We start from the raw sequence: 429,517 nt of genomic DNA on the forward strand, positions 1-429,517 counted from the left end.
CACCCAGCGGTGTGTGCCCTTACACCACTGCCAGTAAAAATTCAGATGAAACTCAAGTGCATTCCCTCTCCAGCCAGATGGGCACTCCATTCTGGTGGGATGCTCTGAAGTGTCTACAATGCACAGGAGAGGTCAGTGGACAGGAAGGGAGAACGCCACAAAATGTTCCAGTTTTGTGGTAGTACTGCAAGAGTTACATTATTAATGCTCCTGCCTGATAGACATCCTATGTTTAGCTGATCTGCCTTTCATCCAGGCTTTTACAACATGTGATGACATTGCTAAAACAGACTAAGAAAGAATCAGCAGCTTGCCATGCAAACATGTTAGTAAATCATTTTAGAGTTGAAAGAAGCTTTTACATTAATGAAATGGCTTTGTATTACAAATCTAATCTGGATAACCTGCTTAATCCCTTGTCATCTTAATTCATTAATTTATATTAGGAATTGTCAAAGGTCTGGTACACTTGCCTGAAATGTTTAGTTCCTTTCTAAGTGTATCAAAATCATACATCTGAACTTTGTCAGAAATGAAAATACAGTGTAAAATATCTCTTAAAAATATTTGATGTATTTTCCTATTGAAAATCATTGTAAATATTAAATATACCATGTTAGTCTACAATTTAGTTAGAGTGATTTATATTACTTGGCAATTCACGTGTAGATTTTTTTCAAAGGGAATTTGGAAACATACGTAATCCTCACAACTCATGAATGTTATTTAAGTCTCATAAGGTTCTTAAAAGGCAGTTTAGAATGCTTTTCTTTTTCAGTATCTCAAGCAAATCTGAAAATCAGCATAAGACATACAATAAGGCCCACTATCTACAGCCTGCAATGTCTACAGCTCCAAAATCTCCCAGTCATTCCAGTTGTGTACCTCTAGTACAGTAATAGCTGACTTACAACCTTTTTTGCTATTCCAGAATTGAGAATGCAGCTGTAAGAGTCAAGCTACCTTCAACTACAGCCATGGTGAATTCAAAACCATCTATAGTTAATTTTTCTTCCCAATGAAGAGGTTTTCGATGAAAAGGTTTTCAAAGGAACAATATTGATCCCCTCAATTGCTCAAAAAAAAAGTACTTTGGCATACTCAAAAATACCTTCCTTTATTTTGAAAGTCTATCATTCTAAGGTTATACTATTTCATTGTGTTTTCTATAGTTTTTTTGCTGTAAGGCAATGTTGTCATGCACCACTAAGGCTATCACAGTTTGCAAATGCAATTTTTTTTTTTTTTAATTCTTGCTACACTGCCAATACAGATAATACTTCAATAGTTTTCTCAGCCAGCAACAACAGAGAGCTGGCTCATTCGAACTATCTTTGAATTGTATCCAATTTGGCTGCAAGGCTGGATTTTTCATAGCATAACACAGGGCAGATAAAGACCAGTTTTTGCATGGAGTTCTATTTTCTTCCAGTTCTATCTTGCATCTGTACATCAACATATCATTTGGATTACTACTAAATGCATGACATACCAGTTGCACCTTCATACTTTCTGGGATCCTGCTGTATTTTCAGGTGTAAACTACTTAATGTTATACTGCTGGCAATGACATCCACAAGGTTTATCTGTCACAGTTTGGGCTAGGTTGGCCAATGACAGGACAACAGATGCTCTCCCCCACCTCTCACTCCAAGGAAAGGAAGAACAGAGATAAAAAGATTTATGAGTTTAGAAAAATAACTAAACTACTTCAATGAAATATTAATAATAAGATAAAAAGGAAATAACGAAATAGATACAATATATAAAAACATATATAAAACTGTATCAAGGTCCCAGGGAGATGTCACTGGCAGGCACTGAGAAAGCTCCAGACTGGACTCAGTAACAAGTGGCAACTGGATTCTGGATCTCAGGATCTTGATTCAGGAACTCACAGATCAGGATCAAAAGTAGACAAACTGACAGGGTCCGCCTTAGACATCGTCCATTGAAAAACAGCACCATTGAAGAAGAGCTCAATCCTCTCATCCCTCAGCTTTTATACGGAGCATGGCAGATGGCATGGAACACCCTATTGGTCAGTTTGGGTCACCTGACCTGTCCCCTCCTCCCCACAGGGCAAACACCCAACTCAGCTGGCCCTGGGGCCACAGACATAAGTGAGAGCAAGAGCCTCTCTCACTGAAGCGAAAATTGGCTCTGCTACATCACAAACCAGGACACTTGGCAATGAGAAGTCTGCAGTAACCAGCCTATTTATACAGTATAAGACCTCATAAAGACTACTTTTAGAGTGTAAGGCCCAAGAATAGCCAACAGACTGCAGTGACACAGAGCAGAAATGTAAGAGCTAATGCAGCACAGAACAAAATGAATGGAAATGCTTAGACTGGACACCCTCTGACAGCAATAGTCCAAGGGAATTTGATTCCTCCTTGTCAAGCAGAGTTGCTACCCAATTTCTCATCTGGGCAAACACGGGGAGCAGCTCCAATACGATACCACAATATTTTTCAATCCTCCTTTTATCATTTCTAATGGCAAATGCCAGCAGCGTATAAACGCTTGCTATATCACACTTCCTTCTATCTGAAGATGGAAAGAGTATATCAAAGCTGGAGGTGAGGGTGGTTGCTGTGTTTTCTTTATAACAGCAGTCAATAAATTGCCAAAATTACCAACACACAACTCCCAAGAGTTATTTGCAAATATTATACTTTGTCACATGTGTTTATACAATCCCTTTGTGGCTCCAGGTCAAATAACCAATGAAAGGCAAGTTAGATACTTTGCTGATTATCAGCTTGCATAACCTCTTTGATTCATTTTCAAGCAGATGAAGATCTGGCCCACAAACTTCACAGTGCTTTTGAGAAGAGCCAGACTGAACTGCAAGTTTTCCTGATAGTGCCACTGTTTTACCATTCTTTAGTTGCCCAAATGCCCTTTCTGTACTCATTTCCTTCCTCAGATACAAGAAAGTTATTATCCCTATATCAAAACCAAGGCAGTAGTGCTTGACAAAGTCCAGGTGTAATCTTCGCATCAATTAGCAAGTTTTACAGTCCATGTTTTGTGCAATGTATTTGATTTACCAGTTATAAATTCTTTATTCCATGAATGGCAAAACCAAAGCAATTGCTCTGCCACATGATTTATTTTATTTCATTTTTTATCTGCTCTGCAGAATCTCAAACTTCCCCGGTACTCCCCATGTTCCTGTGCTTCATCCTGACTTTTCTTCAGAATTACTGAGTCATATTCACAGCGAATGCACACTGGGCAGCCAAATGAATTCCAGACATACAGACTCACTCTCCCTGCCTATGGCTCTCCTGGGTTTTCCAAAAGGTCCTTCTCAGCTGGAGATACAGAGGCAGCTTTGCCTGTTGACTTGCTGTCCTGTTTATTATCCTTGTTTGGGCACATGCAAAAATACCAAGAAGACAAAACATTTTGTCTTGGGTTTGAAACAGTTCTGGAAAAAGGCCTGTCACACCTAAATCTACAATGTTGTCATCTCATAGTCTCTTATGATTCTAACCAGATATGGTTAGAATCTCTTATGACCTAACCGGATATTATTATTGACCAGATGTCAATTCTGCATGTCTTCTCAGGGCAAGAAAACTGAATTTGAGCAAGAGGTAGGTATCAATTTCCCACTTCTCAAACTGGGCTGGCAGATTTATCCACAAAAATAACCCTCCACTCCTTTGGGATCAGGAAATAGGTACAGCTCTAAGAAATCATCAAGAGAAGTTGGAGCAAGTTGAAGGAAATGTTTCCATGAAATTAAATGGTACTTTGGTATTCAGTTTTACCTCCTCTACTGGGATTTGTGACCAGCTAAAAAAAATCATCTGGCAACAATCTCTTTCAGTCCATTTACATGTTATTTTAACATCACCTCAAGCTTCCTTCACAATCATAAAATATTTTGCATATCGTTTTCCCACTGTAGCAGGAGACACAACTTTGCAAATTGGTACAACATATGAAATTTGAACTGTAGGGAATAAGTAGCTCATGATTCTAAATGTTATGAATCTAATTGAACTTTCTAGGAGGCAGATTATTCCACTTTTCAAAATTGGTTTCCCAAGACACTTTTGGTCTAAAAATATTCCAGATATTATACTCACTTTGGTTGTCAGACTTTTAAATTCATCATTTAGTTTCACAGCATAATGGGTACAACCTCTTCCACTTCAATAAGCTGTCTTCCACGTACTTTTGATACATTCTCTTGAAGTTAATGAGTGAACTTCCTGCACCTTGCTACTCTTGGGGATGATAGGAAGACCAGTTGCCAGCTCTCACTCTCTTTCACTCTCTCCAGTTTCTTTTTACATGACAAAGTAGCCTGCAAAATTCACTACTAGCAGTCACGGAGGAGACCTGTCTTTTCTTTCGGTGAGGTAAGATCTATTAATGCATTTCAGAATGGATAAACTCATATTCATGGAGTCAAAGATTCCATACACCAAATAATACCCTATAGTATTATTAGGTAGAGCAAGACAGATTTTTTTTGAACCACAGAGATTTCACTAAATGTGTACCTTTCACCAAATCCACCACAATTTTAACTTTCTCAGATCCAAGATGAAATTTCTAGCCAAAACAGACACAGTCATGACACCAGCATAACTAAAAGCTCAAGTAAGGATGTAAGTCTGATACAGGGGAGATGAAGGTTTTAGCTTTATTTATGTGACATTAATCAGAGGGATTGTGGCAAAATCACCTCTCATCCCACCCCCCAAGTCTGTTCAGTAACTACACTGTTATTCTGGGATTTGTCTCTCATGTTACAGACATAGCCGAAATATGAAAAAACCCAAACCAACGTATGCTGTCCACTTTACATTGTGATGACAACTTTAAGTTCCTATGACAAAAGCAAATATCTTTAGAATGGTGAGTGACTTATAATACCCTCTTATTCTCTGCATAGATAACGAGATTTCCTTTTGTATGAAAGAAGAGGCACAAGAACTGATATAACCAGTTCAACCTGGTATTTGAAAAACATCCCTAATGCTATGAAGAATAGCACTCAGTCCCTTAGCAAACAGACATATGCTATGGAAGGTAGTGACATTTAAGGAAAGGGGAATTATTTTTTTTAAACATAATTTATATTTCTGTACCTTAGCAGTAAAAATGTCAAAGTTTTACAGACTGAAAAAAGTCAAATACTGTAAGGCATGTACAAGATCCTTTCTGGAGAAGAAGGAGGTTGCTTAGAGAATACTTGCAACTTCTGAAGAGTTTCTGCTCTACGTAAGAATGCCAAGGGAATTTATCGATGATATTGTAATGATACTGATGTTAAGGGACATTTTTTAATACCTCGGTGTCTGGAGTCCCTGATCCAGGAATGAAAAAAACAACTTTCTGGGACAGGCTTTAATACCTCCAGTGAGACCTCAGAACCCTCAGTATCTCCCAAGGAAAGTTCATGGTCATGCAGAACCAGGCATTAAGCACACTGAGGTATCAAAACAGAATTGCAGTGTTGATCACTGATTACTTTATCTTCCTCATTCCATGCTTTATCCCCAGACTACTTTCGCCTCTACTTTCTTCCTCCTCTCCTTCCTCCACTACTTCATCCTATAAAGAAAGACTGGAACTCTGACAGACACAATTGCGGTCCTGAATTTCTCTTGATGAAGGCTGTGATGCATGCAGCTCCACAGAATCAGCTATTAGTAAGTGCCTCTAAAAAACTGCCTTCTGCCATTGTCACCCTGTCTTCCAGGACCTGCATTAGCACACTCAGCTCAGGTGGCAGTTCCTCCTCCACCCCACGCAGGCAATCCCTGCTGGACCAGAGCAGCTGTCACTCTGCCACCCTAGAACCGTTTGACTTTAGCTTGGCAGCAGACTTCATCTCTTAGAACATCATCCCTGCTCAGCAGTTGACGCAACCGTTCCATGTTCTTTCTAAGTCCCACCGGCTCATGAAGAGCAGTCTGAAACTCAACTAAGGCAACAGCCAGGAGAGAAAAAATCAAATCACAGATGAAGTATTGTTCCATTATCCATATATTTCAATAGGAAATATCTTATTTTTTTTCTTCTATTTTTAGTATCACTGTGTCAGGTAACAGCTCTTCTCAAAAATAAACTGATTAGGTTTAGCAAATTTTAAGAGAAACATGCATGAGAACAATTTTTATCTCCAAACCTCTAATATACTAACACCAATCTGGCACTAAAATATTTTAATATAAATTCCAGCTATCAGTTATGTAATGTAATACAGATGCTGTAAAGCAGATGTGTGTAAAATAATCACTTAATTACAAAGCTGTAGCTCTAGCAGTATTTTGCTACACTATACAATGTATAGTGTAGCAATTTACACAGCATGTAGATGAGAAAAGCAACTCATTATATAGATTACTTATTTTGTGCTGCCTTCCTTTGCAGCAAACCATGCTGTCTTCTTATTCAAGTAGCATGGCACTAATTCAAAATGCAAGACACTTGCCTTTCCCACAGTACAAAGTGGGCTGTTTAAATCTTACAAGGTTTTTGCCTTCCTTTTCTCCTGCCACCCTCCAGCCTCCACACATAAGCATATAACATAGTTTAGATGATTTTTTTTCAAGTAGCCTTCTCATTTCTTTTTTTTGTGAGAGCGGATTTATGAAGGGACTAAGATCTGCCACACAGCAGAAGCAAAACTAACATGCTACTTGTGCACACGCTTTACCAGCATCACCTCCGGGAGATTTCCTGCTTCTAAGCTATTGTGCAAACAGCCTTTGTTTCATAGCAGTAGAAATCTCCTTTGTCAACACCAGCATTTTTGTTTGAATTTATTACAGATCCTGACAATAATAATCATGTTTCCCTTCTTTAAAGATACCTCCCTATTATTTAACTTTTTTCATTGACTCTCACTTCACCAAGGGGATTACAACATTTCCCTTTCCTTAGGTGGGAAAGCTGAGGCACAATGGCATTATCACAGTCACCCATCAGTCCGGGTGCAAACAGAACCCCTGTTTTCTTAATAGTGGTCTTGTGCTCCAGCAAGCGACCACACTGTATCGAGTTTAGCTCCCTCAGTACAAACAGCATCTTCTAAACAGCAGTCATCATTAGACACTGCTAATTTGTCCTGTCAAGAATTGTCAGTAATTGATCACACCTCCTCTCCTTATTATACACATCTAACAGTAACTTACTCTGCAAAAATTCCTTCTCATGACACAGCGCAGTGGAAAGCAGAGTAAGGGAATGAGAAAAACGCCTCTATGCCGGAGCCTTTGACCACAATAAGTAAGTCTCCCTGCCTCATTGGTGTTTACCCTTTCAAATGCCGGACTATTTCCTCTGGGAATGAATGCTAACAGGCCATGGCCAATACCTACTTATAGTTTTTCCTTCATTTTCCAATATATACCATAAAACCAGTGGTCCTCTTTACCACTCATGGTGTAATTTTCTTTCCTTCCATTTGCTGTTTTGTAACTTCAGCCTACTGTAAATCACATTAAAAAGGACTTGGTTTCTAATAGTTTTTTTATTGACTAATATATTTTATTTGGCACCTCTTACCTTGGTGGAGATTTCTTCTTCCAGTAATTTACTGTATGTGACATAGTCCTCTGAGCCTTAGTCAAGAGGAACAAACACAGTTAAACAGTAGATTTACTCAACACTCTTTGGGTTTGGGGTTAAAATACAGAATGTGTTACTGTTATGAAAATCTATCAGTGTCCTCTGTTTTGCAAAGAGAGGACTTGGCAGTGTGCTTACTTGCCACGGAAGCAGCCGACATGATGTACTGTCTTACACAAGTCAGGCGTGCTGTGCTCATTTACCTCTTTAAAATATGAAAAAACTCTTATGTAATATAGAAGTGTTTAGTGAGACTTAATGAGCTGCTAGTTTGTTTATTACAGAGATTTCTAAGAACCAAATGGCATAATATTGCTTTATATATGAAAAATGATTAAAATATCTCATGAAGTTATCAATTTGTAAGTAAAAAGGATTCCAGCTATGAAACCACATTTGCTATTACACTCTGGAGTAATGTTATAATGCTTGTATTTTATAAGAATACTTCTTTAATGTTAGTACAATGTTTCTCTATCACCACAGTTTACCAGTAATAAGGATTTAAGCACTCCAGGCCCCTATGAGATTTGGTTAGTTTTCACTTGTTCTGTCTGTTAAGCAGCAAGCACTTGCTTACTATGTGAGTCAAGGGAAGTGTCGGCTGTGTTAACATCTTTGCTTTTTTGAGTGCCGGTGCCTTTTGTATGTTAGCCTATGATGAGTATGTGCAAGACAGATGTGTCGAAACAGTCCCCCTCCCCCAGATACATGAAGACAGATTTTAGGAAACTATTCCAGTAAGCTCTGAAACATCTAAAGATGTCCAAATTGCCCCATAAATAGCCGGTTCTTGGTGCTGTGAAGGGAGGGTTCTGAGAAGAACGAAGAAAATACCACAAACAAAGCAAAAAAGTCAACCAATAAAGGAAAGCCTGTGACTAGAGCAGAGGAAAGTTTCCTAACTTTGTGGCTGGCTGCTATACCCTATTATACATCTCAATACACTATGAGCAGTGTAAATGGCAGCCTGCCCATATGGCACATGGATCAGCAGGTGGCACACATACAGCTGGACATATCTGGCAGGCAACATGTTCGAGTTTGTCCTTGCCAGCTAACCAGATTTTTGGAGCCAATCTCAGAGTTATTTCACAAAGTGAAAGGATCACTAACCTCCCTTCTCTCTCTTTGCCTTCTTCATCTTAATACTTCACCATGGGAGTGTGGCATGGTGGGAAATACATCCTTTACAGCCATCACAGCTGGCAAGGAGCCTTGGGGTCCTAGGAAAGGCAGGATAAGTCACTAAGCAGTTACCCAAACTGTACAATAAGGACAGAACAGTTGATGAACACCGCTTCATTTTCTGCAGCTTTTTAAAGGTCACATGCCATACATTATGGAAATATGGTGGTAAAAAAATCAGAAATGCTCTGACACTCCTTTGACCTGCAACCCATAATGGACAGCAAGCCTTTAGCACAGAAAAATATGCCATATTGGGAACAGCGTAGTCAAATAAGCGATGTGATCCAGAAGTCATGCTATACCTAGAAGTACTGACATCGTGTCTTGTTCCTGAGGAAAAAGAAAAGTGCCACTGTAGCCTGAGTTGGTTTCTAAACACATTTAGTTCCACCACCCAAAAGGTCGGGTCCTTCATCTTAGCTCATATCAATTTAGAATTGCTCTAAAAGAAACCAGGTCAAAATCACTGCAATTTCAGGGGTTAGACAGAACCTAATAATTTCATCTCCTCTCTTTCAAAGCATGAGCACAAATAGTACTGAAGCATGCAAAGTTGCAGGGGGCAGTCAGCAAATGTCTACCTAGAGGGGAGGGGGGAAGACTAAAACAACGAATCCATTTTGAGATCATCTCTGTTAACACTTTTAATTTTAAAAAAAAATTTCCCTAATAGGACAAGTAGACAAAAGTTGATGACCTCCTGAGTAAATGAATTCCATAAATTCCATCAAGTCAATGAATACATGCTTCTTTATGCTTGTTATACATGAACAGCTTTTAATAACAACAATGCATTCTATTACAAGAGAAGCAAACTTATAAAAAGGGTATAAGAAAATTTTATTTCAGATTAACTCCTCCACCATGTAAAGAATATTTCATGTGTCGTCTTTGAATTTTTCCTTAAGTCTGTCTCTATATCTCTCTGTCACAAATCAGGTGTCAAAGAACAGCATTAATTTTCTTCATGATCAGTGAGAACTACATACATTTGAAGTAAAGGAAAAAAGTTATGAACTTACAAGTATATGTATACATATGTATATACGTAAAGAGAATCTCCCTAAGAAGTCACTGTCAATGTAGACAACATACAACATGAAACCATTGCCTTGGCTTAAGAAATGCAATTTCCATGTCCAAATCCCAAATCCTGATCTGGGGCTTGATTTTCAAAACCAGCAGCTGACTCTTGTATTCTATATTTTGCAAATATTGGTGAAGTATAGAGATTTCATAATTATATCACAACCAACCTTTTTTTTTTTAATTGAAGCTCAATTACCTTCACAAACCATTGGAAAACATAATTATTGCAGTCTCTAACTCCTGCTTTGAACCAGTAAACACTCTTGAAAAGAAAAATCAAGAGTTTTCTGACAGTGCTCACAGTTCAGGCACTCTTTATTGTTGTGACACTTTAAAAATGACAGCCACCATCTACAAAAGGTGTAGGAACTTTCCTGAAATTCCATAGAAAACTTCCTTTCCCTTATTCTGCTCCAGATGACAGTGCCATACTTTTCCATCTCCAAGAGGCAACTGTTTAAAATCAAATAAATTACTAGCATTCTTCATGACTTTGAATTGTGTAGGTTTCACTGGCACATTGACTGATGGACAATAACAAGTTGCTTAGCAAGCAGAATAAGTACTGCAACAAAACACTTTTATGCAGGAGAAATTAATGCCAATATTTATATTTTGGTATTTCATTGGCAGGAAAAACCTCACTCCATGGCTTAGCAAAGCTTGTAAGTTTAGGGTAGTAATGAACAGAGTTTGGAAACATAGAGGATTACTTCAGATGTTTCTATGAAGCTACGTAACTAGCTGAACTTCTGAATCTATAAAATCAGATCAGACGTCTTATGAGACACATTATTATGAATACAGTGGAAATGGGAAACTTTGTATCTAAGATAAAAATACTGCCTCTGAGCAGCCTCTCCAGCTTACTCTGAGATTTTTATTAGTTGTCCTGATCATGATCTCTGAAGTCAAGAATGGCAAGTAGAAATAAAGAGAGAAAAACGAGCTCACCAAAAAAGAGACTTTTACTACATCCATGCAGGAATGTTATTAAAGTGAAAGAAACCTGAGGGAACAAGAGCTTTGAGCTATGATATTCTTTTCTGTATAGCTGATGAAAAGAGACTATGAAAGGTCAAACAATTCTAATTCTCCTCCCTGAAGTTAGTCATTCTTCCTGTTGTCAATGTTACTCTGTAGTCTACTTAGCAAAGGCAAGATTGCATCAGTTCGTGGCTATAGCAAGCAAGAAGGAATTAAAAGGAGGTATGGATGTATTTGTGCATTTCCAGTTACATTTTCCATTTCCCTGAAATGCTGACAGTCTGAAAGCCAAACCTCATGCCCAGGTCAGACTTCTCTTGACAAAATGCTATGGAAATTCCGAATGTGGGAAGGAGTTCAGTTTCATGGTTTCTACATCCAAAACTTCACTAGGGAGTGGGCGACTGCTTGAGCTAGTCATTCCTTTTGCAAAACCACTACATACCGTGTTACCCCCGGTGGCATCCCTCCCTTCCTTTGTGCCTACCCTCTCATACTTCATACAACACTCAAGAACATTTAGAAAAAGGTACAGGGCAGATGACTAGGAAATAAAGTGTGGAATCCCCACTCAGTGAGAATCCATGGGGAGTTATCACCTTCACTTCCCCCACAGCATCAATCCCACATATATAGGAATGAATAGGCCTTTTAGGTGTAATTTCTCGGATTTTGTGATGACCTAAACCAGCTAGGTACAAAGGGTTAAAAATAAATATTTAGGTAGGGAAGGGAGAAATGTATTTTAATATTTTTAATGAGCAGTATGTCTCCTGAAGATAAAATTGGTTTCAGAGCTTAACATTTCAATGTCACGGGCATGCTGCTGAATTTCCTTTTTATGGAACATGAAATTGCGGCTAGGCAGCTGGAGAAGAAAACACAATCTTGCTTCCTTTCCATATTCATGATAATATTTGTCATAATAATTTAGTTTTGTTTCAGTAACAGGAATGTTGGTGTTTTTCCATTTCCCCAATGCATTTCCATTTTCACACTTCCACATCTAACATCAAATATATTGAAAATGGTGCCAAAATATTCAACAACATTGAAAGAGCAGAGGAGAAATCAAGTTATAGTCACAGATTTCATTTCACTCCTTTTTCTAAATTAATCATTATTTCATTTTCTAATTCTTATCTGGAGACCTAGCAATATACTCAATGAACTTCCACTCTGAAATATGAAAATCTGACAAGCTGAACTTGAAAATTTGGTTTAGCAAATAGACAATCTTGAAAATGAAACTGTGATTACTACAAGCAGCAATCATAGCCACAATAACAAAAAAAAGAAAAACAATTAGACTTTGTCACATGATCCTACCATTAAAAAGTCTCCAGAGTGAAAGATTTAACAAATAATTTCAGGTCACCTTGACATTGAAAACACAGAGAGATTGTAACCCAGGGTTACTGACTCCAGGTAGAGGTGTGACAAAACCACACTTATAATCATGTTTAGGTGTGGGTTTTTTTCCCTTTCCTGCTCCAAAACTCACATTATCTCTGCTGCTATACAGGAAAGACCATAGTGACACTTACTGGTGCAGCAAGGAGACTGAAACAAAATGCAAAAGGAAGCAGAGCCAACTGCAGTTGTTTTCCTTATTCATGTCTTCCCTTGGGGATAAATGCTCCGAGGATTCTGTTTTCTACTTGGCAGATCAAGAGATGTACAATGTGTAGAGGTAATTATTCTTCTCCTGATCTACCAGTGTAAGCATTGAAATAGCAACCTTGGCTACCGCAGGAGCAGTGTGCCATTTCACTAAACTTAGTTGAGTCAATCTTCTCTTTTTTACCCCTTTTTTGAAGATATGTGAAGAAGAAAATAATCCAAGATATACTCTCTCCCTTTGCCCTCCACTTCTCTTACCTGTCTCTTTAAATGCTGCTGTACTCCTTAAATACTCCAGAGCTGTACTAACCTCTCCTTTCAGTGAAAAAGGATTGGAAGTTTCACTTGCCCTGTGGCTGGCATGTATGAGGTGCCTCAGTACTGCTCATGGCTCTGCCCAGCTTTCAGAAGAGCCATACATTGCACTGATTCTGCAAGAAGAGCCAGAACCTCAGGATATGCTTCCAGACACGGGAGCTTGAGTAAATGCCTTATACTCTTTGTCTCACCATGTTCTCCACTGCAAAGAACATTGGGAGACATAGATCTGATTTTATTTGAGGGAGGAAGTAAGTGGTTATACAACCATATTAAAAGTCTGCAGTGGCTGGAGATACTACAGGGGGTTAAAACCCCTTACAACCTCTTGCCTCCAATCCACATCTAAAATAGGAGTTACCATGAAACACCTGTTAAAGGGAAGTTGTAGTGAATGCTCACTTAGCTGAGAAGAGTTATGGGACCCTCAGGTCTCTGATTTGATACTTGGAAAACTAAAGGTGATATCTCTTATAGGCTGTAACAGCAGCAGCAACAACCACAAAAGTCCCCCAAATGAACAGCAAAGGAATATTTTTGCCATTTGTTGATTATGATGACAGACATTTCTTCTTCATGGGCAATTGTATGTCCTAGATGATTATTTAATTCAATCTTTGTCCTGATTTAGGCAACATGGTTGTTTTTACCTGAGGCTAAATTCATTGTTACAGTAGAGGCACCCGGAATCACGTGACCTACCAAGTTGTTAATATTTAGGTCTAAAAGGCTAAAAAAGGGGGAGCAGGTACAGAAAGTACTTGGTAGGCAAGCTTGAACGTACGCCTTGCTCCCATCATAAAACAACACAAGAGAAAATTCCAGGTTTAGTCCTCAGTTGCTCAACATCTTTCAAAGCAGAAAGGCTTTTACTTTCCTTTCCACATATTTTCTTATGACTTTTCCATATTTTTTGCCTGTTCTAAGGAGCTAGGAGTACCATTTCCAACCATATGGTGTTTCACAGGTGACAGTGAGGGGACATAAAGGGCTGCACCTCCTCCTCTACAATGCATTTCAGCAATATCTATAGCATGTTATGCGATTCAACTAAATGAGCTTTTCTGTTTGCTCCTTGCCCTTTTCTGTTATTCCTCTCCTGTTTTCCACAAATCACATCTTCTTCTCAGTGTCTCCATTTGATTGTTTACCTTGTCCATTTAGACTGAAAGTATCTCAAACCAGGAGCTTTCTCTTAGACATACTAAGTTATGTACAATAGTATTTGGGAATTCTGGGAAAGATTTTATAGAGGTATTTCAAACCCTCAGCTCCTGCTAGTTGTAGAGTAAGCTCCACCTACGTGTCTTTACAACTCAGTAAGCCAAGTTGTGTGTATAACTTGTTTTGTTTTGTTTTGTTTTATTTCCATGCCTAAACAGACACACTGCAAAAATTCATCATCCTCTCCATTAAAAAATGTCCTGTTAAGGCATTAACCAGTTTTAAAATATTCATATGAATCTGGAAAAAGTAGAAAAAAGTTGTTTAAAAATATGGGGATATATAAATCTTATTTGTACCAAAACTTTTGAAATGAAAAGTATTTGACTTGATGAATCTTTTAGCTGAGGCAATTTGACAAACTCAGCATGAATTCATAAATTGTGTCAGTCAATTGTAATGTGAATTTATACTGAAAAATTTATGTCCTGAGATTATCGACCAATTCTAGCTGTAACACTAGTATTATGGATCAATCCTAGTTTTTGAATGGGTAACCAGCTAACATTTTGGTCTTTAATCACTCGGTGCATACCTTAGCACAAACAACTCCTATGTACTGAACACAGGGTACAACAATCTCTCTGGTAACTTTGCTTTGTCTTTCTACAGCTAACCCACTGTTCAATACCCATCCCTGGAGTAATTAAGAATCTGCTGCTCATCCATATGAGCTCATCCCTCTCCTTTTAAGCTTCTATGTACGTTAAATAAGGTCCTTTTGGAGAAAGGACGTATAGTTTCTTTGGCAGCAAAATATGCAGTTTTGAAGCTTATTGAAGTCAGCATGTGTATGACAAAGAATAGCAAAATCCAGTCACTGTTGAGTGATTTGCACTGATCAAGAAGGCTGTCAGGTATGATCTCTCTGCCAGCCCTATGGTCATTCAACTCAGAGTTCCAAAGGAGTCTAGTATGCTAAACAACTTTCAGCTAAAACAAATGCAAGAATGGAATGGACCTGGGCCATTGCAGCTGCAGCACAAATGTTCCCAAACAAAGCCAGGAGCCCTTGTCATGAGCTGTGTTCCCATTCGTACCAGTAAAAGTTTTTAAAGTACAACAAGATTCCATATTAACAGATTAGACACTGCAAACAAATTAGTAACTTGGTAGTAGGCTACAATTAGAAGTGTTGAAAAAAAATGCCTAGGGGTATTCTTTCAAAGATATTCTGAGGAAAAAAAGTTCAATGCCTAAATCTTCTATCGATGAACTAGAAAAAGAAAAGATAGTTATAGGGGATTACAAGGGTCAAAAATATTTCATCTGGGAAAACTCGTATTTGCCTAAGAGTAGGAGCAAGTGTTAGTCCTAAAGTCGTCTGCAAGAGAAACATAGAATTGGAGAGTTAAATAGCAGCATGCAATGAGAGAGTGAGACAAAAGGATACTTCATGAAAAAAACAGGCTGCAGATATTGTCATTTTTCTTCTGGGAAAAGCATAAAAAAGAAAGCCTGAGCTTCTTCAGGGTTTTTAGCAGGTACTTCAGAAATGCAACTGAAGTCCCAATAGAATTTCTCAAGTTGCTGTCAATTTATTCAGAAGAAGAAGAAATATGACTTAGCAAAAGTCATCAGCATAACAACCTTCCATTTAACCAGTCCAATGTTTTGATCTCATTACTTTGGACAAAATCCTAAGGAGAAACACCATTTTATGTGGTTCAGGATAGCTGATCTTGACTATTTTTTAAACAATCAAGCCTGGTTAGATACAAGGGGATGATTGTGCAAAGTCTTAATGCACAGGTGCCCTTGCATGCAGCACTTGAGCCAGACAACCACATACTGGAAATTATTGCTCCCATAAGTCTCAAGCGTCAGTCATGTGCTAGACCCTGCATGTCCATTTAACCCATGCATTTCCCAGGAAACTGATAAAAATATAATGACAACACCAGCAATGTTAGTGTTTTGATGCTTAGTTGAACAGGTCTAGTATCCGGAACATAACACTGACATTTAGAAAGTCGGGTCTAGCCACGTCTTTCCCAGCTTTTATGTGCATACTTTTATTCAGTGAGGGCTAAAACCTTTTGGAGTAACTTGCTGATTGTGGATGACCCAGTTTCAGAAAGCTTAATTTGAAATACACTGGGGCCATTTGAAAAAGTTGTCAAGTATTCACAGCATGTGAAGGCAGCAGACCTTTTTCTTTCCATATAGGACATACAGGATATAGGGAATCTCTTTCCCTGTAAGTCTATAATTATGTCTGTATTTCCATCCATGATCCCACCAGAAATAGTGAAGGCCAATGCCTTAGGATGGATGTAGTCTGTAGTACTACCCACTGGTAGAACTTTGAAATATAGACTTTTAGGAAAACCAGAAAATGGATCTTTCCTTGCAAAATACTTATGAGAAAGATAAACACTGGTCTTGGGATTACATGTTAGGGCATTACGAACAAATTATGTTCTCCATATAATAACATTGAAGTTGCAGAGAGCAGGAATAGAGGAGAATTTGATGTTGAGAGTTTAATTTGCTCGAGGTCACATTGCAATTCTGTGTCAGCCCTCAGATTATAAGCCAGGAGCTATTAAATTCTCTCTCTTGTTCTCAGGCTCCTAGACTAGGGAATAAGGCTCCCTGAAGGGAGGAATATTAAAAAAAAAAAGAAAAAAAAAAAGGAAGACTTATTCACTCAGTGCAGGCTCTAGAGTAAGACCTTGACACATGTATCACCAATGCTTCTCTATCCCTCATGTATCCTCCTTGACCTCCTCTGACTGACAGAAGTACTGACAACTTCTCAAGAGCCATCTGATCAAAACTGAGGATTATAGCTTCTTGGGGTTGGCAGAAGGGGAATTAATTGTGGCTCTACAGCCCTAGATGTGAGAAATAACTTCATCCCCTGCACCTAAGACATTCTAGTGAGCTCTCCGTTAGCAGCTGGTGTTAGATACACTGACAGCTTGACAAAGGCAATAGCCAAAAAAAGGGTTCTTCTTTCCAGTCATTAGATGAAATGTAGAATATAGGCCACCAAATCATAACAGGCTCCAACCTCCCACATAACAGCAATGGGAGGTGGAAGGCTGTTACGCATTTCAGTCTAGTCCTTTATTATTATATTTAGCTGTCAACACTTCAGAGCAAATACTTCTAAGATTTTCCCCAGCCTTTGACTGCATCATGATTTGCTATTATAATGCTCCCCTTCATGAAAAGAACATGCTAGCATACGATTTCCTCCCTCGTTTTCAAAAAGATTTCCATGAATTCCATGGACAACAGGGAAGAACTCAATGCCACCTAGCACCCTCAGGATAAGCACTCACACTGCCTTCTCTGTGCCTTCCCACTACCTCTAGAGCTCATATAAAACATACTAATTTTAATACACTTCCCAAGCACTGGGGGTTCCAAGGAACTATCTTTGAGCCAGATCCTTTGCAATGAGATGAACACCTCAAATGCAGACCAAGGGAAGGAAGTAAAATCCCATCTGAAGTTATCTTTCTCCATACAGCCCAGTAGCACCGAGTACCATAAATAAAACAATGACTATTACAGGGAATAGCACCGGGGTGCTATTATATAAAACCTTCCAAAACTAAAGACAGATGTTACACCAGATCCTCTGCTACTGAAATAAACAGAACCATACCCACCAATACCAGTATTCAGTGATGCCTGTAGTTTGCCTATTTTCAAACCACAGGTTTGGATCCGTCCTGTTGTAAATGAGTTGAGCAATTTCATATCAGCAGAGTTTGGCTGGCTACTGGAAACCAGACTAGATGGACTCACAATTTGTTTGGTATGTTAATGCTCAGGGTCCTACACAGTTTTTCCCTTCAAATGGGATTTCTCAGAAATGAGTAGGCTCAAGTGTATTCATTAAATAAGACAATGAAGAAGTTAATATTATTATTAGCTTTTAACCATGCAAACACAGTCCAAATAAAGCTGGGATTTACAATAGTATGATCACATTGACTCTCACCTGGTCATTTATTCTGCCATAAAAAGGCAATAAAAAACACTGACTGTGCTTGGAGTATGTCTACCTTGCTAATTAAAAGTTGGCCTCAGTTCTTTGGATTTTTCTTTTTTTCTGGCAAATAAGGAACAGCTGATCAACAAATGTACTGTTCTTTTTACAGCAGAAATTAATTTTTTTCCACACTGTAACAATTGAAAACACTCAAAATCTTTCAAAATAGAATTTCTTTGGAATCGAGCCACAAAAGATAAAATTAAGTTGTCACTGAAAATTAATTAATATGAAGCAGCAATTGGTAGGAGGAATAAATACTTTTTAGATCTAAAAATACCAGTGCAATAGCATACTGAAAGGCTATTTTTAGTCTAATTTTAACAAGCATCTCTTGCTATGTTTAATAATAGCAAATTCGATTTCCGGGGCAAGATATTGAGAAAAATTGTTTACAGCATGCACTTCCAGATCTGAAAAACTTACCTTAACAGATTTTTAAATTGTTATTAAGCTTTTGCTGGCTTTTTAAAGAAATGGATTTAAAGTATTTTTCCATTATATCTGTTCATCATTTGTTATAGCAAGTGGGGTATCTATGTAATCAAAAATCATTACAGCATAGGCAATTTCAATGTCTCAGTCTCCATGAAAGCCAATTTTCTTGAATGTAAGTGTGAAACAAGAAAACACAATTATTTTGTTTTTCTCATGTAAGGGAAAAAATGCATTTTGAAATTAATTCAGAGTTCAAATAAAAATCTTTCATATGTCTTTTGTAACAAATAGCTCTTAATGACCAAGTAGATGGCAAGAATTAAATTTTCTGAGCTTCTTTTAAAAATCTATATCCAATTCTTAAAAATCTATATCCAACTCTAAATACATTAGACCACTAGAGCTCTGTCCTGCCTTAACCAGAAAGAGGAAAAAGCCTCATCAGCTAAACTATAAGAGCTTTTAACTTTCTCTCTTTGGGAATTAGATTAAGCTGGATATAGTTTCAAGGTTCTTAATATATGCCTTTGCAGTAGCTAATAAAAAAAACTGTACACAGTGAAATTCACCCTGTGCAAGGACTATGTATTTACGTCTAACAATAACTTTCAAAATGGAGTGAAAAAATGTCTCTATGCATCTATATAGACACACATGAATTATTCTACCTGTATCCCAAGCTGACAGTACAGAAATTAGGCAAGGCATGTCACTCCAGTGTGACTTGAGAGACTAAACCCAAGCCCTCCTCAGTTAGATACAAACCCCTGTGTTGGTTACACTACTGGCAGGCCTTTGGAGGGGAATTATGGACAGGAGGAGGCACACACTACCCTTTTACTACACAAAAACCAGTGTCTCATGGCTTCTTCACTTCTTCAGCAAGGCTGAAGAGATGAGAAGAAGCCATGACTTTGCCTACAGAAACACAAAACCAAGAAAAGGGATAATTCAGGGGAGAAAGGTACAGCTAATAGTGTCAGCTGTGGAGGTTGTACACCGGGTGAATTACCATTCTGCCTAAGCCCATACACCCTGCCTGCTCATCAGCCAGGAACGGAACTGCACAAATGTCATTCTACAGCTTCCAGGACAGAGCTGACACTCCTATCTGCACCTCTTGAGCATCAAAGAGGTGATTTTGTTATCATAATCTCATCTGAATTCACTTGGAAGATGTCACATACTATTCAGGGAAGTGCTGAATTCTGTTGCTCCCAGAAAGAGTGCTTTTTAAAAAAGGCTTCATGCAATCTAAATATATGACTGCTTAAGTGTGTGTCCAAGAATTAGAACATAAATGTCAGTAGTTACAAACACTTATTCAAATAAAACATCCTTATTTACTTACTACAGACCAATAAGCAGAAGTGGACACATGAGTTAATTGAATAACTTTCTGGAAAGAATTTTTTTACCTACTCAACTAAATAGTGTTTATGAATGACTAAAATTACCCCTTAACTTGAAGGACACATGTCAGAAAATTCATTAGTATTCAAAAAGATACATGTATGCTGGAAGCATTATTTTCTAAGAAATTTTGAGCGTATTAGGCATCTTAGGAAAAAAAAAATACATAAATGTTCTGTGAAGGACTGTGAAATACTAGGGAAGAACATATTGAATACAGATATTGCTGAAGACCAGTAGGAGTTACGGGATATGGCCCCCAAAATACTTGTGCTAAGTTATTTAACAAGCCTAAACACGTGTTAAGTCTGGGATTTTCCTAAGAAGCCTGTTTTCCCAAGAAGAATATTTATATTAGTGATCCACTTTAGTGAAGTAATAAGTGTATGCAATCATAAGATGCCCAGCATGCCTTCTAAAAACTTAAATCAAACCTTACAGCTGTCCACTAACAAGGAAACATGAAATATTCTGGCATTTTTACTGATGGGAAAACTATGGCACAGAGAAGTGAAATGAGCTAAATTTCATATGATACACAAGAAATTCCCTCTGGTCAAAGAACTTCTTCCATAGTTTGCTGTACAGCATCTTCTACTCCAGTAAAAACTTAAATAGAAATGATGATGCTAGAGAAAAGGGGAAATTCTTCTATGATTCAAACGTTTTTATTTTTTTTATAATAGACGTGTAATGGAGAAGAAATGTGAGCAGACAATAAGAAAATGAAGAGAAAGTCCGATATAATCTAACCTTTCCACCTTTCAGACACCACAAAAAAACATTAGCTTTCAGTTGACTACTTCCCATTTCCTCTGCTAATGCTGGGCAGTGATCTTGGGTTTCAAAATCAGACATCTTCAAAAAATATGGTTTCACTTAGGACTGTAAAAGCTTCCTGTGACTCATTCCAACCACAAACTAAAAATATTTTTAATGTCTTGAGCTAGCCATTCACAGATTGGGACATTTTAAATCATTAGTTATTTTAAAAATATTGGTATTTGTTAAGGTTGCCTGAATGTTTGGTTCATTTTCAGAAATTCACAAACACAGTTGAGGCAAGGACCAAATTCTACCCTTGGATCCCTTGACCTCAAAAGGAGGATGCAGCAGTGGGGTAGTAACCACATGTGAACCTAAGATGAGCTTTAGCTTTCTGGGCTGATAGAGAAAATAGAGTTTTTCACCTACAGATGACAAACCAGCTTTTCTTTTATTATTTTTTGAGAATAATACTGCATGCTGAATTCTCCTTGTCCTCTACTCTGTTTTGATGGTAGAACTTCACTGAAGTCAGGGGAGCCACTCTTTTTATAATGCTACTGCATGCTTAGAATCAGTGTCTGAATACTGCCTCTAAATTAGAACATTATTTGGAAAAATAAATAAGAACAGCAAACTTAGGGTGAGATGTCACCATTCCTACTTGCCAGCTCTCTCCTCAGCCAGCTGCATAACTGCCTGTGGCCAATTAGCCTCTCTGAAGGAACCGATAACCCTTCTGCTCTTGAAAGGAACACAACAGCCCTGGCATTGTTTTGTCACTTACATATAAAAATAGACACAGCATGCTTACCCCCACCCATTTCCATTTTGATACTTTATCATGATCCCATTAACACCATCCCCTTTTCAATCCTTGATTAACTAAAATCCATGCCTCTTCCGTTTGTATGATCTTTAGCCTCATATCTTCTCATACTGTCCCAAAAAATTAGTTATGAGTTGCTCTCATGCTAGGGTTTTTACTTTCCTTTCCACATCTAGTGCTCATGGAAATTGTATTAGTTGCACTCATAATTTTGGAATTGATTTTTCCATTCTTTTGAAGTCACATACGGTGAATTAACAAATCATTTTCCAAAGATTCTTACAAGAGAAGTCTCAGGTGACTAGAAAGAAGGAGGACTTACTAATTAATAGTCCACCATATCCTAATTCAACAGCAGGTACTGCAGTCGTGTCTATTTGTGGAGTAACATGCAATATTAAAACAAGTAGAGGCCAAAGCAAGCATTTAGCACCACAGCACTGTGATTTGCGTAAGGAAAGGGCTTTTTCAAAATAAGGATATTAACAAAATTTTTTACACTCAGAAGAAAACCCTTGCCTTACAAAGGATTAGCTGGGGACTGTTTATATAGAGACACTGGAGAAAAACTACTCTTCAATGCAGGAACCCAGCCTCGTCCAATTTTGCAGGCAATCAAGGTAATACTGTATGGTATGCATGTGGTGAGCAAATCCCTATCCTGAGTAAGGATGAAACGCCACATACTAGAGCTAGTAAGGCACAACTATTAATTCAGCCCTCTCCTGGCTAAGAAATGAGGTGCAGTCCAGTCCTAATTACTGTATGCCTAATATTCATAGCAATTTATTAGAGACTTTGGATATTATATGCATTCTTGCCACAATTTCTATCATATCACTATGCAACTGATTCCTTGAATAATGTGTTATTCCTTCTCTGCCTTTGCCTGCTTGGTTAAAATTTCTGTTTTTTCTAAAGAAAAGAGAAGGAAAAAAAACAAAAAAGAACTTTGGGCACAAATTCCTGAGCAGTCAATCACTATTGCCACAAGTTCTGAAACTGAGGGTTTCAAAGACAATTATCAGAAGATAGACAAACTGAATTAAATAGCATAATATTTGCAATATGTAGTTAAACACCATTTAAATCCGATTGACATCTTATGAATTCTGGATATTTTTTGTTGCTCTATTTTGATAATGCTCCCATGAAAAATTATTTTCTTCTCAGCTCTCACCTTCATATTTCACAGCCAGTGGTTGAACTGGTCAATGGTTTTTGGATTTGCAGGCAAATCCAGCTTTTACTTTTGTGGCTGTGGACATCTTCTGAGAAAGAATTCACTGACTATGTGTAAGAGGGCAAGTTTGTAAAAACCCGAATAGAGCAGAACTGGATGAAGAAAGAGACCGAGATCCATTGATTGCGAGATTCCTGCTAACCAGTTAAATTCCTGCACAGTCCTACAGGACTGCTTCATTCAGCAGGATAAAACCTACACAGAAGGGCTCTCTGCAGTCTCTCCCCCACTACTACATCTGCAAACTGCAACACCAGTGTGAAAACAGGGTCATTTCTGAACTGACTTTTAGCTCCAGCAGTGTGAAGCTGTTACATGGGAATAAGTTCTGTGTCCTTTCTGCTGGAGATGCAGCGCCTTCTTGGAGAAGGGATCTTTGTAAAAGATGGGAAGATACAGAGGGGAAATTGTATACTTAATAAAAGTTTTGGATGTGTCACTTTTGCTTACCAAAGAAAATTGCACAGAAAAAACCTGGCTGCTTAATGGATTGTTCAAATGCTCATTAGCATCAAGCAGATTTATTTGAACAGATAATTATCCCCATATTGTGCTTTCATCACTGGAATTGTTTATGTTAAACTGTCAAGCAGCCGTTTTCAAATTTTATTCCTCAATGTGTTGAAGTTCCTTTTATGGTTAGAAAAACAAAAAAGGATTTAATTTTTCCCCCTCAGCTTCATTTTAACCCTATTTAAAGTCTTTCATGAGACTTTTCAGTTTACAGGAACATTGAGTCATTTTCATTTCAGATGTTATGAAGAACTGAATATACAGGTCCTCCCATGAGAAACACAGTGCTATTCAAGTTTCTCTGTTCTGCTTTAATTCATTCAGTACATTAGCTGGAAGGCACATGTATGTGCGAACACTAGAGAAGGTGCATCTTACAAGTAGCAACTTTTCTACTTTCAGAAGCTGATTTTGAAGCCGATTTTGAAGCCGATTTTGAAGCCCAACAAATCAGTCTATTTGCAGTTACAAGTGATTAGAGCCCTATGTAAGATAGATAGGAAATTGCTTTGCCTAATCAAAACAAACCAACCCATGCCTTTAGGCTACTCTTAACGCAGTTATCTGTTGCTAAAGAAAGCAGTTTGACAATATTCATGTCCGTTTAATTTTCTCTGTCTGTCAGTCACCTTTATATTCTACATACTGCTCATCCACAGTAAAAGTCAATTTTGCTAGCCAGTATAAATATGCATTTTCTCCAATGGCAAATGACTGAATGATTACAATGTTCAACATTTGACATCTAACTACAGAAGTTCTTAAAAAATTGAATAACTTGTTTCTTTTTTAATTGCATTCCTACCCCTTTACCTCCCACGGCAAACAATAAAAATCCTTTAAGGGCGTCTCCCAGGAAGATTTGCAAGTATTCCTATAGAGAACCACTACAAAACAAACAAAAAAAAAACCAAACAAAACCACAAACCCTTTTATTATTGCCTTGCTAGGCAAATAATGCTAAATAATGCCAAAATTTCCTAATTTGCCACTTCTCTAACTTCAGCTATGTGCGCTCCTATAGAATTTGTTAACATGGAGAACAATGGCATAAAACCGCTATTATGCATTTTCCAGTATAATTCTTCAGTCTTGGGTTTTAACTCCTCCAGTTTTGGACACTTGTCCTGGTGAATCTTAGCATCCATGTAGGTGTCCAGCATCCAGGCTTTTACATCTACTCTGTTGCTTGTTGTGAAAAAAGCCACCTTACCTTAACGATAAAGGCTTTTTATTTTAGAGCAGAAATCAAATCCCCTTGAGGAAATACACAAAGCTATACTAGTATTTTGTAAAGGAGCATGCGGAGATTGATATTTTATCATTTTGTATCCTGAGCAAGAAATCTTTACAGCTCTAAGAGATGACAGTGGCTGCTGGCCCTGGTACAATTAGTATTGGCACTAGCCATCAGATGGGGACATAGCCACACACAAAGGCTGGCCTGTTGCATGGGGATGTAACTCCAGCTCTGCTCAAAGGTCAATCACAGGAAGTTGCTATCCTAAAGGGAAATAAATCAGGTGGTTTAACTCTATAGAGGAGAGTAACTTGCTTTATTAAGTGTTGTTTTTGAAACTGCACAGGCAATACTTGAAAAATGAAGTGAGGATGCTGACTGTGTTTTGCATTATAATTCAATTTAGCAATACCACACACACACACAAAGCTTTATTGCTAATGGATGCACCAAGCAGACCTGACTGCTCTACATCAACAACAAAACAAAGAACTACACATCAACAGTAGGCTATCATTAGCAGTAATGTTATTCCAAAGCGTGGCATATCTGTCAGGCAAATGTAACTGCATCTGACATCTACCATAGTTCTATTTGCCTGGCTGAGATGATACGTTTCAAATTGAGGAACATCTGTTTTGGGCATGTGATGAATCATCTTCAACTATATTTCCTATTTCCTGCCATCCTGTGAGATCAGAGAGTGGAAAGAAGTTACATAACACTGTGATTGTGTTGTTTTTCAGTACTTCTGAAATTTTAGATTTTTCCCAACCTATTGCTCATTTCATGGTTTAAAAAAAAAAGTTCACAGAGAGAAGATATTTCTATTGCCAGAAGAGGAAGAAGCTGAAATAAAAACATATGCTATAGAGAGCCTTCCTTTCCCATTGGTAAGTCGTCAGCTGAAATGGCTCACCTATCAGAGGATAACAGTTCTAGGGAGGTACACTGTGGTACTTTCGCCAGTGTCCTCTTCAGCTGATAAGTCATCTCTGTGAATGTTCTAGAGTTGTAGCTGGTTGCAGGGATGTGAGAGTGAGCAAGAAACACGGCAAAGTATGATTTTAACTGATCCACCAAAAACTGGAAGAATCAACACCATGTCACAAGCAGAAGAAAATACTGTGAGAACTTTAGGGGAGTTTGGCAATCAAAAATAAGACCCTCTGAAATGTAAATTTTCACACATCAAAAGAGGGATGAATATTCAGGCAATGGGACCTTACAGCATATCAGCACAGCACATGTAGAAATTTTACATAGTGCTAGTGTGCACGTCTTCTGCATTTAAAATGAAAATTGAGAGCTGTTGAGATGAGCAAGTCTGTTTTAAATGTGCTGTATGGTGAGTAGTAATATGAACACCTTCATGCATGAGAAAGCACAATTTGCCAGTGCTCTGAAGAGGATCACTATGTACTTATCTTGTACACTTGCTGATATAAAAATATTTATTTCTCAGTGGATAGTATTTACTGTATCCCAGTGATTTGCAGTGTGGCAGAAGCACCAGGTCTTATCTGCAGTCACAAGTTGCTCAAATGCTTTGCATGTTGACTTTAAAATGATGGTTTATAGAATGTCTTCACAGTCCTAAAACAATAAAATCATTTAGGCTACTTGCTCAACTAGTAGAAGGCAACCCGTTTTGCAGCTTTGGGAATTCACTTTGATTTCTGGGCATATTACATTATCCTGAATCATACCAGGTGGTATATTTCTGGCTAAGCAGAAAGGTCTCTTTCACTAAGCTTCAGACCCAAACACGGATCTCAGCTTCCCTTAAATTCATTGGAAGTCAGGAATTTCATGTCAGCTCCTAGGCCATTGCTCCAGTTAAGAAGTGTTGTCACTGATTAGTACAAAGCAGACTACGGCTGGTAATATATTCAGCTTCCAAAAATGAACGCATGACAGCTGACCATAAGCATTTCTCCAAAAGCAAACTGCCCTATCAGCAGGTCATCAAAAGTGGCAAGACCATTTACAATAGCACCATCTGGTGTCTCTCAGCGATTTTATAGTTATGGTAAGTGTAGCAGATTAAAGAAGTTAGCACACAGAAATTACCACAGTATGAAACAGTTATGTCCCGTCATTTCTGCTACTTTGTCCCAACTCGTCACAATGAACAAACGATGCCATTTGCTTCTTTCCCTGTGATCTCACAGTTGTCCACATCTGATGAATTTAGGGTTTGCTTTGTTTGCAAAAGGAGGGTGATTTATATCTTTTTGCCTGAATTCAAACTTGAGCTGCATGAGAAAAATCAGGAAACTGTCTGTGCAAACCAGTCTTAATATGTTAAGCAGGTTTTTGATCAGCCTATACCAGGTACAGCTGGAAAAGTTGTCTGTCACCCATTCTCCTGCTTGGCTCTTTCCCAGAGGTACACCTGCAGTCTTTGCACTCTCAGAATATAAAGAAGTGTTTTCCTCAAAGGGTGCACATGTGAAATGCAGCAGATCTTAGTGAACTGGACATTAGACAATGCTAAGGAAATAATTTGTCAGTTCCCAGGTAGACCAATGACCTTGGAAAAGTGAGTTCAGTACTTTATTCATCTCTACTTGCTACAAAATTCTGCTTTATTGAGTGTGTGTAGTATCCCATCTAATGGGGACCAGCCTTTATAAATATGGACAACAACTTTACTTCTTTCTAAATGAGTGTCTCCTGTGACTGAACTCTTAGGGAATGTTATTCCTGAAATTAATCTTGAATGCTCTAATTAGAATGGTAGCAGTTACAGAATTCTCTAATGGCTACTTTGAAGAAACAATTACTATTTTTATTGTATTATTTACAGTTGACAAAAGATTATTAAACAAGTTATTATTCAGTCACTGACTTACTCAGCCTATAGCTTGTACATGTAGTGATGAAGGCTAACACATCAGCATTTAAAAGTGTTGTAATACAGTGGCCAACTTTTTAATACTTTTTGGACAATACAATATTGGAATAGATTGAGGGGTTTTTAGTAAATCAATGGTAATTCCACTATAATTAGGTCTTCCCAAAATTTTGTAAGGTATGATTAGAATACAGAATTGTAAACCTTTTATTTCATTTTATCTCAGAAATTAGCATAGAAAGTCACAATCTAAGACAATGGGCATTATTTCCCAGAGCAAAGAACTGAGTTAATCCAATTTGTGTCTCTTTATAACTGTACTTGTCAGTCAACAAGAAATGTGACTTTAGGATAAGCAATGTCAATTCTATGCCAAAGTCTGAAAAAAAATCAGAAGGAAAAGTTAAATCCTGGCTTCCCAGACAGAAGATATTTCAATGCTCAGGAATATGGGAAGGAACAAATGGAACTGTGGAAGGAAAGGTGGCAGAAACAAACATTTAAAAAATTGCTCTAGCAAGCAAGGGGGTAAGACTGCAAAGAGTGCATAGCTTCTCTTTCTATAAAGAGTAAGTTACATGGAAATGATACTCCTCTGGAGGAATATATATTTTGATCTCACTTGATAAACAACAAATTTACTTGATAAATTTAAACATTGAGGACAAGAGATTCTTGTACACAGTTTTCTCACAGTTTGCTGTACTGTGTTCTGATGGTCACCCTGTCACAAGTCACTCAGTAGGTCTCTTATGTTTGCCTAAGACTATATTGCGTTTTTTTTTTGCAGCAACCAGTGATAGATTCATACCTTAATTACACATCAGTCAGTCAGAAAGCTCAGATGGTTTCTTGTCCCACTGAAAGCAGTGTTATTTGGGCTAGAATAAGTTTTCTTTCTACAACCTTTGGGTTGTACGTACTTGTAAAATATTTTGGCAAGAAAGGCATTACAGGAATGTAAGGATATTATCATAAGACTATCTACAACCAGTTTGCTTAATTCTTCTCTCTAGGGATTGCCATTTGAATAAGTGAGTAGTCATTGACATTTTGAATTAGTTTTGTGTATTATAACTTCACTGGATAGTTCATTTTCCTCTGCTATGGATAACACAAAGATACTTTCTAAAAAGATGGTACACAAAGTTTTCTAATCAGATTCTTATCCCCTGGTGAGTCTGCAGACCATTTTCTAATAGAATTGAGGCATGGGCTGTGGAGCTAAAATAGAATAGGCTATTAAAAATATTATCTCTATGGAAGCTTAGAATAACAATACTAAAAACATTCCATGATGGATAAGAACCCACTTGGAAAAAAGATGCATTAAGTCAGAGTCGCTGCCACTCATGAGAAGCTTCCAGTGTGAGACAGTGATCTATAGAAGGAAGGTCTTGTATCCAGGAAAACAGATGCTTCTATAATGCTATAATTCGGAAGATTCAACTACAACTCAAAAAAATCATGTAATAATGACTAAATCACTGATGTTTGTTTTATCTGATCTCAGATTGGCTGTATAATTATAGTAGTAATACTTGGGATTCTCTAAATAGGTTACTTATATGCAAAACCTAAAAGCATACAAGCAACAGCATAACAAATCTAAAAAGTAGTTTTCTGCATTTTGAAGTCCTTCAACACTCATGTATTTCACTTGAGCCATGTGCTGTGTTGGCAAGTCTCCATCCAAGCGCTAGTTTGTATCAACAGACTGTACTGGATTCTCAAAAAGAGAACATGGAGACAGCAGCTGTATATTTCGTCTGTCATTGTCATGGCATTATTGCATCTCAGCACCATAAGATTGTAATTTAGTATGCACGGCTGTCAGTGCTAAACTGGAAAGAACTTTATTGATCCCCTGTAAGGTATGTTGGTAGCACAAAGTGAGGAATTTTTACCACACAGAGATCTTCAAAGCACCACAGTTCTTCCCTGTAGTCTGATAAAATAAACAATTCTCTAGAGAGATTTCTTTCTTTTCAAATAACACTATTTTCCTCTTTCTAGTTGAAGGTATTTGTGAAATTAAATTAACAATGTTTTGCTGAAATGTCCCATTGAATACCCACATCCTTGCTATGTTCACTGATCCTTCCATGGTCATCATCTAGCATTTGGGGAGAAGCTCACAATAATATTTTATCTTCACCTATGTCTTAGTTACTTTAAAAGATGTGGTGAATGTGAGAAAAATCCTAATGAAAAATGTTCAGCATCTTGAACAAATTAAGTGTGTGTGCCTAACAATACATACCTGTACATCAATGTTGGGCTATCACCAGCCCTTACTATAGAACTTTCTCCTTCATAGAAGATCTGCTTAGAAATTCACAGCACATTTTTGTCCATTACTATTTGAAGGCCTTATGGTTATTGAATGTTGTCCCTTCTGAAGGTTATGTCCTTACAGCCATGTCAGGCCCAGGGTAGTTACTTTCCTAAACAGGAATTTGGCATTATGCCCTTTTGTAGCCGGGTAACAGTTCCTGGGTAACCATCACGATTATTTCAATATGGGGGTTAGTTACTGAAGGAGTTTTGCTAGAGAGGCTAATTAGAAAGATCCAAACCACACTTATTTAACAGCAAAATATAGTTTGTTCACTAACTCAAAGAAACAAAGATTGCAGGCCCAGGTGTTAATGCAAAAAAATAATTGTTTTCTTTTATATGCTTGTTCCCAGTCCAAACTTCTACACTCTATAATTTACATAAATCCAGATTAGTCTCTGTCTCAGGGGGAACAGCCTACATTGCTTGCAGCACGTTCTTCCCGTCTGTGAGTCTTCCCAGCCTGTCAGCTCTGTAATTGACACATTCTGGGAAACCTCTCTTGGCTCACCCAAAGCTCCCTCCCTTTTCTAGTTCTTTGAGGTTTTAGGCTTCTTTGATCCCCCACTTAGCCTTGGGAAGAGTACCCATTCTAGCCTGGATGGAGCCAGCTCATTAGCTTTTCTCCAAGTGATGACCCCACCATTATTATCTTAAATACTTTGAAGCCATGTATCTGAAGCTATTCTTATCTGTGTCATTGTTTTACATTTCCTCTTTGGTCTTTTAACAACCCCTTTATAGTCTGCTTTGATTTAACTCTCTCCATGCGGGCAGGAAGCAATATTGAATTGAATAGGGAAACATATATAACAGGAATGAACCAGCTTAAGACATAAAATGTATTCCTGATGAGAAAAACATATTTTCTTTTTTCCCAACAGCTGTTTCATCTTCCCTCTGAAATGATGAAATCAGATAGGTAAGTGTGAGTACTTACTAGGTCTGAGATTAGACAGATGCATGCATATGAGCTAGAAGACCAGAGTAAGACCCTTTTGTTTTCTTTTCTCTGCATACATATATGTATGGTCAAATTCTGTGGTCCCTCTTAAAACATTGCAAGATTCTCATAAAACCATAATCATATATAAATCATCAATTACTAAATTTCTGCAAAAATTACTGCAAAAATCCCAAAATTTCTCTTAAATCAGGATCAGGAACTCTAGTGAGTCCTTTCCTTGGACTTCCAGTTGTGAAGAGTGTATGCAGTCCTTTCTCAGGTAACTGTCTCATACTGAAAAACCCAAGCAGGTCAGCAAAACAGCCACAGGAAACACCTGACCCAGAAAGAACAAGGATAATACCTGAGTTTTAAAAGATCTGAGCATCACCTGCCTTCCCTCTACTCCACTTAAAATCAAATACAAACCTCACAGCAAGTCCATGGAAGAAAATTTAAGACAATATTAAGGTATTCTGAAAACACAATCCAAAATCTCTAAGCAACTACAGTAATTTGCAATGTTATCTTTAGGTGTGAAGAAGACATCAGTATATCTGTAACAAGATCTGGTATTTTGTCACTGTTGTTGTTCTAGATAATTTAATTACAGGAAACGTGTTATTTTCACAGATTCAGTCTAATTAAAACTAAATGTGAGCCAGATGGTTTGTAAACATTTTGAAAGTGTAGGTTATTGACTTAAAAAAATGCAGAAGTCATGGGTAGGCAGTGCTCCACATCTAATGAATTTGAGACAGGATACTGTGCAAGTTTTGTAATGAGGTGTTCTTTGTGGCAGAAGTTTCAATGAACAATGCCTTATGATGAAGACTAATTTAGAGAACTGGCAGTGCAGTTTATATATTAGGCTCCAAAATGTGACAAGTTTGTGTTGGGTACAGTGCTTTATCAACAAATCATTCAAGAAAAAGTAGCATGTAGAAAGCTCATAGAAGAGACAGAAAAGATATTTCACTGATATCTATTAAGACAAGAAAGCTGAAGTGCAATAAAATAGGTAGGTATGTAAAACAGGCACTGACAATAATATTCTTTCTGGACAACGATCTTGGGCAAAATATTTCAACTATCAGAATGACACTTAGCTTTGTTTGCAATCAATTTGTATGCAAAACCTCCAGAGAAACTTTCCTATGTTCGTTTTTAATATCGTATATCAACGTTGCTGTTAGAATGTATATTAATGAACTTAAAGGTGAGGAACGGAGAGAAGCAATTGAGAGGAGGTGAAGGAAAAAGGCTCTAAACCAAGCATTCCTAAGCAAACCACTGGGGCTTATGACACTGTAGCAGAACTTGCTCTGAAGTCTAACTTGGTACATTGCTGAGGCTGTTTCATTTTTTTGGACTTATTGAGGAAAAATTCCTGGAGTTAACAAGAATTTAGGGATTCTAACTGGATTCAATTATTTATTTCTCCCTGTCTTTTTCATTGAGGAACAGCAGTGGAGAAGCTATTTCAGCAGCTCAGACTAACACAGGAAAGCAATGAAATGTCTGCAGAACCTAGATCAATGCACTATACTAAATTTCAACAAAGTAATTATGAACATAGATTGCTGACTGAAAATATTTTTTTTTCCTTGCATGGTTTAGTCCTGTTAGTAAAATGAAGACTTTGATTTTTAAATGGTCACAATGGCTTTACCTCTACTTTGGAATAGCAGCCTGGACTGTGCAAACATCCCAGCAACATCCCAACTCCATGGTATTATGAGACCATGGCAAAATCTACCTGTAGCTCTTAGTTTTCAGAAAGGATACTTGAGCATATGGGCCAGAAATGAGCCATGGGGTCCTTCAGTAGATCTCCTTATTTGGGGAGTTCAACATCTGGTGCTGTGGAGCTTCTTGCAGAGGACACCTAACCCACAGTCCAGAAAAGAACTAATGACCACTGATGACAAGCCCCAAAATGGAAGAACCAGAACTGTTGAGTGTAGCCACAAATTTCATAGGCATGCTTGATATCTTGGTATTGTAGCCTAAGATCTAAAAATGGGAAAAAATTTGTTATTTTCACCCTGGAAAAGATAAAGACAGACCATGTAAAACCAGAAAGGGAACAGAGGTTTAGCTAGAACTATAAAAATTGCAATTGCAAAATAAAATCCTGAGTACCATAACCAAAAAAGCCACAACCTGTAAAAGGCAACCCTAACATAAGACCAGAAAACAGAAATACTTCAGTGTCTTTAACTAATATATATACTGATTAGATCTCACAAGAAAATCTGAAAATTGGCAATGAGTAGAGATCCCTAAATACCTTTTTCATGTATATGTTATTGTTTGAGTAATGACATTAGTCTCAATGCAGGAGAGATTTAGCCCTTTTGTATTTTGCCCCACACCTCAAGTAAATCTCATCTGTGGGAGAATGAATGATTGACTCTCTGTGCATATTTGCACTCATAAAAGACAAGTGATTTCTTAGCCAAGAGAATGAATACAGAAAGACATAATGACAAAAGAAAAATGGAGAAATTAAAATTTGTATTTAAACCTGTATAGATAGATATTCCCCACTGTATTATGCATTGAGCTGTATGTGAAATACCTACAGGATTATTGTTCCAAAGGTGAAGCAGGATCCAGTGTACATGACAATAATTATAGAAGCATTTGTATTAAGTTGGAAGTAAACATTTTTTAAAAATATATGAATAGCATCAAAACAACTTTAAAAATGTTCTTATAAGAAGTGTTTTTAAAAAGTTTCCTATGTTAGTATGTCAGCAGGCATCAGCTTCAAAGGAGTCAGCAATTAACTTCTAAAACTTCTGCCTTAGTGTCTTTTCCTAAAGTTGTCTAAACATAGATAGGATTTGTGTGCTGTTTACTTGGCAGTAAAAATTCAAGTCAGCCAAAGACCTGTTGTGGCCTCCTGGTTCTCACTTTTCCTGTTTCTTATTCTAGTGATTAGTGCAGCAGCAAAAACCCTGATTAGCTATTGCTTGTTTTGATGGAGCCGATATACTGCTGTTACGCAGTAGTCAAAAGGTATATGTAACAGAATGGAATACCTCTGTCAGCACTGGACAGAACCTTGACTCTTCTACTTTCACCAGCCAAAGTGTTCTGTTTCCACCTCATAGTTTTAGCTACAGACATCTATGGGTTCGTTCCTGCAGAAAAATAAACAGATGGAATTACATCACTGCTTCTGAAAGGGATTTCCCATCTAGAAAATTAGATAGCAATTTTCAGTAATCTTCGTAATGCATTTTGGGGTCATGTGCATTGATGCAGGAATATGCATAAAGCATAAACGTTTTCTTTATTAGAATCAAATATTAAACATTATTTCACTTTAAATCAAGGTAATTTTGCCAGTACTTTCAACAAATTCAGGATCAGTCCCCTTTCTGGAAAATTTTATATATCCTTTTATGCCTCTGCTGTTTTGCACATTGTGGCCCAATGACTTTTTATGATTGCCACTGTGGAAAATAAATTATTCACTAATTATTATATGGGTAGGTGTGACTATGTTGCACCATAATGTTAAAACATTACATGAAGTGTGGAACATAGCATGAATTGATTAAACATGCTCCTTTTTTGATGAATGTGTCCTTCCCTGTATATCAGGCTTGGACAGAGGGCTGAGTGAATCGCAAATTACTGTCATCATCATGGTGGCTAGTGAAGAAGAAAATGGCTTTCTGATTTCACTAATTTACTTTCCGCTCTGTCCCCAAATGACAGTTTTAGTTTATCACACAATCTTAGTTCTGACATGTTTTCTTCCCTCTATGGATTAAACATGTTAGTTATGCGACAACTGTTTGAAATTTCTGCAGTGGTTGAGTTCAAGATTCAAGATACTCTCTGGGCCTCAGTAAAGAAGGCAGAATATCGACTTCCTACAGGGAATAACTCCAGCAGAACGTCTCTCTTACAGAGATAGCTTCAGAAAAAAGTAATGTATTTTACTAAGAAAAGGGAAATCACCAGGATTTTAACCAGAGAACTACCTCAATTGTATAGAACACTCTTAATTCATCCTAGGCCTCATGCCTCTCGAAAAGAAGATAACTACTTGGCAAGCTTCTTTCTTCCCCCAAATAGCTTTTTAGTCTCGCTGGTGTTCCCCCTACACCTAACGGACATCTCTTCTCAGCGGGGTTTCCATCTAATGTAAGACTGTATCAGAAACCCATGAGGGATTAGCAAATCCCAGGGCCAAACTTTAATATCTAGATAAAATGTCTCAACTCACTGATTTCACTAGGCCCTAAATAACATTTGCTGTATTCTCCCCCTGTTTTGGGGCAAGTGGGAATTTTGTTTACAGGACTAATTTCCATTTCCAGGTCATATCTACAGATAACTTCACATTAATCATATGTAAATACATTCCTGGGTCCAGTCAGCTGACACAAACCAACATTTTTTCACAGATTTCCATGATCCATTACTAGAAAGGAAGAGGGCTAGAATAGCTTATATGTGACATTCAGTTATTTGACTTGATACACTGTAAGAATATACCTAACTATTGTCATGGTGGTAGTTCTATAAGGCCCTACAAAAAAGAAAATAGAACACAAGCCATACAACCATTTCTAAAGTGCAAACATTTAAAGTGTAGCTTCTGTTTAGTTTGTAGTGTTTTCACACCTCCTTGATTCAGTTACCGTTCTCCCATATTTAATTAGCTCCCTCCAACTGGATATCATATCATGTCATACTTAATGCATGATCTGTATCAGATGTCAGCTCTAGCTTCAGTAAATATACATTTGTTTTATTTATGGAAATACTGTTGCAGAAATAGAAGAATGTAGAGTCCCTAGGAAACATGCTTTTTCATAACAGAGAATAGAGTTTTAAACATCAAGACATAAATAGAGTATCTAAACTCCTAGTTTTAAATGACTAAAGGGCTTCAGTGAAATGCCTGTGGGACTGAAGTAATATTTGCAACTTACTTAAAACTATCTTCTCCAATGTTTTCTCCAATGTGTTAATGGCTCAGGCAATTTAATTTACATACAAAAGTACAAAGTGGAAAGCAGTTTCCTTTGAACACCTGTAATACTTTTTCTGGGTATATTAGGGTCTATTGCAAGTGCTTCAAATGAAGATATATGAGAAACATACTAGTAAGAGTTCATTAAATTCTTTTACTAAATCCCAAACAATCATATTTAACTTGAAGGTTTTAATGTTCAAAGAGATCCTACTTTCATCTTCTAAGTCTCTAAAGAAGGCTGTGGGAGAAAAGGCTCAAGTAATGTACCTTTCCCTTTTTTTAACTTGAAGGGTAGTAAAAATCCTTCAAGACAGAGTTTCTTTCTTCTACAGAAAGAATATGCATATTTTATCACATTTGCTTCTTAAACCCTTTCACACCTACCAGGAGAAATCCGTACTCCATCAACATGTAGTCTAACTGAAAAATACTCACTATATCTAACTAATTTCCATAACAGAGAAACAAAGAAAATAAATACTGCTTTGGGAACTGTTGATGTCCAAGCATTTCACATTTAGAATTGTATTTCCATTGTTCTGCACATGAACTCATTTTGCAGAAGACACAGCTACTTACATCCATCACCTATGTAGGAAATTTGTTGACTCTTTTACAGGAGGAAAGAAACAGATTTTTTGAGAGACTACTTGATGTACCTCACAGGCTGCTATGCATCAGTGGACAACACTGATTGGCAAGACAATGCAACAGAAGTGATACTGATCACTTCTGATAACTGAATTCTGATCTAAGGATGAATAATTTTAGGCTGAGAATTTCAGCACTACATGAGGTACACCTATTGTTATTGAATTAATAAGAGCAGGAAGTCTCATGGTCCTGAGCAGATCTGGGTATCTCGGAGTTCTTACCCAGAGGATGTAAATAAAATAGCCATGTCATGAATATTTTCTTTTACTCTTTACAGTTGCTATCACAGGATTTTTTATATCTTGCTTATGATAAAACTCAGTCCCCATAGTCTCACTGAGATCACTGCATTATGCCTATAACAGTAGTACAAGATGATGCTGTTGGATTTCACTGAGAGTCACCGCTAACTGAGAGACAGGCGAACATCTTGAAAATGGCTTATTCACCTCTTCATCAGCCTTGTTTTATTAGAATGACATTAAGTCACAGTACATAAAAAACCCTCAACACTCAGTGATTCTCTAGAGAGTATCGCTAGTAGTTGCACCATTGCCGTGACACCTTACATACCATTAGTTTAAAAAGTATTAATAGAAAAAAATGTAGGAACAGAGTGTGAGTTTTTCAACTTGACCTGTTGTTTATCTTTCTATTAAGAGAAATTTTGAAACAATATGAGACCATACTTCTTATGTGAACTTTTACTATATTATTATATGCAAGTAGAATACTCAAGAGAAACTAATTGAGAAAAGCTTTAAAACTCATACCTTCATACCTGAAGATTTTAGGAGCTGGCCCTAGAAAATGGTATTGGTCTATTAATAAATATCAAGGACATTTTTTCACAGCTCTGTTAAATGCTAAATGCTCCCATCAGCTGAAAGTGTATTATTTTGCAGTCAGAAGGGTGTTAACCTTTTAGTTGTATGGGAACAATAATAAATCCATCCTGTTCTAACATGGTTTATCAGGTAATGATGATACTTTAATAAATAACAATGAGCTCTTTATTCAACAGTACATAAAACATAACTAGAATTTTGTTTAATGACTCATAACAGTAATTTTTTATTTTGCTGCTTTTTTTTTTAATTCCCTGACCTATTGTCCCTTGTATCCATAAGATACTTAGATGTAATCCTTAAAAAGTGAGATTTATCATCGTGTCTTTGAAGTAAAAGGATCACAAGCCTCTTTCCTGATGGCTAAGATATATTTTTCAAGCCAGTGCACAATTTTTAAGTGTTTCTTTTCTTGTTCACACAGCACCAATGTCCTTACACTCTGCACATAATAATTTACCAGCGCTCACCATCTGTGGACAGCTGTAGGTGAGGATCAGAAGGCAAAGGAGATCTTTAAGCTTGTACTTTCAGTGATTTGCCTGAGCTGTTGGCTTGTGAGCTCTCAGTGTGCTATGAACTAAATAACACTGTGCTCAGAATAACCGATGACAGTGATATCATCTCAGACATTATTAATGTCTCTGGCAATTACTGACTTTCTTTAAAAGGAATTTCTGTATTACAAAATTAGATGTCTTTTCTAGAGTGACAAGAAGCTTCAGGTAATACCAATACTGCCTATTTGCATAGCATTTCTTAGCACAAAACCACTTGTAGAAAGGCTTCCAGAGATAACGCAAAGATAATAGAGAGGTCAACAACATTTTCTGGCTATGTGTAATTACCTGGGAGTATCGGTTTTCCGGGAAACTGATCCAAGGTCCATGTAGTACAATGAAAGAAAATTTTTTTTTGACTGTGATGTACTTTGGGCAAATACTGCTGACCTATAAAGACTGTCCGCATCAGAAAAATCACATTTAGGAACTGACAATAAAGGTACCAGGCTTAAAAAGCAAGAACTGTAGGAAAAGTGTATTTGCTTGTTTCTTCTGGACAAGATCCTTACGATTGTAGAAGAATTGAAAAGTTGATAAAAGCACAGAGGGATACTTCTGTCCAAAATGCTGCTATACCAATATGAAGTGGACAACTGAACCCACCAGCTTCCCATACAGTTCTTTCTGTGTATTTCTTCTCTACCAACTAATGACAACTTTAGCTTTTGAAAAATGGGAAGGGATGGTCATACTGTTTTTACCAGTTCCACTTTCTCTGGAGATGAGGAAAGGAATCCAATCTGAGCCTACTGCTGCTCTTGCTAGTGGAAGATACAAGGAAGAAAATTAGTAAAATGGGCATCTACATTGATGTTTTGGAAATCACTGTTCTTATGTTATCTGATTGCTGAATTCTTCTGGACTCTCTGCAGCTGTAGTTCTGTATAAAAGCAGCTAAGCTGCAGTGTTATGAGTAGAGGTTTAACAAATAATAGCCTAGAATCTATTTATTTCCATCTGCAAATTTATACATCTTGCTATAAATTTGCATAATGAAAGTATATTAGAATCCAGATGCACATCAACTTAGATATGCATTCACTCTATTGAAGGGATGGATTTTGATGCCTCAGATACAGACCTGACCTACTGTTTTTGAAAGTCAATGAAAAGTTTCCCATCCATTAAGTGAACTCTATCCCCACCTTTTAGGATTTTCCAGTCCTTATCAAGCAAAATTCCACAATTCATTATTTGAAAACCTTTTTCTTCAGCAACCACTACTTTTCTAAAAGGTCTAAGCCAACAATCTGTTATCCACTAGTGAAGAGCACAGGATACAAGGAGCCATTTCCAGTCCAAAACTAGTAAATAATCATAATCTCACATTCCCCAAGAACAACACTACATATTTTCAGACCTCCATTCATCTTAGCTCCAAGGAGGCAAGCCAGGGTTTTGCCTGCATCCTTGCACTTAGAAACAGGATCAGGTTTCTCACCAGTTTTATCTGACACACTATGTGATCTTGTAGGAGGTACCTTACTTCCCCGCTTCTCTTCTACTTTTTACATTTTTTTAATTAGGCTGTAAACGGAACTTGACAACTGACAGCTAAAGTGAGACCTCAGTCTTGATCAGGACCATTAAACATAGTGCAAGAAAATAAGAGATGTTAGTAAAATTTAATAACTTTTCTACCATACCTGTTCACACATACCTAACCTATCAGTAATCTCATTTTCCTACATCCCAAACCAGCATCTTTAAGAGTGGAAATGTATCAGTACAAAGATTTAAAATAATTTGTTAATGCAACAACGAAAGCTTCATTTTTACTTTTTCCTGTAGCAGCAGAATATCAGCACCAGTATTTTCAGATTGTTTGACATACTCTGTGTGCAGGAGCTCATTGGATACAATGTATTTGTTCTTGTTGACTTTTAGTTATAGTTTTTTTCTTAATCCACATTTACAAACTTTATCAGGATGCAAGATCATGTTAGTATCTACTAATGCAATATGGAAGTTTTCTGTGTTTCTTTAATACAAATTCATAGAGATGACAGTATGATGACACTAAAGGCATTAGAGCTAAGCCTGTGAATGCAATTACATGCAGTGAATCAGACAGCACGGTGCTGAGTGCATCAAAATAATGCATCAGTTAGGAGATAAACTGCAAACTTAGATGCTAGCACAAACAAGAAATCTGCAATGTGGTAGCTACCTATAGCTGGGAAGGAAGATCTGGAAAATAAATCCTAAAGAAAAATTTCTTGTTGTGCAACAACAAACAAAGGAAATTGCAAGGAAGAAAAAAATAAAATCACAGATTAATAATGCTCATTCATTGAGAAGCAACTGGCTGTCAGAACTCCACACACTACTTTGAACTACACACACTTCACTTGCATGTACCAAGGGTTAACTGGGACGGTATGCGGTCATTTCCCAGGTGTTCACGTTAAAAATACACCCAGAACCTTTAAAGTCCAGATAAGAGTAAGTCTAAACTGTTACCCTGGGTAGGCAGGACAAGCATTAACTCTTTTCATCTAAATCCTTTTCCCACATCTCCTCTTTCCTTTTCCTTCTCCATAAAAAAAAAGGTACACAACAGCCACAAATTAATTATCTTGGCCAAATCTTGAAGAAGTATAAGCTATGTCTGCATTAGACACTCATTTCTGCTTGTGGGTGATGGTCTGAACAGGGACTCCACTAGCCTGGAGTACACTCTTGTACTCCAGGTTATGGTTCAGACATCTGGCACATCTACTTAGGACTCCCTTCTGCCCTTTTTTCTTTTACCTTCTAATTTGCTAAACCCACAGTCTTTTACCCCAGAGATTACACTGAGGGCTTACATGACCACAACAGCTCTGTGTGGCTACACAAAAATGGTACTTGAATATAATTTGCTTGTAGCATGAGGATCATAGCATGGAAATTTTGGGAACCAGTGTTCCAAAACAACTCCTGAAACCTCAGATTTGCACCATTTTAGTTCCTTTGCATTTTTCCAGTTAATATATGAAAGTGTATGTGTAACTTCCCTGGTAGTCATAAGCTTTGTAAATTTTCAGTCTTAGGACACAAGTCAGAAGTTGTTTCAGATACAATATTTGATAAATTAGTTCACATATTTGCACAGCTTTTTATAAAAATATTTTGCTAGCTGTTCCAGCCCACTTTTGATTTGTCACTGTGTTACTCCAAGAATCCTATCCTTTTTGTATCTTTTTAGATGGTGGGGTAAGATGGAATAATACCACTATTCTGATTTTGTAAGACACTGTATATTCTGCATGGGTGTAAAAAATTACATGAATTATTAGAGAAGCCATTCCTCATCTGAATCCCCTCAGCAAGAAAATATTATTTTTTAAACTGAGTAATGAATTTTAATATAATAAAACTGCATTTGCTCATCATTTTACTAATGGCTGGTGTTTCCAACACGACAGAAAACAACTGCATATGGACAAATACAAGCAAGCCTCCAGTTGCTTAAAACGACTATCTCAGCATCAGAAAATGAATGGAGCTTTATAAAATAACATTCTTTATCTGCAGCTATACTACAGGGCCCTCTGCCGTGCAATTCATGGTAATAATGGAATAAATATATCAGGTCAGTAAAATTATCCTCCCATTAGTTCTAGTGGTGTAAGCTGCACAATTGACATGTTAGGTTTTCACTATTGTTTAAAAGCCTTTTTAGGAGCAAGTGGCAAGTGGGCATTATTTACCACTCACTCTGGGTTCCTAACAAGGTCAGACAGATCGCCTAACCTTGTCAGGTGGCAAAGCCATCTGGCTCGATCTTGGTCTGATCTGATTTCTGTTTCATAAACTAAACTCCATAGTCCCTTGAAAGAGAGACAATAGTCTTTTCAATGGCCTGAGCCCTTTCACCCTTTGTTTCTCTGTTTAAATAATATATGTCTCTTTGGTCTTTTGGCAAGAATGCTTGACCTTGTAAATGTGCCCATTCACAGTGCTCTGTAGCGCTGGAATGTGCTTTCATAATACTCGAAAGCTTCTTTATATTATCTAAGGCAAATGTTTGTTTATGAAAGTTGAAGTAAAACATTCACATGATCAAAAGAGAAATGAACAGGCACCTGGAATGCACAGTAAAAAGATCCCTCCTAAGAGGAAACTTCTCTCATTTCAGCTACTGTTCTGAATCCAATTAGGATAGATGAAAACATTTCTCTCACTTAACTCTGAAATTAGAAAAAGAATAGGAACTATGAAAAAAAATGACAATATCCTAACAATTTGCTCTCTCTCTCTGTATTTGTGAACTGCTGATACGCTGCTGTTAACGGTTATATTAGTCCATTATAACAGTTGCAGAAAGGACTCTTTTGACGTTTCCTTTTGCCCTGGGGTACAGTTCTACAGTACCGCTGAGGCAGCTTAACAACTTGCTCTACCTGAAAGGGACAGACCTGTTTCTTCTTCCCTTCTCTGCTTCTGCCTTCTCATCTGCTTGCTAACAGCTGTGTCTTCCTTGCACTGGCTATGGTGCTTTATTTGAATCTTCACTAAACTGATTTAATTTGTCAGCCAAGCAGAAAAGTATTTGCATTCTCTTTATCAACTTTTTTTTTTTCCTGCTCATGTGAGCGAATCATTTTAGTGGGGGGCCATTGAACACCAACCTGAGTGGAAGGGAACCAGGAGGGACATGCAGTGAGGAGGTAAAGAAAAGCAGCGAAGCTGGTACAGCAATAAGGTGGGAAACAAAGCCTTGGGGCAGACTTGCTGTTCTGCAAGATGTGAGGAGAGAAGACAGTGACTGCTGCAGCTGCAAGGAAAAGCCAACCCTTCTGCCTTCTTTCCTGGGACTAGTGCCCACCACTCACCCAGCCTGAGCTTTCCTCCTGCTGTAGCAACAGCTATATGTCATAACCAAAGCAGGTGGCCGGGCTGGGGTCTTTTGCTGCACCTCCAGCAACCAGCAATCTGTTGCTAAAGGCAGTTGTCTGCTTTGCCTTTGTGGCTCTAGGCAGTTGCTCTGCTCAGAGCCAGCCATGCTGAGCAGCTTCAGCGTGTGTCAGAATCTCACAGAGGAAAGGCTTAGTACTGTACACATTAGAAACCTCTAATGCAGATAAACTAAAGACATGCTTTGGCTGAGCATCCTTTGCCTTAGATAATACAGTAATTCTATAAGTCTGAAATTCAGGAGATTGTCATAATCTTCCTGCTATGAAGGAACACCAGTTGCTGCAGACTTGGTTAGCCTCCCCTTTATTCATACAGCTTGTATACAGCTGAGAAACTTGCTCCCTACAGATACCTTACCACCTACTACAATGTCCAGTGTAAACCTATGTTTTTTCTTTTCCACTTTAAAATATTGCTCTGTCTGATCACTGAATCAATGCACCAAAATTCTTCCTCTCTCTTTATACTCCTCCACCCTTTTTTTCCACAGTTAGAGCCAATTAAAGTCTGACCTAGAAGAAAGTACTTAGCTACCATTGAGTCTGAATAGCTTCTCACTTTGAATTGCCATTAAGGTTCTTAATAAGGCACTGTAGGTAATATTAAATTCAGTCAGAATGTCTTAAAAGGTATAGGTACTTTTCACTATCAGAAATTAAACCAAATAAAATTTACTTTCTCTCATATACCTATTTTATGGGATTGGTGTTATTTATATTAAGCAGCTATCTAAATGCTCAGACTACATACTTATAGCTTAAGCAGTAGATTTTTTTTCTCTTCTGTTAATATCAAATACATTCAATTTATTCACTGACATACAGTTCTGATATTCCTAGCACTTCAGATTCAATCTGCTTTAAATAAAACTCTTACTTCATAACATGACTCAATTGTGGTCTTGTAACAACGCATGTGCAGAATTTCGAAATGACTCTCTCTAGTGTTGACAATTGCTAAGGCTGAGAAATGAAACTGGAAGAAGATTAAAGGTAATCATGCTCTCTTCCCACTGTTTCTTTATCCGAAATTTTTAACTAGCCCTAACCGCTAGAGTACCTGCAAGCTTCACAACAGAATCTCTGCAGTATCTGATAGGATAAGGAAAAGCTATTACTTCCTATAATGTAAAGAACTGTTTCACAGAGAAACTAAAGTCCGGGTTCTTTTAATTTGGTACCCAAATGGAACTGAGATGCTGAAATATTTTTTGAAGCTTTCCTTTTTATCAAACTTTTCAAATTAACAGAATTTGGGCAGCTAAGAATGGTGGACAAAGAAATAAACCAACAAAATCAACGTCTGGTTTGATTTGCTCATCGAAGCAGCAAGCATAGGAAATTCAGCAGAACATGATTTTTAAATCATTGTCACCAATCGGAAGGAAAGAACACTGTAACCTTTTGTGAATTAAATGACAAATGTCTGCTAACTGATATTCTAGAAGACAGTGAACACTTCAGACCTGCTACTGTCCTTGTAAGTCAGGAGGCAGACTTTATAGATGTTTTGGAGAACAAGTTTGAGACTGCTACCTTCTAAGGAGAAAGAAAGAGGCATTAAAAATTTCTACTGTTTGTTCTGCTAAGCAAAAACATCCCACAGAACAGAGAGAGCAAAGTCCTGCACAAAAGATATGGGCACATTATTTGTATACAGGTTACTATTGTGCAGCTGATTTTACCTCCTCTCGATGAAAGTTACTGTGTTTTGGAAAAATCAGAACACTGATTGTGGATTTTGAAAGTACAACAAATTCCTTCTTAGCAGACAATTACAGAGAAGTCCAGCTCCTACCCTGCTGATTGCAAGCTTTTGTGTCCAAGACTTATCAAATACAGTTTTGTACTCCACCAAGGACAAACATGGTACATCAACCTGTAGATGCTAATGCAATATAATGATTTAATAATAAAAGACTACTAGAACAATATATAATAATATATAATACATATTATTATAGATACTATAAAAGAGATAATAAAAATAAAAATAAACATAAAATAAACTTTTAATAATAAAAATGTTTCTATTGTATTGACAATAAAATTAAAGTATTCTACTCTTCCATCATATGTAGTTTTAAATGAAGCCTCATAATAAAATTAGGAAAGAACAGCAAAAGCTCTTGCACGTTCAATGCTCTTAGAAGCAGCTGCAGCAAGGGATTCAGATTAATGCAGTTGACTACTGATTCAATTAAGTGTTAGATTTACAAATTAAATTAGCTGTTAAAAGCCAGGAAATTATCTTTTTTTTGGTTATTTTTAATGAAAGATTTTTTCAGTTATTATGAACGTAGGAAGTCCTTGACAAAGAAGTTCTTCTGATATACTGTCTTGTGTCTGCTTCAAAGTAAGACATGAGGAATAGTTGTATATTGTTACAAGATCATTTCCAAAAAAATTGAGTTTCTTAATTTATTTGGTTAAAAGGTGGCTAATATTCTGATGAATAAGGGCTTATAAAATTTCTGAAAACCCTACTGTTATAATTTCAGATGCTTTCAATATAAATCTCCTCTATGTTTTTAATACTGCTAATCTATTTCCCTAATGGTGTCCGTGGTAAGGAGTTCTGCAGGCATTGCCCCTATTCATAAGGGCAATTTTAAAATTGCTGTCCTGCAATTGTATTGAATATCTCTTTGGCCTTGCATTAATTAAAAAATTAATGATATTCTTGATTTACCTTTACATTATTGTTCATTATTTATACCATTTAATCATCTCTACTGCAAACCATAATTTAACTGTTAACTGTTCTTAACCCCGTAGCTACTTCTGTTGGCAATGTAGGCAAAATGTAAGGTTGTCTCATTGAGCAGTTTTAATTTAGGTTAATATACGTTGTTTGAACGCAGTTATGGAAATTTGGACAATTCCTACTTTGTGAACTGGGGGGCAGGAGGGGAGGGAGAACAATACTACTATATTATATATCAATATGTCAGCCTTAAGTCTAGATTTTGAGCAGACTGTAAAATCAAGGAAGCTTAAAAAGCTCATCCATGAATCTTTATAAAGCTGCCTTTTTGGTTAGCAGAAAAATATTACTTCATGTACAATCTATTTCTGGTATTAAATGTGTGAGCCATAGTTCAATTGAAAGCCAGTTCTCAGCCTAAAATGCCGAATTTCCATCTTGGTGCTGCAGAAAGAAGTCCTGCTGTTCTGAGAGTGTGATTTATCTTTGACACTCAAGGGTTAAACAAGTATGTCTGCTTTGCACATTTGCCTTTTGAACTATCAGTTAGAAGTCTTTAATTTGCTGAATGGCTACAGCCTATAACATCAAAGATTAGCCATAGAGCTAGAAGTTCAATCTATTTCTCTTTGGGCATCTTTAAGTTTCTTTTCTACTAACTCCTGTTGGCAAAGTTCAAAAAAGCAGAGCACCTTGATCTGCTCAATCTAAATAAAACACATCACTTCAGGAAATTGAGCTGCTTTTCATAACCACAAAGTCTGATGTATCTGCTACTAAGGAGGGAAGTGCAGACAGACTTACACACTCCCTCGTTGATCTCAGGGGATGTTATGAAGTGTACGTCCTAACTCTGTGGATGTTAGAGGCTGCCGAACTGTGGTCTTCAGACCACAAATATTTAATGAGAACATAATAAATAGCCTGTGGCTCATCTGTAGAGTCATATTGCCTTTTGCTTTTAATTAAAAGTCTCATTACAGTGACAGTGATGGGAGTTTCCGCAAGAAACGTTCAGGGCTGATTGTACTCCATTGATCCAACAACCTGCTTCTCTAAAGCTTCTTGGGTTAAGTTTTTCCCTCACTTTAACCTCCTACCCTCAATGCCAGTGATTTCTATGGGATTGGTGACACTTGCTAATCAAAATACAACCAGGTTTCTTTTGTTTCTGCCCTGGTGTTCATGTAAATGAGTTTGGATACATATTTACTGAGAGCTCAGCATGGACAGTTATCTTTCTTTTCTTTTTCTTCTTCTTCCCATTAAAATAACTTGGTGATTTTCAGGTTCACATAAATAATGTGACAGAGTCATAGAGCAGTTTAGACTGAAAGATACCTGTGGAGGCCATCTAATACAAGCCCCTGAGACATGAGAGTCATATCTGAGGTGATTTCAGTGTTTCTGCAGAGAGCTGGAATGCCCTGGTAGAACTTTGTAGCCTGTTTCATGCCTACTAATTAATTAATGTATAATGAAAAGGCTGAAGAGTGAACACCGTACAGTGAAGTGAATTTTGAAAGTTTTTAATTTTCTGGAGACAGTCGTAAGTTATAGATTAGTTCTACAAATATTTCATTTTATGATTGATTTAGGCACTGTATTTTATGATGAGGAAGTTCTTGAAATTAAATATGCAAATCAAAATATAGAAGAAAGTCTGTGGGATCTTTGAAAGTGCCAAGAGGCTGCAACAGTCTCTGCAGCATGTGCATAAGTTCCCCAAAATCTGTTTAGATGGCTATCTTATCCATTAGTTGCCTAAATTATTTTTTTAATACTTCTCGATCTCTGGCTTGTTTTGTTTGTTTGTTTGGCTTTTTTTAATCTGTCTTAACACAGGCAAGAGTCAGCATTCTTCTTATTAAAAAGACATCTGTATCTAAAATACCATTACAAATCTATTTGTTGTCAGTTTCCTTCCTTTGACTGGGAAAAAACCCAGGCAGAAGTAACATCTAAAAGTTCCTACTCCTCACTAGATTATTATTAATTTTTAACCAGAGTATTTAATTGCATCTTCACCAATTTACATCAGTTATTGGACACAGTAATCAAACAGCTCCTAAAGCAATTTGAAGTATTATACTCCTGTAAGACTGTATTTGTTTTGCAATGTTTTCTTTATAAATAATACACATTAGGCTAGAACATTATCCTCATTAGCCTAGGGGACTGTTGAAAAGCAGTAGTTATATGAAAGATTGAATTTCAGCATTTCAGGTCTTATTATGCTAGGTAATTAAATGAGAACCTCTGCTAATTGTACTGCATCAAAGACTGACAATGGCTAGGAAGAAACGGCATGTTCCATTCATTAAGCAAGGATAATATGCCTGTTATGAGCAAATAATCCATCATGATCAGAGAATGATCGGAATATTGTTTATCCGTATGCCACATTAGTGAGGCTTGGCGCTTTCATACCGCTCTTGAGCCCCAGGAGCACGGGGAAAACCCGCACCTCCCGCTGCCGCGGCTGGCAGCCCGGGCGGCGGCACGAGGGGGCACTGCGCGCACTGCAAACGCCACCGCTCCCCCGGCACCGCCAGCGCCGCACGGGAAACCGCCCGCCGCTCCACCGCCCAACGCGCGGCGGAGACCCACCTACCAGAGATTTCTCTCGGCTCCTGGCCTGACGTTGTCACCTCGGTTAGGCTGACAGAGAATGCGGTGTTAATACGAGCACTCACATGCACGGTCACAACAGATCTGATACGTTGAATTCAACTTTAGAGTCGAATAATTGTTACCACGTGTTTAAAGTAACGGTTGAACTCAAGCTAAATGTCAAGGGGTTCGACTGGATTAGCCATTTATCCTGGGCACAGCACTTTGAAGTAGCTATCCCTTTTCAGAATGCAACCTGCAACAGATGTGTCTTGAGTATTTCAAAGCCTTGACTTCAAGCAAATCAAAATATGAAGTAGTAAATTGACAAATGCCTTTGAAATGTATTGTATCTGACAGAATTTTTGTTTCTTAAGTTAGTAAGTACATATTAAGACAACTAATTCGCATTGCAGAAAACATACCAGAGTGATTCATGGTATAGATATTTAAAGGTTATCAAGATATCTTGATTTCTTTTACTTTATCTATACAAACATAAGAGAAGGAGTAAGAGGGAACAGAAACACTTGTGGATGGATTGTTCCAAAGGCTAGTCATATATTTAAATGCTACAATATATACACATGAAAAGAGCTATATAAGACATAGGCATTATTAGTTTATAGGCTGTTATTGCAATAGAATCTAGAGATCATAATTAGTCCATCATGGTCCTTCCCAAGAGTATGTAGTCTCAGGTTATAATACTTATATAAAACAAAGAAACAAAGAGAAGACACACTACAGATGAAAAAAAAATACTGCCAGGGATTTCAGTAAGTGTTTGCTGTATGAAAACAAATACTTAGTCTTGGCTCTGTTCAAATTCTGCTCTCATTTGCTTTCCACAAATGATGAACTTGTATTTGCATTTTATGTCTCTGGAAGCTAATAGTACCCAGTGTTACTGGTAATTTGAATATTTACTACAAGTATGGACATCTTGAAAACCTGACCATTGTAATATAGTTATCACAGTTTTGGAATTAAAAAAAATAGGGAACATGACATCCTTGTTTATGTATAAAGACACTGGTATTTGGACTTAGAATAGATACCACATTTGTGGACGCTCAAAAACGCAGATGGGTTCAAACACAAGTGGAGAAATTCAGGGGAGAGAAATCCATCAAAGACAAAGACGGAATTGTTGGCTCAGGAATTCTCTGAGCTTCAAATCTTCAGAGCCTGGGAAAGGACTATCACTGCACACTTACCCTCTTGTGCTCTTCCCAAGGCATCTGGTTTTGGCCACTGTCAGAAACAAGTTAGGTCAACCTTTGGTCTGGCTCAGTACAGCTAGTATTATTATAGAGATTCTTAGCACATTGAGGAAAAAAGATCAGATTCTTCAAAAATTTCAGTTACTGAAAATATTTGAAAAACTTTTGCATGCACTTGCATGCACATAGAGTAATTTTTTTATGTAAGTGCAGAAAATTAAATTTGCATCTAGCTAATGGCATGACTTTTCTAAAGATGATGTATCAGGTGACGCCTTTGCAACCAGAAATTAAAATGTTGAAAAGATTCATAGATCCCTATATGTTTTTTACCAAATACCCCGTTTTAAATGATATGCCCTTTACCTTGTAGTTACTTTTCTGGACCTGTTTCCATGAAGCTTCTCATTGATAAATTTGGCAAAGGGGTGAGTCAGAGGAAAAGACGCTTCCCTTATTTTACTTATCTGTGAATAAAGGCAGACAATAAATACCAAAAACCATGTTAGCCACATGGTATTTTGTTTCCATTGTCACCAAAATTTACCTCATTTTGGTAGCAGTGTTGAATGGTAGGACAGAATGACACATATTTAATCCTTTTGGTATCAGTGATTTAAATATCTACTGTTTTTTTATATACTCAGTTGGATTTTGAGGAGTGGTCTTCTGGTCAAAAAACCCCATATCTTAAGAACTAAAACTGAAGGGTACATACCCATGGCACTCCAAATTTTTATCCATGCAACAGATACATATTGTGTTCATTGCTTACAGTCATGAGTATAACAACTAGGAAAGATCCCAGTGACTAGGTGAGCTGGTTCCTTTTGCAAATAATGGTATCTTGTTATCCTAAGTCCTTGTGAAAAACATTTGTCAGCCAAAAAGATGACAATGCCAGGCACTATGGTAGAAAAATACATTTCAGATGTACTGAATATAAACCCACGCCATGCTGTCTGCATGCAGCACAAATGAATAACTGTAAGAGATACAAGTTATATCTCTATTTCAAGGATAAATGCTGACACTGAAGTATAATAAAATCATTTTAAATGGCAATACTCCTAACTGCTAAACAAAGCATAGAAGTCAAAAGAGAGATGATAATGCACCCAGGTACGAGGATGGGATAAAACTGAATGCTGAACATTTTTTCACTCTATTCCTTTATGTGACTTCAGATCTCTGGCAGAATTTGGGGTGCACCACTCTCCCTTTCTTTCCATTGGAATTTTCTTTACATGGGACAATAGAGAATGCAATTTTGGTATGGACGCTTGCAGTGAACTGGCCACAATCACATTTCAAGGATTTAAAATTCTGTATTTAAAGAAAACAAGCTAAGAAAAGTATAATTCTGAATAATTACACATAAGTGAGCAGAGAAGCATACATTAAATTAGGAAGTTATTTATTTACCCAATCCTATTAATTTTAAGGAATAGTAGAATATATATGTAGCTTTTTTCCTGTATGTGTCTATGCACTTGATGAAACTATTTGGTGTCATTATCCCATCATACATATGAGGACATTGAGGGATAGAGTAGATGACTTGTTTAAGGTCACCCTGAAAGACAGAGTCATTTGTATGATATAGTACCAAGGATAACAATACATGGCAAACTAAACCAGAGAACAAGTTAAATGGGCCTTCGAGTAGCAGACATAGGCAGTGCTAAATGACCACATCCAAAACCACTCACATGTATCAAGGACAATCTATGTTTCTGGCTGAATTACAGAGTAGTGGTCAAAGGCTAGTTTTCATTACAGAACTGTTAAAATCAAGATTACAGGCTGCAACGTCTATTATACTCACTTATGTCATGAGTGCTAAACTGATGACAACATCGCAATCCCAACATCTGCTTTCTAAAGTTCTCTCAGATTATTGTTTCTGACAGACTTTTGCATCGACAAAACACAAATTGTACAAAACACCTCAATGCCTGCGTGCAGGTTGGAGAGTTCTGCTATCAGTTGCTATCTGCACATGGCAATACAGGCTTTGATTTGATGGATTTTTTTTTTCTGCTTTCAATTTTTAGCATTGGGTCAGTGAATTGGCATGTGACTTCAACATTGTGGTTGGCAAAATATAAAGAGGGCATTGTAAGAAACCTCAATGCAGGTTGCGTTTTCAGCCTAACGTACAGTGTATTATGACTTCTGAAAATTTTAGGCTGACTGATCCTAAGAAGTCAGCTTTGTCCCACTGTCACTCTACTTGTTTCTGAGCATGTTCCTTATTTCCATACACTTACTGCAGGGAGTATGCTACATGTAAGACTGAAAATTTCAGTTTTTCCTATTATAAGTCACAAAAGCCCATAATTAAACTCCTGAGATTCCTTCAGAGAAACAAAGTTGTATAACTACATTAAAAGTATCTGTTGCTGAAATATTTACTACAAATAGAAAACAAAAGAATGTGACAAAATCTATGCAAAATTAAGTTACATGCTATTCCAAATGAAGTTCATATTATTCATTACCTATATTCAAGACAAATACCTTGACACATCACTACTAGGATGTGCTGAAGTCTAGGGCTAAGGTAGTGGTAAAAAATCACTGGAAACAAAAATACCTAGCCAATTCTCCTTACTCACTTGAGTAACCCTGACGAGGTAAGACCTGGACTCAGGGATGAAATTTCCATAAACTTTAGTGAGAACAGTAGGATTCTTAGGACAAAATTCATGTCCATTCATGTTATACACTTTCTACAAACTAACCTTAACTTCAACTGGATAATCTGAGGAGTCGCAAAATAATCAACATGAATAAAATGTCAGAATCTAACTTTAAACATACAAACCCACTCCGGAGCAATAAACCATTGCAAAAATCCAAACAGATTCAGGATTTCATGTAATTTAACATATACAGAATGCCTTTGCTGACGTGTTCACAGACAGAATTTAGACTGTATCAAAGGTAGGTAATGACATTTTCTGTATTTTTTTAATGTCGATGTTACGGTTTCCTTTTTCAGGACTCCATATATACTCTCCCTTGCCTTCAAACACACCCCTTCTCTGTTGTTCTGCTTAGTGTTAATTGTGCTGTTGTTATAAATTGCTCACAGCAACCCATATTTTCATTATAAATGCATCAAGAAATAAATTAAGCCAGGTTCTTTGAATTTGAGTGGGATTTGCGTATTTAACTCCTTTGGTTTCCTTTGAAAGTCTCTGCCAATGGGTTCTATGTGCAACTTCCACAACTTTTTTCAGGGCATCTTATGCAAATAACATACACATTCCAGTTTGGATTTGATAAATAGGACATATCCTACTTAGTATTTCCAAATAATCTCATGCCCCATCTAATTTACATCATATTGAAATTTTCTTCACAATTCAAAGAAGACAAGTGTTAGTTTATGAATGATGGTAGGGTTGGGTTTTGGTCCCTCAGTAAAAGTTGCCTTGGAGAGAAATATCATTTGTCTTCACTGTATCTGCTTTCTCTTATAAATCAGATGAATTGTATACACACATTATCTACAAATTCAAGTGCAGGACGTAAATGTTTGTTAGCTGCTGTGTTTTACTGTTGACTGCTGGATTCCTATATTTAAACCCATCTAACAAGTATTTGTAGTGTCTAGCAGAATTTACAATCAAGCAGAAGAGACTAAGGCTGTTACGCGTTTTTGAATGAGTTTTTCACTGAGAAATGCTTCTTTACATTCTTGAGGAGAAAAAATTATGTTAAAATTGCATCCATATGATATCCTCTTTCTGCTTTTTCCACATTTGAATTAGCTGCTACTGACAATAAAATCATGTAAACCATGACAGTACAAAGCATACTCCCAAGAAAGTTCTCTGCAGTTCCTCATCAGACATCTCTATGTTAAGGTAGTCTTTCTTGACTTCGCTTATCAAACTGGGAATTTTGTCTTGCATGAACATTAGGCTTTTTAGAATCAGACAAAATATATTTTACTCATTTTATTTAGGGTAATATCTAATGATAAACTTTGACACCCATTACAGTAACTGACCACAGATGGAGAGAACCTCACTGATTCTGGTTGATTAGCCAGCCATTGAGGACTGGCTGTGAGGCATTTGCCTGAAAGATCAGAGCCTAATTTCCCAGGATAAAAGCAGTAGGTTGTAAAAAAAATTTACCATTTTAAGGCATTATTTTGTCATGGGGGAAAGGTTTTTTCCTTGCTTAGGTGATTTCTGCAGTCAATGCTTCTTATGCTAGAATACCTCAAATACTCAATGCTTCTTACTAAATTGTACTTTACTTGCTGTGTGCTACAGCTGTAACAAAGATTATTAAAAGTACGTTTACTGTTGGGCTGCAAATATTTACATTTTTTGGCACAAGAAAGAGGAAGATATGCTAGCCGAAATTATCCAGGATACCCAAGTGAAAGCATCAAATTAAAGGAATAAGAATAAAAACATGGCCTATGAATTATGTTTGGAAGATGGAACTGAAGAAGTGTGCAGAAGGAAAAGAAAAAACAAGAGGATGAGGAGGCAATAACAGGGCTGGAGCTGGGCGAGATCCAGGTGGGTCAAGCCGCTCTCTTTGTTTTAGGGCTTGCCGTGGGCTTCCCCCTCTTTGGAGGGAAGCAAACGTGCGTGATAAAGACTCCTGTTTTGGTAAGGCTCTTTTCCTTTGATTTTCTGTTTTTAATATGTGTCGCTTTACAGCAGGACTTTAGAAAGCAGGGGTCCAGCAGTAGGGCGGTGAGGTCGGTGATGGTCCCTCATGTCGGATGGGGATTTCTCCAGTCCCCGGGCCCAGCCGCGCCCGAGGTCCCTTGGCTCCCGTGTCCCCCTCCTCACCTCCACCCGCGGCCCCCAACCTGGCCACCTCGCACCCCCGTCTCCTGCTATGGCAGCTGGGCAAAACCCCTTTCTCCCTTCGCAGCCCTCTCACCTCGTCCGCCTCCTCCCGCGGGCCGGGGGGGGTCAGCACCAGGGGGACCGACACCGGGTCCGGCCCGCCCCTTCCCTGCCGGGTGCTGGGCAGCCCTCCCCTCAGCCGCCGCCCGGGGGTCTCCTTCCCCTCAGCGCCTCCCGCCCCGCGCTGAAGGCGGCCGTAGGTAGGGCTCCCCCCCCTCCCCCGCCGCGAGCGCCAACGGCCGCCGGCTCGAGCCCAACGGTCCCCCCCCCCCTCCCTCCTCCTCTGAGGGAAAAGTGTGTCTGCGCGCGGCTGCCGGCGGCCCCGCGATAAAGGCAGGGGGAGCCGGGCCGGCCGGAGCCGCAGCGGAGGGCGCTGGGGTTTAGCGGGGGAGAGAGCCAGCCAGACAGCGGCCGGGGGGGGACGACCCAGCCCCGCCGGCTCCCCCCTGCGCCCCGGCTGCGGGATCTTCCCCGCCCTTTGCTCGCCCGCTTGAAAAGTTTTGCCCGGGGAGCGCGGCGGGGCCGGGGCGCCCCGTCAGCCTCAGCCCGCCATGGGCGCTGCCCGCCGGCGCTGAGGGGAAGGAGCGGAGCCGGCGATGGGCGGCAGCCCGCCGCAGGGCTGAGCGGCGCCCCGGAGCGAGGTGTGCCGGCCAGGCTCGGCGATGGCGCGCCCGCAGCGGGCGGCGGGCGGGGAGAGCTAGCGGCCTCGGCGGAGCTCCCCCCTCCCGGAGCCGCGCCCGGGACGTGTCCCTGTCTTCTCGGCATGGCGGGGGCTGCTCGGGGCGGCGGGCCCCGCAGCCCGGCTGTCAGCCTGCTTCTTGGAGCCCTGCTCTGCGGAGGTAAGCGGGGAGGCACTTGTCGGCGGGCGCTGGCGGGGCTGCGGGGGGAGCCGGCGGGTGCTCTCTCCTGGAGGCACCAGTTGATCGCCTGCGGACTGCGCCGGGCTGGTTCGCGGCGACTCGAACTCCTTCCGAAGCAAGTGTCTTGTTTTCCACCGTAGCGGCGTGCGGGCTAAATTACTCCTTCCTCCTTCTTTTCCCACATGCCTCTTTTTTTCCTTTAAATCCTGCTTCCGTCTCTCTGTGCTGTGTTAAAAATTTCGCTTTCCACTTCCCCCCGCCCCACCTTTTTTTTCCCCCCTCTCTTGTTTATTTGAACGGTAGGAAAGCTTGTATCTGACTAAAATGAGAAAGTTTCCTTTCTGCCTCAACGACGATGGTATTTACAAGTGTATCTTAATTATTGCGTTGTGTTAAAGGGATCTTCTCTGTGGGAGAGGGTGTCCCAGTCCCAGCTTGGAACGGAGTATAGGGAGTGATGAAAGCTGTTAAGAGGCACCAGGGAGGGCAATGACAGTGTTTAGGAATAGCGTCCTTTTAATTATATTGGAGTTGTGCAGTGGTAGCTCTAGAGACTGGATAGAAGCCCTGTTACCTGGACTGGACAAGATGTTATCTTGATTAAAGGGATAGCTGAGGAACAGGTTTGTCTTAGCATAGAGGTCATCTGAATGATCTGCTGTTTTTTCTCATCGCTGAACTTCTGTGATCAGAGTCTCCTTGACAAACGCAAATCTCTAAAGTGATTCAGGAATGCAGATTGTGCATGATACAAACAGGGATTGCTGTGCAGAGTAGTAGGTGACTGCCATGTCTCAACACTTCTTGTTTTCTTGCTCAGACCATGATAGTTGTGGATATTTTCTAAAAACATATCCTTCTCCCTGTTTTGGGGGGAGTGGAGGGGACAGGACACGGATGGATGGAAACTTGTTAAGCTCTCCGCGATTCATGCTGTTGCCATCACTAGGAATAAAAAAAATATTTTTGCCTTTTGTCCTGTTGATATTAGTGGTGCTGTTTGACATAAGAAGATTACTAATAAAAGACTCTTCACTGTTTAGTTTGGTCCAGTCCTGCCAACCTCTCTCCAAGGGTAGTTGATTGCAGAGGCAGCCGTGAGATATAAAGAAGTATCTCAAGACTGAAGCAAAGGGGGAATCAGTAGCAATTTATAAAGGGACTCTTCCCACCCTGCGGGAAAAGCTTCCCTGGTAGGGAAAACAAAGTACCTGGCGGAAAACTGCCTGGCCTCTTAATGCTGGTCATTTTAATATAGTACATTAAAATTAATGGACATCCCAGTGACTCAACATGCTCTGAAAGTGCTGATGTGAAGAATCTGAAATACGGGCTTCTGTTTTGATTGCTGCAGCCTGGAGGTGAGAATTGTATTAGCCTCGTGCTCACCTTCAGAGACTGCATGAGATTAAGACTTGTAAAGAGGGTCTGGCATTTTTCTGGGGCAGTGTGTCTCTTCTGCCATGCAGCTTTGACAGTCACAAATGCATCTTCTCCAATAAGCATTTGCATTAGACTTAATACGTTGAGTTAGGCACCAATATATGGGCATTTTCTATCTGAAAATATTTATAAGAGAAATAAGTAGGTTCTGCTGCTTAAGGGTAGGAGAAAGTGCTACAGTGAGAGGTTATAAACAACCCAACCTCATTAAGCCGTTTCTCTCTACTGGAACCTGGGTCAGCGTTGACTCAGCCATGCTGTAAAAAAAGTCGGTAGTGGTGCTACAGCTAGCCACTGCTCGCAGCAGCTGCTGGGGGTTTCTGTGCTGTGCTCTTCCAGAAAAAAAAAAAAGAGAGAATATTACTTTCCTTCAGGGAAGAAAATCAGAGCTTCTGAGCAGGGAATTTGCCTCTCAGCATTGCTGGGCACAGTATGATTTACAAAAGAGCCAGTTAATTAAACTTATTAAATAAGGTGTTTGTATGGTTTCCTTGTGAGGCCTTAACAAGCATTTCATTTGCGCTCCCCTTGTGTATTTGCACTCTTTTTGTTGGCGTGTTAGGATAGTGATTGTTCTTGAGAGCTAAAGTCCAACTAAATGAAAGTCACTTTATAGCTCGCAAGCGAAAACGTTTGTAAATGTGCTGAGAAACTTACTATTATAGACAAGTTGTCATTTGCTATTTAAAGAGCTATATTTACTTCTCCGAACTCATTAGCATCTCCTATCAGGCCTGAATTTCTAAGAAATTCTCCTGAAATCTTGCCTTAGGCATCAGTGTGCCATTATGCTGTGGTTATTATCTGGCCATAATGTTAATTCATTCAAACTCAAGAAAGAAGCTTGGCATTTAATTTGAGCCATGCCTCTAGTCAGACCAGGATGTATAAAAAGTCAGTGTGTAAAAGTGTTCTTGCATTTAGGTACAAGCACATGTTTTACACTCCTCCTAGGGAACCGGCATCCAATAAATGGTATGTATGTGTGTGAAATGATATTTACATAAGTAAATCCCAAGTGTATATATATTCCTTTCAGGAAATGACCTCTTTTCAGCAAAGTGCTAATGCATGTGCTTAAGCCTCTTGATAGCCAATAGGAGGTATTCATGAGCTTGAAGTAAGATTATATTTTTTTAAATTGTTTTCTTGAATCGGAGCATAAATGCAGATACAAGTGTACAGATTTACTTTATAATGCATAGATTAATACTCAATTTCATATTAGCTGTGAACAAGAATTATAGAAACTGGAAATTTAGAATGTAGTAAGTCCTAAGACAGAGTTTAAGGATGCACAGCTAGAGGATTGATTCAGTTGCACAAGAAGTACATGTGTGCAAGAAAGTATTGAACATGAGCAGATGTTAAAGGTGCATGGAGTTACCAGAATTTTAGGTACTTAAGTAGTGTTTGAACACAGATGCAAACACAGTTATGCATGCATAGGTTGGTATAGCACCTGCTTTGGTTCTGCTCTTCTTTATACCACAGTAATGCAATATGTCCTTGTTTTTGTTACATTGATGTGCACACTGATTGAGGTTTTTCATTTTGAATATTGTTTCATTCTGACTTTAAATTGTTCAAGCAGTGAGGGGTTGTTTTATATCTTATTTTGAAAATTCAGTAGCATGGCATACCCTAGTGTTACGGAAAACTTCCTAAATTTTCTTTTTCTTAATTTCATCATGTTGGTGCTAGCTAAGAGCACAGCAGGGACTTGCATTATGTTAAGTTATAACTGCATGCAGTTTTGTAAGTGGCTAATCTCTCTATTGGATATAACACTTTCAAAATTGAGATAATGCTCTTAACGTTCTAATTTACTTTGTTTTCATATTCAGTAGTGGATCTTAAAGTTTATTAGACACTGTACTTACCTAGTAAAATACTCTTGAATTGGGGAACTAAGTATTTGTACAAAATGAAGTAATAAATAGCACACCATTATGTTTTCTTAAATGGCTAAATATTAGTAAGTATTGACAAACTGTTAATTGAGATGAAATGATGGGGATTTTATTGAGAATTGGGATTTAGTTCTGTGTTTTTCTTTTTAAACTCCACTGAGAAAGCAGTAGTTCAGCACCACCGGAAAGGCAGCTTGTAAGGAATAGCTAGAAAGTCCCTATGAATAATGGCAAATTTGCTAGAAGTGTTGGTATACAAACTTTCCTGGGTAAAGTTTTCAAGGTAGTGCCCCTTTGCAGTAAATCTGTCTGAGCTGTTGTTTGTAATTGTGGTTAGGGTCATGCCTACTTAAGTCACTTAGTCAAGAGACAAATAAGTAAATGAAAGTTTGAAATCTTCAGAATATGATCATGACATTGAAGAGGTGTCAGAGACTTGTGCTGAATCCCAATTTTCTTCAAGGCTTTGGTAGACCTTTGATTTAGTCATATGCTGCAAGTTTGTGCTGCCACACTGAGACTTTGGCAGTAGGTCACATCTGGCAGGCTCCACTAGATGTGCCCTAGCTATTCTGAGAGAGACAAAAAGCATATTATGATAAAAGATGTGCAAGTAAAATGGCAACAAGCTGAAAGAACTTAAGTGTGTAAAGACAGTAATTGAAAATCATCTAATATGGATGTTAAAAAAGCTAAACTGAGGATGTAAGAGAAAGAAAACATATTGTGGGTGACTTAAAATAATACTTGTCCATCAGTTCGAAGGAGACATTTACTGTATACTAGGTAGATTTGATACTGAAGAGGAAAATGTATTTAGTTAGGAAAAAGTTTAGTTAGGAAAGCTGTGTAGCAGGAATCAGTCCTTGTCTCTACTGTCAGGAATACCACTGGCCTGCTGTTTTCGTCAGTCGGCCAGCTTAACACGAGCCAGCAGTGTGCCCAGGTGGCCAAGAGGGCCAACAGCATTCTGGCTTGTATCAGGAATAGTGTAGCCAGCAGGAGCAGGGAAGTGATCGTGCCTCTGTACTCGGCATTGGTGAGGCCTTACCTCGAGTACTGTGTTCAGTTCTGGGCCCCTCTGTACAAGAGGGACATTGAAGTGCTGGAGCGTGTCCAGAGGAGAGCTACCAGGCTGGTGAGGGGTCTGGAGAGCAGGTCATATGAGGAGAGGCTGAGGGAGCTGGGCACGTTTAGCTTGGAGAAGAGGAGGCTGAGGGGAGACCTCATTGCCCTCTACAACTACCTGAAAGGAGGGTGTAGAGAGGTGGGTGTTGGCCTCTTCTCCCAAGTGAATAATGACAGGACCAGAGGAAATGGTCTGAAATTGCGGCAGGGGAGGTTTAGATTAGATATTAGGAGGAATTACTTTACTGAAAGAGTGGTCAGGCACTGGAACAGCCTGCCCAGGGAGGTGGTTGAGTCACCATCCCTAGAGGTATTTAAGAAACGTCTAGATGTGGCGCTTCAGGGCATGCTCTAGTGGCAGAGATCGTAGGTTGTTTGGTTGGACTCGATGATCTTAAAGGTCCTTTCCAACCATGAAGATTCTGTGATTTCCTTCTTTCTCTCCCTCTCTCATCCACTGTGATTGTCATTTCATTGGTGAAAGACATGATCCTGGTTTGGCCCCTTTGTCCAGTGGGACCTTTTTATTTACTTTATATCTAAATGCCACAGTGATACAAATACAGGTAATATTTTGTGATGCTATAATGTGTTAATGTAAGGTGTTTGGCTGAAATTTGAGTACTGTGTCCTTCATAGTGATAAGCAGTAACTTTCTGGCCAGAAAACTTGCTTTTGTCTAGTTCAAACTCTTGTCCTGACTTGCTCTTACAGGCCTGAGTCCTTTATATTTTGTTCAGTCTTCCTTACAGACTCAGTACCCTGGCAAAACAGTTTCACAGTGTTCAGCTCTTCAAGCAGTTGTACTGTTTTGTGTTCTGTGGACTGGCTCAGGCTCTAGTGACAGATGTGACCCCTTTGAAACAGGGACGGACAAATGGTGCATTGAAAGTTCATAGCTTCTGCAGTCTCCTCACTTAGAGGTATCTGGTAAAAGCCTGCGGATGCATCTAGCTTTGGAAATAATTTCAGTCCAGTAGTGCCTGTGTCTGTTTTAGTTAGCAAATGGAAATAGTCTCTCTCTTTATCTATTTGTTCACGTTTTTTTGGGTCAATACACAGCCTCAGGTCACCATTTTTCTTTTCAACTGTATCTAGTGAAATGACCCAGTGAGTCTACTCTTCTATTTTCTTTGCTATTCTAAAGCATATTAATCTGTTGAGCTTGAATTCCATAAACAAAGTGTCATCCCCATCACTAAAATTACAGGCATCTTTGCAGCGCTGGTCAATTAGGTGAACTTTTCTTTAGGGAAGTACATCTTGACTAAGTGGTTCTTTGCCACTACGCTTAAGAAATGTGCTAATGTCTTACTATTGCATCACTGACATCTTGGGTCAGTAACTTTGTGCTTGGAGACAAGCTTTTCTGGCACTTCTTTTGCTTGAATAACACAGATCACACTAATCATAGTTCTACTGTCATTATCAAAAGTGTTCTCTTACAACTCTGCATTTCTAACAGCTTGACAGATGTAAACAGCCAGACAAGTCTCCTTAAGTGGCCACTTCTTTTATTATATACTGCAGTAAAAATTTAATCTGGTTTTGACATCTGCTAGTGCTTTAAGTGTCATGTGTAAGGTCAAACACCTTTTTGTTAACTCTTTCTTCTCCTATAATATTTACTGTTTTCTTCTACATTTGTTATGAAGTTTCTATAATCTTTTAGAAGGATGGTGTGAAATTTTTAATATTTTTATCATAAATACATTAATGTCTGTTGCTACCAGACTTTATGCGTTTGGTGCTTTTAGCTGTATGTTCCTCTTTAAGATCATGAAGCACAAATCTGCTGCATGGGGAGACTGTAAGTGAATTTCCCTTTTCAATATGATGAAGCAAACACTAAGCCCCAAAACAATGGTTAGGAATTTGACATTATATGAAAACTTTGCAGTTAAGTAAAAATGTAAAGGATGGGAAGCTTGTTCAATTATGAAAAAAGACTTTGAAAAACAGTTTATGCATTTGGATTGGAAAAAAAGACTTAATGGTCTCCTGAGCACATCTAAAAGTCAGTTTCTGTGCGTGTGAAGAGGAAAAAAAAAAAAGGTAAGCTGATATCCCATGATACTGCTGAGGGGGTTGGTCCACTAAATTCTGCTCGTCAACTGCAACAGCAATCACAGAATACAGATGTTGAAATATATCCACCAATGCATCTAATACTGTGTTACTTATGTAATTGTTGTATTTTTTTGCTTGATAAAATTTTTCAACTGAGTAATTCTTCAATTGAAAATATTTTTGAAATGGATATAATTTACAAAACAACTTTTAAAATTGTGCTTGCATCTAAAATAATTAATATTTTTTGTAAAGCTAGCTATTTAATGTAAAACTATCACTTTGACTTCTAGTAAATGTATTCAGATACAAACTGATAATAGGATAGTACTCTATAGAGCATATCACTAGTATTTTTCTATAATACTGTTTTGATGTTACAAAAAAGAACGAGCTCTTTGTAACGGCTATAAAAGATTTGTCATTGCAAATGACTTTTGAAAAGCATTTTAACTTTACGTAACAACTTTTTTTTTTTCTTCTGATTGAGAATGAAAGTAAACTTCAAAATGTTAGTTTCTGTCCTTGTGAAATTCCATTTTCCAACCAGTCGTATTGCCTGAGGGTGCAGTTCTTTACCAGCTTGAGCCAACGTAAATTGATGCTGCCAGGTTTCTGCCCTCTCCCAAACTGAGCAGTCCTCTTTTTGTGCCAACTCTGGCATGCCTCTAATTCCTCTGTAAGCTGCTTCACTGCTTCAGGGAGATAAAGCACATAAAATACCTTTTTTTTTTTTTTTTTTTTTTAATGAAGGGTAAGTTCGTATCACCTTAGGATCAATTTACTGCTTGCATAAGCAAAAAAAGAGGATGGGCCCAGTGGGGGAGGGGCAGTGTAAAGGAGTAGGGTACTGCAGCCTAGCACTTGCAGGGGTATGGCTTTAATTTGTTCATGGGATACTATAGTAAAAAAAGAGATTGCTATGGGAGTTGCTTACAGTATATATCCAATGCAGGATATTAAACACTGAGAGGTTAGAGAACATGAGAGGCACTTGGTAAATGACACAGCTTTGATTTCTGTATTGGGTGTTTTTTCTCATTTTGCTGATTCTGTATCATTTTGAGCAAATAGAAGTGAGGCTTAATGTATCACCATTGCCTCACGCAGGTAGAATGACCCTTTTGATGCTTAACTTAAAACTATTTTTCTGAACTCAAACCAAAGCAAATACACACCATCATTACCCCCCAACAAAAGAAAAAGCCCAAATCCCCAACTTTTCTTGCACAGGACTGGTAGCACTGCTTCTTATTAGAATTGCCATTAAAAGAGTTTGGGTTTAGTTTCTTATAAATTCCCCAACCATTAACTGTTTCAGCTAAAATACTCCATGCCAAGCATCTGCCTCAGATTGAATACATTTTTTTTTTCTTTTCCAAAACTTCAGCCAAGAGTTCAGTGGTTTACAAGAACAGAGGTAGTGGGGGGGGAAACTGGATTTTCCTTAGTTTAAAAATAGTTGCTGACCGCTTCTTTGAGAAGAACTGATACCCCGATGAAACTTGCCAGGAGGAGACTTGTGAGATTGCTGAGAAAACAATCCAGGGTTGATTTGATGGGATGTCAAGCTAGCAACATTTGAAAGAATGAATTTGCTTATGACAAGGAAAGACTTGATGTGTCCTTACAGCTGAATTCTATGAAAATTGCTATGCACTGGGCATATGCCATATCAGGGTGAGCTCTACTTTCCTTGCAATTACAGATCTTCACTGTGGAAGCCTGACCTGGATAAAGCATAAGAACTGTGGGTAGGGACAGTGGCCATGCTTGTGCTCTCTGTGCTCCATCCCCTTCCCTAGCTGCAGGGGAGACTTCTAGAAAAGGAAACCGCTTATTGGAATAAAGAAAGGAAAAAGCTGGAGCTTAAAAGGTGGGGAGTGAAATGGGCAAAAGCAATATAGTGCAGGAAAGTGTGCTCTGAACATTGGCAAGGACAAGAATCAGTTTGGGGACAGGTGGGAGGGAGAATCAGGCTTTCTGGATAAGGGGGAAGAGTGACTATAGAAGGTGGTGTGGAGGAAAAAGTGTGGATGAGGGTTTGCAGAAAGATGAAAACCTTGGGAGAGAAACACTGAGGAAAGGTCAAGGTTGTGTAAGGGAATGTCACATGAAGCTGGGGCTAGAACTGTAATGACAAAATGAGGAGAAATATATTGGGGAGCTTATAGGGATTTTGGCCATGTGTTGATGGAAAGCAGGATTCAGGCTTGAGCAAAATGGGTATAGAAGTACATAGCTGCTAGAGTATGGGTTTTGAAAAATTAATTAAATTAATGATTAATTAATGATTTTAATTCTTGTTTTCTGCAGCTGAATTACTCTGTCAGTCATTGTACAATGCCATTAGACTTGTGTTGAGCCAGTGAAACCTAACTGAGCAGTGGCCTGTATTTACTGGGCTGTTATAGCCTGTTTGTTACACTCGCCTCCAGCGTTTGCTTGGTTGGTTGTGTCTATGTGCTGGTGGAGAAAGTAATTACACCTTATGATTGTTATTCTTTTAAACATGATTCATTTTTGCATGACTCGATGTGGTGTTTTTTTCTTTTTAATTTCATATCTCTGTAGAAAGAGCCAGAATATGTGTTTCTGTTCTGTAGAATCAAATGACCTATCACTCTGGTGGCATGAAATAGAGAGTAGCAAATACAATAAGTAACTACTGTGGAGAAGGTAATATACTATTGACTTCTCAGTACCTGTTGATTTTCGCTGGTCCGAACATCAGGGAAGAGGGAGATTGAATTTGGCTGCCCCTTAGTGAGAGTGGATACCTGCTTGTGAATAGCATTAGCCTGAAAACTCATGAGGGTTTCAGTTTTGCAACAGTTTCATGTAGAACCTGTAGAAGAACAATTTGTATTATGCTTTGTCATACTTCCTAGTAACTTTAGGTTCTCATTCCTCACTCTTCCGGATTTTTAATGATGAGTTTAATTTAGGATTTCTTATCTGCTTTGCTATTCTGGTAGGTAGTCTGAAACTTGATGATGTGTTTCACAGTTCCAGGTGTGCTGTATTGAACTGTTTAGATGGAAAAAGATGCTTCTCTGTGTGTGTGCCTGTAATTTGGGATTTGGACTTGAGTCATACAGAGTATGGGTTGCACAACTCGAAAAGGCTTCGTGTTTTCTGGACACAGCATCTGTGCTATAGAATGCTTGTTCAGTGTATTTCTATATGACACACTTTGTCACTAATAGCCAAAGGGAGCTGCACGTAGCTAACGTAAGCGTAAAGTCTGTGCCTCTTGGAAAAGCTGGTGTGACATTACGTGAGTTTGTGAGTATTCTTGAATGGGTCTCTTGTGTCTCTCTTGTTAAGTCTTTATTATGTATTTTCAAATCTTAGTCTCTTAAATGACAAAACTTACTATTAAAAAATAATTGTGTTTTATTTGGCAGAGTGACTAATCGTTATATTTTTCTATCTTTTATAGGTGTTCAAAAAGACAGTCTTTTATGAGAGATGCTATTGAGCTCATACTGTTTTAAATGCCTTTGTGCTTGTTGTTTGTAATCATCCCATTGACAATTTCAGAAGGTAATCTATTAAAGAATTTGGAAATAGAGAACTCTCTCCCCATATATTTGTTTAGCATGCCCTCTTGTCATTCCATCTCAGTGAGAAAAGAGATTTTTTTTTTTTTTTTTTAATTGGAAGAGCAAGAAATTTTAAGTACGGTTCCCTCTCTTCTTTAGTTCTCTCTCCAGCTGTATGTGCCAATGTGAATGCTTAGGTAACCTCTCAGATTTAATATGTTCATCTGTAAAATGGGAATGATTATAGTAACTCGTTACCTTTTTGTTATCATAATGTGGTTAGAAAAAATATTATCTTCTTTGGGGTAAAATTACAAGTTCTTTTTACAATAATATCTGTAACTGATTAGACAATAATGTGAATTATTACTGTTTCATTTTTACCCAGGGAGAAAGCCACTCTGATACAAGATTAGTATTGTATGATGGTACTCAGCAATTCACTGGAGGTGCACATTAGTCATATTTTCATATTGATTCCATAAGCTAATGTGTTGTGCTTCAGAATGTCAGCAAACTACAAGGAGTTTTTCCAATTGTGTGCGATATAATGGAATTAGTATATTCTCTTTTTTCCTTTAGAGTGTCACAAGCAGTCTGGAGATGAAAGGATGCTGACTGGTCTTGAAAGACAAATGCTGGTCTGGAAACACCTATAGTGCAATGCCCATCTGGAAGGTCTTTCTTTATTAATTTATACAATATTCAAAGAACCATAGATTCATGGTGTTGCCTTGGCTATTTCACGGATTAAAGTTCGATATCACTATATTTCAGGCTCAAAGCTTCACAAGTCCTCAAAGCTTCAGGCTCCCATTGAACTTTAGTCTTGGTTCTGAAAATTCATTTAGAATTAAATTAGCTGTAGTGATGAAACTGTGGCACTTTAAATAGGAATCATCAGACGACATTTAAACATGATCGTGTAGTGCAGTAATGTCAGAACTGATTTGAGGTAAAAATCATGCCTTTAGGCAATATTGTTCAGGAAAGTCACAAAATGCAAATAGTTTATTTGAAGAGTACTTATATTATTTGGTTTTGGTTTTTTGGGGAGAGGAAAAGGATCCACTTTTGTCAGTAGCACAGATGCGTAGAGTTGGAGTTGAATCTAGAGTTCTGAGAGCCTATAAAATTTTGGATCCTGACCTAGACCCTGAATTGGATCTCTCAACTTCATATATTAATCAAACCAACGGTTTGATTCAATCCAATCCAAGTCCAAACCCACTTAAACTTTAGAAATGTTCTGGCCTTTGTTTGTACTTTGTGGCTCTTGCACGTACTCTCTTCACTTCTTATTTAATAAGAGTATACCAAATTGAAGCCTTGGGTCACCAGTGCTTACTAGTTTCTCATCACTTTTTGTAGTTAATTGTTTTATGACTATGGACTTTTCTGAAATTGCAGTTTAGATTTCAGTGTTAGAACCTGTACACAAACAACTGCCAAGACACTGGCATAAGCTGTTAGCTGATCAAGTTCTGCTCTTCTGTAATGAAGCAAATTCTGCTCTGTGGGCACTCTGTCATGCCCTACATATTGCAGGTGAAATCCTGGTACTACTTGTTTCAGTAGGAGTCCTGGCATTCATCAAGATTTCAACCCACATATATATTGCGCGCGCTCCCTCTCTCTCTCTATATATATCTCTAACAATTCATGGTTGCTTGGTAAAATGTCTTCAGTTGACCTCATTTTACCATGCGATTTCTCTTCCTATGAAGAGAACCAGACTTGACGAAGAGGACATTCACAGGCAAAATAGTTTTGCACGAATTCTTCTTTTACAGCATTTACATATTCCTTTGCTGGAAGAGGGGAGCTAGTTCAGTATGCCATATATAATTTGGAGCTGCTAGACCCTGTCAGAGTTGAAGTGTTTTTGGAAATCTCTCTCTTTTTTTCTGCTAATTAGTCTATGTTTATAAGTGATAGGTGCAGCTCAAATACTTATATTTCAACATCCTTCATGGGAGGATACTTAAAATGATTCATCAGAGTCCATTTGTTCAAATAATTTTAAGTACATTTAATCCAGATTATTTGTCTGTTACAAGTAGAGGCATTTTAAATATATTTATCCTTGGTTACTGATTCCTGTGGGGGTGAAAACTAACACAATAATATGTAACCAGAATTTTCAGTTATTCTACCCTGCGTCTTGCTGTAGCCCTGCACAGAGTTTCTGGAGGCAGAGAGAGAAGCTTAGATGTTTTGGTCAAAGTTCTGTCAGCACAGCAGTTGTTCATTTCATCTATGGCTTTATTGAATAATAGCTTGTGTGGTGCTTTCTGCCCTCATGTAATGGTAAGTACTCATGAATGTTAGTATTCTTTCCATCTGGTATAGCTGAGCGATATGAAAGGAGGGTAGGTGGAAAGAAAGGACAATACTTTCATTAGTAGACTACAGAGTTCAGATATTTTAATTCTCACTGGTGGTTGGGGCTTAAAACTCACTAGATTTTGGAGTGTCAGTATTATTGCTCCAGTTATTGTTACTGGTGATCTAGTTAATGGTCTTTGGTGCTCCACAGGGTGATTCATCTAACCAAATGTAGATGTCTGCTTTGGAGTAAGATGATTCGTTTCAGCTGAAAGTGTTGTCTGTATCTTTGACCATGGTGGGGACAACAACTTATCTATAAATAGATATTGATATTATAGCAGTGTAAGTATAGGTGAAATTAATTCAACCCATATAGACTTTTTTTTGAAAAAGTACATAGGTCTATATCTTCTGGTAAGTGGTCAGCACTCTTTGGAAATCCATCCCCATTTGCAAAGATTTAAACTCTAACTTAAGTATATGAGTTAAGATCCCAAATTACTCTATGTTCCTGTGATCACAGAAGAGTAAGAAATGCATCCACAGGGTGGTTCAGATTGATGTGATGTTTTGACTCCAAAAGGGCCTTTATTCTTCCATCACCAAAGTCTTAGACAAGTGAAGTCCAGGTTTAGGTGCCTCAGTTATGCAGGATGAATCTGGACTATGTGACTGAAGTTGCACACACACAACAGAAAATCCCCCAAACTTGAAAAATAATGAAACACCAGTTAGTTAGTATTTCTGTCCATTAAATGTTAAAGGACATATCTGGAAAGCTCCCCTTTCTGTGCTATCTTTTGGGGGTTTGGTTATCCAAAGCTGTTACTCTATGTCATCCAGCCTTCTACCCTCTTAGAAAGTGAGTTGTGGGTTGCCAGCCTATGATTTTGTTAATTTCTGATCATCTTTGAAGAAATATACTTGGGTTTACATTGAAATTTAAATTCTATACTAACATAGCACAAAAGTAAATAGGACTCTACATAAGTACAGGGTGAATATGACCCCCTCCATACCTTGTAATTTTGAATTTGTCTCACCAGAGTTCAGACTTTAGCTCCTCTTAACTGAAAATGAAATCAAACAGTGTGAGCTCTTGGGAAACTGTTTTGAAGAAACAGAAAATCCAAACCACATGGTATACTCACAATGTGAAGACTTAGTGAAGAAATCTTTCTTCATTGGAAAAATGAACTCTAGTGGGTTTAGTAAGCAACATTTCAAAGCAGTTTGAGATGAAAGGTCTGTGGTCTAATTCATTGCATATGTGATATTTCCTCCTGGATCAATGTTACGCAGTAAAGTTGGGTTAGCTTTTTTTTGTTTGAATTGATAGTGTAAAAAATGAGTTTAACCACAGTTTTCTGTCTAAAAAGTGGCAGATATCTGTATAGCAGAAAATCACATCTAGATTAACTGTTAAACATTTTTCACTATATACTTTTCACCCTTCTAAAATGTGACTTTCTCAAGCTGTAACAGTTTTAGCTGAAGTTTTCCATGCTGCATATTTTCTGACTGATTTGGGAAAGTTTCTGTGAAGTGGTTCAGTTGTTTCAGAGAACAAAGCCAGCTAGAAATCCTGAGTTCTAGCCAGCTAGAATCATTTCCATGAGCAGCCGTAGCTGGGTTAAATCCTGTGATTTTCACTGTTAGAGGCAAAGATAGATGGTGTTTTTCTTAATCTCTCTTTTTGAAGTGATGATGATATATGAATGCTAGCATTCATTTTTACTAAGTAAGATTCATGATGGCAGATAACTCCTGCAAACATGTTCCTGCATTAAAAAGGGCACATAAAAAAGGGGATAAAAATATTTTTGAAGCTGTATAGCGTTTGGTCTAATTCCATGAAAAATCTATTCAAAGTTGCCAGACTTCTAAGTCTGAAAATTGGGTTTAGTCTATTCTTAATGCAGAATTGAGAGGGTGGCAGCAGCATTATTCTGAAAAACTTGTCTTATTGGAGCACACTGCATCTCAGATGCCAGAGCTGCATACGGATTTTCTTGGGTATGTTCCTCTTTAACTGTCATAAGCCATCATGGGCCCAGTTTCCAGGGCAAAGCGGCAGAGTCACAGAGGCTCTTGCATGCTCTCAGAATGCCTCCTTCCTCTGTTCTGGACGCAGGAGGAAGCAATCTCGGGGCATGACAAGGGTTAAGGAACAGGTGGTTATCTACGGGACTGCTGTCTCATTTTGTACACAGGATGGATAGCTTCCTGGGAAAACATCCCAGTTTTTGTACTGAAGGAGGTTATTGTCTGTGGACTTCAGCTTCATTTGTTACAGAAGCTGGAAGGTGTGTAGATGTAACAGGCTTAGTGTGGGTTTAACTTCTGAATGTATACAGAGAGGAGCTTTGGCATTTTTGAGTACAAACAGCCTCTGTGACTGTCACTGTTTTTCATACTCAGTGTTGGTGGCAGCATCCTAGAACATATTTTTAATAACCCTTCAAAGACTACAAGAATCGTCCTCATCAGGCAAATGCAAACTACTGAAGGAAGTTAGGCAGGGGATATCTGGTTCTAAGCATCTTATGTTACCTCTGAAACTTCCCTTGGCATTCAGGACTCCATTTTTTGAATCCCTCCTTTATCTTTTCTTGCTATAGCCAGACGCGCTGGATAAGTTTTCAGGTTAACTTGTATCTCATGGAAGGAGCAAAGATTGTAGAAAGATAAAAAGGAGTTTAGTAGCACTCCGGGGAATTATCTTCCATTCTTGTTCCTGTCAGAGTTAGCGCTATGCTTGGGAAAAAAAGGCATTTTTGTTATGCTTTCTTGTTTTTTTTTTATAGCTGTCCCTAATGTAAGCAAGAGATTTGCTCAGAACTTAATAGTAAGTTCTTCACAAAATCAGGCCACAGGTTTTCTAAATTGGGCATCTGTATTAGCAGATGCTTCTGAGAGCGTAGTTACTAATTTTGCTGTGCTGCAGTTCACTCTTTTAAAATTATAGAAAATTCTGTTCCCGGGAAGTGTTGTGTAAGTAAATGTATTAATATTTCTGAAATGACCTGTATAGTACCATGATAAGCTGCATAAAAAGCTTATCAGAATTTTAATAATTCAGTGCAACACTTAAATACCGTGTCTTGAATGAACACATAGGGTTATACACAATGATAAGAAAATGGTGAGCAGCTGTCCATTCTGTCAGCCTTAGGCAGAAGTTCTCTGGAAGAAATAATACATCATTAAAGGCTGTATCTTAATGCATATGTATGTGGGGATGAATTAAGTTTAAGTCTGTATTTCCTTATTACTTTTTTTAGTGCTTTCCTTGGCAAACTTAACATTCTTTTTTTGTGAAGGAACCTTCTGGCTCATTGTAGGCTATTGCTGCTGCTTTTAATATCCTTTGAGATTGATTCATGAAGTGCCAACATCTTGAGCTGTGGAAAAAGAGTAAGAATCCTAAAGACCCTGGATACATGCGAATAGATTTGAACTCAGACTCTTTCTGTGCCGCTTTGATCTGAAAGAGACATCTTGTGACTCAAAGAACCTTTACTGTTAATTAAGACCATTAATTCAATCAGTTCCATTTTGATTAAAAACTGATAGCATTAGCAAAGTGTATAGAGACAGCATCTGGACCAGGTTTATTGGAATGATATTTTAGGAAGAGGTTTCTCAGGTAACTTTTGAACATGTCTGTATATGATAACTACTTAAATTAAAAATTCTTCATGGGAAGATGAATTCAAGAACACTTTTATATTTGTGACATTCAAGTCATTAATGTAGGATAGGTAAATGTGTGTTTCCATTTCACTAGCTGACAGTTCATCACAGCAGAATGAAGTTGTGAGGAAACAAAAGAAAATGGAAGTGGAGACTTCAGTGGAAGGATGTTAGAATACCTGGCCCCTCTGTAGGGGATGCTGGTGGATCCACAATGCAACCATCTTGGAACGGTGCATGTTTTGAAAACTTACCAACTACAGAGGTCATAGGAATAACCACCTGTGACTTTTTGGCTTCTTTTCATTAGGTCTTTGAACAGAGTGTAGGGAAAAAAAGAAAACCAAAGTGATGTTTCCCTATAAACTAGTCAAGTGGCCACATTTATGACTTGTTCTATGTGCTTTGAGTTGTTTCAGAAGTATCTCTGATTTAGGAACACTTTTATAAGATGGCTCTTTGTAGCTTTCAGGTGAGCTATAGCAGCAGAAATTGTACACACATAACATAAAATTTTGTCTCTTACCTGTGTAACTTTACTGACCTGCAAGAAAAAGGATAATAGCTTCTCATGGGTGTAGCCTGAGAAGCTAGGGTTGACTGGAATTGAACCCTGTGGCAACATGGATGTCAAAGCTGCAGCTCAAGGCTTGATCTTGGTATTGGACTTGCAGCTAATACAGTGCAGCAGCTGGGACTTAACTAACTTTAAGTTCAATTAATACTGCTGTTCTCTAATAATTCTTGGTTATCTTTGAGTAGGTCAATTAGTGGATTCTTTGCAACTGATTGCAGTTACTGATTGTGGTATGCTATTTAGGAGCTATCTTATTTTAGAGGAAGACAACAAAGTTTGATGCCTAAAAGACAACATTGGATAGTGATTGAGGCTATCTGAGATCTGACCCCTGACTTTCTGTGAGCATGCTTGATTATAGGAGGTGCTGAAGGAGAATCTAAGTTAAATGAGCAGGTTTAATGGAATTAATCTGTGCGTGCGTTTATCATTTCCCACTTTATTGCATTCAGTTGTGTCGCACTGCATGCAGAAGAAATATCTTTCCCCCCCCACCAGATTTCAAATGCTGTAGAATCCCCTAAAAGTTCTTTGTAGCTGTGGGGGAATGAGGATTCAACACACTGCAGAAAAGGCTGAGCATGTTCAAGGTAAAGAATGGTACTGACTTTTGTGATTGGTAAGAATACCGCAAGAACTTCTCACAGTTTTTAATCATCTGCTGCATTTTTTTTTAGGTCTGCATGTAAACTTTTTTCTAGGCTCCTACAAAGAAACTAGTCAGACATCCATTAAGATCTTTGTAAATATTCCTACTAATTAAGCTATTAAGAGTGCAGTAGGGATATTTACAGATTTTTTGAGTGTAGTGGTTAATGTTTTGAGAATGGCTTTTTCTGTTGCATGAAGAAGTTCCTTGTAGTCAGCTTACAAAATAAGACTTTGTTCGTTGCATGTCAAAGTGGCAATTTCCTTCAGCAGGTAGCAGAAATAGGGTAATAATACACTCCATTAATTACTCCAGGTTTTTTTTCCAAAAGAGGAAAATATTAAGTGTTTAGAGAAAGAAAAACAGAAGTGTCTCTTTTTTTTTTTTTAAAGACTTGCAGAAGTCTAGTCAATGGCTACAGAGTTCCTGGATACTTCCTAGAGTGCCTGTCAGTGTCTTACATGATTATATTTTCATCTGTTTGTTTGCACATCACCAGCAAACTACAGTGCCTGTAGAAATCAGGCTTTTATCCTCATACCCTTCTTGTGCAAGGACCTACTTGAAAGTAAAAGAAGTATTTTATAGGCTCTCTTGTTTTTGCTGCGTGAACATAGACCAGTTATTTGTAGTTCTGATGGCTTGTTTCAGGAATCTGTTTTAGTTTTCTCGGGAAACATATCTTATTCTCTCACACTTTTTCCCCTTAAATGTCATCTATTAAAAAAAATAATCTAAGGAAATGGTAGTGTTCAAATAATTGTAATTGAGAACAGAAATCTTCAATTTAAACAGCACAGCAGTGCAGTTTGTGTTTCAGAAGCACAAGCTTTCCTTTAATAAGCAGAAGTGACCTGAATGGTTTCTCATAAGTTTAGTGGTGTGATAGCACAGAGATTGGATGCAGGATGGTATAAAACCCAGACTGAAATCCAGAATTTTAATGCAGACAGTGAACCCAGAAGCTCTGCTTCATTCAAGTCTGGAAGATGATCTGCAAAGCACATGGGACTCTGCTGTGTGCACAGAACAGCTCAGTATATCACCAAAACAACATCAGGCAGCTTAATTTGCTGCTATTCCTATTCAGACAGGCTGGCCACATCCAGGTTATAAGTAGGTACATCTGCAGATGTGCTGTGCTTCTTACCCATCCCTAGAACTGTTCTCAAGAGCTGCGTAGATGCAGCCAGTGAGCTCTCTGTTAAGTATGAAGGTCAATTCCACCAGTTCCATGCTATGGGCACCAGGTGCAGATTTGGGTTCTGGCCAGATTGTCCTTGACAGGACAAAGTTTATTTGCTCTTGTTTTATACTTTGCTTGTTTTTTAAATGTGGCCATTATGTTGGCCAAGTTCCCATAGTAAATTATTTTTATGTACCTAATTCATTCTGAATGAAACAGACCAATCCATTAAGGACTCTGCACTAAAACTGTAGCTCATTATGTGTTCTTGTGGTGTATGACATCAGTAGAATGCCACAAGTTAATTACATTCTTAATTACAGCTTTGTATTGAATTAGGGACCTATTATACATAGAATAATTGAAAACCTGCTGAGATCACGTCTGGTAACATCTAATTGTATCCCATGTTTTTTTTTTTTCCCTAAACTTTAAATAAAAACTGGTATTTCATTTAGCATGGTTTTAATTAATTGACATGAGAAACGTAATTAGAGCTGAGGCAACAGACCAACTGTCTTAAAACAATCACTCAGAAATTAATCACATTTTGGGGAGCAATTAACAGTTTCCAGAGCAGGGGCTATTCTGACGCATTTCTGTTTTTAAAAAAAAAAAACAAAACAAAAACAACAAAACAAAACCCACAAAAAACCTTGAGCAGGTACCATTGAAGAAAGAGCTTGCTGCTCTTAGAAGAGAAGAAAGATTTGAATGTTTGGAGACATTCAGCGTGCGCTTTCAACCTAAGGAAACTTGATATCCTTGCAGCTTCAGGCATCAGAAACCTAAGAATAGCACAGGAAGAGAACTAAGATCTAATGATTTTCCCAAGTATTGAGAAGGACAGGGCATTAGCTGTATTGTACCAGAAGCAGAAGAGGCTACTGGTGGCCTGAAGGGCTGAGAAGTTCTTTCCCAGCTTTTCTTGACTCCAGTGGAATTACCTGCTACCTACCAAGAGCAGAAGAGTTTCACCTCAGCATCAGTGAGAGCAAGTTGGATCACTTGAATGTTCTGCCCTTGGTTTCCAAGTCCCACCTGCCTGTATGGATGTGGCAGAATTTTTTTTTGGAAGCTGTTTTGCTGTCCACCATGCAAAGAGCATTATTGCAGGTAACAGGAGAAATTTTTTATTTGCTCTTTTCTTTCTTTCGTGAACGTTAGCCCACTCTTGCCCTTAACATCAAGACTGGGTAGTTTGCTAAATTAGGCAGGACCTAATAGTGAGAACGGTGATCAGTTAATGCACCCTGGCACATGGGGCATCTTTTCTGCTTTTGTTTGACAAAAATCTTGTCTGTGATCTTAGACAGAGCTCACTGGATTTTAAAGAAGTTATCTGAGAAGAACATGCTACTGAACAGTATTTTCAGTGACAGAATTTCTGAGGTTGACATCGAATCAGAAGGTTTGGGTCTGTCTCTCTCTTTCACTTTCCTTTTTGTAAAAGTCTTGAAAGTTGTTTGGATTTGTGTGTTGGTTTGGGTTGGTTTTTTTTAATGGAAATGATTATTATCTTTTTCTATTGGTATTTTTCCATAGAGACAAAGCCTTTCATTTAAATCAACCTGCAACAAAGCTTTAATTCCAGGGTGAAGAATAATGTCCATTTGCTATTTGCAGGATTTATTTGTTTCAGGACATACAGTTGTTATATTTCCTGTGTATAACCTGAGTTAGAGGATCTGATGTTTTTCTGCTTGATATCTATAAAATTAATGTGCGGGTAGTTAGACCTGCCTATGTGTAGATATGCATATGCTTTGTTTATAAATGGAGAGCATATGCAAGGATAAAACTGCTGTGTGAGAGCAGGTTTAAGAGATCTCACTGTGATTGGACACAAGCAGAAAAACACTGGGTACACCAACTGAAAACTGGCTGGCAGCCATAGCACATAGAATGGAGGGAATGTTTGTCTAAAAGACTAGATTGTGTCAGGCATGACTAAGCAGGAATTTTAGCTAAAATGCGTTAGCAAATTGAATGCTTAGAGGAAAATGAGAACGTTCATGGTCTTATCTTTGTTCACTTGAGACTGGATTTGATTTTTAATATAAAAGTCAATGGAGGGGGCAAAGGAAGTTCTGCAGTGTTTCCTGCTTTTTAGGAATGCTGATGTAAGTGACTGCTGAATATTTTGCTATGGCTCTGTTTACATTCCTTCAGGAATATGCATGCCTTTTAATAGCCTTGTAGCTTATGGAGCGTTAGGCTGTCAGTCAGGTAGTAAAATACTTTAATTACCCCCATGCACTAGACAAGCCCAGTGAGAGAAAGAGTGGGACTGGATAAAAGGAGAACTCTTCAAGCTTACTTTCTGACCGTTAAAAGAATGATAAACCGTAAGTCCTGGCTGTTGTTATCCTTCTTTTCTCCATGAATAGCATTCCTGATGGAAAGAGGTGCTGCTCTTTTTTTATGAATGTTTACGGGTATGGGAAAGGCCACTGCAAAGTGATAGCTTCATGGAACAAGTTATCCAGCAGGTCAGATAGTGTAGAGCTGAGAGTGGTTTCCTCCCTTTAGTCTAGGACCATTATGTGTTTATGACAGGTTAAGATAGTATTTTTCTTAACCTCTTTTCCTCCCTTCAAGCTCTTTCCATTTCTTCAGAAGTGTGTGATATTTTTTTAACTTTTTTTTTATCTTGACATCAAAAATACTTTCTCCCAGGTAGAGGTCCTTAGCAGTTAAATTGTGCTCGTGGTGAATAAATCACAACCCCTGTTGCTATAAAGTTTCTGAAAAGCTGTCCCTCAATTAATAAACAGGTAGGAAACTTTGCTGAAATACATGACCCTGCCTGCTCAATCTTTTATTCACTTTTTCTTTTATGAACTGCAATGTTCTTTGTTCATTACTTTTCTCATATTATCCTTATTGGATACATATGCAAATTGATGAACAAATCGCCATGTTCATGTTTCTGTCATCTAGCTAGGCTTAGCATGTAAAACACTCTGCTCTGGCAAGGTTCTGGGAACTTCTGGAATGTGGAAAACAGGGATTCTGGAGGCTCACAAACTAGTTAAACAGTAATTCTACCACTTCATTTCCCACATTCCTGGGAATATAGGGAAAAGAGGGTTTAACATTGAAGCAGATATGCTGTGATTAAGTTTAAAAAAAGAAAAAAAAAAAAAAAGCTACTGGAGCTAGAAACCATTACTTTCTAGTGCAGTCAGCCCAGCCTAGATGAGCTGGGATAGAGCCGAACGTGTTTCTGTGCTAGGAACAGCATTGGAGTAGTGTTGCAGGGAGTCAGTTGATATGAAGCAATGTTAGAAACAAAGCCTACATGTGGGACTTGCATTTCCAGAAAATGCTCATATTGTTTTCTGAAGTCAGGAAATACATGTTTTGTTCATAACCAACATCTCTATGATGTATTACAGACGCAGAAAATTTATCATTGAGATTTAATTTACATCCAGGATGCTTGCACAGAATTGATGTTGTGATAAGCTTTTGGGGACAAAAAAAGGGGAACAATAGCCTCAATTGGTAAATTTAGTAAACTTAATTTATCTTGACATATGATTTCTAGAGGATTCCTGTCTCCTGAAGGCTGTAGGGGTGGACACACGGAATGAACTGACAGTAATGGGCAACAATCTTTCTTCTCATCTCCCTCCAGTTTTGCTTAAGCCTTCCATTTTTCAGTGATAATACCAAATGAAGTACAAGTTTGGACAGCAGCCAGGTGTCAGCACATGGCAGAAGGTTTTAATTCTGCTTTTAGAAACTAGCTAAGTGGTGTGCTAATATAAGCTAATATAAGCACAACCTCCCTTCTCAGTTGGACAGCTTGAGTGAACATGATCATGACATTGCCATGTTGTAGCATTTTGTGTTAGAGCTTGTTAAAGCTCTAATTATTACAGCTGTCTCTGTAACATGCTGTCTCAGTATTATAACATCTATTTGATTATATGCAATGACAGAGCAACTAGGTAGCATTAATTCCCTGTGAAGCTTTTTGTCTCTTGATTATGGATGTTTTTTTCCCCGTTGTGTTCATACTCTGACACTACTGAGGATTCATAACTGCTCTTGTCCCTTTCCATCCCACCTCCCAATTTCAACATTGAAAGCTGTGTTTCTGAGTAGTCATCAGGTTATGTATTTAGCTGCCTCATTTGAGATTCTGTAACTTCTTCAGATTGTTTTAGCCACAGAGCGTGATGTAGCTTGTGTGCAAGACAAGCTGATTACGGTGTAGTATATGCATTCTGATGATCAATGAAGACATCTGGTTTCAGTGAAGAAATTCAAACCAGAATGCCTCTGAATGCACAAATGGACTGAAATTAGTGTTTTTAACATTAACTGCAGTAGTGCTTCTTAGCCTTCTTTCTCATTCTTTACAGATTTTAATCCCTTCCACTCTCCAACAAATCTGTGCCTGAATTTATGTGTAATCCTCTAGTATAGGGGAAAGGCTGCATTGTTTTATGGCTTCTAAATTATATTTTTTTAGATGTGGGATTACTGTAAGTTGTTTTAGAGAGATCAGTAAAAAGAAGGCGATCTTTCCCTTTTTGAGACTGCCTCTGTTAGGGAACTTGGTGATTTCTCCACTATGAAATGTCGATTACAGATGAGCTAGTCATTTGACACATTTTTGGCATTGAGAAGTCTTAGAACCTGAGTCTGGATTTGCAGAGGATAGTGCAGTTTTGAATGGATCAAAAAACTGGATTTCAGAAGTCTGACTATTAGAGTGCTGGATGGGTGCGTATAAAAACAGGCGGTGCTTCTCACTGAGTTGATATAATACAGGACAAAGCTGTGACAGTACAGTCCGAAGTGGTCTCGATGAGTCCTTTGCCAGGCTGCTGTTTGCCAGCTGAATTTAGTACACTCGTTCCCCTAGTTAAGGAATAGATTTTCCTCAGATCCTCTTTTATTTGTCAGTTTCCTCTCCAGCTTTTTTTTTTTTTTCTGTGGAAGATGAAATCTATCACAGGGGCTTAGATTTATTAACTGCTGCCTGAGTCGCTTTGCGTGACGTCGGGGCAGGACAGGAACTGTTTGTATCCATAGAACTAGTTTAACAGAAATGCTTTGGATAATTCCATAGATTTTTAAGATGTTGGGTTGGCTTAAATGATTAGTGTGAAAGCTTCAGAGAAAACTAAATACTTAAAGCTCTCTTCTGCACTTACTTGTACCCATGCATATCTCTGGATTTTTCACATTTGAATGAAAGTAATGCTGCATCTTTCTTTCCCTCCCTCTTTCTCCCCTATTCAGATTTCACAGAGTTGGTGTTCTTTCTTCCAGCAGTTGGTGAGCATCTAGGGAATACTGGAGATGGGATAAGGCAGTATGCTTGGGGGATGAGTGGATCCAAGTGGTGTACAGCACATCAGTCCCTCTTCATTGCCAGTGTTCTTATGGATATCCTTGAAGTAACAGATCCCTTCATCTCCAGCAGCTCAGAATTGGAGCTTTACTGCTCCACTCCATCTGGCTAACCCCCTTTATATCCCTGTTTGAGCTGCTGTTTAAAACTCCTTTTTTTTTTTTTTTTTTTTATTTAATGTGTGTACCTGCAGTAATGGTGGTAACCTCATAGGCTGAGAGCACTTTGTCGTGGGCAGTCATCCTTCCTGTAGCTGAGCATGGGATAGGTTTGCATGGGGCAAGGAGGTGAAGACCAGAGAAACAAACAGGGGAGTCTCATCCATGCTGCTGAGATATCTGCCACCAGCTGAAAGTCAAAATCTACATGATGATTAAATTAATTTGGTAGCTGCTTACAGAAACTTATGTATATGTGAGTAGCTTTTTTGCTTGCATGTGACATATAGTAACAGTTGTGTGGGGAATGGAAATTTTATCTTCATGTCTACCTACCGCTGATTCTCAAATCAGGCTTCTGCTCAGTTGTGCTCAAGTACTTGATCATATGCCGGTTCCTTTTAATTCTCTACTAAGTGCATGGCCTATGGGACAAACTGAGAAGAGGGTTGGTGTGTTGTTTGTAAGGCCTCTGAAGATATAGCATTGATACTTACTGGCAATCACTTCCATTGGATGAGGCTAGTTTGCAATTCCAGTGTACCTGGTGTGTCACAGTTCATGGTAAAAGTGTTTCAGCACTGTGCTTCAAAAATGACTGCTGAATGCTGTTCTTAGCATGATCCTATTTGCCATCTGTGGCAGTGGTGTAACTAGGAACTATTCAGTCACAGTGAGAAGCTCACTCAGCCTGGGATTTACTTTTTACAGTCCTGGATGTAATGCATTTATTAGTGAAGTCTGAATTCAGTGTGGGAAGGACTGACTTGGTCTACTCTCTACTCCTTTCCCTTGGAGTACTTCCTTAGTGAGTGCTTTTCACAGTTACGTGTGTAGCAAAGCTGCAGGTTTCATCTATGCTAAGTGGATTCTGGTTATTCCCCTGACCTTCAACTCCTCTTTCAGAAGTTTATGCATCAAGGAATGTGCTTTGCAGTTCTAAGGAAAGCCTATACTTCTTGGTTTTCAATACCTGTATGAAGGTATTAAAGTATCTAGGCAGCTTGCCAGCATGACTGGACTGGATAACACTGTTATCCCCCCAGACAAGGTATCAGTCATTCTCACAGAACACTGTTTAATTGATTAACAGGTGTATTTTTCTTATTGATTCATCCATATGGTGACTCAGGAGGTTGGGTGAATTGCTTCAGGCCAATTGCATTAGTAGTAGCCAAACAGCCCAGCTATTTGCCGTTTGCTGCTCAACCAGCCCTTCCTGACAGGTGTTTTCATACCATGCAAGCCAGGGCTTTGTGTCCTGTGATCTAGAGAGAGGCTGAGTGTCCTCTCACCAAATTGCCAAGTACAGAAAGCCCTTAAAAGAGCACTTTGGGAATTGTTTCAAAGGGCTCTCTGTTGGTTGCACTCAGTAGTTAGTGTAGAAATGCTTTAATTGAGAATCAACTGCTCAGCGACATTCAGCTGTGGAACTGATGTATGGTGTGATATGGCCAGATACATGATACAGGATCTTGTCTGGGATGATTCTCTCAAATGTCACTTGCAAGAAAATTGATCTAATAACAGTAGTTCTGAGACAGGATATAAGCTGAGTGTCTAGTTTGCAATGTGTTTCGTTATGACCTCTGTCCAGTCACAGCAAGCAAACAAGGGCACTAGTGTGCGGTGGATAAAGGAGTATGTTGATTGTTGAAGATGTGGAGGGAGTTCTACCTTTGAAAAGCCTAGAGGACTTCTTTATACTAGCTCTGAAGGGCACAGCGTTTGCTGTGATGATTCACTGCTTCTGCCAATTTGTAGTTGAAAGGTGGGCTCTCCATTCAAACGGACTGATGGTTCTGAAGAAAGCAAATTTGTTTTTTTTTTTTTCTAAATCCTTTTTTCTTAAGAGCACTGCATTTCTTCCGACTGTGCAGAAAGTGAACCTGATTGCTTTCAGTACTTCCTTTGTGGAATTCATTTATGTTCCCTCACATTAACTGAGGAAGTGACTGACTTTTTCATTATGCTTTTGTTAGTATGGGTTGACATATAAGGTCCCTCTTGATCTTTTTTGAAACGGAATCACGTTATTCAGGAGAAGGAGGGAAGAGGGAAAACTTTTCCTTCCCCCTGCCAGAGTTAACATTTGTTTTTTATCGTTCTTGTGCAATTAAATATTTGCTACTGCTTAATAAAATCACTTGGAATGTATCACCAAGTTGGCAAATGGTAGAGCTTGCGATGCTGATAATGAGTCTGTGGAGCTTTGGAGCTGATACTGAAATGTAGTGAGCTTTGAGGCAGGGGGAGGGTCTGCCCTCAGGAATCCTGGATCCAGAGAGGGTCAGAATGGCACTTGGGCCTGTGGGTGAGAGGCTGGATCCAGGTGAGGCTCTGGAGTAAGATTTATAATAATCTGGCTCTTCCCCACTTAGTACTTGAAAATAAAGTAAAACCTAAACTGAAAATTGACTGAGCATGCTTTCTTTAAGTGTTGCATTGGAGTGGGTAAATTTGCTATAGAAGTTGTCATTCTCTTCCTTTCGTAAGAGGTTGAGGCTTCATTTTCTTTTGCTATAATCAAGATACATTATGTTAGAGAAACCAGTACATTAATTTAGCTGTTTACTTCGGCGTTTTTAATGCTAAAAATACATACTCAAACTGTGTTCTTGACTCTTCTCTTTACTCCTTCTCTTTCTGCAAAAAATTCTTTCTGTGTTTGTATTCAAAATATGTATATGTGTAAATATACATGTAAATATATTTTTGTGAACTGCTTGTATGTCTGACTTAGATTTGGCATGTACAAGTTTGTATGTTGAAAGGTGGAAGGGATGTTACTTCAGGTTTGTTTGCTTAATGATGCACTGGTTTATAACCAGTAGGATGAGGAGTCAGAAGGTTGCTTTTGAACTCGGTGACAGATTGCCAGGGGAACGAGGGCTATAAAGCCATTCATTTGGCTGTCCTCTGGGGAGAGTCAGCCATCCGTCCAGCTGAGTCAGCTATAGCAATAAGGCAGGGGAAACCTTCCAGCTAGCCAGCCATTTAGAAAATATGCTAGCTGCTTCTGGGGATTAATTTAGTTAATCAGATTAGTTTAGCAAGTGTCAAGAAGAGAACTGACCAAGTGGCTGCTGGATAAAGTAGCCCATGTAAAAGAGAAACAATCAGCGGCAACAAGTATAATAACTAGTATTTTTCATTAATGTGTCATTTCAAATTATAAACTTTGTTCCATAAGCGTATTTCTTTATTCCAGTGCGGTTATACCTTCATGTTATTACCTGTATGTGGATCAGTTTGGAGGGTTAAGACATATATTGGCTTTGAGTCCGCTTCTTCCCAGCTCCTCCCATATTGCTTCCTTTCATATTCTTTTCTATACTGTACCCTCATCAATTACCCCCTTCTTACCTCTTTAGAGGCTCATGAGCTTGAAGAAAACTCCTGATACTTTCACATGGAAATCATGGAAACACCTGTGTTTGTATCCCTTATGACTTTTTTATCCTGCTTTTGTCAGTGAGGACTCAGTGAGGCCAGCTCACGTTACAGTTAATGGAGAGCAGGAGGTGGGTGAGAATTTGCAAGCGAAGGAGGGTGTCAACTCAGATATGGGCTTATGGGCTCACTGGAAACTGAATTGCAAACACTGGGTTCCTAGTGGAATCAAAAACATGATGTATTTCTTTTCAGAAGGGAATGGAGAACAAAAGGTGTAAACTATGAGACATGGCCTCATTTATCTGTATCTTCTGTAAAACCTTGTGTATAATTAAAATGCCACAGAAGTTTAGCTGGAGGAAAAAATATGATAACTCTGTTAATACTGAAGGAGCCCTTTGACTTATACCAATTGAGAATCTGATGTTACGTAAAAGACTGTTAGTAAGGAAGATGCTTAAAATCTTGGTATTTTCATGCATTTTTTAAGAGGAAGAAGCCTTTTTTTTCATTGCTGGTATTTAAGTATTGTAATCAGCTATAAATAGTGGTTAAGAAAATGGAGACATTCATACAGTTTTCCGCTCTTGGTGACCTGAACGTATTTTCAGTAAAAACTCTTTAAATGCATCCTAACTTGCTAAATGAAATTGCTATGCAGTATAGTGAAGAAAACGGCATATTTTCTGTGAGAGTTTTTCAGTAGAAATTAATATAGAATACTGTACTCATTAGAAGTATTTTGAAAGTGTTTTATTAATAGTAAGGAATTACTCCCTCCGTCCCCAAGATCTTTGGGTTGCTTTACTTTCAAATATTTACTTATTTTGTGACATCTGCATTACTTTCATTCTTTAGGACATTAATTGCATGAGCTCACACATTTTCTGTTTTGAGAAATTAGCCATTAAATAGCAATGACTTAAAATCTTCTTTGATTGATTACATGTAACTGTCTGAATTCTAATAGTAATTCAATGTAACAGTCATTGCTTATGAGGTGCAAAGTAATTTATCCTGCTAATAAAATATCATTGTACATTTGTTAAGAGAAAATATTAAATTCATTCTTGTTACTGTGTATTTTTATATCTTTATTCTGTTCAAATTTCTGCTGTAATATAAAAAATATTCAATCACATCTTTTCATGAAGATGACTTTGAAATCCTTTGCAGTGGAAAAAAATAAAGACAAAGAACTGCCGAACAGAAGTTGTATTCTGTGAATGTAAATAGGTTCTGCACCATAATTAGTGATTTTCTAGGGCTGGACTGGAGGCCCTGTATTTTCATGGGAAAATCCGTTTGATGTGTACCATCCCTAATTTCTGCAGTACTGAATAACCAGGCTCTAATTCTGTTGTAATGAACCATGTGTTAATGCTACAGCCTTCTGTCCAGCCAGAAGCCAAAACACCATGTCTGACTTTGTAATGAATCTTGCAGTCATCTTGTTGACTCCATGGGTAGGCTTTTGTTCCAAATCTGTCCTCAAATATTGCTAGTTTTCATTGAAACGTACAGTGCATCCTACATTTGTGCCTGGGTTTACTTAATTTGCTAACTTTCCTGGAAAGTGTGAATACTTCATACCCTTTAGGGAATTTTTTTTGTTTGTTTCCTTGTTAGTTTTGGAACAGTGGAATTTAAAACAGTGGAACTGACTACAGCTGTTTATTTTATACAGTTTAGGTTTGTTTTTTTTTTAAACTGAGTCACACACAGAGCTAGCACAGAAGTGATGATTTGCTGTGTATCTCTAGGTGGAAAGGTTTATTCTTGCAGCCACCAGTTCCTTGGTAGGTCATCTGATAATGAACAGGGGAACACTTGTTCCCGTGTTTTGATTAGTAACTTTTGCATGTTTGTTTCATCAAATTGGTTGATTTTCTACTACCAAGTTGGTTGACTTTTTTGTTTTTATTTTAGCTTTAGTTTAAAACTTGCAAACAGAACACAGAGTTTTGCATGGGTACAGTTAGACCCAGGAAGATACTGGCTGAGTTCAGAGACTCTTTGGTACTGAGAATGACTTATTCAAGCCCTAATTGGATGCACGGAGCCTAAATAAATGGAATCCCTCCACCCCTGTGTGAAAAGCACACGTGAGAAAATTCTGTTGTGCTTATATGCTGCAATGAGTCCTGCAGTGGCCAGAGCAACATTCTTCAAGCACATTGCTTCAATTAGCAGGTTGGTCAGTATACTGTATTTTGATGGAGAGGTGACTATGTTGTAGTCCCACTGAGATGACCATCCATGTGGCTGGGAGAGACCTTGCATGTGCCTATGTCCAAAGCTTTGGGAATGTTCTTTATAGGTTACAAACTGATGCAAAGATTGTTATCAGTTGTGTGGAAGCATTATTAGTGACTCCCACAGGATCTAGATAAAGAATACGTGAGTGTAAACTAATGTCCATTCCAAATATTGGTCTATGAGGTAGGTTTCTTCAACTTTTATTGATTTTTTTTCAGGCATGTGTATAGCACCATTGCTATACATATAGAGAGTCTAACCCAATTCAAGTGAGCACTTGTATTCTTTGTCTGCACAGCTTCTCCCCATTAGCATAGTTGTTACTCCTGAGAGTATGTGTTCATTCATTGCATCTCAGTGTGGCAGTCAAAGAATTAATTACTCTGAGAAGGGACAGGCCTCTTCTAAAGAGTTTCACAACTTCAGCTTTTAATGGATCTCTCTCCCCTGCTGAGGCTGCACCACAGCTTGTCAAAGCATTCGCGGCGGCTCCACGGGTCAGTGGTTCCCAATGGAGAGACAGTGTTAGAGGAGCCGTGACACCGGTTCCTAAGGCTGATTTACTTGGAGTTGGGGGGGAGTGAGAGGACAGGGAGAAGGGAAATTGTAAGCCCTTGAGTCATTGTTCACAGGAAACAGATTTTGAAATTCTCATTTAAAAAAAAAAAATAGTAGTACTTTAAGCACATGTTGCTTGCATGCTCAAGCACTAACCTCACTGGTTGCTTCCGAAACTGATTGCCTAAATGGCCTGCCTGCAACACCGCTGGATGTTTGTTTCATTATCTAATGTCACTTATTGATTTTCATTAAAAACATGTCAGCATTGATTTCTCTAAAGCACCCTCGGAAATGCATTCTGACCCTTTTTTATGTTGAATCCACTGCAGAGTTTCCCACTGAATCAGTCTAAAGCAGGATTATTTCCTGACTAAGAAATGTTGATTAAATATTTTGATGTATGAGTGGCTAAGACTGCTTTAAGAACAAAGCATGCCCACGGGGAAATGAACTGAGACAAGGGAAAAGCTGAAAGGGAGGATGCTATAAAACAGGCACTTTGTCCATTCATGCATTGTTATTTAAAGTTAGTGATGTAAATCAGCTGAGGATCTGGACCTGTGTATTGGCATCAGTTCACACACCAGATTGTATTGACATGATGTTGATATAAGAAAGCAAATGTTGTTTTTAAACATAGTTAAATCTGAGTACAGACAAATATTGTTTCTTCTCTTACCCCATTACAATGAATTTTCAGGGAGCCTGGCATATTTGTTCCTTAAGTTTTAAAATACTGACAATCGCAGAACTTAAATTGATCGGCTGTTTTTGTCACATGCCTGTGTTATTTCCTGCTTTCCTCCTGTGGCTTATTATGCTTATTTTTCATATATGAAAAGTCAGTTATTAGACTTGTATGGTGATGTGCAGTGACATGTGAATGATGTTCTGTGGACCGTTAGAGTAACTGTAGACTAACAGCTGCCTGTGATTGCAGCACATTGAGCTTGTTGCTCCAAGACTTGTGCTAATATTCCTGCATTAGTTAACACCGGACTTCACAGAATTGTCACACAGCTAAGTTCAGCGACTGGAAAGTTCTGGTACTGGCAAACTGGCTATGGAATTTGAAGCTGTGGCCTGGTTTGGGTAGCAGTGGGCCATGGAAATCCAAATTCATGACTGAAAACAGGAAAAGGCTTTTAAAGCCAACTTTGTGTGTGTATCTTTCTAAAGATGGACAAGCTGGTTTCTCTATAGTTTTGAATTGCCCCCGATCTGCACTTTGAGTAAATTATCTCTTACTTGGTTTTCCTCTAGATTCCTGTATTTTGTGGCAGAAAATGTGGTTGTAGATTTCTGTACAGTGGGTTCTAGTCTCTGAGGAAATAACACACTGCATTCATTAGGTAATTATTAGCCTTGTTTGCCTGGCTTGGGTCCCAAGATTTATGAAGAGAAATTTAGCATCCAGTTTGTTGTGGGAACAAATGAATTTGGGGTCTGTATCTACTATGGCATCTCTTACATTTTGCCCTGCAAATGATTCGTGTGAGAATGTGCTACTTGTGTTCAAGTAACATGGCTAAACCTGGTAGGGTAGAGTGCAGTATGTTCCCAGCTGATGGAAACAACTCTTGTGTTGCTGCGATATGACCCTGGCTTCTGCTTATTCAGCAAAGTGCTTCAAGTTAAGTCTGATAAGCTTGTGGGAAGAAAAACTATCTTCGATAGAAAGGAATATTCAGAAACTCAGTATGGATGAGCAACTCGGTGCATGGAAGTCTACAACTCCATGAGATTTTTGCCGTGTCCTAATATTCCTTCTTTTTAGGAAGAGTGTGTGTGAGAAAAGTACAATTACAGCCTCTTGATGGAGGGTATTTGTGTGCTTTTTAAAAAGTAATGCTGACCAGGTGTCATCTTGCATTACAAAGCTGTAGAGCATAAAGCTCATGACTCTCCTTCTGGGGCTGAACATGACAGGCAGTTGTACCATCGTGTCTGTTGCAGGAGTTCTTCACCTTTGATCACAGATACATATACCCCAAGGGGAAAAGCTTTGAGTGCCTCTCCATGTGCACCTCGGTGGATGGCTCTAAAAGCTCTCTGCACTGAGATCCCATGTGCCTCATCTTTTTTCCCTGTTCTGTGTACTGTAATTTTTTTTTCCTCCCATTGCCTCCTCTTTCCTCAGTGCGTGTTTTTAAGCTGTCTGCTGCATTCATTATGTTCATTGTACTCTTACTGCTATTAATGCTTACTGTTGTGCAGCACAGTAGATTTTTAGGATAGACATCCTTTCAAATACTTGCTGGATTCCCCAAGGATTTGAGAAAGCATCTGTTTAAGTGGGACCAGCTGATACATACAGCGCTGCTCAAATCCCACTTACATCCTCCACCTCTGGCAGGTATGTAGGTCTCTAAAGCCAGCTAGACTGCTGCAGCTCCCTTGCATAATATAATAGCTAGCTGCTTCAACAGGACCAACTTCTTGCCTCTTGATGGTACAGCCTTCATGTAAACTTAGCTATTGTTACAGAAAGCTGGGATAGAGGAACAGATGAGTGGTCCGTCAAATACGGTGTCCGAGCTCTGGAGGTGGCCTTTTTCAAATGTCTCAGAGGAATGCAAAAGAAGCCCCCTAACGTGCCTAGCCAATTGTGCAACTCTATACGATCCGGCTGGAGGGAGGGGACTGGATTTCTTCCTGACCCCCACCTGTCAGTCAGCTTAGCCCTAAAGGATAAGCTGATCTTTTGAAGTCAAGGCTTAAAATTGTTGAGACTGGAGGGCATTTCTAATAGGTTACTGGGTTAGCAAGGAAAAGCAATGGTACTGTGTATGCTATCAGCTTTGCTTTGATCAGATAATGTAGTGTTGTGCACGCACACACACACGAATTTAATAGCTACCACTTAATGCTTACCTACACCGTCCATCTTACTAAATCAGAACCGGAGGGTGTCTGCGATAACAGTCCTCCCCTTGAGCAGACAGATCTGAGAGCTTTTTCTGGAGGTGGTGGCTAATGAAACGGTTCTCTTTACTGATAAAACAATGAAGGAGCAATGCATGAACTCTGACTTCCCTATAAGTGTAAGCGTGTGTCTGTGTGTGTAAAATGCTGTGAGGCTGCCCAGATTTGAAGATTTTGATGCTATTGAAATACAAGTAATAAAAGCAGAAACTGGCACAAACCGACCCAGAGCAATGCACTGAAAATACAGCTTCTGAAAGGGGAACACCTTCTTCTTCACCCCTCAAAGAACCACACCATAAATTTTCTCCCTCTTTTGGTTTTAGTGCTGTTGTAAAAAGCCTGGGCCTGCTTTAAAAACCTGAAACTTTCTCTTACAATGGCCAGGGCTGAGCTTTGAGACATTGCCACAACTTATTGTCTGTGGAAGAACCCTTGCTGGGAAGGCCATGATTTATATCAGCCTGCCTGTCATAGGGTGAAAGGAATGCCCGGTTTTTCATTTTGATCAAATGTTAGGTTTGAAAACCACCCACTGTTGTAAACTCAGTTGGAGTGGAGAGATGAGATGGAGCACATTGCATGCTTTGTTGCTGAGATAGTGTTTTAAGGCTGTCTGAATCTGTTTCCCATTGCTGAGTGCAGGGAGAAAAGATGGGGATTTAAAAAAAGGGAAAACTAAAATGAGTTGGTTTTTTTTTTTTTCTTCTTACTTTTAATGAAATAGAAAATGGGATAAGGGCAGTTCAAGAATATGTACTCTCTTCAGTAAAGACACTAGAGAAGGCAAAAACTTTAGTGTAATTCATTTGGAGCCTAACTAGATGAACCTGTAGAGAAGAAGATAGGGGTGGAATTTTCCAAGGGGACTAGCAGAGATAATCACCTGGTGCCTACTGAAAGCTGATGGACCTGCCCTTATGCCTAAAACTGAGGGGGGGTGACAACAAAACAATTTTGTTCTGTAATTGGATTTATTTTCTTTCATCAGATTTGTTCAGTTCCCCCATCCTCTCATTTTTTTGTCTTTTGTTTAGCAGCTTTCCACGGACTTTCCTTTCTGAAAGGATGGATGCTGACACAGTTCTAGAACCACAATATTCTTTCTATTTAAAATGCACAATAGTTTCTGTGGCTTTTTTGTCTTGACTGTTGGCAATGGCATATAAGGCTTTCCCTGGTTTCAAGTTTCATCACAAATTTCCAACTTGGACTACCCTTAAGGTATAAAGTCATCTGATCTAAGTTTGTGGCTTTGAATTTAAATGGCACTCAATTACTGATCTTTCTTAAGTTAGTTCTCATTTTGGCTAAGTTTCATGATGTTTCAACATTTTTTACCTCATTAGTACTGCTTGTGTTTTCTTTGTCCTAAAATCAGTAATTAAAAATTAGGATCTGAGATTCTAATTACAGTCCATCCTAAGATTATATTAAACAAGAACTATAATAAGTGCCTATGGACTCATGTGTTAAGAACATGTGTAAGAAATTATGTGCTGTTGAGCCTGTCTGTAGACTCATGATCGCGATCTTCAGATAATGTATGATGCCAGTGAGCAATTTTTATGAGTAAGGCTTCACTACTATGAGTAAGAAGAGCTTTTTATCTTACCTACCTCTGCTGGCATTACACTTGTAAATGTAAAATTAGAAGATGTAGATAATTTCCCTGCTGTGCCACCACAAGCTGTGTAACCTTGGGCAAATCATGTCTCTGTTCACCTAATACAAGAAGGGATAATATAGTCTCATAGGGCTGCTTTGAAACTAAGCACGTTCAAGATTAAAATATTATGGTGACAGTGGCGAAAAAATATCCAGTGTACTTTAACCAGTATATTTGATCAGTCCTTCAGGTCACAGCAGATTTAAAGGCCATCTGTGGTATGACTCCATTGACTTATATAAACCAGGATCAAACGTGATTCATGTGTTTGTGTGGTCTGACCCCTTTGAATTCTCTGGTCAAGTTATGTTAGGAAGGGAGAGAAGCACAGAGGTTCGCTATGATTTTTATGTGTCTGTCTTTAAATAAAACAAAACCCTGTCAACAGCTGACCAGAAGACTTTTCTTTTGCAGTTTTTCATCACACTTTCCGGGACATGAGTAGCCAGCTGAAATATGCCTTTCAAATTACAATATACAACACCTATGAATATTTTTAAGGCACTTAATATGGATGTTCTAAAGTGAATGACTCTTCCCCACACCCCTGACCCCCCACCCTCACCCCGTGAAATAATATACTCTTAATGACAGAGCTGCTGAACTAGAACTCTAGGTGTTATTTTATTAATACATTTTAAACCCCTTGGTTTTCCATCTTTTTCTCTATAGATTATACCTTTATTGTTTTTGTATTTCCAGGCATAAGGCGGGAGTTTTAAAACCCTTGGTTTTCCATCTTTTTCTCTATAGATTATACCTTTATTGTCTTTATATTTCCAGGCATAAGGCGGGAGTTTTCCTGTGGCCATGTAATTCTGTTCCCAGCTGGAAATGACCAAAAGGACTGAATGATTACAGTACCTAACAGTGCTCTGTAAAGGTGGTTTGCAAATGTATAAAGAAATTCAAGGTCTCTTTCACCAGGGCATCAAAGGCTGAGTTCTTGAACATCATGCTACTACTAATTCCCCCTTGGAATGTGTTAGCTGCAGCCATTATTGTTAGAAATGGCAAACATCAGGTAGCGTTGCACTGTGGAGCTGGAAAAGACTTTCAGACTTCTCTTAGCTGCTTTCATTCTTGAAATTACATCCTGTATTTTTCCTCATAAGGTTCAGGTCTGGTTTTCTTGCTTTTTGGTATTAACTTTTTTTTGTTCTGTTTAACATATAACTTACTAGTGGGCAGAGTACTAAATACCAGTGTTTCGAGGTGGGGGCGTTGAGTGTTTTTGTCAGAGATATGCTTTTAGGATAACGTTTAGTTCTTCTCTCTTATTTCCATGGTGTACTTGTACCTCTGGTATCAAAGCAGGGTTGAGTTCTGACAAATATGCACATTATCTATCTGAAACTGTACAGCAGATAAGGATTTTTGAGTTTGATTTTTATACCTTCTGAATTTTAGCAGCCATTCAGAAAACACTACAAGGCTTCTGTCAGTGAGAACTCTTTTGCTAGTAAGAGCAAAGGCCTTGCAAGTATGAGCTGAGGTGCATTTCTGAGTAGGAATGCTGTTAGAACTGTCTCCCTGGCTTCTGTAACAGAAGTTTGCAGAGTGCATCTTGGTATTTACCATCAGTAAGATCCTTCTTATTTGATAAAAGGAGGTTATAAAGTGAAAAATACAGTGTAAGTTCATTTACAGTAATCCTTATTAAGTAAAATGAATTGGAAACTTTGCATTTCTGCATTTTATTATGTCTTCATATTTAACTGCCGCATTACTATCACTTAGGTCAATCATGTTCATGTATAATCTCATTTGTGTCATTTGTGGGCTTTCTGAAAGAGATGTGAAACTACATTCACAGCAAAAACTGAAAAAAGGAAAAAAACAACTTTGAATTTATTTGATAAGTTTGTAATAAATATTCTAAGACTGGATTATTGCTTACTATTAATATATTCTTTGATATTAGGTTAAAAGGTTAATGATAACTATGGCAGGATAAGTGGGTACTTATGAGTTGTAGAAAAGAAAGAACATCTGAATTTATTACTGTTAGCCAGTGTAAATTAGGGAATCTTTTGAACCAGTCCAGTTGGGCCGTGGAAGTTTGGTGACCTCAGTATTTCATAGAAGTGCTTATGCCCCAGTCCTGTGATGGAAAGAGATCTGAAGATAGCTGGAGGGGTCAGCTCTGATCTCTCTTGTGAGACTGGAATTTGTTCGAGAGTTATTACCTATGATGTTCTCTCCCACACCTAAGTTTCATTGCATTTGTTGCATACATTTTACAGAGCAAAAAAGGAGTGCTGATGAAAGCTGTCTTAAAAATGCAGACTCTGGAGACATTAGGGGAAAGAGGGCGAATTCTTTTTAATCCCCGTTTGTACAAATAATTCACAGATTAAGAATTTCAGACCAGAAAGAGGGGCTTGAAGTCTGAAATGCGTGGCCCCCATGCAGGATTCATACAGAGCAGCTGAACAAAATGCTTCATTTCAAAAAGTAACTGCATGGCTTCCTTCTCTGTTCTCAGGGAGATGACGAAGAAGAAAAAAGACGACAACTTTGCAGCTGATTAATCACTGGGAAACAGTAATCACTAGTGGTGTGTTTTGGATCATTATTCAAGGACTTTCAGACAGAAATAAACCGGAGAACTACAACAGTAGCTTTCTCTAATTATTTTTCTGTGCTGAGCCCTACTTCATGTATTGAGCAAGCCATTTCTCTTCTTCCAATTTATAGTCAATGATCTCTGGGGCACAGATTCAAAACATCCTGCGGAGTTTATTCTAGAAGCTGACTTGATGAGAGCATACTTACGTCTTTAAAAGAGGCTATTTATTATGGAATTAATTCAGACTCTAAAATCATAGCTAAGGTTTTATAGCATACTTAAATATATATATCTGCTTGAAAAATATTTTGAGATAGGTCTTTACCATGTGTAAATTGGCACAGCCTCTCCAGAGCTGAAAGAAACTGAGCTGATTTACACCCGCTGAAGTTCGGACCCCTTTGATTTTTCTTTTCTTTTCCATGTGTATAATGCACTGAAAAAGAAGACAACCCTCTTTAATCTGTGGAGAATTTAGACACTAATCAAGCACTAAAGAGGCACCATGCCGAGGCTGAGAGCTAAAATCCTAAGGATGAAATCAAGTAATTGCTTTATCTCTTTCTTTTCAGACATCTAGAGAGATGCTTAAAGGCAAAACTAAAAGTAAATGAATGAATCGAGCCAAGTGGATTTAGCTGTGGGTGGATGTATTAAAACTTCCACTGAAAGTAGCAGCAAATAGGTGACATTCAATACCGCTTACAAAGCACACACCAGGCAGCACCAGTGGGGTTCTCTGTGGCTTGGTACATACTGTAAGCACTCAAATCGAGGGAAAATGTGCTTAATTTAGAAAAAAAAAAAAAGTCTGCATGTTTTTTTTTTTTTGTTAAAAGTAGTTCATAATGAAGAAACTATCATAAATATTAAGTTTGTTAGCAGTAATCTATCTTGATGTCTATAATCTCTCTGAAATTCCTATATTTGTGTGATTTTAGTGATTTAGTGATTTTTCTTATGGATATAATCTGTGAGAGACTCATTCTCAGAAAGGAGCAAAAAAGAAAGAGTTGGGCACTTTTTAAAACGCGTCTGTATAACAACCTGACCATTCTACAGTTACATTCTGTTGCAGCTGGTTCTTCATACTTTGCTACTGATTGGGATATGGCTGTTGGTTCTGGAGGGATTTTTTTTTTTTCCTTGTCTTTTTCTTATGTAGATGGTTTTATGCTTCTCATCTAGATTAGGAACAAAAATTGCGAATTTTCTACCAGACTTGAGTAACCAACCTGTTTCCAAGAAAAAAGTTTCAGGCTTGGATTTTAGGTCTGGGCAAAGAATTTACAGTCTTCTTGAACTTACTTTGCCTAAACTGGAAAATAGATAGTGATATGGTAAATCAAGTAAGGTTAGAAATAGAAAGGTTAAAAAAAAAATAATCCTGTCTGTACTTTAGATTCCCTATTTATCGTGAGGAGGCTCCTTGCATGTTGGTTACTTGTTCAGTGTGTGGACAAATCATTGACATCAACTTCCAACTGCAAAATAGGGAGTTTACACCACAGACTGAATTTTGCTTAAACCCCAGAGGCTAGATATTCAAAACAGCTTAGCCCTCAAGTAAACATGGAAAGAAATGACCAAATTTCTAGAGCCCTGGAGGTTGAGTTTCTGAATTACTGCCTCTGGGTGCTGGCTGCTACTAGACTCCAAGTGTAGTAATGCAAGTTAATGCCTGCATGATTGCATCCTAGATGTGTTGTAACTTTAATTTTGATCCCTGAGAAGGCCAATTAGCTCATACAGACCTAATGACAGCTCATCTGCACTTTAATTAGCCAGGGATGCTATCATATTTAGTGCAGGAGCCATACTAAAATGCCACTCACATTTCACTTTAAGTGTTCTGTGTCAAAGACACCATCACCCAGGAATGAACTGCTGCTATTAAATTTCATATACAATCATTTGAAATAAAGAGTTGTCACAGAAGTAGACTTAAGCAGCATTTTAATGTAGTATCAAAGGCACTGTTGCACAGTGGACAGAATTACAAAACTCCCCTCCAGACTGACATAGAAGGTCATCGGATCTTGGTCATGCTCACCTGAGTGGCCAGGTATTACTTTTCAATGATTTATCTCTTCCTTCTGGAAGTTAGAGAGATGTCATTTGTGAGATCATAAGGCAGCCACGCCTTTCACAGCATCTGCCGTGGAACCGCGCAAAGTAAGTGTATCAGTTCAGGCTGGTTGTGTGAGCTATTTCTGTTATTGAGTTGATTCTCAACCATAAAGAAATGTGGCAGCAGCACAGTAATAAATTCAAAACAATGAATGTCATGGCCACGCTGAAAGAATATTTACACTTTCTTTCCATACCCGCTTTTTAAATTGTATGACTTAAGGGCACCATTATGTTGTATACTTCTCTGACTTGCCTAGGAGATTTGGGTGCTATAAACACTCACTAACTGATTTTAGTACTGAAACTGCATTCAGCTTTTCCCCTTACATACCTGTCTTTCTACTGCAACCTTCCCTGTTCAGTGATCGGCAGTTCCAGCGGCCAGCCAGATCATGGAGAGTCTCTGCAGATGCTGCTTCTCATCTTAGAAGTGAGGACTAGAGAGCTTTAAGTAATGGTGAGACCCTCAAGTTGCTCTGTGAGGAAATCTAATGATATCTGTCATGGCAGAGAAGTGGCCAGAATACAATGACTGGAAGCAGTAGTCGTTGTATATCAGATGCTCTCGTCCCTTAATCATCTTAGTGACCCTTTGCTGGGGATGCTTGTTGCAGCGTGTCTATCTCTGTCTTCTACTGGAGAACACAGAACTGGGCACAGTAGTTCAGGTGTGGTCTCACCTCTTTCAACCTGCTGGCAACACTTTAGTGAGATCGAGCAGAAAAATCACTTTGACCCTCAGGTTGGACAGGGCTCTGAGAAACCTTGTCTTGTGAAGATGTCCCTGCTCATTGCAGGGAGGTTGAACTAGGTGACCTTTAAAGGTCTCTTCCAACCCAAACTATTCTATGCTTCTATGCCCTGACCCTTATTCCTAAAGCTGTGTATTCATGCTTGATGTGTTCCAGGCCTCCATTAGCAGCGGGTGCTTGTGTGAAAGAGCAGAACAGGGTAATTGTCTGAAAGCCAAAGAGGAATCAGCAATTTTTCTACAGCATCCCTTGCAAGCAGCAAATTTCCCTGGATGGCAGATCAGGTTGGCAAATGGAGGCCTCTCTCCCCCCAGCAGATGGTCTCCTACTACACCAGGTGCTCCTGTGTGGTTTGGGCATAGGCAGCTCTGATGCTTTGCTGGACAGGCTTCCCAGCCCCTCTTCTGCTGCCAGGGCACTGAACCTATTTTGTAGTTGCAGATTGGCAGGTGAAGAGAGACCTTCCTCCTGGTGCCAGAGGTCTCAAGCTCCGAGCCTTCACCATCCTGGAAGTCTCCATTTCCCAACCTGATAAGCCCCACCTGCTTCTCCTTCAGTACATTTCTTTCCTTCATTGTAGCAGCATCAGCAGAAATTGAAAGTTGTGGCCCTTGTATAAATGAGATACATAACTGTACCTCCTAAAAGACATCACCTTGCTAGAAGTATAGATGAGAAGTAAATCAGGCTTATTGTTCAGCAGCTGTGTTGGTTAAATACATAGGGAATCATGGTAGCTTGGGATTCCTGTTTGGGTGAATTGACTCAGTCACAGAATGAAAAATGCAAATTGTCTATTTGAGGAATTTGCAGTTCACTCACAGTTTTAACACATGTGAATCATGTAATCGGGGAAATGAAATAATAGTTTGGCCTGTGCCTACTCAATGTAGTATGAATTACAAACATTCACAGTTCATGCCTACTGTAATAATTATTCTCTGCAGGAATATATAAATACTTTCTAATAGTTAATAAATAATCAGTTCTTTGGGAATATAATAGTAATTCTCAACAAAATGAGTGCATACTCTTAAAATATTCAGTCACTTTTAGAATTACTAAACAGACTTCTCTAATTCTTCCAGTTCAGTATAAATAGTTCTTTTTGACAATGAGTTTGATGCTTGGAGCAAGCTAATGAAATCTAAGAGGAGCTGGCAACGCCATCTAGAGTTGAGGCTGCCTGGTATTTCTTATTATTGGGCCTTTTTCCTGTTGACTATGAATACATCGTAATTGGAACTGGAATTTTCTGTACCAGTTGTGTCTGTGGCTGAATTTTACGTTTTGAAAATTGAACACTATTCAGTTTGAGGAAGAAATTAGAGGAAACTGGTTAGTCTGATAACCTTTTCTTAATATCTTTTCATTGAGACTCTTCAAAGCCTTTGTGCTCTGAAGAGAAAGGACTTTAAAAGTGGTGGGAAGGTTTATTTTCATGCTATTTTATCCAATGAACGTGGGTACTGTGAGTTGCTGGGTAGTCATATAATCTAGAATTACATAGGGATATTAAGATTACATGTAGATCAAACTCTTGCACTTCCTAACTTATCAATCTTGTGACTTCTTCCTTATTATTTTGGCATAGTTTTTTGTATGTAGTTTTGAATATGTATTCAGTATTATGTTCTATAGCATGTGTGCAACCATATCAAAAGCTGTAATTTCATTTTTATGTGGATAGTACCTGTCTTATTATGTTTATTCCGGTGTTATGAGGTTCTCAGGAGATTCTGGTATTTTCTTTTGGTTTTCTAGAGCCGATCTAGAGGTTCCTAAACTACGCTAGGAATTATTTTATTTAAATAAAAAGAAAAAAGGCAAAAACCCATTGTGAATACTCTGAATGTAAATACATTGTTGTTGGTTTGGCTCTTAGAAATCTGTAGAGAGACTAGTTTTTCTATTTCAATCTGGTGTAATACAAATAACCAAAAATAAGCAGTAAAATGAATGATGTGCTGTGTTCTTTTCCTTCTAATAATTATATCATCCTTGAGTTCAAAGGTATTTCTTTCTGCTCTTAGGATGTTCTTTTCTCCAGATCTCCTGAGCATGTCATACTGAAGCAAGAGGCCATTGTGTTTTCTGGGATCACTTAAAAATTTCAAGGCAATAAATAAATAAACCATTAATGATGCAAGGAAACTATCAGCACAAGCACTAAGGCAGTCTGCACCTCCTGCTGCACTTCAGAGACTTTGGTTCATTTCCAATAACACTGAAGTCTTAACCACTGCAATTACCACTGAACCTTCAGATTCCTAGCAACTAGCAAATGAACAGAGAAAGCAGTTATCTGGGTAACCAGGGAATTTAACACCAGAACAGCCTTCTGTTTTACTGGCGCATTAATGTGCAGTGATTACATACCCAGAAGACAAAATTTAAGTAAATTTCTGGTGGGGGCAAGAAATAGAGCAGTAATAATCTCAGATGTCTTTAAAGGAAGAAATGGGGAAGTTCTGTAAATAATTGGGATAGGATTTATATTTTAAATCTGGTTGTTAACTTCCCTGTGGTTTAGGACTATCTAGATGTTCCCCTGTGATACATGTAAAATAGGTAAAATTCTTTTGATGTGAATATAATTGTCTTTCCCATAACAGGAAAAACTGCTCAAAACAGTGTTTTTCTTCCTGCTGTCTCAAGTCCTGTGCAGTGCAATGTCTGTGTCAGTCCTTCCACCCTGTGCATCTGATAGATATATTATTTTTTTTTTTTTCTTTTTTGGGCCTTGTTGCTGCCATGAGTTGGGCATATTTTCATCTGTTCTCAGTTTCACCATCTGTAAAACTATGGAAAGGTTATTGACTTCCACTGGGAAGGGAAGTGATGCTGAAGCATAACAGGTGTCTGCAGCAGGTCTGTGTTTCTTAAGTGTAGCTGATGCATCTAATAGTAAAATGTGAATAACTGGAATTTCAACAGTGTGATTAACAGTACTTGTGAATAAATAAAGGACGTGTCTGTTTCAGAGTTCTTCCTATTTGTGGAGATGCAGACATACCAATACATTTATTCCAACAGTGGCTGCACGTAGAGCTTGGACAGTTGATGTAAATAATGAAAAGCCCACAAAAAAGAAAACTCAGTATTATCTTATTGTTTCAGAATGGATCTGTATTTTTGTCGTGTGTATTAAAGCTGGAATTGATTCTGGAAAGCAGTTCACATTGCTACTCTCTCCATCTAGCATAAGTTTTAACGTGTTGGAGTAATATATATGATTTTTAACTTTGGCAGTCTAGCAGTTAAATTTTCAATAACTTTTTAGTATATAGTGGCAAGGTTCTATGATTGTTTACATTTCAGATGCCTAAGTAAGGAAATACTTAACTCATGTTTCTCAGAACTTCTTTGGCAGACGTACCGTAACAGAAATAAATAAATGTCATCCATTAGAAGAGTGTCTTATCCAGCCTCGCAGGCACACTGGAAAAGGAGACATGCTGCAAGTTCATTCTCTGCTCATGGGGCAGGCTTTAATTTTTCCTGAAGCAATTGTCTTTTTGCTTGCTTTTTCCTTTGCTATTGAGTGTCCCATCTGGTAAGGTTTGACACACCTAGTATCCCTCTCATATCTGTAGTTACGCAAACCTAGACAGATCTAAACCTACCATGGAAAGATGCTGGGTTAATCATGATTTTGATCAACTGTTTTGCTTTGCTCCCCCAAGTGTTTCGGGATGCTTTCATAGTAGATGCAAGGGAATTGTGGGAGATGGGAAAAAGGATTTGTACGTAAAATGTGGGATTTGAGGGGGTTTAGAAAGAAAGATTAACTGGGTGAAATGTTTAGATCTGGTGATTTCCTGCTGAGAATGCATTTTTTCAATTGGGATGGCTGTTCTGAAGGACTGAAAAAGTAGTAGTGGGGTGTGTGTGTCTGGTCTCTTTCCTGCAGCGTGCTGAAAGCATGAATGGAGCTATGGCTAGGATGGGTATTGTCTCATGTTAGCAGGAAATTTATTTGTGGCTTGTCAATCATGGTAAGAGTTTCATCCTGCTTTGTATGAAGAATAAGATCCTTACTGCAAGTAGTTACTACTTAAGTGAGATTGAAAACAATCGGTATCTAGTATCCTAGCGAATAATCTAGAGACGTAGGAATGAAATCCAGGTGGGCCAATTTACAGTTTGCTCTGACCATTAGACTATGCTTATCTTTAAAGACTTGTTTCAATCAGCAGCATTTCTAATGAGAACAGCAGAAGTCTTAAAAAGCCAAGGAAACATTTATCTTCTTTATTACCTGAGGTTTTTTTGTTGTGAGGTTTGTTATGGTTCAGTAGAAACTCTTTGAGTTGGTGATAGTGTTGAGGCTGGAAGGAAATGAATGGAAAATGTAGAGCAGAGGGAGATTTAATGGGACAAAGTTGTTCATGCTGTAATTTGCCAGTTCCAGGAATTAAGTATGTCCAAGAAGTTCCCTACTTTACTATATCATGAAATGGATTCCCGCCAACATATACTACTAATATTCCATCAAGGAGGCTTGCTTATGCTGTTGTATTAGTAGCTGTAAAATTGCTATCAGAAAGCCATTTATTTACATTAATAGTGCTGCTAATATTTCACGAATCTGTTGCGGTTATGGCTTGTTGCTGTTTAAGGAGATATGGTAATTCAACTATATAAACTTGAAGGAAAATTGGGAGAGTTGTTTTTCTTAAGGGGAAGCTAAAACTTTCTGATCTTAAGAAATATTCCTAGCCTACACCAGATTCAGATACTGGTTTATGTGATAGCTAAGAGCTGGTCCTGTAACTGCAGCCAAAAAATATTCAGTAGGTTTATTCTTGTCATTCCAAGCACATACATTATCTGATACAGCATTTGCAGGAACCAGGTTTCCTTCTGTGCTCTGGATGGATGGAATGATGAAGGGAGACGTGTCATCTATGCTGTGCATGGTTGAGGTTGGTAGAAATTTTCAGAAAGTGTAGCTCCAGTTTTTCTGTAAGTATTGGAAGTTTGCAGGTAGCTCTGACAACTGCCATTAAACTTTTAGAAATCAGTAGCGTACTTAACTAGTCAATATGGACTTACTGAATAAGATTCATGCATTTTAGACTTACATATAAGTTATTCCTTAGATTTCCACCCACTAAAAAGAATATGATATGTGAAATAAATGGATTAATGTTTATTTTCTGTTTAGGTTGCTTTCTTGAACGTGTTAGCAGTAGTCATCTTATATTCTAGTTAATGGAGATCAGATACTAAATGACTGTTGCAGTGTTTTTTCTGTGACCAAGCCATACCCTCTCTGCCAGGGGCTTGACCAGGTAGGGAGAAGGGTGTTGGTTACTGTAGGATTACCCTGCACTAACAGTCATTGCACAGCTGTGCTTTGCAGTACCTTACACTGCAGAAATCCCTTGATGGCAGTTTGGAACAGTGATGGGAGAAGGGTTAACTCTTATACCAGTACTTGCTCTCAGATAATTGATGAAAGATGTGTCTGATTTAGAGGTATGGAGGTGGACCAACTCATTTAGTCATGTGGCCTGCTGGAGAGGCAACCTTGGGGTTGCAGGCAAGTTGCTGATTGAGTTACTCAAAGGGCTTCTCTGCTGGCTGATAGCCAGGGCAGGACAGATTCTTGGCTTCAAAACCAGCTGTCTGTTTGCCATTTCAGTGTCAGAACTGAGTGTGCAATGGGAAGGTCTAAGATAGACCGAGGAGATAACGGTAACAGGACAGCCATGAGTCAGCACTTCATTTGCCGTATTTGGCTTTGCTGTTAGGGCAGATAGGTAGTTTTAATAATATTTGGTAGCTTATTCAGCAAAAAGCAGTGTCTATAGCTTTTAGACCTGAAGACACCATATACACTAATGAAAAGTAGCATCAATGCCTCTAAAACCTTTAAATGTAAGATAAGACTGGTGTGGAGTTTTAAAATGCTGAGCAGTAAACATTTTGCTTAAGTTTGCTCTACTTAAAATTGAATCTCAGCAGATTTACATGCAAATTCCATCAAGTACCAATTTTTGTTCAGCCGTTGCTATTCGGATTGTTTCATTAATTTGAAAGCATTTAGGAAAGAAAAAGAGCCAGTGTTTTTCTAATTGGGTTACCTGAAATAAAATTGCAAAATCCATATGTAGGCACCAGACTGTGATTTGTTTCTTAATGGGGCTAATTTTGCTGAGACTTGAGCGATCTTACCATCTCTGAAATCAGTTGCCTGTGCAGGTATTTAAGACAAAGTGAAGAGGCTGGTCCCTTTCTTAGGTGTGGGTGCCCACCATGGGGGCACGAGTTGCATTTGCATAGTGGTCTTGGGGAAACTGTTTAAAATGCTGCTGGAATCCAGTTTATTTTTTGTAAGAAGAATGTGTAGCTTTATATATCAGAAAAGTTTTTCATTTATCTTGCATAAATTTTCACAGGTCAGTCCCAAGTAGCAAGAAAGTCAGAAGGAAAGTCCCAAGTAGCAAGAAAGTTCATTGACTTAACTGGATTAGTATCATACTCTTACTCATAATAGGAGTCAGACTTTCTTTACCTACTATAAAACATTATTGAGAATAAAATTTCTCAACTCTTTGTAATGAGGCTGGTAGCAAATGCCTAACAAATTTTAGTGTCTCCTCTTCTACCTCCTGTATTAATGTTGACATCTCTTATCATGTGGAACAATATGAATGAATTAAAGCTTTATGAAAATATGTTTGAATATACATTTTATCTTTGCTTGAGTTGACCATAATGCATTGATGCACCTTAATATCTTTTGGTTTTATAATTTTAATGATGTCACTTTCCATTACATGACCACCCTTTCAAAGGTCCCAAACCATTTTTTTGAGCACTAGGTAAGGCCCTGGGCATTTCTTTCTGCGGAAGAACTCTTGCTTGGGGCCTCTATCTACCTAGAAATGAGCAGCCTAAGGTAATTCAGCAGCTCTGGGAGAACTGTAGATATGGTGTCTCTATTGTGGGATTACCCTAAAATTACTGTGGATATCAAAACTTTTATCGGAATTCAGAGTTTAGCATCTTAGTGTAATTACAGTGAAGTTGTATGGTTTATTCTTGAGCAGTTGATCTGAAGCATTCTGTATTTCTGATCAACCATTGCTTCCACAGAATCGCTTAGTTTTTGACCGCTGCAGGTTTCTGGGCTATCTACTTTTGGAAAAGATGGTGCATTTTAAGTAGTTAAAATCCATTTCTAGCTCTTTTACGTTTGAAAGAATATTTTCTATTAGTTCTTCTCTAGTTACCAGCATGAAAACTTTCTGAGGAACAGAGCTGACAAAAACCTCTTGGAACAGCAGGTCATTTGGCAGCTACTAAGTCCATTGTGCCTACTGCCGTGCTATGGGAGGCTGAAGCAGCAAGGCAAGAACCTGTGTGGAATATATTTACTCTTTACCTGTTCTGCTGTGGGTTAAATGAGAACAGATTTTTGGCTCTGGGCATCTGTGCATAAATTCAGTCTGAATAGGAGGCAAGTTATGAAATGAGCTCTGAAAAAATAATATTAACTAACTAATTTTGAAAAAGTAATATAAATTGCTACCTTTTGAGCAGCCAAACAAAATTAGAGGCTTGTGTAGGCCCTTAGATTTTGCCAGATTTTATATTGATTCATTGTAAGGCTGGTTTTCTTGAAACTTTGTTTCAAAACAGGTGTCAGCTCTATGCATTAAGAGGCTATATACCTTAAGCTAACATGACTACAGGTACAGAAAGCTGTGCAACAGCATTAGTTTAATCCACACTATTAATACTTTCCCCCCTCCCTCTTCTGAGCTGAGGAGACTTTTCAGACCTTTCTTGCTCCCTGATTGTGTCTCCATTTACATTTTCTGATGTGGGCACTGATTGTGCTCTGGTGTCTGTGCTCAGATGATATGGAAACAGTTATCGGGTTGATGCAACTTTCAGTTACTGCCTGGCTGGACCAGATTTGAACCGGGCGGCTAGAGGAGAGAGATTCTTTTTTGTTTTGCCAAATCTTGTGAGGATAATTATGACTGGTAGGGAGAGGGAACAAGAGAACAAAAGTAAAGAATACTAATTGTGTAAGGAGGGGAAAAAAAAAAAAAAGTGTGACAACTTACAACAAAGAGTAGAATGTCATTAAGAATAGTGCTTACTGCGCAAGAGAATCATCTTCCATGCTTGATGAGAGACAACTCATCATGAGAGACTCCCTATAATACTTTCCCAAAGAGTGGTGTGTACATTGCTAGTGGTTTGCAGGCCACTTCAAAGTGAAACTCTGAACCTAGGTCTGTGAATGCATGCAAGCGTGTAGGTCTAAAATATACACCATTCTTTTTTGAAAGTAGCTGCAAAGAGTTCCCACAGTTCTCTTTACTGAAGGGGGGAGTCCATGCAGAGAAACTGATTTCAAGAAGCCCAGCATTCTTTGCTGTAGAGTCTGTGTGACGTTAGACCAAGTTAGTTATTCTGTCTGCATAATGATTCCTTTTCTGAAATAAGGAGAATAGCACATCTCTGCCTCACACAAACTCTTCGTGATAAGAGCTGTAAGATACTGTGGCAGAGGGAAGGGATGCCTGATTATTGCAGACACCCATGGACTACCATAGTATTTCATGGTGTTTATCCCAAGCCAGGACTAAGGTATGCAGGCAGAGAACATGCGAGCAAATCTGCAGAGTGCCTCCGCTATGGCTGGTTCTAATTAGTCATTTTTATGAGCTCCAGAATCAGACAAAAATGAGGAGCCCTCCCCTTGTGTAGTTTCCTGTTTGCTGGGTGCATGTAAAAGAGATCTGGCCCTGATGTATGTTAATAATGAGCTGATAATGTAAGCCAGCTGAGAGATGTGGAGTTAGTCTGGTATGCTGCCAAGTGGGAGGTGAAAGTTCAGGAACTGACTCATGTTGCCAAGACCTGGTCCTGTGGAGAAGGTCTGCCCATTAATAGATTGAGTTTCTCATTAGGGCTACACAGCATATGCTTACAGCTTTTGGGTTTCAAGCTGAAACCCAATACCAGTAAAAGCCCGCTGAACAGAGCAGCAGATTTACTGGTAAATAAAGGATTAAAGGAACACTTGGCAGGGTTGTTGGACTGGAAACCTGACTGGCCTTTGAAGATTTCTCCATGTTGTAGGTCCTCCTTTTAAATTTATACCAAGAAGAGACTTGTTCTGCTTTTTATTGTGCAGCCCACAGGGCAGGCATTTGACATAGTCTTCTCTGTATACGTCAACGGTATAGGATGCTTATATCTGTCTTTTAATTCAAATGCATGGTGTTGCCTCTAAAGTAAAACATAACAAATAAGTTGTTAGCTCAGAGGAGCCTGGTGTAAACAGGCTTCCCTCCTACCCCCTACCCCACTTGCGAGCCTTGTCTTTCTGTAAGGAATGTATCATGCATTAGTTTTCATAGTGAGCAGCTTGGTATTTACAGCATCTCTAAAACCACTCTTGTTTTCTTTCTCTTTTTGAATGAGGATCTCCAGCAAACTAGCGCAACTCCCTGCTTGGGTTACAGCATGTGACACTCATTACAGCTGTCCATGAATGGAGCTCATACGTGGCTAAACAGCTTTAGCAAACTGAAATGTGGATGAGTTTAAATATACTTATAAAAGAAAAAATAAAATATATATAGCAGTCCAAAAGCCTCACAGCTGACAAGAGTGTTAATATAGTACTCTGGGACTTCAGAGTGGCATTGGCTTTATACTTGTTTATTGAAAGCAAAAATGATTCCCATTAAAATTTTGGTTCTTGAATTTGCATGACATAGTGGCTCTCTTACCATTCTGCTTTAGCTGGCTAGCTTTACCTGGGGAAACATGGAGTCAAAAGGAATTGCAGGATAGGCATTGTAAACTGGTCAGTATGGTAATAGTTTCCTTTTTCTTTTAATTAATCTGAGTCTATTCTTTTGTTAACTAACGAAGGAGACAAAACTGCAAATGTGGAGGCAGCAGTGAATTTTGTCTAACCCCTCTTCCAAAAGAAGGGTTTCCTTTGTTCCTTCGTGCCCAGAAGCCACAGGCATCTTTAATCATTGCTGAAATCCTATTGTCTTGATCCAATAGCCATGCTAGACTACAGTCTTTTTTGATGTAAGATATCTGGCTTCAGTAAAGTTACAGCAGGGAGAAGGTATCTGGCTTTTTCCTTGCTCAGACGTGCTCTGACCAGTCAGTGTGAGAGTTAGTTCAAGAATTGGATTTACGGTTTATCATATCATAAAGAAATTAACTGTATTTATGTGTGTGCAGAAATAATGTATTGCATGTGTGCTTGCACGAGTACATATTTCATTATGATGATACATACTATTGTTGTTACATAAGAACTGTATTATTTCTTCTATGTAAGTAAGAACTAGCAAAAGAATTTTTCTAACTCCAAAGGAGCCTATATCAGATACTATAGGCCAAGCTGTGGTAGTGGAGTTCACTAGGAACTTGAATTTACAGTCAGTGATGAAATTCCTACAGCAGAGAGGCTTTTCTGAGAAACACTGCCTGGGAATGAGCAGTTGGGGTCCAATATAGATCAATATGAGAAAATACATGTGGGTACGCAGGAGCATGCAACAGGCTTGTTTCTGTGTTACTGTAGGAGTGCAACAGGCCTCCCTCCCGTGCATTAGCATGGAGAGTCATGGCTGCTGACAGTGGGGACAACCATGTGTGGTGGCTCAGGGCCACTGTAGGGCACAGTGAAAGCTGTGCTCAAAGCCAGGGTCTGACAGCCTCTTGGACTTTTAGTATGCCTTAGTCTTGCAGCATCTCGCTGACAACAGAGCCCTGAATGCTTCTGATTAAATCAGTAGGTTTTATTTAGCTGTAACCCTATCCTCTGCTGCTGGTCGCTTTGTCACCAGAGCTGATGTGGTTGCCTACTGCAAAGTCAACAGTGTGTTAGTGGGGCCAATGCTGCCAGTAGTGAGTAGACAGCATTCATTGTATTGAGACATCTTTAGCCAGGCACATCAGCTTCTCTGTTCCTTAGAGGAGCATAAATCCTGAGATCTTATGTAAAGATATTCAGCAAGCACTCATTAATTTCCCTTAGGAGCCAGGCTGAATGAAGATGATTTTCAAAGAAAGGGAAAAATTAATTTTATCTTTAAGGACTGCACCTGTTGGAAAAAAAATGTAGGAGGCACTCTGTGGTTTTAGCTGTTTGAATTAGGGATCTGTGGCAGGGACATGGGGGAGGAAGAAGGTTTGGAAGTTATATTAGGAAAGGACAAAAATAGTACTTGCAGAAGGCAAGGCTCTGTTTCATTGATTTGCAGGGACGTCTCGCTGATTCTTGAGCAACAGCACTTTAGGAGCATGACACATTCAACCTCTTAGAAAGATGGTGCAAGTCATTTGCTCTGTGCAGTTTTGTGGCACTCAGCATAACAAACTTGCATCCCTCATTGCCATTTGTCTTTGCCAATGACTTTAAGGACACTTGAGATGCAACAGTGAGGTGGGATTCTTAAAGAATCTGTATTCTACCAGCCCCAGAAATTACAGATTTGCTTTATGATGCCTTCAGAGATGTGCAGGCCAACTTTGCCTCATTCCATAATGCACTCCATCGTTCCTTCTTGAAGACTCACCAGACTGCTCTGCTTTGTACACTGGATCGAGGTTCTTGTAAGGTATCTTCATCTTAAGCATGCCTTGTTTTTTGGATTCTGAATTTATTCCTTTGGTCCAAACTTTGTCTTGGAAAGAAGAATTTGCTCTCATTGGCTTCTGCATCCTAGTTCCAAAACTGGAATTGCCAGATGTGTCTTCTCCCAGACACTTTCCTCAGGTATGGCACAGATGCTGTGTTTTGGTTTGATCCTTTCTATGCAGATTATAGCAAGACAATTAGAGCAAATAAAAGAGACTTTAGAGAGGGATTTCTAAATCATCCTCTACCTTGAATAGTAAAACCAGAATTAAACACACGTGTACATAATTATTCTTCTCCATTTCCTCACTGTGATTTAGCATTCTGTCAGGTCTGCTTGTGTCCCTCTGGAGGATTCCTTCTTCTGGATCTCATTCTTTCTCTTGTAGTTTTGACTTTCCCATACCCAGTGCTAACACCACAACCACTGTAGTGCTTTGTTCTTCATGTCATTTCTTCACCCGCTCACTTCTCTGTTGCAGGTAAACTGGAGAGAAGAGATTACAGAATGGCCGAAGTTCAGTTGATGCCGGGACTGGGGTTTAAGGACCTTCTTCCCTCCCGCTCCTGTCCCTCAGTACCAGTAGTGACCAAACAGGCCACCCAGTGGCTGCTGCGGAGAGCTGGGATGCTGTCGCAAAGCTTCTGAGTCAGGACAGGTTACTGGAGAGAAATTCGGGGTTTGGGGAGTGGCTGCTCACCCCAGTATCCACTGGCCTTTGCTCTGTTAGCAGCAGCAGCTAAGGTCGCCTTTTAAGAGATCGCCTTAAAAGCAGCCCTTAGAGGTGCTATGACCACAATAACACCAGTGCTCTAACCATCTCTTTTAATTAATCCCTGGGAAAGAAGGTGTTTAACCAGATAGATTTCCGCTTGGTTTCTGTCCTGCTGCTGTTCTGGTATGATGAGTTGCTTTTTGCTCTGTGACAAAGAATTACTTGGAGGTTAAAGGTGATGCTAAGTTCATTTCGCGAACAGGCAAAGCTGTACCCCACACCCTCAGCATCATTTCTCAATTAATCTGCTCATAAATCCTCATTGCATTTCTGAAATGGAGATGCTTAGCAGGGTTGTAGCCAGGATATTGGAATATTCTGGCATGTTTTAAGTCACAGCATGCATGCATGCAAGTATTTAATACATGCGAGTATTAAAAATGTGCATGCATTACATCTGTTACTGTTCCAAATTCTTCCATGGAGGAGGAGGAAAGAGTGAAGAAGTATAAGTGTCTGTCTTCACTCTTAAATTAAATTTTCATATAAATAATAACCTCTTTTCAGGAAGCAATTAGAAAAAAAATCTTTGGGGCTTGGACATCGCTAGTGTGGCGCATAGTAATTTTTCTGACTTCTATGGAACTGTATTGTTGGTTTTTTTTTTTTATTTTTACCAATGGTGACACTTTTCTAAGGGTGAAATTCTGCAATTTAAGTCAATACTTCCATGGTCTTTTTCTCCACAAATTAGATATTTTTACACCAAATTTGCATAGATTCCTGGAGACGCCCAGTAGCAGAGATTGAGGCACTTAGTTACCATTTGGAAAAACTGACAGACTAGAGGCTAATCTTGGAAGCATTTGCTACCTTGTCTTGCCAAGTTTCATACATTAATGCTAAGATTCTTAATCCTATTACCTTCTTAGACTGTCTTGCTTTGATGCTTTCACCTGATGCACGTGCAGTGTAATGCCACCGTCTCCTGCTTTGCGTTGGATGCAGCTAGTTGGATTTATCTGTCATCTGCTGTGTTCTATCTCCCCAGAATGCAAACCAGCACAACTGCCCTGTGGTGTGGCACTGCCTTAGGCAGTCGTCAAAATCTTTTCTGTGTGATTCTGTGTGTGGATCTTGAATGTTGAAAGGTATATTGAGAGGTCTGCTACCAAGCTCAAGCTTTGCAGATTTGGACCTAAATTAAGGCAAACAAAACAAGGAATTGTACGAGTACTGGGTGGGACGATGGAAATAGTTTTTGCTAATAACATTTTTCTTCTTCTGAAAAGTAAAACTCCCTCAAGACCCTGAGATAGGAAGCTGAAGTTTTATTGAAGGCAGTTGTTTAAAACTACCTCTAATCCAAGTCAAATATGCCTTCAGACAGTTATCAGTGTTCTTGTGTAAATGTTCTCATTATGATGACAGGTCTAAGGAGAGTGCTACTGAAGAAAGGAAACTGCTCTCCGGGAGGGGGTTTGCTATGTCGACAGTATCTAAGGGTTGCTGATGCATAGTCTGTTGGAGCACGCAAAACTCTCAGCCGTGTAAGCAAAATCCCAGAGAATCCGTGTGGCAGTTGATATGTTATTGGGCCTCAGATTGACTTTTAAACATAGGGCGTTTGCGTTGAGGAGTAGGCAATAGAGCTAAAAACTTATTTCAGCATTTCCAGTGGCATGGGGCTTCATGGTGTGTTTTAAATACATGATCTTGAAAACAATTGTTTCTCAGATGTGATGCTCAAATCTGCAACTCTTTTCACAGGTCAGGAATTCCTGTTGCTGCAAAGTGTTCCCCTTGGCTTGCATGGGATTATTGGCCAGAGCAATTTTAAATTGGCCAACCTCTAAAAAAAGCATGCCACTTCTGACGTGTTTGTTATCAGTCTGTGTGTAAAGGAGGTGTGGACGTGGAAGGATTGGATTTGTGGATAACAACATCAAATGACTCTAAAGATGTCTGACTTCTGAGCTTAGCTTTGATAGAAACTCCTGGAAAACTCAATTTAGTTACACTGCCTCAGTTCTCTATCTAGATGGTGGGTAAAATTCTTCCATCTGTTGTGTATTTAACTGCTGAGGTGGGATGGTAGGTCTGGAAGGGGTTTATTTCATGGCAGAGTCCAGGACCATGAGAATACAGGCCCTGAAATGTGAGATGCCAGTTACGAACATGTCAAGATGTATGCTAAAAGTACACCTTTAACCCTAGGGAAAGCCTGGTTCAGATTTGATGGTAAGGAATCCTATTTTCAGTTTCAGCCTTCAAATTGTTTGCTGCCAGGTTATACCTAGCTTTTTGAGTAATATCCCTTATACCTGTGTAATGCAGAGCACAATGGACACCGAATGTCAGTGTGGGCCTTTTGGCACTAACGTAATACAAAGTCCTGTTGTTTATGTCACTGGCTGGCGTTATTTTTAATTAGCCTCTCAAAATATACCTATTTACAAGAGAAATTATTCTTCCTTTTTCTTACTGAGTGGTAAGGGGAAAAGCATTGTAATTTATTTATTGAATCTGCTATGTCTTCTTTCTGCACCTGTGTAGCTGAAGGCTCCATCCTGCATGGATCTGAGCACTGCTCATACTGAGATTTGTACACTCAGTTCTTGTTGATTTTTGTGGCAGCGGAGAGTGCTGAGCAAATTGCACCATTTAGGCTCTAGGACCCTAATCCCTTTTTAAACAAGGAGCTTGTGTAAAGCAATTTAATGTCTAAACAGAGGAGTGAGTGCCTATCAGCATCTAACGAAGACTTAAACAGCAGAGGAAAGCACAGTGCTATTAAAAACTAGAGAAAGAGACACAGGACAAAGAATTGATACATTGCCAAGGCCAGAACTATTTGTTTCCTGTTTGTAATTTCCATTTCACATGTTCCCATATTTATGACACTTCAGTGATCAAAAAAAGAAAAGAATAATCGAACTGTGATGTTCATGTAACTGATAATTGTGACGTTCTGGCCAAGGCTTATAATTTTATGGGGGTTTTTGTGAGCCTTCTTGTAGGGCTAAATTTGAGACATCCTCTGTCTTTCCCATAATTGTACTTCCATGAAAATTAGAGCTCTTCAGCAGAGTGTCTTCAATGGGAGATAAACAGTCCAGATCTGTGAAAAGTTACTGGTTAAGTTAGAAAATACTGACCATATTGTTTGCTTATTCCCAGCTTTGTGACTTCCACTGGGTTATTTTTGACTACTTTAAAGAAAAATAATAATAATTAAAAAAGATAGTGTTTTACCTAGTCTTTTTGTCTGATGAACTCAATGTGTTTTTTAATCACAAGTCTATCAGACTTTAGTGATAGCTTCTCTCATTTTATCACTGGAAAAACTGGGTTGCAGGGGCTTCCTATGGCTACCATATGTTTTCAGTGGAGCTGGGAATGAACCTCTGGTGCCCTAAATCTTTATCCTCTTCTCTACAGCTATTGGACAAAATCAGCTTAAGTGTTATTTGCTTTGGACTTTTAGTGCTGACACAATGAGTGAATGCAGAATCCGTGGAGTTTACCACAATGAGACAAACAGTGTTGGAACGAAAGGCCATCATGTGACATTTTACCTGCTGTATGTTGCTCCCAGGACGCTGACATTTGCAGCTTCTGGCAAGGGGAAGAAAGTCTGAGTACTTGAATGGTGTCTATATAGAAGTTTTCCAAACCTTATCTCTTAACAAAAGCTTTCATTAGTGGAAATTCAAGTTCCAGATATTTACCTTTGATTCTAAACAGTAAACTAGCTTAAATATGTCAGATGGCCTCAGCAGTACAGAGAATCAGTAATGTCAGCTCTGGGAATGGGAGTGATTTCTGAAACCTTCACTGACCTTTGCATATACACTGTTGTTCTACAGACTTCTAAGGTCATCAGCCAGTCTGAGAAAACAGTTTATAGATTTCAGTCCTGAATGTCAGTCTTTGACTAACACGTCTCAGTAACATGAACTGAGGGTGATAGAGAAGATAGGTTTGCAATGAAAGGATATTTTAGAACTTCTGCAGTCAAAGGGTGAGATATATAGAACTACGACCGTCAAAAATTGGAGCTTGTAGTCTGTCACTTAAAGATTGGAAATATGTTTCTAATGTGCAGTTTTCTGAAGGTTTTCCTTGTGTTTCCAAATTAGACTTTAAAGATTCTTCTTTCTGTTTGTGAAAAGGCTATACATCACAAAACAGCTATTTGTCATTTATACACACATGCCTGTTGTGTCAGTAATCTTAAGGAAAATGGAACAATCTGACAGATGTTGGATAATGCTTTATAATGCAGAGGTCTAATCCGTGTTTCTAATAGATAAATACAAGGAGTTTTACATGTAGTTAATGACACTACTCTAGATGGTCTGTGTATCTTTCCAAACATTCAAATCGTCAGTTTAAGTCTAGGTAAGTTCTTGGCCTCTGTGCCTTCCTCCCTGGCAATGAGCTCTGTCATCCAATCATACACTCTATGAAACTTTATTTTTTTTTTTTAATCCACTTTGAATTCCTATCATTTAGTTTCAGTGACTGTTCCTTTTGTTTCTGTATTTTAAAGAAGTGCAGAAATTCCTGGTGTAACTTTGTTCATTCATTGTTTTAGGTACTTTTGTAATTTCCTTACAGTCCTGAAATGCCTATGTTCTGCCTCTGCTGGAGAAGAACAGGGGAAGTGTTCACTTCTGTATTAAATCCACAAATAACGGATATACTCTCAGTATGTGAGAGAAGCCTATTTAACAGAATATTATTGCAGTTTTTCATTACCAATGTACTGAATGAAGTAAGTTAACCTGTCCCACGGAAATAAAATAGGGAATTTGTTCAAAATAATGGATTATAGTGTCTCCTGACAGTCTTTATGCGGATGTGGTTTAATTGAACTCTGTTCTTTTGTAAATAAGGTTCCATCTACATCTGGGCTTAAAATGTCTGGTTGATTGCCAAGGGTGTGTACCCCCATATATGTGAATAGGAATATGCCATTCCAGGGCAATCGCTAAAACACTGCAGTTATAAACTTACCCTTTGACTTCAAGTCTCAGTTTAATGAAACCTGGATTCTAAAAAGAACTGAGAAAATAATTTTGTTAGCAATTGTTTATTTGACAAAATTATCCTCATTGTGAGAATATTTGAGAATAGGCTGCAGTTTCCCCCAGGCTTTTGCTGTATGGGTTTCTTTGACATATTAGTTTCCACAGTTCATTTTTTAACTTCACAAATTGGTCTCAAGCATTCACCGTAAGCATTTGACACTTGACATTGCCTATGTGTAATTAGTTAGAGTCTCTCTGTTCTCTCACTAGATGAGAAAGCATATCTGATGGGCAAGCATAAGAAATAGAAAACGTGGCTTCTGCAATTACCCTGTCATGTAGGTTTTCCAATTGATTTTTTTTTTTTTGAATGGTCGTAGAACTATAGATTTTAAGCCAGAAAGCAGTATGAGGCTCCAGTTATCCCTGTAGTTAAAAAGTAACTTGTGCTGAGAAAAAAGTACCTTTCAGAAAGGAATCTAGTTTTGATGTGGAGACACAGACAAGCCATTGCTCCCTTCTGTAGTTTGTTGCAATGGTTAATCAGCCTCGCAGTTAAAAATATGTTCCATATTCTGAATTTGGGCTTGTTTGGCTTTAAGTTCCACACAGCCTTTCTAATGGCAAAATTCCTTTTTCTAGATGTTAAGAAAAGGGAACTTGGAGGGAACGAGAGTACAGCTAAGGTTGTTTTGAAGTCTTAAATGAATATCCTGACACTTCTTGCAGTATTTGCTGAGCTCTAGTTCTAAGCAAAATACTTGCTACAAAGATTTTATACACTTTGAAGTCACTAAATGTGGTGTCAATATAGAAAATTAAGGGAAAATGAACCAGAAAACATAACTGTTGACATTTTGTGGTGAAGGAAACATCTGTGCTGATTTGAACGCATCTTTTCTACTTTTATTCTTTCTCTACTCTGTATATTTCCTGAGCTGGAATATGTGATTTGCTGTGAAAGGGCAGGACAGGTTTGTGGTTGAAGGTGGAGTCACAGAAGAGAATTCAAGGGTGGGGACTTTTGCAAGAGGATGGTTTGTATAATGCACTTGTAGTACAGGTAGCCTCTCTGCATGTATGCATGCATGGGAATAGGAGTCTATGTAAAGAGGAGGGATAATATTTACAGGATTTGCAGAATTTTAGGTGGTGGTGGTGCTGTAAATTAATATTAGCTTTTTTCCTTAGAACTCAGAGGGTAGTGATTAGGGGCACAGAGTCTAGTTGGAGACCAGTGACGAGTGGTGTTCCCCAGGGGTCAGTACTGGGTCCAGTCCTGTTCAATATATTCATCAATGACCTGGATGAGGGGATAGAGTGCACTCTCAGCAAGTTTGCTGATGATACAAAGCTGGGTGGGGTGGCTGACACACCGGAAGGCTGTGCCACCATACAGAGAGACCTGGACAGGTTGGAGATCTGGGCAGAGAGAAACCTTATGAAGTTCAACAAGGGCAAGTGTAGGGTGCTGCACCTGGGGAGGAATAACCCCATGCACCAGGACAGGTTGGGGGCTGACCTGCTGGAGAGCAGCTTGGTGGAAAGAGTCCTGGGATTCCTGGTGGACAACAGGATGACCATGAGCCAGCAATGTGCCCTCGTAGCCAAAAAGGTCAATGGCATCCTGGGGTGCATCAAGAAGAGTGTGGCCAGCAGGTCAAGGGAGGTCATCCTCCCCCTCTACTCTGCCTTGGTGAGGCCGCACCTGGAGTACTGTGTCTAGTTCTGGGCTCCCCAGTTGAAGAAGGACAGGGAACTGCTGGAGACAGTGCAGCAGAGAGCTACCAAGATGATGAAGGGACTGGAACACCTCTCTTATGAAGAAAGGCTGAGGGATTTGGGTCTCTTCAGTCTAGAAAAAAGATGGCTGAGGGGGGACCTTATCAACACTTATAAATACTTAAAGCGCGGGTGTCAGGAGGATGGGACCAGGCTCTTTTCAGTGGTGCCTGGTGACAGGACAAGAGGTAATGGGCACAAAATTGAGCACAAACTTGAGCACAGGGAGTTTCGCCTAAACGTGAGGAGGAACTTCTTTACCCTGAGGGTGGCAGAGCACTGGAACAGGCTGCCCAGAGAGGTGGTGGAGTCCCCGTCTCTGGAGACATTCAAAACCCACCTGGATGCGTTCCTGTGCAACCTGCTCTGGGTGACCCTGCTCTGGCAGGGGGGTTGGACTAGATGATCTCCAGAGGTCCCCTCCAACCCTGTGATTCTATGAACTCTAGTGGCATGGAATTTGGGCCAAAAAGAATCAACATGGTACAGCATTCAATTATAGTTTAGGAATGGAGGATTAAGGCGATGGGTAAAGCTGGTATAAAAATGAAGGAGAAGATCCTGCATTACAGGATTCTTGGTGAAAGCTTCAGCTGTACTAATGTGCTAGGGTAATAGGAGAAGACAGAGGGATAGAAATTTGTCTACCACTTTTCATATTGTTTGCTTCCTGGAAGAAATAATCATAAATGTGCCTTTGTGAGGGCCATACAAGGTGCAGAGAAAGCTTCTCACATGACTCCTTTGCATAGGCAGATGTCTTCTGCTTCTTGCTGGCTTTCTCTGGCTTAGAGCCTTCTGGCTGAGGGGACAGGCAGATGGTTTCCTTGAAGGCTCAGTGGCTCATCAAACATCAGTCAGTGAAGATACATGGCCATTGGCCAGTGATCTCCCACCCACAATCTAAGTCCTTAATTCCCAGTCCAAAAGAAAGTTGTTTCAAACCAACCTCATAAAAGAATGGCTTAAAAATATTAAGCTTTTATGACTGTTCCAATGAATGCAGCACCCAGAGCTCCAGCTCCATATGAAATCCCCCCCAAAGAAAATTCCTCTTACACTGGAATCCAAGAAATAATAATACAGATCAGAATTCACCGTTTCATATCCAGCCCCAAAAATGAACTTGCTAGGTTATAGGAATTTGAGCCGGACTGTCACACTGGAGCCGGTGATGTGCTTAACAGATGCCTGTTTGGGTTCAGATGAAGTGCTGCAGAAGCATATGATGCCAGAAGAAGGATTAAAAAGTCACCAGGCTGTTACAAAGGAGGAGTGATTACTTGTAAGCCTTAACTTTTGTTCTTGGCTAATGCTAGCTTTGTTTGATGATTCTTAATCTTTTCCATGCTGGACTTCATCTCTGGACACGTTGTAACTCTTGTTTGATAATGTAGAAGGGTGAAGCACTTGCTGCCTACTTGTAAATCAGGCCTGTTGTAATCAGAGTTAGTCTTCAGTGCCGAAACAGTGTTTCTGCATTTTCTTTCTCACCCTTGCCCATATTCTTGCTTTCCATTTCAGCCTGTAAAAGCCTTTGTGAAATGGGAGTTTCACTTAATTTGAACCCAGTTGGAAGGTCAAGAAGCAGCTTGCTTTAAGGATCAAGACTCTTAGATGAAGCATCCAGGACAGGGTTTTCTCAATATATTTACACCCTTTAGCTAAACTGTTTGAGGAGGTTTCTCTTCCATGATCTGAGTAAGTTATATTTGTATAAATGCGCTTATAGCACTCTTGTCACAGTGACCCAGTTCCATTTTACCGGTACAGTTATGCCCACATAAGCAGCTGAACTACCAGTAAAATATCGCTCCCACAACTGATACTGTCATAGGGATAAAACGCTTAAATTTATACCTTGCTTTAATATGCACCTCTGGAAACGTGTTTCAGTGATTGAGCAGAAGAAAGTTTGAAATGGAGGAAACCATTCCAGAGCACCTGAAAGCACTGATAGGCACAGCTTCTTCTTCTTTTTTTTTTTTTTTTTCCTAACAGGCAGTCTGTTTTTCAGGTAGACAATGTAATCTTATGACTAATGATTATTTAAAATAATAACTTGTGATATGAAACTCAGGAAAATCTTGGCTTCTTGTTTAAATAGATTCTCTGATAAACTAAAGAGCTTTATAGCTGAGCTGATCAAGCTCAGAACATACAAAAATGTTCTCTGGAAACATTCGTAATTATTTATACCACGACATGAAGGTTATCGGGTAGAGATGAAGAGTATAGATCAAATCCCTTAAATGATGGTCTGTAGTTGCTGATGCACGTGGTTGGGATTCTAAAAAAAAAGGGACAATTTTAACTACCACTTTTATCAGTAAAAGGCTTAAAGTGCTTAAATAAATAGTCTAAAGTACAACCATCACTATAGAAATATAGCACTCCATTATGTATGGTACGAAAGTGGGTGGAAATCTTTAGACTACAATAAAAAAAGCAAACCTTTTTCTTCTTTTTGCTGTCAGTCTGACCACATAGGTTTTGCTGTTTGTCTTCAGCTTATTAAAGACAAAGTCGCATGGCCATTTTTCTTAATATTGGGCCAGGTCCTACATAACCTCATCCACGTGATTGATCCGGGATAAATGGAGTGCCTGCAAAAATGAGACCACTGTCTGTCTGAGGATAACGTGCTACAACAAAGGTCCTGGGAATTGCGGAAAAACAGCTGTTAAGTTTTAAGCATAGATCCTGGTCAACAGCCCGCTGACGTCAGAGGACTTCACTTGTCTCTGCAGCCTGATGAATTTATTTTTGGTTTTTGCAGATCTAGCGAAGCCAAAGGTATTCCCTCAGTAGCAATAGTGCCAAATCTAGAGTATCTCCAATCCTGGAAACACTTCAGCAAAATGGACCTGTGTGCTTAAGTCAATTAATGCGTACATTCAAGGAAGTGCTTATGTACTTACTTTAGTTAGAGCTTGCAGCCCTCTAATATTACAAGGCTCTTGGCCTGAGACAAAAGGTTGCCTAACAAAAAAATTCTAGTGATTTGTTTAGTCAAATTCAATAGCAAAACTGACCACTAAGAAGCTGACTTCTTGTGTAGCAAACCAGATGTTTTTAAAAGAACGGTGATATCTGACATGTAAATGTTGCAAAGGGTTGCGGGAAGCTGACCAAATCTCAGCAGGCTCATCCAGGGCAGGTGAAGGGATTTAGAGAGGAAAGGGAGACCAGACCGCTACTGCTTCAGTAAACCAAGTTCCTGTTCTGCTCCTGGGCCAGCAGAAATATGTAGGCTTTGCCATTTTCTTGAAAGGTCTGTGGTCCAAAGTGGATCTTCTTTGCATTCCTTATTTCAGTGTTATGGAGATTCAGGATGTAACCCAAACAGACTAATATTTCGATTCAGCTAAGGGGAAATCAATCAGCTCAGGAGGTGGCATTTGTCGATTCCTTTCTAGCAGAATTAAAATGTATGCCAGGTATTGGAGACTTAGAGGATTGTACCTGTGTGCTAAACTGATGTTATATTTTAAATGTGAATCTACTTGACAGAAAGGGTGTTGTGCTGGTAATTGACTATGTGCTGGTGTTTTCATTGACAGGCCTCTTACCTTTTTCTCTTTCTCTTTTTGCCTTCTAATTTTTTTTATTTTCATTTTTGTCCAGTCATGGCAGTTTGCTCATTTGCGGGAACTAATTCTACCATCCAGTGGTGGTGCATGAATTAAACATGAGTGAACACATCTTGACTCCTTATTTCAAATTTATGGCTGCTATCCTTTGAGAGCTCTGATACCCCCCTCCTCCATGTTTGTTTCTTTCCTTTTTTCTTAATTGCCTAACACCTGCCTTCTGAAGCTATTCGCTTTCCCAGCCCCGAGTGGTGCCAGTGCACTATGTGCACACTCAACAGGATTGTAGTGAAGTTGATTCTCGGCAGTAATCATTTGGCGTAATGACAGATATTGATTATTTATTACTTGAAAACATTTAATTAAATTTGACTGCATAATTAACATGCTAGCAGCCAGCCATGCTAGAAGAACAGTGAGTCTATTATTTGCAAAAATCCTCAAGCTGCAGAGCTTTGTGAGAAAGCTGATAAAAGAGTCTGTCTCTGTAGGGGTTTTTAGAGACATTTAGGCGTTCCTGAGTTTCACATGAATCTGTGCATTATGCATTGCCCTTACGGTCGCCTTTCTTCTTTAAAGAGCTGAACTTACACAGAACCTTAAATCCTGATTCTGGTGGGATTCCCCAAGGACAGTGGAACTGACATATGTCTGAGGGCAAGGTCTCTTTTTAAATACTAAAGACAGTCTAGCACTAGATACATTGTCATTCACTTACGTTCTGTACAGGCTGAGAGAGCTGGGGTTGTTCAGCCTGGAGAAGAGAAGGCTCCGGGGAGACCTTATAGCGGCCTTCCAGTACCTGAAGGGGACCTACAAGAAAGCTGGGGAGGGGCTGTTTGCAAGGGCATGTAGCGATAGGACGAAGGGCGATGGCTTTCAACTAGAGCAGGGCAGGTTTAGATTAGACATTAGGATGAAGCTCTTTACAATGAGGGTGGTGAGACACTGGCCCAGGTTGCCCAGAGAGGTGGTGGAGGCCCCATCCCTGGAGACATTCAAGGCTAGGCTTGATGAGGCTCTCAGCAACCTGATCTAGTTAAAGATGTCCCTGCTCGCTGCAGGGGCGTTGGACTAGATGGCCTTTAAAGGTCCCTTCCAACCCAACACATTCTATGATTCTATAGCTAATCTCTTCAGTGTGGTTTAGGAAGACGGGTTGTGAGTGGCATTATGTAATCTACATGTATTTTAATTGACCTCTATTATTATCTACCCTAATTAGACAATCATTTTTGTCTTTCAAGAATATATGTTGTTAATCTTTATAATAGGAAAACAATCTTTAGGTCAAAAGGAACCTGATATTCAGCTGAAACTTAAAATTTGCCATTATGTATGTTCTCTCTGTGTGCATCTTATATATTAGCACTTGTCGAAACATTTCTAGCCTGTGATGTGCATCTGTCTTTCAATAACTTGGAAAGCTTAGGTACTGTTGATAATAAATTACAGAGGTGTAGACCATAGTGCTAGAAATAGTAATACAAGAGCAAGGTTTTTTGATGGAGGAAGGGAGTGAAATGGGGTGTGTGTGTGTCAGTTCTTAGAAAAGCAATTTCTGTCTTTGGCTGTAGAACAGAAACTATCTTTGATCTCCTGGCCAGTGTTCCTGCAGGGGCAGTGATTAGCAGCCCTTTGGGGGCTGTGGTTCAGTGGACCGTACCAATGTACTGAATACCTTATGCATGTTGTAACCGAAAAGAAAGATTGGAAAGAGAGGAGAGAAATTTCTAAGTGGGTGGAAAGTTTAGAAGGGGGGTAGTATGACCAGGAGAAGAGTGGGGAAAGTGAGCACATATGTGGTTTAAAAGACACTTTTTTTTTTTTTTTTTTTTTTTTTTTGCTTTTGGAAGGCTTTGACTTTGATTTGTGAAATTTTTGAAGTTTTGTTAGGGAGGTGAGACATTGCTTAGGAGTGACAAGTAACCTATTTATTTCTTATCCAGGTGATAGTCAAAGTATTCACTGACTGCTGTATGTTTGCTGTGCATTAGCAAAGCGCTGCTGCAGTTCAGTTGAGCCATGTGAAATGGCTATTGGGGCAAGTCTGTGAACCTTCCTGTTCCCTGCGGGAGTATGAACAATTAATTGTGCTGCATACACCCCTTTGTACATCACCTGTGTATGTATGCGTGCATGTGTGACAAAATGTTTATCATAGATAAATGCAAGGTGGCACTAAAGCCTGCATTTTCTTTTCTTTTGTGAAGATAATGCAAAAAAAAAGAATTAGCTACATCTAAACATGTAGCTACACTGTAAATATATTTTGCATGAAATAATGCTTGTCCCTAATTTAACAGGCAGCTCCACTGAAGTTGTGGTGAATGTCCCTTTGAATCCATATGCAGAATTGATCTAACTCGCATCACCTTTTCTTTTATTAGTGACAGAGTGTCGAGGGGTCTTGGACAATAATCAGAGATTTTCTTCATTACCAACGTACCTACCTGTGAGCTATCGGATCTTCAGTGCTGAGACATCTTTCTTTCTCAAAGAAGCCAACCAGGACTTCATGAGAAATTCCAGTTTGCAGTCCAGGGTGGAGTCGTTCTTCCCATATAAAGCCAAGAGACCACCAATATTAAATGCCAGCTATGGACCTTTTTCTGTGGAGCAAGTTGTGCCCCAGGACCTAATGTTAACTTCCAGCTTTTTTGGATCTGCCAACAAGTTTGCTTATAACTGGAAACTTAAGGCCTACATAATGAGTGACAAAATCTACCTGAGCAAGCCCAAAGTCCAGGTCCTGTTCTACATCGTGGGCAGGGACTGGGATGACTACAGCACCACAGAACGGCTGCCCTGCCTGCGGGTGTTTGCCTTCCGAGAGACGCGGGAAGTCAGAGGCAGCTGCAGGCTGAAAGGGGATTTGGGGTTGTGTGTGGCAGAGCTGGAGCTCCTGCCAAGCTGGTTTAACCCCCCCACGGTTGTCACGGGCCGTAAGAAGCCACCAGATCAGTTTGAAGGGAGCCCTGTAGAGCTTTACTATACTATCCAACCAGGAGACGAGAAGGGAGAGTGTACCGCTGAGGATATAAGGAAAGGAAATGCTATCCGGCCAGGAAAAGATGGCATGGATGAAACCATGTCCCACTTACAGAGGATCGGATCTGTCAGCCTCTATCGAGGCCAGGAGACTTCTCAGCTAACAGAGCTACGGCTGGATAGTAATGTTGTTGTCTGGTTGCCCTCAAAGCCTGTCAAACAAGGAGAGGTTGTGAATGTTTATGTGACAATTGCCAACAATTCTACGGTGGATCAGTTCATACTCAGGTACAGTAGGCTGGTTTTGCATATTTCTAATGTGGTAGCACACAAAGATTTTGGGGATATGGGATGAATCTCAACTAGCTTGAAGTTAATCCGCGCTGAAGGTTGCTCCTAGTCACTGAAATGCATTCCTTTCTTCTGTGAAGAGGATTGGAAGCCTCTCACTAGGAGGCTTTTAACATGTGTGCTATGCCATTTATCATATGCCCACATTATGCAACAGTGGACAAAATACGACAATGCACTGCTTTAGTGGGGCCATTTCTGTGCAATGACAGACAGTAAGACACCAGAAAAGTTCTGTGTTTTACAGGGCTTTTAAAATCAGTTTTTTATTGCACATGCATGGAGTTTAAACATAGTGAAACTTCAATTACCTACTTTTCTTTAAGTGCTCTGGCAGTGCTTTGGCTCTCCCACACAGAGTGGTTTTGTTATGAGAGCTCTTTAGGGAGGGGTTTAACTATCTGCTTGTAGTTAAGTAGCTCTGGTCTTTGCCAACACATATACCCTTTAAAATAAGGCCTAATGTGTTTGATATTGCTGTTGATTGTAAGGGACTATCAGAAGTGAGTGCCATTATTTTGGACAGGAGTGGTGAATACAGGACCTGGGAAGACAAGAACTGCCTTACTGGGTCAGATCACTTTCCTTTTATTTTCTTCTTTAGTGGTTTCCCTAATGATCAGATGAAAATCCTTTGAGGGTGACAAAGACTGGGAAACTTGTTAATCACCGAAATATTTGATGTACATTTTTTTTTTTTATGGTTACCAGGCTTTAAATTCAAGGGAAATTTCCACGGTGATAAGCAACAATTGCTCTTTAAAGCCTCAGGGAATCAGAGTTTCCCAAAAGATTCTGCACATGAAAGTATTTATTTCTAAGGCTTATATGAATTAGATTAATACATAGTTGACAAGTACCGAGCAGAATAGCCTTTAGAACAGGAAGTGTCGCTTGGCAGATAAAAGGCTTTTATTTTAAAAAAGGGGGATTTTAGTCGTCCCAGAATCGTTCTGATGTTTGCAGCTTTGGTTAAGTTGGCGAGATAATCTCCCAGACACCTGTTTACTGAGTGAAACCTCCGTTTATAGAAGTCTTTTCTGACAATGTTGCTTATCTCTTATTGAAAATCCTTTTTCGCAAAATAGTAGAAACAGAATACTTTTCACATAATGAGCGTAGCTGTGGTGAAAGAAGAAATCTAAAGGCAATGATCTGGGTGTTTCTGGGCGGGTGGGAGAGGGGATCACCCTTTGAAGGTCTGTTTTGCAGCCTATTCTCCTGAAAAGTTAATTGAAGATAAACAAGCTTGTTGAAATCTGATGATGTATTACTTTGCTCAGAAATTAATCTGACTGCCTAGGCAAGGATATCATTTGCATGCTGAGAGGTGCAATAGATAGAAATGGTAATGTGGGATGTCAGTGGTTGCCTGTGTGACTTGCGGTTATGGACAAAATGGATTGGCTTTGGTTTTGAGAACAGGTGACTGATTTATTTGAAGTGAATAGTTTGACATTCATTGGTATGTTGGTTGCTCTGTGTTCTGAAACACCTTTTTGATGAAAAGAGGATTTGCATTTTTGCTTAAAGTTACTTTGCACCAGATACAAGAACACAAGAGGGTGAAGAAACCAAGAATTAAAAGTGGCTTTTGCCTCCTTGTGGTCACTTGTCTTGAGATGTATGTAGTGTAGGGCTGACTTATGTTCTAAAAATCAGCACTGTTCAGTGTGCTTCCTCCTCTCCACCATCAAAGGCAAGAAAAGCAATGGGAGATACTCCAAAGCAGTCTCAGTTTTGAACAGTCTCTTGTATCTACCAACAGTGGTGATCTGTGCAGTTAAGGCATCAGATGGAAGCCTTGCTTTATAGGAGGGTCATTCCATGTAAAATAAAAGAAAATTGTTTTAACTGTTTTCCTGACACTGCAATAGGAAGGGACAGCTGACACCCACTGGTGAAAGTTGTGTGGGACCATCACCTGAGGCATGAACTGTGTGGCCTGTTCTGTTGACCTCGAAGGCTTCTTTTATGGTTTTAGTGGTGGAGTATTGGTGAAAGGCTGGCAAAGCCAAATTAAGCTTCCTGGTTCTGTGGTAGAAATCTGTTTTCTTCGGTGAAACTTCCTAGGTGTGAGAGAGTATGGAATTTGACCCAGGATTCTATGAAGTGCTTGTCTCTTACAGGAAAAAAAGACGAATGCAGCAGCCAGGGAGTAGCCAGTGCATATGCTGGGTCGCCTGGGGGCTGCTTTAACCTACTCTGTGGCCATTTGCCTGGCTAGATAGAGGGCTGTACACTCTCATACTCATGGGTTCCTGGCAGAGCAATCCCTACATCCTATGACATGCATTCACATTTAATCATCCTAAAGAAAAACACACCACGCATTATCCTCAGGCATAGTGGGTTTGTTTATTTTCTGCTTCTTGTATATTATTCATTGAGGTATTGCAACACCCAGTGCTGAAGCAAACAGCATGTGATCATTGCTTTAGGGAGGGAAAATAATAGCTACAAATTTCCTCTGGCAAAAGGAAAGTAGACTGGTCTAAATGACCTCATATCCACAAATCATTACAATTGAAACTGTGTTCTTAAATTGTGTCTTAATTCAGAATCCTATTACTGTATCTATAAATTTATCAGCCCAAGAACACCAGTAAAGTCAAAGAGAATGACTAATATGACAGGGAGTGAAGCAAATTATGCATGGTAGTACATTAATGCAGTAGGAGCACTGTCTGAATAAACACAGATCATCTTCTCTTGCATCTAGGCAGCACAGGGCTATTGTGAAAGTGTTTCTAACAATAGTGATAGGTTATAGGATACAGCTTCTGTTCACAGGCCGGTTCCTGTCCTGCTGTGTCACCTCTGGTAAGTCTTTACAGGCATTTTCTATAAGCAATGTAGAAAAAGCAAACAGTTGGTCAGCATCACTCTCAGGAGTGAGAAGCCTGTTTCAGTCCTGTTCCTAAAAGACTTTGACTTCCTCTGATGGAAGGGGTTTCAGGTTTGCCATATATTATAGAAGTAATATGAACGGGAAAATCTTGATAAAAGAGCTTAAGAAATAGAGAGGGGGAAGAAAATATTGCACTGCATTTCTACCATTGGGAAGGATTTCTGGTCCCTCAAAAGAGAGATGAATTGCACTTACGGTTGATGGCTCAGTAAGGAAAATCAGTTACCTCTAGCAGTTGGGTAAACTATGAACAGAAGAAAAGTAGCGTCAGTATAGGACAGAAAAGCAAAAAAAAAAAGAGCAATATTTAAATAGATCTTTTAAGTCTCCTGTGCACTTTCCAGAGCTATTATAAATTAACACCACTGGCTTCAGCAGAGCTACCATGATTGATTGTTGCTTCACCAATTGCTGTGTACACAAACTTTTCTAATCTGAGTCATCATTTTGGGTATATTGTCTGTAAGGATTGGAAAGCAAAATTCTTAGGGGAAGACCCTCTTCTTGAATGCTTTTATGAACTGCTCTCACACCCAGCAGGCTACAGATAAGGGGAAAAATCATAACCGTTCTTGTGAGGTTAACTTTCAGAAAATAATACGTAGCTGCATGTGTATGCTGAGATATTTGAAGGTAAGCAGGAAACTTGGCATTTGATTTCTATCTGTAGTTCTGGGCAGTTGGTGAGCTGAATGCATTAGGCAACTTTGAAGAGGTTGGCCTGTGTGCATTGCTGTGTTTGTTCTGTAGCTCTAAATGCTTTTCCAGCTACTACACCATTAAAGGATCCTTCATCTGTTTTTCATGGCGTGACATGCCACACTTGATCTGGCAGAGCACTGTACAGCACAGGGCCAAAGCAAAAGGTGTGGGAGTGCTAAATCTTTTGTGTTACTCTGATGGGCAGCAGCTAATCTCTAACTCACTCTAGAAGGTGCTGAACCACCAGATAACCCGATTTACAGGAGGTATTGAGCAGGATAAGTAAAGAGAAAGGGGATGAAGTTGTTATCTGTCCTGATTAGTTAAAAGAGGTGAAAAACAGTGGTAATTTTTTTTCCCCCTCAGGCTTCTTATTACAGATTTTGCAGTGCAGTTCATTGCACCTGAAGGGGTGTAGGTTGTAAACAGTGTTACTGAATTACCTTTGTCCAGCAAACAAATCAACCCAGGACAATGGATAATTAGTAGTGATAATAAATCTACAGATTGGAAGAAGGATAAAGGATAAAGGCAGTGAGGAAAGCTATTAAACCCATCAGCTGAGGCAGCTTTATATGTCAGTTCCTAATGAGCATTGACAGCAGCGCTGTGTTAGGTAGTGCTGGGAACAGCTGAAAACCTAGAGGAAGATGCACATAGAGAGCAGTGCTACAGAATAGCCATAGCTAGAAAAAGTAGTTGTGGCCATAACATTGGTGTAACTGCTTGCATGTAAATCTCAGTATTTCAAAGACTAGATTGGATCAGTTCTGGGCTCCCTGGTTCAAGAAGGACAGGGAACTGCTGGAGACAGTGCAGCAGAGAGCTACCAAGATGATGAAGGGACTGGAACACCTCTCTTATGAAGAAAGGCTGAGGGATTTGGGTCTCTTCAGTCTAGAAAAAAGATGGCTGAGGGGGGATCTTATCAACACTTACAAATACTTAAAGCGCGGGTGTCAGGAGGATGGGGCCAGGCTCTTTTCAGTGGTGCCTGGTGACAGGACAAGAGGTAATGGGCACAAACTTGAGCACAGGGAGTTTCGCCTAAACGTGAGGAGGAACTTCTTTACCCTGAGGGTGGCAGAGCACTGGAACAGGCTGCCCAGAGAGGTGGTGGAGTCCCTGTCTCTGGAGACATTCAAAACCCACCTGGATGCGTTCCTGTGCAACCTGCTCTGGGTGACCCTGCTCTGGCAGGAGGTTGGATTAGATGATCTCCAGAGGTCCCTTCCAACCCTATGGTTCTATGATTCTATGATCTGCTCATAAATAGCCATTTTGGAGGAACTGGTCACGGAATAGGGGGATCTCCAGCATGAAGTGTACCTGTTTTGCATAGAAGACCTCTTTGAGCCTCGGTGGGGAGTAACTGCTCAGAGGAGCTGTCTGTGCTTGGCACTGCCCTCAGCTGTTCTACCTGCTGTATTTCAAAGAAACAAAAGTAATAACGCTTTCAAGCAATTACTGTTTAATTTTAGATACTGATGTTTTAATCTTATGTCATGATGAAATAACCTTTTGTGCCCTGAAATTTGTGCCCTGAAAATGCCCTGTGCCTAACTGTTGGTTTATCATTTTTTAACGCTGCAGTGTGGCAGCATCACTGCAAATGCAAGTGACATTGTAATGAGTAACCGAAGCTGAAGTTAACCAGAATATATGAGACCAAAACCAGAGCTGAGTTGACTCTGTTTTGTGTTAACCCATCATTTGGGATGTATTATCCCAAATACCTATTTTCCACAGTAAATGGAAGGCTGATTTCCAACTGTGAAATGAAGAATGTGGGGTTTTTTTATACTGCTTCGTATTTTAAAACTAATGCAGCTCAGAGTGAAATGAAGAGAGACAAAATGATTTGGGGGGATGCTCTTCTAGGCATGCATGTGTGTCTCCAGATGTGAATCGCAACAAAACATTTTTCATTTCCTACGCAGCTTTGCATTACTTAAATATTTAAAAGTCATTTCACTGCATAAAAGCATTTCAGTCAACATCTGAAGGGAGAGGAGTTTGAAGCCCTCAGACTTGCTTTTGCTGTCTCATTATTTCATGTTCTGTTTTCAATTGAAAAGAAGGTCTTGTCTTCAAAAATTTAGACCCACAGTTTTACCTATTGCATGAATGTAAAAAAATAACACAGATATAGTCTCTGAAAGCTAGATTTCTTTTATAGTGCCTTAAACCTTCTCTTCAGCACATTCATCTTGTATTCTGAGGCACAGATAAAACTTGAAGTGGCTGATTCTTACACTGTATAAAGAAAAGTCTGTATCTGGGGCACTCTGGGTAGCAAACTGCTGTTTGTTCTCACCTGAGATACGATTTCTTCATTCATGTTTCCATGTTGAATAAACAAGATGCAAACTTGCTCACTAAGATATTTCAGAGTATTCTGTTCACGTTTTTCTTTGTATCTCTTTTTCAGTAAAGTCAATTATTAAGTTAAGAATGGAAAATAAAAGCAATTTGCTTGCTTATGAATGAGGCTTCAGAGAAACTGGAGAAACTCTTCCCCAGGCTTCCAGCCCATCAAAGGGGGTTCCCAGTGATGTTATGGTATTGGTAGGACCTGTAAAGTCAGTCGCCAGGCCAGAGGTGGTTTGCAGAAGTGTTCAGAAGTGTGAATTATGGCTTGAAGGGGTTTCATTGATGAAGCATTTATGTATTTCATTGTCTAGTGTTTAGCCTTGTGAAACTTCTTATTGATTTGTTTTGTTTTGTTTTTCCTTCTATAGAATGATTAGTAACAATTCAGCTACGAATCTACAGTGGAGCATGTTAACAAAAGAAAGGTAGCAGTCTAGTCCTTATTGTGCACTAATTAGGAAGTCAAGAGACCTGGATTCTTTTGCTACTTCTGTTCAGGACTTACTGTCTTACTTTAGATATCTCATTTTATCCCTGCTTACATCTTCGCCTCCTCACATTGCTTTTTTGTACTAGACACAATTCAGGGAAGAGACTGGGCCAAGCTGTGTGTGCATCATTCAGTATAGTGAGCCTCTGAGCCCCATAGGACATCTGTGTATCACATAGTACAAGTGACCATAAATCATACAAAAGTTGTTACACTGTGGGGATTATGGTTTTGCAAGTAACGAAGTGTAATAGCACCTTGCAAGTGCTTTGTTAAGATTTCTCCAAAGTAAATTCATGGTTAAAAATTCATAGCAATCGTGTGCTATCTTTTTTATTTTCTGCTTCAGTAAGCAACGAGGACATAGTCTGTTGAAGTACTCCTAATTGTCATAGTCTAGAGAATATGACAGACTAACAGTAAAAAGGTAAATATTTCCCAATATAACTGTAAAAAGCATTTGTGACATAAATAATACGTATTCAAAGAAAAGAATGTGTTAATGCTATTTTGAGAGAATGGTATACATTCTGCTTAGTTTAATTTCATTAGCCCTTAGCAGGCACTTTTCCTGTCCGTCAGTGTCATAGCAGATGCAGCTGGTCCTCCAAATGACTCGTTCTCTAAAAATGCTAAACTGAGGAGGATGTCCTTTAAACAGAGATTGAGAAAAGGTGCCTCTCACCAGAAGTGAAGAGCTCACTTGAGTCTGTGGTAGCAGTGAGTCAGGTTTGGTAAAATTTAAAAAAGAACTGATTATTAACTTGAAATTGAAACTACCTAGGCAAGAGAAAACAGGCACCCTTCACTGACCCTCTTTAAAAGCCTCTTAAAAAAATGTGGTGCTTGAGAAACCTTCTGAACAACCCTATTGATGTCTCCAATGCAATGTACTCCTTAGCAATGAGAATAAACTACGGATTTGTTGTTAGAAGGCTGAGTCTGTGTGTCTTGCTTTGGAATTCATTTGCTGATTGACCATGGCTGAGCCTCTGGAGCACAGCTTTGCAAGCAGTGAACTAGGAAGAGCCCTCAGACCCCGACTCGTTCGGAGCTGAGCAGTGAAGTTCAATGGTGCTGAAGTCCATGGAGTGCTCAGCGCTAAGAATAAGAAGTTATAGCCTTCCTTTTGAAAATGTTATCCTTAACACCCTGATCAGCTGCCTGTAAAGTGGAATTCCAATGATGCAGAAGTCTTACAAAAATTAACTAGGTTGATGGGGTAATACTTGTAGGAATGTTCTGTGTATCGGGAAAGGAGGCATTTCCAAAGTGCATGTTCAATTGAAGTCTATGGGCTCTTTGAGCCAAATCCAGGGCTATGTCTGTGTGATTGTCAGCATTCCTGGATAAATGACAGGAAACACCTACATTTTTCTAGGTGCAGACTAAGACACAAAATCCAATCATCTGAGTGTAGACAAACCTGAACTATATATGTAGTTTATATAATAACATTATATAACTCAACTATAAAACAAATTTGGACTTTGTGCTTCAGGCTTGTATGTTTGAAAACTTTTCCCTAGTACGTTGATTGGAAAACTGGAAGGAATTGATAGGGGCCATTGTAGGGGGAGACAATAAATGGAAGAGAACAAAATTACTGTATCAGCAGTCAGCCAGAGCATTGCTAGCTATGGATGCTGCTTCAAGTGCTGGAGCTGCAGGTTTTGGTTAACTTTTGGCAAATGTACGTGCATATCTGAGTTTCAGAAACTTTATATTGAGGTATCTTGTTAAAATCCCCTCTTGTAAGTAGTTTCCCTTCCCATCCCGTTTAGTTTGGGCGAACTAGTGAAGTAATTCCTGGCTGCTTTTCCAAATATGCTGCAGCACGTGTTGCTAAATGCTCACTGGTGCCTCTGGCTCCTTCCCTTCAGTTTTGAGCCGCCGCTCTGGGGTGGAGTGTGTCTCCTGCTCCCTTCTGCTCTGCCAGACCTTTCCAAAAGTCTGTGCATGTGCAAGGCTACTTAAAGATGAGATAAGGCACCTCTACTTAATTTCTGTTTAGACTATTAGCCACTTGTGTGACTCAGGTTACAACAGTTAATTAAATACTTGGTTACTTGCCTAATTAGAAACAATGGTGGCTCGTTAAAAGATCATACCATATAAACCCCAGTCCTCCCAAACCATCAGTAGGGAGGGAAATTTCATACTACTGGGAGTGGATTTTAGTTGAACCAAGATAATGTTTTCTGGCTGTCTGAAACAAGGCTGTGGTCTTGATGCATTAGGGAATCTCCTGGGAACCCTCAGTGTGATTATCTGACAAGCTGTTGGGTTCTCTAAGCAAGAAAGTGTGTGAGCCTGTAGGTCTGAATGGAAACAAGTATCCTTGAGAAAAATTGTATGACGAGGCTTTAAAACCTAGTGCATCTGTTAAAGCTGTGAAAGCAGTAGTGACTTGCCGGAATGATACTGGGAAGGGATGTCAGCAAGTCATAGCTCAGGGTTTACAGGGGGGAGGACTTGGGATGGGGTGGAAGTATGGGGAGTAATCCAAGAGTAGGTACCTGGCCCAGTAGAACTGTAAAATCTGATTATTTTATATATATTGTTTTATTGGTGCTTGTGGGGCTCATTATTTAAGACAGAAACTGTCAGATTGATTGAAGTTTCTGCTGTGGCAGACTATTGCTCCTCACTCGTGACAGCACATACACAAAGAATTTAAATTGTTTGTATGTTCTTATGGCACTTTGCAGTTAAAACTTCCACAGGAGGCGTGGGCATGGTGGGAAGTGCTGCTCTGTGCTTAAGAGTTAATTTCTACAGAATGCTGAGCTTTCCCATAGGGTATAGAGTGTTTGACTCCAATTTTTGTCACTGTTTCCTTTGGGACCCCATTGGGGTGCTCCGTACTTCCTTGAAATCCCACCCTGCCCTGTATGTGCTGCCTCTTCAGAGAGGTGTGTGCTGTTGTGTGTGCTGTTCTCTTGAAAAGAAAATTGCATTTCTATAGACTTTCAGTGCACAGAAGAGCTGATTAATTCATAGTTTAGATGAGACTGGGTTAAAAAGAAATTCAGCATCTTTTTTTGTTTGTTTGTCTGGTTCCTGGTGTGTTACAAAATGTCTCTATTAGCAAAGCTGCCAGGGGGTTAATTTGCACTAACAGTCTAATCATCTCCAACAACATCGTTTTAGGTTTTCATAATGCTGCTTAGATCAGCAAGATTAGAGAAAAGATGACTTGAGAAATAGGGCATATCTTAGGAAAAAAGAAAAATGGGGGGGAAGCATTTCAGACATAGCCCTCTGCATTATCAGCTGTCCAGGCTGCTTAAAAAGATTTGCTTTTTCTTACAAGCTCTGTCTCTAAGATGTAAGCCTTGATTTCCAAAGTGCTGTGAGACTGAGCTCTTTGTATAAAAGAGACGGGCTCATTAAAGGGAATATGTGGTACTTGCACACCAAAGTCTAGAGCTCGATTCCTCAGCCTCCCTGATTAGTCGTTAAACAGAACACACAAATAGTTGTGGATCATGAATCACAACTTGGTTTCACAGATAAAAGAGTTCCTAACATACTAGACCATAAAGTCACACTTAGTCTTTTATTTGCCCCATGAGTGCTGGGGAAGGCAGCTCAGCCCTACAGGTGATTATTAAGGCATAAATGTTGCCGTGGACCAGCCTAAGGGGGTTCCTCGTTTGACGTATTGGGCATTCGTGGATCCTGTTTTGAGGAAACTAAATTTTGTTATGGATTACATGGCTGCTTACTCAGGACTCTGAGCTTTGCTATAGCTTTTAAAAATTAGGTGCTGTGATGCTAATTGCTGGAGTTACTGAGTCACTTGTCAGTCTCAGCAGGTTGTAGAAATACCACCAGTAGCAAGAAAAATATTTTTCTGCTTGAGGTTATGTCTAGCTTAGAAAAAGCCCTGATTGCATAGAGAGTTCTCCCTATGGAAAGGAAACACCAACCCAAGTAGGAGCCTGTCACTTAGGAACGTACCCAAATTTAGTCCTGTCGAAAGTAATGAGAATATTCACAGGCTTCAGGCTGCTTTTTACCCCTCTGGATTCGAGACATTTGTGAGAGGCTGTGGTAGCATCAGCTTCTGCTTTTCTCTTCCATAGCAGCCTGATTACAGTTTTCCAGTAGAAGGGAATGACCAAACCTTTTTGGTTTTTTGTATGCATGTAGTTGCTGTTGGTTGTATGATGATGGTGGTGGACAATGTACACTTACATGTATTGTAATACTCTTTTCTGAGACAGCAGATGATAAAAGGATGATAAAGTTTTAATTTGTTTGTCTACTCAGTACACTGTGCAGAGGAGAGAGGTGGTCTGAAGAGAGAGGCTGAGGGTAAATACAAGAGCAGAGAGCAGGCGGTGTTCCACCAGTCAGCTGTAGTGTCAGGAGGGTCGCGCAACCTTGCAGGTAACATCACAGCAGCATTCAAGTCAGTGACTTGGATCCTTGACACTGGACTTTGGTTTACTGGTGGGTACTGTTATGATGGTGATGACGTGTGAAAGTGATGATTCCAGGCCTAACGAGCTCAACTTTGCAACAGAGACTCTGAAGGGAAGTAACAACAACCTTGTGGCTTAGGTCCATTAGGGTCTAAGCTAGGTGACACTGAGCTTCAAAGGAATTCCCCAGCAACTTCCGTGGTGAAGTGTTAGTATCTTAAATCAAGCTGTTCAAAGCCCTAGAAAGGATATTGCAAGTAGCAGTCTAGCTTGGACAGAAATGTGTGAAGATGATGTGTAATCTCCATTTTCTAAGACTCCAGGGTACTGTGTAAGAATTTTTTGCTTATCTGTCTAAGAAAATTGTAATTAACACTGGGCAGAAATATTGACATAGTTGAGTGAAGATTTTATCGGCTGGCTCTAGACAGTGACAGCTGGTTAATTTTAATATTTTCTGAAAGATCTTTAAAGAAATCCTGAATTGTTGTTCAGAAATTAATATGCTTCGTATCTCCTCATGTTACTAAAGTATGGCTGTGCTGTCATCTGTAGTTTGCATTCTTTAATTTTCATAGCATCTCAGGTGATGGGTGCTTTGTCCATTGCTATGGTAACAACTCTTTATTTCTTACTCAAAGCAAACATTGACATAAAATCCACTGTAATGTGTTCTTTCTATTCACCATGTGCCCCTAATGGATGCCATAGCTGTGCAAATATGTCGTGATCGTAGTGGATAGAGAGCAATAAACTTGAAAGCCTAGTGCCCAGGTATATAACTGGTTTCGCCTTTCAACACACATATAATTTTATGTCAGCTACTTCAACTCTGTTTTTACTCCTACCCATGTTTAATTAGATTTCAAATATGTCAGGGTGGAAATAGTCCCTGACTATGTGTTGGTGAGTGCTTAAGGGAAATGGGATGTAATAGCAGATAAGGCACGCTAACTTTGTTTTTTGCTCTTAAACAGCTCCATTTTGAAGTCGAATTGATCTCATGAACTTTTGGCAATTGTTCAAAATCCCTCCTATCCTTTTTTCTGAACGCTGATGATGGGAGTAGCAGTTCTTTTCCTGTGATAGTACTTTTATTTTGTTGCTGTAAAAAAACCACAAATGTCTCATGAAAAGCCGTATGAAACTCTGGTAGCCCCAGTCCCCTCTATGAGGCTCTGTTACACAGTTACCTTCAGGCCACTGTTTTTTGTTTTTTTTTTTCTTTTTCTTCTCAAAACCTGTGTGGAACGGTGCAAATGCAGAATGAAGTGTTACCGTTCCTTCTCTGCGGAAACGGAGGTGATTTCCTTCGAGCCCTGACGCCTGGCAGCCCCTGTGCCACCCCCATGGGGGAGAGCTCTTGCGTCGACTCTTGTTGGAAAATTTTTTTCTGCAAGTGTTTTCTAGGGTTTGCCCTGCTCCCTATCATAATTATCTGATAAATGTAGCAATTATCTTTTTGATTTAGAGTAATAAATAAATCTAATTTTTATCTATAAGAAGGGGCTTACACGTTCTGTATTATATTATATATGCTTTTAGAGTGATTCAGATGGAACCTCATTAAACATCTTTACAGCCCTTTTAGGTTCATCTCTATTAACTATTATAGGCATTTCCCACAAGGGAATGGCTGTACCACCTTGCACTAAAATCAAGCACAATTTAATCTGATAGACCATTCTGTTGGGAACGATGACACTAAAAATGCTGTGCATGGATCGAAGTGTTTGCAGGATTGAAGCTCTAAGCCCCACTTCTGCAAAAAGACTATTCATGCATTTGCTGTATGTGCTGTGCCCGGAGTTAAACATGTGCAGTAACTTTTAAAATTGAGATCATGCTTTATGAAATGCTTTTTAATCCTGCAGATGGGAATGTGCTATGTACTGCAATGAATATTGTTGAAAGGGGTCTAATTGCTTACCCATTTGATATGAATCAGATGATACTTTCCTATTTCTGCAGAATTATTCTAAAGTAAAGGAATCATATAGTTAGCTAGGCTTTAAGTATTACTGATTATTCTGGTTTGGTGATAGTGCTCCTTTCTTCCATGTTAGTAAAGCTCATACCAGAAGGTGTCATTTTGGGGGTGCCTTGCCCAATGTTGTACACGAGGCTTATTAGGTAAGAGGCCTCAATAGAAAGAGCCACAACAACTCTCTTGTTCTCATAGTGCTAAATGAGTGAGTCATGGCTAGATCTCGGCTGGATGTAAGAGCGATTCCTGGGAATGGGAAATGGTCAAGAACTTCTTGTTCTAGGAAGCTCTGATTGTTCAGAAAGGCAATGATTGTCCTGTTGTGTTGCATAATTATATCCGCCTCCACATATCCCACTGCCGCTCATTTGTATTATGTCTTTTTATTTAAGTCCTAGCTATTCAAGGAGGAAATTTAACAGATTCATGGCAAGCACAAGTGCACATCCGTGCGCCCGTCTCTGCTCAAAAGATGTCTCAATGGATAAGGAATGTTACTTTGATAATTGTTTAGATGGTGCTGAAGGGGCCCCCTGCCCCAGTTGCACTGGCTGTATGATTTGCCTTTTTGTCAAACACTTGATTGATTCAGAGTCAGAAACATGAAAGAGGATGGGAAAAAATGCAAGAGGATTGTAGTAATTGAGTCTTTACAAACATAAGAAAATGAATCAGTCATATTAAAAATCACAGTTGCCATTCTGAAATGTATATGTACTCAAGCGTTTGTTCAATGGATAACCATTTTTATCTTTTATTTCTCTCTTCTGTAAATATAAAAAGGAAAGAAAAATAAGAAACACAAATTGAGTTTAACTGAGTCTGAGCATATTCTTACAATCTGGAAAAAAAAAATAAGGCAAACTATTCTTTGTGCCATTTTAGAGCTTCATCGTTCAGAGCAGAAAAGAGCCTTGTGTTGGAATTAATTCCAGGTAGGTATTTTGGAGAAAACTGAAATCTGGATTCATTTTGGTATGGAATTCTTAAATCTGGTGACTTATGCCTCTTACATCTTTCTAGTACATTACTTAAAGCTTAAAACACCCTTAGAGAAGCATTTCTTGTAACATTACAAATGAGTGTTCCTGACTTGGTAGGTAAAGCTGACTGTCATTAATAGTCAGACTTGGTTTTTTCTAAACATCTTGATTGTCACCTGTGATTAAAAGTGAATCTGTAATGTTTGAGTCCAGAAATCCTTATATCATCAAGGCAGATTAATGTGGATAGTTGTAACAATTTTGGGGCAGGTTCTGTGAGCACAGATTGCTCATCTGAGTAAAGAGTCTTGCCTAATCATACTTATCAGACAGGAGGGAATTTTGGAGTGCTGTGTCTTCAGGCTGTTTTCAAATGCTCTAGAAAGAGGAGATGCAGGTGCCCATATCATATAGGGTAGAGGTGCCCAGCTCAAGTGAGTGGATGGGTGATTAAAAATTTGGTCTGAATCGACCTCCAGGTACATCTCTTTATCACCATGAAACTTCCTGTTCTTGGTCTGGGGTTTCCACATTATTCTTTCCACTACAATATCCTTCATTTCCTCCTTATCACAGTCAATCCATATTACTCCATTAATTACCGATTGAGCAAGAGACCGCTCATCCTCTTCCTCCGTTGAGTCTGTGTGTGTATGTGTGCTGAAGGCTGTCTCTGCTCTGCTACCCAAAGAGCGTGCGCCGCTGCCTTCTGCAAACGGCTTCGCTGGCTGCCTGTTGTGCGTGCTCGAGAGAGACTTATCACAAGTCCCTGAATAACATTTGCTGGGACCCCTGCCCTGCTGTGAAATATATTTAGAACAGATTTTCTTATAGGCACACATGATGTCATTGCAACGTGTATCTGTCAGATGTGGATGTGTGGAACAGAGACAGGGAAAGAGCAGCTGTAAAATGCATGCTTTTTTCTGCACTCTGGAGACATAGGATGATGCTTTCCAGCTTTTCCCAAGTTGAACCTTAATTCTTGTGTTTAAATTTTAGTACGCTTCTTGTGCAGATCCTGATGGGATCATTTAAATTAAGCTTTATATTCTGATATGAGTAAATTTATGTAAGTGAATAGTGTTGTGCTAGAACTTTAGATTTTTATTGCATGAACACCCAGCTGCTTGGCTGTCTTTCTTTTTCTTTCCCTTTAAGCAACCTATTCAGTTTTTTCTGCTTTATCTGCACCTTTCACTCCTTACATTCTCACTGGGGAGAGAAATATGGAGATTGGAGCTGTAATTTCTGTTGTCTGATTAAACACAATGTGAGACTTGCATTTGATGTGATACCACCTGGGCTGTGTTATACAGGAGTAATAATATCTTTCCAGCGTGTGATGAGAGGGGACAGAATGTTATCATGGTTCCAGTGTTTGTATATTAGATTTCCATGTTGTCAGGCTTGAAAATCACAATGGTGAGAATGACTCTGACTTCTCTAAAATAATAGTCTTCTAGACAAGTTGTCTCTTATTCTTTATTGTAATGAAGTGAATATGTTACGTGTTTATTACATAAAAATATATAAAAGCATACTCCCTTGGTGCAAGTGGTAGTAAGTGGGTAAAGCAGTATGTCATGGAGTAAGATGCCATCCCCAGAGCAGTCAGGTGAGACTGCTGTCTTCCGTCACTCCATTGATTCTTACATGTCTCACGTCCATCAGCATACTGGGACTGTAACACTGAACCCACTCCTTCTGAGAGGGGCTGTGACTCTTCCATGCAAGTATACAAAGACTTAAGAGAGAAAAAAGTGTGCTAGGCATAATTTTTCTCTCTCCTATTGTTGCACGAGCTTTAGTTGCAAATCCGGTCCTTGACCTACCTAAATTACAAGGACTGGTTGAGGCCACCACAGACAGCTGCTAGATTGCCTCTGAGAAAGCCCAATTTATAAGCCTCCCCCTCTGCACTGGGGAGAGGAGCTGGAGGTCAGCAGGCAGCACCTTTCAGACCACTCTGCAGCACTGCCAGAGGCAATGTGCCTGTTTTAGCCAAAGGGTCTCCAGAAGCTGCTGCTTTGGGTCATCTCTGCCACCACTGGCACCATGAGCAGCAGCTGTGAACCAGCAGCTCCTCAGCCTTTGCACTTCTGTGATGTAAATATATGACACGTTACTGTTGCCAGTGGACTTTGGATCAGTTGGTAACTCCTGCCCAGCGTTATTATTTCTGCATACTAAGAGGTCGCTTTTGGTGTCAGGGGAATGTATTTCCCTTTCAGCACAGTCACAGCAAAGTTTTGTTTGTACCTTTAAGCGCATGCTTTAGCATACAAAATCCAGTGCATCCTTTTGTAGAGCCAAGTGGACTGTTGTTTTCTTGTTTGATTTGGCTCTTCTTGCTTAATCTGGACCTGTGCCAAAAACATGAATATTCATGACACTGTTAAACAAGATTTTTATTGAAAACAAAAAATGGATCTGAAGTCTTTCATTTGTCATTCTGAACTCAGCTAGTGAAAGCCCTGTGAGCAGGCACATCTATCAGTGAGGTTTTCTGGTTTTGTTTGCATATTGAATGAAAATTCATTAAAGCCAAAGAGTATATGACTGGTGAGTAAGCTTATGTTAAGATATTTCTCTATACAATATGAATATAACATATATATGAAGTATATACACTATATTGTACTATTTTATATATTCATTATAGCTTAAGTATAAAATACTTAAACTAACGTTGAGCCTCAAGTAAGAATGTACAAGCAGAGGACAGATCTAGCAGAGTTAACAAAAGCTGCTGTTCACTTTTTCCAGGGCCAGTGTTCATATTTGATATCTCCTCTCTGCCGGGCATCTTGGCTGTCCTGCCTGCAGAGGGTATCGTCATTCCCAAGGAACGCTCTCGTGATTGCAGTGTAGATAGATGGGAAGGCAAGTGTTCAGCTAGCCAGTCTGCATCTTGATGGTACCAGGAGTTTCTCCTGCTCTGAGTGACCCTACTAGGGTCAGGAGAGACGGTAGGGAAGAGGGCTAGTCGTAGGTGCTTCCTTGGCTGTGGTCTTCTGGATACTGCTTAGGTATTCAGCAGTCACAGAGCTGACTGCCGAGTCCCTCTGCAGTGGCTGAATGAGGAAGAAATTTATTTCTTCTCTGTGTCTGTATATATATATGGATAGAAGAGGGGAAAGTGAGAAGAAACTAGAAGAGCCGTGTAAGTGCAAGGTAGACTTCTCTTGCAGCCTCTGGCCAGTAGAAGAAATGAAATAAGCTCAGCTTTTAGATGACACATGTAACTCATTTTAGCTATCCATGCTCATTTATTTCGCAAGGTGAATTTCTCCTGAGAGCTATCCCTTACACCCTACAAAGCAGACTAACCTAGTATCTTTTCCTTCCACGTACATTATCTAGAACAATGTCAGGAGATAAATGTTTGGGGATGTGCTTGTAGAGTGTCAGGTGTGATGGGACTTAGGTCCTGACTGGGAACTTTTATGCCCTGTTACAACTTTTTTTATTAATGCAAACAATCCTTCGTTTTTGTTAATAGATTTGTAATTCACAATATTCTGGTTCCTCTCATCAGCGTATGTTTTCTTCTGGACTTTGAAATGCCTGTTATAACAAGGGCTTTCATCCAGAACTATTTTTCACAAGATCTATATGTTCACTTTAGAAACCATAAAATTGCCAGCTGTGAGCTTTCCACCTTGACAAAACTCTAAACAGATAAAGTGTTGGAGATGGAGAAAAATAGTGCTTTTCATTAAATGTAATCATCTTTGTTCTTTGTAAAAATCACTTTCACTCCATGCTCTGTCTTAGTCCTGTTGCAACCAGTGATAAATTCTTACTATATAGGTATTAGCACGAAGTATTTCAGGCTAATAGCTTCCTCCATTTCTGACCCAAGATTTTTTTGCTTCTCGGGATACTACTGTAACATTCAGCTACTGATGCGTGTAAATGCTATATAAAGGTTACAGTTAATGGCACAGATCTCAATTGATCCAAAATCTGGTCTGGTGACAATTGAAATCTGTGCCAAAGCCTCCATTGACACCACCAGGTCAACAATTGAGTACTCATGCTAAGGACTCGTAGCCTGTAACACCACACTCCAGCTCCTGATTATCACAGTTTCCTCTTTCAGCAATTAGACATGCTTTTACAAACAGATAATTAAACCAAGCCATGTCCAGAAAGAGAAGTAACTTCTGAAGTGTCAGACTCCCTATGGAGGAGGGCTAATGAGGGCAGAAGTACAAAGAGTGAGGCTGGGCAGAAGCAAGAGAGATCTGATATAGAAGCTGGGGAAAGCACCACTAACTTTTTCATTAATTGTACGTTGGTGGAGGTCTGTAAATATATTAGTAGAAAGTACATGGAATAAGCAATTACAGTTCTGGAGTACTTTGGAGTGAGCCTTTATCTCCCTGTGGTGGGTGGGCCTCATAGCGAAGTCTAAACTAGCTGTTGCTCACAAGCAAAGGCTTAAAGTCCTTTCACTTGTAATTTCCTAATTCTGGATTCAGAGGTCTGGTGTTCAGTCCTGCTGGATGCTTCAGTACGGTGCCTTGGCAACCTGTTGCCTGATGTGTTAATTTGGGTGGGATTTGATTTCTAAAATAAGAATAATATTGTTAACAACCCAGAAGTTTTGTGTAAGCTACAGTGAGACAAGATTATTATTTTTTTTTCAGATATCTCAAAAAATTCTCATCCTAGCTAAAGGAGGAGGGCTAGAGCTAATTCCACACAAAGAGCTTGGGAACAAGAGGGGAAAAAAATGCATCAATGAGTGTGCAAGAAGGGAGAAAAGTGCAAAGAATCATAGATAATTCAGACGTGAATCCTGTTTCCCTCTATACTGAGTTATATGTCACTAAGATTTTTATTTTTTTCCCCAGTTGCTATGATGGCAGTATAATAGCTGAAGTTTGCATGCGGAACTATAGAAGGGGCTTGGGGCATCCTGCCTGGAGAAGTTCTGTGCAAGGAGTGGAGATGACTTTTGAGCACTGGCTTCAGAAACTAGGGAGGCCCTCATGGTAGAATTGTGGAAAAGTATTGCTATAACAACAAAGTACTTGCTCTTAAAGGGGGAAAAGTATGTAGCACCATCAAAGAAGGACAAGGATTCAAAGGGAAACATATGTTTAAAACACACGGGTCAAGTTTATTTGAAAGGAAAATTTGTTTGCTTTTGATTCTTTATAACTTTTCCCATGGAGACCAGCAAATACAGCGGCCACATTTTTGGCAAAGGGGATCTTATCCTAAACCTGAAACACTTAAATACACATACTTACCTAAATATGGTCTCTATTAGTTTCAGCCGTGTGACTTCTAACTCGTGCCTTTAGTAGTTAATTTTTTTATTTTCTCCTGTTGGCTGTATTTTAAGCTTCAGATGGGATTACTAATTTAAAAAATGTTGTTATTGCTTTTTTAGAAAGAGAAAGGAGGACAGGGTGATTAAAAATATTTTTTTTTCAGTGGTTATGCTACATGTGCAAAGGTCTGTAGGAGTAGGGCATTGGTGATAGGCTGTACTGTAAAAACTTTCGAGAGGGTACAGTGGACCTGAAACCACCTGAGGCTTGTAGTTATTGAAAGTCATTGTTAAAACTGGTTGACTATTACAGAAAACATTTGGGTAGCAGTAAGTCAGGAATCCTCTCTGGCTGTGATTTCTGGGGAAAAAAAAAAAAACCAAAACATTAGCAAAGTTGAAATTTGAAGGTCAGGCAGGATGAAGTCAAATTAGGCTCTATTCACTGAACCGTTCTGGTTCCAGTGCCTTCCCTGGGCTGGAATAAAGCTCTTTCTTTTCTTTTCCCCAACCCCCCCCCCTCCCCCCGCCAGGAAAAAATAACCAAACAAAACCCTGATGCTGAACACCCACCACTCTCTTTGATTCATTTCACTTTGTTTATTTTTAAATAAGCATACGACACGCTCCTCTATCACACGGGCAAAGAGCTCTGTGGTGAGCTTCACCACCTTCAGAATGAGGGAGTCAGGATCAATAAAAGAATGCCTGAGAGCTGGCCAGGCTTATATTCCGCTCTTCCTAAGCGTATGATAGTTGCAAATGCAAACAATCCACTGAGACCTAATCAAGCTAAGTGCATTTAAAACACCGATTGTGACTGTCATCAAGGGATTACGGTCAACACAATTGATACAAACCTCTCAAAGCCTTGGTGCAAAAAGATGTCCAAGCTCATAGCTGGAATAATAGCCTCTAGCCTCCAGTAGAATGATTTCCGTCTCCTGGTCTGTATTTTTCCCCTCTGTGCAGATGCTCTTCTTTCCTTTGTATGTATGTTGCAATACTTTTAATGGCTGAAACAAGAGACAGTAGTGACAAACACAGGGAGAATCGCCAAGGTTGTATTGGCATTGTTTCCTTTCTCTCTCTGACCCAAAAAAAAAGGGAAGCAGAGAAAGAGCAGAAGCTTTGGCTGTTTGCCAGTTTGCTTAGTGATTTGCAGGTAGCAGACAGATCTGCCTGTGAAGATGGATGGTTGCAAGCACTTATTAGTATGTAGTGCCAGTGACAGATCTCAAGACAGCCGTCTGTCTTGCGAGAACATTGGTTACCCACCTTTGGTAATGAAGTGACTGGATCTTGCTGTTCTGACTTTTGACAGTGCCTTGTTGTAAGGGGATATTAAATGACTCCTAATCAAGTTAAACAAGGGTGGGACCCTTGCTGCATTGTGTGTCCTAAAATCTAATTTTGTCTTTGTTATTTTTACAGGACTATATCCACAATTTGGGGTGACTGATAAGGGAGTAAATGTGCACAGATTGTGTTTAACACACATTGAAATCAAAATCCCTGCCACTGCTGGTCTGCTTTACCCAGAAGGAAGCATATCTGTTCTTTAAATATTTCCCTCACAGCTGGTGCTAAACTGGAGCTGAAAGATTCAGTAGTCTGCCATGGAGGCAATGTTTGTGTGCACATCTCATGTCAAATAGAGTTTCATCTTCTGTATTGAACTTTGTGAGTGCTGGACTTTGTTTTTACAGATCTTGAAGTCTCCTGAGCTCTCAGAGTCCAAAATGGCACACCTATTAGCTGTATTTGAGATTTTTATTACCATGAGTGAAGGAAATCAATTCTCGTCCTAAGAGTGACTTCACTTTTAGGGTTCTTTAGAGCTGAGTTTCATCTTCATTCGCTTTAGTTCAGATACATACATCTTGATGTCATAACAATCATAACAATTTCATTTTGTCAGGAGTCAGTATTTGTTTTGAGCCTTTCAGCTAAAGGCAGATTTAAGAAAATTCATTCCTGCTAACATAAAGATATGAGGAGATTCTGAGTTACCTCTAGGATCAATAATAAAGAGGATGAAGTATTGTAGTGAGCCTTTTCTAGTGAGACTCCTCTCCAGACATACCTAGATTTTGCTTAGGAAATATGATTTCCATAATAATTTAAAATCTGTCAGACTCCTTTCTCAGTCTTGTTCTGACTACGCTACACAGTAAACCTGAAGGATGGTCTTTTTTTCAAGAACGGCCCAGGATAAAAATAGTATCTTTCTCACAGAAATGGGTGAAAGAGTTTTCACAGACCCTGCCAACAGTGTTCCTGGCTCAGAGCATTTCTATTTATCCTTCTTTTCTAAAAGCACTGAATTCACTTTCAAGTTTGAAAGCATAAAAAAAATCATTGGAGATCCAAATTTGATGGTGCACTTGAAAGATCCAGTAGGCATTCCAGCTACATTTCGTATTTGAGTTGTTCTGAATATTAAGCACCAAGATGCCAAATTATTAGATCCTGGCAGGGTTCCCATTTGCCTAGCAAAGCAATCCTATTATAATTAATGTGGCAAGGCTTCTCTATGTAGGAAAATATTTATGGGATTTGCAGAGACCACAAAATGAACCGTAATAAAAGAATTCTGCCAAGTTTGGCTATGCAAATTAGGGACATATGGTTGGTGTGGCTGATGCCGGCAGAATCCTTTGAAGCTTCATTTATATGTCATCTTAGTGCCATCCGTCACATTTCCACATAGTGGCAGGAGTTGTCAGCAGAAGCTGTTGCTGCACCTTAAGATAAACTTGATGTGTATTCTGTGTTCAGGTGAAAGACTGTAGCTTAAAGCAAACAAATCAGAGTAGAAAGAAATAATGACATTGAGCTTTGTTAGTATCTCTCTCTGTCTTGTCTATATATAAGCTATATAAGCACTTAACGCAAATAGTTCTGAATTTCTGACTAGACTAACTTCTTTTGGAAGTTTTGAGGCCAAAATGATTTCTAAATCTGCTTTAAATGTGGAATAATCCCAGTAAAATCACTGTGAAAGGGAACAAAATTTGGCCTAGTGTGTCCAGATTAATTAAGTCATACTGGAAAGGCAATGAAAACTTTAATTTTTGTGTTGATTACTTTGATGTTTTACTTCATAAAATCTGTCTTTAGGAGAAATAGTGCTGTAGATTATTTCAATTTTCTTTTTTTTAGCATGCAGAATAGCTAGTGAAAAGCTAGGTTAAAGGCTGCCCAAAATTATAGATGCTCATAATTGTTTATTTAAAAAACAGTATTTACTTCACTGGAAAGAGATTGGCATTTGGGAATCTGAAATGATGAGAGATGTAAACAGTAACATCTTTCATTGTCAGAGGAGCTTTACTACAGCAGCATGTTCAATCAGGTTCCTTCTCATTAAGTGGTGTCACTTAATTACAGCTCCAGGTGAAACAAAATGATTTGCAATAACCATGTCAATTTAATTAGCATGATACAAATACAAGCCTCCTTTTTTTGCTCTTTGCATAATGCATGGACACGACCTCTTTAAATGTATTTACTTTTATTGACATTTTAATTGGCTGCCCACGCACAGTTTCTCTATGCAATGATTTCATAGTAATGAAAGACAAATGATTATGCAGCTCAGACAAGGAACCACATAAAATTACATTGCTGGCCCCTTCCTACTTCTCTTCCTAAGGGGTAAAAGCATCCTTAAAAATCTGTAGTTCAAATAGCAGAATAAGAGAGAAGGGCATGTAGTACTACCCTACACTTAGGCTTATATATTTTAACATGACTTAGTAGGAAAGGTACAGGGTCAGAGGTAGCGAGGCCCCTGACAGAACTTCCTGATCACTGATGTGGGAGAAATTGCGAAGTAGAGATACCGCTGCTCTCAGAGTATAGTTTAGGCACGCTTATTTCTTCTTCAAAATCAGACATGCTTAAAGGTAATCTACCATTGTGGCATCTCTTCCCTCACCTCTAACTTTTTCCCATGTTGCAGTTTGTAGGTACTTCTGCAAAGTCTTTGAAGTATAGGGTCAAGAATGATTACACCTCTTAAATTTATTCCCCTGTGCCATATTGAATAGACAAACTTGCAAAATTAAGGACGTCTAAAATGTAATTTTCCATTACTTAAACTTTTTTTCCTGTTCTTACCATTGGACAGTGCAAGTCAGTTCCATTTTTCATTCTCTGGGGAAGAGTTGCTCGACTCTACCACTGTATGAGGAAACACTATGCTCCCCCTTCCAACACCAGTTTTAATAAAAACATGATGAAAATGCATCTATTCCCCAAGAAGCTGAATACAATATCAAAAAAATCAAATGCAGGTTCTTTTCATTAATTATCTTTGGATCAGTTTTTGAGAAGGTTATCTTTTTGAGATGCCTGAAGAAAAGTTATGAGATCCAACACAAAATGAGTGTCCTTCTCTTCTTACAACTGGATCTTTCTAGATTCTTAATACCTTTTAAAGTCTGGGTAGGTTTTGCTGTGATTTTGGAAGCCTTTCTTTTTATGGCCAATGTGTGACACTCTTAACAAAAAGAGCTGTACATCATACCCCTTTATAGTTTCTCAGATTAGGTATCCCAGGTGCATAGTCGCTAGATAACTCGTCTTTTCTTAAATTATTGCCAAGTCTATCTTGCAAAATTGTTACTCAAATATGTGAGCTCAGTGCTGAAACCTGCTTCTATGTCTTTACTAGGATGATGATGATAGATGAAAAAGTAAGTCAAGACGGTCTTTTTCTCACTCATTGCAAAAATTACTTTCCTTCTGTGAGCAATAGAATTTTGTACCGTGCCCCAAATGGTTGGTGTTGCTCCCCGGGATAGAACTATTTTTCACATTGCTCAGTGAGAAGTCATTTGAAAAGCACTCATTTTTCCTTCAGGTAGGAAAAAGCTCTGAAATGCTGATGCAAAAACCAACAATACAGAAGCAGGTAGAAATTCACAGAAAAAATGACAGATGCGTACGAGACCAACCTGCACGCTACCACCAGTTCTTCTAATTATAGGCCAGCAAGAGAAAATTTTGAGCTGAATTTTGCCAACATTCACCCTATAACAGTCAGTCTATAATTAGTCATGTCATCAAAATATAAACCAAAAGAATTCAATTGTGAAAGCAGTAACCCTGTCTGCATGGGGCGTAAACACTAAGAACAAAGCGATGTTGCCTTTCAGAAGGACTGAGCAGGATCATGTGTTACTTTGGAGTCCAGTATGAAAGCTGTATCTATGTACAGTTTCTGTATTTTCTGTACATTTCTGCAATTTCTGTACATAATAGAAAACTAAAATAAAAACTTCAGTTTATGACAACATAGTGCCAACTGAAGTGTTTGGCCTGTGAATCTGATCTTTTCAGGTTGGAATAATCTTTGCTGGAAATTTATATGTCTAAGGACTAGTTTTGTTTCATAGGACACAGGTAAGATGAAAATTTGATTAGTTCATATACCATCAACATAAAAGATATGAAGTATGAATATTCTATTAACAGCTTTGAACTGAACAACCAACCATATCTGCTAGATTGTGAGCAATGTATTTCACAATCACAGAAAAAAAACTCTGTTTGTAGCAAAGGGTGATGCATAATGCCAGATCCAAGTATTTATCATTTTGCAATACCATTCCTAGGACAGTTCATGGTCTACCACAGAAGCATAAAATGGAGGCTTGCATTGTAAATGAGAACAGAAAATTTAGGAAAAAAAAAAAAGTCTGATCTCTCTCCACCTTATGATTCTCATGAATATCATGAGATATGGTTGGTCCATTTGAATAGATAAATGAGGGCTCTACCGTATATGATGGAAGTACAGAGTGCATCAGGAGAGGGGGCTTCTTCCTCTTAAGTATTTAAAAATGTCCAATTCTCATGATAGAGGCTGATTTTTTTAGGTGAGATGCAATCTAAAGCCTCACTAGCTTTGGTCACTTAAAAACTCGTTCTTGCTCCTTTTCAGATGTAGTGTCTTAATGTCTTATTGTCTTTGATCCCTCAGATCTTTTATCTTCTCAAAATCCTTTCTGTAGCTGCAATTCTATAAACAGGTCTGCTCTTGCCTCTAATACTATTTCTATGAAATGCTATATAGCTCCCTCTTTCCAATAATGGAAGAAACTTCATTGTAGTGGTGTTTATAGTTTAGGATTATTAGGAGCTGAGTTTGGCTGAAATTCTTGGCAAAATGATGTGTTCAGTGAAGAGTACAACTTTGAGGCAGCCAAAGAAATTAATATGTCAGATTTTAATTTAAGAAAGAGCTGAACAACCTGAAAATGTAACAGAGCCTTTCAGTTTATGAAAAATAAAAAAAAAATCACTTCATATAATAACATTTTTTTTTCCTGCCTTCTGGTAAGCAACCCAAAACTATTCTATGTTGACAATAATAATTTTACCTTTGTTAGAGGTTTAGTCTGCCCAGCAAACTCCAAATCAATTACTCATTAAGTTCTATTTCTGAGCTTTTACTTTTTAATACCCTTTGAAAATGCAGTGCGTTCTTTCTGCGATTTAAAGTATCCTACTGGGGCAACTGCTGTCCCAGCAGTCGTATTCCTGCTGCTCCCAGACCAGGAGAGTCGTGTGCACTGAGTTTGTTTCCAAATCACTTCCTGGTGCCACAAAACAGCAAGTTTCCAAGCGTGGTGGAAACCAACCGTCCTTGAATAAGGAAGACAAGGTTACCAACATCTTGAAGAGAGTCAACAAAGTCTGCTCCATTTCTTGTTTATCATGGAACTAGGCTGAAGTGTGAGTGGCACCTTTCCAGGGAAGATGTGCAAATATAATTTGGGCCAGAAGTGACTGGCTATGCTAGGTTCTCATCAATTGCGTCTGCAAACGGCTACTCAATTTCTTTATCATTATTGAGCATACATTTTTTATTTTCCCATACTTTCACTTACAAATCCCAATAACTTTTAAGAATTATTTTCATGTAATTGTCCATTTTAAATATTGATGGAGTTGCAAAGTAAGCAGTTACTAGATTTTTACCTGCCTAATTTTGTTAACTGATACTTGTATGCAGCCGCAGCTGGTTAAATGGAGAATTACCCATTTACACTGGCACAGAGAGTTTACCTATATCTGAACAGGAGTGTCTGGTCTGAAAAACAAGCCTCAGCACTGGGGATTGTGTGTCTTGTATTTGATGATACGCATGTATGAGATAGGTTTCAACTTTTTCTCTAATTGCCAATCTTCAGAACCTTCTTTAGCCCTCTAGAAAGCAACATGTAGGCTAAATAATGGCATAGGAAAGCTTCTTTTAAAGATGAGTGATTTCTGCATTTATTTTTGTTATGTTTTTGGCAGCGTCTGTTTCAGGGTGGCTTAACCCAGCACCATGTTTAATACACAGACTGTCAAATGCTCTGTGTTATGCACGATGGTTTAGTAATGTGCAATAGAAATCAAGCTGAACACAAAAGAAGTCTGTTTCATTTAGGTTCCCCAACAAAATTTGAAAATGTTTCTTTGGAGAAAAAGATTCAGCCTTCTCTTGCACTTCCTTTTATACTTGTTTGCAAAAAAGAGAATATTGTGTATGCAATGGATGCGCTGCAGTGCAGTGTTTCTCTTCCTTTTAAAAGAAGTGCTTGTGTAAATTTTGGTGGGGTGCGTAAACGATTGTAGATTATTCTTACCCCCATATCTCTTTGTGGGCGTAGCCATGACATAGTCCTTCGCTGGCTTTTTTCACCTTGCTCTTTGCACGCTTTGCTCAGTGGGGGACTAGCTATATCTGCACTATTCCTTCCTCCTGTGTCCTCTGGTAATCAGAATGCCTGGTGGCACTGTGGGCTCGAAGTTGCTTTTAGGTTCATTTCCATTTCAGACCTTGGCATTCAGTTCTAGGCCTTTCCAAAAGTAATATGATTTATTGCAGACTATGCTATTACATTATTTGAGTGATGGAGCTAGGGATAAAAGAAAGGTAGAGAAATACAGTTAGTTTAACTTTCCATTCTGGAGTTGACAAGCAGGGTTTTCTCCTGAGGTGGCCATTACCTTTCAGTGTTGTCACGTCTGAACTTGTGTGCCAGACGCACTTGAGTTCTGTGATGTTGAATGATTTTCAGAGGTAGTAAGGTATATTAAAAATACATAGGTGCCTTCACACACATTTTTCTTAAGTGATATTAAGTGAAATCTAAAGTAGTATTTTGATTCTGTCTCAGTCATTAGGGTTTTCTACAGGGGTGCTCACCGAAGTAGAGCAAATTCTGACACCCCAAGAGGAGAAATTACAACATAGTCTCTTTATGATGGTCACATATCCTTTTTTTATTATTTTGATTACCTGAGTAACGGCCTGTGGAGTGCTCGTAGGTGATAGTTTGTATGAGTTGAGGAAGAGTAGTAAATCTTTGATAGGCTCTTCTTTTGTCAAGAACTCTTGTTTAGACTGCAGGGGAGTAATTCAAATGGTCAGGTTTCCTTGGTTTAAGTGGGATTTGAAGTATTACTTACTGTTTATGGGGTCAGTACCATTCTCAGGACAGAGAAAAGTCGTGCATGGCGCTGGGTCAGTGTCACAGTAAGCAGAAGTGTTTCTATTTCATGGTCTTACAACCTAACCACTGTGCAGCCAGGTCAAAATTACATTCTACAGCATCCAGCTGCTGAAGGACAGATTCTGCTTTCTTTGTGTGTGCTGTGATATTACAAACTTCAAAGAGCTTTGGGTAAGGCTTTTGTAAAAGGGACATACTAGCAATGACCACATATAAGTATAGCAGGTTCTGGATTAAATTAGGAGATTGGTCTGAATAGTAAGGTGATAACTGGAGTCCGGTGTTTACTGAAGCTCCAGATTTTAAACCAGATTTTCATACAGCTCTTTAAAAAAACCCGTTAGGGCCAAATTTCAAAGTCCACAGCAAGGCTGGGAGAGACAGAGAAAGTGAGAGAGCTGGAAAGAAAATCGAGGTGGAAAAAACCAGCATCTCAGTGCTGGATGGAGATAGAGATATGGAGAGCAGTGTCTTCTTTCATCACAGATGTGCATGTTTTGATAGAGAAATAAATAGCATTTCTTTTGAAATTTCCTCCTTTGATTTCAAAGTTCTTTGCAATCAAGTGGGTTTATATCATCAGCAGCATTTTGGAGAAGGATGAAGAAGAGAGGTTAAGAGGCCTTGTCCAATGTCACATGAGAAGTTGGTATCATATCCAGGAATAGCTTCCTATTCCACTGCACCATGCTGTGACACAATGCTGCTATATAGAGAGGAGCTTACTGTGCATCTGGGATACATTATGCAGCTGCAGAGAGCATTCAGCGTTTGAGATTGTAACAGCACAGATAAGCTAAACATAGAAGAGATGGAAAAAGTCAAGTGATAAACCTGCATCTTTGTAACCTCTCCCAACAAAACAGCAAATCAAAATTTGTGTGCTAGGTGGTGGCACAAAATCTCCTAAAATCTGGAGTCAGGCAAGAACAAAAAGAAGCAGCATTAAGTAGAAACCTCAGTAGATGCAATGTGTATATTCTGGTTGAAACATTCTCTTTCTAGCAAGACAAAGAATCCCTAAAATTAATGACTACTAACTCATTATGATGAGGCAGGGTATAGAAATACTCTGAGACATTGACCCAAAACCTTCTGCAGGCGTTAGATACTAAGATGTTCAACAGACAAATGCATAAACTAATCAATAAAATCTTGCTTCCAGCAAAGCCAGCGGCCTTTACATCCAGTGGCAAATTGCAGTCACATGGACATGATTTGCTCTGCTGCTGTTGGGGACTGATGAACTCACTATGTCCAAAAAGTAGAGTATTGAGTATTAGAAATTAGCAAGGCTGCTGTTCTTGAGGACCAGACATTGCAGAATTCGTGGTGTGCGTGTTGCCTAATGTATTGTGGTTGTATTGAGAGAATATTTTTAGATTCCTCTTTATCTTCCCGATGAGTGGTTATTTCCTTTAATTAAAAATTAAATAAACCATCTCTGTTAGATCCACTCAACTTAACCAAACTCTTCTTATAGTTTTCTGACTTTTTTCCTCCAAAATTAGTCTCTTTCTAAAGGCCTTTGGTGGGCAGTGAAGTAGGGTGACAGCTCTAGAATTCCTCAAAGCTGGTGATTTTTCTCCATTAAACAGAAACATTTGGAAGTCTAAACCCTTTTACTTTCCCCTATGCAATCACACACTTTTAATTAAATGGAAGATGTAGTTATTGAAGGCATTAACACCTGCTTTTGTAACACGTAAGTGTACAAAATACAACCTATCATGAAATAAACTGCTTTTGTGTATGAATCATGTTAAAGATGGCACCATGCAATTAGTCTGTAAGAGAACTGTCTTGATCCTTACGTATGAAAGAAATCTAAATGCTGTTACTTCAGCACCCTTATCTTGCACATACTGATGTAAAATGTCTTCAAAACTTCCCTTTGAGTTTTCAGGCCAATGCCTTTTTATTTATATATTTCTTTCACATGGATTTTCTTCTTTTGGAAGGCAGGGCAAGTTTCTGTTGTTTGGTGTAGTGGCCGTGCTTGAGCCAGTAATACCATCCCTTAATCACATTACCAGACTGGCACAAATGAGAAAGAAAAACAAAATGCAAGCTTTTGGACGAGAGTCATGAGATGAAGATAAAGCACTTCCTGGCTCCCTAATGGCTTTATTTCTTTTCAAGGGAAAAAAAATATGCTTTTATCAGCTTTGAAGGTCAGGTAGTAAAATACAGAGGTTAAGCAGTTTTACTTTAATTTTGGATCCAGTATAAGAAATTCCCGCTCACAGGCTGGATAGAGCAGTGTAAGCAGTCAGTTCTGCCTGTTTATGGATCTCAGCACTGGAGCACAAGTCAGCAGGTCAACTCATGTGGATGGCTTGGACCAGTAAGGAGTTTCTGCTGTTCTGTCTCCTTTGATGGTGCTGTTACCTGGCTGTGTGTGCAGACACGGGGAAAAAAAAGCTGTGGGTTTTTTTTTCCCCTCCCAATTACCTTATACTACTTTATTATCTTTTTTTGGTGTGATTGATTTTTTTCTGGTCTGTCTCAAATAAGCTCCCCCCTTCTTTTTTGTAATTAAATATCTGTAGTCCTAGTTGAGCTTCATCAGGGTAAGTTTTCCATCATTTCTTCATCTGTCTGTTATCTCAACTCTTCTCAGCTGCTACATCTGCTTTTAAAGTCAGAAGTTCAGGCCAAATTCCAGAATCACTCATAAACAAACAACCTGGTAATGCAGCAGGTTTCTTGCTTTCCACGTTGGATTTCTGGACACTTAAAAATGATCAAAAGCTACAAACAGATGTAGTTAGATTAAACCAGCAAAATTTGACCTGCAGTTCCTTAGCACTGCAGTTGCTTCTGTTGGGAAATATACAGCACTGGTGGCGGTTGCAGCTCTGTGCCCTGTGGAGGATGTCCAGTCCCTCCGTCCTCCCTTCCCTCGGCTGGGCTTGGAGATGGGCTGAGGCAGTCGCCTGGTACCTGCCTGAAACTTGGGAGTTTATTTTCCTGTCTTGCTACTGAATTCTGTGTTACAATGAACAACTCCCTTGAGTCCCTTTATTCTTTGTGGGTTTGTCTGTTAACGTTGACACTACTAAACTATTTAATGAGACTGCTGTGGGACTGAATCTATTGATGATTGTGGCGATAAGAGCCATATAAAGTCAGTGTTATGGTCAATGTGTTGTTACTACTTTGAAATTAGGCCGAGGATTAGAGAATGCAGTTGTTCTTCCTGGATTTGACACTGGCATGAACTCAACTTTCTTAAATTCATATTGGCTTTCCTGCTAAGTCTTATGCTCTGACACACTGGGCGTTCTATTTGCTAAACCCTTTTCTGCTGAGCTGTCTCTTTGTTCCTCAACGTTTAAACGTATAGAGCAAAATCCGAGGCTTGTAATGAAACCTTACAGTAAGGGAGCAGTGTATTTTAGAAGGGATTCTTCTGCTCCTTTTTAAAGCAGCCTGTGATTTCCAACAAGCTTTGCAAACATTTGCAGGCTGGCATTCTAGCAGACCAGTGTTGTAATAGGTGGCTTATCTTGCTCTGGGAATGACCCGCAGGTTCCTTTGATTATCTTCCCATTTTTTGTGGGTGTCTGAGCGTTGACTTGTGGCTCTGTCTGGGAGGTTCAAGACTGTATCATATGTTTAACCAGCCTATGTTCAGTCAAACAGTTCTTGCTCTTTTGCTGCAGGGAAGATTCCAGCCATTTTATGCCTGACATGTATCAATGCTTATGGACCAGTATAAAAAGAAAAGGCCGGGGGGGAGGGGAAGAGCATTAAGAAGCAGAGTTGAACAGAGGACCGTTGAGAGTAAACCAATCATGTAACCTATCCTATTTCGATAAATTTTGAAAATTCTGCTTATTGCAGCTGAGCATAAGCATATCAGTTTATTTGTTAGTAGAGAATTATCCTGATTTTATACAATAAAGAGTCTGTCGTAGTTCTGGTGTGCCAGGGAGTAGTGAAATTGCTGTGATCTGTAAGAGTGGTAGGATTTGAGAGCCGGCTGTGCTAGGTTATAAGGAAGAGCAGAACTGAAGTCAGTCAGGGCCACAGCACTGAAAGAGTGTTGATTACAGGACACCTGGAGCAGCACTGAAACTGTATTTTGTCCTTGGAGACCTAGTACTTCAAACAGCCGTAACAGCGTACACTTAAAGTAGGGCTAAATAGTGTTAGAAGCGCTCCTTTGGCTCGTGTTGCATGTTTTGGTTTTCCAATAAGATTATTCGGACTCCTCTTAGAAGATCATTAGCAAACGGCTATCAGTTCCTTAATGCCTTTCATTACGTGAAAAATATTCATAGAAATATCATACCTTGGTAGAGCCTTAGGGGTGGGGTGCCAGACAGTCTTGGCACGCTGAAAGACAGGCTCTGTCCTGAAGAACTTGCTGTAATTTATACCCCATCCTGACATTACAGAATGATGTATAGACAGATTTGGGGGCGAGAAGTGTAAGAAGTTCAGAAACCTAAATATTTCTGACAATAAAGGCAGGGGTGTTCCTGCATTTCAGTAGGGTCATTGAAAGTTTCCCCTTTTGTCCTGCTTCATCTTTGTTTTGGTCTGTGCTTTGTAGAGAAAATCTTTAGGTAGAAGCAGAATAGATTTTATTTTTTTCTGAAATTCCATAAATTTCTGTATCAGCCTCTAATCTTTCCCCTGAGCTAATTCTGTATTAATGAGGTTAACTGAAAGTGCAGTTGTGCAAATTCAGATTGTCTGCGGTGTTCCCCAAGGACTCTTTTAAAGCTGGGTTTGAATCTCTCTGGCTATCCTAAAGCAAACACTTTAAAAGAAAACCATATTCTAACAACTCTGTTGGTTTCCCTTCTTTGCTTCCAGCGTTCAGCTACTCATAACAGAGCAGTGGAGGAAAGGAAGAGGCAGCCTTTAGTAATTGAACAGGAGAATATATAGATTACGTAAGGAAAATGCAGGAGCATTTGAATCTCATTAAGGCTCTGTGGTTCAGAATCTTTGGGTTTTCTCAGTAGGAGGAAACCTTTGCAATTCTGTAGACATTTGAAACAGCAATTTCTCCTACCATGCCAGGATGTAGTATTTCAGTTCTGCAGTTGTTCTACTTGCCTTCGTCTGATTTCCATTCAGAACATGTTACATTAATGCCTACTTCAGGCATTTTGGAACAAAGTCCCAGAGCCCCAAAATCATGAAATCAGCTTGAGGATAACTTTTTTAACAATGTGTATTTGAATTTGGGTTTGTCTTTGGAACATACCGATTTTACATGCTCAAGCACTCTCTCCCCAACTACGAGGTTTAGAAATGTATTCTTCCTTTAATTATTAAAGGACATTACCTTGAGAATTCTGACACTCTGAGGATATGATGCGTACCAGCTAATAGCTCAGTTTAAATTCCTTCATTGCTAACCCTAATCTTAAAAAATAAATTAAAAAAAAGCACAAAGATCTGTTTCTGTTATTAGAGACCAAACTCTCTTCAGAGAGGTATGTTACTATTTAGTCAGTGGAATGCAGAATGACTGACAGAATATTTTTTAAGGACTTACTTTAAGGGCTTTGTACAGGCTTTCAAGGAAAAAGCTCTAGCCATGATTTATTTTGAAGATGCTCTTTAAAGACATAGAAAACCAACACCCCACATCTACAGATGTGTAGCCATTTCTGTTTATGCCTGCCTCAGAGAATGTCAGAGTACAACAAGCCCACCACTATTAGATGTTTTCTGATTTCATCCATGTCTTGTTAAGGCACTGAACCCTCAGCGAGGGAAGAAAGGCTCAGTATAAAATCTGCACAGATTTCTTACTGTTCTGCAAGGTGAGCTGCTAGCAATAGGAGTCTGCACTAGGTCTATTGATTGTACTATAATACCACGTTGATACAAAATGTGAAAGAAGAATCCCAAACTGCTGAATTTCTCTTCTCTCAGATGTATCCAGAGGATCAGGTGCCTTGAAAAACACCTCTGTTGCTTCAAAGGCTACTGCAATCGACTGGATGGCCATTGATTGCAGCAAGTTTTCACTAATGCTTTTGCATCTGGGCAAGGGGGATGTGAAATGTACGGTGACTGGGAAAGTGGCTTTTTATATTGACTTGGGTAACTTCAAATAGGTACAAAGCACTACTTCTGTAGTGCAAGATCATGTTTGGGGATTTTATTTTTCAGTATCAGAATGATATAGCAGTAAGGTGGGGGGGAAATCCCCCTCCCGCTGCCTTCTCATTTTGAATTTCAGACACTTTCCCCCACTTTTATAGTGGCAGTATATCATATTTACAACATCTAGCATTTCAAGGTTAGATGGCAAGTGTTGAGTCAAGAAAAAATTGCCTTCCCAGGGATACTGAAATATTTCAGTTCATGTTTGGAAGACAGCGTTGATATGCTACTGGTTGATTTCATTTCAGAAATGGACAACACAATGATTCATCTAGACAGAGTCAAAAAGCTGATCTCAACCTTAGTGCTCACTTTTCAAACATAGTCTATGATCGGATGTCTTGCACAGGCGAGGCATTTATTTATATACAGTGCTGCTTCTAGAGTTTTTTCAAGTTTTTCAAACCAGTATGCCACTGTATTTCAGGTGCATGTGAGCAGGCTAAGAGACCTTGTCAGGATTTCCCGTATACAGCGCCAAGTTTTTCTGATTCAGCTACATTGCTGTGTCTTCATACTTACTGTAGGGATTAAAGCACAAGACCGAAGAGACAAGGAAAGGAAGTATGGGTATTGCTGGAGAGAACTGAAAATCAGTTTTCTGTGCTGGTAGCCCCTGAGAGGAGAGCATGACACCCATGGGCTTGTGTGGCCTGGGGAAGAAGGAAGATTGAAAAGGGGCCCAGAGAAGTTGTAGAACTTCTGTCCTTGGAGAATTTCAAAACCCAACAGCCCTGAGCACCCTGATCTGAGTTCAGTGTTGACCCTGCTTTGAGGAGGAGACGGGACTAGATGTCTCCCAAGGTCATTTGTCCTGTATTGTTCTGTGATGCTATGGAAAGAATACTAATGAGAAAGGAGATCTGGGGACAGTTGAAGGGGAATGTGAGTAGAGAGGTACAAAATCAATAAGAGAGCATAAAGCTAACTATAATAAAATATGGATCACTTAAGTACTATCCTAATGCATCATCTTTTCTTTCGCCAATTAGTATATAAAGTAGATCAGCAAGTTAAGTCAGACCAGGAATTACCAGCAACTTTTGCAAATAATTCTGACCCTTTCTTGCTTTTCGGCTGTGATGCAATGGCTGTTGGCTACCACATTTCCATCATTCTTTTTTTTAAATCTCTATTACTTCTTGTCAATAGAATTTTAAGGTACCTATAAAGATTTAATGATCTCAGTGTCTTTTCTCTGGCTTTTTGTGTTTCTAATTTTAAGTAGTTCAGTCTAAAACCTGACATTTCTAGCACATAAAAGCACCACTTCGCAGCAGAAAAATGACAGGCTTTTGTCTCCCTGGAAAGCCCTTTAGGATATTGGTCCTTAGCTATCCAGGACTTAATCTGTCACAGGAATTCTGGTTCCCAGTATACTGGTAAGAGCAGGCCAGTACATCTGGGCTTGCATCCCTTGTGAAGATGTCACTGCATAGCCATGACCACATCAGTAGCTTGTGCACATGGAGAGACAAAGGCTCCCTCCGTTTCCCTGGTGGATCTGCACCTCCATAACTGTTTTATTCATAGTGCCTACTCCCAAAGCTGGCACCAGTGCCTACACGTAACACCCCCTATGCATCATTCTTGGTCCTTGCTCACTAGGCAGCAAACGATGCTGTTGGAGGCTCACCAAAGTATGCGCACACCTTGACACCTAATTTGCAGCACACTGGCCATTTTACAGAGAGCAACTCTCTTGCTTCCCCATCATTTGTGGCTTGGCCGAGGAGTATGATTGTAGCTTCTGCTACTCTTCGTGGCCTGAGCTCGATTTACGCGGTTATAATTCACAGGTTTGGCCTGAGCTCAATTTACATGGTTATAATTCACAGGTTTGCTCCATTTCTTTGAGTCATTGATGGCAAGGTTTGGTGATTATAACTAACTTTTTGACTTTAACATTTTCTAGCAGTAATTCCAGAAAATTCAAAGGAGGCATAAACAAGTAAGCGTGACAACTATATTATTGCAAATAAACATGCTGTAAAAGATCCATTGTATGTTTTATGCTTACAGTATTGATGTTCCTTCCCAGTGAGGGATATTTTACCCCACAACATTTACTATTTCTTTTTGAAGGTAAGTAGTTGTTGTGCTGGTTTCTGCGCATATTTATACATTCACATATTGAAGAAGGACATTTATCAGATAGAGGCATAAACACCTGGCCTGATTCTGTTATGATTAAAATAAAAATGAGGCTAAATGATGCATTGTTAATAACAGAAAAATTCTGAAGTAATTGAATAGACTAAGAAAGTATTCAGAGGGAAATTAATACTTTCAAGGGAAAAATAATATCTTAAATTTAAATCTCCTGAAGCTAGGAATTATTTTAATATATAACCTATAAAATAGACTCGTAAAAGTATTTTTCAGGTAATAATACAGTTTCCAAGAATATAGTAGAACTCAGAACAGGCTGTACTCTGCAAGCAATGATAATTTTCAAATTTTTGTTAGGCAACATTATAGTGACTTTTGATTTAAAATTAAATTATTCTTTTAAGCCTTAGCAGGGCACCTGTATGTTATTCAAAAGTTATGTTCATGCCTGTTCTACTTAGAGGGTAGACCAATGCATAAAAATGTTAAACAATGTGGTAGCAGGGTGAGTAAATAGCAGAGAAAGGACTAGACCACATCGTTCATAGTCCCCTGCTCCAGCTATCAAATGTAGTTCCCTGACCTGTGTGATCAAAGATGAGCGTTCCTGAACTATAAACGTGCCAAGCAGTGCTTGGACCACTATGGATGTCGTACCTTTCTTGCATAAAGCTCTGAAAATGTCATAGATCGAGACAATAGATATCTTCTTGCACCCAGACAAAGAAAGCTGTCAGTCTAGAACTTGAAAACTTTTTTTTTAGTGTTTAACTGTTGAATTTTTAAAGGGCTTGAATGGATTTTTCCATTTAAAAATGCTTTGTGCAAAAATAAATATATCTTATTAGCAAGAATGATTTCTCTTTAAATTTACATTAAGAGGTCAGCAATCAACACAGTCATCAGTATCCTGTTTTCCTGCAAATCTGTGCTGAGTAGTGCTTTAAATTATCCCATCTTAAAAATGGTGTACCTCTTTTATCAGTTGAAAAACCTTTACAAGCCTCATAAGAGTCCTTGAAGCAGTTACCTTTGAACAATTACACCGGATTGTTATAAATTTTCCATATTGTTTTTATTGCCTCTCTGAAGTGATCTGGGATTTTATATCACTACTTTTTCATAGGGTCTGGTTCTCCTGACAGATGCTTGCTTACATCTCCCAGGAACTCTAATGAGAGGCAGGCGTGTGTCTGGTTTGGAGACTAGACCTCCTTATGCTCATATTGCATTTATTCTTTTTTCTTCTCAAATGTTCCGTGAAGTTAAAGAGGAGAACTAAGACGGCCTCGTTCCATTCCTAGCTGTCCCTTTCCTTCACTCCTCCTTTTTTGATGTGTCATCTTCAGTGAATTGCAAATTAGTGAGATCAGTTTGTACTTATACTTCAGCTCCTAAGAGAGTATTTCCTAACACTACAAATTTGAAATAACGACAATAAACTGACACTGCAGTTAAGGGGTTAGATATACAATTCATCTCTACTAGTCAGGAGCAAAAGGCTTCTGTTTTTACAGGTTTACGTATACCTACTACTTCCTTTGCTATTCTGCTCCCACCCAAGCACGAAGCAGCCCTCTAGGAAATTTAATTGTATGAATGGTAAGAGGTGGCTCCCAATAGCTTGTCATGTACCTTAGATAAACGGTTATTCTATGCGCAGATTTTACATCGTGCGTACACAACAACAGACGTGTCTGTACCAGACTTAAGTCAGGATGTACTTGCACAGGTAATTTGTGTATGTGTGGTAAATCAGGGCATTCTGGACTTTTTGATGTTGGCAGGTAAAGACATAGGAAATAGGGGTTCAGTTTGCATTTCTCCTGCAGACTTGAGCAAGTTAGACAAAGCACTTGATCTCTCTGGGCACGGTGCAGCACTCGTGTCTTCTGGATTAGTCACCTTGACAAGCAGGTAGAAATTTCTCCCCCTACCAGTTTGTCTAGTGTTTTGATTGTGACTAACGCCTCCAGGCATATAATGCTACAGAACAAAAAACCTACCTATGAGAGCTGGAAAAGATGCTGTGATGGAGCTGCTACATAGTAAAAGTCCAGCAGTTGTGCAGGCAGCCTGTGGTAGAGCTCCATCTGAAATGCAGGTCTCATGAGACCTGGTTCTGTGGTTTAGCCCTGCCTTTGTCTCTCTTCTGAGCACTTCTGATATTACAGTAGTTGCAAGAAATCTAATTAGCTAATGCTTGTACACAGTGTTCAGATCCGTGGATAAAAGTTGACCTACATGCATACATAAAATGCCAACAAGTATAGTTTGTAAACTTTGATGTAGCAGGGTATCTGAGATTAACATGGTTTGTGATGATGGGGTGACTTCCAGTTTTCATTTTTATGTGTTTGCTTATTAAAAGGAGTAAATAGCTGCTAATTAACGTGGGCTGTTCATTTTTCTCTCTTAAATACCTTTGTTTATGTGATCTGGGTTGCTGAGGCTGTCAAGAACTGCTTCTAAGTTAGATCTATTTAAAGGATAGTATGTAGTAAGCTATTCAAGACTGGCTTTGAGACCAACTCAAAACGAGCAAGCTAGAAAATCCCGTATAATAATGAAATGGTAGGACAAATTCATTACTTAGGTTTCACTTCTGTGCATCGGAGTTCAAATCCTGTCTCAGCACAAAAGCAAACAACGTTTTGCTGCTCAGCATTGGGGAGGTCATGCGTTCTCTGTGGTTGGAACTGTCTGCTCAACAGCCCTGTTGAGAAGCTTGTATGCTTGGCTGTAATGCTCGCTCCTATTAATGCAAAAATTCATTAAGAAACTAGATGGAAAATGCAAAGCTTCTGTGTAACTTAAATCCGCTAATCCTATTTTGAAGACTCAAGTGGTGAGTAGGCTTCAGGCTGGTGGTGTGTAAGGGAGTGGATTTCACTCTAGGTGAGTTAAAGGCTCATCAGAAACAAGCCAGGCTTATTCTAGAGCAATTCTGTACCATTCATTAAGTTTATCCCATCCTGAAATGGGGAGGGGAAATGACTGCACAATTTGTAAAGCTTTTCTGGAAATGCCACATCGTCCACCTGCGTTCATAAAATATTTGATGTTCACAAGCTAAAAAAATTTGATCTCCATCTTATAAAAGTTGCTGTGGGTATTGTGAAGGACTGACAACTTCATAAATGCGATAACACAGAGAATAAGAGAGAAAATTACCATGTCAGTATCAGTTATAACCAAAAAAAATCAGTAAATATTCTGGACTGATAGAAATATCAGAAAGCTCTGCATTCACTATTTGTTTGTGTCTGGGATTGCACAGTTGGTTTGGGAAATGCCTCTGACCTGGAATCCTTTATCTGTTTACATGGCTGTGGAGTATGAGGAAGGAAAGCTTTATCAATAGTATCTCACGCAGGCATTTTGTAGCTGGAGTCGTCTTGCTTTAACTCTATCATTTATTTGCTCTTTGGCCTTTGCTTGGAGAGTCCAATAACCAGGAGATATTTCCTGCTGTAAGCGGACAGGCTTCCAACTCAAATATACAAACCAGTCACTTGATAACTAGATTTGATGGTGTACAAGACAGCATGGGAAAGGAAATCAGGTGTTAATGTGTTCTGTTCCCTTTTTTCCATTTAGTCAGTGTGTGACCTTGGGTAAGTCATTCAGCCTTTTTGAGCTGCCTGCCCTCTACAAAACAGTGCTACCATGGCTTGGATCATAAACAAAAATGCTTTTCCTGCTTGCGAGTGCTACATCTTTTGATAATCATCTATAAATAATATTAATATGGACCGTATCTGAATTAGAACCTTAGCAATGAAAAGTCAGCATCAGCATGAAGCTTCGCCTGTACTCCATTCCCTCTCCTTTTTATTTATATGTATTGGATTTATCAAGCACCTTCAGGTAGGACAGAAGTGCTGAAATGCACAAATGCCTCTTAACGTACCATCCAGTTCTTTGCTCGCATTGCTGCTTCCTGCTGAATAGAAAAAATGAGGTGTCTATGGATATTTTACACATGCTATATGCTCTTGATTGTTCCGTGTTCAATGCTATTTATACATTCACAAAGCATTTTATGAGAATATGTCAATCTTATGCCAGGGTAATGGACATTCCATTACTTTATCTCTGCAGACATTGTTGAAAACATGAAGTGTAAAATCAGATTCATTACCTAAATTCTCGGAAGGGAACAGGACATTAATTGCCACTTGGCTTGTTACATTTTGTTGTTCAATGTCTCCTCCATGTAATTACTTATATTTCTGCTTCAGATTCAGAACTGCACATGTCCTTTCACATAGTGATGTGTACCTGTGGAATCTGAAGTTTATGCAAAACATTTTTTGCTGCCAAAACATTTACAGAAAAGAATTTTTTTTTATACTTTGCAATTCACAAGACATATTTCCTGATGCTAACTATTCTACATAAGGTGACACATACGCATACGGTATAAACACAAGCTCCTGATGCTTAGTAGTATATGGGAATCATCTAATAGGTTCCATGCTAGATATTTCCTGAGGAATCTGATGCTAACAGTGAAAAAAAGGAGGGGAAAAAAAAAATCACTGTTCTATATTTTATTAGAACAAGGAGTTTTGAAATCTTTTGGAGGGAAACCTCCATCCCAGCTTTTTTGCTCATTAGTTGATGGAGTTGGTCTGTTACAGGTGCCTCAGCGCAGACAAGTATTCTTTCTCAGTGGTAGGTAATGCGTGGACTTCACTGGTGCTAGATGGGATTTTCTTAACTAGCGTAAATATGACAGTATAGTATATCTGGTATTTCTTCATGAAACCTTTCTTTTTTTTTCCTGGGGGCTGAACAGTTCCAAACCCCTGTCTTTCCTTGGAGTGGACAATTTTTGCCACTCTAGCCCTTGCTGTCTCTGCTGACTACACTTTTATGCAGGCTTTCAGACCTTGAAAACTAAACTCTTGTATCAACACAACACTGTACCTAGGAGTAACACCCTGTCCTGAGCGGTAGGGCAAATCTGCACAGATATGCCGCAATTTTTACATTGCTCAGACACTGCTGTGGCCCATGGTACCATTTCTTTGAGTCATGTTGTGGCATAGCTGTGTGCCCAGAGCGGCTGGCACAGCTTGGTTCTGAATTAAGAACACACCATGAGAGATGTGGCTCTGTTCAACACGTGAAAGATGCTCTGGGCTTCTTCCCTTGGTTGCTAGTCGGCTTATGCTTCCTACCCCATCTTCTTAAACCAAACCATGAACTATTAACTCATTGGCTTGGAAGAAATATCTCTACTTAAGTTTGTTTCATGTGATAACTGATTCCCAGTGAAGATTGAAGCTGGAAAGTTAGCCATTTGATTTCTTCTCAATTTTGGGGGGGAAAAATAATAAAAAGGCAGTATCTGTAGGGCCTGTGGATCACTGTGTGCAACTGAAGAGCTAAAATAAGAGACGTGATGCAGTTCTAAGCGGTTTGATGTTTTATCAGACTGTTTGTTGCAAAACATTCCCCTTCTATAGCATTTCAGAGACTCCCAGTTCTCTCCCTGCCTAGGTTTCGGTCAGCCACTCTGTAAGTGTGAAACAAGAAACCAGAAAGGACTTTCCTCTGGAGCTGTTGGCACTGTGAGTTTGGAATCAAAATAGACTCAATGAAAGTTAAACTGTTGGCTTGGGCATTTCTTACCCAGGCAGACCTATTGCACCGCCGTTTTCAAGAGGAAAAGCCATCTTGAATGACATGACCTTCTCACTGGAACAAATGTTTTCCAGGTTGTTTGGTCTTAGGCCTAGCTAGATACAGGGATGAGAATGGAAGAACATAAATTTTTACTGAGCATAAGACAACCATGTTGCTTGTCTGGGACTTGCATCAGAGATGCTCAAAAGTAAAGGTAATCTCAGTGCCTGAGGGTCTTCTGTAGTCCTTGTACTTAAAATGCTTATCATTCCTCTGCCCTAAAGCTCCTTACTGATACTGACTGAGAGACTGCAACACAGCTCTGAGGTCACGTAGTGAAACTCTACCTAGAGGAATGTGGGGAAATTAAGGCAGAGAACTGCCTAAAGCAGAAGAGATACTGAGAGCTCTGTATCTCGGAATCTTAGAGCGGAGGTTCAAAGGCCTAAGATGTACTAGTGGGAAGCTTTAAATTGAGACAGGCTCTCCAAGATGTGTGTGTCTAGATTGGGTTCCACTTGTCTGTCTGTGCAGTGGTAACAGCCAAAGAACCAGTCTGACACCCCTCACAGTTATTGAATGCACCTGGAAACAGGCTCAGGTGAATTTGTAGAATTGTAAGTTTACACCCACCATGCTTTTTAACATCAGTATTGCTAACTTTGAAATTCCTTAGGAAATTGTGAATCTCAGTGATTATTTTTGTAGGAGCATCCCCTGCTGCAGTTGTGACATGGCAGGAGAATTGCAACTTTCCATTATAAAATGAGGTTTCGAGCCCTTACGTTTACAGAGGAAACTCAGAGAAATTTCCCCAAGAATTTGAAATGAAAGGACAGACTCAGAAGTGAAGAACATGGAAGGAAATAAAAAAATCCTCCACATCTCATGAGTCTGGGGATCCCAGATCATTGTGTTTTGAACAGTTGAGATTAGCAATATTATAAAAAATGTCTCTGGTTTTTGGGTGCCTCTATTTTAGGCCACCCCCTGTGAAACACTTTACAGTAACATGTGCACTCATGCCATGATTTCAGTTTTATTAGGAAAACAGCAATACCAGGAGAAAATCTCTTGCCCAAGGCATATTCCATATGTTACTTCTCAGTGCTTTATTTTTCAGGCCTGCAAGAGACAAACACACTTATTCCATTAATAAAGCCTGTGACTTAAAGTACGGTTCTACCCTGGAAAAAATAGAAATGTGAGGTTCTAAGTTCATTTTCCATCAATAGCTTCTACATTAAATTTGTTCAGATTATAAATGAAAAGGTGATGTTATTTTTCAGACTGTGTGCCCGTAGGCCTCAGCCTTGTCTGTGAAAGCAGCCTTTTCATTCTCATATGGAAATCATAATAAAGAAAGCACAGATCAGCTTACATGCTTCATTCTGCCTCTGCAAGGTGACTTCATATTTTTGGGAGGTTCACATTATTTACTGCTGCTACGAAGCCTCATTTAACACGTAGATAGAGGGCAAATCCTAATAATTAAAATATACTATGGATATTCAACTAAAGGAATTAAAATACTATTTTCCTGCTTTTCTTCCCTCATTCAACTCCATTTGTAAAAAATTTAATACGAATGTATAAATACAACAATTTTGTTCTTTTAAACCTTTCTCCCATCCAGTAATGACTTTGTAACCCCCCTAGTTCTCAACTCTCTGTCTTATCACTAAAAATTAAAATCTCCCTACTACCATTCACATAATGGATTTATTGCCTTTGTGAACCTCGCACTACCCTTGGTATTACTGCAGCTCAGCTCCCAGTCCTGGTTGTTACCAGAAGCTTTAGACAAATGGCATTAGCCAGTAGAGGACCCGGCATGCACTGGGGAAGATCCGTTCATCCTGGGGCCTTAAGCTTTGTGAACAGCAGAGGTATAAATAAAAAATAAAAAAAAAAATAGGTCATTAGTCTTCCAAATGCCACCCTTGCATTGGGAAACTCCAACCAGAAGGGCTGCACAAAAAGGCAAAAATATGCATCTATTTTCAAGAAATTTCAAAGTACCAAGGAGTTTTCAGGGGTCAGTGTGGAAGGTCATCGTTCGGGGCAGGGGGGGAAGAAGGAGTAGAAGCAGGTGGTAGGGGTGGTGTTTGTTTTGTGAATGACTTGCAGCAAAATCATTTTTAAAATCACCAATATAATAGGATTAGGAGGGCAAAGGTTCTTAAAAATTAGTAAAATTGGATTGAGAGAGCAGGTTGGTAGTGAAAGACTAAATTAGATGACAACTAAAAGCATACTTTAGTAGCTGTATTTCAGCTGGCTGGTGAAGCAGCCAATCCTGCAGTCCACCCCTGTGTCTCTGCTACATCTACTTGGTGTTGGGGAAGGTGTCCTAAATTTACATACCTAGCGTTAATTTTGAGAGGTTTTTTCGGATACTTTCCACTGCTACTTTTCAGTAACAGTAATTAAACATTTGAAATAGTCTGTCTCATCTTCTTTTGCTACTTTTTCTATGCTGAAAGGATGGCCTTGAAATATCATAAAAAGGGGGAAAACAGCCTACCAGCATATGACATAAAATGAAGTCACAAGTGATCTTGTGGACCGGCATACTACTGTCGATACTTCAGTATTACAACGTAGCACTATTGGTTTATTGCAAGGCTGGCACACTTTCTGCATATTAACTGCATGGCAGCTTTGCTCCATATGATGCAACTGTACTGTTAATATTTATTCAGCCTAGTGGTTCTTCGTGCTGAAAATTAGCACCCCCTTTCCCTGCCAATGACAGAAACAAGGGGTCTATGGGATTGTGATAAATTTTCACCTCCATATGCACATAGGTAATGCCTGGACCTTGAGTAGTTTGATCCAAACAAAATCAGGGCTCTTCCAGCAATTTATGGTGTGAATTTTTCCCTTCTGTGTCCCTTTAACAAACTCTTCTGGGGTATAAGCTCTAATAATACATTAGTACAACGGCATAGCAGGGCTTCTAGCTTTTCTCTTGAGGCTGCTATTTCTGCTAATAATAATGATATCCAATCTCCAGTCTTGTTTGGGTTGCCTCACCACCTCTGTGTTTGCTTGAAGTATGCTCACACTGACGTGGTGGCATTTATATTAAACTCAGCATTGTGAGCATTAAAGCAGAGGATGGAGTAGGTGCGTATGAGCTAGCTTTGGCATAGAAGTATTATAATTGCATTTACGTGATGTTTTCTGACATAGTAGATGTTGCTGAGAGCTAATAAGCATCCCCAGTTGCAAGTTCACAGGGACACATGGAGTAGAGCAGGGCAGGAGAAGATCTAGTGATAGATGGAGAGAAGGTACTGTAATTGCCTGATCTGGTTATCACCCACAGCAAGGTAGAATCAGAGCTGGCCCTGAATTATGTCTGTATGAAACTTATGTCACTGAGAGAAGACTTAGTACCTGATGACCAGTCTTGTCCCCTTTAAAGTCAGTAACATGAGCTGTGTCAGGCCTAAAGGACAGGAGATCGAGAACATCGATGTCTTGCTTGACTGAAATATGTGTCGAATTTTGTAGAAAGGTCTCTGAGAGTTAGTAATTTGTCTCTCCCCTGGGATATTCCAAGTGTGAAAGTGTCTGCTGCTCACAAAAAAAATAAATGTATAATTGCATGACTGGCTGATGAAATCAAAGTGAAATTGCTGGCAGCCTTCTTCCTGCCCTCCCTGTGTTTTTCTAGCATTAACATTCTAGCTTTGTCACCTCTGATCAGGGGAAGATAAATCCTTCCTTTTGTAAGGAGCAGAAACACTTTCCCTCAGTACATAGAATAATGGCCTCTTCTGTATATTATTCATATTCCTCTCTTTGTACTTGTCATTTCTTGATATCCTTGGTTGTTGTATACCCCATACCTCTTAGTGGTTTTATCTAAGGCCTTTCAAATAAGGAAGTGGATGGCTTAGGAGACAGGTAGAGGTTTGCTAAGTCATTAAATAGACTGGCATATGTGATGTGCAAGCCCAGTAATACCACCCTCCGCAGCTGCTGAGCAACATCATCAGCTTTCTGGTAGATAGGGGCCAGTGCTAAAACATCCCTCACAATGACAGCCTGGTTGTTACTACAAGAAGAGGAGGCCTGTAGACCAAGTTTTTCTCACCAATTTCTAGTACTCTGCAGAACAGCATAAAAATGGAGTGGAGGATCACTGCAAGCCCACGCTGCTTTTCTTTGGGTTTTGGCCCAAAAAAAGAATGTGCAGCAGCTTTGCTAGTCCTGAGCATCTGAAAATGATGAATCAGGTGCCCCCAAATTAGAAGGGAGAAGCGGAAGGATGTATAACAATATATATATTAGTGCTCTTTTTGTTTAGCAACTGCTGTTTGAACCATTATAAAGTAGTCATGACATTTCCAACCTTATCTCCGCAGCGCAAGACTCTTGTCTCTAGAGATGGCTTTAACTATAAACAGAAATTGCATGGGAGGCTGGAGAACTTAAGAGGGCACGATCGAGGTTCTGTGGTCTCATAGCAGGGATGCTCTGGGTGTGTGTTCACCTATCCATGCGTGGGCTTGTTTACCCAACGTTTCATTTTGAATGTTATTAGTCTGATACAGCTAGTGTTGAGAGTAGCTGCTTCAGCATTTTCAGAAAGCAAATCCTTTGTTGCTGCTGAAGCCTGTGCAACCCTAAATCAGGTGCTTGTGTTCTGCCCTGTCATATGCTATTTAGGTCTAGTGCTTTTCTGCTGCATCAAGCTGAAACAAAATGATTTTCATCCCTGCAGTTAGTAGCTGGCTGCAGTTGGATGAATTGAAATGACTTTTGGGGAGAGTCATCGAGAGGAAAAAAAAGACTCCCCAGGAGATGATAAAGGGAATGTGATTTATGCTGATTTGTAATCCTCACAAGGAGAAGGAATAAACACAATGAGAGTTACAAATGTATTGATCTGTTTTATCTTGTGGGTATTTTTTCTTTTTTTAAGTATATCCTGACCTTAATATCTGCATCCCGGAACAAGCTGTTGCCCCTGGCTTTCACTGACAGCTGGTTTTCTTTTGATACATCACAGAATCTTCCTGCTGATTCCTGCAGTATGTCAAAGGAGCTCAGCAGTTTGTTGACCTCTCAAGACGTCACTCTGTTCATTATGGCTTCAAGAGTCCACAGTTGTCCTTGAGTGCAGGCTCAGGGTCCTTAAAAGGTGAAATGGCTGATGGTAGCCCAAGGGAACAGTTGCCCTTGGGCATGTCCAACAATCGTTGTTGAGATAATGTTGGTGACCTAAATGGGCCTGGCAAATTGAAGGTGTAAAACCTGGTCCTGTAACTGTAGAGCAATGAAGAGAAGGCTTGTGGTTTCCAATGCCCAGACATCTGCTCACTCACTCCGAAGGCAACCCCATCTCCATGCAAAAACTTTTCAGCCTTTTGAAAAGGGCAAACAGCGCCTTGTTTAAAAAAGTGTCAAGTCGTGCTTTTATTTGATTGCGATTCTTGTTCCCTTTCTTTCTTGCTGGTGAGTTTCTATAGGAAAAGCCCTTCCTTTGATAGTCTGTAATTAGTATTAAATATGGCTTTGACAGTCCTCTGTGGGCGGAGAAGGCAGAGTTGGTTGAGATGCTCTGCAGTGGTAGTTGCTGTTACAATTAGATACTTGAGCCTGGAGTAACACAAACCAAACATAGAAAAGGGAAAGCAACTTCCAAGTGAACTGCTGCCTGTGCTCTTGCACCTAATCCTTTGGTCTAACAGTCCTACAGCTGGACAGGCTTGTTTCTCCTAGAGTTGATATTTATTCCTGGTTTTCTGTAACAGGAATTGGACACCACTTACCTAATGCGGAAAGACTTTAAGGGGCTCCCTTTGTTGGAATACATTAGTCAAGGCTATTTAGATCCAGCCAAGACAATTCAGCTTTCTGACAGTGTATCCCAAAGCCAGAAACAGGGTGTCCGGAAGAGGAGCAGGTAACTGATTAGGAGGGACAGCAGGCGTAATCATGAAGTGGAGACGTAGTTTCTCCACTAAGAAATTGCGTAGGAGTTCAGAGAATTTTTTCATTTAACTTAGCAAATGCTTTTGGACAGGAAAACTTCCCAAAGAGCACCCCTCATTGTCTGTGTTTTTATCATCTGGCAGCCTCAGTGAATTGGCCGTGAGTCCATGCTTATTGAAAACAACTGTATAATTTTTTTTTTGGCATTACGTTTTTTTGGAGAACAAAATAAAATAAAATAAATGCCTTTGCACTGTGATGTGACACAACTGCAAACCAAGGTCAGACAAATAAGAAGCTGAAGATCTAGGGCTAGATTCAGGGTGCCCTTTCAATGCAGCTAAAGGATAGCAGGAATGGATGGGTTGGAATTTGAACTGTAACTCAGTGGTGACTTGGCTGGTTTAGTTGAATTTCTAGATGAAAGAGGAAGGTGAAAATAAATGTGAGAGAAGTGAAAAAGGAGTGTTACAAGAGAAGATGCAGAAGTATACAAAGCCAAGAGAATGCGAATGTGGGGGAACAGACATGGAAAAGACGAAGTGGAGAGGAACAAGAAAACTTTGTGTATGAAATCCTCTGTGTGTGTGTCTGTGGACAAGTGTATACATGCACATATAAGGTAAAACCCACCAGGTTTTGAAGTATTTCTTAATGATAAGAAAAGTATGTCTGTCTATCAGTCACCTCTGGAAAAAAGAGAAATATTGGTTTAAATTACAAAAGAAGCTGCAGGATGATGAAAGTAGCTTTCTACATTACTTGAACTCCCTGAGCCACATCGCATCCGTAATTTATTAGTGTTGCTTCCTGTCTCCTGAGCCACGAGCTCCATGACATGCCCTGCCTGCTGACAGTGCCCACTGGCTCTGACGGGCCAGGCAATGACCCCACGGAAACCCGTGTCTGCTTTATGCATCTGATCCAAGGCCCTTAAGGTCAGCAGGAGTATTTTTGCTGACTTAACTGCAGTCTCAGGGGCTTCAGATCTGTACCTAAATAGAAAAACTACCAGCAACTGCCTCAGGGCACAGGGATTTGTGCTATTGCTAGGTAAACTTAAAGCATGAAAGAACCCAATTTGGAGGCTGTAGTACAGATCACTTCCAGCATTTACTAGATTAAGACTCAATTCAAACATAAAAGCTAGCGGTTCTATCGGCTGTATCCCCTTAGACCATCTTTGTGTATGAAAGTCGCATTCTTGCATGCAGATTACAACACAAGGTGTGCTTGTTCTGAAACAAAATCCGGAGTAGCAGCATTGTCAATGTGCCTTACAGTGACTGTACACAAGTGTGAGGATTATGATGAGCAAAGCAAGAACCGTTACCAAATATTGGAGTCATGGTACAAGGGATGTAAAGGAAACGTGTTGCCATAATTCTTGTTTTATTCTACAGTTATCTATCTTAGCAGTCTTTCTGCTTTGTTCATTGCAGTTTTGGCACTCATCTGTGCCAAAAATTTGCCCCTGGTTGGTGCTGCTCAGTACTTCAAAGAGCGAGGGAGAGGAGGCAGGACTATAAATGGATGAAGCACGTGTTGTTGTAGCACCCGCAGAGTCAGCAAACTCCCTGCTGTCTGGAGGGGCTTCTCTCCAGGGCAATGGTAAAATGCTCCATCCTTGAGTCAACTGAAGTTAGACTAACTGGAGTACAAAAGAGAGTGCTGCATCTTGGGGATGAACCACCTGATAATCATTTTGTTCTTTCATCGCTTGTACAAATACCTAGTATACTGCGTAACATTTGAAACAATTATTTGTCTGAGTGGTTCCTCTCTTTCTTGATGTTTTAAAGACACCTGCCCCTTCTTCTTTCTAGCAGTTGATCTCAGCAATATTATATTTCTCTAAGGCAAAAGGAAACACAACCCTCATAGCTGCATGGCTGATGGCAAAATTGTATTCATAACAGCTGCTGAAGGGGGAGTGGGGATGGGATTAAAGCCACAAAGGGACTGCATGGGAAGATTACTTCAGAAAGTCACTTGGGGTCTAAGTAATAATCCTAATAACGACTGCAAACAGTAAGTATTTTCCTCAGCACTGCTACTGCTCTGCCAGCTGGGGGAACGTCACAAACATGCAGCTTAGAGATTATTTTTTTTGTAATAATAGAAACTGCATGTAGTAAGGAATATAACCTCAAAGCGTTTACTTATCTAAAAGAGTCTCTGATCCTAAAAAAATAGATCTGTGGAGATGATGGTCTTGTATTTAGGTTGTGCAGCTGAATCTGCACGCTGGATCCACCCTGGTAGGATTTTGTTTACTCATCGCCCATCTCTGTCTCTCTCTTCTGCCTCTCTCTGCAAGCGTGTCTTGGTGTGAGACAGATGGTTATTCCAACTCGCTTGTCAACAGACAGCAGAGCAGACAGCACAGTGGCCAACGTTTCCTCCTGTAAGGAATTTATAAATGAGTGTTCACTCAGATACTGATCCCATAGCAAAGACTTTTCAGGGACTTCACCTAGATGTGATTATGCATCAGCTTTTTTGAATTCCTTGCAGTGTCCATGAGATGGATCTTTGACTTGTACCTGTTGGTTCTTTTGAGTTTCACATTGTAAAAGAACCTTTCTACTTCTTCACTCTTTAAGGAAATGAAAAGTCACAAGAAAATCGCAAACTCAGACTGCCCCCTAATCAGTTAAGGCATCTAAAATGCTTGGTGTGAGGAGCACTACAGTTTTAAAGCAGTGCTGCAAACACCTCTCAGGCACTCCAAGACTTTGGTCTTCTCAGTAAGGGTGTCCCTTGCATTTCTTGCAAACCCAGATTTTTTGCCGATTCCATGCGTAACAGGTAAAGGGCAATGGAAAGGGGGTTGAAAAAAGCAGTCTTTTCCCTTGTGTTTTTGTGCTCCCAAATTACATGTTCCTGTCTGCTGATTAGTATATATATTGTAACTCTGAGGAGAAGGAGGTCTTTCTGCAGCACACCTGGACAGTGCTTATCACAAGGGGATCTCCATCCTTCCTAGTGGGAATGGATTTTTGTATTTCGGGATGCCAACCTCAAGTGTTACAAAAACATTACGGATTACAAACAACAAATATGGGGTTCTTGTTATTGAAAACACTTATTCCTCTGCTTTTAGTTTTCCCTCTTCCTCATTTCTTAATAGCTGTGAGGATTCCTTCCCAATGACTTTGGGAGCTGAGGCTGGGAATTGGTAACAAGTGCTTTCTCCAAATAAATTCTTGACTATGGATTGGGGAGTTAAGAGAAAGAAGGTATATGCTGAACTGGACTTCTTTGGTGCATGAGTTTGCTTTCTTCTACCTTGGACCGTCTTGTCTCTTATCTTATTACTGCTGTGATAATTTGAGCACGTTAACAATGGGTTTGCCACCTAAGTGGCCCCATGAATGTAATTAGCCAAGGCAGAGGGCAAGTAGAGTTTCTGGTAGCCACTGCAAGAGCTCCCTTATGTTTTGAGCTCCTGTGAGCCTACTTCAGGTTTAAATAGTCAACCCGACCAGTGGATTTGTGAACCCCTCAGTAATATCTGGGCTGAAATGTAATTGTGTCTCTGAAAGCAGGATGAGCTGGAGTTAAATGCAGTAGCAGCTCCATGACAGCTTCTGTGAACATCAGGAGTTTACAGTGTTTATCTTTGCTGGAGGCAGAATGTTAGCAGATTGTAAATTCAGATTGGGTTTCCTCTTAGCTTGGAAGACAAATCCAGATTCTCTATGTTGTGTAGTTCCCTCCTGCTTTTATTTGTTGTTTTTTTTTTCCCTCCTGCCTTTCCCGTAATCCCTTAACTAGTGCTATTAACATTCAGTGCTGGAGAAAGCAGTTTTGCCATGAGATATATTAGGAGGTTCACAGAATGGTAGGGGTTGGAAGGGACCTCTGGAGATCATCTAGTCCAACCCCCTGCCAGACCAGGTTTGCCTAGAGCAGGTTGCACAGGAGCAGGTTAAATGACTGTCTTTGTGCCTTAAGTCATAGTATCCAAGCTTCACAGGAAACATCTCTCTTTCCTTTTCTTTTAAAATAAATAATGGAATACCTGACACCACAAGAAGACTGGTAATGCTAACAAAGCGTTAACCACAGAAATTGGCCCAAGCCAAAGAACTCTGTCAGTGGAACATCCCAAAGCACATTGGATTTCTTTTTTGGAAAAAAAAAAAAATAAAAATCCAGCTGTCAGCATCCACCTCGTGCCTTGCAGCTGAGCTCTTCAAAGCTTCCTAAGGGATATGAAGCACCTATTCCCAGTGAAATAAAAGACAGCTGATTTTCTGAGGGTCTCGGGGAGTTTCAGTTATGTAAGAAACACTACAAAAGAACTGCCCCTGAGCAATTTTGAATCGCAGGATTCCTCACTGGCAATGGAAGGAATTCACATAATTTGGATGGACAGTGAAGTCACGCAGTTTGGGGGAAGCCGTATTTAGTCCGATCCAGCTAGCAGAGGAGCTTTCAGGAATACTGAAATCTGCCTCAGCTGCTTGTAGAATTACACCTATGTTCAAGAAGCTTAAGCATTCTGGTTTGGAGATTCGTTAGGATTTGATTACTGCATTTTCAAAGTAAAATATTTCAGTCTTTTTTGTTTTGACATGGCATTTGTTTTTGAGGTTTTTTCAAATAGACCAACATTCTAAGAAATGGAAGGAAAAGGAGGAGGAGTGAAGAGCAAAGACTAAATACCTAGAGATCAGCTGTTTTTACATTTTAAAGGGTGTTTACTCTTTTTTACAAAAGCTGTTTCCTGAAGGCCTTTTCTGGATACTCCATGAGCAAGAAAATGCCTGAAGGAGAAAGGATGCTCTGAGGAGAATGATCTTTGCTTTTACTGATGATTAACCGATGTTGTAAATCTAGAAATCAAAGAAAACAAAATTCTTGCATGGATGACCCTTTGAACTAGCCTTCTTAATGGGAACCAAATCTGAAATACTACTATCGGCAGTAATTTATTACCTAATAAATTTATTACCTAAATTCAGCAGTTGAGTTGAGGCTTTCTTTTGCTGCTTACCTGTGTATGTGGCTTATAAATGAAAACCTGTATAGCAAAGAGGTGGCCACGTGAAGCAGGGGTGGAAATCTCCTTGCTAGGGTAGGAGGGAGGCAAACAGGGCTCCTGTGGCTCGTGCGGAGTCATGATGGAAGCCTGGAGCTGATACCTGATCCCCCATATTCCCAAAGCAGAGCCGTAGCCGCTTAATCACGGTTACTCTGTTCGTGTATTTTGCAAATTAAAGGGGCATATTTGAAAAGTCGACACAACAGGTCATATTCTTCTGTTCTGCTTTGGCTTCTCAACTAAGGCCAGCAACGAGGCTTTTGGTGAATATTGGTTTGCCAGGCAGATGTCTGTCCTGTTCATTCAGAGCTCCAGTGAGATCTAGTAACTCATTTCACATAGAAAGATGAAAGGAGAAGGATTTACTTAATAAAACAAATCTTGCTTAATTGCTGTGGTTAGTCTCCTGCCTGAGTTTTATGGGTTCCTGCAGCTGGCTTTAATCTCCTGATTTACTCTGGGAACAAAGAAGGAAAGGAGTGAACTTAAATCATGGCAGGAAGAAGTTGAAATTTTTTTGGCAGAACTCAGGAAGGTTAGAGACTTACTGTAAAGTGCAGCCCGGAAACAGGCCACCAGGAGAGGCTCCCTGGGTTTCAGGAGATACAGTAAAATAACTTCTTACAATGTGACCTTTACAGTCAGTAATGTCAAGGGCCTCTACTAGTCCGGGTAACTAAGGGAGGATAAGCAAAGAGTGGCAAAAAACATTGAGGCTCCAGAGAAGACTGACCAAAAGGGGTCAGTATTTGTTAAGTTGAAACACCAACTTGACAAATATAAACAGATGAGGAATTACACGTGGAATAAACAGATGAGGAATTACACGTGGAAACGCAGGGGATTTAGCACCAGCATGGTGAGGTACGGCATGCCCACGCTCAGCTTGTGTGACCCAGGGACTACCTTACAGATGAGCCAGTCCCCCCGGTTAGACTGAACCTGCATCTGTCTCTAATATTTATGTTTCAAATACTTCCTAAAGAAAAGTCTTCCGGCACAGCAGCTTGGACAACAGATGTGAGCTGAAGAGACTGTCTGTACAAAGCAATGGTCACTGATCTAAAACCAGACTGCGCTCAGATCAAAGTACAGCATGCTGAGAATAGCGTGGCATTTATGAAGAGCACAGAAGATGCAGAACTAAGTATAACCCTCTGAAAACAAACAGTCTAACAGGAACCAGAAGGTTTAGTGTCTGGAAAACTATTCCAGATATTATGAAGCTCACTGATGGGAGGAATTTAGTATTGATTTAGCTTTTTACTCTTTAGTGCAGCCTTGTCTAGCCAAGCCGCTGTGTAAGGTTCCTGTTGGAGGGCAGTCTGACAATAGCGCAACCCCCAGGTGAGGGTGGGATGCTGCTGGAGGTATTGCCCTGGCCCCCTCTCCGCTCCTCACTTCATGCTTCTGCACTTCCCTGGGACGTGGCTGCGTATCTGATCTCCCAGTGAGCCACCCAGGAAGCTAAATCATCCACTGATTAATGCGACCAACTTAGTTTGCCAGTGAGTCAGCCGGGTGTTAGTGCCAGCCTAAAGGGTTAGGGACCTGTACGGCCAGGGGCTCCTAATCAGCTTCCTGTGCTTTCCTCAACCCATAGCTTCAGACTCTTCCCTTTGCTGGTAGATTACTTATCTGTATCACAGCACACCCAGGCAATACAGCCCCGCTTGGATCTGTGCTTTGAGGATGACTTTCTCTGGAACAAGAGAGGTGATGCTCTCTAGGATTAGCATACATCAGCAAAACCGTACAGCATGTGAAGAACTGTGTGGAGTACTCAGCCATCTCTATAGCACTGCTGCAGGTGGCAGAACCCTTCCATGGCCATAGCAGTTATGCAAGATTAAAATTTAAATTTAAATAGGAAACTATAACTTGAGCTCCTGAAATCATAAGTCACATCTTCAGCTCTGGCTATTGCTGATTCAATTGCTTTTCAGTTACTCTCTCTATCAGCTGTGTGGTGTTACGTCTAAATACTGCTGAGATTTCTTGTAATTTGAAGACAGTGAAATGGAACAGCTAGATTTTCATCTCTAGTTCATCAGAATGTATTAATTAGAAGCATCATTTCTAAGTTTGACATGTTAGGAAGATAAGGTGCTAAATGGAAATCTTTGTATACAACTAAAAGCTTCAATTTGGAAATAAAATATTTGCTTGGAAATTGCACATTTACATAAATGCATTTGCTATGAAATTGTGTAAGTAAATATTTTTACTTGATCTTGACAAAATTAAGTAATGATTTCTAGGTAAGCTGCTGGAGACTTTTCCTGTAATGTCTTTGAGATGCTGCTTGTTTTGCGTGCCAGCAAAATGTTTTAGTTCTCCATTTGAGAGATTTAAAGAGAGACAGTTATTTTGAGACAAAGCTGAGGCAGAGATTTCCTGTGCTATGAATTAATAACCTTAGAAGTTCAAGCAAGAAAGTCTTTCACTGTTCTGGCTACCATGTGTTCATAAAGCTTCAAACCCCTGTTCAGATGGAGTCCTCTATCCAGTGGGATTGAAGCTGACCTCTGGTATTCTGCACCCTCCTTAGTGATGGTCTTTCTTTCGTCTTTTGTCAAAAGATCAAAAACTGTGCTTATCTTTCAGCACATGGACAATCAAACTCAAATAAATGAGCTGTTGCCCATAGGTTTCGTGCATATGTAGGTGGGTCGCTTTGCAGGGTCTGTGTTTAGATGCAGGAAAAGGAAAAGGGTGATTTTTGTTACTGGACAGCAGACCTGGGGCCTTGGTTTGGTCACTGCTGCCGTGGACAGCATGTAGCCAAAGGGACTGAGGGAGTTCAGTGACACCCACAGAAAATACAATACTTGTCTAGAATAATGTTGGAGAGGAAGATTTTAACTCCGCTTTGGGTGGAAGTCCAAGCTGACAAGTTATGGCTGGTGGATACTTGCAGGTTGGAGAGCTGTGCGGAAAAGCCTCTGTGTGAGGACATTCACTGCTACCCGTGAATAAGCAGACATGGCAAAGGGGAGAATTTTCCAGTTGGAGTTGGGAACCTCACACTAAGGAAACCTGGAGTATTTCAGCTGTTTGTCATCTCTGTCTATTCTCATCGTACCTGCCTCCCTTAAGTAAACGTGGTAAATGTATATATACTGCATAGATTAGGTGAGTAAATACAGGAGACTGTCAAGCAATTTGTCCTCCAGATCCTCGGTCTCAGGGTTTATTGAGGTAGTATAACTTACAAATTTTTATGTACAAAGTTGGCACTATTGATTTAAAAAATTAATATTTAATCACAAGCATACAGCAAGGTCAACGAATCTTTGGTAAGCAATTAAATAGACTTTTCCTTGCTAGCACTTAAAAACTAAGTAAATAAAAATTTAAGTGAAAACATTTGTAGCATATGCATACAGACTGCATTTAAAAATGCATGGGGCTCGCTACTGTCTGACTTAATTCTGATTCATCCATTGACCTTGTTATATAAAACTCAGTGCCCTTTCTAGAGGGAGAGTTGCAAATTGTGCTTCTGCATATTTATTTAGGAAGTTCAATCTTCTGGGTGTTCATACCCTAATTCCAGTGCTGAGTGCAATCACAACATTGATTTTTCTCACTAAACATAACCTACTTTACCCTGGGATGGAATATTTTTTTTTTTAATGGGCTTTATATAATGGCATATGTGAAAACCACTCAACTTAATGCCCCATACTGTAGTTAATTAACAAAATGGCATTGTAGCCGTGGTCTTTCATCCTCTGGCAGTGTATTTTACCACTAACCCTGGCCATACAAAATGTCCGTCCTAATTAACAGGAGCCCAGGTATTGACTATGTCAAGCTACATGGGGGAAAGAGCAATTTGCAGCTGCTGACAAAGTTGTAATTCTGTTGAAAATACAAACATGAGGAACCTCATTTTGACTGACGTTATGCCATTTCAGGGCCCATCTCAGGGAACCGCTGGACAAAGTATCTAAATGATCAGTTTTTACTTCTCTCTAGTTGCTAAATAACAGCATCCTAAAATACATCCAAAGATCTCCTAAAATACATACTACCAAAACCATACTGATGGATTTATACAGATTTCAAGATTGGTGGTAGTGTTTTCTTATTAATGAAATGTTTATTTATTGTTCATTTATTTGAATTGTAATATGCTGGAAAACTTAATGGGACTTAGAGTTTTAATGAACCTTCAGTAATGCATTTGATTCTCCTTTTACTTTTTCTTGTTTTCATTTCTGAGTAATTCTGAGTAATTCAACCGAAGATGCATCAGGTTTGTGCTAGTTTTACTGGAGCAAGACAGAAATCTGTGAAGCTCCATGGTGTTTCCTGTTACAAATGAGAGAATTAAGCACTTACGCTTTTATACTGAAAGAAGAAATGTTTTCTTTTTCAGTGCCTTAAATTAATTGTATTTTTATCTCACTGCTGAAAAACTGCAACAAGACAAGTACTCTCAATCATTCATGACTACATTTTTAAAGCTTTTTAGTCTCTAAAGATGCAAAAAGATGACTTTTTCCAAGAAACTTAGATGCTGAGTCCTCATAAATGTCGAGAAGATATCGACATCTTGTTAGATGCTGATTTCTGCTCAATAACTAATATTTTGTGTAGCATAAGTATTTTAGAAAAGTACGATTTTTCACCATGCTTTAGCCTCCGTGCTGTGGTGAAGGCAGGTCCTGCCGAGTAGAGGCCATGATGAATGTGCTCTGGTGGTGTGAAGTTAAGCAGCCCTTTGCCTTCTCCATCCCGTGCTGAGGTCAAGCTACTCACAGAGCCACGTGCTTCTAGCTGGCATCCTGCTCCCCACATACTCATCCTCTTGCGTGAGGCTGGTGGAAGGTTCTCTCTCAGTGTCTTTTGAAGAGAAAGTCTGTATAAGGATCTCTATTTCTCATTCCTGATGCTTTGTAATAGAACTGAAGATCAGCAGTTAAATGTTCTGAGCCCAAATAGCATCTTTACTGGGAGTTCTTTATACAAATGCTCTTTAATTAAGCAAATATTCTTTAATTAACCTTTCATACAGTTATTGCTGTTGTTACTAGCATCACTAGGTAAATACAGTTAACTTTTCCACAGGATGTAACAACTAATAGTGGCGGAAACTTGCATCCTGCAAGAACATCTCTGAGTTACAAAGTCTTGTCTTAACCAACAGCTGTATTCTCTCCAGGCTGGAGATTTCAAACAGAAATTTCCTTGGGAATCTGTCACAAAGAGAGAATTGTCAGACAGAAGAGCAACAACCTGTCGACTGATATCTGGAAGAATATAATATAGAATAAAAATGGGTTCTTTAAAAATCTCCACTGAAGTCTTCCTCTGTGCAATGGTGAAGCACAAGTTTGTCTTGCTACGGATGAGCAGAACCTTTCTCAGTCTTCTGTGTTGGGACAAATTTCTCTTTGGGAGGAATCATTGCCAGAATAGAGAAAAGAACCTTGAGTGTAGTTCTTCCAACAGGTTCAGTCTTAATCATAACTCCAGCCTGCTGGCGGCAGACAGATAAAGGCACACAGTTAGCTGGTTCTGTCCAAAAAAAGCGATATGTTGCCTTTAGATCTGCATTCATGATACCGCTTTCTTATTTGCTGATAGGTTAGAAACATATCTAATACTTAGCTTAAAACAGATATAAAGAGATTTCCATGCCTGAGCTACATTTGTAGGATCACAATCCTGAATGACTCTCTTGTAAACGTTTTACGCTTGCTGTTTCCAACAGGGCAAAGGTGAAGAAAGGTGTGAACATTCTCAGTGCAAAGACAAGTGACCCCCGGCAGTGGGATGTGAAACAAGAAGTGGGGAATGGTGGAAAGCATTCGACCACAACAGTTATTTGTCAGAGGATAGCACCAAGTTCGAGGAACAGGTATGAAACCTCATATTCTCGGCACATTAAACTCATTTATATCCATGATACCACTCATTGGTTGAAAGACTTAGGGCTCATATTACCACTACTCATAGCTATTAAACCTGTAGCCTGGAAATCTGGAGACACTTATGTTAACTATGGTACCATCTGCTGATCTATAACAGGGCATCTCAGTTTCCAGGTAATAAAATTCATCGGTTTAAATTAAAAAATGACCAGAATAGGCCGATCCTGGGGGGGGGGTGGGAGCGTCGTTTTGGCATGAATATGAATATCCTTAATTTTAAAGGTTTTTACTGAACATAATTTTTGGCTTGATAGTTTTGACCTTGTTTCTCTGAACATATCGCAGCCTGTGCGCTTGGTTCATCAAGCAAGCAACGAATTCTTCCATGGTGAACCGCTGTAACTTTCAAGCATTGTTACAGGATAATTCAAACCTTCCAGTATTTAGTGTCTTGTATGTGATACAGAAGAATCGCCTTTTGCAAACAGTTACTTCTTCCAGAACCGGAGGCTCCTGTGCTAAGCCATACCCTGGTAAATGTCAGAGGCAGAGCAGTGCACCCCTGGGAGCACTGGTATGAACTGGCCTGCCAGTGCCAGCTTTCCTGGTTAATATGTTTTTACTGACACTTGGTCTAGTTCTTCCACAGACATAAAAGCAGTGCTTTTTCAGTAAGTATGATTGTCTTCTGTAACACATAGTAAAGTCGTATATTGCTGCTTTCAGTGGAAATTATTTTGCTCTTGCTGGGTATCATCTTAATGAATTTTCAGAGCACTGCTGTACATTAGTCCACGCAGAGCATTTTCATTGCACAGAGCCGAGCGATGCTTCCCTCGCTCTGTGCTTATTATTAGCCTCAAACCTGGGCTCATTGAAGAGTATCATAAAATCTTTGGTGGATGCTGGGTTGGTTATTGCTTTCCCACGCGCTTGGTTTGTACTATCTTCAGGCATAGAAAACCGAGCAGATTTTAACATTTGTATTCTGTGCCCAGTCAGAGTGCCTGGGAAATATTAGACTGCTGCAAAAGTGCAGAAATTTCTCTTGTCATGAGCGGCTCACTGTTTCAATGTATTTACACTTGATATCATTGCAGTTAGTGAGATTTTCAGTGGAGAGTTTGGGGGAAGGTGGGGTGGTAAGGGGAAAGGAAAAACACATCAATTGAGCCTGCCAGAAGTAAAAACCAAAACAATTTGAAAGGGAGAACATGCTTTAGAACAGCGTGAACTCTGTATTTGCAACTGTGGAACTATAACAGTCAGGTTATCAAACCCCAAATTAAATCTTCTCAATCCAATTTGCATAAAGTCTAATTAACCCATAAAAATATTTTTAGCACTAATTATGCAAATTAAAGTCAATGTTTTAATTAATCCTTTTTCATTTGTGTGTGTAAATAGTCACTGTCTTCTGAAAGCATGACGAGCCTAGGTTGGAATGAAATGTTTGTGTGCAAGGAGGAGCTGGATAGAGAAACATGGGCATGTGTGTACTCAAGATCCCAGGGGGAAAGCGTACCATGTAGTGGGCATTACACTTCCTGAGTTTCTAAGTGTCACTTGGAGCCCTCTGCGCAAAGCACAAATATTCTATTAAGCTAATTTAATTTGGTTGAGAACTGCAAGTCCCTAATGGGATCTTACTGTGCTGCCACCAGCTTTTTCAGGCTAGTTTAGCTGCACAGTTCATTTGGGTGATGTGCAGTTGTGTGACAAGGTCAGTGTAGATGTGAGGTACTGTTCTGGAGTTACAGCATCAACACAAGCTAATCTTCTCTTGCAGCAAACTCAGCCAACTCATAAATTTGTTGGTAAATTTAAGCAGAGAGGTGTTTTCCGCTGTCTTTGCAAAAGAGCTTCTGAAAAGCAAGTAAATGGAAGTTTGTAGTTCTTGAATGCTTTATGAACATTCACGCTACTTGTCAAGAAGGTGATAGTATGTTATTTTTCTTTACATGGCCAGCTATTTCTAGTACAGCTCAGAAAATCAGCTAGCAGGCAAGGAGAATGAAGGGTCTTCTACGGTTGTGCCTTATTCCTCTGTTGCAACCAAGAGCAGCAATTTGGCTCTCCCCTTGTATTGTCACATGTCCCCAGCTGGTTGTGAAGTAGGTCAGAATATTACTTAAATCCATAATAGAAGGAGTGCTGCCTTCTACAAACTGTTTTGTGGTAGCCAGATAAAACTGCATCCAGGATTCATTCTAGTCATAATGGGGAGAGTGATGTCTTGAGTTGTTTAGCACATGAACAGGAAATTCTGGCCATTCTCTATCTGCTCCCTGACGCACCATGGAGAGCCATTGCACTCTCTCCCCTTCATGTCCCTGGAAACAAATGCCCATACTCAATAAGACTACTCATTTTTGTTGCCATGTTGCTTCTCTTTTCTTGCATATTTCTGCTATCATTAGTGTATGGATATAATTACATTGTAAGCACTTCAAAACAAGCAGTTTATATCTGAATACAACGCTGCTTAGCAGCTAATATACCTTTGACATATATAAATAATAAAAAACAAACAGCATATTGTAAATATATCACATCAATAACCGTTTACCATTACATTTTAAGAATTTAAGTGGGTCACGCTTTTTTACTTTTTTGAGTAGTATTTGTTCTCTTTCAATTTATGCTGCTAAAGCCAAGAGCCATAGCTTCTTAACTTAGATTTATTCAGAAAGGCTTTACCACTATAGCAAGTAACTGAAAACAGCTTGAAATCAGCAATGTTTGTGTGCCTCATAATGCAATTTGTGCTGAGATTCACGAAGCTATTGATGAGGATAACAACAGTGTTGATTAGTGAAAACAAGTGTTAGACGACTGCTTGGTCACTGTTTTTCCCTTGTTGTTTCTCGTTTCTGAAGGAAAGCTGGTAGGTTTGAAATGTGTCCTCAGGGTAGATGAGGAGATATTTTTGGTTACTATTATAACCATTTCCATATCTTAGTATTGCCTCTGTTTGGTGCCAGCCTAAGGCTTGTGTGGTTGATCTGCGATATACCACATCTACCCTGAGAACAGCTTCAGTGGAAGGCTCGTATTCACTGTGTAGCTTATTCTGGATTGCCGTCACAGGGTATAAGAGCAGTTCCAAGACAGAACAAGGGTTATTTTTACCCTAAGTAAGTTTCGTCTTTTTAATTTATTTTTTTTTTTTTTTATAATAGCCTACCTCCACCAGCTGGTATGCTGTCAGTTGTGGGGATGAGAAAGAGGGATTAAGGGTAGAAGCAAGGAGAATTAGGGGAATTTCTTAAGACGGTTTCTCTGCCAAAGCCAGAGCATCCTATATCTACGGTGTCAAGAACTAAGAAGCAGCGACTGGGGCTAATCCAGACCTGACTCCTCTTGCTCCATCTAACCGGGAAGTGGGCTGGAACGAGCTGCTTTCAGTCTGTTCTTGGGCTGATGTTTCTGCCTGTGGAGGTTGTACTTTGTTTATGGAGGAATGGAGTCACCCAGTGCTTTCGATTTCTGTCAACCGGGTAGAGAAACTGAGTGTGGGAGAACAGAGAGACATTTAGAAAAACTGACATAATGGAAAACTGCTGTGATGTAGCACTTTATCCTCTTGGCCTTGAACCTTTTGAGAGGCCCGTGGGCTTAAAGCTCTCCAGCCATCTGTCTGATAAAGAGGCAGACTCGGGAAGAGTGCTTCCAGATGTTACGTTTATGTTTCAGACTGTGTCACAACCACTCATTCCCCCCGCCACACGCGCATACATTTTTTTTAGTTGTTTGTGGGTTTTTTTAACACTGTCTGGGTATCATTGCATTCACAGGGAGACAGCTAATGATGTTACCAGGTTGTGTTTCATATCATCGGGGCATGGAGGAAAGCAACAAAGCCGTTGCAATTCTGCGCAGGTCCCTCCTCTGTCTGGCAGCACCATATGCTGCCAAGGGATGTCAGCGAAGTGAATTCTCTTGTGATTGAAAAATAAAAGTAAAGTGTATATGTACAACATGCCTCAAACTTGAAAAACTGTAAGACATTTGGTGTGTGTGTGTCTGGCTATACTTGAAGACAGTCAGTCTGTGCTCAATATATGGACGCAGAGAAGAGCATTCACACATTACGAGCAGGGTGTTATTAGCTTTTTTAGAATCTGGGTCATCTTCCCCTGGCAGTTTTGGGTCAGAGTGGTTTGCAGAGCTCAGCAGAGCGTCAGTGGTGCCTGCTGACCTCAAAACGTCACAGCCTGAGCAGAGGACTCTGGTTTTCACAAGGACTCAGAGATTTGATGCTCATGGGTCAGGATTTTTTCATTACAGCTGTTTATCCTTCTGACTGATAATTGAGGCAGGATCAGAGCTGAGATGCCACATGCCACTGCTGTACTAGTAGATGCTTGGGAAGTTGAATACGTCTTCAGGAGGTCACATCTCTGTCTGCAGAAACTGATTTGTACAAACTGTAGAGGTACTTTGGGAGGAAGACATCAGCAGTGGATTTCTATTGCCATTGGGCCCCAAAAGAGACGCAATTTCCATTGATTTATGAGAAAGTCACGTACGAACAAGCATTATGGCCTCCTGAGTATTTTGTTTTAAGCAACATGCATATTTTGGTGCAAATTAGATGCAGTCTTTTAGGCTGCTGGCAAATTACCAGTGTAACCCTCAGAGCTTCCAAGGCAAGTCATTCCTGTGATGTGCATCTGTCTGCCTAAAATACACATGGGACTGTGTGCATGTAGCTGTCAATAACAGTGTCAAGAATAATACAGCTAAGCCTTTACCTACTGCTTTAAATATCCCTTCCCTCCACCCTTTCTCATCTGATTTCCCAAATAATTTATCTCTGCCTGCTGTCTTTGCATTTTAAGATTTCTCTTTATGTTAGGGTGCCTGCTTCAGGTCAAATTAGGGCACAGATGTCTCCAGTGTACGGTTTAGGTGCCAAAGATACACTGGACATCTGCACATATGGTGGAGGATCAGCCAGCTGTGCCTTGTAACAATATCTTTTCTAGGGCACAGAAGACTGGGGTTAGAAGGTTGCTTCCCAAAGGAGCCTTTCATATGGCTCCTCTTTTGCTGCTTCAGATGTCAGGAGTGTTTATCAAAGCCCTGAGCTGGGGAGGGAGGAAGGATGAGGAATGTCTTTCGTGTCTCTTTCAAGAGTAGGCTGCCTGCAGGAGGGAGGCGGACGCTCCGTTGGTTCGCTCTCTCTGTCTGCTGCAGTGTCTAAGCAAGTGTCTGCACAAACTGTCTTGAGAGGGCATATTTGTTTCTTATACCTCACTGTCTTACTGGGGACTTGTGGGAGCAAGGCAACTTGTTGAACCTGATGAATCCTGAGTGGTTTCGACTTAATGGGAAGCCCTCACTTACATTAAGGAAAAGTGAATTCCATGGGAGTCCTCATGGATAAGGACTCTCACTGAGCCTGAAGGACCCTTTCTTTTCAATACTTTCGGTAATGCAAGTTCAGAAGGGTGGAATTTGAGATAACTGTAGCGATTGTCATGGCAACAACATACGTCTGTCCAGTTTTCATCTAGCACCTACCACTACGAGGCCCTGATTCATAACTAGAGCATTGGCCCCCCCATAGTCCAAGTAAATAACCACACTATTAGCACTCAATTGTTTCAATCGAAATTTGTGTTTAGCTTGGCATCAGCATAAATACCTGCTTTCTAACAGATAAAGGCTGAGTCAGAAAACCAGCAGGGTCTGCATAAGTATCGTGGGAGATACTAAGTGGAAAGTATTTTCTTTCTTATCAGGTATGTCAGAATGTTCTCTCTTCTGTTTGAAATTCAAAGCAAGATATTATAATCTAAGATGAAGTTTTTGAAAGCCTGTTGTTAGGCATTATTGAAATTAGTTTTCATGTTGGATTTCAACAGGATCAGTGTTAGACTCAGTCCTGACCATTCAAAAAATACATTATTCTTTATAGATAACATAGTATTAGCCAAGGAGTAAGGCATTCTGATGAGTTTTCTCTCCAAGAAATGAAATTAATTAATAGAGATGAGATAACAAAATGCATGAAATGAGATCTATCCATGATCTCTACAGAAGTTCCAGCCCGGTTCCAATAAATTATTTTTTTTTATTTTATAAGTCTGCTTTGGAGTTCCTGGGTCTGTTGGAAAGCAGAAGGGCTGAAGCACCAAGAGAAAGGTCATTCTTCACATATTTCTTGCCAAATGAAAGCATCAAATCTGTTTGCTCAGCAAATCTGTGTAGTTTGGAAAAGCTTTTTACATGCTTATCAAAACGGAATGCTGGAGGCTTAGCCAACGCATGCAATAACCCAGCCTTGCTGAGAAAGCTGTCTTTCTTGCTGTCAGTGCCTTCCCTGCTTTCCAAACAGGTTGGATATATTGCTTTAGTTCATTATTATGTAAATAGAGCAGAGGCCCACACATATTAAATTGAATAGGATGTGCAATCATGGAATAATGGGACAACAGCTTTATATCCATTCCAAGTGGATAGACGGGTTCAATAATAGCTGTAATTCCTGATGTCCAGGGTGAGATTATTTTGTGGTACCTGACAAAGTGGTCATTTCTCAGACAGTGACTAGAAAACATACAGTCTGCTTTTCAGCCTTTGACTTCCATCTGAGCACGTGTTTTGCAGAGCTGCCAGAATATGCAGTAGGAAGGGCTGGCTGTCCCACTTGCGTCTTCTGCAGAAAGCTGCTGTGTTCTTGCCTCTTGCACACAGCAATCCCTACTGCTTTCTATTTTAATAAGCTGTAATTCATAGCTGGGTTATCTGTGAAAATCTCCTGATGCAGCACATTTGTGGACTGATAATTCTGTTAATTTTTTCTCTTTGCGCCTTAAATCATGAGTTCTAATTTGGGGTGAGGTCAGCTCTTATTTATCTGTGACAGTTGGCATGGATCGGGCGTTTTAGCTGCTATTGTAACGCAGCCTTCCTTGTGATTTGGAGGCAGCGGAAGATAAGAGACAAAAGATGCAGAATTGGGGGGGAGGAATTTGTGCATGTGTATTTTTTCTCACACTGTCTTTGAAGCAGAAACATCTGCTGAAAGCCATAAACAGCTGAGTTCAGCAATACCACATCATGCTGCCAAGCAACTCTGCTTTCCTCTGTAACTTTCACAGCAGAGGAAATAAATCAGTCAGGCAATAAAGAATGAAGAAAATTTAGGAAAAAGTGCCAAAAGCCAAACCTTTCTAGAAAAAAGTGAATAAGATCTTTGTTAGTATTCGGCATAGCAAATTGAAATATGTTTTACACACGTAAGCTCTCTATACCATTGCTGCTTGAGGAATTTTGTAATAACAAAACTCCTCTGAACTCGAGATGCGTACAACTGGTCAGGAGAGACCTCTGGAAAATAGGCTACAATCTCATAAAACAGAATTAGATAATTTTAAGCATTTTTCCTGTCTCATGCCTTTGTCAGATGAGTAGCAGCTAACCAACTGACAGTGGTAAAGGATCACCGTTTATCTGAGACCTTTACATTTCCTTAGGCACAAGGCTTTACTTTTCCTTAGGCTCCACAATATATTAGACAGGAGAACTGTTTGTTTCTGCACTGGCTTACTGAGATTTACTTCTACACTCACAAGTTACTTCAGTTTAATGACTTACTGCCTATTTCAAGTAAAGATTAAAATGGCTGTTTCTTTCTTTTGTTATATACTAATGGTGACTGCTCTGTGAGGCAGGTGGAAAATTATTATGTAGATGCTAAGTCTTTGTTATAAGTCTTACAAGTTAGGCAAGGTTGGTAAGAAAACCAGCAGATCATGGTCACTGCTGGCTCAGAGGATTTTACCGCATGTGTTGGTGCTGTGGCTCCTGCTCCCCACGCGTAGCAGAGCTCTTGCTCCAGTCACCATTCCTGGCTGTCGCTTTGGTTCAGGTTGTTAAGTTCTATTCCCAGTTGACCTGTGTATGTAATTAAGTAGGTGCTGTTACTTGTACACCTGCAGTGATGGATGATTAAACATGACTCCGACTGCCTTCTTCATTCAGAGACCACATCATCTGGCTTTTGTTGTTCTACCTCACCCCCTGCCTAAGTAATGGAAAGACGGACCTAAGACATTTTTTGCAGACTGAATTTTTTTTCTCTCTTTAAAATGTATTTCATTAGCCTCTGCCATTGCATCCATCACGTATTCTCCAGTTGGAGATAGTGGTAATGAAAAAATAATTTTATAAGCACATTAAAATTATCACTTAAAATAACTGGTATGATTCATACAGGGTTTATAGAGGAAGTTGAGTCTTCATAAACAGTTGGCAGACCTAACTGTTGTCTCATTGGCACCACTTTCACATTGGTTTAGCTCTGCTGAGTTGAATGAAATTAATCTACTGATTCTCACTTTTGTAATTTAAACCCAGATCAAGCTTTACATGATCCTAAGATGTTTGTTTAAACTCATTTGTGGTATCCAGTTCTGTGATTACCAATATATTGGTTTGGATGCCAAACCAGCATGAGGTCCTGGACTCCAACAATTTGAAGACCTGATCTGAGCGGTGGTGTTAGTGCATCCCTCCAGGTGCGTTTGCTTCTTTCAGACACTCACATCTTAGGCTAGAAAACCGTACTCCTCTTCAGTTATCTTCTTAGAAAAATGTTTGCTATAGCTGGGCTGCTCTTCCTGCAACTCTCTGGTATCTTTTTCAATATTTCCATGTGCTTTTGTTTGTCTCTATCCATCTGCTGTCTCTCTTCTTCTGCCATACTGGTAGGCTTGCTGAAGCAGGCGGCGTGTTCATTATTTGTACATATTATGACAAACATGCAGCAGGGTCCTAGCCTATCGCAAGGCTTCCACTCTTAATCCTAAATGGTCACCTCCTTTGTCTGGTTAATTCTGTGTCTCTCCTTGAAAACAGTTGAATGGATCCATTTCCCGGTGTAAAGCATGTTTGAAACTTTTGCAGTCTGATAAGGGAATAATAATAATTTGTTGCATAGATGCTAATGGGTCACGTTAGGAGTACTTCCGACTGAATGAAGTAGCATCATTATTGTTCTGCAAACGTTTACAGCGTATGAGTGTGTTAGCAGACACAACACTTCATGTAATTCAAGCCGGGCATAACACAACTCAGCAAAACCAAGGACTTCTCACATTCTGTTATGATGGATTCCATTCAATTCACCCTGCGTGTTTTACATAGTAGATAGAGACAATATCTGCATTTACAAGCTTAGAAATGAATAATCTTTGCTTGTTATAGACAAAACAACTCACGTAGTCTGAAAAACTAGCTTGCATCAAAGATCATTGCAGTTCTCCACACATAACTGACTTACAGAAGAAAGAGTAGTTACTCTGTTGGCTTCTGTAAGTCGTCATTTGCAATCATAATTTATCTACAATTCAGGCTGCAGGGAGACCTCTGGTATTTCACATTCTGGGAATGATGGAAGGCGTTGTTTTTCTTCACTATCACTTCATGGTGAATATCAGCAAATACTGACATTTTAAAAGGCAACCTTTTTTTTTTTTTTTATCTGTGCAGCCCCAGTCCCTGAAGTGTAAATCAGTGTAGAATTTGTCTTGCTGTGTCAAGTGCTTGTACGAATCAGCTGGTTAGAGTTGGTTTTTGTTACATGAATTGGAGGGTTGGAGGGGACATAGAAGTGTTTGAAGGATATTTCCTGGCAATTGAACAAGGTGGAGGTGGGCTGCTCTTTGGAAATGTAGTAGATGTCTGTGAGTTCTCAAAAAAAAATTGCTTATGATCCATCAAATTCTGGCTAAATAAGATCCCTGGGTTCTGTTTTTTTTCAGTAGACGATACTGGATGATTAAGATCTGTAAGCGTAGTCTTTTGTAACACTTTCAAAATTAAGAATGAAAAATGAAATGAGAGTCACAGTGTTATACAAAAGTTGCCAATGGTTTTTTTGAATGCAATTTTCCTTAAGCAGGGAAATTCGGTACTTTTCCCTGGAAAAATCTGTGATGAGTTTGGGGTCGAAATGAGGAGTGTCAACTGGCGTAAATCAGTGTAGATCTGCTGAAACAAAGTATACCAGTTTGTCCCACTGTCATTCACAAAGAACTCATACAAGTTGCCCATTATTACTTTCTCAACATGCTAGTAACTCACAGGCAAGCAAGTTTATTAAAGAAAATGGAGATGCTTGTAGGGGGCTTTTTTGGATAGATCAATACCAAATTCTTGATTACTTGCTAGGAATTTCAGTTCCAGTTAAATTTCCAGGGAAGAAACCTTAGCTTTGTAGAAGCAAATGACAAAATTTCCTTTACAGTCTGAATTTCACCTCAAGCTTAGACTAAATTTTTACTATTCTCTCCTTCCTTCATTCTGACATACGGCTCAGAAAACTAGATAATCTCTTTCCTGTTCAAGGCTGCAAACAGCAGTTTACACGCTCCCATTCCATATGTATACCTGCATACATGATGGTAATTATCACAAAAGGAGTTTTAAGTAGCACCCCATTGATTTTTGGTTTCCGTGCTGCAAATTAATGGACTGAGCGTGCACTCTTCGTAATCACACTAGTAGAAATTCAATAATGACTCTGCCAGAGTACTTGAGTGACCTCAGCCACTGAATTCATTCCGATTTCGACTATTTTTAATGAGACTGGCATGTTTAGCAATGCCATTGGATGGCTTGAAAGCAAGGTGCCCTATCAACCAAAGCGTTACTGATAGACCAACTAACAAGAATTTCAATGTTTATATCTGTTCTCTTACCCAAAATCGTTTAGAGCCTCGGTGTGGCAATGTTCATTGGAAGGTACTAAGCAAAAGAAATTTCTGATTAATATGATCTGCATGAAATATTCCATTATAACTGTTAGATTTCAACCAAATCAGAGCTCATCAAGTAGCACTGACAATCCCCAAAGGAATATAATCTCTCTGGTTAGCTTAGCAATTGTTCAGCTAGTTTCAGAGGTTTTAATTGTATGTAATTATCATTTCTTATGGCTTTTTTGTCATGTCTGAAAAAGTGTAATAGAATTATGAGGCTCTCCACTTGGAGATGCTATTCGTCAATTTTTATCTTGAGAAAAGTTTAGAAATTTAATGAGACTGACTGGAAAGGAGTATTTAAAGACAGATCTTGTTCATTGCTGTGTATCTGTTTGGCTATCTGTACTTGCGTAGTTCCACAGTTTGGTTGTACCTGCTGTGATTTCCTCACGAGGAGCTAGTAAACTCCTGTGCATTACAGATGAACACTATTTAAACACATAGTAAATACAAGCCGTTCCCAACAGTACTCTTACTTAGAAAAGTTAACCTAGAAATGTCATGGTAAGCATAGGGAACTTGATCACTAAGAACTGGCTAGAAACTCAGCTTCTGCTAGCATTAGTCCCAGAACCATCCGAGAAGGGGATTGTTGCCATGTTCTGTTAATCAAAGCTGGATGAATTATTTTGACAGGCAGCCTCTCCTGCTCTTTTCAGTATTCCTGGGGCTGCTAGAATTACTGAGGTGAGATGAAACACGTAGTCATCAGACATCATATAATTGCCACATCCTTCAGTGATGCACATCAGTAGAGATTTGTTGTGGTTCACTGTGGATCACATATAAATTCACTGTGTGGGTTTATTAAAAAAAAAATCTCAGAAGATACCCAGAGTCACAGAACAGACTTCCATTAGAGTAGAACCCAGGGCATTTGAGGGCAGTGGTTTTCACAGAGCCTGCTGACCATGTTGTGCATAAGTAGACTCTGACTTTATAAATGTTTGAAAAGTGTGAACACTTCACCATTATCCGCTCCCTGAGGAATACTGATTTCACTGGCTTTGCTTTGAGTGCTACACCTCAACAACCAATTTTATAAAGATGTGTTTTCTTTTTTTGAGAACCTTTACCACTTCATCATATTCTGTTTTTACCCTCCTTACTAACTAAAGGTTTGGCATGAAATTTGTTGTTGATTTATGGTATAATGATGACATCTACTGCAGGATAGGCTTTACGTCTTCCAGTCTGGATTTGGGCCTTAGTGTCTCCTTGTATCCTGTTGAATGCCCTGACAGAGATTTCTCTAGTCTGTTTTATAGGACTGGTTGGCTTTCTGTGTAATACCCAGCCATTGGGGAGACTTGCATTAACTGTTGAGTTTTTCCACAGTATTAATCAAGTCTTAGTTGGGAATTACAGATCCTGGAAGGGGGAAGAGTTAGTGGAGGTCTCCCCTCATGTGGATAGTATAGCAGCATGCCTTTCACATTAGGAGCTTTAAGATTTGTCTGTGTGAATGTTATTTTTTTTTTTATTTGTATTTGCAAGGCTTATAGTGTCAGATTGTCGTCATGCCAGTGATCTATTTGTTCCTTTGCCAAGTTCTCAAGTCATTTCCTAGGTTGCTAGAAAGGATATTCCTCTTTTTTACAGTTCTGCAAATTTAGCTGTGGATTGAAGAAAAATCAGGCTTCCGATTCTACCCTCAGTGTGCACCAAGCAGGCACTGGCAGCAGCTCCCATGGGCAGATCATTGGCCAGCTGTGGGAGTCCAGTGTTTCATTCCTTTCTTCTTGAGATATCTGAACCCACATGGTCCTCCTTCTAAGAAAGCACATACAGCTCTTGCCAGGGTCTCATGAGCAGGATGAGATAACTGGCTGGAGCACGTTATGGGCTCCTGCTGGCCTGTGGCCTGGCTCAGTCCCCATAAAACTTGGAACACAGAGGAAGGAGAGATTTGCACTTGGGTCACACACTGACTCAAGTGGAGCAAGGATGCAGCACAGACATGCACAAACACATGAGCAAGGGTGCTTCCAGGCCCTGCAGTTTGGCCATGACCCACACATTGGATGGAGAGGTGCGTTAACTACCTAAGTGCAGTAAATCGTTTGTGTTCATTAATGTCTATCATATTTTCTGTGGTTCCAGTTTTGAGTTCCCCGTGTACCTTGAAGAGAGAAGACTTAGTTTCAGTGACACTCTCTCCAGGTAAAAACCCTCATCTATTTGGAGTAAACAGTTGACCGAAGTATTTTTCAGGCTCTATTATAGCTGTCCCTGCATTCTGTAAAATTATTCACATATATACAAGCATGAGTTCATTTTGCCAGGAAGCAAGACCATTAATCCTGCTACTTTGAAGCCTTGTCTTTCTGGACTGTGATGGGTGACTTAACTGTTTAGATTAGTTAGGCTCTTCGGGACTTCATCCCTTTGTAATGTTAATGACTGCTGAGTAGGTCAGCCCTGCAAGAGAAATTTTTCTTATGAATATTTTTTCTTTTTAATCCTATATTTTTAATATATTTTCTAATAATTCCCTATTTTTATATTTAAATTTTTGTATTTCTTATTTTATTATGTATTTAATTTTTTTTCTTATAATAAATCCTCTCGTAGGGGGATTTGGTTTTTAAAGAGTTAATTGCTGCATGCTATTTTACTCATGAGCCAATTGAATCAGATAATTTGCTGTTTCCTGAATAATGTCAAAGAGTGTACGGAAAGATCTTTTGTTCCAATGAAGATGTTAAAGAGGGTTTGAAGATCACCTTCTATGCAAATTCTTTACAGGAAAGTTTTACAGTATGTACCCCACAAGATTTAGAAATGCTGCTATTTAACTTCTATACATATAATTAGTCAGTAATTGTTGAGATCTAATCCTCTCTTTAGCGTGTTATTAGAACTATTCCAGGTATCCCTGAAGACGGTTTCAGGCAAGTGTGTAAACCCTTTAGTTTTATAGTTGCTGCCATTTGTTCAACTTAAGCAGGGAAAGAGATGGGATTTTCCTAGGCACTGAAGTGCTGAGGTTCTTGCCCCTAAAGTTCAAGAGCTATCAGCTACTGATAGTCACCAGCTTGTTTCTTTAGGACCTCAGCCTGATCTGTGCTTCATTAGGGGACATCTGCCCCTTCCCAACAACATAGATGCCTCATTTCACATGTACAAAGCAGAACTGTGGTCCTTGTACACACCTTTTTGTTTCCACATTTTTGGTGGGTAAGTGCCATCTGTTTCCTTATCGGAGACTAACAGCCAAAATTCTCATGTGTGGAAACACCTACATGAGAGAGGATGAGCATGAGTGATTGTGAGGGATCAAGGACAAGGAACAGAAAGCTCTGAAACACTCATTGTGGAGCTCATGAGAAACTTTCTTGCCATCTGCCCACGTTACTCACTTCTCACTGTACAAATCATGCACTAAATACTAAAACCTCAGAGCTCAGGTCTTCATATCCCAAGGCCTTTCTACAGGTCAGAGCCTAAGATGCTCTACGGATTAGCACTGAACTGTGCACTAAGTCACCAGACCCTGTGTACCTCATTTCAGCAGTGAGGATTTGAAGAAAAAAAAAAGAATCAGAGGGGCTAATTAGCTGGGTGGTCAGCGAGTGGTCAGGCTTGGCAGGACTGAAGGGAGGAGAAGGACTCTCTGACTGCGAGCAGGATAGAAGCAGAGGTGCTTGTCCAGACCAAATCTCTCCTGAGCCTTTAAAAGTTTGCTGTCTCGAATTAAAATCAAGTGTAGATTATGCGAGCGTTTCGACTTCTGCCTTCCATGTCTCTCTATTACTCTTTCTCAAATCTTAATGCTGCTGACTCCAATAGCCAAAACGTCTCAATTGCTGTCACACTCTGAGTAGCTTAATGACAATAATCCTCTGTAGGGAAAAAGATAGTTTAAGTGAATGGAATTGGTTATTAGATGCAGGAAGAATATGCCAAAAGTCATTCTCTCTTTGCTAACTAGATATAATTTAAATTTTAAAAGAAGGTATTGAAATTACTGCTCTTGGAAGCGAATCCAAAACTATAGTGGTTGCTCTTTTTTTAAAGGGAAGTCACATTTCTCCTTGGGGCTGATACCATAAGGTCCTTTGTTTGTACTGAAAACAGCATAGTGCTAATTAAAGAACAGAGATCTGAGTTGTTAGAGAGATATACATACTTTAAAGGTATAACTTTGTAGTTTCCTATGTACCGTCTATGGTGTTGGCTTCCTTCTCTGCATTCCTCCCCACTAGGCTGTGGGAACAGACTCAGAGAGTTTCCATATTGCCATCAGTCAGTGACAATATTTTGACATTCGTACAAGGAAATGTATATATCCAAACTTAAATCTGTTTCCGTTGAAAATTAAATAAACTGTGATGATACCTGAAAACTTAGGTTTTCAAGTCTGGAACTTTCTGGCTTTTCCAGAGTTTCCTAGAAGTATGTAAAGTTAACCTTCAAGGCTTTGTAGGACTGGTGTCCCTCTAGTCTCTTCTGTAAATCAGTTTCCACATTCATCTGTCTTTTTACTCTGTCTTAGACTTACCGGTGTGGGTAGAAATCACTTCCCTAACTTCTCCCTCTTCTAACATATGTACTGGAGATAATGGCCATTATTCCTCTGCTTGATATTCCAGGTTCAAAATACCAAATGCACTCAACTCTGTCCACCCTCTAGTTTCAGTCAATTCCTGGGGAGGACATTGATTTGATCAATTACCCATTTGCAGCAGAAATGTACTGGAAGTTGCTCGGGTGACCTCTAGATCATCTAATGGCTGATGGGAACTCTCCATCACAAGCAGAGCATTGGCCTGTGCCAGTCTTAGGGTCCATAGTGTCTGAAAGGAGAAACAATTATTATCCTGTATCCATAACATTTACTTTAATGCACTTTCTCTTAGGTGCATCCAAACATTTCTTAATTGTTAATTCTTAATAATTCTTAATCCAAACTCTTCTGTCTGAGTCATGGTATCTGCCACTGTGTAATGATGACCAGAAGGCTGTCCGTGCTCTGGGAGAGTTATGTTATAGAAGAGCTGGGTCATATGTCACAGGGGATCCAGACAGAGCCTCAACAGTGCCCATGTATTAATGACCCATTGTCATTAAGACCATCCAGGCTTGTCTAACGCAGCCCTCCTTTATTCAGATTAAATTTCTACTAAACATGGGCTAAGCCCCCAGAGCCAAGAACTTTGCTCTTACGTGGGGTGGTTGCAGTCTCTGCACTTTATCACTAAAACTATGGCAAGCAAGGGAAAGCCATGCTGCTAATTCTAAGTATGTACATTCTCTAGCTCTCTCTCCCTCACCAAGCCTTAAGCCTGTTGCCTAAAAATGCTCTTTACGGGAAAAAATCTGTAGTGTTGCAGAGCTGGCTGGTTTGCTGGTCACCTGCCTGTAAGGACTGCATTACTCAAGTATTCACTTGTCCTTGGAACATGAAAAGGCAGACAAGTCGAGCCTGGGGTATTACTTGGTACAAAGCAAACATTTAAAAAGCACAAAGTTTCAGGTCCTTATTGGTAATGGAAAGTACTATTTTCAAAAGTGCCATTTGACATTTAGAAGATTAACTGGTATTGACTTCCTGTGTGAGCTGGGCTCCTGAGATCTGAGTCACTTTTGGAAACCTGAGTTGGCCATCTGTTTCACTAGGCTTTGCAGTGCCAAGTGAAGCAATGCATAAATACTTTGATGACTATAGTTTGTAGTACCTAAATTTAAAAAAGGAGTTATTTCAACAGTCTGACACCTATTGGAATTTTCAGAAGCTCTGGGGCCTCGAATTCCCACTGCCTGGGAGAAAGCAGATGTGTTTGAAAGCAACTGGAATTTGAAAGGAACTTGTGCTTTTGAAAACCCCAGAGCTGCCCCATCACTTTTGAAAGTGGAACTAAGGTACTTCCAAAAATTTCACTTGCCATCCCAACCAGACGTCTGATAACAGAAGCTGAAAACAAAGAATATTTCTTAAAATGGGGTAGAAAAATGAAATGTAAAAAGGTAGCAAATATAATAGGAACCTCCTATTGCAAATTGGTCTATAGATTCTGAGAATGTGCATGGAGGACACAGTTGAGACTGAAAACGTGGGCATTTGGGGCACTGGGGAAGCTGTTTCTGTTATCGGTTCAAACCGAACATGGGCAGGAAAGGCAAATATGGCTAAAGTCCAGCACAGAGAGAGTGTGCCAGCTTTTGAGCAGTGCTGTGGCATGGGAGGGGATAGCAAGAGTGATTTGGGAAGAACTTGGCATTAAGAAAAGAGCTCTATGTTGAGCTTGGCAACAGAGAAGACAGAAGACTTGAGGCTGAGGAGTAGAGGACATAAAAGAATAGGTGGTTTAGAAGTCTGGCTTAGGACAAGTGGTAGTGACATCCATGAGAGGCATGAGAGTCGGGGAGCTATGTGGGTCAAAGCAGGGGAAGTGCAAAGAAATAACTGTGCCATTCCAATGGAGAAACTAAGAAAGGACATGCAGGGACCTACTCCAGAGCTGCCCCGCGGAGCCGCAGGGGGAAGCAGGGCTGTGCTGAACACGCTCCGGCAGCAGTGGATGGTCCCTCTGCTGACTGCCCGCAGTGCCCTGGCTGGTGTCCACACCGTCTGAGGCAGGAGGGGGAACAGCAAGCAGGGAGGCAGCTGAAAATAGGAATGTTAATGTGAAATCGATAGTCATGTTTGTTCTTGTTCCTTTCTGGTCTAAGCAGGTGATAGTCTTCATTCCCATCTTTCATTCTCTGCTATGTGACTTAGCAAATAAACTCTTCCTCAATAAGCTCCATAGATGTTCATAGAAACTTTTTATTGCACCTCCTTTGTTTCAGCTGGAGTTCAACAGTTCCTCACTGCCACACTGTGAAACTGGGCCAAATAAACAGCAGAGTAGTCCATCCGTCACTGCCTTAATTTTGTGCCTTGAAGGAACTGTCTAGTCTAGGAAAAGAGCACACAATGCAGTTTGAACGGCCATCTCCAGGCATTTAACATCAGGGGAGGCTCATAGTGAGAGCTCTCGGTGCCCTGGCCCATCTTCCTAATGTTTCAGTACCCAGTTTTATTTGGGACGGTCTCCATAACTTTTCAGGATTATGTCACCTTCCTTCCTTTTCGATTTGACAGCAAATTTGATGCTGCTGAAAAGTGGCTGTTTTGAGAGCTTTGGAGACTGTAGAGAGTTTGTTGATCAAAGACATAAGGAACAGCAGCAACTTCTTACCGGTTGTCCCCTGTGATATTCCTTGACCAGAAGGACAATAAAATCTGGAAGTCCATATAATTTTTAGCGCTACATTATTTTTTTTCGTGCTTGTAATGCTTGATGGAAGCAGATTTATTTTGGTGCCATTGCATTTTTTATGACAAAAATTCAGTTGGCAAATTGCAACCAGTGCTTTCTCTTGCTCCTGGATCAAGACGACATGGATACAAATTGCCAGGGTTTTTTACAGCAACGTGCCGGTGGCAGCCAGGCAGAATGGCAGTCTGAGGCTGCCTCTGGTTCATTTTACTGCATACAGATTGTAGCAGTTTTTCCTGTTAAAGTTTCCCACACCAGTCAGCTTGACCATATACAAAGTCTTCGATGATTGAGGTATGATTGAGAGAGAGCGTAAAATCCATATGGATATGACTGTGGATAGAAATCTTTTTGTAGGAAGGTGTGAGGGCTTTATTGGGAGTATCGCCATTTCTTTCTCAAGAAATATTTCCCACTTTCAGAATTTGAAGCCTTTTAAGATACTAGTTTTTGTTTAAAGGTGGTACTGTGTAGGGCTTTTTTAATCCATTATAATTAATTGTATATTGATTGTTGTTAAAGAATTTAGAACAATGGGAAATGTTCAAATTTATTTCTGCAGTTGGATCAGGAGTGTATAAAAGCCTTTGTTTTGTGATTTCTTAGGTTTAACGTGAATTAAGCATTTATCACACTTCAGATGGGTAATATGGGACTGGACTGGTTAACATGATAGTAGATGCAAATAATTTTTAAAAGATTTGATTCCCACTATATAACCGCCCTGATTTCCTTTGTAACAATGTCAGAGTACTCAAAGCCTCACGCACATAGTAGGCAGAGCTCTGATGCACTTATTGTTAGTGTCCCAGTTTCTCCCATGAACTCCTGTATGACCTTGGGCAAGTCGCTTCATTTATGTGTTCCCCAGCTTGCATATCATAAAATAGGCTAATAGTACTGTACTCCCAAGAGCTGTGTATGAAAATTCTGTCCTAAAGCAGTAAGAGAACGGTATTGCTATTGTTGTTGGTATTATGTGTCTATTTAAGCAACATGTTCTTACGGTCCTATGCATCCTGCGAGTAGACCCACTGAAGGCAGCAGGACTGTTTGTACATTGAAAGTGGTTTGCTGGACAATGGCCAGAAAATAGGGACAAACCTATAACCAGTAGATATCCCCCAAGGCATTTAGCAGCAGGAATTATGGTTCAGAACCGTGTTAGGAGGGTAGATAGATATATAAATAATTTTCATCAGGATTTAAAGTCATTCAGGAGGCATAGTCTACTTTGCATGTAAACAAAATGTAGGTCTTGAGGGAGTCTGTGTTGCAGCTAAATCTGCTCATTTATAAATCCTCTTTTGGGGCTTTATATTTTGTAATCATTGTGATTTAAATTCAGCTACAGTCCACAGGATTTGCACATTTTACCACCATTAGGGAAGTCAAAAGGAGCTGTGCATCCCACTCACTGTAGCTGCCCATCAGTAATTAACTCCTTCCCATCTCCTAAATCCAGAGTCAGCCACAGCAACAGCAGTTGAGACAGCCTTTGAGAGCGTGCAGCCTGGGAACATGCATATGAAGGACAATTAATTCAGCCGTTTTGCATTTGTCTTCTTACTTCTGTCTTCCTCTCTTCCCTGAGATACTAAGCTGCTGACTGTTGTTGCTGGGTGAGCAACCACTCCTGCAATTGTTAGAAGATTGGCCCGTCCCCTGCTGACTTCTGTGCCAGGGGATCAGGTTGCCACGTTCCATGAACCCTTTGGTTTCCTTCTGATGTTTATTTGGCATGCTTGCCATCGTGCACGTTGCCTAGTGTTAACCAACTGCAGGTTTTCTCCCAGGAAACAACTTCTTAGACCAAATTCATCACTGAAACAAATTGATACTGGGAGATGCATCCCCAGATGATAAAGCTTTCCACCAGAAAAATATTCCATTCTGCTGTTATCCCTTTTTGTAGTTCCTTCAAGTGTTTTCATTTTATGTTGAGAAAGTTGTGATTGTTTTGTAGTAAACAACTTTCCAGGAATGACAAATGTTGCTTTGCCCATTGAAAAGAGGAGACAGATGTTCCATAGAGTAGGAGAGAGAGGAAAAACCCAGGCTTTCACCAATCAGACACATTTTACTTTTTTTCCTGTAGTTAAAAGTGTAGAATTGAAACCTACAGGAGAGGGAGTGTTGAACATTACTGCACCTCAATCATCCCTGCTAAGTATTATGATTGCGAGAAAGGGATCCTTAACATCCCTGTTACACGTGGAGCATTTTATTAACTCAGAGAGGCACTTGGGCTTGGCTTTTTTTTTACCTGCAGGAAATAGTAAAATTTGACAGGTAGTTTTGTAAATGAAGACAGTAAACAGCTGTTGAAGATGATAATGTCTGAGTGGTTTTGTTGTTTCTATGAAAACTTAGTTACACTCATTTGAGATTAATTTTTTCATTGTCTGCTGTTAAATGAGAATTGCTTACAAGGCTGCTTCAAATGGAACCTTGATTGCTTTCCATCTACTGCCAAAACCATAAAACACCAAAAAAAATCAAACGCATAAAAACATTTATGAGCAGTGATACAATAAATTCGTGCTATAGTGCATTTTAATTTGATAAATTAAAGTTTTGCTATGCAGCAGTTTGTGTTCATGTGTGAGAGAGGCATATACATTAGCCATTTAAATTCAATACTGTGTTAAACAGCAGTCAGAGCAATTTTGGCAGCTATTGGGAGCTTTTGATGTGGTATTATGAAATTCCCCAAAAGTCTGAGATGCAGTGTGGGAGAAATGAAATCAAATGTACTTACGGAAAAGGAAGGGCAAGGATAGTCTTGCAGCAAAGCCACCAAACAGTGATTTAGAAGATAGAGCTTCAGTTCACACATCGCCCACAGATTTCCTGAGTTACCTTTCCAAGTGCTCCTCAGGGGTGTGGAAGGAAGGGGGAGCCCTTGCGGTCCAGGCATTCAAAGGGCGACTAGGTCCAGTTTCTAACTGCTGCAGATATTTGATGTGATCTGGAACAAGTCACTCTGTTTTCTCTGGGCCTCATTTTTCTATTTATAAATGGCACTAATAAACATCCTCTCACTCTTTTTCTGGTTTGTTTTGTCTGTGTGGGCCACAGGGTCTCCTGGTATGTGAAACCATCTCCTACTACGTAATATACCACTTAGCGCGATGGTGTGCCAGCATTCGGTGAAATACTGTAAAAAGAAAGGAAGCAGAATAGTTGCAAAGAGTCTAAGCCATAATTCAGTCCCACTTTGAAGTGTGTTAGAGGCATTTAAAGCTTCTGCTGACTCTCTGCATATGGATGATTTCACCCAAGATGGATATTTCTTTGAGTCTGAGAAAGTGGTGAGAATCTATTGTTTGTGAGTTCACAGAATGATCAGTCAGGTGTGAATGAAGGTCATTTGTTTTGTTTGTTAGATCATACACTTAATAACACTTGAGTCCTGTTATGACCTTTTACAGAATTTTGTTTTGGCACAAATGTCAGGAAATGCAGCCGGGAATTAAAATATTGATAAATATATTGCCAGGATTTAAATTGTAACTTAGCTTGCTGAAGAACAGATATTTAGGCAGCCTTAATCATTTTTGAAACATTTCTCATCACCCAGTCCTTCACATAAATACTTCTGAAAATGTTTCTAAACATTCATTTTCCCTTTGTAAGGCTTCACAGCATGAAAAGCATTGTTCAGGAAGGGAAATCACTGACTCTTTAAAAAATTGATATTTCAAAGTTCAGTGCAGAGTCATTTTTTATAGCTTCTTCATCCAAAAAGAGTTCAATTTGGATGTGCCAATATGTTTTTAAGGAGCTCCTGTTTTTCTTCTGTTGAGCCAGTTCTCTTGACAGGCTTAATAGAAGGACAGGCAAGACAAATGGCTGGTGTGAGATCATACAGTTAGTCCATGACCCCAGAAAGGGCTTTGACACAGACTCTTAACACTAGACCACGTGCTACTTCTGTAAGCCAACAGCATACAGCTAACGGAGCCGCCTGCCGCTTCACCCAGGGCCAGTTACCACAGCTTTGATGTAGGGAGAGAGAAAGGGGCAGCAAGTGAGCAAGGAGAATGTATCTGTGAATAGAAGACGATCTGAATCCCCTTTGGCAACGTTCCCCTGCGTGGAAAGGGACCGGGTTGTGTGGTTAATATCATGGGAGGCTGACGGTACATCTTGGCTAGCTAAGGATAACGTCAGTCTGATGTGTAGTTTGAGAACTGAGAACGGGGAAGGGAAGCAGGTGTAATTTAAGCTTGACAAATTCAGCCTGTCCAACATGTTTTCTTCGTGTCTATTACTTCCCACAATGGAAGTACACACACACATACATACAGTGTTTCATTCACAAATTCAATGTTCTCAGTTCTTTGGCTTGTCACAGATGTTTTTGTGCTTGCCAGTAAATTACATCAATAATTCCAGAAGCCTTTTTTTTATCTGCTGGCATAGTGGAAGTGTACAATAACTTAATACAGCCAGCTAAGATATTCTCTGGTTTTTCTCTTCCCTTTCTCTCTCCGTTTCACCAAGACATTTTCATTCTCTGAACTAGATCATCAGCAAGAGGAATTGAATAAAAATCCCGTGATGTCAGGAAATAATGTCAATTTACATTATGTGACATCTACTGAGGATGAAGAGACAATCTCCAATAGCCTAGAGCACCTCTTACTTCCCACTATTGTCTTAGACACAATTTTGTCTTTGTATTTGAATAGTTGGAGTTCAGTATTCCTGTAAATCCCTTTTTCTGTAATCAAAACGCTCCATCTGCTTTGGGAAACCCTTTAAATTAGTCATAAAGGCCAAGTCTCTTTATAGAAAGAACTGGGTAGCACAGACATCCTATCTGCAAAAATAAAAGCTAACTTCATAGTGAAATGTAATTCTTGGAAGAGTTGGCAGTGCTGCTGAAAATTATTAAGAAAATATTTGTCCATTAAAAAAGTCTTTTAGATTGAATGTCATGTAGATATGAGCGTGTTTAGAATGTATAACAGACTCTGAAAACCATCCCATCCAGAATACATTAAACTCTTTCTTTCTGATACAAAATGTATATTCTGCAGTCAGTAACAGTAGGATGTTTGCAGCCATTTATAAGCCATATTTGACAGTTCTGTATGTGCCATGTTGGCTTAGCACTGCTCCCACACCAGAGCAGCGGAGTTGAACACCCCTGGAAATTCAGCTGTTAATGTCAGATTGCTCTACAGAGATTTTATCTCTGCATTAGCCAGAATTTAAAATCACTGAAAGTGAAAGTTCTTGCTCAGGGATTTAAGCATGAATTCCATTGAACCAACAACACCTGCATTTCTGTTGTGATATTCGAGAGACTGTATCGATAAGGGTCTATCAGGTAACCTGAATGATTCAGGTCACTTCAGCTACAACTATTTTCTTGTTTTGTGACCAAAAAAATTTGGGCATGAACTTGTTTACTTTCCATGGCCAAACATGGACACTCACAACCCAAAGAATGGGTTACTGCTTGTTGTCCAGTTCTCTGCAGCCTGATGCTGAATACTCTGCCAAGTGATGCTAAAGCACAGGTCATGTCCCAGGTGGAGGTAACAAGAAAGGGGCAGAACAGAGGAGAATCAGACTGTCACCCCAATTCATTGAATTAGGGCAAGGAAAGGGATGGCAAAAGGAAAACCCATCTCACACACAGTGGAGCCGGGCCATCTCTGTGAGCAGAGCATTACAGTTGGTGGAATATTCAATAGCAGCCTATATGCAGCTCTCTGCTGGTGGAAAAGGTCATCTCTTGGTTTGCCTTGGGCATCAGAAAATACTTTGAAATTGCCCTGGCTTCTCTAAGCTGACAGTGCTGCTGGAGAGGGCGCCTGAGGGTACAAGAGAGGTGACAATGGAACAGTGGCCCCAATCCCATCAAAATCAAAAGCAGAACGACGATTGACTTGAGTGAAAGTAAGGTCAGGACCAAAGTGTCGCATGCAACATATTTCAGTGTTGTCATCATACTGATTTTTCAGACACAGGAGAATGGTTAGCAGTATTCACTGTACAGCTTCAAGAGCTTTGAGAGATGTTGACACAAATTTTAATAGATGGATCATTTCCTGCACACTATGGTTTCTGTATTTAAAGAAAAAGTGCCACATGCTGAGGGGAATAATAATGTGTCCATGATTCACTCCTTTTATAATCTTGTTCTGAAGGGGATGCATCTGACAGATTGCCACCCCAGGAAAATCAAACTAGATTAAGGATCCGTAGCTGGGAAGAGGCTGGAAGGGGCAAACTCCTTTATATTTGTGCTGTTAATTTCCAGGACCACCCGGTCTAGTTGGCTGTCATCTTTCCCCCTTTTAACCTTTTTTTCATATTGCTCCTGCAAGCCCGCTTTATCAAATAAGAATTCACGACAGCGTTCTTGGATTTTCTCTGCATACAGTTTATGTGCATTTTCCCATTGCAGTTCAGATGAGAGTATAGCACAGCTTGGGCTGACAGACGTCTAATGGTTGTCTTTAAGAATTGTCACTTATCTGACATTCACACACCTGTGGATTCTGTTTTGTTGCTATTCTCATACAGGAGCAATTAACAGGTATAAGAGGATTTCTTAACATACCGACAAAGGTATAAATTATCCCAGTTGAACAGCGTGGCAAGATGAACTGCTGGGACTCAGCTGAGCTGTGGCACTTTGGCAATCCACAGTACCGTGGCCGTTCGCGCTCCTCAGGACAGGTCCTCTGACTTGGGGTTAAAGGAGGGGTTTGTTAATGACATCTGTCATTTTTAAAGTCTCTGCTGGCATCAAGCTTTTGCTTTCTGCAAAAGTAGTTGAGGCAGTATTAGAGGGTGGCAGATTGGGCCAAGAGATGGCTGATGGACAAATTGATAGGATTTGAGATCCAGAGATTTAGTAGAAAGATTATTAGCAACTACTGATCCAGATCAGATCTTGCTTATAAAATGAAGGAAACCATGTACGAAACTCACACCGTTTCAGAGCGTCTATAGTGTAAAGTACAGAGTGGGATGCGGACAGTTCTTTGAAAATAAACTTCACCCTTAGAAACTGGCAAAGAAGCTGAGCACGTGGCACTCACCCCTGCAAATCTCATCAAGCTTCATCACCTCCTGCAAGTACCTTCATGGAGAAGAGGGCTGTAAATCTGATAAGGTACGCTTTTGTGAGTATTTCCCTGTAGGATTGCATTTCTACTCTTTTCTTGCTCCATTTTTACTTAGAGAGAAGATAACTCTTAATTTTCGTTTTGAAATTAAACTAATTGGACTTACTTATCTACTGGTTAGATTGAAGCAGCAGAAGGAAGCCTATCTGTGACTGGGGAGTGAGGCAGCAGACATTCTCCTTGTCTGCAGTCTGACTCTCGGAGTTCAGCTCTGGTACGTGGATTTGTGTAGGACGAATTCACACAGTGGTGAATTTCACCCCACGTGACTGCAAAGCATTAATTTCCACTACTTCTTCCCATGCATCCCAAATAGCTATTTCAGATCTGCGCTGCCATCAGCCTGCTGATGACAGATTATGAGTTCATAAGACATAGTGTTGTCACAGGTACATTGTGTTAAACTTGTGTGTTCCGTGTGAACATGGTTACTCCTGCTTCTTTGTGCTCTTTCTTATCTCACCAAGCGTTGCACCGCTGATTCGCAGGCATACACTGTGTGTGCAGATGAGCTTTTGCTATTGGCTTTGCATTTCTCCAGAGCCTTGGAAAACTGGACTTTTTCATCAGTCTAATTCCACCTGTCTGATCAAGCAAAGTGTTGAAAGTCAGCAAAGAGCAGGAGCGGAGACTAATGTTGTTGAAGATTTCAATAACAAAGGGAAGGCTTGTTCTTTAGAATCTTTTTTCCTTTTTTTTTGATGATGTCCCCTAAATGTCATTTGTTATAACTATTTGTAGAAACCCATTTTGATTCACCTAGTGCAGAAAGGCATAGAAAGAAGGGTATAAAAAGTCAGTAATGGTTGCATGGAAAAAAATCACAGTAGATTTTTAAATCTTTGCTTTGGGCTGAGAGACAAATGCGTAACTATATGGTGCGTAGAGAGATTCTGTGCTAGACTCTTGTTTATTACTTTCCACAGTAAAAAAGTCACTGTTGTTTAGAGAGTATTTTGATATCTTGCAGCCTATGGTTCCCGCTAGCACTCCTACGCTCTTCCTGGGGGTCAAGTTAAGATGAAATTTTTTTCCTAGCAATGGAAAGTCACCTCTATAAAGCATGACATCTCTCAAAAGCCTCATCAAAATCCATTGTGTTTTCTTGCTTTGAGTCAGGGCCTGATTTAGCAACCTTGAAACTGAGATTTCCTAGCAAATTAGACATAGCTATTTTCTAATTGAGGTGCCGTAGGGAAAAACCAGATTTGGACAGAACCAGAGATGTCAGAACCATCCCTTCAAAGTTGCTCTTGGAGTTTATCTGTAAGTATTTTGTCAGTTGAGTAGGCACTTGCTTTTCTCACAGGCCATTTAACATTAGGATCGTGTCTCCTTCATTTGTCTTCTTGAAATATTGAGGACACGTTGCTCTTCATGTGCCTGACAGTCAGACAGGAACGTCTGCACTCTGCCTGAAAACTGATGTCCGCTATCAGCTCTTAGAAGAAACATTTTAGCTGCAAATACAAACATTCAGTTGTCGTCCAATGAAATCTTTGAAAAGTAGCTGGCATCTCCTGGAAACTTTTGCTTAAAGATAGTTTTTCTACTATAGCAAATATCTTCTGTATTTTCCTGCTTTTTCATTCTATTAAGCAGAAGTGTCAGATATGACTGCCAAGAAGGAAAGATCCAGGACTTCTTTTCTCCATGCAAACACGCCAAGTCAAGACCTGAAGACTCCATCCTGCTGGTGACAATGTCTTCATTAGTAATACAGAATGGCTTTATTTTATTTTTTTTTTAACTCCACCCTGACACTGAACTGCTTTTGCCTCACAACTTAATATTTTGCTCCAAACCAAAGTAGTTTTTATTGTGAAAATTACAACTTGCTTGAGGAAAGCAGAACATTAAAAAAAGACAACTTTTTGGATAGAAACTCTGATGATTGCAATTGTAAGACAACATTATAATGTAGCAATGGGGGAGAAGTCAATGATTAATACATATGGTCCCCTCAGTACAGTAGACATAGGAAGAAAGAAACATATAAATATCCAGAAGTGAAAGGGTGAACTTGCTAGGGAGATGCTGAATTATGCAGAAATCCAAACATAGATAGTTGGTGTAATTTCGAATCTGTCAGCCTTGACAGTATCCTTTTAAAGGACTCCTTAAAAATGTTAATTGCACATCATAGGCACTTCAGCAATGACATTTCTGCCATTGAATGTCATGGGGACATTTTTCCTTTTATTATCCTTGAACAGGAGAAGTGAACTACGGGAGTTAGGCACCAAATAATTGTATCATGAAGTGTAATGGATCTACCTCCAATATTTATGTTGGTTCCGCTTTTAATAAGCTTCTTTTTAAATTTACAGTGAGTGAGAGCTGTGGATGGTATTAAGAAGGCAGCGTTGTTAAGTTTTGCTTTATGAACCGTAAAACAAAGGTTTGTCCATCAGACATCCAGAGCTACAGGTGCTGAAAGCCCTGGGGTCCATGATTTTTGTAAATTTGAGTAAGAGCTGGTTTATAGTTTCAGGCTGAAGAAGTTGGTCACGTATTTGTCTAATTTCCCCAGGATATTCACTAGCATCAGCTCTCCCCATCAGACGTTTTTGTTTTAAACATGGAGAAAGAAAGGGAAGGGAAAAAGAAGGGGAAAACAGACAGGGAAGAAGGAGGGAAAGTGAAATAAAACATCCTGGCAAACACTGCTGGCATTTTAGGATTTTCCACTGTGACTCAAAACGGAGATTCTTCATCTAAGACGGCTCCTGCAGCTTCCTCTCCCTCTTTACCCCTTCAGGGGAAAGAAAAAGATATAAAGAGTGAGCTAAAACTTCCTTTTTTATTGCCATCTAGCCTATATTGCCTCTACCTTACTTGAGGAAACTTCCCTCTTCTTTATAATGGGGAGTTTGGTTGTTACTCAGTGCCAGATGCGCTGCGTTACCATTTTCCCCATCTCATAGAATCATAGAATCATAGAATTGTTGAGGTTGGAAGGGACCTTTAAGATCATCGAGTCCAACCATTAACCTACCCTGACAAGAGCCACTTCTAAACCATGTCCCTAAGTGCCCCATCTACCCTTTTTTTAAACACCTCCAGGGATGGTGAATTCACCACCTCCCTGGGCAGCCTATTCCAATGTTTAATAACCCTTTCAGTGAAAAAATGTTTCCTAATATCTAATCTAAACCTCCCCTGACGTAACTTGAACCTGTTTCCCCTCGTCCTATCACTTGTCACCAGGGAGAAGAGGTCAGCCCCCATCTCTCTACAACCTCCTTTCAGGTAGTTGTAGAGGGTGATAAAGTCTCCCCTCAGCCTCCCCTTCTCCAGGCTAAACAAACCCCAGCTCCCTCAGTCGTTCTTCATAAGGTTTGTCCTCCAGACCCCTCACCAGCTTTGTAGCCCTTCTCTGGACACACTCCAACACCTCAATGTCCCTCTTGTAGTGAGGGGCCCAAAACTGAACGCAGTACTCGAGGTGGGGCCTCACCAGTGCCGAGTACAGGGGGATGATCACTTCCCTAGTCCGGCTCACCACACTATTCCTGATACAGCCTAGGATGCTGTTGGCCTTCTTGGCCATCTGGGCACACTGCTGGCTCATAATCAGCCGGCTATCAACCAACACTCCCAAGTCCTTTTCTGTCGGGCTGCTTTCGAGCCACTCTGCCCCAATCCTGTAGCGCTGCATGGGGTTGTTGTGACCCAAGTGCAGGACCCGGCACTTGGCCTTGTTGAACCTCATACCATTGGTCTCAGCCCATCGGTCCAGCCTGTCCAGATCCCTCTGCAGAGCCAACCTACCCTCAAGCAGATCAACACACCCGCTCAGCTTAGCGTCATCTGCGAATTTACTGAGGGTGCATTCGATCCCTTCATCCAGATCATTGATAAAGATATTAAAGAGAACCGGCCCCAGCACCGAGCCCTGGGGGACACCACTTGTGACTGGACACCAACTGGATTTAACTCCATTTACCACCACTCTCTGGGCACGGCCATCCAGCCAGTTTTTTACCCAGCGAAGAGTACACCTGTCCAGGCCATGAGCAGCCAGTTTCTCCAGGAGAATGCTGTGGGAAACGGTGTCAAAAGCTTTGCAAAAATCCAAGTAGATAACATCCGCAGCTTTTCCCTCATCCACTAAGTGGGTCACCTTATCATAGAAGGATATTAGGTTTGATAGGCATGACCTGCCCTTCACAAACCCATGCTGACTGGGCCTGATCACCCTGTTCTCCTGCATGTGCCGTGTAATGGCACTGAGGAGGATCTGTTCCATGACCTTCCCAGGCACCGAGGTCAGACTGACTGGCCTGTAGTTCCCCAGATCCTCCTTCAAGCCCTTCTTGTGGATGGGTGTCACATTTGCTAACCTCCAGTCAGCTGGGACCTCCCCGGTTGTCCAGGACTGCTCATAAACGATACCAAGTGGCCTGGCGAGCACCTCCGCCAGCTCTTTCAATACCCTTGGGTGGATCCCATCCGGCCCCATAGATTTGTGCACCTCCAGGTGCTGAAGCAGGTCCCTCACCGTTTCCCTTTGGATTACGGGGGCTTCATTCTGCTCCCCATCCCTGTCTTCTAGTTCAGGGGTCTGGGTGCTCAGGGAACAACTGGTCCTACTGCTGAAGACTGAGGCAAAGACTTCATTAAGTACCTCAGCCTTTTCCTCATCCTTGGTCACTATGTTGCCGGCCCTATCTACTAGAGGACAGAGATAATCCTTAGTCCTCTTCTTATTGCTAATATATTTATAGAAACTTTTTTTGTTGTCCTTGACAACAGAAGCCAGGTTTAGCTCTAGCTGGGCTTTGGCCATCTCGGCGGAGTTCTCGGTGGAGAACTCCATCTCGGTGGAGTTCTTTGGTTAATGTCAGCGTGCACCTTATCCTACACTTTTCTGATGTTGGGTTGGGTTTTTTTCCTTTCATATCTTTTGAGGACAGATTTGGTGAACTGCTTGCAAAATGTATGTTGAGGGGTACTAAATGTGTGTTCTTTCTGGGTATCTAAACTTTTGTTTTTTTAATGTTCACCACTTAAAGGCCAACCTGACGATGCCGAAATAGTGAATTGAGGGATGGAAGGCGTAAGTGAGCAACATTTACAAAACTCCCCCCATGCTCTTGTCCTTCACACTTCTCCATGCACGGCCTTGGTTTTACAGTGCTTGTCATAGTTTAATACTATAAACTCTCAATGCACAGCAGCAAAGCTATGCCGAGAGACGGCAAAGTGTTCCTTTGCAGGTTTGACCTTGCAAGATCATACTGTGCATAGTTGCAGTTTACAGAGATTGGGAAAGAACAAAATAGTATTACTCAGCATTGTGATGATAACTTCTGGACGTATGTATTTAGAGTGGACCAGTCTTTACAATTATCCAGGACAGTGTCCTAAAGTGTAAGTATACCTGCAGATATCCAGTAGATCTGAATCAGACCACTGTACCTGACTGCTGTCCTGTCAACTTTCCCCTATGTCATTCCCATTTCCATGGAGTTTCAGCTGAGCTCAATATTTATCCTACTGTTACTGCTCAGACTATCTTTTCCCAATACTAGTTTGGGGTTTTGCTTTACCCTAATTGTATTTTACTTTAGCATAGTGAATACCATGTGAGCAGCATACAACATTAAAGAGAATTTGCAAGAAAAGAGTAGGATTAAAAGAGTATATAATATATTCTACAAATACTAATAAGGGGAGACATGACCTGAGACTGCAGAAAAGGAATATATTCCTGCTGCAGACTGCTCCTTAGTGAAGCTTGCAAAAATATATTGACTTTCTAGAAATAAAACTACTTCTCCACCTTCCCCAGGCTGATATTCTCTAGCTCTAGAGTGTACACAGTATTATTCAATTCCCTGCAGCCTCTGGGCCGAGGGACTCCACACAAACTGAGTTTGCTCTGTGCTGAAATTGCAGCTGTTGAGCTTATTTCTCAAAGGATGCAGCTCATTTCAAGATCCTTTACTCTCTCTTCAGGCAGCTTCACAGACACCTAGAAAAGCTCTTGAGCTACATTGGAGGTCTCTTCAGATAGCTGCCACCAACCAGCTGTTGATCATTGCTTCTGATCTGAAAAATCCCTTTACTTTCTTTGTGCGCTCGAACTTGAGAGGCTGCAATTGCACCCAAATGGAATGTAGGGGAGAGCATGGGGCTGTCACCCACAAGCTTGACTTTTCATTGCCCCATGAACTTTGTTCATGGACAGCAAGTTTGAAAAACTACTTTAGATCACCTTTGGGTTATTTCCTTCATTGTTTCACCATAATATTCAACACTTGATTATATGGGTTCTTTCCTTTACTATGCCATTAAATGTGTGCTTTCTTTACATCCATTGCCTCTATGAAATGCAGATATTTTATCAATTTTACATGCCTGGTGAATGGTTAGCTTTCTAGGTGTTTTTCCAGTAGGTAAGTGCAGCTACCCTGTTGAAAAGGAATGGGGATCTTTATGCGCAGATGTTTTTGGAATTTCAAGCCTAGCCCAAAAGCAGATAAGCTAGCAGAGCAGTAAAAAAATCCCACAGTAAAAACTATAGGAACTGGAATCGTAAGACACCTGACTTGTAAATTAGATGTGCATATCACACATCTGATTTACATATGCAGTTACGTATAAATGTGATTTGTCTTGCCACCTGATTCATAATGCAGTTTCATCTTCAGTTTGTTTCAAAACAGGTGCAAATGCCTGATACACTTACATCTGCGTGAGCAATACCTGGAGGCATGTTATGCATAGCAATGAGCAGTCAGGCTGCATCCCTTTCTTTGATCACTGTGTCATTTGAGACCACAAGTGTCTGGTACAGTCCAGTATCAGTAACCTGTTATTAAAGAACTCAACTGCTCGTGTCAACAGCAGCTGACACATCTTCACTGGAAGGGGCAGCCTCTTTGGGGCTACTCCAGTAACCAGGCCCTTCTACATCTCTGTGCCATTTTGATCGTATTTTCAAAATCTCATTGCTAATTGTGGGTACCTTGATTTTTTTATATCCCCCCCCCCCCCCCCCCCCCAGAGAATACTAGTTTGGCACCTGGGAGTGCACGGTCATAAAATTGGTGACCTGTCTCTTGAGTCATGCTTCATTGTAGTTCCTGCAAGTAGGGCTTGGTATGAATGGCAGCCACAAATGCGGACTGAAAGAGGAGGCTGAGTCCAACTCATAAGTGGATTTAGAAAATTGAATACCTTGTTCTGTATCAATTCCAGGGGTATCTTTGCTTATAAATGGAATAAAACACACATGCAAGGTATTTGTAATCAGAAAATCAATTATATAGGCTGCTTTTTCAAAGGGGTTCTCCTGACTCTGAATATGTTTCACTGGCTACTCCCAAACTACTGAAGAAAACAATTAAAAGTGAATGATAAAACATGTTTTTGTGTATTTGATCTCATCTTGCTGCTTTTAGCAGGCTGAAAGAGCCATATAATCTAATGCTGATGATCGGAATGATTCTGACTTCCTTTCTCCTTTTGAAAACACTGGTCTTGGAGTGAATCTCTCTGAAAATCTTTGCTCACGGTCTCTTTTCCAGTCATGTCTCTCGGAAGATTTTTAGTGCTTACATATTTGCTGTCTCCAAAAGAGGAAAATACTGCTTACTTACAGTGATTCTGGAGAGATTCCAGTGCTGAATGAATTCTCAGTAGAAAATGTCCTTCTCAGAGGCAGGAAGAGATGATGAATCACTGTGAAAGCTTATTTCTTGACCAATCTGCCTATGTATTTTGGTATCTGAAATTACAATGAAGACATTAGCAGACTAATATCTTGCGCAAACTGAATGGAAAATGTAGTGAAGGTGGGAGATGATGATAGCTCAGTACTGGGATCTGCACGTAGTCTTTATACGATGGCACCAGTCTGAGACAGAGGGTCACACACCTGCTTCCTTTGGGAAGAGGGAAAAATCAATCTCATCTACCTTGTGCCTGGATGTGATGTAGCATCAGAGAAGACTAATGAGCCTGCTATCTTGACTGCAGCATTTATGGGTGATTAGTGACTCTAAAAAAATGCTCTGCATAGAAGGAAGAAATTGGTGAGTTATTGAGATCCCCAGTCAGGTCTCCCTCCTTTAGGGACTGTCTCGTTCAGCTTTCTGCCTGTCCAAGAGAGGAGCATTTCTGTTTTTCTATACTCTAATTAGCAGCATAACTTTTGCTGTTTGTTCTAGGATGGCAGTTAACATCACTGAGATTAGCATCTGTGGGCAAGGCTTGTACAGAGAGGTCAGATAGACACCACATACTGTTAATTTTTTTCTGAGACTACAAGAAAAAGTTATTATTCACCTTGTTCAGCTGGCAAATAAAGGCACAGGAGGATCACACCCCAGGCTCATCCTACCTCATGCCACCCACACGGTGCGTATTTTGTCAGCTAAGAATTCCCCTTGCAAGTGGAGCCTCTCAGCATAATGCAGCAGTTGAACCAGGAGTGGTTTTCTGACTCTTTCCCACATGGCACGTTGTTGAACCCAGCTGAGAGGTACTGTACAAGGTACTGTACTCAGGTGCCTAAAGTAGCAGACAGACACCAGAGGTTTTTTAAAGCTCCATGATGCCTAATTCCTATTGATTTTATTTTAGCTGTAAGGATCTGTATCTTCATGTCTTGCCTGAGGTCATTAAAGGATGCTGTGGAAGAGCTGGGAAGTGAAATGAGATTTTCTGTCTCAGTCCAATACCTTAATCAAAAAGCTATGTTTTATATCACAGTTTATGACAAGAAAGCTAAGAAACCTTATTAACTAATCTAACTCTCATCTGGACTGTGTGAAGAAATCAAGTATAGTATGATATCATCCCTTTGAAGATATACATGTATATTATGTTATGTTGCTCGAGAGTTTTCTAAGTTATACCCTGGATATTTTCCTTTGAAGACCTTCATAATACTTTTAATGTGGTAGTTTTCCATGAAATTATGCCCTCCCTATCTGTTAATTGCCAAAATAGATCATCCTTTGCTTTCTCTTCTGTTGGTTTTATGGTTTAAAGATGAAAGCTAGGTTAGCATTGCAAAATAAGAAATTTAAACTGCATTTTGTCTCCAGTAGTTGGCATTCTTCTTTAATTACCACATCTTTTCCACAGTTTTTCAAAGGGATTACCTTTGTAACAGCTCTTATTAAGGACCTGCTGAAAGAAACCTATATTAAGCATTTGTACTGCATTTGATCAAGTCTTTCAGAAGGCAGATGGGTGGCTCAAGGTCCCAGTGGTGGATATTACAACATTTAGCTCATTGGCGTCTGATTCAAAGCAACCCGGATTGCTAATGACCCGCCCTTTGTTAGCATTGAGTGCTGACTATGTAAGCAAATTGATGTGTAAAGAACTGCCCACATAATTTAATCATCTTTAAAGTCATCATGAGTCGCATTTCCAGATCAGGTTCTGATCTCTGTGTTTTGCTAATTTTTTTATAAATTGCTGTGATTCATCCTGATCCTGGGGTGTGTCCATTGAAGATGGCCCAGTTATCAAATGTGGTTAGGAGAAGGTGTAGGAGGAGCAAGAAATTGAAAATAGCAGGAATAGAGGAACTATGTCCTGTACCCCGTTATTGTCTTTTCTAAAATGGGAAGAGGCACTGCTGTATACATCTAAGTGGGCTGAAGTACAGATTGTTCTGAGGTCCAGTTTGACCACTGGCGTTTGATGAGAGTTTGTCTCTGTACATGGTAGTAACACACCTCAATACATTAATTTTAGTGAAGAGTAAGATGTACAGTGTAACTGAGGGAGAATGGGGTTTGTACTCTTTTTGATTTTTTATGTCATTTAGTAAGTGCTGATCTTGCATTAAGATGTCACTGTCAAACTAGATAGCATTAAAGAGAGGGAGTTGCTAAATTTTCAGCAGGTCGAAGTATACTTGGATCCCTAGGCACTTTCAGTACAAATCTGTTGGAATAAAAGATGACTAAAAAATGTTTTTAATCTAGGCTTTTTACAATTTCTCTTTTGAGAGCCACTGTAATAAATCGAAATTATTGATTTAGCCCATAGCAGTCCTAAGATTCACTCATTTAAGAGTCTAAACTGCTCTATTACTCAGTGCAATAACCCAACACTTTGAAATCTCTCATCAGAGACTCCTGGTCCGCACATGTAGACAGGCATTCAACAAAGATTTCTGTTTGTTTATGGATCTTAACAGCAGCTGAGATCTCTGCACTGCTTTTCTTAGTAATTATCTGCCAGCCTTCTCCCACTGCACCCTGTGAAAGGCTTTGCAGCACTGGGCCTGCGATTCACTGTGTCTGGGCTCAGCTGAGCCCTGGCCACGCGTGGCCAGTACAAGCCATTTCAGCATTGACAGATTTAACATCATTCCACCTCTTACTAGACCTCTGCAGCGAAACAGCATCTATTTTGCATTCTAGCATCTGTGGTATTACCCACAGTATGAGTCTATCCATGGGCTTATGTGTGGGTTGTGTATACATGATCCCATGTCTTAAATCCCCTATGTTGAAAAGGGGGTTAAGTACAGCTTTTGATACAGCCAGTCCTGGGTATCCATATAAGAAAAATCTCCTTCCAAGGGTAAATGTTTCTCAGGGCACTGAAGGTTTGAATGATCAATAAGTAGATGCAAAGGTATGCTTAATATTGTACTCAAAAATATTCAAAAATCAAAAATCCTGGTTAAATTAACACAAGCTGATATCAAAAATGTGTTTTCCGTCCATATAGTTAGCAAGAGTGGGTGAGTTCCATGGCAGTGTCTCCCTATGTCACTTCTGGTTTGCCTTTTATGCATTTTTTATTATCTTTCCATTAACAGAATATTTCCGTTCCACCCTCTTTTTCTAAAACTGCTCCTCAGAACATTCACACAGCTCTGCAGCACAGTTCCTCCTCATTCTCCTGGGGTATTAATTTACTGCTGGCCTATGCCAGTAGTAAATTACTAACCCCATCACTAACTTGCTGGCTCAGCTGCTGTAACCAATAAGTAGCACCTAATCATTGCCCATCTGCTCCAGCAAAGGAGTGGCTACGGGTTCAGTGCTCCTCGCTTATGCCTGTGCGCTCAGACCCAGACCCGGAGTGGCTGTTTAGCAGATCAAAGGGAGTTCTTACTCCCTTGTGCAGGCGCGTGGCCCAATCTAGCCCTGAATGATTAGCATATTTATAAATTAAAATAAATCCAAGGAGTGAACTGGCCCAGGGGAACTCTCAATCCCGTCAAATTAGACTCATATATCCACCCCAGAGCAATTCCTTAGAAGCCCTGCCTTCATGAAGCTTCATTTGTAATCACTACGTGCTGTGTACTTCAGAAAAGTTTTATAATTACTTGCTGTTCCGGCTGCTGAGCAGTTCTAAATGTTAGATATTAAGGAATTGCTGTTTCAGTCAGTGAACAAGCTCTGAACATTAAATGTGCTTCATGAGAAGTTTTTTTCTCAGCCATTACACGTCTCTGAAGGCATATTTTTTTTTTCAAGTGGATGCTTTCCCAGCTGTTGATCATCTCTCTGTTTCTTCTGTATGAAGAGAGAAGGAGGATTCTGATGATAGTGTGACATTGTATAAAGGCGTTATTGCTGTGGAAGGAGATAGGTGCATTACTCACAAATGCAGGCGTTGAAATAATTATGCAGGTCATCCTGAAAATGTGCCAGTAAAACCTTTATCTTACATCATGCATGTTTTGGGACATTTTTGTATCACATATTTTACAGAAGAAATATTTTAGCAATGCTTTACAGAATTCTGTGAAGGACTTTTTGTACCAGTTTTTGTATCTCTCCACCACTACAGCTTAATACCCTGGAAAGAAGCAGCCTGTTCTTGTCATAGGTCAAGAAGATACTTGGCTTAAATAGCTCAATGAGTGGTACCAAGCGCTTGGTGAGAACTGGAAATCCAAATTAAGCAGGTGGTTTTGAGGCAGTGTTGTAAAAGGTGATAGCAGTGATTTTTTTCACAGAATAGCTCACCAATTATCAAAAATATGCCTCATGCGCAGAATAATGTTGAAATTTAAGATGCGTACACTGGAGACGATTTAAGACTAGAATCAAGTGCCATGGTTCCCATTTCCATCAGTACCAGAATGATGGGCCAGTGGTTAACAAGAGATTTGGAAAAAACACAGATCGGTTCCTTACCCTGTCCCAGTCTCCCATATGACCTTGTGCGTGTGTCAGACAGCCTGTCCTTCAGTCCTCATGAGCAAAGTTGAGATACTGTCTACAGTGGAATGGAGAAGAGATTTAGGAGTGTATGACCCTCGAGCCCCACTGCAACAGACGGCGTATAAGTCTTGTTTTAGTCCTACAAGATCACACGGTGACAGATGTAACAGTGGTGGAAAAGTGATTCTGATGATTCTACATTTGGGAGGAAGTCAGTCAGTTTATGTCAGACTTGTTTGTGGTAGAGTTCAGTGCTGCTCAGAGATACAGGCTGTGGTTTGTGGCTCCAGTGTAGATAATATTGCTGAGAATGCGACCGAGGCAATAGCAGTCAAGTGCGGCTTACATTACAGTTGTGCAGTTTGCCATGTAGTTCCCCAGATGTGTATGTGTGTGCATAAGAGATGAAAAAATGTTGACATTTGCTTTGGTTGCGATAATCAAAGTCATTGAGCATCATGGACTTAAAATATAAAATCCAAAAGATGTACTAGAGTCCTCTACGTATTATTAGGTTGGAATGAAAGAAGAATCCCTTCATGTGAAAACTAAAGGATATATATATAGATGTATGAAATACAGGAATACTGAGACAGTAACTTAAAATAACTATGTCTACACTGAGAGCTGACTAGTCCTTGCCTGCAACAGGATCCCAGGAGAACTTCCCAAATGCTTCTGCATGTGTGCATGCTAACGGTAGCCAGCCTGAACTAAGGTTCATGCTGCAGGTGATCTCAGGAATCTTGTAGAAAAGTTGTAGTGACCTCACACTGCCCTTTTTCAATCACAGGCCATTGTTACAAGGGTGTGTGGATACCTAGATAAGGCCAGCTGCAGCAGGCTGTGGTCTGTCCATGCTGCAGTTAAGTGTGCCGTGAAATGCTACCTAGAAACAGCATGCCCAGAGATTTTGTTCTGGGTATTTCCCCTGGGTAGCTCAAAGCCAGGCTCGAGCGTGCGCTGCAGGTAGACAGTATGGGCAGCTCCTGAGCAGAACACCAGGCAACTCTTAGAAATGGTCTGAAGGACCAGGGAAAATCCAGTGTTGTGAATCAAAGTGTGGTGAGCCTTAAGGAAGTGATCAGCCCTCACCTAAGTCCGTGCATCAGGAATCAGTGGGCTGGCTGGGAATGAGCTCTTTCCCACCTACAGCTTCCCACCTAGAGCTCTCTGATCCTACCAGCACAGTTGTGGGGCTTTTGTTGTAAAGCTACACATTTCACATCTGCTCAGAGGCTATTTAGAGAAGTGTAGGCTTCTTGATCAGGAAAACTTTCCTGACATATATTATCTCTTGGAACAGCTCTGGTGTGTGCAAAAATTTATTCTCTATTTAGCGTAAGTGAAAGCACTGAGATAGTCAATCACGTGTAAAAACTTTTTCTCTGTCAGTTACTAAGCATCAGATCTAGAAATGGTGAAAATAATGGCATTTCAGGTGTCATTAATCTAAGGCATAATGGTGCCTTTAACAGCTAAATGAACGCCGTAGCTCAGGTGATTCAGGTATCTTTGCATATAATCATGCTTTCAGATAAATTACAAAGTTCAATCCAGTATGTATTCATTTTGAGATCTCCCAGAAGTGTGTAAACTACAGTTATCGCAGTTGCCTTGTATTTACCAGCTGTAAGATTTATTTAGCAGGAACTCTTCAAATGGGAATAGGCTGGACTTGAGTTATGAATTGCGAAACCCATCCATCTATCGCATTACTACCCAAAATCACTCTTTAAATGCATAGAGGTTGCATACCACTTTTGCAGAAGTGTTACAATGTCTCTACTTTGACACAGCAAGAAAACAGCAAGGAAATAAATTTAAAGTATTAGGCAGCATTAAGACTTTTCAGAGTAAGCCATCCAAATGAAAACCCATAATCAAAATAATAATTATCAGGGGAACGCATTTGCTTTCAAAGTAATCATGCAAAGTAAAGCACAGAATATGTCTTAAGTAGTAAAAAATGGTGATTTCTGTTCAGAGGTAAAAAGAAAGTCTAGCACTTGAGAATGTAAGTGCTTTGTACATGATCGCTTCTTGATGGATTTTCGCAGAAATGGGCCTTCGTGTATTGTACATAAAAAAAGAGGAAAAATTGAAGCTGTTATGTGATGAATGCTTCCAAAGGTGTGATGAAACTGGAATTGGGTTACTGAAGCTAGGAAGATGCCTGTCTTTCTCTTCACTTTAAAATTATTACAGCGTGGGGTTAGGTTGAAGTAATATTCTGTGAAATAGTAAGATTTTCTACACTGTGGAAAGACATTTGGAAAGTTCCAGAAAAGTTAACGTATAATTTCTAATGCAAACAATTTGTACTTTTTTTAAAAAACATTAAACTAGCAGATCATCTGGCAAATTCCTTTCATATATTCTTTTTATTTCTGATGTAGTTAAAGAAATTTAATGCGAGGGAAAGAATTTCAGCATGTCTTTTCATATTTGTTATTCAAATTAACTTATGCCTCCTGACTTTGTAGTATATTTTACCTGACATAGCTTTGTTCTTTTGATTTGGTCTCGGCTTGCCTGCGTTTTTAATTTACAGAGCGTACCTCTAAGTTTAAACTAATCTTGTCATTTTGCCGTTTAATCATGTTAATTTTTTTAATGGCTTACATGCAGCATACGTGAACTCCAGTTACACTGAGTTTCATTTCTAAGGCTTTATGTGATTTTGATGGTGGACGTATTCAATGAATCTTGTTTTTTCTTTTTGGCTACGCTAATTCTGGGCTCTTCGGTCTTCATGAGCTGCACTGGACTTAACTTTAGTTGATCGGGGTCAAATCCATCTTGCAGTAGGGTTGAATCATACTTACAAAATCATAAAAAAAAATGTAATGGAATAAGTATATTTTGGATTTTATCTCTCCGCATAGTGTTCATGGTAAGAGCAGCTGACATTTTGAATAATTCCCGTTTGTACGCTCTGAAAAAGTTGTGGATTGAAAAAAGCCTTGTGTTATATCTGCATATAAATAGCTGCATTTTCCAGTGACTAATATGATTCACTTCATTTGCCTTCTACAGCAAAAGTAATAGTTCTTCCCTTTCCCTGTTTTCCTCTTTTCAGAAGTAACAGTTTATTCAATGAGGTCGTGCAGATGAACTTTGAAATAGCCAGTTTCAGCAGCCTTTCTGGAACGCAGCCCATCACCTGGCAGGTGGAATACCCTCGGAAGGGGACAACAGACATAACCTTGTCTGAAATCTTCATCTGCCAGAAGGATCTTGTTGGAATTGTTCCATTGGCGATGGTAAGAAACTGCTTCAGCATATTTCTCCATCTGATCTGTATGCGGTCTGAGAAAACCTATACCAGGCCTCAGATAGACTTGCAAAGGAGTGCTCTCCGTCCTGGCTCCCCATTTTATAGCTGTACAGGGCTACTTGCTAAAATCTTGCCCTCATTTAATGGTCTGTACACATCACACAGTTTCAGTTCTTATAAAGTTAACACAGAGGAAAAAGATGCTGCCACTTTGAAAATCTCTCTCAGACTTTAAATTATGAATTTCTGTCATGCATGGTTCCCTCCAGGCTACCAGCTGGTAACACAAAGCCAAGCAGATTTACCTTCCCATTTCTAATTGCCATTACATGGCCTTAACTTGCAAGCTGTAGAGCAACTTTAGAGGGCCTTGAGCACCTTCTGCTAAAGCCGAAGTAGCTTGGTCCTCACTAGACTGAGACTGATACTAATTTCACTGGCTGTTTCTCTAATAGTGTAAGAACCTGTGGTTTCAAGGAAGAAACGGAAAATAACAATAGTCTCAATGATAGATTTAAGAAAAATGAAGTATAGACTTCCGTGTAGAAAAACGCCTTGGGTTAAAATGTACTTGCTCTGTTCAGTGTCATAGCACCAGTTTTGGGCTACCCAGCTCCCTGTGAAATCACACCCATTGCCTGTCTCACAAATGTGATTTGTGGAAGCAGTGTCTCCTTCCCTTCCTCTGTCCCAGTGAAGGTATAATTACTTCTGCAAAGCAAGGCTGGGACAGTGGGAGCACTGAGACTTAGCAGTTAGGGCCCCCTCCTGCAAGTGAACAACCTAGGATTAAATTCCTGCTGAAGTCAAGCGAACAAGAAATTTCACTGAAGTCTCCAACATCTCAGCTGCACTGTTTTTAGGTAGGCATTTTATTTTCTGTGGGATTTAGGTACACGCTGAGAACTTTTCCTATGCTCACAGGTGAGGTAGGCACTGAGCCTTTATTTTGGAAGTGCTGCTGAACCTCAAGAAAGAGAAAAGCACAAAGCTGCCAGCTACATAAGAAAGGACCAAGTGGCAATTAATAGAGGAACTGCACGTGCTACCATTAATCAATGTTAGAGCTCAGGATTTGGAAAAAGAGTTAGACATATCCATCCCACTTGTGAATTTTGCCTCTCCTGTGCAGAATCTTGGTGTTGAAATTCCAGCAGTCATTTCTTTGAACAGTATTCTGTGGTTTGCAGCAGATAATTAGATGAGTATTATTTCCTGGAAGTCCTAGTCTTCAATATATTCTTCCCCTTTGAAGAGTAAAACTGCTGCTCATATCAAATGAGGTCATGCCCAGCAATTTCCTGATCCAAAGTCTGTTAAGTCAGCAGAAAGTGCGTGCTACATTCCAGATCTGAGGGGGAAATAATTGTCCTCATTACCTGTGGAGTTGAACACGGAATAGATATTTGAGCATCTGTCTTCTAAAGACTTGGAAATGTGCGTAAGGAAGGCTTTTGTGGTCAAATTTTATTTTGAGATAGATGCCTTCCAGTACCAAATGACAGACAACTGTCTACTGGCAGACTTAACATCTTCTTGTTCATTTCTTGAAAGAATTCATCAGCTGCTTCTCTATATTCCATATCTGAGGGAATCAAGATTTTTTTTTTAATATCTCATATCAGGGTCTGATGCCTTTGCATTTGCATAGACAGTTCAAGATTTACTTGCAGACTTGTGTCTATTCTAGATCAAAATTCATTGACCTACAAGGGTTCCTTTAAGAACCAGAGGTCTAAATGAATGCATTTAGTTTTGCATAAATCATATAAGGTAAGATCTTTTATTCCCAACAGGTGTACCATTACGCACTCTGGGTTGTGCAAAGGGTTCAAACAATGAAATCGTTAAACCTTTCTCTTTGCAAAGCTTTCTTGTGTTTGTTTATCTCATTTCTGTACCTTGTGATAACACTTGGCTGGAGCCAAAATATACTGTGTTAACAGAATCCAGTTGGAGGGGATACCAATGCGAAATTGGCTTTACTAGCAGGATATTAGTAGATAAAGGGAATTTTCAGAGTTTTCTGTTAGCTGACACTGCATATCCAGCCAGGGTGCTTTCTTCATTTAGGCATTAATCTCTAGCTGAGCTAATTACCTGGCAGGTCTCCTGTTCAGAAACAAGAGTCACACTGAAAAGAGAGAGGGTGATACTCTATCTGCTGAGAAGTCGGAGCATGCTCTTTATCTCAACTACACACTGTAAAGCAACAGCGCGTTGCTGCACACAGAAATTGGATCTCAATGTTTATCAGCAAGTACGTTTCATAATCCTCTGGAGGGTAAAGTTGATTTTGCTGATTTAAGCATGGAGTGTTCCTACAGCAAAACTGCTAACATCAAAAGTAAAATCTGTCACTACGAATTTCTAAAGGTGGCCAAAAAAAGGGAAAGAAGGAGCTGCCAAAAGATACTGTACTGGATTAGGACGTAGGATCTGATCGAGTGTCTGCCATTGGTCTGATGGGCATGCTAGTCAGTCCTTCGAAGATGGATTCAGCAAACTTTTGCTGGTTTAACATAAAGGTTGTCTCTGACTCACAGAGTAAAGCATGTCTCATGTGAGCCATTCCAAACTTACGAAGCGAGAAAGATCATGTATCTTTTATTGCCCTATGCCTGATTATGTTACAAAAAAGTAGTACGATGAAAAACAAGTGGGGCTTCAAAAGGTTAGTGCAATTGTGTTGCTGCAGTATTTGGGAATGATAGAGATTAAAGGATTGACATTGTCAGTAAGAACTGAACCTGGAATTTTAAAAGAGCTTTATAGGACTTGGGTCAGTGGAGCAAGTGGTAGGATACAGTTGCTGAAAAACCAATGGAAATTCATCATACAGTCAAAAGAGAGGGATTTAGTACGATCCATATTCTGTGTGCCTAACTACGGGGCTAAATAGTGTTAAGTAAGAAACAAGTAAGAAACACCACCACCACAGTGGTGCTGCTACGGTGAACACTACACTGAAAGAAAAGGAGCAAGAGATATCAAAACTACTGGGCTAAAAATCAGCTAAAAGTAGTAACTTTTTCCCAGAAAAAAATGAAATGGAAATTTGAGATAAGTATGTTTTTTTCCTGAGATCAGAAGTTAATCAATCTGAGTAATTTTGGAGGACATTTCACTCTTCAAGGTATTTAGAGAAAAAAATGAGACAGAAAATTTAGGAAAATGTATTTCTAACTGGTTCTGTTGCTTTCAGGAAATATATCCCACTGTCTGCTGACAGGAAAAATCTACCCCAAAGATTTAATCTTCCAGCAGAGAAAATCTACTGTCTATGTTGTGCCCTAATCTAGCATTTCTGATTTCGTGTTACTTTTTGCAGGATCAATTAGAAAAATGCTTTCATAGAAGCTTAATTAATTATCTGCTAAACTGCTTTTGAAAACGTCCTCAATTAATCACAAGTAACCTCAGAACTTTCCAATTAAGGTGTACGAGGTTGCTTAACTTACTTCCCACATTGTCCTCAAATTTCTATCCTGTCATGTGCAAATGCAGCCAACTATATTGCTTTTACCACTTGACTAGATTAAAAAACAAAACCAAAATGGTTCACATTTGTAGGACGCACACACACACACACACACACACACAAATCCTACTGAAGAAGTCCGTATGTTTGTGTTCAACACGGGACCATGTTTTAGGAAATTTAGCAAGATTTCTTTTCATGCTTTAAATGGATAATACGTATTTTTAATACCATTAAATTTTGCTTTGGCCTAAATCAAGGTAGAAGACCTGCGTAAGGCACATCGGTGTTAAAGGAGGAGGACTCCTTCCTGGGAGGTGGATTGGCAAATCAATGGTTTAACATTTATGCAAGACCATCTGGGTCTCTGGGTACAAAACTGAAGTAGTAGTCCTTCAATAGCAGGATAAACTCTCGCTGAACTAGTTCATCTCTAACTGTGACTTGCATGAAAGCCAGATATTTAAAGTGCTGAAGTGTAAACGCAATGTCAGGAGTCTAATCTGAGGGTGCAAGTCAGAATTTACTCTAAAAAGACATTTGTCACCATGGGAAGCCATGTAACTTGCTCATCCGTGCATATTTCCTCTTTAAAATAACACTAATACAAAGTTTTCAGTGGGTCTTTCAGGCTTAATTCATCAGGCTCTATAATCCATTGGTAACTGCTTGCACGCAAATCAAAGCTGGAACGGCTCTCGGGCATTTCTTAAAAGTTGCTGGTGTTTCACAGCTCACGTGCTCAGAAGTTCGTCTTTTCTCCCCAGCTCTATCAGTGGGTCTAATAAAAGATATAGGCTGTCTCTACACGTCCTGCCTCTCTACTGATGTTGTTTCATTAGGAAGTGCTTGTTTTGCGTGTGCCTTTCTTTACATTCAGAACTCGATGTATTGACAGTTCTGCTGCAGAAGTAAGTGAACGGACATCTAAGATGCAGAGCTGTGACTCAGCCAAAAACACTTTTTGACATTTTTATGGTTATGCTTGTTAACTTGCTTTCCATTAAAACACAGATGATGGAAAATTTAGCTCCCAAAGCAATGTTTGTTTTATGTACACATTTATGTATGCCATTCCCTAAGGTAAAGATTTTTTAAGCTATTTCATTGTAATGACGTCCCTGTAATACCATTTTAAAATATGTACCTAAATAAATGGAGTTTTCATCGCTGCACAGTCTGTGCCTTCACACCATAAAGCTCTATCTGTTTCAAGGTCACAGAAGTGCAGAATTCTCACTCCTCTTAATCTTTCAGTCTTGAATGAAGCGGGGGGCACCAGGCACTGAGGAGCTTTCCAGAGGATAAAATCTGAGGCTACATAAACACATCCATTTCCTGATTTGCTTATCACAAACAAAGGAACAGATAATCTACGTATCAAACTTTTCAGGTGACAGGTATTGTCTCAGATAATTTAATTATGAATCACATCAGGTAAACAGTGTGACTTGAAGGAAATTTATTTGACATAAAACTGTCCTGTTACTATTAGTAATACTAACTGGGACAACCTAAATCAACTGTGAAGCCCTAAATAATACCATGAAGTCAAGAGTTGTTAGAGTTCAATTACAAGACTGAGTGCTCTGCGTGAAAGACCAGAGTTACAATCTTCTGATCTTAAGGGAGAAGCAGTAACCGAGATCACTTATATACCTACAATTACCATCGTGGCAGGTTACAATTGTCTAAACAAGGATAGCATTCCTTCCTTTAGATTTATGGTGGATATAATTTCACTAAAGTTTATGTCATTGCTCTATATTTGTACCAGATGAACTCAGGAGCCCACATACCTACTTATAAATTGGCCGTGTCACATAGTGCGTAGAGCTGTGACTAGCAATGCATATCGATTAATCTTATCTGTTAAGAACTGGCTTTTTTGTTGTCTGCCCATCAGGAAACAAAAGCAGAAAGAGGATGAACTGTTGTTCATTGATCTTAAATTGGTCAGAAGATGCAGACAACATAAAGAATTCAAAATGGCTCAACTTAACAGTGCCTTTTTAAGTCCAAGTCATCATTTCTACAAGCCCTGCACTTTTGCCTCTAGCTTCTGTTTTCCTTTTCTTTCCTGCAATCACGTTCAGTCCTACCTTTTGCAGGAAATGAGAATGGATCAATAAGGCTATCTCAGCTGGCTGGAATTAATTTTTCCATTGGGCCGAGGTGTATGTCATTTTCTATGCAGCACAACAGTATGTATAATTTCCTCTTCCAGCATCCCTTATATCTGACAGTGCTATTGAATGGATTACTTTGAGATTTTTAAAATGCTGAAGAGAGAGGGGGTCAGCTAGCTTCCAGATTTCTCAAGTGTTCTGTAGAAGATGTCTGCCATATAGAGAACTTTTGGGTTTCTTTGCTAATTTTCCTGCCTGTATGAGAGAGATGTCAATATGAAGTTTAATATGTATGCTTCTCAGCCTTGACAAAAAACCGCAGAACAACGAGAATGTGCAGTGAGACAGCCAGCGACTCAATTATTGGATGCTCGGTGTTGTGGTAATACCTAAATGCTCCCCTGGAAGAGGAGTGTCTCACAGCACTAAATGCTGCACAGAATTCTCAGTCCACAAGCCAAGCTGGTGAAAGTCAAGGTGTTGTTCAAGGTTGGATGAAACTGAGCTCCCTGAATGGGAAAGGAGGGACAGCATAGCTGACACCGGGATGTAGGATCACACTTTTGTTCTAACATTGTGGGCACAGGGATTCGAGATCCTCCAGACAGTCCATGCTTGATGCCGATCATCTGTGCATGTTAGAAGTGTACTATCACGGGCTCTTTCTTCTGACAGCGTGGCACAGTGCCGGGCTGCATGGCGATACCCTGGTGCTTCTGCACTGATTCTCAGCGTTGCAAGTTAGCCTGAGTCATGTCCACATTCTGCTGCAGATAATTTTGTTACTGGTTCATGGTGCTGCGTTGTGTAACATGTGAAGTCTGGAGATTCTTTTGTTCTTGTGATTTATTGGGCAGGATTTGGGGACTGCTTTAAGTATTGGTTCAGGTTTGTGATACTGCTCCATCAGAAGAAGACATCTTAAATAGGAGTTTATATTTGAAATGACAGCTGATTAAAATTCTGATTGTTTAACATAACCACAAAGGCAATTTCACAGCTGCCACACACATGTAAGCAGAGACCATGCAGACCCATAATAATGAGCCAGCAGCGAGGGAGCTCTGGGCCCAGATGATAAGTGCTTTAGAAGGACATTCCAGGGCTGTGTGTTTTGATGCTGTAGCTACCAAGGTCTGTATGCACCCTGTGCCCTCCCCTGCTCCTTCACTGCCAGATCAGATGGAGGATGGCAGAGAAGCGCTTTTCAGCAAGAGCAGGAGACCAATTTCAGAGGCTGATATTCTGCAAAAGTTTGCAGCTGAAACAGAACTGGAATTTAAAGGCAGAGAAGTTACTAATTTGTAAGACTGTAGTGTGCGTTAAGCAATTCAGACTTTGACCAGGGTTCACCCATGGACAGCAATGGGAGGCAAATGCTATGCCTGATTCTGCTTTGCAATTCTGCTGCAAGGGATTTGAAAGAAATGGATGGGGAGATGGAAGAACATTGCATGAGCTTGTTCATGAGGTGCTGGCAATTGAACTCAGCAGTCTCAATTGCTAGATTATGCCCTCTCCTGTGGAAGTTCATATACTAGTTCATATAAAGGAGTGCTCTCTCATTAGCTTTAGCTATCAGTTGTCCTGACTTAACTGATAAATACAAGTCCAGCCACTGCCCAAACTTATTCCAGACAACAAACATTTGTGGTTTACCCTAGAGAGTAAACGATCTCCACCTTCTCATGCTGTCACTTAAAAAAGGTGCCAGGCTGAACCGTGACTGCCAGAGAGACCAGGTATGATTCAAACACAGCAATTGCTCAGCCAGCTTGAGCATTAAGTGGGATAGCTGTGACCTATACCAAAAAATAGGAACAATTTCTCTTAATTGGCAAGTTCTAATGATGATTTTGATCTGTAAAAAGAGCTTTAATATTTCTGGGGAATACCTCATTCTTCACAATCAGGTGAAATACTCACCTAGCAGAATTATGAATTGTTTAGGCTGGAATCTAATGAGGTCCTGAGGTGCTCCAGCTTGGACAGTGAGACAATCTAGACAACAAGGAGATGCTTTACTATAATGTAAGATAATGAGTGAGCATGGAGAAAAAATATCACCAGGACTTTTATAAGCCGTAGTGTTATAATGAGCTATCCCAAGTATTGAAAAACCCAGCAACTTTTCACCTGCGATCTGCTGTTAGATGAATGTTTGCCTTACCCTGCTTTCAGTTTACACTTCATTATCCAGCCAGACTCTCCTCACTGAGGATGTTTGTCATGGAATTCATTAAGAACTGTACTTCAAACTCAGTAGTTCTGCTTGAGGGAGATAAAATACTAAAAGCTAGGACAGGGAGAAAGACTAGCGCCACGCTTCTGGCTCTGGCTCTGTGCCTGGGCAACAGCTGCTGCAAAGGCATGGGGAGCAGCGGCGGCGATGGCATTTGATCTATTCGTAATCCCACCGTCAACAGGGTACCAAGACAGCACCAAAGCTGGGGCTACTAACAAAATCTGCTTTGCTAAGCTAGAGGGGCTGTATGCAGAGGTCTTCCTGCAAGGCCTGAGCTCTCCAGATAGATGCACATGTGCTAAATGAATCAACAGGGCCAAACTTCTGCACTGTGGCAGTGGCCCCATTGCTGTGGTGTGGTAAACTGCGGGGCCTGGCACTGTAAATCCACATGGACGCCGAACATATCCACAGTGGTTTTCCCCTCAGAAACAAATCTTGCCTAATATTTAAAGCACCAGCACCATAGCATGAGCGTCAGCAAGGCAGCACACTGGTGAGAGAGGGAATTTCAGCAAGCAAATGGAAACAAAAGTAACGCTGACATTAATTTTAATCAGGTCCTAGCCATCTGATTTGTCCTCTGTACTTTTTTTCTCTAGCAAAGCTGATTGTCTTTCTGCAAGATTTGTTACCTCACAGAACAATAATATAGGCTGTAATGATGTAATTTATTGCTGCAATTTGCTTTTGGAAATCCTCTATTAGTGAAAAATAGCAACAGTGCAGTTTCATTAATTACAGTAGTTGAATATTGAATGCTGACTGTCACTATCAGGATTAGTGACTCTGTTGTACTCTGCTCTCCAAGGCCCTATAGGACCAGAGCTCTGCGTGTTCTGGAGGTTGTGAAATGAGTATTTTGATTAAACTAAATAAGTGTAAAAAATATAATTCAAGTTCACTGGGGAGTTTGGGAAAATGATAGAGGGAAATATTAGCCTGTAAATTCAGTATTGAAAAGCACACCAGTGTGTTACTGCACCACATAATGTGCTTGTGTGTGGTATGGTTCTGCAGCAGAGCCCATTTATCTGTACCTTCTGCCCCCAAACGACCTCTGACAGTTCAAACCTTCAGTTTCATTATTGAGTGTTATTCTCAATATGCCATTCCAGGGAGAACTACTTTATCTCTTTTTTTCCTTAATGTGGAAATTTTTTACCTTGGCATAACACTTTTATTTCCATTTGCATAAACCAGATTTTACCAGGATGTAGCTGGGGAAAGAGCATGTGGGCAAAATCACCTTGTGTGATTTAAAGGTGAATTCCCTTCCTTTTGTGTTCTGAAACAGTGCACAAAGGAGTGAAATCCAAAAGGCTCGCTATAACCTCTTTGTGATCTTGAGTTCTTGTTTTGGAGAGCTAACAGAAGGTAGAAGGCCTCCTGCTGCATATATTATGTCAGCAGCAGAAACCAAAGCGATCAGCCTAAGACCTGGATGTACTTTGGAATCATTCTGTATAGGCTACTACGTGCCTGTGCACCAATACCAAGAAGTTTTTATATGGCTTGAAGCTTCTCTTGAGCCAGCAGAGAAGACTATGTTTTAAATTCTGGATCTGGGACAAAACGTCAATTGCAAGCATTGAAAAGCAGTGACTAACAGTGGGGCTGCCAGCTGGCACGAGGTGTCCTGCGGCATATGTTTTAAGAATGCCTGGAAGCTTCAGGAGTGAGCTTGGGGTGGTAATAAATAAGTCATTCAAGACCCAGTGATTCCTCCTCACTGCTCTTACCTCATTCAAATTAGGGACTACTCATTAAGCACTGGGAGACTCTGATATGCAAAAATAGGGATTGTCTGATGGACCGGGAGCCGCATGTCTGGAGTTAGTTTCTGCCTCTTTTGGATCTTTGGCAGCATTCTGGTCCACAGCACTTTGCGCATCTTTAAAATGGACACAGTGGTTAATATTTCCTCTGTTACAATGTAAGTGTCTGGCTTACAGGATCGTTCTATACTGCTGATTCTTTATAAAGGAAAATTCCCTGCTCAAACATCGAGGCCAGGCTCCCCTACTCAGTACTGGCAATGTTGGTCTAGTCCTGAAGAGTAAAAATATAAGCGAAGCGAGGTTTGTGGCTAGAGGTGATGTCTTTTAGTAGGCCATCCAACAGAGTTAGAAAAATCAGCCGAGCTTTCAAGCATGCAAATCTTTTTTTAAAGCCTCTTTCAGTGTTGTAAGTTGCTGTGAGATGCTCAGATAAAGATAATGGTCACCGCGGTTGCTCCAGGTTATGCTAACAAATAAAGTACTGCTTTAAACAAATGGATTTGATCCCTTTGTCCTTCATATCAGTGACTTATACAATGATCATAGTGACCTATTTCAAGGGTGCTCCTCTAGCCATGAGCCTCTAGCCAGCATGATCTTGAAAAGCAACCCCTGAAGGTAAAACGTGTTTTTGCTTGAGTAAGGAGGAAATAATTGCATCTGTGATTATACATTCTTTGTATATTTACTTTGCCTCCTTCTACATGTATGCTGGGTTTAGTTCCTATATATTATAAGGCCCACTAGTCTACTAGACGTATATCTATCTGATCAATAATTTAATTTTCCTGTGTCACTCTCTCATCTTTTTAACTGTAGTAAGTTTCTGATGTCTGTACAATATCTGCTCTCATTAATGCAATAATCTTGTTCCTGCCCTCTGTGTGCTTTGCTTACATGGACCTGCTATGAAGTCAGTGAAATCAATAAACTATTTGAAAAGAAAAAATAATCTAGGGGCAAGGATAGGAAATAATAATGACTATTTTCTGCATTTTTATTACTACTTTTTCATAGCAGTTTCATAAGAACCTCTATTGTGTCTTCCTTACAGATTTTGCTTATCGAAAATTAAAACTGTACAGCCAAAATAAGAAAAAAAGCAAGTGGAAATGTTCTCTTGCTGATTTCAAAATAGACTGAATTAAATTGAAATAATTTAGCAGAAGCTGCCTGCTTCACTTCCACTGTGGTTTAAGTAGAGTTCTGACATCCACAAACTTGAGCCAAGTGCTCCTGCGCACTCCACAGACAAAAATCGAGGACCTTAAGGAACTTGTAGAAGATGAACGCTGCCTGTTAGAAGGAGAAAGTTAACTCATTAATAATGCATGACATATTAATCTACACAAATAAAACAAGTTCACAACCCTCCACAGCGGCCATAAAAATCATCCATGTATCATGCAGTACCTCAGTTACTTAAAACAAGAAATTGTCCTTGGGACTTAATCCTTGAAGTCCATAAAGCATTTAAAATTCCTTCACCCTACCTGTCGCCCCACACTGTGATGAGTACTCTGCCCTTCCCTTGAAACAATTGGGCTAAATAAGATTTTATCTCAATTTTCCAAACTGTACCATTTATTCATCGTCAGTGTGGCTTGTATGACTATATAAAACTTGGTTCATATTCAGTAGAATCTGGGGGGTCCACTTGACATTCCAGGAGTGGGTTATAGTAGGCACCGTATTTTCATTGACTATAAAAGAGTTTTTACTTCCACTGTAAACAAATGGAGTAAGGACAGTAGCCCCTCTGTAAATGGGGAGCTGAAGCACAAAGACAGATTGGAAACTTAACTTGCACAGGTTAATTCAAAGAGAAGAAAGAAGGAGGTCATCCAGGTGCCTACACATAGGTGTGTAATACGATTAAAGATGCCTTAGAGTCTGAGCCATCCATCCAGGACTAGCAGGTATGACACAGGACCTACAGGAGACCTGTGCCCTTATGGAAGAGCATCTGGAGGCTGGGCATGATACCTAAGAGCGTGTAACTGTCACTCAGTTCTTAGGCGCTTCAGTCTTTTCCCAGAGCTGCAGATTGTGAATTGGATCTGTTGTGAAGCATGTCCACAAAAATGCCATCTTTTTTTTGTCTGTAACTGTGTGGATATCAAGAGTGTGTAGTTTAATTTCTCAAACTGTACTTCCTTGACAGCTTTTCCTGCTACTGCTGAACAATGCAGCACTACAAACCAAAGAAAATAAAAAGTGTACATAAGTATTTGTAAACATCAGGCCCTCACTGTACGGCTTATTTAAGCTTTTCTTGACTCCCATCATTCAGAAACCGCATTGAGATTTCCATCATTGCTGCCCAGCATGACTTTGGGTTACTGTTGTACTCCATATCTCTACAGGCTCCACCCATGTCAGTGATGATGCTGGTTTCATATCAACTACAGTGAACATCTGCAACATGCTAAGGGATAAACTCGCAACAACAGAAATATCACTGCGATCCAGATCATCACTAACTGGTGGAAAAACCCTTATATCTGTCATGTCTTATTAGCATAACAGCCAATTAAATCAATCAGGTTTTTTATGAGGAGTAGGACCCCAGTCCTTTAGGTGGAAGTCAGAAGAGATTTACAGAAGTGCTTGGGTCTGACTCGAGGAAAGCACATTAGGAGGACTCTTTAGGATTTACTCCATAATGCTAGATAGAATGGACCTCGCCTTTACTGAAGCCACTGGCAAAATCACTCTTGATTTCAGTTGGGTCAGGTTTTAAAAAATTATGTTTGCAAAATATTTACGGTAAGAAATATCTGGGATAGAAATATGTTTATATATAAAATGAGAAGTACTGCCTCTATCTGCCGATAATCAAGTATGTGGCTTCTATTAACACGGAATGCCTCATAATCATGTTTCCATTATAGTTGTATATGTATTTGTGTGCATATAGATTACTCACATATATACGTGTACTGTGTAATTGCGTGTGCATCCATGCATGTGTCCTAATAAGCTTGTATATTTTCAATCTCCAACTGTCTATTGATTACAGCTATTACAGCAATATTATTGTAGATATATAGCCAACTATATAACAGGGCCGCAGGTTTAATTGAAATGAACATGGGAAGAATTTCAAATTGCTAATGAAAATTGCCTCTTTACTGCCAGCTATATTCCCACGGTTGTCACAGACTGGCGACATCATCAGAGCTGTGCTGGTTCTGCTTAACGGTGGAGCAAACCCAATTTAACTGGGGGTCCGTTTCCAAATAACTTCCTCAGACTCGTGAAAAAGGAAAGTAAATGACTGACAGATCTTGAGCCCAGAAAATACCCTTAAAATGACAAATTTCACATATTAGTCTTTTTGTAACAAAAGAGAACTGTAAGCCATGAAATTATTTCAGCAAGAAGATATTGTATAGCTCCATCCATGGCTGCTTAAGCATCCATGAACTATTCCATTATAAGATCACCAGGTGGCTATTGCCTTTCTCTCCCATTCAGGCTTTACCAATATTCCCACTCCCATCTGTGATAAACTTAATAGGACCATTCAGCAATGCAGAAAACATGAGAGGTGTTCATCATAGCTCAAGGCTTCCTCAGACGATTATTCCTTAGATGTTTGAGTAAATGAAAAGCTATTTTTGTGATTAGAAAGGATAGAATGTGTTGCAGTTTCTGAGGCCGTTTTATTGGCATAGCTTTTGGAATCTGTAACAAATATTTATCCTTTCCTGGGAATGTTGTAAGGAGCTACAGTCACTGAACTAATGCTCTTAATGTGTTTCTCTCAACTCTTATTTTCCAAGCACGTGGCCACTTTTCTAAGAGTGCTTGTTAGATAAAAAATTGTATGTGTAAATACTTATTATAGATGTTGTCATATGCCTAATATAGATGAAATATGTATAATTTATGCACTGCATAAATGTATAACAACATAAGGTTTCAACAGAACTTAGGACAGTTTATTGCTTTTATTCATCAGGCGTAAGTGTATTCTTAAGTGTATTCATAAGTATCCGGATGTATACTTATATTCATAAATAGCAATGCTCTGAAACAACAGCAGTGAAGGTTCTCAAGTATGTCGGTCTCCGAATAAGGGCTTTTAACCTGTCACTTCACAGCTTTTCATCTGTTTGTATTTTCTATGCTCAAAATAACCAATGATGATGCTGGAGTTGGAATATTTCAGCTAATCACTCACATTTCAACCCATAACTACACCTTTTTCTCTCCAGATAATGTGTTTGCTGTGTAAGTGCTTTCATTTCTAAGTCAATTTAGCAAAATACTGAAAGTAGGGGATGAAATTTCACGAGGAGGAGCAGGTAGTTTCCTGTGTTGCACATACGTATCTTTTAAAAAATCAGTTTTTTTGTTTCACTTACGCCTAAGTATAGAGAAATAAAATGTGGACTTCTGCTTCCTGTCTTTTCCAGTCACCTTTACGTCCTATTCTGTATTTCAAGTGGGCATAGAAAGATGAAATGTGGGCTTCTGCTTCCCATCTCCTGCAGTTGTCCTTAAAACTTATTTTACATTTTAAGTGGTTCCAGAATCCTTTCCTTTGAAGTCATTTTCAGTTACAGACTCTTCCTCCGCGCAGCAGGAAATGCCATCTTTCTTTGAAAATGCATATTGGCCACTGGATCCTGACATATCTGTTCTAGTCAACAGGAAATAGAGACAGCTTTAGCATAACACTTGGTTTTTTACTGAGCTGCACCTAATTGAATTTAGTGTTGCAGCTCCTACAAAATAGAGAGGCGTCCAGCCAGAGGCTCGGTCGCTGTTTGGTGCACATTGATTATGATAGACACTTAAAAAAGACAAACCATGCACATTTACAGCTTTTAAGATGGCAAAGAAAGACACAATCAAGCATGAAAATGTTTGGTTGATTTTATTTCGTGTCCTTATTAATTTGCGTTTTCCATCACTTAGGGGGCTAGATTATCTAATGAGATCATCTTGTCCAAGTAATTTAGGGTGGCAGGGAAGCTTTGAAGTTATTTCTTGAGGACTTGATTCATTAAAAAAAAGTGTTGAATGCAAGTGTAATCCATTGTCATGCGTGAGCTAGGCATGTTACTCTCTGCCTGATTCAAGCAGTGTAAGAGTTCTTGTGACTGTTCTCGCTGGTCTGCAGTCTTGGGGGAATCTGTCTGACTTCTCTTCGCTTGCAGAAGGTTTGCTGGTTGTGGATGCTGGTGGTAATGCCTCTCCAGCATATTTGGTAATTCGTTTGGTCCCTCACAATTTAGGTATCCGGATCTTCTAAGCTCCTCCAAAGGTGCAGTTTCTCCAAGGAGTCAGTAATCATTGCTTTAACTGCATCTGTGCTCTCTGAGGGAAGAGGACCAGACCTTACTCCTTCTACCTTGCTTTACGTTAGGTAAAGACAAGCTTTAAGATAGCACAAAACAAGGGGTTTATATATAAAAAAATTAAAAGAGCCATAAAGGCTCAAATCAAAACCCATTTAGCCGAAGTGGTATTTGAGGGTCCATACTTTATAAATAAAGGTAACTTGATTTTTTGGTTTTGTTTTGTTATAACACTGGGGCTGTATGTTCCCCCAAATATTACTGGAAGATAAAATGGAAAGAAAAGTAGAACACTTCAATATTTTGGGGGTATTTTATTCAGCAAGAAAACCAAAACCAAACTGTGTCAGGTGGTGTGGGAATGATTTTTCTCATTCCTAGATCTGTTCAGAAAACACCAAGAATCAGTTATTCACCAAGATGTGCTGAGAATCATTTGATCTGGCTGCTCTTTTTTCCTCCTCGGTGTAGAAGCAGTCTCTTATTATAGTCACTGCTCAGCATATTGACATCCAGCTATCATGTGGAGTCAGAATGGGGTTACTTCTATACAAATAATGAGTACAAGTAGCACTGATATTCAGGCAGTGGAACTTTACTGGTAGAAATATTAATGGGAGTGCTTAGATTCTCATTACACAAGGGAGAGGAAATAAGATTTCTTGGTTAGTCTCAGTGCCTGTGGCAAACTATTACAGCTCCAAAATCAAGTTTTGAGTTGGCATTGTGAACTGCACATGATAAACTTAGTATAACAAATAGAATACAATAAATATTTACTTCTGCAACAAATTTTGTTAAAAGAAATCTGAATTTGATTCTCGGTTGTTCACAAGTGGAAGAAGTGACAGGACCTTCACAGGCATTATACCTTTCTGGAACTACTGGCTAATAAGGTTTCTTCATTCGACCTAATTTCACACACATTGGAAATGAAGAGACAGATCCTGGGTATCCGTCTTTAACAGATCACAGGAAGCTACCTTGTCAGCTATTATCAGGGCTGTTTCCATAAGCTCTGAAGAAAGGGCATTCACTAGCCTGCAGCTTGAGGCAAAATGTTTCTCACTGTCCTTTTTGGCGGGTTCATCCTTATTATAAAACAGGCAGTGTCTATTGCATGCTTTTCTGCTAGCCAGAATACTGTTTACAGACTTTGCACATGGGAACATTTTACGCTGGTAAGATTTTACTTTTTTACTCAAAATTACAAGCAATAAGAAGTGAGATCCTGTTGTTATAATAATCTGGGTAGCATCAGACCTCTGTACCTAATGAAAGTCAGTGTGGCCTTTGTGCTGATACACAGGGCTGAGTAATGGCTTTATAACATTTTTCCATCATTTTACATCACTAACTGTAAACAGAACAAAGCAATTAAAGGCCCGGTTAATTTTGTTCAGGTGCTCCAGTCTCTTCTTACTTTTTAAAAAGAGATGCTCACTTGTGAGTGATGATAGATTTACATTTAGCAATACAGCCTGCATCTGCTAAATCAACGTAATCATTGGCTGTGTTCCCTTTTGCACGTCTGAATGCTAACAGGGTAGATTCACTGCAAAGAAAGTGTGGATTAGTCATCCCAGAATCGAAAGATATTTTTCTGCATCCCTATCTCTTAATATATTCTACATTCCCCTTTTCTGTCTGCAGAGCATAATTTATCAGGACTCAAAAATTCCACTAGCAGACTATTTGAAAACTGTACAAGCAGGGAAGAAAATGGAACGGTCTGTTGCTACTGTAGGGGGCCACTAATTAAGATTTATCTCAATATGGAGACTATAAACAGAGACAAGATCATTGATTAAAAAGGCATTGCATTTGCAGAACGCTGAGTTACCATTTTGAAAAGACACTCAGATCTTTGTCATAAATTACATGGTTCACAAAAACTACAGGGAAGATTGTGCTGGGCCTGAGACTTTCCCATCCCAGCTGAGCGCCATTTGCTTTATCTCCTTCTGGCCCCAGGAATCTGCCAGTGTTTTCCTTGCAGTGGTCCAGCCCCAGGAGAAATGGGTGAGGGACCCCAGCCTAGCCTGTGCACTGGTGGCCTTTACCTCTGTACTGATGACAGTCGAAGCCACTCTTCTGGGAGGTGAGAAATATGAATCCCTTCCTTATGTCCCTGTTTCTACATTTCCTCCATTTGCCTTCTTTAAGACCCCTGGACACCCACAGACATCGTGTTGATCTAGCTCTTCAAACAAATGTTGTGCATGCTAGGGACAGAACAATGCCAGCGTCCACTTTGGGTCTTTCCATGGGTGACGTTTTATCTATGTTTGACTTCTGCAATATTTGTTCTTCAGGGCAGGTATTGTCCTTAATTTTTGTGCTATGTACATTGTTGGCCATTTAACAAAGATTTTATAAAGAGAAGATATCTTACAGTGTTGTCGTGTGTCAAAAAGAATTAGCATCCAAAAGAAACTTTGAGATCCTTCGTTCTGTGGACTGGAGAATTGGCAACTTTTATTGAATAAGTCTGTTTCTTGTGTAAATTTTGAATGGCCTAATTTTTTACCACTTTCAATTTGTTCATTAGTTTACGTTTTCTTTGGCACTATGGACCTTAGAGTCATGGAGTAACCATCCATCTGGATCCATGTTTGAATACTGAAGGATGCTATTAAGTGAGCAGGTTGCACTCCTTTGGGTTTACTGCTTTAACGGCATTACCCTGTTTCTTTTGCAGTGTGATATTATTCATGAAGTAGAAGTCCTCATTTTGTAAACTGATTGAATGAAGCAGAGCAGGATCGACATGTGATGGGCCAATAGGATTGGAATCAAGTGAAAGAAAAGAGCAAACCAAAATCCAACCAACAAAATTTGCCCTTCCCAACTGCCCGCCATGCACTGAATTTGCGTCAGGGAGGTCCTCAATCATGATGCAAACTCTTTGGCCTGTATAAAGACTCCTGTTCTTCTCAAGTGCATGCTAAGAATTTAGAAACAGGACATAAGCTTCTTTCCCTTCTTGTTTATACTGTCTGTGAATGTGGAGTGTCAGAGAATCCAGTTGGCAGAAAGCACAATGTGTAATTTACTTTTAATCGTGGGATTATGTAGATAAAGTCTGCTGCTTAACAATGTTATTTTGTTAATCAGTTGTAATCTTAGTAGTATTAATAACTCAAATCTACAACTGTCGTGTTATCAGCCTCACAGATCAGCGTAACAATTGTCTGCAGTGCAGTGCAGCTCTGTGCATCACTCGAACTAGCATGCCCTGGAAACTCATGATGCATCACTTGGTGCTCATCAGTAGACTATTTATGGTGTTTGCAACTGGTGTACGTGAAGTTTACTTTGTATCTCCCGTATCTCCCGTATCTCCATCTTCTTCTCTTGTAAATGTGTTGCCAAGGTGTCACCGTTCATCAGGGGTGATGGGTTGAAAATAGTTGGAAGCACAGCACAGCTCCTGGAGCTCTCCTGCCTAGGCATTGTCTCCACCAATTCAAGTGCTGTCAGCAGCATGCAGGGGCTTGCTGCTTCTGTCCTTTTTCTGTAAGGCAAATACTGTTTTGATTTTAAGGTAGACAGTACTCAACTGCCTCATTTCCACAAACTTCTTCAATACATTTTTCTTATAAATTAAAACATAACAGGCTTTTCTGTGTCACTCCTTCAGGTCTACAGCACGGGTTTCTTACACATGAGGTGGTGTGTTTGGGTGAGGGAGAAATCTTAATGCTAAGTTATGATTAACATCATTCTATGAGATTCCACTTACAGAATTTTCAGCCTGTAAGTAGGACCATTCTCATGACCTCAGGCTCCCATGGATTTCTCTTGATAACACCATCTAATCGGATTTAGGGTTTAATTAAACAGCTGTCACTTTGCTTCCTCATTCTGCCGCAATTTAATGTTGAATTAGTTCCTAAATTAGTCATGACTCAATGCTTGCCTTCTTACAGTTGAGAGGTTGGATGAACATAAGGTTTGCTCTTCAGCTAAATTCAAGCAACTAAGACTCATATTCTGTATTCTTGCTCTTTGCACAGAGCTCCCACTGACATCAGTGGAAGTTCCCTGACTGAAACAGGGATGGAATAAAATGTGAGATTCCTGCAGTCAAGCATAGCGTTACCTAACGTCAGATGACCAAATGTGAGCACACGCTTCTTCTCAGCTCTGGCTGGAATACATTAGCTTTATGGGTGTTATTTTCCCTTTCTAAAACTGTATCGATTTTTCTGAATAACAGTTCTGCTTGGGTTTCTGTGAAGTAGCACAATGAGTGCAGCTGTGGAAGAAAATGTTTAGACCAACCTACTGCTTGTGGACTTTATCCAAATTAACCCTGATGTGACCAAGACCAGAATATGAACCAAAGCTTATGGTACTCTGAGTCATAACATTGGCTCCAAGCAGGAAAGCTGGGAGACTTCCTGTAGAGTGGTGATACTTGCATCAAATTCTATATAGTGGTCTCACTGAGCTGAGGTCTCAGTGCAATATAATGTAGTGTCTCACTCCCCGTGTGACTCCAGTCTCACCATTTTTCTTTGAAATGCCAATTAATTCTTTCCCTGATCTACTCAAATGTAGCATCAAGATTTGTAACTGTGGTAACTTGGTACAGGCACACGCAGAGGAGTTCCAAACCACTAGGCTGATAAAACTCACCAGTTCTAGCTTGTGGGCTTCTTGATTAAATCTCTTTTTTATTCCCAAATCAAGAATGCAAGGAAATGAATGGGAGTACCTCTTTGTCCTAATTAGTTGCACTTGAGTCACAACTTACCAAGTGCTTAACTATAAAGAGGTGGGAAAGCTACCCAGCTCTCTTACTTTCTTTGTTTTTCTGAGGAAGGTGGATGAACAGTAGAAGTTGCTCATGCTATGAAGTTTTCATACTACACTTGCTGCATTCGTATGCCAGCAGAGAAGCTTATGTTTATCTGTAGTAGGTATCAGGTTGTAGCTTCAAGGCTCCATTTCTGAAGTCACTGAAGCATGCTCAAGGTTTGTGTAGAGGAGGTATAATTCTGTGTCTTTGTTGCAGAGTCGGATGGTTCATAGAATCATAGAATCGTTATGGTTGGAAGAGACCTTTAATGTCATCAAGTCCAACTGCTAACCCAGCACTGCCAAGTTACTACTAAACCTTTTCCCTAAGCACTACATCTACTCATCTTTTAAATACCTCCAGGGATGGTGACTCCACTGCTTCCCTGGGCAGCCTGTTCCGATGCTTGACAAACCTTTCAGTGAAGAAATTTTTCCTAATCTCCAATCTGAACCTCCCCTGGCACAACTTGAGGCCATTTCCTCTTGTCCTATCACTTGTTACTTGGGTGAAGAGACCAACTCCCCCTCACTACACCCTCCTTTCAGGTAGTTGTAGAGAGCACTAAGGTCTCCCCTCAGCCTCCAGTCGCTCCTCATAAGACTTGTGCAGGTCCTTTGCAAAAAGTTGGATTTTCGAGCAAGCAAGCGTAGTGCTGGTTTGACCTAGATTAGTACAGAAGATATTGTTTGGGCTGGAAAAGAGCAGAGGTTTTGTTAGTGGGTAATGAAAATGCTGCGTTGAGTAAAGGCGTTTACTCTGTTCTGCTTATGAGAGCTAGCTTGAAGTTAAAACTTATCAATATATTTTTAAAGTAATTTCTTTTGCACACAATTCAATGGTTTGCTTTTGAATATCTCCTTTGATTAGAGCCTTATGTCTAACCACTAGAGTCTTCCTCTAACCATTAGAAGAGCAAAAAAAAAGTTCTTAATGCTACTGTTTGTTAATTAAATATATTTAAATAGTAATGATTTCCTTCATAAGCTGAATTCATTGAAGGGATGCCCTGGTAACAGGAAAGAACCATCCTAATTGGGAATTTGTAAGTAGTTCTTATACAAGAAAACCAGCTCTTTCTCTGCAATGTCAGAGTCAGATGTTGGGATTCAGTCATTGCGCTGCAAAGACAGTTTGAGGCTTCCAAAGACATTCAAATCTCAAATCTCCCTTCATTGTCAATGAGAATTACGTGTGTAGCTCTCTGTTTTGACTTTGGAAATGACAACCCTTGCTTTTTTAGAGTTTGCAATACACTTACAGAAACTTCCTTCCAATGTGGATGTTGATGCTTACTTATAACTCTTCCTGCTTTTTCAATTTACTTTATACTACTTTCCCCATTTTTTAATTTGTTGGGAACAAGTCCAAACATTGCTATGCGATGCTTTCAGTCTTTTGCCACACAAAATAAATTTGATTTTAAAACTTTAGTTGCTGCCTGCACAGAAAGTAGATTAGTTCTTTGGGGGGATTTTAAAAATTAAAGAATGTGGAAATGGCCAAGATATTGTGATTTTGAAAAGCACCTACATTTTAAGTGAGTTCTTAGTCTCTCTGAAGGTTTCTTAGTAATCTTGTTTGTATACTCCCAAATTAGCTTGCAAAGACAATAGTATATTATGTTTAAGAATAAAACATAAAAATCATCACCTATACCAGCTATTGTATTTCCTATTCTGATGTGAGAACAATTGTTTTCTTAATGTTGCTTGACATAATCTTAAAGATTCAACTACCATTTCTGCTTATCAGTGGATAATCAAGGGTTTAGAGGAGGTGGCAGAATGCAAGGGAAACAGGTTTGGGTGCCGAATCGGAGCCCCCTTGTCTGTGGTGCGTGTTCAGAGTGCTCACTATGGCAGGACAGACAGACAGACAGAGTTCTGTATAAGCTCCTTTTATTTTTATGAGTTTCAGTTCGGCTTTTGAGAAGTCTTGGACCATGGATCCTTTCATACATTATGTAGAATTTTCTGCCTAACAGCTTGTGTTTGGGTGCAGACAATGGGTCAATTCTCTGTTACATTAAGGCCTGTGGCTTTATTGCAGCAATATAAAGGAAACACAGAGGAGGCAAGAAGTTGTGCCATAAGGCTATTCCATATATAAGGATACAGGACACACATTTTTCTATTTTAGTTCTAAACAAAAAGACAATAAAATTAAGACTTGGTTCTTTGGTCTTTTTTTTTTTTTTAATATCACAGTTGAATAGCAAAGGGCACTTACAAACAGGCTAAGGGAAGTGGCAGATTTTAAAATTGCTTTTAACATAGTGTGTAATATATTACTGGCTTATACTTCAGTATTTCTTAATCTGTGTAATACTGATGAGTTATAACTGCTTTCAGTGGAGATGGAACGACGAAGGTTTCCATCTCTGCTCAGAACTACAGCTAGGTAGCTACCGGTTGCTTCCCAATGCTAAGGATCTCTAATGATTGTAATGGTACGAGATATGAAGCCCTTAGATAATATCTACAATATGTTTCATAGAATCATAGAATCATAGAATCACTGAGGTTGGAAGGGACCTTTAAGATCATCGAGTCCAACCATTAACCTACCCTGAGAAAACCCACTTCTAAACCATGTCCCTAAGTACCACATCTACCCTTTTTTTAAACACCTCCAGGGATGGTGAATCCACCACCTCCCTGGGCAGCCTATTCCAATGTTTAATAACCCTTTCAGTGAAAAAATGTTTCCTAATATCCAATCTAAACCTCCCCTGACATAACTTGAACCTGTTTCCCCTCGTCCTATCACTTGTCACCAGGGAGAAGAGGTCAGCCCCCATCTCTCTACAGCCTCCTTTCAGGTAGTTATAGAGGGTGATAAGGTCTCCCCTCAGCCTCCTCTTCTCCAAGCTAAACAACCCCAGCTCCCTCAGTCGTTCCTCAAGTCGTTTCCATCTCCTTTGTACACATCATGAATTTGAAATTCCTGAAGTTCATATTGGACTACAGAGAAGGGATGTAAAATCTCAGTAGCCCTTTATCGTGACCAATGATGCCTTTTACAATTTTGGGGGCAGGTGCATCTCTGAAGTAATTCATCAAAATAAATTCATTCAGATGCACGCTACTTCCTTTAATGAAACCATTAGCAAAGGGCAGGAGATTGTGGTTTCTAATTGCTGGTAATGAGCCAGTAGGCAAATTTTCTGTCTTCTCTCCAGAAAGGCCTTGGGAAATTTCAAAAGGTTTTTTAACCTTTGTAATAATGGCCTTATATCAAGGCCACGTAGAATTCAGATACACCAGTAATGACCTACTGGAAAGAGAGAAACAGAAGTGACAGATTATTACTTAACAATTGGTACATCGGTTCTGCTCTGTATAGTGCAGAAAGCAGGAATATCAGTCACATTCTCCTGTCAGGCTTTTCCATTTTAAAAGTATAGATAATTTTCTTTTGTCCGGTGACGAAGGATCGTATTATTTGGGATGGGTGAAGTAGAATAGGGTTATTTGAAGTACAAGATATATAGGTTATTGTGTTATCACTCAATTTTGAAAAAATGGAGACTACTAAAATACAGGATTGGAGGGAACCACAAGAGGTCATCTGCTCCCTTTCCTCTTCTCCCTGACTCAAAGAACCTCTGTTATTTCTGAACGATGTATAACCTGTTCTTCAAAGGTCTTTTAGGCTAGACTGTGCATTTGCTTCTGCCCCAGACAATCTGCCCCTATTCCATCAATTCTCTATCATTATTTTAATAATAAAGATTGCCTTAATGTCAAACAAACCGTCCTTGTTGCAGTTTAAGCCCACTATCTCTGGCTCTGTCCATGAACATGGGAAATAGTTTATTCTTCCTCATGTTTGAAAGACTTTTATGTATACGGAGACAGTAATCATCTGTACCCATAAGCTTTTCTAGGCTAACCAAACCAAATCCCAATTCTTTCGTTCCTCATGGATCTTATTTTCTAGTGTTTGATTTATTCTCCTTGTTCTTTTTATTTCTTTTCACTTGAGGAAGTTTTTCTTGGCAGTATAGTTCTCAAAATCAGACATAGTCCTTTAGCTGAGGCCTTGCAAGGGCTGAGTAGGAATACCTCACACCTTACAGGTGATACTCCTCTTTATACAATTTACTGTGCGAGGGTTTGTAGGTTGGTTTGTTTTTGTTTTTTAACCACAGCCGCATGCATTGCTGATTTATGTTCAGTTTGTGATCTACTGTAGTCCCCAAATGCTTTCCTGAGAGCAGCTTTTCCTGTTGAATCTTTCCTGTATTTATAGGATTAGTTGTTCCTACAGAAAAGTAGCAACTGTCCTTTAAGTTTATTGCATCCCATTTTTTTAAACCCTATATCCAATACTGGATTTTAATCCTGTCCCCTAGTGTTCTGGTGGTGCTGTGGTGTAAGCTTAGAGCTTATCAGCAGCTGTGGCTGGTGGTGCAGCAAACACGATTTAGCAGGATGCTGCTGGCAGTCTCACCATCGCCCAGGGTGATGCCAGAGCAGACCAAGCAGCTGGTCTTTTCCTGGTCTTTTCCGGGGGAATCAGGAGCACAGGATCTCCACGCGGGTCATAGTGCCTGGTGGTCGTGTCTGCTGGGCTTCCCACTTATCTTCTCTCCTATTTGTCTTAATATTTGACTTCATGTTGAGGCCTCTGATTACTCAACGCTGCAGACATGAGCGAAGCTGAGCTGGAGAAACTTCTAGTGCCTCCCAGGCAGTTTGTTGCAAGTTTAACCCCGGTGATGAATTTACTCTGCTGCTTATGGCACGGAAGTTTCACCTCGTTGCATGATCAGGTCTCTATGTTCTTGGCAGTGGTGCAGGGCTTGTTTCTTTAATTATTCTGCATATATATGGTTTTCTGATTTGTCTTGAACTTCATAAGTTACCATTAAATCCAAATATGGGTAAATCCCCAAGCCACAGAGTATGTTTTATATCTGAAACTCATTGCTCTTTATGGGATTTCTTTTCCTCTGAACCTGTCCCTTTAAATTAGATTTCTCTATCAGTAATACGTATCAGTTGCTAAGGAAAAACTGGATCCGAGTAGAATCATTTCAAAGCAGAGCTGAGATAGCCTGAAAAGATGTCCTGTCATTTCCACAAACTATTTTGCTGCTCCTTTGCCCTGGAGTCCTTAGTTCACAGTGTTTAACACTCAGAGTCACGAAAAATAAGGCTTTAAGGGATTGAGGCAAAAGATTAATTTCAAAGGACATACAGCACTTGCAGTAGCCAAATACCGAGCAGAAAATATGTTGAACCTGCTTTTTGGTGAACCTGTGTGGGTTATTTCATGCTTGTTGCTTTGGCAGTCTGCAGACAGAGGAATAGTTGGGTTTGTCATGGAGTTTTTTTCACGAATGTTGAGATCTGCTCCTTTGCATCTGTTTCCGGACTTATCAAAATGCCAGTACATGGAAATAAATACTTTTGGAACAAAATATTCAAGTTTGGATGACAGAAGTTAAGTTCCAAAAGCCACGCATCTTAATACAGAGCTCAAAAATGCCAAGTACCCAGGAGAATTTGTATGGGGGACAGCTGGGGGTCGTCTCTGCCTTTGAGAGGCAGGAGTTCCTGAGAATGGCCTTAGACTTTCCAATAATGTTATTTATAAATCTGGCACTGATTTACTGTGTTTGGGTAGCTTTGTTTTCATATATGCCACAGGAATTATTTAGGGTTCTTACTTTTCTAGAACAGTCAAAATTCCTTTTTTTAACAGTTTTTTTTTAAGTTTGATGAGAGCGCTCTCTTATGAGAGCTGTAGGAGAACCTGAGAAATAACAACTTGCAAGATGAAAAGAAAATCTGACCTAGATTTCAAACTCACTCAACTTGAATTGAAAACAGTAACGACAGTATCAGTGCCTCATTTTGCTGCCGTTGACATCCGTGGCTTCAGTCCTCATGACTTTGGCCATGAGGATTTTGCTGAATATTTTATTCACTTTATAGAACTGGAAGTTGAAAAGTTGGAGAAAATTTTGAAGTTATTCCTGCATGGGAATCTTGGGAATACAGTGATGCTGAAACAGTTCAGCAGTTAGAAGAGTTCGCTTAGTCGATAGTGTCTTGAAAGGCTTTTATATGCCACGACCCAAGTTCAAACTTCAAATTTCCCTGTTATTTTCCTTGCAGTTAATAGCATCACTAACTCCTTCTGGATTCCTTACATTGCTTCATTGGCCTTATCAAAGGAAATTAAATAATCTTGAAACAGTTCCAGATACAAAGTTCACAGAGAGGCCCCGTCTTTGCAATGGGCTGAGACTCAAAGAACAGTATTTTTACTTTCAAGGCTCTTGTATCCTGTCCCAAACATTGCCCATCAGATCCAGTTTAGTAAAAACTCATGTTTTGGAAAGTAAATATTGGGGAAAGACCCACATACTTAAAAAGTAGAAGCTACCTGTGATGTGTGCCTGCCTGGACGGAATTTAGCTGCAGTTGTGTTGCTCGTGATTTAACAGTGTACAGTACAACTGACTGTGTTTTTAGCAGCCAAAATATAATTGGGGTTTTACTATGTTTTGCCAAGTTGCACCTGTTTGAAGATGAGATGAGATCATTAGCCACTAATGCATCTGTCGTGTGTATAGGTCCAGTTGAGAGCTGATGCTTGCCTTTTGGAAATCCCTTTAGCTGTGTCTGAACAATACTGTGCTTTGTTTTGTGTACAGGACATGGAAATTCTGAACACCGCAATTCTCACGGGAAAAACAGTGGCAGTGCCCATCAAAGTGGTCTCCATTGAGGAGAACAGTGCTGTGACAGACATCTCTGAATCAGTGGAGTGCAAATCCTCTGATGAAGACGTCATTAAAGTAAGTTTATGCTCATGTATTGGCTTCTGAAATTTCATGTCTTTTTATACAGAAAAGGATAATAGCCTGGGAACAACCACTAAATCTACTCCTGCAAATTAATTGTACTACTGTTTGAAAAGCATAAGGAAGGGGGTGTTTAAGAAAAGAGAGAGTTAGGTGCAACAGTAGAGCCACCACACTGAGTTTCAGTAGAATTTCAGTGTTTAATTTTTATTTGTGTCTTAATTTTAAAATGTCGTCGTAACGTCCCCTGAAATCCTCTGTGCACAGAGTTCATTTGCTACAAAAACCAGCTCTGCTGTTAGTGCTGCCTCTCCAGATGTTTCTTATCACCTTTCCAGCTGTGATTATCAGCTCACAGCTGCATCAGTGGGATGGATTGGATGAGCGTTCCCCAGCAACTGCAAAGCAAAGTCATCCTGGTCGACTTCACATTCTGCTGAGAGCTGTTTTGAATTAACAACTTGATGTTGCACAGAAGAGGCTAGAAAGCATTCACATAACCGCTCCCTCGGTTTAGCACCAGCAGCTTAATGTCGCAGAGTAACAAACACCAGTGGGGTAGTATTGTCTTGAGGCAGCACAGCTATTTCTGCTGTGAACACGCAGTCAAAGCCCTGAAGGCAGCTCACAGCTGTGCGGAGTCAGTACAAAGACAGTGCTCTCCATGAATCCCATTGCAGTTTCCAGGCAGGACGTTCATGGTGCATGGTCTTTGAGCAGGGGTGTTTTTACCCTTGCTCCGTAAGCTCTTTTGAACAGGTATTTTATTATATTTTGTGATTTTTACAGCATATAACATAGTGGGCTTTGTGATGATACTCTTTAGGTGTCTCTAATATGCTATCAGCTCTCTTGGACGTATAGTATACAAACAGTAATGCCGCAGTGTTATGTATTCCAGTCAGTTCAGTTTGTAGGTCCATGGAAGGCAATAAAACTCCTGTGAACTTGCAGGATCCAACAGTTTGCTGCACTATTGTAAAATTTATGTAAAAGCATTTATTACACCAGTAAGCAAGTAGGTGGGAAAAAACAGTCATACTTTGAACTAATGAAGCCATTATAGAAGACTTTTACAGAAAGCTTTCTGCTTTCAGTGGATCCTTCAGGGCCAAACAAATCTCTCCAGCTTGCTGGAGCCTGAAGTGCTCCCATATATCAGATGCTTTACAGAGTTTTTAATCTCAAGGAATTCCTGTTAACATTTTTCCTAAGGTAGCCACCCAACTACAAATCAAAGTAAAAGCTGGAATTTAGTTTAGGGATCATCCTCATTGTAACGTTTTTGGAAACCACAGTCCTGAATAAGAAGAAATACAAGATAGCATTCGCAAATTAAAAAAATAAATTCAGAAAAGGATTACTCTGGTCATCCAGATTAGCCATCTTGCTTAAACATCTTACAAAATTTCATCAAATAATTCCCACCCCATGCAGATTTCTTCTTGCCAACGGTGAAAACGACCAGTGTTAGTTCTTTGATTCAGAGGAAGACTCAGGTCAGGGAAAAATATATATATATATGATGGGGATTTGTTATACATCACCAGATGAGACATAGAAAGTAGCAGCACAATGATTTCCCAAGTAAAAAACCCTCTGAAAAAATGACTTCTGTTTTTTATAGATTTGGAGCATATTGATCAAGGAGAAATGAAATTCCCAAATCTTACCAAAAAAAGAGTGTTCTTGCTGTAATTGCGGTACAGGCTGGACTATTGCAGTTCTCCAACAATTCTTGGAGCACTATGTCTGTTGATTAGCACTTGGGACCCTGCTGTGCACTTCTCTTATTTCCTACAGAAATAATTTATCTCCACGAAAAGGGTTTCTTAAAATGGAGGCCGTTTGCACTATTGGTACATTTTTACGTGGCTTCAAGAAGCCTCTGTGTCTAGCCACTCTGAAGTTGAAGTGAAACAAATAACTGGAGGCTACACACAGTGTTTATTGGAATCGACTAGAGAAATTTTTCAGGTGTAATTTCTTTCTCTTCAGAAGTGTTGTGAAATTGCTCAGATGAATAGAGAAACTATCTTCTGTGTATTTAGAAATATATGCAGAATCTCCAGAGGAATGCATCTGTGACATGAGTGCGAACTGCTGTAAAACATACAGCGAGTTAAAAAATAGAGTTCAATGAAATGCTTCGAACAAAAAGGTTTTACCATCTCATCATAAAGGAGAAAGGGCTTTTTTGAACCTAGAATGTTCCAGTTTCCAGGAAGTTTCTTTCGATGGGGAAATGAAGTTTGGGGTTCAAGTCAAATTGACCTGTTCATGTTGGTTCTGTCTGATTTTAAAAAAGCACTCAGAAAGCTTCAAATGGAGCACAAAGGCCTTTCATCCTGAATTCATTTTGAAACTCCCCATCAAGTTTTTGTGTTAAATTCGTTGGGTAGATCATCTTCCTCTGTAAAATACTGTTTTAGAGACCTTGTTGTGAGTAACCTTTCTGTTAGGTAATAGTTTCCCCAATGATAAGCATGGTCTCGAGGCAGCTCAGTACAGTTTGTGTCCTGTCTTAATCTGCTGACCACTACTCCATTTACTTTTTTTATTGTCTCATAGTTTCAACTCTTTGCTTCCAAATTTACAGTTGATTTCATGAACTTTAAAAGTCTTTGAATGCTCTAGACCTTCACACAGTGGTCCAGCCTTTTAAAAATGGACACAAAATTTATTATGGCACTAAAAGTCAAGCAACAGCCAAATTTTACTTTGCTAAGCTGGAATTTACCAATAGGATCCATATATCTGGATCCATTAATAGTAAATGCAGTTGCATGCGTAGGCTCCTTTTCATCTCCTGGGAATTCAAGTGAAACGTGGCTGCTTTTGCTGGTGCTTCTGTGTGGTTTGCGCAAGAGCAAACACTGCTCCAGGTTCCCCACTCACCTGGCTCCTAGAACAGATGCAGTTTCATGCTGTGAAGAAGAGCAGAGTTTCTGGAGACTGGCAATATCTCGTGACATTTCCAGACTGAAAACTCTTAGTAACGCTGAAGAACTTAAGGATGTTTTTTCCATTAAAATAACCTGAGTTCAAAAATTTTCAGTGCTACGTGTATTTCAGAAGCTACTGTAAGCATTTCGGGTTTGTATTTCATTATTCTTGGACTAGCTCTTATCCCATTGCTACATGAGGGGATGCTGTATACATGGCGTTATATTCTTATTGTATTGCTGTTATTTATAATTGGTAAATTAAAAGCTGGATACTAGTCTCAGTGTATTAGCCTTGAGCCATACTCTGAAGAACTTATTTACTGGATTCTTTTAATTTTTAAATGGCATTATTAGCTTTGAGATATACTCAGATCAAAACATGGATTGAGATAATATTAGTGCACACGTGCAGCTGCTGTGGTTGTCGCTGGAAACAGAAACACGGGTCTTGCCTTTAAGATGTCCCTCAGTAGTTGTTAATGAACAGTGGGCTCTTGGCTTCACTGGGGCTGATGAGTAGAGGATGACATTAACCACAGGTAAAGGCCACTGCAGGAATGTTAGGAATTTCTGTTGGGAGCTAAAATCCGGGACAGAGTGTCACAGCTGTCCCTCTCTTATCACAGTAACTTGAAACAAAATCCCAGATCAAAGCAGTACTGAACTGTTAGGGGCTGAAAATCTGGCTAGGGGATTTTGTGGTTGAACTCTAGCTTAATAGCAAGAAAAGACTGGAACTACTGCTGGTATCAACACTTTCAAAGCAATAGTGATGGGACTTATGGAGACCTGTCAAGGTTACAGATCTTGTTTAAAGGCCCAATCCAGTAATCATTTACACACATGAGTAACTTTACTGCGAATACTGCTGACATCAGGGAACATATTCCTATGAAATAATCATTTAGGATTCATAAATGTTTCGGAGATTTTGCCATTTGTGGTAGAAACAGTTTATGAAATTAAATTAATTCTTCCTAAATAGACACAAACTCACATCGAAATGTCTGCTGGCCATTCATGAATCTGTTCAGACTAAAGGCCAGTCTGGATTCTGTGTAACACATGATGCAGGGACGTCTCAGCTTGCCAATAAGGAGGCTGACAGATGGACATATTCATAAGAGATAAATAAATAGTTGTGTACTAATTGTAGTAATTTATTTTTAAAATTGTGTATCTGGAACCATATCGCAATACCCTGTTTACTAAGGAGAAGTCATCAGCACTTCATTATTTAGATGATACTTTGCTATTTTCTTAAATACCCAGTCTTACACAGATAGATAGCTATGCTGCAGCCTCTTCAGCTGTTTATTTAACTACAAAGAGTGTCACTGCTCTTCCTTGCTTTTCAGTATTTGCAAAACTTGAAATCTGTTCTAAAACTAGATACAGAAGCGCTGTTTTCACTTTGATAGGCAGAGGAACCACTAGTTAGCAGCATCCATAGGTGTTTTTATTAAAGGTTGAGTTATACATTTTTCTGACGGTAGGTTGAATGGGTTGAATGCAGTTCCAAGCTGAGTGGCTGAGATACAAGCAGCTATTAAAGAATCGACCTCTTAAGCCTCAATCCTGCGTCATTAAAGAGCTGCACTCATTAAAGCCATCAGCAAAGCTCACCCTGAAATTCTGATGATAAGGGGACAGTGCCTCAGGCTCCTTAATGTTTCATCGTAGTACCACGGCTATTCCAGAAAAAAAAAAAAGTCTTAACACAAATAAGATCTATGGCTGCCCTTTCATTGTATTGTTTAGGCACCAAATAGAAGGATACCTACTCTGACTCGAATCAGTGGCTATATACTGGGGCAACATGCTCACTTGCTCTCTGAGTAGAGGGGGTGGATGCCAGGCTTTGTAATGCAAAAGCAGGCTTCTGCCACTGAGGGAAGTCATCCCGCCCTTTATTTGTATTAGCCCTACCTGGAGAAGTGTGGTTATCCACGGGTAAGTAAGGCTGATGTTCTGTTAGTGAGAGAGCTGATGGACTGAGGGGGATAACGTCCTGCCGTGACACCAGCTCCTGCTACCTGCTCTACTTACTGTAAGGGCTCCGCTGGTCCCTGCATCCCCTTGAACTTTTCAGACATATAACCAAGAGAGAGCAAAACAGGGAATGGTGAGATAGGGACAGGTGATGACAGAAACATTGGTGGGATGGAAGGGTGCGAAGCGTTACATTAAAGAAAGTGCTAGTGCCAAAATACATTGGTCTGCCAAAAACCTGCATAAAGATGGAAGGGAATCAGGGCGTGACTGTCCTTACCTGGTGCACTGCAGTGTTAAAGGATATGGAAATGCTTGGGATTGTTGAGGAGAAGCCTAAATATCTGGTGTGTTGCTCTCCACAGGGCTAATACAAGATCTGGTCCTTTTCCTATTGAAACTAAAGTGTTACACTATGAGCATTACAGAACTGATCTCATAGAGAATTAGTGCTTCTCATCCTAAACATTGCTTGGCAATAATTGTACTTGGTTCAGTGAAACATTCTAACAGATACTGACAAAATATAAAAATGAGGAATCTCATAAGTATCTGTCAGAGGAAAGCTGTCTTCTCAAAACAAAGCTTCTCGTGGCATCTAAGGTTTCTTCCCTGTGCTTTCTTACCAGCAGCGTCTGGAGGCAGATAATGATGTGGTGGGTTGTGATGAAGTGTGATGCAGATGGTAATTTCAAGGGGAAACACAGTTTCAGAAGATTTCGTCCCATTAGAAACCCTGGCATGTCATGGGCACGTTTGTGCACATTGTCCCTCATACCATTCAACCTCTGCTGCATACAGCAGGGTAAGCATCCAAACTTGCATTGCATTTCTGCACCTCAGCATACACATATATTCTTCGTGTGGGGCTTTATTGCAAAGCCTTCAAGACTCAGAGGATTTAGGGCCTTACATTATGTTTTTAGTGCAGGTTATAGGTTATATGAGAAAAAGCTTCTTTAGGGTGAGGGTGACAGAGCACTGGAACAGGCTGCCCAGGGAGGCTGTGGAGTCCCCTTCTCTGGAGACTTTCAAGACCCACCTGGATGCAGTCCTGAGGGATGTGCTCTGGGCAATCCTGCTTTAAGCAGGGGAGTTGGACTAGATGATCTCTAGAGGTCCCTTCCAACTCTGAAAATTCCATGATTCCGTGAAAATAAAAACAAGGGGCTGACTAGAAAGAACTGGTTGTTCCTACCAGCTATTTTGATCGAGGAAGAATACTAACTTCCAATAAAAAGCTCCTACAGTGAATAAAATGCAATTGATTTATCGCTCATTTTTTTACTTAGGTCAAATAAAACTGTATTTGGAGTTTGTTAGCTCAGTGCACCTGTTGTAGAGTTTAGCATGCTGAATAACGAGCAGGTAGGTAAACTTCTGGTTAAAACAGGTCTCATTCCTAACTCCACCCTGTAAAACAAAGGGAGAAATGAAAAGTCGCACTAGATGGGGTTTCCAGGAGACCAGTGTGGTCTGTATTCTCTGCAATATTCTGTGCAGTCACTTTAATGTAATGCTCTCTTCTGTGGTTTTATGGCAGCCCTGCAAGAGTCAGTGAAAGCGTGGACGGGTCAATCTAAACAACAGCAGCTACTGTCCTCCTCCGCTGTAATATGCAGGGCAGCTACTCATGGAGGGTTCATGCCTCTTTCAGATACTTCAGCCCACACAGTCAAATTTTTGCAGTACTCTCATTTTAAAAAATAAAGTAAAGTAGTTGTATAACTTTCTGGAAGGAGAAAAGTTGGACTACTCCTTCTAAGGTGCCTGTGTGTTCATTCTCATCCAGGTCTTTCCTTGGTTAGCTCCAGAGTCTGGAACTGAAAACTCAGTCCGTGTGACACCGCGCTGAGAGCCAACACAGCTGTGCTGCTTCTGGGTCCAGTGCTAAGGTCTTTGCAAGGTGGCTGTAGGGACACACCAGCAGGCTCAGAACGAGCATGGGATCTCTGTCACATCCACTGCGCGGTGCAGATACCCCCAAGGTCCACCACAAATGGCCTTCCTGAAGTTTATGCTGGGTAGCTGATGAACTGCAAATGCAGTTCCTACTGCCCACACCCTAACAGAGCCTTGGAAGCCCTCAAAAGCAGAAGCCGTATCTCGTCGTGAGTCCAAACCCAGCAGCCTGTTCCTCTGATGGCTCCTCTTTCCTCTTCTGATACTATGTGTTCCTGCGATTTGTGTCAAACTGAAAAGCTTTAAAAACAGGAAAGAAAGTCACAGCATGGATATTCCATTGTTTTGCTTTTCTGAAGCTCTGTGACTTTGTAGGCTTTTCTTCTGGTAAATCTGTTATGTTATATTCTGAACAGAATTGCAAATAGAAAGTCCACCTCCTTGCCCTCCTCTATACTTTTCATAGTCCTATGATTTACTGGGATCAATATACATCAGTAGAGTGGAGAAACTTCAGAGGAGTTTTAGAAAAATGAAGCTTTACCACACACTTCTGTCAGGTGCAAATACAGGATATAGGCCAGAATACATGGAGCTTTCACAGAAGATGCTGTATCATTAACATATTCCACTGCTCCCCAAGCAGTCAGCCTCTGTGGAAATTGAAACTCAAAATTGACATGGTCTGAGATACTTAAATTCAGCAATAAAAGTTGTAAATACCTTGCCATCACATAACATGCAAAAATTTCACGGTCAGCTAAAGAATCTTTTAAACCATGTCCTTGCAGACTGCTTCCCGTCATCTCCTGCCTTCACCCAGCTCACTGCCTGCCTTAGTGATGTCAGGGTGGAGAACCTGTACATCCCAAATGAAAAGTCAAAGTGGAATGGCAATAACAGTGCCTCAAGTTCCACAGAAAGTGCTTCAAAATGAACTTCAAAGCTGCAAGATCAAGACCAGGAAAGTAAATGGAAGAAATAACATTAGTCTTGTGACAGCTATAGATATGATGGGGAGATAAGCAGCTTTCTCCAGACCTTTCTGAGTAAGACAGAAAACGGTTTGCTTCTCCTTTTCTTTTCTGCCAATAGCTGTAATTTACACATTGTGAATTTGTGTATTGTAGATACATATTAAGTTAGAAAATGACAAGCACTGTGATGTTCTCAAATGTGCAACTACTGTCCACAGTGTGTAGATGGAATTAAAAGTCGTGCATTCACCCTGTGATCCTGCTTTGCCATGCACGATATTTGGGGCTGTGCTGCATATATAGTCTGGCATATCCCTAGTGAGTAGGAGCCAAACTCTTTGTTTGGCCCCATTTTCAGAAATTACTTGACTCGAGAGTGCACAAAACAAGACAGATTTTGTTTTATGTGATAATGCTAGCTGCAGAGAGCTCCTGTGGCTCAGCGCAGCCACAGTTCAGCTTCAAAAGCCGGTCATTTGGGAGCAAATATATGCCCTCCAGTCTCAGCTGGCATTTTGTGCCCCTTTTACTCTCTCAGTTCTGTCGTAGTGAATGATATTCAGTTAGTTAAATGTATTGCTTCTGCTCTGCAAAGCTGCCAGCAAAATCTTTGTAATGAGATTAGATAATGTACAGCCTTTTTCCTAAGAAATGCTCTGTAGCTTTGGGGGTTTTCTACTTAGTTTTGCTAATCTGGCTGCTGATAGTGAACATGCAGACCCTTCTCAGCAAGAGAGTCCAAATTGCTTCTAAACTGTGGCCCTGATTTTACAGAGTTCTCCTCTTCGTTGATGCTCTGGGCTCAATCCCCGTGTTATTAGTGCAGGTTGCTGGGAACTTTGCCTGAGGACTGATCACAGGGATTGAAACCGCATTTGGAATGTGGCAGCTGTTTACAAGCGCAAAGCAACACCAACGCACAAGCCCTGTTATCCATCAAAAACTGCAGTTAGTTCTAAGAGAGGCAGAATGAGGCTTAAATCAGTTATTAGAGTGTAATACCTGCCCTGCTCCCTCGTCACTGTTTCCAGACTGGGAGTAATTATTCCTCAACTATTTCAAGAAACGAATTCATTCTTTTTCTTTTGGTGGGTTGTAGGTAAAAACAACTGTCAGCGTTATTCTTGCATGTAATGTGAAAAATCCAGCCTTTCATTTATTAAGATGACAGTCTTACCAGTGTTAAGTCTGCATTACTGTATTTACCTTTATGCTCGCCCTGTGGGGGGAGCTTTTGGCTTCGCTTTCCCAGTCACTGAGCACAGCCCCGGCTGTAGTCAGTGGGAACAAGGGGTGGCTCTGGCGAGTCAAGTCACACTAGCAATTAGCAACTCCTGTAATGGATGCTTCCATTTTAAAGGCTGTTCTAACGGTGTCACAAAGCTGTAACTATCATTCCAGAGATCATGAAGAGCTCAAGTCTGAAGCTTTAACTCTTATCAGACTTAAAACAGTTTAATGTGAAAAAATGAATAGTATGGGCCTTGAGACAGCTTCCATTTTCCAGTAGTAGGTTATTGATTATTCAGGATTATGTAGCCAGGCATTGAAATCCTTCTTATAAAGCAGTTACCATCACCTAATGTTCATGTAGCATAGGATTTCCTTTATATATAAAAGCATAGTGTTTAATTGGAATCAAGGCTAGAGAGCTATGTAGAGTTTCTCGCAAAACCTCTAGAATTTAATAGAGGGTAATTCGCTTTCTACAGAGGATGTTGCTAAAAAAATCTTAGAAGAAATTCTATAGCAAGGACCTGAATATTACAAAATTCTAAGATTGTCCAAAAAGCTTGTAGAACTATGATCACTGTCTAATATTTTCTATATGATAGTATGTAAGTGTCAGTATATTCAATGGATAAGTCATTCTGGTGCTCTGTATTCCTTAATGGAATGAATGACTTTGTTCACAAAGCTTAACCTGCATGAGCTTCAATTCCCTTCTGATATGTGAGAAGGATGATGCTGAGCTGAAATACTAGGAGCGTCATATATTTGAAAAGTGCTGAGCATCACTATTCTTTACTAATTATCCTGTAAATTTTTTCACTGAAATTGAGATTCCTTTCACAGAGACTGGAAAAATCTTTTTACTCATACAAGTGCTTTCATAAGTATTTAAACATTTCTGTAACCTTTGAATATTTTAGCAACATTTGCATTAGTATAACAGAAATAGGTAAATGAGTTTACACACCAAAATACAAAATCGTGAACCTGATGAATACAAGCAGGACATCAACCGCTATCATATCTCCTCATTTCTGTTCAGTCTTAAAGTTCTGAGACTTTTTAAACCTCAGGCTGTTTAATTAGGGGCAAACCACACAGAATTCTACCTAGAGAATGGACTCATGCCTTACAAATTTGCAGTGTTCATAAACTTGACAGGATTGCCATATTAAAAGCTTCTCTTTTTGTCCTTCAGAACTGTCCTTCAGAGACCTGTTGGTATGGGCTGATGTCTCCAGACGTCAAAAACCACCAGGCGAATAAGCAAGCTTAGACTAGACTCACAGAGTCAGTACCACTTACTTATTTTTAGCTCTTATAGTTGTTGTTCCACTTCTGTGTACAACAGATATGAAACAGAAAAGACAATTTTTTGAGTTCACCATCTTTTGAAGGACAGTCTTAGCTTATATTTGACATGAAATTTGTCTTTTGTAAACTATCTGCCTCTGCCAGTAATTAAATGAAGATTTTGCAGGAATCTGTGGCTGAATTTGACCCAGCACAACAGGGATATTTTTACAGAAGTGTCAACAGCCCCTTTATGGCTGCAGAGTCCAAGGCAGTACGTTGTCACGTCCTTCATGGTGACTTCAAGCAGCTCATGCTCCCTTCTTGCAGTTCTGCAATACAGAGGTCATGGTGGGATCAAGACCTTAATTCGAAAGGAGTAACTAAAGGAAGACGCAGAGGATTTGCATTTGACTGGTAACGGTACTAGGAATCTCCTTAATATTCACTGCAGCTACTCTGTTCATTACCAGGTGGAAAGGTACGTTCACTCCCCAGATTGCAAAGTCACATAGCGCCATAGGTAGTGATTCAGGTGTGACTCTCTCTTGATTTCCAGGCAGTAGTTTTCTCTGTCAGCTCAATAAAATGTGATTTGTTGCAGAGAGAATCTATCCAAGTCATTTGGAAAGGCAGTGGCCTTTGTTAGAAAGGGGCACAAAAATATAATACCAGAAAAAAAGAAAGACAAAGAAGAAATGTCATGGGAATAGTGCTTAGCCCTGCCTTTTGCTGTCTAGCTTCTTTATTTTAATCTGGAGATAGAAGTTAGAAAAATAGAAAAAAAAGGGGGGAAGTAGCTGAATGCAGCTTAATAATGAAAGAAACTGCTGAAGTAGCATCAGAAAGCTCTTTAAAATGCAAAACTTCTTGCTGATCTGCCACACAGAATGGGAAAAAAACACTCACTTAAAGGTGGTGGCTAAGCATGCTTTCCCTTCATCCTCTCTCCCTTCTGATTCCAAAGATAAAAAGCACTTTTAGGGGCAAAATGCTTTCATAGTAAAAACATAAATACTACAGGAGATGAGAGACAGAGGGCTGCTCACAGAGTCTCCAGCCTCTATTAGAAACTTCTTTAGACTCCTGTGGGCAGGACTCCCCATGAGAGCCGGTCATTGTACTGTTCAGTGACCTTCCAGAAGCATTGCAAACCCTGGAGTGAAACAGAGAGATACTTTCATCTATCAAAAATGCTTAAATAAATATACTCTTTTAATTAAAAAGAATTTGAGTTCTAATATGATCCAGTTTAATTTATTACTCTCTTTAATCTCCCTTCCATCCTTCCTCTGGGATTCCATGCAAGTGTTCTAGGTTGTCTCTACCAGTCTTGTGTTTCCATCTCTCTTAACCCCATATGTGAAAAGATCAAAACAGTTTTACCAAGTCTACTTTGAATAACTCCAAAACCAAGTTGACTGTGATGTTCTTTCCATCTGAGTTAATCTGAGCTAAGGCGGCCTGTTGTTGCACCTTTTTGTGAGAGGTTCTGCTTAGCAAATCAGACCTTACACATGGCTTGCTGATGTTGTAAACTGTAGCAGAATCAGTACATCTGGATTTGTTCTGAGGCTGAGAAATCCTTTTTACTTATTTTTTCAAGGGACACCGTGTGAGGCAAGGGCAAGGGAAGCAAACCCACGTGCTCTCATTCTGCTTAGCCCAGTGTAGCTAAGCTTAGCTGAGATGAGTTGCTTACAGAAGCTGTAGACTATGGAATAGCTTCAATTGCATCTTTCTTGAGAAGGAGTATCCTTAATCCTGTACTTATGGAGAGCACACACACATTGTGAATTAGACATAGAGACACTGTTCCCTTCTCCCTTTCATTCCCTGTATAGCACTAGTTGGGAAGTGTGTCACCTTTGTTTGTCAAAAGCAATCGATGTTGCTTCAAGAATGGATACCTGAAAGCACAGTAGTTAAAATGCATACAGTAATACAGTCCGATACAAGCTTTGCTCCTCCTGTTCTCTCTGTGTGCTACCTCTTCATCAGAAATACAGGAGCAGAAGAAAGAGCATGTGTAAGGACATTAGCAATGCTTGTACTTTGTGAAAAGAGTAATGTTTTTCTCAATGCAGCTCATAAAGATCGGCCACTATTGCTGATGCATGTCCAGTAATAAATATTATCCTGTAGCAATTTTAAGGGCTGCGTGGTAGCTACAGCAGCCGCCTCCTTAGGATGCTGTATATATTTATTTAGCCATTTGTTTGTCGCATACCCATGAAGGCATATAGCAGCTTTACAAATACAGATGGAGATTGGATCTCAGCCCAGAACCATTTAGGAATTGCAGTTTTGCTACTATTGTTATTGTGTTTTTTCCCTGACAGTCGCATTTGTTCTGTTACTGACAACATTGGGCTTTAAATAATATTAAACCATACATCTAGACCAGACCTGGTCAGTCTAAAGCTGAGTATGTTATCAGAAATCTTTTATGAGCATGTGCATGTGGTTTACTCTGTGCATAAACAAGCAACTTGTACAACTAACTCAGAAAGTTAATTCATTTGTCTTTGGGATCAACTCCATAGAAATTAATAGGATGGAACCAGGTTCAGGATAGCAATGGCTGCTGCTCCAAGCAGAATTAAATTAGATCTTATTGACAAGCCTCCCAAAAGCTTATTCTTGAAGGAATATGGGGCTAAAGAATGGAGAGCCATATCTGAAGCTGCTTTGTCAAATGTTCCAGACATAAGGTCTTCTCCCCCAGGCACACTCACTGCTTCCCGTTTGGCTCCAGAAGTTGGTCTGCGCTCCAGGTGCAGGGCAGGTCTCTGACCAAGGCTCCCTGGGCTGGGTTCTTTACACCAGTGGGGGAAAATGGACAGAAGGAGTTGAATTGACTTTTGTGGGATTAGAGAAGGACAGAAATAAGAGTCCGCATAATTTCTGTACGGAAACTTCCTTGTACCCTGAACTTCATGTTGTGCCATAGGTAACATTCATATGTGGTATATTGTTTAGATGTGAATTCCTCTTAACTTCAGCCATCTAAGAATTAGGTATCTGGTCTAAGATACTTCGCAGGGTCTCCATCTCTGGTGGAGAGACATGGGCAGCTGCAGGGAGAGGGTTAATAATGCTGCCAGACATTGAGAGAGGAGAGTCACCCACTGGCCATTCCTGTTTCCATGCAGCTGAGACAGCAGCGAGACAACAGGCTTGCATTAGACATCAGCAGCTCAAACACGGGAGCTGAATGCCTCCAGTATGTCCTAGCAGCTGTGTACTGCTCCAGGCAGAAATGCCTCTGTGGTCGGGAAGTCAAGGCTGTAACTCCTGACATGGAGCCCTTGCTCACCTGTGCAGTTGGAGTTGTTTTCATGAGAAACATTTGCATGAAGCTTCCTCTCCCAGGGGTGAAACTGATGCCATGGCACCGCAGAAAGCAAGAGCAGCCCATCTAGGAAAGAGTTCTGAATCACTGCATGGTATTATCTATTATATTATGCACCTCTGCTGCATAGTACTTTTAGATGAGATCAAATAGTCATTCTGAAACAGCCTAGTATGAACTAAACCCCTTTCTGTATTGCCATTCAATTTAATACATGTAAAAATAGGGCATGCCGTTCGTAGTGATAAAATGAAGAAATTTATGCCACCTTCAGACTTTTAAACCTGTCTTAGATGGTCTGAGAGAGAAGTCCGAACAGACAGATGGTAGGACAAGAGGAAATGGGTTCAAGTTATGTCAGGGGAGGTTTAGATTGGATATTAGGAAACATTTTTTCACTGAAAGGGTTATTAAACATTGGAATAGGCTGCCCAGGGAGGTGGTGGATTCACCATTCCTGGAGGTGTTTAAAAAAAGGGTAGATGGGGCACTTAGGGACATGGTTTAGAAGTGGCTTTTGTCAGGGTAGGTTAAAGGTTGGACTCGATGATCTTAAAGGTCCCTTCCAACCTCAGTGATTCTATGATTCTATGGGTCAGGTTCTGTAGTATGTAGTACTGATTTCAGTCAACAGACCCCAGTTACAGCAAAACCTTCTTAGGGAATGAGTTATAGCAATGATTGTATTATGTTCTCTGAAGTTTCCTTTTGCAATCTCACCATCAAATATTTTACCAGAATGTGAGCAGTACCTAAACCTGACAGAGGATACAAATGGGATGTGTATGTCAAACTGGGAACAGTTTAGCTCCCGTATCTGTGGTCACAGAGGACACCCATGTGTTTGATTAGACTGGGGACAGAAGCATTTCCAGATTATAATCTCCATTTGAATAAAATGGTATTGGGAATGGGAGTGGGGATAAAAGGGAGCAGATGGTAATGTAAATATATGTTCAGGTGGGGAGACACATTGCCACCACTAACAATACTCATTATGGGTGATGAAATAGAATTCTGACGGGATGGGAGCAAGAGCAGGAGTTGAAGAGATTTGCTGGGTTTACTGTTAATTTCTGCAGACATGCCAGCTCATTTAGTAATGTAACAGCTCCCATTGCTAACCACTTAATGTATGATTAATGTGCCTCAGGATTTCCCTAGACATTTATGACACCTTTAGGAATAGATATGACAATGACTTTATCACATGGAGTCACTTCATACTATCTGCATCCCTCTTAATGATTTATATATTCAGGAGTGATTTTATCACTAGTACTCAGTAACGTAATAAATGAGAAAACTCAATGGTCTGTAAATTACAACATTGATTAAAGAAGTGATTACTGATATAACTCTTACATGACTATGATAATACTTGCTTATATTTCAGGACAGCATTTACATGTTAATGATAAATCCACTGCAGTGTTTAGAAATACTTTACAGCTTTAATCTAAATGTAAACATTTATAAACAGATAATGTTTATTGTAGAGGAAATGAGTAGAGTTCTGCTACTCTTCAGTGGATGCAATCCACTCCAGAGCCAGCTTTGTCTTGAAGACTGAAAGCAGCGTCACCCCCAATGAATGTGCTCATTAAGGTAGAGCTTTGATTTGCTGCTTGCCTCTATTGAGACCTGTTTTGGTTTGTTGGGTTCCTCTTGACCAAGCTGTGAAGAGCCTTGCTCATTATGTATTCCACAGCACTGTGATCGCCTAGTGGCTCACTGCATAGCGAACCAAAAATCACCCACCAGCTTCATAAATAGTATCCAGCCTTTAGGCATCTCCACATAATTTTGCCTCCTGAGCCAGTGGAGGATTTTTGTGTTCAGCTGCTCCCATTGTAAAAGGCCATCATTAACATCCATAAAGAAAAGGGAGCCTTTTTTGTTTGTTTTTGGTTTTGAGATGCCAGGGCTACTCTTTGAGCTCGTTTTGTTGCAGTGATTACCTTTTTTTCTTTCCCCCTCTCTTCTTCCCCCTTAGGTTTCTGACAGATGTGACTATGTTTTTGTCAATGGCAAAGAAATGAAAGGCAAGGTGAACGCGCTCGTGAACTTCACCTATCAGTATCTGAGTGCGCCTCTGCAAATCACAGTCTGGGTTCCACGCCTGCCTCTTCAGATCGACATTTCGGACACAGAACTGAGCCAAATCAAAGGCTGGCGAGTCCCTGTTGTTTCCAACAAAAGGTGGGCTTGAGTTGCTAAATTTCTTGGGTGTTTTTGTAAAACGGATGGAGTTGATTTTAACTCTCAGCAAGAACAGCTGCAGACCTGCACCCAAAAGGCACCATTTTTCCCTGAGGAACAGCAGTACTGGAATCCCCAGCTTTGCACCAGATATCTGCAGATATAATAAAGCTTTTAAAATTTGTGGGAGTTTTGCTTCTGTGCGTGTGTCTGTCCTGTGCAACAGATAATACTGTGGTGCTCTAGTAAGGACCACTTACAGTGTTGCTGTTGTTCAGACATACCAGCTTAGGTGAAAAAGTGGTATTGGCCTTCGTCATGCTGGGTAGCCATGCATCAGCAATGGTCCAACAAAACAGAAGGGAGGGCTGCTGTGTAAGGGGGTACTCTCCATTAGCACTCTAAAGTTAATTTTCACTAATGGTCTTGAAAACATTTCTTTATGCTTCCTTTTCTTATGAAAAAAGACCAACCAGAGACAGTGACGATGAGGATGAAGATGAGCGCAAAGGAAGAGGATGCACTCTGCAGTACCAGCATGCCATGGTGCGAGTCCTCACTCAATTTGTAGCTGAGGATTCTAGCCCTTGGGGTCAGCTGAGCTACCTACTGGGCTCAGATTGGCAGTTTGACATTACAGACCTGGTGATGGATTTTATGAAACTGGAGGATCCTCACATTGCCAAGCTGCAGGAAGGCAGGATTTTGATCGGACGGGAAGTAGGAATGACAACGATGCAGGTACTGTGCTCTAGACTGCCACATTCTGCCATTCCCGTAGAGAACTTATGTGGGGGCATAAAGGCAATACAGTGTTCTGCTGTCTTGAAACAGGATTATTTCCCATTACATTCCTGTGACCTTCTGGAGTGTCACACACAGCATTAATGCAACAACATTGATCCAAGCCAGAGGTGGTCCAAGGCATGCAGCATGGCCAGGAGCTGGAAGCCATAGAGCCTTCAGAGATGTTTAGGAGAGACAGCACTTCCAGGCTCAGTGAGAAGTCAGAGCTCTTGGCCCATGTGTGTGCAGGCTACCACCAGTCAGCTGATGGGCACCGTTTTGAATTTTTGAGACAGAGATCTTTAGATTGTGTCAAGTTTCTTTTGACTTATTTAAACATTAATTCATGAAAAAAAAATACCACCTGGTTAATAACCCTGAAAAGCACAAGCAGCCAACACCATATCCCAGTTCTGCCCCAGCTGAATCCTTACTAAGCCAATGCACAAAGAGTGGATATAGCTGAACTAGGCTGTAGATATGAGATGGGGAAGGTGGAGAAGACAGTATGTGCATGAACTAGCTATCCTTAGTTCCCTAAAGATAGTAGTATGGCCCTTAGTTTTATTAAAGGGAGGAATATCCTACTACCTTGATGTTCCATCAGAAACAGAAAAGATACAGAAATGAGAATTTCTAAGCAAAGAAGTGAAGGACAAATCCTAGATGTTGCTAACCTCCCTTTGAAATGGTTGGGAAGTAAATCTGATGAGGTCATCTACAGTGGGACACAGAATAACAGGGAAGAACACGACTGAGATAGTACAGCTCTCTGTATTGGATGCGATGTTCTCAGCCGTAACCTCTCTACTGACTGTTTTTCTGACCCAGCTAATGAAATCAGACTGCCTTTTCAGTGTGCTCTGCCATTTCATTTCTATGCATAAAGCTTTGGAGACAAGAAGGGATGATGACCTTAAGAAAGGTTATTTTAATTGATCAGCCTTTTCCTAAGTTGATTCTTTTGTGTTTCTCCAAAGGTTTTGTCTCCTCTGTCTGACTCCATCCTGGCAGAGAAGACAGTGACTGTGCTAGATGACAAAGTGACCATAACAGACCTTGGAGTCCAGCTGGTGGCTGGGCTTTCACTCTTTCTTCAGCCAAGTGCAGCAAGTAGTCGGGCTATTGTGGCTACAGCTGTTGCCCAAGAGCTGCTTCATACTCCTAAGCAGGTAGTGTACCCTCCGTATTTACTGTTGTTGCCTTTTGGGATGGGGCAGGGATTATGGATGTGAAATATGGATGAGAATTCATAACAAGTTTAGAAGTTAGACTTTAAAGTATAGGGGTAGTACATGTCCATGTCAGTCGCTTTCCTCTAGAGATACTCTGGAACTGCCTTTTCATTTCTTCCTTTCAAATATGGACTTAATCCACAGTAGAAATTCTGACTACACTGAAGTTTATATTATGTAAATTTTTAATACCCTTTCTTTAAATGATGCAACATCTGTTATTTTCGCAACACAGGCAGTCTTTGGACAGTGATCCTTGTTTGCTGTATGAGCATGCCCTTGTTTTCCGTGCCAGAGAGCACTGAGCTCTGTGTGTCACAACAATTTAGTATTTTGAAGAGCTATAAAATAGAGGCAGAAGATAGCCAAATACATTTCTTTTCCCTCCTGGAGTCACGGCAGACTGCCAGGCTCCTCTCTCCTTTTATTTTCTAGATGGATTTTGGGGGGTTAGTCATTCAGTTCGTTAAGGTATCGCTGCGCTGATCCTACTTAATTTAAGTCAGCAAATTTCCCTCTCTGTAAAGGGAGGCTTTCAAGCAGCATGTTTCAGGTCACAACCCACGTGAAAAAGAAGATTGGAGAGTACCACCACATCGACGCAAACAGTTGCTCTGGAACAGATTAAAAACAAGGGTCAGTAGCAGTGGAACAAGTTGTGTGTTCATTGCTCTTTCAGTCAGTTGATTTGAAGAGCAGGACTGGGGACCATGCAATTACCTTTGTCCACAACTACTCCTCTCGTAGAAACTGTATTTCATCTCACATAGATAGGGAGAGATCTCAAGTCAAGTTTTACGGCCCATTTTCATGATTATTGCTACCTAATTTTCTGGAACATAAAAATAATTTAGATTGTTTTATAACTTAGTGACAGGAAAATGTCCAAACTAGAAGGACACGCTGCCCATCTGTTCCATTTACTGCATCCTGTAAACATAAGAATCTTATGTAATTAACCCATTTATACCCTTCTCCGGGGCTTAGAAATCATGTCTGACATATTGTCTTCAGACAAAGGCTGTAAAAGCAAAAGCTAAAGCATGCCTAACCCAATTCTGTTATGTAGGACAGAGCATCACTTGTCCTGCAGCATCATTGGAAGAATCATGGCTTTGATTGCAGATAAAAGAGCTTGTGAATCTGGAAAGGTTGCACAGATATATTGTCAACTTCTCAGATTTACAGATGGTCTTTCCTGAGTATGCAGATACTGATCAGCATCAGGTTATGGTGTATTATGACGGGGCATTTCAGGAGTGCACAACATGCCATCTCCTATTGTATTACGGCGTGGCAAGGTGATATGATGTGTCATTATATATCATTACAACTGGCAAGTTCTGAAATAATACAAAAGAGTAAAAATGTGTAAACGTGGTTTGTGTTGAAATTATTTTTCTCAGCACCTGTGTTATGGAATGATTTTAGTGAAATATTTTGTTGAAGCTGATGGCCTTTAGTGAGACAATTTCCATTTCCTCGGAGTGGCACATTTCTGATACAGAAGTGACTGGGCATGTCAGGCTCTCATTCTGGGCAGTGCCTTCTGCTTCTGGTGCTGCTGGGCGGTGTGGGATGCTGCTGTCCCTCCTGTCCTCCTCCTGGGCCTACAGATAGCACTACTGCATCATGCTCACTGAAGGGACTGACTGTTAAAACAGGAGGCAGGAGAAAAATCAAGCACCTTTTCTGAGTAAAAGCAGTTCAAAATCTGTTGTTTCTTCTCCAGGCTCCATCTGGAAAAAAAAACGGACTTAGACTTCATTAGAAGGCAGTGGAAAATCCTCCCTATAACAGGATCTGGAACGGCCCGGGAAATCTGGTTGCTTAGTAGCAATCCCAAATTAGTCAGTTTTTCCCACTCTTTTTTATGCACAATGTCTTCTGTCCCAGTTTCCTGCAAGCATAAGCAGCATGTTCTTGTGGAATCCCACTTCAGTCTCTGCCTCTCCTCTCAGCTCCTCCTGTCGGGAGCCTGCCCACCCCCATTGCCTCTCCTCGTCTTCCCACCACCTCCTCCTCACCAGAGGAAGAGCAATGTCCTGCCTGCATCCCAGCTGGAGGCTTTGCTGGGAGCATCACGCCTCACTGTGGGGAATTTGTGAGGGTCAGTTCCTGCTCGAGCACTGTGAGCGTTTGCAGGCCTCAGCCTGAGCCTGAGTGCCATCCCTAGTTACGGGGGCACTTTGGCAGTGCCTTCATCCCAGGGGGCCGAGCTAATTCCTCATCCCCTGCAATTCATGTCCTACTTTACTGTAAGGCACTCATTTGTTCTCAGGCCTAAATCCTACTCAGCCTGTAGACAGGGCTTGCCCAAGGAAGGGCTGTTGAAAAGAGACCAGAGGGACTTGGCATTTGCATCACCAAAAAAATAAGACAGGAATAGATTTCACACTAGACAATACATTGAAGGAAATATTCTTAGCATAGGAGTGGCCTATAGAGGAGTCACATCCATCTTTTCCTTTCATTTGCAGTCTGAAGGGAAGATATAACATTTAAGACACTTGCCCTTAGAAGAATTAACGCAAATGAAGGAATGCTTGTGGCTAAATTTTGCAAGAAGCGACTCATGATTTGGAGTAATATCAGCTGAGATCCTTACTGAGCTCGGATTTCAGAAGAGAAGTGCTGAATATTTTCTGAAAATCAAGCCCTTTTGAAAGGAGGATTTTTTTCAAGGGGGCAGCCCAGAACTAAGCATATACTTGAATGTTGCAAGGACTTCATTATTTAAGTGTGTCTTTTCCTCTCAAACAAGTTTATAAAAAGGCCCAAATAACTCATGCAAACTTTACTGATGCAATTGAAAAACAATATAACAGTCAAAATAGCTGAAGGTTTTATTTTTCTCAGGAGTGATTGTGTATGTCTCGGCATTGTTATATGGGAAAACCAGTCAATGTGTTCTTAGTCAAATGTTTTCCTTGGCTCCACATTAGCACCTTCCATAGCCAAGCTTCAGCATAGATTAGCAAATGTCCTTGGGTAATTGGTACCCTGGCAGGCACGGTATTGTCCCTAGCAGATTAAGCAGTACATCTGTATAGTGCAATGGAAGGCATAAAGCATTATACAGATTGTGCCATTACAGATCTTTCGCTATCATAGGAATGAATCCAGTATTTTTGTTGTGACTGTCTTTCAGTGAATATAATTACTAGATTAGTTCCTTGATTATAATGACCATACCATGTCTGCATAAGTAGCACAAAGCAGCCAAAACACCAAGTCCTGAAAAGTTGGCAGTTTCTCCAATACTTAGCAGTCTAAAGAGGATAAGCTAAATTGTTCTATCTTGGATACCTTAAGTTAGATATCTTTGTCTGTATTTGGGCAACTAAATACCTGAGGTGACCTTGAGGGATGCTAAGCCCATACTCCCTCTTTTTTTAAATCAACGGGGCGCTCATTGGCACTGAAAAGTGGATCAATTATTTAGATGCCTAAAAATACATGCATGTTGACCAACTTTTAAATGTCAAAGTTGAAATATCTTCCGAAAATCTGGAAACTGTAGCTGTGAGCAGTCTATTTTTAGTGTCCATCTGCTCAGGTAGGAAACCTATTCCATTTGGCTTGCTGTTGGTTGCTAAAATCAACACTGCCGTCTTAAAGGCTTCTCCAAAATGTAAATAAAAGAAAACCTACAGTGGTTAAGTGTTTTCTGATCTGAGTGAGCTTCAAGGACTCATAAATTTCAGATGGCTCTGCAGGGAAACTCACAGTCACATCCTAGCTTTTTCATCACTGTAGGGTATTGCACATGGTGTAATGAACTGAAGTGGGAGAGTGGATAGAATAAAAGAAAGAAAAATAGAAAGCCTTTAATAAATAGCTGTGTATATTAATATATCTCTCAGTGCTACTGGAAAACCGCAGACATTTTCTTAGGGAAAAAAGAGCAATGTTAATGCATTCTAAAGGCCAAGTTCGTCTCTTTCACATGTGTAGCTCCTGTTGACATCAGTGACAAGACCCAACCCTGTGAGGTCATCTGTAACCTCAGGGAGTGTCCTCCGAGATGTCAGCTCTCACTCTGAGAGGAGGTGAGGGTGCTCAGCACCACCTCAATCAGGGTGACAAGCCAGAATTGCTTGCAGGTCCCTGCCTTTTGGATTGACACAATACTGTCCTGTTTTAACATGTCCTTCATGCAGACTACTTCTGGGAGTTCACTGACATCTCACGGTTAAGTAACAGATACTAGGAGTATTTTTATGGAGTGGATTCATTACCCCATTCTGGCAGTATAAATTACATTTAAGTTGTATTTATATCTTCTTTAAACTGACAGAGCAATGTAATGGCTCACAAGTATGACAAAGGAATTAAGCAGCATGGGAAAAGGGAGAAAGGATGTATTGTTAGATAAGAATCTGAACTCTTCCCTTGCAAATACAAGCAAATTCCCACTGGAAAGGAATGTCACATTAGCAGATTGGACAAAAAGGAGAGAAAGAAATACATGGTAGGGGAATGCATGGTTTGAATTAAGATCTGAGTCTTGGCTGCCTTTCATTTCCACATCATAGCGATCAAGCCCAATTTTTGCTACACAAGCCTCAAGCTTAAAAATAAATGCACATGTAATACTTTGATATTTCATGTGGTAAAATTGCTAGGGAAACCTATTTCAGCATTCAAGTCCCCAGACAGGACAATCAGAGCTGGTCTAATAGAAGCTGCTGAGAACAGTATTCCCTCACCTTTATTTGAGGGAGGGATGCATTTGTTTGCTGCAGAGCCATCCACCTATCTGTTTCTTTCCTTTGGTGTCCTGCCTCACCTCAGTACTATTGCAGCCGACCCCAGCAATTGAAGGCTTATTAACAAATACTTTTATTTGTGCTTTAGTGAATGAAGACCGTTAAAAGGGCTCTTTATTCTAAGCATGGAATAAAATCAAATATACCGATCAGTCCTCACATCTGTGTTCATAAGCAGTGCAATTCTCTAAAATCGAACCAGTCCTCCCCACTTTACTCCCTTATTTTTTGCTTGACAAATACAAGGTAGAGTGTCCTGGTACCAAGCTGACCCCAGCTTTTTTGAGGAGGTATTGAAGGACACTTTGTAATCACTGACTGTGATGCTACAGACGGGATCAGTGGAACATCCTAACACAAGCAGACTTTCAAATGCTGTATGATGCTTCAGAGGGCAAAATAATCATCACTGTGGCTCCCAGATTTTCACAGGCAGCTCGTGTGAGTCCCAGCACAATGGGACTCATTAGATCTCTGTACGATGAGCTTTCTACTGAGCCTCCAAACCAGTTCTGCTTCCTGCATTCAGGTTGCCTTTTGGAGTGTCAGCCTCCTTGTTTTATCTAGGTGGAACAGACATAGCCAGCAAACAATAGTGTTTGTGGTGACTCATACGGCAGGGTTTGAAGTATTCCAGGTCAGGCAATACAGAGCTCCGTGGGGACTGTTGGTCTCCATTAGTGCCATGTTACTTCTGTACCCTGGTGATTTCCCCTTTTACCCACGTAAGCATAACAAATGTCTAACAAGGGAGATAAAACTTCTAACAAAAAGCAAAATGCAGGTTTATCCAAGAAGATTTATCAAGTGGCATCTTTGGACTGATAAGCAGCAATGTAATTCAAGGCCAGAAAAGGTGGTGGGACTGCAGCAGATCAAGAAGAACTGGCCAACTTGCTGGTCTGGTGTGTAAGTTACACGAACAGCAAAAGCACAAGGGAAAATGTAGACAAAATGTGCCTTGATAAATTTTTTTATGTGCTTAAGGAAACCATGATATTTGATAATCAACAGTGGTTATGGGAAGCAGCTTCTTCATCCCCTCCGGACTGAATTTTGCTGTCATTAACATGATCTAATGTACATTATCTGACTGACTTCACATCATCATAGTCACCGTATCAATCATCCTGTTCTCTAAGAGACGCTGACACAAATGTGTAGTTGTGGTTCATTTGTTCTGAGAGTGCAACTGACTACGTGTGTGTGTGTGTGTGCGCACATATGTGAAAGAGAGAGAAAAAGTGGAGGCAAGAAAGACTGGAGAGCCAGATAATCCCTCAAACTATTTGTTTATGCTTGATAATTAATGAACATGAGCATTTATCACCTCAGTGTTGAGGGCATCAGACAAGGGGCAGCAACTTTGCAGGTAAGAAGGCTCTAATCCATCTTCATCTGCTGATAGTAATTGGAGGACCTTGTCAGAGATTCAGAGGGGATTTATTGATGCGGTGCATAGGATTTGCAGAAACAGCTCTTTGAAGGACATGGTATTAAATCATTTCTTTTTTCATTCTTTTTTTTCTTTTTAGCTTTTCAGAATTTATAATCATTTGGGAAATTCACTTCCTTCCCCTGCCTTCAGCAGTGAATGAGAGGAGATGATCTCTTGCCAAATAGAATATTTGGGCTGATGCAGTATACTTTGGCAGGATTTGAGATTCTGTCCCGCTTTGTCTCATTTGTTTTCTTTCCGTTTTAATTAATACTGTCTGTAGTATAAGCATGACAATGTCGTGTTGTGAAAAATTAATTCTCGGAAATAAACAACGTCAATGCAGGTTGAAAATAATGGCTAAGCTATTGCACACCTCTCTTATCTATAGTAAATCACGCGTGTGCCTGCAAATTTCAGCTGACTGCCATTTCGTTTTTCTCTATCATCTCTGCTTCATAAAACCAGGAATGCAGAATAGTGGATAAATAGTGTGAAGAATAAAAGTTGGTTTGAAGTTGCTTACAACTTTGTCAAATTCTAGCCATTTAGGCTGAATTTTTCCATGCTGGCTACCTCGTAACCTGTGGCCTGTTAAAGCAGAAAGGAGTCAAGATAAGAAAACCAGACAGGGATGTGGATATCTTGAAGAAGACAGGAAAGAAGAATATATGGCTCCTCATACGTGTTCCTCTCCAAAGTCTGGAAGGAGACCTCAGATCCCTCAGAGGTGCTGTTCTACCACCAGTAAAACCTACTTGCATAGTAAGGGCCAGAATCAGACCTGGTGCTCTGCAGCACTAGGGATGCTGTGTTTGGCTATTAAGGCCCGCACAAGGCATTTAGTAATGTAAATCCTTTTGTAGAGATATGGAACTGTGCAAGTCGCCAACGGAGCTGGGAGGAGGCACAGGCCTTGTCATTTCCAACCTTAACTGTACAAAATTCTGCACTTATTTTCTCAGTCTGTGCTCCAAAAGAGAGTGCCACTGGCAGACGGTGTCAAGCCTGTTGTGTTATATGCTTGAAATGATGCTGGTGGTTTTGCCTTCCATAGGTTGATGAAAAGTAAGTGTATCTTACACACCTCCCCCATGGTACATGAGGCTGTCCTCCTGTTTTAGGGATGAGGAAGGCAATAGGGTGTTGAATTGCTGGAGGAGATGCATCTTTTTCTCTCTACACATATCCATTAAAAAAAAGAAAATTGTTACTTTCCCATGACTGGGTTTGCTGTACTATAGATTTCTATGATATAAATTTAAGCTCTGCCCTGCAGCTTTATGTTTCTGTCTGTTCAGCCATTTCAGGGTTGTTTCTCTAATGAAAGATCAGCTGTTTTAATTTCCTTACGCAGTTCACCCTTCCCAGCTTCTGAGCTACCCTGGCTCCGTTTCAGCTGTTTGAAGTGCATTTGAATCATCAAGAACTTTGCCTTCTTTCCTGTTGTGCCACCACTTATTTTTCTTCTTCCAGTCCCTCAAGAACTTGCTGATAGCACTTTGGAAATCAAATATTCAGTATAGTCCAACCTTTTGCAGAGCTAAATGCCCCTTGCTGTTTTCATTGAAAAGCTTTAAATTTAACTAGAAGGGTAGCAATTCCCTTTGTTTATAACCATAGCGTAACAAATTGTAGCCAATTGAAAACCATATTAGGTTGTAAATCTGTATTATGACTGGACGTTAACAGGGTGGCAATGTTTTTCCCCGATGGTGATTTTCAGCCCAGTCGTTCTGATGTGCCCAAGTGTAAAGTTATTAGGGCCATCTGCGGTTTAAGTCTGGGAAGAAAAGAACTTCGGTTTTGTGTGAAGTTGCACTCTGGCAATCTGCCTGCACGTCTCCTGGCTAAACAGGCAAGACATAGAGCAAATGAAAAAATAAAGAAATCTCCTGCAAAGAGAGCTACTGAGACGTGGAGAAGTAAATATCTGTATCATCTGGATGGGATTTCAAATAGCAAAGAGCTGACCTCTAGCTTTGTGTTTGCTTCTAATGATGACTTCTAACAGTGCTACCTGCAGAGAACAAAGACAGTCCAATTAAATCCAGGCCATTTGTATTTTTATTGTAGAGATCATACCAGAATCCCTGTCCTCCTCTCCTTGACACAGAAGTGCGGCAGACTTTTTAATTATCTCAAGGATAAAGTGTGTTTTACTTAAAACAAACCTTTCTCCATCAAAATGGCAATTGTTCCGTGAGTCTTTTTCTTTCAAGTGAATCTTCTGCTCCAGCCATTTCCAAGATACTGTGGTAGCTCCTTATTCCTGCTAAGATATTTATGCCTTGTTTAATTTGACAGCTCCCTGTGACGCCTGTGCACGGGGAACATGAGGAAAATAAGTGTTCTGTCAAGTGCCTCTGGTAATTTTTCTGGTTTGTCTCTTTCAGGTTTTGTATGACAGGAATTACTTTCTTTATAAATCATGTAAATTGTAGCTTGTTAATGGGTACTTTGGTATTATAGACATCTCGTATAAATTATTTTATATGTTCTTTTGCAAAACATTTGCAGGAAGGATAACAGTCGAACCTTTAGTGAAAAATGTGACCAATTTTCTGCCCCATCAGTTGAAGCTTCATTCAGTTTAAATGCAGTACAGAGCCATTGTCTTCCATTTCCTCCAGCTGCCGTTCAGAGCTGAGAGATTGATGAGCTGCAATGGGTTGAGCTGTTTTATTTAAGACCCTGTCTTTAACCATATCCCTCTCCTTTCAGGAAGCTGTAGTAAGCACCTGGATTCAGTTCAGTGACAGCTCTGTTACTCCGCTGGACATTTATGACTCTAAGGACTTCTCCCTTTCTGCTGTATCATTAGACGAAGCTGTTGTCTCGATCCACCAGGACGCTTCCTTAAAATGGCCAGTTGTGGCAGCAGAAGGTGAAGGTCAGGGCACTTTAATCAAGGTGGACATGATGATTTCTGAAGCCTGCCAAAAGTCCAAGAGGAAAAGTGTCCTGGCTGTGGGGAATGGCAACATCAAAGTCAAGTTTGGCCAGAATGATGCAGACTCCAATACAGGTGGAGACTATGATGCTGATGAGATTGAAAACCACGCAAGCGACCGGCGGCACAAAGTGTCAGATCAGGAACGTTATGGCCAGGATGGACGATATTATGGTAGCTCTTCATCAGAGCGAGAGGAAGGTGCCATCAGGAAAGTCAGCACCACAGCAAAATCCGTAATAAAAAATAAAGTAATTAAAAACAATAGGCTGGATGGTGGCAAAATCTTGGACGATAGCCAGCTGCAGAACATTCCTATAGACTTCACCAACTTCCCTGCTCAAGTAGACCTCCCAAAAGGCAATGCGGGCATGGAGGAAAATGACCTGGTACAGACACCTAGGGGCCTTAGCGATTTGGAGATCGGGATGTACGCTCTGCTAGGGGTCTTCTGCCTGGCAATTCTAGTCTTCCTAATAAACTGTGCAACATTTGCACTGAAGTACCGTCACAAGCAGGTTCTGGTGGAAGGACAGGCCACCATGACCCATTCCCATGACTGGGTCTGGCTGGGAAATGAAGCAGAACTGCTGGAGAACACAGCAGATGCATCACCTCAGCAGGATGAGCACACAACTATTATCGACCGAGGGTCGGGTTGTGAGGAGAGCAACCAGCTCCTCAATGGCAGTGCTCAGAAGAACATTCAGAGCCAGGTTCACAGGTGTGCTGACTCAGGGGGCAAGCTCGGAAAGGAACAGAAATCTGAACCTTTACATTCGCCGACATCTAAACGGAAGCGGGTAAAATTCACGACATTCACTACCATCCCACCCGACGATGGTTGTCCTACTGTCAACTCAATCCTAAGTAGCAATGATGATGACATTAAGTGGGTGTGCCAGGATATGGACCTGGGGGACTCCAAAGAGATACGAAACTACATGGAGAAGTTCAAAGACAAAGTGTAGCTCCTTGCTGGTTTTTTGGGTTTAACCACACCTTGATGCCTTCAGTTCTACAGTATATATTGGGACAGAAGAGGGGGAGGGGAAGGAACCACCAGGAGAAATGATGAGGCAGTTTTTATAATCAGGGAAAGAAATTTGCCAAACTGTCCATGGTTTGTTTTTGTTTCTCACTTTGATTTTTTTTTTCCAGCAGTAATTCAGCTACTCATGGATTTAGGAAGTGGAATATAAATAGCAGAAAGGAACAAGGAAATGGTATGACCAGTATCATGAACTGGGCAAGATGAGGTTGTGAAAATTTGCTTTATGGGTCATACAATAATAATGATGGTAATGTTTCAAAGTACCAAAAATATTTGTAAAAAGAAAAGAGAGAATATAGGAGCGTGAAAAGAATAAGCAAGAGACAAACAATAACTTCTCCATATTTCTAATAAAACATCACAATTATGGACATATGACCCACAAGGAGACTTTTTAGGTTGTTACTCAAGCCCTTTCTTTTTATTCCTTCATTTGAAGTGAAGATATGTCTTTGGCATTACATATGAAGAAGGAAGAAATTAGCTGGTATTTTTATTTTTACTTTTCTGTTTGTCTTGTAAGTTGAAACAGAATAATTTTCCCTTTTATTTTTCTTTTAAATATCTTAAACCCAGGAAAATTTTCAATTCACTAAGTTCACAGTGGACCAAGAGCATTTTGTTCTTAAGTTAGCTATAAATAATCTCCTGTCATTTAAAGAATTCAGGGGATAAGTATTGACTAATAATTTCTGTGTGGTGTCTCTTCTGAAATCCCAAGCCTCCGTCGTTTCACCCTAGCTAGAAATATGTTTTGTTTGGAAGAAGTATTCATTTTACTTTCAGGTTTGGGTTGTTTATTTAGTTGTTTGTTTGACATTTCCACAACCAAAGTTCCCATCTTTCACCAAGGGAAGAAGGTGCTGTTTTATGTTAGCTTTTAGAAGTCACAACGGATGGGAGTGCCCCACGAGTGCATTTTCACTGTACCTGGAACTGAGACCGGCACTGGCCAAATATTTGCAGCCTGGATTTGGGGTTTTTTTGAATTCATAATTTCGTTCTGTAATTCTCTGTTTATTCTAATGTCACCAGCCCTCATCAAGCTCAGAAAGCTATGAAAAGAATGGACAGAAAGACATTGATTGTCCCCGAACTTTTATTTCCTTGTAGTGGAAGAGCTGGCCTCTGGACAGACTGTTGGGAGGGAGGGAAATATTGATGAAGCAAGATCAAGAAATATCTGGAGCTATTTTATAGATAATTCTTTTTGCCATTGGACCAGCTGAGACTGAAAATTTTAGACTAGATTGTAAAGCTGATGTTTTGAATAAAAAAATACAAAACCAGTAATAAATCTGAAGCAGATGCAAACCAGAGTCATAGGTTTGTTGTGTAAACTGGCAGAACTGTGTTGACTCAGTGCCAGTTCACACTCATGGAGGATGCAGATCAAAATCTATACAATGAGGAAACCACTGACATGCAAAACCTTTTGTAACTGAAAGGAAGATGGTAGATCCAGCCTTTTGGAAAACAGTATTATGTCCTGACTGTTAGCCGGAAGCACTTACATTGTCCTGTCTTTACCCATGTATTTCTTTTTTTTTTTTCATTACTAAACTCAGTAGTTTGGTTTTTTTACTTGGACAAATCAATCCTGCCACCCAGTAACATAGATGGACGTTTTAACAAGATATGCCTAGTATGCATTGTAGACTGAAAGAATGTAATATTTATTTATACATGTTATACGAATTGTAATTAAATGCTTTACATGGCTTGACAAATTAACCTCTTTTTTTCTGAGGGGAGGGGGCTCCTTCTGTTGTTTCTGTGTTGAAGTACTGCATCCACTGCCTAACGGCTGCAACAAAATCTAAGCCGCTTTCTGAAGAGAGGAGAATAGAGATGTATGAAACTTTTTCACTGCTCTGACCCTTCTTTTGTGAACCGCTTTCCCTTCCCACCCAACGTGTGGTGATGATGATGGATGGCAGGAGAAGACAGCAGTCAGGCACAGTTCATGGCAGTGTCACTATTCATCGTGTTCATCTTCATGCCTACCATCAGCACGATCAACTCCAGGACTCTTGCTTCTGATGTGTGCAGCCCAGTCATAATTAATTATGTTGCTTCTCTGATTGATACAGTAGGTTCAGATGGAAGCAAGTTTCACTGAATCACAACTGACATATACAAAGCACCCTGTATCCCAGAGGACCCCAAGCTACTTTACAAGCTCAGCACAGTGCTGCATCAGCCACACCTCAGGGATCAGTATATCTTCCTGGGAAAACGCAGGTGTCTCTGAGGTGAAAAAGGCATTTACAGCACAGAACTGCAGAACACAACAGCAGAGGAACAAGAAAGATAGTATGGAGCAAAAGTAATACACCATGGTAGCGCAGAATATAATTGTTCAAAGTGCATTTTTAAGAAGGCTGTTACTGTGCTGGCCAGCCCCTGCTACAGCATGTACGAGGAATGGCATCTCCAGTAACCTGGTGCTCCCGAAACCGTGTACTGGTGCAGCACTGGCTGGAGAGGAAAGGGCTAATTACTAAATCGCTGTTTCTAGTCCATGCACCCTGACTTTGCTCTTTGCTTTTGGCAGCAGAGGCTTTATAGGATCAGAAGAGGAAAGAGTATCTCCATCTAACATAAACAGTTGCCTACTGAGAGAAAACCTTGTGAGCAGAATTCATCTTGCTCTGTATTTTCCCGATGACAGGTGCCTGTCTTTCTTGGTCTTGCTATCTCACCGCATTGTCTAGGGAAAGTATTCCACAGTGAATGAAAACATTATTCCTAATTCATCTCCTCTCCAAAAGCTCAAGTGCTTTTTATAAGAAAGAAAAACGTGTCTTCATTGAAATGAAAAGGGGGGAAAAAAATCAAAGTTTCCCATGAGAAATCATTTTGCAATTCCTTTTCAAAAACTGTGATGTAAATTTTTGTTGAAAGACACACTCCTGTATTAATGCAACTTAGATTGGATTCAACATTCCCAAAGAGCAGCAGAGCTCTTCTGTTATGAATAGGAAAGTTATAGCTTATTCATTGTTTCAATATTCCATGAAATAATTACCATGTTTTGCTTTGTGTTTATTGATTGCATGTATAGTTCTACATTGTCTGTAGATTCAGACTTAGGCACTTTGTTTGAAATGACTACCCTTTGGAAAAATTAATTTTAATATACGGTGGTGATCATTGTGGCAAGATTTCACTGATGATTAGCCATGTGTCAGTTCTCAGTGACAGTATTTTGTCATTATATTTAAATTAGAAAAAATCGTGGCTGCAGAGTCCCTGTGAAGTGAGTGGTTGCGGAGGCTTGCACACGTGGAGTCCCTTGACTGCAGCCTGTAGCGCTGGGTTGGACACTTGCCATTCACAAACACATATGGCATTTTACGCACACTGCAGATTGCCACGGACATTTGTTACAGTTCTGACTTACTCTTTATCTTGTCTGTGCCGTAATAATAACTTTACAAATGCTGATAATCACATACAACTGCCAGCACGAGCACATGCACGGCCAAAGGGAGAGGCTTAAGCAGCAGTTTCTATAGCCAGACTCAGGGGCGGTCAGTGCGGCCACTTTCCCAAAGCAAATTAAATGGCAACATAACATCCCTGAAGCACATAAAATGGTTTTCTCTGGTGTTTTTTTACTAACACATACCTGTTATTGATGTCTTTTAGTTCCTGAGTTATCAACTAATGGACTTCAGCTAATCTCCACATTGGCAACGCGGTGGGGTTTTAAAGCTGTACGAGGAAGCCGGCTGACGTACTGCCTGTCGTAATACAACATCGTACTATAGCAAAGAAGAAGAACCACTGCTCCAGGTTCTGTACCGTATATGTGATAGTAGTAGGAATGTGGAAAACGTGTTCAGACAGGGCATGATGTGTTTAACAGCGGGCCTGCATGGTGCAAGGCCTGTGCTGGTTGGGAGGGAAGACTTGGGAAGCCTCTCCAGCCCCAGGGTCCTGCTTCAGCTGTTCTGTGAGTCACAACTGCAGCATTTCTGTCTAGATCCACACCTGCTGTAAATCTGTGTGTCTCCACTGAAGTCATCTGGTGGAGCTGTGTTAACTGACAGCAGCCAGGAGCTGGGACCTTTGATTTAATATATATGAGAAGTCCCTGACTATTTAGGAAGAGTTTTAAAGCTGCTTTGCCATGTGATAAACTGAATTTGTGTGCTTCCCAGGATGAGGGGTTTGTTTGCCCCTGCCATGAAAGCGGGAGGAGATAAGGCTACCAGGAGTGCTCTGGAGGCTTGGATGGGATGGGGGCAATGTCTCTCCTGGCACAGCCTGCTCTCCCTCAGCAGCAGGAACTGTTTTGTGTGTCTTGATATCTCCTTTACTAGGACCCACCAGCCTGGCTCTAGGATGTTGCTTCAAACAAAGCAGGGGGAGCGTCTCCTGCTGCCATACCTACTGCTGCCCAGCTCCGGGCTGGATGAGCTGCAGAGGGGCTCGCTTGTGTCCCTGGAAATCCTGGCACTGTGCTTCTCCGTGCTCTTTGTAGGTCTTGAGCCCAGAGGAAGCTTAGAAGAGACCATTGATTGGGACTCCTGTACCTCATGGCTGAACAGGAGCACGTCTTCAAAATCCCATGGTCTTTGCTAAGGAAGACAGGCTGTATTTGAAGAGACAACAGAGGGAATTAAAAAAAGGGAAAAACTCATCCCTGCCTTCACATTTAATTTTTCTGAAGCTACAGAACATGGTGCTTCAGAGACAGAGGCAGATACAGAAATTTTTCAATTTATCTTCCACTGACCAAAAATTCTGTCAAAGCCCAATTCTGAGTGAGCCACCGTAAATGATCATCTCAGCAGGGAGGAAACCACCGGGCTGTGAAATACCATTTATTTGAGAAATTCACATTGGGTCAAATGCCAAGATTTACATTTCTTAAGCTTTTGCTGTGCTGCAGTTACAAAGGCAGTGGGATCGGGCGCAGAGAGCTGCTCTGAGCATCGCTCTTGGCAACGTGCCGCGCTGGCCAGATGAGGGAATCTCTGGGTGCCAGGGGTGCATGGTTGCAAAGATAACACGCTGCAAGGTACATTTTTCTGTCAAGGAGCCAAAATGGAAATTCATTAATAATAATTTGCACTTAGAGGAGAGCTTTTCATCTGGGAAGCTCAGTGACTTCCAATTGTTGTTAAAGGATAAAAACGTGAGCAGGCTGAAGGGGCCCTGTTTTCTCAGATGAGACGGTGCCAGGTGAGCACCTTCCCCTCCTCAAGGCCTGGGCACCCAGCTGTACCGGTGTGAGGGCTGGAGGGAGGCAATTAGTGAAATCACCTGGTGCTGGCAGTAACAAGGAGCCCGGCCTGCTGGGGGAGGGGAGAGCATTTGGGTTGTGGCTGATGAAGGTCGAGCACTGTGTGAAAGCTGTGCTGCTGGTGGGGTGGTGTGGCCATAGGAGGAGAGAGCGATGGTTGCAGCAGGAAGGAGTGGGTGAAGGTGAGAGATGCAGTGAAGCTCTCCTCCTGAGGACACTGGCTGCTGGCACAGAATGGACCTTGGTGAAAAAGTGAGCCCTGCTTTGTTTGGTGGTTTTTTTATTACTGGGTTGTGTTTGGTGGGAAGGAGAAATCTTATTGCTTGCTTAGGTGCGCCAAGTTTGGGAATCAGTAAGAGAAGCTGTGTGTTGCTTGTGCCTTACCTTTGGGGAGGGGAAGGCCGCTGCTAAGGGAATAAGATGCAGTTTGCCTGGTACATGTGCATGGGAACACCCCGTTGGGCAAAGTCTATGTGGTACGTCCTGGATCCTGAATCCTTTTGGTGTGGCTTAACTGCTAGGAAGTCCATATTCCGACTAGTGAGCATGCTGACTTGTCCTCAGCTTCTAGAAGTACTTTGATGTTGATTAAATTTGAGAGATGACCTGAAAAAGGCCCTTGCTTTTGGAAAGCAGGGGTGCAGTGAGCTCATGGTGCTACACCCAGCTTGCTGGCTTGGAAATAGGACAGTGACCCCCAATGCTTGCGCATGCGTTTCTTCTGTCCTTGCCAAGCTCCAAGACCAAGTAGCAGCAAGAGTGTTGCTCTGTTTCGAAAGACTCCTAGACTGGATTTCAGTGCTTAAAAATAAGCTGTCAGCAAAGATGCAGCAGCAGACAGAGATAATGATGCAAATCACTGAATAACTCTCCCTCTTGATTTCTTATTTTGGACAAACTCAGACCCATTCTTTTTATGCCTGTGCTAGGGAGGGATTAAAGCTCTTTGTGTGAAGCGAGGATGTCGAAGCCAGCCATGAGCATCTTGGAGACAACGTGTCTGATGTTCGGCTGAGCCGTGTTCAGTTGCACCCTGCACTAACCATCCCCTTGGCTGCTGGAGGGCTTGCTCTGTGCACTCTTGGGCGCGTTACAGCCGATCGTGCATCTTTCTGGAGGTGCAGCAGCATGTTTAGAGATAGTTGGTAACTTTTTTATTTTCTTCCCCTCAAGCCTGGATCTGAAGGTTTTTCAGGTAGTTTCCAGCATGCTCTGTGGCTATTTAGGAGGGCTATGATGAGCGCAGGGGACACTAAAGTCACCCCTGTGCTCTGGATGCTGCAGTTGCTGCTCAGCCATTCTGAGCTTCGTGCTGCAAGGGTCACGTTTGATCCCCTGAATTCAAATAATGTGAGTAGCAACTGAATTCCTGGAAGCCGCAATTTAGGTTGGAATCCTTCGTGAACAGATTGCAGCACCATAATTATCTAGATGCTTCTGTCTGACTGAAAATACAGGATAGGAGGGGAATCTTACAGAAGGCTTTTGGTGGTTTTGCCACTGTTTCGCACGTGGTCTAGTGGAAGAGGGTCACCTGGTTGAGAAATGTCTGCTCTGCCGTCAGCCATATCAAACTCTGCTCGTTCCCTGTTTGTTTCTTTCACTGTTGGATATTTCAAGCTGCCACCTAGCTTCCTGAGATTGCTGATTTAACTTTCAGCAATACTAAATGAAAAGCCACTGGCACAAATTCATGTTATTCAGATCTCCTGTGGACTGTGGGGAGGGGGAAGGTGGAAAGAGATGTGGACAGTTTGTGTTGCAGAACTGAAGAATGAGAGCAAAGTCCCATAAGAGGAAAGATAAAGACTTAAGTTGTATAAAGGCTAGGATTGCTTTCTTAGTTTGCTTTCTGTAACCTAGGTATCATTTCCCCGACTGCTGTGGTCTTTCTTGGAGTGATAACTTTCCTGATTTGGGGTAAGATTTATATGACCCCCCTGAGGCTTAGGATGGCTGCGTTGCCTGGCTCTCGTTACATGGAGTGGGAGCAGCACAGCAGGTACCAGAGCCTCCACTCTGACAATCCATGCGAACACCTGAGGAACTGTACGACGAACAGTACTGTTGGTTAGGGCTGCCCATGTAATCGATAATCTGGCTGTATGTGACAGTGACTTATTCTAGGGACAGGTCAGAATGGTGTGTTTTCTGATGATGGGGAAGATTTTGGCTGCCAAAGAGCGTCGTACATCTTATGAGGCTCCGGTTGGACAGCTGCACTGCAGGCAGAAAGCCGGAGTTGAGACAGACGGGCACCCAAAATGCCGTGTAGCTAACGATTGTCACTTCAGTGTCATTTAGTAGCGATTGCTATAGGAGCAGAATTATCTGGGGACTCTTCTTTGGTTATGATGACACTATACATCTTATAAAACTGAGCTGAGGTTACCATAATGATGAGACTCTATTAATTTAATATGATATTGCTACAGGGCCTTTTCCTGGATTGTCTGAAAGATTAATATTCTTTAACAGAAACACTTTGGCAAATCAAGTCACCGTTTCCCATTCTTACGCTCCACCCCTGCATTTTTGGAATCTGACATTCACTTTTCCATCGTGCCTCTAGGTTCGTCATACCACATCCATCAGCATGGCATGAGTTTTACACGCTTTTTTTTTTTTTTTTTAAAGCACTCCAAGAATATCTTCTCTGCTTTGTAGGGCATTGTGTCTTACTATTTTAAAGCCTATTATTATAAAAATAAAATGCAAAATCATGTTGGGGAAAGAGGGAAATGAGCAGGTCAGATAACTGACAACTTCAGGGCTTTTTAGAAACCCACCAAGCAGACTCAAATGGAAGTTTCTCCCATATGCGGAGCAAAAGGGATTTGTTCCCAACTGGGAAGAAACAACCGTTATAAATCCAGGTGTCCTCCCCCCATACAGGGAGCGCTGTTCTCTGTGGCTCTGCCTGTGACCACCAGAACTCGGCAGTGTTATCTGTAGACCTGCGCTTTCCCTCGGGTAGTGCGATGGCACCCAGGTGTGAGCGCGGGTTTCGCTGCTGCCTGAGTTGTGAGTGGCTCTGAGGAGACAAGGGAACCTGGGGGTCTGTGCTCCGACTTCAGCTCCCCGCGAGGCTGCCCAGGTTCCTGCTCTCTGAACAAAAGCCTGTGGACTCTGGCGGTACAAGCTGGCGTTGGCCTGATGCTTGTGGCTGAAGGGAAGATTCCTAGACATGCGCTAATGAGATATGCAGCTCAACTCAAGTAGGAAGGAATTAAACATTAATATAAGAATTACAAGTGTGTCACTCTGTAGAAGTGGCTGGAGTGAATTATCACCTGTGATAACGTGCGATTGTGAGTGAGTGCTGTGGTTTGTCGTGGCAATGAACGGTTATGAAGTGTAGCATTTCCCATTAAGTTTCACAGAGCTTCGTGTTTGTGCAGGCCTCTGAGTACAGACCTCCTGTAATACAGATTTGTGGAGAAAAATCCACGTTTCAGGTTTCTTCCTGGCAGTCCTTCCGGTAGCATCATCTGTCTGTGAAGTAATCGCTGTAGTAGGGCTCGTATTTCCTCAGTTGCTACCTGTAAAAGAAGCAGATCAAAACACAATTCTTCTGTTCAGAAAAGGCTGAAGACACAGAGGTATGCTTTTTTTTTTTTTCTTCTTCCTTCAAGTCTTCTCCCCTCTACCTAAAATGGGAACAAGCTGGTCTGAAAAAATCTAGTCTAGTTAAACTGAGGTAGCTGGAAATGCAAGGCTAAACATGCAGATGCTCAGTGCCTCTTCTCAGTGCCATTCCGTTCACTGTAGCAGGTGTGGAGATGCCCCGCGGTTTCTCATGACACTTGCCTTGGTGAGCTGCTCCTGCTGCTGCAGCTTTGGGGATGTGGGACCTATGGGGCCAAGGCAATGGCATGGGAGGCCCCACATGTAGGGCATGGCCAGCTGCACAGTGTCTAAATATTCCTGCATTTGTCTGGTGCCTAAGTAGGTAGACTTATGTTGTGTGGACCCGTGGCAAGTTATATTCCCAGTTGCACAAGCTACTGGGGAGTGGTGGGGAGGAGAAAGTGAAAGTGTGTGTGGAAAGGGCAGAAGGAGGAGAGAAGGCCTGTATGTCCTCCCAGCTTTTGTTGTGTCTAATTTTAGTTCAGTATTTTTAATACCCTAGTTTAAATTGCCTTTAGCTTTGGATTTATGAACCAGGTTGTGCTTTGATAAAATAATCAGTCCTATGTACTTACAGGTTTTATTAAAAAGATGAGCAAATAAATATAAAATGAAACAGGCATATTGCTAAACTAATCCGGTACAATTTCACTAAACTACCAGAATGGAATAATGCAGCAATCAAAGGCTGCTATTAAAACTGAATCCATAAATCAGTAGATTCAAATTAACAATTCACCAAATTAAACCAGCAGGTAATCAAATTCAGTGATAGGGTTGATGCTAAGAGGAATTGCTCTGTGCTGGTCTCATTGGAAAAACATATGGAGGAGCCAAGCCCTTTCAATTGATGATATAAACCAGTGCTTTGGCCAGTGCAGTCCTTCAGCTGGTGAGGGCATAAGCACAGGGGATGTAGGTGCAGATGGGACGTTAAATTAAATCTTTCCCAGGGTTGTACCTCAGTGCAGACAAATGCAGACAATTGATTTGCATGTATAACTTGCATGAAATTATCAGCATCTGCAGCATCTTTGGGGCTTGTTCTTTTCTCTCAGTCCTGCTCTTGAACCTTCGGTACCACTGGATCTTCCAGCCAAGTTGCTCTGGAGACGGTGATTGAGTTGCAGGCAACCCTGTTTCTCTTTAGACCTCTCAGTGGCAGAGAAAGGGGGAATTTCACAGCCTGGTGTTCCCTTCTAGGGCACTGCTACTAACCATATGGATGCCAGTCTCTACTACAGACCCATTCATGGCAGAAAGGGACATATACAGGGGAGGGAGGAGAGCCAGAGACCATCATGCTCTGTGGTGTCTTCAGATATCACCGTAATTCTTGGAGAAGTTTGGGGAGAGATGAGGTGGCTATTTCCCACCTGCCCTGCTTCTAGATGGGTGTCTGTGTGGAGGAAAATAACTGAAGATTGGCAAAAAGGACTATAAACATGCTGAAGTGACTTGCAGCTGGGGTGTGGAAAGACACATATATCATACTAATTAGTAATTGTTGTTTAGTCTTGCGTGCTTGACAAGTGGAACATCTGTGCCTATATAGTGTAGGCCTGTGAGGGACTCGGAGCCATCCTATCGAACATGCTTGAGATTCCTGCCCTGCTGTGGGGAGGATCAAAGCACGGCGGTGACGTAGCCCTGTGTGAATCCCTGATACGCAGGCGAGAACAGCACGTTGGGTAACGCTCCCTGGCAAGGACCGAACTCCGTGGTGCCTGCATCCCTGCTTGTGTGCCTCTGCCCGGGTGCTGCTTTGGAGATCCCCTGGTAATGAAAATGGTAATGAAAATGAATTTACTCCATGCGTTTCATCTGTGGTTTTGTGGTGGTTCCCGTGTCCTGCCTGTGCCGGCTCACATGCTGTGTGAAGCAGTATCCTGTGTTGCCAGCTTGAGCCTTCCATGGCACAGCAAAGGCAGTAATAAATGACCTTTTTCCTTCACAAAACCTGCTCAGTTAGCAGTAAGCATATGTTCTTTCAGAAATACTCTGATAGCAGCACAAGGGCAGAGAGGGAGAGGCCAGCCAGGAAGCTTGATGTCAGCCTTCTAGCTGAGGTAATGGACATAAAAATTTCCATATGCTGAGAAGTCATTTTAAAATAAAAAAGTATTAACCTAATTAGCCCATTTGTCTCTTCTCTCATCAAGCATCTTCCTAACAACAATTATTTCCTGCCTTAAATAAGGAAACTAATACAGGTAATGTCATAACTTGTGTTTTGGAGTTATTAGAACAAGTCATCTTGCTCTTTTGAATAAGTTCACTTCAAATTCTGGCTGCAAACTTGTCCAGTTTGTGTCTGTATGGACTAGGGAATTTCATTGCGCTAAATTGGAGAAGTGATCACTAGATCTGTAAACAAATCTATGGCCCTTTAGTAGGAAGATCCAAGTAAGGCAACCAAAATAATAATGAAATTCAAAACAGAACCTTTACTGGAAAGTGGGAATTGACTTACAGGTAATGCAGGAGTTGCCTCAGGGAAAAGCAGTCACACAGAGGTGGCACACAAGCAGCTGCATTTGTGTGTTTAAGCAGAAATGGATGGTTGAACAAGGCTTGATGTAATTTTGGTTCTAAAAAGGCCTGCAAATATGCTTGCTAACAATTTCCCATTAGAGCCCGGTGGCTTAATTAGACAAGTTTAATTAGCTCAATTCCATACAGCATTGCTAATCTGCAAGAATTAGAAATTCCTGAATCTCCCTCAGATATTGGTGACACAATGGTCAAAAATGTAATTTGAAAGCTATTGCAGATCCCTCATTAGTGCGGAGCTGTAGGAAATGCCTCTCTTCAGCCCTGGGTTATTAGACAAAATTTGCATTAGGAGCACCGCTGCAGAGGTGAGGAATTGTGAGGTGTTTCACTGATAAGTGCCTAAATGCTTTGGTTTAAATGGGAACTTGGTGTTCCTGGATTCAAGGATGTGATCTAGTGGAAAACAGTTAAAACCACACCAGGTACCCAGTTCTGAGTCAGTAAAATTCAGCTCCAGAAAAGCTTGATCCTTGAGCTCATCTCTTTAAGCTCTCCATCTAGCAGAAATATTAGCAATTACCTGGCAGAAGATCTTCAAGCTGAAAGAGCTGGGCTCATTTGGCATCGTGCAGTGCCCCTTAGGACTAGGCACTGCCTGTCCTGGGCTTCTGTCCAGAGGTTTCGTCATTGTGATGTTTATGAAGAAAAAATTCTAATGCATCTATTATAAGAAAACGATAGCTCTGAGATTTCAAGGTTAATTAAAACCAATCTGATAGTGGGGAAGACCAGGAGCTGGTGTGTTTCTAAATAGCCAAGAAGACATTTCTCAGGAATGTAAGTGCTGCCCTGATAGAGTAAAGGGAAACTACCGAGTGCGCACCTAAGCAGAAATCTTGGCCAAGATTGCAAGAGGTGATTAGCTGCTTAACCAATGTCCAGATGTCATCGGCATTGTAAGACTGCGCTGTACACAAATGCAGGCGTGCGGTGCTATTTGCCAGAAGATGGCACTCAAAGTATGGCGTGCTACATGTTTTGGAGTCCTGTCTGCTTGCTCCTAATCTATCGGGTAATAGTTTATGCACATGCAGACCTAGAGCTCTGTATAATCAATATAGCCGAAGGTTTGGGAAGAAGCTACATCCTCACGCCTAAAAGGGGTGTGTGATTGAGGAAAATAGTTTGGTGGTTTGGTTTTTTTCCTGCAAACAAGAAGTCACTGCTGAAACACTTATCTTGGTGAGTGAATTGCCAGCTCTGTTGAGAGACTGCGGGTTTTGTTGCACAATTCTAGCATAGCGATGTGTCTCCTGGGGAGAGGGATCTGCCCTTGGATAGCGCAGGTCCACTGCCGTGCGATTTCTCTGTCTGCAAATACAGATACTGTGTTGTCAATCTTTATAGCTTCACCTTGAATATAACAGGCGTACTGGCTTCGGGACCTCCTGGAATAATTGAGTGTGTGGGGGCAGAAATGGAGGGTTTTTCTGACTGAATAGTTTAAAAATGTAGATGAAAAGTGTAATTATGACGGAGATGTCTCGTACCGAAGGTGGAGCTGGAATAGAAACAATACCAATTTCACAATGCATCTTGTCAGTAGAAAGATTACTTCTAAGGAAGGCACAGGGAGGGAGAAACCTGTAGAACTGTTCTGTCTGCTGTCTGTATCACTGATGTAAAGAACATCAGAAAAGTTGTTAGTTGCCAGTGATCTCTGCAGAGTGCAAATAGTTTTATGAGAGTGACAGTTCTCAGGCTGTGGGCGCTTTGTGTGTCTGTACCTGACTGAGGACGTGAGCCATAAACAAGGAGAGAAATAGGGCTGGGACTCAACAGCACGTGAGGTCCTTGGTGAGGTACCAGTGGCCATGAGGGTCCCGTTGCCCCGCGGTTACTATGCTGCTGCTCCTCGCTTATGTTGTGGCATAGGCTATTCTGCATGACACCCCATTGTAAATTGGGTCTCTTCAGTCAGATTTCTATCCACAGATAAAGCTATAGAAAAGTAAATTAATGCTGAGGATATGCCACCCCCGACCTTCCTCTCTTCTCCCCAGCTGCTCAAGTCCCTTCCCAGAAATGCCCTGCTCTGGTTGTGCTTCCACCTGTGAGCATGACCTAAGGTAACTTTAACTCTAGCAGAAGAGGAGGCTGTGGGGGATCTCCTCCCCCTCGTACCCCCCCGCCCCAAGTATCTGAATAAATAGTGCATAGCTGCGCTGTACCCTGCCGCGCTGGGAGCGCTCCTGGCAGTGACCGAGGCAGCTCTGTACCATCCTGCGAGGGCAGGACTGAAGGGAAGCAGTTAAAGGAAAACCTTACCTAGTGCTTGGGAAATGAGGGTTTGGTATTGTGCGTACATTTCCATACAAAATCTCCTATTGCTATGTGTTAACTGTGCAGTAGAGTGGATCCTGAAGTGGTGGCTAGGGCATGACTATAGCAGCGGGTGTTTTTTCCATGGTGGTAGAGATCAGAATGTGAAGGACGCAGGCACCGCTCAGCAGCGGAGCATCAATTCCTCTCCTTGATCCATAGCTGTGAGCAATCTAGGAGATGTGGTACCAACTTTCACACCAAATGTTTTCCTGGGGAATGCTCCAGGAGTAACTGATCCTTTCAGCTGCCATCTTGCAGAGTAAGCAATAAAAAGTTCTAACACAGATGCCTCTTCCCTCCCTCAGCAAGCCCCCCTCATGTGTTGTTATTCCTTTCTATTTTTGCATTATGGTCCATTCATGCAGACTTTCCTTAAGCTAAAAGCACATAAAGTTTGTGAGCGGTGGAAGAGAATTACTTTTGCTTTGCAAGTACAATAAAATCTTTCTTTTTTTCCCTCCAGCACAAAGAAGAGTTGTAGTTGCGGGGAATAAGTTCATCTTTTCATATCAGGGCAATAAAGGAACTGTGAAGTCCATCCAGAGCTCATCTATGGCCTCTCGGGTGAGCACAGCCGTGCAGTATTTACAGCCCAGAAAGTGCCAGGTCTGCGCTTCTCTCCCTCATCGCTTACCAGCAGATGCTTCCATTGCGCTTAAGCCCAAATATTAATGATTCTCTTATTTTTCTTTTTTCTTTTCCTTTTCTCCTTCCTTCAGCTCTTGGGGAAATAATCCCATTGCGATGATGTTGACATGCTTTAATTTTCCTATCTGGAAACCATTCTTCTGAGGCTGAAGTTAAGAAAACAAAATGACAAGCGGCACAGCCTCAGACTTAGTATTGCTAATACTGATTCCATGGATTTCCTTTTATCATGCTACTGAGCTAAACAAAATTACAGAAGGCTAGTGAGCAGCCTTGGTTCGTTCTGATTCCCATGCGCTGCTCTTGATTACAGAGTAAAGACAGGTCCAGTGGCTCATTTCAATGAGTAGCTGATGAGGCTGGGACCTGTGAAGGATGAAGGAGGCTGGCTTAAGCCAGAAAAGGTATTAAATTCCCAATTATGATTCTGGAAATCCTTTCCAGATCCAAGCACACCCACTGAAGAATCCCGAGAGGGATATTCTGTCTGAGCAACCAGTTCAGCCTGTTGCAAGGTTAATGTGGGTCTGTGAACTTCACTTTTTTTTTTTTTTTATCACTGCTTGGTTTAGCTAAACACTGACAGAGTCCAGATTTCTGCCTTGGATTATACCAAGGGTAAGATGGTATTGTGTGCTAGTGGGTCGGGAACAGCCTTGGTCCAGGATTCGCTTCTAGTGCTGCTACAGTTTTCTTCTTAGGGTGTATAATTATCCTCTGTTTTCCCTATAAACAGCCTAGATGCATGCATATAAAGACATGCCTCAACACAGATGCGTCCTTTGCCCTCTCAGGAGTGCTCAGAGGCAGCGCTGAAGAGCCCCAGCAGACTGAAATACCTCCCCAAGCTTGCGAGAGGCCCAGTCGCTAGTTGGAGGATCCTGGTGTGGCTGAGTCCCTGGGAATCCCTGGCTGCCCTCCAAGCCACTGCATCAGGATGACAGACAAAGTGGAGATCTCATTTTCTCTTAATTCATCAAGGAGTCTGCCTCTGATTGTACACCTCAGGGTTCCCTTTATGCTTACGCACTTCCCACAACTTATTAAACTCTTAATGGATTGCACAGTCATCAAGCTGCGATGTGCCATCTTATTGGAGTGACTTGTGTTGGCTCCTCTTACTGTGTTTTTGGTTGGATCTGGGGTAGTTCTGCTGCCTGTGGTGAAGGTTTGGGTGTAGGGAGCTCTTCTGTGGTCCTTGAGGAGAAGAAGCTGTCCTCAGGCTCCATGCAAGTAATGCAGATATCAATTATACCTGCATGGTCATGAGCTGGAGGAGTAAGGTAGAAACAGTTCCTTCCCTAGTTAGCTCTTTGCTCAATTTTGAGCAGATTGAAATACAACTTACAAACTGAAGTAATGGTAAAAACAAACCCCTGGGTTATCAAGGATTTCTTGGCTTTAGGCTGGAGAAAAGCATGAGCTTCTACCAGTTTTCTATTTGGTAGAAGGGCGACAGTGACAGAGCATTCCATTCTGTCATTACAGCTGAAGCTTTAATCGTGTCACAGATGACCCATGACTCCCCTGCAGGTTCACAGCCACTTAGTCCTTCTTAAACATCCATTTGGTCTAATGGGTAGATTTATTTATTTATTTTAAAAGCATATGTGACTGTGTTCTGAACTGCATGCGGTGATTTTCCTACAAATAATCCAAGTATCTGGGTGGGCTTTTTCTTTTGGTACGGGGCCTCTAGCAGCATTCCAGCCTTCATGGTCCATACGTAACAAACCTTGGAAAAAGCAGGTGAGATGCTGTGTTACAGAGAAAGATTAGGGAAGATCTGAAAAAGAGGCAAATGGGAACTGGGAATGGGGGGAACCAAATGCAAAAAAAAATACCATGACCTTTACAGAAAGACTGAATTCTGATCAGTCTTGTGAAGTTTGATTGCCACTTCTGATACTCTTCAATTGCCCTTCCTGTTCTTGACTTCATGTATGTCCATCGTCTCCTCTCTGCCCCAGCTGCTAAGGTATCTTTTCTCCTTCTTCCTGACTCTGAATACTTTTAGATTTTTATTCTCTTTCTCTCCTTAAAAACTTCTGGGATTTGGTTTTTGAATATAGATGTTGGCCAAAAAATTCGGATCCTGAGTGCCCTTTGGGTAGAAGTGCCAGTGCTGTCTGCAGCCTGACACATCCCCCATGAAACCTGCCTTTGACTTCCAGCCTCGGTGATGGATTTTGTGAGGTTCGGTCACTTGGTGAAGCTCATTGTGCCCCTCCATCCCCATCCTAGGCTTTTAGTTTGAGCTTGTCCACGGCACCTATTGAGCATTTCAGAGGGCCTCGTTGTAGGCAGGATTAATCGGCCAGTGCCTGTAGATAATGGAACGTGAAGGCCAGACCTGAGCACTGATACTTTGTCTGGCTCCTTCCTTCTGCTCTCGCCAGGCTCTGTTCAACTGCTGTTGTCGCTCGGTCCATCTCTTCTGTGCTGGACACTGCTTGTAATTACTTTCCCACGAGGTCATAACTCTACCTCTCTGCTGTGTTCAGGAAGCTTGCAGCAGTGTAAATAAAACCAGCCTACCTCTTCCAGTGCCCTGTTACGTGCATGCTTAAAGCCACCGAGCTCAAAGGGTGGCCTATGCTAAGTGCAGCTGCAGCGCTCGTACAAAAAGGTGTGTTAGTTCCGGGAGAAAATGATGCATTGTTTGAGATGAGGTAATGATTTAAAGTGATCCAGGAGCCCATGTAGGGAAAAAAAAAGCTTTTAGGAAATATTTTACATTCCATAATTTTCTCAGGAATTATTCAGAAATCTTGCTCTGTCCTTACTGTTGTGTACAAAGTATTAGCAGAGTATGGTTTCAATCACTCTTGCAGGCAGAAATTAGAGTCCTAATTCACACATCCCTTCCATATTTAGTTAGAACTATGAGAAATCTTTCTTTCCAACTTGAGGATTGTTAAAACTACAAAACTGCCTTGTGCCATTAACGTGGTGTTTTGGTAAACCTGCAGAGTTTTCCGTAAGCCTTGCATATGACTTTTATGGATGTATGCTATCACTTATTTAACTGGGGAATGATTTTTGTCAGTGTGTACAATAAATACCAAAGTTTGCTGTCGTCTTTACCGCTCAGGCTATCAAAGAGAAGCCTGAACCTGGACACGTAGTAGCACAGCGAGGTTCCCTCTTTCCTCACTCCTAACGGCAGAAAGCTTGGGAAGACTTAGTAGCAGAGTGCTGTGGGTGTAGAGGGAGGGCTGCTTTTGGAGAAAGATTCTGTTGCGTTTAGAAATCAAGACAGAAAGGGAAGAGTCGAATACATAGTCCCTCAAATCCCCGAGGTGAATCTGCTGCTGAAAGCTTTGTTCTATAGTTTGTTGCCACAACATGGTGTGTGTGTGTACACAAATATTATACTGGGGTTTGTTTCATTTTATGTTATAAATAATTGCAAAGTGAAAGTGGAAAATAGTGGCGGTTAAAGGAGAAACAACTTTATGCATAAAATAGATGGTGTGTTGTTGATCATGTAGGTATTAGCTTAATCATTGTGCAAGTGCTTTCTGAAAAGAATTGTGGAGCAATCTGCTATCATAAAGGAGATTAATTTCTGTACTGGAAGTTCCACACTGTCTGTCTTAAATCACTTGTGGTGCATTAGGTAATAGAAGCAAAGCGACGGTTTGTCTAAAGGTATAATTCTCCTTGATGAAGCTCCCTCAGTAAGTGCCTTCTTGAATCTGGTTTGGCTTGCATTTAAAATCTTTGTGAATGAAAAATGCCTGCCTTGGACCAAAACTTTGAATAAAACAAAAGCTGTTTGGGAAAGTTCTGGGTTTTGTAAAACTGGAGGGTTTGACACTCTTAACATGTAGTAAGTGGCCAGAATGACAGAGTAAGTTTCTGGAGAGATTCCACGCAGCAGGTGAACGCTTTACGGTTGATTCTGTTTTTATTGCTTGATGTTATTTTTTTTATTATTATTTTTGTTCAGCCTTCAGGGGTCTCTGATCGTTCAGGCAGTGCATACACTTGTAGAGTCCTTGGGCAGCCCTGGCTCGTGCTGTTCTAGCCTGGTGTGACTGCTGTACCCAGGAGCCACCTCCTCGGAAAGGATGCCGGTGGATGGTTCGGGCTACGCATGGGAGGAAAGCTTTTCCCAGAGAGGTTGTTGCAGAAGTGGGAAAGCTTGAGGGGAGGCAGGCAGCTCCCCTGCTGCTTCTAATAATAAAACAAAGCACAGAGGAGCAGAGCGGGGTTTTGATCGTGTTTTCCTCCTCTGCAGATTTTAAAGGTCTTTAACAGGTTGGCAGATGTTGGTGGAAGTCACTTTCCTGTGGGTTCAGGAAGAATCTGGACCTCCCTGTGAAGCCTTAATCACAGGACTGACCTTTTTGGAGCAAAAGAGAAACCGTGGAGGGCAGGCAGGGGTATGGGTCTGCCAACTCTGACCTGCTTCAGTTTGGTCTCCTACTTTATACCAAAGAGTGTCTATGCAATGCTCAGACAGCCAAAGACGCAAAAGCCTTATAATTAGATGGGCAGAACACGTCCTCCGTTAAGAGGCTGTCGCTTTGCCTGGTGTGAGCTGCCGTGCTCTCGAGTTGAAAAGGAGCAGCCGAAGCCGTATGTCTGAACTGTGGAGGTGACAAGGGAGTGTGTTAAACACTGAGCATCGGTCCGGGTCTGTGCCTGCCCCGCTGCCCTCTGAACACAGGCTGTGCCCGGCCACGCGGGGTCACTGCTGCGAATGGGACGGAGCTGCGTGGGGCTGCTCTGGCTCAGCCCTACCAAGGTCAGGAGAGTTTTGGTTTGGCTGATGTGACCCACTGCTGATTCCCACCTGCCGTTCCCCAGTCTTGTTCATGCTCGGCTCCCTTTGGCAGCTGTGAGAGCTCCGCCACAGCACAGGGACAGCAGATGCGTTACCTGGGACCAGGCTTTGCCTTTACTGTGGGCTTTTGTATCTCCAGGGCTGTAGCCTTGTGCCATGTTCAGCCTAGTCTGAGTTTCAGTTTCTGTTAGGCAGAACCCCTTGTATTACATGCTTTAAAACACTGAAGAAGTTCATTAAATAGTACAAAGCTGACTGTTTGACCTCTTTAAAATGAAGGGAAACTGAGGCTAAGGGACAAATTACTTTCCTCGGTGGCAGATGGTCCAGAGCTGCTCCAGGGTAAGGGTGTGTGCCTGGTCCCTGTGCCGTCTCCGTGTGCCTTGAGCAATGCTGCCTCTTGCTGTGAAAATGTGTTTGGGTTCCTATAGCTGACCTTGAGCAAAATGACTTCACAGAATGTGCAGGCGGTACCTGCTGAATGTATTTTCACTGCGAAATACTCCCAGGTTCAGCTGCTGAACAACTCCATCTAATCAGAAGACCTCTCCCTTCTCCTCCCCACCTGAGAGTGTCTTCAGAAAGATTACTGCCACGATAATTCTGCTTTCTGTCACAGAGGCTTCACTGTGCCATAAAAATGACACCTTCTGTCGTACGTGCGTGCTTCTCTGACACGGATATTTACTCAGCCCCGCGGGGCCAGCCTCGCTTCCCAGCTTCGAAGCGTCGTCTTGTGTCTCCTTCATACATCATCACCAGCAATGCACAGATATTAATAAAATTCAGATGGAGAGAATGATTATTGTTGGTTATGTCAAGTAAATTTAAATGGTTTTGCCTCTTTGGTAAATCACACCCGGCAGTCTTATTTCATAAGTTATGCTGACTCCCTGGGACCGGGAGGTTGTGACTAACAGCTGTTGTTTTTCCAAAGTGACTTGCCTTGGCTGGAGGAAAACAAAGGCAGATAAACGTAATGTGATTTGCGGAGTTGCTTAGTGTAGGCTTGTCAAATGGGGCCATCTAAATCCCCGTGATAAACATGGGCCCTTTGCTGGTTTGTGACCAGCAGGAGCTTTTTGTACTGTGAAGTTCAGCTCCAGCTTTGGAGAAAGATTCTTCTTATCCTGTATTTCCCCTGTAAGCGGCATCAGATGTATTTATTGAATTAAATCCAAGGCTTTGATTTGAGGTTGCTCTGTCTTGTAGGAGATAGAAAGCAGATTGCAAATGGCTTGCAGAAGGCTCCTGGTACCAGGTGAAGCAAAGCCTTGTTTGGTACTTGTCTGGGGCTCTCAGGAGGAGGAGAGGAGAGGAGAGCCGCTGTCCGGTGCTCCCTGAGACCCTGAGGGACCAGCCTCCCCAGCCATAGTGGCTCTGCGGTTTTCTCAGTCGGGTGCGGTGTTTGCATTTTAATTCAAGTCTAGGTTGTGTCTTAAAAAAAAATACCTAGTGGGCATCTAGGACCAAATGTGAGACAGCTTATTCGTTCAAATACACTGCCTGGCCCCAAGTTGTACTGAATTCCCAGGAGGCTATTTTTGTCATAAAGTATTTAACAAAAGAAAATGCAAATTCCAACAACAAAACCAGGAATAAGGGCTTCCAGGCACTTCTGTTAAACAGTTATTTCACCTGTTGTCTGGGCATTAAACAAAGCACCATTTTCTCCCGGCAGATCCCTGCCCTTCCCCATTCTCCCTCGCAGCCTTTCTTGTGTGCACCGACCCTTGCTTTGCCCAGCCCGTTGTTTGGAGTGTTTTTTTTTTTCCTCCCTGTGCCTGGCACAACGCACAGCAGTCTGCGCTGAGATCGGGTGCTGACAAGCTCCAAGCATCTCTTGGCCTCTGTTGAACTCGGGGGAGCTCTCGTGGCCGGCTGCCTGCTCGCTGTCCAGGGAACGCTGCCGGCATCGGGAAGCACAGACCTGGGTGCTCATCTTGCTGCCGGTGCTTGAGGCTCCCATGAGGTTTGGAGAAGCTGGTGACCCGTGCTCTGTGCTCAAGGCTTCTCTCTTTCACGCTTATTTGCCTCAAGCAGCTCTAACAGCACCTTTTGCTCTGCCCCCGTCGTTTCATTAGGTAGTAACAAGCCATCCCGGCACTTGAGTTGGAGACTTTGACACTCAAATTGTTTCAATGGTAAACTTGTTCCTGCACAAGAGGCTTGTTGCCGTCAAAGCTTCTTGTAAACAGTCTTGGTAATTACAGCTCTCTACAGCTGACTGAATTTTCTGCTTGACATGCTGATGGCCTTAAAAATTAGGAAAGAAAACGACTGCTAGAGAGCTAAAAAGCATCTTTCTAAAGCTCCAGCATGTCCTACAGCTTGTTGGTAGGGTTGCATTAGTAATTCAGTTTTGTTTTTCACTCACTGACCAAACTGAATAGTTAGGCGGCTCCCAAGGGGATTTTGTCTGGGGTGAATCAAAAACTACTTCACCCTCCCCCCATCCATCCCACTCGAACCAGTCCGCTGTAGGTTCATTGCTTGGTTTTGCCTTTGATGATGTGAAATAAACTGGTAATCTTACTCTTCTTTAAACTAAGACCATTCCTAACCACACCTATTGTTTTGACATAGGTTTTTATCCGCTAGGCCCTAGTTCAAATGGCTTTAGATTATTTTTTTTTTAACTGTATCTAATGGACAGTGGCTTTTCAGGAGAGAGGTCTCAAACTGCCTGTACAGAGGTTGCTTTGCAGAGTGTGACCAGGCAGATTTCTAGCTTGAGCAAGACCCTTCTCCATTTGTTTCCCAAGTGAAGCTGGACTTACCCTTTTGCTTAAGAAGAAAATGGAAAAACCCCTTCCATCTCCCAAGTCTGCCCTTAAAATCACATTGGATTGTTTGGTCTCGGCAAGTTGGACCAGCTCAAGCTTTGTCACATTTAATATAGTGTTAATTTGATTTGCAGGAAGGAAATGTCATGTCATAGAGCACAGTGGGTTTAGATGGTGCATAGAGTCGTTGCTGCTCTCCTCGAGCACTCAAGCTCCAGCGTGCGACGCTGCTAACCTTGGGGAGGGATTACAGTAAGGCACGTTGCTTCCATGCTGAATACTGTTTTGACAAAAGCATCCCCAAAAGCAGACAATAGCAGTGCTAAAATATTCAGGCTTGTAAAATGGAAGAGGGAGGGTAAAGAACTCGTAAATCTTGTGACGAGGGTGATGGGGAAAGGCATGCACCTCAGGGCTGCTCCTGATTAACAGCTCAAACCCAAAGTACCCGCTCCAAACGTGACAGTGGCTCCCCTTTGCTGTCAGCACCAGCTCTGAGCAGCAGCAATGCACTCAGCCACGTGGAAGCCTTAACTGAGCTTTCATTTCGGAGCTGTTCCCCAAGAGGAGGGGAGGCTCTTGGCAAGGGGACAGCAGAGCGGGAGCCCGTAGTGCTGCTGCACATCTCCGTGATTAATAGTGCACTGCAATTTCAAGAGCTGTCAAGCAAGCACCTCTTGCCTCCGCTAAAAGTCAGTGTTTAAATAGGGCTTCTTGCTGTCAGTGTTCCTCAGCTTATTTGGTATTCAAGGATGCAAGGAGGAACATAAATAATTTGATATTCGTACTGACAACTCTAGGCACTGCCATAGCCCCGATTTCAACAATGTAATGGACAGTGTGTTATCTCATAATGTGTTTTGAGATCAGAGCTGATTTAAAGGTTATTCATCCTGGGAGAAATTATGCTGTAATTGAATTTATCTTGCATTTATCTGTTCAAGGAAACATAACTACAGTTTAAGGGAGAAAAATACATCAAGGAGCTAAATTTTTATTATCAGTTTGTATAAAAGTTAGAAATTATTCCAACAACCTTCCTCCACTGAGCTGTATTATTTGCTGCATAATTGAAGTCCAGACTGGAAAAATAGAGACTTCTTTCAGCAGATAAAGCTCTACACCTTTAACTCGAAGGATGGCTGGAGATGACAGTGGGGTGAAGCAGCACAGAGCACGGAAATAATGAGGCTTAAATAAAATGAATTAGAAAGTAGCTGTCTAGGCTTTAAGGGAAAAAGAAATGTTCAGCTGTGAAACACGGAAATGGAGCTATAGCATCCCCAGCTTGTGAAATGGGAGCTAACGGGCCTGGTGGGGGAAAGGGGTAGATGGTAACTCCTGTCCCTGTTAGTTGGCCAGGACTGGAAGAATCCCTTATTCAGGTTAACACACGGGGAAAGAGCGTGTGAGAAGCCACTGACTCCTGAGAGTCATGTCCCAGGGCTGCTCATAACCAGCCCGTGCTCCCTCCAGGGCGTGCACGGTCTTCCCGGCGTGGTGGCCTGGAAATGGAGCAAGAAGTGATGTTCGCGTATGTCGTCCACTCTTGCTGGGTACAGCAGCGGTGCAGCAAAGCTCTCCCTCTCGGGCATTTCTGAGTATTTGTCCGAAGTCAATGCAACAAGTGTAGCGGAGCGAAGAGGGGTGAAGTGACAGGACCAGGGACACATAGCAAACTTGGGCCAAAGCTGAAGCTGGAAGGTAGGAGCAGGCGGCGCGTGCTGGGCCAGGCTGCACATGGCTTCAGTAGCTTTGAGGTGCTGGATTTTGCAGAGGTGCCCATGGGATACTTCTTTCCAGAAGCTCCCCGAGCCCTGGCTGTGCGGTTTTCCTGTGGTGGCCAGACCTGGGCTTCGACCACGGGGCTTTTGTTTGTGAGCCCTGGCAAGCGGCTGCGGGGGAAGGGGAGGATGCCCCTCTGCGTACAGCACTGTCCTGGCAGGCTCCTGGGGGACTGTTTCAATGAACCTGGCTCTGAGGCTTCACGCTTGTGTCCACAGACACATAAGACTTTCAAAGCACACAGAGACAATGTTGAAAAACACTGCGGAAGAATTAGACATTTTTCCCGTGACCAGATTATCTCAACAAGCTATTTTTAAAGGGACGATTGCCCTTAGCGGATCAAAATGCTCGTGAATGTGGGTCTCTCTATCTAGATTTCCTTGCCCAAATACTGCAACTTTGATAAAGGGAAAAGAATTCTTTTACCTCTGAGATAACAAATTTTATGCTAAATTTCAGCCAGATGGCACAGAAAACAGCTGAGAGATTATAGCCCCCAAACCAGGCTTTAAATAGAAATGATAAGTTGCTATAAAGCTGCCACTAGCACTGTTCTAACAATGGAAGACTTATTTCCCTCATTCACTTTCCCATTCCTTATTATTTATCTTCCTCCTCTTCATTATCCATGTCATTTCACCTCTCCTATTGCTCATTACATCAGAGGGAAGGACTCTAGCCTTAGAGAGCCTCAGGAGCAGGCGAATTTCATGCTTTGCTTTAAAGTTTTCTTCAAAACTCATCTTTTAACAAAAATATTCTGCAAGATGCAGCAGCCTGGGACACTGTGCATCAGATTTGCTCTGGTGCCAGGGAAGTTGCTTGGATGGCCTTGGTGGCACTAGCCCTGCTCATTGCATCAGAAGTTACTTGTTTCTGGAATCCTGCAGCCTTTTGGATTTGCTCTGGCCTCTGAAATTCTCCCTTCCTGGGAGACTGGCTGTGAGTTGCTGGACACAGAGTGGGCAGGGAACTGCAGCCCCAAGAGAGGGCACCCGGCTTTGGTGCTCCTTCTTCTCTCCCCTCGTGCTCCCTCTAATCCACACTCTTTCCAGGACTGCATGTGAGCACAGTCCGTGTGACACCCTGTCCTTCTGGGAGCCTCGTCTGTCCGGGCCCCATCCTGCTGCTCCTCACAGGGAGCCAACGACTCATGTTTAGCTCTCCTCCGGCGTCCCCAGCCCCAGTGCAGGCTGCTCAGCCCCTCTGAGGTGCCAAACTATAGTGCTGTGGGGATCCTCACTTGCTTCCCTCCTTTCCTTTGTCCTACCAAAGATTATTTGTAAGCCAGCCCATGCTTCATGTCTTCATGTCCCACTCTAAAACTGACTGGGACAATAACACTCTTCTCAAAGTGCTGGGGTTTATTTTGTTGTGTGGGTTTGGTTTTTTTTGTTGTTGGGGGTTTTTTTGGTTGGTTTTTTTTTTTTTCTGTAAAGCAGCACTCCAGCAAAATATTTATTCTCTCAGAGAGCTTCCACAGCCTGAAGAGATTGCACAAGCGCTGAATGTTATTTTAGTGGCACTTGAGCACAGTCAATGTTTGGACAGTACCAAGAAAAAGCCAGCAGCCCGAGTGATGCTTACACACCGAGCGGGCAGGGCAAGCCCGCTGTTTGTCCTCTGTATTCAGGGACGCTCCCTGGCGAGGCTTTTACCTTTGTTAAGACAGTCACTATGAAAATGAAGTGTCCTGGAGAATCCCAGCTCTGGGAGGCTTTCAGCTCCTCAGAGAGAATAAAAAGCAAACAGACGGGAGAGCAGCCAGCAGCCCTGTGGGTAACCTGTCCCTCCTGCAGTGTTCGTGGGGCTGAGCCCTGAGGGGTGTCTTCAGAGTGAAGGAGTCCCCAGGCACGGGCGTGGGGGGAGGAGGGAGGGCAGGGAGCACTAAGTGGGGGTCCAGCAGAGCTGACCTGGATTGCCCATCTTGCCCAAGCTTCCTAGGCGAGCTGGGCAAATTATTTACCCCCTCAGGTTTGCACATGGGCTGTAGATGTGGTGTCTGCTGTCTGACACGCACACGCCTGTCTGGGTGAGAACTGACGTGTACAAGGTCAAGCACAACAGGACACTTTGTTCCTGATCTTAGGCTTGGAGATGGGGGAGGAGTGGGGGTGGCGTGGGACCTGAGCCTTGCTGAAGTGCCCCACCAAGCCCTCTTACCTGCTTAGAAGTGATGGTGCTCTGCTGATGTGTGCTTTTCCTTGCCAACTTAGGTTTTGCCATGCTCGTATCCGCATCTCTGCTCTGAGCCTTGCCCCTCTTAGTGCAGGGAAAGCAGTGGTAGGTGGGATGAAATGCAGAGAAGATCTGATCTCGTGTTAGCAGGAGTATAGGCTGATCCTTTTGAATGTTTAAATTAATTTCTTCCCAAAAGAGTTTAGGCTTCCACTTCAGAAGGTCTGTTCCTGATAATTGACAGAGACAGGAACGCGCCCGCTCCGGGTTTCTTGGAGGGATCAAAATGGGATCTTGTGACCCCCAGATTTGCACAAGTGTCCCCAGTCAGCCTGCTTGTCTTTGGTTTACTTGTGATACAGGCTGTGATTGCAGTGTCACAGCTGCGAACGGTGTCAGTGGAATACGCGTAGGTAAAGTCTAGGCTTTGTTTTAACTGGGGGGGGAAAACATTCATCTATCTCTTTACCTCTACACATTGTATCAGTTAAAAATTCCAGGATTCGGGGAGTTAATGAATTGGCTGAATTGTACTTGTTCCACTGGTGGAGCTCAATAGTCCCCCAACCTTTATCTTTTTTTGCAAACAACCTTTCCGATGTTATTCAATAAAATAGCTTTCCAATTCAATGCATCGTTGCCTCTAGATGACCACAAACTCTGAAAGCACACCCAAAGCCCAGAAGAATTTTAATATTTTAACGCATGCATTTTCACGTCTTCGTTCCGTGAGTTTTCGCCTTGTCTGCGTCCCTTCAGGTGACAGCAGCACTCAGCTTCACTGTTCTCGCAGCTCCACGCGAAGCACAGCGTAGCATAGCTGACAAGCAAGCAAGAGAGAAGCAAATGTATTGACTGATACAGAGCAGAGCTGGAAAATCAGTTTGATGGAAAACAAAAGGAGAATACCTCTTGGTATAATAAAATTTGCTAGTGGCTAAGCAGTTAGCACCTGAGCTGCCCTGGGGGAAAATGAAGTTTGATTTCCCAGCTGAAAAATTTCACTATGGTGTTAGTGAAAGATTTAGGTGGAAACAACTGGCGGAAGGGAGAACATATTTCCTTCAGATGCTTCCTAATATACAGATAGTGGACTGATAGCAGTAATTCTTAAACGGATTTTTCTTGAATTTCATGAAGTCTGGAAAAACTCCTCCTGGGAGCAGAAGCTGCCTTTGCTTGTTGAACGGTGCAGCCGTGCAGAAAGTGGTGTTTGGGCCCTGGGAAGGGAACAGCAAATGGAATAGGTAGGATGGCGTATTCGGTGCAAGTCTGTAATTTAAGTTATGACCGTTAAGGGAAAGCTGAATCCCCTCCTTGTCACTGGATGGGAGGGGAAGATTGAACTACTCAGGAGCACGTCAGGAGGCCCCTGAAGATGCTGCACTTCTCATGGCAGTTGATCCATTCTGGCCACCTACAAGTGGGGTGCTGCTCCCCCACGCGTCTAACTGAGGTGTTCATAGCATGCAGGACTGAAGTCGAAAGAAAGTCCTGCCACAAATAAAACCAGAAGATGTCCTATAGCTGGCGTTTCTAGAGAGCCTGAAGCATCTAAAATACAGACAGAGTTCCTCGCAAAAGCCAGCGGGCACCACCATCGCTGCCACCAGGAGAGGGTGGGCTCACCTAACGCAGTGCAGTGCTTGGAGCTGGGTCCGTGCACGCTCAAAAGGCAGTCACCGTGCCAGGAGGGTGAGCGCTAAACGTGAGCGGGATGGCAGTGACAGTCTCTCCCTGCTGGCCGGCTCATCCGAGCACGTTAATTGTAATAGGCTTGGTGGTGGGGAAGAACGACACAAATGCAGATCATCACACAGGGTGTACTGAAGTGGCACCAGAAAGGGAACGTGAATATGCAGTTTGCAGGGGGGAAAGTGTACCGAGTGTCAGGAGAAGATAACACCCGGCCAGACTTTGACTTATGTTCATTCATAGAGGGGAAGCTTTTCCCCCACCCAATCTGGCCGAGGGCCATTGTCCGTGGGCTTTGTGGAGGATTTTGGACTGGGTTCCCTGGCACAAAGAAAGTTATTCAGAGCACATGTGCTCTGGACTTGGCTGTTTGGTGTGGAAATCCTAAAAAATCATGTGTATTGCCACAGCACGGCCTTATTCCTATTTCTAATCTGCTAAACTGCACAATACTCTAGTACTAAATACTCGGTCTTGTCTCTTTGCAGCTGAAGGTTGAAATTCTCGTGTCTGAGACACCCCTGATACACAGCTGATGGTGCTGAGCGTACGTAACGTATGTGCTGTAATGTGCAGTTGTCAGCTGTGGACTGGAGAGTGCAGAGACTTCTGTACTCTAGTTTTGGATGAGAAGAGTGTAGAAGAGGTTTTGGTGGCTAGTGAGGTGCTGTGGTCTGTGGTTAGGCTTTGGTTTCCAACAGGAGTATGAAAAAGCTTTAATTGCCAGAAGAATTTCACATGTGGCTATGCTAATTATTTATTTGTCTCTTATTTTGCCACACTTGGAAAAGAAACACAATAATTGCCTAAGCCTGTGATTACAGTTTATATGAAGAAGTCTTGAATCTGACAAGATGTTGATTCTATTCTAATTCTTAGTTTAATCCCTTAAAACAAAGACTCTCAAGGTGCATTAACACATTAATGAATTGAAGAGAGCCTCAAAATGCCCCTGTCAGATAAATCAGAATCATTACGCTCATTATACAAATGAGGGGAGCTGAGGCACAGATAATTGCCATGGATTTGTTATTTGACCTTGAAAAGGTCATGTCAGGTATCGAATTGAGGTCTTCCCCACCCCTCCCGCTCCCCTGAGGCGCAGCGGTGGCCTCCAGGCGATGCTGCAGTGCGAGGGCCCCTCCAGGCTCCGCACAGCTTGTGTTTTGGGTAAACCTCTCGGTGGGTTGTGGAGTGACTTCTACAATCCACGCTAATAACACACAGTCAGTAACTTCCGTAGTTACAGCACTATTTCCATGGTGACAGCGAGAGGAACAATAGAAGGGAGCAAAAAGTTGGGCTGAACAAAGGCCTTGTGATATTAAGTAAAGAAAAGGATGTTGCTGAAACTCGCTGTACAGCCGCACCTCGGGCCGTGGCCGCTGTGCGGCCCTTCCAGGGCACTGGGACAGAGGCAGTGAGAAAATAGTTACGTTCTGAATTACAGTCGAGGTGAGTGGTGAATTGGTCAGTGGCTCATCACGGAGAAGCTGCAAGACGCGTGTGAGCAGACTGAGGCCATTCTGCAGTGGGAATTGAGGGAAGAAGGGGAATATTCAGCCTACGCTGAGCACAAGTGTACCACACTGGGACAGGGAGACGAGGCCACTCACTGTCACTCAAACGTGTAGGACTCTGCTAAACTGGAAACAAGACAAGATGCAAATAAAGCAGTAGGTTTGGTCAGTCTCAGGCTGATTCCTCCATCAGCAACATTATTGTCTTGAGGAGATCCCAAACAGACAGGTCAGGAACGTGCTAAGCACCGAACAACCAGAAATCCTGAACTGAAGTGGCTTTTATTTCTCTCTAGACGCGCACTTGGCTTACAGAAAGATGAGAGAGTGCTGGGGAAGAGGGAAGCAACGCCACTTGACGGAAAAGACAGCTGAACTGTTTGCCAGTTTAGTTTTTATAGGCATCACAGCGATAAAGGGTGAACTCGCAGAGAGGCTGATTCTGGGAAAGGCTATAAATATGAGTTACCTTTTAATTGTGAGCAACTGTGATGGACCCGAAAGAGAGGGGATGGATGGGGAAAGGGCAATGTTTCTCTTCTGTCCCGAAATGCTTCATCCCTCGGTGCCATGTAGAACGGGCTGGAAGCGATGGCTGGGGTACGGCTGCAGGCAGCCCGGGATGGTTTTCCTGCATAGCAATGAGAGCTCTGAAGCGGCAGCCTGCTGGGTCACAACATCGAGTTCAAATGCAGCAGACAGCAACTGGTGGCAGTAAGTTAAACCTCTCTCGCACCCTGGTGAAGGCCCACGGGGGGCCGGCTGCGTGCAGAGCCACCGGCAGGACCACAGACCCATTTTCCTGCCGTGCTGGGCGCAGAGGGGCTGGGAGGCTGAGCCTGAAATAGTGCCACCGCTGACCCCAGAAACAGAGGTCAGAGGCAGATCTGCCCAATGACAAGGTGCTGGCCTGGATAGGCGTTACTTGATTTCTGTTCAGTTGATTTTATTTGAGAAAAAGCAGCAGTGGAATCAATGGGAATTTTCTAATACCATTTGAACATGCTGTCTATTTTAATTTGTATCTCATGCCAACAATGATGGCTTAATTGTAACTGTCAGCCTCTTAGTAGACAGTCACTTTACTACGCTCACTATAAACAAATCTATTTTAAATCCTGGCAACTAAGGGCAAACATCTCTATAAAATAGCTAGAGTTGGGCAAATGCATCATCCAGCCTTTTCCTCCCCTCTGTAAATTGCACTCGAGCACAGCTCTAGCTGTGCTCACATCGCTTTTGTGTTCTCTTCCCACGGATGCTCTAGTTTTGTTTTTTGCTGGCATACCCGGCTCTTAAGTGGGCGTAAGGAAATGTTAATGTGAAGTGAAGTGTTTTTCTTTCATGCCTGTCCCTGAGCTCCCAGCCTCCATCAGATCTGGATGAAAAATGACTAAAAATGTTCATCTACTTTCCTCCTCCCCATGTTCTTCCTCTCAGTAGATATGAAGCATTACCAAAACTCCTGTAATTTCAACAAAGCTTAGGGGAAAGCAGATTACCATATTTCTCCAACACTACCCCATTTCCCACATTCAAAAAAACCCAACCACAGAACCCACCCCAAAACAGCTTCCTCATCCCCAAAACTCTTTCTTTTCCCTTCGCTTACATTGAGGGAAGAGTTCTGGCTCAAGAGTTCTGGCTACCGCAGCCAGCTGCAGGGACTACAAGCTGAACCCCTCTGACGGAGACGATGCCTCGGCTCCTTACAGTCTGGCATTTGACATCTGCGTGGGTTTCAGCAGTAATAACCAGGCTTGGTTGCCCATCTGTAAAAAAACCCTTTTAAACAAAGAATCCGTCATCTACTGCGCAAACCTGAATTACATAAAAGAAGACTCAAACCAATACTGTGTGCCTCGTTCATAATAGCTTGTAGCATCCTTCTGCCCGAGTTAATCTAGGCTTGCTTTAGACATCCCAGGCACCGTGGATCTCTTGGGAGCCTACATCATTCTGGCGAGTCCTGTCTCAGTGCTCTGTCTCACCACATGCCATAACGCAGATGTCCTTCTGTGGCCAGATGCCGTCTCTTGCTAGACTAGCGTCATGCTTAGCACGCACACTAAGAGTTCCTTTCTTGGTGAGCCCTTAGCTGATCTCTGCCAGTGGAGTGGGGTAAACTCCAAGCAAACTGAGAAGGTTCACCCGCTGTAGGCGGTGCTGCCGCTCTACGGGGCGGATTGCTAACACTGCATCTGTTCAAAGCACCGATGCTCTTTGCAGTGGCTGAGGGCTGTGTCCCTTCTCCCACGCTGCTGGTCACCATAAGGACTCCTCTTCCTTTGCAAGGCACAATGTCCCCTGAAGCGATTTCCACGTGCCCTTTGGCAGAACGGGGGTAGGGAGGGCCCAGGAGCTGGGTGGGCACACACAGGACAGCCGGGGACCGTTAATACCCCCTGTCCTTTACCGCTGCTCTCTGCAGCCAGTCTGCATCTCTAAATGTTATTTCACAGGCACGTTTTGAATTGCTACATGTATATGGAAAGCAGACAATAGGGTTCTCTACCTGCCAGGGACATGAATCGGGTCAGGGAAGTAAGAATAATAAAATATTGTTTAATATACTGCAATAGGCACAGCAGATGTTTAACTTTCTTTCAATAAAAATGACTCCATATCATTTTATTAACTTCGGGGATGCATTAGTCTCCTCTTCAGAAGGCAGAAGAAAATACATCTATTGTACCAAAAATTAAAGAGGAAATTGAAGGAGGATGTTATCATGGCATATTTTCCCTCTTCATAGTCTGTAGGACTGGGTGATGCAATAGCACAATTTTAATTAGAGGCAGCTCCTGTCAAGGCTTACTCATATGTGCAAAACTAAACAAAATTAATTTGAACCCCAAATTAGCCATCTTTTCCAAGAAACATGAAAATCAGGCTGCTGATTAAATCAGCATCTATTAACTGTTGAGAAATCACACAAAGTTTCTTAGAACTCTTCTGGTGCACGCACAGGTAGGCCCACTATGTGTGTGGACTTACGGAGGTAAGGCCACGTATTTTGGCGATAGGTAAGAGTAGACAGACTTCCGCTGATAGCCAGCTGCTGTCTTGGGTATGGAAATCTGTTAAGAATTAGGACAATGTAGAATCTGCAGATTATATTTTCTGTCCCTGCAGCAGCAGGAGATATCAGGCTGTGTTGTTTGGTGCTTGAGCGCACGTTTTCTTCCCTGCTCAGTTGGGTTCACTGTGTTGGGCAGATAATGCTGACTGCGAACGTGAACACTACTAACATCAACTTCCCATGGCTTGTTGAAAGAAGCGATTAGGCTGGCAGCCTCTAGGAAGCCACAGAACATGCTGGGCTTTGGGATCACAAATACCCCTACTATAAAAAATGAAGCAAATGCTTGTTTGCAGGATCAGGACCTGAACTCTGGAACGCATCCGTAAAGGACAAATCTCCTGCTTTAACTGCATCAATATACAGACTTTTGCTTTGGAAAGCTGCAAGCTGGAGATGAGCTGAAATTATTATTTTTCAAGATGCTCCAAGTGCTTTTCTCACTCTGTGGAGTGTGTTTTGATGTCTTCCACTTTTACTTCAAAAGGGTATTTGACCATATTCCAGTTTGATACCCTTATAAAAATATTTGAAGTGTTCCAGTAATATTAGAGTGCATTGCAAAGCACACAGCTATTTTAAATTACGGTAGCATTTCATGCTTTTGTAGTACTTGAATTTGGACAGTTTTGTATCATGTAGAACAATTTCATAACATTAGAGATCATCAAATTTGATGAGTTGGAATTTAGAAATGATGCTTGCGGACATGCACAGTGTAATTTTTGAAATTATTAAACTTTTGAAAACCTTGTAACAGCATCATTGACAGGCTTTACCCACCACCTCCACTGTTCCTGGGTTAAGTCAGTAGCTGTAAATGATACTAGACTGCTATACAACTGAAGCATAGGCTACCAGAAGACAGTAAAGAGGCAAAAAATTGTAAAGGTTTAACCAGCAAGGCTCAAGTCTGTTGAAACAGGACTTCAGTGTTTCTCTAGACTTTTAGTATCTGTTTGGCTTCTCTACACTGCAAAAATGCTTTAAAATTCAGAGTTCTGCTTGTCTTATGGTATAATCCCTTGTCTACGCCGACGTGCTATGTTGACCCTTTAGGGGTCCTTTAGGTTCAGAGACAAGATAGAATTGCAGCACTTAAACAAGTTATTTCGTCTTGAGCTCGTCAGTAGTTACAGGAGGGCTCTCAGCCTGCCCTCCGTCTGATCCGATACCATGAAAAGGATCTCACACTACAAGGGCAAGGTTTGCGTTCAGTCATGTTGCTTCGGAACTGGGAGATTAAAATTACATGCAATTAGCAGGGGCTGAGCCGGCGACCACTGAGTTGTCACAGGTGACTCAAACATGCGTCTGAGTTCACCTTTGTACTATGAATGCTTTTTTCACTTAAATTAATCCAGATAAAACCTGCCAGAAGTGATAGTCCCTACAGAATAAGTATCAATGTGAGGAGTTAATATAGAACAACTGCAGACAAATTTTCCAGATATGCTCCTAGGTATCTGCCATCCTAGACAATCCCCAAAAGCTCCTGTTTAGTCCTTTACTCTGACTACTTCCTCTACCTCTTTTTTCTAGTCTGATTTAGAGTAATTCTTCAAGCATTGATTTTAAGATTTGAGCACAGTGCTAAATCATCACAGAGAACTTCTGCACCATCGTATCCAAATAACCTCCTAAGTAATTTTTTTCATCATTTCACCTTTGAAGGATGAGACAGAGGTGTAGCCCAACCGCCCATGATTCCCATCACTACTTCACTTACAAATCTAAGGTTTTGTATTTGAATAAAAGTAATTTTTATAATCTGTGTAGTCCAGACTGTCCACTGGATTTAGTCCACTAGTAATTACCATAAGGAAGGGTTGTGTAATCTACAGTGGTAAGAGAAGGCAGGGTGTAACTAATCATGTAACATGACCACTGCAGGGTTAGACCTCATTGTAACTGTAGAAAAATAAAAAGGCGAAACATTATATTCTCTGTTAGCACCAATGTTAAACTAAACCAAAGCATGGCCAGTGGTTTGTGCATCTTCTGCAGTGCAGCCCTGTGGAAGTATCTCCATAGGATTTTCATGTAGCAACAAACAGTGAATAACTTAGAAGATGCAGTAATAATCCATTAAATTAAAGCTACTCACCCTTTAATTATACATATGACATTGTAAAAGCTTGGGTTACGGTAGAGATTGCTTCTGCTGGTTTTATTCAACTTTTTTTCTGCCATTTTAAGTAATTTACCTCTTACAGTGCTTGTGCTGTATTTAGAAGCAGAGGAGCACCTGGTTCATGTTTCTGAGTTATGCCTTTCGGGTGAAATGTCTGATGTTTGAGAGTAATCATCTGCCTTTCTTAGCCCTTCAGGCTTTTATGTAGAAACATTTGGGTTGTTTTGAATTAGTTTCTAGAAGAATCAAGATGAAATTTATCAACTCTTAAATTGCAGGTGGCAGCATAGAATCATAGAACCATAGAATCAGAATCTAGAAGGTTCTTTTCTATGCTGAACAAATGAAATACGCAACCAGCTCATTTCATCCAGGCTGGTCTGCAGGGTTCCATTAAGCCTCAAGACAGACGTCTCGAGAAATATTTGCACAAGATGCCACAGAAGTTGAAAGCATTTTTCTGCAGTGATCCTGAATGACATGGTCCCATCTCTCGGGTCTTGTTCCACCTAAATCTACAGACAGAATCCCCACAGAGGATCACTTGTCCTTTTCTTTAGTTACGTGGGAGAGACGGGGAGGGCCACATTACCCCTTTTGCCCGAGGAACTCTAGTCATAAACCATCCACTATAACACTGCACTGCTTCTGTGCCAGCTGGTGGATGGAGGCAGCAGAAACAAGAAGAAATGACGACCACCACCACTGATTTTTGTGAAGTAACAGTTAATTGAATTCCTTCCATCGGTGGGGTCTAATACTACACTAAATTCTCCATTAAAAACCTAGGAAATTTTAGGACATCTATTAAAACAACACATTTCTTTTAATTAGAGATGAGTTGACAGATATTTAGATGGTACGGAGGTTATCAATCAGTAATGTCTTAAGAAACAAGCAGAAAAAATCCTCAGATTTAACGTAAGAGCAGTACTGGAATTTGCTGAGGTCGATGAGGGCACTCACATTTATGCAGCCAAGAGCCCAATGTTGGGGTACAGTTGTTATTGTGAAATCATACGGAACCATCAAGCTGTCAAGGAGTACTTAACTGACAATATGTTACACTGGAATAAGGAGAAAAAAAAAAAAAGAAAATAGATAACTTCACTATTGGAAATGCTTTTTTAGCATAGCTTTACCTTTTAAACCTCCAAATAAGATAGCCAAGCCAGTGCTCTGCAGTCATCCCTAACCTTCGGACAATTTTCTACTGTGACAGAAAAGAAGCAGCTCCCCCAAATGCATGGACAAAGCTAGAAAAAGAAGTTGTAACATCATGTGAAGTTGTGCATCTGCACATCTGCTTTACGCCATCCTTTGACTGACTGCTTACTGCCCTGCTCCCCAGAGATGGCAGTGCGTCAGAGACCGAGGGCACAGAGCTCATCAAACGCTTGGGGCGTCTTTCAAAGGAAAGAACAAGTATTTCAATGTAAACTTGCACTTCATAGGCATCACTAGGCTCTCACTCATATTCCTTGGCTCCAGAGTTACTGCAATTGCATTATCCTCTATCTAGCTATGAGCAGGATCAAAATCTGCCAATGTGTCATCTTAATTATTTCACTCTGGGAACTTAATCCAGATTTTTCCTGTGCAGGATATTAATTTGCCAGACAACTTTGGGAAGTAGTGCTTTAACTGCGTATAACTTTGACAAAGTTTTAAAATATGAAATTAATTAATGGGAACCCTTCTCCACATTTTAATTATTGCAGCTTCTGCACGGCAATCTGCCTAAACTTGGAGCTATACACCAGCCCTTAGTATCTTCTCCCTCAAGCCCCTTCATCCTAACACTGAGCAGAAGGCTGCTCTTCATAGATGTTTAGTTTGCAGACTAGCAGTTTGTAGCATCTTGCCTGACAACAAAGCCGTTTGTCATTATGATCAAGTTAATAGTTATTATAACTTAAATATGCAATAGTCATTTTGTGTTGATAGATGGTATTAACCAGTTTCCATAGCTACAGCAGACAGAACGACTCCAGACCTTAGGGGCTCCTGAGAGTTCAGGCCCAAGAGAAAACAACTCTTGAAAAGGTGATGGGATAGATGGGAAGGGATGGTGATGTACAGCATTAGATGCGCAGAGACAGTCGAGTATATTTCACAGCTTTCAGAAAGCATGTTATCTGTCTGAACTTCTATCTTCAAAAGCCTAAGCAATATTTACCTTGTTTTCCCTTGTTCATTAGTGTTCCGTTCCCTGTCAAAAGTGATTTATGGACTCTGTTGCATCACTAAATCTCGTTATTGACTAACACTTTCTAGTAAGGAGGATGAGACGTCTTATCAGTATACTACTGTACGGTAGCTATGCACCAAAGGAGGGATATATAGTGTTGGAGTATGTGTGCACTGGGGTCTCAATGTGCCTGCGGTTTCTGCAGACTAGCTGCAAGACTGCTGGCTGTGTGCTGATGACACGCACTGTCACCTGCTCTGAAGCAGCAGAGCCAGCCAAGGATCCTCCATACCTTCCTGTGCTGTAGTTCTTCCAATCTGTGCCTAGCCAGCTCATGGCTGGCCACAGAAAGTGCAGTCACAGCTCAGCCGAGCACAGACACTCCTTCCACTAAAGGACAGCCATTAATGTTACATACGTATTTTGAACTGATTCACTGCAGGAGAATGTGCTGATAAAGGAAGCATGTTTAAAAGAGATAATAAAAATACATATAATGGCGTATAGAATTAATCAAAGAATGGAAAGAAAAGTAAGCTTTCATCCTTCAGGGCATAAAGTAGCCACTTAAACTTCCTAGTTCTTTCTGTTCTGATCATTCCTCAATACGCTAGGTTATTTTACCTCCTTTTTCAAGCATTACTACAGCCACTGGCAGAATGAAAGTAGTGGGATGGATTGTAATTAAGTCCCAATTCTGTGCTTGTAGAAGTGTAATGTTTTTCATCCTTCTTTATGATCTTTTCAGTCCAACAGACTGTAGGTTAGAGATCACTAGTCATGTAGTACGGCTCATGTAAAAACCACTTTAAGTGAATCCGATTACTGTGTAACTAGGTTTTGACAACTATTCTTTCCACTGACTTACACATCTATGCTGTGAATGCTGTAATGAAAAAATTAATTCTAAGATGGAAAGGCCTATTAAACCATATTGTGTACATCACACAAAAAAACAGCTAACGGCCAGATTATATTAACTGTCACTAGGCAATATTGATTGAAAGAACTGTTCATTGCTATTCTGAACTTAGTGCTACCTGGAGCAAAGTGTCTATTTACATACTTATCATTTAACAGCTTCTGACCTTAATTCTCTTCTCTATTCTTCCGCTGCAGTTACATCCTTCCTCTGGGGCCAGCAGGTACCACGCTCTCAGGTATGTGCATTATTCCACAAGCACTGTTGAAAGCTGGTCTACAAATTTTCTGTTTCCTCAGAAATGAATTTGCGTCTCAAACTATTGACTATTCAAATGGAAAGCAATGCAATCTGTTTCCCTAGAGGGCTTGTCTGCACGAACATAACCTGCCCTGCATATAAACAAAATCACTAAACATTTTCAAAAAGCAATTTCAAACACAAAAAAACGTTAAGAACTCCACGCATCTTTTAATACAGGCTTATTGTTAAACTGCAAGTGTCAGCCCTGAGGAACTTTTGTTAAAAAAAACAAAACAAAAACTCAGTGTTGACTACAGACTTTTAAGGGAAATACTGATGGATGCCTCAACTTCTGTAATTAAACTAACTCTGGAGGTTTGCATAAGCAGAATAAATGAAAAGATGACCCCCCTTTCCTGAGGAGGGATATTCAGTATAGACTGTGGACACCAAGACACGGGAAAGCTGGTCTTGCTCCACAATTATATGACAAATGCATCCACCTTATAATCTCAAATGAAACACAGGGTCTCAGGCAGCTGTTCTTCATACATGATTAGATTACAGCTTGCACAGGCATTATAAGGTACACACTTAGTCTTTTCATAATTCTTTACGAGTAAAAGTACTGAAGTTTAATCAGATACCTGCTCTCATGTTGAACAAGTACTTACTTTTCAAGGTTGTGCTTTGAATTTAAGACACCTGGAAAGTCAGAGGCTTAGAAACATCCATTGAGGTGACTCCTGTCAGATCTTTCTATTGCACTGGAACAATCTAAGAAGTGAATGTAACTAAATTCAAACTGTACACTTTGAGGTATTTCATTAATGAGGCGCAGTGCTCAGTCACAAAGTTAATTGATTAGTCTTATTTCTGTGACTGGAGTGGAAACACTGAAAGATAAGACTGGGAGGAAGAATCAGCTAAGCCTTTGAGTCACAGAAAGGCCTTATCCCTTGGATGAGAAGTGTCAGATTAATCTTCATAAATGGTCATAATTACTTGTGCCTGGAGCTCAGCCAAGTCATTCCAAATAAAAATTAAATTATACAAATTATTGCATGTTCAGTCTCATCTCCAGAGTGTTAGAACAACCACAGCCCTACAGAAACATGCAGACATTTACTGTATGGTTATAACAAGGTAAAAGACATTGGCCTAAATATCGACTATGCTAACCTAATATTTATTGATTATATTTTTCCTTAAATAATTGTTTCACTAAAGCTTGCCTGCGCAGACCATCACAGTTCCTGTTAGACACCTAGATTCTTTGGTAATCTCTAGATTACTCTCCGTTCTTCATTAAACTCAGTTTTAACTATAATGGGCAGACACTTATCCGATGGGAAATTTATGAATGCTGTTGAAAAGCTTTAGATCTTGGGGGGAATTTACCAGAAAAGAGAAATTACCAGTACACAGACGTGAAAGCTGATGACATCTAACACCAGAAGCACACTCATCTTGGAGGTTCTGAGAACAGTACTAGTCCTTCAGAAGGAACGCTTCTAAAAGCAAAATCTTCGTAAATCTAGTAGAATATTACTTAGCAGGCACAACCCAGTTCTCTCCTGTGATTATATATGCTTTGGAAATTAATGAAATAAGCATGAAACACTCCAGACTCATCCCCGTATCAGTAGTGCATGAGTGAAACAGCATACGTTCAAGAAGGAAATTATTTGGTCCCTATATATTCCTTATGCAGCTTATACCATCTTAATATTAGGCTTTTTTAGCTGGTTATAAATGGCATATTCCAGAAACACAGCATATGGATATTTTAAAACAAAGTTAGAAAAGGAAACTAGCTTTTACTCATATGAGATTTTGCTTAATTGTTTTCTTTAGTTATTCCAATTTTAAATCATATTAAGTAATTCAGTAGCTGAAGCATCTCCACTGATTTATCTTGGCAAAGACGGGACCGCTTGCATTCTGTTATATTATCTGACAAAACTAATAGGATGCCAGTGTACATTTAGAATCTAATAGGATTCCACTGTATATGCAGGAAATCAAGGTTAAAAACCAGAATATTTGTAGTATAATTTTATTCACCTAGAAACAAGGGGTCAAAAGTCACAGCATGGAAGTTCATTTTATTTTGTAAACTCATTAAAAAGATGTCCATGTACAAAAGAAGGACATTTTAACAATCTAAATGCAGACAAAGGAAACTATAAAAATTCAACACGTTAATAAAAAGTTGAGTTTTTATTTTCTTTCTGCATAATTCCTTGCATCTTCCATACCAGCCTGCACACAATCTTAAGTACAATTGTTAGAATCATTAAAATTCAAGAGGCTGAACATGAAACTATTTGCTCTGCTATAGGAATGTGTTGCTGAAAGATACAAACCCTGTAGCATGTTAGCTAGAAGTAAGACACAAGACTGAAGGAACTGGCTGAAAGGCTTCTAAATTGTTATTGCGCATTCATCTTCTGAGAATTCAATCTCAGTTTTCTTTCTGCAAATATTAGAATATTCCTTAGGGAAGTAACAGCGTTAGACTGAACTTTGTCAAAAGATGTATGTTTCCATGTTGTCCTAATACATCTAATGCAGATTCAAAAATAAAAACATTTCAAAGTAAAACCATCTCAGTCCCAACAAGTGTTCGTTGTGCACCAAAACTTACAGCAGCTATACGACAAGCTACTGTGACATACAATTCAGTCTTCAGTATTGGATACTCTTGGCTGCAAGTTTGGACTTAAATCCTTGAGACACTGCCAGTGAAAGGTCAATTATAAAACTACATTTCTTTTTAACTTGAGCTAATCTGCAGTTTAATTTGTCCCTGTCTCTCTCCCCAAAATGACTCTCAGGATTGAAAACTTATTCTTGTAACCACTACTTGAGGCTTCTGTAAAATGTTTTCTTTCCTGTGTCCTCAATGTAGGCTTGAGACTGTTGAGTGTTTCTCTAGATCCACTGTTCTTCACTAAGCAGAGTTTCTCAGTCAGGAATAATCCGTGTCACGTAGCACTCATTATACCCAATTTCCAAGTGTAAGTGTCCCAACTTTCTGGAGTTAAGTAAACATCTCACAATTAACAAAGAGCAACTTGAATGCCTAGAGTTAATACACTTCCAAGATTTGTGTCTGTCCTCCGCCAGGACGTAGTGCAAGAAACGAGCCCCGCCAACATAAGGCACTTACCTACGGTACATGAGAAGGGGCAGGGGCAGGGGCGAGAACTCTTGTAACATGCAAGTCTAGTAAGAGTCTCACTGGAGAAAACATAAGATCTCGCAGTCTCAGGGTGCACTGCCACTTCATTGTGTGCTGCTGTAATAAAGTCTGCTCTGTAACAGGCATCAGATCCTCCCATTGGCAGACACTTCATTAATCTTTGATTTTTGATGATCATATTTCACAGAAACAATAAGGAAAAGCAAGAGGGTTGCTCCTTGGATAGCAGCCAGCAAAAAAAAGTAATAGTTTAATTGGCAGCCATTAATATTACCTAGAAAGAATTGGGGAGAAGAAAAAACCCAACATTAATAAAGATTATACAAATAAAAAAGTCAATCCCTTCAACCTTAAGTAGTGAAGACTTTTCTGCAAAACATGGGCAAAACCAAACGAATCACATTTCCATCTGACAGCATAGCTGCATTTTTAATTACCCAGAGCAAAAGCTGGGACTTTGGAGGAAGATGCACACAGTACAAGGATTGTTTTCTTTTGTGCTTCAATGCCTTAAACCAAGTAATGATGTCCCTGAAGAAGCTGATATGCTGTTACTGCATGATTTCTTACAAAAATTGCTGGAAGCTCCTCCTACCACTGTAAGAATTTTGTGCAAAGACTATACACGTATAGTGGTAGGCATGCTTCATGAGAGTCAAAACAATTTTAAAAAGCTAATAATCTTCCTTTCTTCCCCCCTGCACCCCCCCCTTTCTTTTTTTAAGTCTTGTTTCTTATACTGCAAAATTGCAATACTTTGTTGACTTCAGATAAAACAGCCAAAAATCTCAATGTGCATTTTCATATATGATTTGCTTTCTTCATAATGTAAGTAATAGAGATCACATCAATTTTTGACGAAACAACTCATTTCAAAAGCAAAAAAAAAAGAAAACATCCCTGTGCAGTGGCCACTAAATGGACTTGAAAATGAAATTTCTGCAAATAAAGCCCTGGACTGTAAATTGTTAAGAGACAGTAACTTAAAGCCTTTACCATCTTCACTAGATATGCTTTCAAGGAGCCTGGAGACTATAGTGAAGTGATAAGGCTTTAGTCAAGGGGAAAAAAAGAAAGTCTCTTATGTTCTACAGCTTAATTGAAACAGGTAAAAGTATGATTATTTTTTTTTTTGTACTATATATACTGGAGAGTCCTCTCCAGCAGCCTTTTCAGCCCTGATTAATGCTATATAGTTTCTCAGCATCTGGAGGCCTGTACCTCCCTTGTCTGCTAAGTCAAAGATAAAATAAAAAGAATCAAAAAATGAATGCTATTAAGGAAAGAGTTTGGCAACTCTGTAGATATAAGGAAAGCAATTACTGAGATTTTCTCTCAGCCTTCTTTTGGAACAAAGCTTGGAATTCATGAAACTACACGTGGTTTCTTTTTGGTTCAATTCACCTTTGACACTCCCTCAAAGTTGTTATAAATTAGTGATTTGTATCATAGGAAATAATGTTAAATTAAGAAAGCTCATTGCTAAAACATTATTCCTCTATTAAGAAATGTGCACTAACTACTGCGGTACTTCCAAGAACAATATATTGTGGCTCATTTCCAACATGCCACATGAGCCACAGCCAATTGGACCATTATGATTATCAAAAAGGTTAGAGAGAGTAAAAATAGTGAAGTATACATCGATCCTAACAAGCTGTTCATGCAGCATGCCTATAAATGTTCAGATTAAATTACTTTAATTACTGAAACTTAGGATTCAATTAAAGTAACTTATAATAAAATGCAATAAAATTAAACAGTCTTGCCTTGACATTTAAAATACAATATACATGTGAATCTCCATTTCAAGAGCAGATGTGTTTAAAGAGTAGTAATTATCCTTTATGAGATGGGATATTAAACCTGTGAAATCTCGTTTTTGTCAGAGAAATAACAATGATTTCAATGGCAGCAATCAACACTGAAGCGCCAGCAGAGAGCAAACTTTCTCAGTAGATTTTGGAGGCAGTCAAATGATATCATGAGTGAACGTAAATAGCAGAAACCTGGTGCGTGCATGTGCTTATAGTTATTATATAGCATTTAATGAAAAATTCAGAAGTCATGATTCATAAAGACTCCTCCTTACAATTCCTACCCTGCAAGACCTAAGCAGATTTTAGATATGAATTTGTTAACTTTCAATAACGTTATACCAAATGAAAATTGAGTTATAAACAGTTACTGATATAAACAGTTAAAACAGCAGCAACTACGGATGCTACAAATCAAAATCACCCACAGAGCACTTCAACCTTGAGCCAGACATATAGCTGCTGAGAAGGCTCGATTGTGTATCAAGTCTTTGGACTAAGAAAAGTAGAAATATCCAGTTCTGACAGCTGTCCAAAGGCCAATCCACTGAGCCGAGTGGCCTATTCAAAACAGATGACCAATGAGTCATGAAGGGTAACATCTTCCAGTTCTAGCCAACTCTGGATATATTTAGCACAACCTAAATATTTTACAGAGAGAATATTAGGTCCTGTCTTCTCTTAGGCTGCTTCAGAAAACAAAGGCAAGAGGCTAAAAAACCACCATCAAATATCACATGTATTAATTTGTATGAAATTATTATCCTCCTATTGAGCCCTTATTAACTGAATTATCTCTACATAGAATTGCAGAAAAAGATGCTGTTCTAATTTTGAAATTGACTGGGGAAAAAAGTCTGAATTTGATTAAATTTTTATTTGGTGAGGACACTTCCATAAAGTTAAGGCTACTTGTCATCCTTTGCAGTTTTTTAAAGAGCAACTTATAAACCAAAGATAACAACTTATGGCATGTGTACTGTTCCAAACAACATTACTTTTTGGTAGCATGCAAATCAAGCTTAATGGCAAATTCTCTCATACCAAATTTAAAGTTTAGGCTGCACTTTTAAGCTGTGTATACACAGTAGGTCTAGCGTATGTTTTAAGAACTTTTCATGCTCCTTCTATTGGAACTAATTAGCCCATTGATGATGGTATAATTTTCTGAAATTCTCAAGGTGCCACCTACTGGTGCCAATAATTATTTTAACTTCAACTGGCAATACAAAGCAGACAATACGTTGGACTTTAAGAGTATAAATAGCGAGCAGACAGAAATGCAAAATTAACTCATGGTAATTTCGATGAAGTCTCTTGAAACTAGGAAGCTGAATAATCACTAAGGGAGAGATAAGTACATCCCCATAACTGCAGAAAGTAATTTCTGTACTTTATATCAAATATACTCTTCTTCCACGCATAATTCAAATATTTTTTACTAAAATACAAAAATGTATAAGTAATTTCTACTGATGAAATGGAGTAACAGCTGAGCAGGTAACTGACAGGCCTTTCAGAAGCAAAATACTCCATGCGTGTTGCCCATGCTTTGATGAGGACAATGTATCATTTTGCATAGTGACATTACATCATACTTACACACAAGATTAAACTTTGTCTTTAACAACATGGTAGACAAATTTATATTTTTAAAATAATAACTGTGCTAAGATTCAACAGTTCCATATGTTTGATGCTTAACTGCTTCTGAAGGAAGACTACTTTATAGGCTATGAATACACTGAAAATAACTTACCAAAATCCGTGTGATTACTCATCCAGCCAATTTCTTTAATAGAGACTAGTGCCAGCAATCCAGAGCCAACAAATGATCCAATCCCCGAAAAGAAAAAGAATAGCCCCATAATAGCACTCTGCATAGATTTGGGAGCAGCTGAATATGCAAATTCTAGACCTGTATTAAAAGATTTAAAAAAAATGCTATTGGAAGATCTAAGAAACACTAGTTCATTCTAGTTTAGTGTTATAGAAGTTACAGATGTATACTTCTTCTGGTATGTTAAACACTTAAATTAGCCTTGGATTTCAGAAGACAGGGAATTAAGGTGGTGAATCCCTATCAGTTCCCAGTTCCCTCTAACTGCTTTATGAACCCTGTTAAAGGTCATCAGTATATCAACCCGTTAAATGGACAACATTTGAGACATGCGCTTTGATCTTATTAACATTACATGTGTAAAATCAAGAAATCTTCTGAGGCAGCATATTCATTTTTCTGTCCAAAATTATCCTCACAGAAATTTATTAAACTGACTCTAACCTGGCAAGTTCCTTGCTCCCCATTTCACTTGTTTCCACATTGCCTATCTGTTGTGCAGTATTTACAAAGCACATGGCATTCCCTGCTGAGAACAAAGTACTTGGAAACAGAAGGTCACTCTTGCATTGACCATGAACATTTATTTCGCACAGACTCTGTGTCTGTATCTCTGAATGTGCAGACAGAGAAATTAATTGTAGCTGGGAAGGCAGTAATTAGTTTTAATTTAATTTTGATCTAGATTTCTCTGAGCTCATTGCTTGCTGGCCTATTCTTTTTAAGGCTTGCAGAAATGAGACTTCAACTTTAAAGTTTCCTCACTCAAATTTTAACCAATAAAACCAAGAAAAACATACCAGTGACATAATTTGAAAATCTGTCCTACTGAATTTTAGCACCAACTGAACACACTGGGTTGGGCTCTGCTTTGCAAAGACTAATGCCCATGATTAACTCTCCTTTTTAGAATAATAATACTGTCAAAAATCAAATGGGATTAATCACAAGAGACCGTCAACTACATTCTTTGCAGAGCTTTTCCTCTGACAGGTGAAATGCTTGTTTCAAAACAGTCTGCTTCATACTGAAAATTAATGCTACCTCGTCTAACATTTTTCTTGGCAAAGAGGGCATTATAGACTGGAAAATGGCACAAATCTTGTGTCTTGCATAATAAAGGTATGCTTTATTTTCACCCTTACTGGTATTTGACTTTTGCTACTCTAGACAGAGTTTAATAGAAATACACTGACATTTCTTTTCAAGAAAAGGCTTAACACTTCAAGCCAGATAGGTCAATTTGCCTGTTACGAGGGCTGAACTTTGTTCTTGTAAAAGAAACAGAAGTGTATGTTCTCACTGATCTAACAGCATTCTGCACTGCCACCTGGGAAATCTCTGATAACCAACACACTGCTTCTCTTTTCCTTTGCAAAACATGTTAGAATGGGCCAACAGCAACCTGCTGGTGATTCCAGAAAGGAACTGAAACATTCTTCGTGCAACTCAGCTGTCTGAGTTCCTGTAAATTCAAACTAACAAGAGAATAGCTACAGAGATGGAGAGACATCTGCAGATGGGGATGGGGAGAATTAAAAACTCAAAATTTTTTTCTAGGCTTTGCCACTAATATAATAATTCAGCTTTTTCAAGGATTATTTATCGCACCAATCTCACTTAAAAAAAAAAAAAAAAAAAGTAGACTCTCCCAGGATACAGTAGCTTGCTTTTTAAGCTCTTGTTAAGTTATCATAGCTACCACAAGTCTCCAGAGTATCAGTCACATTTTGGTCACCAGGCTTTTGTACATCCTGTACAAGTTAAGCTCAAGTACATAACATGAAAGGATCTGGCCCACTTCTCTTGTTCATTTTGCAGATATATTGGATGCGAGTGTTACTGCTGGAAAAAGATCTTAAGACTCAAAACAAAAACCAAAATGGGTGTAACACTATGCACTTTTTGCAACCTATTTAGGCACATTTCTAAACTTGAATATTGTTTTCAGCAACCCTAATATTTAATCTACCATAAAGAATATAAAATTTTCTTTTTGCCTTCAGAGATATTTTTGCCTGCTGGCAGCCATTGATAACAATTTCATGCTACCTCAAACAAGCAGTTTTGAAATTAAACCCTCTAGTTGGTGTTGTCGTGTGAGATTACGATTCCAGTTAAATAAGGGTGCTTTAAGAGGATTGACAGAATAATAGAAAAGATAAATGCAATGTGTGTCATCTTTTTAAAGGTACCTCAAGCGTAACTAATGTGGCTTAATAAGAATATGCTTAGTTTTGCAGTAAACAAAAAAACAAATGTATGTTTCTGCTCTTAAGATATTTAGTCCCTTTTGGTTCACAATAAACATTTCCAAATCATTATAGTTTTATAACCATTAACACTTTGCTTATTTTAAAGCTGAATTTCATAGTACAATAGACGCCTTTATCAACTTCCAATATCAAATTGGTAAAGTATACTCTATTAAGTCTTGAGAGGCCTTCTTAAAGATACTAAGAATTCAGTTTAGATAACAATCAGAGGCAGGAAAAAACTCTTTGTAAAACAAATGAAATGAAAGTGTAATACATACAGCAATTAAGATCTGCATAGAATTTCTGGTTCCAAGAAAAAGAAGCCTTTGCATTTTTCATAACATTGACCAAAAGTTTTTGAAGTTACAAAGCTTTTGGTACAGAGCCAGCAAGTGCAGAACAGCAGAGTATCACATAAGAATAGTGTCAGCTAATTTGACTTCTAATGAAGAAGTCCACTAAAGCAGTTGAAAAAGCCAACCCTCAGTTTGGAGTTCAAAAAACAGAGAATACATTGAGTCCTTGACCTTTCCACTAGCTGCAAGACAGGTTTGTTATTTTTTCCTTGCGAACACTCACAAACTAGTAACAGCGCCTAACTGAAACAAGAATGTGTAAGAGGGAAGAAAATTATTTACTTTTGCATGACCACTTGCATTTCTGATAAGTCATCTGTTTATCTGAGCAGAATTAATTGGCACAATCCCTAAAATTGTAACTAAAAGTAACTAACTCATTTTACTCTTTTGATAAAAATGTTCAATACAGCTTTAGTTTTAATAAGTACTCAATTAAAGAAGACTTCCACCTTTAGATTTTTATGTTAGGATTTGTGCTGGCTACTGTTCACGTATAATGAAATGTACTGTAATATAGGACAGCAATGACTATGCAGATACGTCCTCTAGCAAAGGATGCATATTGATTGCACTGCTAAAGCATACTTTCCATTTAAGAATTTTAAGTGTTTAGCATTTTGGGTCTTAGGGATAGGGATTTGGGTCTTAGGATTTCAGTTCGTGCAATCCAGCAGGACCTTATGTCCAAATTTAGTGTTTACTGTCACAAGAGTTTGTGCGAGGTGCTGGTTTCCAGGTACCTGCTGTGTGCGTGCATAGGGCTAACTGTGTGTTGGAGGACCCGCATTCCCATTGCAAATGGAACACCCCCAACATCAGCCTGATGCGGAACATCAACCTACCGTCCACCAGGAAGGAAAGAGTACACTGGTGGTGCATTTGAATGCATAATGCAAAACTACAAATACAAACAAGACAAAACGATATAAAAAAAAATTCCTCCAACATACTAAATAACTAAGGTAGAGTTTAATACGCGATGGAAATGTCTAATTCTTCCAATCACGTGAAATCCCATGCCAGACAGTTGGAAGAAAAGCTTAGAAAAAATGAGCAGATAGAAAAAAAACAAACCACAACACCCAAACCAACATTTTCTTCTACTTGCCAAGCAATCCAACCACCTTGCTTTATTTCCTGAGAACTGTGGTGACGGTAGAACACATGTAACCAGAAACACAATGGAGTAGAAGTTCTCTGTTCCACAAAGAGGGGAACAAATGGGCCACGTAAGAGCTGGGTATACCGCCAGCAAGATCTTACAGAATTAGAGAATCTCATTTTAACCCACTGTGCTTGCCCAGCGTGAGGAATGAATGTAACCTCCTACAGGGGAAATGAAACCAGGAAATTCTGTCATAAGGAATCGAAGAAAAAGAGATATATATAATGCCAGTTTGAATGGATGATCTCCAAAGTTCAATATTCTGAAACAATATTTCAACACATTAATAAGCAACTATAGTTAAGCAAATACTAAATTATTTTTAAAGTCAAGTCACTGGAGGAGTTCCAATATTTTAAATAGAATTGCAGAGCAACCTGATGTAAGTAGTATCAGAATAGCTACTTTATGATCGTGAAAGGTTTCTGTTACTGGTAATTGCTCCCAAGCACTAGATATGTAAACACTGTGCTAAAAGACTCACAATAGCATTTCACTTGTTTAATCATAGTAAACCAGTGTTAGGCGTACCACAGTGAAAACAGATAAATTGCCTGTGCTTTCTTCCTGCTAATGAGCCCTGCACATATACGAAGCAGAGCAGAAAATAAGATTTTATAGTTCTATTCATCCCCTCCTCCCACTTCACTTTCAGCTTAAAAATCAATATGATCACACAGCTGTCCACTAGATCACACAGAACAGTATTAAGAAATGTAAAATTTCTTGCATTTGTTCAAGAAAGGCAAGATTTTAACAGTGTTTCAGTTTTCCTAGTCTCCCATTGAAGTACTACAGCTATAGAAAAACTGATCTATAAATAAAAGCAGATAAAACTGTATAAAAAATAGCTACTTCATTATTAACATTCAAAAAAAACCCCTAGTTTAGATTGTTACATAAATTTTCTTATTTCAGAGATGTAAGAACTCAAGTAACGTGAATTTAAACTGGTGCTAAATCTTTCTAAAGATGGCTTACTTCTTCCTTTTTCCCTCAGAAAGGTGTTTCCACTTACTAATTGGCTTTCTAAACCGTGAGCTTAGTTTTTAAGCCAAAAAAATTACAAAGCACAAATTTTATTTGCAACACAAAGGAAGATTCAGAGGAAACAATACTTCAGTAAAACTATTCTTTAAAATACAATATTGAAAGAGTGTATTGTTTTCCATTAGGGCTTGCAAATATTCAATGCTAACTGGATGACACGCAAATATTTAAATACTGCTCTGCTTGAAATTCAGTCTTGAAAACATATTCTTATGTAGCCAGTTTTCAAATGTGAAAGACAATTGTGTGCTTTGCCACTTATATTAAGTTATATTATATGATATTGTATTTGGGAACATTACAGCTTATTTATAGTGTTTTGAGAAGTAAATATTTATTTTCTAAGAATCCATCATTTATGATAGATATGAAAGCAGATTTAAAACACATAAAGACTCTTACCTGCTATACTTGCAAATATTTCACTGAATCCAATCAGCACATATTGAGGAATCTGCCACCATATTGGCAAATCTGCAGCATGGTATGTAACATTTCCAATTGTCTGATTAATTGTTTTAACCTTTACAATTTTCAGTCTGTTGCTTTCCAGAATTCCTACGTGGAGGGAGGGGAAAAAAAGATTGACCTAATACACAAATACCGTTTCTTCACTTTAAGAATTAAATTAGATTCAATCCTGCATTGCAATTACAAATTATAAAATAGGAATATGTATTTCCTTATTTCCTAACGTAAAGCATTTCAGACTATTTTGCTATTGTTATTTCAAGACATATAGTTCTTCCGCTATAGAATTAGTGATTATATTCTTATTCAGTAGCAATAACTATACAAATACTTAACTCTTTTCCAGATGGATTAGCTGAGAGCTTTCTCATAAAACCTGTGTTTTAAAGACAATCTCATCTTCAAAAACTACTGCTTTGCAGCGTTGAACCATTGCATCTGCCACCATAGAATTAATAAATTAGAAATCATTTTGCTTATCAAAATGGCTACACTAGTCCTGTAGAACTATGAAAACCCTTTATGAATATGATCATGACATTTATATGACACTTATCATCCCAAGAGATCCAAAAGCTCATTAGAGCTTGATTTACAAGCAGTACACTGCATAGAAAGCACCTCATATAGAACGAAAAACAAACACGATAGTGCAAAATATAACAGTTTTTAGCTCGCTCAACGTAACAGTTTAGAGTAGAAAGTGAACATCAAATAAAGCTGTTGGGTTTTTGTTCAAGTTGCCCAGATGAAAGGATTTGCCTCACTGTTATATAAAATGCATAGAATAACTCATAGTTAATAAAACTCCCTGCTTCACCCAGAAAGGACCTCTGTAGAAGAGCTCTCAATATCCTTGGAAATAAGGTGGATTTATTCATCACAAATTCAGAGGAGCAAGGCTGAGCCAATGACACCACTTCCTATAATAGGTGTTACACACATGGCCTCCCATTTAGTGCCTGTCAGCTTTGGTCTCTTTCTACTTACTGAGCCAAGATCTGACCTAATCTTGGGTCACAAAATATCACTCCTGTTGCACAAAAAAAATGGTACAAGGCTTAGATGACAGATGTGATTCTTCATGGATATCATACCATGTACAAGTGCTTACATCGGTTTCCTCACTGCTAGCTTTTTGTTTCCTACAGGCAGCCAAAGGATGACACGTACATTTAATATGACGTTGACTGAAGTTATTGACAGCACTTTTCATATAAACAAGCACAAGCAATTTCTAATGCACAATTTAATATCTGTTCTCCTGTTTCTTCCCAAATCTGTGACATACAAACCTTGATGGGGCCAACCAGATCAACATCTCTCTGCTAAGTGACAGTGTTCCAAGGGAAATGACTGATGTTCGCCACAACCACCTCATACCGTGACATGCAGTTTCTTATTAGTCCTGGTCATGGCAAGAGACCCAAGCTGGGAAGAAAGCATGAGGTAAGACCCCTGTAGTCCCTATATATAGACTGTAGGTGAGGCCATAACTAATCAAGAAGTTCTAGAAATCACATTCTTAAGAATAACTGTATTTCATCGTTGTAGGGAGTCAGAGCCAGAGCTCTGAAAACCAGACTGAGGGAACACACATTAACCAGTGACTTACAACGTAGTTTGAAAGGGCTGGAAAGCTGCATTTGTATAACCCATGTCTATTCATTCAGAGCAGTACAGAATCTATTCAAGTATGAAATCTCACAACAGCTCTACAGTCTAATCTTCTGAGACACAAGAGTTGTAGAGAGGAAAACAGGTTAGAATTACTCAAGTTTGCTTAAATGCTACCCTGAGGCACAAAAATGTTTCTGAAAAAGTGTTTTCCTTAATGACATCTGGTTTTGAGGTAAAGACTGTTCTGAACTTAGTACCTCTTGGTGCCAGGCCGCCACAATTTTCTCTACCTTCCTCACTTGTTCGGTATCTTTCTTTAGCTCTTCAGCCACCTTGGTGCCCTCTGAACTATGAAAAGCTGATGTAATTAAAATAAACTGGGTTTCCTGATGTTTTGGTTTTAATATAGCTGACAAACATTTGAAAATGGAACTTAATTAAAATGTAAACAAAGCAGTATAGTCAGCTAAGAACTCAGACATAATTTCATTCATATACATTCAACACAAAATTATTGCATCTCAAAACATCTAGTGATCCTTAATGTGTTTGCTAGTCTTCCCAACATAAGCAGATTTAGGAGGCATTTAGCCACATAGGAGCATAGCTACCATATATCAAACTCTGCCATAAATTTATCTTCAAAGTACTTCAGAATCTAGAATCTATTGATTCTTTCTTAGACTTTGATAGACAAGCTTCAAGTTTAATCTTACAGTTTTAGTGGTTAAAAGAATCTTAACTTCTTGCTATAATTGTTTAAACTCTATAAATGAAGTAGACTTTCCAGTTGAATAACCTTAAATACCGCTGCTCAGAATTTACGATAAAATGCATGAAGCACAGCAGATGTTCATTAAATCTAATCAGTTGTATTCTCACACAGTTTATAAGATATTTAAAATAATCTAAACAATCTAATAGGCAGCCTAAGTAGTGTCCAGACCTAATGCGAGTTAGATAAGTAAGTTAAAATGGACATATGGCACAAACAAATCATTAAGATACTTCCAAGATTGCAAGTTAAGATATTAACATCTTCATACACTTAAGATTTTAATCAGTATCTCTCTCTAAGGCAGAAATGGTTGGAAGTAATGTAAGAATATGAAAATATGGCTTCTATAAATATCATCTAATGAGAAAATAAAAATTTTGTGGAACATATAAACCAAAAGAAGCTTTTCCCCCTGCTAGAAATAAATAAAGTTTCCTGTACCCCAAATTTGTCACAACTGAAGCTCTTAAATTCATGTTATGATGAAGGGATGTTAAGTTACTCCCAAAGGTTAAACTTTCCAACCAGATTGCATGTAACCCCCCAAAAAATTCACCTTCTCATTTCTATTGTGGAAGAGTTAGGGGAGGATCAACCCAACAAAATCATGCATTATATTTGTAGGTGAATAGAAAACAAGAAAGCATTTGAAATTTTTAAGAATTCTGCTATATGAAGCCATTCACCAACTCGGCTATCTAGCTCGATATGCCTGTTTTCCCCAGTACTAATAAAGACAGCTATTGCTAGTTTTGAATTCACTAATATGCGAGCCAGCAGGTTCTATTTAAAGAGATGACATTTAACTGTTTTACATCATCTTCTTTTGCTGGTAGCAGTAAGTAATATGGAATAAGAGAAACATTCCTATTTTAAGTTTAAATGACTTTGCTTTAAGAACTTTACTTGCACACATACAAAGTGACCTTGGCCTAATAAGGTAATTATCTCTCTCATTGAGAAAAATCTTAATAGCCGTATAAAGTGTCCCTTTCTCTAAAATATAGGAGATTACAAGTGCTGAAATTAATTTATTTAAGGCTATAATGCTTTATCAATATGTTCATTACAGTGATACCAGGTGAAGGCTATAGGTTCTATGAAGCATTGCTCAGAGCTGTTCAGTTCCACATCAGCAGTGCTTAACAACTTTAAATCATCTCAAAAGCAGCTGATTTATGGTTCGAACAGAGCTGCCATCTTTTTCCTTTCATGCTATGGCTAAGCTATTTTACACTGCAGTAATTCCCAAACAATAGGGAACATTAAGGTAGGGGAGAAAAAAAAAAAACAAAGTGGGAAGAAACTCTTGTTCAGCCATAACCTAACTTTATTATTTCAGATAAAGGGAAAGGATTTTAGATAAAGTTTCACTTTTCTAACACTTGGAAGTCAGACTATATGAAGGAACATACTTATTGCTGAACTAATTTTTTTTTCAGGATAAATAAATTTTCAACTTCAAGATAAATGGTTAATAAATCAGACAACATGGACTTCCACAATACCATCAAGTTTATTTTAAGAGGACTAACAGCCTTATATCCAAATGCTGGACACTTTGTTTGGCATTTTTTGAGAAAATATGGTCAGAAAACAAATAGTTCTCCTCTAACAAGCAAAATAAAAAGTAACATTCTATGTGAAAACCTTAACTAACAAGTTGGTTTACAAGGTATACACTTGAAGGCTGTTTCAGGCAGGAAAAGTAGCCCTATTTTATCACAAACATTCAAAACAGTTTAGTAAGATTTTTGGATAAAATCTCTTTCATTGTGGAAACTGCATCCATGCAGTTACGTTCTACCTACCCCATGAAAAAGATTTCTGAATATTGGAATAAAGATTCAGAAAGGGGTTTTTTTAAATGCTGTTGTCAGTAGCTGAATAAATAGCTCTGTAAGTAGATCTCAAAGTTGCTTTTTCTTACCTGCAGCAAATGCAGAACACATTACAAAGAACATTCCGACTGCAATCCTCTTCAGTGAGGATGGGAGCAAGCCATTCCTCTTTAAAATGGGGTCCACTAATTTATCTTTTAAGGGTATTAGGATCAGAATAAGCACTGCATCAAACATAGTCAACCAGGCTGCTGGAAACTGAAAGGACAGATGACTTCAGTTAGCAATTTCATACTTACGGGCTGATTTTTACTATTATTTAACAAAGGAAAAAAATATTTTTCATGAAACACTGAAAACAAACCACAGTGCACTGACAGACACTGGGAAAAGAAAAATAAGAGTGTGTAAAAGCTAAAGAAACACTCAGCTATTCAGGTTTTCATTTAATTTAGCAGTTCATAACTCTGTTAGCTCAGAAGCACAAATGATTCCTCACCATAATAACTCCAACAGTATTGCATATTCTGACTTTCAAGATGCATCTCCAGCTGTGCTGAGGTGGGTGTTGGGTTGTGGGGTTTTTTGGGGGGGTGGGAGTGTAGGTGCTTTCCACTGGAACTGAAGAACATCAAGTGTTCAGAGCAAAAAGGTTCTTTACACAAAAGCAGATAATACCTCACATAGTTCCAAGGAAAATGAGGAATAAGAAATTACTGGGCAGATGAAGAGAGTACTCTGAGAAAACAGAATGTGGAACTTAGCAAAAATGCTTTGCAAAGGATTTTATTTATTTAAGATTTCTAAGTTTCGGAGAGCTCATATTTTAGGTCCTTACTCTGAATTAATTTCTGTTAAAACAAAAGTTAACTATCTAAGTAAAACTATATGAATTCCTTTTGAAAGATGAGATGGCCATAACATTACTGCAATATCTGAATTTTTTTGTATACATCCTGAAATATGTTTAATGGAAAAAAAATCACTGGCCTTAGGGACAGTGCTTAGTCCTTAGCACTATTGTGCATCCAGTGATATACTCCAGTCTGACAGAATTAAACTTTTTTCCTGCTTCAGTCATGAAAAATATTTAATAGCCAGGTTCTGTAGATCTTCTATTATTAGGCTTAGAACTATCAGAAACATGCCACAAAACAGTAGAAACAGAGTTTTACTAATGTAATACAAAATTACATTTAAATTAAATTACGCTTGTCAAATGAACAAAGAGTATCATGCAAAACATGCACCCTTTCTCATTTGCAAGACTCAGTAATTGAGGATAAGATTCCCGTCTGTATGAATGAGACAATTCCTACCAAGCTTAATAATATTTACCATCTGTTCTGAGCTAACAAACCAAGACAGTACAGGAGTATTTATAAAAATGTTCTGGGTTGGAGTTATTTCTTAAAATTGTATTTAGAACAGTGTGATACTGTACTATGCATCGCACTGACTCTTTGACCCAAAATACAAGCACTGCTTGATCTGTGTGTTTCAGATGCAGATTCAGTTTTTGATACTAAACTGTTTCTGTGTATGTGTAAACTCAGGGTTAGAGTAGATTAATATTTTGTAGAAATTATCCAGGATGACCGAGGGGCCTGTGACACTCTAAAGCTACAGCTATAGAAGACAACCAGATTCCCTTAAGGTTACAAATCTTGACCACTGCAACCATCTCAATAACCCAAGCCCTCAGCCTCTAACACAGGGTGGGCATGCACCTCTCGTTGCAGACGAGAGCCCTAATTCACTGATTGGTTGTAATCAGTCCAGGATGTCTGAGATGATCTTGAACTCAAAAACAAGAGTTAACAAAATGTGAACCTTCAGTTCTTCATAATCATGGAATCATAGAATACCAGGTTGGAAGGGACCTCAAGGATCACCTGGTCTGACCTTTCTTGGCAAAAGCACAGTCTAGAAAAAATGACCCAGCATCCTGTCCAGCTGAATCTTAAAAGTGTCTAATGTTGGGGAATCCACCACTTCCCTGGGAAGATTATTCCAATGTCTGATTGTTCTGTGAAAAATGCCGCTTACTTAGCCAATATCACTAGCCTCCTTTAAGCCTTCACCTGTGATTCAGAAGCAGCTCAGTTTTCAAGTAAGTTCAAAGAAAATTTAAGTACAAGCATTTTTATTTTTGATCTGTAAAAAAAAGACTGAAGCCATTCTGTTTTATTGATATTAATTTTTAATAAAACAGAAGAAAATTTTAAAGAACATTTAGTAAGCTTGTTAATAACTTACATCCATACTTTTTGTTTTTATTTCTCAGTACCGTTTCTGCAATTACACGATGCCAGCCTTTCTTGAAAAATACTGATTGAACAACTTCCTTCAATATGCTAAACTGATTCAAGGTAAAGTGAATATTGATTAAGCAGTATTAAGTTACAAATGTATCTCAGATTCCAAACTTGCTAATACTAATGTTTCAGTTAAGTATGGATATTCCTACTGAGTTTGTAGGGATGCTTCTTTACTACTTATAACTTTGAAAACTTAGGGCATATAGGTTTATAAGGTTTCTTCAAAGATCATACTTTGTCTGCTGAAGGATAAAGACACTTAATTACAGCAGTGAAAATTATCTGAATACATCCAAAACAGGATGGTGTGAATTCCATATATGGGTAGATAAGCCAAAATCTCTGTATTATGCATCGTGCTTCTAAATGCCTAATGTCTGTGGCCATCGATTCTTTTTAGCCACTACCTTAACTTTCTGGAATTTTTGTACAATACTTACCTATTTTGAATCTCAACTAAAGAAAACATACTTTTCACTTGTTTTGACGTACTTACCGTATGAATAGAATTGGTGTCATTTGATATTTCAGGAATTTTCAGATGGAGACTTTGCAATACATATGTTGTCTGCATCTAGCATTAGGAAAGATGAGTTGAGATTACTTAGACAAGATGTACTGAGAGGAAGATATTTTTACATTTTTAATAATTTTAATAATTAACAAAGATTATACCAGAGGTAAAATGCTAATATAGCAAAACAAAAAGAATTGTTAAAAAGAGTTTGCAATGTTCTAACCCCTAACGCATTAGTATTTTTGCTAACATAATATTATTAAAGTGATTTTTAACCCCGGGTGTGTGAAAAAAATGTAGTTAAGATTAACACATGGGTATTAAACAAGTCAAACAGTCAATACCAGAGTTCTGAAAATTCCTCTTCAATATTCATTTTCTCTAGAATCACAGCTACTGAATGCTAACTGTACGTAAACCTTATAGAACAGTTTCCCCCCAAAAGCTTTTGTGTGTTTGCTCCAGGTAACTGCTCTGAGGGGGTAATCTTCAGAACGGCAACTTGAAGCTAGTGCCCCAAGACCTTTCAAATGCAGCTGGGAGAAGTGGAAGTTAGGGTTCTTACATTAGGAATTATGGTTTTTAGACACATAAAATAAATCATATGGAACTACTCACTTGAAAGTACACTGTCCAGTAAGGTATTAAAGCCAAAAAGACAGGGATAATCTTAACAAGAGCTTTCACATCTTCTACTTTGTCTTCTCTGAATGGTCCCCCACGAGACAGCTTGGCCATCTCAAACAGGCTTTGCTTGTGAGGTTGCTGAAGTACTCCCTGGCCTTCGCTTTTGAAAAGAATTTGAAATGTTTAGTTAAACAACAACAAAAACTGACTTGTGGCACTTCTTTATAAAAAGCTCATGCAGTTTCAAAATAAGTTACTCTTAACAGCAAAACAACTAGGCCAGAATGGATCATCACCAGGTGATCTGCTGATTATTAAAACTTCCATTATAAAGACATTCTTATTTCCCATCCTCCCCCCACCATGCATAAATAACTGGCACTGCAATACAGACAACTTAAGAAACAGTATCACAAAATATAGGTTATTCTAATTCATTGCATTGTTTTGCAATCTGAATACAGCCTGCTGCACAGGAAGCACCTGACATCTCTTATCATCAATTACTAAATTCAGCCACCAGTATTCCATGGGCATCTCTTGAGAGTGGAGTAACCACTTGGAAAGCAAGAAGCCACCCCACGTTTTGTCTGCCCATCAAACCACTTACAACATTAAATACAGATGATAGTGTTTTTCGAATCAGAAGATATCCCATAAACGTATCTAAGCAGAGAAGAAAAGTTAACTAATGCTTAAAAGCAGCATACTTAGGTTACGTTACCCTTTCAGAAACTCTGAACTGGCAAGACATAGCATTCAAGTGAAAACAGCAGACTTGATCTCCATGTTGGAGATCCAGTCATCTCAAAATGTGCCCCTCTCATCCCAGAACTCCCAGAAAACATCTCCAGGACTCCAATTTTCCAGTTCCAGTTCTCAAAGCAAAATTGCATGTTCTAGCGTACTTTCTAGTGTGACTTACTGCCAGCTAGTTTGAACTAACTAGTTCCAGCTCTTAGACTGATTCACTGAATTCAGACTATACAAAAGAACTCATTACAAACCTATTAGTTGAATGTTCCAGATGTCTCTTTCTTGAGCAACAAGAATATGCAAGAATTTTAAACATGTCTGTGAAGGCACTACCATCAGGTGGTTTTGTGATGAAGAAACTCTGACCACATAAGAAAACCATGAATGAAATCCCAATGCAAACTGTTGGGATACTATATCCAATAACAAAGCTCACATTCTGTTGAATGTATGCAATGCCTCCCAGAGAGAGAATAGCTCCCAAATTGATGCTCCAATAAAACCAATTAAAAAATCTTCTTGTGGCTTCTGGACCCCGATCTTTGACCTAGAAGAGATTAAAAAAAGTCATTCAATTCCTGAAAAAAATAAAGCCTGTTAATTAGAATTCAATCAAGTTCAATGCACTGAAGAATTTAGGTTTAATTTAGAGTCATACTGAAATGATTTAAGTGTTTTGGGCTTAGCATGGTATTTGATGAAATGACACCTTGCCGAGCTACCCCCAGTATATCAGTGACCTTCTGAAGTCAGCAGAAGTTCAGCATAGGGATAGAAGTCATACAATACTAAACTACACTGCTGTCCCATAAAGGCTGTCATTATTTCTAAAGCACTGTCTCTCATTTGGTCATTTCTCTAGACAAAGCTCACTCAGATTAGTGTCCCATAGTCCACACAGAAGTTGAAATAACTAATTTTTTAGTAAAAAAAAAGTTAAGCTACCTAAAAATTCATGTATTAGTACTATCGCAACAATTGCTTCTTCCAACTGTACACATGTAACAGTTAACCATATTCCATCCTCTAAGCCTCAGGTGACTACTTGGTAATTAAAGCACAAATTCAAATTTTTACACAGTCCTAATGGCTCTCATCAGAACATAAACTGAAGACTTGCCATTCTGACCTTTAAAAAAAAATAATAAATTAAATTGCCTGAGATGTCACAAGACCCCAGTAAGCATTTATCTCTCTGTTAAGTCAGCACTGTTCATAGTGCTATTTTTCTCCTTGAAGCTCCCAGTTTCTCCCCAGTGAAAGTAAAGACATCCTTGGTTTATAGAATTATCCTGTACAGTTTTCACCATCACTCTTATTGCCTACCATTAGTCACCTCATGTTTTGTAATTAAGTCACAGGAACCCGGCATCACTCATAAGATGTGATGTAAGAGAAATTATGCAAGATAAAACTTGAAATACATTAAAAAGATCAACTAGTCTGTAGAAGAATCCATAATACCATATTTGTCACTGTTTTATGACTGAAAGGCCATTAACAGTGACTAGCAAGCCAGTGCCACGCAGCAGCCTTGTCGAGTCAGTTGTTTTTTATTTCTTATTGCAAGTTTCCCTTCCTCGTTTGCCAGAACTTCAAAAGATGTGTTTAGTTTGCAATATGAAAAGTAACCTGTGTCTTGAAATAAGTTTTTAATATTGTCAGTTCTGATTTATAGCTTCAAGTTTCTCAGTGGTGTACAAACCCATCTGTATCATTTAACCAAGCTTAGCAAAAGAAATTAACTATTCCTATGCATAGTTAATAGCATTGTTAGACATTCAGGTAGCATGTCAAATACAGTCTTGGAGCCTAAACCCAAGAAATTCTGCCTTTCCAGTTTCAATTTGGTACTCATTTCCTAATTTTAACAGTCGTCACCTGCAGTAGTGTATCAACCTAAGAATTTGTTCTAAACCCCAAATGGAAGCAGGATATTAGCAAACAATTACATCATAAACACAGTGCTCCAACTTATTTGAAGAGTTAGCAATCTATTTTATAAGTTTCCATCTCTTCATCATAAAGACTCAGTTCTCTTATACTTTCTTCAAGGAAGATGACTTCCCATCCTCCCTCTTACAAATGACCTTGCTCACGTCTATCCAAAGAAAAACTCGGAGATCAAAGCAAACTTTGATAAACGTAAGAGAGAGCAAGCACAGCATGATGCTTCTATCAAGTATTATCTAGCCTCCAACCATTAGCTCCTGAGAAACTTCCTGAACCTAGGATGGCTTCTGTCTACTTCATAAACGCAGCAGATCTCCTCTCCATGAACTTATACAGCCTGCTTCTGAACCCAGGTCAGCTTTTAGAATCCATAATATCCTGTGGCAAACAGTTCCCCAGATAATTACACAGTGGGAAGAACCACCTCCATTTGTCTGTTTTGAACCTGCCCTGTACTAGCCTCACTCGTTTTACCTAGGTCCAGGAAACAACAGAAGGCAGCTGAGCTTTGCAAAAAGGAATGCAATGCTCAAGAGACAGACACACCACACACTTAAAATGAAAAGAATCCATTTTCTGCTTCCTTATCAAAGTATATATAGGCACTAAAAATCACATCACAGCCATGTCTGAAATGCACTATGTCATTTTATTGACAAACATTACTAACAATAAAAATCACACTGAACTAGCTGGTAGAATATCTTGTCAAAGTGGACAAACTATGAAGATGTGATATCTTACCAAAACCAGAAAACACAGTAGACTTAAAAGGCAGTCCTTGCGGTTCCTTTCAAACATCAAATCAGCTGCCCAAAATATTAATTTTATTACATTTACAGCAGACTACTCAAAGTTTCCCCCTGCTAACTATTACTTGAGCTGTGTGACAGCACAAAATAGATCGGTTTCTCTTGTAAGTAGATGCTACATTTTAACAAGGGACCAAGAAGAAGAAAACCATGTTAGAATTTTATTATTTTATTTTTATCAAGGACAAGTATTTTTCAAAAAACTGCAGGAATTCTCCTTTTCCCCCTTATGCTTGCATTATTTTCAATCACCCAAGCAGAAAGAAAAATCTATCACTCCCTCTGCTCAATTTCATCTGTGCTCAAGCACAGCAGCGCTCTCCTTGTGGTACCAGCACCAACAACTTCATTATATCCTTAACATCCTACCAGCAACTGTAGCAGCAAAATGATGCACATAAATGGCACAAGTATGGTGTGGGTCCTGGATCAAATCTATCCCATGGCCTATCCAAGGGTTCCACATCCCTGCACTGAAAGTCAAAATAGGTACGTTTAAAAGATTTTGTCCCCATCACAACAAAACAGCTTAAAAACAACAGTAGTGCTTAATGTTACCTTCTTAGATTCACCATGTTTTAGTCAAACCCCTTACACGAGGAAAATGCCAACAATAGCAGTGAATGCCATGGCTAGAGTGCAAGGCTTCCTATCACTGAGTGAAAACACTGCAGTAAAACTGTTTCAAAGGCGTCCTGACTCAGATGAACATTAAGCAAGTATCTAATATGCACAATTTATTTGCTCTAGGTAACACGCTGTTTTGCAAATGAGCTCAGATTCAGGCATTTCCCACAGAATTTACCTGTGTTTGACAGCTGTCACTTATTTAGATCAACTCCCACTGTATCCAGTCCTGGGCCTCCAGTTCATTGTTGCACATTCTTCAAACCTCACACAGCTTTTTTCCCTACTAAATGGGGTAGCTACATCATCCTCCAAGAACAGCAAGGAAAAATCCAGTAGTGTTTCTACTTCAATAAAAATACAGAATTACCTACTGTAGTGTACAGGGAGAATCCCAATTGCCCTAAATGTTCCTCTTTTAAACTATATGGAAAAATTTAATTTAAAAAAAAAAAAAAACCACAAACCAACAGCCCATCACCCCCCCTCAAAAAACTAAACAGAAAACCCACACAAAAAAACCCCACCAACAAAGAAATGAAGGAAATGAGCAATTCTAAGCCTTCTGGTCACAGCTGCTTTGTCAGTCATTGGCCACATGTCTATGCTGCCTGCATTCAGGTGGGCCTCTGAAGAGGAAATAAAATAATCTTGCTACTTTCAAGACATCTAACATAACTTTTGCAAAAGAAAATCTAACCAGCACTTGATTTTTCTACAGTCCAAAAGGTATTTTTCTTGATATCTCCGCTAACTATCCTTTACATATAGTTAATCCAAATGCAGAAAGAAAAGCACAGTGACATTCTGAGTTTTATAACTGGAATCTACGCAGCACTGGATTTCAAAACAGTAAAGGAATAGTTCTCAAAATCAAAATTTCTAATACAAAACCCATACTGGGCTGATTACGGTCAGATGAGATGTAATTACGACCACAGTTTTCATGATAAAGAATCCTGAGTGCTTGGAATGCTATGAGAATTGTGTAATCATTAGGTTATTTACAGCCACTTTCAGCAGAGGACACATCGGCTGTGTAACTCTGCACTGCAATTCCCTAAACTCATTTAGGATATAAGGTTATCATCTTACAATCTGAACAAAATTTTAAACGCAACTAAAAGAAAGAGAGAAAGAGTAACTAGATCTTTAATTACAACACCTGATGAAAAGTCATTACAAATATCTGAGCGACAGCAACTTCCACAGCACAGCTGTCCCTAAGGTTAATACTTAGACTGCATTCTGACTTAGAAGAAAGACGATCACTTGCGGAATTATCCCTCCCCTGGATTTTTCAACAACAACAACTTTCTTAGGAGATGATCCAAATACTAACCAAAGCAGTTTGTACAGCTTGAAACCAAAAATATCACACAGCTTAAATATTAAGATTCTATTAGAGTCTCCTGATTTTTATGTAAAGAGCCGGGAATCTATACAAACATCATTGCTTCTCCATAGTTCCTGTGCTTAGATGCTTTGCTTTGTCACATAGTAATTTCCTAGCTCTCTACAGGTAGGTCAGTTTCAAAGAAATGGATATGCACAGGATTTCTTATTTTTGCCACAGCTAATGCCTATCTGATGCCTACCATTCCACTGTGACATCTGATTTCTGACATCATCTGCTAATGATCTCAAGTATTTCCTAAACCCCAATGTTTCAGAGTTCTAGTATGTCATAATCTTCCCTCTCTCTTCCTTCACATCATGACCGATCCAAAGCTATGACCTCCTATTTGACTCACATAAAAGGAAAAAGATTATTTAAAAGTTACTGACATTAGCAGTTTTTATTTGTTCCTGCAATCAACTGACAGTCACAAGTGACAAATGTAAGAAAAAACCCCAAACTTATCCCAGCCAACTATGTGAGCAGACACACAACAGAGCAAGGATGAAAACATAGAAGCTTGCCCTTCTCTTTAGCCTACAAAAGAAAGCGCAATTGTAGTCAGATTTACTCTTACAGAATTCTGACCTTCTAATCCATCACTAGAGACACCAGTTATTCTTTGCGAGCATCTGCAGAGAGCTCAGTAATAGAGCTATACAGTAGTACTCAGTTGCTACAAAATTTCAAATTTTTATACTAAAATTTGGCCAATACACATTTCAAATCTGCTTACTCTCACTGGTGTCATACCTATTCTGCTTCTCTCGGAAACAAAAACAAATTAGTACTGCCAATGTGACTGCCACAACTTCACTTTTCAAACTGTTACCTGCAGTCTTAGACATCCACAGTCTCCTAAGAAGTTCAACAACAACAAAGTAACTTGCAGTTAGTTAGTGACCTTCGGTTCCTTTTACATGGTCCACTACCCTCCCCCAGAGGCTGGAAAATCAAAGTTCTACAAATAAATAAATAAATAAATAAGGTTGAAAATCACTCTAACGCCATCTTTACACCATCATTTTCCAATAGTGTCCTGCCTCTGGCGATGCTATGGTAACAAAGATGGTTTTAACAAATGTTGAAGATTTTTGTCAGGTTATGGACTGATACATTTAATGACTATGATGACAATTCAGAAAGAAAATATACTGTGGGTTAAAACTAGCATCTCTAACCACCATAACCCCAAACAGATTAATCTATAATTAGAACAATGATTAGAGCTGATACTAGATCTAGTCTAGACTAGTACTAGATACTAGTCTACTACTAATGTTGGCTTCAATGCTGAAGCTAAACCAGCTTTCACAATAATGAGGGACAGTCATATTGTTTCCTAACTACCAAAAGTCACAAACTGCTACACAGAACAGGAAGTGACTGCAAAACACTCGCACTTAAAAGGGGAACTGGAAAGTACCAGGTTATACATATCACATGATTATAAACGCTATTCTGAGAACCATCAGTTCAGATTTAGACCTCTACGATGGATCAATCTGCAACTTCTAGAAAAATGTCTCTTATTTATAAACACAGTTAAGTAAAACTGGTCTATACCTAGTTTGCAGTAACTGTTTTTTGCTAAGTTGACTGGCAAAAGTTACTCTATACGGAGCCTACTTAGTCACTTGTAACAGCACTTCTAAAAGCATCCATGTAACAGAAATTAAGAAACTACATCTTTTTCAACTTAAGAGGAAAGTAGGTATTAGAATTTAGTTTCCATTTTCCACATAGTGATTCTTTTCTTATAAATAAAAACCCCTTTGTTATATTTGGGTTCTCCACCCAAATTGTAGATCATCTGTTAAAACTGAAAAATTTACATGGTAATTTTTGAGAGATCCGCAACAAAATATGATAAACAGTATCTGAAAGGTGGTTCACGTCAGCTAAAGTACATGATACACAATTCGTATTTTCCTTTCCTTTCCATATTCAAGGGAAAGAGGACAAATCTTATCAGCACATATCCAGCCAAAATATGTTTGCATTTTATTCTAGCCTCCCAAGAATGTGACTCTGCAAGACAGACTCTATTCTCAGCAATATATATCCATCTACCCAGCAGTTTGCTACATTCCTATGCAGGGAGAAGGCACCCAAGAGGGCCCAAAACTGCACAACAAGGTAAGTGGTATCCTGTAATATATTTAACAATAGATAAGCCAGAAAAACAGAGAAAAGGAAAAAGTCAGTCCTCGGCAGAGCTCTACTGATTATTATGAACCAGAAAGGAGTATTTCTTTTGCTTCACCCTACATAAATCACTGTGAATTATCTGCAAGCCTAGCCAAAAACTGCTTTCCGTGAAATCCTGGGGGGAAAACCTTTAAAAATCCAGCTACAACAGCTACACTTCCATTGGCAATGGTTATTCTTTCACTCTGTTCCTGCCATTATTTATCTCTTACATTTAACGTTCATAAAGTGTTCTGGGGATAAGCAGTCAGTTTTGAAAAACACCTTACAAGATAAAGTCATATTAAAGCTATTTCACCTGATGGGCTCATGCTGGCTTAAACAGAACCAATACACTGGGGATACACAACCCTAGGCTGTAATAATGTTTTACATTTATATACTGCCTTTCACCCAGAACTACAGAATTTATAATATATGAAATGCCAAAGAATGACAAATGTAAACTGCACAACAAAGAGAGGTATGATTGGCAAAGATGTTATGGTAGATCCTACCTCTCACAAAGAATTTCATGGCATTTCTGACACCTGCACTAACCAGAACTCAATGGGCCAATAAACAGACATGCAACTGGATAGGAGGTATTTTCCTTGCTTTGTCATTAAGAACGGTTTGGTTAGAAAAGCTGCTCAGTATCTAATCATCTGAAATTCTCAATTTGTAAAGCAGAAATTATACTCCAATTCATCCACAGTCAGCATACTAACTTAGCATAAGATTGTAAAAAAATACATGCAACTGTGCATTCCAGTTGATATTGAACTATGAGCTGTCTCTCAAATAGTTTCTGTAAAGCCACTTGATTCTGCAGTGATGATCCAATGAATGGTATCACTGAAGTGGATCTGAATAAGGTCATTTGACAGGACGTGTCTTATGAGAACAGCCCAGGTAATATGTTTACCATGTTGTGAGCACCTTCTCACCTGTCATCTGAAGCAACACTGGCCTGCACAAAAGTATCACTCAAGGGCACAGTGCAGTACACAGAGAATACCTAAACCATAAAAAAAATATTTGTTCTCTATCCTTCAGGATATAAAGGCCTCCGACCACTGTCCTAGAAGGACCATGCTATCTTTGACAAAGCTAAAATGTGTATCGGATATTTCACCTGATGACCTCTGAGGTCAAATTAACTGGGTACAAACTCCACAATGGAGGATAATTAACAATCACTTAGCGTCCATTAAGTATGCAGCCCAACTCCCCACGATGGTGATGGCTTAGCCAAATCAGGTACACACCTAAGGCAGGGATACCAGGAAACCAAGGGTTGTAAGAGATCAGACACCACACAAACACCAAAATTATATCAAACAGGATACAGTTTAACAGCTTGCATTACACAGGGAATAAAGCTGGATGATCTGATTCCCTCTGAGACTTAACACCTACAGAGATGTGAATCAGTAGGCAGCCTGTCCATCCCACCAAAGCAAGCCCCTCTACATGACTGACAGCCATCCCCTGGTTCAGACTGGTACCCGCAAACAATTTGGCAGCTGCCAAATAATACTTGACCTGGTCTGCCCCAAAAGGGGTGATGTTAGCCTTGACCGACCCGACGCCCAGCCCCACGAGGACCAGTCCGATGAAGGTGGCAGTGGCACAGTAGCGGGTGGCCCCCACCTGGGAGCAAGGCGCCATGGTGGCGTTGACCGCTGGAGAGGAGCAGTTCTCTATGGGGAACAAGGGGATGTCCCCGCAGAGGCCCTGGCGGGTGTGCGGCGCAGCGATGACGGGGAAGGCCAGCATGCCCAGCAGGTAGAGCGCCATGCTGAGCAAGATGGTGACAAACTTGCCCAGGAGGGCGTCAGCCAACCAGCCGCCAAAAGGCGACACCAGGTAGGTGATGCCCATGAAGAGCAGCAGGGCCTGGCTGGCCTGGGCACCCTCCCAGCCGTAGGGAGGCCCGTTGAGGAAGAGCACCAGGTTAGAGGTGATGCCGTAGAAGGCCACTCGCTCCAGCAGCTCGGCCAGCAGCACGGCGGCGCAGGCCAGCCGCCGCCCGTGGAAAGCGCTGCTGGCTGCCCGCCCGCGCTCCCCGCTGCTCAGCAAGGGGCTGCGCTCGCTCGGCTCGGCCTCCTCCATGGCGGTGCCTCCTTCCCGGCCCTCCCCGAGGAAACTTCCCCGCGCTCGCGCGGCGGGGCCCGGCCCGGCCCGCCCCGCCCACGGTGGGGACGGCGCGTCGCCATTGGCTGAGGCCGCCGTCGCTCCGCCGCCAGTGCCATCACGTGGGCGGCTGGGCTGCAAGGGAGCGGCGGCTGAGGCGAAGCGGGGCGGGGCCAGCGGAGGGGGCGGGATGTGGCGGACCGGAAGCTGCGGGGCGGGTCCGCTCGGAGGTGCCGGCTGTGAGGGCGTCCTCCCGGGGAGGGCCGGCCGGCTGTGGAACGCCTCCGCAGCGCTGGGGCCGAGCCCAGCCGGGGTGGGGAGGTGGCTGCCTTCTCCCCGCAGGTTTTCCTTCGCCGCGCCCGTGGGGGTGCCGGGGGTATGAAGAGGGCGGCGGGGCGAGAGGCTGCAGCACGGGAAACGGGTTTGGTGGTTACTTCGTGCGTTAGTTCAGGCTGGGAGTTACATTTTAGGTATTAACTGGAGCTGTGTGACTTTATGAGTGACACAGGTTCAGCGCTGGCTTCCCTGAGAGCCCTCACTTTCTCCTTAGGTTTATTCAGCAATAGCAGTGACAGCAAAATTAAAGTGCGGTTTTTTTCCCTACTTTGCTTCTCGGTTGGAAAAGCAAGAGCAGGGATTGTCCCTGTCAAAATGGCCATCCCGCAGACAAGCATGCGTGTGTAAGTGACTCTGTGGCTGTCACACGGGTAAATGCAGGGGGCAGGCCTGGGAGCTGCAGCAACGCCGACCCTGGCGGGATGGAAGCATGGAGGGCCTGGCTGGGCGGGTGCTGCTTGACATGGGGCTGGTTTATCTGAGGGGTACCTGCAGTGATAATGCCTCATCAGTACCTGTGGAAAATTAAGGCTCTGATTTGAGCGGGACAAGGTGCACAATTAAAATGAGGAAATGCACATTATTGGTTGCAAGTTTGGAACCCTAAGATGTTCTTTTGTTCCACCGTCAGGTATGTCGAGGTAAAGGTCATGACAGTACGCAATTGTCTTCAGCGGCAGATCTTAAAGTCATATTTTTGGCCAGAACAAAGTGGGAAAGATACTTCTGGTTGTGGAAAGGTAAATTGATTGACATCGTATGGTTACACCCAACATCTAGGTATGACTTAAAATTTTTGGAATAGGGTTGGTAATTGAGTAAGTGATGCTTGTAAAAGTAAATACATTCATTTAATGATGGGCTTTTGTAAATAACATATGCCGTAAGAATGACTCATTAAGTATATTTGCTCTCTTAACTAGTTACATTTCATGACAAAGGACAATAAGGAAAAAGCAACTAGCTGTACAGAGATCTCTTTGTGAACTACTGCAAAATGACTGATTCTGTAATCTAAAAAACTACATTTCAGCTTTACCCAGTTTAACACAGTATATCTTATCAATTGTGATTACATTTTCTAAGGGGAGCTAGTAGTATTTGCTAGAGACTACCAAGTAATTAAGCACACTGTGTTATTGTGTGTTTTAATATATGCAGATATCACATTCTAAGCCTTTCATAATTTACCTTCGTGAGCGGGTTGAGATTCTTATATTGGCCTACGCAGCAACTGTTAAAAACACCTAGCAATGCTGAATAGTATTTGAAATGTACACTATAAAATGTTATTTCAGTCTTCAGGTATTGAGAAGTAGGTACCCTCACTAAAATTCAAAAGCTACTGTTATAACCCTAACATTCTCTGTGGAAGAATAGCAGCTTCAGGAAGGTGGTTTTTAATTTTTCTCCAAACGAGAACACTTAGCCACAGTATATTTAAAACTTTTTCATTAAGGTACATCCATGAGCATTTATTTGGATACAGTGAATGCACCTGTGTCTATACAGTGATATGTTAGTGCACATACATGTCTTCAAAGACACAACAATGCTTGATCCTGCAAAGACTTGTAGATTTTTAATTCTTTCAGTCAAGGCCTGTATAGCATAAAATCCAGAGTTACCATAAATAGTAATAAAATGTTAAGACCTCTTGGAATGTTTCCTTTATTTTCTCTTTATTTCCCAGATGACTGGTTAAGTTTCCTCATTTGTCTCATGGAGCAGGCCTTGTTTTACTTTGATGTTTGCATGTTTGTCTTTTTTGTGTTATACACTAAATGTGCTGAATAGCTGTTGTCTGGTTTTAGAGCTTGCAGTGGTGAACAGTTACAACAGCCAAGCTATTTGTAATTAAGTATCTCATGCAGATACCAAAACCACAGTTTCCTTTTAACCCAAAACGTGACCTTCTGAGCATCGTCACGTATCCTGCTTTAGGCTGTGCGACTAGGGAATTGTCCCTGGTTTGGATTACAGAGGCTGTTCTATGTTACAGGGCTGCAACAACAGGGCAAGGTGTGTTTCTCGGTTCGTAGGCACACTGCCAACCTTCCTTGGTGCGATGCAGCCAGATGAGCTACGCGGGGGAGGTCTTGGAACCAGGAGGAGGGTCTGTTGGGAAAGGATTTAGAGCAGCAACATATCAGGAGACTGAAAGGCAGCTGTGTAAGCTTCATGCAGTCTGTGTGATCCATTACGGGTCTGTTAAATGGACAGCTGGGCAGCAGTGACTAACAGAGGTGACTGGTGCTTGGTTTGAGGGTGTTAAGTGCTCTCAAAAGGCAAAATATTCTTCATATAGGCGCTTACAGTGAAACAAACTTCAAGGCTAGAATCCTGGCTGGATTGACAAAAGCCTTCTACGTGTCAATGAGGCTAGGATTTCATGCCAGAAATGCTTTCTAAAATGGTGATGGAAATAGCTTGGTCCTGCCTACCCTTAAATTAGCATTTATGCTATTTTTAGCATTTATGCAAGATTTGTTGCTTTTCTACGTTGTAGCCATCTTTTTTAGTTTGAATGGAGTTTAAAATGGTCTGAACAATGTTGTGCTGAATTATTTCTAAGTGATGACTCGGTAAGATGCAGACAGTTGAAGACAGCTCTGCAGCATGAAGACCCATTAGCAAAACGTGAGCTGGTGTACCAAAATGCTTACAGTTCGCCAGAATATGCTCCAATATATATCTTTATCACTTCTAAACCCTCAATTCCTGAATACCTGTCATCAGAGATCCACACAAGCTATTTGAAAAACTACTATTTTTAAAATTACTAAATTTAAGAGCCTTTCTCTGTATGTGACATATTTTTTCCCCCTACCTGACATTGAGACTTGAAGAGTAATTTAAGCCACGATAAACAGGCGCTGCAGTTTCCCTGTCTTTTACAGCCTTGGGGAAACGTAAGTTTCTGTGTGGCCCTGTGGTGAATTACATCAGGGAACCAGACCAGGTTATAAGTATACAAGAAAAAAGTGAGGTTTTTTGTTAGATCAAGCCCTCCTTCTCGCCTGTCTCGTGGCCACAAACATCCTGCACGTGTTCTCAATGTTTTTACAAAATGCTGAATCAAGTTCAAGGCCATGGATATCTGCAGTCAGCCACCTGGCCCCTATCAATCTCCCAACACACTCCCTAAACTGGCCTCGGCCTTACTGCCTTCTGCCCCACCCATCTGATCTTAGCTGCTTACCGTGTTCCTGATTATAATTGGGGTTTATCCTGAAGACTGGCTTGGTAGTTTGGGATACGGTTTTCTTGGTCCTGAGTTTGGGCTCTTCCCTTTTCCCTGCTTTGCTGTATGTTTGGGTTCTGCCTGCTGCTGTGGAGGCTGTGGTGCCTCACCAGAGCTTTCTCCGGCTGTTACACACCTTTGGCTCTGCCTCATCCTGTGGCGTTCCTGACATTTAGCGTGGTCTTTGACCGTCCCGTTGCCTTGTTCTTTGGACTAGCACGTTCCTCTGGCTCTTCTGGTTGTTGGCATCTTATCCACAATTAGTTTTTTCTCCATTCCTGCACTGAATCGGAATCACCTCCCTCTTGGGAGCTGAGGAGCTGCCTCAGGAGACAGTGGCCGACGCCAACCATCCCTGATGCTTTTCTCAGGAGGTCTTTAATTTAAATTTTCTCTGAGGCCATCCTTTGAGCACGTCATCTTCGTGGCTGCTTAATGAAAACACATCGCGCTATGTCGAGGTGTGGGGAGGGGACCCAAACCTGCCGGCACTGTCGCCAAGTGCCCTCTGACCAGGGACAAGTGGCAAGGGCGCGACCGTCACCTGGCCGCGCGGGCCCTGCCGCCGTTCGGGCCGCCGAACGCGGGGCTGAACGGGGGCGGCCCGGCGGCAGGTGGCAGCCCCGCTCCTCCCGCGCCGCCCTTTCCGGGAGGCGGCGGGGCCGCGCCCGGGCCGCCGGGCAGGTGAAGGAGGCGGCGGCAGCGGCGCTGCCCCTCACTGAGGTGACAGGAGGGGCCGCTATGAGGCTGCTCTTGCTGGCGTGCCTCCGAGCGCAGACCGGCAACGCCACCACCGCCGCCAGGATACAGTGAGTGCCCCCCGCTGCCCGCCTCCCCGCCCGCTTCCCCCTCGGCATCCTCCCCTCACGCCGATGCGGCCGCATTTCTCCCGGGCGGGCAGAGGGGGCTCGGCGGATGGGGCCGGTGCCGAGGTGAAAGAGAGGGGTTGGCGGGGACCGTCCGCCATTCGGTGCCCCCTCCGGCGCACGGAGGCGGTGTCGCTGCCGCCTCAGCCGTCTGGATGGCCGGCGCCGGGGGTGTGCGAGGGGGAGGGCGGCCGAGCGCCGAGGCAGGCCCTGGCTGATAGCGCCGGGGCGGGGGGGGATCCCTTACCGGGAGGCCGGGGCCTGCTGGCTGTGTGTCCGGGAGGAGGGGAGCCCGCGGCGGCTCGGTCTGGGCAGGGTGTTCCCCCACTTTGCCCGTACTGCTGGGGAGTAAGTGAAACTCCCGGAGCGAGGTGAGAAATGGATGCGGAGGGCAGTGGGCGCTGGGAGCTCCCACGTGAGGAGCCGTCCCTGTAACCTTGCCGTGGGGATTCCAGATGCAGCTCTCCCAGGGATTATGCATCGGTGGGGCTTTGGAATTGTTTGGACTAACAGAACTGCGTAAATGCATAGCGTTCTTAATGTCCTCGTTTAGCTTTTTCGATGAAACGTGGAAAAGGATGTGGTTGGCATCATTGCTAAAGGGCTTTGCTGTGCATGAGCTCTGTTTTTTGTTTTTTTTTTTAAAAAAAGGGCACTGTAAAAATGAAACAATTTCTCAATGGTTTTGTCCTCTTGAGGCCCAAAATAAGGACTTGTTGCTTCTCACCCATCAAAGAGTCACCCACGATTTAGCTGTTTTTTCTTAGGATTAATCTCTTCTGCTACTAAAAGTTTGCCCTGACCTTGATCTGTATATTATATGTTATACATAGAAATAGTCCTCTGATGTCGTTTAAGTTTTCACTCTAGTCGTGTCATACCAAGTTCAGCCTCGGATTTGTGCAGGGCCACTGCATTGTATAAGACAGAGGTGGAACATACCTGCTGCCTCATGTCAGTCACCCAGGCATTGAAGATATAAAGCAAATAGAGCATAAAGATCTGAGAAGTTTTCTGTATTTTAAAGGAATAGTTATTGGTAAAATGTTGAGATATACAAATATGTTCTTATGTTTATAATACACATTTTCTACCCGCACCTGTCAGCAGAGGGTTCATGTGTGGTGGTTTGTGTGTCATTCTGCATTTCCTTTCATCTTTAATCTTTTGTGCTCACTGGATAATACAAAACTAGTTGTTCTTGGGAATGTCTGTGCTCATTCTTCCTCCACAAGATTATTTCTTCTACTTTTACAAATTAAATATTCACTTACGTTCATCTTCCATGTCAAAATGAGGAAAGTCAGACAGACATTCAGACTGTGGAGCAGTGCAGAGGTAATCTAGTGGAAAGCTGGTTTTGATTATTTCTAGTTAAACTAAACCTGAATAAGCTAGACAAACAAATGTCCGGATATTATTTAAAATTGTCTTTTAATACACTGAGATTGATTGTGATCATGTGAGCCTACTGCATCGAGACACAGTGGTTTAGCAAGGTGCCTTTACGTAAGTCACGGTACCAGTAATTTTGGTTAGCCTTCTCCAGCTCTGACTCGTGCACAGTGGCCTAAGCTAATGTGTTTTAGTATGAAAGAGGGCATCGACTCGGTGAGATGCAACAGCTCAGTTGACAGATGGTTTAATATATTACCATCTTAACGCAATCATTTGCAGCTATGTGAACACATCTGCAGTGATCTGTGTAGAGTACACCAGCTTGCTTTAGCATCCCATTGCTTTGTAGGCATACCTTGTACAAAGTGGATGCTGCTTTCTCACGCACATAGACCTTCAAACAGAAAGAAAATAATTAGTGAAAGATCAATTTAATTCATATTCACAGTAAAGGTGGATAAAGGATTCTAACAGAAATAGTGTTTGAGAGTCTCTAACTTATGTTAAGTTGCTCTCTTATTACCTACTATGAATGTTTTTTATAGGAATAATATAAACAAGCCCGTTTAGGAAAAAAAAAAACAAAAGAAGCCTGAAGAGTATTAGGTAGCAATTAAATCCATCTTTCTGACTAAAAGGCAAGTCAGGGGACAGCTATCACTAAAACCATCCTATGCAGATACTTCCGTCTAATACTGGTTTTCTTAAGACTTTATGCCATTTAAAAAATAAAAAATAAATCTACATGTATGGCCAAAGGCTTGGGCATGTCACTTCTCAAACTAATCTGCCATACCTGAGGTTAAATGCATATGGTAACCTTTGTAGCATATGTGTTAATACACAAAAAGTATATATATTCCAGTTACTATTTGGCCTCAGTTGTATCTGCATACATGCTTATGAATTTATTTGTTCAATCTTTTTTTTTTTTTTTTGTATTGAACCATGGCAACTTTTGGTTAAGTATAAATGAAACAATGAAGTTGTCTTCAGGTTGGACACTTGCCAGCATAGATTAGTTTTATGGCTTATTATCACTGGCTATACTATGTTTATGGTATTACAGCTGTTGTATAACTGTTTCATCTTTTCATAAATAAGATACTCATTTCCTGGGTTTAAAGTAACTGGTGGCAAAGATACCAGAATCTAATTTGGCTAGAAGTCAGCTTCCTAAAACAAGTGATAAAATGAATGTGCTGTGGGCTTTATTCGCATTGGTGAGTATAATCTTTAATCACCTTAAAAAATATGAGCAATAAGTAGAAAATAAAACACTAAGCAAAAGTCTTTGGTTTGGCTGCCATTCTTCAGCCTTAGAAATGAGATCAATGAGGGTCTTAGGAAAGAAAATAAATGAATCTTCTCTGCCCCTTGAAATGTTCTGCTCATCTTTTATTACTTGGTAGTAGGAAGGAATAGAAATCTTCAATTCATTGGTTAATTAGAAAGATTTAGATGAAGTATTTTGTCAATATGTAAATATCGTTTGGAGAGGGAGAGATTGTTTCAGTTCTCATTTGAAATGGGACAGTTGAGATAGCCACTCTGTAAATCTCCAGGTAATCAACTGCAAGAGAATTAAACCCACAAATTCAATAATGCTAATGACTCCTCTTTACAATTATTTTTCAGCTTAGACATTTATTGGAGTAATTCTGAGCCCCAACTTGTCTCCCATCTATTCTTACCCTATCTGCTAACACTAAAGTCACACAGAAGAGCACTCGTACAAGCAGGAGATCCTCTTCTCCTCATGGCAGATCATAAGAGGTCTTTTACCCACCTCCGTCAGTTTCCCCAGCGCTGGTAAATCCCTGCTGTTGTTTGCGTGACCGTTCCCAGAGCGGCACAGCTGCCGAGGCAGGTGCTCGTCCTCCACCTCTGGAACTGAGATGCAATCACTTACATGGCCTGTGCTGGATGTATGCTGCATCCCAAAACGTTTTGAATGTCTAGATCTATTTATAAGGCAGGATTAAACCTTGCAGTTATTTTGTCCTTCCAAAGGACAGTTACTGACTTCAGAACATAGAGACAGAAGGATTCTCTCCCCATTATTGCTCACATTTTTAATTTCTTATTCACAGTGGATTTTATTCGTACTTCATTCATGCCAACACAATTTGTCTGTGTTGTTTAAGGGAGAAGTTTGAGAGAGAAATAAAATGAATACTTTGCTTCAACAAGTATGAAAAAAATTTACAAAGAAAACAGAGAAGATCAAGCATTAGTCTTGTAATTCCATCCACTTCAGTGGGAATTGCGAATATTCAGCTCTGGCCAAGTTTCAGAAAAGGCAGTGGAAGTGACTCTGCTCACTTAATAAGCTTTGAATTGTGCTGTGTAGATTTAACAGTAGCTGACGCATAGCTGCTTTACAGAATAGACAGCCTAGGGAAAGAGATAATTAATATTTTTGGATGAAGCCTATTTTGTGCCATTTGAGAAGTGTCAGTGTATCTATCTAGCAGAAACGTTTTGGAAATCAGGTGTTCTTTGTCTGCCATTAGTTCCATTGAAATATCAGTTGAAAATTAGAACACAAATGTTTTTGAGAGGAAGACATCACAGAAAATAAAGCAAGTTTCAAAACTATAACACTTTAGAAGTAAGCATACTTTCACCTCGCTTGTGTATTAGCTTCAGCCATCCTGTGTTTGGAACTATAAGACTGTTTCTGTATGTGAAGACCTGTGAACGGCAGATTCAGGTTGAAGGGGGGAAGACTGCTAGCCAGGGTTAAGTGAGAAGTTGTCATCAATAACGTAGGAAATAAAAAATGAAACACTGTAAAACATCACCCAGTATTTCACAGTTGTGTTAGGGGAAAAATGTTTTTCTATAGAAATCTTTAATAAAGTGAAAATGTGTGTCAGAAAAGGGTTGTACCTTTTAGCAATGTCTTTCTGCATACAGTATAGATCCAGAGCAGACACTTACAAGTTTCACTTATAAGCCTCATGATTTACGAAGAGTGTAGAAAATATAACAAAAAAGATTAATTCCCTGAATATTAAAATCAGTGGGACCGGGAAATGTTTTGTGCGATATTCAGATGTGTATAAATATCACAGTGTAGGCAGTGACTAATACAATGTACTCTAAAAAATGGTTCTTTCAAGCTTACTGAATGACTGAAGGGTTCCGTGTTTGGTTACTTACTAGCAAAACGCCCAAAATCTGAAATCTGACAGCCAAACTGCATTTTAGAAGTATTATTCTCCCTGAGTAGTGGCATTGGCTTCCATGAGAGTTTCGGTAGAAGGGAAAGATATGGCAGAGCAAGGCAAATTCTGATTCCGAGCAATAATCACTGGTTGTTAAGACACACAGTTGGAAATTTTTCTACCACATACAAAACTGTGATAGAGAGACAATGTGGCCTTGAGAATTAGCATTTTTGATGTTGTCTTAGATTCACAGACAGCAGGAGACGTGATCATTTTTATTTTTCATTCAGAAAGTATTTGTTTATGAAATGGCAAAATAATGTGAATACACAGTTGCCAGGAGGAGGAAAGATATGGGTAATGTATCTTTTCTGCCTTGGCTTTATTCAGGGACATCTGTGACTTCATAGACAGATCAGCCTTCGAAAAAAATCTCCTGCAATAGCTTTGCATCACCCTCTTACCATGTTCCTTGATAACAGCATATGTGTGAAAATCATAGTCTGCTTTTTTTTTTAGTTATAAAGATGAAAAGTCATTTAGAAAAATATGAAAATATCACTGTAAATTTCAGTGCTTAAATACTACCCAATAACTCTGCTTCAACGCACATATATTTCCATATATGCATACTCTGAAGCCTGTGACTAATCATATTGAACTCAATGGTATGTTTATGGGATTAAGGCCTCTCTTTGCATCTGGGAATTTGAATTATTCTAGAAATAATTTGATAATTTTTCCTTCTTAAGCTGTATGCAAATTTTTTACATGCTCCTGAGTCATTATGTGTAGGAAAAAAAAAAGTAATAGAGGTAATCCACAATTTATGAGCCTTTGGAACACTTGAGGGAGTTCCCCCTCTATTTACTGCAGAAACAGCTGTCATTCAGCTGTGAGATTTGGAGCTGTGGAAACTGTGGAGGAAAGGAAAAATATTATTTCCCAGTATATTTTAAAAAAAGACACTTTAGATCGAAATTCCTAGCCGAGTTTCTTGATTCCTGATGTCCTGAGAGAGTTATTTTCAAATTAATTGTAATATGCAAACATATTGCTTGTACATGATAGTGATTTATGGTAATTGGAATACTGATGGGAAAAAATTCTTTTAGACTATTTAATGAGCACCTGTGAAATTATGGAATGCATGCACGAGCATCCCGAGTATTTGCCCGAGAGATTTTCTTTCCACAGCTGTGAGATTTGGGAATCATTATTTAGATATAAATTGAGAGCCTCTTGCAAAAGGCAAGCAGGTACCTGGTACCAGTTCATGGGACAACTGATGTAAACAATTGCTCAACAGTGTAAATAAGGAGTTTATAATCTGGCTGTATTTTATTATTTATTAGTACGTATTACAATTTATTGGTCTTGTTTCAAATGGTGAAGTTAAAAGTAAAATGAGTTTCTTTTTAGAATAAGGAAGAAATACAGCACCATATGTTGTGCCAATGGAGCTCTGTCTGATATAGTGCTAATACATTCCACTCAAGGCCTCAAGACATTTTACAACATTTTTAGCACCAATTTCTGCAGTAATGACTAACTTCTGCAGGACAGCAAATTACATTCCTTGGGAGGATATGAAATGATCAAGAAAGGAAAGAGCCGACATTATCCAAGAAGCTATCGAGTTAGCAGATTTTAATGCCAGAACAATTAATATGCTATGAGAAATAAATCAACTGGAACAATATGTAATAAGCAGAAAACATTCTTATGGTCTTTTTGTAATATTGAAAATTTAAACACTACATGTCAGCAGATAGTGTGTGCTAGTTTCTATGAAAACATGGATTTTCACCTGTATGTTTTTTTGGCTGATAACTGATTCTGGTATCGGTGGGAGGAATTATGAGCCCAGACTATAAAAGGAAAGACTAAAACAAAGCTCACTGAAATGCCTAAAGTAAAGCCTCCTGTAATCAATCAGTTTCTTGACTTTGGCAGTCTTTTAATCAATGTTTTAATGTGAGGAACCACTGTATATAAAGATGAATGGGTAAGGTGACACTAGAATAGGGGCGGGGGTGGATTGTTGTGGGTTGTTATTTTGGTTTTTTTTTTTCTTTTTAGCAATTCAGATTTTTTTAAAAAGACTGTGAAAGTGTGTTTTTGTAATTACTTTTGTGTAATTTTTTTCTTATACTTGAATTATCCTGTGCCTGTTTTACAAATGGGTAAACTAAGACAAGTAGCAGTTGAACCCACAGTCAAACAGAAAACTCTCCGGTTTTATTTATGTATTCATTTTTTTGCCCCTGCAAACATTTATGCATAAATGTTCTGTATTTTTAATAGCATTGATTAGCTGGACATATTTGTGTTTTGTTTCACTTGGTGGCCTTTCTCCAGAACAAGGATCTGATAATCTCTAAGACCAAGGTCTAACACACTCAATTCCAAAGGAGTCTTCTCAGCTGAAGCTCAATCAGGAAAGATCCTGATCATACTTCACTTCTGCTCATTTCCGAAGGTGTTGTTTATACTTTGTTTAAGGCTTGGGCCTTAAAATGGACGCAGTTTATGTTGCTTGGAAGTGTGACTGTGGCTTCACAATGGTGAAGGTAACAAATATTTTCAGGACCGCTCCCCCTGGCCCTTCAAGCTCCATGGTTGCTTGAACAAAATTAACCTAAAGGTGAATGCAGGTCCTTTCCAACCATGAAGATTCTATGATTATGATTAAGCTTATTTAATATACTGGCCTACAACATTAACAGTATATTTTTTTTTTCTTTTTCTATTTGTTCTGATAATGAAGGGATCATCTACGTGCTGCAGGTCATATCTGTGTTCTTAAAGATGCTTTCATGTATGAAAGTCCGACTGAAATAGCAAATCTAACCTCCACAGACAAGTTTGATGCAGCCCTGGCCATTCATCTTTATAAAGCAGGCAGACTTCTGCAAGGTAATCCCCTTTCTATTTTGCAATAAAAATACATCTTACAAAGAGAAAAGAATGAATACAAACAGTTATAAATGGCTATAAGTGTATAAACCCACATGTAATGTAATTATTCTGTTTTTCCACTTCAACAAATGTTCAGAAATGCTGAAAATCTTTCTCTGTGGGAGACCTGATCCGGAGAGGAGAGAACTAAATAAATGAACTTTTAAAGCACATAGTGCATTTCATAATTAAGTACTTTAACTACATTAAGATAAGAGCATTATATTAACATTAAGATACTTTCAGCAAATGTGTTCTTTCAGAGGACAATGGCTTGGCTAAGTATAGCTGAGGTCAAACAGAAGAAAGCAGAGAGGCTAATTTGATTTTTCTGCTCAAAAATGAGTCAGGGTTTTCTGGACATGCAATAACTTTGAGATGTCATTCATGACAGCTAAACTGTAGGAGACAGGATGTTATCAGACAAATAATAAAATTTTCTATTGTTTCTAGCCATGTAGAACAAAATTTTAGCCTGCCATTAATGATACACCAGAAACATTGGCTTTCAAAATTACAGACACTGTCACCTACTGAAATTGCAAGTGTGTATCCATTTTTGAGATCACATTCGTATTGTACAAATATATTCACTTCAGATCTCAGTATAAGTTGTGTTGTGCTAGTTTTCAGATTTCAGAAGTCCCCCCACAATTTGTGCCGGTGGGTTTTCAGAAAGCCCGAATTATTGTCTGGCACGCTGGTGTGTCTTTTGTTACAATGGAGCTCTGGTTTCAGTAGGGATCCTAGAATACAAATAAATAATTCTGTAAGGTGATCTCTGCTAACATATGCATTAAGACTTCTCTTGTTGGAATATAGAGATGATTGTTTTTGTGACAAGATCCGGAATTGGTTTGGACAAGGCTTATGGAAGTTCTTAGAACTGTCTCTTTTTTTTTTGCAAAGTAACAAAATATAAGGTTGGATTTTAAATGTTTACTGTCAAACTTTATTGCATTTTTGACTTGCATAGCATTGCCCAAATGCTGTTGCGATAAGATTTTCAAAATTCCACAAATCCTACAAAGCCTGATGCTTGAACGGTTTACAAAAGCTCAGTAATTTAAATATGTCAGTCACACTGTTCCGAAAACCATCTGCAATAACTGAATAAAAAATGAAACAGAAATCTATGAAAAGCAAGACAGTAAGTGGTATGATTCCTGGTATGATCCTAGTCAAAGTGTAAAAGTTATTGTAGACTTCTTGAAAGGAAAAAGTGATTCAGAAGACATTCCTGATTCTTGTAACATTTAATCTTTCCATATCCCTTGTTAAGAAATACCTTAAAGAAATTTATCCATTACAGTCATACTACCATTATTACCCTACTACCAAACTTTTGTACCTCATCTTGGAAACTTTGTTTACATGATTGGGGATGTATGATCAACACATGTAATAGATGACATAATAGTTATTTACTTTTTTATTTATTAGAAAGGCAATATATATTTTATATTGTATTACAGAAACTCAGTCTCTTGAAGATTAGTGTGGCGGTGCTTTGATAGTGCACATTAATTCTCTTCACAAACTTTAGAGTATAATATTTAAAAATGCCAAGGAAAGTCTTTAAGTAGCCAGAATGGCAATTGGTCTTTAATTCTTTTTGTTTGTTCTTTCATGTAGCAATGAGCAAATTAGCAATGCTAATAAATCCTCATCTTACAGCTCACTTAATTTTCAAATACAAATGTGAACCATATAGTATGTTTTCTATCTTTATCAACATATTTATTTCGTTCCCCATTTGCTTTAACATTTCCATATTTGCTTGGTTTTAACCATGAATTTTGATTAACCTATAATTTCCCCTCCACCCCCTAAGCCACTATGGGTCGCTGTAGAAAGTGTCACCAATAGTTTCCACAGCGATGAACGTTCAAGGTCAGTTACATTATCTCTCAAAAGGACAACCTTCCATCAACACAATAACTTCTCGTGCCCTGCTCTTCAGTCAGTGCTGAAGACAGTGTTGTCTACTGAGTCCTTGATCCCTCTCCCCTTCCATCTGACAGCAAAATGGAAAAAACAAAGCATATTATCTGCCTTTCTTGATACACAGTGTGTAGTGGCAGTACAGCCTAACTGCTTATTCTTCTTCACAGTCGGAGAAAACCTTGGTTTCATCTGTTACAGCTAACACAAATCTGCAAAATCCATGAAATTGGTCACCTTAATGGCAGTTTTTTTAGGCTGTCTTACTAGAGATTGTTTCTTTTGCAAAACTGCAGTCCCATTTGGAATTTAAAACTATGTTCTGCATGTAGTAATTAGCCACCACGTGTCTGTTATTTGTTAGCTTTATGTGGTGTAAAACTGACCACTGAATTGTTTTCAGTGTTGAAACAATCAACAGTAAACATTATTGTCTGCTATCTTGATTAGTTTAAGGGCAGAACGTTATTGGTAACTTGTCAGTTACTAAAAATAACCTGACTCCAAGAAAAGAAATACTATTAGAAAGGAATCTTACACTACTATTGGCTTTTTTTAATTTTTCTTTAAGTAGCCTTTGGCCTCGTTTTCGTAAGTCCAGCCACTGTTAGCGTGGAAGTGCTATTCTACCCTGTTTGGGTGGCTTTAGCCTTATGCAAATATGAATTTATTGTGGTGCTGTGTGTCAAAACTAGGCTTGTACCAGACTGCAGACAACACTAGGATATATATGCTGTTATTGATACTCAAAAATTTGAATGTTGAATAGGTCTCGTGTACAGACTGTCCCACAGCCAACATGACTTCCTCTGCTCTTACTGTTCTGAGCACTGTAAGGCATCCTAAAACAACTTTCATCACTTGCATGATCACAGAAGATCTTGGAGCAACCAATTATAAACACAGATCCATCTTTTGGGATGGAATTAGGCAAAACAATTGTGTTATTGCAGGTTCACATATGCTGCCTTACTTAATTCAGTGACCTTGTCCGGTGGTGTGGATCTATCTACGTTTTTTGTAGCAGTAAAACTGGCTTTGGAAGTCAATATTTTAAAAAAAAAAAAAAAGAAACAAAAATATTTTCAGTAACCAACTTTGCAGGATGGTCACCCAAACCACTGTATCGGAATGCTTGATGGGGCAGTGAATGAGTGGCTGAAGCTAGATACCTGGGACCAAACTTTGCAATAATGCATCTTATTAAAATGTTAATAACATTTAAAATATATATGCTGTTTGGTGGGCTGGCAAGTGTAGAAACTAATTGATTGTTTTGACTAAGCATGGAAAAGGCAAAGAAAAATCTCAAAGCTACACAACAGACTGACATGCTCTGAAAGCACAAAGCCAAAAACATAAAAATTCAAGTTTCTCCAGGTTCCTTTTTCAAAGGCTTTTGCTTACATATGTGATACAGTATTATCAATATACTTTTTCATTCTTAGGTTCCTCTTCTAGTCATTGCCTTGACATGCTGGTGAGCTTCTCATCATAGTCATTGCTTTGCAGGTAGCAGAATTCCTTTTGGAATCATCTTTGGTGGGACAGATGTAAATGAAGATATCAAATGTGAAGAGAAACATCGAGTAATGGGAGCAGTGCTAGAAGAAGCCAGGTAAATGCATACGTGGAAGGTTTATGACAGGAAATTGCATTTTTGTAATGGCAGATCTTTTAGGAACTGTTCCATAAACGCTTGGAATCGCTGGAAGATGTGTAGCCCAGCAGACAAATGATAGACTACTTGAAATCCCTATCAGCTCTACATATTATTTTATGATTCAGTATTGGAAGTAGAAATGGTTTCTTCATAAAATGTCGTCTGTATGCAGTCTATCCATTTTATATTTCCTCTGTTACAATCCTTTCGTCATATTTGCCCATGTAAGAGTTCGCAGAGGTATTGCTGAAACTTGGTCTCTTGGGCTGTGAATTTTCAAAAAGACTCAAATCCCATTAAAAGCTAATGAAATCTGTTCTCTTGCTAACTAATCCTGTGCTTTGTCTACTGAATCATAACTGTTTTCTAGAATAATAGGACTATGCATGTGATGAAGATATAAAATTCTGAGGCAGGTAAAAGAAATGAGAAGAATAATAGCAAGAATGCTTAACCTGGGATTTGGCAGCATACTGCTCTGCAGAATGATCTACTTTATGGGTAGACATTGTAAAGACAGCCTTTGCTGGTTAGTATAACTGTAGACTGTAGCAACTTGACTGTGGTTTATTTGACGTGTTTGTAATGGATACAATTTCATAACAAGCAAGTTTTAATTTCTTACCAGAATTATTTTAGAGTGTTTGTATTTGCAGAGATTTAGTAAAGAAATGCACATCTAAGTATCTCCAACAACATCCATACAAACCTCATTTGTACAGAACTATCCTGGCCGTGAGATGACTGATTTTGGTATTTAAACAGTGAATCTTTAGTGTTGGAGGTGGTTAATGGTGATTTAGTGGTGGAGGTATGACTATTTAAACAGCAAATCTTTGTTAGCAGTGGAGGTATGAATATTCTCATTAAATCTTACTGTAGTTATATTATTAACCTAAACAAGGTTGGATCCTGTTTGCCAAGGCTCTGTGCCAGAAGTGCTAAATGTTGCTCCAAGTTGTTTTCTTTTAAAACCTCTGTTTCTTAGTAAATTCTGGTTTATGTTACATATATTCAAACATATAAAATATTTTGTATTGGAACTAACATATTTTATGCATTAAGTGCTATCTGTACGTACAGACAAAGGTGCCCAGCAGTTTCACTTAAGTAAAACAACAACTACAAACAACTGTCGTTAGTTGTGTTGCATCACAGAATCAAACCTGTTCTCGGAGGCCTCACATCTACCTTGTTGATAGAGTGGCTGATTGAAAAGCAGGTGACTCAAATATAAAGAGCTTTTGTTCTTTTCTCCTGCTAATGTGATATTTTCTCTAGATACTTGAACAAAGAAGCAGAGACTGAAAAAAGTCTTTAAGCAAATTCTCTCAATTTTTTAAGTGAATTGACAAGACAGTATTTTCAGGGTGTTTTAAAGTCCGGAAAAGTTCCAGTGACATATCAGTGTAGTCATCAAATGTAAAAATTTCATCAGAAATCTGAGAAAATGACTAAAAAAGAACAAGGTTTTTACAGCATTTCTCATTGTTTCAACATCCCCAGAAAAGAAGTTTCCTTCTGCTTGGTCTGGAGGTCTGTTGACTTCAACAGTGTTTGATCACGTCCGTGGTGGGACAATAAACCCTTTTCTTATTGGAAACTAAAGCATTTTATGTATGTAAATCTTCCAATGGATGAAATTAACTTAACAGATAGCTTAAGCCTTATCAAGATAGAGGCTAAGGCTGTCACTTCATGTGCAGCCACCAGTGTAATACCTCAATGGTGGCAGGGATGGCTCTACTGCTACCTCCCTTCCTCTCCTCCTTTCTCTTCCTTGTGGCTGTGTGACCCACCCTTCTTTGTGCCAGCATTGGACCTCTTTCTGAGCAAGTTTAACTCACTAAATGGTGTAAAATTGGCTTTAATTTTCCCCTGGGTTAGTAAGCTGCTACGGCGTGTTACTCAGCCTCATACTGTGACTGGTGACTTGAGTAATCTGAAGAGTCATTGCTCCAGAACTGAGCTCTGCATAAGCAAAAGGGGTCTTTGATGTACCGGGTGTGATAAAATTTAAGCATCTGGAACATCTTATCAAATCCAGTGGTACTGCTTGCATACTTTAGCAGAGCTGAAATATCTTGCTGAGCAGAGCTTGCTCAGGATACCATCTCCATTCATCCCAGCATTCTAGCGAAGACGGATAACTACAGCGGTTCAGATACAGCTGTATGGATTTTGGTTCATGTTAGCAATGAGGAAATACATGCAGAATCTGCAGCAGGCTTCTATCTTATAGTTTTGTCTTTGCTAATACCACTGTATGTTCTAGCTATTATTAGCTACCTTAATGCTGGCATAGATATGCTATTCTGTCTATAGTGCTCTATAAAATGTGGTAGTTAAAGAGATTTTAAAGACAGCACTTAATCACAATCACTGAAAAATCATTAGGGCATGTTCTTATGTCTTAGTGTGACTTGTAATTGAGAAGCAACTTTGCGAAGCAACTTAAGGCCCCATTCAAGGGAAAATGTATACATTTGTTTACTTTTGTTATCAAATAATCAGAAGTTTTTCTTTAAACACGTCTGAAAGAAGAGAAAAAAATATATCTAATGCATCAGTTAAATTTCAGCACTGTGCTAAATGAAAATTATATAAAAACAGAATCTCTGAGTGTGTCCATTTGATCAGTTCTGTGTTTAAAATATGATTTGTCACAAATATAGCTAATATAGCTTATGCAAAACATCTGCTTTACTGAATGTTTTTTTAATGATAATTAAGTTAGGATCTTGAAGTATAGTTTTGTAGCTTGGATTTCCTATGATGTTTCAAAATATATTACTGCATCCTTATGCAGTTCATAATATTTTCTCTGCTACAGGAAAAGTAATTCAATTTTCTAGAAGTTATTCTGAATGGATCTCTTCTCCAGTATTATCACTAGTATTATTCATTACATAGTTATTAAAAGAAACATTGATTTTTTTTTTCTTTATTGATTGCAAGGTTCTAAGCAGAAAGCACCATGAATTGTAGATTACTTGCCCAGTACAATATACCACCACATTCCATAAAGCGAAGTATTGAACACTGTCTAGCTTTATAATGAGTGTTTCATTTTTAATCGAATTCCTCTAAATGGTGGTTGTACTCCTCTAGGGTGTTTTTTTCTATTGAACAGTATTTTGTAGACTTAGGAGCAACAGTTTTTTCTGCTTGTTAATGTGATGTATTGGAAGTATAATTGCAAAAACTGGAAAGGGAGCATGTGCAACTTGACAAAACAAGCATTTGCAAAGGCTTTAATAACCTTAAAGCTGTCAAGTTGCACATGTGAAATTCATTACAGTACCATAAAGCAGATACTACAAAACAAATGTATGGGAATAAGGTTTGTTTCAACAAACAAAAGTAGGAGTTATAATTCAGCATTTATGTAACCTCTAATGAATGATTATGCTTTCATGTCCTCAAATTACAACATAACATCTCCGAATTAAAAGCACTGTTCTGCTTGTGACTTAGCAATGTGTTTCACCTCTAACCATTGAGATATCATAGGATTGGCTCAGGACAGAAACATTGCATGAATTCTATGAAAAACAAACACCGAATCATAAGTTTAATATGCGATAACCTCTGTTTTATATTCAAGATCTATAAAAGCAATTTAAAAAAGGGAACTTTGCTGAGCAGACACATTATATCTCATATGAAGGCGGCGTTCAAACATTTCTATTCCACAGGGCTGATAGTCTTCAGAAATGGTCCCATTTGTGGTTCTAGTTAACACTAAAGTTCCATTTGAGAACAGTCAAAGCATGTGTTTATATTTCATCACAACTTAAAAGCTACATTAAAGCCCAGCATGTTCTTAAGATCTCTTCTGAACAGGGATTCTTTGTTAACTCTAACTCCATAAAAATATCTCATGTGACTTCTTGGTATTACACCAAGCTCCCAGTGAGAATAACTTGTTTATCAAGTATGTTTGGAAATTAGATTTCTGTGGCTGAAGTCTCTCTGTAATGAGACGCCCAAAAATGAAAACTGTTCATATCAATGCTGCTTTTAAATGGCCTCTGACAAAACTCTGCTGTTACATGGAATGATAGTGTACTACATGCATTTCTCAAAGGCACATAAATAGAAGTCCAGATGAGCCATTATAAACAGCCATAAAGGAAAAGGTGGAAGTAGGTTTGGGAATAGAATTCTCTTTTCCCTCCCAGATGAAAACTCTAGCAATTAAGTTATTCAAGTACACTTTTGTTTGCTTGTTCTTACTTTGGCTTTATGATTTATATACATTACAGAGGAGGAGTAGATGGTGTTTATATACTATTCTACAGTTCATTCATTTAAACACCCTTCTCGTAACAAAAAGTCTTAATCAGAAAACAGTCAAAATGCCCTTCTATCAGTATTATGCTTGCTAGTGTAACGGTCACTTTGCCTGAGACAATGACTGTTGTAGATCTCATTTCTGGGCACCCAGTTCTTCCCTCTTTATTATAAAGGAATATCAGGTATCTAACTCAGCACTGCAAATTTCATCTCCACTGCAGATGCCGAGCATTCAGAGCTACAGACCTGAGTGTCCCAAGTCTGTGTGATTCCAGCATTGAAGTCCAGTCACTCGATCATCTTTCTTCTTTTTTATTTTATTTAATTTTTATATTTCTCCTGAAGAGAGACATTTCTGAAACATTTTCCTGACACATTTTGGTCTCAGATGTTTGTTTCTCATTGCCAGCTTTGACTACTTAGAAATAAGGAGAGAACATTGGGAAAGGTTTTAAAAAAATCCATCTGCTCATTTGAATTAAACTCAGTTGCAATGAGTTGCAAATAGTGGGACTGGATATTGTCAAGTAACAATAGTATGAAACTCACTGGACTTGAGATCCCTTCTTACCTACCCTTCTGGTTGTGAAGAGGGCTATTGCAACTTACACTGCTGTAGAAACATGAAATGCTAACTCACGACTGCAGTTAATCTAGATCAACGGGGGGATGTTCCCATTATTGGGTTTTCTCTTACTTTAAAAAATCCTCACTTTAACTTCCCAAGAGCTCTAAGTTGTAAAGCCTGAAGAGATATCATTTTTTCACCAGTACTTTCTGCTAAAACAAATAGAAAGCCTGCTTTCTGTCTTTGCATCTATAATAATTTTTATAAGCCTCTGCTCTGTGTTCTTATAAAGATTTTTTTTCCTGAAGTACTTTTCTGTTTTTATGTTTAAACAGTTTAAGCAGATGATCCCAACTATTTTTGTCCATTTAACTAGGTTTGCAGTAGCTTTCACGATGAAAATGAAGGAACTGGCAGCGGCAGAGTGGGTATGTTTACATGATGATGGTGATGCTTATAGTATTATCAACTATGCATTCTCCTAAAATGTTTTCTAAATAATGCTAGAGAATTGTGATAATCTTCATATTCTTTATTCCTGTTTTTCCTTTCAGAGAAAGCATTTCATATTTATGTACTTCGACAGGTCAAATAGATCTATCTGGCATTTAAAAGCTGTAAGCTGTTTAGTATTTGAAAAGAGTATATGGCAGTTCAGGAAGTGCTTCTCTGTAACATTTAAAACTAATCATTGCCGTTGTTATCGAGTCTCTCCTGATGCCATATGCATATATTGTTTCTTTTTGCATCATTTAATAAACTTTATGTTGCCAAAATTCCACTAAACAGCTTTACTTACAATAAAGAATTTGGAAGAATAATTTGAAAATACTTGTTTTGTCAACAGTAGAAGCAGAATTAACTTCTTAAGGTGAACTGCAGAGCTAAAATTGAAGTTATGCTAAGCCCGGCAATATTTGATATACAGCCCAGTTGACCAGGCCTTGAGTGATAGGTAGCACATAAGTAGCGCTTAACTTTCCTAATACTCATCTCTCCTTCTGAAAATAAAACAAAACACACCCTGCTGAATGATACATGGAAAAATACTGAATGAAATTATTTTCGTCCAACAGTATAGTAGTTAAATACATTTGGTAATGTATTTTAAGGAGATATTTAGCCAGCAAAGAACTGGCAGTACTAATGGTTGGTTCTCTTTCTCTTCATTTAGTAGGTGCTATTGCATTTGCTGTATTGCAAGTCTACTTCAGACATGCAGTGCAATTATTTTTAGTATCTGGTGCTCCTGCTTGAAAATAGACTGAGTCAACCCTTAGGTGGTTGAGTTGATGGCACAGTACCAGCAGAGAAAACTGAGACAAATCCTTGAAGTAGGCAGTCCTCAATCCTGGTTTCTGAAGAGCAGCGTAAGACAATAAAGAGCTGCCAGTCGTTTGAGTACAAGGAGTGCTTTTGGATAGTGTCAGGCTGCGCTGGTAACCTGTGGAAATCTCCACACCAGGCAGCAGGGCTTGCTGCTCCAGCGTGATGGCCCAACTGATTTTCTGTGCAAGGTCAGTTTTCAGGCTAACGTGTTGGCTAAAGGCTTGCACTGGATTGCAGAGAGCTGCATTGGGCACCAGATCCAGCAGAGGGTAAGCAGTAACTTTTTGGCAGCCAGTAAGGGGTAACATACTGGGATAAAAAGACCAAGATAGGACCCCCCTCTTCCAGCTGCAGTGAACTGTTAGCTCCACTCACCTCATATTGTCAAACATCAGCTGAAGTTGAACAATAAATGCAAGAAGTAGAAACTAGCTGCTTGGTATCCCTACAGTTCTAATTTGCATCATAATATGATCATTAACACACCCTTGCCTAAAAAAAAATCACATAGACGTGGAGCTTGCGCAACAGAACAATTTAATATGCAATACTTTGTTTCAGCATGAATTGATTTTTTTTTTTAATCTACTTTCGTTAAAAGGATACATGAGCAGACATAGGAGCTGGTATTTACATTGCAAATATAGCTTGATTTTAATAGTTACTACAATGAGCTTCATGATGAGTAAACATGAAAGGGCTGAAAGATCTTCTGCAAGGAAAAGACAAAAGTAAGAGTATAAGAAGCAGAAACGAACTTTGAAATCCTTTTGAAATCAGCACCTCAAATGTTTTTAAGTACTTAACTTTGATGGATTTTACCTCAACACCTTTGTGCTCCAGGCCTATGGGACTCACTCAGTGTTTTGGAGAAGGTCTGTGTCAGACAGAGAATTGGAGGCAAGTCTGTGAAGTCCTAAACTGAAATACCACCTGCTGACCTGTGTATTAAATGCTGGGGGGTTTAGTTTTTTTTTCAGCTGTATTTTCATATAAAGGGTGAGAGCAAATGCAACACATTTACTTTCAAACAGTGAAGAATATGAATACATCTTTCCATACCTAGGTCATAGAATATTAACACTCTACATATTAACTGACATTAATGTGAACTGCATATTCCTCTAACGTGTGCTTTATTAGTGAGACAGTCAATTAGGAATTTAAATTATGAATATGGAAGCAATTGCACTGTGCTCAAGGGCTGTATCTTCCAACAAATTCTTTTCTATTGCATTGGATAAATTATCTTTAATTATGAAATACATAATGCAGCATTTGTAATAATTTATTCCAAGTGAGTTTGAAATACTGTAAAGATCTTGTGCTTACAGTCAGTGTTTTATTTCAGCAGTGTAAAACCGGTGCATAAGAATTACTTAGCCCGGTTTTATTAGCATTCAATTTCATTTTTCCATTCTCCTCAAGACCATTTAAAATAAAGAACATAACAGAAAATTGATCTATAAAGTGTAAATACATCTGTATGCCCCGTTACACAGTATTCCTGCTATTTTCTTCTTGATGATCCAAGCCCTGGCAGGATTATATTTACTCACCATAAGCCATTAAAGGTCCAGCAGAGCATGAAACCAGATGCTTAACTTAAGCTTATTTTTGAAACTTAGTGGTTTTAGGGAACTAAAAGCCTATCTTCACCCACCAGAGTTTGAGGCAGAACTCTACAGCATGGCAGCTCTGGAGGCAAGGCTGGCTTAAGCGCCCTCTGCCCCATCTGCTTTTTGCCACCTTCTGTTTTGTTGCATCTATGTCCTAGCGCTGAACTTCAGCTATCCCACTTGTCCTGGCAATTTAAATTCTGAAGTTGGCCTCCAGCTTGCCATGCTGTTTCCATTGTTTGCAAGGCTTTATTTAGGATTAGAAGATCCAATATAATTTAAAATGCTGCTTATTTGTAGGTAAGAGAAGGAACAACAAATGTTAGGTAATAAAATAACGTATTAAACCATTTTTTCTTATTTTTAAATGCTTTGAACACAAAAGTTCTTATAGCTTTTGAAAGATAAAGTCCACAGAATATCCTTAGTCTTCCACTGTAGCGTAAACATTGTTCTTTTCCCTCACTTCATTTATGTGTGGATTTGCTGTTTGTTCATGTAGTTTTTGTGACTTAGTTAATTCACTGATTCTCAGAAACCGCCTCCTTCCCATCTGTGAACCTCTTGTTGATTAGTCACTTTTTTTATAACCTCTTCTCTGTCCGTTTCTTTTTCCAGTTCATTTTCAATAACTAAAATAGGCTGTTATGACCGGGCAGTGGACTGGAGGGGCAGTCACATAGGAGTGATAGGGAAAACCAAAATGTTCGCAAGTAAAAGAAAAAAAAATTGGCTTCCTTATCTTCTTGTTTCCTGACCCGACTGGCTCAGGAATTGGTTGCTTAATAGGTTGTTTCTGCATTAATTCTCGTTCTCCTAATACAAGTTCTCTTCCTGCCTTCAAGTCATCATCCTGCAGGAGTGATTTCACAGTTTGCTAAGGATGCGGTGGGGTGGGGTGGGAGAGGAGAAGGGAAGACTATTTGCAGCTTAACACGATGCACTGGTGTATGTGATGTTCTGCCTTGGTTAACTCTGGTTACATTATTCCAACAACTTTCCCCCTTAAGAGGCAAGTCTGCATGGCAGTACGTAGCTTGAAGAGTTGAGCAGTGTATCAGCAGCGTATCCCCCCATTCAAGAGTGGAATGGCTGGAGGGGCAATCTAGCAGTCCTTTTTCCATCTGCACTTTAGAAAGAGCCATGGCAGGCAAATAGCGACTCAGAGAGTCGCAGCCTGCTGGGACTGTGCCTCTCTACGCAATGAAATTGGCACCGAAAAGGAGGCAAGAGAATAGTCTCAAGATAGCGAAGAGTGGTGCTCTAAAGAAGGTTGGTTGTTTCTGGATGCTATGGTGCTAAATTAAGCAATAGCATTAGCGGAACTGCTTGAAAGGTTATAATTTCAAACTGAAACACTCAAGGTTATATTGAGCAAGTCTATTGGAGCTTACACCAGTTGAGCAATACCTCCGTTAGCTCACTCCTTCACAGGCGTTGCAGCCGGTGCTTGTAGAACAACTAGGAGCTGCCTGAACACAGGCAGTTGCACAAAACACAGAACACAGCTTTGCACAAAAACTTCGAGCTCAAAAAACTCTGCTTGTTTGTTGGGGAGTGTTGTTGCATTTTTGGTTTTGGTTGTTTTTTCAATATGGAAAGATCCCAAGAATATTTTGATGTTTTTGGTGAAAAAAATGTATTCCACAAATTCATGGTTGGAGTTATAGAAAAATATAAGAACTTGCTTATTTAATCACTTAAACACCTAGCGTAGTAGCACTTCAGGAGTAACTTTGGAAATGTAGTAATTACCTCTTTCTCCTATAGCTATTTTAAAATAATTTCTTATGCAATTTTTATTTGGAAATATTGTGCAATAACTACTACCGGCCAGTTTTCCTGTATAGACAAGTCTATGTATATTTGACAGCAATTTTTGAAAAGGTTAGAGGTAAATGGGGTTTTTCATGCCTGATGTGTTTAAAAATTCTCTTATGGATAAATGTAGACTGTAGTTTCAAAACCAGCTATAACTTTTCTTTCAAGACTAACATTTTTTCGGATCTAGGGCTGTTCTGTGGTTGAAAATCTTTCTATTCTAGGGAAATATTTTAATTTTCCGCCCAATAAGCAGGTTAGTGATTATAAGAAAGGACACAGATATAAACTAAAAAATGTGTTTGTACTAACTTGGTAATTGTTTTAATTGCAAAGTTGATTCGTTGGTACTGTAAGTGTTCATAGTAAATGTAATTTACATTGCTGACTTGGCTTTTGGTGTTACTTACATGTATGTTTCTCATAGTCTCTTTTGATTTTTAACAGTCAAAAGAAAATCCTGCTGTTGTGCATTTCATTATGCTAGTTGGGTTTTTTGAAGATTGAACTGATCTTTTATGGTGAACTGTGAAAGTTACTTTTCTTCTCCTTCTCTTTAAAGCCAGATGCTAGGAAGAAAATATATGTACAAACTCAAGGTGAGAGTTTTGAAATATCGACTAAGGCATTCAGTTTATTTGCATCATCTGTTTAGTACCTGTGTGTTTATGTGTCTGCCTTCTTTGTCCCGAAAATGGGTATGGGGTTTGAAGTCCTGGCTCCACTGAAGTCAAGCTTTTTGCCATTGACATTAATTAAGGCAGTATTTCAGACTCTTAGCCTAAATTTTCAACTCATTTGGTGCTTTTAAAAAAAAGTTTTCCTAGATGCCTTACAGTAGGAATATGAAAGATAGGGTAACATATAAGGTAACACCGAGCTTTCTCCAGAGCATACGGAAGTTTTGATGACAAATGGTTATTCTCTGAAACTCCAAATTCCTTTAAATGCTTTGAGTTCCCAGCATAATGACACCCAACAAGTATCTAATCCAAAGTATATTACTGAATTGAGTAGTCTAGGGAACACTCAACTCAGCATTTTGGATGTGATTCCTTCAGCTATAGCTCCTGATTTTATTTATTTAAAAATAACTGTCTACAGATTCCAAAACTCATTCCATCTTGTATATTTCACTTGCGAAGAAAACAAAATTATTTTCAAAACTGTTATTTTGAAATAACTCATTGTGAGGCCTATTTATCCCATATTTAGTCTATATTTAAGTCCCTTGTGAGATAATGGTTAACTAAGAGATTAAATAAATTAATAAAATAGTTTCATTAGTAAAATAATTAATCTTTAACATAAGGCAAAACAAATAAATTAATATTCAGTTTAGATTAATATTTAATTTTGGTATAAATTTGATTTACTCTCTTTGCCTCATGTTAAGGACTTGGGTCTCAGCTGACCTGTATCTGTTTTGGAATAATATGCTCCCCCAGATAATATCATCTCTTATGTAAATTTTAAAAGGCCAAATTAAGCATGGTGCAAGTGAGCCTAACTCCCTGGGTTGCTAAAGAAGTTCATACACTGTATTGTTGTGCAAAATTTTCAATTGAATTCCAATCTGATGACCATGGAAGGATTGTGCAGACAATCCAGCATTGTTGGGATGAGAAAAGCTTGAGATGGGAACAGCTGCGTATGGAATTCAGCGTCCTTGACAGAACTCCTGTTTTCTTAGGGCAAGACTTCAAGAACCATCGTTCAGCCATCCAGGGACCAATCAAACATGTTATGTTTCTCTTCTTTTTCAACACAGGAATTAAGACTACACCCAGTGAAACATTTGACTGGTACAGATTTCTACAAAATGCAGGTGAAACTCACTTTTTTTCTGTATTCACTATATTTATTCTTAGTAGATGTCAATAATTAAAGAAACTTAAAACCTGTTTTAAGGTTAACTGTTTATGTAATAAAATGACTTAATGATATGAAAAACGAAAAACTGTAATATTAGATTCAGGCAGAATATCGATCAGCTTAGTCTGGTTAGTAAACTACCCAGACTGCCTGCAGATTTCTGGTCTGTCCAGAGCTGAATTGCACCAAAAGATAAAACGGTCATGACATACGGGTCAACGTCCCTTAGAAGGTAAGTTAGACCAAAGCACCAACACCTGCGTGTGCTGTGCTTTACAGCTGTGTGGTAGAAACTGTGGATGTTTTCTGCAGAAGGAGCAGGTGAGATGAAGAAGGGAAATATGTGTTGATGTTTTGTTATTTGGTCTTGATCTAGAGCCTGTCTCTGTTTTCACCAAAGTAATGGCACGTAAGGCAGATGACCTAATTTAAAGGCACCTGATCTTGGCAATGCTTTAATTGCTCCAGCTGCCTTTCCCCAAAAGAAGAATTTGTAGGCATTTTACTGCGGTAAAAATAGTTCAATATTATATTCATCAGTCTGATCTCTGATAGTACAGCTGTTCCCTCTGTTACAAATGAGTCCTCACTAGTCAATTGCTTTATCACATCAGTAAATGCATGCCATTATTCAAAACCGGTGTCCAATTTTAAATTGAGCATTGTGAGGTTATTTTTTTCTCAGTAAATCACAGCACACAAGCACAGCACCACTAAGATTAATGATTTTCTGAAGTGAAATGATTTGTCACTTGCTAGCACAGCCTTAGTGTTGATTGGATCTTATGTCCAACCATTTTATGATTAAAAGAGCAGTCAACAGATTGAGGAGGGGGGAGCTCCCCCTGAAGTGCATTTCATCTAATATATTAGAGACAGTTTTTTGCCTAATGTGTACTAATGCAAAAGTGCGAAATAATTCATAATGTACATGAAAAGCAAACTAAAATGTGACTCTAGCATCTGTGCCTGTTAAATAATAACTTGAAAACTGGCATCAGATTATTCGGTATTGTTTTTTCTGACTGTTTCATCTCATTTATCTCACCAGTCTTGTCTCTATGTCCATCTTTGGTGGCAGCGTATAATTTCCACTTCTTTTAATATTGCACATGGAGGCAGGTTTTTTGGCTGTACCTTTGCGCTTACCACAGACTAATTAGCAGTTCCCACTGAATTATTTTTCTGGGGATTTGCAGTTTCAAAGTCTTTTAAATTCTACTAAACTTGGAGCAATCAGTAGAAGACCATCAAAAATAGAAGGTAGTTTTGCTCAGAAGAATACAATTTTGATAGTGTAGCCTCACACAATGAAGTGCACTTGAAAAGATCACTAGATTTTATGCAGATAAAGCTGTGCAATCATCTTGTTCACCTCCTGGCATTTATGATCTTTTTTTTTTTAAAAAAAGACTTTTTTCCTGAAGTTCTATTCCATATCTAAGGGCATTTAATGATTTTTGAGGGAAATATTTCTCCAGATAACTCTTGCCTGTATCTTTAGCAGTATCTGTGAACATCTGTCAAATTCAGGATTCCCAGGACTGAGCGTAAAGAAACAGCATACGCCCTACAATGCAAATTATAATACATTTGAGGCATCGGTGTTAAACATCCTTGGTGATCAGCCCATACATTGTCAACTTATTCTTTAAAATGAAATAGGCTCTTCAGAATATTTCAAGATGTTTTTTCATACAAGAGACTTCTTATGAATATTCTTTGTACCATTTTTTTTTCAGTCATAGAAAAGCCTTAACATTTGGCTCACGTTAAATATAACACCAGTACATAAATAGTCTCTTTGAATCAGTGTAATGGCTTCAAAAAGAATTTAATGGTAGATTTAAGTGAGTGGCGGAGTGCATCAAATACATTTTACTGTGGGAGACTTCCCTCCAGCACCTAAGTGTGAATGGTACTAAACCAAAAGCTAAGGAATCCCAGCTTTTTGTACATTTCATTTGATAGTTTGGGTCGCTAACATAAATAGCAATTGCTAATACAAACTGAGGCAGTGCTGTGAAAGGTTTGCTGTTGTTGTTATGGGTGCAGTACAACCTCAGTACAAAAATCATGGAATTGGTATAGTATTTTTTTCGTAATCCAAACAGCAGACTTGAGAGCTACAGAGGTGATGTTTGTGTAGTATTAGTGTGGTAGCTCCTAGCTGCAGTATTTTCAGTGGCTGGCTGCTAAAACATTTATTGTTTTACTCTACAAAATTGTTTTAATCTACAAAAAAACAGTGTTTTTAAAGTTAATTTGCATTCTGGTTACAGTCAGCTTCACAGAGTTTGTCTTATGTGGATGAGAGACTGTAAGCAACAGTAGTCAAACCAAAAAGCTGAACCAAGTGCAGATTTCAACACAGACTTCAAGAAGACAATGTTTTCAGTATATTTAGTAACTCAGACTATTTGTGGAAATATTACAGCCTTTGTCAGGCTGGAGGTCAGACCAGATGATCAAAAGGTTTTTCTCTGACCTTATGATACAGGAATCTATATACAGCATAAACTTGTTGGCGAGTTTAGATGCCTATCTATAGACTTGAGAGAGACAATGAAAATTCAGGCTTTTGCTGTAAATTGATTGACAGTCTAAGTAGATGTGAAAGCTGAGACTGCTCTTCTCTAACAGCTTAGCTCAAGGGTGGAGCATAGCTACTTCAGATCACAGGCAGGCTTGATGTCATTATACCTTGATGAAAGGCTCCTTTTCATTTCAGTGGAATGTGGCTGAAGCTTGTAAGATGTAAACCCTAATAAACACTTAGACATCATGTGATTAGAAGATGGAGATAACTAACAAAGTCTATACTAATGAACTGAGAAGGCTTGTTTACCCAACAGATAAGACTAAAAACTGTTTTCCTGGAAGGCAACATAGAGTCATAGGATCAGATGCTTATTTGCATTATCAAATATACTTTTGTAGTTTGATTTTTCTACTCTCAGATAATTTCTGCTTCATAGCACAGCTATTTTCAGAGCTTGAAAAGTTTACGTAACCTGTCATGACACAGACAGGGTTTTATAGACGCATTATATTTTCCTAAAGCTATGCTGGAAAAAAAGACCCAGATAAGAAAAATTAAATAGTAAAAGTTTGTGCAGATAATAGCTGACCGTAGAAATAATGATATGATAGCAGCAGTAAAATGTGTTCCCCAACAGATCTGAAAGCATAGAGCTTTTCTGTTGTATGGTCTGTTAGAAATAATGAGAAACAGGGGAAAAAAAGGATTGCTGGAGAATTTTGCCGTCTAATTCTTCTGGATTAGTAGCCCTGGAAATTAACAGGTTTATTCTGTTGTCTTCACAGACACATCAGCAACTCTAGCAATTATTCACTATTGAATGTGAATAGCAGTATAAACACTTTGGATATAGTTCCTAATAATAAGCATTAATAAATGTTTGAGATCTGCAGGTGGTTAAGTGTTGCTGAAATAAGACCCAATTGGGCTAATAATTGTCTAAGTTCTGTGTCATCAGTGACTTAAATTAAAGAAACTGCCGAGTCGGTATGAAGTAAGATAGCATGTTGAAGCTGTACTGCAGTAGGACACCACCGTGGCAAACAAGCCGGAAACCTTAGCTGATCTGAGCAGCTTGTTCTTAATAGTTGGCTTGGGAAAGAGACACAAAATAAAACTCTTGGTGCCAAGAGGCTAAAAGAGCTAATGTATGGTATTTCTGCTGTGTGTAGGGAGATGAACGTAAAGAATAACTATGAATTGAAAGATTTAGAGTATCAAAAATACACGCCAGATTTGGACAGATTTGTCTATGTTTCAAACGCAAGAAAATAAAATAACCATCTTAAAGACTGAAATCTCAGCAATAAACCTATGGATTTCCTTTTGTGGGATATCAGTTAATACTTGCAGATGCACAGGAGATGGATAGATGAACAATTTTCAAAAGTAGAAGACCTGCTGTGGTTCACAGTGAACAGAAATAAAAATGAGAAAGGTTATTCACCCTCACTGTCTTGTCATAGCTTAGATCTTGTTTCTGAACAAAAATGGATGACTAAGCCCAAATAATATGGAATTGGTATTTTTCTCTAAAGGTCCATAGAACACAACCGTGAACTTGAAATCAGGGGTTGGAAAATTAATCTTAAAATCTTTGGTCATCCTTGACCTAATATTAATAAGAAATGTTTTGACTGCAGACTGGTTTTTTTATGTTACTGAAAAATCTTTATATCCTAAATTATAATCTATAGGTCCAATATTGATATACTTGATAAAATGTATTTAACCTCTAGTACAAATTGGATTTTAACTTGTAAAGGAATTAACACATTTTAAGAACTTTGGTTTTGTGAGGTTGTTGGTTCAGGTCCAAAATAATAACTTTGAATGAATAATCACATTGTTCCTTATTATATTTTTTCCTCTCTAGAGATTTTGAAAACATGCTACAAAAGCACAGTAAAGACTTTTAAATAAGAAAAATATTTCTATTTTCTTTATTTGAGCAAGTGGTGAGAAAATGGCTCACTTAAGATGTTCTCAAACTGCTTCTTTACCTCTCAGCAAGCCAATGCTTGATATTACTCATTCACGTAGAGGCCTGCAGCTTTTCAGTAAGATTAAAGATTTGCAGTTTATTTATTTTTACTATACATAGATGATTACTACATTTTTTTCCTGATAGTAGAGGGATGGAGCCAAGTGAATCTGCTATTTCAATATCTGTTTAGGTAACACTTCTACTTATCCTTGCCTTTCTTAGGAAAACAATGTCCTTACTGATGTTTCCAAAATGATTTAGGATTTTGTGTTAGCTCGCTAAGCTCATGTTTTGCTATCCTGGCATCTAAATACAGATTTTTATAAAGGTTGAAGTGTAAACTGTCGTAGTGTGTCATAACAGTAAAATACTTTGATGAGACAAACAGTTATACAGTTTCAGATAAGGGACAAACCAGGAACCAATTAAATCTTAAATAACAAACTGCTTATTTCCAGTGTTCCGTTATGAAAAAGTTTTCCACTTTTAATATACTCCATTCTCTCATTCTGTCTCGCAACTGAAGACCTCAAAAGAGTTTACCAAAAGTTAAACCCAGTGCCATTGTTTCATGTCAAGCAATTATTAAACCTGCTTGTAGATGAATGGGTAAGTCTAGACGGATAAGTCTAGATTTGACAAACTTTCTCTAGGCCACGCCATGACTCAGAATCACAGCCAGCAGGATAACATGAATCCTGAGTATTAATCACATTTCATTTATTAGCCAATATATTTTGTGCCAGCTTCCAATACTATCAACAAATACACTGGCACAGCAGTTGGATACCCTTTTGATCATGCAATTCCACTCTGAAATTTAAGTGCCAGTGCTACATTGCTGTGTTTCAGTTTTGAGCAGTGTAATACCACCTCTGCTCCATCATGGAAAAGGAGTTGCATGACTGTGGGAGTTCCATGTCAGTCTTAATCTTCCGCTGTGTCTGTCTCATTTCAGCTCACCTGCAGTTCATTTGTTACCATCCCTGTGGTCCTGTGTGCCATATCAGGACAGCATACCGTCAAGCTGATGAGAGGAATGAGTTTTTCATAATCCTGTCAATCACTGTTCTTGTTTTGACCTCTCACATCCTGGTAACCAGGTGACCTGCTAAGCAGGCTCAAGACTAGTTATGGCCAGCGTGCAGCTGTTTTTTGTAGATAAGGCCAATGTAACAAATCAGACTACAGCCTTAGACAAATCCTGACAACACATGTTTAAAGGAGCATCTTTTACTGACATTAAACAATTATTTTTGACACTGAAGGAGATGTTGATTACAGTGGCAAGACTTGACTTGCATTTAGCATATGGTGATTCTGAAGGATGGCTGGAAAACATGTACCATGCAGTCTTTTCAGTCTTTTTTTTTTATTATTGCCAGTGATTATGTACAAATCTTTCCATTTTGTATTCTCTTTGCAAAGCCAACAGAGGGTGCATGAGCTAAGGGATAATGAAGCACAGTGTGCTGCTTCAAGTTTTTGCTTTTGTAACACTAACAGAAACGGGGAGAAACAGACACAAGCTTTTTTTTATTTGTTATTTGGGTGTTTGCATGTCATTCAGACAAGATAGTGACGCAGTGAATGTATCAAAAGAGCAAATCAGTTGATTGTGCCATATTGGTGTATTTCCATTTCAGAACGGAATCACACAAGGCAGTAGTATCTTATTACAGCTTAAGTAGCCTATCTGGAAAAGGCAGAATGATAGCAAAAATCCACATACTGAAAGTCTTATTTAAGCTCAAGGAAAACGAAAAAATGTTGTCTTTCAAATACCAGTTTTCACCCAGCTGATGGCTGTAGCTGGTAAGTGCAGCTATTGCAGTTATTCTCTTAATATGTTCCCCTTTTCAGCGTTCTTGTGAGGACAAAGCATACTAAAATGATTGCTTTCTTGCACAAATGGCTACCTTTTTTTGTTTCACTGCAGGGGTGCTAGCAAGGCTTGAGAAAGCAACAGGTGGGAAAACACTGATGCAGGCATCATCTTGATGTGTGAATTTAGCCATTTTCAGTGAATGAGCAGAAAGCTAACAAGATACACAAGTGCTGCTGAAGTTTGATCTTAAGTAGACAGAGGATGAGTAAACTCCCAGCACTAAACAGTGGCAGTGATGCGCTGGTAATGCAATCTTCTCAGGAATGTTTTTATATGCTTCTAAGTGGCTTGAGTGGGGAAAGTCTGCCTGTAAAAATGAACTACGTGATGACTAAGATCTACAGCATACAACAAAATAAAACTAGAACTGATCCTCACTTCACTAAATTGAATGGCAGAGGCAAATCTTTTTTGATTGCCCCTCCTATGACAGCTTTTAGAAATGCCACGTAGGATCCAGTCTGTTGTCTAGTGTACCTGATATCTGCTATTTCAGAAAAGCATAAAAGTGCATAAATTTTCATGATAGACAAATAGGGCTTTGTAAAGTTACATGAAGGGGGATAGTCTGCAGTGAGAGTTCAAGGTTGTGAATGTCTTTTCAAAATAAAGGTCAAAAACGTGGGCTATTTTCATTAATAAATATTATTTTAGGTAATTTCACTAGTGAAATAATTAGACTGTTATTGACATGATTCTTGGGAGAAGTACCTTTAAATGCCACAGTAACTGAAAGGCAAAATCCAAATTACAAAGTACAATTACTGTCTGCGGGGCCAGTTTGCTGTTTCTCTTTGGCGTTAAGGTTTTCGTACAGGGAGCAGAGTGGCAGTAGGACTGCCCAGAACTGGTCCGTTAGGGCTTTTCAGTGTCAGAGCACTTTAAACCTTTATCTAATAAAATGAAAAGACTGAAAGCTATAAGATAGAGACAAGAAGATGTTAAGGGATAAAAAGAAGCAGTTATTTCAAGCATAGCTAATGTTGATTAGGGTCCCTTCCAACCTGGATGATTCTGTGATTCTGTGAGCCCTGTGACAGGGAGCATTTAGAAGTCCCTGAACTGGATTTTAATTTTCAAAGTAATAGCACTTGAGTATATCATGAATCGCCACTCTTTTGATTCTCCCCCTCCCACAAAGTAGAGATTGGATGCAGAGCTCATGTCAATGCAGTTCCTTGACATGAGGGGAGATATTCCCAGCATATTTCTTCCAGGGCCTGGAGCAGACCCTGCAGTTAAGTTATACAACACTCTGAGGAACCATAAGCTTTAAAATCACCTAAGTTTGGGTGATCTTAAATTGCAAATTGGAGCAATTCAGTGGTGCCCTGTAAGCAGCTGAGTTGTTCCTCCAACCCATGGAGAGTGGAAGGGGAAGGGAGGAGGAGGCCTCAGAGGAGGATGCTCTGTGGTGGTCAGCAGCAGCAGATCACCGTGCCACCACAACTGTCCCGCTGCCTTCCTCTGTTAGTCATAACTCCCACAGGCAGTCATTCCGACCATGCAGCATAGTCCTCCTGGTAGCTATGTGACATACCCTGGTGTGGGACCCGTGCACTCATGTCCCACAAACAGCCTGCTGCTGAAGAGCAGCAGCTTGATGCTCCGTGTTGAACTGCCCAGTGTTAGATAATACGTGCCATCCGTCCTTGCCATGAGCTCAATAAATAGGTGAACCGAAAGACAACAAACTGGTTTGTTCAGTACAGTAAATCAAACATGTACATTTCAACCCCTCTAGTGTTTATTAAGTTATGTTGTTGTTATGTGTGTTCATTCAGCAATTTGTGAATTACGTTGTTTTATCGTAAACACTTTTTACCAAAGTTCATCACATAGTGACCCTTCTCCATTAGTATATTCTGAATTAATTGTGCTGTCATAAAGCCAATGGCAACTGCAATATCGTACATCAGATCTTTTTCTAATAGAGCCTACAAAATTATTCTTGTATGGGTTGTTGCTGTGTATTTGCAAGAGAGATTTTCAGTGTTAAAAACTTCCATGTTGAGACTTTTTCCCAAATTATTTTTCAGTTGTGTTTCTTAGCAATAAGGTTAAAATAAATGCTTTGCAATAATTTAACTTCTAGTTAATTATTCTGTAGCAGTCCTGGCATATTAGGGATAGATAACTATGGGACGTTTACCTAATCTTTTATAGCAAAAAGTGTCAGATCAAGAGCTCTAAGCCCTACAGCCATTGATTAACTAAACCTCACAATATCCTTGAAAGAAGTGTTGAGTTATTATATGGATGCAATTTTTTTCTTCTGTGGGTAGAAAAATTAAGAAACGCACTGATTTGTATAGTTGCCGAGTGAGTCAAAGCTGGGTTCTGGTGTTCAAGAATACCAACCACCAGACATTTCTCCAAATCCTGCACATTCACTGCCTCTGGAAATAAACTCCGGTGCCCTATAAAATGATGTGCATGATTAAGTTCTCCACTGAGTTGATTTGAGGACTGATGAAAGAGCAAGAAACAGAGGAGGGAACAATAATGGAAATTTTTCAGAATACACCCTATTTCTGCTTTTATCACTGTATATGTTCCTTCATGAAACAATTTGGAGTGTTCAGCTTTTTTATCTGCATTCAGACTTTTTAAAATTATTTGTTACAGACATTCCTACAGATACAGGCAGTTTACACATGTTTCTTTTGATATGCGGACTTCGAAGAGTCAAAGATCCTCTGTATTTAGTAGATGTATTTTCAGGTAGGTTCCTGCTCTTTGAATACTCTTGTTTTCTCCCTGGATTCAGATGCATTTCTTTTAACGTTTCTAAGTTTGGCATAAGCTGTTTTATTCATTGCAGAAAACTTCATAAGATATTTACATTTAAAAAAAAATGCTCATGTAATCATTGATCTGTTCAACACTTTATTTCTATACTGCGTCTTTTCCAGCCTGCTGGGAATAAGAGAGCATTAAAATCCAAGCAATATTTGATGATTTTACTTGCTGGGAAAACTATTGTGCTGTTACATACAATATTAATGGAAGACAAAAGAAGAGTTCACCTACTTCAGAATAACTTTTTTTATCTTAATGTCCTGTGGCTATTGCACCAATTTGCATGTGTGCTGATTAATATCATTGAAGTTACAAGAAAATTTTACCAGCCATCGCTATGGCTCAGCACTGTAAACTTGGCCGAAGGTTTCTTCTAGTCACGTAGGTGAATGTTTTGCCAGGTTCAATGTGTGTCTGTAAAAGGTTCAGATAGTCCATGCTGCAAATTTAGGCTCCACTATTCAGTTTACTTTTCTAAGCCTCTGCCACTTTGTGACACTTAGTAACAAATGTAGTTTATTAAAGTCAAGTAACTGGTTTTGTTCCATTCTGGTATTGGAAGAGTGACAGATTTCTCTTATGCACACAATAACTAAGTATTAATTGTAATGGCTGCAGTAGCTTCCACACATTTCTTTACATAGGAGAAAAAATTCATTTTGTTTTAGTGGCCAGAGTCACTGCATTCCGTAGAGTATTGTTCTCTTGAGACGATTCAAAATTAATATCTGAGCTTAGTTAAATAGCCCTTGAATCATAAAAGATTGCATGAAGCAGAAATGCTAAATACTAACTCTCAGATACGCTAATCATTTGAATTCTGAGGAGTAATGTGAGGACTGAGCGTGAAATCTGGCACATATTTAGTCTTTTAAGTAGTAATACAATATTTGCCTACTTCTTCTTCGGTCATGCAGCTCTTTACATTGATTTCAGAGAAAGAATGAAATTAAGTAAAAAATTAATAATTTTGATTAACAAAAATGATGTTCCTTTTCCGTTTTAGATTGGCACAGAAAGGACCCCAGTGTCCATCTGGGTATAATTGGACCTGCAGTAAGTTGTTGTTCTAATTTTTATTTTATTTGTATGTTTATTCCTAAATACTTCTGTTTACTCGCATGTGAGATATCACACTAATTCTTTCCAAACTGATCCTAAGTCAGAGGACTTCTGGCTGTTACAGAGACAAGGTGCAAACCTAGCAGTTACAAAGGCTGTTGACGGCAGGCCGGAACTGGGGAAGTGGGAGAGATTCCAGTGCTCTGACTTCCAAAGTTCAGAGTTCTGCTATCAGCGACAAGGCCTCACTCAGCACGTGCTCGGCTTTTGCACTGCAAAAGGGCAAACAGCTAAGAGGGTTTTTTTGAGAGGAGAATGCACTGGGGTAGCCCAACTCTATTCAGTTAGGTTTTTATTAATGCAAACGGTTATCAATACTGAAATAGTTTACAGCAGCTGAAGATTTGTTTTACATATACTGAATTTTTTTTGTTTAGAAGGCTTGGGCTAGTTTTATAAAGGATATTTGCGGCTGGATTCCTATAATTTTATCTTTACCTCAAGCACGTGACTTGGTAATGCTTTTCATCTACTATGGTCTCTTAGAGCAAATTCTTTACTGTTTGATTTGACAAAGAATCAACTTTGGAAGATAAAAAGCATAAAAATATTTGGATTTTAAGATTGGCTTCTGTGGGACAGTACAAAATTTTTTAGATAATTAGAAAGTACTAATGCAAATAAAATATTAGAAATGCCTATTTCAACATGAATAATTTATAAATGAGCCCATCAAATATTTTAAAAGGCAACAGTTGCCATCTAGAAGATTTTTTTTTTAGGAGGTATTGTTAATGACAATTTTTAATACTGTGAAGGTGATATCAGATGCTCATTATCCCTGTTCTTACATCTTCTGTTCAGGTGGAGGGTTGTGTCTTTGTTCCATTCCATTTAGATTTTGATGCCATTTCTGGTAGTCTCAATTCGTACACAATTAACAGTTGTCAGCAGGTGCAAAATGATGCTAGGCTTCTGTCTGACACGAGACAGCAAGGACAGAGCTTGAGCTGACAAATAAAATCTGTGATGTCTTTCACATTTAGAGTCTGAGTGCACTAAAGCCTGGGATACGGATATCTGAGAGGGAAGGTGGAGTTGACTAAAATAAACGAATCAGAAACTAAGTTGCTCTTATAGTCCACATCTCAGATGAAGCTTTGAGTTGGTATCATTCCTTCCAAATGTATATGTGTATTTTAGTAAAAGTGCTGGCCAACATTAATGGGAGATTTCATTTTTTCCCCCCTAAGTCTTAAAAACCCTGTTTAACAAATTTGGAAGTTACAACTTCTAATTCTCTCTTTTCACAACAGGGTCAGTCAGTTAAATGGCAGCTCTTCTGTAATTGCTAACTCTCTTTAGATAAAACGTGCAGTTGGATTGCTGTCTCAAAACGCTGTCATGAGTTTCTCAGCAATGGTTTGCTTTTCATGAAGCACCAGCTCCTGAAAGAGTTGAAAATCAAAACTATCACAGTCATTATTATGAAATAATCCTCTGGTTGTGGAGTAAGGTTTGAAAATGTGGGTTTATGAAGCATGAAACAAGAAAAACTATTGAATCCTCCCAACCCCACCCCATTTTTAAATCAAGTAGCATGATTTTTGAGGAAGTAACAAGACTAAACTCTGAAGAGAGAAGCATGCACCACGTTAGCCAAGTCTGAGTCTGTTCTGAATGCTTAAAAGGGAGTAAAGGGTTGCATAGATTTTCTGCCAGTCTTTTCTAATGGTCTCTTAAAACTTCATGTTTGAGTATCCACCATTGTTTCCAATTATTTCCTCTTTGAGATCTGTCTGATTTCACCTGCAGAAACTGAGGCCTTTGGAAAGGAACAATCCATAAACATGTAAATGTTCTTATGATTTCTGTTAAGTACGGTGCTGAAAAAGTGCAAAACTACAAAACGCATGGTTATGTTCAGAACCATGACAGAAAGATTAATATTTCCTGAATCTCAGTCTAACCAATACCTTACCTAAATATTTGCTAGCACAGTATTTGCTGTGGGCCAGATGCTCAACAGTAGCAGCTGCACTGTAAATTGGGGAGGTAGAGGGGGGAAAGATGTCTCTGAACCACCAAAGTGCTGCTAATTCTGTGCAAAATGAGGCTCGTTCCCACAGCACTGCATGGGGACCATGCGGAGCTGCAGGGAGACTATTCTGCTGCTTCTGCTTCTAGTATGTTACCCATGTCAAGGGAACATACTTTACGCTAAAGTAGCAACGCTAATTGCAGGACTTTTGAGAAAGAAATCAGTTGTGCTACATGTATGTTCATAGCAGCAGAAGTCTTGAAAAGGCAAGCCTTAATCTAACCAGTGGAAAAGGAATGAGGAGGCAGCTGTGTCCTATGAAGCTGGCTCTCGCTGATGCTGAAAGGGTACTAAAAGCTTCAGTGTTTCCTCTGGGTAATGTGTTTGTGTGCCTCTGTAAGTCTCATCTCTGATTCCTCTTCACGTGAGCCTGAAAACTTACAGGCAGTCTGTTTTATAAGAAAATAAATAGAATCTGAATGGACAAATAAGAACTATCTTTCTATTTTCTCATTCAGTTTTGTTCTTTGTAAATTTGGAGACATAGGATTTTATTTTAAAAAGCTGTTTTTACATTTTTATCTCCATTTTTTTTTCCACACTAATACACAAAATGATTTGGAAGTGAACTGGTGTGGAAAGCAAATCTAGAGCAGGTATAATGAAGCTCTGCTTTAAAATCAAAAGATGCACTTGCTACTTCCAGTGAGGATTTTAAACATTTCAGTCGTCTTTTTAAATTTGCTTCACTTTTTCATAACCTAACATCTTTACAGTAAGTTACTAGAAATAACCCCGTGGCAGTACATAGGCGGGATCAAGGACTGAACCTTCTTAAAACATTTAAAAACATATTTCTCCCATAGTACTAAAATATTGCTGAAGGATGAAAATGAGTTTCAGCTCTATTAGTATTTAGCTGTACTTTTCTTATTCATGTTACTTCTCAAACACAAAATCATAAGAAAATCAGTGCCATTGTCTTTGAAACAAGTCATGTTTATTGTGAATATTAAAAAACCCCACATTAAGGTTACATGCATTAAGAATATCAAGAGCAAAGGCCCACATACTATTTTCTGCTTTGCTTCTATAAGATTGTAACCTTTTCCCTGCATTTGCTATACGTGATTGTCTCAAATGGTGCAATCTAAGTGATGTTGCAGGATGGGGTCCTGTATAATGTAAAATTATTAGTATTTATCTCCTCTTCCAGTTTTCCTTTTGTGCATTTTTATAATGAAATTTGAAACAATAGCTAATTTTCAGCAGCTCTATATTCCAAGAATAGAAGCTTATTTTAAAAAAAGTTAAGGCTACAAAACTTGTGTCCAGTTGTTGGGTAACCTCTTGAAGGCCACTTTGTACTCTCTGCATAACTCTTAATTGTTCTTGTAGACAGTACAGATTATTGCTCTGTTTGTAATGATGGTGCTTTCCATTGACAGCTGTTTTGCCCCTGTCCAACTTCTTCCCATGCCTATTGAGAGAATTTGGAATAACTGCCTCCGCAGATGGAGGGACCTGTTGGGTCATGCCTTTATAACGGATGCCCATCTCTTTATAATGGATGGCTGTTACCTACTGTATGTTTTCTGGGCTAATTCTAAAACGAAACAGCTGTTGACACAACTAAACTAAGCAACTAGAGGAAGTCTAATAACCTGCTCCAGAATATCCTGGAGCACAATAATTAGGAAGATCAGATAGGAGACAAAGATACAATTTAAAATTCTTTAGCCTGCTGAGGAATATGAAATTCTGCCAGCTGCAGCCTGAATAAGTGTCCAGCTCACTGAGACATTTTTTAAAAGGTAAGAGCTACTGCTACTATTAAGCTGATAACTCTTCTAATCCCTTGTGTGCTTGTTCTTCAAGAAAATGTCCCTGAAAATGAAACTTTTGTTAGAAATAGTGATATGAGCTGTTCCAAAATGTCTTTAAAAGGTTATATATTTTTCTTTTAGACCTGAAGTTTTGTTAATGTAGATCCTGGTTGCCAAAATGTTTCAGCTGAATTAAAACTGTATTGTTTACAAGTTGTTATTTGTCCCAAATTGCAGTAGTACAACTACATGTTAAGCCAGAAGACATTGAATTTCCTTAAGCATTTAGCGTATGGAAAAGATGATGTAGAATGGCTAAGTTTAGTATGTTTCCAAGGATGTTATATTCCTGGCGCATTTGCTGCAGGCAGATTGTGTGCATTGCAGATGACGGTTGTGTTTTCAGTTGTAGGGGAAGCTTGGTCTTGCTGAGCCTATTCAACAATCGATCAGATGAAAATTGTAATGTGGGGTCACCTGCTGCTGTGAATAAAGCCAATTCCTTTCACACTGATGCTGTCAAAACCCCACAAACCCGAGCAATTGAGAAAATTCTTCCTATCCATAGTGCATCTGCTTGCAGATACAGCTTTTCACTCTCTAGTGCTCAGGGTGATATTCCGACAGAACTTTAAATGTACTAAGACCTGGTTTTCCCTACAAAGTCTAGAGGGCCACAGTAGTCCCAGCATTATAATGAAGATGTTTCTGGACCATTGCTTCTGTCTGAGTTAATTTTTATATGACAGCAATTTAATATAGCGTGTTTGTAGATGATTTTCTACATTTTGATCATGGTAGGCCCTGTGCTTAACAAGCACCTTCATCTTTGTGCAGCGTTTGATCTGTGACTTTCTGCACTGTCAAACATGTCTCAGATGTTTCTTTGCCTGTCAGCAGAGTAGAACTTCCTTAATCGCCTAGCTGGCCCGGTGAGGTGTGGTTTCTTGCTATCTGCCCACTCCCCTTTCCATGTGTCAGCTTATCTCATCTGTTCTGATAGAAACGATTCATACAACGCACGCTGCTTTCCTCTGATTTTTGCTAAATTGATGAAATTTGCAGCTCTCTGAAGGCTCTTCCTCTGGATGGATGACTTTTTGACAAGAGATGATAGGTAACTGATGATCGTATTTGCCTGCTACATTGGTAGGTAACAAAATAAAGTCTGGCAACAAATACTCTACCTGTAGAAGAACTGGATCGTGGAGACATTTTGGGTGGAAGTAACTTACTTTTCTTTTCAGTAGCTTTTTCTGAGACTGGGCTAAGTTCCTAGGCATCCTGCCATAGTCACTTGGCTTTGGAAGCGTTCACATCTTTTCAGTGCATTACCAACTTACTGCACAGCTTATGTTGTATCTAATTTCTGTTATATTGAGCCTGTGGATAGATAACTGTGCCCCCTCAAGTTCCTAAATGTAGCTCAGGGGGATCACTTCTCTAAATCATTGCTACACCCATCCTGAAAGTAATGTTTTGACTGAGTTCTCAGATTCAGGCCAGGCTTCTTGGAATATCTACCAACAGAAGAATACAGGTTAAAGGATTGCTCTGTTTATGAGGCAGATGGCAATTTCAGGGCTTCCACGGATGTAGATGGGATAGAAATTAATATCTTACAAATTTTATGAGTCACAGGCTGTAGTTTTTCTCATCCTTCTAAAGGTAGAAGAGCAAAAGACCATATCCCACTGCTTGTTAAATGACTTACAAATACTCCATTGATTTTAATGGAAACAGGGTATAGTGCCTCATGAGAGGAACTCAGCATCAAAATAGTACTTTGGGGAAAAAGCTGAGAAGATATTTATATAGAAATAGCAATTGTGAAGTTCAGTATGAAATACCCAAGGAACTCGTGACACGACATACTGGTTTAGTGTATGGATCTGTATAATACTCTGTCGCCAGGATCAGGTAGTGCTTCAGGAAAGGGGACTTGATTTTCCCCCCTGCTGTTACCAAAACTACTTTCTTAAGTACTTATGCAAGCCTTTTATTCTTGCATTCAGTAGGAATTCGTTCTTTAGTGCAAGAGTGATTTGCTTGAATCTTTTAATTTATGAAGCCCTGTTTTCATGAAATAATTAATCTTGTGTTCAAAGTACGCTCTCATAGTTATAAAATACATCCTCCTTTTTTTCCAGTCTTCTTTCTAATCAGTTTCTAAAATGCTTTGTGAAGTGTTCTCTATCTCATAATGTGAAAAAAACCCACCAAACCCAAAATATTAACATGCATTAAAAAAATAAGCCATGTTGTTCCCAGTACTTAAAACTGCAGCATGCTGTGCAAGCTATCATAAATTAATCTCATACAGTCATTCAGCCTTAATAAAAAAGTCTAGTTCTGTTCTTCATGTCTAGTTAAGGATTTCCAAGTTCTGTTTATTTCTTTTAATCATGTTAAATTAAAATAGCAGACATAGTTAAGCTTCGTAAATAAACCTGCTGGAGTTATTTGCCCAGCTGAGACAACTTTTTAATAACTCTAGCATGCCTTCATGTTAGACTATATTTTAGAATTTTGTGTTTATTAGTTTTCAAACAAACGTTTCTGTCAGTGCGTAGCATCTGTCTGACTGTCTCAGTTCACGTGCGGATTGCTTCCTGTGCTAAAGCCTAAAAGTTCCTTTCCTTCCGCACTCTGGTTGTCCTCACTCAGACGGTAGGTTGTCAAATGGGTCATGTGAATCATGTTAGCCTTAGCACAGTCATCTGAAAACAGTCATTCATCTTAAGTAGATCTCGCTCTAATTAGAACCTGCAGCCAGAGGGATGTCAGGGGAGAAGAAATGGAACCTCCCCTTCTGACAGTGGCCCAAAGCTACGCTGCATTACAGGAGTCACTTAGAGGTTTAGAGTGGAGTAGTCAATTCTGCGCTACTCTGCGCGCCCCCCCCTGCTGGGCATTCGAAGTGCCAGTCACTCGCCAGAGCGTTTGTCTGAAGAGTCAAATGTAACAACCAAGTTACAGATCTGTGGTATGATTTTAAAGCTCAGCACATTCATGCGTTTAAATATTTTAGTAAAAAATATGCTAAAATTTATTTTTCTTTTCTGCATATTTCAAATAGCGCTACAGTGCTAAAATAGTGCCATATACCTGTGTGTGTATTCCTTTCTAGGTTGATCCACTTTTTGCAAGTGAAATTAAAGAAAAAGTTAAAAGGTAAGAAGTTAATATTAAACTTTTTATCTGCTCCAAGTGAAAGGAGTTGTCTGACCAGCTTTTTAAATCATGTGTGTAAATGCTCTTTTGTATATACAAATGCACAATACACGCACAAGTCTCCATGCCTAACAGATGTGTGCCGATTGTTTCGTATGTAACATTCTCAGACGAGGTATTCTACACGTGTTAAATTTTAGAATAACTAGGAGATCTCTTCATGTTTTCTGTTCAATCATATCTGATTTAGTGTGATTTATATTTATTATTCTTTCGAGTCTTTTCATTCTTTCTTTCATCCTGGATTTGCATGCTTGCTGTTGGTGGGTAAATGAGTAGATGGACAAGATAACCTGTATAGCTTTTTTCTGTCCCTGTATTGAGTTTATAACTGCATTTATAGATAGAAAGCTAACGAGAACGTGGTAAAGTGGCTTGCCCATGGGCAAGCGATTTTTAGCATCAGAACCATGCCTGAATTGCTCTGACCACCTTCCATCATTGCCCTAAGTTTTAGGAAGAATTGTTAGAGCACATTGTTAGGAGGTGTCCTATTTGTGTGCACTTTATTTCTAGGGCACCTGGAGTACATTTATTACGGGAGATGCCACAAGATGATCTTCATGCTGCTATGAAAAGGTGCTTTGCTGTGGTGAATAGCTCCATTTCAGAGGGGATGTCTGCTGCAATTCTGGAGGTAATTGCATGTTAGCGGTAAGGTTTTTCAGTGAGGTTACAGTGAATCTGAAATCACCTTTTATCACTGGAAATGTGTGTCAACATTTCATGTCCATGTTTCAAAGCTAGTGAAGACAAAACTAAAATATTTCTTTTTGCAAGTGTTAGTAATTAAGGTTTTCTTCCCTTGAACTGGCAGTTTTTTATGCTTTCTCTATTTTTTTTTTAAAGGAAAGAATGTAATTTTATCAGTCTTGTTAAATTAACAATACAGACCTGAGATAGAAGAATCATTCTGATTTACTGGGGTTGTCACTGTTCTTGATTCAGCATCCACTTCCTTATGTTTCTAGAATAGACTTTCATTTATTTTTACATCCATTCAAAAAGCAATCTAAGAGCTGTATTTGCTTATTTAATTCTGAAATGATTAATGAATGAGTGACACGCTTGGTTAAATTTTTTGCCATCAGTATTGAAAATTAATAACCGGGTTTGTTTCATACCTGTCGAAGTAGGGCACTGCTTAGTATCAAATGCTTTCTAGGAAAAAAATAAATGTACTCGAAGTGTAAGTTCTTTGGGCAGACGCCTTTTACTATTCCATTTTTTTTGGCAACTGCTGAATGTTGGTTCGTGATGGTCTCAGAAGATCATAGAAACTATTACATGATTTGTATTAGTGAGCCTCTTATTTCTGTTTCTACTGAGTAAGCACGTGTTGTGTTTCCAGCATGCTTTTCTTCCAAACCGCTGAAAGCCCTTCATAAGTAAGAACTAAGTGAGCATTGTAAGAATTATGAACGTTAGGTGATGGTAAGACAGCAAATAAGTGTTTCCTTTCTAAAACGCCAGTGCTCAAAGGTGGAAGCAGATGCTGTTTCACAGCAACAATACTTTATAAACAACAATTACTACAGATTGTGACATTTCCAAAGTTATCAGTGTGGCAGGCTAGACAAATTTTGTATGTTCGGTAGTTGAGATGAAATGGAGTGTACCAACACAACACAGCCACAATTAAGTCGGTGACTCAGAGGAGTAGAAGTTAAGTAACTGTCACCTCCTCTGCACCAGTTACATGTTCACTTCAGGACTACTCGCGTGGCAGTTGACCAAAAATCAATGTGATTTACTTCCTGAGAGTGTCAGTGAGTTAGAGATGGGGGAAAAAAGCGGGAGGGGGAAAGCAAACCAGAAAGACTTTTAAGAGACACAGCATCTGCAACAGAAGTGCAAGTGTGCTGGATACAAGTTGTTACGCAAACTCAGGAGTGATGGGACAATTGATACAGTTTTCACCAAAATTTTCCCATCAGATTTGTGCAGTTAAAAGGTGCTTTCCTTAGCTTTTATCAGAAGAGGGAATAATCTTGTAAGTTTAGTGTCTTAACAAATATGTGGTAACTCAAAGCAAAAAGATAATACTATTTTACTTCAGATGTAACATTGAGCCTGCTTCAGGAATTATTGATTTTTTTTCTCTCCTCTTTTGAAGTTACAATTCTGATAAGTTTTGAATCTGATAAGACTAAATCAACAAGGAAAGGGTTTTTTTCCCCAAGCTCTTCTCTGTGTGGCCGAACTATTCAGTTATTCTACAGGGCTGTTAAATAGTCAGATACCACCTGATGTGGAAAGCTAAAGTTGTCCCTTTAAGTTTCCACTACGCAGTTATGTTAAGTAATTTATTCCCAACTCATACCCAGACCTATCAAAAAAAAAAAAAGAACCTTCTCCAACAATTGTTTTTCTCACTGAAAATTACTACACAAACAGAATAGTAAATACTATCTGTTGTATTTCTCTTCTTTTGCTAAGAATTAAAAGATTATTCTGGCAAAAGAGCATTCTATGGGATGTTTCTTCCATTTTGGTGTTTTTCTTATATCAGAAAAAGTATACATGAGGATGAATAATCAAGAAGTATTTTAGTTTTCCATGCTGAATTTATTTCTATATATATATGTATTTACATATATATATATGTTAGATTAGTTAGGATTACTTTTTTATCTTAGGTGCAGCTATGCATATCATGTCCTAGGCTAGTCTTATGATTGATACATTTAATTCTAGTAAAGACATTGCTAAAAAACAAAGTTAATCAACATTTAATCTGCCTTTAAATCTTAATCTGTCTTAATCTGAGTTTGACAACTAAACATGATAAAATAAACTGGCAAATCACCATAATGGAAAAATTTGATTCTTTCTTCTAAGTGTTAGACTTGGCCTCTGGAAGGCTGTGAGCTATTTCCTTGCGCATGGTAACTTCATAAAAAGAAGAGAAAAAGATCCTGTTCTCCTTTCTTCTGTTACTACATTGGTGGAATTATTTCAAACCTAATGGTCAGCTTTGATTTGTGCTCATGTATAATCATGTGTTGAAAATAAAATGCAGTTTCAAATATTCCTATTTAAAATTCCTATTTAAATTCCTATATATAGGAATGCAAAAATTCCTATTTCCTTCTGGAACCCTCTCTTCCTACCTTGCTTTTCTACCAGAAATTACCAGTAGTAGGAGAGAGTCAGCAGATGAGCAAACACATGAGCTTTTGAGCCGTCATACTTCAACATTTTACCACTACCTGTTTCATTTTATACTGGTACACCAGGATGGGAGCAGGTAGCTGAAATACCTCCCATAGTTTCTCCAGTAAGACACTTCTGATGTGGTGCTGCCCCTTGAACTGCTCCGTCAGGCACAGTGCTCATGTGGAGGGGCACGGAGCATCCCGAGGGCTTTGCTCTCGCAGTCCCACATTCAGGTCAAAGGCGGGGGCTATTGGTGAGTGAGATGGGAGCCCGTTCCTGCTCTCCTTTTGTGGTAGGTATTATGTTGCTGCAGCTACTCTATACAGTTATCTAAGAATTATTAAAAAGAACTGTACAAAAGGCGACATATTCTTGTTTGGAAGTTATGATCTCCTGCAGGGAGATTCTCTTCACAGGGAGAAAAAATAAATCTATAACCATAGGTGTAACCCACTGCTTTTCACCAGCCTCAGTCCTGTATTGGCCTTCTTGAAGAGTGGAGGAAGGAAAGTCTAATCTCTGAACTGGTAACTCATAACTTGGAGTTTGTCGTGGAGGTCATGTAACAGCGATAAAAAGAGCTGGCACGCTTTCAGAAGCCTGAGCCACGCTCGTTCAGGTGCGTATTGGCTACAAGCAAATGCAGGTGTAAACTGAAATCTTGCATTATAGGAAGGAAAGTCTAATAGACGTGGCACGGCTCCAGTCCCAGCTGAGTCAGGATTTTCTGCAAGTGGAATTAGGTCTTTAGTTATCTCTTAAGAAACTACCTGAAGCTTGCCCTTTTTACTACCTCACACCTGTTTGAATTCATCTAAAGTTATAAGGGTTTTGGTATTGTATGTCTCTTTACTAGGCAGTTGTACAGTGGGATTTGATGACATGCTTATAAAATATCCTACTGAAAAAATCTCTCAGAGGAAGTGTCAATCTAATCAAGTCCCTGCTTGAGATGGCCAGCAGTAGGAAGGGCCATCTGTTAAGATCTTGTTAAATTAATAAGGCAGAAAACTCTGTATAAAATCTTTTGGTCCTAGGCTGGAGAAAACATCTTGCTTGAATTTGGAAATGCAACTTGCATTCTCTTGAAAGCTCAAAATTTAATAAAGTCATGAATCTGTAAACAGTATTTTAGTATGAGATAAATATATAATAGGTAAATGAGATAAATATATCATCATATCTATTTCAACCTGCTTTAAGGTATGAAAGAACTAGAAACCATAACTAATTACTTCATCATCACTACTGATATCTCAGAGATTTTGCCATAATGGATCTATTTTCTGTTTGGCATTTGAAAAACAGAAAACAAGCATTAGAGCAAGCATTTAAAATACATCTCTTCCTCAGAAAGCTCAGGAATTCTGCATGTTCCTGGGTGTGTGATGGCGAAACAGGCCTTACTACTGGAAAATTTTATGTGCTCTTTGTGTAGTTGGAAATAAAAAGGTTTTGACTCCAGCACCATTTCATCAGAGTACCTTTTCTGTGCTCTCAGGAGTATTCCAACTGTTGTAAAAATCATTAGATTGTTACACTTTTACAAAAACCATAGCCAATTAAAAAAAAAAAATCATCATAGAAAAGGGAGATGGCCAGACTCTGTTCTGCTGTAGGGCAAAATCCAGTCGTAGACAACATGTGAAGTACAGACCTTGAAGGAATGTTATAGAGCAGTAAAATTGACGAGGGGCCAACAAAATGATGCATAGGCTTGGAGGAAGAAAATGAGGGACAATCAAGAAGACAAAATAGTAAATAAAACCTGCATTTACTCTATAAGCCCTATACTGCTGGTTAGAAATGCTTATTGTGTAACATGCTTCTAAAGCTGAAATTTACACCCTGCATCCTTCTGATATGGCGTTAAAACACATTCATAGTCAGAATAATGTAACAAAACAGATGGCCAATGAACTAAAATGTTATTTTATGCTATTATTTGTGGAACTTAGGTCAGTAAATTATACATATTTTCAACAATGCAAATTATTCTTTTTACTGCTTAAAAATAGACTAAGCATCTAAATTAAATTCTAAGCCACTTCATGCAGTAATTATTTACAGCCCAATCCATTTGTTTAAGGCTAGCTGGTATAAAGCCAGCCCCTCATCTTATGTATTTGGCCATCTGTTCTGTCTTTCAGTAGCTATAATTCATTGGTACCTGTGTGTTTTGGGACCTGTAAGTTTTCATATGTAGCAGTTACTGCTCTCCAACTCTATGAGACAGAACAAATGTCTCTCCCTTTAGAGTTCAGAAATTACAGAAAATGAAATATAAACTTAGTGATCAACTTCAATGAGTCATCAGCTGTGTAGCATTCAGAAACAGAAGTGAATGAACATATCTTGTGACAATTATTTTTTTTTTAAATGTGTGCTACAGTCCAACCCGAACTGCAGGACAGCAATACTCTGCCAGCCTCTGCGCCCACACCGTTAGGGCCAGTCCAACAACCTGGCACAGGGCACTCAGGCGCGTATTTGATGATCGCTGTCGATGTGCAGCCCAATGGCACAGTGTCCACTACTCACTGCATCTGCCATGCTCAAATCCAGACTCCTCTCTATGGGGATAGTGGCGCTTCCAACACTGAGTCCTGGGGTGGTTGTGCTGTGTTTTGTGTGTTTTCTTCTTTGATTCTTTCTTTCTTTCTTTTTTTTTTTAATGGTGCTCTTTCCCTTGAATGGACAATCGCTTGTTTGGAAAGAAGCCAGACCTGAAATACTCTTATAGCTTTGTTTTTTGAAAGGAGAACAGCAAGAGGGGTGAGGAAAGGGCCTTAGGCAGGTGGCAGTGACTGTGACACACTTCACTGCCACTATCAAGCTCTTGATTTTCAGTTCAGAAGTTCAAGTAAAATATCTTCATTCCCTGTTTGCTGAATGAGATCAACAGCCAGCAGACTGAACACAGGGCATTTAAGCCTGTCAATAGGAAGGGCTGAAAAAAGAGCTGAATCAGAAATTCTGTCTCTCTCTGAGATGTTGATGCAGCAGCACGTTAGGACGATAGTTGGGTAATTAGAGCCAAAAGGAACTTCCTCGAGCTGTAGACTCAAAACCTGTCAGGCAGAGTGGGCCACCGGTATCTCTCATTTCCTGGGTGAACTTTGAAGTTCTATGAACTTTGCTGTACCAGTAAGTAGATATTGTCATCATATGTTTTTGTAAATCTACTTCTGGCAAACAGATTTCTTTTGTTTAACAGTGAAGTCAGAGCAAATGACAAAATAATTTGTGGATGACCAAAAACTGTATTTCCTCTCACCAAAATGACTTTTTTTTTAATTTAAAAAAAAAGCTGTATCTCAACAACTTTAAACGCTTAGATAAATTCAGAAATCTAGTCTGTAGTTTTTATATTTCCCATTTATTTATTCTGGTTTGTGTTCACTTCATTAATCTATTTGTCTGAATTACCTCCAGCTGACCCAGTCGTTTCAAAGTGGAGAACAAGTTATTTCATTAAGGGTTACTATTATTTTTAGAGCTAACTGCTGCAAAGCAGATGTTTGTGCTAGAAGGACCGTAGAATTTCTATGTCCAGAGTAAATTCATCTGCAGTGGTGATTTAAACAGTGTTTCTCTTGTATATTTTAAGCTACTAAGACATGTTGCTAAATCACAGCAGTCCCTCACTGTTCAAAGCATAACTGGTTCTGTGCATTATCAGCCAGGGTATTTTTGTCTTCAGTTTTGTCCAAACTATAAAAAAACATGGTTTTCTCCTTGGAGTTTTGTTTTCCTGCTATGTAGACTGAAGCAAAATTGCTCCCCATCCGGGAGTGTAATGACAGTAATTAAAAATGCATTCACTCTGAAGTGACAGGGCATCACTGTGAAACACAGTGATGTGAAACATGAAGATTTGGGGGAGTGAATTTCTTTCTCCTGTTTGACACTGTGATAATTGTACAATATCAGGTTTTCTGGTTTTACAGTCAGTGCATCTCAAACCTTCCAAATTCATCAGTAGTAATTGAAGTTTTAGATCAGGATATGCATGAGTAACAGTGTTGAGTGGACAGGGTTTGCACACTAGTTACTTCAAAATTTAAGCTGTATTTTTAAAAGTTGCCAGGTGTTAGGTCTCTTGGAAATGGTTTACTGGCTTTGAACAGATGCTGCACTCTGCTCCTGATTCTGCAGGCAACCTGTCACGCTACCATGTTGAGACACCGCACTTCCTCTCCTTTTTTTATGTATGTACATACATGCACACATATATATACATAGAAATAAATGAATAAATACATCAACAACCAGCCCGTAATTTCTGCGGAATCAAATCCTACTTCTTCAGATGTATTCCTTTGTCTCTGAGGAGTCCCAAACCAATAGCTTTGTAGATAACGTTTTGAAAGCATAATGCGTTCTGAAAGCATAACCTTTTCTCTCCCCTCCTTGGAATAGTTCAGTCAGAAGCTGCATCACTGCATACTTCCCTGCAGCCCCTGAACGCTCAAAGTCCAAGACAGGCTGTAGTAACGGATGTTGAAAGAAAAACTCCTTCCAGAGTCCTGTATGGCCCACAGGAATCAGAACTGAGGAGAAAGAGCCAAGTGGTTTCCATGGCCACCTTCACTGCCACTGAACTGCCCACATCTCTCCAGTTCTGCACATGTTGTAGAAAATCTGAGAAAAGCACGTTTTAATGGAACAATAGAACAGATACTTCTTTGTTGGGGACAACTGGCTTTTTGTGCTATGAACTGATCTTCTCATCTATGCACAATAACAGTAGGAGTTACAATGCCAACCTTTGATCTGAACCTTAATTTTATCCTTTTAAAGCCTGCCATATGTCAGGAGCTTCCAATGGGAAACAAACTGCATACTTTGAGATGGAAAAGAATAAAGAATGAAAACAGCTACCCATTGACTTTCTGGATTGATTGCTTCTGATAGTATGTTCAATATCAGAACATACTGATATTGTTAGTCTAACAATAGACTAACAAAAATATAAACAAAATATTTCAGAGAAGTTCCATATAGGAGATATATCCACAAAGAATACCACTTTATACATGGTATTTTTCAACTAAAAAAATTGTAGAGATGGGAAAGAAGTTTGGTTTGTTGTTTCTGCTTCTCGTCTTAAAATTGTCATCATTAACATCTCAAAATCTCTGAATCCTAATAAACTATTGTTTTCTTTCTCTATATTCCTCTAGGCAATGGATTTAGATATTCCAGTGCTGGCAAGGAACATTCCTGGGAATGCAGCAATAATAAAACATAAGGAAACAGGACTGCTATTTTCAGATCCCCAGGTAAGATCCCCAGAACCTTCCTAAGGCTAGGTTCATTTTCCATTACACGCTTGTGTGTGTCTGGAAACTTGGCTTTTACTCTTGTCAGTTCTTCTGAGATTCTCCTAAAAACCTGGGTGTCAGCCTGCCTTTCTTGAAGCTCTGCTGTTGTCTCACGTTCACTTTGCAGTTCACTAAACTTTTACTAGGTGTCAGCCTTGCTGAATGTTTCTCTGTCTGTGCTGCTTCAGAGCCTGCCATCTGAGTGGGGCTCCCTCCTCAGCAACTTGTCGTGCTTCAGTTGTGAGGGTTCCATACGCGAACCCTGGAAGAGATGCTGTGTGCATGTCCTATTCCCCTTCAAGTACTAACTGAAATATGAACTCATGTTAGGCAAGCAGTAGCTAGCTGAAAGAGAACTATGAAGTTTTAGGTAATACATTATCTACAATTTCTAGCAGTAAGTGTTACTATAAAGCATTATTAGGTCCAAGATATTGCTCGGTCAGAAAATAATTAATGACTAAAATTAAGCAAAGTGTTGCAATGGAGTTTCTGTGAAGATAAGTAAGAGTCGGAAGAGAGGGAACACTACTCATTTTTAAATGCGGGAAATTTTCATTTCAGTATATTTTCCTGCATTATGGCTTTGCTGTTACCTATTCGTACATGTTGTGGAAGATGACTTTCAGACACAGATTCCCTTAGTGGTTTTGTCCAACTCAAGATTAAAAACCCTTTGCTAGAATAGTCCATTTGATAATTTTGCAAATTGAAAATGTATCATCTCGTTTATTTACTTTGAGGAGTGTGTGATTAATGCATCCTATTAAGCTGTGTTTCAGAAAGGTGAATTCTCCGGGTTAGTTTTGGAGGCTTTTTTAATAGAAAAATTCTTGTAGCTCATGGTTTGGGGTTTGTTTTTCTGGCATATTCATTTTTTCCAATGGTTTCTACAAAAAAAATTTGTTAACTTCTGGAATTTATTTTTTCGTGGAAGTATTCCCTCTTCTTGCAATATCCTTTGGAAATGGGGTACTTCCAGGCTAGCAGAGGCTATAAAGCTATTTATAAAATTATTTTAATAAATAATTTTATTTTTATACATATGCTTCTTCAAAACTTCAAGGATATATGATCATGTTGAATACGCAGACTGATGGCTCTCCTGATACCAATTCTGATACATTCTGTAGTTTCCCTCAACATGCTGGTTACATTTGGCTTGGAATTCAAATACATTATTCATACCAGACCCAATTAGTTTCATCATACATCCTTGTAAGAAGCCTCTTCCAAGCATCCTACATTCCAAGTGTTTATTTGGAATCAAATAAGAACAATTCTCTTTTTTTTTTTTTTGAAGATCAATTAAAAATATGCTATATATTTCCTCACTCAGAGGAACGTGCAATTTTAAGCACAGTAGTCCCGTATCAGTGACTCTGTACAAATGGCTAAGGACTTTCTTTTATATCAGAACTAGAGTCACAGGCTGTAAATATGTCTAGAACGCTATAATCTTAGTTCCTATAAAATCCTTTTGCCTGAGCTTCCTTCTCTGCAATGTGCCGAGCCGAACACCAGAACCCCCCTGCTGCTTGTTGCCCCCCTTTTTGCTGTTAGTCTATCTCAGTAGTCCATAGTATTTTTTAAGTGAAGGTGTTAACGTGCATTACCATATTAACTATCGTGCTCCTAGGTGATGTTTGTACTGGAATCACTAACGTTTGTGCAGTTACCCTATCTTAGAAAGGAAAGTAATATCCCTGCTTTCTCTACAAAACAGCAATCCTATCTCATTTAATAAAAGCCCCTTTTATACTTTCACTGGTCTCAAACTATCAAAATTTGCAGATGGGTCAGGAAAATATTTGTTTGCAGGATAATACTCTAATCCCACTGCGGAGTTGTTGAAAAACTTCTTGCAGAGATGAGCTCAGAATGCCAATCGTGGTTTCAAAGATAACGTAACCATTTACTCTTGTTCCTTATCTCCCCAAACCATATCAAATACAGTTTTTAAACCGCTGTACGCAGCCTGTCAGAGGTTGAGACCAAAGAAATGCGATTAAGTTAGTTAGAACACATACAGTTCAAGGTATTCCTTGTATTTTTATTGCTGGTGGAAGGAACATTCTGCCCATGGCACTTTGAATACTGTCTTAGAAGATTCAGTCTGACAATAGCGATGGGAAAACATATGTTCTGGTAAGAAGTTTTCTGGGTTTTTTGTTACTCTGATTACTTTGGCATCTTAAATATCTGGTAAACTATCTTCTGCTGCAACCCCAATTGCATCAGGCTAGTTAGGGAAAATGCATATTTTCCCTATCATACAGGGAGATTAGTATTGTATTTAGGTGCTTGGGAAAGTCTGTCTCTGTCATGAAGAATCTGGGCCACCAAAGATTTTTTAAGAAAATATCAAAGAAATTTTTATTGCTAAGTTTAGTGGATCCCATCTGGTTGTGATGATACAGACTGCATCATAGGTCAAGAGTAGAAAGCATTGCCCATTTTCAAGTTGTTACTGATCTGGGGAGGGGAAGTTTTACAGTATGGTTAGCTTAGATATGAGGAATTGTGTCTGGTCTGTGGACTGTCTTATCTTTTGAAAGCTAAATTAGAGGGATATGAATTGACCATTACACAATGAGAATCATTTTAAATTGTGACTGCTCTTGGTTTTCTTCTTTTATTCTTGCTGAAAGTGAGCTTTTGTGACTTGCAGGAAAGTAGGAAATTTTGTGTGTAGTTGTAGCCATCGTTAACCACGCGCACATAGGCTGAGGCTTCATGACTGGAAGTAGAGAAAGTTCTGCCAATCACTGAAGGCAATGCTCAGATGGAAACAGTTAATGTAAAAGTGAAAGCTATGAAACGGTTTGTCCTTGATACTACATCATCTGTGCACATTACTTTTAAATCATGGTTCGATCCTGCCACGACTTGAATTTGCAAGTTTATGGAATATCTGACACTGAGTTAATGGGACCTGAAAGAAAAAAATGACAAGCGAGAGATAAGAATAGCCAGCAGCTTTTGGGCAATAAATAACGCAAAACCACGTTAAAAGGGAAGACACAAAATGTTACTCAGCATCCTAAGTTCCAAAATTATATGTTCAGCATCTCTAAAGGCTCACAGAAGGAGCTAAATAAACAGAAGGAGGTAAATAAACTTCAAAGCCAGTAAGAGAGGGGCCAAGCACAGAGTTTGAGAGTGAGCGGGACCTGGAAAGAATACTGGTAGCAGAGACAACTGCTGAAGAGGTAAGAGAGAAGCGCAGCTCAGCTGAGTACAGAGCAATACGCTGAAGGTACCTACTTTGGTCTCCTCTGCCAAACACAGGTCAACGCCATTTCTACCAGGGCTTCAAGCTGGAATATAGCTGAAGTTTTTAGACCTATGAACCTTCACACTGAATAGACCAATTTGCAGGTTTTGGCAGTGCCAGCAATCACTGTTTATACTCCCCTAGAAATACTGGCCCATTGCCCCATGAAGTACACAGATGTGCCAGCTAACTTCGAGCTTTGCCTGCCACTAGGTAGATCTGTTGCCATTCTAAATAGACATCTGTCGTTTGCCTTCCCTGGGGCGATTCTCTGTTGTTTAAGAATCATGTACTTTTATCTGCTGAAGCTGATATGAAACGGTTTAATTGCAGACTTACTTTCGTTATATAAATAATATATTAACCATGCATCTTATTTTCATTATGCGTGAGCTGTGACACCGGTGTAGTTCTTGTGGTGATTGAAGGAATATTCGTTCTTTTTACTCAGTGCACTCATTTTCTAGCTTTATCTCCCAGATACCTGTATTTCTGGATCTCTGAAAAATATTATACAGAATTTCTTTTAGGTACTAGATAGCGAAGCTGACATTTTCTTTAAAGATGATTGGTTAATTTACCAGGAGAAAAATGTATTATGTATGTTGCTGTTGAAAAATGCCTGAGTTTGAAGTGAAGTACTACCCATAAAAAGGGCGTGTGTTAATATCAGTTCTGGATGTACATAAGATGATCTTCTCCCCTGTTTTTTTCTGGGTTGTGGCTAACTACTGAGGTTCAGCTTTTACACTGTGTTTTTTCTGTCACATGTATAGTAATTATACCCATTTCTGTATGTGAATAAATGGCTTATTAGAAACATGTATGCCCCCCCAAGTAGTAAGTTAGCACCTCCTTAATTTTGGCTGCTGAAGTGCATACCCTTACGTTTCATAATTGAAAAGTAATTTGTGAATTTTGCCACTCTTTCACCAAAAGTGAAGCTTACTTCACATCTACAACAAAATATGCGAGTGCACAAATACTTACAGCATAACAACTGATAAAGGGACACATTAGCAACCATAAGTAGTTTGTATATCGTAGGCTTCTAGAAAAGAAAAATGTAATGCTCGATTTTCTGAAAGAGCTCTGTGTTCTGAATGTCTGCATCCTGCAAGCCCGTGCTTCAGACTTACCACAAAACTACAACTGAAATGCAAGTCGGTTGTAGTTAAGGGAGACACCTGAAAAAATGAAGTTATTGCTATCTAAAGCTGAGCATCGAAAAACTGAAAACAAGCTAAGCCAGCTGCTCACAGGGTATGAAGCAAAACCCAGATAAGTCATAGTGAATCTTCCCATTGGCTTCCAGTCAGATTGCAAGTGACTTGTAGGTGGTCACATTTGATTAGTAGAAGAAGCAGGGATAAAGCTGAGAAGTCCTTATTCTCCATCTCCTGGTATTTTTCCATTTGCTGTTTCTCCCTCCTGCAGTTTCTCAACTTTTATGCTTTGGACTCAGTTTGGCATTTTCCTGAAATTATCCCCAGCATTAAGTATTGTAACTGTGCATAAGGATCTCATTTCGTCTATCATTTACATGTTTCCAAGTTTTTGTCCTCATATCCACATTTTAAAAGAATGCTAATAGGACTACCTGTCAGGAAATGTTACATTGCTGCTTCTGTTCTTAGGTAATTTACATAAATTATTTTTAAACATTACTTTAAATAAAATCCTCCACAGGAGCATACAATTAAAGTTGGAATGTAGTTCAGTGTGAACAGTGTTTATTACTGTGATTATCCAGGCAATTGGATGAAGCCAGCATAAGTCACGTAAGACCTTCCCACCTTCCCTGTTCTTTATTCCTGGCAGATATGGAGGAAGGAGAAGAACATGTCTCTAAAGTTGTAGTATCTGTATCTGCAGCGTCTGATAGACGCGGCCTGGGGGGAGTACTCTCTAGCCCAGCCTCACCTATCTTCTTTAGGGACTCTCTGACAAGCAGTCAGATGACACCTACACGTCCTTCGGACCACATGGGTTCCAAGTAAGGAACTGAAGACACAAGTTAAATTAGCAGGTACCTGAACGCAAGGTAGCTGTGGATGGAAAGCAGGCGGGATACAAAGCATGTGGCCCTCATGGCTATGCCAGAGGCCACTCTTTCAGTGCCATGTGGACAGAGTGAAGATTACAAGCATTACTGATTTTTATGTAAAATAAGAGGTTACTGCTAATACACATGCATGAAAATCATCTTGTTCTATTGCCTAGTTACAAACCTTTCCAACAGAACTGATGTGCATTTCTGACGATTTAAATTTCATGGCAGTGATGCATATATTGATAGTTTGTCTTGTCAGTGAGAGTCAAAGGAGTGATTATAACATGTACAATGTGATTTCACATATCAGTGTTTCCCAGGGGTCACGTTAGAGTTATGTATTATGCATAGCCATCACTTGCATTACAACAGCAACATTGAGTCTGTGGTAACCAAGGATTTTATATCTGTGTGTATTTATATATGCTGCGTACTTAGGCTCTTAAGTATAGTTTGCTAGTTAACCCAGTGCTGATATGAACTCTGGTCTTATTTATGATATTTCCTTTCATAACTGACAGATTGTGTAAATAATGTATCGCCTTCTCCCATCCTTCTTGTCCCCCATGTCCCCATGCAGTGATTTTCACTACCAGTTTTGTAGTAACGCATTATCTTAGTTTTCCATTGACACAATAGCTATCTGCTTTTTTGAGCTGAACCAAGACATTATTTTGCAAAGATCTGAACACACTTGTAATCAAGCTGAAGTATTGAAAGTCGTCTCTTGATAGAAAATTAGACCAGCTGCTCAGAATAGGTTAGTTCAGACATCAAATCTCCTTTCACATGTTTGAAGTTCACAATTTCTCTTCCAAAGAACTAAATTAGAGTGGCAGAGGAGCCGGCAAAGGAATAGTTGTACTCTGTGAGGTCCAGTATTTTGCCCAGCAAATTTAAAGGAAATTCATCTATGGCTTTTTTGCAGAGCTTGTTGTAGCTGTAACTGCCCAGATGCAACTGCCCTGGCCAAGCTTGTTGCTGCATGCGTGCTCTTATCTGTGTACCGTGACTATATTTATGTAGTGAGTTTTTTTAGTCTTACCATAAAATTAACTAAAGCTGTCACAGTAGCAATGAGATAAAAGTTTAGCTGAGCTGAGATCAAACATCTGATGTCAGTTTTCCTCCATGCAGGAGACCAGGAGAATTATTTAATTTATAAACAGCCTGGTTTTCTAACACTTGGGTAGGCAAACAGGTTTTGTGTCATTAAATGTGTTGCTTATATTTGTCTTAACACTCTTGGGATTGTCTTTGATTTTAAATGTCTTTGTTGGTGGGCTGCGTAAAATAATATATAAAATAATATATAAAATAATTATTTATTGATCATTGTTTATAAATAAACTATGGTACTTGACCTTGAAAAATGACTTTGAACAGCGTCATATATTGGCTCACAGTTGAAGTGCTTTACCAAAATCAAGATACGGGTACAAGCTATTTCAGTATCATTAGAACTTCAAGGAACTTCTAATTTATTCTTTTCTTTATCTTTTTTAGGAGTTTGTTGTGCTGTCCAAGAGTTTGATGAATGACCCCATTATGGAAAGAGAAATTGTAACAATGGCCAAAGACTACGTGAAGAACCATCATTCATGGGAAAGTGAAAGAAAAGCCTATCAGGATCTTGTCCTAAGACTCCAGTGAATCGCAACACTACGGTTGATACCCAGCAGTCTGTGTAGAGCACCTTAATGATGGATATGTAATTAGATTTGGGTTTCTCTTGGTTTCTTTTTAGAAGAGATAGTAAGACACGTGTTATTATTCTATTCAAACACACCAATATCACAGGACTTGGCTGCTACTTCAAACTGTCAAATTTATCTAATTCACTACACTGTCTCTAGTGTACCAGTTCATCTCAGGCCGGTATCATTTTGTAGGATCACATAGGAGAAAAATACTCCTTGAGCAGACACAAAATTTTTGTTGTTGTAAGGCCTCAAGGGGAGGATGATTTCTTGTACACAGTGGAGCAATTCACCACATAGAGCTTACATCAAATGATCATGTTGCATCCTCACCAAACTACAGTAGCGGTTTTCTTTCCAATTATACCAATCTGAATGTATTCCGGTCCATGTGACACACAGGTATATGTTCATAAAGCCAAGATTAATTACGTAAACAGAGTATAACATTATTAAGTTGAAAGCTTTCTAAAGACTCAAAGATCAACCTATCTGTTGACTGCAAAATGATCGGGGGCCAAAAAGCAAACGCAGTGTTGGTACTTGGGGAAAGTGAGGAGTATAGGGCATGTTTTGTACTGCCCTCGAGGTACCCAGATTGCTTTCTGAGCAGCTGATATGGCTGAACTGTCCTATGCCAGCTTTTTCTCTTGGGTCCTGGGACTAGAGCAGGAAGGTCGGCACAGCACCTGGCAGCCGTACATGGCTTCACGTTCCAGAGCTGCAGGGTGCTGCCCGCAGCGGCAAGACGTGCTTGCAGACAGAGACGCTTTGTTACATAAACTACCTCTTCGTTTGCCACTTTCTTTGGTACCTCTGTGATTTACTTATTTACTAAAAGATTTATGAGAGTTGTAAAAAGGGATTGGGGGGGGGAGGTATTTTCAATTTACTATGTATTTTGGTACTATTCATTCTCGTTTGTGGCTTTCAGGATATATTGTAATATACGGCAGGAGGGTATTTTGAAGTGAGACTTATGTGTGCTTGATGTCCATACTAATAATTCCTGCCAGCCCAGTGATTATGAACATATCTTTGAATCAATAATTGGTCATCAAAGGCCTTACATTTATAGAAGAAAAAAAAGGTCATATTTTTAACTACTTGTTATTAGGAAAATCTGTTTGCTTTGTATAGGCTTGATCCTGCCCCAGTGAGAACCAGTGAGATGGTTTCTATTGATTGGAATGGCTGTTGTGTCAGACTTTTCTGTGTAATAATGAAGTTCACTGTGTATTTTAAGCTTCCCTCTTTATTTTTGATGTTTTGCAACTGTTGGGACAGTAAACAAGAAAGTAATTTGAATGTCGTATATTGACTTCTCCAAAATTTTCCCCCCTTTTATTGTAACAGGCTTCTGCTCCGCATTGCCTTCGATAACACAGTCCTCAAGGGCAAAACTGTCCTAATTTGAAATCCAAGAATTGCTGCACTCCCTGTTGAGCACGTTTTTCCTAATTATTTCCGGCATGTTCTTTGACGTTCTGGGATGTAAGTACAACTCTGCTAGTTCTCAGCGTACAAGCCACCAGCCGATATCTACCACTGCCCAGTTTCTAAATCTGCAACGTAATCGGACTGTTGGGTTTTCCCTGCTGTCTCAGGAGGAGCCATAGTTCTTTGGCCATCTCCATTACCAGTGAGGCCTCTCGGGGGATTGCGGCGTCTCTTTTGGCCACAGCAAGCTCTATACTACAGGAAGAACCCCTACGCCGTGGATTTTCAGCACGGCATACGTGGTGTGGGACCTTTATAGGCAAAAGGGGAAAAAAAGACCATTTATAGTTAAGTGAGCCAACTGCAGGGAGTCCTGTTCCTTTCAAAACATCTCACAGATCTCTGCCGGTGTATCCCTGATAATCTGCTTGTTTGGCTTTGATCCTTAGCCATTCCCCTACCCCGCTTCCTATAGTACTGGTTGTCTTCTGAGAAATACAGGTTATTAAACACAAATAAACAAATACATAATGTGGGATAGACATTGAAGCATTGAGCTAATGGTAAATGATTAGTAATAATAACAATTAGATAGCTTTTTCTAAAGCGTGATATATTTACTACCAAGCTATAAGCAACTAAATACATTGACCTGGAATTTGCAGTATTTCCAGCAAAACAAAACATGTTCAAGTGAGAAATTCTGCTACACCCTCAGAATGTAATTAACATACGATTTTTCAGGCTGTATTTAATCTATAAATATGAAATCTGCATCTGGGAAACAGCATGCTCATTTGCATGTGATAACAATACCAGAAGCACAAACAACCCTTCTGCAATATATGCATTAAGGAAAAAAAAAAAAAAGGAAAACAACCAAAACAGCGGTGAGATCAGCCCTCAGGAGCGTTTTACAGTCATCAAACGAGGCAGCGTTCATCAATCAAGGGCATTCAGCTTTGATATCATTTATCACATGGGCTTGTGTTCTGCAACATGAAGCCTGTCTATTAAGGCTAAAAGGTTGGAGCAACAACTGGTAGGGAATCTCTTCATAATAAATTGCTATTGAATTTATATTTTAAATTTCATCCAGTCTTATGTTCCAGGTCCATAAATATTCAATGAGTCTTGTAAGTCCTTGTAAAGAAAATATTAGACCCATGCAAGCAATTTTAGGTATAATTATCTTTCAAGCAACTTCACTCAAATGGTTTTACATTTAAGACTGATCCTTTTGTTGTCCTGCAGCCCTAATTATAGTATTTATCTTCCCCCTTCAAAGCCCCATTTCTTATCCTAGCAGCTTTTTAAGCAAGCACACCTCAATGAGATACAGATACAGCTCCAAAAATAGCACTTGTTCTGTTCGCAGGAAAAACCTGCATTGTGCATTTACCCCGCGGCTAATTCTGTATTTCAAGACCTTGAAATGTACTGTTAATTAATCCAATTACATGCATTTTATTTTGCAATTAATTCTGCCATTGAATCCACAGGAACTGAATGAAAGCAGTGGACCTATACAATGGGTACTACTATGCTGTTTCCTTTCTTGGCACGAGTACTTCGGACACGGAGACAATTTGGTAGTGTGTGGCAAAACCCGGCTCGAGCCTGTGGTGTGTGGAATGAGAGCTTCCTGAATTAGGATTTTATTTTAATTAGCCCTAGAGCATACATACTCCAATTTTTAGAGTTAGTTTCTACATTCCTGTTACAGACTTAACCAGTGTATGCCCTAAGAACACTGATAGTGAGTTACGTCTTCCCATTTTTGTCTGCTCACAGGCAAAACCTTACTGTTGGCTTAAGCCAGTGAGAATTTGCCAGCTCCCACCTCCGCAGTCTTGGCTCTGCTGTTCTCCCCGGGGAGTGGAGCCCACGCTGCACTGCCCTCCGCTCCTCCCGCCGGAGACAGCGTCAATGGGCAACTGCTCCTACCCCTCACGTGGGTCTGGGTAGGAAGCAAGGGGGGGGTCTTCGCTTCCTCGAGCGAGCACAGAATTCATCAGATTCCTGTCCTTTGCCAATAGCGCGATCACCAGCTGGCGCTGAACCCCGGCCTTTGGAAAACGGATTGTACTGATCTGAACTAGCTTATCTTACCAAGAACCAGAGCGCCTTAGAGGTGGACTATACAACATGCACGGAGGAAAATAATGTGGTCTGATAGAACTGGGGAAAGGATTTGTATATATATCTCTAAGGATTTAAAGAAAACAAAAGTTCAGTTTTTCTCTTTGGATTTATCACAGCTCATTTTACAAATATTTAGAGTATTTTAGACTTCAGAAATCATGAATGAAACAAAAAGCAGCAGCAGAAGGATCCAGCGTATGACTATATATATCTGAAGGGACTTAGCTCCAAAAATAATTAAAGTGACATGGCATTTAGAGCATTAACATTTGAAATTCAGCTTTTGCACAGTTGACTGTTGCAATCGTTATCAGGGATGCCAAGGTTTGCAGGACTCCCGTGTGTTCAGCCGTGGTAGCTTGGCTGAGCCAACAGCTTAATTCAGAGCCCTCTGGGATGCCACTTTGGGATTCAGAGCCCCTTGGGATGCGATTTGCAGTCTGATGCTGACCATTGTGATTTCAAGTTCTAAGAGAACCTCAAACAGAGCCTCAAACCTCTAACAGAGCCCCAAATTAGCAAAAGGTAGTTGCTTGGTGATCTCAGGGAAATTAGTTTTGATGGTTTGCTTTTAACTTCCTTGACGTATCAGAACTTAAAGACTGTTGTCGAAAGAAAATGTTAAATTATATATCGAAAGGTTTAAAAGTATTTGTGGTCCTTCAGCAGATCATTGACCATCAACTCAGCCTGAGTGTTAAGCAATCCAAACAGCTGCAAATGCTACCTGTATGTTTAATGAATGCACAAGTACATCAGACTTCTTTTTTTCAGCATATTTTCTCCTGTCTATTGGGCTCATAATCCGTTCTGTCCCTTTCTCCTCTCAGTCTTTTTAATCTTTTGGTCAAGAACCATTCCACGTGAAAATAAAGAAACAGTTTTGTCAAAGGCTTGTCAGAGGAGATGGGTGCTTCCATGTGGAAATCAATCATTTAATGGCTCAGTGGGATCTGAGCATTTTTTTTTCATTAAGTTGTCCAAAGTAATTTCATCACTCCAGAATTTATTTCACTTCCACCCTCCTCTGGCTGGTTGGTCCAAGCCCAGTTGCTTTAATGTTTGAAGCTTAAATCCCGTGTAAGAGCAGGTCTCTGTAGCCTGAGCTGCAACTGCCTGGCATCTCCTTGCGCACGTCCCAGTATTCCTAGATGCCGTGGGTACCTGGGGTTCTGCCTGACATAGCCAGAGGAAAGGCTACATCTTCCAAAGTCTTAACTGCATTTAGAATTTTAGCGTAAAGGATCTACTATCAAAAAAAAGATTTACGGTCACCAATATAAGACCAAACTAAGATAAACCCAGGATTTGTAATTTTTTTAAAAAACAATCTAAATTTTCTAAAAGGGTGAATAATTTTTATGTGCAATTTAATCCTCTTTAAATGAACCATATTTTCATCAAGTGACTATTCCATGCCATTCCTATGACATCTAATTTTAGGTATTAAATATTGAGGGCACTTGAAATCGCTCATCTTTCCAAAAATGTAGGCTAGCATTTGTTTTGTCCAATGCCTGAAAAATTATTCTAGAAATTCATTTCCCCTAGAGCATTACCATTAAGCTAATTTGAAACATTTGTCTAAAATTAAACAATACATTTTAATAAGAACAGCAGAGAACATCTGGTTACTGAGAAATCGTAGTTGTGGACACCTGACCTGAAAAAGCATTTCAAACACCCCTACAGCACCCTTTAACCCTTCCGACTCCAGAAGCAAGTCGCAGCACCTCTTTTATGGTATTTTAGTATGCGTCTTACATTGCAACTTCCATTCTCGTGTACTTCAGCCCAAATCTCCTTAAGACAGAAGTCCAGCTGTAACTATAACCTTGCTAGATAGAGGTCACTTATTCCATTTGTCTGATTCAATCAAGTTACATCAGGCATTGAAAGCAAATGCCCCTGTACTGCTTCAAAAATTAATCCCCGCCGTTGAAAAGTTGTGCTGTTATTTTAGTGGCTTTAATGAAGTGAAATGAGTTACAGAATCTTTAATTTAACTTGAGCAATATATCAAAATCTTATATGCTTGAGCATGGCCTTTGCCATCTCTTACAGCCTCCTAGCTTCTTTCCTAACATTTTTTTTTCTTCTAAAAATACATTTAAGCAAGAAGTCTCTTGAAACCACATTAAAAAAAATTATATAAATTCCTGCTTAGCGCGTGCGAGTGTCGGCACCTGGCATCGCCCCAGCGGTGCGTGCCTGGTGACTGCAATCACCGGGTGCTTTCCGGCGGCGGCGCTGAGCCGCGCTCGCACTCGGGCCCAGGGCTTTCGAGGCGGGAGGAGGCAGGGAGCTTGCCGTACGGCTTTTAGCACAACGCTAGAAATAATAATTACTATTGGCAGAACTACTGCCTCTACAATCCCTGTTTGCATGCCTGGTACAATCCAGCAACAACAACAGTTATTTGAAGAGCAAGGTGAGGCTGTAAAGGTACCGGGCTCCACTGAAGCAGTAATGCTCTCAAGTATTGGTGCAACCTATTGGCACTTCGGTCCCTGTTTAGAAGCCGACTGCCGAAATCAGAGAGCCGGAGTGTGACACCATCGTGGCGTTACCTCTCGCTCCTCGAACAGCGTCAGCAGCTGTTGGATTGCAAGGTGCTGTCTGACGCGAACAGGGGCATTAAAGGCTGGCTCACACTTTGTAATGTGGTTTAAAATAAATTTGTCTCAGCCAAGTATTAGTGACACTATAGCTATTTACCGACTGCGCTGCAAGTCAGGCAAAAAAGTTGCATCTTTTTCTATATGAAAGTATAGCAAAGTAAGAGGCAATGGGAAATTAACACCCATTTTCTGGAATAGGAGAATATTAGTATTACATGTTCTGAATATTCATCATCTTTTAATAACATTTCACTCTCTTTTTGATCTCAGTATGACCCTAGTAATGATTCTGTTCTGAACAGTTTTGAAGTCTTTCACAAAGCCTGTAGCTCGTCTTCGGTTTTGTATTTCCTGTTTCTTACCGATTACGTCTCTTACTGCTGTAGCCTTGGGAAATGCTGCAAGGTGTCCCTGGAGCACTATGCAGCTAGTTACCTAGTGCTTCTTCCATCCTTTTTAGTTACTTTTCTGTCGCTTAATGAGATCACTTTTCTATCCCCTCCACTCTTAAAACATTCGTTCCTGCATGTCGCTTGTTTCAATAAAACATCAGGATGTGTTTAAGCTTGCACGGGGGGAGTCTCACAGCCGTCATTGTTAAGGTACGATTGTTCCACACCAAAGCTGCTTCTGTCCTTTTATCCCGCTGCTTGCCAGGCTCAGATTTTGCCGACAGGCAGCTCGGCAGCAGGACTGTCACCTCACCGGCCGGGATGTGGGATGCCCTTTGCAGCTGTAGCCCAGAGCACGGGGCACTTTGTACTGCTGAGAAGCGGGAGCTGTAGCCGTGGCACACAGGGAAAACGATAAATGAAATGGGAAAGTCAGCCAAAGCAGAAATAAAAGAAGAGGTGTATCCTCAGACCTTCTCTCTGCTAAGCAGGGGAAGCTTTGAAGGATTATTACTGCTGTCTTTCAAGAAGTTTGCATTTGTTTTGAGGATAAGGAGAAGACCAATTTGTAGAACTATAATTAATTCCCTTCTCCAGCAGGTGAGACTGCAAACCAAGGACTTTTTTTTTTTTTTTTCCCTTAAAAGAGAGGTGTCTTTTAGACTCTCTGTTCTGTGAGGCCGGGATCTCCTGATGGCCGATGGCTGCAGATGCCTCTGCAGGCCCCTGCAGGAGCTCCGGCTTGCTAATACTGTTGTAGCGCTCGCTTGAGTTTTGCCAGTGCAATGCAATATTGTTCTAAATGTCACATCAGGGGACAACGGAGCAGATGAGGGGACTGAACTATTGTGTGGAAGGGAACATATCACACAGCAAGTCATTCACTGGATTAGAATAAATCCTCTGGTCCTGGACTGTGATCTCCCTGCAGCCCAGTGAACCAGTGCTGGGATTTTTGTTGGGGCCGAATGCAAATGCTTGTTCATAAGGACCAGGCTGAGACTGATGAGCCCAGCTGCTTTCATACCAGGGAAACAAAGCTTCATCATCCAGCTGATCACACTGTAAGATCCCAGCTTCATCAGGCTTTGAATGGAAGGACCAATTTAAGAGACTCAGTCTCTGTTATCACTACTCTCCTACCACCTGTAAAGTTAAATCCCATTTTTAAATAGCAAAAAATTGATACTCGGGTCCGTAGCTTTGAGCAGCAGTCATTAATTCTCATGGATGGCTCCTATTTATGTGTCGTTTAATGTCTCCAGTCCCAGCCCCAGGGAGTTAATTGAACTGGTAGATTAAAAGCCATGTAATGGAGATGTGCTGAGGTTCAGCTGGCACCTGTAGTCGACGGGCAGTGCAGAGGAAAATGGGAAGATTTCATGAAACACCTCCAAAGAGGGCAAATTCCTGAATATGAACTTTGGAGGCAAAGAACAGCTGAGGGTGACGCGCCTGAGCCAGTCTGGCAAGAATGGGCAGTGGCAGATTACAATTTGTGCCAGTGATGGACACACACAGCAGCTCAGCTGGAGAGCAAGAGAGGGAACATGCGCTTACCCTGCCTGCAAACAAACAAGCGGAAGCAATCTTGGACCCGTGGAAGAGAAATGAAGCCTCAGCAGGGGAATTTCTGCATGAAGACAAATAGTCAGGAACTGATTTCCTCCAAACTACTTTATGGTGAGTAAGATTAATCTCACCTTCATGTGAGGATCTCATAAATATAGAAAACTGTTTGTCCAGGTTTCCTTTATGGTCAGTTGAAAGTCCAGACCTCATCAAAACGACAGTTCATCAACGCAACCTTTGGTAAGGATGATCCACCAACTGAAGGTATTTGTCTCCATTGAAAGGAGGGTGAGACCTCTCTGATGCCCACATCTCAGTAAGATAAATTCCACCCCAAATTCAGTTAGAGACTTTCTAACAAGGGGTTCGGAACTGGAGAACAGAATCTCTTTATAGACAAACCCCTGAAGGAGGAGCCACAGGGAACGGATACCCTGGGAGCGAGACAGCTCTCCAAGTCCTTGTGAACTCTGCAGGCAAAACCAACATCCCGCACGTGTGGGGTGTGCAGGGTTACGGGCACATCTGCGCCTTTAGGACAGCAGTGAAACAAGCCGCAAATATCGCGAAGTTTCTCTTGCTCTAGACGGGGCAGCTGTGTGGCAGGGGGTAGAGCCATCCCGATGGCAACGCTGCCTGTCCACCCAGCGAACGCAGCTGCACAGCACGAACGGCAGGAATGTGCCCCAGGCTGCAGCCACAGTCCAACTTGCATTTTTCCCATCAACCATAACTTGTTTCTTGGTTACTAATTTTTCTGTAGTTTTAAACATTTCAAAATATTAATATATGCATCATTTTTGCTATAACATTTGGGGAACGAAATACAATCCGATCGGTTTATAAAAATCAACAATAGGTAACTTTTAATTGAAAAAAAGCTTGTTTCCTGAATCACAGCAAACCAGGTTTCTGCTTTAAGCAAAGAAAACATGACGGCTTGATCTCAAATCCCGCAGAAACCCGTATCCCTCCTTAGCTTTGCATAGTGCAGGTGTGTAAGGGTCAGTACATATTTATTGGGACCTTCCTAAGGCATCAGACTGGATCACCTGATGTGAAATGCATTCCTGCTCCACTACAGTTGTCAAACGTGCACGCAAGGACTTCCATTAATGTGCCTTGATATTGGAAGATTTCCAGGAAGACAGAAATTTAATCATAAGAAGCGAAAAAAGACTGAAAGCCTGGAGATGAAGGCGGCACTTTCATGATGTGCTTTCAGAAGCTCTCACATAATACAGATGCTGTTCTCCCCAGCATCTTCTTAGTTTTGCCTGTAAATGCACATCTCCCTGTTCCCATCTATTTTTGGTAAGGCCAAAAGTCCCCCAGAGCACTATAATTATCTCCGTCAGAAATGTCAGAAGAGTTTACAGCTGAAGTAGGTGTCTGCCCAGAACAGGAAAATCAGGTACACCCTCATGTGTGTTGGGGAGGAATTAAAACCAAGTTCCTGCACACAGTTTTCAGGGGAAGATTTGGGCTGCACTAGTGGGAGAGATTTGTGTAGCATCTCTGCTTTAGAAAAAAAGAGAAAATAAATCATATTATCCCTCTGGGCTTTAACTTCAAGCCATTAAGGATTGAGCAGGATAAACTTATTTTAAGTAAAACCTTGTTGCCTTCACCTGATGGAAGGGACAAAAATAGATGAGCCCCTTAATGTCAATGAAATAATGAGGATACGCTGGCGACGCTTTCCCTGCTTTCGCCTTTGTTTATTGCCATTTCCCTGCAACACATTGCAGGGTTAGAACCTTCTGCCTAGTAGTCTGAAATAAGTGAGGTTTTACTTTTAACGATAAAAGTCAAATTTTGTTACGGCAGTGTTAAAATTCAATTACATTGAGATTTAAGTGTGGCTGAGTATCCATATACACATGAAGTGAAAACTACATGTTCAACAACATATGTCAACTAGCAGTATCTTGTTACAAAATGTAAAAAAAAACATTATTAAAGAGAATAAAACTCGCAAAGGCATTTTGGAAGGACATTAATGGCTCAGACCTTGCGTTCAGAGTTGGGGAATGCAGATACCAAATAGATGCCAGGCTACAAGCAGCTTTTGTGTGGTTCTTTGCTTCAGGGTGCCAGGGTTTGATTTTTAGTGAAAATCCCATCTCCCACCCAGTTTATGAAGAATATTGGCTGCATGGCACACCTCTGAAATCAGGCCTTTGTGTCATAAATTCAACACCAACCACTTTAAAACTGAGGATTTTAAAATGTTCCATCTCTTTAGTTCCCCCATATTTTTCAAGACAAGAGAAAATTCTGAGAAATGCAGATTTTACAGAAAAGAGCTGTCGTGACAAGTGCCCTGTCATTTATTTGTGACACCCCTCGGCACGTAACCCCGGAGCGAAAGGCTCCGTCTCTGGCCTCGGCTATGCCGTCTGCCTCCGTGGAGCCGGGGGTAACTGTGGGCTGATGCAAAAGCTGCAACTACCCATTCACAGAGGAAGCAGATTAACTCCCTAAGCCACCGAATAATTTCCATTGTGTATATATGCAACTGCGTGAGCAAAATACCCATCTTTTGCAGCATATTATGCTCCATTATTTTTGAATACAATAGTTCTCTTGGCATTAGTAGTAAATGAATGGTAAATTCATTTCATTTGAAAGACTAAACAAATAAGCTCTAACAATGAGAATAAATCAGATTGCTGCAGCACTTTCAAGTAGCTGGTAAAAATAATATTTTAATCAAATAACTCAGCTGTATCTGCCATGAACTACTGGGAAGGTTAAGGCTGTGTCTCCGTATTCTAATGAGAAAACACACAGAATTATTCAAAACATGCAATTTCATCCCCACCGCTTGACTTGGATTAAAAGCAGAAGATGGCAGGCTGAGTTTCTATCCCTACTACCAAGTAGAAGCCACCAACAAAACAAAGGTTAATGGAATATTCTGAAAGACAAGCCATTTAGCAGGACCGCTAATAGGCAGCAATGCTATATAAGAATAACTATGGCCAGACTGGAGTCGTTTACTCCAAAATAAAGAATTTTTTTAGTTTACCCCAAAATAAAGAATAAGCCCACATTTAAGACTCCAGACTAGCGTTGGTGAGCTGTGAGTTCAGCTCTGGGCTGCGGCACGGGCTGCCTGCTGTGTCCCAGCTCGCGCAGGAGATGCCCCTGTTCCACGGGAATGCTGCGAGGCCAAAGTAACGGCAAAGTCTGAGCCACTGGGATACGGTGATGCTGAAAACCAAAGTGAGCGCTGCAGGTAGCACCGTTCGGATGTGCTCTGGCGTAGCTAAAATTAGAATTTAGCATCAAAGTCACTGAAGTCTGTGGGAAGAGCACTTCAGTGAACTCCGTGTCAGGCCTTTTCATGGGCAATGTGCAATATACCGTTTGAAACGTATTCTCAGTTAACCTCAGTGAAATGAGAAATAACGTGACTGCAGTCTGTGCACTTGCATTACATTAAAACCAGTCCTTAGCGTGCCTTAGATATAAGGTAGCTCCTATTCAAAGGAGTTAGAGCTGAAAAAGAGCTGAGGACATTATTTTTTGCTTTTTTTTTCTACAGCCAGCCTTACCCAGAGACGGCCAGATTATTTTTTTGAGACTAAAAGAAAGCACCATGGTCATCTAACTCAAACTCCTGGAGAGCAGAGACCTGACTTCCTACGTCCAGCCTGGTGGCAGCACCTGAACCAGAACATTGCTTCCAGAAAAACATCTAAAACCACCAGCAATAAACCTGTTGCAATCCTTGGTGACTTGTTCCCTCACCATTAGAAACTTGCTTCTGCTCTGCCTTTGTACAGCTACAGCGTCACACCCTGACGGTCTTGTCTTTGCCTATGGATTTAAGAGTCTGTTCAAATTTATGTTCACCACATAAGTACTTACGCGTTGCGATCAAAGCACCACATAAGCTCACTTTGATACACAGCGGGGCCTGCGCTCTGACTCTCTATGAGATGTTTTCCAGTCTTTTAATCATTCCCCTCTCCAAATCCTCTCCAGTTCCTGAGCCAGCGTGGTTGGGAGGCAATGGCTGGAGCAAAGAGGAAGATCAAGTCCTACATTTCTGAAAATGTTTCACTTTAACTCCTTTTTGCTGGCCAATACCTGCTAGAGGCTGAAAATTCAGCACAGCCAGGCAGACCGGACGGGTCTGTGGAGGACATCGGCGTTAGTAGCTGTTCAAGGACCGGACACCCGCTCCGCCTCTGCCTCCCGATCTCCAGCCCCAGTAACAGAGGGGGCCGTTACCCAGTTCCTCACTCCATGCATGTTCATGAGCTCCACTTCCCAGGCAGCTGCTTGGGACCAAGCTCTCTCTCCAGTTCATCAGTGCCTGGCTGCTCACCTGAACATTGCAGCTCCAAAACCAAGAGGGGAATGAGCTCCCTGATGGGTTTTAAGATGACAAAACCTGTCTGTCTGTGACGGAGACTCACAGCCCTGCTCTGCACCTTTAGAAGCAGGACCTGCAGCAGAGGCAGCGCACGGGGCTGCTGCCAGAGGCCTTTTAAGCCTGTTTAACAACCTGAACTCTTTGCTAGAATACATCTAATGCCAACTCGACTAAAACCAAACTTACCAAAAGGACATGGTAATAAAAGCTACTTTTGATCGTGGACGTCAGCACAGAGTTAGAGGACGCTACTAACAGTGATGAATGCTACGGCTTCAGAGGTAAAAAAGGACTAAACCAGCTGTTAAAAAAAAGAAGACAGACTTAGTGAAATGGTGTTTGCTGGGCAAGAGACCAGTTGAAAGTGTTGCACTTTGCTGTAATAATAGAAACAGGCATTTGTAATTAAAAGAATAATTAGCAGGAGTGCTGCTTGGCTGTGTTCCCCTCACCCTCACAACTGCCCTGCCCTGGGACGGGGGCTGGCTGTGCCCTGGCCAGCCCGAGGGCTCCTGCCCCTGCTCGGCCCTCACCACCCGACCTGGAGAAAAATCAGCCCCACTTTCCTCTCCCTGCCTCAACCGGGCCGTTACTCAGTGGGGCACAGGGCTGCAGGAACAGCCCTTTGCTGCGGCGGCGGCTCGGAGCAGGCGGATGAAAGATGCTCCAGGCACAAATCGGCACGTTCACAGCTGGGTGAGGATGAAAACGGCGTCTGCAGCTGCACTGCTCTGGAGGGCCAGGGAGCCCGAGCAAAACGCGTAAGAAAACAGGGTGGTCAGTGGGGAGCCGACACCTTCCTCGCTGCGCCCGCGCTCATGGCCTTGGGTCGGGGCTGTGTTTACCCGCGGGGTTGGTTTATTTGCTTGCTGCAATGATAAGTACTGTTGGGGAGAAGGGTATATGCCCACGATATTATTGTTTTCCTCCCTTTTGTCCCATCAGGCACCTGTAGGTCTTGCTTGGCAAGGGGTGTGCGGCCAGTGCCAGGCAGCCTGCAGGGAGTCCCAGCTGCAACGTGATGCCAGCCAGGATACGGATCACAAGGCTTTAAAAAACCAAGTAGTTACTATATAGTAATATTGCATATAAAACTAGAAAAGAATTCATCTGTCATTAGAGTAATTAAAATAATTGTCACCACAGGAAAAAGCTCCATGGAATATTACTCCGTACGGACTTTGATGGGAAACAGTGTTTCTACGACTGATAAATAAGGAGCGGACTTTTGTCCCGTGAACCTCTGTTTTCCAGATCTTCAACTGACGTCTACATAAAAATTATGAATGACTCAAAAACCAGTTTATGCTGCAACCAGTGAAGTGTTCTTTTTTCTCTTCCACACCAAATATTTTAATGTCAATCTATTAACATAACAAATTGCCCGTTGGAAATAGGGCTGCCTTTGGAGGCTGGGAGCGCAGGCTCTGTGCCTTATTAGCCCCTTCCTAGTCCCTCTATGGTAATATAAATTGAAGTAAACTAACATGTGGATGATTAATTCACTTACCAAAAAAGCATAAAATAGTAATTTTAATCACCCACCTCTATTATTTCCACCAGAAAAAGTTAATTTGAACAGTTGCAAATGAAGCCGCCTGAGTCCTGCTTTACCTAATTATGGTTATTTAAAAGGCAAAAAAACCCCCAACTCTCCAAAATGTCACAGAAAAATTCTCATAAGACATTCCCAAAACCAAAGCATTCTGTTTTACATTGAATATTCATTTCCATGAGCAAGAAATTTGAAAAAACCAACCCAACCACACCACAAATCAAAACTTTATGAGCTGAAACTTCCCCTGTTTTGCATAGCTGTAACGACACCCGGGCCAGCCGCCTGTCCTGTTTTGGTGCCTCATGCAGCTCAGGAGCTCAGATCTGATAGGAACAGATATGGTTACAGAAAGAAACACAAAATAGGCGGAAATTATTACTGCCTTGCTCTGTCTTGGCAAAACAACTGTGATCATGTCAGATTCCCCCGAACACATAGCCCGAGATGCTGAAACATCGCAATGAAAAGAGCCTCCAAAAAAAAAAAAAAATGGAAGAGAAACACTAAGATGCTTTCGTATATCGTATCACATCGTAGCTAGAGGTCCAAAGGTGGCCAGGGTCCTCTTCTCCAGCCCTTGTAAGGGAGGTTCTACGTTCTATCGCCAGCGCTGTCCTCCCTGAGCCGTCCCCGACCCAAGCTGCCAGTGACCACTGACCCCAGGGCAAGCCCCAAGCCCTCCCTGCCAGCTAGGAAAAACCTGGCACCACCAAGAAGGCAAATAATTAGCAAAAACCTTTAAAGGAAGCTGCTGTTAATAACCTGTTTCCAAAAAGCTGTCCCAGCCTCCTGACTAAATGCAATCAATGAATCAACACACAAGGTTCAGATATCAACCATGCTCAGCATTTAGGGGCAAATATAGTCTAAACAGCCAAATAATCATGCTGCTCTCTCAAGACATACAAAATTTATGGTCACAGCAATATTTCAGCAAAGGCACTTTTTGAAGGAGGAACGGGCTGCAGAGCAATTAGGATGAAAAAGAGTTTTGGCTGCCTTTGGCTCAGCGGCTCTCATCTGTCACGGGAGGAAATTTATGCTGCTGCAGAAAGGCCGCATTAAAGGCTGGGAGGAGAGCAGGCACCCCCAGCTCGTGGGTGCTGCAGTGGCCAGAGGCTTCTCTGCAGTGCCAAAACCATACTATGGAAATGACAAGCTTTTATTAGTGCTACTATCACAGAAAATAATAAATAACCGAGTCTTTACCTCTCCCATCACCACAATTTGTTACTTCAGCCTCGTATTTACATTAGTTGTCCCAAGGGTTTGTAAGTATACAGCATTAAGGAATTCCTATGGCCTATGGTTTCCTCATCTCGGTGGCTCCTGCTTGAGACCTACTGGCTTAATTGCTACAGGAGTCGAGAGTCTGACTCCTCCGCTGCAGCTCTTTATGGCCAGGGACAGTCCAAGAAAGCATCTTCTCAGCAGTAAAATTATAGCTAGCTGTTTCTAGTTCATTGAGATCTAGAGTTACTTCCAGATTACCATTCATTTTCCAGTCCAGACAAGCACATACCTTTCCTTGGGTATTTTGGCTTTGGATGATAAACAGCAAAGACAAATATAAAGACAAATAGGTAAAACCTAATATCTGTTTACATATGGTGGGTAAACATCGGAATAGCTCTATTACTCAAATAAGCTCCACTACATACTTAAAATGAAAAGCACGTGTGGTTGCAAAGCCAGAGCCTACTCTGGAGACACGGTTCACTCCTGAGTGTCCTGGCCAAGACAACGCTCAAGGCACCACCACAGCCCCACGGATACAATATATTTATTTGCTGGTGGTGTTTTTTTTACTTATTGCTTTTTACTCAGACAACCACCCACAGATGTCTCGACTCCAATTCCCAAAGAGCCGACACACGCTCCATCAGCTGTGAACAGCCCCAGAGCCACAATGTTCTGACATTTTAATGTTAAACTGCCGGGAAGTGTTTTCTATGGCATAATTTGAGGAGCAGGATGGGCTTCTCTGCAGCACAGCTGGGCTTCATGGAGGCTCCACTTACATGGACTGAACACTTCTGAGCCCTGAAACATTTTGGCTTAATTGACTCCTCTGTCATACTCTTTTTGGAATTATTTTGCTTTTATTTTCCCACCTCTCCCAGCTGCTGCTGTTTTACAGAGTAACAGAGCGCTCACAACTGCAAGGTTTCTAGCAGCACCCCCACACCACAGGCAGGACTCCTCGCAGTGTAACAGGAGCTCCAAAACCCCACGAGATCTGATCACTCGGGTCTCGCCCACACCAGAAGTGATGCCGCTTGGGACTGATACAGCTGTACCACCCCCTCGGTGCGAACACAGACAGACTGGACCACAGGCACTTCATACCCATACAGGGTTATTCACAGGTGGGAAAGGAAATCATTTAGTGGTGTAAGGCCTCATAAGGTTACATCTGTTCGTAACAGGGACTGAAGAGCTCAAAGCACACATCACATTCCTCCAAAGCTGCAAGTGTGGAGAGGACCCTGTAGCTGAGTAAAATGCTGCTGATTAGGCTTGACACGATTAGATTTGCACATACCACTATCAGACTCCCCGGCTCTGGAAGGTCATGTTGGTTGATGCTTTGCTGCTGCCCAGCGTGTTCAGTCTACGTCTGTGAAGCCCCTCCAGAAGTTTGCAAGGGTTCGCCCTGTCAGAAGTGAGAGCCGGGGCAGCTGGCGGCTGCTGCCTTGGCTGCAGTTTAATGAGGAGGTGTATGGGGAGAGCTTGGAGGAAAGGTGGGGACACGGGTCATCTTGTGAAACTGCTTAAAATGTAGCCAAATAGCAAGTGCAGGACAGCCCTTATGCCTTTCCATCTTACATACTGCATGGAGTATTGTTATGAGGAGGCAGGATAGAATCACAGAATCAGAATCGTGTAGGTTGGAAAAGACCTTTAAGATCATCAAGTCCAACCGTTAACCCAGCGCTGCCAAGTCCACCACTAAACCATGTCCTTCAGCACCACATCTACGCATCTTTGAAACACCTCCAGGGATGGTGATTCCACCACTTCCCTGGGCAGCCTGTTCCAATGCTTGACAACTCTTTCAGTGAAGAAATTTTTTCTAATACCCAATTTAACGCTGGAAAAAAAAATAACCTGTGAAGAATTGCAGTGGGTTCATTTCCTGAGCTCTGTTGTACAAAACATCCACCTGCTCACTGGAGAGTTTGAAGTGCTGAGCCACAGCCTACCCCTCCCTGTGGAGCACTTAGCAAGCCACCCCTGGGAGGAACGCTCCCTGGCAGCTCTGGCAAATTCCGTGATGCCAGGAAAACAGCAGGCACTGAGTAAAATGGAGAGGTTGTGTTACACCAGTCCTTCCTCAGATCACAAACAACTGGAACATTAAAAATGGGGAAAAAAAAAAAGTTTCATGAGTCTGATCTGTTGCATCTATGAAAACACTGAAAGAGGTGAGAGACTGTAGTTCATTTCTCAGTGCTAGTAAACAGGTGCTTATATATCCTGTCTTCTTCTGCATATCCACACACTGTCTCTAAAGCTCTATGGTTTTTTATTTGCTCAAGACTTAATTGCTGTGAGTATTTATTGCCCATATCTACTATGCACAAATGAGGAGTTTCAAGCTAGTTGTACTCATTTTTTGGAGGGGAGGGAGGAAGGGAGGGAATCCTGAGATCAGTAAGTCAAGTTCAATAATTCATAGCTAGCCCCTTTTATAGAAAGCAAGTCTATTCCCCCACCTCCCCACACCCCGCATTGTTGTTGTTGTATTATCTGTATGAGCCAGGCATTGGCAAGGAGACGGAAAAAAAAAATGACAGGACATTTTAAGAGAATTTAATGAAGCGGCTCCAAATATTGTATCAAAATAAATGAAGTGAATAATGCAAGAGCTCATTCCAGGTCCCTTCTACAACAATAACTATCGTGTGAGCAGCACATCTGAGATGGGGATGGATGGATGAATACAAAGGTGCTACTCTGGCACATTGCAGAGCAGGGAACAATAGGCAGCCTGAATTGCTATATTTAATTTCAGTAATTCTTTGAGTCCAGATACTCAGGAAGAAAATAGCAGGTGGTAAAAGAGGAGGAGGAGGAATTATCGGCCTTTCTGATCTCACTTACCTATTTTGCTTCCACTTGGGTCAGAAGAAAACGGGCTGATTGCACGTCTGCATCTTTGAACTCCGGTGTGAGCCATGGTGGTTCTGAGTAGCTCGGTGACAGCCGTCAGCAAGCAGAGCTGCTGGCCTCCCGCTAGGAGGAAGACACTCGCTTGGCCCTTCCACTCACAAATTATCTGCCTTTTATTAAAAATATATGCAATAGCAAGCATTAGAAACGGCCCCGAGCCAGAACAGCGGGCCTGCCCCTGCAACGCTCGCATCTGCAGCCTGGTGCGAGCCCGGCTCCAGCAGCAGATACGACTGGCCGTACCTTCAGCCCTGAGCCTGCAGTGGGTTCAGTGCGATGGACGTCCCGGGTTTGCTGCCCTCCGCAGAGACCCCAGAGCTTGGCGTGGCAGCAGGGGTCCTTGCCAGGGTCCTGCTTTTGCAAATGTGTCTGCTTATTTGTAACCCCTTGTTTCGTGCAGATAAGGGACCATTATTGGATACAGAACCAAGCACAAGGGTCAGACATTGACAGGTTACCTGTTCTCAACTTACTGTGCTTTCCTGCCACTGCCAATAGCTAAGAGACATTTGCTATTCGCTGGATCTTTGCAAAATACCTTTTTATTTCCCCTCTTTATACGAAGAATCTCTCAAACTAGTACTACCTTTCTGGGGACAGCATTGAACACTAGGTAACACACAGTGCTGTCAATAAACCTTTCCTTCAAGCTTCTTTTAGCCCTGTCCCTGCACTTTTTAGTGTTGGCACGATAAAAGGCTTCCCAGCCACCCCCATTTGGGCTTCGGGACACAGCCAGGACCACGGCAGCACCTTTCCCCAGAGGCCACCATCGCAGGAGCACCGGTGACCAGGAGTCAGGGTGCAACAAGTTCATGCCGGCTGTGACAGCCAGGAACAGGGACATCAGAAACCCAGGTGGGGAATCAGCAGCAAAAGCCATTACAACTGTTACCTTTGCTTGTAAACACTCCCCGTGCCTCTGCTCTCATTTTGTCTGCCTGCCCATGCTCCCTGTAGGGCTGGCAGAGAGAAAACAAGCGGTTGGCACCTACTCGCCCCCTCCCCACTCGGCCACCCACGGCAGGCTCAGCAAGCATCCTTCCCCCTGCGGGAGACAGATCCTGCACCCATCAGTGCTGTCCGTGAAGGCTCTCCTAACCCAGCTGCAATCCACTGACAGCTTTACTTGCAAATTCCCTCCCTGCACAGCTCACACTAAGAACCTTAATATTCCTGCAGATTCAGAAAGGGGATTTCCAACAAGCATTAGGAAAATTAAACTTCTCAAGAGCTGTCTCAATCTGACAAGCTATTTCTAGCTCTTCAAAGTACAGTAAGTGAAAATATTAAAATGGGGGATGGGGAAGTTGTAGTAAGCAAATGATGAATTAAGGCTAGAAACGAGGACAGCGTAAGTCTACTTCGCATATACATAAGGCATACATATATGTAGATACACACACAGTGAATACATGAATATGTATTGTTTAAGGCTTCCTGCTGCCTTCTAATAGAAAATTATAATCTCCCACCCTTTGCTGTCATCCAAAACCAAAGCAGCAGATAACACTAATGAGTGGGGCACTTCCCTCGGAGATTTGTACTTTGCCAACCACATTAAACACGCCCAAGCACCAGCCCTCTCCAGTAGCAGATGGGGAGATCGAAATCAAACCAGCCCCTTTTCACTGAGGCCATTTACTGCTCCGATGGGAGCCTGACGCCAGCCCAGGCTCCGGGGGGCAGGTGGGGCACAGCCCGGGCCCTTCCCAGGCTGGGCCGGGGACATCGGGCTCCCCGCAAACCCCGCACCGCTCCTCACAGCTCGTGGCTGCTTTCGGGGGTGGCTGGGGGCTCCGCAGGGCACAGCCAGGCTGCTCACAGCTCACGAAGCCCAGAAATGGCAGTGTTTAGTACTGTTCCTCTTCCCAACAGGTCAGGCTACAAAACACCTGCCACGTCCCAGCTTAGCTACATGCCCTTCTGCTCCTTTCTCCCCCTCTCTGCTGCTTTCTCTTTTTCCATTGCCTATGGACCTTCCAAGCCCACCCCAAAGGCAGGGCAGGCTGTTTATAGCGCGAGCCATTGCTGGGGGGGGTGCGAAGCTGAACCAGGCTTTCACAATATAAGGGTGTGACTCTGAAGGAGGTGAGGGTGATGGATTTTTTTAGGAGCAACAAAGTGGCACAATTTAGCTGTTAGCAAATTTTTCTGCATTCTTGCATGGCTCTTCCTCCAAAAAAACCTTGAAAGTGCCCCTGGTTTAAGGTCTGATTTGAGTAATGATGCTCAGCTTGTCTGTCTGTCCTCCCTCTCTGCTGCTGCTTTGCAGCAATCATCCCCAGTAGCCTCACAAATCATATTAAAACTGGGTTAGAAGAACATCCTCTTCAATTACAGCCCTTCATCACTGGTGCTTTAGGAGTGGGGCACACCCGCTCTGTACTAGACCAGGGGACAAAACAATTAGAAGAGCTGATTAAAATCCTATTGCTCTTCAGGGGCTGGCGTGATTGTGTGAGGGCTATGCGGTGTGATGAAAAAAAACCTTTCTGAGCTTGCACTCGCAGCCTGCCAAAAATGCCTCTTCAGCTGTATGAATTGGTCTTGCAAATGACACGTTATTGAGTGCTGTATTAAGGCTACAGTCAAGGCTGTGTGGAGAGCTAGGTACAGAGCTAGATCTGATCAATATTTGGGATTTTTCAACATTACAAAATATTTTGCATTAAGACACGGAGGCCTCATACTATTTAAGGGAAAAATGCAAAAGGGACCAATTTGACCTTGGTATCCTGAGTGGCAGAAGAGAAGGGAATGCCAAACGCTAAGAGCAAAGCTATTGATTAGGCCTGAGAAGAAGAACTGGCGAAAGAACGCTGTAAAAGGTTATTAATGGCAGAGAGGAGCACAGTGATTTGGGGTTTTGGCTTGATGACAACAGGATGGAAAATGGGAGCCTGCAGTCAATCAAAGGATTTGCTGGAGAAACAGGGAGGCATGAGATGCATCTGTACTGGTGGGAGGATCCCACCGGGAGCAGAGCACATGGATATCATCCTGTCTGGGAGCATCCCGGGAGCACCTGGGGCAGCAGCAGTATCACCTTCCGCCAAAGAGCATGGCCCAGCTGTGCAGCAGTGCGGGCAAGGCACAGTCCTGCAGACTTTAAGCAAACAATCCAGAAGGTGCAACAGAGAAAGCAGAGGCACGGGGATTATCAGTTCTGGGAGAATAAATAAAGCTCCTGGGGACCAGTCTAGCGCCTGCTATTAAGCCCACATTTCTCAATTAATACCCAGTGAGATACTCAAGAGCTTGGGCAGCCTGAACGCTCAGACAGGCAGAGGTAGGCAGCGATACCTGTCAGTTCTGCAGTGGGGCCCCACGGCATAGCACAAGGTGGAAGAAGGGATGATCCGCTCAGAGGAACTTCTGATTTCCATGGCTCCCTGACAGGAGGTTGGTCTGTACTTGGCTGCTGAGCATCATCAGGCAGGGATGCAGCTGGGGCTCCCAGCACCAACTCCCAGCACTGCGTAAGCAAGCCGACATACCAACATGCAGGAGCAGATGGGGGATAAGCTGCAGTGAAAATCTCTAACTACCACTGGCCCCATGCTTCTGCTGAAGGCATCTGGACACATCCAGTGTGTGCTAAGCTAAAGAGTGCTCTCGGAGAGTATAGCCCCCTGACTCCTATTATTTCTTCTCTGCTCTGTTCATCTACGCTTACTGAGCACAGTAAAATGCTGAAAATGGGACTCTCACTCATCTAGCGGTTTCCTATCATCAGGGCTGAGCAATGAAGCTCTTTGGATTGGTTTTTAGGTCATTAATATGTTAACTGACTGTAGGAAGCTCTAATTTAATTACTGGGAACAAAGGTCTGAACATTAACAAGCAAAGCCCCTGTTACACTCCAAAGCTGCAGCTTTCTAGTAATCCTGGTTTGAATTCCATCAGGTGCCACAGAATTCAGGTACCACATAGCTAACCTCCAGCCACCATCAGTGTGCCAGCACGGCATGAGCCAGCGTTAGGGAAGCATCTGTGATTGCAGAAAGGGAAAATGCAACAGGAGGCCTTATTTGCACCCATCGAAACAAGGAGCAAGCCAGTTCTCATAGATGGTGCAAACAAACATGGTTCAGTACTGACGCGTCCCTCCAGGCTCTGGGGGCTGTTTTAAGGAGACAGATGCAGGAATTTGTCATATGTAATCTACCAACCATCTTTACAGTGTGACGGGAATTTCTTAATGAGCATTGGCAGTACATACAAACAGAATAGCAGTGCTGCTTCTCCAGCCATTAATATTACATACGTGGGCTGCTTAATTTGCTGTTCCTCACGGAGCCGGAGCAGGAAGCCTGCATAATGAAGGATTTGTTGACAGAGGTCTTCATATCAAATCAGCAAAAAGGCAGAAAATGATCCAGTTTCAGGCATACTTGCTTGACTCTTGTAACCTTGGCCCTTCTAACACTCCTGATTATGGGCACGATGTACCAAGCGTTCTGCTCTTCTCAGGCCCTTGTTGATGCCGCTTTTGAACTTCATCTATTAAAGCTTTCACCAAGAAGCCAAACAGCAAAGCAATACTTACTAATTCCACAGGAAAGAGGCATTATTTATGCATGAGGAAGATGATGGCTGTTGGAGACCAAGCACCCATTCAGAAAGGTGCTTAACCATATGCCTGGTGTTAAGTGCATAAGCACCCCCTCCTATGAGTTTTCAAACAAAGAGAAATGAACTGGAAGCAGAACACAAATCCTATCTCCTCAGCACTTTGCAAGTGATATTCTAACTTATTTTTGCACCCTCTTGGTCTCCTACTTGTCCCCAGGAGGCAGCTCATCCTGGGGCCAGACATGGCAGTGAAGAACGGCTAGTCCTGCTGCCCCTGTGTGGTGCCTCAAGTTGGCACCACGTAACTCTCCTGTGGGACACAAGCCTCTCCTGCTTCGAACAGGTACATTATATCCTTATTACTGACTTTATATGGTAGGCATTGTACTATAGGCAATAAGATATGTCGCTGCAGTGGTCTAATGCTGTGCATGGATAAGATATGGTACTACAATAAACATACAGAAATGCGTGACAGAGTTCCTGGTCTTTCAAGGACTAAAAAAATTAATCGCCAAGAGGGTTTTTTTTAAACGCTTGAGGTATTTTCTAAATGCAACATTTGGCAGTGATAGCTTCTTGCCTGAGCTAATTCCTCAGTGATGCTTACTGGACGTTGCTCGATCAATACATAGGTGAGCCCAACCAACATGCTCTCCTAAGTGACACACGTGAAAGACTCTTCTAAGTTGTAGTACACGGGTCCTTTAGCTCTTGCTAAGGATCTTCCACAACAAAGCAGCCCCACAGACCGCAGGGGAATGACAGCGGGCAGCCCTGGAGAAGTTGAACATACACAGAGCTGAACTAAACTGTCTCCAGTGTGCTCACTTCATTTACATCTCATTCATTATGGAAACAAGGTGTGAAAGTAGATTCTAGAGCTACTTAGTGAAGGCTGCACATCATTTCAATACTTATTCTGGTTTTTCAAGTCACCTCCACAGAACTCTCGTTCCAAACCAATTATTTAGCTGCACTGCTCAGACTTTTAATTCACTGCTGCATCAATGCGGCTTGGTCTACACCACTATATATTTAAGACTGCTGAAGGGGAAGCTTTTAAAATGAAGGAAGATAGTAAAGAATCAGCTTACCTGATTTATAGGACAATTGAGTTTCTACTCCTTATTGTATTTATGCATAAAGTCTCTAAAACCAGCCAAACTGCATCAGATATATTTTCTTCTGTTAACACACCTGTATCAGTCTATCAGTCTAGCTACTCACATGAAAAGACTCAAACATGAAAGTAAGGAGGGAACTGAAAAAAAAAAAGTAATTAATAAAACTCACAGGAGACTGCTTGCTATCAGCAGTGCTCTTTATCAGGCTCAAGAAAATGCCAATGGGAGCCACAGCTGCAAAACGTTACGTGTTTGCAGCACCTAAACACCATCACTGTTTTTATGATGGGGAACAGAATTTATCCCCCTTCATACACCAAATGGGATTCTCATCTGATTGCCTGAAACACAAGCTTTCCCCCTCGAGATGCTTCACAGTGCAGAAGCTCTCACTTAAAAGTCTGGGTCCTGTGCTGTGGGAAAAGTGAATGTACACAAACACACACACCCCAACAGATGGAGAGATAGATATACACAAAAATCTCAATAGGAAGTTGATTTATTCTGCTATTAGCAGATTAATTAAGAGTGTTTACCTGCATGGAGATGGCCAAATCCACTCTGGCTTCTCCCTGAGCAGCGCTCAGGATCCTGCTCAAGGGACTGTGATACACTGAAGGGTGTGGGGGGAGTGATGTCTCTTCCTAGTTTTGCCATAGGTTTCCTAGGTTACTTTGGGCAAATCACTTAACCTTGGTGTTCTTCATGTCAATAAGGAATCCACCCTGCTCAGAGCACTTTGAGATCTACGGACAAAGAACACTCTAAATACTAGGTATTATTTATAGTATTGCCCTATGGATGATAGCCAGCTACAGCCGTTAGAGACAGCAGGGACCTCTGAGCAAGCAGAAAGGCATATATCTGAATGCCAGTATCCTTAGCATCGTAGCTGGCGGCTGTTTTGTCCTAGGAGAACATTTCAGTGGTTTGTGCTACCAGATGAAGTTGCTGTTAGATTCTTCATGTTCCCCAGAGGCAGCTAACGCAGAAATCTGGATTTACCGTAGCAGCTCGCTGGTAAAGCAATTCTGACAGCCTGCTCCCAGTGTGGCTTGTACCTGCGCTTTCCAAAGGAGAAAGACTGGCCATGCAGCGATGCTGTAGCAAGTCAACCCTGCATGGACGCACGCATCTCATCTGCACAGACTCCTAGCTGAGGTTTGACCACTTTTACCCTGACCTCCACGTTACTAAGGGTAAGTTTCTGTGGACATGATGTAGTGATGTGCAAAAAGCACCCAAAATAGCTCCAGAATTGGAGGCAAGACTGTGGGCTAGAACACTGCTGAACCTGCTGGGAGGCCGCAGCGCTTTGCTCCGGCACCAAGGCTGGTTCCCTCACCTGAGCGCTCCCTCCAGAGCTAGTCTGGGCCCTGCACTCTGCTGTCCTCGCTGCTGCACTTTGTCCTTGAGCTTGCACAGGGCTGAGTAATCCAGACCTTGACGAGAGGGGCTGAAAGAAAGCAAAGACCATCTGATGTGCAAGTATTGATCCCCAAAGTCTTGGGCACATTTGCCCTATTTACACCAACTTACTCTTTTACAATTGTTTTCAAAGGCGTTTAAGCCAAACGTGGATCTTCCCAATGGCACCAAAATCAGAAACTCACATATCAGGCTTTCAGGCTAGAAATATGCATGTGGATTTATTTGCAAATAGTTTCAAATCTTGGAAGGGTGACTTGGTGCAAATACATTTGTAGCATAACATGTTGTCAATGTTCTGTCTTCTCCCCCCAGCATCGCACCATGTAAAACTTTGTGACTAGATTGTGCCAAGAGCCTTAATTCACCGTTTCATCAAAGGACAAGTCTCCCTATTGCTGCCAGTCTCTTTTAGGGTAAACGTTCTGACAGTGAAAGGAAAGAGTCATTCAGAGTAGGAAAAAAGATGAAGCCACTAAAATGCAAATTTTATTCACAGTTGGCATGTTTATAAATATATATATTACATTCTTACAATCTACAGTACATTCTAAATATAGAGGGATTCAATCTAAGTGTTTGTGGGAGGGAGGGTGTGTATTAAACTGAGCAACCTAGATTCAATGACAGAAAGAGACTTAATAATAAAAGGAGGGCAAGGATTGACTCTGGAAAATAAAGGAAAACTTGAAATATAAGCCCGATTTTAGTTAGTGCTTTGGCACTTTGCCACTGGTCACTGGAGACTGCTTTTGGACCTCATAAAAATGTAGTGCTTTTAGGGTTGGAGGGCACATCGGATTCAAAGGGTAATCACTGAAATCCTATCATATGTACATCCTTATCGGAGGAAAACAAAAGATAATCATCACCTCTAGGAGAAACAAATGTTATCTTCTGAGTTTAGCTGTTTGGGTTTCAATGTTGAATGTGCAGCACTCCTCTGTGATCTGTGAGTGCCCTCTAAACGTGCTGAGCAGGGGCTGAAGAAGCACGAGCAGAAGGAACTGAACAACCTGACCTCTCCCAGGGAAGGGGACAGACAAAGAGGCAGTTGGTGTCTGAGTTCAGCACAAATTACACTTACCCCAGAGAGAGTGGCCAACTTTGGTAAATGACAGCATGTAAAGCAAGTACCGGCGTGGTATCAAGAGTGTCTGTGCTTGGCAAGAGCACATCGTGGAGAAGCCAGTGTGCATGGAAGGGAAGGAGGAAACCACACACTCCCAAAGCTGACTGATGCTAGTAAGTGCCCTCAGGATACCAGATGGGGAGCACTCCAGGGAAATGGCTGGGAATACAAATTTGAAACAGGACAATCCAATAAAGTGGGCTTTTAAAAATAGCTTGTTCTCTCAAACTTTCCAAAACAGACCTTCCTTTATATGAGTGATATTCTGAGTATAGGTTATA

At 40.2% G+C, this 429,517-nt stretch overlaps 3 protein-coding genes and 1 long non-coding RNA gene across 15 annotated transcripts; 3 read left to right on the plus strand and 1 right to left on the minus strand.

The window, feature by feature from the left end:
* Nucleotides 1–54,396: 54,396 nt before the first annotated feature.
* TMEM132C (transmembrane protein 132C) lies at nt 54,397–276,849 on the plus strand. Of its 4 annotated transcripts, XM_054220006.1 has the most exons (10): nt 54,397–54,887; nt 107,375–107,551; nt 120,410–121,298; nt 179,664–179,810; nt 220,267–220,450; nt 246,893–247,036; nt 262,739–262,944; nt 263,412–263,685; nt 264,711–264,902; nt 273,900–276,849. In XM_054220006.1, exons 3-10 carry the CDS (start codon nt 120,538–120,540, stop codon nt 275,097–275,099), a joined length of 3,108 nt encoding a protein of 1,035 aa, XP_054075981.1. In that variant the 5' UTR covers nt 54,397–54,887; nt 107,375–107,551; nt 120,410–120,537; the 3' UTR covers nt 275,100–276,849. The 4 variants fall into 4 exon arrangements, with proteins under 4 accessions (XP_054075981.1, XP_054075980.1, XP_054075982.1 ...); XM_054220005.1 differs by lacking the exon at nt 107,375–107,551; XM_054220007.1 differs by lacking the exons at nt 54,397–54,887; nt 107,375–107,551; nt 120,410–121,298 and adding an exon at nt 177,002–177,073.
* Nucleotides 276,850–280,303: 3,454 nt separating this feature from the next.
* LOC128917089 (uncharacterized) lies at nt 280,304–326,527 on the plus strand. The gene is made up of 3 exons (XR_008469166.1): nt 280,304–280,378; nt 312,887–312,927; nt 326,414–326,527. It is a non-coding gene; the product is annotated as an uncharacterized LOC128917089 (long non-coding RNA).
* Nucleotides 315,021–342,720, minus strand: SLC15A4 (solute carrier family 15 member 4). 3 transcript variants are annotated; one of them, XM_054219673.1, is made up of 8 exons: nt 342,090–342,720; nt 333,812–334,107; nt 332,796–332,964; nt 332,157–332,234; nt 329,429–329,597; nt 325,032–325,187; nt 319,717–319,875; nt 315,021–316,414 (listed from the first exon to the last, which is right to left on the minus strand). In XM_054219673.1, the coding sequence occupies exons 1-8, from the start codon at nt 342,657–342,659 to the stop codon at nt 316,266–316,268; spliced, it is 1,746 nt and encodes a 581-aa protein (XP_054075648.1). In that variant the 5' UTR covers nt 342,660–342,720; the 3' UTR covers nt 315,021–316,265. The 3 variants fall into 3 exon arrangements, 1 of the variants encoding a protein (XP_054075648.1); XR_008469165.1 differs by lacking the exon at nt 315,021–316,414 and adding an exon at nt 323,539–323,740 and having other exon boundaries at nt 319,748–319,875; XR_008469164.1 differs by lacking the exon at nt 315,021–316,414 and adding an exon at nt 323,507–323,740 and having other exon boundaries at nt 319,842–319,875.
* A 194-nt stretch (nt 342,721–342,914) lies between these two features.
* Nucleotides 342,915–405,595, plus strand: GLT1D1 (glycosyltransferase 1 domain containing 1). 7 transcript variants are annotated; one of them, XM_054219596.1, is made up of 13 exons: nt 342,915–342,993; nt 343,648–343,756; nt 354,471–354,619; nt 358,118–358,223; nt 363,512–363,563; nt 368,467–368,503; nt 369,676–369,732; nt 378,825–378,920; nt 380,005–380,054; nt 387,058–387,101; nt 387,678–387,798; nt 395,507–395,605; nt 402,484–405,595. In XM_054219596.1, the coding sequence occupies exons 3-13, from the start codon at nt 354,520–354,522 to the stop codon at nt 402,628–402,630; spliced, it is 909 nt and encodes a 302-aa protein (XP_054075571.1). In that variant the 5' UTR covers nt 342,915–342,993; nt 343,648–343,756; nt 354,471–354,519; the 3' UTR covers nt 402,631–405,595. The 7 variants fall into 7 exon arrangements, with proteins under 7 accessions (XP_054075571.1, XP_054075572.1, XP_054075570.1 ...); XM_054219597.1 differs by having other exon boundaries at nt 342,950–343,056; XM_054219595.1 differs by lacking the exon at nt 342,915–342,993 and adding an exon at nt 343,073–343,360.
* Nucleotides 405,596–429,517: the final 23,922 nt, after the last annotated feature.

Source organism: Rissa tridactyla, chromosome 13 (genome assembly GCF_028500815.1).
Source record: "Rissa tridactyla isolate bRisTri1 chromosome 13, bRisTri1.patW.cur.20221130, whole genome shotgun sequence".
NCBI classification, from domain to species: domain Eukaryota; kingdom Metazoa; phylum Chordata; class Aves; order Charadriiformes; family Laridae; genus Rissa; species Rissa tridactyla.

Bases quoted from the DNA above. Each gene is read 5' to 3' on its own strand.
- GLT1D1 (XM_054219593.1), top strand. From the start codon at position 347,002: ATGAGGCTGCTCTTGCTGGCGTGCCTCCGAGCGCAGACCGGCAACGCC. The intron at 347,070-354,470 runs GTGAGTGCCCCC...CTGATAATGAAG, and splicing joins ACCACCGCCGCCAGGATACA to GGATCATCTACGTGCTGCAG. The intron at 369,733-378,824 runs GTGAAACTCACT...TATTTGTTACAG, and splicing joins CAGATTTCTACAAAATGCAG to ACATTCCTACAGATACAGGC.
- TMEM132C (XM_054220005.1), top strand. From the start codon at position 54,812: ATGGCGGGGGCTGCTCGGGGCGGCGGGCCCCGCAGCCCGGCTGTCAGC. The intron at 121,299-179,663 runs GTACAGTAGGCT...TGTTTCCAACAG, and splicing joins GTGGATCAGTTCATACTCAG to GGCAAAGGTGAAGAAAGGTG. The intron at 220,451-246,892 runs GTAAGAAACTGC...TTTTGTGTACAG, and splicing joins GAATTGTTCCATTGGCGATG to GACATGGAAATTCTGAACAC.
- SLC15A4 (XM_054219673.1), bottom strand. From the start codon at position 342,659: ATGGAGGAGGCCGAGCCGAGCGAGCGCAGCCCCTTGCTGAGCAGCGGG. The intron at 329,598-332,156 runs GTAAGTACGTCA...CTGTCCTTTCAG, and splicing joins ACACCAATTCTATTCATACG to TTTCCAGCAGCCTGGTTGAC. The intron at 319,876-325,031 runs GTAAGAGTCTTT...CTTTTAATACAG, and splicing joins AATATTTGCAAGTATAGCAG to GTCTAGAATTTGCATATTCA.